Here is a 417,802-nt window from a genome sequence, read left to right as displayed (position 1 = left end):
CTTAAGGAGAAAATGAATTCTGCCCATTGAAAAAGGGCAGACTATAATGAAAAACGGCTTTAAAGATATTTCAGTATATAAAGTCTTTGAGTTACATCACTGAAAATGGTTTACAAGTTTATTTCCCACTTGCGGTTGTGCTGAGCAGACACTTGGGGAAGTGCGGCAGTAATTCAGGCTGCGGGCTGCAGCATCATCTGCTGGGTGTCCCATCTGTACAAGAGCAGGTTGTCATAGACAGTCAGGTGCAGATTTATCCAGACATGTCGTCTGCAAAATGGCCCGCCAGGAGAGATTTCAAAATTCTTTTCCTCCCTCCTTTTGCTAAGTATACAATTCTAAGAAAGCAGATTTCCTAGCAAAGACTTTTCTCCCACCCCCACCCAAAGAAGAAACAAAAAGCTTTGAACAGAGGAAAAACAATACAGGCTTTAAATCCATGTTTCAGTGTCAGTCACTGGCACTTGTTGATTGGCAACCTTGAGCAAACCCTCTGAATTTGATATCCTTATTTATTACCTGGAGAAAAGATTTCATTTGTAAAATGGGCTGTGGGGGCAGTTAAAGGAGATAATAGCCATTATCTTCTTTATGCTACATAAAAACAGATGATTTTTCTTTTTAGTTCTCTGTTCTGAGCAGCACTTAGCAGTGGCACATAATAGATGCTGCATGACTGAGCACGTGACTAACCCTATCCATTGAAAATGACATCTAGGGACACAGAGCTAATTTCTTCTTAATTATTTCTTCCAAAGGAAAAAGCAAAACAAAGGCTCTCCCTTTGAAGCTTTCCTTCTTTCTAAGGTGATTTCTTTCCATGACTATTTTCATGTCCACTTTCCTATTAATAGTTATCTTTTTCAAAGACTTTTTCAGTTTGGGTTTTTTTGTTTCCTACATCCTGTGTCTGCTGTTTCATTGGCTTATACCCTTGTTTTGTAATAAATCATTTTCACTGAGCTTCCTAAAAGGACAAATTGAAGATAAATTTTTTAGTGGGTTCATGTCTGGCACGTCTGCATTCTAGTGTGCTATTGATAATTAATTGGATTGGTATAGAATTCTAGGCTGAAAAAATGTCCCCTTGGAATTTTAAAAATGATTCTCCAGTGTTTCCCATTATTTCTTGTATTACTTATTAAGGAAAATGTGAGTGAGTGTAAGAAAGAAGATTAATAACAACAGTAACTGTACCACCCAGAAACAATCCTGTTAACAGTGTGATGTCTACCTTTTTGAGGACACACACACACATATACACATTCACAAGGTCATACTGTACATTTAATTTCACATCATAATTGTTTAACTTTATGTCATTTTATCCTCATGTCATTATATGTAGTAAATTACTTTTAAGATTCTTTTCAATCCTAAGGATCAAAGATTCTGTGATATGTTAAGAAGCAATTGTGACATATGGGATGGTTCAATAACAGGAGCAGACAGTTGAGTTGATTTCATTGACACAGTCATGAAATAGAATTGTAGCAAAGGAAAGATAAGGTTAACTATTTGCCAAGTGCTTTTCATTTAGGGGTACAGAAGGTTCTCAGCGAGTATATAGAAATCAAAGACAGGTTACAGATGAGGCTCAGTAAATCATCTGAGTATAACCTACAGTCGGGAAAAGCACATTAGGATGGAGAAAAGAGTACAGCAGGACCTCCTGGAAAGAACCATGTGCAGCCTTTAGGATGAAAGGGGGTTACATATAAGCAAAATGCTCAAGGTCCTGAATGGGAGACAGGCAACCAGTGCCAGTTTCAGAGACCTGCAATTCAAGATGACAGGCAATAGATAACAGAACAGAATTGCCACCTACACACAGAAAATCTTTGTTGCTGTGAGGACAGACCCTACGTGGGCTTCAGAAAGAAATGGACAAGGAGTAAAGAAGAGGAAGAAATGGAAATGAAAAAAGTGAAGAAGAGGAAGACAAGAGAAAATAGAGCAAGTAGCTAGGGATGGAAAAGTGGTGTTCAGAGATGACAGCTCCTGCTGAAGATGAGAAGGATGCAAACAAGAAACACTTGTGTAGCAAAAATATCTTCCTGGAGCTGACTTCTGGGTTTTGTGAGTGGTCCCCATTCCCTCTTCTCACTTGCATTGCAAGAACAATGAAAGGTTACAATGAGTTACAAGGTAGCGAGAGCACTGAAGAGCAAGAAAAACTATCAGCATTTTGATAGTCTGAATTTGTCTAGAAACAAAGCCCAGACAAGGTCATGTGGTAAAGTAACAGTGGCCAGTGAAGACTGCACCCTGTGAGTCAGAAGAGCCTGGCCCTGCAGGAGAGAGGAGTGGAGGGGAGGAGGAGGAATAAAAGAGACACCTACCCATGCCCTCTGTCCTACATGGATCCTTACCTCAAAGATATATTAGTAAATGCTAAGACAGAATAGAGCATACACACACAGTGTGCATCCATTTATAGAAACTTCATCACTCCTTTCCTCATGTCCTTAAAGATGCCCTGTTGGGCAATGAGGCAATGGCTGAAAGCAGACAGACAGTCAATGAAATTGTTGTATGTGAAGTAGGCTTCAAGAAGGGATAGAAACAGAAAACTTCAGTAATTAATGCACTCTGGCGACGGTACTTTTCATGCTTCTGCTAAAATTTTGACAAAATTAAAGAGGAAAAAGTGCAAACAACTTCTAATATGAAAGGACAAATTGCTTTGCACTGAATCAGAAGAGCAGGAAGCAATACACAGTCCTTTTTCAGTTCAGGAAAGCTGCAATAGATCATGCTGGTTAGACTCAGACCTGGGTGGTCCTTCTAAGTCAAGATCCACTGGGGAGATGCCTCCACTCTCCACGTGGAAGTTGAGGAATTGATAGTTCTTAACATTTTGTACTAATAGAGCTGTCTTCTCTTCTGTGGAATGTAGAACCCAAGAGACTTCAAAAGATGCCATGAATTTGAGTGAGGTGGGGGAATCTGACATGGAAAACGGGGGGGGAAATTAGAAAGTATTTACTTTGTGTTTTCCTGTGTTTCTATGAACCAAGATGAAAGAGCAAATAAGCTTCAATATAGAATTATTTTAAATGATCAGCCTTAAAAACAAACAAACAAAAAAAGCAAAGCACTCAGGAATGCTGAAAGTACAAGAGTATATTAAAATCTATGTTGAAAGCAGTAAAGAGTAGAGGTGATATTAGCAAAATAGGGATCAATGATTTCAGAGACTAAATGTAATAGAAAAAGATAATGTGATAAAATCTATGGTGAGAAATGCATCATAGGGAGAGGCCAGGTGTTAGAGAAGCAAGATGTGAATGGCATTGCTTCTGGGAACAGCCTCATGGTTTTAAAAATGGAATATAAACAACTCTCCAGTGTAAAATCTCCCTCCCAATGCTGATTCCCACATCTATTGGTTCCAAATTCTACCCACTTAAGGCTACTATTGCTATGGGGCTTCCCAGGTGGCGCTAGTAGTAAAATAATCCACCCGCCAATGCAAGAGATGTGAGAGATACAGATTTGATCCCTGGGTTGGAAAGATCCCCTGGAGAAGGAAATGGCTACCCACTCCAGTATTCTTGCCTGGAAAATTCCATGGACAGAGGAGCCTGGAGTCCGTGGGATTGCAAAGAGTCAGACATGACTGAATGACTCAGCACACACACTATTGCTGTATTCCTATGTGTGTTATACCATTTGTGCACATTCAAGTAATTACAAATACATCTATATTTTGCACCCATTTATTTTTACCTTGAAGTTTTCATACTCTATACTATGATGATTTTCTTGTGGAAAAAACACAACATGACATTTACCATCTTAACCATTCTTTAGTGTACGGTTTAGTAATGTTGCTGCTGTTCAGTCGCTAAGTCGTGTCCACCTCTTTGCGACCCCATAAACTGTGGTGCACCAGGGTCCTCTGTCCTCCACTATCTCCCTGAGCTTGCTCAAACTCATGTCCATTGAGTCGGTGACGCCATCCAGCCATTTCATCCTCTATTGGCCCCTTCTCCTCCTGCCCTCAATCCTTCCCAGCATCAGGGTCTTTTCCAGTGAGTTGGCTCTTCACATCAGGTGGCCAAAGTGTTGGAGTTTCACTATCAGTCTTTCCAATGAATATTTAGGGTTGATTTCTTTTAGGATTGACTGGTTTGATCTTCCTGCTATGCGAGGGGCTCTCAAGAGTCTCTTCAGAACCATAATTCAAAAGCATCAATTCTTTGGCTCTCAGCCTTCTTTATGGTTCAGCTCTCACATCCGTTCATGACTACTGGAAAAACCATAGCTTTGACTATATGGACCTTTGTCAGCAAAGTAATATCTCTGCTTTTTGATAAGGCTGTCTAGTTTTGTCATAGCTTTTCTTCCAAGGAGCAAGCATCTTTTAATTTCATAACTGCAGTCACCATCTGCAGTGACTTTGGAACCCAAGAAATCTATTTGCCATGAGGTGATGGGACCAGATGCCACGATCTTAGTTTTTTGAATGTTGAGTTTTAGGGCTACTTTCTCACTTTCCTCTTTCACCCTCATCAAGAGGTTCTTTAGTTCCTTTTTGCTTTCTGCCATTAGAAATCTGCATACCTGAGATTGTTGATATTTCTCCTGGCAATCTTGACTCTAGTTTGTGAGTCATCCAGCTCAGCATTTCGCATGATGTATGTACTCTGCATGTAAATATAAATAAGCAGGATGACAGTATACAGCCTTGATGTACTCCTTTCCCAATTTTGAACCAGTCTGTTGTTCATGTCTGGTTCTAACTGTTGTTCCTTGACCTACATGCAGGTTTCTTAGGAGACAGGTAAGGTGGTCTGATATTCCCATCTCTTGAAGAATTTTCCATAGTTTGTTGTGACCCACACAGTCAAAGGCTTTAGTGTAGTCAAAGAAGCAGAAGTAAATGTTTTCTTAGAATTCCCTTGTTTTGCCTGTGATCCAATGATTATTGGCAGTTTGATCTCTGGTTCCTCTGCCTTTTCTAAATACCAGCTTGTATATCTGAAAGTTCTCAGTTCACGTACTGTTGAAGCCTAGCTTGAAGGAGTTTGAGCATTACCTTGCTGGCATGTGAAATGAGTGCAATTGTATGGTAGCTTGAACTTTTTTTGGCATTGCCTTTCTTTGAGTTTGGAATGAAAACTGAATTGACATTATTATGGAGCCAATCCCCAGAATTTTTTCATTGCAAAGCTGAACTCTATAGCTATCAAACAGCTCCCTCCTCTCTCCACCCTCAAGCACCAGGCAACTATCATTCAGTCTCTGCTTCCATGAATTTCACTACTTTTGATACATCATATACGTGGAATCATACAGTGTCATTTTGTGACAAGCTTATTTCATTTAGCCTACTATCATCAAGATTCCTCCGTGTTGCTGCATGTATAAGAAGTTCCTTCCATTAAAGGCTGAATACTAGTCTATTACATTTTGTTAATTCATCCATGGATGGATTTTTGGGTTGCTTCCACCTCTTAGCTATTGCAAATTGTGCTGCCATGAACATGAATGTGCAGTGTCCCATAATGTTTTCATTTCATCATTTTTATAAGTTTGAGATCTTTCCATAGTATGTGCAGAGAGCTTTTCTTTCTTTTTCTGAAAAATAGTATCATAGTCATAGTATTTTGTTGTATTGATGGACCTGTGTATAGTTAACTAACTCCACGCTGATAAACATCTGCACTCTTTCCACCTAGCAGAGATTTCCACCTAGCAGAGAATAGGGAAAATCTATTCGTATGCAAGTTTTCTTTCTTAGAAGTTAACAGTAAGAGATTCCCAGGTATTTTGACTAAAGTTCTTTGATAAAATTAAAGATATATTCTAGTTGTTCTAGAGATGAATAAAATACTGAATTCATGATTAAAAAGTCTTGATGGTAAGCACTGGATATGTTTAACAAAGTATTAAATAAAACAATTGTTATAATATGACTACAGGACTAAACACATTTTTCAAAAATAGAAATTAAGACACGTGATACTAAACAGTGATTTGAAAATAATCTGAACTGAAGAGTTCAGATATTATAACAAATACAAGAGTGTATTTTTTTAAAAGATGAGGAGAACTAAGAATTTGCTAAATTACTTAGTCTATGTAGACAAGAGTCAGAAGTCCTTATGTTTTTCTTGTTTTTGACAATTTAAGAAGCATAAATGAAAACATGTCAACATAAAGATTAGTAGTAATATGATTTAAGATTATATGAATGCATTACAAGTTATCAGAGAATAATGATGTATCTCCACTCAAAATTTATGGAGGAGAAAGAAAAGTTAAGAACACTGAGAAAATTGTCAAAGAAAATAGAGCTAATCGGACAGGCTATAATAGAAATTCAAACACAGGAGCAGGAAACAACACAGTACTTTCAGTAAGGCAAAGAGTTACAATTGAAGGAATTAAGAGTGCAGTTAAAGGAAATCTTAACCAAATTTTTAAAAATTACATAAATTGGAAAAATAATACAAACAAGGAAACAAAACTCAAAACTGTCAGTGCCATTAGACCTTGAGAAAAGAAAACGGCAAATATCATATTTGAAAAAAGAGACAAGCTTGCACCTCTTCCAGAACCACAGAAGCTTATTTCTGGGTGAAGTTTTAGATTATCAGTCAGATACAGGAAGATCCATGATATCTGTCTTGGAAAGAGAATGCATGTATATGAATTGGGAAGGACACAAGATCAGACCTGTGAAATGCATGTACTAAGAGAAATGCAAGAAGAAAATTATTTAAGGCCCTGCTGTGTTTTCTTTATACAAGAAAATGGCATAAAGATCTATCACCTCAGAAAAAATCTGAATGGGTATAAAAGTAACCTCTAAAGTTAAATTTTTCTTTTTAAAATCATGTAAGACACACTTTTAGGAGAGGACATATTTTTAGGTATTCACATTAAGAGTCCAGAATAATCACAAAAAAAGAAGTTGACTGGTAGCACCGATACAGTTAATTTGCAAGGTAGAAAGAGAGGTTGTAAAATGTAAAGTGAAAGGCATGTCTTTGTGTGTGTGTGATGATGATGCTGTGAAAGCAACCACAATTAATTTATTGAAAGCTGGGGATTCAATAAAAATTTATGTAGTAGAGGAGCGAATTTATTATATTCCTATTTCAGAACTAAAGATGACCTTAAAAAAATTCCATATGACTGCTATATTAGAAAATAAAGGCATAAGATAATGTATAAGGCACAATGAAAGGACAGAAATAAAATCAGTCTCAAAAAGAGCCAACAGTGTCAAAAGCATTCTGTCTTCTCAAAGAGTAAAAACAAAGGCTTGGAGATCTGAATTAGATATTCTTATTTGCGAATAAAGTTTATATGTATAAATAGAAAAAATAGATGAAGAAATTCAAGAAGAAATATAGAAAAGTATTTTTGAAGTAGAAGGTATTCTTGTTTATAGATTGAGCAAAAAGGGAAAAGGAAAGACAGAAGGCAAAGAAAAAGAGTTTTAGACCTCTGAGAATAAGAAAAAAGAGCTATAAGATTAAAAAAACCTAAGCTTTCAGATGGCACAGAAGGAGAATCTACAAATGACATGGGAGGTCCCCAAGCACAGGTGGGAGGAAGGGGATGAGACTGGATATGTGAGGAGAAACTGTGACATCCGTGGCTTATATGATGAGCCAGGGCAGAGGCTCAGGTGAGCTGAGCCTGAAATTACAATGATCTGATCTTGCAATTTACCTTTTTTCTTTTTTCCTGGAAATTCTCTGAGCTCCAGAAACTGGAGTAGAGAGAAATTGGGATGAGTTACCAACATGCCACTGGGATTTCCAACAGAACAGGAGGATCTCAAAATAATCTGGCCACTGCTCCCTTGTGTAACCCACTTCATTAGGACTGATGGATCAGGTTGCCAGGACTGATGATTCCTTCTCTCCTGGCTCTGTTCCCTGAAATTTTAGAAACGTTCAGTCTCAGAAGTCATCAGAATAGGCACCTGGCTCCTTGGAATGATGATTGGGCAGTATCCCAACCTGAAATATCTCCCATAGCCTCTCAAATCCCCATCAGAGAGTCATCATTTAGATCCAAGAGGCTGTTTTGCCTTCCTTCACAGATGTTCTTCCTGTGATCTAAGAAGGTACCCTCTAACCTGACCAAGCCCTCCTTAAGACTGGTATAAGTTAGCTTAATGTCATTCTTCAAAGAAACCATACTCTTCACAGCACTGTCACAGCTAGAAATATATATATATATATATATATATATATATATATATATAAAATACACACACCCATATATATATGTATACATAATAGAGGGCTTCCCAGGTGGAGGTAGCACTAGTGGTAAAGAGCCCGTCTGCCTGCTGATGCAGGGGATGTACAAGACTTAAGTATGATCCTTGGCTTGAGAATATCTGCTGGAGGCAGGTATGGCAACCCACTCCAGTATTCTTGCCTGGAGAATCCCATGGACAGAGGAGCCTTGTGGGCTACAGCCCATAGGGTTGCAAAGAGTCATACATGACTAAAGTGACTTAGCACACACATATAGATGATGAAGTTTAAAATTTTGCCTGATTATTAAGAATCATATATATTTCATCAGTAATGAATCGAATACAAAGTACTCTGTAATAAATATAGACTCTAAGAATGAATGAATGAGTGAATGAAAATCTAAATATCCCTTAGAAAAATAATACCTTGAAGCAGTGGTTCTCCAAGTGTGATCCCTGGAATAGCACTATCATCCTAGAATTTGTCAGAATGCACATTCTCAGACCTACTAAATGAGCCCAGCCATCAATGCTTTAACAAATCCTTCGGATGATTTTGATATGTGTTAGAGTTTAAGAACCACAACCTTAAAGTTAAGTTTTAATCAGTTTCTACTTTAGGGGAGGGGACACAAACTCAAATGCATACAGGAATAATGAAAAGTTGCCTAAACAGATGACGTAGAGGGAACAGGTATAAAACAGCAAAGAGTGGTGGGGAGTGTACCGACATAGTGAGAACACATGGCCAGCCTAGGAAGTGGTCTGTGAGTGACATCACCAAGATGGCAGAATAGGAGACCCCACTCTGGTCCCCCCACAAAGAACAGAAGTCAGCTATCCATGAATGATGGAGAAGGAAATGGCAACCCACTCCAGTATTCCTGCCTGGAAAATTCCATGGTCAGAGGAACCTGGCGGGTTCCAAAGTCCATGGGGTTGCAAAGAGTCAGCCACGACTGAGCACATGAGCACATCCATGAATGAAGATAGTTCATTCATAAAGAGAGCACAGGGTTCACTTAAGAAGCTTCAACAACACAGTGGGGCAACAACCAGGGAATAATTACACAGAATGGGTAGGAAGAAGAGTTTCATTCTGCCTGTGTCCCCCTGCCCCCCATCAGCCCCAAGAGAGAACTCTCCCTGGAAAAAGAAAAGTGGGGTGAGTGGCCAGCTTCCCCAGACTACTGGGACAGTGCCTCCCAGAGACAAGCATACGGAGACATCTGGAGATAGCTAGGAACAAAAGAGGGCGGGCTGTCAGTATCAGCCGCTTGCTGGGAGTTCTCAGGGGCCTCCTCTGCAGAGGACCCCTTCAGCCTTCATCACTGAGAATCTCAGCAACCTTGGTGGATGCTGTGGACCCCCACAGCTTTCACCGCTGAGGATCTTGACATGGAGCTCAGGAAACTGCTCTGCAGAAGAACACAACAGCTGTGCCGCTGAGGAAGCCGACAGCCCGCACAGCCGATGCAGACGCCCCTGCAGCTTTCACTGCTGAAGGACCCCCAGATTTTAGCATTCACAGACTCCAGCTGCCGGAATTCTTCCCTACCCGCTGTACGAGAGCCGAGGCCTGGGATCCGGCACGACCTCTCCACCTGCAGCCAGCCTCAGCTTCTGCAGCTCTCGGCATGCACAGGGTCAGTCCGGGACCACGCACTTGCTTCAGTGCTCAGAGCCAGACCTGCCGCTGGCCTGGACTACCAGTTCCCCCAGGTGACACCTGAAGCCACCCCACCTGCATGCCACCAGCCCCAGATCCGGTCACTGGCCTCCACTTCTAGGTTTACGTCTGCAGCTGGCCTTTGTAGCCCCACAAGTGTACACCGATAGTCTGGGCCCTTGTTGAGTCTGTAGTTGACCTCAGGCCCTGCCAGGGGTCTGCCCTTGCCACCGTGTGTCTGCTGGCAACCCTGCCAGCAGACAGGCGCCACAGCGCCCCCTGCAGCTGAATGCACGCGCACCACGGGCTCCAGCCACCCCTGGAGTCTGCCCATTCCCACAACACGGGACCTGGAGGCACCATTTAGGATCCCGGCAATCCTTGCAGCCATGGAGGAAGCTGTGCAGCTCTCGCTGACAAGAATCAGGCAGTTATTGCGGTTGGAGACCTCAGCGACTTGAGCAAAGAAGACAGTACACTCCCCTGCACCCTGTGCACCCCTCACTCACCACGTGGCACCCTTCACAACCAGACCCAGGGCGACAACACACTCCAGCATGGTCCCACCGACCAGGGAAGGTTTTTTCTTATCAGAGTCAGCCCATAAAGTCTAAAAGAGGCGGGTGCTTCTTCCATGTGCAAACTACTACACAAGGCTGCAAAGAGTCAGGGGAACATGATACCACCAAATTAAAACGATGCATCTTCAGTAACCGACCACAAAAAATGGATACCCACAAATTTCCCAACAAAGAATTCAAAATAATTGTTCTAAAGAATCTCAGAGAGCTACAAGAGACACAGATAAACAATTTAACAAAATTAGGAACAAAATACAAAAATAAATCAGAAGTTCAACAAAGAGAAAACATGAAAAATCACCAAACAAAAGTTTTAGAACTGAAGAATACAATGATTGAGCTAAAAAATGCCATAGAGAGTTTCAATAGGAGACTCAATCAAGTAGAAGACAGAATCAGTGAGCTTGAAAACAGGTAATTTGAGATTACTCAGTCAGAGGAGTAAAAGACAAAAAGAATGAAGGCCCATAGGACGTGTGGGACAAAATCAAGCAAAACAGTGTTCCCAATATGGAAGTCCCAGGTGGTGCACAGAGAGAAACAGTTAGCGAGCTTATTTAAGGAAATAATGGCTGAAAACTTCGCAAATCTGGGAAATGAAATCGATATCCAGGTGTATGAAGCTCAAAAGTCCCTAATCAAGTTCAACCTGAAGACTTCACTGAGGCACTTTATTATAAAACTGCGAAGAACTGCCATATGACCTAGCAATCCCACTGCTAGGCATACACACTGAGGAAACCAGATCTGAAAGACACACGTGCACCCCAGTGTTCATTGCAGCACTGTTTATAATAGCCAGGACATGGAAGCAACCTAGATGCCCATCAGCAGACGAATGGATAAGGAAGCTGTGGTACATATACACCATGGAATATTACTCAGCCATTAAAAAGAATTCATTTGAATCAGTTCTGATGAGATGGATGAAACTGGAGCCCATTATACAGAGTGAAGTAAGCCAGAAAGATAAAGACCAATACAGTATACTAATGCATATATATGGAATTTTGAAAGATGGTAACGATAACCCTATATGCAAAACAGAAAAAGAGACACAGATGTACAGAACAGACTTTTGGACCCTGTGGGAGAAAGCGAGGGTGGGATGTTTAGAGAGAACAGCATCGAAACATGTATATTATGTAGGGTGAAACAGATCACCAGCCCAGGCTGGATGCATGAGACAAGTGCTCGGGCCTGGTGCACTGAGAAGACCCAGAGGGATCGTGTGGAGAGGGAGGTGGGAGAGGGGATCGGGGTGGGGAACACATGTAAATCCATGGCTGATTCATGTCAATGTATGACAAAACCCACTACAATATTGTAAAGTAATTAGCCTCCAACTAATAAAAATAAATGGAAAAAAAAACCTGCGAAAAATAAAGATGGAATCTGGAAAGCAGAAAGGGAAAAGAAGCTCATCACATACAAGAGAACCCCCCATGAGTCCATCAGCAGGTCTCTCAGCACACACCTTACAGACTGGTAGCAGAATACACTTTCTTCTCAGGTGCACATGAAACATTCTCCAAGGTAAGTAATATGTTAGGGTACAAAACAAGTTAACACATTTTAAAAAATTGATTAAAATTATATTATGTAACTTTTCCCATCACAAGAGTTGCTGTTGTTCAGTTATTGTGTCATGTCCAGTGCTTTGCAACCCCATGGACTACAGCACGCCAGGCTCCTGTGTCCTCCGCTGTCTCCTGGAGTTTGCTCAAATTAACGTACATTGAATCAGTGATGCTATCTAGCCATCTCATCCTCTGCTGCCTGCTTCTCCTTTTGCCTCTAATCTTTCCCAGCATCTGGGTCTGTTCCAGTGAGCTGGCTCTTCACATCAGGTAGCCAAAGTTTTAAAGCTTCAGCTTCAACATTAGTCCTTCCAATGAATATTCAGGGTTGATTTCCTTTAGGATTGACTGGTTTGATATCCTTGCAGTCCAAGGGACTACAATGGCCTGAAACTGGAAATCAGTAACAGGAGAAAACATCGGAAATTCACAAATATGTGTAGGTTGAACAACATGCCTCTGAAGAGTGAATCAAAGATGCCGAAAATGACAAAAAATGTCTCTGGACAAACAACAATGGAAATACAACATACCAAAACTTATGAGATGCAACAAATGCAGTTCCAAGGGGAAAGTTTATAGTGATAGATGTTTATATTAAGAAAAAATAAAATGATCTCAAATGTCCTTACCAGACACACACACACACACACACACACACACACACACACACACACATATATGTAAGAGATGATGGATATGTTAGTTTCGTTACTCTTCGGGAAGGCAGCACCAGCGGTGGAGGCTCTTCCTGTGCTGGCTCCATTATGGTTATCATTTTACAATGTATGCTTCTATGAAAGCATCACACTGTATAGCCTAAATATATAAAACTTTTGTTTGTCCAAATATATAAAAATTTTAAAAATGATAAAGAAGTGAGCTGCTATTCTGCAAGACTCTAGGTTCTGCAGGCCAAATTTTTTAGTTTTCTAAGAGATTCTAATACTTGAATTTTTATATGACATTTTGCAATTGTTAACTCTGTGTAGGCCTCATAAAACATGTATTTGCCAGGCAAATGCAGCCTGTGAGCAGTGTTTTCTTTAAGGGTCATCCATGTCAACACAGACACTTGGAGTTTATTGCTGAGGATCCCTGGTAAGGACCAAAATGAGAAGAGAGACAGTGACATTCTGTGCCTATTTGACATTTTTTCCCAGGATTGACTCTGGTTATAAGATAAAAAGAAGGAAGTCTTTGGTTTTATCAGCTAGGTCAGCTTTATCTCAGTGTAGCAGTAGATTTGATACAAAAACCTAATCAATATAGTACTTGCCTTAAGAACTCACTGAGAAATGGAATATAGAAATTTAACAAGAGAAAGGAGTATAATACACTTACAACAAAATTATAGGTTTTTACTCTGAATATCACCTCAGCCCCAAATTATACTGCGAGAAGTTGAAATTAATGGTTTGAGAGACTGCATTTTGTTTTGCCTAGTTTTGTTTTTAGACTATTCTTCTCCTGCAGTGGTTATGTAATAGCCCAAACCATTGTGGAAATAGCCACATCTTTAAAAAAAGAAAAAGAAGAAGAAGCTAAAATCAAACTAAAACACAAAAACCATACACTGCAAGTGCTTTCATGACACCCCTCCAAAGCTTTAAGAAACTTCATTTCAGCCTCAGAAGCTGACAAATGAAGAATTTAATCATAGAGAAGTTCTGCCTGAGATGTAAAACACAAATCCGGGGAGTTTGTTACGGAGATTGTTTCAGAGAAATGGTTTTAATTTCTTAAGAGGCTTTATAATGACAGCTTGTGTCTCCACATCAACTGGTAAAAGGACAACAAAAACTCAAAAGGATTCTAGTAAAATCCACACTAAAAACACTAATGAGACAGTTAAATTACCTATTGAAGGAGCTGAAAAGCAAAATTGACAGGTTTTCAGTCAAAGGAATGTTCATGTCTCCCAAGTAAACAAAGACTAGGGAGTGAATGAAAGGGAGAAAAAGAACACCCTGTTCCTCTGGGAGCTATTCTGTAAGGAATTCTTAGCAGCTACAGAAATTCGTAGGTAAAAGAAATCTACATGCACTGGGCCTTGAGGCCAGAGGGAACCCTAGGAATAAGCCAGCCCTCCCTGTTCCAGGCAGGCAGAGGGAAGCCTGGAGGGAGAGAGAGACAAAGAGAGAACAGTGATTGAGTTTCCAAAGAGAGAGACAAAGAGAGAACAGTGATTGAGTTTCCAAAGTCTTAAGGACTCTACTAATGGAATACCAAATACTTTCTAGAACTCTACTCAGAATGCTGGGGGTGTAAGACAGGTAATAAGGAGACCTATCATTAACTGTTGCCAGGATTTTAGTGTCAGATTATTAGACAATGGACTTAAAAGTTTTTCATTTTTAGAAAAAGTAATAATAAATTTAGCGATTAAAAATATAATGTAAATAATAAGAAAATATAGAAAAGTACAAAGAGGAAAATTAAACCTATTACTACTACTACCTAGATATAATAACTTAATATTTTATACATATTGTCCAGTCTTCATATAACTATATTGTATAGAAATATAGGAATGATTAAAGATATGGGAATTAATATTTATGTTAAGATCAGACTACACAATCTATTTGGTAATTGGTTTTATCAGAAAATATAAAGCATATAAAGTATATTTTAAACATTTTGTTAAGTCATTTAGTATTTTTATTCAATATGATTTTAATATATAGTTCAGTTGCTCGGTTGTGTCCGATTCTTTGTGACCCCATGGACTGCAGCATGCCAGGCTTCCCTGTCCATCACCAACTCTGAGAGCTTGCTCAAACTCATGTCCATCAACTCATGTCCATCCAACATTGGATGTGATGCCATCCAACCATCTCATCCTCTGTCATCCCCTTCTTCTCCTAATTTCAATCTTTCCCAGTATCAGGGTCTTTTCCAGGAGTCAGTTCTTCACATCAGGTGGCTAAAGTATTTGGAGTTTCAGCTTCAGCATCTGTCCTTCCAGTGAATATTCAGGACTGATTTCCTTTAGGGTGGACTGGTTGGATCTCCTTGCAGTCCAGGGGACTCCCAAGAGTCTTTCTCCAACACCACAGTTCAAAAGCATCAATTCTTCAGTGCTTAGCTTTCTTTATGGTCCAGCTCTCACATCCATACCTGTCTTTCCATTGTTTCCCCATCTATTCATCATGAAGTGATGGGACTGGATGCCATGATCTTAGTTTCTTGAATGTTGAACTTTAGGCAAGCTTTTTCACTCTCCACTTTCACTTTCATAAAGAGGCTCTTCAGTTCCTCTTCACTTTCTGCCATAAGGGTGGTATCATCTGCATATCTGAGATTATTGATATTTCTCCCTGCAATCTTGATTCTAGTTTGTGCTTCATCCAGCCCAGCATTTCACATGATGTATTCTGCATATAAGTTAAATAAGCAGGGTGACAATATACAGCCTTGACATACTCCTTTCCCAATTTGGAACCAGTCCGTTGTTCCATGTCCAGTTCTAACTGTTGCTTCTTGACCTGCATACAGATTTCTCAGGAGACAGGTAAGGTGGTCTGGCATTCCTATCTCTTTAAGAATTTTCCAGTTTGTTGTGATCCACACAGTCAAAGGCTTTGGCGTAGTCAATAAAACAAAAGTAGATGTTTTTCTGGAACTCTCTTGCTTTTTTGATGATCCAAGGGATGTTGACAATTTGATCTCTGGTTCCTCTGCCTTTTCTAAATCCAGCTTGAACATCTGGAAGTTCTCGGTTCACATACTATTGAAGCCTAGCTTGGAGAATTTTGAGCATTACTTTGCTAGCATGTGAGATGAGTGCAATTGTGTTGTAGTTTGAACATTCTTTGGCATTGCCTTTCTTTGGAATTGGAATGAAAACTGACCTTTTCCAGTCCTGTGGCCACTGCCAAGTTTTCCAAATTTGCTGGCATATTGAGTGCAGCACTTTCACAGCATCATCTTTTAGATTTGAAATAGCTCAACTGGAATTCCATCACCTCCATTAGTTTTGTTCATAGTGATGCTTCCTAAGGCCCACTTAACTTCACACTCCAAGATGTCTGGCTCTCGGTGAGTGATCACATCATTGTGGTTATCTAGGTCATTAAGATCTTTTTTGTGTAGTTCTTCTGTGTATTTTTGCCACCTCTTCTTAATATCTTCTGCTTCTGTTAAGTCCATACGATTTCTGTCTTTTATTGTGCCCATCTTTGCATTAAATGTTCCCTTTAGTATCTCTAATTTTCTTGAAGAAATCTCTGGTCTTTCCCATTCTGTTGTTTTCCTCTATTTCTTTGCTTTGATCACTTACAAAGGCTTTCTTATCTCTCCTTGCTATTCTTCGGAACTCTGCTTTCAGATGGATATATTTTTCCTTTTCTCCTTTGCCTTTAGCTTCTCTTCTTTTCTCAGCTATTTGTAAGACCTCCTTAGACAACCATTTTGCCTTTCTGAATTTCTTTTTCTTAGGGATGATCTTGGTCACTGCCTCCTGTACTATGTCAGGAACCTCTGTCCTTAGTTCTTCAGGCACTCAATCTATCAGATGCAATATGTTATTACATATTTTGAGCATGCAATAATTTACTTAATCAACCTCTTCATTTAATGATTATTCTTACACATGAATCTTTGTAAATAACTCAGATTTTTTTTTATTGGATGAATCATTGAATTAGAATTGCTAAACCTATCTCGATGCTGATGATTCAAGAGATACTTCTTTTAAAAAAAAATGCGGACAGATTGAAAATGAAAGAAGACTTTTGAGCACCAGAGGAGAGCAAACAAAAGAAAAGCAGAGTTCACAATCTCAGTATCAGAGAAGGTATCATTCAAACCAAAAGCAATAAACAGGACGCAAACCAGACAGGTATTTATAATATTAAAGGTACATACTAGGATTGTAACATGTATGAATATCTATGAAGCAAGTAACTTCACAGCAATATTCATAAATCATAAACTTCTGGAGTTAAAGAAGATAAAGGCAGAAATATATTAATAAAAGAAAACTTTAATGTATTTCTCTCAGGCAATGACTGAACAAGTGAATAAAGCAGTAAAAATGGATATCAAATGCTGTATTTAGGAAACAGAGCATTTCTACTTTTCAAGAATCTGTATTATGGTCATAAAAATTTATTAAGTCACACACACACAAAAACCCTTTTTATGTTCCAAAGATTTTAGAAATAGTATATTCATGGACTGTAATGTGTTAAAACTTGGAACAAACAGAAAAACCAGAAAACTACATGGAAATTCCAACACTTTCTCTTAACCAACTCTTGGGAAAAGGGAAACTCCAAAATATATTTTATGGTATCTGGGAAAAAAATAATAAAAAGTACTACATGTCAGACTTCATGTGATTGGATAAAGCAGCACTCAGAAGAAAATACAAGGACTTCAGTAGTTATTAATAAAGGTAGAATAAAAACAAATCCACTAAATATCCAACAGAAGAATTTAGAAAAGGAGTAACAAGATAAAATAAATCAAAGGGAAACAGAACAAAACAATAAAGGTAAACATAGAAAGTAGTAAGTTAAACAATAATACAAATACAAAATTCAGTTTTGGGACTATAAAGTAGGTATGCTCATAACAAATGTAATCAAAAATAGAAGGAAGCACAAATACAGACAGAATGGAATAAGTGGGAAGGAGTTACATTTACAGAAATAGGCATCATAAAACACAGCATTAACTTAATTACAGTCAACCAATTAAAAAATCAAAATAAAGAAAATACTTTGCTAAGTAAATATAAGTTTTCTATCAAAACAAATTCAAGTACAGATAAAATATATAAACATATCAATTAAATAGAAGAAATAGAAAAAATTTTCAAAGAGCCGTCCCTACCTTACTCCCAAAAAGACCAAAATCAAATGGTTTTGTGATGGATTTATAATAAATTTTGACAAAACAGTTCTACAGTACAGGAAAAGAAAAGCTTTAGTGGTTTCTTTTAAGATGCAGGAATTAATACCAACATTTAACAAAAGTTTCCAAAGATAAATTTTTATAAGGCAATCTCTCCTATGATTATAAATGCAAAATAGTTTCAAATAAAATAGTAGCAGACCTAATCACTGTATTATAAGAAAATGGCATACTAACCAACTAAGATTTTTCCAGTAATGTAGGAATTTTCAATATTAGGAAAGCTATTTAAGTAATTTGCTATAGTGATAGATCCACGTGTGTGCATGCTAACTCGCTTCAGTTGTGTCCAACTCTTTGCAGCCCTGTGGACTGTAGCCCACCAGGCTCCTCTGTCCATGGGATTCTCCAGGCAAGAACACTGGAATGGGTTGCTGGGGGATCTTCCTGGCCCAGGGATGGAACTGGTGTCTCTTATGTCTCTTGCATTGGAAGGTGGGTTTTTTTAATCACTAGTGCCCCCTGGGAAGCCCCATAGTAATAGATCTAAGAGTGGCTAAATCATATAAACACCTCTAGCCTTTCTGGAAATGCATTTGTTAAGCTTCAAAGTCCATTTGTGATGCTGAAGAATCTTAATCAACTAGATGGCTGTTTCCTTAACTAGTTAACATACACCTATCATTAGGCCAACAGAAATGCTAAGATCATCCCCATTAAATTTAGAGATAAAACAAATGTTTTCATTATCATCACTATAATTTAAAATTTTTTGCATATATTAGAAAGTTAGAGATTTAAAATAAATCATATATATATGTATAAACTAGGCAGTAAGAGATAAAACTAAATATACATGATATAATTTATACCTGACATATATAAGAGAATAAACTGAAAATTGCCTACAAGCAATGAGGATTTCAATAAGATTTCTGATCATATAATTACTATACAGAAATTAACAGTCTTTAGCTTATAAGCAAGAACTAGGTAGAAAATATAATGGAAGTAAAGATCCCATTTATAATTTCAACTGAAAATTGAAAATTAAAATTAAACACAAAAAATGATAGCTCTAAAGTAAATAATTAGAAGTGACATTAACAATATATAAAATCTCTATAAGCAAAACTTAAAAATCCCTTAAGAGGAGCAAGTAAAATTTTTTTAATAGAAAAATATAACTTGTTTTGGGATAGAACATTCAACATCAAAAATAAAGGTATCAATTTTCCATAAATTAATAACTTAATAATGATTTTTTAAATTGTAGCATAGTTAATTTACAATGTTATGTTAGTTTCAGATGTACAGCCAGGTGATTTGGTTATACATATTTATGTATATATCTATTTTCTTCATTTTTAAATTCTATTTTATTTATAGTTTATTACAAAATATTGTACATAATTCCCTACAATGAATTTTTGTTGTTTATTTTGTGTATGGTAGTCATATCTGTTAATTCCCCATTCTTGAGTTATCCTTCTCTTACATTCCACTTTGGTAGCTATTAATTTGTGTACTGTGCCTGTGATCCTGTTTCTCTTTTGTAAATAAGTTCATTTGTACTTTTTTTTTAGATTCCATGTATAAGTGAAACCATATAGTATTTGTCTTTATGTCCTTCACTTAGTATGATAATCTCTAGTTCCATCCATGCTGCTACAAATGGCATTATTTCATTCTTTTTTATGGCTGAGTAGAATTCCGTTATATATATGTACCACATTTTCTTTATCCATTCCTCTGCTGATAGATACTTAGGTTACTTGAATGTCTTGGCTATTGTAAATAACACCCTCATGAATATTGGGGGTGCTTGTATCTTTTCAAATTAGAGCTTTTGTCTTTTCTGTATATATGCCCAGAAGTCAGATTGCTGGGTCATATAGTAATTCCATTTTTAGTTTTTTAAGGAACCTCCATACTGTTTTCCAGAATGTTTGCACCAAAGCGATTGCACCAATTTACATTTCCACCTACAGTGTAGGAGAGCTCCCTTTTCCTTTTCTCCACACCCTCTCCAACATTTATTATTTATAGACATTTTGAGATGACCATTCTGACAGATGTGAGGAGGTATGTGATTATAGCACTGATTTTCATTTCTTTAACAATTATTATGTTGAGCATCTTTTTATGTGCCTATTGGCCATCTATATGTCTTCTTTGGAGAAATGTCTGTTTAGATCTTCTGCACATTTTTTGATTGGGTTATTTTTTTGTTATTTAGTTGTATGAGCTGTTTGTATGTTTTGGAAATTAATCCTGTGTTGGTCACATCATTTGCAAATATTTTCTGCGAGTCCATTGGTGGTCCTTTCATTTTGCTTATGGTTTCCTTTGCTGTACAAAAGCTTGCAAGTTTTTATTAATTCCCATTTGTTTATTTTGCTTTTATTTCTATTGCCTTGGGAGACTGACATAAGAAAACATTGCTACAATTTATATCAGAGAATGTTTAGCCTGTGTTCTCTGCTAGAAGTTTTATGGTATTGTGTCTTATAGTTGAGTCTTTAAGCCATTTTTGGTTTATTTTTATGTATGATGTGAGGGTGTGTTCTAACACATGTGGCTGTCTAGCTTTCCCAATACCACTTGCTCAAGAGATTGTCATTTCCCCATTGTATATTCTTGCCTCCTTTAACTGCAGATGTGTGGGTTTATTTCTGAGCTCTCTATTCTGTTCCATTGGTCTATATGTCTGTTTTTGTGCCAATACCATGCTGTTTTGATTACTGTAGCTTTATAGTATTGTTTGAAGTCTGGAAGGCTGATGCCTCTAGCTTTGTTCTTTTTCCTCAGAATTGCTTTGGCAGCTCTGGGTCGTTTGTGGTTCTATATAAACTTTAGGATTATATATTCTAGTTGTGTGGAAAATGTCATGGTAATCTGATAGGAATCACATTTAATCTGTAGATTGCTTTGGGTAGTATATCAATTTTAACTATATTAAATCTTCTAATCCAAGAGCATGGATATGTTTCCATTTCCTTGAATAACCTTCAGTTTCCTTTATCAGTGTTTTGTAGTTCTCAGCATATAAGTCTTTCACCTCATTGGTTAGATTTATTCCTAGTATTTGATTTTTTTGATGTGATTTTAAAAGGGTTTTTTTAATGTTCTCTTTCTGTATCTCATTGTTAGTATAGAGAAATTCGACAAATTTCTGTATATTAATCTTGTATCTTGATACCATGCTGAATTTACTTATCAGTTCTAATAATTTTCTGTGTGTGGAGTCTTTAGGGTTTTCTACATAGAGTACTGGTCATCTCATATAATGAAAATTTTACCTCTTCCCTCCCAATTTGAACCTTTTTTTTTCTTGTCTGATCACTGTGGCTTGGACTTCTCATGCTTTGTTAAATAGAAGTGGTGAAAATGCCATCCCTGTCTTGTTCTAGATTTTTAGTGGAAAGGCTTTCAGCTTTTCACCATTGAGTATTATGTTGGCTGTGACTTTTATTATGTTGAGATATGTTTCCTCTACTCTCACTTTGGTAAGAGTTTTTATCATGAATGGATGTTGAATTTTATCAGATGCTATTTCTGTTTCTGTTGAAATGATCACCTGGCTTTTGTCTTTTGCTGATCTGGTATATCACATAGATTTACATATGTTAAACCATCCTGTGACCCTGGAGTATATCTAACTTCATCATGGCATATGATCCTTTTTATGTGTTGTTAAATTCAGTTTTACTAAATTTTTTTGAGAATTTTTGCATCTGTATTCATCAGTGATGTTACTGTTCAGTTGCCCAGTCATGTCTGACTCTTTGAGACCCCATGGACTGCAGCATCCTAAGCCTCCCTGTCCCTCACCGTCTCCCAAGTTTTGTCCAAGTTCATGTTTATTGTATCAATGGTTCAGTCCAGCTATCGCATCCCCTGATACCCTCCTCTCCTTCTGCCCTCAGTTTTTCCCAGCATCAGGGACTTTTCCAATGAATTTGCTATTTGCATCAGATCACCAAAATACTGGAGCTTCAGTATCAGTTCTTCTAATGAGTATTCAGGGTTGATTTCCCTTAAGATTTACTGGTTTGATCTTCTTGCTGTCCAAGGGACTTTCAGGAGTCTTCTCCAGCACCACAGTTCAAAGGCATCAATTATTTGACATTCTGCCTTCTTTATGTTCCAACTTTCGCAACCAAACGTGACCACTGGGAAGACCATAGCCTTGACTATATGACCTTTGTTGGCAGAGTAACGTTTCTGCTTTTCAACACACTGTCTAGGTTTGTCATAGCTTTCCTGCCAAGAAGTAATTGTCTTCTGATTTCATGGCTCTAGTCACCATCTGCAGTGATTTTAGAGCCCACAAAGAGGAAATCTGTCACTAGTTCCACATTTTCCCCTTCTATTTGCCATGAAATAATGGGGCTGGATGCTATAATCTTTTTTTTTTTTTTTTTTTAATATTTAGTGATATGGACCTGTAATTTTCTTTTTTGGTAGTATCTTTGTCTGGGTTTGTTATCAGGGTTTTGGTTGCTTCATACAATGACTTTGAGAGTGTTCCTTCCTCTTTAATCTTTTTCGAGAGTTTAAGAGTATGTTTAAGGGTTTTTGTTTTTTTTTTTTTGTATGTTTGGTAGAATTCCCCACTCCTGGATTTTTGTTTGCAAGGAGGTTGTTTTTTTTTTTTTCCTAGATTGAAACAGCAAATATTAATTATTTCATTATTTCTGTGGGTCATGAAGTCGGTAGCAGCTTAGCTGACTTGGTGTCAGCTTCTCTCATGGAGTTCATGGATGCATGCATGCTCATAAAGCCACCAGCATGTAAATCCATGGGAGCTGCATCTCCTGAACCCACAGACTCAGGAACGTGTACACAGTCCTGGTCCCAAAATCTGGCAGAGGGAGAAGAACCCAACAGAGCTGCCTCCCTGGGCCCACAGTGGATTGCTGGTAACTGGCTCAGGTTTTAACCCTACCTCTGTGTGTTCATGCCCACAAAGCTAATAGAACCCACTGTGGCTGCAGCCTTGCCCACTGACAATGAGGCTGCTATGACAGATCCAGGCTCCTTCTTCCCCATGTTGACAGTGGGGCTCCTATGGAGGACCAATGCTTTTTATGTCAGGTAATTTTTATTTTTTGGCAGCACATCTATCAAACAGCAACATTTTCGAGCAGTATATTCAAGACCTTTGCTGAGTACCATGGAATATACAAAAAGATATAAAATTGGGTCATTGCACTCCAGGCAGATGAAAGGACATGGTATGCTGCAACAGAAAGAGAATGGGCTTCAGAGTCCTATTCCCTGGTTAAAATCCCTACTTAGATTCATGTTAGCAACTTCCTTAGCCAATTTACTTAACTTCTCAGAGACTCAATTGTCTTATCTGTAAAGCACAGAGAAAATACCTAATTCTCAATATGTTATTAAAATATGACTTTAAAACACTTATTTTAGTACCTGGATTCTAACACCTGCACAATGTGTTAAAAAAAAAAAAAAAAAAGAAAAGTTGGCAAGGAAATCATATCTCATGAAAATACAGGCAGGAAATGCTTAGTGCTAAATTGATAACATAGATGATCATTACTGTAGAATTCAGAAGGAGATCATTTCTAGGAGGATGTGGTCATAGCATATTGACTGAAGAAACAAGAACCAGAGCTGAATCCTGAAAGATTAGTAGTCTGTGAAGAGCAAGGGCATCACCACAGGAAAGGACAGCCATGATGTGGACACAAGTAAGCTGAAAATGTTTGGATATAGGCAGAGCTGACTTGGAGTAGAGGACAGAAAATGGGAAAGGTCAATTATGGTCAAATTAGAGAGGGCATTGGAGAAGGAAATGGTAACCTACAACAGTATTCTTGCTTGGAGAATCCTGTGGATGGAGGAGCCTGGTGGGCTGCAGTCCATACGGTCGCACAGAGTCGGACACAACTGAAGCGACTTAGCATGCATACATGCATTGGAGAAGGAAATGGCAACCCACTCCAGTATTCTTGCCTGGAGAATCCCAGGGATGGAGGAGCCTGGTGGGCTGCCGTCTGTGGGGTCACACAGAGTCAGACATGACTGAAGCGACTTAGTAGCAGCAGCAGCAGCAGAGAGGCCATTAAATGCCAGGCTAACGAGTTTGGGTTTTTCTCATAGGAAGCCTCTTTAGATTTATGAACAGGGTTATAATGTCATGGAAGTAGTGTTTTGGATTGATGACATTTTGGCAGCCAGCCATATGGATTGGGGTCTGCAAGAGAGGCAAGAAGGTCAGAGACCGTCTTACACTGTAGGATAAACATTAGCTAATAAGGACATATTCTAGGGTGCTGACATTAGAAAGAGAATGGAATAGAAGAGAAAGTTGTGTTAATCATTAAAGAACTGAAAAGACTTAATTTTGAGTAGATGGTGCTAAATGGTGATAAGAAGGGAGTCTTCAGAGATGACATCCACATTTTTAAGCCCAGTGACTAGAGAAGTAATAGCACCGTTTGAACAAAAGCGGAGATGGAGAGCAGAGAACAATGGCTCCAGCAACTTGGAGAGAATGAGATTCATTTATATAAACATACTACATTTAAAATAGAGTTAATACAGTCTAGTGGAAAAGTTTCCCATTCAGTTGGAAATTCAAGCCTGGTGCCAGGAGGGATGATGAGACTGAAGCTATAGAACTAAGATTCATTGGCAGCTGACACAGTTGAAGACTTGGGGTGAGAGACTTTCTATTGATAGTGGCAAAGTCTCAATGACTAAACCTTGGCATGTTCATAATTATTAAGAGCAGAAAATGGAGCTAGTGAAGAGAATAAGGAAAGGTCAGAGAGAATGGATAAGAACTAAACAATATGGTGCTTTGAAAGCTAAATGAGAGGAGTGGGTCAAAAAGAAGATGGGAACAGAAGATGAACCATGTCAGAAAAGTTGATGAGAACGAGAAACTGATAATGTCAGTGGGTTCAGCTCTTATGAGATCAGTGCTCTTCCTGCGTATGGGTTCAGAATGCTGGGAGGGCTGACTGCAGAACAAAAAAGAAGTACAAGATAGTGGTGGAAACTGAGGATCCTGAGAGCAGACCACCTGGATTTCAATTGAGTCTCCAGGCCTGCTGTGTCATCTTGTGCAAGTTGTTTAACTCCTTTATGCCTCCGTGTCTCCATCTTTAGAATGGAGATAATAATGATAAAAATAGCAGCTAAATCTTGAGGTTTCTGTGAGGCTAAAGGACAATGTATATACATTGCCTAAGACAGTACAGGCACAGAGTAGGCACTCAAATGCTATTTATCATTGAAACCGTGAGTAGTCATTCGTCAAATCCATTTCCCCTGCTTTTACTAATCAATGTCATCTACAGTAGACTTGCCTGTCCTCCAAGTGGACGGTAGACTAAACAATAAGATATTGGCCTGAGTTGTTTTCCAGGAACTTGGAGGCGGCTGTGTCTGGTTCCAACTGAACTGGGTAGGACTGGATAAGACCACTGACCCTTCAGCTGGGCATGCGTGAGTGTATGCTCAGTGATCTTTGGATTTTAGAGGGCCAAAAGCTCCACCCTCAGATCATGCTAAATGCTGCCTTTATGTTTTTGTTTTTTTTTCTTTTAAACATGCAGAGACTTGTAGCTTAGTTAAGCCTGTGTGCAACAATGGCTACTGCACATTTTCCTAATCACCTTTTCACACACCCCAGACCACCCTGCTTCTCTATTTTTTATCCCACAAGTGTCCTATGCCGCTTGATTTCTAGGAGACAGAGCTGAGACTATCGCCCATCTCCTTGCTTGGCTTGCCTTGTGAATAAACCCCCTCTGCCACAAAGCTTGGTATCTTAGCATTTGAGCTTGCTGTACATTAGGCAAAATGAACCTGGTTCCATAACATAATTTCTTGTTATTAGCGTTACTGTTACAGGAAGCAGAGAGTGGGTGGCATTCAGTCAAGAGTCTTGGTAGGGAAAAGCAGAGGTATAGCGTGGGAGAGCTTCCCAGGCACAGGTGTGTGCGCGTCTGCAGGCAGTTGGGAAGGGGAGCCAAGGCAGGAGGAGAAACTGAAGGTACCAGGGAGGAGACAATGTGATGGAGCAGAGTCATGGAGGGAAAGAAGAGAGTATGGATTTCAGGATCCAGGTTGACTAATTAACCTGGGAAAGAAGGGCTAGACACCGCCTGAGATCATAAAACGTCTCCTCATATGGAGATGGGATTTTGAAGAGACTAGAGGGAGGACAAGGAAACACACACAACTGCAAGCTTTTTTTCCCACCCAGTACGGGAAGCACTGAGGCATTGGCCAAATGTGAGAAGAATTGAGTGGATGAAGGTCTCTGCAAGCATTTGCAGAGTTTCATAACATTCTGTTTTCAAGTTTAAACTTCTTCAGACTTTTTTTTTTTTAATTCCATAGTGGCTCCAAGTAGAAAGTAAAGAACAAAGGGTTAAAAGCAATTAGAAAATATTGTAGGATTAATCTAGTACCATCCAGCAGCAGTGGAAACCAGCCCTCAGCCTGGTAAGTCAGCGACCCTTCTGTTGGGAGGCAAACCAAGGAGGAGAAGGCTGGCTTCTCAAAGCCTCTTCAAGGTCCTTTTAGATCTGGTTTTAAAGAGCTTTTCTTTTTTACCTCGAGTAACATTTGATATTGAGTAGTCTGACAGGTTTAACTTCTCTTGGGAAGCACAAGTTGTCAAACCACGTTGCTTTCTCAATTAAAAAATAATAATTTTCGCCAAAGTTGTATCTAGGGTAAACAGGGCAACTAAGTCTGATGGTTTGGTCCTTGGTGTCACAAATCATCTTTCTGGGGCAGTTGAAAGAAAGCATACAGTCATTTTTCAGACTGGTGCTGGGAGAGTCAGATTTGTAGCTGTATGTGCCCTCACCTGCTTTCTGCATTCTCTCTTTGCAATTTCTTTTGGTGCAACAGCTTCAAATATTAAACCAGAAATTGTGGAGGAAAGAGTTTGTCCTGCCGGGCTATAAGCCTGTTTGATCCCAAGGGAATGGGCATGTCAGATGCTATAAACAAGCAGAGGGAAATTCTGATGAAGATAAAGTGCTATGTGCCATAGTTCGTTATTCTGAGCAGCTTTGAGGCTGCCAGGACAATAGACCCACTTCTGTTTTTGCCATCAGTATCACTCTGGAGACGGCTCATTTGTAAAACGAGCAGGATCAAGGCTATGCATTCATTTGTAAAAGATGCCACCACACACATTCTGCAGCTAATACCGTGTTCATGAACTTTACCTGTGACTAAATATATTTCATTTCTTACAGCTGAGCTTCAGTAATTGGTTTTTGCAGCCACAAACACATCCAGCAAGGAAGATGTGAGAAGCCCAGGGCTCTCTCACTCTGCTTTTTGAAATGGCTTTTGCTGCAGATGGGAAATGCCATCCCAGCTCCAAGTTGGCAGGTCTTGAGTTCAAACCTTAGAGAGCTGGCACCTAGAAACTCCAAGGCAAGGAGGAGCAGGTGGCTTTGGAAGGGTAAATGACCCTGAAGGTAAGCAACAGGGAGGGGGAGAAGCAAACGACAGTGGGTGGAAAGTGGTGGAGAGGGAGTCTGCAGAAATGAGCCTCCCATCTCCAGCACACAGCAGTTCCATGTTCTGTGTTTTTCCAGGTCCCTGCAGTCATGGAGGTCTCCAAGTGCCCACTAGGCCACAAAGTCATATAGCATCACCAAATCCAGACTAAACTACCATTGGGAACTGAAGAATCATCATGCTGTTTGGGATTTGGCTGTGAAAAGAAAATGTGGGCTCATCCAATGAATTGATTAGTTAATTTATTCAGAAAAAAAGAGCATTTGCTTTGGCCTTGAAAGCGCTGAATTATACACTTCAACAGTTTGGTTCACTGTGTCCCACATTTCCAAGAGAATTAGATTAGTTGGTATAACCTTGATATCGACACATAAAATTGACACTAAAATAAGCACCAGGATTCCAGAAATGCATCAGTGGTGATTTGCAGAATAATCATATTTTTTACTTTCTGGGCTACTAGCTCTAGAGACAATTATGATGTAAGGAAATTTGCCTTAAATTCCCTCATCCCCTTCCCTTACCCCTTTCTCCTCCACCTACTGAGACATTTACCATCTCTGGCTTTTTCCCTTCTGCCTGACACAACCTGTGTGGGCATCATCACAGCCCAATATTTCACAGTCTCTACCCTACAAATCACCTTTTAAAAATATTTCCATCTTATATTAATAGCTATGGGTTGAGGAATTATTTTCCCAGTGCTACTTATGTTTTCAAAGCTCCTTAATTATGATAGAAAGTCACATACAGAAACAGGACCAGGAAGGAAATTTTTGGGGACAGGAGGGTTATTCTTAGGACATTTTGAATCATATAAAGGTCTGAACACCATTATCTGCCTCTCATTCTTCACTTTTCATTCTTTTGTTTTCATTAGCCATGGAACCTACTATGTATAAAGCCACTGTGTTCAGTACAGGGCCTCCAAGATAGATGGAGCATAGTCTTTGTGAAACTGTGGGTGATAATTAGTCAAATCCATTTCACCTGCCTTCACTAATCAAGGTTGTTTTAAGACTTGCCTGTCCTCCCAGCAGCCCATAAACAATAAGATGTTTGCCTGTGTTGTTTTCTAGAAACTTGAAGTCAGCTGTGTACTGATCAAGATGAACTGGTTAAAAGTGTGATTATTCTGCATATCCCATTGATGCTTTTTTGGAATCTTGGTGTTTATTTTAGTATCAATTTTATGTGTAGACGTTAGGGTTATAGTAACACAGACCCTCCAACTGGGCATGCACAAGTGTTTGGACTCGATGACCTTCGATATCAAAGAACCTCAAACTCTGCCCTTAGAACATGCATGGGCCTGTAACCTGGTTACACCTGTATAGAACCCTGAGCCAATTTACCTTGGGGCAGGCTGATTTTGAGATTTGTTCTCCTGTGTTTTTGCTTGGCTGCCTTGTAAATAGACCCTCTCTTCACCTGCAAACCTCAGTATCAGAGTGTTGGCTTGCTGTTTGTCAAGCACAATGCACCTGATTGGGTTACAGTTGCCTTAGGCTCATAATCTGGTAGAAAAACAGCTCTTTAAACAATCAATAATAGTGTGATTTAGTAAGTGCTGAAGTAAAGTATGGTCAGGCTTTCATGAAAACTCCAGGAAGGAGATTCTGCCTCTTGGAGGAGGAAAAGATATCAGTGTTGTTAAGATTTGAGTCAGTATTTTTAAAATGTAGAAAACTGGCTTGGCTGCTAAGGGCATAAACATGGATTCAGCAAGTAACTCAAGATCATTCTGGAAGAAAAACACCCGGTTGGCCTTTGACCCACTGTGCCACATTATTTCATCTACTGATAAAACCCAAGAAAAACACCCAGTTGGCCTTTGACCCACTGTGCCACATTATTTCATCTACTGATAAAACCTAGAGAGTCGAGGACCCTGACTGTCAGGTATCTCTTCAGTGGAGAGAGAGCAGAGGGCTTTGCTGGCCTCCTCAGAGCACACAGGTTGGGCTGTGGGCACGCCGAGGGCTTGGCCCTGGTGAGAGATTCATTTCTGAGTGTGTACTTGTAACTGAAAGTGAATCTGGCTGCTCACCACTCAAAAGTCAATACAGAGGCAAGATTGGTGGAAAGGCAAGTGTGCTTTATTTCAGATGTTAGCAAGTGGGGGTTGGGGGCAGACTCCTGTCCAAAAGCTGACTCCCTTTACACTTTGTCAGTGAGCAAGAGCTTTTATAGATGGAGAGAGGGGGCTACATGCAGAAATAGCACAGTCAGCTCAGACAGTCATCTTGAAATTGGTCATTGGTGGTCTGACCAGCATCACCTTGATTGTTGTAAGTACAGTGAATTTTCTGTTCCAGGGTTGGTTTGTTCCCATTTCTTTGAGGCCAGTTCTCAGAATTGTGTAAAATGAAGTAGTTTATGTATTGGCTTTGATTTGGTCATCATGTACTTAGTTAACTGCTTTCATCTGGTAGGGGTTTCGGTACCCATAAGCCAGCTCACCCCTCATGTGGCTCAGAACATCGTCTATAACCCTTGAGGAGGAACTGAAGGTCCTTAACTGTGCTTAGTGACTGAACTATTATTATTTAGTCTTGTTGGGCTGTTTTCCTTTGTTTCTACATTTTCTCACTTCTCTGATTAGACTTATTCTCTGGCTAAAGTTTTTTTTCACAGACAGAAGGCAGGTGGAAAACATGGTCAGGGAAAGAGCCATAGGGTCCTGCTCTGTTTCATAGTTAGAAGCCCAGTAGCAACCTAGAACCAGGAATACTTCTCCCAGATGTTCAGCAGGCTATAAATGAGAGCTCCTGATGGGATTTAAAACCAGTAGTCCAGCACTCCAGGCTCATCAGTTTAGACTTGTGTTCAATTCCATCCTATCTTTGACACAGGAGATCTGATGAATTTGGGCATGTGCTATAAAGGCACAAAGAGAGAATCAAATTGATTTTTTCTCCACTTCTGTTTGCTTGGGTGTTAGGTGCGGTGAATATAATATCAAATCCTCCCTGCCTTTTCTTTTTCTCACATTCTTGGAAATGACTATCCTCTGGAACCCAGGCTTGATCCCTGGATACCATATTTGAGATGGTCGAATGTCACGGTTAAGACCGCATGCAGGCTTTTGGAGACAGATGACCTGGTTTAAATCCAAGCTCTTTAGTTACTAGATATACGATCTCAGAAAGTTATTCAATATCCTGTGCTTAGGGTCCCTCATCTGTACCATGAGGACAATACTACTGCCTGTCTTAAATGGTGGTTGTGAGGGTTAAACAACTTCACATATATAAGGCACTTAAAGGTGTACCTGGTACATTGTGAACAATCTGTACAGTTGACTTTTATCCTTCCGACTGCTAAGCACACTAATATTTCATTCCAGATTGCAGGAAGGAGGACCTGTGACAGCTTCAAAGAGCCATCAAGGATATCCTGGACACAGGTAAGGGCAGTGACCTCCTTGTTCCCTTCTCAGGACTGGGAGGCAGGAGCTTTTGGTGAGCTTATAATGCAGACAGCCTGCGAGGGGCAGTTCTTTTCACTGCTCCGCCTACTGAGGTAAGATGTGACCAAGTCTGTTTCAGATCCCTTGATGTAGGTAGGTGGAGAGTGCAATGATTCGCTATGGGGAAAGAAACATGGGATCAGCTTTAGGCAGCTTTGGAAAAGACTTAAAGGGATCCTGCATGTTCTGACATGATCCAGACCAGCAGGCAGGGTTCTGAAAATAAGCCATACTAAGGAATATTCTGTGTGCAGGGTTGGCCTCTGCTCTCTGCCATGGTTCTCTGTTGCAGTGTAGGACCTGTGATCCAGGCATGAATACTTTCAATCTGTTCTCCTCCTCCTCTTCTCCACTGACTTAATCCTGACTTCTTATTCCCCTAGAGTCTTAGGGCATCTTATATACCTGGCTGTCCCATTGCTAGCCACTCTGCTTCCAGTCCTCTTGTCCAGGGCTGTGAGATGGATCTTTCTAAGCATTGTTCTAATCACATCAATTTCCTACTAAAAACCTTCCATTTCTTCATGGACTTATTTACCTACTGGGCCAGCAAGTATCCTAAGTGAGCAAAGTGGCCAGACAAGATGAAAGAGGCACACTCAGATCTTAAAGCTTGGAAACATTCCTAACTTCCATAAGGAGAAGCACTTTTCCCGTTTATTTTGATAGTGGAGGCTTTCTAAATCTACAGTTTATATCCCACTTTTGGTTCATACTTTGTATGAGAAATATCACTTCATTCTTAACTGTTTTAAGAAAAACAACCTTGCCAGTCAAATGATTGTTTTAGGATGTTGGTTTGATGGCATAAATGGAGATCATAATACAGTGGCTAACTGAACATAGAAGATTTATTTGTAATTCACATGAAGGTATATGTTGGTAGGTGGTCTGGTTATGGGGATTAGAATGTTCTGTTCCATGCAGTTATATTGGGACCCCAGTCTCTCTTGTTCTCAGCAGTGGTTCTCAATGTCTTAATCAAGGACTTTTGGGGAGTCCCTGAGAGTATCAAGGGTTTATAATATCAAAATTAATTTTTAATGAGGTACAGTTGATATACAGTATTATTTTCAAGCATACAATGTACTAATTAAAATTTTTATATATTATATTTGATTTAAAATAATCATAAAATATTGGCTGTATTTCTTGTGCTGTGCAGTATATGCTTGTAGCTTTTCTGTACTTGGTATCTTGTACCTCTTAATCCTCTACCCCTATCTTGTGCCTTGTCCCTCCCTCTCCCCATTGGTAACCACTAGCTTCTTCCCTATATCTGAGTCTGTTTTCCTATATATGTGTGTTTTTTTTTTTATTCCACATAGAAGTAGTGGCATACAGTATATGTCTTTCTCTGATTTATTTCAATAAGCATAACTTAGTAAGCATGGACTGCCTGGTGCAGGGGTTAATAATTAGCCACCTGTTGCTCTGGCTAAGCCATGAAAAAATCACCATGGGAAAAGAATAAAAGCAAAATATAGCAATACAGCATAATCCAAATAAAAGTACTTCGGGTTGATCAGTTGGGATTGTCATGCCCTGCTAAGCTAAGGCAAAACATAGTGTGGACCTTGGAACGCCAGGTCAGTGCAAGTTCAGAGCACTGCTTGTGCACACGTAAAGGTGTTTTTGGGTCTATAACCTCCAGCTAGGTGATAGCCCTAGTACAAGAAAATAACAAAGATAGTTTAAAGTAATCAATAAAATGGGAGACGTGACCGGGGACACAGGAGGCTGACTTCATTGTAACACAACACATACTCTCTGCTTGCCAAGACACTAAATAAAAGTGATGTGGCTCTGAGCAACAGGGCTCCTGACCCATGAGGTCTTGAGTCCCCCGGTCCCATCTTTAAAACTTTAATTCTGTCTCTAGTTCTTTTTTCCCAAACTGTGCATCGACCACTTTCAATCCCTACCTGCTGTTGTGCTGGCCGCAGCAGCCTAGGTCCATGCACATTGTTGGAAATGGCAGAATTTCATTCATTTTCGTGACTAATAGTCCATTGTGTGTGTATATATACCACATCTTAATCCATTCATCTATCAACAACACTTTGTTTTTTTCTGTATCTTGGCTATTGTAAATACACTCCTTTGAACATTGGCATGCATGTATCTTTTTGAATGGGTGTTTTCAAGGTTTTTTTTTTTTTTAATGCATACCCAGGAGTGTAATTGCTTAAATCAGATGATAGTTCTATTTTTAGCTTTTTGACAGAACTTCTATACTGTTTTCCATAGTGGCTGCACCAATTTATATTCTTACCGACAGTGTAGGAGGATTCCCTTTTCTCTACACCATTTCCAGGATTTGATGATAGCCATTGTAACAGGTGTGAGGCGATTTCTCATTGTAGTTGTGATTTGCATATTCATGATTAGTGATGTTGAGAATCTTTTCATGTCATCCGAATGCCGCCTTTGAGTTTCTCTTATGTTTTAATCAAGTTTTTTTTTTATTAATTGTATGACCTGTTTATATCCTTTGAATATTGACTCCTTATTTGTCATATCATTTGCAAGTACTTTCTCCCATTCAGCAGGTTGTTCATTTTTGTCAAAGATTTCATTTGCTGAATAAAAGCTTTTAAGTTTAATTGGGTTCCATTTGTTCATTTTTGCTCTTGTTTCCTTTGCTTTGCTGCTGCTAAGTCACTTCAGTCATGTCTGACTCTGTGCGACCCTGTAGACGGCAGCCCAACAGGCTTCCCCATCCCTGGGATTCTCCAGGCAAGAACACTGGAGTGGGTTACCATTTCCTTCTCCAGCGCATGAAAGTGAAAAGTTAAAGTGAAGTTGCTCAGTCGTGTCCGTCTCTTAGCGACCCCGTGGACTGCAGCCTACCAGGCTCCTCCGTCCATGGGATTTTCCAGGCAAGAGTACTGGAGTGGGGTGCCATTTCCTTTGCTTTAGGAAACCACAAAAAATATTGCTAAAATTTATGTCTAAGAGTGCTCTGCATATGTTCTAGAAATTTTAGAGCTTCAGGCCTTATATTTAGATCTTTACTCAGTTTTAAGTTTATTTTTGTATTGGTATGAGGAAATGCTCTAAGCTTATTCTTTTACACATAGCTGTTCAGTTTTCTCATCATCACTTATGAAAGTGACTGTCTTTTCTGCATTGTATATTCTTTCCTCCTTTGTTGTAGATTTATTGACTGTGAATATGTGGGTTTATTTCTGGACTCCTATTCTATACCATGGATCTGTATTCTGGGTTTGTGTTGGTACCATACTGTTCTGAATATTGTAACTTTGTAGTATAGTCTGAAGTCAGGGAGCATTGTACCTCCAGTTTTGTTCTTTTTTCTCAAGATTGCTTTGAAATTTGGGTTCTTTTGTTGTTCCATATAAGATTATGTGTTCTAGTTCTATGAAAACTGTCCTCAGTATTTTGATAGGGATTGCATTAAATCTATAGGTTGCTTTGTGTAGTATAGCCATTTTAATAATATTGATTCTTCCAGTCCAAGAGCATGGGATAGCTTTCCCTTTTTACCATCAGTTTCCTTCATCAGTGTTTTATAGTTTTAATTGTATAGATGGCTCACTTCCTTGGTTAAGTTTTTCCTTAGTTTTTTTTTTTTTAATTAAATTTTAAAACTTATTGTTTTGGGGTTTTTCTTTTTTTTTGCTTTCTCTTTCTGATAGTTCATTATTAGTTTATAGAAAAGCAGCAGATTTATGTATATTAACCTAGCATCCAACAACTTTACAGAATTCATTTATTTGTTCTAACAGTTTTTGTTTTGTGAAAGACTTAGTATGTTATTCATAAGTAGTGACAGTTTTGCTTCTTCCTTTCCAATTTGGATGCCTTTTATTTCTTGTCTGATTGCTGTGACTGGTAATATTGTGTTAAATAGAAGTAGCAAGCATGAGGATTTCTATCTTGCTCTTAATTTTAGAGGAAAGACTTTTAGCTTTTCACTGTTGAGTATGATGTTAGCTGTGGATGTATTAGTCCATTTGTCATAAGTGGACTTTATTTTGTTGAGATATGTTCCCTCTACATGATTTTTGAGGGTTTTTTTTTTTATCATGAATGAATATTGAATTTTGTCAAATGCTTTCTCTGCATCTGTTGAGATGATTGTGTGATTCTTATCCTTTTTGTTGGCTTGATGTATAATGTTTTTTTGTGAATCTTGAACCATCCCTGCATCCCTAAAATAAATCCCACTTAATCAAGATGTATAATCATTTTTGTATATTCTGTGTGTATATATCTATATATTTATATATAAAATCAGTTTGCTAATATTTTGAGGATGTTTGCATCTATATTCATCAGAGATATAGGCCTGTAATTTTCTTTCTCTTTTCTCTTTTTTGGTGTTGTCTTTGTTTGGTTTGAGTATTGGGATAATGGTGGACTTACAGAATGAATTTGGGAGTGTCTGTCCTCTTCAATTTTTTTTAGTAGTTTGAGAATTTAGCTCTATTTTGTTACAAGTCTACTGTCAAGCTATAGAATTCTGGCCTTTTTTTTTTTTTGCTGAGAGTTTTTTTAAATTACAAATTCAATTTCACTACTAGTGATCAGTTGGTTCAAATTGTTTTTCTGATTCAGTCTTGGCAGGTTGTATGTTTCTAGAAATTTGTACATTCCTTCTAAGTTGTTTGAATTGTTGGCATATGACTGTGAATGGCATTCTCTTATGATTTTTTTGTATATCTGGTGTTGGTGGTTGTTTTTCCTGTCATTTCTTATTTTGTTTATTTGGGTCCTCTCTCTTTTCTTCTTGATGATCCTAGCTAAAGTTTGTCAATTTTGTTTATCTTTTCCAATGAACAGCTATTAATTTCACTGATCATTTTCTGTTGTTTCTTGAGTTTCCATTTTATTTAGTTCCTCTCTGATCTTATTTCCTTCTGCTGACTTTGGGCTTCATTTGTTCTTTTTCTAATTTCTTTAGAAATTAGATGGTAGAAATTTAGATGGTAGATTTAGATTGTGTATTTGAAGTTTTTCTTTTTTCTTGAGGTAGGCCTGTATTTCTGTAAACTTCCCTCCTAGAAATGCTTTTGCTGTGTCCCACACATTTTGGAAAGTTGTGTTTCCATTTCTGTTTGTCTCAAGATGGTTTGGGATTTCCTGTTTGCTTTCATCATTGACCCATTGGTTTTATAGTATTTATAGAATGTTGTTAGTATCCATGTGTTTGTGCTTGCCCATTTTTCTTTCTGTAATTGACATAGTTTCATACCATTCTGGTTGAAAAAATGCTTGATATAATTTCTGTGCTATCAGATTTGTCAAAAATAGTTTCATGGCCTAGCATATCATCTATCCTTTAAGTGCATTCTCCAGAATGTGTATTCTACTGTGTTTTAGATGGAAGATCCTGTAGATATCTAAGTCTAACTGGTCTATTTTGTCATTTAAGACTTTCTTGACTGATTTTTTCCCCTAGATGGTCTCTCCATTAATGTAAGTAGTATATTATAAGCCCCTTACTATTACTGTATTATCGTGAATTTCTCCCTTTATGTCTGTTAGTGTTTGCTTTATATATTTAGATGCTCCTGTATTGGATGCATATTTGTTGAGTATACCACCCTCTTCTTGTATTGATTCTTGTATTTATCCCTTTGTCATTATATGATGCCCTTCTTTGTCTTTGTTACAAACTTTAAGAGCTATTTTGTCTGATGTGAATGTTACTACTGCTGTTTGTTTTTTTTTTTTAATCTTTTTTGCATCCCCTCACTTTTAGCCAGTGTGTGTCTTTAGCTTTGAAATGAACGTCTTCTATGCAGCATATGGATAGGTTTTTTTTCATCCAATCAGCCACCCCATGTCTTTTGGAGCATTTATTCCATTGACATTTAAAGTAATTATTCACAGGTGTGTACTCATTACTATTTTATTGCTTGTTCTCTGGTTATTTTTAGTTCTTCTCTGTTCATTTATTTTCCTGTAGTTTGATTTTCGTTAGTAATATGCTTATATTTTCTTTCTAGTTTAGTATTGTAGTTTATTGACTTGTAGTTACCACAAGGTTCATAAATGTTAACCTATAAACTATATCTACTCATTTTAAACTGTTACTTTAAGTTCAAACACATTCTAAAAGATCTATGTTTTTGTTCCCCTCCTTCACATTTTGTGATGTCATATTTTATATCTTCATGTTTATCCCTTCACTATATTTTGCAGTTATACTTTTACTTTTTCTTTGTCTTTTAATCTTCATATTAGCTTATTTAAGTGTTTGATCCTCAGCCCTTACTATATATTTGCCTTTCCTAATAGAATTTTTCCTTTCCTTAGATCCTTACTTCTTGTCATAGCCATTTCTTTTCTACTTAGAGAAGACCATTAACATTTCTTTTAGGGTAGGTTTTGTATTGATGAACTGTTAGCTTTGTCTGTCTGAGAAGTTCTTTATCTCTCTCTCAGTTCTGAATGATGGTATTGCTGGGTAGAGTGTTCTAGGTTGCAAATGTTTCCCTTTCAGCACTTTGAATATATCAGCACTCCCTTCTGACCTGCACAGCTTTTGTAAAGATAGCAGTTGATAACTTTAGGGAGCTTCCTTGCACATGACTTTGGTTTTTCTCTTGCTGCTTTTAGAATTCTCTAACTTTTGCCATTTTAGGTGTTATGTTTTGGTGTGGGTCTGTTTGAATTCATTTTGTTCTGAACGCTGTTTGCTTCCTGTACTTAAGTGTATTTTTTCAGGCTTGTGAAGATTTTTAGCCATAAACTCAAAAACTTTGTCTACCCCTCCTCTCTCTCCTTTCCTTCTGGGACCCCTGTAATGGGAATATTGGTATGCTTGACATTATCCCAGAGATATTTTAAACTATCCAATCTTCTTGGTCATTTTTGCATTCTTCTTTATCCCTTGTTCTGCTGTCAGTTCCTTCTAGTATGTTTTTCATTTCAGTTATTGTATTCTTCAATTCTGACTGGTTGTTTTTTAATATTTTCTAATTACTTGTTAAAAGTCTCACTGTGTTCATCTAATTTAGTTAGCATTCTTATTACTAATGCTTTGAACTCTTTATCTGGTGAGTTGTTTCTGTTTCATTATGTTTTCAGGGATTTTTCTGTTCTTTCAGTTGCGACTAGTTTCCTGTTTTCTCATTTTGCTTAACTTTCTCTGTCTCTATGAATTTAGGTGAAACAGTTAACAGTTACAGTCTTGTAGTGGTGTCTTTATGTGGAAGCATCCCTATACAGTCTGCCTGTGCCCAGTGGCTTTGGTAGGAGAGCTGGATTTGACATGAACACAAGTCACATCTTACATCAGGGTGTGCTGGCAGCTATCATATTGGTATGATGTGGGGCTGAAGATGGAGGGGTACTTGAGCCAGATCCAGGGTTGGGGCAAGAATGCCCCTCTGCTCAGGGACCATCACCTATCAGAGGCAGATCCAGGCCCTGGTCCCAAATTGTTGGAGCAGAAGGCCTGAGGGTCAGGTCCAAGCTGGCTCCACTCTCTTTAAATATGACCTCCTCTCCATCCCAGCACCGGCACCCTTGGCCCTGACAGGAGCAGTGCTGAAGCATGAGGACCATGAGGGCTCTCAGCTTGTGACAAGGTATGGGATGTGGTGGTCTAGCCACAGATAATGGTCCAGGCTGCTTTTGATATGCTGCCTGTGCACGCACCAGTAACTCAGACAATGCTTCGGGTCTGAGTCTCTTTTGTCCCTCACATCTGATCTCTCCCTTGGCATCTGCCACCCCCACCCTAGTGTGGAGCTGCACTGTGGGGCAGGCAGGGCTGTGTGAACTTGGCATGTGTTGGTGCATGACCTGTGGTGGTCCAGCTGCCATCAGAGATCCAGAATGTTTCTGAAGTGCTGTCTGAGTGAGCACCAGGAATGGCTGCCATCACCCCGCTTAGATGCTACTTCAGGTCTGAGTTGCCTGTGTGGCCCAGGGCCCAGCCCTCTTCTTTGTCATGATGGCTCTTGCTTCAGTGTGGAGTTACGACTTATTCCACTGGGCTAAAGAGTTCACTGGGCTCAGGCTGGGGTGCACAGGGTTGATCACAGGGAATCAGGCAGCCACCTTGGCAGTCTTTAGTCTGGCTTCTCTGCCCTATCTCAGCAACCAGCAAACATGCGTGTGTTTCTCTTAAGTGGAGTCTGAGCTTCCTACCACCCTCCTGTTAGTTTCACCAGCATTCCAGCCAGTCAAGGGGGCTCATCCTCCCACCTACCAGAAGCTCCAAAACCTCTTACCGTTCCATCTCCTCCAGCCAGCTAGACAGGCTGAGCGTGGGCCTGGGCCATCCAGAGCACCAAAGGGAACCTGAGCTCTTCTGCCTCCAAGCCATGTTTGACCCTACTTACCTGGTTTGACCAGTGCAGCCAGGACACGGAGGATGTCTGCCAGTGGAAGTGGTGGTTGCATAACCTGCGTGGCTGCAGGAATAGTGGGCCCCTAGCCTCACTCCACACAGGCTCCTCCCCAGACCTGCAGCCAGTCTGCCCAGCCACCTTGCCCAGGCCAGTGGAGGCACTGGCCTGGCTACAGGCCCCAGCAGGGCATCCTTGCAGGCCAAGAACAAGATCCACTCTGCAGCATTTAGCCCCAGCGGATCTGGGCTCATGCCTTTCCTAGGGTGGGCCTATGGCTTCACTCTGGTTCCTGGGAGGCAGAGCAGACACCACTCAGTATTAGTATTAATACTGCCATCCAGGTTTTGGGTCAAGCAGAACAGCTTCAGCCCAAAGACTGGGGTGCCCAGTATGTGGCTCAAACTACTCACTCACCATGGTGGATCCCCTCCCGAGTAATCTCACTTTTCCTCTGAGTCCCCTCCCAAGGACACAGGTTCCAACCTGGTCATTTATTGTCCCTTTGTACTTGATTGTGTGGCTCTTTCTTATAGTCTTGGTCTCTTGGCCAGTTTCTAGTTAGTTTTCAGTGAGAACTGTTCCACATGTAGACATATTTTTGATTTGTTTGTGGGAAGGTGATTTCCACATCCTCCTACTTTGCCATCCTGATTGATCTTCCTGACAGTTTCTACTTTCAGCTATTTGAGAAACCTTCACACTGTTTTTCATAGTGGCTGCACGAATTTGCACTCCCACTAACAGTATACTGGGGTTCCTTTTTCTCCACATCCTCACTAACATTTGTTATTTGTGGTCTTCTTGATGATGGCCATTCTGACAGGTGTGAGATGATCTCATGGTTTTGATTGGCTTTTCTCCAATTAGTGATGCTGAATACCTTTTCATGTGCTTATTGGCCATCTGTATGCCTTATTTTAAAAAAATCTCTATTTTACACGTCTCTCTCTCTCTTTTTTTTGATAGGGAGTTGTATGAACTGTTTATATATTTTGGATATAGCTCCCTATTGATCATATCATTTGCAAATATTTTCTCCCATTTAGTAGGTTGTATTTTTGTTGATTTCCTTTGCTGTGCAAAAGCTTTTAAGTTTAATTAGGTTCCATTTGTTCATGTTTGCTTTTATTTCTTTTGCCTTAGGAGACAGAAAAAATAATGCTACAATTTATGTCAGTGTTCTGCCTATGTTCTCCTCTAAGAGTTTTGTGGTTTCTGGTCTTACATATAGGTCTTCAATCTCTTTGAATATATTTTTGTATACGGTATGAGAAAATGTTCTAATTTCTTTCTTTTACATGTAGCTGTCCTGCTTTACTAAGACTACTTATTGAAGAGATGACCTTTCCCCTAATATGTTTTCCTGCTTCCTTCGCCTTAGATCAATTAACCATAGTGTATAGGTTTATTTCTGGACTCTTTTCTGTTCCACTGATCCATGTGGTTTTTTACCAGTAGCATACTGTTTTAATTTCCATAGCTTTGTGTTGACAGTGTGGTCTGAAGTCAAGGAGCATGATTCCGCCCCTCTGTTCCTCTTTCTCAAGATTGCCTTGGCTATTAGGGGCCTTTTTGTTTTTGTACAAATTTTAGAATTACTTGTTCTAGCTCTACGAAAAATACCTTTGGTATTTTGATAGAGATTGCTCTGAATCTGTAGTTTGCCTTGGATAGTCTGATCAATTTAACGATATTCTTCCAGTCTATGAATATATCTTTCCATCTGATTGTATCATCTTCTATATCTTTCATCAGTGATCTTATTTTCATAAGAACTTATTTTTGGAAGACTATTAAGGCATTTTGTCATTTTCATTTTCTCATGTGTATGCACTGAAGTATTCCACAGATTACATGACATGTGATACAACAATAAATTAAACACAGAATATGAGAGTCTAGCTGTCTTCTATTGTCAGACTTAAGAGAGATTTACAAAAATGTCAGTAAAACAATGCCACACGTTTAACAGAATTGTTTCACGTATTATCTTCCACTAAAAATTTTGTTTACATTAACATGTAATGGATTGATTGATACTTCAGAATAAGTAATTAAATGTTTTCACTTCATATTAAACATCACCAATATCAGTAGATAAAACTCTTTGAGGTCCTCAATTTTTAAGAGTTTAAAGGAATCCAGACAGCAAAGTTTGAAAATTATTGCCTGGGTTGTTGCCCTCATCGGTAAGGTTGAAGCTGACTCATACTCTGCTCCCACTCCAGCTGAAGGGAAGGGAGGCAGAGAAAGAGGAGGGAAAGCAGCTTTCAACAGAATATAGCCCAGAACCTGCTCTCAGCACTTCTTCTCACTTCTCATCGGCCAGAACATCATCCCATGGCCATGCCCTGTAAGGAAAAAGATTGGAGTTTTGCAGCAGCAGCAAAGATTGCCAGCAGGCTCTCTGAAGCTAGGGGAGGCATGAACTGGATCCTTTCCTCACCGTCTTCAGAAGGAACCAACTCTCCTGACACCTTGATTTAGGACTTCCAGCTTTCAGAACTGCGAGAAAATGAACTTCTATTATCTAACCACCCAATCTGTGGTATATTATGGAAGCCCAGCATACTGATACAGAACCCATGGCTGAGTCATGTCAATGTATGGCAAAACCACTACAATATTGTAAAGCAAAGTCTCCAATTAAAAAGTAAGCCTCCAATTAAAATAAATAAAATTTTTAAAAAATGTAAAGTAGCTTAAGAAAACTGCCCACTCAGGTGGTGAAACAACCAGACATGGCAGAGGTGCATTGGAGGAAAGAAGCTACCATGCTACAAACAAAAGTCTTTAACATCTGTATGTGTTGAACTGGCTTGTTGATGCCAAAAAGGCATCTGAATATCACCCCACTAGGAGTCAGGCATATTTATACTAATGCACATTGCTTTGTCTCTTCTCTGGCTTCCAGACTAAGCATAAATGCAGGAATTAGAAGTCTCCTTAAGGTCCCATTTATCTGCACTCAATTCCCTGTCAAGAATGTAATGGATACTAATATATTAACTGTACTCTCACTATAAACATGTTACATTAAACAAGCATAACTAAGCTTCCAAAGCAAAAAATAATAGATTCTTACTGTACATGAGAATGTGCCTGGTAAGATGTTCTTCTTCTTCTTTGTGCTGTCATTCTAGCATCAATAATATTTTTTTAACAAAATATTTTCTTTGTGGTTGAACCTTGTGAAATTATTGTTGTTGAACATTTGTTAAGTCGAGTCCAACTCTTTGTGACCCATTGGACTACAGCACACCAGGTTTCCCTGTCCTTCCCTATCTCCTGGAATTTGTTCAAACTCATGTCCATTGAGTCGGTGATGCCATCCAACCATCTATCCTCTGTTGTTCTCCTCCTGCCTGCAATCTTTCCCAGCATCAGGGTCTTTTTCAGTGAGTTTGGCTCTTTGCATCAGGTGGCCAAAGTATTGGAGGTTCAGTATCAGTCCTTCCAATGAATATTCAGGGTTTATTTCTTTTTATGATTGACTGGTTTGATCTCTTCGCTGTCCAGGGGACTCTCAAGAATCTTCTCCAGCACTACAGTTCAAAAGCATCAGTTCTTTGGCACTCAGCCTTCTTTATGCTTCAACTCTCATATCCACACATGACTACTGGAAAAGCCACAGCTTTGACTATATGGACCTTTGTGAGCCAAGTGATATCTCTGCTTTTTAATATACTGTCTGGGTTTTGTCATGGCTTTTCTTCCAAGGAGCAAGCATCTTTTAATTTAATCACCATCCACAGTGATTTTGAAGCCCAAGAAAATAAAACCTATTACTGCTTCCACTTTTTCCCCATCTGTTTGCTTTGAAGTGATAGGACAGGATGATGCAATCTTAGTTTTCTGAATGCTGAGTTTTAAGCCAGCTTTTTCACTCTTCTCTTTCACCCTCATCAAGAGGCTCTTTAGTTCCTCTTTGCTTTCTGCCATTAGAGTGGTATGATCTGCATATCTGAGGTTGTTGATATTTCTCCCAGAAATCTTGATTCCAGCTTGTGATTCATCCAGCCTGGCATTTTGCATGATGTACTCTGTATATAAGTTAAATAAGCATGGTGACAATATATAGCCTTGATGTAATCCTTTCCCAATTTTGAACAAGTCCATTGTTCCACGTCTGGTTCTAACTCTTGCTTCTTAACTTGTATACAGGTTTCTCAGGAGAGAGTTAAGGTGGTCTGGTATTCCCATCTCTTTAAGAATTTTCTATGGTTTGTTGTGATCCATGCAGTCAAAGGCTTTAGCATAGTCAATGAAGTAGAAGTAGATGTTTTTCTGGAATTTCCTTGCTTTTTCTGTGATCCAACAGATGTTGGCAATTTGATCTCTCGTTCCTCTGCCTTTTCTAAATCTAACTTGTACATCTGGATGTTCTTGGCTCACATACTGTTGAAGCCTAGCTTGAAAGATTTTGAGCATTACCTTGCTAGCATGTGAAATGAGCACAACTGTGTGGTAGTTTGAACATTCTTTGGTATTGCCTTTCTTTGGGGTTGGAATGAAAACTGACCTCTAGTCCTGTGGCCACTGCTGAGTTTTCCAAATTTGCTGACATGTTGAGTGCAGCACTTTAACAGCATCATCTTTTAGGATTTTAAATAGCTCAGCTGAAATTCTATCACCTCCACTAGATTTATTCATAGTAATGCTTCCTAAGCATTCTTGATATACATATACCTTGTGAATTGAGCTTCATAGTAAGCATTTTTATGCTGGCTTTACTTATAAGTAAATTATTATGTAAATTATAATTTCACCTAAGCCAGCATAAAAATGCTTACCACATAGCTCACTTCACAAGGTATATGTTATCAAAGAATCAAGTTGCAGACTTAAACACATATAATTTTTGTTAGTTACCCCTCAAAGCTAGAAAAGGAAAGGAAAAATGTTTACCATGTAATTAGCTATAAAAAGCAGGTTAGATGTAAAACCGACCAGCTACCAGTGGCCAACATGGGGGTTCATTCAATGGTCTGTCATTCAGGACTCTGAAAGAATCACAGTCAGCTTGATGCATGATTATACACTGCCTCAGTATAAAATTGAGATATTCCCTTTACTAATTCCTCAGATGAGTTAACATTTATAGAAACCCAGAGAGTCACTGGAATAGTATGGGAGGGATAAATAGTTAAGGCTGCAACACCTGTGGTAGCATGAAACCATGGGAAGATCGTGAGCCTGGAGGTAAAGCTATTTAAGTTCTTGTCTTGGCTCTGCCACTACCAAGCTGTGTGTGGTGCAGGCCAAGAACTTCATCTCTCTGGGCCCTGCTTTCTCCATATGCAAACAGACGTGACTGGAGCATAGAATTTCTCACATTCTTGGCTTCTGTTGAAACATTCTCCTGAATGTAAGCTATCAGATATTATAATGTATCTATTTTTCTCAGAGCCAAAAATTGGGAAGACATTTTTAAAAGAGCTTAGTTTGAGTCTTCACTGTTAGTGAGTAAAAGGAGAAATGGACAAATGTTTGTTGGGTGTCTGCTTGTTTAGTTTAGCCCATAATTGACTTGGAAAAACTCAATTACTATGCAGATAATTTATATCATTTCCAACGTTTGCTTTGGTTCTCTATTGGTAATTGAGATTGTGGAGGAAAAAGTAGATGTCTAGCGTCAATTCCATTTATGCACGTTTCTAGCAAAATACCTTGAACAGAAAAGCAGGTTTATGGTAGAGCATTTCCAGTTTAGAATTTTTTGTTTTCCTACTCTTTTAGTCAGAACTGAAAATCCTAAACATTAATGTTCCTTTTAGTTAAATGGGGAGATTTTCTGGTTGCTGCTGCTGCTGCTAAGTCACTTCAGTCGTGTCTGACTCTGTGCGACCCCATAGACGACAGCCCACCAGGCTCCTCCATCCCTGGGATTCTCCAGGCAAGAGTACTGGAGTGGGTTGCCATTTCCTTCTCCAAGATTTTCTGGCTAGGTATTCTGTATTTCCTAAAGTTCACTATATCTGTTTCTTTTAAAGCATCAACGGTTCTTGGCACTCAGTTTAGGTGCTGTTATAAAAATAATTATTGGCTGTACACATTGTAATAGAAGCAAAAGTATATATCCACCAAGATGTACAAAGACCTAGTTCCAGGCTAGGATAGTAGGAATAAAATAAGTGAACAGTGTTCTCCATTTAGGATTGTCACAGACAAAAGGCTTAATGCTTTCACTTGAGAAAAGTGTTTCACCACCAGCTGGTTAGTTTGCCCATTTGAAGTTGAGAAATATTGTACTTATGTAACTTTTCAGTAAAATTAATATACTTGGAAGTGTATATGCTTCATTTCTGAGTTTTGGGCTTTTGTGGTTTTCATTATGGATTGTTTTCTATATCCGTGTTCAATAGTAAACGAAAGCACTCTGTGGCAACTATACCACATAAAAATTACCAAGAGAAGCATATGGAGTTAAGAAATTGTTTCTTGAAGAATCAAACAGATCCAGGGCATTTTATGGGTACAGAAAAAAATTGAGAACTTTGACTCTATATTTTCATTTGTTCGTGTCTTGTTTTATAACTTTTCTAATTCAACTTGCCTTCTGTGCTACCTAATGGCATGAGTACTTATGAAGTTTACCATTAAAGCTGAACATATACTTAATTTTTAAAGACATGTGTCTTCTCAAGAAGTCCTTCCAAATTATAGCACACTAGGGTAGTTATATCTGCTCTGTGTTCTATCAAAGAGGTGTTTATTTGAGAGATTTCTCGATTTTTACCTAAATTATTTATTTTCACACGCCCAAAGGCATTTGGCAACAGAATTGTAATGTTCATCCACATTAATCTATTTTGAAAATGTTTAAGGAGATGTGAGTCCCCTAATCTCCATATCAGTGCTACCCACTAATGACGGCTGTCCGGGTTCTTGCCTTAGAAAACATTTGGTTCATTTTGTGAAGGAAACAATCTGAGACTTTGCCTCATCTGCCTTAAAGCTTGGAAGGATGAATGGTGAGGTTGCTTTGCTAAATGAGAATAGAAAATTCTGAAAATTATCAAAGGAATACTATGTATTCATGGAAAAGTGAGACAAAAGTTGTGATCAAGAAACTGTAGACCTTAGACTAAGAGTAACATTTTTTATTTCCAAAAAAAGTTTCGTACTCTTCATAAATTAGTAAAATACACGACACAATGAATTCTTTCTCATGTGAACCCTTTTGTCTCCCACCAAACATCCACTACTTTTTTTATTCATTCAACTATTTTTTTCCAGTTTTATTGGGAAATAATTGACATGCACTGCAGTATAACATTTAAAGTGTATAACATGATTTGATTTACATAGATTGTGAAATGATAACAGTAGATTAAGTTAACATTCATCAGTTCACAGATATACCAAAGGGGCTTCCCGGGTGGCGCTAGTGGTAAAGAACCCACCTGCCAATGCAGGAGACATAAGAGACGCAGGTTCAGTCCTTGGGTTGGAAAGATCCCCTGGAGGAGGGCATGGCATCCCATTGCAGTCTTCTTGCCTGGAGAATCCCAGGGGTAGAGAAGTCTGGTGGGCTATAGTCCATGGGATCACCCAGAATTGGACATAACTGAAGTGACTGAACATCCCAAAAGAAAAAAGTCACTGTGTAATGAGAACTCTTGGGATCTGCTCTTTTAATAAATTTCCTATATATCCTACAGTAGTGTTAACTGTATCATGTAGCTTACATTCCTAGTACTTACTTATAACTGAAAGTTTGTACAGTTTAATCAATTTCTTTCCAATTACCCCTCCTCACCCCATCACCACCCCCTCTAATAACCAGTCTGATCTCTGATCTTTTTGTGTGAGTTTGGTATGTTTGTTTTTTAGATTCCATAAGTGAGCTCATATAGTATTTGTCTTTCTGATTTATTTCACTCCCTGGTGGCTCAGATGGTCAGGAATCTGCCTGCAATGCAGGAGACTATGGTTTGATCCCTGGGGCAGGACAATACCCTGGGGAAGGGAGTGGCTACCCGCTCCAGTATAGTTGCCTGGAGAATTCCATGGACAGAGGAGCCTGGCAGGCCACAGTCCATGGGGTCACAAAGCGCAGAACACGACTGAGCAACTAACATACCTTCAAGGCCCATCTGTGTTGTTGCAAATGGTAGAATTTGTTCATTTTTAATGGCTGAATAGTATTCCATTGTATTTCTATAATACTACATCATCTTTATCCAAATCCATTGATGGACATTAGGTTGTTGTCTTGTCTTAGCTATTGTAAATAATGTTATGAACTTACGGGTTACAGCTATCTGATTTAATGTTCTCATTTTCTTTGGATATATTCCCAGAAGTGGAATTGCTGGATCATATAATAGCTCTATTTTTAATTTTTTGAGGAAATTTTGTACTGTTTTCCATAGTGGCTGCTTCAATTTAAAAAAAACCTACCAACATCACTCAGGGTTCCCTTTTCTACACATCCATACCAATATTTGTTATTTGGATAATGACCGTTATAAGAAGTGATATCTTTTTTTCTTTTTTTTTTTAGCAGGGACATTGTCTTAAATACAGTTGGAATTAAAAAGTCACTTAGTAAAATGTTTACGAGTATTGGTCTTTATCACATCAAAAAAGCTGACATGCAGGTCAAAGTTGTTTCCCGTAGGAAGTGAGAAGCCGTGTGTTAAAGCCCATGGCACTGGCCCTCCCGCCAGGTGTGTCTGAAAGGGGCTGCTGCCGAGAACACACTTAAAGCAACTCTTGACGTATCAAAGAGAGGTGTCAAAATAATCATTGTTATTATCATGGGATGATTTGAGAGAACATTGAAACATGTATATTATCGTATATGAAACAGATCGCCAGTCCAGGTTGGATGCATGAGGCAGGGTGCTCGGGGCTGGTGCACTGGGATGACCCAGAGGGATGGGCTGGGGAGGGAGGTGGGAGGGGGTTCAGGATGGGGACACATGTACACCCATGGCTGATTCATGTCAGTGTATGGCAAAACCCACTACAATATTGTAAAGTCATTAGCCTCCAATTAAATAGTTTTTAAAAAGAAGTGATATCTCATTGTGGTTTTAATTTGCAATTCTCTAATGACTAGTTATATTGAGTACCTCTTCATGTACCTGTGGCCATTTGTATATGTTATTTGAAAACATATATATATTTTGAGTTTTTTTTGCCCATTTTAAAAATTGGATTACTCAGTTTTTTGCTGCTAAATTGTATGAATTCTTTTTATATTTTATAAATAACAGGTACATGGTTTGCAAATATTTTGCGATTCCATAGGTTTTCTTTTCACTTTGTTGATAGTTTCTTTTGCTGTGCAGAAGCCTTTTAGTTGATGTGGTCCCACATGTTTATTCTTGCTTTTGTTGCTTGTACTTTGGGTATGATTTCAAAAAAACATTAAGAAGACTCATATCACGAAGCTTTTCTTGCTATGTTTTCTCCTAGAAGTTTCATGGTTTCAGTTCTTACTACTTAGTTCTTAATGGATTTAAGTATTTCACCCATTTTGAGTTAATTTTTGTGAGTGGTATAAGATAGGGGTCAAATCTGATTCCTTTACATGTGAATATCCTCTTTGGGACTTCTCTGGTGGCTCAGACAGTAAAGCATCTGCCTACAATGAGGGAGACCCAGGTTCAATCCCTGGGTCAGGAAGATCCCCGGAGAAGGAAATAGCAACTCACTCCAGTATTCTTGCCTGGAAAATCGCATGGATTTTTCTACGTGGTAGACTACATCCCTGGGGTCACAAAGAGTCGGACATCACTGAGCAACTTCACTTTCACCCTTCAATCCTCTTTGCCCACCAGCATTTATTGAATAGATTGTCTGTTTTCCATTGAGATTCTTGGCTCCATTGTCAAATATTCAGTTCAGTCGCTCAGTCGTGTCTGACTCTTTGCGACCCCATGGACTGCAGCATGCCAGGCCTCCCTGTCCATCACCAACTCCCAGAGTTTACTCAAACTCATGTCCATTGAGTCGGTGATGCCATCCAGTCATTTCATCCTCTGTCATCCCCTTCTCCTCCTGCCTTCAATATTTCCTTAGCATCAGGGTCTTTTCCAGTGAGTCAGTTCTTCTCATCAGGTGGCCAAAGTATTGGAGTTTCAGCTTCAACGTTGTCAAATATTAGTTGACCGTATATGATTTATGATGTTGGCTGGGTGCTTGTCACTTATGGCCTTTATTATGGTGAGATATATTCCTTCTCTGCCTGTTTATTAGGTATATGCTGGATTCTGTTCCACTGGATTCTTTGTCTTTTTTAAATGCCCTTACCACACTCCTTTAATTAAAGCTTTATGTTCTACTATATACTATATACTTTATAAAGCTATAGCTTTATAGTAGAGCTTGAAGTTAGGAAGTGTGATACCTCCTTCTTTGTTCTTTATTATTTTGGCTATTCAGGGTTTTTGGTGATATTTTTAGAATACTTTAAGATACTAATTTTAGAAGTGTTTTTTGTATTCCTGTAAAAAAGTGTCATTAGAATCTTATTTTTTCAATTTTTTTTGAAATATAGTTAATCTACAATGCTGTGTTATGTTTAGATATACAGCAAAGTGATTCAGGTGTGTGTGTATATATGTACACACATATATATATAGAAAATTTTTATTTTTACATAATACATGAATATATTTATTTTCCATTCCAATTTATTACAAGATATTAAGTGTGGTTCCCTGTGCTATACAGTAGGTCCTTTTTGGTTATCTATTTTGTTTGTATATAGTAATGTGTATATTTTAATCCCAAGCTCCAGGGATTGCATTGAATCTATAGATGGATGGCTTTTGGTATTACATTTCAACAATATTAATCTGCCAGTCCATGAACATAAATACCTTTCCATTTATTTGTGTCTCCTATTTCTTTCATCAATAAAAATGTAATTTTCAGAGTAGGAATTTTTAACCTCTTTGGTTAAATTTATTCCTAAGTATTTTATCATTTCTAATGCTATTATGAATGGAATTGACATATTTTTCATAAAATTGTTAGTGTGCAGAAATGCTGCTGATTTTTGCATGTTAATTTTGTACCCTACAACTTTACCAAATTCATTGATTAGTTCTAACAGGTTTTTGGTGAAATTTGTAGGATTTTCTAGGTATAAAATCATGTCATCTGCAAATAGAGACAATATGATTTCATTTCCAATTCTGATACCTTTATTTTTCTCTCCCAATTGCTCTAGCAAAGACTTACAGTACTATAGTGATTAGGTGTGATGAGAGTGGGCACACTTGTCTTGTTCCTGAGTTTAGAAGAAAAGCTTTAAACTTTTCACCACTGAGTATAGTATTGGATATGGGCTTGTCATTTGTGGTTTTTTATTATGTTGAGATATGTTCCTTCTAGACCTAATTTGTTAAGTGTTTTTTATCATGAACAGATGTTAAGTTTTGCCAAATGCTTTTCTGTATCTATTGAGATTATCATATGATTCTTTTCTTCCATTTTATTAATTTAATGTATCACATTGATTTGCATATGTTGAGCAATCCTTTCATCCCAGGATAAATTCCACTTGATCAAGGTGAATGATTCTTTTAATGTACTGCTAAATTTGGTTTTGCTAGTATTTTGTTGAGACTTCTTACAACTGTACTTATTAGGGATATTAGGCATAGTTTTATTGTAGTGTCCTTATTGGCCTTGACATCAATCAGATATCAGGATATCTGATTATCAGGAGAATGCTGGCCTTGTAAAGTGAGTTTGGAAGTCTTCCCTCTTCAATGTTTTGGAAGAGTTTGAGAAGAATTTTATCTGTATTATTCTGTAAATGTTTGGTAAAATTCACCAGTGAAGCAGTCTGGTCCTGGGTTTTTCTTCACTGGGAGGTTTTTGATTACTGATTCAATATCCTTACTAGTAATTGGTCTGTTCAGATTTTCTATTCCCAATTTAGTCATGGTAGGTTGTATGTTTTCTAAGAATTTTTCCATTTCTTCTGGATTATCCAGTTTGTTAGCATGTAGTTGTTTACAGTAGCATCTTATGATTCTTTTTATTTCTGCTTATATCAGTTGTAATGTCTTCTTTTTCATTTATAATTTTGACTTAGGTCTTCCCTCCTTTTTCCTTGGTTAGCCTGCCTTAGAATTTGTCAGTTTATTTGCTTAGTGTTTTCTATTTTTCTGTTATCTATTTCTTTAATTTCTGCTTTAATCTTTATTTCCTTCCTACTGCTAACTTGGGGTTACCTTGTTTTTCTAGTTCCTAAGGAATAGAATTAGGTTGTTGGGGTCATTCCTGCTTTTTAGTATAGGTGTTTATTGCTACAAACTTTGCTCTTAGAACTATTCTTTCTGCATCCCATAAGTTCAGGTATGCTGTGTTTCCATTTTAATTTGTCTCAGAACTTTACTGTCTTTAATTTCCTCTTCAATCTGTTGGTTGTTCAGTGAAGTGTTCAATTTCTATGCATTTATGAACTTTTTCCAGTTTTCCTCTTGTTATGATTTCAGTTTTCTTGAAGAATTGTTTCACGGCCTAACATTTGGTCTATCCTAAAAACGTTCCATTTGCACTTGAGAAGAATATGAATTCTGCTGTTGTTGACTAGAATGTTCTATGTATGTCTGTTATATTTTTTGATCAGTTCAGTTCAGTCACTCAGTCATGTCTGACTTTTTGCGACCCCATGGACTGCAGGATGCCAGGCTTCCCTGTCCATCACCAACTCCCAGAGCCTACTCCTGTCCATTGAGTCTGTGATGCCATCCAACCATCTCACCCTCTGTCGTCCTCTTCTCCTCCCGCCTTCGGTCTTTCCCAGCATCAAGTCTTTTCATATGAGTCAGCTCTTCACATCAGGTGGCCAAAATATTGGAGTTTCAGCTTCAACATCAGTCCTTCCAATGAACACCCAGGTCTGATCTCCTTTAGGATGGACTGGTTGGATCTCCTTGAAGTCCAAGGGACTCTCAAGAGTCTTGTCCAACACCACAGTTCAAAAGCATCAATTCTTCGGCACTCAGCTTTCTTTATAGTCTAACTCTCACATCCATACATGACTACTGGAAAAACCATAGCTTTGAATAGATGGACCTTTGTTGGCAAAGTAATGTCTCTGCTTTTTAATATGCTGTCTAGGTTGGTCTGTAGTGTTTAAATTCAGTTTATTATCTTTCTGAATGATCTATCCATTGTTGACAGTAGAGTATTAAAATCTCCAAGTATTATTGTATTCATGTTTATTTCTCCTTTTAGCTTTGTTAGTTTTATTTTATGCATTTAGGTGCTTTGTTGGGTGCACAAATATTTACAATTGCTATAACATGATGTTGTTATTGACCTTTTTTATTATGTATTATATAATGGCCTTTTTTAAGAGAAACTGTTTTGAAAGTCTGTTTTGTTTGATGTAAGTATAGCTACCCTTGCCTTATTTGTAGACAGTGGGAGATTACCATTTGCGTGAAATGTCTTTCTCCATCCCTTCTTTCTGTTTATGTCTGTATGGTAAAGGGACTCTCTTTAAGGTAGTATATTTTTGGATCTTGTTTTCCTATCCATTTAGCCATTCTGTCTTTTTTTTTTAAGATTTATTTATTTTTTATTTTGGTGGGTCTTTGTTGCTGCAGGGGCTTTCTCTAGTTGCGGTAGGGCAGCCGGGGGTGTGTGTGGAGCAGGGCTACTCTTCGTTGCAGTGTATGGCCTTCTCATTGCCATGGCCTCTCTTGCTGCGGAGCGCCAGCTCTAGGCACGAGGGCCTCAGTCGTGATGCTTGGGCTCAGTCATCGTGATGCTCAGGCTCGGTTGCTTCGTGGCATATGGGATCTTCCTGGGACAGTGATCAAACCCATGTCCCTGCATTGACAGATGGGTTCTTAACCACCTGACCACTGGGGAGATGCCATTCTGTGTCTTATGATTGGAGAATTTAATGTTAGTAACTACTGATAGGCAAGAATTTACTATTGCTGTTTTGTTCATTGTTTTCTGATTGTTTTATAGATCCATTGTTCTTTGTTTTCTTATCCTGCCGTCATTTTGCATGTTTTGATGTCTTTTGGCATCAGTATTCTTTGACTTCTTTTTCTTGTCCTTTTGTATAATTGCTACAGGTCTTTACTTTGTCATTACCATGAAGATTACCTAAAATATCTTAAAATTATAAAGCTTGATTTTAAATTGATAACAACCTCATTTCAGGAGAAGTCCTAAACTTTACACTTTTTCTTCTCCTACCCATCACATTTTAGATTATTGTTGTTAAAATTTGCGTATTTTTACATTACATATTACTAAGAAGCCTTTTTTAGTTTTAGGTGTTTTTCTTTTTTTTTGTCCATTTATTTTTATTAGTTGGAGGCTAATTACTTTACAATATTGTAGTGGTTTTTGCCATACATTGACATGAATCAGCCATGGATTTACATGTGGTCCCCATCCTGAACCCCCCTCCCTCCTCCCTCCCCATCCCATCCCTCTGGGTCATCCCAGTGCACCAGCCCTGAGCACTTGTCTCATGCATCCAACCTGGACTGGCGATCTGTTTCACACTTGATAATATACATGTTTCGATGCTGTTCTCTCAGATCATCCCACCCTCGCCTTCTCCCATAGAGTCCAAAAGTCTGTTCTATACAACTGTGTCTCTTTTTCTGTCTTGAATTTTAGGTATTTTTCTACACTTTTAGTGTTTAATTACATTGTACACTACCATTACTATATTATAGACTCTAACTTTTGCTATTTATTAGTGATTTTTATGCTACATTTTTATGTTTCCAGAAGTGGAATTGTTGGATAATTTAGTACTATTTTTGTTTGCTGAGGAACCCTTATACTGTTTTTGACAAGTGAATAAGTGAAAGTTGCTCAGTTGTGTCCGACTCTTTGCAACTCCATGGGCTATACAGTGCACAGAATTCTCCAGGCCAGAATACTGGAGTGGGTAGCCTTTCCCTTCTCCAGGGGTCTTCCCAACCCAGGGATCGAACCCCAGTCTCCCGCATTGCAGGTGGATTCTCTACCAGCTGAGCCACAAGGGAAGCCCAAGAATACTGGAGTGGGTAGTTTATCCCTTATCCTTTTTGATGATGGATGCACCAATTTCCAGTACACAAGGGTTCTCTTTTCTCCACATCCTCATCAGCATTGGTTTTTTGTGGTCCTTTCTGATGATAGCCATTCAGACATGTGTGAGGTGTTATGAACATTGTGATTCTAATTTGCATTTCTCTGATTAGTGATGTTAAGTATCTTTTTCATGTTCCTATTAGCAATCAGTATGTTTGCAAAAATGTCTGTTTGGGTCTTTTGCCCATTTTTGGTTGAATTGTTTGCTTTTTTGACATTTAGTTGTGTATGAGCTCTTTATATATTTTAGATATTAACCCCTTTATGGTCATCATTTACAAATATTTTCTCTCATTCTATAAGTTGTCTTTTCACTTTGTTAATGGATTCCTTTGCAACTTTAATTAGATCCTATTTGTTTGCTTTTGCTTTTGTTTTCCTTTGTGTTAGGAAGCAAATTAATATTACTATGATTTATATCAAGGAGCATTCTTCTTATATTTTCTTTGAGGAATTTTATGGTTTCTGGTCTTACATTTTGGACTTGAATTCATTTTGAGTTCATTTTTGTATATGATGTGAGGAAACATTCTAATTCCATTCTTTTATCTATTGTTGTTCAGTTTTCTCAGCACTGTTTATTGAAAAGATTGTCGTTTCCCAATTGTAAATTCTTGCCTGCTTGTTATAGATTAGTTAACCGTAAGTGTGTGTTTATTTCTGGATTCTCTCTTTTCCTTTGATCTATTTGTGTGTTTTTGTGCCGGCACTATACTGTATATAGTATATAGTATATAGTAAAGTATAGTACCAGCACTATACTTTGCCGACAAAGGTCCATCTAGTCAAGGCTGTGGTTTTTCCAGTAGTCATGTATGGATATGAGAGTTGGACTATAAAAAAAGCTGAGCACCGAAGAATTGATGCTTTTGAACTATGGTATTGGAGAAGACTCTCAAGAGTCCCTTGGACTGCAAGGAGATCTAACCAGTCCATCCTAAAGGAGATCAGTCCTGGATGTTCATTGGAAGGACTGATACTGAAGCTGAAACTCCAGTACTTTGGCCACCTGATGCGAAGAACTGACTCACTGGAAAAGACCCTGATGCTGGGAAAGATTAAAGGCGGGAGGAGAAGGGGATGACAGAGGGTGAGATGGTTGGATGGCATTACCGACGCAATGGACATGAGTTTGAGCAAGTTGGTGGTGGACAGGGAAGCCTGGCATGTTGCAGTCCATGGGATTGCAGAGTCAGATGCAACTGATGCTCTTTTGATTACTGTATCTTTGTTATAGTCTGAAGCCAGGGAACATGATACCTTCAGCTCTGTTTTTCTTTCTCAAGATTGTTTTGGGTATTCAGGGCCTGTTGTATTTACATTGAAATTTTAGAATTATTTTAATTATGTTAAACATGTTCAGTATTTTGGTAGGAATTTCATTGAATATGTAGATTGCCTTGGGATATAGTCATTTTAACAATATTATTTTTCCCAGTTCATGAACATTATATATCTTTCCATCTGTTTCTGTCATCTTCAGTTTCTTTCACAATGTCTCGTAGTTTTCCAAGTACAAGTATTTTTATCTCCCTAGTTAGACTTATTCCAAGGTATCCTATTCTTTTTGATATGATAAATGAGACTTTAAAAAAAAAAACCTTCTTTCTGACAATTCATTATCAGTATATAGAAATGCAGCAGATTTCTGTATATTAATTTCGTATCATGCAGCCTTGCCAAATTCATTGAATTCTAGTTATTTTTCAGTGGTGTCTTTAGGATTTTCTTTGTGTAGTATCATGTCATCTGAAAACAGTGACAATTTTACTTCTGTCTTTCCTATTTTTCTTATCTGATTGTTGTGGCTGACTTCCAATACTGTGTTGAATAAAAGTGGGGAGAGTGGACGTTCTTGTCTTGTTCCTGATCTTAGAGGAAATGCTTTCAGCTTTTTATCATAGAGTATGATGTTAGCTGTGGGCTTATCACATATGGTTTTTATTGTGTTGAGGTGTGTTACCTATTCACAAAGTTAATATAAAGGGCTAATCATAAGTGAATGTTAAATTTTGTCAAAAGCTTTTTCTGCATCCATTCAGATGATATTTTATTCAATTTTTAACATTCATAATCAGCTTTTATTGATTTTACATAAATAGAATGACTTGCAAACCATATTTTCCTAACATTTGTTACAACACATGACATTTCTTTATGAAGGTATTTTTTTAAATCTTTTTTTACAGAGGAAGTGGAGAAAAATGGAGAAAGAGGAAGGAAAACAAGATTTCAAAATTAATCTTCAGTGATAGACCTAAATATTTGGCAATTATTTCCTTTTATAGGAAATCATATGATTATAACTTTAAAACATATCAAAAGTGCTGTGCATCAATTTAATTAAAATTTTGCTGTTCACATCGCATTCCCTTAACCTATCATTATGATCATTCCTCCGCTGTACCGACAGTACTGAATTTCAAATAATACTGTTCAATTGTTATGCCTCTTGGCTGAACGTATGTAGATTATCTTTATTTATCAAAAATATTTAACAATTGGGCAGTCATCTACTCAGTTTTGATGAACTCTATGTTGAATAACTTTTCATTTTTTCAAGCATTTCCTACATGACTTTTGCTTTCTTCTTGTCATCCTCACATAACTGAGTGGTCCATTGCCTTGAAAGGAGGAGGGATTTTTGAACAAGGCTTCAGTTCTATCCCACAATGTGAAATACTGTCCATAGCTATAGTCAACGAGCATGTGGTAGTCTGTATGATGAGTTGAGCCATTAATAATTAAGGCCTTAAGATTTAGGGAACATGAATATCACCATCATAAATGGAAACTATAAATATTGACCAGGATATATGAACCTAAATAAACTACCATATGTAAAGGAAACATAAAAGGATATCTGTGGTAAGGCAGACTCTGAAGGATGTCATCCAGAAGGTGAAAACATGACTTACAAATGAAGTCAGAACCTTCCAGATATGATGAGGTTTGTGTAAGCACTTATATATACAAGTCTCTGATGAAAGCCTCTGTGAATCCAGTAGATCAGCATGTCAGTGAAAAAGAGAAAAGTAAAGACACCAGCAATGGGTTGAAACCAACCATATGGAAACTCTCCTATGCCATTATACAATTTGCTGTAACCTCTCACCTCTAGCAGGAATGGAGGAAATATGGGGATGCTGATCCATGGCACTGGCTTGACAGAATGCATAATCTATCAATAGACTTGATTCTTTAAAAATTGTCTTTCATTAAGGAAAGATCATAGACAAAATAATAACTCAGTGTTGCAAAGAAGGAATAAAGGTTATACATACTGAGATTTGTTATAATCAGGAGGCTAATAACTTGTCAGAAGATGTCATCTTCTGGCTATGTGGCAGGAGATATGTATAGTGCAAATAGATAATACTCTGTAGCATTGAGTGTAAGATCCATCTTAGCCCCTAGAGTGGATTTGCTGCTGCTGGTACTGTTGCTTCAGTCGTGTCTGACTCTGTGAGACCCCACAGACGGCAGCCCACCAGGCTCCCCCGTCCCTGGGATTCTCCAGGCAAGAACACTGGAGTGGGTTGCCATTGCCTTCTCCAATGCATAAAAGGAAAAGTGAAAGTGAAGTCACTCAGTCGTGTCTGACTCTTCGTTACACCATGGACTGTAGCTTACCAGGCTCCTCTGTCCATAGGATTTTCCAGGCAAGAGTACTGGAGTGGGTTGCCATTTCCTTCTCCGTGGATTTGTTACTAGTTGCCAGTTCAGTTCCTACAGGGCTCTGGATGCTCTGGCTAGTATTTTTTTCAATTTTTTTAATGCAGTATGTATCACATGAGTTGTAGGTATTGAACTGTTCTTGCACCCCTGGGATAAATCCCCCTTGATCATATTTTATGATCACCCTAATGTATTGTTGGATTCAGTTGTTAATTTGTTGAGGATTTTTGCATCTATGTTCATCAGTGATATCAGACACTAATTTTCTTTTTTTGTGATAGCTATGGTTTTGGTGTCAGGGTGATGCAAGCCTCGTGGAATAAGTTTGTAAGTGTTCCTCCTTCCTCTGAAATTTTTGTTGTAATAGTTTGAGAAGGATAGGTGTTAACTTGTCTCTAAATGTTTGTGAACATTTGTGAAGCCATCTAATCCCGGACTTTTGTTGGGAGTTTTTGTTTGCTTTGCTTTTTTTTTTTTTAAATGATTTGGTTTTCTTGCTGATAGTTGATCAATTCATGTTTTTCTATTTCTTTCTGGTTCAGTCCTGGAAGACCGTACATTTCTAGGAATGTTTTTTTCTAGATTGTCCATTTTATTGACATATGTTGCTGTTGTTAGTCACTTAGTGGTGTCCAACTTTTTGCAACCCCATGAACTGCTACACACCAGGCTTCCCTGTCCCTCACTATCTCCCTAAGTTTGCTCAAACTCATGTCCCTTGAGTCAGTGATGCCATCCGACTATCTCATCCTCTATCGTCCCCTTCTCCTCTTGCCCTCAATCTTTCCCATCATCAGGGTCTTTCCCAATGAGCCAGTTCTTTGCATCAGGTGACCAAAGTATTGGCGCTTCAGTATTAGTCCTTCCAATGAATACTCAGGGTTGATTTCCTTTAGCATTGACTGGTTTGATCTCCGTGCAGTCCAAGGGACTCTCAAAGTCTTCTCCTGCACCACAGTTTGAAAGCATCAGTTCTTCAGCACTTAGCTTCCTTTATGGACTAAACTCTCACATCCATACATGACTACTGGAAAAACCATAGCTTTGACTATACAGACCTTTGTTGGCAAAGTGATGTCTCTGCTTTTTAATATACTGTCTAGGTTTGTCATAACTGTTCTTCCAAAGAGCAAGTATCTGTTAATTTCGTAGCTGCAGTCACCATCCACATTGATTTTGGAGCCCAAGGAAATGAGATCTGACAATATTTCCACTTTTCCCCCTCTATTTGCCATGAAGTGATAGGACCAGATGCCATGTTCTTCATTTTTTGAATGTTGAGTTTTAAGTCAGTTTTTTCACTCTCCTTTTTAACCTTCAAGAGGCTCTTTAATTCCTCTTCACTTTCTACCTTTAAAGTGGTATCATCTGCATATCTGAGGTGGTTGATATTTCTCCCAGCAATTTTGATTCCAGCTTGTAATTCATCCAGCCTGGCCTTTTGCATGAAATTGACATGTAGTTGTTCACAATAATCTCTTGTGATCATTTGTATTTCTGTGGTGTTAGTTGTAACTTCTTCTCTTTCATTTCTGATTTTATTGATTTGGGGCCCCTCCCTGTTTTTCTTGATGAGTCTGGTGAAAGGTTTACCAGTTTTGTTTAGTTTTTCAAAGAACCAAATCTTAATTTTTTATTTTATTAATTAAAAAAAATTTACTTTGGAGTATAGATTAACAGTATGTTTCAGGTGTACAGAGAAGTGATTCAGTTATGCACATACATGTTTCTGTTCTTTATCAAATTCTTTTCTCATTTAGGTTGTTAAAAAATATTGCACTGTGAGACTCAAAATATTGAGACTTCCCTGTGCTATGCAGTAAGTCCTTGCTGGTTATCTGTTTTAAATATAGCAGTGTATATATGTCAATCCCAAACTCCCAATCTTCCCTACTCCTCACCCTTCCCCTCTGATAATCATAAGTCTGTTTTTTAAGTCTATGAGTCTGTTTCTGTTCTATAAATAAGTTAATTTGTTTCATTTTTTTAAGGTTCTGCATATAAGTGATATCATATGCTATTTGTCTTTCTCTGTGTAACTTACTCCACCTAGTATGATATTCTCCAGGTCCATCCATGTTGCTGAAGATGGCAATATTTCATTTGTTTTTAATGGCTGAGTAATATCGCATTGTATATATGTACCACATCTTCTTTATCCATTCCTGTGTCAATGGAAATTTAGGCTGCTTCCGTGTTTTGGCTATTGTAAATAGTGCAACAATGAACATTGAAGTGCATGTATCCTTACAAACTATATTTTTCTCCAGATATAACCCCAGAAGTGGAATTGCAGGGTCCTATGGTAGCTCTATTTTTAGTTCTTTAAGGAACCAAAGAACCAACTCTTAGTTTCACTGATCTTTTTAATGTTTTTTTAAGTCTCTATTTCATTTATTTCCACTCTAATCTTTATGATTTTTTTTCCTTTTACTAACTTCGGGGTTTGCTTGTTCTTTTTTAGTTCCTTTAGATGTAAGGTTAGGTTGTTTGAAATTTTTTTTGTTTCCTAAGATAGGCTTGTATCACTATAAACTTGCCTCTTAGAACTACTTTTTGATCTGTGTCCCACAGATTTTGGGTTGTTGTTTTCATTTTCATTTGTCCCCAGCTATTTTTTAATTTTTTTCTTCTTTGATTTCTTCAGTGCTGCATTGGTTGTTTTGTAGCATGTAATTTAGCCTCCACTTGTTTATTTTTTGCAATTTTTTTTCCTGTTCTTAGCATTGTGGTCAGAAAGATGCTTTATGTAATTTCAGTTTTTTAAAATTTGCTAAGTTGTTTTTGAGGCCTAGCTTGTTCTCTATGCTGGAAAATGATCCATGTGCAATTGAAAAACTGTATTCTGCTCCTTTTGGTTGGAATGGTCTATTTAGATATATTAAATCCACTCGCTCAAATGTGTCATTTAAGGCCAGTGTTTCCTTGGTTTTTTTCTACTTTTTGTCTGAATGATCTATGCATTGTAAGTGAGGTGGTAAAGCCCCCTGCAGTTACTGTGTTACTGCCAATTTCCTCCTTTACATCTGTTAATATTGTATGTATTTGTTGTTGTTTAGTCTCTAAATCATGTCCAACTCTTTTGCAACCCCATGGACCATAGCCTGCCAGACTCCTCTGTCTGTGGAAGTTCCAGGCAAGAATACCAAACAGGTTGCCGTTTCCCTCTCCAGGCGATCTTCCACTGCAGGGATCGAACCTGTGTCTTCTGCTTGGCAGGCAGATTCTGTACCACTGAGCCACCCAGGGTATTTAGGTGCTCCTATATTGCCTGCATATATACTTGTTAACTGTTGTATCTTATTGTATTGATCATTTGATTATTATGTAATGTCCTTCTTAGTCCCTATTACAGTCTGTTTTAAAATGTCTTGCCTGATAGTATTGCTATGCCAGCTTTCTTTTGATTTCTATTAGCATGAAATACTTTTTTGCATCCCATTGCTTTCAGTCTGTATGTTTTTAGATCTGATATGAGTCTCTTATAGGTAGCATAAATATAGGTTTTATCTTTGTGTCAATTCAGCCACTCTTTCTTTTGTTTGAAGCATTTAGTCCATTTAGTAATTATTGATATGTATTGATACTTATTGCCATTTTATTAGTCTGGGGGTTGTTCTTTCTTGTTCCTTCTTTTGTTCTCTTCCCTTGTGATTTGATAACTATCTCTATTGCTGTGTTTGGAATCCTTTATCTTTACCGTGTATATTATAGAGTTTTGATTTATGAACGTCATGAGGTTTACATACACATTTAAGTTGCATATCTCTCAATTTCAAAGATCTTTTAACATGCCCACATTTTTACTCCCCACCCTCCATGACTATCTTTGACATCACATTTTACATATTTTTGTCTTTTTTTTGGCCACACTGTGTGTGGCTTGTGGGATATGAGTTTCCTGACCAGGTATTGAACCCAGGTGCCAGCAGTGAATATGCAGAGTTCTAACCAGGGAAATCCGGCATCTTTGTATCTTGTGTATCCCTTAACTACCTATTGCAGATGTATAGATGATTTTACTGCTTTTGTCTCAGCCGTCCTGCTAGCTTTGTAAGTGGTTAATGTATAACCTTTCACTGTATATCTGCCTGTACCAATGGGCTTTTTTCTTTGTTATTTTCATGTTTCTAGTTGTGTCCTTTTCTTTTTTGCTTAGAGATGTCCCTTTAATATTTCTTATAAACCTTATTTGGTGGTGATGAACACTTGTCTGTCAAGCTTTGATTTCTCATCCAACCTAAAAGTGTTACTTGGTAGAGTTTTCTTTGTGGTAGGTTTTCCTTTTCATTACTTTATATCCTGCCACTGCCTTCTGAACTACAGAGCTTCAACTACAGTTGAAAAGTCAACTGATAGCCTTTTCAGAGTTCCCTTGTACATGAACCTGTTACTTTTCCCTTGCTGCTCTTAACATTGTCTTTAAATTCTGACAGTTTTTGACACCATGTCTTTGTATGGTCCTCTTTGGTTTGATTCTGTTTGGGACTGTGCTTTCTAGACCTAGATGCCCCGTTTCCTCTCCCAGGTTAGGGAAGTTTTCAGATATTATGTCTCCAAATATATTTTCTGTCCCTCTCTTTTTTCCTTCCAAGCCCCTACAACGTAGGTGTTGGTATGCCTGATGTTGTCCTTAAGGTCTCTTAAGCTGTCCTCATTTCTTTTTTTTTTTTTTCTCTCTGTTCCGCCTCAGTGATTTCCATTTCTCTTTCTTCCAGCTCACTGATCCATTCCTCTGTATTTTTTAATCTACTGTGGATTCCTTCTAGTGTTTTTCTCATTTCAGTTACTATTCATTTCTGCCTTGCTCTTCTTTATATTTTCTAATTCTTTGTTTAAAAACTTTCTCATCGTGTCCATCCATTCTTCTCCGAAGTTTTTTGATCTTTTACAATCATTACCTTGAACTATTGAGTAGGTTGCCTATATCCACTTCACTTAGTTCTTCTGGGATTTTGTCTTGTTTCTTCATTTGAAACATGTTCCTCTATTATCTCATTTTACCTAACTGGCTGTTTCTATTTCTATGTATATGGTAAGTTTACATTTCCTCACCTTGGAGAAGTGGCCTTTTGTAGGAGACATCCTATTGCTACCAGCAGCACACTCTTCGGGTCAGCAGAGCTATATGCCCTTGGGATATCCCCGTGTGGACCACATGGCTGACTGCTGTGGGCGGTCTGATAGGTGTCACTGATGGCCAGTCCAGTTGTTACTAGGCCCTACCTCATGCGGATGCTTCTAGCTTCTGGCTCTAGGTTTGGGAAGTTTTCAGCTATTATTACTTTATATATACTTTCTGTCCTTTTAGATTTTCTGCTTCTGGAAATCCCATAATATGAATATTTTTTAAAAATTGTGTCCTAGATGTCCTTAAGTTTTTGTCATTCTTTCTTATTTTTCTTTTTGTTCATCTGATAGGATAATTTCAGATACCTTATCCTCCATCTCGCGAATTCTTCTGCCTTTTCAAGTCTGCTTTTGAAATCCTTTATTGAATTCTTCAGTTTATTACTGTATTTTTCAACTCTAGGGTTTCTGGTTTTTTGTGTTTTTTTTTTTTTTTTTTTTTACTGCTTTCTACTTCTTTGTCCAACTTCTTGGGTTTCTTCTTGCCTTTTCTTATTTTGCTAAATTGTCTGAATCTTTCTGTAGTGTGCTAAGCTTAAGGGGATTATTCTGAATTCTTTGAAAGTTCATAAATCTCCACTTCTTTAGCATTAGTTACTGGTGCTTTATTTGTTTCCTTTGGAGTCATGTTTACCTGATTCTTTTGTGACCCTTGAATTCTTAAGTCCGCATCTGCACATTTGAGTAATTAGACACTACAGGTTTGCTTTGGCAGAGACAGATTTTCACTAGTCAGCTCAGTTTGGGTTTGTGGGTGTGTTTGCTGGTAATATTCTTGGGCAGGTGGGGCCTACTATTTTTTTTTTTTTTTAGTTTTTTTTTTTCTTTTTGAGTAAAGCAACTTTTCAAGTTCTTTGGTCAGAGATAGGCACTGTGTTTGACTAAGTACTGGTAGCTTGGTTCTCTGCTATAGGATGGGCTACCTGAAACTTTACCTGAATTCTCTAGTCAGGCTTTCCTGGTGGTTAGGGCTAACTCCTGTATCTATATTCATACTCACTAGTAGATGGGGCTGTACCTTGGCTTTCCTGCCGTGGCAGGGCAGTAAGATGGGCCCCAGGGTCTGTAATATTTATTGTTGGAGATTCTTATTGGGCAGGAGTGTGCACTGAATACCTTGTCACATGTGCCTCTTGATTTACTCTGCAGATAGGGAAAGCCATAAACAGTGCTCTCTGTTCAAGTGTCAGTGTTAGCAGGGCTGTTGGATGGTCTACACTGCTTTCCCACATGTTCTAGTTAGGTCTTGGTCAGGCAGGCTAAAGGCAGTGAGTGGAAACAGCAATAAGCATGGGTGTGAATTTGTTTCCCTGCCCTGTAGCATCAGAAGAGCAGAAGAAACTGGTAAAAGTCTTTGTTTTCTTAAGCCAACCCATGCCCCAAGTTCCATGGCCAAAAAGGGTCACTAGCTTGAGTCTGCACTATCAGCCATGCTGCCAGTTCCTTAACTCAAACACTGCTGAATTATGCAGCTTTCAGGTGTTCTCACCAACCCTTCTTGACAGATGGGACCAGGAAACACCTTCCACAGCAGGTAAGGCTGCTGGGTCTTCATTTCCTAGTCTGGTGGAAGAAAGAGGGGCTATTTCAGGCTTCTCCAATTTTTTTCCAAGTAGGCTTTCTGGTTGGAAGGGGTTGAGTTACCCTCAGCCTTAACTATGAGTGAATCTTCTGCATGGGCATATCAGAGGAGCTTCCAAGACCCCCATGTTGACTTTGCTCTGTGGGCACTCAGCTCCCTCTCACCTCTCAGCTAGAACAGTCCTGGACTACACAGCTTCTAGGTACTGTCACCAGGCCCTCTGGTCAGATGAGGTCAGGCTATGCTCTCCCCACTGCATTGGGCTATGACTCAGCTTTTTTCATGGTTGTAGGCAAACCAGACTAGAAGACTGGCAAACCTTATTTGAGGACCAAAGGCAGGGAGATGTGTACCCCAGTGGGTTCCCTGGTCAGAGTGGACTATCAACTTGGGTCTGCAGGATATCAAAGTTTTTGGGTGGTTATGAGCTCCATCTGGTTTTTGGGAGTCCCTTCCGACTTCTCTGTCATAGTCAGATCCCAGTGATTCTGCATGCAATCCCACAAAGCGCCCCACAGTGCTGGGGTAGCTGTTTGAAACCCGTGGGTTCTCTTTCCCCACTGGAGGAACCAGAGACTCGGGGAGACCTCTCAGCAGGGTGCTGTGCTGACGAGAGGGGGAGGCAGTGCAGTCACTGTGTGACTGTTGTTATCCTTCTAATACGGTCTGTCTTGCTCTTGGTGGCACAGGAAGGTACTTCTGCCTCACCCCCCTGTTCTAGGGCTCCCTTAGTGCTGTCTTGTTCATGAAGAGTTGCTGTTTTTGTGAGGGGAAGCAGGGTCGGGAATGACTTAGGTTGCCATCTTGGTGATTTCACTCTCCAGGTATCACCTGTAGGCCCCTCCGTGTGCTGCTTACAGCACTGAGCGGCAAAAAAGAATGTGTGCTTCCGGTGGGCAGCTGGTTGCCCGGGTGGGAGGAAGAGGTGGAGCCCACAACCACGCTTTTGGTTTCAGATATTGATAAGAAGACAAAGACAGGGGAATTATCAGTCTAAAACCTGACACTGCGGTCTAAGGGGGAAAATTTCTGGTGTAAAACTAATATCTTGATATATTCTCTACAGAGCCAGGAGACCCACATGCCCATCATGCTTCCTCTTTGGGGACAGTATAATAAAGTAAGGAAGCATATGCGTGTTAGCTCAGCCAACTGATTTGGGCTCTGATTCTGCCCCTTTCTTATTTTGGGAGCCTGGGCAGATATCCAGTGAGATATTTGTTTCATCTGTAGAACAAAAGATAACACCCATCCTTCGGGCTAGTATGAGAACTAAATACGATGTTAACGTATACAGTGTTTGACAAGGAGTGCCCATGCAGTAAATGGTAGCTATTATTATTATTTATTGTAGAAGACTTTTAATCCAAAAGAGTCTGTAGAGGAATTTTTAGCTTTTCTGTAGACATACCTCCATTTAGCTCACAGGGGCACAGTGCCCTAAGAGTCAATAGCTTTCTCATCCTATCCTTTGTTTTTTCAAATCTCAAATTGTGCTACAAAGAATCATTTGATATCCCAGAAAGGTGGGAGGAAAATGATTTGATTAAGCTTCTGCAGCCTGAGAATATGAATAACTTTAATGGCCACAAACTTAAGCTTGAGTTCAATGCACCACTGCTCACACCAGCCTCACACAGCCTTCACCATTATTCCAAAGTTAGTTTGGTTCAGGCCTTTGATTGGATCTGAGACCTCTGGACACTAAGGGGTGATGTGTTGACTCTGAAAACAGCTTGACCATCAACAATCTAACAGTCATAAAATAGCCATAAAGTGATGTTTGTGTAGGCTGTAATATTGATGTTATTCATGGCGGCCAAATAAATGATGGAAGTGCCACAATGTTGGGCAGTGAAATCTGGAGAGCTAATCAGCTGGACCAGCCTGCAGAGAGCTGCAAGGGAAACATAGAACCATTCTTTCTAGATGAAGCAAATCTGATAAACATTTTTAGCCTCTTGGCAAGAGACACAGTGAGAGCTCCAGGAAACCGAATGCCCATTCCTGTTCCCATTTACTCGTTTAAACAAGCTCCTGCTGGGTTTATTTTGGGAAGTAGGTTCTACTTGCCCTACAGAATTTATTGATTTAAGGGAGGAGGTCATTGATCTAAACAAACTTTTCTTGGAGGGATTTTGAAAAGATCATCACAGAAACTAAACCTTAATATGTAAATATGGCTGTAACATTCCCATCTCTCCAGGCTGAGCCCTGTTATATTGCCTTAAATCTATACACTCTGGTGCCCACCCAGGATGTCCACACTCAGTAAAGTCATTGTGTTTCCAAATCTCCTAGCTTCCTCTGTCATTCTTATCCTTGTCAGGAAGCTAGTATCCATTAGAAACTGGGAGAGAGACTGAACTCAAACTGATTCACAATAATGTGTTCATAACTGACAATCCTTAGCACCAATACCACAGTATTTGCATTTTAAAAGATAACATCTCTTATGTCAAATAAATTTATAGCTGGTAAAATTTGAGGCTAAGTGAAAAGAGAACATAAAAAACTCCAAAACAGAGCATCCATGGTCAGCTCCTCTGAGCTGTTGCTTTGTTTCACAGCTTTTCCAAAGACTTTTTCTAAAGAATTCATTCATTTATTCATCACCAAGTATTTGAGAACCTATAATATCCCTAGTACTCTTCTGAGAGTTAAAAAAAATCAGTAAACAAAACAAAGATCTTTAACCTTGGAGTACAGAATGAGAGAATATATACTAGACTGAATAAGTACATTTTATAGACTGTTAGAGGGTGATGTGTTCTTGGAGGGAAAAAGCAGAGTAAAGGGGATTAAGAGTGCTGGGTAATTGGGTTGAAGGTTGTAATTTTAAATGTGGAGTTCAGGAAGGCCTCATTGAGAAGGTAATGTTGTATTCAAAGACTTAGAGAAGAAGAGAGAATTAGCCAAGGGGATCTGGGAGAACTTGTTTCTGAAGGAATGGCTAAAGCAGTGCCTGCTCTGTTAAAGGGAGGCCAGTGAGGCTGAAGTCAAGAGAACATAGAGGAGAAGTGATAGAGATGATGGGGAACCATCATCCTTGGACAAGTGAAGGATCTTTAGTTCTCTGCTCCTACTCCTGTAGACTTAAAAAAGATGCATAACATGAAAGTCTCAAGTTAAGTTTTAGCTGGGACAAAATGAGGACTGCAGCCTGGAGACAGAACTTCAGATAGCTCTAACAAACTGCTCCAAAGAGGTAGTGGGGGGAGGTCAATATATATGATTTTGCTGAAGGGCTGTTCACACCATTAAGCACTTATCTTACAAAAGTCTTTCTGCTAGTCACAACAAGCTAATGTCACCATAAAAGTATTTAGTGCTTTTCTAGATGTGAGGAGATGCAAGGATTGGGATCATGTGATCAGTTCCTGAAAATATCTATCTAAAGATTTCCTGATGCTGAGAAAGACTGAAGGCAGGAGGAGAAAGGGATGACAAAGATGGTTGGATGGCATCACCAACTCAATGGACATGCGTTTGAGTAAACTCTGGGAGCTGGTGATGGACAGGGAGGCCTGGCGTGCTGCAGTCCATGGGGTCACAAAGTGCTGGACATGACTGAGTGACTGAACTGAACTGAAAGAGTTCCTGGAGCACAGTGTGCCTCCTTCTCCACCCTGAACTCCCTTCAGGGTGTGTCGAAGGTCAACAGCTGCAGCCTCACAGGATTCAACCCCCGAAGAGGCAGATGGCAAATGCCCTTGGCTAGTGCCAGTTTGTCCTTGACACTCCCAAGACAGCAAGGGGATCTTTGGAAGAAAACAAGAATGGGGAAAGGGAGACAGAGGATTCAACTGGTATGGAAGAATTGTTTTTTGTAGACGAGTGACTGTGTCTTCTCAAGATCAGTGTAAGGTAATAAGAGCTTTATATCTAAGTAAGAAAAGGAAGTTGAAAAAAACTCTGAAATCTACACTCTCATCCTCCTCTGAGCAGGTAGACAAAATGATGCTCTTTGAATAATATGTTTGAGGAAAAATTCATCACAGATGAGCACTTGGCTCTCCTTCCTCATTTTGGATTGACTTTGGTCAAAGGGCTCTTTTGAGGTTGGCATTCCAAATACAACCACCTCATTGACATGTCGATTACAAATTGGCAATTCCAAGAGCATTTGCCTGTGATTGAACAACAACAATGAGGGCATTTGCCATCTGCCTCTGGGGAGATCCAACCTTGCCCTGCTACCGCTACTGACCTTCAGCACCCCCGGAGGGAGTCTGAACTCCAGGGGTATTGGAGAGAAGCACTCTGTGCTCCAGGGAATCTGGTGGAACAGGTTTTTAGATAGTTAAAGATGGGTTCAATAAAGGACAGAAATGGTATGGACCTAACAGAAGCAGAAGATATTAAGAAGAGGTGGCAAGAATACACAGAAGAGCTGTACAAAAAAGATCTTCACCACCCAGATTATCACGATGGTGTGATCACTCACGTAGAGCCAGACATCCTGGAATGTGAAGTCAGGTGGACCTTAGAAAGCATCACTATAAACAAAGCTAGTGGAGGTGATGAAATTCCAGTTGAGCTATTTCACATCCTGAAAGATGGTGCTGTTAAGGTGCTGCACTCAATATGCCAGCAAATTTGGAAAACTCAGCAGTGGCCACAGGAAAAGGTCAGTTTTCATTCCAATCCCAAAGAATGCTCAAACTAACACACAATTGCACTCGTCTCACACGCTAGTAGAGTAAGGCTCAAAATTCTCCAAGCCAGGCTTCAGCAATATGTGAACTGTGAACTTCCAGATGTTCAAGCTGGTTTTAGAAAAGTCCGAGGAACTAGAGATCAAATTGCCAACATCCGCTGGATCATCGAAAAAGCAAGAGAGTTCCAGAAAAACATCTATTTCTGCTTTATTGACTATGCCAAAGCCTTTGACTGTGTGGATCAAAATAAACTATGGAAAATTCTGAAAGAGATGGGAATACCAGAACACCTGACCCACCTCTTGAGAAACCTATATGCAGGTCAGGAAGCAACAGTTAGAACTGGACATGGAACAACAGACTGGTTCCAAATAGGAAAAGGAGTACGTCAAGGCTGTATATTGTCACCCTGCTGATTTAACTTATATGGAGAGTACATCATGAGAAACACTGGGCTGGATGAAGCACAAACTAGAATCAAGATTGCTGGGACAAATAGCAATAAACTCAGATATGCAGATGACACCACCCTTATAGCAGAAAGCAAAGAAGAATTAAAGATCCTCTTGATGAAAGTGAAAGAGAAGAGTGAAAAAGTTGGCTTAAAGCTCAACATTCAGAAAACTAAGATCATGGCATCTGGTCCCATCACTTCATGGGAAATAGATGGGGAAACAGTGGAAACACTGTCAGACTTTATTTCTGGGGGCTCCAAAATCACTGCAGATGGTGATTGCAGCCATGAAATTAAAAGATGCTTACTCCTTGGAAGGAAAGTTATGACCAACCTAGATAGCATATTAAAAAGCAGAGACATTACTTTGCCAACAAAGGTCCGTCTAGTCAAGGCTATGGTTTTTCCAGTGGTCATGTATGGATGTGAGAGTTGGACTGTGAAGAAAGCCAAGCGCCAAAAAATTGATGCTTTTGAACTGTGGTGTTGGAGAAGACTCTTGAGAGTCCCTTGGACTGCAAGGAGATACAACCAGTCCATCCTGAAGGAGATCACTCGTGGGTGTTCATTGGAAGGACTGATGCTAAAGCTGAAACTCCAATACTTTGGCCACCTCATGTGAAGAGTTGACTCATTGGAAAAGACCCTGATGCTGGGAGGGATTGGGGGCAGGAGGAGAAGGGGATTGCAGAGGATGAGATGGCTGGATGGCATCACCGACTCGATGCACATGAGTTTGAGTAAACTCCAGGAGTTAGTGATGGACAGGGAGGCCCGGCGTGCTGCGATTCATGGGGTCGCGAAGAGTTGAACACGACTGAGTGACTAAACTGAACTGAAACATTTTCAGGAACTAATTTCATGCTCCCAACCCTTGCATCTCTTCATATCTAGAAAATCACTAAATCCCTTCATGGTGACATCAGCTCCTTGTGACTAGTAGAAAACCTAGTAAAAGTGGAAAACGGGTGGAAAACTAGTAAAGTAAGTGCTTGATTGCATTGAACTCCCCTTCACCAAAATTATTTATATTGACCTTCCCCCACACCTCTTTGGAGCAGTCTCTCAGAGCTACCTACGGTTCTGTATCCTGGGCTGCAGTCCTCATTTTGCCCCAAATAAGACTTAATTCACAACTCTCAAGTTGTACATCTTTTTTAGTCAACAGGCATCAGCTGCAAACTGAAGGACAAGGAATGAATACCGAGCATTGACAGCCTTCAACATAGAATATAGGTGTAAAGAACTTTCCCTTGTTCAGTCATTGTTAAATTAATCATTTCCCTGCAACTGAAAGCTTCAAGGTGATTTGCTGAAACTTTAAGTTTATATATCAAATTACCTCCCTGTGTACTTATGTATGTATTCCAGACTAGGGATTTCTGGGGATCATATTTTGGGGATCACCTTACATTTAATATATGCTTTCTGTTTAAAACGTTCCAAAATACAAACCCTGGCACACTCAGAAAACTGTCTATTCTCTATTTTCAACATACTCCTTCTTTAAAAGGAAGAGAATTTCTTCTTATGTGGAGTATAAGAAATACAACTCTGGGAGTTAGAAAGCTTGGATTCCAAAGATGATTGCAAGGAGATTAGATCACATGATTCTGAAATCCTGTGATCTTCTAAGAAATATGATCAGTGAGTCCAGATTTGAGAGAATTGGTATGTCAGCCATAACAGTCATTCATTCAACAATAAATACTCTTAAGTTTTGTGTGTAAAGTTGTTTATAAAATAGGCATGAGGCTCTTGTTTTTATGACTTAGCTTACTTCACAAGTGCCTAATTAGCCTAATTAGTTGGGGTTGTCTAGATTGCTGTGTTGAAAAATACTGAAGTTCAGTAGAAGATATTGGTGGTTGATTAGCAATGTCCACTATGAATAAAAGCAAAGTCTTTGTGCATAAATGGAGCCCAGACACAGGTGATTCTCTTTTTCAGAGGCAACCCCAAACTGTTTCCTGAAAGTTACAGAGCTCTACCAAGGGCCCAACATTATATCATTGTTTAAAAACCAGTTTCCTATCTTCCTGATGGAGTGTGTGTGTGTGCATGCGCTTACTTGTGTCTGACTCTTTGAAACCTCATGAACTGTACAGCCCACCAGGTTCCTCTGTCCATAGAATTTTCCATGGCAAAAATACTGGAATGGGTTGCTGTTTCCTTCTCCTGGGGATCTTCCTGACTTGGGGATTGAACCCGCATCTCCTACACTGACAGGCAGATTCTTTACCACTGAGCCACCTGGAAATCCTTCTGATGGAGCAAAAGAGCTATATACAGAATACAGATGTGATTTAACTCAAAGGTGATCTTGTATGGTAGTTAGCTTTGTCCAGGTGATACTTCCAGGAGAAGTTTAATCTTATCTGGTATAGATATCCCTGCTGGTTCTGAGAAGTTTAAGAAAATTGACTGATTCTCCCAAAGTGGCTGTAGCAATGGAGAAGTCAACTCATTCTCTTTTAATCCACACTGAGGTATCATTCTGTGTTTCTCAGTCCTGGGCTGATCTTTTTAGCAATTTGCTACTTCAGGTCTACTTATCTGTCAATCACTGTTAAATTCATTTTGCACAGCTGACTGTGGTGTTATCACAGCCTTCCTTATACTAATGCATTTAAGAGTTGTGTGTCTTTGAAAGGCTGCCAACATAGAGGAATAGCTGAAAATGCAACTTCCCAGTCAGACTGTCCTTTTCATGATCAGCCTGTAACTACCATTTGCACTTTCTATAGCTTGAATTCTTTGCTGGTCTGACTGCAGTCATTGATTTTCAACAATATATTTCTCCTGTTGGACTTTTTTTTTTTTTAATTTACCAACACATGTTGAATGAGGGCCTGTACCAGACGATTTAATATTACAAGCTTCATTTGAAACAGCTCCTACGAGAAACTTATACTCTATTTATTGGGTTGAAAGACAATCAAATAACATTATAAGCAATACAGGGAAAGCAAAGTGATATAATAGGAAGATACAGGCATGTTCAAACTCCAGCACTGCTATTTATTAGCTGTTGACCTTGGGTAAGTTAATACTTTACTTCTCTGGACTTCATTTCCATTATCCATTAAGGTGGACACAGGCAAATCTACTTGGCTTATAAGATGGTATAATATGTATGAAAACCACCTGGAATATAGTTATGCAGGTTACTGTTTTTAGCAATGGTAACTATTTTAAAATAATTTTAATATTAACAAGTCAGAGAACAAACATGCGAGAGATATTAGGAATATGCAATTTCTAGACTTTGGTTTTGACTTAGATCCTAGGATCACTGAGGACACCATGGCCGCTGTTATTCAGGTTTGACAGGGTGCGTGGTTAGGATGTTTGTTAGGTGTCTCCCTCCCTGCCTCTCTCTTTACCACACTTTCTGCCTCTTTCCCTTTAAGGGGAGTTCTATGGAGAAAGAAAGAGCTTGGAGGAATGGCCCTTGAAGAGTGCTGTGTGCTTAGGGTATAATCCCAGAAACCTAGACAGTACTTTAAGACCATGTCCACTTGTTAATATAACATAGAGAAAAAATGCCTATGAAGATAGGTATGGAGCCCAGAACTGTCTGATGGCTTCTTGCAGCCTGAAGACTGTGCTGTCTCCTTCCCACACTGATGCATCAGCTCTCAAGAGGCTCCAGAAAAATAATCAGAAAGCAATAAAGCTGCCTTGTAGAGCTATGACCCTGTACCTCTTTTTTCTCCCCAGCTTTATTGAGCTATAACTGACAAATAAACATTATATATATTTAAGGTGTACAACTTGATGTTTTGATATACACATGCATTGTGAAATAATCACCACAATCAAGTTAATTAACATATTCATCTTTTAAACTTCCAGTAGATGGGCCCTGATTCCCTGTACAACTCTTTGCTGTAACAAAAGATGCTAATTAGCTGACTGGAATTTCAAAAACCCTATTCACCAACAGCTCAACTGTTACAGCTGAATGGATGGCAAGTTCACTCAAGCAGCCAGTGGTTTATTTGTTTCTCTGCTCAATTAGGTCCCTAGAATGTTCATGTTGGAAAGGAAATTAATGATCAACTAATTAATCCCCCCCAGTCTAAAATTGAGTCGACTGAAGCTTAGTGAAATGGAACTTGGGTGAAGTCACGCTGACAGTCAGCAACAAAGCCTGAGCAGAAGCCATTTTGGTTTTGATATTTTATTACCAAAGAATGTAATTTTTTAAAAAAATTTTAGGTTTTTAAAGACATTTAAGATAATCAAACTTGAAACTGTCCCTTCTCAAACAACTGTTTCTGATTCTTTGATCTTGAGAAGATTGTACTTACCTTGCTGAGTTTGGAAGCCACATCCCAGAAGGCTCTAATGAACATAAAAGTTAGTTACAGTACAAATCATGAATGTAAAGCAAGTGCAACATCTATGGCTTAGGGGCAGAATTACCAAGAATAATCATCAGGTGCCTTTGCAAGACTAAGTACCTAATTTTCTATGAATAATTTTGCACAGAAAATTTTTTAGTTTTCTACCCCAACCTGTGTAAACTTCAGGACCCACAAAATCTGATTTGCCCTTAGGTAACTCTCTGAGGGATCATAGTGGGAATGCTTGGAGTCCACTGATTTGGATTCAGTTCTTCTCTGTCACCTGCTACCTGGCTGACCTTGGAGAGGTTACTAAAGATCTTCGTATATCTGTTTCCTCACTTATAAAAGGCAGATAATGAAACTGATCTCATAGAGTTGTTGCATGCCTTAAGCAAGGTAAGGTGGGAAAAGTCTTCAGTTTAATGCCTGGCCCAGAACAAACCTGCAATAAAGGGGCTTTTGTATTATGTAGGGAGGTTGTTGGATATAGCAATTAAGAAAGTGGGCCTTAGAACCAGGTATACCTGTATTCAAATTCCTGTTTTATATTACAATACTTAACTGTATTATCTTGGGCAACTTAGTATTTCTGAGCCCTAGTTTTTCATCTTTAAGACAGGATACTAAAACCTAATCAATACAGTAGTTTGAGATTAAATGAGATGATGTAAAGTGCTCATCAGAGTTGTTTTTGCCTGCAAGTAACATCAAGAACAAACGTTTAAAATAGCTTAAAACAGTGACTTTTCATCTTTTTGACTACAGCCCACAATAAGAAGTAGATCTTACGTTGTTCTTAGGTGTAAAAATATGCATTATCACAGGACTAACGTGAATCAAATTTGATTATGTATATGATCAAACTTCATGTAGTATTCTAGAATGGCAAAATAAGAGCGTGGTTACTGAATTCAGGCATTTCCCCAAATATGCCACAATAGCATTGGTATCCCAACATGTGACATGCTTGTATTTTTCTTCTATCTTCTATATCATTTTAATTTACTTTTAAAATTTAAGTACAGTTGATTTACATTATATGTTTCAGGTGTATAACATAGTGATTCAATATTTTTACAGGCTGCAGTTCATTTAAAGTCATTATAAAATATTGTACTGTATTCCCTGTGCTGTAAAACATACCTGTGGAGCTTATTTATTTTATACATAATATTTGTACCTCTCATCCCCTACCCCTGTTTTGCTCCTCCTGCTTTCTCTCTCCCCATTGGCAACCACTAGTTTGTTCCATATATCTGTGAGTCTATTTCTGTTTTGTTATATTCATTCATTTGTTTTATTCTTTAGATTTCATATACAAGTAATAACATACCGTATTTGTCTTTCTCTGTCTGGTATATCTCACTAAGCATAATACTCTCCAAATCCATCCATGTTATTGCAAATGCCATATGTCACAAATGGCAAATTTTCATTCTTTTCCATGACTTAGTACTATTCCACTTATCCATTCATCTATAGATGGACACTTAGGCTGCTTCCATATCCTAGCTATTATAATAAATAAAGCTGCTCTGAACATGCATCTTTTCAAATTAGTGTTTTGTTTTCTTTGGATATACACTCAGAAATGGAATTGCTGAATCATTTGTTAGTTCTATTTTTAGTTTTCTGAGGAACTTCCATGTTGTTTTCCATAGTGGTTGCACCTATTTATCATCCCACCAATGTTATATTAGGGTTCCCTTTTCTCTACCTCCTCACCAACATTTGTAAGTTGTACACTTTTTGATGGTAGCCATTCTGACAGGTGTGAGGTGATATCTCATTATGGTTTTGATTTGAATTTCTCTGACTAGTAATGTTGAGCATCTTTACATGTACCTGTTGGCCACCCATATATCCTCTTTGGAAAAATGTCTTTTCTAATCTTTTGTCCATTTTTAATTGCTTCTTAGATATTTAATTTTATGAGCTCTACATATATATTTTGGATATTAGCTCCTTGTCAGTCATGTCATTTGGAAATATTTTCTCTCATTCAGTAGATTGACTTTTTATTTTGTTGATGGTTTTCTTTGCTCTGCAAAAGCTCTTAAGTTTAACTAGTTCCCATTTGTTTTTGCTTTTGTTCCCTTCACCTTAAAGACAGATCCAAATATTACTGTTTATGTCAAAGATTGTTCTATGTATTCTTCTCAGAGTTTTATGGTTTCTGGTCTTATATTTTGGTCTTTAATCCATTTTGAGTTTATTTATGTATATGATGTGAGAAAATACTGTAATTTATTCTTTTACATGTAGCTGTCCAGTCTTCCCAGCAGCACTTTCTGAAAAGCCTATCTTTTCCCCATTGTAAATTCTTGCTTCCTTTGTTGTAGATTAATCGATCCAAACTGTGTGGGTTTATTTCTGGGCTCTTTATTCTGTCCCCTTGATCTATACATCTGTTTTTGTGCCAGTACCATACTCTTTCAGTTACTATAGCTTTGAAGTATAGTCTGAAGTCAGGGAGTGTGATCCTCCAGTTTTGTTCTTTTTCTCAACATTTCTTTGGGTATTTGGGGACTTTTGTGGTTCTGTATAAATTTTAGGATGATTTGTTCTAGTTTGTGAAAAATGCCCTGGGCATTTGATAGATATTTCGTTAAATCTCTGGAGTGCTTTGGTTAGTATGAACATTTGACAATATTAATTCTTCCAATCTATGAACATGAAATATCCTTCAATTTTTTTGTATCATCTTCAACTTGTCCCTAATGTTTTATAGTTTTCAGAACATAGGCCTTTCACTTCCTTAGTTAAGTTTATTTCTAGGTATCTTATTATATTTCATGTGATTTTAAACTGGACTATTTTCTTGCTTTCTCTGAAAGTTCATTATTAGTGTATAGAAAAACAACACACTTCTGTATATCAGTCTTGTATACTGCAATTGTACTGAATGCATTTATTAATTCTTATAGTTTTTGTTAGGGTTTCATATATATAGTATCATGTCATCTCCAAAGAGTGACAGTGTTACTTCTTTCTTTCCAATTTGGATGCCTTTTAGTTTTTTCTTGCCTGATTGCTCTTATATTGAATAAAAGTGACAAGAGCAGACATCCTTTCCTTGTTCCTGATCTTAGAAAAAACGTTTTCAGTTTTTCACCATTGAGTATGATGTGGTTTGTCTTTTATGGCCTTTATTATGTTGAGGTACATTCCCACTATACCAACTTTGTTGAGAGTTTTTGTCATTAATAGATGTTGAACTTTGTCAAATACTTTTTCTGCAACAATTGATATGATCATATGATTTTAACTGTTTGTTAATATGGTATATCATATTGACTAACTTGTGGAGCTTGAACCTACCTTGTGTCCTTGGGATAAATCCAACTTAATAATGGTGTATGATCCTTTTAATGTATTGCTGAATTCAGTTTGCTTAATATTTCTTTGAGGACTTTTGCATCTCTCTTCATCAGAAATGTTGAACTGATTTTGGTATGAGGGTCTCATAAAAATGATTTTGAGAAAGATAGGTATTATTTCTTTTATAAATGTTTGGTACAATTCCCCTGTAAAGCTGTCTGATCCTGAACTTGTGTTTGCTGAGAGGTATTTTTAATTACAAATTTAGTGTCACTACTATTGATTGATCTGTTTAGATTGTCTGTTTCTTCCTAATTACAATCATCTTGGGAGATTGTATAGTTCTAGAAATTTACCCATCTTATCTCCATTATATTGACTCGTTTCTTTTTCAGTTTATTTGGATCCTGTGTTTTTATTGATGACTCTTATCAATTTTATCTTTAAAAGAAAACAGCTCTTGGTTTCACTGATCTTTTTTTTTTTTTGGCCTCTATATAGTTTTTTTGTTTCTATGTTATTCATTCTCTCTCTGAAACTTTTTTTTTTCTGGTGACTTTGGGCTTTGTTTATTCTTTTACAGATTACTTTAGAAGTTATATTAGGTTGTTTATTTCTAATTTTTCTTGTTTCTTGAAGTAGGCCTGTATCACTATAAACTTCCCACTTAGAACTGTTTTTGCTGCATCCCATAGATTTTGGAAAGTTGTGTATTTATTTTTGTCTTAAGGTACTTTCTGATTTCCTTTTAAATTTCTTCATGTACTCATTAGTTGATCTGGAGTTTTGTATTCATTTTTTGGAGTGTAGTTTATTTACAATGTTGTGTTAGTTTCAGATGTATAGCAAAGTGAATCAGTTGTACACATACATGTATCCACTCTTTTTTAAAGACTCTTCCCCTATAAGCCATTAGAGAGTATTGAGTAGAGTTCCCTGTGCTATACAGTAGGTCCTTATTACTTATCTAAGTTAGTAGCATGTGGTTTAGTCTTGATGTGTTTGTTTTTCCCATTTTTCTTCCTGTAATTTATTCCTAGTTTCATACCATTGTGGTCAGGAAAAAGATGGTTGATAAAATTTCTATCCTCTTAAATTTATTGAGACTGCTTTGTAGCGTAGCATGTGATATATCCTGGACAACATTCCAAATGCACTTAAAAAGAGTGTGTTTTCTGCTGTTTTTTGATATAATGCCCTATAAACATCTATGGAGTCCAGTTAGTCTAATGTGTCATTTTATTTTATTTATTATTATTTTTTAATGTGTCATTTTAAACTACTGTTTTTGCCTCCTGTCCAGGCAGCCTCATAACATTGAGCAGAGTTCCATGAGCTATACAGTTGGCCCTTTTTGGTGATCCATTTTAAATATAGCAGTGTGTAGAGACAACCATAAATTTGTTCTCTAAGTCTGTGAGGAGTCTGGGGGAGGATGGATACATGCATATGTATGGCTGAGCCCCTTCACAGTTCACCTGAACACAGCATTGTTAGTCAGCTATACCTCAATACAAAATTAAATGTTACAAAAATTTTAAAGAAAAAAAACCTCTTTTTGTATTGGTTTTCTGTTTGGTTGATCTATCCATTGATGTAAGTGGGGTATTAAAATCCTCTCCAATTATTGCATTATTGTCAATTTCTCCCTTCATGTCCGTTAATATTTGCTCTATATCCTTAGGTGCTCCTACAATAGATGTTAACAAATGTTTTCTCCCCTTCTTGTATTGATCTTTTTATTTTATAATGTCCTTCTGTTTTTGTCTTTTGTTGTAGACTGTGTTTTATTTATATTAATTTTAATTGTGCAGACTGTTTTAAAGTCTACTTTATCTGGTATGACTAGTGCTACTCTGGCTTTCTTGTCATTTCAATTTGCATGAAATATGTTTTTCCATCCCCTCATCATTTTTTGTGTGCCTTTAGCTCTGAAGTGAGTCTCTTGTAAGCAGCATATCTTATCTTTTAATCTAATTAGCCATTTTAATTGGAGCAGTTCGTCAATTGACATTTAAAAATGATTATCGATAGATATGTACTTACTGCCATTTTGTTGTTTTCCACTTGTTTTATAGTTCTTCTCTGTTCTGTTTTTCTTTTAGTTTCTTCCCTTGTGGTTTGATGATTTTCTTTAATGGTATGCTTGTGTTCCTTTCATTTTAGGTTGTATCTGCTGTAGGTTTTTGATTTGTGATTATTATAGGGCTCATATATGTTGATCTGTACCTATTATCTACTTGTTTTAAAGTCATTTAACTTCAAACACCTTCTAAAAGATCTATGTTGTTTTACTCCCCTCCCCCATGTTCTCTATTTTGATGCCGTATTTTATATCTTCATGTTTATCTTTTAACTGTTTGTAGTTGATTTTACAGTTGTCTTTCAGTCTTTGTACTAGCTTATTAAAGTGGTTGATCCATAACCTTTACTATTTATTTGTCTTTACTTAGTAGAATTCTTCCTTTCCTATAGATTCTAACTTCTTGTTGTAGCCTTTTCTTTTTTACTTATAGAAGACCCTTTAACATTTCTTTTAGGGTTGGTTTAGTACTGATGAACTCTGTCTCTTCTGAATGATAATCTTGCTGAGATTATCCTTTTCCACTCTAAACATGTCATGCCATTCCCTTCTGGCCTGCAGTGTTTCTGCAGAAAAGTCTCTCATAGCCTTATGAGGGTTGCCTTGTATGTAACTCCTTGCTTTTCTCTTGCTGTCTTTATATTTCTCTCATTAACTTTTGCCATTTTAATTTTGATGCCAAGGTGTGAATCTTTTGCAGTTGTTTGGGACTCTGTTCTTCCTGTACCTGGATGTGTTTCCTTCTTCAGATTCAGGAACTTTTCAACCATAATTTCACTAAATACATTTTCAACCCCTTTTGCTCCCCATTCTCCTTCTGGAATCCTTATAATGCAAATGTTGATACACATGATGTTGTCCCAAATATTTCTTAAACGGTTTTATTTATTTATTTATTTTTTTTATTTATTTTTTTATTATTTTTTTTTTTCCAGTGGGTTTTGTCATACATTGATATGAATCAGCCATGGATTTGTTTTCTTTTTGTTATCCTAATTGAGTGATTTCCATTATTCTCTTTTCCAGATCAGGTGTTCTGTATCAGTAGGTTTGCTGTTAATTCCTTGTAGTGTGTTTTCATTTATCATATTCTTTAGTTCTGATTGGTTCTTTTTTACTTTCTAGTCCCTTGTTAAGAGTTCACACTATGTTCATCTGTTATTTTCCCTAATTCAGTTAACATTATCACTAATTCTCTGAACTGGTAAATTGTGTATCCATTTCATTCGTTTTTTTCAGGGTTTTTTTCCCCTTGTTCTTTTATTTGAAACAAATTTCTCTGTCTTCTCATTTTGCTTATCTTTGTCTCTATGAAATTAGATAAAAGCTACCTATCCTGGTCCTGAATGGGGTGTCCTTGTCTGGGAGCATCCTTGTGCAGTCTGCATGTGCCTGGTGGCTTTGGTGGGTGAGCTGTGTCTGAAGTGAGCTCAAGGCACATTTCTCCTCTGGGTGGGCTGGCAGCTATCACTCTTGCTAGGAGGTGGAGCTGGAGATGGCAGAGATGGGGGAGGGTTAGAGCTAGAGCCAGGTGTGAGGGGGGACTTCTCTGCTCAATAGCCAACAGTATCCTGTCAAGGGTCAAGGGATGGGAGTGCGTCCAAAGTTGCTACAGCAGAAGCCCCGAGGGTCAAGTCAGAGCTGGTTCTGTTCCCTCAGTGTGTGCTCCCGCGCTCCCAGCACTGGCACCTTTGCCCCGTAAGGGAGCACTGCTGCAGCAGGTGCCGGTAATGGCCACGCTCTCCCTGTTCGGGTACAGTGCTGGGTCCAGGCTGGCGCCATCCTCCATGGCAAAGCAGTCTCCAGCAGCAGCAGCCTTTGCTCTCGTGGGAAGCTGTGCTGCGGAGCAAGAGGGGCCACAGCGTGTGCTGGAGTGATCCCGCCTCTGGCCCGAGCACTTGCCAGGTCTGAGCCCACTCTGTTCCTGACAGCTGGGCACTCACCTCGGCTGCCGTGGCCTTTGCCTTAGTATGAAGCTGCTTTGAAGAGCAAGAGCATGGTGGGTGCCCAGCTTGGCCTGGGCCTGCACCGGGCCAGTTACAGAAAACCGGGCAGTCTCGGGTCCTTTCAGTCTGCTTCCGCTGCCTCGTTGAGGGAGTTAAGAGTGTGTGTGCATTTATTAAGAGTGGTCTAGGTTTCCGACAGCCCCACTGTCAGTCTCATCGACTTTCAAACCCGCTAAGAGACTTTTCCTTCCAGTGCTGGGCCCCAGAGATGGGGTGCCTGATCCATGGTTCAGACTCCTCACTCCCCAGGAAGGGTGTAATCCCCCTCCTCTTCTGTGTTCCCCTCCAGGGGCACAGGTCCTGACCTGATTGCTTCTCCTCCCTTCCTGATCCCGACTCTGTATGGATCTTTCTTACGGCCTTTTGGATGTTTAATACTCATTCTGCCAGATTCCAGTTTGTTTCCAGTGAGAATTGCTCCACATTTTTGATGTCTTCATGGGAGGAGGTGAGCTCCATGTCCTCCTCCTCCACCATCTTGATCTCCTCCTCCACTATCTTGATCTCCTCCTCTTATGGATTCATTGGTTTACTGAACAATATGCTGGTTTCTTCTGTGATAAATTACAAATCTTGGTTTCTCAAGCCAGTATTCTACATAAGCGATAAATACACTACAGGAATCGTTATTCTATTACTGACCTTTCTTCATTCTGTAACAAATTCAAATAATAGCATAAGATTGTAATTTTTAATAATATTCCTTGCCCTTTGAGTTATGAGCTAAATTATACAGGTTCAATAAACCCCTTCAGCTAATGATACTCCTTTTGTAGGCTGTAATTCATGTAAGGGAAGTTTTATGTACCTTTCTTCAAGCATCCACTGGCTTGGCATAGATGCACACTACCTGATAAGCTAATTGTGCAAATTTTTCTTCTGTTCTTAGGTGCCCAAACTAGCCATGGTTAGGTTTGTTGAGTAAGGTGTAAGAAGACAGGTAAAGAGGCATCACTGTTATTGGACCATGCTTTTTCTCTGTGTCAAAAAAGCATTAAGCCTTTACAGTCTTCACTCTTTATATGCATTAAACACTTTACTCATTCTTGGTAGTACACATTCTAAATACCTAACTCCAGGAAGTATTTTATCCACTTAAAGGGAATACTCTTATGATCAAACCTCATTAATTAAAATTTTAGTTCATGCCAATATGCAATGGAAATTGTCACTTGAAAACCATTTGTTTATGGCAATTCTGCCTAGTGGTAGACCTCTTTTCTAGGTTGGGACATTCTGGCCCTAAGGGTATGTTTTAGCACCACCCACCTTGGCACACCACTTAACACCCAACCTGCCCTTTAATATACTGGTCAGAGTATGAAATGGGTAGATTAGACAAATGTGTGCAACAGAAAATTGAGGGTATGTTTGAGTTCCTTTAATTGTATCATAATTGGATAAAGCCACTTTTGGATAAGCCAGAAGTATGCTCTCTATACTTCTGCTATAGGTATGGATAAATTTAAGCTGATCATATGATTTTACTCTCACAAATTCAATGGGCCTCACTAAGCAATAGCTTCTCTTATCCAATATACCTCAGTATATTGTGTGTGTGTATATATATATATATATATCTCCAATATACCTTAGTATATCCAATATACTAAGACAAAAAAAGACCTAAGATCATTTACTGTCAAATATGAATCCTAATTTCTGGAAGAAGTCCTCCATCCAGTGTTAGTTTGCTTATATTTACCATCTCTGTAATGTAATTACTTAATTGTAGATTCTGCTTACCAACTTAACTTTGGAAGGTTAACCAGGAAAGTATGTTGCTTAACATGAAACAGATCACAGGTGCATTGTTGAGATGAGTGAGTGAAAATTCTGACTGAAAAAAAAAATTCCTATGCTAGGATTTTATATGGGATTAGACTTGTTTTTTGAGAGAATTCTTGACTCTTTCCCAAAAGACTACTACTTCACCCTACTCCAACATGAAGAGGCATGAAGAGCTACCATATTTACCAGCATATAAGATACGTAACACATAGGGAAATGGGTAACTTTCTAAGAATAATTTTTTGGAAAAAAAATTGTTTTCACACACAGTCTAGAAGTGTCTCTAAAAGTTGTCCTATATACAGAAAACCATGTTATTCATATAAGAACAATATATGGACATTAAAATGAGATGATAATGTCCTTCCATTTTAGATCTTTGCAAGTTGACCACAGTCGGGGCCAGGCAGATTTTGTGTTTGTATGAGATGTGAGTCCCTTGATTTTATGAAGAAGTGTAAACCCTCCTGTTCGCCAGAGCATGTGAGCTGTCCAGATAAATAATGCCAAGTATCTGTGTTGAGCGAAGTTTAGGTTTTTGCCAGTGAGCAGAATCACAATGTGTCATGTTTAATCAAAAGCTTGATTAGGAGAACCAGTCACACAGGACTGCCTAAAGGAAATGTACCCCACTCATCCCACTCAACTTTAACTGCTATATCTTTCTAGACCACACGTGAGAGCAACTGCTTGGATCATGATCTCAACTCCTAGCAGACCAGCACTTCCTATCACATACCCTGCATCTGGGCCCCCAGAGAAAGCACTGGAAAGGGTAAGTGTTCAAAACTTGGAATATATGTGTCAATGCTGTGAGAGTCTTTAAGTTTCTAAATTCATGACTCGAACTTCCTAGAGAAATTTCATTCCAGGCTTTAGTACTAGGAAAAATCAGTGTCCATCCTTACTTGGAGAAATGATGTTACTCTTCACCGTTGGTGGGTTGGGAGAAGCTCTAATCCCAGTCTGTGTGCTGACTGACTAGGACCTCGCCATGAACTTCTGGGTCCTAAGTTTGCACTTGCAATCATTTTAGTAGCTAGTTCTTACTGACCCTTCATCTTAATTTATGTACTTGAAAAAAATATTTATCTTGGTATCTGGTTTATGTAAGCTCCTTCAAATACCATTAGAAAACATATGAGAATATGAGCATAAAAAATATCACATTTATTCATTACTGTATTGCAAAATAGAGTTCTAGAGCTCCTCATGTATGTTTTACTCTGAACAGAATGTGTGGGTTTTTTCTTACACTGTTTCGGCCACGAGTTGTGCAGCAGATGTCAGGAGGCCAAGAAGCTGTGAAAAGGCCCTGGCCAAGTCCTCTAACCATTCTCGCCTTAGTGGTTGGAAGGAATTCTTCCCACTTGTCTGCTGCAGCCCTGTTGTTTTTGACTTAAAGATAGACTATCTACATTGAGAGTGAATGTCTTTCTTTTTGTCAAGCTAATTGTCAAACCTGATTTCTCTGTGACTAGATGGATGCTTTAGTCTTCCTCCAGGACACTTTTCACCAGATAATTCTCACTAGGCATTTTATGAAAGTGCTAAATATCACTGTAGCAGTGCAATACTACCTAGAGGAGGAATGAAACAATGTGACACCATCTCTTTGTGCAATAACACACTTTTATTTTCCTTTTACCTCTGCAGTCATCTTTGAGTAATTATTGTGTAAACAATAGAATGGAATGAAATTACATTAAGTTGTATGCAAATGGCTCTAGAACACCTTAACAATTATGACAAGGCAATTATAAATAACTTTTTTTTCCCTTAGTAATATATATTTGCTTTTTAAAGTACATTAAAGAGCTGCCATATCTAGGGTTAGCTAGGAAAGAGCGAATGGTACCATCTGGGAGCCGCCACCCTGAAAGTTTAGACTCCAGTTTTGAAAATCTGATGGTTCACTATTTCATAATATATAGTCAAGCAGAGGGTGATTTGGGTTGAAAGTATTTCTTCTTGAAACTTAACAGCGTTTTACCTTTTAGTCATTGCACAAAACCCTTTCTATTATTTTTCACTCCATCTGGGTATTCTGCAGAATTTCAAGTAAAACACGGATTCTGGTATTTTCAAGTTTATCACCTTTGGAGCGACAGATCCTATCATTTCAGGAGACATCAAATCAGAGGTGGGTACATAATTAGCAATCTAACAGAATGGCGCCATTTTATAGAGCATCCTAAACGTTCCAGTGAAGCAAAACTTACATATGCCACTTTATGTAGAGGAAATGTTAGATCTGAGACTATTCCAGAGTAAAGCAGCCTCAGGCACATTCTTAATATGAATTTTTTTTTTTTTCCACAAGGCACCTCCCTCTCCCAGGAGACAATCAGATTGTGAACTGGTTTTCAGGCAAACCAAAAGAGTAAGCAACCTAGTTCCTAATTCAGTCATTTCAAAAATCACAAGTTATAAATACTCGAAAGATAGACCTGAAATTTTTTGTTTAAATAACAAGAGTAACTGCAGGAAGCATATATAATCAAAAATGTTTTTTTTTCTTCCTTATAGCTAAGGTGTGTAATGCATAAATATATGAAAAATAAAATTCACAGTCAGTTTTAAAACTAGAATTCAAGTTTGGCTAATAAATCTTAATTTTATAAGTATATTAATTTCTAAGTACAACATAAGAGGCAGTCTTGTCAGATGTACAATTAAAGTGTTATAACAGAAAGGACAACAATGAGAGAAGAAATAGGCTTCTGATAGAAAAGATTCCTTTTGTTGCCAATAAATAGGACCACCTGAGTGTTTCAGATTCTTTTCACTTTAGGGAGATCCAGACTGGTTGCTGAAGATATTAGATAGCTTTTGAAAAACTGAGCAACAGTCGTGCAGCTGTGCCATTTGCTTGTTCTCGTACTGTGGGTTGCTAGAGAATAAAGCAGAACTCAGTGTTGTTAAGTTTAAAAAAATTTCTCTTTTATCCCGATACGTTGAAGCCGGCCTCTTCACAATCCTCTGACTTTGCTAGGGGGTGGGAGGAAGTGGCAGGAAAGGCTGGAGGGAGGGTGTGGCGAGGGGAGGCATGACAGATCAAGGGACAGATATCAGCTGACACTCAACTGAGCAAACCCGATCAGCTTCACTTCGTCGGGAATCTCCGACCCATCACAGCCAGAAGCCTGAAAAAGGTAAAAAGAAAGCCTCAGTGCTTGCTGGTTGTTAGCGGCCTTTTACAGAGTTGTTCATGGGAAGGCGGGTCCGTCTGCAGTCTGTGGGGCCAGGGGTCCCATCTCCGCCAGCAGACATGCTAAGAATCCCTTTCTTCAGTGACTCCTGGGTGTCAACTGCTCTGAGAAATCTGGTCATCAAGCCCATTGAGGACAGAGGCGAAAGGATTTGTGGCCCATGAAATGGAACCGCCAGTGAGCCAGCCACAGGGCTGCTGGGAAGGCACATACACATTCTCAACAACTACCATGTAAAATGTAGTTTTAAATATGCCTTACTTTTAAAAGACTATTGTGAAAATGAGCAGAAGAGATCTAATAGGCCACACTCAAGGGTAAGTTGGTTTTTACCAAAATCATCATCTCTGTCAAACTGGTCAGGACAAGAAAGGTCACCAAGTAGTGGAATGGCTCAGGATAGACAGCTGTTGTTTAAATAGGGGTAATTTTTACAGGGAAAGGTACCGTACGTTTTTTCTATAACAGAATTTGTAAAAATTTAGGACATATTTATTGCCTTAAAATTGGCCCAGACTACAGAATGCAAAGTACATTATCATGTCAAAATCCAAAGAAACTCTAAATAAGCCCTTGCCCATCAAAATTCTCACTGGCCCTAATTCACAACTTATTCTTCTCTTGACCTCCCTTTCCTATACAGTGGCTCAGTAGTAAAGAATCTGCATGCAATGCAGGAGACGCAGGTTCCATCCCTGTTTGGGAAGATCTCCTGGAGAAGGAAATGGCTACCCACTCCCAGTATTCTTGCCTGGAGAATTTAATGAACAGAGGAGCCTGGCGGGCTACAATCCATGGGGTTGCAAAGAGTCGGATGCGACTGAGGAGCTAACCTATAAACACACACAGAGTGCTCAGACCACCATTCTAAATTGCCTCTACAGAACACAAATCAGAACCAGACGTTACGTAAGTACCTCAAAGTGGGGTGAGAAAAGTCTGAATGCCTGGGAATGGGCAATTAATTACCAAAGGGACATATTAACCTTTTCTTGGCCGAATGCCTGCTAAATAATTGTGAAAACAACTAGTTTCCCAGGGTCAAAAGCCCTTTCCAATCCTCAGAGTGACACTGCTTAGCACTGTTCCAAAAAACTATACAGAAACTCAGCCCTTTGCCAACCCCAGCATTTTCCTTTAAAATAGGCAGCTAATTAGAACATATAACTTGAATATTTAAAATAATTATCCTTAACATTCAGTGTGAGCAGTCATGCTTAATAAGAAAATCCATAGCCTAAAGAGTAGGAATATTAGCTAACATTTAAATAATTTACTTTGTGCCTGCCGATGGCTCTAGTTTCAATTGACAGATATTTGGTAAAGTACAATTTTCAGTGTTTGCATTGCCAGGGGCAGAAAGATCAGAAGCTCTCCTTGTCACTGTTAACAAAGCAGCACAGGCAGAAACAACTTTGCAGCTGAGATGTCTGGTGGGTATTTATCACACCAACACGGTGATCTCTACACCGCCCTCCCCCGCCACCTGACCAGTCTTCTCCTACTACCACTGTTTCTTGATGTATCTTCCTAAACCTTCCCTTCTTCTCTCCTTGTAACTATTGCTAACATCACTTCCTCAACTCACTGATGGGGGCCAGAGATGATCTGTGTAGAAAACTGCCAAACATCTGAGGTCAAACTATTGCTTTGATCAAGTGTGAAGCATATCCATGCATTTGAAAGCTGTATCAGAAATCTGGCAGTGTGACTAGCAGGAGCCAAAAACAGCTAGAAATAAAAACTAAGTCCTTGTGGTGAAGAGTAATGAAAGTGAGAATCTGTGTCATCAGAGCAGTGATTATGTGGATATAGGGAGGCCATGGCCCATTCTAGGTTCTGTCTCCTGGCAAAGAGGCACAGGCCAGGACATTGGCTTTGCTTCAGGACACTCAGCCCTCCCTCCTCCATGTTGCTAGCTCTGATTTAAGCCTCTTAAATCAGAGGCCTTAAATCCTCTTAAATCCTTACCTCTTTGTAGCCTGCAAAATGATCATGAGGACAATAAGCAAATGATACTGAAATCTACACAAAAGAGACCAGAAACCCTTAAGGCAGCAGTTCTCAAACTTGATCAAGAACTCCAAATGATTATGTCCACGTGGATTATATTTATTGTACTTAGAAATATTGAATATTTATATAAACAAATGTGACTGAAACTTAGAAGCTTCTGCACAGTAAAGAAAATCATAAACAAAATGAAAACACAACCTACAGAACGGTAAAATATTTGTAAACGATGCTACCGACAAGGGTTTACACTAGAAACAAGGGTTTCTAGTATACAAAGAACTCTTACAACTCAATAACCAAGAAACAAACCACCCAATCCAAAAATGGGCAGAGGACCTAAATAGACATTTCTCCAAAGAAATACAAATGGCCAATAACCCATGAAGAGATAGATGCTCAACATCACTAATTAGTAAAGAAATACAAATCTACAATGCTGTCCCACCTCATACCAGTCAGAACAGCCACAAATGCTACAGTATGGAGAAAAGGGAGAGCTCCTACACTGTTGGTGCAAAAGTAAGTTGTTGTAGCCACTGTGGAAACCAGTATAGAGGTTTCTCAGAAAAGCATAAATAGAATTACCTACCCTACAATCCAGCAATCCCATTCCCACTGCTGTAGATAAGAGTCCCAGTCTGTTACCTACAACACATAAACAGACTCACAGACATAAAGACTTGTGGTTGCCAAGGGGAATGGAGGTGGGGGAGTGATGGATTGGGAGCTTGGGATTAGCAGATGCAAACTATTACATATAGAAAAACAAGAATTTACTTTATAGCAGAGAGAGCTTACAATCAATATTCTATAATAAACCATAATAGGAAAGAATATGTGTGTGTACATATATAACTCAAATCACTTTGCTGGACAGCAGAAATTAACACATTGTAAATCAACTTCAATAAAAATATTTTTAGTAATGTTAAAGTATTGAATCTATTTTAAAACATAAAACATGTTTAGGTTATGTTGTATTTACTGTCTTAAATAAAAGGTGTTCTTAAAGTATTCAGTTACTGATTCATTAAACATTACAGAAATAAGCCCACTGCATGCTAATAGTTTCCCAAAACAAAATTAAGAGTAGCACTGCTGCTTACACTTTCTCAAATCTCAAATGTTTTGCTTAATAAAAATGGCCAGATTCTCACACCTGCATGTGCAGTCACTCAACTGCTGTTTCCCTTAAAGTATACTAAGAAAATACAGTCTCTCACAAATGTCTAGTTGGAAAAGGGGAGAGTATCTTAATAGCCTTTCCAAGTAATTGTGGACATCATTTGTTACTATGCCAAAACCTTCGAAGTGCTATTTTCATAAAGCTTAGTTGCAATGTAAAATGTAAAACCAACATGTTAAACTTTTCATAACTGTTATGGTAAACACTGGCCTATTTTAATGGATCTTTTACCCATGTATAATTTTTTAGCATCACTGAGCTAGCAAATGTTCCAAATGTTGACATATTACACAGTATCAATACATTATTATCTATTACCAATCTCATCGGATAAGGCTTTAAATACTGGGGGTAGGGTTGTGTGTGTGTGGGGGGTGTCCGTTAAACTTACTACGGCATATACAAGTTTTCTAAAATCCTGTTTTTTGCTTGAAATGTGAAATTTCTTATTGACAACAAATATTGTCCATTGTTTTCCTTGAAGTGTCAGGCTTACTGGGTTCATTTTGAAACAAATGTCTGCCAGATCCCTAGTCTGAAGAGCCAATGTTTGTCGGCTGTTTTTCCAAATAAAAGTGATGGTCCATGAAAAAAAAAAAAGGATAGTTTGGCTCACAACTCAATCTCCCCAGTGCTTTCCCTGGAGACAACCATCACACTTAAGTACTGAAGAAATGCTTCCCCTCTCATCACATAGACTATTAAAAAGATGTGTTCTCAAGTGGGGATTTAAGCCAGTTGCAGTTTACTTTTTAAAGTTTTATTTATTTACAGAGTGATAGAATGAATGCTTTAAAGATGACGGCTACTACACTACAGTTTGATATTTCTGCTTTGGTTTCTGCCAACATTACTAGGTTTGACCACAGTGGCTTTTACACCAATGTTAACACTATGGAAAAAGCAAGTAACATCTTCGTATTCTTATGAACATTCAAAATCCCTTAAAAAAAAGTCTCAAGGAACCCCAGAAGTTCAAGACCCACACTTAGAGAACCTCCATTTGAAAGGAAAATGTACACACTTTCAGGAGCTTACCGTGGTAGTGACTGTCACTCAAGTGTCTGACTCCCGAACGTCCCCACCAGACCAGCAGGCATGGCCCTCATCGCGTGGAGGAGCCAAGATGTGGCTGTCCGACGTCAATCGTAAGAATTCCCTCCACTGCTAGCCTGGGTGCGCTCTGGAACCACCAGGAGCGTTTGAAAACATACCCGTGCCCACGTGCACCCCAGAAGTTGTGACTGAACTGGTCTGGGGTGTGGCCTAGGCACTGGGGTGTTCTGAGCTCCCAGGTGAGCCAGTGGAGCCTGAGAACCTCTGTTCTACCCTAGCATCCCCTTTCCTTTAGGGCCATGGTTCCTAAACTTCAGCATCAGAATCACCCCGAGGGTGTGTTAACGCAGGCTCCTGTGCCTGCGGATTCCCTCCAGATTCTGGTTCCTCAGGACTGGGATGGAACCCCAGAATTCACATTTTTATAAAGGTTCCAGGTGAAGCTGACACTGTCCGTCTGAGGACCACACTTGCAGAACCATTGTTTCAGACTGAATAGGAGACAGAGCTGCTAAATGGACCTTCTTGAACTGACAGTTTCTGCAGGAGGAGTAAGTTAATACTCTCAGCTACTTTTTATATCATTTGAGTCCTGGCTTTATGTGTACTTTGGGAAATATCACCTTAATCACTCAGCCTTGATAAATAAGGCTCTTTGGCCATTAATTACCAAAATGCATATAAAACGGCTATCTGTTCAATATCACTCATTATTAGAGAAATGTACCAGCTCACACCAGTCAGAATGTCCATCATTCAAAAGTCTACAAGTAACAAATGCTAGAGAGAGTGTGGAGCAAACAACTCTCCTATGCTGTTGTCATAGCCGCCATGGAAAACAGCATGGAGGTCCTCAGAACACGAAAAATAGAACTACCACACGACCCAGCAATCCCACTTCTGGGTACAAATCCACACAAAACTCTAATCCAAAAAGATATACGCACCCCTATGTTCAGAGCAGCACTATTCACAATTGCCAACACGTGGAAGCAACCTAATGTCCGCTGACAGATGAGTGGGTAAAGCAGATGTGGTGCATATACATGATGGGATACTGAGCCATAAAAGAGTGAACTAATGCCATTTGCAGCAACATGAATGGACCTAGAGATGATCATACTAAGCGAAGTAAGTCAGAAAGACAAATACCATTCCATATCACTTATATGTGAAATCTAAAATATGACACGAACATATCTTCGATACAGAAACAGAATCAGGGATATAGAGAACAGATTGATGCTTGCCAAGGGACAGTGGGTTAGGGGAGGGATGGAGGCTGGGGTGAGCAGATTTAGCAGATGTAAGCTTTTATGTATAGAATGAATAAACAACAAGGTCCTACTGTATAGCACAGAAAACTATATTCAGTATCCTTTGATAAGCCATAATGAAAAAGAACATTTAAAAAGAATATATATGTATAACTTTTCTGTATAGCAGAAATTAACACACTGTAAATCCTCTAGACTTCAATAAAAAATTGCTATCTGCAATGCATATTAGTAAACTGCAGAAACTAAGTTCATCCTGCTCATGTGTGTACCAGTTGGATGTTAATTACACGAATAGTTGACCCTTGAACAATGGAGGGGTTGGAGGTGCCAGCCCTCCAAGCAGTCAGAAATTCACATATAACTTACATTTGGCCTTCCTTAAATATGGTTCCTCTATATCTACAAGTTGAACTAACCACAGATTGTTATTACTATTGTATTTATTGAAAAAAATTCATATCTAATTGGATCAAGCAGTTCAACCCATGTTGTTTAAGGGTCAGCTGTCCTCACAATTTGTGTTCTATCTTCTATCTCTCTTTAGTCATTAAGTCATATCCTACTCTTGCGACCCCATGGACTGTAGCCTGCCAGGCTCCTCTGTCCATGGGATTCTCTGGGCAACAATGGGTTGCTATTTCTTTCTCCAGCTCTATCTTCAAGGGCAAATTAAATATTTTGTATTGTCACTAATGCAGTTTCAAAAATTCCACATTGAAAGCAGCAAGAGTTACCTACTTTACAAAAACTGCAAGGTAGCAAATTAAAAAATGACTTAAAAAACATTTATGAAAACTTGCCTCGAGGCTTACAACAATAAAACCATACTGATAATGTCAAGCCCAAAGCACGTACTACTTGAGCTAAAATGCCCTCTATGCCTGAACTGCTTTGTTGAAAGTGAGAAGGTTTCTGATCTCCCTGTTCCCAGCAGTGCCAACAACGGAAATCATACTTCACTTATCATCTTTCCTGTCAAATGAAGCTAGAGATCTCACTGGGTGGAGGAAAAAAGTAAATGTATTTCTTTAATTAACAGTATCCTTGCCCCTCACGGCCATTAAAAAAAAATTAAAATATATAAGCAGATATACAAGAGACACCTTTCTAAGCTTGAGCCAAGTATTTCTTAATAGTGGTCGGAGCTAAGAGGAAAGAGACTGGAGAATGAGTTGTCCACATGTGACATGCCTCCCAGCCTTGGCTAAACACTGGGACCACCAGAGGGTGCTTTCAAAGTTCCCAAAGCCCAGGCTGCAGGAAGAACAATTAAACTAGGCTATTTGGAATAGGACCCATGCATGAGCAATTTTCTAAAGTGTCCTCACCATCCCTTGAGTGAAACCATTGTGCAGCCAGTTGAAGAACCACAGTATTAATAATTACATAATTTTCAGGCCCCTGACATTCTCCTTTAGAAAGCAAAGAAAGCACTGAGATTAAAATGATAAACAGTTGAGAGGACTATGAGCAGTAGCAGCTTAGGAGGAAAAATGCTTCTAAAACACTTTGATCTAAATAACCAAACTGGATCTCTGTGGTTTTACCGGGATGTCCCACAGACAACTAAGCCAAGCAGCAGTTCAAATGAGCTCTGTCAAGTGGGTCTCAAACTGGCTGGCAACTGACAACCACAAAGAAAACCTCTCAGGCTTTAACTAACTAGAGCTGGATGGAGAGTTAAATGATAGAAATAGAAGGTCATTCCTGAGTTTGGCTTTATTTAACATCTTTATCTTTTGAGGAAAAACCATCACTTTTCATTCAGTGGGAATGCCACACATTACCGCATTCTCAAGCCATAAGGGAAAAGAAAAACTTGCATGATTCTCCTGCAGGTCTCCTGTATCAGACAGGCCAATATTACTCTGCTTAAGGGACAAAGGAGATCTGGTCTCAACCAGACGGTGTCCAATCATCCAAAAGGTGAATCCGCAAAGAAACAGAAAACTATAATACCATAAGGGTGCAAGGTCTTGACTGTAAGACTGAACAGTTGTTGAGCCTGGGGCCATGATGCTAGACCAGAGTTGAATTCTCAGCTTTTGCACCATGTCATCTTGGGCGAGTTAACCTCACAAAGCCTCCCATTCCCCAAACATGGAATGGACCCAACAACATCACCATCTTGGGGGGTCATGAGGACTAAATTAACTGAGATGATGTAAAATACTTCATGCTCTGTTCTGCAAACAGTGGATGCACACGAAACAGTAGTGATTCCTGTCATTTCTACAGGCAAGGCCAAGGGATTCTGACAGAGACTTAAAAAAGAGGGAATGGAGCTGAGGTCACAATCTTAGTTTTCAGGGATCAAAACAAAGGTAAAGAATGATGGCTCAAGTTTTAAAAATGAGGCTTGTGTTATTCTGATGTATTTTAATTATGATCAGTTCAGTTTAGTCACTCAGTCATGTCCGACTCTTTGTGACCCCATGAACTGCAGCACGCCAGGCCTCCCTGTGCATCACCAACTCCCGGAGTTTACCCAAACTCATGTCCACTGAGTCAGTGATGCCATCTAACCATCTCATCCTCTGTCATTCCCTTCTCCTCCTGCCCTCAATCTTTCCCAACATCAGGGTCTTTTCAATTGAGTCAGCTCTTCACATCAGGTGGCCAAAATATTGGAGTTTCAGCTTTAGCATCAGTCCTTCCAATGAAGACCCAGGACTGATCTCCTTTAGGATGGACTGGCTGGATCTCCCTGTGGTCCAAGGGACTCTCAAGAGTCTTCTCCAACACCACAGTTCAAAAGCATCAATTCTTTGGTGCTCAGCTTTCTTCACAGTCCAACTCTCACATCCATACATGACCACTGGAAAAACCATAGCCTTGACTAGACGGAACTTTGTTGACAAAGTAATGTCTCTGCTTTTTAATATGCTGTCTAGGTTGTTTCCTTCCAAGGAGTAAGCGTCTTTTAATTTCATGACTGCAATCACCATCTGCAGTGATTTTGGAGCCCCCAAAGATAAAGTCAGCTACTGTTTCCCCATCTATTTGCTATGAAATGATGGGACTGGATGGCATGATCTTAGTTTTCTGAATGTTGAGCTTTAAGCCAAATTGTTCACTCTCCTCTTTCACTTTCACCAAGAGGCTCTTTAGTTCTTCTTCACTTTCTACCATAAGGGTGGTGTCATTGCATATCTGAGTTTATTGCTATTTGTCCCAGCAATCTTGATTCCAGCTTGTGCTTCATCCAGCCCAGCATTTCTCATGATGTACTCTGCATATAAGTTAAATAAGCAGGGTGACAATATACAGCCTTGACATACTCCTTTTCCTATTTGGAACCAGTCTGTTGTTCCATGTCCAGGAGATCCAAGACAGAAGTCTCTGACTGCTTGGAGCCTCTAGATGTACATTAGAGACACAAATAAGATTCTACACAATTTTGTTAGGTAAGAAGTTAAGGGATGAGGGATGAAGGGTGACCTAGCCAAAAAGGATGCAAGCTGATCTCTAAACCCTACCCCAGAAATGCCAAGGAGAGCTCACAGATATGCTACAAAAAGAACCTCAGAGACTTTCCAACTCCTGCAAGTGCGTCCTAGGCACACAGTGGATACAGACTAACCACAGGGGCTTCTCCAACTCCAGCACATGCACACATGCACAGCTGTGGCCTCGAGTAACCTTAGGGAGCTAGCAGTCTATTAAGGATTCATAAATATTCTATACATACATACATTTGATTATAACAGACTGAATTATGGGAAAGACATAAGTAATAGAGCCTGTTGTGCAACTGTCAATCAAAACTCTCAATCCACACCCATCTAGATGAATACGTAAAATTCCTATTTTGCATGTGCCCAGACATGTCCCATCCCCTGATTGTCCTTGAGTGTACCTATTTGCATTCTGCACAGGGCATGAACCAAGAGGAGGGCAGAGGGAGTATAAAAAGGGAGGTCAAGAGGGATCATTGCTATTCCCTCAGGGCTGGCCATCTTCGGCCTATTTAACAAAACAGCTTGAGCTGTAACCCGTCTGTTGTTTCAAACCCTTGCCACGATGAGACAAGAGCTGAGAAATCCTGCCTGCTTGAGCTGTAACAAGACTAGAACTGAGGGAGAGTAATACACCAACCTAAAAACTTCAATATGATATAACCTTCCAGAGAGAGAATACTGGAGGAGAACCAAGACCAGGATTGGATGTCAGAAACAGCTTGCTGGATAAGTGAAATTAAAGCAGAAAACTGGAACGTGTCTAGGTGCTGGTGAGTCAGAGACCAGGCTGGGTGAAGCTGGGAGACAAGGATATTTTAGTAAGAGGGAAAAGTACATTCAAAGGGTCAGTGGAGGAAAACAGAATAGGACTAGAGAAAAAAATGAATGAATGGGGGGTGGGGTAAAGAAAGGCAGAGCAGGCTCTAAAGGAGGCTTGGTTGGGGGGTACTTCCTCAGCCATGTTGTTTGAGTTTCAGGAGAGGACAGTGGGGAGCCAGTCACGTGTCTGGGGGCATTTTGGAATTAAGGATTCATGGCAAATAGTGGCTGACTTTATTTTTGGGGGCTCCAAAATCACTGCAGATGGTGACTGCAGCCATGAAATTAAAAGACGCTTACTCCTTGGAAGGAAAGTTCTGACCAACTTAGACAGCATATTAAAAAGCAGAGACATTACTTTGTCAACAAAGGTCCATCTAGTCAAGGCTATGGTTTTTCCAGCGGTCATGTATGGATGTGAGAGTTGGACTACAAAGAAAGCTGAGCACAGAAGAATTGATGCTTTTGAACTGTGGTGTTGGAGAAGACTCTTGAGAGTCCCTTGGACTGCAAGGAGATCCAACCAGTCCATCTTAAAGGAGATCAGTCCTGGGTGTTCATTGAAGGACTGATGTTGAAGCTGAAGCTCCAATATTTGGGCCACCTGATATGAAGAGCTGACTCATTTGAAAAGACCCTGATGCTGGGAAAGATTGAGGGCAGGAGAAGAAGAGGACGACAGAGGATAAGATGGTTGGATGGCATCACCAACTCAATGAATATGGGTTTGGGTGGACTCTGGGAGTTGGTGATGCACAGGGAGGCCTGGCGTGCTGCAGTTCAGGGGGTCTCAGAGAGTTGGACATGACTGAGAGACTGAACTAAACTGAACTGGAATTAAGGAAGAATGACTCAGGTTAGAGCCTCAGTGTGGTAAACAGAGCCAGAGGCTGGCAAGTTGTAGGCAGGAAGTGCAGTTCCCAAAGGGGATCCCACTAGGGGGCTGAGAATGGGGATGAGGAGGAACACAGACTCAAGAGAGGGAATCCAGGGAACTAACAAACTGATGAGAGAAGATGAGGGAGAGTTCCACATTATTCTTATGGTTTATCTAGGGACAGTACAGAGGGTGTTTTTACAAAACCTTCAGTACTATGAAAGGGCTGGGGTAGCCACTCCTATTTTATAGGTAAGTGAATTGAGAGACGATGGGAATAAGCCAGCATAAAGGTTTTAATCTCTTGTCCCTAGGTTTACATGTTCAAAGTTTGGAAAATGTCCTGGAGGTATTATATGCTGTAACTTCTTTTTTTGCAGAATTAAGAAATGAATAAAGAAACATCAATTCTGACTTGAAATGCAGACACAGGGTGCCATTTTTCTCGTCCATATATCCTCATATAAATGAAATACGTTTACAAGATGCAGGTGAATTAGAAACATAATGGAAGTGAAAAGAAGAGTCCTAAGCTAGAAGATAAATTTTCCAATTTGTTAATTTCTCACTCTTTGTCTGACTAAAATGTTCTTTTATTATCAAAACAAAATTAATTTCTTCAGCTGAATTCTTTCTGTGAAAATCTTTGTGTTTTTCTTTTATCACCCAGACTGGCCATCTCAAATTAGATGAGGAGCAAGGTCCAGAAAGTTAATTAGCACTAGGCTAACATTTACTGTAACGAATCATTTAGCATTTTTTGGCCATGTACATTTTCCATTAAATTTTCACAAGAAATAAAAAAGACCATTAATATGTTGTGCACAGCAAAGTGTTGGTCATCTAGATCTTAAATTGCTTAAGCACTCTGGCTGGCCCTTGATAAGATTAATTTATAATTTTAAAAATTAGTCATCTACTACACCGTCTGCAGAAACTTTCCAGAAAAGCATCACTTTTGACTAGTTGGACTTCTCTCCATTTCTAGCCAGGATCACAGGCTCTTAGTTTCACAAGGACCCCAGAATGCTCCATATCTGTATCTCTGTGACCACCCTAGTTTATAAACTTAAAATCTACCAGTGCAGAAAAACTGCTGGAATATTTCCTCTCTATGAGAATCTGTTACTGTGATTTGAAATGTGGAGTTAAAATGTCATGCCTTTGTTGACTAGCTTTCAGAGGGCAGTTCTACAATCGCTTCCAATTACTTAAACCATTTCTACAATAATCGCCCTCAATTTTTTTTTTTTTTTTTAAACTTAAGGCAGCAGCCATGGCAGTGCTGGCGGCGTGGGCGGTGAGCAGGCCCCAGCCCTGAGGCGCACAACACGGGGGTCAGATGCTCCTGGCTGCTGATCAGACTGTGGTCATGCTAGGAGCAACCGTGGACCTGCGCCCGCCGCCGCCGCGCGTCCGGCTCCCGCCGCCCCCAGGCTGGCCTCAGGCTGCGCGGTCAATCCCCCTCAATTTTTAAAAGTTAGGACCACTTGGCTTTTGCTCCAGAAAAGGTTTGTTAAGAGTGTTGCTTCGAACTCAGATTAATTTGTCTTTCTGGTCAAGTTGCCGTACAAACTGGAAGCAAAAGGGTACAGACTTCAAGACTTCTCAAATGGCTACTCTTAAAGATGTGATGGTAAAAGACAAACCACACTTATGGAAGAGGAAATTTCCAATCATTATTAGAAAGTATTCCCAAGTTATAAAAAAGAACAGAATAATGCCATTTGCAGCAATGTGGATGGATGTAGAAATTGTCATAATGAGTTACTGTAAGTCAGAGAAAGACAAATATATGATACCACGTATATGTGGAATCTAAAAAAATGGTACAAATGAACTTATTTACAAAACACATAGAGTCATAGACGTAGGAAAAAAGCTTACGGTTATCAGTGGGGAAAGGGAAGGTGAGGGATAAATTGGGAGACTGAAACTGCCATATACACACTACATAAAATACATAACTAGCACAGGGAACTCTACTCAACATTCTGTACAGACATATATGGGAAAAGAATCTGAAAAAAAGAAGTAGATATATGTATAACTGATTCACTTTGCTGTTTCCCAATTCACTCTGCTGTACATCTGAAACTGACACACCCTTCTAAATCAATTATATTCTAATTAAAAAAAAATTCTCATGTTGACCAGCCAAATAACGAATGCAAAAATGATTCCCACTTGCCTACCCCCCCCCAAAACCAACAACAGAATTATGGAACAGGGTATTAAATGATATTACTATTACTTGTTGGCACAGCATGGCGAAATCTTTACCTTCATTCTGTAACTTTCCACTTACCAACTTAAATGTCAATGTTTTTAAAGCTTTGGGATCATCTACAATCTTCTGTAAATTAGCAGCCACTGTAAAATACAAACACAGAGAAAAAGTGTCCAAATCATTTCCAATAACACTGGATTTTCACATCAGTGCTTCAGAAAATTTGACTAATGATGCAATAACCTGCAAAATAATTTCTTGCACAGACATTACAAAGTCCATATATATGACCAAATTACTCTCATAAAGACATTTTCTACCACAACCTACATCTTCGGTGCATCAATTAATCAGTATACACTGGTCCCACATTTTCTACAATAAAAGAGAAATGGCTTACTAGTGGAAAGTAGAAAATGATCGTAGCCCCCAGTGTTTTCACTACCTGGTTCTTCTCAACACTCATTAATAAGAGATGTATTAGCCAGGACAGGGCAGTTCAAAACAAAGAGGAAACTGGTTTCTCTGGAAATAATAGGTCAGCCTTTTGAACTCCTGTCGCCATAAATTCACTCAGTTCTCTGCACCCAGTTTTATCAAAGCAATAAAATACAGTGGATAAGCTCCACAACTCAGGCATGAGTCTTGGTGCTTTCAGAGCATGGTGATCTGTCAAAGCAGTGAATACCACCCTGAGCAACACCTGAGCTGGCTGAACAGGGTCAAGCGCTAGAGGTTGTCCATTTGGAGCTTAGCAGTACAGATACATTTTTAGTAATAGCCAGATTCATCAGAGATCTGTCCTGCTCTCTGTGGTGCCAGGACGCTGTCATAGAGGAGTCAGCCTTCCCTGCATAGGCTCCTGTTTATGAACAGGATTCTCATGAGATGATGCTGATGGAAATTTAACACCTTGCTCCTTCTACCTCCAAACTCAAAGTAGAAACACCGAGTGTCAAGTACGTGATGTTGGTCAAAGAAAGAGAAGTTGGTATTGAAGAAATTAAGAGAGAAAGTCCTGTTCATCATTTTTATTTTCCAAGAGGAAATCCCCTGCTGCTTCAATAATCCGTCATCTAAAAAGTTATCTGAATATTTGAAGAAAAAATTTAAGAGAAAAATAGTCAACATACAAATATTTTGAAAGAAATGTTTCAAGTATAAAGTTTCTAAGTAGAAAATAATCTGTGCAAATTTTATTTTTCTCTAAGGTAGGCCGAAAACAACCTAGATACATGGATTTTTGACAGAATAGTTTCATTTAATCCATCTGCTGCAGAGGAAAAAAAACATGAAAATCAGATATTCACTATGGCCTGTTTCTCTTCATAAACCATAATCACAAATACCGTTTTATCTTCACCTTGACCTCTTAATACTCCCAATCAGAGTAACTGACAAAGTTTCATTTGTGCTAACACTAACACCCCTCGCCCCCATTCATCTTTTTCTCTTCCCTGTTACTGCCCACACAAGCAAATGTACACACACATCACACAGAGATCCTGAGCCACCAACCTCCATCTTCTTTTGGCTTCCTCCACAGGTTCCCAAACCTATCTCAGATAACAAAAATCATCTGCTAATCAACAAGAAATACTGGCTCATGGAGTGTAATGCTCTGCTCTACAATTCTGCCCACTAAGGCCAGGACTGATGGTGTCAGGGCGTTCTGACTATATGCAGATCGCAGCAACCGTGAACAGAGCCACCCTCTTCTTAAAGCATAAAAGTGTTCTAATAGCTCTTTGGATCTGAGCTGATTTCATGAGTGGCCATAAAGTCCTCACATGAATTTCAGTCCTTTCATTAGAGTCTCTCCATTAATGTGGATGATTTACTGCCTTGTTCTGGGTCATCTATTTCCAGTCTGCTCTCTAACGTTCCGCCAAAAGCAGAGCTGCGTCCTACACTAATTCACAACCCGCTCTCTGGTGCACACACATCTGCGCTAGGGCGAGTTTCCAAGGAACGTGGCTAGAAGCAGGCTGGAGCCTGGAGGGCAACAGTGAGCAGCTGGCATCTTAAACAATCATCCCAGAAACCACGTCCCCAGTTGTGAACCCTGCACCACGAAGGACATTAGAAATTCAAATTCTGTCTTCTGCTCAAAGCAAAAATAGCAAAACTGGCCACTTACCTGATTACTTAGCCCAGCTGCTAGGCTTATTTTCAATTTAGTTGATTCTAATTTGTTGTAAAGTGCTACAAAATAACTTCATTTAACTGACATCACATAAAATTCAGGGTGATGCTAATTTCTCTTCTAGTAGCAATGCTCATTAAAAAGATGGGTGTCACTGTTTTCTCCCTTCTCCTGACTGCACCTGGAGTTCTAAAATAAAAAAAAAAAAAAACGCTCCTTACCTGGAACGTGAGCTGAGAGGGAAGGGCTGGTTGTTACTTTAGACTTCCTCAAGTATATGCTGATAACTTCATATTTTAAGATACTTTAGTTTCCAAAAAAAAAAAAAAATATATGGGCCTTCTGAACTCAGTGCCGGCCAACTCATTTCGGATCCCTCTCAGCTTTCCCAAGTAAGACAAACTCACCTAGTTTCTGAGGCACACTGTGTTACGCCTTGAACTTGTCCCTTCCCCCCTCCCCAGCCCACTGTCTTTGGTCTTGGCGCTTTCTCTGTCTCTTGACCACACAAGACACAGGTGATACTCACTGAGGCCCTCTTGCCTACACTGGGGTACACGACACCTTTGTGTGAACAGTCTATTTTTTTTTCTTCTATTCTTGTGTCCCTGCATCACACTTCAGGCTTCAATCTCTATCAGGGCTAGAAGTTTCTGTCTGCTCTCTTGGATAACATCTGGCTTAAGTATTGTCCTTTATAAAGCGGTAATAATAACACCACATGGGAGAAGGATGCTAATATTCAATACTCCCGTGAATCTAAACAGAGAAGGAAATAAGACTGTCCCAGGTGATGATCTGCTAGAGTCCAGGCAGTGGAGTTGATATCTTTCTGGCAAACTAAGTAAGGCATTCCCCAGACACTGGCTTCTCTGTAATTTCCTTGTACTAGTCAAATTCTGCACACTTTGACAGCAAAGTCACAGTTAGATAATGACTATTTATGGTTTGTGTTTGTATTGAGTGATCATTCAAAACATGTACTTTTCTCCCCACATGCTAGTGTGTTTCACCTTAATCTCATATAGTAGTGATGTTCTAATGGAGGTGACTTAATTGGAGCTATTCTCAAACAAAAGCTTTGGGGAAAAAGCACACCAAATGAACCCAAGGCTGATGTACTCCCCTAGCAAGAAATTCTGAGATAAGACAGAAGCACAGACTTCGGTTACCTGACAAGATGATAACATCATAATATGTTTTACTCAAAGACACACCCTGTAGGTTGCATGGGTACAGAAAGGAGGCATGAGATTACAAAGATAGACACATGGGTGCCAAAAGAGAATTCAAGCTCTAAGTGAGGAGAAGAGGAGAGGCTAGGGGGCTGGGTTTCTTAGATACTGCTGTAACAGGAATGCAAAGTTACAGCTAATTAACAACTCAGTTCAGGACAAAAGAAGAGCTCTACCCTATAATTTTCTCTAAATGTCTGGGCTCTGATCTTCAGGAGATGCAGTGTAGCACAGTGTGCAACAGCCTGAATTCTCCAGCCAGGGTGCCTGCGTTCAAAGCCCCCTCCTTAGAGCTGCGTGGCCCCGTGAACTTGGGCAAGTTCCCTTAGCCTCTTTGTGCTAGAAGTTATGCATCTGTAAGAGGCAGATGCTATTGGTGCCTACCTAAGAGGGTTGTTCTTAGGATTAAGTTAATAACAAAGTGCTTAGAATGGTGCATGATGTGTAGCAAGTGCATAATAAACATTAGCTTGTTGCCTCTACCCGGGACACCTGCAAATCTTCACTGGTTTCCTTGCCTTCAGTCTAAACTTCTCAAGAGCCCTGTTTCTCACACCAGAGTTACCTGGAGAATTTAAGTCATAAATCGGAACATGTTGCCTCCTTAGGTAATACTTTTTAACCGTTCCCATCAACTTTGGGATAAAGCTCAAGTTTTTAATGTGGTCCGTCAGACCCTCCATGGTCCAGCCTCACCTACCTCCCTAGTTGTTGTTATTTTTTTTTTTTTTTGTCATTTCCTACCCTGAAACTTTTCTAGGAAAAGCTCTGTAACCCTCACTGTCCTCTACATCTCTACCACTATGTATTGAAATTGTGTTTTTTTAATCTGATTTCCCCACTATATACTGATAACTCAGACAAAATCTTAGCCTTCTCTGCAAAAGGTTTAACTTTGACATACATGCATTCATTCCTGTTGCTCAGTCAGTAAGTCGTGTCCAACTCTTTGCGACCCCATGAACTGCAGCATGCCAGCCTTCCCTGTCCTTCACTATCTCCCAGAGTTTGCTCAAACTCACGTCCATTGAGTCAGCAATGCCATCCAACCATCTCATCCTCTATTGCCCTCTTCTCCTCTTGCCTTCAATCTTTCCCAGAATCAGGGTCTTTTCCAGTGAATCGGCTCTTCACATCACGTGGTCAAAGCACTGGAACTTCAGCTTCAGCATCAGTCCTTCCATTGAATATTCAGGGCTGATCTTTAGGACTGACTGGTTTGATTTCCTTGATGTCCAAGGGACTCAAGAGTCTTCTCCAGCACCATAATTAGAAAGTTTCAATTCTTCAGCGCTCAGCCTTCTTTATGGTCTAACTCTCACATCCATACATGACTACTGGAAAAGCCATGTATGTCATATATATGTGTGTCTCATATGTTTCATATATATACGAGACATATATCCACCTACACAGAAACTGATGATTTCTCACGACCTCAACTGCCACAAGTATAACCTCCACCATCTTCTCTAGATTTGTACAATAACCTGTTGTCTCCCTGCTCCCATCCCACTCGCTCGGGCCTGACCTCCACCCAGCAATCAGATAAGCCTTCTAACATATAATCAGACCATGTGACTTTTCTATTCAAAGTCCCCTGCCAGCTTTGCAGCTCGGAGTAAAAAAGCAGTCTCTACCACGAGCAAGCCTTGCAGTCCACGTCCAACCTCACCCCTCGTCATTCCATTTCCAGCTGCCCCTGCTCCAACCACAGCAGCCTCAGGTCTGCTCTCAGGTGTTCAGAGCCAGCTTCCACTCGAGACCCTCCGTGCACGCCATTCCCTGCTTCTCCATGACTCTCCCTTCCAAGTTGCTGCTCACGTGTCTCTGGCTACCCTATCAATACCCCTACACAGCCTACTCTCTACTTCTTTACCTAGAATTTTTTTCATAGTATTTATCATCACCAGACCTGCTATGTATGTATGAATTTCTGGATACAGCTTTTCATTCACCACCTCACCCCCTCCACAAGGCAGAGAAACTCCAGTGACTGCAGGAACTTTATCTGTTTATTGGTACGTTCCAAGCGCCTGACACGTAGAGTCAATATAGAAGGTTCTAAGATTCTAAAAATCTTGGGTTAATACCCTCTTACAGAAGAATTATTCATATCTTAGGAGTTCTACAAATGTGTCTCCTAAGAAGTAACCTAGTTTATTTTCCCAAAGCAAATCAATTAACTCTTGACTCATCTCAAATGAATACTGAGTATCCTAGGCAACCATGACTTTAAAGGCTGGCCATCAACAGGCACATGGAAAGATGCTCAGCATCGCTAATTATTAAAGAAATACAAATCAAAACTACAATGAAAGACCACTTCACACCAGTCAGAATGGCCATCATTAAAAAGTCTACAAAAGAACAAATCCTGGGGAGGGTATGGAGAAAAGGTAACTCTCCTATACTGTTGGTGGGAATGTAAGTTGATGCAGCCACTACGGAAAACAGTATGGAGGTGCCTCAAAAAAAAAAGTAAAACTGTAATTACTATATGACTCAGCTATCCCAGTCCTGAGCGTATATACACAGAACAAACTATCATTCAAAAAGATACCCACACCCCTGTGTTCATAGCAGCACTATTCACAATAGCCAAGACATGGAAGCAACCTAAATGTCCATCAACAGAAGAATAGATAAAGAAGATGTGGTGCATATACACGATGGAATACTACTCAGCCATAAGGAGAATGAAATAATGCCATTTGCAGCAACATGAATGGACTTAGAGATGATCATACTAAGTGAAGTCAGAGAGAAAGACAAATGCCATATAGTATCACTTTTATGGAAATCCAAAATATGGCACCAACGAACCTATCCACAAAACAGAAACAGACTCACAGACACAGAGAACAGACTTGTGGTCGCCCAGGGGTGAGGGGGGGAGAGTGAGAGAGCGATGGATTGGGAGTTGGGATTAGCAGATGCAAACTATCATACATACAGTGGATAAACCACAAGGCCCTACCGTACGGCACAGGGAACTATATTCACTAGCCTATGAATAAACCATAACAGAAAAGAATGTAAGAATGTATATGTATGTATAACTGAATCACTTTGCTGCACAGCAGAAATTAACAAAACATTGTAAATCAACTATACTTTAGTAAAAAAATAATAAAGACTGGTCATGTTTCTTTTAAAACTGAGATATAATTGACACATAATACCGTATTAGTTTCAGGTGTACGGCATATTTTTTCGGTGTATGTATATGTTATGAAATGAGCCCCACAACAGGTCTAATCAACATCCATCACCACATGCCAGGCCCAGGGTGTAGCCACAGCGAGTCCCCAGAAGCCCATTGACAACAGATTCTCAGTCCACTGTAGCCTTGTGAGTTCTGTGGACATGAGCCCCTTTGGCTTTCAAAGCTAGATGGGTTGGGGGCTCATCTCTCAGGTGCAGGTCTTAAAAGCTGGGGTGCTAGAGGTGGGGTTCAACCCCTCCTCAGGGAGAAGCTTGGAGGTGAGTTCCCTCCCGAGGCGGGACATCATGCCAGGGTGGGGCTTAGGGCACAATTGTGTCTCAGCCCCTTCCACTCGTTTCAATGTGGGCTTTTTCTCATTTGCCTGATATGAAGGAGCTGCTCAGCTAACATGGGGGTTCCTTTCAAAGGAAACTATTCCACACATAGCTACAGATCCAGTGTGTCCATGGCTGAGTTCAGCAGCCTTCTGTGTCAACATCTCAAACTGGAACCCAGGATTTCTCTTGACCTATTTCTCTCATTTGCTACCTCCCATCTGTCTGCAAATCTGTCTGCAATTTCCGGCAGATTTGCAGTGATTTCTCTCTTTTCAACTCTATCTCCTTCTCCCTATTTCATCTACAAGGAACCACCAAGATTGACTACATTCCTTTTTTTCAGAGGAGAGTCTAGCTCACTTTCCAGGTAAACCAGCCAGACTAGCATAGGTGTGTCCCCAGACACAGTGGATAGTAGAGGATTGGACATGGTGAGTATCAGCGTGACCTCAAGGCCAGCTGCCACAGTGGGGACCGAAGGTCACACCACTGACCTTCCCTGACAGCTCTCCCCTGGGAAATGAGAGCGCCCACTCCTGGAGGAACAGTTCCCAGATGGGTCCACGCAGGACCACAGCAGTGAGCACTATATGGTGCTGCCCAGGCCTTCTCTTCAGGAACGAAGCAACTGTCCTGCAATCTGCAGGGGTTTCTCATGGCTAATGAGTCTCAGCTTCATCCCTCTTTGGGAATTCCCTTCACCAAAGTGTGCTGTCTCTCCCCAAAGGCAGCCTGCATCAATGACTGGTCATGAGGGCAGAAAGGCCCCAGTGCCTCAAGACAGGACTGTTCCAAGGGTCAGCTCTGATCCAAAGCTCCCTATGTGATTGGTGAAGGCTTTGGCTATGGTTGAATCCTCGTTTTAATTCTTCCATCTGCAAAATTCTACTTCCTTTAGTCCCTCACAAATGTCAGTCATGAAAGCACTCCTCAAAAAACCACCTGCATGCAAACATATGCCTCTGAGTCTTCTCCCTGGGAAAACTTAAGACTCCATCCATGGATAGACATGGTACAATCATCTCAGAAGGTGTTCTCATAATTAAAATTTTAGGATAGTACAAATGATAAATAAAATGTTCAGGGAAAAGGGGGGAAATCAGTGTATCATATGATATTTTTCTTTGCATTTTGCTCAAAATTGGGATCCTGGACGATGGGAAAAAGCAGTAGTTTAGAAAAGATTTTAGAAATGTTACAGGTACTATAAGCAAGCAACCTTTGACATCCCAATTTTAAACAGAGTTGAGTATTAGTATTATTTACATGTATCAGGAAGGGATTATGGGGAAATAATAGAAATAGAAATTCACCTGCCATTCTCGTTAAGGTTTGGGCATATTCCAGTTAATTACTATTATCCTGGTGTAATAGGAAAGTCTGAAACAGTATGGAATAGCTAAAGTGGCTGGTATTGAATGTGTCCCCTAAAATATAATAATAAAACTGATATTTTTATCCTGAACTTTCTTTACTGTGCTTAAGGTATAGTTTTATGAACTGGACCACAGTGTGGTAATGAAAGTGTCCAATAATCATTGTGTTATTATTGTTCATTTTTTTTTTTTATTGTTCATTTTGAAAGCAATGAAATGGTATAATCAATGAAACTGCAGCCTCATTTAGCTGGTAGAGGTGATGTACCATTCTGTTTATAGTTTACTGTGAAGAATGGCTAAACTTTAAAGTCGTGCTTGCCAAGAATACCCAACATTCATCTGAGATAAAGGTCAGAATTAATTTATTTGTTCTGGAAAAGAAAAGAGGATTACTGCTTAGGAAACACAGTTGTTGAAAGGACGTTAGTTCTTTAAAAACAAAAATAGGAAGAATTCTATTAGCATGGGATTTTTAGTATTGGAACCCTCTAAATTGTAGGCAAAATTTTGTCCTCACATTACTGGGGAAAGGGAGTGTAGCTTTTACCAGATTCTTATGGGGTCATGTCCTTAATAACCTTAATAATCCTTATTCCAAATATTTATTACCATCTTCTCTTACACTAATGCAAGCAACTCAGAGGTGAGCCTTTTGTTTCTTTTTGTAACAGCCTTACTGAAGTATAAGTGACATGCAATAAACTGTACCTTTATAAAGAGTACAATGTGGTGAATTTTTACACATGTATATGCCAGTAAAAGCATCAACACAAGCAGGACAGTCAACATATTCATCACATCCCCAGATTTCCTCAGACCCTTTATAATAAACCCCATTACCCCTTGCTTTTATTCTCTCCAGGAAACCACTATTCCATTTTCTGTCACAGTAAATTAGCTTGCATTTTCTGAAATTTCACTCAAGTGGAGTCATAAAGTATGTACTCATTTTGTCTGGCTTTTCTCACACATCATAATCATTTTGAAATCTATCCATGTTGCAGGTGTATTAAAAATTATATTTTTTTTGCTAAGAAGTGTTCCATTGTATGAGTATATGACAGTTTGTTTTTGTGTTCACCTCTCGATGGACATTAGGACTGTTTCCAGGGTTTGCTGTTAAAAATAAAGCTGTCATCAACATGCATACACAAGTCTTTGTATAGACATATGTCTCCCTTTCACTTGGGTAGATATCTAGTAGAATGGCTAGATCATATGGTGAAAATGAAAGTTAAAGTCACTCAGTCATGGTCCGACTCTTTGCGACTGCATGGACTATACAGTCCATGGAATTCTCCAGGCCAGAATACTGGAGTGGGCAGCCTTTCCCTTCTCCAGGGGATCTTCCCAACCAAGGGATCGAACCCAGGTCTTCCACATTGCAGGCAGATTCTTTATCAGCTGAGCCACAAGGGAAGCCACAGATCAGATAGTAGATATATGTTTAACTTTTAAAGAAACTGCTAAAATGTTTCTGAGGGTGATTGTGCCATTTTTATAAAGCCACCAACAGTGTACGAGAGAGATCCAGTTTCTTACACACTTGTCAGTGCTTAGTATGATCAGTCATTTTAATTTTAGCCATTCTAATTAATGCATAGTGAAGTTTCACCATAGTTTTTAAATTGCATTTCCTTAATAGGACATCCTTCCATGTATGTATTTGGTAGTCTCTTTACAGCCACTTTCTGACAAAGTATTAAGAGGTTCCATAAAAACAAGTGTGGCTTTTCTGGGTTAAGTTGAAGGCTTTTTTCTACAAAGAACCAAAAGTTTTTGTTGAGGAACCCTAGGCATTTCTTCATCTGAGAAGAAAAATATTTCAAGAGTGTGTATCAGATCTTCTAGATCATCTAGCCAATGAATAACACATTTATACAGGTATCAGACCGAGCTCCAGCAGCATCTGCCCACATCCTGGAAACTCTCCCAGAGCTTCCTGTACACTTCAGAAACCTCAGTTCTCTTCCCCTAGGGGTTTGTTAACGTGTAAGTCTCAAGTCTGAGTTGAATTAAAGAAAAGAAGGAAATGATCATATCACAGAAGGGAGAAGAGATAAGACACAGGAAATTCATCCAACTTTGATTTCTGGAGGCACCGAGAAAAGCTTTTCCATATCTACAACAAAAAGGTTTTATTTAATTATGCTAGATATCTAGACTCCTCCAAGAGAAGAGTCTTACACCCAGAGGCACATTCCAGAAATATTAACATGACTATCTGTGTCAGAAGCATGAAGCCAAGAAAAGACTCTGGGAATCTGAGGACAATCTCACAACCACTGTTGAGGAAGACTTACACCTGCATTAACTAAACACAAACCAAGACAACAAGCTGACTGGTCTCCAGTGTACTGTATGTATGAGACTAAACACGATCTGTCTCCCCCTTGGTGCATATAATCCCTTGATTAAAAACAAAAACACTCACACAAATAAGTCTGTACAACCTAAGTCTGTATAAGTCTTTAAGCTGTCTCTACAATCTTGTAAAATCTTATAAATTTTAGGAAAATTCTAATCAGTCAGAGGAAAGATGCCAAAGGGAAATAAAACAATGAACTTCACAGGATGGATTTTTTTTTCTTACTGTCACTCTTGCTTTACCTTAATCTATTTTATAAAGAGGTTCTGCAATAGCCATATATTAATAAAACGCACACAGGCTTGAGGATTAACCCAGTGGCTTCTGGGCTGGGAAAAACTTTGGAAAAGTTAAAATTAATGAGACAGTAAACACCCTGATATGAGGAATTCTACTTAAATTACGGGCCAATGCAGCCAACTGAGGCCAAGTCACCTGGCCTGAGCACAAAGAGAGGAGAAATCTGAAGGACTGAGCCTGGCGTGTGGTGGCAGCCTGGCAGACACAAGCATTCGTCACACTGGGGGCCCACCCATGCCGTGGAGGACACTGGGCTTCTGTTGGCATCTCCTGGCACTGCCCTAGAGAAGGATACTTCTTTTATCTTAACCACTCGAAGTTTCTCTTTCCTTCCTCGTGCTATACTCCAAAGCATGTAAAGTAAGGGTTCAGTAGCCAGTGAATGGTACTGAGCAAGGCTGAATAACTGTCTTCTTTAATAATAAGAAATCAAAACAAGGGTTGCCTGAGTCGTCACTCTAGCTTAGTTCATGGCCTAAAAAACAAAGGACATGGCCACCCAACTTACAAGGGACCAGGCTGAGGCTCCGCGAAAGCAGACGCCGCCAGTCACCTCGAGATCTCCCGTTAAGTACCCAGCACTAGGCCTGGCCCCCAGCAGACACTGGACAAGTTAACAAAGAAAAGATCAGGAAGGATTTGGCTGCCAAGATTAGAAAGCATTTTGTTCAGAAGCTGACATCCCCTCACCTCAAAGGTGAAGAAGATAAGCAGAGCTGATTAGGGAAAAATTACAAAAGCTTGTTGTATGAGAACTCCACCCTCCACTGAACACGACCACCTCACCCTGCAGAAGTCACCCCCCTGACAGCCTTCCCTCTCCCCGAGTGGCAAAGGTCAAGGAGGCGCTCAGACACACAAAGGTGTGTTTAGCTCACTGTTGTACCCAATACCCAGCACAGGGTCTGCCTCAAAGGGGGTGTGTGTAACTCAAGATGGAATGAATGAAAAGAAACTAGTGGTATATTATTTTCAAAGATAACATGTTAACTCTTCTAGGCATCTGCAATTAAATCTGAGCCTTAATCTCTCCTTAGGATAGGATCTGTTTCACAGTAAGGAAAGGCTAGGCAATTAGAAACTAGTGGAGATAGAATTATTCTCCTTTATCGTGGAAGGAAGGGGTGAAGACTCTCTGTCTCTAAAATTTGACTAAACTTATAACGGGTTCAGGCATTCACGTGTATACCTTCTGATTAAAGCACATTTAACTAGAGACATCCTCACTCCCGCCTCCAGTGTTAGGTCTTCCAGAGGCTGGAGGTTGGGTATGAACTCACACTTACCCCATCTTTTAATTATACTAGATGGTCAAATAATGCCCTAGGTCTCCTCTCCCTGAAGTATACCACAGAACTTGGACTATGTTCTCCTACATTCCTGTGCCTGCTCCCACCCCAACTTGAAAACTCAGAGCCTCTGGACTCTAATTCTGCAGTTTCCAGCCCTCCAGAGTCTCAAGGCAGGGAGGGGTGGGCAGAAGTACTAACTCAAAGACCCTTCAGGCACCTATTTCATCATGAGGACATATTAGGAGCTGATGAGATCCCTGAGAGCTCAGCTCCTCTGAGTTATAGGGCAAAGGCTGGGCATAGAAAGCACAGAGTGTTAGAAGCTGGGTTCAAGAGAATTCAAGCTATTGCTTGTTAAAACCCATTACTTCTAAAAAGCAGGTGTGCATTCTCGTATGTATACTATAAGCATCCAGCTATTAAACTAATTATTAAACTAATCTTACAAGAGTGTGTACCCTAAGCTGGTGTTCCTGCTAGATTTAGGGGACATACAAACACAAGTAATGTCAACCTGGCCTTGCTTACTGTGTGGGTGGATTCATAGAGGAATAATTACCTGAGTGCTGCTGGTGAGGTAGGAATATGGAGTGAGGACAGCACAGAGGCAAACTGCCCAGAGACAGAACCGGCCTGCAATGCAGGAAACCTGGGTTCGATCCCAGGGTTGGGAAGATCCCCTGGAGGAGGGCATGGCAACCCACTCCAGTATTCCTGCCTAGAGAATCCCCATGGACAGAGGAGACTGGGGGGCTTACAGCCATGGGGTCGGGTTGCTAACAGTCGGCACGACTAAGTGACTAAGTACAGCAGAGCAGGCTTCAGACAAAGCAGAGTAGGTCTCTGACCTTGCTTCTAACCTGCTTGGACACTGCCCTGACTGTGAGTTTCTGCCTGCTGACTTCCAGCAGGAAGACTTCCAGCACCATAGGTAAGATAGGAGGAATCTTGAGCCCCTGGAGGGGATCTGGCCAACCAAGCTCCATGTTTAACAACATTCCAAGTTTTACATGACAAAACAAACAGCATTAACATGAAACCAGAGCCGCAATTTGCTCACAGATTTATGATGATAACAGTTTTCAACCTGGGATTATAAACCGGAACTGAACTGCAATCTTTGAAGTCTCACCCACGGAGCAGATGCACTGCCTGGGACCTTTTCCCCAGTGGGACTCCAGATGTGCTGTGACACGGGACTTCCCAGCACTGTTTGAATCTGGATGTTGGTCAAAACCTAATTTGGGGATGTATCCTCTGCTGTGTCTAGTTCTTTTTTAATGTTAATGTTAGTATATTAAAAGTAAGCTAGATAATTCTCTCATAAATATTGGTATTATTTATTTATATACAATGAGTGGCTTATTTTATTAACTAATCCTTTGAACCTGAGACAAATGTGAAAATTTTCAGCAAAACAGGGATGAGGGGAGACACAGGTGAGGATCCAGCTGAGGCCAGGCTTCCACCAAGGGAGTGTGGACTTTATGCTGTAGGAATAGGGCTTTAAACATGACACCAGGTAATAATGATGTTAACTATACATATTGAGGAATGTTATTATTTATGAAAGCTTGGAGAAATAAAATTTGGGTTTGGCTTTGTAAAAGTAAAAATATCTTAACAGTCAAGTAACATGCTGACTAAAACTAAAAATACCATTACACATGTCAACTTATTGTGTGCATGTTGTTGCTCCATCGTGTCTGACTCTTTGTGACCCCATGGACTGTAACTCGTCAGGCTCCTCTGTTCATGGGATTTCCCAGGCAAGAATACTGGAGTGGGTTGCCATTTCCTCCTCCAGGGGATCTCTTCCCCACCCAGGGATCAAACCTGCCTCTCCTACATTGGCAGGCGGATTCTTTACAGCTGAGCCACCTGGGAAGCCCTGACAACTTATTAATACATTTTTAAATGAAAAGCTTTGTACGTGTACAGCCAGTATGCATATTTACTGCTCATGTAAAGTGATGTCCTCACATAGACTGTGAAAGAAGTCAATAAATAAAAAATATTGTCTGGGTTAAGATAAATTAAAGTGAGCTTTAAAATACCCGACTTCGGTACTCTCATGCGGGCAGCTCTGCCTCATATATTCTAAGACGCCTGGGTGCATGGGATGTGGGTTTTAATGCAACTAACCTTACATAGAGGAGCTTTTTCCTCCCAATGATTCATTAATTGAGAAATCACTGTATCTCGCTATGTTAATTGCCCTAATTGAACAGATAAGAAACCCCCTAAGATGGACTTCATTTTTCTTTCCTGTTATGGTTTTCTTACCACTAGGGTAATGGAGAAGTAAGAGCTATTATTACAAACAGATATTTTTAAATAAAATAGTGGGGGGAAAAAAACCAGTGGAAGAACTTCGGAATTGATCATTTTTGTCCATTTGTGTATTTTACCAAAACACTGTATGAATAAAGGTATCAGTGGAAAAGCAGCTTACATCGTGTCCTGATGTGAGGAGGGACATCCAGGGGTTATCAACTCCAGCCCTTCTTCTTCAGGTAGGATTGTTGTACATCATTCAAGACCGGGAGGAAGTTGTTTATCCTATATTTGAGATTGTCTACAGAAGGACATTCTGATATTTCTTTATTACCCATTTTCATAGCATACCAGTTATGATATTATTACATGGTAGCTCATCTTAATGAAACCAGTAGCCTTACTGAACTTTTGGTGGATAAAGGACATTAATTCAGAGGGAACTGTGTCTCTGTAAATAGTAAAACATAGCCTCAAGGACTCCAAAGTGTATTACTATTATCAATAATAAGTATTAACTTGCATGCTTTGGGGTATCAAGACATTTGTGCAGTGCCTACTATAAATCATAAGAAGGTACTTTAAAAAAGTAAATAGCATAAAAATTCAACAGCTTCAAAACAACCTTACATTTAAAATTCTTAGCAGCCTAAGAATCATTGTTACAACAGGCCTGAACTTCTAACTTACTCATTAAATAAAATGCAGTATTTGGAGAAAGAAAGAAAATAGAGTATGCCAGACATTTAGATCACAGACTCTGTAGTCACAGCTTTTCTAAGTCTTACAAATATCCCACTAATATCTATCTAGACTGGAATTCACCAGTTATATGTGCATGGCCAGCACTACCTGGTTGAACAGACACCAATATATTAAGACATTCCAACCCTATTTGGGGTGGAGAAAGCAGACATCATCTTAAATGTATGCTTTAGGAACACTGCCTTTAATGCCAGCCTCAGTCAAAATAATTACCAAAAAGATACTTTTTGTTGCTGTTATCAGAAATTACTTGAAAGAATGGCAGGGGAAGTAAGATAGCCTGCAGGACTCCAGGGGTCTCTAAGGTCTCTAAGGATTGAACGGGGATTAAATCACTCATATGCTTAAAAACACCAACCTAAAGCAACCCAAGAAACAACTACTGAAATTTCTGCTTTGGTCCTTGGAATGATAGTGGAACTTCAGAATGAGGAGATTATCAACCTTTCAGAAATGTTATATATTTATAAAGGGGTCAGTTATCAGAAGTTCTTTGCATGTACATGAAACATAACAAAATGAATTGAATTTCAGATTTCCACCCCCATCACTAATAAATATAGATCAACCTGCCTTAGATACCGAAGTGCAACAAAATGGATTTAGACTTTATGGCAGGTAGCAAGTAAAAAATAAGAGGAATAGACATCGTGTTGATTTGGGGAACAAAAATCAGAGGGAGACAAATAAAACACTTCTGGCAAAGGAACAGACAAGAAAGGAACACTGGTGAGGTTATTATAAGGCACAGGTAGCTCACTATCCACATAAACAAACTGCTGATTATCTTCGGAAAGGAACCCTTTTGTTGGAGGACATGGAGGGGCCTCTCGCAGTGTGTGAGGACTAAGAGAAGGCCCAAGTAATCAAAACACAGAAGAGGAGCCAGAAGAGAGATGCTGACTCAGAGATGATCATCAATAATGCACTAATGAATAAAAAAAATCAGAAGAATATTTGGCAGCAGTGAAAAAGACAAACAAGACTGAACTGTGTGTGCAGTATTGGAGAACAAGTCAAGGCCACTTATTCCGAGGCTGTTTAAGGCAGCAAGATCTCCTTAACTCTGAGCAGATCTGGCTTTTCCTACCCACTGGAAGAAATCAAATAAAATGCTGCAACTGAAGTCCATTCCAGGTTGAAAAGATGGGGGTGGGGTGGAGGGTTCAAGGGAAGACAATGTAGTTCCCAGCTCCACAGCAGTTCCACTACAAAACTAAAGCCCTCTTTTCCCCTTCCCGGGCTTATCATAATCCTATACTTTCAGGATATTAAGAAGAGGATTAACAGATTTAGATTAGCCAAATGTGAGAAGAGTGAGGATGTATAGATTCTGCAGCCTTTGTAAACTCTGCGACAACATCACTTCTCTTCATTGACACTTCTATGGCAGCAGAGCAGTTATGAGAAAAATAAGACTTGCTAATCCTGAGGCAAAAGGCAAATAATATTTCTCTTTCTTACTGATGTATTTTGTCCATGGCTATCCAATCATTTAATAAAACCAATCATTAAGGAGATGATCACTCAACTTCTAATCAGATCCTGGGAAGGGCACAGCAGAGGTAATCCCAGCTGGCCAAGAGCCTGATGTTTTCACAATCAGAGAGCATTCTGCAACTAGTCACCCAGGGAATACTGAAGCCTCCAAATAACACCCAATTAATCATCTCTTTCTGTATTCCTTTTAATGAGATTTTAATTTCATTGATGGCAAGTGACCAATGGTTGATCATGTCCCTCAGTTGCCAGTTCGACTTTGAGGAATTTTGCAAACCGCAAAAATGAAGAGGTTCTGTTTGTAAACTCTTATCAATGATCGGTAACACGTTCACTGAAATTTACCATGCTCTATGTGTATCAACTTGTAATCCTTGCAGTTAGCCTGCCTTACGAGGTTAAAACTAGCATCTGCCCCATTTTACAGAGCCAACTGAGAGATGAAGCACTTCGTCCAAGGTTACATGGATAGGGAGGGGTGGGGAGTACCCGAAGGCTGGCAGTCTGGCTCTCCAGAGCGTGTACACACAACCCCAGTGCATGCTGCCGCTCAGACAGCTGCCTCCTGAGAACAAGTCAGTTACTGTCTGAAGACAGTTAAAAGCTGGGATTTAAGAAGCACTGCTGGTGCCCTTCACGTATGGGTACCCCACCCCCACCCCCCCACATCAAAGAACAGGTGCCAGCACATTTAAAAGCCAATTTTGCCACCGCAAAGCAACGACCAGGTTTCTACAAAGATCCCCTTGGGGATCCAAAGAGTGAACCAAGAGAAGCAGCGAAGCGAAACACACATCCCAGAGCCCTTTGTTGTCCATCTTGACTGCTTTAGAAAGAATTGGGGCTAACACTTCCCAGCATAACATAACATCATCACATCATCAGTTAGATCTTCGTGTCCTTCAACCAAATTTTTCCAGATGCCACAACACTGAAAACACTGACAGCTGGTCCCAGTCAAAGCTACAGAAAAGTAAGCTTTGAGGATTATTGTGTTACTGGTGTTTCTATGGATTTTTTCCTGCTTTAAGGAAAAACAAACAAACATTTTCTTAGGTGAAGGCTTCATCTTGTTAATTTAACGGGGAAAAAGTGTTGCTGGAATAGAATATGGTGACAGAGTGGATTTAGTTTACGTTAAATGACAGTTTTAGAAATTCGCAAGTAAAATTCCTGGGTGATGATGAGTGTGTTTAAAACCACCTAAAAACAAACAAACAAAAAAACCCAAAACTGTGGTATCCGGATATATTAGGAAAAACACCTCTAGCAGGCAATATGGGTTAGGAGATGGGCCATTTCATTGCTTGCTAATGGTTTATGCTTTGTGTGTGGGGGCAGCCACGGTGAAAAATAGGGTACAGTGAATAACCCATGGCTTGAACTGAGAGCAGCCCTGAAGACACCACCATCCTCAGACCAGAGACCCAGGGTGAGTGGCCCTCCGAGGTGTTAACTTTTCTTCCTAACACTGACATCGCGTAATTAATACCGTGGGACTAGGCCAGGGCAGGGATGAGGATATGATCAATGTCCTATCACTCAGGGTGAAAACCCACTCGCCATCATCATAAGGAACCACCATATGCATGGATCTATCCTCTAACAAATAAAGCCAGTCATTCTCTACAATGAGGAATGAAAAAAAAAAATAATAATGTGGTCAAGTAGGACCATGCGTGTGGCTTTGAAAGTCCAATGCTTGAAAATAACATCAGGGAACTGGTCCTTACAGCAAAGTGTCAGGTAAACTGTCTTTACTGAATAGCTGTCCTCAGGTAGAACTCCCCTTCTACCCAATACATTCCTATCCACTGTCCCTCAAGAACCAACAGTACCTGGCTCAGGGAATTCATCTGATTTTTATGAAAGAACAAGTGAAACAAAACCAAGATGCTAAATAGTCAACCAATGCTGGAAGGGAGGTGGTAAATTTGATGCCTAAGAGGTCCTTGGTGAGGATGGCCAGGCAGCGGTGAGTGGGTGATGGAGTGAATGGGGCTGAGTTGAAGGTTTGGACTCCAAAGTGCAGAATTATTCAAGAAACTTTACAAGGATATTGTTTGTAAGTTTTCATCCCTATTTCTATATCTAAAAACATATTTTTCTCAAAGAAGAGCAAAAATGAAATAGTCATTTGGTCCAATTAAGTGTTATTTCCATCATACACATTATGGACAGGGAATTTTTTAAATTGGAGGAAATTCTTAACTTTTGGAAAACACACCCATCACCCATCAGAAGCAATAACTAAACAGGGTGTGAGGCAACAGGAACGTCATAATCCAAGTTGCCCACCCAGATACATAAGAGAAATTATTTTTAAAAATAGTGATAGTAGGTTAAAATTTCTAGTGGCTATTAGAATAGAATTGAACATTAGATGTAATAGTGAGGCCAACTGGAAAGAAGAAATAGGTTGAAAACTTAAGAACAAATTATAGAAACATGGTCAAACACACAAACTAAATGGTTAATAGAAACAAAACTAAAAAAAAAAAACAACTCAGATATTTCAATAAGGTGAGAATGACAAAGGATGACAGTTATATCTGTTCACCAATCCACCTTATCCAAGATGCAACTGCCTGGGATTACAAAAGAGAAGCAGGAAAGACTGCAGTGGCCTGGTATTTGATATGCAGGCTCTCTTAGGACAAATGAGGGGCTCTGTTCACAACCAAATGACATTTTGGCAAGGATTAGACAGAGGATTTATTTCTGACTGGCTGAGAGGTCAGTCAAATATATATATTTTCCATCTCCTAAAAGTTAATCTGCAATAGGCCCACCGTATACTGTTCAAATATGCATTCAATTCTTAGTTTAGCAGAATCTGAAATTTGGCAGTGTTCTAGACGAGATATTGGCATTAGGCTTCTAATGAGAAATGGTGAGATAAAAATGATGAATTCATTCTTGCCTGGGTAATGTAGTAAAAAATGACTGCATTCCAGCTTGTGGTTTCCGAGACATAATTCTGCAAGACAGAAAGCTCTGGAATGCCCATCCTGCTTAGTCTATAAATCTAAACAGTACAAATGCAGACCCCAATTTTGGCTGCTAACACATGCCAGCAATTTGACTACATTTTTATAGTATGTACAAGGGTATGTTTTAAGTGAACCCATCATTCATTCATTCATTCAATCAACAGATATTTATTGAGTATCTACTAAGCACTTAGTAGTATTCTTCTAGTGTTCTAGTTTAAGGATAAGATTGAGGGCAGGAAGAGAAAGGGGCAACAGAGGGTGATATGGCTGGATGGCATCACTAACTCAATGGACATGAGTTTGAGCAAGCTCTAGGAAATAGTTTAGGGCAGGGAAGCTTGGCGTGCTGCAGTCCATGGGGTCCAAAAAGTCGGACACGGCTGAGCAACTAAACAACAACATAAGGATACGCCAGTCAACAAAGCAGTGAAAACATCCTGTGTGCGTGAAGCTTCATCAAGTGATTAGTATACTCTCTCAACAGAGCCACTGAATGCCCAGCATTTTCCAGAAACTTCACTTTATCAGGTATTACTAGCTACAGTGCTCAAATAGAGTCCAAAGTGGCAACAACCTAGGAGCCTGGACTAGGAGGGGAGGCCCTGGTAAAACAATGGGGACTAGCTAGCTTCAATTTTAAGGACTATCCAGATTACCCAGTTGGGTCAAGTAACAAACATTTACTGCCTGGGAATCCTTAGTAGATGTTATAAACACTCTTGAACCTTGTTGGTCTACAAAATCCTATTAATCATTAAAGTGTTATAAGTCACTACTGAGAGAATGTAAGAGTTTCTTTTAATTTACACACTTCTCCAGTGATGGAACTTTCCACTATCAACATCTAAACCAGATTAGAAAAACAAAGCCAAGAGCAGAGCATTACTTGAAGATGTGTTTCTGGTCTGAGGCTATCATTAGTGTTGGAATATTCAGCCCTGGGCAGCACTGGTGTAAGGAAGTGGGGAAATGGTGACTTAATCAGTGATAGTCTCCCTAAAGATAATCTAAAGGAATGTGAATTAGAGTTTTAAAATGAGCTTGTCTGATGGGGGTGAAAGAGGTCTTGGAAGTAGGTCAAAATTATAATCCTCAAGAGGAATGCAGGATGTTAGGATGACACTGGAATCACCTTTGAGGAAGAACACCAGGTGTTGATTACTTGGTCATAGGAATAGGGCATGTACATTCACGCTGCAGTTTTACATGTCAGGTGGGGAGCACATATTGACAGAGTTTAGCCCTGATGAGCTCTATCAATAAAGCATTAATAAATGAGGAAGGACTCTGTACAGCAGACAGAATCCCAGCAGGAGTGACCCCACAGTGGGTGTTGTCAAAGCGGATGCTCCTGCAGGCACCGGCTGCAGCTGACCACGGCCTGGCCCCCTGAGAAGTCCACGTCTCCTTAGGTATCCACGGTCAGTCCTCGTGAGCACAGATGGCCCTGCCTCTCCTACAGGAAGTAGTTTTTAGGTCTTTATACTCTACTGGTTTGGTATTAAATCTTTTCCTAAACTGGCCAACTAGGTCTCTCTCTACTGAATTCTTCTGGTCCAAGGTCATATCTAAGTGTGCTGTTGATTTCCAGTGAGATATATGGGAGGTGGGAATCTTTAAAAAGCTGGAGAGCCTTACATCAATAGCCTAATCCAAGAGGAAACAACTGTACTTGTATTCTGCTCAGAAAAAATATTCTTAAGCTAACTTTATCTAGGTCTGTAGAGATGACGTGCTGTGTATGTAGGCAAAAACAGGACAGAACCAGTTAGCACTAATACACTCTACAGGGGTCAGACACTCAAATGTCTTCAGGAGTCAGGCAGATCTTGTAAATCATTCAGAGAGAAGGGAGCAGAACATTTTGCCATTAGGATTTTAAGTCCAGTTGTTTTTAGATTTTCTTCTGGTTTTCTTAAGACAAGCCAGAGATGGATGTTAATGTCCACTCTTTCCTTTTTAAATGTTGGCAACTAATTCCAAAATTTAAAAACATTGTCTAAGTCAGGCAAAATACAGTTGTAGAGAAGATCCAATCCTTGGGGGCCACTAGGTGGTAACCCCTGGAGTAGAGCCAAAAAAAAAAAAAAAAAGGAACTGTCAGGAATCGGAGTCAGGGCAGAAGAAAGGATAGGGGATGGATTATTATAGACTAAAATGTGCTTCTGAGGTGTTGAGGTAAAAACTTGAAGCTCAACAGATTTCAATTTTGGTGTGCCGACAGAGGAAAAAAATTCCACAGGCATAGAAACACTCAATTAAGACTGCCTAGGCTCATTTCCTCAAGAACTGTGATTAAATTAAGACCTGAGATAGAAAATGCAGACTGAAGTGATTTTAAAAATCACTTTTTCACAGTTTGGGACTTATATATTTTTTTACATATTCAAACAAAAGGAGTCACGGTTTAAAGTCAGGGGGAAAGTCTATGATACATAATGAAGGCTGAACTTCTGCATACCAAATGCACTTAAAGAAATGGAACAAAACAACACCATCAGCAATGAAGCACCAAGTGTGCATCAACCTGAAAAGCAGACTTGCCTATTAAAAACAAACTAAACAGCATGCAAAATCCAAGAAAAGGGGTGCATAAACAACCTACATTTTCCTCCTCTGTCAAGTATGAGGTACTTGCCAATGAAATATGAGCACAAAGGGTGGCATATTTTAGGTTTTCCTTCTCTTTACTATTTCTTGCTTTTGAAAATGGGCTGCAAATAGCACACCTCAATAGAACATTTGAAAGATATGTTATGCTGCCATGGCATAACCTAAACACAGCACAATAAATATTTCTGAAGACTGTCTACACGAAGACAGTTTAAAAAGACAACAATTTTAAAAGAAAAAAGATGGGCAAAGAGCCCACGGGGCCAGCAGTGGCTGATCCTCCACAATGGGTTTAGGGGGGTCTCAGCGCCCCACCCCACAGGGCCTGTTCAGGGTTAGGCAGACAGGTGGTAAGCCAATGTGGACAACAGCACAGGGGGAAAGGATTGTGGGGAGGTTCTAAGAGAGAAACTTTCTTGCTCCTTAGTAAAACCACAAAAAGCCAAATATGAAGTAGGAAACATGCAGCGCTTTTTGTGACTGGCAGCCTCTTAGGACAGTGCAGGTAATGAGCCTCGGGATAAAAAGGTCAGAGCTATGGAGAACTGGGCTAAGCAAGACAAGACCTCGGGTCCTGATTGATGCTGGTGAGATGCTGAACAACCGGAAGCCTTCCCTTCTCTGCACTTCCAGTTCTCTAAGCCAGCAGTCCTTCTTGTTAAAACCATTTTAAGAGAGTTTTCTGTTAAATCACTCCAAATGAAAAAGCACTTTCTCCTGCAGAATCATTCAAATTCTTCAAAGTGCTAAGGATCTGTTTTCACCCAGTGTGGTTTCCTGGTAGGCATTGATTGTGTCCCTACAAAAACACAGAACTATAGAGAAAAAGATTCCCTTTGTCTTATCAGTTTCTTAAAACATCATCGTCTGCTAGGAATGATATATTTTATCTGGAAATGAATGTCAACAGGCTAAACACAAATAGAGCAGTTTTTACACTCTGTCTAGGAGAGATTCCTTTGGGGTTTCCCCAAAGGAAAACTGTCTGGGTTTGACCCAACCACTTTCTTTTGCCATTTCTGGAATACAGTCTCACACCAACCAGTGAAGAGCTTAAGTGACTGGCATGAGTGCATACCAGTACCTAAGACATTTCTAAAAACTTATAGAACTTACCATTGCCGTGGGCACATGTATTACACATGTGGGCACAAGTATTACATGAACTTAATTTGTTCTTAAAACACTCTCTATAAGAGCTGCACTGTTGATAACCATCTTCCCACTTACCAAGAAAAAAGCAGCACTTGAACCTAGGTGTGTAATGAACGATACTCATAGTAGTTACTCGTACTGCATTACTGATTTCAATATTTATGTGCAAGGCTCAATGCTGATATTTAAACAACATTTTATGGGCTTTGTTTTTCTATTGTTATGAAATTCACAGAACAAAAAAGTACCTTTTTAAAGTGAATAATCTGGGGACATTCAGTACATTCAAAATGTTGTGCAACTGCCATCTCTATCTAGAACGAGAACATCTCCAAAAGAAACCCTATACCTATCAATCAGCTAGTCACCCCCCACCCTCCTCACCTAGCCCCAGCTCCTGGCAACCACTAATCCGCTTTCTGTCTCTATGGATTTATCTATTCTGGATATTTCATATAAATGGAATCATACAATATGTGACCTTTTGTGTCTAGTTCTTTCACTTAGCATAATGCTTTCAAGGTTCATTTCATAGAATTTTAATAAACTTAAAAAATTATGCCAAAGAGAGTGTTCATTTTAGCACTCCCTGGAGAGAGGTCTTGAGCACAGCTACAAAGACCCCATGTACAGGCCCAAGCAAAGAGAAATAATAACAGACAAAGTTAAAACCTTCGGGTCATAAAAATCAACTATACAAACACAGAGTAAGAGCACACTGGATAAGTAGCATCCAGAGGGGAATGGGGATGAAGGAAGGAACTGATCAGCAGCAAATACGTCAACAATTAAATCTCAGTGATAAGCCTGTGGGTCTATGGTACTTTACAGACTTCCCTGGATATCTGAAATATTAATAATAAAAACATGAAAAAACTTAAAAAGTGTTTTTTTTGGGGGGGGGGGACTGAGAAGTTCAATATAAAAGAATGCCATCTATTTTATTTAAAATTATCATATAGTATTTGATGCCACTAGCTGAAAGGTCATATTCCTCTCACAAATGAGGGGTCCCTAAGCCCTGCAGCCCCCATGTCACATTAGGAATTTGGAGTTTGTATACAAAGTTGACAGGCACAAGCCTTTAGAAGGAGTCAGAAAAATGACAGGACATTGAGAGAGATGAGATAGAGGGAGGTTTTTAAAAGGATATTGCCATGCAAGAAAGTTCATTAAGGAGAGGAGATAAGGAGAGCTTTGGCATTATTTATTCAAATATTTGAAAAGGGGATTAGATGTGTTCTGTAATGCTTCAGGGGCCAAAATTAAAGAGAGTGGATTTGGCTCAGGATAAAAACCTTCCAAATAGTAATTCACAACAACTGGTGCCTCTCACCAGGGGAAGTTCCCCAGCACTAGAGACAGTCAGAGAGCTAGTAACCCTCCACAGGTTCCCAGGCTTAGAAGACTCTGTGCTGGATTTAACACTCTGCAATAACCATCCTGAACTTACTAACTTTAGAACAAGGGACTCTGCATTTTCATCTTGGACTGGGCCAGTCCTGTGTATGGATATAGAAGAAACACTCTTCTCTGATGAAGTCAGCAGCAGTGTTTGGTTGGTTAGTGTAAAAAGGCAGTTCAAGCAGGGAAACATAAAACTGTGATACAAAAACCTTTAAAATTAATGTTTAACTTAAATTTTATGATGTACACTCCTTTAGCAATATTGTGATACAGGATCAAGGCCATTTTAAAAATTACAGATTTTCAACATCTCTTTTGTTTTTACAACGACCTTTTTTCATACCGAACGTAACAATAGTTTGTGTTTAACAATTTGCCTTTATCAACGGACTTCCCGAAGCATGTCACTTGTTTTATGGACAAACAACTCACTTTTTGAACTCATCTTTTATGAGTTATTTAAATGATATGATTTTAATAAGAAGTGGCTCAGTTGGTGAAGAATCTGCCTGCAATGCAGGAGACTGGGGTTCGATCCCCGGGTTGGGAAGATCCTCTGGAGAAAGAAATGGCAAACCACTCCAGTGCCCCTGCCCGGAGAATTCCACGGACAGAGGAGTGGGGTAGGCTGCATCCAAGGGATTGCAGAGTCAGACACGACTGTGCCACTAACTTTCACTTTCAAACCTGCATAAACAAATGTGGAAACAAACTCTTTTTAAACTCTTTGGTGGGAGGAGACATGGGGGAGGTGGCAGGGCAGACTGGAGGGTCATCTCCCAGCGTCCTGAGCTTCACCAATGCATTTTATAGAGGGAATAGAGAGCACCACTGAATGTAGCAGGTGAAGCTCATGGAAGTTGGCTATTGTGTAGAAATATTAGGCTTATTGCGTTGTGTTCTGTCTGAGCTGTCCTTTTGAGGCTGATGAGAATGGCCACACGCCTATGACAAAGAAGTGTGAGCTTCCTTGAGACAGAGGTGTAGACTCCTCCTGAAGCTGGTAGACACTGCTGCTGCTAAGTATCAGAGGAAGAGGCAGGTCTGTGGTGAAGGAACTATAACTCAACAGGTGAGGGGGAAAGCGGTAGCTCATGGCTATGGAAGTAGGGCTCAAAGGCAAGCCTCACGGGGGACAAGGGGATTCACACTTCTCTCCAGACCGCTCTTCTTCAGCCACACAGTACGCACGTGTGAGAGGTCCTCCAGACAGAAGGAAAGAGAAACTTCAGTCACAGGGAAGCAGGCAGAAAACTATAAACAAGGAGGCATCCTGAGAGTCACACCTCCGGTCTGACCACCAGTAATCTGTTGGGTAGGACCAATTATCTAGCTGCCTGCTCCTGAGTGTCCATGTTCATTTCATTGTTGTTTTTTAAATTTATTTATTTATTTTAATTGGAGGCTAATTACTTTAAAATATTGTGGTGGTTTCTGCCATATATTGATGTGAATCAGCCACGGGTGTACATGTGTCCCCCATCCCGAACCTCCCTCTCCATCCCATCCCTCTGGGTTGTCCCAGTGCACTGGCTTTGATGCCCGGCTTCATGCATCAAACTTGGACTGTTCATCTATTTCACATATGGTAATATACATGTTTCAATGCTAGTCTCTCAAATCATTCCACCCGTACCTTCTCCCACAGAGTCCAAAAATCAGTTCTTTACATCTGTGCCTCTTTTGCTGTCTTGCATATAGGATCATTGTTACCATCTTTCTATATTCCTATATGTGCATTAATATACTGTATTGGTGTTTTTCTTTCTGACTTACTTCACTCTGTATAATAGGGTCCAGTTTCATCCACCTCATTAGAACGGACTCAAATGCATTATTTTTTATACATTTAGTTGTTTTCATACCACTCTCCAGCACTGCTTGGACTGGAAGAGTAATGGGAGACAGTAACTCCCACGGCTGGCATGGAGGCGGCAGAGGTGATGCGGTGACTCCCACAAACTCTATGTGGACCACAGTGCGGTGGTCATTCTGTCCCAGTGGGAGTTTCTGCCTCCATTTCCCACCAACGACCTGAGCTTCCCTGTATTCTGGGAAACCACAGCGCTGTTTCACCAAAGAATTATAGTGGCGAGGAGGCCAGATGAACTTGCTCCAAACAGAAAAGGAAAGAACTCACCGAGTGCCTCTGTGGGCCAGCTGTCACATCAACCTCTCCACGCCGTCGAGTAAGACACCACAGCTCTAGGAGTTAAGTGGGTCCCTCCACAGGGAAAGAAGAAACTGCAGACTACAGAGATGAACTAACTTCCCAGTGTCGTATCTAATAACTGACAGAACTGAGATCTGAACTCAAAGCTGTCTGATTTAAAAGTGGGCACTCCTTCCCTACACCACACAGTCTCTACATGCTTCAGATTTGGAGAGTCTGAGAAATAAGACAGAGGCTGTTTTGGGACTTCCCTGGTGATCCAGTGGTTAAGACTGCACTCTCAATGCAGGCGACCTGGGTTTGATCCCTGGACAGGGAACTAGATCCCACATGCCACAACCAAGACTCAGCGCAGTCAAACAAACAAACAAAAACAAACCACTCAGAGGACGCTTCATCAGTTTAATCATAAGAAGCAGTGAACAACGTGGAAAGCAGCCATTTAAGGGATATGTACAATTTGATTTTACCAAAACTTACTACTAACCAATCTGAAATCAGTCACTTAAATAATCACAAGAGATGACAGTTAAAGGAGCCTAGAAATTTCTATGCCATTGTATGCTTTTACTACCTCTACCCCTGAGAAGTTAGAAAAGGATTTTCTCCTAAAAAGAACTGCATAGAGAATAAAGCCAGTAAAGGGGAGGGGGTTAAAAAAAAAAAAAAGCATGACCATCCCTGTCAGACAGCTTTATTATTTACAAACACTCTAGAAATCACCACTGTGAGAAAACATTGTCCCGGATCTACATCCGGTTTACTAGGACAAAGGGTAGCCAAACAAGAACTCCTTTTACTGTGTCTGCGTTCTGAATATGAGGTCACCTGAGCGCCTGCCTCAGGTAATGAGAGCATTCGTCCCTGACTAATTAATGAATGGATTCGAAATGGCAAGTTTGCTTTAACCCAATGAACATGAATATTTTATGTCTTCTGTGCTCTATGATAATGATAATAATCCCGTTGTATGTATAGCAGTACCTTAGCCCACTCCATAAATTGTGTGAGAATTAAGCAATATTTTGAAATGGAAAATATACTTGATCCTCTTTGGGAATACACATGAAGGCCCTCTGGTTGCAATCAATTAAAAAAAAAAAAATGCCTGCCATTAATGTCGAAGTTTTGCCTTTTCTAGGAATCCTAATTTCCCTTTGATAGTGTAATTGGATTCAGAAATACTGGCAGGCATCTCTGAAATTCTCCTGATCCCCAAACAATAAATCACAAGTCACTTTTCAATGCCCTCAGACTTAAATGAACCTAGAATGTTGAGACATCACTTCAGCTTTTATTTCTCAACTCCTCTAGGGCAACTGCCTTTTCCTTCTGTAATTCCTCCTCACCGTGGTCAAACAGACATAAGTCCAGGCAGCAAAGGGATCCAAGCTTGTGTAAACTAAATACTAAAGATTCTCTAGCAGAATGAATGAGGCTAAGGGAAAGCATTTATTTGCCCTGGTAGGAAAAAGGCAAAAAAGGTGCAAGATTTCTACTTTACTTACCTAGAGACTTGAAAGTTGAACAACTAGAACTTATAATAGTATTCACAAGGCATTACGGTAAATCGCTACTTATCAAGTCCTGCATTATTCGGGCCCCACTCCTGTCTGGCCTTATTTCATACCACCTTCTCTTTGCTCCTCTCTCCTGATCACATTGGTCCTCTTTTACAAAGTTCATTATCTTTGCACACTTGTGTGTCTGCCCAGAACAGCCAGGCAAAATCTAAGACTTCACCCTCAGTGAATATTTCTCCCTCGGTGGGGCTCATTCTGATCTTGAGTCTCAATGAGGAGCACCCCCAATTGTTACTGTCTCTATATACACTATTTTTCCTGCATACTCCTCACAATTTGTAAGTTCACTTCTACCAGTGTACTCATTTACGTCTGCCTCTCTTGAAGACCGCAGGCTTCAAGGGGGACAAGAACTCTGTCTCTCTGGTTCACCTGGGGAACTCAGGACAGCATAGACCAAGTGCTTTATTTATGGAGTAAATGAGGGAGAGCAATTTCAGGGACTGGATGACAAGCGTGGTAGAAGGCCAGTATCCTCACTTTTGCATGAAAGCAAGACCACTGTGGCCGAAGAATAGGAAGCCCCCAGGACCTTCCAGCAGCAGCACTCCTGAGCTGGGCGCGCGGGCCCTCATGTTGGCTGGTGACACTGGTGTGGCTCCTTAAGAGTCCCTTGGGCATGAAAAAGTGGGAGCCAGTGAGGGTGCCACACGGTAACCAGCACCAAAGTGATTCAAGGGACCCTGGGAACATTTCTTTAGAGACTCCCAGTAACATCCCAGAGAAGCATATATCATTGTTGGCTAAGCAACAGTTAGAACTGGACATGGAACAACTGACTGGTTCCAAATAGGAAAAGGAGTACGTCAAGGCTATATATTGTCACCCTGCTTATTTAACTTGTATGCAGAGTACATCATGAGAAACGCTGGGCTGGAGGAAGCACAAGCTGGAATCAAGATTGCTGGGAGAAATATCAATAACCTCAGATATGCAGATGACACCACCCTTATGGCAGAAAGTGAAGAGGAACTAAAGAGGCTCTTGATGAAAGTGAAAGAGGAGAGTGAAAAAGTTGGCTTAAAGCTCAACATTCAGAAAACTAAGATCATGGCATCTGGTCCCATCACTTCATGGCAAATAGGTGGCTGACTTTATCTTTGGGGGCTCCAAAATTACTGCAGATGGTGACTGCAGCCATGAAATTAAAAGATGCTTACTCCTTGGAAGGAAAGTTAAGATCAACCTAGATAGCATATTACAAAGCAGAGACATTACTTTGCCAACAAAGGTCCGTCTAGTCAAGGCTATGGTTTTTCCAGTGGTGATGTATGGATGTGAGAGTTGGACTACAAAAGAAAGCTGAGCACTGAAGAATTGATGCTTTTGAACTATGGTGTTGGAGAAGACTCTTGAGAGTCCCTTGGACTGCAAGGAGATCCAACCAGTCCACCCTAAAGGAGATCAGTCCTGGGTATTCATTGGAAGGACTGATTTTGAAACTGAAACTCCAATACTCTGGCCACCTGATGGGAAAAGCTGACTCACTGGAAAAGCGTGATGCTGGGGAGAATGCCTGATTCTGGGAAAGATTGAGGGCAGGAGGAAAAGGCGATGACAGAGGATGAGATGGTTGGATGGCATCACCGACTCAGTGGACATGGGTTTGGGTTGACTCTGGGAGTTGGTGATGGACAGGGAGGCCTGGCGTGCTGCGGTCCATGGGGTCACAAAGAGTCAGACATGACTGAGTGACTGAACTGAACTGAAAACCTATTTAGTCTGTACACATCTGAACTGCATGGGTATTTCATGTTATACCAGCAAGCCTGAGCTGTTACATTTAATTATTGCAAATTAATCATGTAAAGCCACTGCTAAAAGTTCTCTTAAGTGTAGAATTCTGTTTATGACATGAAAAATTTCATCCTGAAAAAAATTAATTTCTCATCCCCACTGCGTAACTAGTAACAATTTTCATGAGCACTATCTAAGAAAGCCAACGTTTCAGTTTTAAAAAACTACTTACAGCTCTAGTCTACTGTGCCAATGGCCAAGAAGCGCATGAGTCAGATAAACTATAGCATTTTTACCCTTCCTAAGAGTTGTGCTGTCCAATCCATATCCTCTCACCTGTATTCTACCTTTCTATGGGCTTCCCTAATAACTCAGTTGGTAAAAAATCCACCTGCAATGCAGGAGACCCAGGTTCGATCTTTGGGTGGGGAAGATCCCCTGCAGAAGGGAATGGCTACCCACTCCAGTATTCTTGACTGGAAAATCCCATGGACATAGGAGCCTGGTGGGCAATGGTCCATGGAGTTGCAAAGAGTTGGACATGACCGAGCAACTAAACCATGTCATGAGATGTTAGATTTGTGAGTATGCCATTTTACCTTATCAATTGATTCCACTGACAACTGCTAGAATTAGAAGCAAAACAGTGAGAAGGCTATGTGAGGAATGAATAGTTGGCTCACAGGGAAGGCTACTCATAAGCCATTTGGAAGCCCTTCCTGTCCTTCTGACCATGCATATCCCAGACACATGAGAAAGCACAGAGAACTGGAAATAGAATTCTGACCCCAGATCTATCTACTCAGTGACATCAAGGATCACAAGCACGCTGAGTTTCTAAAGATCTACCTCACCATTACAAACTGGTTGTTGCTCTTTGGTCGCTCAGCCATCTCCGACTCTTTGTGAACCCATGGACTACAGCACGCCAGGCTTCCCTGTCCTTCACCATCTCCTGGAGCTTGCTCAAACTCATGTCCACTGAGTTGTTGATGTTATCCATCTCATCTTCTATCATCTCCTTCTCCTCTTGCCTTCAATTTTTCCCAGCATCAGGGTCTTTTCTAATGAGTTGGCTCTTCGCATCAGGTGGCCAAAGTACTGGAGTTTCAGCAAGAGTCCTTCCAACGAATATTCAGGATTGACTGGTTGGATCTCCTTGCAGTCCAAGGGACTCTCAAGAGTCTTCTCCAATGCCACAGTCAAAAGCACCAATTCTTCAGTGTTCGGTCTTCTTTATGGTCCAATTCCCACATCCATACATGACTATTGGAAAAACCATAGCTTTGACGAGATGGACCTTTGTCGGCAAAGTAATTTCTGGGCTTTAATATGCTGTCTAGGTTTGTCACAGCTTTTCTTCCAACAAATGAGCGTTTTTCAATTTCATGCCTGCAGTCACCATCTGCAGTGATTTTGGAGCCCAAGAAAATAAAGCCTGTCACTGTTTCCATTGTCTCCCCATCTATTTGCCATGAAGTGATGGGACCAGATGCCATGATATTTGTTTTCTGAATGCTGAGTTTTAAGCCAGCTTTTTCACTCTCCTCTTTCACTTTCAAGAGGCTCTTTAGTTCCTCTTCACTTTCTGCCATAATGGTTGTGTCATCTGCATATTCTGAGGTTATTGATATTTCTCCCGGCAATCTTGATTCCAGCTTGTGCTTCCATCCAGCCCAGCATTTCACATGTTGTTCTTTGCATATAAGTTAAACAAGCAGGGTGACCATATACAGCCTTGATGTATTCCTTTCCTAATTTTGAACCAGTCCGTTGTTTAAGGAATCTCAAAATCTATTACAAATTAGACCACCAGGGGACCTACTACTGAAAAGATGCTTTAAATTTAATGTTCTCATTTCAAGTAACAAACTTCTCATATCGGATCAAGTTCCCTAAGGGTGAAGATTAAGGCATTTTGCTATTAAATATTAAGCAAAATTTTTTTTAAAAAAACACCACCAAAACCTGTCCACCAAATCTAATGGGATAGCCAGCCTTTCTTCACTTTCTACCATAGGGTACTCTGGCCAGAAGGGGCTTTTACACCCATGGCTATTCAAATGCTACCCTGACTACAAATTCCTGTTGGATGGTTCTGTGGTTCATCAGACAAGGGTGTGTTTCACAGTCTATTAGAATGTGACCAATCAAAGTCTCTCCTTGTCTGAGGTCTGAATCTGAGGTGAAACATTCTCATACACTTTTTGAATGCTAAACTTAAATACTGTAGGATTAAATAGTGCAGGATTAAGAAGTAGGTGTTCTTAAGAATCAGCAAGAAGGACTTCTTTGTTCTTAAAAAAAAAAAAAACAAAAACCGGCAACCAAATACAAGATATAGGATCAAGGTTAAAATTAGATACGAAGCCAAAAATAAAATGAAAATATGCCCACACTCTATCAAAACTGTTGGCCTAATTTTCTCTCTTGGCTTTAATATGTTTTTGACTGGATATACAAGGAGTTTCTGTTATACAAGAAAAAAAAAAGCAGCAGAGATTTGGTTTAGGATTAAGAGATCTATTTGTCAATCTACTAACAAGTACAACTAAGCAGCTTCTTTGTTGTTGTTCAGTCATGTCCAACTTTTTGCGACCCCATGAACTGCGGCACGTCAGGGTTCCCTGTCCTTCATCATCTCCTGGAGCTTGCTTAAACTCATGTCCATTGATTCAGTGATGCCATCCAACCATCTCATCCTCTGTTGTCCCTGTCTCCTCCTGTCTTCAATCTTTCCCAACATCAGGATCTTTTCTAATGAGTTGGCTCTTCGCATCAGATCAAAGTATTGTAGCTTCAGCATCAGTCCTTCCAATGAATATTCAGGATTGATTTCCTTTAGGATTGACCGGTTAGATGTCCTTGCAATCCCCCCTCTCAAGAGTCTTCTCCAACACCACAGTTCAAAAGCATCAATTCTTTGGTACTCAGCCTTCTTTGTCTACAGTATTGTACTACTGATGAAATAGTAAAATTCACATGGGCCAGAAATTTCTGAAGTAGGTAAACACATACAGACATAAACTAACAACCCAAAACAGAAATCTAGAAATGAAACAGACTATTCAGCAAAAGAGCCATTTCCTTTAAGTCCTATATACTTAAAAGCATTAGAAAAATATATATCAGAAAAACTAGGTTTCCTGCACCAGAGTAAACCTACTATACTTCCACCAGAAAGACATTCTCATTATAAGCAGGGATTGGTATTGGGGTTTACTGTAATTCTATAGTCAGAAAGTTTGGCTGAATTGAATGTAATCCTCAGTCAGATCTGATTCCAGAGTTATGAGACAGATTAACATGAATTAAAACAGGACAATTGAAAGTAACTGAAAAAACCAAGACTCCACTGACAGTGGATGTCTGAGACTAATCTACTAGCAAGTCTTTGTTTCACATAAGTGAAATTAAGCACAGATTTTAACTGGAGTCTATCTCTATCAGTGGTTTTAAAGAGGATCCACAACTCCTAACTAAATAAAAAGTGACAAAGCTAATTAGAAAACCAGGGCTTTCATAATCATATGACACAGAAACTGAAAACACCTTGGGGGAAATTAGAGATTTTATGCTTTTTAGAACTTTCTGGAAATAATCTTTGTTCACATTTTGAAAGGTAATTTTGAATTTTTCCCTCTCCTCCCAAATCAGATGTCTTCATAAACAATAAGTCTGTGAACTCTTATCTGGATAGTCAATCATTTTGCATTGGAATCTGCAGATCAGTAAGCAGAGAGGGTGGCTGGGGCTGGCAGTGGATTCAATCACAGGAGGAGGCAGCTTCTTTTAGGTTTCTGAAATTTGGTTTTCTAGGAAAACATTTCTTCTGTTGAATTTCCTTGAATTTTGGGGATGGGTGGGAGGAGTATGGTCAAAAGATAATTGAAATGATAGCTTTGTTACAACAAAAATTATATTATATTATATTTCAGTCTATCTTTCTGATGCAATTAGATAAACTTAAAGATACATTAACTTTTAGGTTTGAGACTAAATTAATGCTGAGTGTGTATGTGCGTGCGCATACTGCATGTTCTTTGCATATTTATTCAGGCCTGGCTCCGAACATTCCACAGAGCAGCCAGCTCTTTGTATATTTAAACAGCAAAACTATGGTTCTACCACCCTGCCAAAGCATACAATTGCTGAATATGAGGGTGAGTCATCTAACGTGTGGTACTTTGAAATTATATATTAGGTGATTCAGCCTATCACTTGCAAATATTTTAAAATAACTTTTGTATACTATTTTTCACATTAAAATTAATAAATCTTCCTATTTAGGGAATAAATACCTCAATAAAGACTTTTTAAAGAAAAAATGGTATCTGGAAAACCAGGAGCAATGAGCTACAATCAAATTGGCAGTGGCACGCACGGTTTTTAAAATGGTAATGCTATACCATATCAAACTGACTAACATTTATTTCTGATAAATATAAACAAGGAAAGTAATCAGTATAGTCCTCCCAAGCCACTTATAGTCCCTAATTCCCTAGACTATTAAACTTAACATACAGACAACTTTTAATCAGGAATCACTCAACTGTATTTATTGACATCATTTAACTAACACCAAGCCTGTCTAAACCCAGGAAGGGCTAACAGAATTTTCTGCCTTTTTTTTTTTTTTATTATCAATCATCACTTAAAAATCATAGTATAACTGTTTCATAGAGACACTATTTTTCTTTTAAAGAAAATTTTTCTCCATTGAATTTCAACATCAATAAACATCACAGAATAATCACTGAACTGAATATAAGGGAAAAGATGTTCACTCTTTTCTAAGACTTGCATTGTAAAAGTGCATGGTGGTGCAATAAATCCTGGATTTCTCACAAAAGACTTAAATATCCCTGGCTATAGCTGGGGGAACAACGCACTTCACACATCCAACCATATGCTCACGAATGAGCAAATATTCTGTTGCTTGTATACTCCAGAGCCTAAAGATGCTCTGCCATTGTCGGGAAACATAAAAGCTGAAGGCCACCTGGAGGATCTACTGCACCCTGAGCAGCAATTGTAGTTTTAATAAAAACTGTAATGACTCATTATAGTAAAAATTTATACTGATGAGGCTCCTCCGCACATTTACACCATTTAGACACACAGTTTTTAAAAGTTAATTGGCACAGTTTTAAAAGAGATTCCTGAAGAGAGAAAAGAATTGAGGCCGAAAAGCAAAGGAGATGAGTGAGACTGAAAAGGAGATACAGATGATAACGTGATGGCCACAAAATTTTATTGCATTTAAGAGTCACCTGGGAAGCTTGGTAAAAATACAAGTTTAAACATTCTACACCCAAGACTCCAGATTTTGTTGTTCTAGGCTGGAGTCAAGAAATGTGCATTTTTTAATACACACCTAAGATAAGATGCTGCTGCAGGCAACTCACACTCTGTATTTTGAAACAAATACTGTAACACCAGCAAGCAGTGGAAGATAGAAGGCCTTCTATACCAACCACATTTCCTTACCAAGAGGCAAGACCCAAAAGTCATGTGAAAAGTCAATTCTTAAGAAAGGCAAAAAATAGGGGAAGGTAGGCAAAGAGAGAGAAAAATCAATCATACAAAAATTGAAATATAAATCAGTGGAACAGGACAGAAAACCCAGAATAAGACCATGCACTTATAGTCCATTAATCTATGACAAAGAAGGTAAGACTATACAATGTTGGAAAGACAGTCCCTTCAACAAATTGTGCTGGGAAAACTGGACAGCCACATGAGAAAAAATGAAATTAGATCATTCCCTAACTCCATACACAAAAATAAGCTCAAAATGGGTTGAAGACCTAAATGTTAGACCAGACACTATAAAACTCTTAGAGGAAAACATAGGCAGAACACTCTCTGACATAAATCCAAACATCTTTTTTAATCCACCTCCCAGGATAATGGAAATAAGAGCAAAAACAAGCAAATGGGACCTCCTTAAACTCAAAAGCTTTTGCGCAACAAAGGAGACAATAAGCAAAATGAAAAGACAGCCCACAGATTGGGAGAAAACAACTGCAAATGATGTAACTGTTAAGGGATTTATCTACTCCAAAATTTACAAACAGCTTATGACGCTTAATAGTATCAAAACAAACAACCCACTCAAAAAATAGGCCAAAGACCTGAACAGACATTTGTCTAAAGAGGACATACGGATGGCCAATAGTCACATGAAAAGATGTTCAACATCACTAGTTATTAGATAAATGCAAATCAAACCTACAATGAGATATACCTCATACCGGTCAGAATGGCTAACATCAAAATATCTGCAAACAACAAACGCTGGCAAGGATGTGGAGAGAAGGGAACCCTCCTATACTGTTGGTGAGAATGTAAATTGATGCATCCACTATGGAGAACAGTATAGAGGTTCCTTAAAAAACTAAAAATAGAGCTACCATATGACCCGGCAATCCCACTGCTGGGTTTATATCCAGAAAAAAACAGGGCCCCCAAAGATACATGCAACCCAATGTTCACGGCAGCACTGTTTACAACAGTCAAGACATGCAAACAACCTAAAAGTCCATCAACAGAGGAATGGATAAAGAAGATGTGGTGTACACACACACACACACACACACACAGATACACACACAATGGAATGTTACTCAGCCATTAAAAAGAATGAAATAAGGCCATTTGCAGCAACAGCAACATGGATGGACCTGGAGTGTCACACTAAGTGAAGTAAGTCAGAGGAGAAACATCATATGACGTCCCTTACATGTGGAAAAGGAGAAGTATCATATGACATCCCTTATATGTGGAATCTAAAAAGAAATAATACAAATAAACTTACTTACAAAACAGAAAGAGACTCACAGACTTAGAAAACGAACTCACAGTTGCCAGTGGGAAAGGGACAGTTAAGGACTTTGGGACGGTCATGTACACACTGTGATATTTAACACAATAGATAACCAACAAAAACCTACCGTAGAGCACACGGAATTCTGCTCAGGGGTATGCGCCAGCCTGGATGGGAGCGGGCTTTGGGGGAGAATGGACACATGTACGTGCATGACTGAGTCCCTTCACTGTTCGCCTGAAACCATCACCACGTTGTTAATCGGCTACACCCCAATACAAAATGTTTTTGGTGTTAAAAAACAAAAATTTTTTTAAATTAAATTAAAAAAATCAATCATGGTGAATTATTCTTCAGTTTTGAGAGGGTCCCATAATATCTGTATTGCCCAGGTCATCAGTTATGAACAACTCCAGTGTTAAATTTCCCAAATGGAGTTAAATGTATTCATTTATACAGAAGTATATTTAAATGCCTATGTGTGGCAAGCATAGTAGAGATTTAAAAAAAAAATAAAAGAGCAACCCCACCCCGCACCCCCCCAATCCCCAGAAAAACAGGCATTGCCGTAAAGGTGCACTCAACCTCCACACAGAGAGAAAGCAGGCTCTGGGAGCAGCGTAGGATGAAAGACGTGTGTCGTTAAAGGTAAAAACCAATCTCTGGGGTTCATGGCGAGGAAAAACTCTCTGCCAGATTTCATTAGGGAGGAGGTGAGCATCAGAGAAGGCTTCATGGAGGTGGCATTCACAGTGACTCTTAAAGGGCAGACAGGTTTTGGGGGGAGTCTTTTTTTTAAATTGGAGGATAACTGCTTTACAATGTTGTGTGTGTATGTGTGTGTAGCCCCTCCTTCGTGAGCACCCCCATCTCCCATCCATCCAGGCGGTCACAGAGCTCCATGCGGGGCCCCCGTGTTACACAGCAGCTTCCCACTAGCCATCTATTCTACACATGGTGAGGCAGACAGGTGAACAGGATTCTCCAAGTGCAGGAAAAGAGCACGCCAGGGACATGAACAGAATGTCCCAAAGTCCAGAGAGAACTTATGAGAATGTATATAGCTAATATTAGCTTCCACTGCGGTCCTAACTAGTTAGCGAGGCTCAAAATCTCTCAAAGGAAAATCATATAAATAAATGTGGAAACACATCTCCCTTCTCAGGAAACAGAAATGCCAACATCTGGTTCTCAACCCCACTTAAAGCAGAAAAAAATAAAGTAAAATAGACATATGTTGTTACAAAGCGGGGAAACGGTGGTATTAAAAACCCAGCAAAGAGCTGTCAGTGGGCACTTTCCCAAAAGGCAGCTGCCAAGCGCTTCCTCTCCCACGTTCACTCACTGTCGCACCCTGGATGCCAGATTAGGCCTTGCAGATCGAACGTCAGCAGCAGGAGTGGCTGGGCAGGAAAGGTTAACTGGCCAACTGAACATACGCATCAGTGTTCCTTCTATCGCTGAGGTCCTAACACTTACTCAAGAAAGACTCAAAAACACCATGGATCACACCTGAAGAGAATTCAGAACTTTTGCTGTCTTTGGTACATAGGAGTTTGTTTTTATGTTCTCTCCCCTTTGCTTTTGCTGAACCATTTCTGAGCTAGGAGGCTAAGGAAGCAACTTTCTCAGCTGTTTCACTGGAGGTCCATCTTTGAAACAACTGTGTTGGGTACTCAGATCTGGTTTATTTCCACGTGTCAGCCATGCCAGTCAGGAAAGAGAAGCAAATTCATACATGCATCCTGTCTTGCATCTTGCAAAGTTCACTCCTATTTTTAAACCAACATCCACCCAAGGCCTTGCCAATCTTAGTTCCAATGTACACCAAGTCTAAACGGACTTTGTTTCTTGCCTAAGGCAGTGCTGCACTGAAGCCCAACTGAAGTGCATTTATGACTTCAGACTACAAACACTGCATTTAAGTTTTGCTCTGCTTTTGCATGACAGCAATCACTCTATGTCACTACACTAGTCCCTCAGTCTAAATTCTGCTTTGTGATGGTTTGTGCACTAAAGACAGATTACCCTGAAGCTGGGTACTGAAGATTTTTTTGTAACATTATGTTCACTACATTATAGTAAAGGTCATAACATTCACTGCTCCACAGCATATACTATTGCTTTTATTCAGACTTTTATATTGCCCTAAGCATCTACTCTGATTCAAGAGGAAATTCTGATAGAGAAAAAAAGGATTTTTAAAACTATTTAAATGTTAGCTGTTTTATATTATGGAAACTGAAAAAAATACACATTCAAGAAATCACTCAAACCTCTATATGCCAATGTTCTACAGTGAACTGGACTATATTTTAGTACAACCTTTTTTGTCAAGGGGATATATTTCATATTTGTAAAATGCTACTTGATTTCTATACTCTTGAAAGGAAGATTCTTAAAATAGTAGAATCCAATATAGCCTTCTTTAGAAGTGTTATGAGATGTTTGTATATTTCAAGGTGGTATACGTTTATCTCTAGTGGTTAACTATATGAATGTAGAGTTTGGGGAACTGGAAACATAACATTTAACAAAATAAAAATCCTGGGCTTCAAAAATCTTATGCTCAAGGGAAGATCCCATATAGTTAAAAATAAATAAATAAACGAAATACAGCCTATTAGATGGGGAGAGATTAGGAAAAGTACTTTAAGGATGCGGGTAGAGAATTGGGGACAGGTTGGAATTCTAAATAGACCGGTGAGGGAAGGCCCCTTTGAGAGGCAGCATTTAAGCACTAGGAGATACCCAGGTGAATCTGGGGAATGAGCATCCTGGCCGAGGGCAGGGCAAAAGCCACGTGGCTGGGGTGAAACGGGGAGGAGGGGCAGTCACAGAGAGGGAAGACGTCTGAGAAATGACAGGGGACAGATCATACAGAGGATTGTAAGCTGTTGAGATATGGGATGGAAAGCTATTACAGAGTTTTATGTAAAGCATTAATGTGATATGGCTTACATTTTTTTTATGGAGATGTAATTCACATATCATAAAACTCACCCTTTGAAAGGGCACAATTCAGTGGTTTTTAGTATAGCCACAAGGTTGCGCAACCACTTCTAACTCCAGAACATTTTCATCACCGCAAAAAGAAGCCCTCGACTCCTAAGCAGTCACTCCCCTTTCCCATGCCCCTCTCTGGTTCTGGTAACCACGGTCTACTTTCTCTACGGATTTACTTATGGTAGTCACTTCATATATATGGAATTATAATATGTGTGGCCTTTTGTATCTGACTTACTTTTTACCTGGATCTCTCTGACTGCTGTGATGAGAACACGCTGAAAGGAGGCAAAGTCAGAAGCAGGGAGACCAGTGAAGAGATCAATGCAGTAATTCAACTGAGAGATGAAAAGAGTCTGAAATAGGATGGGAAGTGAGATGGTAAATAACGGCTGGATCTTGAGTCATTTAGACAGGCTGGATATTGAGAATGAGAAAAAGAAAAGGAAAAGACAACTCTTTGGCTTTTGTCTCCATTCTTAAAAAGATGGGGCTGACACCTACTTAGGGTGCAAGGCTACTGGGAGTTGCAGACTGACAGGAAACCACAGGGGCATGTTTTTAGAGATGTTAATTAAATCTGGGATGGTGATGAGCCTTCTATGTCAAGATGCCAAAGAGAGAGATGAATATGAGTCTGGAATTCAAAGGACACATCTGGGCTAGAGACAGAAATGTGGAAGTTTGAGAGTGGGAGACATTAATATCATGAAACTAAATGACATCATCAAGGATGTGAGTGATTAGAGAAAAAAGAAGAAACACAGAGAAAGAGTCTATGGACATGTCAATATTTATGTCAGAGAGATGAAAAGGAATGAACACAAAAGACTAAGAAGAAAACACAAATAAGGTGAGAAGACCAAGAGAGAAAAGAGTCTTAAAAATCAAATGAACACACTTATCATGGCAGAGGGCATTGTCCACTCTGCCCAATACTGCTGACAGATCACTGAAAATTAGCCACTGGATTTAGGAACATGCCAGGTAGTCATTCAGAGTCCATGTATTTTCTCTCCCTCCATCTTGTTCACTCCACTCCAGCCATATCTACCCTTGGATTTGCCATTTCATCTGCTAGGTGTATGCTTTCCCCAGATACGGCTATGAAATAGTCTGAGTGGAGTGAGGAAGTCACAAGTTTGACTGGAGTGGGTTCAAGAGACAGTGGTAGAAAAAGAAGTGAAGTCAGCAGCTATTCTTTTGAGAAGTTTAGTTGTAAGGAGATGAAGAAAAACAGCTGTAAGTAAAAGGGAGTGTAAAAGAGAGAGCTTTAAAATGGGAGACATAAAGACATGTTCGTGTACTGGTGGGACAAATCAGTAGAAAGGGAAGAAAATTATGCCAGAAGGAACTCAGAATGGCTGAGATAGGGGACAGAATTAAACACATATCATCTGCTCATCAGACAGTCAACAATTAAAACATAAGCCATCTACTCATATAGGAAAAACAAATAAGGACAAGTTATTTTTTTCCAGAGACACCGAAACCACTTAAAGTGATCTGGATCCATTCTTCAAGGCTGAAGATATTGGATTAATTGTACACACAGGGTCAGATTCAGGCTTCGGCTCTAGGCTTGGAGTCATAAGATCCAAGTTCAAGGACCATGATAAGTTACAGTGTTCCAGAAACTTCTTTTGACCTCCCTCTTTTGCTCACAGAATACTTATTAAGAGCAGCCTGTCCTCTTTACCTTGTATAATTGATATGATGATCAAATAAAATATGTCCCTGTGAGGTATGTTCAGTGCTACTAGACGAGGAACAACTGCACACCCCCGAGTCTCACTCCAACACTCTACACTCCAGTTCCAAGAAGGGGAAAAGGCAAAATGAAAAACTGGGGGAAGAATAAATAAAGCATCAAGAAGTAGAAGCTTTCTGGTTATATATTTGAAACACATTCAATAAGCTGGATACGCATTATGCCTTAATTTTCACTTTATAAAAAAACTCAACAACCAAAAACCCTCTGGTTTAGATTCAGCTGAGCCTGGGGCAAAAAAAAACCCAAAAGAAGTACACTAAATTTGACTGTAGATGTGAAGCAAGATCATGCTTAAATAAAGATGTGACTTAATACCATCCCAGGAATCTCTTTTATTCTCCACGCTACCTGCCACCTACCAAGTGAAAGGGAACGTGTTAGCTGCTCAGCTGTATCCGACTCTTTGTGACCCCATGGACTGTAGCTCTCCAGGCTCCTCTGTTCATGGAATATTCCAGGCAGGAACACTGGAGTGGGCTGCCATTTCCTTCTCCATGGGATCTTCCTGACTCAAGGATTGAACCCTCATCTCTTGCATTGCAGGCAAATTCTTTACCATCTGAGTCATCCACCTGCCAAGATCATGTTAAATAAAAAAACTATGTGCTCCTTGACTTTTTGTCAAATAGATATTAGCAGGTGTTTTGATTAATTTTTATCTGTTAATTAATTTTTAATTCTTCCTGCTTTGTGTATGGACCACAGCTCTCTTTAAGGAAGATATTCCTTACAGGGTATTTTGATCTAGCCATTAATTTTTCATTAATTTTTGATTTCTTCAAGTAAACTAAAACACAAAGGTGTGTGCTCATTTTTTCAAATGAGAAAATCTACCTTTATCAAAGAACGATTAACATGAAGAATTCTGATACGGAATTTACAATAAATGCCAAAGTTGAACTGACCTTATTACTCAGCGCCCCCTCATATTTAATCAGAAAACTAAAGAACTCAGCTAGCCATGGGACCTCACAAGGCTTTAAAGTGTGAAAGACAGAATATATGAGAAAATACACACACACACACCTGTATGTATGTGTGCATGTATATATGTCTCTCTCCTTTAAAATATGTCTATATAATCATATACACCACTTGGCAGAGGAGTCAGAGTTTCCTTGTGGGGACTTCCCTGGTGGTCCCGTGATTAAGAATCCACCTGGCAATGCAGAGGATGTGGATTTGATCCTGGCCTGGGAATTAAGATCCCATATGCTACGGAGCAACTCAGCCCACGCTGCAACTACAGAGCCTGTGTGTTCCAGGGTCTGTGCGCCCCAACTGGAGAGCCCGGGTACTGCAGCTTCTGAAGCCAGCACGCCAACTAGACAATCTCCGCACCACCAAGAAAGACTCGGCATGCTGCAAGGAAGACACCAAGTGATGCAACTAAGACCCGATGCAGCCAAATAAGTATTTTTTAAAAAGAGCTTCTTTGCAAAATCAGTGGGTACACCTCCTGTATAATTAAGAGGAATAAGAGCTTACTTTTTTCCAATTATAAAGATAACATTGTATCTTTACATTTATGAATACTTGTATACCAGTAACTTAGATACTGATTCTCTAGTCAGAATTTCAACATCTCACTAAAATCCCTATGACTCTTTTTTTACATAAAACAATTCACTTTGTAATGATGTAAATTACAGAGATTCTAGGAATAAATTATTCTGATGGGTAAGTGTATCTACCTCAAGCTCCAACTTAGTGACACACTCCAATTATTGACACACTTCCATTATTGAGGAAGAAATTATTTTAAGTAAGTGATTTTTTGGAATTAGCTTTTATCAAAGTATAGTTGCTTTCCAATGCTGTGTTAGTTTCTAGCTGTACGGCAAAGTGAAGCAAAGTATAAAGCACTTCATACTTAAAAAAAATGATATAAAGTGATTTTTCTTTAAGTTAAAACCTATCACTTAAGGGGCCCAAGTCATTTCAAGAATTGGTTTAGATTTGACTTTAAAGAAAGTTTTATCATAATACTATTATAGTATTATAATTATATAATTAAAAATATAATGAATATGTCATAATTAATACTATTAAAATATTAACTCATCTCAGTTACTTAGGGTCATCATTACAAATATGCAGTAATAAGCTACATTATAAGATCTTCATAAATTCAGAATTTGTTGCAGAATATGGATCCTTGCACCCTCATCCCAGGTAGATGCAGGCTACACTTTTTCTTAGATGACCCTGTCTGCCTCTTATAGCTTTTCTGCCTTCCCTGCCTTGGCAGGAGGCCAGCAGTCATTTCTTGCTCCTGTCAGCATGCCTGTAGCTAGCAGGCTCCCTTATTTTCATGCAGCTTTCTCTTGGTTCTAAAAAGCAGCAGTAGTAGAAAAAGCCACGGTCTCAAAGTATGGTGGTTCTGCCACAGCCCAGTTGCAAGCCCTCGACAAACCACTGAATCACTTTAGGAATCTGTTTCCTTATCTACGCAATGAAAGAACTGGACTGAATGATGGTTAGGTTCCATCCAACCATTAAACTTCATAATGAATGAATTTTTCTAAGAGCTAGAAAGTCCACCACCTAAGTTTATTAGAACTGTGTCCAAACAAAGAATAGAGAAACTCAGACAAAGGACCTCAGAAGTTTCCATACTTCTGTGCATGGATCTTGGGCTTGCTAGGTCATGGACTTTTCAGTCTTCTAGGTTCTTTGTTTTACCTCCAGTAAGTGAGGTTTTGCATTGGATAAATCATGTCTGGACAAATGGGACAGAATTATATTAAGTGCTTCTGGAACAGAAAATTAAATATGACTCTTAAATATACTTCTTTCACATAAAAGATAAGAATTGAGAAATTTTCAGAAATTCACAGAATAAATTATTCCCTTATGAAAACTTTTGTTTCTAAGTGCATTTCCATTTGGTAAATGGAAACACAAATAAACAAAATGCATGATACTACATGCATTAAAAAATGACTCACCTATAACTACATCATGCCCATCAACCAAGCCAGCAGAGAAGAGCTCCTGAGAAACGCCATCTGCAGTATCTGCCCAAATGTGAAATGAAGGTGGATCAGAAACCACACAATAAATATTAACAATCAATAAAATTAACATGTAAAATATATATACTTTTCATTTAGAAAAACCATCCATGTGTATTTCAACAATTCAGATTCTATCAGGAGGAAAAATCAGAAGCAATGTGAAATACATTTGCCACATACAATTTGCATCCTGTTCTTTGTTCAACAGAAGTTCTAGAAAATTACTGTTTCATTTTTGGTGAGCCAAGAAACTTTTGCCTTTTGTCTCTCTATCTGAATTAGTCCTCAAATACACCTCTAGAAGTTAGCTCATAACTGGTCCCTATGACAATGCTTTTCTTTCTTGCCAAGGTTAATTCCAGCCACCATCAATCTTTTCCTATCATTAGTAGCTACTGAGTTAGAATTTATGGCAAAGGTTGAAGAGGTAGCATTTGATACAACCTTATATTTGGTATAAACAGCCTGTGAGCTTGTTGGACTATTAAGATGAGCTATTTAAATGAATGCTATTAAGAAAATCCTTTAACGTGACATTGATCATTGGATAGCAACAGACTCATTCTCTTAGAAAATGTGGTTGAATAAAAGAATGTAGCATCTCAATGATAATTGGCAGGGGTTAGCAATCTCATAAAGATGAGATTGAACAGGCTGCAGCAAGTGAATATAACAGAGATTACTTAATTGAGAGGTAATACATGAGCATGACAATAGTGAGAAGTCTGAAGACTTTGTGAAGGGAAATTGATAAATTGCCACGTGCTCAAAGAACCATTATGAATCTTGATGTTTTCACAAGGGAGACTACATGCTCTCCATGGCAGCCTGATATTATCACAAATATCCAGTATTAGAGTTAGATAAGAAGAAACTGAGAAAGTACAGCTCCTGAATCAAGTAACCACCTAAACTGAGCTACAGTTTGCTACGCCAAAGGCTGCCTTCATCAGAGAATGGGTTTCCCTGCTTAATCTGTGTTTCAAATGTGACGACTATGTAAGTGGGCTTAAGCGTGTGTTGTGTATGTGTGTACTCATGCTCAACGTGAGCAGGTAGCTGAAGGTACAATTATCTTTCATAGTGGGCTTCAATATGCTTAGCCTGGTGTCTAACTCATAGTAATTACTCAACAGATGGTAATTGTGATGATGACGAGGCAACCAGAGACCATCTGAAATGCACCTTCTTTCTCCCTCTCATACATGGCCCAATTTTCCAAATTGCCAACAAGACTGAGAGTTGATATATATGCTTTGTACTTTCAGAGAAACTGTGGTATTCTATCATTTTACTCATCTGATGAAATGGAATCAATGAAGGAAATGGAAAAGAAAAACAAAGGAATCTTACTAAACAATGAAATTCCATAGAAGGTGGGCTTATCTTGAACCTTGTCCTCACTATTAGAAGTATAAGAAACACCATACAAAATTCTCTCAGAGATAAAATAATCGCATAGCATGAACCTTGCTGTTTAGTCGCTAAGTCGTGTCTGACTCTTTGCGACCCCATGGACTGCAGCCTTCCGGGCTCCTCTGTCCATGGGATTTCCAGGCAAGAACACTGGAGTGGGTTGCCATTTCCTTCTCCGGGGATCTTCCTGACCCTGGGATCAAGCCCATGGCTCCTACATTGGCAGGCAGATTCTTTATTGCTGAGTCACCAGGAAGCCCATAGCATGAACCTAGGACGGCACAATACAAGGCTCTAGTCTGAATATGATGTAGCTTTGTAAAGTCGGCTAGAACATTCAGCCTCACAATCTCCATCTTCCTGGATGCCACTAGAAACTTCAGGAAAAGCAGCATATTGAATAAAAGTGCCTGTGCCTCATAGCCACCAGGCATACAGTAGGCAGTGGTTACATGTTACTGACTGACTATCTGTTAAAGCAACTGGATGTGATATCATCATCTCTAAAGTCACCAATAAGATCTTACACTTGAGTAAGGAGCTATAATCAAAGAAGTCAGATGAGTATGGAATAATCAAACAAAGCCACATCGAGGGCTAGCACTAAAGCAGTATTGAAGCAAAGAACATTCCCAAATCATTAAAGTGTGCGGCATCTCTGTTTTCAGGACTGTTGGGTACTGAATGAATCATATCAAAATAGCAAATGGGTGGTGCTTGCTGGTCAAGAATGGAAATGTTCCTGGTTTGTGTGTGTGTGCCTTTCAGCAGTTATTTTTCATGCATGTTAAGTAATATGTCAGTAATAGTTTAGAACAAAAACTTGAGGTAATTGATCATTTATTTTTCATTAAGTTGCCTATCATTCCTGATGCATAAACAGGTTAAACAATCATAAATAATCATGTATATGCTCTGCTTTCTAGACCATTACAGCAACACAGCAAACACAAAGGGTTTGCCCTCAAATGAGGACAGAATATTTGATACGTTCACTTTATACATTTGATGCCAGGTATATTTATGTGTGTATATAGCAGAGACATAGTACCCATGGTATGCACGCACAGATGGAGTGCAAACAACATCTGAAATGCTTGACAGCATCAGTAATCACACAAGTACACTGATTTAACTGTGGTGTTTCTGAAACTATTAATAATGGGCTGTGCTCGCTGCCCAGGGAGGGCCAGCTATCACTGGGAAGTCAGCACTGTGGTCTCTGTCTGGGCAACAAAAGCAGAGACTGAAACTAACCATGGCAAACGAGGCTGCCAAAGCCAGCACAAAGGGCCAGGTAATACAGACAGTGCTGTCTTATCCCCAGCAATCCTCAACTCAGAAATTCATTTCTTTGTTCCCTTTGAAAATAAAATTGATTTTTATTGCCACTGTCAATCTTAAACAATCAGATAAAAAAAAATACTGTTAAAATAAGAATCTGTTCTTTTTATTCACTATACTTGAAACTCTTATTATATAATTGTTAGATTTTTATCACAGAATTGGCTGGTCAACATTTTTATATTATGCCGAAATAGCTTTTAGATAACAGCAACCGGTAACAGTTCAATTTCACAGACTGACTCTAAATTGTCAAAGATTGTCCCCAGAAAGAAAGATCAGTTAGGAAATTCACTAGGTCCTCATTTACATTTCTTTTGTAAAAAGATATGTTGAATTCAAATATACTAGAAATCATGATTATTATTATTATTATTTTCTTGACTACACAGCATGGCACGCGGGGATCTTATTATCCCCCAACCAGGGATTGAACCTGTGCCTCCTGCCCTGGAAGCAGAGAGTCTTAACCACTGGACCACCAGGGAAGTCCTCTGGAAACCATGACATCTTTGTGCTTACAGGAGACTAGAGATCAGGGCCACTGAGTCCATAACCACCTATGGCCCAGGAACGTATTTTATTTGGTGGGCAGAGTTTGTTCAAAACTGAGCTGGAATGTCCTTAGACAGAACTCTCTGGTTCCCACAATTCACTTTGGCTCCTGTAAGCATTTGCATTTGTGTCTTCTTACAGGTGGTAACAGCAAGGAGGTCAAGCCACTGACTGACTGACCAGCTATCAAGTCAGGAAAGTTTCAGGTTTTCAAAATTTTAGCACATGCAATTTCAACTTATTGAATCAAGTCAAATTTGACACGGAGTTCTAATACATAAAATAATTATAGCCTGTTATACGTTCAAATGTATGAGATTAATGAAATATCAAGGCTATTTTCATGTAAAAGCCTGAAACCAGAGGTCAAGGACAGTAACTGTTACAGTCATAGCATTAGCACCTGATTTTCACTCCTTTAGACTGTTCTGGTTATGAACTAAAGAGTGGAAATAGCAATTTTTGTTTAACAACTAGTATTGTGATTTCTAAAGCCTGAATCCATTAATTAACCAAAATGACTTGGGATTCTCCTGCATACCAGGTGTTTGCCAGGTGCTAGAGACACCTAGAAACAGGACGTGGTTCGATGACGTCCATGCATCCCAGCACTAAAAGTGCAACCAGTCTAGCCCTGACACTATTTCAGTAATTACTCAAAATGCTAAAATTACATTCAGCTGCCAGATTGGCATTGTTCCTACCAAGCCTCCTAGTGGTGCCTGTAGCAAGTAGCAGCCCAGACACTGCTCAACACAGGCTTGGTATAATCTGAACGGACAACAGAGAGGCCAAGTATGCTGCCTTTTGGTCTGATGTCATGGTTTGTTGCTCAGCCGTAATTAGGACTGCTATGCTCATCTCCTCACACTCATCACAATGTCCCTTAGGCCCTGCATCACCATGCCAGCACTTCTTTTCACAGTTGAGCTAATAGATTTAATTTATAGGTGTGTGTATTCTGTGTAGCACGTGTCATTAGAATTCATGCAATCAGTAGTAGCTTTGGTTTGGATTCTCTGAAATTACTGCATTATCCTTCCTTCCTTTCTTCTTTCCTTCCTTCCCTCCTTGATTGTTAGAGAACACATTTTTGAATAGCAAATTATAACCACACACTTATGATCAATTTCTGAAATGCTCTTTGTAGCAATAAAATAATAATTTCAATAGAAACTTACCTCTTCCTGGAGTAAATTCAAATCGTATGTCATTAAGTTCCTTCCTGGAGTTTCTGAAATTACATAACATATTAAAATCTAATGAAGCAGAGTTTAACCAAAATAAGTGTATTCCAATTTTTATAAGATGCTACTGACACACAGATAGCATTTAACAGTTTTAGGGTTACCTCTAATACTTCTTTAACTAGAAGAGGCAGTTATGACAATAATAAAGGAAAGTATTTGTTTAATTGATCACATTTACCTTATACAAACATGATTATATCACAAAATTCTAAAAATAAATGGTCCTTTTATAACATCTACACTAAATCATAACTTTAAATTTAATTCTGTAATTAAAATTTTCAGAAGCTTTTAGTCTAGCATAAATAATATTCAATACAGTTTTCATATTTTCCTTGGAAAATAGCATTTTATCAAATTATTTTTAAAAGTGAAACAAAGGGGATAGGCTTAGCAGTAATTTCATGACAGCACTATACATTAAATCATCCAACAAAACAGCCAGAATAAGGTGTGCAGTTTGCTTTTAAAAATTTTATATAAATAGAGGGGACCTGTGAATGTTGTAAAATTGCCCACTGAATATACAAAACTTGAGAACAATTTTAAATGACTACATAAAAATACAAGAGACACATATATATACATGCAACCAGAAAACTAAATGACCCTGGGGAAATATGGAACAAGTATCTAAGATATGAGTTTCCCAGAAACAGATTCATAGACAGAGAACGAACTTATGATAACCATGCAGGAAGGGTAGTTAGGAAGTTTGGGATTGAAATGTACATGACTGCTATATTTTAAAAAAAAATATGAGTTTTTCATTTATACTAATATCAAGACATGCTAAGGGCCAGTGAGTTATAATTAGAATGGTCTTAATTTCTGGTAACACTAAAATATTATGAGTAACTCTCAACAGATGCTAGAATTAAAGTTAATAAAAAAAAAACAAAACTTTAAGAAATCGCAACAGGACATATGAAATAGTAATTTCTGCATGCACTCTGCTCTGCTCTGCTGCCGAGGGTGCCCAAGACTGAGACAGAGACAGTCTGAATACCGAGCCATGAACATTCTCCTTCCCATGCCAGGAGAGTGTGATCAAATCTTGAAACAGTGCAGTTTGCTACTATAAAACTTTGGGTCATTCAGTACAGTGCCTGAATCTTGATGACATCAGTCTCTGAGCCTTCTTTGTTCCCGAAACGGACGGTGGTTTCGTCCTACCACACCCTGTGACACCAAGTGAAAGGAGGCTCGGAAAGACGACAAAGGCAGAGTGCTGACTGAGAGAAGGCTCTTCTCCTGGTGCCCAGGGAAGCTAGCCCGGTTAGCACCTTCCACAAGCAGGGAGGAAAAGGGGCAAGAGCTGCAGAGATACCCAAGCCCATGGTATCGACATGGGAGCCTTGAACCTTGGCATATCCTCTCTGGTGTCTGCACCATGATTTTATCATTACGCCTCTGGGAGACAAAAAATGGGACCACCAGATACTAGCAACTGCTACAACTGTGCTTCATTTAGGACCTTCTGAGGATCTGAAAACTGAAAATTGTGGATGTTCACACTAAAAAAAAGTAGAAACATGACCAACATGTGAAATTGCAGGCAACTATAATATAAATACTTCAGAGATCATTTTGGACCCCAGACTAAATAAACCTGCCCTGAAGATGGAGTGGGCAACAACCAACCAGTGCCTGCAATGGCAGGACTATGTGCATGTTGCCTAAATTTTCTTAATAAATGACAGTGTCATCACATATTACACAGTGCTTTCATATCCATCAGCAGTTCTCAACTGTTTTGGTCTTAGGACCCCTTTACATTCTTAAGAAGTATCAAGGACCCCTAAAGAGCTTTTGTTTGTGCTGATTATGTCCATCAATATTTACTGTATTGGAAATTAAAACTAGTTCATTTAAAAATATTTATTAATTTACATGAAAATGACAATAATTAGCACATCACATGTTAATGTAAAGGAACTTTTATAACAATTATTTTACTTTCTAAAAGAAAAACAAATCAGTGAATGCACTGTTTTCTATTTTTGTAAACCTCTCTATTGTCTGGCTTAAGGTAGCTGGTATATGTTGTCCTTCAGATTCAACCTGCTGCAGTATCACATATCATGGAGCCAGCCACTGGAAATTCCACCATACGTATATGGAAGAATGAGAGTGAAAAAGGCCAACAATTTCTTATTATAAAAATAGTCCACCTCATAAGGTCCTTGAACAGTCTCAAGGACCCCCCAGGGATCACAGGACCACACTTTGAGAAATACTGATATCAGATTTCATTTGATCCCAACAATCAATCTTTGAGACACACAAAGTAGGTATTACTTGGTTCCCACTTCTGATAAGCACATTCAACGGCTTTTCCAAGTTTACAAAGGTAATGAGTGGCAGAGTGAGGATCAACAATTCTATACTGTAAATACCTACTGCAAACAGAAATGTTTGATTCCCTTTACTTTTTGAGAGAAAACAAGTATTCCCCAACATTTTGCACGTTACCATGAGAAGATCAGTAAGCATTCACTTACTTAACAGCCTTGGTCTTGTGTGTTATGTATCAGCAAAGATTGAATGAGGACTAAAACAATTCAATTAAAAAAAAAACACCAGGAAAGCAAGTATTTATGGTGTATAAATAATGAAATGACAGAGGGAGAAAACGAGAATCAATTAGGTTTGATGCTAATGTATCCCACTATTCCTTTCCTCTTTCCTTTGATCAGACTGTCTTAAGTTATTTTGTTCTACTAAGGTCATGGACTTCCCTGTAGCTCAGATGGTAAAGAATCTGCCTGCAATGCAGGAGACATGGGTTTGATCTCTTGGTCAGGAAGATCCCCTGCAGAAGGAAATGGCAACCTACTCCAGTATTCTTGCCTGGAGAATTCCATGGACAGAGGAGCCTGGTGAGGTCCTCTGGGGTCAAGAAGAGTCAGACACAACTGACTGACTAACATTACTACTAAGGTCATGGAAGAGAGGTATAAGAACTGTAACCAAAACGTCATCATGCATATTCTGATTCTTTAAATATTAATCCCACAAAACTAATATTCAACATCCATAATCTCTATGTACATCAACGGTGGCTCAAGTTATGGAGGTTGCCTAGCCAAGTCATTCTCCTTTAACTCTGAACCAAAAATATCCACTTTTGAAAAGATCACAGTGATTGAGTGTGTGTAGAGACTTGTCCCATCAGGGTGAAATATAGTTGGAAAAATGCCTAATTGGATCTGACTACTGAAGGTCATCCTTTTATAAAGAATTAATCTTTTCAGACTCATACTTAACACCTTTAATTGAAAGTACATTTACTTTAATTGATATGGCACAGGATACTCCTAATTTCAGGGAAGCTGAAAATAGGTATGATTTAAGGCCAGAAACTATGCAACTTTCCAGGGCAAACATTAATAACTTGAGAGTTTCAAGACCCAGGTCACCTCTGATAACTTAAAAACTCTTTCAATCCTAAAAACAAAACAAAACAAAGAACAAACTCTTAAATTGGTTAAGGCACAACACCTCTGCATCACAAACGCAATACCTACAGGGCCCAGGCAGGAAATTTCTTTTTTAAAATAGGTGATAGCGTGGTTTAAAAATCAAAAAGTACGGTATAGTATGGGCGTCCCTGGTGGCTCAGATGGTAAAGAATCTGCCTTCAATGAAGGAAACCTGGGTTCAATCCCCAGGTCAGGAAGACTCCTGGAGAAGGGAATGGCTACCACTTCAGGATTCTTGCCTGGAGAACTCCATGGATAGACGAGCCTGGTGGGCTATATAGTCCATGGGGTCGCAAAGAGTCAGCTACAACTGAGTGACTAAGCAACAGGCAGGTTCAGTGGGTATTCTGTGAAATCTAGCCCTCTCAACTCCTTTTGCTCATCTGTCTGGTCCCCCTCACTGAGGCAATCATGCTATAGGCTTTTTGTGTATGCTTCGTGAGATGTTTTACATATGCACTAGCAAATACACAGCGTTCTCACTAGCCTATTTAATACAGTGGGAGATGACAATTGCATTCTATATCCACTGTTCTGCATCTTGCCTTTTATTTAACTTAATAATATACCTTGGAATCTCTTCATATCCGTTCACAGAGAGCTTTCTCATTCTTCTCTGTTTGTTTATAGCTACACAGTATTCAATTGTATGCTCTATCCTTTAACCAGTACCCATTCTATCAGTAGATTGTTTCCAGTCTTTCACTTTACGAACAATGCTTCAATGAATAACCTTGTTCTTAGGTCCCTTGGCAAATATGTGAGTATAAAAATAAATTTTCTGGAAGCAAATTGCTTGGTCAAAGGATATATGCATTCACATTTGATTTGCCCGATACTGTCAAATTCCTCTTCATTTATGTTGCATCAATTTGTACACTCAGAAGCAATTTGAAAGCACCATTGCAGGCACTTTTAAATGAGTATGGCAGGAAGTGTATAAAAAAAAAAAAAAAAAAAAAACAAAACACCCAAAAAACAGGGAGATGCAGGGACTCTACCAGCTGAAAAACATATTCCCCACTGAAAGGGGGCAACCACTCCTCAGCACAAGCTGTCTAGGGTCAAGTAGGATTGGGGCTTAATTTTGTTAAATATTATTTTTCCACGTCCATTCAAAGTGAGGAGTTCTAAGATACAGGTTGGTAAGCATAGGAGTTTTCTTTTTGCTCTTTCAATTCATCTGCAAGGGACATAGTGAACACTTTAACTGAGGCAGCTGGCTAACAGGGCGGTGATGACAGACGGGAGTGAACACGCACCCCTCCTGGTGAGGGAGGTGCAGGAGGCCTGGATAGCTGAAGTATATATTTTACAGGGGGTAGCACTTTTCTGCACCTCTTAATTTACCATGTCAAGACAGCCTGAAAGACTTACTGCTCTTGGAGGACTCCCAAACTAAAAGGCCAGCTCAGGACTATATGCGTCCCTCAGCTGCATGGCAATGTCTCTCAGCCTATGCCAACAACTGTACAGGAAGATTGGAGCCCCAAGAATCAGATCTGAGCAAAAGGCTGAGCAGTCCAAAGACCACTTGTTGTCCAAGGGCATCATAAACTCTGAGCACTGGCATGGCGTGCCCTCCACCACAGGGCACTCTGGAGTGAGGCTGGAGGCCAACCATTTCATCAAGCTCTGAGGGTGAAGGATACAGGTGGGGTGACAGCACTCAGGGCCCCTGTAAGGGCAGGAAGGACAGAGTTTCCCAGGATCCAGAGGTGGCCCCTCTCTCCTAAGCAACAGGGGATTTTCACAACCGACGACAGCCCTCTTCTTCCTTACTTTTCCCCAAGATGCCAGGTCAGGGCAAAGCTGTTGGTGTCCAAGGAGGTCCAGAGAGACAGCCACACACTCTGGGACTCCTGAAGTGTCTCCCCTTATCAGCAGCAGGACGGGGACCTTTCAAACATGTCGGGCCAGGAATCACTGGGGACACATCATTCAGCTTCTTTCCTACTCTTGCCACTGGACTGAAGTCCTCTCTGATGGGTTTAGGAAGAGACACAGACTGTCTCTCCACACCAGGAGGCGACCTGGCATGGATGGACTGTCTCTCCACACCAGGAGGCGACCTGGCATGGATGACAAAATACCATGGATGGTGGAGAGAAGTCCGACTTTAAATCTACCCTCTGCTTGTTTGGCCTCTACTGTTTCCTCAGCTGTGAGATGGGGAAAATAACTAACAGCCTTTCCAATCTGCCAGTACATGCTTGGTACTTCACATCATTACTTCATTCCGTGGCCAAAACAACCCTTGATGTAGGGACGATTATTATCCCCTATTACTTTACAGGCAAGGAGATGGAGGAGGCTTGGAAAGGGTAAAGGATATGCCCAAAACCAGGTGTCTGACAGCAAATCCGGACTAAATCTAGAACTTAATCAACATCACGTATCATCCTCTCCAGCGCACGACCCTTACCTGAGGCTCTACCAGCCCCTTAACTTGCAGGTGCTCCTAACTGGTCTCCATGTTCAAGCTCATGGTCTATAGAGGATCCACTCAGCTTGTTACCTGGAAACCTGATCTTGTCACTCCCTTGTTGAAAGACTCCATTTCCATCCCTTTATTCTTAAAGCAAAATTCCAAAACCTTAGCATGACTCTCCAAGACTTGCTTGTGCCCACTATCATCATCCACCTGCCATGACCTCTGGGCTATGCCCTTTTTAAACTTCCCCAACCATCCATTTCTCTAAAGCTCCATCACTACTGACTGAGGGCAGGTCACCATTATCTGCTACACGCAAGAACAAGTGATTTAATGACCAAAGAAGACACCATGCAGATATAGAGAAACTCCAGTTAAAACTAAAGGTGTAGTAGAAGGGAGAAGGGCCATAAAAGGTAAGGGTGCAACCCTTGGTAGATGAATGTGTAGCCCAGGAAGGAAAATGTACTTCATGAGATGTGAAAAATGCCACAGTAGCGATAAGATGAAGGACACCTACAACGTAAGGCCAGTAACTAAAGAATCAGGGAGAGAGACGTTTACTGCGGCAGTCTCTGGGCTTTCCCAGAGCAGGGTCTGCCGGTGAGCTAGTTAGACCACCTGGACTCACCTGAGCTCGCTGTCTAGTCCAGACCCTCCCCAGGTTCTTCCCCATCTCATGAGCAGTTTCCTCAGCTCCCCTCACTTACCATGTGGCTCCCTCACAACACAAACAGGCGTCATGATGCCCTGAATTCTGAGGTGAGCAGTTGGCCATGCTTCCAGTCCTGAATGAGTTTACAATCTTCCCAGAGAATGAAGAGAATGAGCGCTGACCCATGTAAAATCACCGGGAAGACCACAAGGTAAATGTGAGCTTTAACAACAGTCATAGAGGAGGAAATATTAGACTAATTCAGATAAAGGAGCATTCCCTCTGTCCTGGCTCTCACTCTATCCATCCTTCGTACTCCTGTCAAATTAATCTTCCTCTGAGGTAAAGGTCCAATCATGGAATCATATAATTTTACAACCGAAAGGGGCCCCTGAGGTCGTCTAGTCCATTTCCCTCATTCCTCGGGTGAGGAAACAGAAGCCAAAGAGATTAAGTGGCTTGCTTAAGACTACACAGCTGGTTAATTCACCCAACACGCCTTAAATCCTTATTGATCACCTACTAGGCGTCAGCCCTATTTTAGTAGCCGTTACAAAGGACGCTCAAGCCAGGGGCTGAGGGTCCTAGATGACTGCTCTTTTAATCTCCACTGGTGGTTCTCAAACTGCAGGCAGGAGATGGAGGCATAATCTCTAAAGGAACAGGCTTTTTCACCCCAGTGAAACTCCTGCCCCTAGTTAAGAATGACTGAATGCAATGAGAGGTGTTACCGATGGGTATGGATACATTTCACACATGACTGATATGGTGGCAGAAATAAAGGTGGAGAGCCACCGCTGTGGCCAGCAGCCCCGTGTCCCAAACCCTGCCTGAAATCAAAGTTCTCCTATACGCATGTATCTCCATGTACCACAAGCCACATGTTTCAGGAGTGGGAGAACAGTAACTCAGTTCTACACCTCCCGTTCTCCCAACCCCTTGCCTCAAAAGAGCCTTCTGGATCTATGAGGGTCCTACAAAGTGAAAGTGAAAATTCCTTTCAGCATTATACCTCCAGACACCCAGAAATATGCCAGTGGCCTAGAAAGCATAAGTTGGTAACCGCCAGAATTTTATCTAGTCTATGTGAAGCCATGCAGTATCACACAGCAGTGATCAACGTCAGATAGATCAGGACATCACACTGCTCCTTTAAACAACAACAACAAAAAACAAGAGCAGTGATGTGTATACATACACACACACATGCACACGTGCAAGTGCGCATGCATGCACACACACACACTCACTCACAAGGTTTTCTTTAAGGAAGTTATCTTGACATATCCAAAAATGTGACCTTACATGACGGTTGTCTGGAGGTTTTCCTGCAACCAGAACCACAGGCTGCAGACTCTGAACCACCATCCCCGCCCTCCCCGCCACCCCACACCGGCTATGGAGCGACCTAAAGAACACTTCAGATCTGCAGCCTGCAGGAAGCATACAGTCTGGCCACATATGCTTGCACACAGCGGACACTTAAATCAGAGCTGCATCTGCAGAGTCTTGCATACAGAAATTTCTAATGCTCCATGCCATGCTGATGTCTGTACCATTTTGACACAAATAAATCATGTGCAAAAATGATAAATAACCACCTTTTGCCATTGACAAAAAAATAGTTTTCTCCTGGAAATAATCCAAACTGGGTTAAGGTTTTGTGCTTCTTTCACAGAAACCTCTTGAAAATCTCCGTGCCTGCCAAGAAGAGGATATACGGCTTCCTCTCCTCTACCTGATCCACTCTCCGACCTAAAGAAACATGTTTGATCCTGTTTTCTGCAGTACACACTTTCAAAAATCATGACAGACATACAGGATAATGCAAAGAAGTAATAAACACATACGTACCTACCAAGAAATTTTAAAGTGGTAACGTTCTGTCATATTTTCTTCAGAGCTTAATACATCAAATTTGAAAAATGTTTAACCTACACAATACAAAATCAGTTGTGTTACATCTGAGCTGCGGTAAATCATGAGCAAATAGATTATTGTGTAAGGGTTCTGCTTCCTGTCAAGATTATGGAACTATTTTCTGGGTAGCAGTTCTTTTCAGCATTCACAATACCCAGTGAACATATTTATTGAACCCATTTTCACCTACGGGGCAAAACGGAAACAGTGACCACACAAAAACTAGCTCATGCGCAGGGCTGGTGAGAGCAGTTAACATAGTCAAGTTGGAGTTCACATTTTTTTGTTTGTTTTTTCCAGCTCCAAATTCCCTTTAAACTGCCAGCCACAGTGCTGCTTTTCATGGACTAAAGCAATCTTGGCTACTCAAAATTCACCTCTCTACAAGTCAGTTTTTTTCATCCATTTTATCAAAGGATTGGACTAAACCATTTCTATTTACTTATTTATTTATTTTTGGCCATGCCATGGGCATGCAGGATCTTAGATTCCTGACCAGGGATTGAACCCATAACCCCCACAGAGGGAGTGCAGAGTCTTAACCACTAGACCACGAGGAAAGTCCCCTGGAGCTCACATTTTTTAGTAGCAGGAAAAAATTTAACACGCATTTCTTACTTAAGGGTTTTGCGTATGCCTTATGAATTCCCTGGTGGCTCAGATGGTAAACCATCTGCCTACAATGTGGGAGACCTGAGTTTGATCCCGAGGTAGGGAAGATCCCCTGGAGGAGGAAATGGCAGCCCACTCCAGTACTCCTGCCTGGAAAATCCTATGGACAGAGAAGCCTGGTAGGCTACAGTCCATGGGGTCACAAAGAGTCGGACACGACTGAGCGACTTCTTCTCTTGATGACAAACCACTGATAAAAGAAGCAGATTTCATGAACAATTGTACATGAAAGTTTGAAGTATGCTAGGGTTTACTGCAAAAAACCCAGTTTCTGTGATAGAAACCGCTCTTCAGTGAATCGGGATCCTGCACCCACATGCCAAGTCAATTATACAGTAAAAACATCAAGGTACCTCTAAGACATGGATTCAATGAAAGTCCAATTAGGCTCTAGACATTGTGTCAGGGTAGGTATATTTATGCAGCAGACACAGTATATGGGAAGGTGAACATATTTATGGGATTCTAGGAAGAGTTAATTTGCAAGACAATGGAAGTTTATTTCTTTAAGGCATGAACCACTACAAACTCTATTATGGGCAAGTAGCATCTCCTTTTCTATTTCTTTGGTTCATTTAATTCTTGCAAAAAGGAGGGTAAGTACTTTTAAAATTAAATCAAATACATAACCGAACACCTGATTACTAAGAATAATAGAAACTAGTTAAAATGAACACAGAAAGAGACATTACACACGCTGGAGATGTCAAGGAGTCCAAATGAGCACCGAATTTAGCTCTGTTTGCGTGCAACTAGGACAAAAAAGGAAATACTGCATGATACAGTTCTTAATTTATCAAAAAGGAAACATGCAAAGCACATTTTCCCTGCTTGGCATTAGTATCATGGAGAAATTTTTTATGGAAGCCCCTTTATAAGGGAAAGTGAGTAATGTCTTCAAATCTACGGTATAAAAAGACAAACTTTTTTTCATATAAATGTCTTCAACTATGTGGTGCAAAAGACGTGATTTTTTTTCCCCCATGTGCTGAAGGCACAATATTAAATCTTACCTGAATGATGGCATTTCTGCTGGGAGCTGAAATAATACAGCCAAGGTACATTGTTTCCTGATGATTTACCTCAATAGAGGGAGCTCAGAGAACCCGGAGAAATTAATGGTTTACGCAGACAGCTTCCTGATACCCCCAAAGTGTCTTTGCCAAGTGCTGCTATGGGTAATTTCATGACTGAACTCTGACAAGTATTGGAAGGAGTCTGATGGTCTGTGAGCTGATGAAACATAGATCTTTCACTTTAGCTAAAACATATGTGGGAAGCAGAGGTAACATTCTGCTGTGAACCTGTAGGAGACTGAATTATGTTATGTCCTCTCCTATGGAGCTGGCTAACCAGCTTAAGGGAGGTGAGCTGCAGGGTATTTGAAGGGCAAAAGGAGGCTTCGTGGCTGGCCAAAAACTTGCACACGTTCTCAGCTGAACACCAAACTATGTTGCTTCAGAACAGAGAAAGGATAACTTTTTGCTTAAAAGCTTTATAAAGAATTTGTGCTACTAATCAAGGAATCAGCCATAAAAGAACATTAGAAGAGCTGGAATAATGTAAAGTGAGCAGATGATAACAAAAGTCTTTAAACCTTAGACGGAGGATCACAAAAGTAGCAAGAACTATGCTTTAGCTTTCCTATTCTTGTAATTCCCCCCTGATTTATATGTATAACCCAATCCAGGGAGAGCTATACTAAAAATAAGTGAAACAAAAAACAAAACCAAAAAAAAAAACCCCTCAAGGACACGGATACAGAGAATAGATTGGTGGTCACCAGAGATGGGGGTGGGGAAAATGGGCAAAGAGGGTCAAAAGAGACAACCTTCCAGGTATGAAGTAAATATGCTATGGGGGTATAATGCATAGTAAGGCAACTATAGTTAATAATACTGTATTGTATGGAATATTACTTAGCAATATAAAAGAAGAATAATGACATTTGCAGCTACATGGATGGACCCAGAGATCATCACACAAAGCAAAGTCAGAAAGAGAAAGATAAATACCATATGATATCACTTATATGTAGAATCTAAACTATGATAAAAATGAACTTATCTAAACAGAAACAGGATCAGAGACATACAGGATAGATTTGTGGTTGCCAAGGGGGGAAAAATTGGATTGGGAGTTTGGAACTAACAGATGCAAAGTTTTATCTATGGAATGGATAAACAACAAGATCCTACTGTATACCACAGGAAACTGTATCCAATATTCTATAATAAACCATGATAAAAAATATGAAAAAGAATACATATAGACATATATGTAACTGATATCACCCTGCTATACACAAGAAACAATACATTGGAAATAAAGTATACTTTAATACAAAAATTTTTAATACAAAATTTAAAATAATAATACTCTATTGTATATTTGAAACCTGCTAAGGATAAATCTTAAAAGTTTTCATCACGAAAAAAATTCTTTATGTATGGTGACAGATGTTACTGTGGCGAACATTTCACAAAACATACAACATTGAATCTTTATGTTGCACACCCGAAACTAATATAATGTATGTCAATTATACTTCAATAAAAACAAAATACCCATCCAATAAAGGAGAAAACTATAAAGGCATAATGAATAATAAATGTTAACAGCAGTGTCCTCTAGGGTAGAAACATAAGCACAGTTCTCCTTGGCTTTTCCACAGGTGAGATCTGAAGACAATTAAATTTAATGATAAATGAGGTTGAGCAAGTATTTCCCCTTTTTGATCCATTTCAGAGAAATGGCCTATAATTAAATGTATTTACAAGCTAGTGTGGATGACCCTTTGGCAAAGACAGCATAAATCCTCAAGTTGGACATTTCTGAAATTACTTCAGCAAATGGCTATTTATAAAATACGCAGTTGCACAGAAAATAACCTTGTTACTAAGCATTTGATAGGTTGCTGATGGGCATCTGAAGGAAATAAATGTACATTAGAGCACATCAAGCCATACTTGTCAGGAGGCTGGATTAGGACAGGACTTTTATTCAGAGTAATGTGAAAACAAAAATTAAAAAAATCCAAAACCTCTCTCAAGGCCAAAAAAAACAAAACAAAAAACTTGTTTTTGAGACTTGCATTAAGTGATTTTGCAATTCCTGGCACTAGCAGGACTGAAATGAAGGAGTTCATTATTTGCATGATATGATTTAAAGTGAGGACAAATACCTGGAAATGTTTACAGGTATTTCTACAAAATTGATTTTCTTTTTAAATCTGAAGATCACCATGAGCAGGAGAATGGAAATCTGAAGCTTGGTCTTATCTGCTTTCCCTGGATGCCCTTTTGAAAACCCACCCATTGCTCTAAATGCATGACTATTACTATTAATACAAATTGGCCCTTAAAACACAGCCACCTTGTGATGCCTTCTTCCTTCTCATCGGATCCTGGCAAATCTTTGAAGGTCAACATTTATATTAAACTTTAGCAAACACTAAATTTGTTTTTGGCCTCTGGAGCACTAATGTATGGCACTCACTACAATGTTTCAGAAAGAAACCATCCCTTCAACAATCCCAGATAAAGTAAGTAAAATGGCATTGATGACTTGACCTAGAAATCAAACCATCCATATTGGAAAATTCCAAGTATCCACTCAGTTCACTGAAATTGGAAAGACCCGGGGCTGAATCATGAAGATTATACTCCAATGGTGTATACCACCTCCTCCATGAATGGCATATCTGAGGGCAAGGTTCAAAAGCAGATTGTGTAACATAATCTATTAACCTTATTCAAAATGCTCAAAACATTTGCTGGCCTATGCTCAAACACATGCTGTATAATCATCAAATAATAAAATTGATTTTCATGTGTGAATAGTGGAACCATTTGGAGCCATAAATCAAAATTTCAATGATTTTGAAAAACATGCTGAGAATGTTTAGTAATCAACGCCCATGAGTGTTACTGCACCACAAAGTGAAGGACTTAGTATGACTGCAAGCTTCATGCATTTTTCTTATCTAAAAATCACTAATAGAAAGACATACCCAAGGATTTCCTTTCCTGTGTTTTTTTTTGTTTTTTTTCAGTGACTGGTCTTTAAACCAGGTCAGCTGATCTTTGACAAGTCTTTGGGACTGGCTTAGCTTTCTAGATCTCTTGACTTAGACGCAAATTTAATAAAGGAGGTCAGGCTGGATATATTTCAGAAGTATTTATACAGTACATCCTGCAAATTATTTGCTGTTTACTGCTTTAGTATAAGTTGCTTTTCATAAAGGAAGTAGAAAAGATAGTGCTGCTACACTAGGGAGTGGGGAGGAGTCCAGAAAGAAAAGTCAGGGGCCCTTTCCAAAACGATCAGGAGAGACTCTTTCCGTTGGTTTGAGGCAAAATAAAATGATTATTGATTATTTGTCAAGTGTAATAAAGTTTCAGATAGTTAGTTGATTTAAAAAAAAAAAGCCACTAAAAAAAATTAAGCAAGCCACTAAATATCCATAAGGAAAATAAAGAGCTGGTAAAGGTGAATGGTCATGAGCATTCTAAGTAAAAATACAGAATCCAAAAGATGGGCCCGAGGAGCCATGAGGTGATGTCATGTCTTTCCCAGCATGCCCAGCAGGGCATCTGCCACATAGTAAGTTCTCAATAAATATTCAAGAAATCAAACTGAAGTAAATGGTACACTATTCCTCCTTACCAGCTGCATGAAAGAAAAGTGAAAGTGTTAGTTGCCCAGTCGTGTCTGACTCTTGTGTGACCCCATGGGCTGTAGCCCACCAGGCTCCTCTTCCATGGGATTTCCCAGGCAAGAATACTGGAGTAGGTTGCCATTTCCTCCTCCAGGGGATCTTCTTGACCAAGGAATCAAACCTAGGTCTCCTGCATTGCAGGGAGATTCTTTACCATCTGAGCCACCAGGGGAGACCAGCTGCATGACATTGCATTAAATAAAAGCACACTTATGCAGGTAACCAACCCTACATCAATACCCAAATAAGCTAAAAACTGTGTTTCTGGGCTGTGGGCATTTAAGTTGCTATGTGAGCCGGAGCTATGATCAAACATAGTAGATGTCACCTTACGAATGACTCCTAGAGGGAAGAGGGGTCTGTTACTTAGTTGACAGAAGAGTTCAGGAGAGTTTTTCCAAACCATCTTCCAGAAAAACCCAAATGAACTCTTTGGTCAACCCAATATACTGAAGAGATTTCTGGCCAAGAAGCTGTTTGTCATAAGCAGTGAGCATCCAGGGTGTTTCCAGCAGGATGCATCCAGGGTGGTGGGCTCAATCTAGACAAGACTCAAATATAAGCTATGGGCTGGGCTACTGAGCACCAAGGCTCTGGGTGGCTGAAAAATCCAGGCAGGAGATGCTGCTGCCATGTCACCACTGCACTTGCTTCAGGCTGCTGTAGTGTCTACATGACACTTCTTTGTATTTCAATAAAGAAGGCAAGGGAGCACACCTCCTTACAACCAGCTTCTTCTCTACCTCATGTCCTCTCCTACCTTCTGTTCAAAATCTTTGAGTTGGTTTCATGAGGAGTCAAAGTACACAAAACATACTTGTTTTGCCTGGTCCTGTCGGGTCTATCATAGCTTGAATTCTGAGGATAACATTGTTGAGTGCATATGCCAACTGTAACACTGACTTGCAACATTGACTAGTTATGACATCTTTTGGCAAGTCATCTAATTTTCCAAGTCTTACTATTCCCATCACTGTAAAATACAGTGAAGTGAAGTGGAAGTTGCTCAATTGTGTCCAACTATTTGTGACCCCATGGACTATACAGTCCATGGAATTCTCTAGGCCAGGATACTGGAGTGGGTAGCCTTTCCCTTCTCCAAGGGATCTTCCCAACCCAGGGATTGAACCCAGGTCTCCCGCATTGCAGGCACATTCTTTACCAGCTGAGCCACAAGGGAAGTCCAAGAATATGGGAGAGGGTACTCTATCCCTTCTCCAGCAGATCTTCCTGACCCAGGAATCAACCCGGGGTCTCCTGCATTGCAGGCAGATTCTTTATCAACTGAGCTATCAGGGAAGTCATAAAATACAGTAGAAACTGTAAGTGCTTCATAGGTACTGGTGCAAAAGCTCCACCTGAGCAAAGAGCCAACTTATTAGAAAAGACCCTGATGCTGGGCAAGATGACGGCAGGAGAAGGGGACGACAGAGGATGAGATGGTTGGATGGCATCACCGACTCAATGGACATGAGTTTGAGCAAGCTCCAGGAGATGGTGAAGGACAGGGAAGCCTGGCATGCTGCAGTTCATGGGGTCGCAAAGAGTCAGACATGACTGAGTGACTTAACAACTTCACAGGTAACTAAGAGGATGAGAAAGAAGGCATGGATTGCCTGGTACACAGCAAGCATTCTAGTTGGTATTTGTTAAATATCAACAACGGTAATAACAAATTTATTCTTTAGCCTGTGAGTTCTTCATGTCCGATATTGGCCCCTACCCTGAGATCTGTTCTTTCTTAACCCTTCACCTGAGCAGTGCAGGTATCCAATCCTCCACGGAGGATTCTAACCACAAGACCCAATACATGACAAGATGTCAGGGGGGAAAGATCTCTGCATCTCCTTCAGAACCCCAGTGATGGCTGAATCAATGGAGAGGCGGAGAATGACACTCTCCATCTGAGAGTTTAAAGAGATGGAAACGGGCTGCTCTGGAATCCTGGATGATCTTCAGAAAGTGAAATAAATCCATGAAGAGCTGAGAATTCTCCCAACAATCCATCCTACAACCCTTCCTCTTCTGAATAATTTAAATTCTCCACTTTGTTTGGTCCAATCAAAGACCATGGTCTATGTTAAGGTTGGAGAAGGAAACGGCAACCCACTCCAGTGTTCTTGCCTGGAGAATCCCAGGGACGGGGGAGCCTAGTGGGTTGCCGTCTAAGGGGTTGCACAGAATCAGACACGACTGAAGCGACTTAGCAGCAGAGAGGCTTAGCAGAAGACTGAAACAATGCCTGAGGTACAAAACCCTACCTGCCAGATGAGAAGAATTTCCTGAGCAAAGAGACACAACAAAAGCACTCATTTTGCTGATGGCCTGACTCCACGGACTCATGAAGGCCTGAGCGAACAGTGCTCCAAGCTCAGAGTGCTGTGTAATTGAGACTCTCATCATCACTGTTATTACAGATCTGTCATCAGAAACATTCTCAGCTATTAGAGACAGCATGGTGCATTATGAAGATGGCATTTCCATGTTTTGTGTTCTGAACATTAAAAACCAGTTTGGCTCACCCAGTGAGCAGCGGGTGCCATGCTAATTATATAACTTTTAGAACACTAATAGGATCTCCTACTGGGCCAACTGGGAGGGGAAAAATACAATACTCATTTTTATCTGTGCTCCAGCAAATTGATCTCCTCTCAGCCCGCTGATGTGACCATTAATAAAAACACTTAAAAATGACCCGAAAGGTTTTTCATGAACTAGAGCCTGAAGCTGGCTGCCAAACAGCTGTGTATTTTAGAAAACTTGGAACTGGTACCAAAGGTGGCTGCTGATGATTCAAGCTTGGTCTAGGAACCTCCTGTGTCCAGAATGTTGTTTGTGCTTCTGATTGGTTAAGGATGAAAAAAAGATTCCCACTCTTAAGGATTTTGTAAAGCTGGAAATACGATGCCTGTGATGACAGTCTTGCTTTGCTTGGGAAACATAAAGACTTGATTTAGTTTCACTTCAGTATCTTGAATGTGATCACCAACACACTTTCTTATAAGCTCTTTTCAATGTTAGAATAGTAGTTTCAAGGGAATATTACTACTTTTGCAATTCTAAAATATTCCAATGGGTAGTTCTTGAAAGCAAATCAGAGAGAAGAGTTGGATCCTTTCCTACCTTGCCCTCCCTATTGACAAAAATAACTAAGTAAAAATAGGCATCAAATATAATTATTTAAATTTCAAGCACAATATATACCAGGCCATTTAACTGGGAAGATGAGATCAAATCTATCTGAGTGAGTTTTAAATGAAGCAAACAGAGAAACTCATTCAACTTACATACATGACACATGTAGGCAGCACAAGTCTTGGGAGGAGAGAGCAGACAGAGAGAAAATGATACACAGACTGTGCCCAGTGGGTTTATGACCAGTCACAGAATTCAGAGCTGGAGAGAAATTCTACATGTGAGCAAACTGACGCTCATCAAAGGTGTCTAGTCTGCTGTCCTTAAGAGAATTCCTGTCTCAGATACTGGGACCAGACACAGCTCTTTCTTTACCTTCAAATGTTTATCCCATCCTGTGACTCTCCATCCCCAGCATCCTCTCCCTAAACACGCACACTTAGAGAACAAGGGACCTGCTTATATTATGAAGGAAGCAGTAACAAAACTGAGGTCACTCGCAAACTTCATATTTCCTAAAATAAACTGGCAAGTAAATGCTCAGCGGAGAGAAAATTCAAATCTCTCAAGAAAGGAAAAAATGACTAAGGAATGTCAATGTCCCTTTATGTGCTTCTTACATTAAAATAGACAAGGGCAGATTTACTAAAGATCAATGCATAATTCTGAATATTTTTCTGTGGGATTAGCCCAGATCTGTGTGTCTACCGTGCCAAGACCAAAACCACAGTTCTCTGAAGGCTGGACAGGGAGAGGACTTCCCGTCCTGGTGGGAAGACGGTAAAGCTGGCAAAGGAGGCTCAGAGTGGGCTCCCCATCATTAACTCACCCCAGCGCATCTTAGTCATTCAGACGTTAGACCCCAGGGCCCCATCAGAGGCAGAAACATGTCACTATGTGCCTTCATGGGAAAACAGACGTCACAGTATTGATTTCCCCTTGGTATCAGGCAAGCCTAATGATACTGGCCCTAGACTTGAGAGCTCTGCCAAGCTCTGTCTGAAACTGGGCTTACTATTCTTAAGTGGCACCATATCGTTTACCCACGTCAACAGACAACAGATCCTGGGGTAGAGATGTGAATGGAAGAAGGCGACATATAGTTCCAGGCTTGTCTGGGTATCTCTGTCTGGCTGAGCGCTCAGAAGAGTGGAACCCCCTGGATACTTATAAGTGAAATGTTTCCCGCAGATGCCCTGCGTCTGCTCCCTAAAAGCCAGTAGGGACACCCAGCAACTAGATTCCTATCGCCACTATAGAGGAGGAGTAAGGGCGAGAACATGCACACTGTCTTTTTAGGGAGACCTTAGGAAAGGAGAGGAAACAGACTGCTATGAAGAGGCTGCTCCTCCACATCTCAGTATTACAGGGACAATCTGAGAGCACTCAAAACAGGAAATAATAATCACCGGGCTTCAGCAGGTAATCACTGAGAACACATAAGTTCAGAATAACCTAATTTCTTTTCTCTGCTATTTTAATAAACTTTTCAATTTCAAGGGAAAGCCTTAGGCTTGCTTTGTTAAGACTAACACACATTTTGGGACATAGTGTGAATTCTTTCAGGTAATAATAGAAATTTCAATTTCTTCTTATTAGGGGTAAATTATTTTACTGAGCTTGGACATCCTATAACAATCAAAGGGTTTTTCATGCCCTCTCTGACTTTGTCTATCTGGGGATTATGAGATTCTGCTGAGCAGAAACACAAACTAAAAATCCAATTACTACTCTTTTTTTTTTTCAATTACTACTTTTTTAATCTCCCAAATTAAATTAGCAAAGATTACAAAATGATAATAGGAAACACGAAATGCTCGCAAGGATACAGTGCCTTCAACTTTCTTCCACTGCTATTGGGAACACACTCTCTTTTGACAGGGCTGTTTGGCAATGTTTCCAAAATTTCAAAGTAGTCATACCCCTTGATCTACTAATTGTACATCTATGAACCTGACATATAAAATGAGAAAGGTGACAGTTTTCTGTATAAGACCAGTCTTTACAGCATTTATTCTGTAACAAAAACCTGGAACCAAATTAAATCCCCAATGTTAGGGAGACAGTTAAATAAACTGCAGTGGGATAACCACCAGATGCAATATTATGTAGCTATTAAAATGTCGTTTATAAAGGATTTTTAATGACATGAGAAAATGGCTCTAATGTAATACTAAGTATAAAAAGCAGAAGACTGCATATGTAGTATAATTGGAACAACAAAAAATATATATGCAGAGTAAAAGAAATAGAAGGAAATACATCAAAATGTTGACTATGCTTATCTCGAGTGATGGTCAGATGGGTAATCATTCTCTTCTTTATAATGTTCTGTATTTTTCAAATTTCCTCTAATGAACATGTATTATTTTCATAATGTGGGGGGAAAAAATCCCTTTTAAAAGATCCATTAAGACTTGAAAGGGAATATGTGCTACAATGATTCAACATCATTTGGTAAAAAAGACTTAAAAGAAAAGGCAGAGAATTGAGCTCAAACTTAAAAAAAAAAATAAAAGAAGAAAGCAACTACTAGGTGAGTGCTTTTGGAAAAAAACAGTGAAACAGGGATCCTTGGGTGAGGTTTAGATGATAATCTGAAAATAGACTAATGTTACCTGAAGCTAAACAGAGTAGATTACAAAGTCCTGTCTATGGCAATAATTACAAATACATACATGAGCATAGAGAAAGTGCTTGAAAGAAAGAATCAATAGGTGTATGGTTTCGGTGGGAAATAATTTGAATTCTTTTGAGCCCTTCCCAAAACATTTTTATTATAACAAACTTTTGACAAGTGTTCAGTTCATTGTACAAATAAGGCTGCAACTAGGTATCTGTAAGGACAATAAAAATGAGCACTGACCTTTACCTTATGGTCACACACAAAATTTAGCTTAAAATATCAGCAAATCTAAGTGCAAAAGCCAAAATGGTAAAACTTCTGGGAAAAAAAGAGGAAAACAAAGTAAATATTTGCAGCCTTGAGGTAAGAATTTCTTAAATAGCATATGAAAAGCACAAACCATTAATAAATTAGTAAACTTTTTAAAATCAAAGTTTAAAACTGTTTAAAGGACACTATTGAGAAACCAGAAAAGAAAGCAAAGTATGAGAGAATACATAATCACAATACATACATCTGACAAAGTACACATTCAGGATATAAAAGGGAACCCTACAACTCAGTAATAAAAAGACAGTTCAATAAGATATTGACACAAGATTTTAAAAGATAAACAAATGGCGGTTAGACACATGAAAAGATGCTAAATGTCTCTAATTAGAGAAATGAAAATTAAAACCATAAAGAGATCCTACTACACACCTATTAGAATGGCTAAAATTTAAAAGACTGACCATACCAAGTACTGGCTCAGTACTTGGCACATTCAGAAGTGGTAGCGGAACTAGCACTCACTCAGGCTGCTGAGGAAGGTGGAGAATCCATTTTTGAGAGCTGTTTCGGCAGTGTCTTTAAAAAGTTAAACACAAACCTACCATCTGACCCGGCTATTCTACAACAAAGTATTTTCCCAAGAGAAATCAAAATATAGTCCACAGAAAGACTTGTACATGGATATCCACAGCAGCCTGACTCATAATAGTACAAAACTGGGGAATAAAACAAACATCCATCAGTAGGTGAGTGAACAAACAAAATGAGGTAGATCCATGAAATGAAATACTACCCATGGTTTTTCCAGTGGTCATGTATGGATGTGAGAGCTGGACTATAAAGAAAGCTGAGCGCCGAAGAATTGATGCTTTTGAACTGTGGTGTTGGAGAAGACTCTTGAGAGTCCCCTGGACTGCAAGGAGATCCAACCAGTCCATCCTAAAGGAGATCAGTCCTCGGTGTTCATTGGAAGGACTGATGCTGAAGCTGAAACTCCAATACTTTGGCCACCTGATGTGAAGAGCTGACTCACTGTAAAAGATCCTGATGTTGGGAAAGATTGAGAGCGGGAGGAGAAGGGGATGACAGAGGATGAGATGGCTGGATGGCATCATCGACTCAATGGACATGGGTTTGGGTGGACTCCGGGAGTTGGTGATGGACAGAGAGGCCTGGCGTGCTGCGGTTCATGGAGTCGCAAAGAGTTGAATAAAATGGAGTAAACTGTATATGTGCAACAAAATGGGGAATCTCAAAATAATTAGGTTGAGTTAAGAGAGGTCTCTCTTATAGCACATGACAACTGCCACCTGATAAAGGTGCACAGGTCCCATGCACGCGCCCCCTGCCCCTTAAATTTTACGCATTATCAGAATGGAAGATACAATATACTTCCTAATATATCCTAACATTGAGTCCACTCTCAAAAGGGCTTCTATCCAATTTCTTTCTCATTAGTAAATCTAAATAATGTCTTGGTTTCTAAATTACATAGCATACAGGACGGTAAGAATCTGTTTCATTTAACCTTCTAATAAGTATTTAATAAGCTCTTGTAATGGGAGGGATGTGTGAGACATAGAACATACAGAGATAAACAAAACAGACACACAGTCATAGTGACTAAAGTTGATAATACTGTATTAGATAAGAGCGTAGACCCTGAAAGTTCTCATCACAAGAAAAAAATTTTAACTATGTGTGGTGATGGATGCTAACTAGATTTACTGATTGTCTTATAATACAAACATTGAGTCATTATGTTGTATACCTGTAACTAATATAATGTTATATTGTCGATGATATTGCAATAAGAAAAGGAAGTGAATTTTGATTATATACATGGTTGAATAAAGAAGTGGCTAGGCATTTAATTTAATTAAAAAAGAAAAAACCACAGACCTGGTCCTTGTCTGCCGGGGCCTTACTGCCTAGTAAGAAGTGCCAGGATAGAAATCACTAGGAGTCTCCCAGAGCAAGTGATTCATGCCAAAACCTAACATGAGTGTTTGTGATGAACATTTGCTAACACTAAAATAAAATTTAAAAAAATACGCAATCCTTCCAACTCCAAAGCAAAACTCTTAGAGGTTTATTGAAAAACACAGCATTTAATATAGTCAAAGTTCTAAAGGATGTATTTACCTCAGGCTTACAGAAGAGGAGGCCATTCATCGCATCTAGTCCTAAAGTGATTCTGCTCAAGCTAAAAATACTCCTCATATTGTATGGTTCAGAATCATGGGATGTAAACCAAATGCCTGGGGGAAATACTAGAGGCCTTTTTTGTGTGTGATTATATGATCTATCCGCATAGTTCCTTCTCTGCAGCCGGTGTGCAAAGGAGGGCTCCCCCATCTGAGTGTTGTACAAATCAGCTTCTTGAGTGTGCCTATGAGAATGGAACAGTGCGAGCTGCTCACCTAGCGCCCACACATAAGACTCTGAACAGCCACTGCAAAGGGGCCCTCTGGCGGTCGGACTCTCAACCTGGAGTAATGGCTCTTCTCCTCCTGCCTAGAGCCTCTCCTTAACTTCTCTAAGCTCAGGGCCCTCTCTGAGTTGTTGAAGCAGAAAGAAAAGAGACCTGAACCTAGTTTAGCCCCTGAAGAGATGCCTTTATGCTATAATTCAATGAGGACCAAGCCCTTGACTTCTAAGGAGGGTCAATCTAAGGGAAAAACAATTCAACGGCACTTTTTCTTTTGCACTGTTTGCAAATATACAGGTAGTCAAGCTTTCTGCTATGTTATCCATGGTTCTTTATAGAAAAAAACGAGGTAAATTTCTCTTGAATTTAGTTTCAAGCAAAAGTTTGCCCCTCTTTATAATCTTTTAATGGTACAGGTTTGTTTTATCAGAAAAAGAGAACTACACAGACAACTATAATTTCCTAGTTGCTAAGAAGCTGGGAGCTAAATTTACTTCTCAGTGACTGTAATTGTATCACTTTGGGTTCCTGGTTCAATTCTCTTTCCACTCTCAAAATAGCTTTAATAAAATAGATAGCCAACAGGAATTTGCTGTCTGGCTCAGGAAACTCAAATGGGGGCTCAACCTAGAGGGGTGGGATGGGGAGGGAGACGGGAGGGAGGTTCAGAAGGGAGGGGACATATGTATACCTACGGCTGGTTCATGTTGAGGTTTGACAGAAAACAGCAAAATTCTGTAAAGCAATTATCCTTCAATAAAAAAAATAAAAAGAAAAAAAAATCTCATTTTTTTAGCTTTGTTTTCTCTCTCCTGCTTGATGTTTTCCTATTGGAAATTATCTCAGGTCTTCTCTGGAAAAAGGCAAAGTAGAAATAAGTCATTCATGTACATCATGTGATTAAACAACGCTTACCTGAGTTCTGGTACCTTTAAATATCTCTATGGCATATCACACCAATTCCCCTTTTCCAAGTCATAATCAATACGCTATTTTCCACACACATCACAAAGCTCTTCTAGTTAAGAAATTCTTGCTTGGCTTAAAATGACCCAATTTAAGTTTGTTTTTTTTTTCCTCACAATGTTTACTCCCCATTTCCAACAGGCAGCATACTCTCAAAACATAATATGTGGAACATATGGGACTATTCAGCACTTCACATGAATTACATGTCCAAGTCCACCAGCACCCCTTCCTTAGAGAACCTGGTGACTGGCCCCTCTGAGATGTTTCTGTTCTCTGACAGAGGACAACATGGGCCCAGAGAGGAGAATTAGGCAGGAACCAAAAGCAACAGAGGAAGGAAAGACAAGGGCCCCCCCACCCAAATCAGATCGACCAAAAATAAGCTAAGAAGCCAGAGTGTGAACTAGGGCTCTGGGAATGGTGTCAGGGAAGCAAGCAAAACATGAAAAGCCAACGGGGACGGATCCTAAGCAAAGGCCTACAATGGAGACCACTGACTGAAGCTTACGGGGCTTCAGCGGGTGCCTCGATTCAGTGTTTAAATGCATGGGTTTTAGTGGAGGATTTTAGATCTCTCTTCATGTATCCTGGTTTGAACCAGTGCTTACCACCTTCACGGCTTCATTTCTCACAAATACCTACGTGCTTCAATGAGCAATAAGCAGACGTTAACACTGCAAAGGGGTCAAATGAATAGAAATTATTTTCTGAATATTTGTGGCAGTTTTCATTCATCTGTTTTGCCACTAGATTAACATCAGCTATCTACCTACCTACCTAGCTATGGAAAAGTTCTCCCTCTAGAAATCACCTTTGCTACCTACTTACCTAGCTATGGAAAAGTTCTCCCTCTAAAAATTGCCTTTGAACACAGCCCATACTCCATGGTAAAAGCGAACAATTTTCCTTTTGTACATTCAAAACAGCAGACAAATATGTTATGACATAAATTTATATTTCAAATCACATTAACACTGTTCAAATGAAGGGTTATGATGGAGCCTGGACATTCATGGAAAAACACTAACAGCAGAGACAATGTGTTATAAGGATTCCAATTCTAGCTCCCTGCCTTCTAATCTAGGAGACAGCAAACTCACCTAAACTGCAGGCAAAATGCTGTGTAAATGTTAAATTGTATATAGAGAGGCAGCCCATAGCTTTAGTCTGATTTTTAAAAGAATAACCACCTCCTCAAATGGTTAAAAGCTATTACCCTTTTGACCCACTGGACCCTACTGCCCAACTCCACTTAATCAGTCGTCAGCTACAGAATCTAGACCACAAATGCACAACACAGCTCAAAGAGTACTTTTTACTCATAAACAGAGTATGTTTCCCTTTATTTTTTAGCTTGTTTTATTCATTTCTATACCCTAAGCACAGTGCTTGATATGTGGTGAAAACAACAAAAAAATTGTTGAGCAAATATATTTAATTAATCTGAGAAGTTGTATCTATTAGTCACTGATAGCAAAAAACCACTCACCAATAACTAACAGCAGTAAGTCTAATCTGGAGGCCAATGAATCCTAATTTTTTTAATTGAAAATAAGTATGAACCACAGTAATAGGAGCAATTAAGCGTGTACGTACAGAAAAGAGGCAAACAAACTACCCCCCAGATATAACTAAACAATATTTCTTTCCCTGCTTGATTAAACCGTATTGCAGCTGTTTCTAAACCTTAAAACACATAAGCAATGCAAATGCGGATTTCTTTCTGCAAATTCTCCTTGCAGGAATGAGACAGCAGGAAGAAGTTCATGAGTCACAGCGAAGTCAAAAGCACGAAGCAGGCACAACTTCTTATCACTGCCAAAGATGCGGGCCACTGCTAAGACCACCACAGTCCTTCAGAGAGCCTTTCCCTGGTTTCTCTCTGGACCACTCTTCTCAAAAGTACATGCTACTTACCCTGCGAAGATTTTTAGTTTCTCCCAATTTCTGACCTTGTACTTCTGGCAGCATTATCATGTATACATGAAAACTGCTGCTGCTGCTAAGTCGCTTCAGTCGTGTCCGACTCTGTGCGACCCCATAGACGGCAGCCCACCAGGCTCCCCCATCCCTGGGATTCTCCAGGCAAGAACACTAGAGGGGGTTGCCATTTCCTTCTCCAGTGCATGAAAGTGAAAAGTGAAAGTGAAGTTGCTCAGTCGTGTCAGACTCTTAGTGACCCCACGGACTGAAGCCCACCAGACTCCTCCATCCATGGGATTTTCCAGGCAAGAGTACTACAGTGGGTTGCCATTGCCTTCTCCATTATACATGAAAACTAGAAGGTTCTAATTTCCATTTTTTATGTGAGCTCAGGAGGGTGCAGATTAACCAGTATAAAAATCCCCTAGGATGAGGATCTCACCATTTTTATAAAAATTCTTATTATACCTTTCTCTGGAGAGGTTGTTTTAAAGCCTTTGTTCTTATCTGCAACATGTTATAATGCATTATGTTTATTTTTCTTTGACTCAAGACTTTACTTTTAAAATTTCCATTCAATTTATTTAAACTAATAAAACAAGACACAACCAGAGTCCACCCATTTCCAGCCCCCTCAATCAGGGGCTATAGACTCCCAATCAGTTCTTCATATCTTTGAGCCTGTTTATATTATTCGTTTGTTTGCTTTAGATTCCACGGGTAAGAAAGATCATATAGTCTGTGTCTTTTTCTGACTTTTTCACTTAGCATAAGGCTCTGGAGGTTGCAAATGTTACAAATACCAATATTTTATTCTTTTTAGGGCTAAATAATGTTCCACTGTACATATATTCCACATCTTCTTTATCCATTCATCCGCTAATGGGCAGATTGTTTCCATATCTTCTAATTCAAGAGATCAGGATATCTTTCAATTTATTCGCATCTTCTCTTTCATTGATGTCTTGCAGTTTTCAAAACACAGCTCTTTCACCCCATTTTTGAAGTTCTCTCTGTTTTCATCCATCAATCTCCTCAGTTCAGTAAGCATCTTTATGACCAGTACTTCAAATTCTTTATCAGGTAAATTGATTTATCTCTGTTTTATTAAGGGTTCTTTTGTCCCTTGAGGTTTTGTCTTGTTCTTTCATTAACATATTCCTGTTTCTTTGTTTTGGTTGACTTTATATGCATACAGGAGATGAAACAACTACCTCTTCCCATCTTGAAGGAGTAGGAGATGAACTTTTCTGTCCAGCCATGCCCCAGCTCTTCATTTCTCAAACCTCTGTGCTTGTCGAAACAGCCCATTATATTTGAATAGCTCTCAGTAGTTGAAGATGTGCCAAGACCTGTCAGTGTCTCACCACCACTTTCAGGTTGACTATAACCCAGATCCTCAAGAAGCAGCTTTAAAAAGTATACAAATATACACAATCTTGAGGGGACACAAGTGTAAAGCCCTGCTGGCTACTTGAGCCAGACGATCAGAGGTGTCCCCTGGGAAGCAGTCACAAAAATCAGGGCTCCAGACAATGGGATAAGCTCTTCTGTGGGTGTTGCTGGCAAGCTGGAATAAAGCTATGGGAGAGAGCTAAGACTGTGTCCACAGCCCAGCTCCACAGGCCAGTAGTATCTACAGGCTATTGAAAATGTATCATTTTTATATGGCTCCTTTTTTTCTGAGTTAGCAGGAGCATAAAGAAATAACAGCTGACTTTTGTCTTTGTTGTCTCTTTCTGAAAGATCTGTCAGTTGACGACAACAAAGAACATTGTAAAATATAAAGTCTTAAGAAGACACTAGAATTTATTTTCATCAAAATTATCAACTTGGCACTATTTATAAATATTTCTATGTTTATTATCGACTGAACTCAAGTCCTAAAGAAAATGTCTTTCTTTACACTTACAGGGCACCTACTATGTTCCCTGTCATTGTCTATGCGCATTTTAATATTACAAGTCTCAAAATAACCCACAGACTTATGTATTAGTGTAAGGCAGGAAAGAAATGTAAATTAAACCTTAGATATGGGTCATAACATGTGGATAGAGAAAGTAACGCTAAGGAAAAACTATTGAAAAAAACACAAAAGAAATAGGAAGGCAGGATTTAAGACATTGGCACTGAAACATATGTATTACCATATGTAAAAAATCCAGTGTGATTTTGATATATGAGCGAGTGCTCTGGGACAATCTGGAGGGATACAGTGTCGAGAGAGGTGGGTTCAGGAGGGAAGGGACATATGTATGCTTATTTATGTTGATGTACAGCAAAGACCATCACAATATTGTAAGAAAAGAAAAAACAAAAACAAATTAACTGCTGGTAAGACATGAGAGAAAATATATTACAATTTTTCAACAAGAAGTAAATTGCCTAAATACCGTCAAGTGATCATATAGCAATTTGACATTCCATTGCATTGAAGTATTGGATTAAGTATTACATAAACAAGAATGCATTTCTCTCTTTTTTTTTTTTTAGAAGAATGCATTTCTTATTAAAATTTAATCTTTAAAATTAAAAAAAAAAAAGAAATAACAGCTGACTTTTGAGGGACAGAAGAAAGGTCTCTGCAATACTATTGAGTACATTAAAGAATAGTATTGTCAAATGAATGGTTGAGATAGACTCCCATTATGGTAGTCCTAGACTTAACGAAAGTTCCAGCCACAACAGTAGCAATACAGTAGAGAATAAAATGGGAAAAAATATGTCTTCTCTTTATCACTCAATACACAACTTGAAGTCCAAGGCCACCAAAATAAATTTGGAGTCCTTAAAACATGGTGATTTAGTGAATGCCATAAATTCAGTTCTAGCCTTAGAGAGGTTACCCAACATCAGTGTGATTTGTCGTTAAGGTAATCCGGATAAAATACTGGAACATGAGCCAAAGGCTGTTTATATAAAAGATGACAACAAGGAAGAGAGAAGCCTCTAATAATTCTCTAAGAAACAAAAAGGAAAGGCTAGAACGATCAGGAGTTCACAAAAAGGGAAGAAAGTGGAAGATTAAAATGTATCTGCTACCAAATATATCAACACCTCAAACTCATACACTTTCTCTGTTGCACTGTGGTGGGACAGACTCGGTGAAACAGTGACGGCTTTCTTGGGAAGGAGACTGAAGACTGTCTAGAGTGAAAGGAGAGGTGACAAGCATGTTGGGCACGGATCACGGAAGACAAGACAGAGGGGAGGAGGCTGAGAATGCGGCACGCTGCAAACCAGAGGCAAACCCACCAACCATATCTGAAAATCCAAGCACAGTAACAATTCTAACAGGACCATTACCAAAGAGGATGGGTATTTTTAATTTCTTATCAATTAAACATAATGAAAAATAAACCAGTACACTGAATTGGAATAAAGCTAACAACAGAGACAAGAAGAGCACAGTAAACAGCAAGCTTTTGGCAACTTCTATTTAATCCTTAAAAGTAAAAGCAACTGTCAAAGACCAATTTCTCATTTGCACCTTCGCATCTGTGAAATCAGTCCTGAATATTCATTGGAAGGACTGATGCTGAAGCTGAAGCTCCAATACTTTGGCCACCTGATGCAAAGAACTGACTCACTGGAAAAGACCCTGATGCTAGGAAAGATTGAAGGCAGGAGGAGAAGGGAATGACAGAGGATGAGATGGCTGGATGGCATCACTGACTCGATGGACATGAGTTTGAGCAAGCTCCAGGAGTTGGTGATGGACAGGGTGTGCTGCAGTCCACGGGGTCACAAAGAGTTGGACACGACTGAGCGACTGAACTGAACTAAACAGTTAAACCCTCCCCCCAGAAAGTTATAACCAAAAATATAATGTAATTTCAAAATTCAGCCTTTTTTTTTAAATTAAGTTAGTCTAGAACTGTGTATTAATACCTTTTCACACTTTCTCTTCCATTTCTCCCGTCCCTTGCGATCTGCAGAGCACAGTGAGGAGCCGCACCAGCTGGAAGGCAGTCTACTCAGCTGCCTCCTCACTCCCCCCTCCCACAGTCCCTGCCATGGGTCTGAGATGTGGCCTTGGGGGCTACTCCAGTGGACACTAATATTTGAAAAACTATACCATCTATCCTTTTATTACATTTACTGGAGAAATTCACCATATGCTGCCTGATACAGCTGTTTAATATTCCCTATGTTTATATTTTTATTTCCTTAAACTAAAATGTAGTATGATCCTTAAAGGCCAAGGGTTATGTTTCATGATATTCCCTGGGTAATTTGCCCAGAAGTAGTTCTACATGGAGATGAATGATGGTATCAGCAGATGCTGAGTGCCTTTTTTCCTGTTACCCTAGCATTGGTTCCCAGATGCTAAGGCATCAGGAACCCCATATTCCAAACAGAGTTGCAAATATTAGAGGTCAGCTACTCCAATGCTTATTAATACCTTGCAAAAATTGCTATGCTAGCACCAAATATGACCTCAGACTTCATCAACCCTTATCTATACAAGCAAAATTTGAGGGTCAGGGTGACGAATGACAAAGACCCTCCAGTGGTGAATTACTGCTGGGATGAGATGGGATACTCCAAGCCAAGCCAACTGCAGGAGTCTCCCAGACCATCACTTAACGCATCAGAGGTGTCTGCAAGGAGGGAAGATTGGCATCTCACTCCCCACATATTTGTCTGCTTATGGGGCAAATTTATCATCTGGCCTTACCCCCTAACTACCAGACCAAGGAGAAAAAAACTGGTAAGACACAACAGAGGGGAGAGAAGGAGCAGTTGTAAAGCCTGTGTACACACTCATGCTTCTTGGTATGCCAAAGGAGTCAAGTGGAAGGTGGCCAAAGCCAAGGCATCTTGCTGTGATCCTACTTCTGAAGACCTCTTGTCCACCTGCCCAGAGCCCTGGGCTGGAAGTCTTCAGAGAGTCCCAGCAGGGTCCTCACCAAAGGGTGAAAGTGAAGTGAGATTGTTAGCTACTAAGTTGTATCCGACTGACTCTTTTGTGATCCCTTGGACTGTAGCTCACCAGGCTCCTTTCTCCACGGGATTTTCATGGCAAGAATATTGGAGTGGGTTGCCATTTCTTTCTCTAGGGATCCTCCTGACCCAGGGATCAAACCTGCATCTCCTACACTGCAGGCAGATTTTTTATCATCTGAGCTGCCAGAGTCAGCCTTGCACATTTGGTACAGAGAACACTGGCAGCCAGTCGGTCTTTGAGAAGCACTGACACCCAACAGGAGAAAGCAGCACAGAAAAGGGAGAGTGGAAGAAGGTGAAAGAGTGGAATGTGACCCCTGCTCAGCCAGAGGAGGCTGGTGGGGAGGGGAGGAGACATAAAGGTTAAATTGAATAGAAGACTGAAGTTTAGACTAGACTCGACCGTTTTACATCCTAACTCACCAGAGAATTACGGCCTAATAACCAAGATGCCATTGTAAGATGGGAAAGGAAGACTCAACAATGCTCTTTGAAAATGGTGACTAAAGAAAACTAAAACTTCCATTTTTACCCCAGATAGTATTGATTATTCAACAAACCGAATGAAGGAGTGATTTATTAAATATCTTTTAGCCTCTGCTTCTTTGGGGGGCAGCTGGCTTCCCTAATGGCTCAGAGGGTAAAGAATTCTCCTGGGTTGAGAAGATCCCCTGGAGGAGGGCATGGCAACTCACTCCAGTATTCTTACCTGGAGAATTCCATGGACAGAGGAGCCTGGCAAGCTTCAGTCCATGGGGTTGCAAAGAGTCAGACATGACTCCTTGTTCAGTCGTGTCTGAAGCGACTTAATACATATGCACGCACATAGCGGATTAAAAATGTTGTGATAGTTTCAGATGGGCAGCAAAGAGACTAGGCCATACATACACAAGTATCCACTCTCCCCAAAACCTCCCTCCCATCCAGGCTGCCACATAATACTGAGCGGAGGCCCCTGTGCTGCAGAGTAGGACCTTGTCGGTTACCCATTTGAAATATACAGCCCTGCTCTTTTCAGTTCCTTATTTTCTTTTAGATTTTCTGAGAATGGGGTGGTAAGGGAGACAGAATATTTTGAGAAAGGAAGAAGATTTATCTTAGCTACTTGGATACTGCTCAAAGTATTCTAGGCAAACACTACACTTTCCTGCAACACAGCAGTTAGCCTAATGCAGTCAAAAGGTCAACCTGATGAGGACCCTCGGTGTGATTTACAATGTAAGCATTTAAAATGGTATAGCTCTTGCTGTGGTAATAAACATTCATTTTAAGCCTTTTAAAGGACTAATACTTCATCTGAACATTCTTAAAGAAAGCTCTCTATTTGAGGGAGGGAGCAAAATGGTTCAGTCAAGCCATAAAAAGAGGATGGATCAAAGTACAGAAATTCCAACAGCTTTTTCACTGAGCCAACCCTGAAATCCACTCCACTGCATAAAAATCTAGAACCAACTCCAGACAAATGGGCATAGTTTGATTTGATTGAACTCCCAGAGGTTCTCCATTAAGACAACAAAAGCAATCAGCTGCAAAGTCAGCAAATCTCCATGTAGGGAAATTTCATAAAGTAAGTTCCATGGACAAGTCATCTTCAAGTACCCATTGAAGTACACTCTAACTTACATGACCGGTGCAGACACAGGGCCCCAAACCAATGGGTGTGAGAGGAGCAACCCTTGACCCCATGTCACGGAAAGTGGTTTTCCTTCCTACCCAGGGCAGAAGCCCTCCAGTAATATTTATTCTTTTCAGTTCAGTTCAGTTCAGTCACTCAGTCATGTCTGACTCTTTGTGACCCCATGAACCGCAGCACGCCAGGCCTCCCTGTCAATCACTAACTCCCGGAGTCCACCCAAACCCATGTCCATTGAGTTGGTGATGCCATCTAACCATCTCATCCTCCGTCGTCCCCTTCTCCTCCTGCCCTCAATCTTTCCCAGCATCAGGGTCTTTTCAAATGAGTCAGCTCTTTGCATCAGGTGGCCAAAGTATTGGAGTTTCCGCTTCAACATCAGTCCTTCCAATGAACACCGAGGACTGATCTCCTTTAGGATGGACTGGTTGGATCTCCTTGCAGTCCAAGAGACTCTCAAGAGTGTTCTCCAACACCACAGTTCAAAAGCATCAATTCTTCAGTGATCAGCTTTATTTATTTATTTATTAAAAAATCTGGCCACACTGCACAGCATGTGGGGACTTAGTTCCCCAAATAGGGGTCGAACCTGTGCCTCTTGTTTTGGAAGCAAGGAGTCTTAACCACTAGACTACCAGGGAAGCCCTTCCAGCTCTTCCTTGTCATTTCTGCAAATAAAAATGAGCCAAGGGTTCTAAAGAAGACTTACATAAATATTTTGTGGCCAGGTGTACCTGCCTATAAGCATGCCATAAAATACTATAAGCATCTCCAATGTCCAAATTCATTAAAACTCCACCAAAATTCATACTTTCTTTTGGAGATTAACGTTACTTAACATACCTCACTGGGACAACTCACTGAGATAAGATTGCCAGAGGAAAGGGTAGAGCTCTATTTTCTAAAAAACTTTTAAAAAGAATAGTTTCTGTATTTGTGTAATGGTATGATTTCCATGTGGCCCAGAGGCTGGGAACTCAAAAGATAATCTCATGTTACTCTATGCAGCCAAATTCTGATTAAATTAAGATCCTTATCAAGTGATGGGTTTTCATTTTGCTGTGGTCCCCTAAAATCTAGTGGGCATTTTCTACCTCTTTCTCAAGTCTGTGCTTTCAAGTTCAGGTAAGTCAATGTTTTTCATCTTCTTTTATAAACACTGGGCCAAGTTTAGCCATTTGTGCAAGGCCACCTCCAACCCCCAGGCACACACCTTCCTTTATCCATCTAACACCCTCAACAGCATCTCTCACACTTGGCTGGAGCCCTCATCAGCTCCTGCAACAACTCAATGCATTGTGCTTTTGAGAAGATGATTTTTATCACCACTTGCAAAACGAATGACTAGCGATAGCCCTGATAACCTATGGTGACTGAGTGTCTTATAAACAGTCAGGCACTTGCCCAGAAGCTCTGTGAACTGTCAACTATGCTGAGTCAAGGAGAAACAGTGTTAAACAAGCACTGCAGAGTACTCCAGGTCTGTGAGAGTGAACTGGAGAAGGCAAAGAGTCCCTGAGTTAACCAATTCCCTCCCGGTCACCACTTAATACCTAGGAAACATAGGTAATGTTGGATGATGACATATTGAAGGCAGCATGAAAAACAAACTCCAATTTCTGAGTAAGTGAAAGTCCTGATAGTTTTGTTTACTATTTTCTATTTGTTTACTATTTACTATTCTATTTTGTTTACTAGAGATAACCTAGGGCATAGTGATGTCTATGTAAAGACAATACCAAAGGCATAAACCATGAAAGAAACATGATAATCTGACTCCATTAAATTATAAACCCTCTGCTATGTGAAAAACAATGACAAGAGAATCAGAAAGCCATAGATTGGGAGAAAATACTTGAAAAGATGTATCTGATAAAGGACTGTTGTCCAAAATATACAAAGAACTCTTGAAGCTCAACAATAAGAAAACCAAAAGAAAAAGAAAAATGAGGCAAAGACTTTACCAGACACTTCATCAAAGAATAAGCACAGCCGGCAAATAAGCATATGAAGAGATGTTCCACACTGCATATCATCAGAGAAATGCAAATTAAAATGCAGATACCACCACGCACCATTAGAATTGGTCAGAATCTGGAACATGGACAATGACAGCACCAAACGCTGGCGAGGATGCAGCAGAGCAGGAACTCTCACTTACTGATGGTGGGAACACAAAATGGTACAGCCATTTTGGCAGTCTTTTTCCCAAAGACAGTTTGGCAATTTCTTACAAAACTAAACATACTCTTACCACATAATCCAGCAATCACGCTCCTTGGTATTTACCCAAAGGAATTGAAAGCTTGTCTATACAAAAAGCATGCCCATGGATATTTTACAACACCTTCATTCATAACTGTCAAAACTCGGAAGCAATTAAGATGTCCTTTAGTTGGTGAATGGCTAACCCAACTATAAAACATACAGAAAATGCACAGTACTCATAGCTAAAAAGAAATGAGCTATTAAGTCATGAAAAGACATGGAGAAACCTTAAATGCACATTCCAATGCACATTTTGGGAAAAGCAAAACCATGGTAACAGTAAAGATCCGTGGTTGCCAGGACAGTGGGAGGAGGTTAGCAAGCAGACCACAGAGGATTTTTAGGGAAGTGAAAACACTTGATATGGTATTATAATGGTGATGCATGTCACTATACATTTGTCCAAACTCACAGAATGTGTAACACTAAGAGTGAACTGTAATATAAACTATGGACTTAGAAGAATAAGGATGTGTTAGTGTAGGCTGACGGGCTGTAACAAATGTACCACACTGTTGGGGGTGTACATAGTTAGGGCAGCTATGCATGTGTGGGATCCAGCGATAAATGGGAAATCTTCATACCTTCCTCTTAATTTTTCTCTGAATCTAAAACTGCTCCGAAAAATAAAGTCTTTAAAAAAAAAAAGTCAAGGAAACAGATTCTTCTCTAGAGGCTCCTAGAAGGACACAGTCCTACTGACACCTTGATTTTAGCCCAGTGAGACCATATAGATTTCTGACTTATAGAACTGTAAGATAGTTAATTTGTGCTGTCTTAAGCCACTAGGTTTGCGGCAATTTATTACAGCAGGAATAGAAAACTAATACAAAGACCAACCAATGCAATTCACTGGACAGCAGAGATTTCCCACTATACCACTAGCTAACAACTATATGAATTTTACCAAGGGGAACAAAGAACTCTAGCACTCTGGGAACTGCAAAATAAAGTTGAAAGTATATTCCAGGGAGTCTGGTTTCAATGGGGAAAGAAATGTTAGTGCAAAGAAGGGCCCCAAACTTAAATATGCTTGTTACCTTTCCAAGACTCAACATTTTGAGGAAGAAATGTTGCCATTCATTATCTCCAGGGATATGGTAACTGAGAACCAAAATAATTTTTCCGTTCTCAGAATTATTCAGCTCTGATCAAGAGGACGAGTCCTAAGAGACAACCTTCCCTGAGAAAACTGGAGAGAAGTTTTAGAATGTTAACAGCAGCAGGTTACCTCATCAGCAGCTAGGAAAGGTGGAATATAAAAAAGGATAAGAGAGACGGCCTCTGCCCAGTGACAGAAAGGAGAACTTAAAATACGTAGCTGTTTGCTAAAATTTTGGGCTATTAGCAGCCAAGGTATCAGGTAATTAACACTGACTTAAATGATGACAAAATTTAAGGTACTCACTATTTTTAAGACATTTTCTCTTCATGCCAATCTGTGTGATGACATTAAAAAAAAAAAAAAAAAAAAGCTCAAGAGAAAGAAGCAAGAGGACACAGAAAATGTGCAAGTCCCAGAAAAGTCTAGCAAGTAAGACTGACTGCTGACCTGAGTATGGCAGAACTTACAGTGAGGGAGAGGTACATTAAGGGGGCTAACCCTCCACAGGTTGATTTGGGGGTTCTCTTCCGGGCACTGATAGTGACTGTGATACTGCACAATTCCCTGCCCTTTGGAGGCTGGATGAGAAATGCCCTGAAGACAACTGCAGTCATGGGTAAGTCCCACAGAGGCATGCTGGCTGCCACCTTTAAGCTGCATGCAGGACTGAGGTAGTCTTTGTTTTTTTTTAAACTAGGGAAACTTCTACTAGAGAAGGGTCTGGAGGAAGCAGCATTTCATGCCAACACTTCAAAACTCACACAGTGAGAACTGGTCATGAGACCCAGGGGCAGTACAGCCAAAGGATGCCGGTGACAAACCCTCGGGGAAGTAATCCACGTTGGACACATAGGCAAGGCAGAGGATACTTCTGTGGGGATGTTCATTCAGCATGACTCTGTTTATATCTCTGCCACAAAAACAATCTCACAATTCTTATAGCATGTAGTCTATATGTATTAAAAAAAAAAACCAACTGTAAGGATGTTCATTCAGCATGACTTTGTTCATATCTCTGCCACAAAAACAATCTCACAATTCTTACAGCGTGTAGCCTGTATGTATTTTAAAAAATAAACTAGAGATTATACCTAAAGTATTATTTTACTTGGGAATTTTTACAGGGGAAATATAGCTAAAAAAAAAAAGAAAGTATTTTTGTACACATTTCCACTATAACATCAAAAACTATTGTGCTACTATAACATCTTTAGCTATATACATACATTAAAAAAAATTATGAGGCATCTTGATAGTAAAAGTTCGTGGAAAATGTTAAGAATCATTCAGTTGGCATTTGTGCAATACACATGTACAACATTAAGGGTCTAGCACATGCTAAGCAATGTGTAAGGCTCTAAGACAATAAAGGCAATCTCATCTCCTCCAATGGTTATATGCCCCACATGTCACTTCCTCTAACCCCAGGCTGCTCACAGCAAGCAACCAAGGGAGAATGTCTTAAAGAACATGCACTGGAGGGAAGAATCCAAAAGAATAGCTGCAAAAGAGCCTGGTGTTTATGTTCTACTGTTGTGAGCACATTACACCCAGAAATCACTCATTTCTGTGGCTTCTTGGTGCAATGGCTTAGTTAAAACCCTAAGAACTTAGGTTTAACAGAGTAAGGTAGCTGCTACATGATCAGTGACATCTCCCGATGACCCAAGAGCCAAAACCCGCCCCTGTAAATCCCCATGTGCTTTGATAATGGGCTTGCTCGGCTATGTCTCTCCAGGTTTATCAAAGTCTGAGAGCATCTCAGCAAGGCCTAAATCCCATGCTAGAGGGGATTTTCCTACTGGGCAGTTTTCAACAGTCATTTTTGCACATATAAGCTTTTACATACTGCCATTCTGAAGAACCGAGAACTCCGTATATATCAAATAATACTTTTAAAGTAATATGTTTTGATTCATTCAGTCAAAATATAAGGAAGTTATTTAAAAGGATTGTGTAGATATACACTCATGGATATGACAAGATATCAAAGATATTACAAACAAAGCAGAGTGTGAAACACTATGTGTTATGGGAGAAATAAAATATACTATAACATTAGAAATAATATATACTATATTTTAATAATATATTTATATAATATAAACATATTGTTTATATTATATATATAAACATTATATATATTATATATAGACATATATAAACATATTATATATAAATATAAATAATATAAAAATAATATATATAATATATATAATAAATAAAATATATAATATTAATTATATAATTAATATAATATTCAATATTATATTATAATATAAAATATAGAATGATATAATATATAATGTAATATATTATATAATATATGATTATATATTTATCATATAATTATATAATAAATATAATATAAATATAATATATATTATGTTATAATTATATAATATATATAATGTATAATATATATACAATAAAATAATATATACTATATTTTAGAAATAAAATATACTATAACATTAAACAATTTAAGTATAAATTAACATAAGTGTAGAAAAGAGTAGAAGAATACCTGTCAAGAAGCTAATAATGATGTATCTCTGGGTATCTCTTATAAGATTCCATAATGAGATTATGGAAGATTTTATTTCATGTTCTTTTCTTTTAATTTACTTTAATTTTCTAAATTTCTAAGATGCCCATATATTGCTTGAAAGTAAAGAAGTCTAGAACTTTCCAGGTAGCTCAGTGGGTAAAGAATCCTCTTGCAACGCAGGAGGCCCAGGTTCGAACCCTGAGTCGGGAAGACCCCCTGGAGGAGGGCATGGCAATCCACTCTAGTGTTCTTGCCTGGAGAATCCCATGGGGAAAGGAGCCTGGTGGGCTACAGTCCACAGGACTGCAAAGAGTCAGACACGCCTGAAGGGACTGAGCACAAAGAGCTCTGTACACTCCCTACTGCTGAAAGCATTTGCACTCACAAACATCCTCTTGCTCTGTTGTCAGAAAAAAAGGGTATTATCTCACAGTGGGTCTTCCCAGGCGGCACTCGTGGTAGAGAATCTGTCTGAAAATGTGGGAGATACCAGAGATGACTGGAATAGTCCATGGACAAAGGAGCCTAGTGGGCTTACAGTCCATGGGGTCTCAAAAAGTCAGATGTGACTATGCACACACATCTCACAATGAATGGTTTTTCACTCTTCTATTTTTCTTCCCTTACATGACCAAATTTTCCCGAATACAAATCTTCCTTTAGCATGTTCACCAGCAGAAGGATTTTGTAAATGCAAAAGACCGACAGCCTGCACTGCCCTACATTATCTACACTTACACCATGTCCCTGGACCACACCATCAATAACACTGGATTAACATCGTAACACCCAGTCTCCAGCCTAAGCGTATTGTCTCTGTGACTGCAGGAGAGTTACTTAACATCCCTGATCTTTCTTTGCCACCTGTGAGTAGCCAACACAGGATGAAAGGAAAAATTAAATCAGGCAAGTGATGCGACAGTGCTTTTAAAATTTTAAGACACTAGAAACGCTAACTGCTATTTTCATCATCATCTTTGGTGTCTCCTCCAAAATATTTTCAGGTATTCCTGTCACAATATTTAATGATGAGCCTATCATGAAAAACTGTTAAAAGACTACTTAGGTAAAATGTCAATGAGAAGACAGGTAAATATAACAATCCTGTGAGAACACAAGTTTCTAACAGCACTCAGAACGGAGCTGAATAGAGCATGGCCACGGGATCAAGTGGCGACGATCAAGTGGCTGGTTGATCACCATGTTCAACAGACTCAGATTCAAGACCCGTCTCTGCTTCATCTGGACTGGAAGATACTGGTCAAGTAACCCCCATGATTTTACACCTTAATTTTTCACCAGTGAGATATTAGTAACAAGTTGTATAGGCTCTGTGATGATTAAACACGACAAAGCACATATGTGCTTATCTTGGTGCCGGGTCCATCGTAGGAACCCCATCTTTCTGGAGGACCTCACTCACAATACAGCCGAGAGGTGCAACAGCGATTCCAATCCTCAGAGGAAAGGAAATGATCAGAGGAGAATAGTCCAAAAAATTAAGTAAAATGCTAATTATTTTTCATTTAAAGAACAGAATTTCTAATAACTTGGTGCCTGCATAATAATCCATACCACTCTACTGAAAAATGTAGTCTTGTCAGAAATCATTTAAGTCTGTTAAAGCCCATACCAAAGACCAGAGCCTGACAGAGTCTCTGGATTCAACCCAAGCATTATTCTTCTTAAAACGTGAAAGTTGAAAAAAATAAACACTGGTTACTATGGGAACAAGGAGCCCAAAGATAACATTTAGACAAAAGGGCCCTCACCTTCCTTTAACTACCCAGAGCTCTTCTTTTCATCAGTCTTCTTATGCCATTTATCACTTTCTACCTTGTGTTAGAGTCATTTGTGCAGGGTCTGATCTCTCCGCCTACACAGTAAGCTCTTTGAGTGCAGAAACCCTGTCATATTCTTCTTTGGATTTGCAACACAGCCTTGCAAAAGAAAGCCATAAATAAGTAGTTTGTTGAGGGAGGGGGGAAAGAGCATGTACTGCCACAATTGAACACTATGATTAGACTATTTAACCTTTGGGGGAAAAACTAATCAAGCCTCCCAACCACTTAACTAGTAAGAATTATGCAATTAACCCTATGTTAGACTAGAGAATCATTTAAGAGTTCTAATCCCTGCTGCATGATGATAACATGGAATTAGAATTCAGGCATACTGATACTAAAATGGTGAACAACGTTGTTTATAACAGTGTTAGCTTTCTGTATGAAATTATAACAAGCTAAGTCTATACTTCACCCATATCCATGTTCACCTTTTAATAGAAAAACTAAAATAATATTAGTAAGTCAAATTCAGTAATAATGTCATGCTAAAGGATTTCTGTAAAATAAATATCCAATTCTAGAGCTCATTTTCCCCTACAAACAGGAAATCTATTTTGTTGGTGTAGAGGCTTTAATTGACCCATCAAGGTCGAATGGTATTGCTGATTAATAACCAAGTAAATTCATTATTAGCAAATTAATGGAATAGATCAAAGCATCTATGTATCACAACTGTCACAGTTGCCTTCAGCTAAACTAACTGCAACCCACGGGGCTGAGCTGTCAAACCATGAACAGCATCCAACACAAAGGAATTAACAGTTTGACTAATAAGTTTATCATTTTTCCATATCACTGAGCCTGACTCCAAAAAACATGTTTTATGTCAAATATGACTATTCCACTTTATGAAAAATATACTAATGACAAAATATTTGTGCAATGCCTAACTCGAAACAGAAACTGTAATCACATCTACAGACAGTTATATAAATTATGAGGTAGCTCACTTGGTAATTTTCTCCAGTGATGTGTTTAACAGGATTTCCTTATCTTATACCTAATTTTATGATACTCTATTTTTTGACATAACCATACAAGAAATGGCAACTCAATCCAGTGCTCTTGCCTGGAAAATCCCATGGACGGAGGAGACTGGTGGGCTACAGTCCACGGGGTCACAAAGAGTCAGACATGACTGAGCAACTTCACTTACTTACACACAATGGACAAAGAAGCAGAAAAGTACATACATGGAAAAAGAAAAACCTACATGTTAACTATCTCTAGCACTTAACATGGAGATCTAAGGTCTAATCCTTTCTCTCCAATCTTACATATAACGGCTTAGTTTAAAAAGCAAATTAAAGCAATACTATATTTTTCCAAAGAAGAAATTAACCTTTGTCTTCTCAGTCTTTTGCCTATGTGCCTATGATCACCAGAAATGAGTAAAGGAGAAATAAATGTACTCCTTAGTAGCTAAAATGGATTTGTCTTTAATTTACAGAATGTGATGCTTTGAGAATTATTTCTCAGTAAGGTGAGCCTTATCTGGCATCTTGAAGGAAGGAACCATATTCCCAGCAGGTAGGTCTATAAAACGCTACATAAAAAAGAAAGAGCCACCTTTTTAAGAGGTGAAATAGAACCCATATAGTATTAGTTAATACTTGATGAAATGCTGGCTTGAACCGTTATCTACTCACCAGCCTGTGGAGCACGATACACATACATATCATGCCTAAGTAGTCTCAGGGGATAAGAAAGGCAGGCAAACTGCTTCCTGACACCCAGTAGCCATGTGTTGTCTAATGATCCACAAGGGCAGAGTGAGGGTATATTTGTGTGTGCATATAAATGTTTATTTATATATGAACCATATACATATGTCTGAATCTTAAGGTCTAGATGGAAATGCCTAAAAAGGATACAAAGCAGACCATGGATTTTCTCAAATCTGATCTACACTGGCCAGAACAATCTTTTAGCTTCCTCACACAGGCTGCTTTAAGAGACAGCTTGTCGAGCTCAGAACAAAGGGCCTATTGGCAGGGACCAACACTAGATGGCAGATTTTCTCCTTGTACTTTTGCTGTTGGTTCTTAATTTTTACAATGTGTTGGTTTCTAGATGGCAGATTTTGATACGCGATGCCCATGCAACTTTGAAGGTTCTAAGAGAATTCAGACCTATAAGCGGGTGCTGGTGGTAACAGAAGAGGGCAGGAGACCCACCCTGCACACAAGAGATCACTGACGGCAACTCTATGACCCTATTTGTTCCATGATTTACACTCTAAATCTGAAGCCAAGACTCTAAATCCTGCAAGGGTGTGCTTATAGAATCCTCTAGGAATGTTTTTACATGCTGTTACCATTTCAAGGGTAATTACACTCACATGCACACTCATGTTCTGGGTGTGTGTGTGTGCTCAGTTGTTTCAGCTGTGTCCAACTCTTTGCGACCCTGTAGGCCGTAGAGACTGCCAGGCTCCTCTGTCCATGAGATTCTCCAGACAAGAATACTGAAGTTGGGTGCCATGCCGCGCTCTGACGGATCTTCACAACCCAAGGATTTAACCAGTGTCTCGTGCGTCTCCTGCATTGCTGGCAGATACTTTACCGCTGAGCCACCAGGGAAGTCTTTATGTTCAGACATCAGGATAATGTCTATTTCAGGAGCTAAGCTACTAATTCAGTTGAAATTCACAATCTCTACCCTCAAGTGATCACTTACCTAGAGTCAGACATCCTGGAATGTGAAGTCAAGTGGGCCTTTAGGAAGTATCACTTCATAGCTAGTGAAGGTGGTGGAATTCCAGTTGAGCTATTTCAAATCCTGAAAGATGATGCTGTGAAAGTGCTGCACTCAATGCCAGCAAAATTGGAAAAGTCAGCAGTGGTCACAGGACTGGAAAAGGTCACTTTTCATTCCAATCCCAAAGAAAGGCAATGCCAAAGAATGCTCAAACTACCGCACAATTGCACTCATCTCACACACTAGCAAAGTAATGCTCAAAAGTCTCCAAGCCAGGCTTCAACAGTACATGAACTGTGAACTTCCAGATGTTCAAGCTGGATTTAGAAAAGGCAGAGGAACCAGAGACCAAATTGCCAACATCTGCTGGATCATCAAAAAAGCAGAGAGTTCCAGAAAAACATCTATTTCTGCTTTATTGACTATGCCAAGCCTTTGACTATGTGACTCACAACAAACTGGAGAATTCTGAAAGAGATGGGAATACCAGACCACCTGACTGGCCTCTTGAGATCTGCCTCCTGAGAAATCCGTATGCAGGTCAAGAAGCAACAGTTAGAACTGGACATGGACAACAGACTGGTTCAAAATCAATAAAGGGGTACATCAAGGCTGTATATTGTCACCCTGCTTACTTAACTTACATGCAGTGTACATCATGAGAAATGCTGGACTGGATGAAGCACAAGCTGGAATCAAGACTGCCAGGAGAAATATCAATAACCTCAGATATGCAGATGACACCACCCTTATGGCAGAAAGTGAAGAAGAACTAAAGAGCCTCTTGATGAAAGTGAAAGAAGAGAGTGAAAAAGTTGGCTTAAAGCTCAACATTCAGAAAACTAAGATCATGGCATCTGGTCCCATCACTTCATGGCAAATAGATGGGGAAACAGTGACAGACATTATGTTCGGGGGCTCCAAAGTCACTGCAGATGGTGACTGCAGCCATGAAATTAAAAGATGCTTGCTCCTTGGAAGGAAAGTTATGACCAACCTAGACAGCTTATTAAAAACCAGAGACATTACTTTGCCAACAAAGGTCCATCTAGTCAAAGCTATAGTTTTTGTAGTAGTCATGTATGGATGCAAGAGTTGGACCATAAAGAAAGCTGAGTGCCAAAGAATTGATGCTTTTGAACTGTGGTGCTGGAGAAGACTCTTGAGAGTCCCTTGGACTGCAAGGAGATCCAACCAGTCCATCCCAAAGGAAATTAGTCCTGAATATTTGTTGGAAGGACTGATGCTGAAGCTGAAACTCCAATACTTTGGCTACCTGATGCAAAGAACTGACTCACTGGAAAAGACCCTGATGTTGGGACAGATTGAAGGCAGGAGAAGGGGATGATAGACGATGAGATGGTTGGATGGCATCACCGACTCAATGGACATGAGTTTAAGTAAACTCCAGGAGTTGGTGATGGACAGGGAGGCCTGGCATGCTGCAATGGGGTCACAAAGAGTCAGATACGACAGAGTGACTGAAATGAACTGAACCCTCAAGTGATCACCTATTCATGATCACTTGAATAGCCTATTCATCCCACCACATTTCCCTGGTGAATTTACTCTCCAGGTCTCCTACACGACTATCTCATCTCTCCAACCTCAAACATCTTTTCCTTCCTTCCTCTCAAAGATGACATTCCTTACCTTACTGAAAGAACAGAATCAACAGATAAAGACTTCTACAAGTCTGTACCTAAACCCACCCATCTCCTTGCACTTCTGCCTGCCCTCCCATCCCTGTGGCTGCATGTCAAACAGACATCTCTCCATTCTCCTGTCTAAGTCTGACATCTACTCGGATGCCTGGTTATCATCGCTTCCCATCCATCTGAGGACATTAGGCTTACCAATGTCCCTTTTCTCATTTCATTTTCCTACTCTATTGGATCATTTCCACTTAACAAGCTTTAAAAACAACCAACCTCCCTTCATCCTTTATTTTCATCGAGCTATCATCCCACTTCTCTGCTCCCCTGTATGGAAAATTTCTAGAAGAGTCATCCATACTCATAAGTCATCTATCTTTGTTACATCATGCTTTCTCTCGCCACTCTGTCCTGAACCCAGTATTGTAACACAGCCCGGTAAGCTCAAGCCCTTAGCACAGAAGCCATTGCTGTGCATCATTCCTCCACGGCCTGTTGCCAGGCAATGGGTCCGGCCCAGTCATTGGTCAGTGCCTCAGTGGGCCCCACCCACAAGCAACCAACAGTTAAGAAATGACAGTTAGTGAGGGAATTCAGACAACAGTGGTCATGAGGTGGAGAGTGCAGTCAGAGGCAGATCCCGACTTTCTCCCTGAGGCCCTCCAGCTCACCCAACCTGGGGCCAGTAGGTGAGCTGGGGGGCCCAGAGAACAGGCTTGGAGCTGTGTCTTACAGGGCTTCAGAATCCTCACCAAGGCCACCCACCATCTTTGGCCCAGGCCTTGAGGCAGTGGTGAACCTCTCCACCATCCTGGTTTCTGCGACCTAATAGCAGCGGCAGTGTGCCTGGGCCGCAGTCTGTGGGACCTGGTCTCTCCCTTTTGGGTGGCCTGAGGAGCCTAAGGGTCAGTTGGGTTGGATGTCTGGCTCCTTCAGTGATGAAGGCTGGGCAGGATGTGGGAACCTGGCCCTGAAGGAGCTGCCAACTGGGTTCTGCTGCCTCTTGGACAGGACCTTGGTGGGTGAAAGCTGTACCTTGGGATCTCGCCCTTTCTCGTCAGCACAGAGAATAACATTCATTTGCTAGAGATTTATAGGAACATTGTTACTTGACCATGACCTGACTTCAAAAACAAAGGATCTGACACCAGGAAGTCTGCAACAATTAACCACGCCCCTCCCTCATCTTTTTGCTTTTAAAGGGGCTTTGCTGAAACCTTTCAGTAGCTTTGGGGTTCTTAAGGCTCAGAACCATCTCCTTCCATGGCCCTGTGATAAACCTTTCCCTGTTCCAAACTCCACTGTTTTGATATTGTTTGGCCTTAGTATGCATCAGACACAGATCTGGTGATGTTCCATAACACTATCAGGCTTTTGTCTCCAGCACTCCACTGAAATAACTTGCCAAGGTCAAGAATGTGCTGCCTTTTGCCAAATACAATAATGCATTCTCAGTTCCCATTGTACTTGATCTATGAATAACAAGTGATGCAGCTTTCCACTCCTCCTTTCTTGAGACACTTCCTCTGTTTGGCTTCACAAAGTATAAGGCAAAGTGAAAGTCACTCAGTCGCGTCCGACTCTTTGAGACCTCATGGACCACACAGTCCATGGAATTATCCAGGCCAGAATACTGGAGTGGGTAGCTATTCCGTCCTCCAGGAGAATCTTTCTAACCCAGGGCTCGAACCCAGGTCTCTTGCATTGTAGGTGGATTCTTTACCAGATGAGCCACCATTCTCTCCTTGACCTCACCAGCCTGTCCTCACCCATCTGCTGATTGCTCTTTATCCATGCACCACCTGAGTGTGCAAGACCAATTCTGTCTTCACCACTCCCCTCCTACATAAGCTCACGCAATTTTATCACTTTAAAAACTATACGCACTAAACAGTTCTCATATTTATTTATCTTAGCCCAGAAATATATCTCCTTTGAAATCTCAGCTCATGTACCTAAATGCCTACTTGACATTAAATAGATCTCCACTAGATAACTCAAACTGAACATGCAAAACTGAATTCTTGATTCTGCCCCAGGACTGCAACTCTCTTCCCAATCTCAGGAGACAGCAACTCCACTCATTTGTACTTTCCGGCCCAAACCCTGAGTAATCTGCTTGTACTAGAGCACAGTGAGGCCAGCCCTTAGCATGCAGGTATTGCTGCAGGCCATTCCCCTGTGCCCCTTCCCAGGCAATGGTCCCACTCAGCCACAGGTCAGTGCTGCTATGGGCCCCTCCCACAAGTAACTGTCAGTGAGTGACCACCAGGGGTCCTGCTCAGTCACTGGTCCCTGCTGCAGTGGGCCCTGCCCACAAGCAGCCAACTGTCAAAAAGCCACAGTTAGGGGAGTCAGCCAACAGTGGAGTGGAAGCTGTGAGATGGAAAGTGAGGTAAGAGGCAGATCCCAAGCTTTTCCCTGGGGCCCTCCAGCTCATTCAGCCTTGGACCAGCAGGTGAGCGGGGGAGCCTAGGGAACAGGCAGGGGCTGTGTCCTGCAGAGCTCCAGAGCCCTCGTCAGGGCCACCCACTGCCTGGGTCCAGCCCTTGAGGTGACAGCGAACCTTTCCCCCATCCCTGCCTCTGAGACCTAATGGCAGTGGCCGTCTGCAAAGGATACAGTCTGTGGGACCCTACAGGCGGCCCCGGGAACCTGAGGACGAGCTGGGTCCTGGGCTCCTGGCTTCCTCAGCAATGACAGCTGGGCAGGTCTGGGGACCTGGACCTCAGGGAGCTGCCAACTAAGATCAGCCTGCTCTTAGTCAGGATCTGGACCTTGAAGGGGGAAAGCTGTCCCTTTCTTGTCAGGACGGGGACTAACATTCATTTGTTACCCTACCATGACTTGACCTCAAGTACAGAGAATCTGACACCAAGAAGTTTGCAACAACTAATAACAACCCCCCCCCCCCCTCACCTTTTCTATCCAAGGTCTTGACTGAAAGCTTTCAAGGAGTTTGAGGTTTTTTTAAGACATGAGGCACCCATCTCCTTGCATGGTCCTGCAATAAACCTTACTCCAATGTTTTAGCAGTGTCCGGCCTCAATGGGCACACAGACTTGCATTTTGAATAACACTGCGTTTTAATAATCCTGAGTTCTCTCTCCTCCATCCAGAAATCTCCAGATTATTAATCTGTTTATCAGTCGCCACCTCCAATACTCCCCACCCTGGTCCAAGTCAGGTCATCATTTCTTGCACCACAGCAATAGCCTGACAGCAGGCTCTCTGCTTCCACCCTAAGGTCTCTCTATGGGATCTACTCTCCATAAGGTGATCACGGTGCTTATTTTAAAAATTAACTCAGATCATGCAACTCTTCTGCTCACAAACCTTCAATGGTTTTCCATGCACAAACAATGAAATCCAAAGTCTCCACCGCAGGTTACATGGCCCTACATGATTGAGCCCCTGATAATCCTCTGACCTCACTCCCTACCACTCTGGCCACACTAGTTCCCTGGGCTGTTTCTATAACTGCTTATAAAACACACTTCCTGCTCAGAATCTTTGCAATCAGCTTTGCTCTGCCTAAAACTCTCTTGCTCCAAGCAACCTAGTGGCCGATTCATCACTTCTGTCAGAGGTCTGCTCAAATATCCCTTTACTCAGCACTTTTATGGTACGGAGAATTCTATAATGGCCTCCAAGCTTCCTGTCCCCTGGGGTAAATGCCCTGTGTAGTCCTCTCCTCTGAGTGTGACCAGGAGCTTTAAATACAATGGACTCTCGCTCCTGTAATTATGTTACGTTTTATGGCAAAAGTGAAGGGATTTTGCAGATATAATTCAAATTCCAAATCAGTTGATTTTGACTTAATCAAAAAGAGGGTTAATTCTAGAGACTTCACTGGTTGTCCAGAGGTTATGACTCAGCGCTCCCAATGCAGAGGATCCGGGTCTGACCTCATCAGACAACTAGTTCCTGCATGCCACAACTGAAGTTGCAGCTCACAAGCTGCAACCAAGACCCAGTGCAGCCAAATATTTTTTAAAACAGGAGATTATTCTAGATGAGACTGGCTAAATACAGGAGATTATTCTAGATGAGATTGGCTAAATTAGCTGAAAAACCTTTAACAGAGGGACTGAGCCCTTGGAGGGGAGGGGAGTTGGTCTCTGGCTGCCTCTGAAGAAAGTAGTCACGCTTTGAAATGTCTAGACTGGGGTGGCCTACAAGAGCCAAAAAAGGAACCTGCAAGGAACTGAATTCTGCCCACACCCAGATGACCCTGAAAGAAGCCTGTAAGCTCTGGGTGAGCAGGACTTAACTGCAGTCTGGTGAGACATGGCACTCTTCCACAGTCTCCCAGGTAGACTATGTCTGGATTTCTGACCTACAGAAGCTGTGAGATAATAAGCTGACATTGTTTTAAGCCACAAAGTTTTTGGTAACCTGTTACATGGCAGTAGAAAACTAACATGCATTCCTTAATAGAGAATAGCACCATCAGAGTTTCTGGCCTCCTGATGGCAGCTTTTCCTTCAGAGAAATCAAGATATCGTATCAGTAATGCTCCTATTGGACTTGTTCCCTACCTCTAAAATGTAAGCTCCTGGAGGGCAAGAATTTGTCTTCTGTCTCTTCCCTTGTTGCATCACAAGGCTTAGAACAGTGGCATGCACAGGCAGGTACTTGATAAACATTTATAGGATGAATGAGTGTATCTGCTGTTTATGTTTGCATCAGCACAGAGTGATCTCAAAATCTTAATAGCATTTAACTTTTAAGTTTCAAAGGCTATTTCTCAAATTACAGTTGACCTTTAAACAACAGGGATTTGGACTGTGCTGGTCAACTTATATGTGGATTTTTTTTCCAACATACCACAGGACTACACAGCCTATGGTTGGTTAAGTCTGTGGATGTGGAACTGTATATACAGAGGGCCAGCTATAAAGTTAAAAGTGGGTTTTCTACTTTGTTGGGGGTCAATGCCCCTAATCCCCACACTGTTCATGGCTGTATAAGGAGTGCCCTTGAAGGAAACCAACAATATATTCTGGGAGATTCAGGAGTTCTCAAATCAAAAAACAAACAAAAAAATACTAGTATAAATAAATACCCTGGAAACATTTAACAACAAAAAACGATGCATATGAGCAATTAGACATAAACATATGTTTGCTAAAAATAAGTTATATTAAAATTCACTTCCTTTTTTGGGAAAGTATCATTGATGTATCTCACTTTCAGGACACTATTAATGGTCCTTTTACATTAGCCTTCTCAATTGTTAGTTAAATGTTGACTAAAGGCAGTAGAATCAATGGGATTTGATAAAGCAACTATACCAAAAAATACTAATTAATTGCTGAAAGTCATTCAGAAAGCAAATAGTTTCTAAGAGATGCCAGGAAGTTCTGTCCTACTTGAACTGCTGAACACACTGATCAGTGTTTTGAATAAAGACACAAAAGATAGGGTCATCAAACTGACAAGTGATGTATATACAAACACTGTCTCTAATAAAGACAGACACATTGACAGGAGTGACAGGCAAGCAATGAGTCAAAATCAACAGGTCCATTATTATACTGACAAATGGTAAGACATGCACAGAGTTTCAAAACACAAGTAGCAATTCAGAATCAGATTTGGTAGCACTTCAAACGAATTAAAAAAACAACCAAGATTAGAGATTTTTTTTTTTATTTGACTGATAGGTCAATCTAAATTCATTACCAAATTACACAGCTATTTTAAAAGGCAATGAAAACCCGGGCTGATTTAGGAGAAATAAGAGTGTGAACTGTAAAAATGACATGCTATAACTATTGTTCCAGTCTGCTTAGCGCCCACCTGGAGTCCTGCATTTAAATTTGAGTGCTGCATTTAAAAGGGACATGGTTAAACTGGAAAACAGTACCAGGAAAAGAGTAGAGAAGTCAAAGAGGTCTTTCAGTAAACAAAGTTAAATGAATTCCTATCCTGCAGAACTTCTTAGAACCTTTAATATTAATGTTGATGTTCTTTGCGATTTCAAAAAAAAGGTGCGCGTGTGTGTGTGTGTGTGTATGTATGTGAGTGACAGATGGATACGACACATTGTTTCTTAATTTATCTGAACATGGAACTCTTTCTTCATGGAGAATCTTATAACACCAGTGATCTAAGCTGTAAACTCAGGAAAAGCACCACCTAAGCCCAATGTTCAACATCACTAATTATTAGAGAAACACATCAAAACTACAATAAGGTATCACCTCACAGTAGTGAGAATGGCCATCATCAAAAAATCTACAAACAATAAATGCTGGAGAGGGTGTGGAGAAAAGGGGACTCTTTGCACTGCTGGTGGAAATGTAAATTGATACAGCCACAATGGAGAACAATATGGATATTCCTTAAAAAACTAAAACCAGAACTATTACATGACCCAGCAGTCCCACTACTGGACATATACTTTCAGGAAACCATAATTCAAAAAGACACTCACCCCAATGTTCATTTCAGCACTGTTTACAAGAGCTAGGACACGGAAGCAACCTAAATGTCCATCAACAGATGAATGGATAAAGAAGATGTGGTACATATACACAATGGACTATTACTCAGCCATTAAAAGGAATGAGGTTGGGTCATTTGTAGAGACGTGTGGATAGACCTAGAGACCATCATATAGAGTGAAGTAAGTCAGAAATAGAAAAACAAATTTTGTATATTAACACATATATATGAAATCTAAAAAATAGTATAAATGAACCTACTTGCAAAACAGAAATATAGGCACAGACGTAGAGAACTAACGAATGGACACCAGAAGGAGAAGGGGCAGGGTAAGAGGAACAGAGAGATTGGGACTGACGTGTATACACTACAATGCAGGGAACAGATAACCAGTGAGACCCTGCTGTACAGTGCAGAGAATTCTACTCAATGACCTGTGGTGATCTAGATAGGAGAGAATCCGGAAGGGAGGGGACGTGCATGTACAAACGGCTGACTCATGTTACTGTGCGGCAGAAACTACCGCAATGTTGTGATGCAACGATACTCCAATTAAAAAAAATATATATACTAGATGTAGATGAAATGTCAGTAAGGGTAACAAACAAGGAGGAGTCGGAGGGGGATATAGAACTGTATCATGAGAAGCAAGGCCAAAACTATCTTGCCGAGGAAAGGTGAAGAGTAAGCCTGGCAAACAACAAACACGTCTCAGGAAAATGAGGGGATGCAGTTGTTCTATACTGTCCTGGTACCTAGAGCAATACAGTATTTGCAAGGAAGGCTCAAAATATGCATTTCAACACTCCCTTCAGGAGATTTTTATCCAGAGAGCCTGATAGTTGCTCTAAGGGTCAGAAATAGAGCCCAGAACAGGAAGGTCAGCTAAATCTTCAGGAAGATCACTGCAATTAAAGCTTTTTAGTATCACAGGGATGATGGTAGAAACAAGAGTGAGCTGAAGTATGTACTGGTTATATGCTGGTTAACACCCAGCAGGGACATCAAAGAAAAGACACCTGCATTCGTCAAGCAGGAGGTTGGATGACTTCCAACACTGCACTTGCAACACCACACGCTCACGGGACTAGTGTGTAACCTCCACAGTCTCACTCACCCTTATGTCTCAAAGACAAACACGGAGCCCAGCACAGAATGGGTCTCTCAGAAACACCGGTGGAATGTGTGAATAAATGAAGTGAAAAATAAAGGTATCTGGCTCCAAAGTCAAATGAAAAGAGAATGGCTATTTCATTTTTCGGAGATTGCTAAATATGGCAATTGTGAATCACAATCAAGGTTACTCACAAATATAAGGAAACAGTCTTGTAATAATTTCACATCTTGACTTGGAAATCAACTCTGAATTAAATCACACCAAGGGTCGCTGCGAGGTTCCCACAGTAAATATGTGAAAATGCATTGCAGATTGTAAATGACTATCAGAAGGACGGGGTGATTATGGTAATAATAATCCAGCCCAACAGATTATGATAATTCAAAGGGCTGGAAACTAACCTTGAAAATGAAACCACCTTTTATAGCCACAGGTCTGAAAAAGGTCCATTAGCCATGTGTTCTATTGTCAAAGGAGGGCATATTTTAAAACACCTTCAAAAATGTGATGGTGTTCTAATTGACCTGGTAAGTTAAGCTATTTATAGTTAAGTCTAAGCAAATTTCTTCAGTCATGAGACAGCAAATTCTCAACAAAGAATATACATTAAATCGACCTTATCTTTAGAAATTCTTGAAATAGAAAGCTTTCTCTCACTAGATACAAAGACTAGACTGTCAGATACCATATTTGTATCCATTTCCTAGAAGACTGAGGGTTCTTTCAAAATATATCTATCATTTCTCCACAGTGGCTGATCAAACCTGTCACTGAAGAATTTCTGAACAGGCAACTTGTAGTACAAGCAGGGTTTATTTCTGTCAGAGACTGACTGCTGAAGTGTGAAAGAAACTCATTAAAAATCTCTTACTGTGAACTCACATTGTTTAAAACAAAAAAAAAAAAAAAAGAAAAGAAAAGGGAAAAAGAGAAAGAAAAACCCAAGAAAGAAAAAGGAAAAAAGAAAACGAAGGGTACACTGATCCTGCAGATACACTCATATGGTGCTTTTCTTTTTTATTCTTCTTGAGAAAACAATTAGAAAAGAGCAATTAGTCCTGGGAATACAGCCCACACTGACTATTCCAGGAAACCAAATAAGATCATTTTATTTTATGCTAATATTATGAAAAGCTAAGGAAGTAGATTAGAATATTGTACTATAGGAAAAACGACACAAAATAAACAACATTGTTTACCTCAATCTTAAAACGAGGTTTACAGCACAAGAAGCTTCTCTGTAGTCTTCACTAGCATTAGGTAGGCCCTTTAAAAACAAAACAGCCAACAGTTATAAACTCGGGAAACAAATGCATAAAATCATGATAACTGTTGATTCATAAGAGTCCTTTCTTCCTGGAAATTTCAACACTAGGCCTTTTATTATAGGCCTATTATTTGGGCCCATAACACCTCTGTGTGAAGGCTAGAATGATGCTTCTCTCCCATCACAACTGTGGATCTGAATGTTTCATATAGAAAGCCTCAGTAGGAGGATGGGCCCTGTGAACAATTGGTATACACTCCAGTAAGTCCAAAGAAGAAAGATCAGCCACCTAAAGGGGCACCTTGCAACCTGAGCCATGGACTGCATCTACTGGGCCTTGGAGGTGCACAAAGGCTGGGCACTTTAAACCTCAAAGATGCAGAGGAAGAAGGAGCCTAGCAGATGAGGCCAGGGTTTACCTTTCTCACCTACAGTCTGTTTCCTTGAACACAGATCATCAGTCATGAATGCCTCTATTGAATAGGCCCTTCCTACTTTATGAATCCCTGGACATGAGACCTTCCTGTCAGAGTAGAAAAAATAAGGAATTTTTGGTCATGACTTGGCTTTGCTACTGACCAGCTTTGCAACTATGGGCAAGTCATTCTGTGGACGTATTTTCTCATTTACAAAATGGGGATAATATTTGCCTCCAAAGTTTCCTGGGAGAACAAATACTATATATGAAAAGGAGTCCAACATATCATGTTATACAATACTAGGTATCCTAATTCCTTTTTCTGTTTCCTTTATTCTTTGCCTTCTGATCCTTTATTATTTCTACATCTCCTTTTATCATTCAGCCAATCCCTACAATTTATCTCAAGGTGCTATATTAAGTTGCCTGCTAGGTTGCGTCAGTCGTGTCTGACTCTGTGTGACCCCATGGACTGTAGCCTGCCAGGCTCCGCTGTCCATGGGATTCTCCAGGCAAGAATACTGCCATGCATTGTCATTTCGTTCTCCAGGGGAATCTTCCTGACCCAGGGATCGAATCCATGTCTCTTACATCTCCTCCATTGGCAGGCGAGTTCTTTACTTACCACTAGGCCCACTTGGGAAGCTAAGCTGCTTAGTACAATGTAAAGACATAAACTGAATCCTGGCTTCGCCTCTAAGCTGCTGTGCAACCATGGATGAGCCACTTGGCCTCTGCAAATCTTTGCTTCCTCATCTATAAAACAAGGGTCAAAGCCTAGATGTCTGACCTGCAACCATGAAAGCCCATCACTCTATCTCCTCTGCATATGGTTATTTCATAAAATACAGATTGGGTAGAATAGAAATAAATTTAAATGGAATATGCAGATTCAAGGGGGAAATTTGATCACCGGGCTGGTAATACTTAACAGTATAACCACTTTGGGCTTCCCTGGTAGCTCATCTGGTAAAGAATCCATCTGCGATGTAGGAGACCCCAGTTCCATTCCGGGTTGGGAAGATCCCCTGGAGAAGGGATAGGCTACCCACTCCACTATTCTTGGACTTCCCTGGCAGCTCATACAGTGAAGTATCTGCCTGCACTGCAGGAGGCCTGGGTTTGATCCCTGGTTTGGGAAGATCCCTGGAGGAAAGCATGGCAACCCACTCCAGTATTCTTGCCTGGAAAACCCCATGGACAGAGGAGCCTGGCAGGCTACAGTCCATGGGGTCCCAAAGAGTCAGATAGAACTGAGTGACTAAGCACAGCACATAACCACTTTGAGAACCGAAGGGCTTGCTATCAACTACATGGCAAAACCAAAACGGGGGGCCCTACACTGAGTTTGCATCCATAGTCCCTACCCTGGATAGCTCAGCATCCTTCATCAAGACCCAACACAACTCATGGCACACGCGTTCTGTCACATAACTTTTAATACGAACTCATTTCACAGTCACTGAACTATTATTTTTACAAGGAAAGTTGTAGAGATAAATTGGCTCATAAAATTCAAGGATAAAAGAATTACAAAAAAGTCATAGAAATCCAACCAGGAGCAAAGAAAGAAAAGTATCAATTAACTATAATGTTTTGCGACTGGAACCTAGTAGAATGGTGAGTCCTTTTCTGTCCTTTTCCCATTTCACACAGTACCAGCAATTTTGGAAGCAGTCTGGTAATCTGTTCTTGCTTTTGAACCTATCATTTAAAGGTTGGAGGCCCTGAGAGGCATGGTCAATAGGGACAGTCCTCTTTTTTCCATACCCATTAAAAAAGAGAGTTTACAAGCCCCTGCTCTGGAAGCACTACCCTGATTCCGTCTATCGTTCTAAAATGTCAGGCTTTTGGGGTTTTTTTTAAATCTGTCTTCAAAGCATTTCAAACGTAAAATGATGGGCAGAGAACCGTACCTGAGAGTCCTGCACAGACAGGGACCGCGTCTGCTCGGGGAGGCTGCTGGCGTTCACCGCCGCCTGTTAAGAGAGCCAGCATCACCGCACGTTAGGACACCAAAATGGGACATCAAGGTCAGTGTGGTTACATCAAGTCTCAGTTATCAGAGACAAACATCTTACAAAATTTGAGTAATTTTAAAGCACCATTTCCCGGAGTGTGGTCCTTTGACAACCTGCACTGGGATCACCAAGGACACAGCTTAAAGATTCCTGGGCACCACCTGGCCTATGATGCAGAATTTCACTGAGACAGGAGAGAATCTGTATCTTTAATAAGGTGCCCGGGTGACCCTTACGCATCTAGAGAACCACTGAGCTTAAGCGAAAAGGCAGGGACAATTTGGTATTTTAAACTTGATAACAGAAGGATGCTCACGGACCATTTTTTTTTCTTGTTGCACAACTTCATCTCAAGATGGGAGCCCCTTAATGAAAGGATGTTAGGATTGGCACAACTTGCCCCTTTTAATCATTACTTTGAACAATTTATTTGCAGCACTGGATTTCAAAAAATATCTCCCCCAGAAGAGAATCTCGAGTGAGAGATTATATTTTTCCCGCTAAGCTAGACACCTGACCCCAATGTGATACCCCAAATATTTCTACCTCAAGCCCTACTTTTGTGAACTCTGCCCTGGAACAAAACTTGAAAGACACAGCATCTGTGTGTCTTTCACACACATGCTGAAAGAGACACAGCATCAGCAAAGAATGAAAAATGCATGTTATTCCCTAAACTTACTATCAATTCTAAAGCTATCTGAAGTCATCAGAAATTCTTTGTGCCAAGAGTTTTATAAAGTTTGAGCTTAAAAGTTTTGTATGCTTCTGCAAAGATAACTATCAGTAATGAAGAAATAGGGGGAAGTGCACCTGCATCTGCAATTTACTTTGAATTGCATCCAAAATCAAAGATGGACTAACAGACGAATAGACAACTGTGAGATGAAGCAAGTATAGCAATGGCAGAATCGAGGTAATTGCTGGGTAGATGTTCACTATAAAATGCTTTTAATGCGGTCATATTTTGGAAATTTTTCACAGTAAAATGTTGGGGTGAAATGATTATATTAGAAGAACAAATAACCTGTATTTACTAACCAGCCGGAGGACCTTCGCCCACCCCAAATGATTTCTTGTAAAGAATTTTCCAGATTGATTCCACAATCTTCTTTAAAGTTTTTAAAAAATGTATATTGAAGTATAGTTGATTTACAATGTTGTGTTGCTTTCTGATATACAGCGAAGTGATTCAGTTACACATATATATTCTTTTTCATATTCTTCTCTGTTATGGTTTATTACAGGATATTGAATATAGTTCCCTGTGCTATATGGTAGGATCTTATTTATCTATTTTATATATACTAGTGTGTATCTGCTAATCCCAAATTCCTAATTTAACACCCTCCCTCCCACTTTTGGTAATTATAAATTTGTTTTCTATGTCTGCGAGTCTGTATCTGTTTTGTAAATAAGTTGTTGTTTTTTTTTTTTAATGCTTTGGTTTTTGGTCCTGGGGCATGTGGGATCTTAGCTTCCTGACCAGGGATTGAACCCTCACCCCCCTGCATTGGAAGGCAAAGTCTTAACCACTGGACTCCCAGGGAAGTCCAGTAAAAAAGTTCATTCTTAGTTAAGGTTTGAGATACAACCAAAAGCCACATGAGCACCTACAGAATATTCTACCTTTAGTCAAAGAAGGTTTGTAATCTGGAAAATTCTTAATGGCATTTACCACAGGTGACAACTTCTCTTGCCCCTGGGGAGGCCCATCTCCTGCCCTGACCCTTACTCCTGGACCATCAGGGGCAAAGAGAACTACTTAGCTGGACTGGGGGCTGGAACCCCATGCATACCACATAGCCTCACTGTGTAGGTATAACCCTGCATGTGAGAAAAAAACCAGTCTCCAGCCCCCACTGGTATACGAAGTGTGCAGAGATGTACAGGAGTGGTGGGGAGAGAGTGTCCCTGCACAAAATCTCTTCCTTGACAACCAACTCTAGTCTGCTAGAGCTCACCACCACAGATCCCATTCTATCAGTTTAGGGCATGACTTCTGGGTATACATTTTCAAATGTCAAAACTTACAAAAAAGCTAACACATGAAGCAGTTGTCATTCATTAACAGTAAAATATATATTTGTCTATTGGACTTTTTTTTTGCTTTTAAACAGTTCGCTATTAAGACGGACAGTTGAGAAAATGAGTGTTTTTATAGGAAGAGGGAAGAAAAATAATAGATTAATACTGGACACAGCCCTGGAGCCAGGCCTCTGGGACTGAATGAAAGAGGAAAAGATCGTGGAATGGAGAGAAAAAAGTGACAACATCCAGTTTTCTAATTTTTTGTAGCGCTCTGTCTAATCTTCCCATTTTCTGTTTTTAACAATGCCATAACTAAATGCAATGTGTTATCCTGGATTGGATCCTGAGACAGAAAGGGGATGTCAGTGGATAAACCAGGGAAATTCAAATAACATCTGAGATTTAGCAGACAATAACGGAGCACTGACATGACTCAGCGACTCCACAACGACTAACAAAAGATCACTGATGGTTTTTAGTTGTGACAAACGTACCAAGGCTACAAAAGAAATTAACAGTGAAAGGACACAGAGGAGGAATGGATGAGAACTCCAAACTATCTTTGCAGATTTTCTGTTAACCTAAAATCTCTCCAAAGCAAAGGGCTTCTTTTCAGAAATACAGAAGACTTAATTTTAGCCACAACTAGTTAGAAAGCCAGTCACCTGCAAAAAGAACACCTTTTTAGGAAGTGATATCATAAAAACATCCAGTTAAACCCAGCTGTGATGACTACGGCTCAGTACAATCAATTTGGAGGGAGAAATAAAATCTTGGCCTACAACGACAAATGGGTGTAAGACAAACAACATGAGAGCTAACAGGCTTTTGGAAAACGCAATGTCATCAGAAGTAATTTTAAAAAGCTAAAGGCAGTTTTAACAATCATCCAGCGATGCAATGAATTTAGCTTTTACATGGTGTCTAAGCTGTGGTACAATTCACTTACCCTAAATCCACACCAAATGTATTTTCTCTTCAGAATGAAATATCAGAGTTTGGAAACAATGAACCTAGCCTAGACTCTATGACAAAATTCTTCAATATACCTGCTGCAGGCCCTACAGAGCTTCTGTCATCCAATCTGCCCACTTGGCATCACTGCTTTCAATTATTAAGAAAGAGGACAACTTTCCCAAAGGGATTTCTGAAGTGTCACAGTTGTTTGGGAGGAGGAAGGCTTGTTTGAGACTTCTAATAGGCAGATATTTAAAACAAATCTTCAGAGACGTGGAGCACACAACCCTCCCAGATTCCAGTCTGGACTTCTGAATTCAGAGCAGCTGGTGTGATTTTCCTAGTCAGTGATCCTTGATCCTAGCTAGCCACATGTCAGAATCACGTGAGCAGCGTTTTATAAATCAGAATTGCCCCAGACATGACTCCAAACCACCAAATCGTAATTTGATTTGCTGGGCCTAGGGATTTGCATTTTTAAAGCTCTCGGTTTTTCTGATATGGAGTCAGGATTGCAAATCATGTGTTCATGTCACCTAACACATGAATTATTTACTTACTACAAATTAATAATTAATAGTAGGTGACTAAAACTTTGCAAGGCTATTTCTAAAAAATCAGGTTAGGTACACCCTAGGACCAATTTCTCACTGAATTTGGCTATGAATCTCAATAGATAAGTGGTGTAACTCTGCAACTTGACAGTTTACACCAGAATGTCTCATCTCCAAATACAGCCCAGTACCAGGCACATCTACCCAATGCCCCTCTGGCAAATACCCCACCCTGGCCTTCTCAATTTTCTCCAACGAATGCTATTAATATAATAACTGGACATTCTGTCTTATGCTTCCCAGAAAGCCAAACAGTCCCTCACAAAACCAGCATTTCTAAAATGCCCCTCATCTATTGGAGCATCTCAATCTAAATAGGGAACTACTAAGGTTACTTTTTCTAAACTTCAGCTTGATCATAAAACGTCTTCTGTCTCTTCCCCCCTTTCTCACCTATTCATAAATACGATAGAAGTATCCAGACATTTGTTTAGTGTCTGATTTTCAGTACATGGGTGTCTATGTCACCAGCAAAAATGTACAGCATACCTACTAGATGCTAAGGGAAGACAAATATGAATAAAATACCATCCCAGTCACCCAGTGGCTTACAGTCAAGTAAACAACTCAACTGCAATTTAAATGATAAGTATTACTGAAAAGCTTATTAATATGTAAACACAGTGGCATTTCAATGTACCATTTAGTATAGACTAAGCATTTTCCCTCTAAAAGATGTTTAAAGGTAAATGGTACACAGTCTGAACTGTATATAGCTTTCCCCTCTTCCAGTTTTATTGAGGTATAGATGACAAGATATTTAGCATGACACAGCTTTTGATAATAGCAGCTATAAAAATCCAAAGTCAGCAGATTCTATCACAATTCTGTGTACTTATGCTTTATTTATATGTGCACCCTTCAAAATGCATACACAAAAATGTTAATGGAATATAGTCTGTAATAGCAACCTCAATGCTCTCACCAAGAAAGAAATGGTTAAATAAACCATTATGATATGGAATACCCCTCAGCAGTTAAAAGTAAAGAGGCAATTCTATAGCAAGTACTGTGGAAAGATTTCCAAGATACAAGGCAAGATGCAAAATTTTATAGTTTTTATGATCTTAATGTTTTTAAAATGATATGCTAGATTTCTTTATGTACATATTTGTATGTGAACAAACAAGAAAAGTTCTGGAAGAAAACAGTGCAAACTGATAAACTCTGGGAAGACAGGACAGTCACAGGGGTCTGAGGGGCAGCAAGATAAAGTGGTCCCTTAGAGTTATTTCTCTTTAATTCTCCCATACCTTTTACAAGTCTTTATGTCCCTCTTAATAAGGCCTACCCAGATCAACACATTTAAAATTATCAACTCCTACCATACCATACCTCACCCTCTACCCTATTCGATTTTTTTCCCATTACTCCTATTCCATTGTAACAAACCACATAACTTACTTATGAACACTACTGGATATAATTTATCTATTCCCACTGGAATGGAGGCTTCACAAGGACTCTGTTTTCTTCTGTGGTGTATCCCCCAGTGCCTACTAAAACAGTGCACATCATATGCTCATTACACATATTTATATGTATCATTTATATAATTTACTTATATTTGTGGAATAAATTCAACAATTTTAATTTCCTTTATAATAGATTAAAAAATAGTTTTTGCTTCGCATCCAAAAAGCAATTTGGTGTGACTGGCAAATCAGGGGATTACTTTAATTAAAAGCTGAAAGGACACAGGAACCATCATTGGAGAGAATGAACATAGCCATGATACTGAAATGTTAGCCCTGCCGAAAGCAAATAAACAAACAACAAAAAAAGAAACAAACAAAAATGGTGGAAGTTGTGTAACAGCAGGTGGAGCTGGTGACTTCTAAAGTTTGGTAGGAGTGTTTACATTCAAACTAATGTGTACTTTCACAGAAATAAGCCTATCTGTACACTTCCTTAATTATAAACCAAGTTCCCAGTATGGGCACAGATGCCACTGGGAAATCAAATGAGTCTAGATACAGTGAAGTGTCCAAGACTGCAAATCCCACTCGAGAAGGCTGACAAGGATGTTTAATGATAAATTCATAGCATGCTATACGCCACTCTCTTTCCTGGCTATGAAGACAATGCATTTGCCAAAAAGATACTGCTATTACTCAAATAACAGATCAGTTTTCAGGGCAATTTCGACAAGCACAGAGTAAGATATTCTCAAAGTAAACTTAACAAATCCTCATGAGGAAAGACCCACACCCATCTGTCTGTACTAGTAAGGTAGGACTACAGTGAATACCATTCAAAGAATGTGTCCCACAGTGAACCAATAACGAATGATTTTTGAGTCAAGAATGCTGTCGAATCATGTTACTGGTGTTCTCTTTCGAGGGAGAACTGACACCTTCTTATTTAGAGACACTCTTGGATGAAAAATGATCGGCACATCACTCTAGATAAAACAGAAAAGTGGGCAAGAAGAAGGCAGAGTTCATGACAACAGGTTAAGATCATTCCAAAAACTTGGCAGGATATGTGTGTGGCCAATGTGTCCTTCTGTGGGATTTATCACCATCTGTATAACTTCCTTGATCAAAGCTTATATTTCACTTATAAAATAGATTAATTCATATGATAAATAAAGGGGGAAACAGGATCTGAAGGAGAGTTACCAATAGGAGGCAGGCCCGTCAATGAGACATGAGAATGAAGACAGAATAGAGGGAGGGGAAGATGACAGGGGAAAGAATGGCTTGTGACTCTGATGTTCTCTTCTCAGATGGTCCATCTGATTATTTCCACTTAAAGCACAATGATAAGATTTACTCCTTTTAATTACAAGGAAATGTCTGCTAAATTTAAACAGTTGGAATGGATGTCACGTGTAGCCCAAAGTCTTCTGTTTTCTTACTGAGAATATATTAATTACTAGCTTTGCAAATATGTGGAGCTATTTAAATATGCTCAAACGTCCTCTAGGAGAATTAGCAAGTTCTCTGAACTACAGTCATCATTAGTCATTAGGATAATTAACCAGTGGAGGAAGTAAAGTTAATCAAAAGATAACCAGTTCTCAAAGGGAAAAGGATAAAAGAGTGTGTACTGCCTACTAAGTTGCCCAGAAGATTTAAAAATCAAGACCAACAAATTCAACCTAGAGTTTCTAACCATCTGAATATTTGCTTTATGGTAAACCAAAAATCAAGGAGAAATTTTCCTGTATGCCTACTCTGTTTTCTAAGTGACATAAGAATTTAAGATTAAATGAGCAACTAATTTGTGCTAAGAACCCCACTCAGTGCTTTATTATGTGATTTCATCAGTCCCACAGCAATTCTGTAAGTACTGTGATCCCCGCTATTTGACACAGGAAGAAGCTGAGGTTCAGAGAGTAAAGCAATCTGCCCCAATATACACAGCTCCAAAGTACTGAATTGGCCAAAATATTCTTTTGGATTTTTCCATAAGATGTTATGGAAAAACCTGAATGAAGTTTTTGGCCAACCCAATAAGTCAGAAGGCATCAAGATCTGCCAAGTTTACGTGCCTCTTTTTTCCCTACACCACAAGAACAAAATTCTGAACGTTCTTCCCCAAACATCAGACTCTAACACTGGCAGGCAGAGGTGTAGGGGAGAGAGGAGGCAAAGAACTAAATAAGTAACCACACTCACCTCTGGATTTTCTTCTTTTACTCTTCGTGACTGTAAAACAAATACATATTCATTAATACATACACGCCTCAAAAAAACCACAAAAATAAAGTTGACACAAGTCAGCTAACCATCATCAAGGTGATCTACCTTTTCTTGAGAAAAGGCTGCCTTCCCTTCTTCACTTTTCTCATCCATCTCGTCGTCGCTCCACTCCCAGTCACCGTCTTCGGTTTTATGAAGGTGACCGCTTGACCCTGGAACTCGTCTCACCTGGATCAAAAGAAATCCACTCAAAGCTTCACCGGCTGAAAGTGAACAGTGCTTGCGAGTGTTGCCACTTGGGTCATACATCAGACACCTACCCTGAAAACAACCTGAGCGGTAATGAATTCAGGGGCAACTCGCAAGGATTGCCCCAAAAGACTACACAGCTACCCACATGCATACTCTATCCATAAAGATACGGTTTCTTGAAATGAGTTACTAAACATGTGTAGAATAAAATATTTTGGAAGAGTACCACAGATGTCAGCCATGAAGGATCAAACCCTTTTATCACTCTGACTTCAGTTCGTATTTTATGAATCACTACATAGGAGAGGCCACACAGGAGGTTTCAAAATTGCTTAAGGAAATGCATGGGTGCAAGCAACAGACTGTTGGTTAAGAGAAGGTGAGGGACCTGGGCAGCTGCTAGCCTAAGGCATCTGCCATCTACAACCTACATCACAAAAGCAAGTACCCCTCTATTGCCACCTTGCTCTTTTTCAGAATCTGACATCATGCTTGTTTTCCCTGGATTCTGTTCAACCTCCTTGAGCAAAACAGAACAACATTATTCTCAACACACCATAAAGCCCTTTTGAGACCTGTGAGAGTGCTAGGAACACAGCAAGATAATCAGCAACTGTGTCAGATGATCTTAATAGATAACAATCTATTATAACAACTAGATAGCAATTAGCTCAAAAATATAGAGATGTGGTCCATTCGGGTATGCTTTCCTAGTGTCTCTGTGTTTGAAAAGGCAAACCTTTTCAAAGGAGAGGATGACTGAGAATAATGAGCCTCTGACCAAGTAATTTGCTTTAAAAAAAAAACAGACTCAGACATGCTTAAACTAAGCAATGTAGCAAGTGAACCTAACAGCCTGTGGTCCATCAATTCAGAGAAGCCACAAGTGGGGAAAAAAAAAAACACTTTGGAGACTGTCTAGTCAAACCCCCTCATTTTACAGATGGAAGAAGAAAGGCCCAGAAGTGACCCAAGATCACACAGGTAAAAGGACAAAATGAAAATGCCCATTCAAATACAAGTCTTTCTATGCCGTTGAATAGTAACTGTGAAAAAGCAGCCATCTAAAAATGTCCTTGGAAGACTCTGAAAGAGTATGACATGAGGAAAGACTTTTCCATAATAGAAACTATTCACTTATACTGTCGGAAGTTCATGAGTCCCAAGGCAAATAGCACAGACTTCAGATGTAAAGCAGCATTTACATGCATTGGATCAATATGAAGTCATAAACAACGCAGACTTGGGGTTGGGTTCGATTTGAAGGCATTACCATGTGGATGCTGTCCAAGCAAGCCTGATCACTTTGTCTTGAGCTGCAACATGGAAACTTGAAAAGCTACCAAAAGGTTCTTACTCATAATCGCAATGGTTATGCTCAATTTTTTTAATAAAAACTTTTTTCTCCACTTCAAAAAAATTTTTTTCTAACTAATTCACCTTCAAAACACTTAGCACTTAGTAAAACTCCTTCTGTGCCTGGCATATATATTTTTCCACTTGCGTTCTGAGTCACTGGAAAGACCTATTTAATGATAGTGATCTTAATGATGCTTATAGATGTTGGCAAAGTACTGCAGAAAAGATGCTGAAATGCACTTTAGGATTTTTAGAACAGATTGCTCGTTTTAAAGTTATATCAAAGAAAGGGATAACGAGAAAATTTTCTGTTGACGTATACAGTAAAATTAATTATTTTCTTAGCAACACTAATCATGATGAGAGCAACAGAGGAAAATCTGTTAATGACTACATTAAAAGAAAGCATTTAAAGCCACATCTACTACAAAACATACTATTAACTAAGAAGTGAGAAGACAAGTAAAATTGTGGATCATAAACAGAAAAATACTCTACCTTCACTCAGACTGTAAAATCCAAGCATGGCTGATGATTACTAACATTCACGTGCTCATTTAAAAGAGCATACCATGGAAATCTCTCTGAAAGCAGCCAGATAGTGCAGCTTCCCACCCTAAAATTCAGTTGATGTTCTTTTCCCTCTCATTCTACAGTTAGAAAATCTGTCCGTTTTGTTTCTACAAGAGGCATCCAACTACAGATAATAAAATGGCCAGCTTCTATTTCATTTTAGAACCCTGTCTCCCTCTTCTTGGTTTTATTTGCTGGAAGAGAGAAAGATAAAGCAAAATGTCTAGGATTATAGCCTCGGATATTGAAAGAAATGGTGGAGTTGGCCTTTAAGCAATAAATAGTGGTTAAACAAATGGAGTGTAGAAATTAAGACAGAAGACAATTAAAAAATCTATGTAGCATAAAATGTTCATATCAGTGTAGCAAGAATAAGAACGCAAACATATTCCTTAAGGATGTTATCTCGGTTTACTGGAAAGGAAAAAACTCGCAGCATAATTTGAAACCCAGGTTTCACGGTGTAGTTGGGGCACTGACCTCCAAGGAAGAGACCAGAAAGCAATTTTACAAAGTTACATCCTTGTAAGGAGTTTGTAAGGATGACAGGAAACTTGGAGGTCTTGGAGGTCTTAGAGTTAAGGCAACTAAGTTTCACATAGTTTAAACAAATAGTTTTCTTCTTCTTTTAATTCATTAAGGACCTGAAGAATAATCTACAAAACAGAAGCTTCAAAAAACAAAATGTGTAAAAGCTTCTATCTCGTCCCATTCCTTACAATGATGAGAATGGAGGCTACTCACCCTTAGAACAATGCTTGCATGCCAGTTACATCAGTCTTATTCTATTAAATGGCCCACTCACTTAGTAAAGCCAAAAGGTGACTAAATGAAATTTTTCCTCTGTCAGGGGTTTAAAAAATAACCCAGTGATTCTCAGAGAAATGAACTCAATTTAAGACATAGCTAGAGGTATTCATAAGCTCACAAACTCCTCAGGTCAGAGCTGGCAACAGTGAGGTTAGACAAGACTTTACAAGCAATAACGTTCATTCCCCAAACTGGGAATAAAATACAATCGAGCAGTTCTATTTATACCAAACCCCTGGGAAGGAAAGTGATATTATTTTCTCTTTTTCAAAACAGCATTTTTATGAAAATCCATTAAAGAAATGGAGTTCTAATTCCCACAAAAAAATAAGTCAGGCTCCACCAGAGGGAACAAGAGTGTGGTTCCCAGGCCATTTCTTGTGGCCATGGGGTCGGGTGTCAGAAGCAGAGCCAGGATGGATTGGCTAGGGAGAGGGAATGGCAGCAACAAGGGAAACGGTCCCTGGAGCCGCCCGACTCATCTTCCCAGGGTTGCCGCTCGGAACAGGAGCTTTCTATAAATAACAGGACCCAGGACCTCCATACAGGATCTCAAGTCACCACCTGGCCCCAGACATAAAAACAGGAGGAAGCACGTGTACAGGGGCATACAAGAAAGCCAACGGAAGCACTTTCTGCACAAGGTGTTAAATGTTCGAAATGGAGGTATGTTTCTCTAACAAAACTCCTGAATAAAGGATGAATGTGACCCAAAGAAACAGTTTATTAGAGTTTGTCTTAGTCTTGCACGCGCTTTCTTCCAAGACACTGTCCAGTTGCTGATGGGTACCACGTTAACTCCTCCCAGGAGAGGGATTTGGGGATCTCCTTGGAATGATTTTCCTGTCCCTGGAAACTGTATATTCCACTTCCCCTTCACTGGCTGGACAAACTGCCTGCCCCGCTGCAGCCTGAACCCAAGAACTCATCTCACATCCACACACCAAGAACACTCTGGGCATGGCAGAAAGCAACATTCACTAACTTTTCTCTTAGCAGGCATTCTACTAACCAGACTTGGAAAACATGCTTCTAATCAACTGTTATTTATAATGTCCCCGAGGCAAGGCCAAGCAAACAAAAAAGTCTTCCAAATCATCAAAAATTAAAATTAAACTCACGAAGTTTTCAGTAGTAAATAGTTTACTGTCTCCAGAGCTTATACTCTGACATTGGCCCCTGTGCCCACCAGCTCTCTGGCACCTCCATCCCACGCCGACGGCCTGGCCTCCCTGGGCTCTCAGGCCCTCCGTCCGCTTCCGCCTCTCCCATCAGTCCCTCCTGGCTTCTCCCATATCATAGAAAGCCTGGAGGCCACAGCTGACGCTCTTGAAGCTGCACGTATTAGCCCCCTTGTCCCCGTGCCCGCTCCTGGCCAACCACACCTGGAGGAAAGCTGTGGGCTCAGCCTGAGCCAACGGAGCGGAGGCACGCCGCCTGGAGCCATCACGGGTGACGGCACTCCCAGCCGACACAGCAGTCCGGCTGCAACCTCGCCACTCGTCCCCAGACGAGCAGCAACAGCGGCATCTGGAAAGGCTGAATCGTGGGCCCCACCCCAGCCCCGCTAAATCAGAATCCTCCTTTCTGCAAGCTCTCGGGTGATTCACAGGGTCACTCAGGTTGGAGAAGCACCTTGCCCACTGTTGGTCTAGTCTGTCTCGCCAGGCCTTGATACCAGCTGTTACACATATAACAAAAGTGACTGCGCGCTTCAAACTTATTAACCAACTTAAGTCGACTCCCAGGTGTAAAGAATCTGCCTGCCAATGCAGGGGACTCCGGTTCAATCCCTGTGTCAAGAATATGCCCTGGAGAAGGAAACGGCAACCCATGGCACTATTTTTCCCTGGAGAATCCCATGGAGAGAGGAGCCTGGTGGGCTACAGTCCACAGAGTCGCAAACAGTTGGACACGACTGAAGCGACTTAGCATATCATAGGAGTATTTACACAAAGGAAACTGGAAAACAGTGCAAATTAGGCACTGAACTCCCCATTGAAGGCCCAAATAGGAGTTCTCAAGGTTTACAAGCACACCACTGATCAAAAGACTCAGCTCACGGAAACACTGTAAAATTCGATGACATTTCACATGAATTTAGTAATAATTCCTGAGAATAACTACCTTCATTTACAATGGCAAATATCTCAATTTTATTATATAAGCCTCTCAGATTTCACCTTTAAAAGCAACACACTAATTGATTTCTACGTACCAAACATTAGTAATATACTTTACTGGAAGGAGGGGGATGTAGAAAACTATCTTAATTATTTCTCAAACTGACACCTATGGCATGGGATAACATTTCGCATGAAAGCATCATGAGGAAACACAGGGTGATATATTTTTTTTACAATGCAGACAGAAGTGAAAAGGGTATCCTCTGAAAAACTGTTTTACGTGATGCAAAAAACTGGTTTTTTGAAGGTTATTGCCAACCCTGAAAGTCAAAGCCTAGATAATACTGTTGATACAAAGTAAGAAAAGAAAACTGTGTATTTCTAAATGAAATATTTTATATATAAATTATAAGTAGATATTTTATTTCACCCATTTCCATAAGTGCTCATAAGTTCAAACTGACCAGAAAACTGTTTTTTCCCTAATTTTAGATTCAGAAAATAAAGTATCACAATACTTTCAAGATTCCTTTATATTAAGGAATAAATACACGATAAACTTTACAAACAGGATCATAAATTTTACCTGTGATTGATTTTCCTGCAAAATAGAAATAAAGATCCTTCTAGTTAAAGCATGAAGTGAGGTCCTTGAACTTTCTGTAATTATTAGTATGACAATAGATCAATGTTAAATTTCAATGTCATGGAAAAAATAATATTCATTTTATTTATAACAATTTGGAACCTTGATTACCCAATAGGATGTTTGGGAAAAGTAAAACGTGAAAGATGCAGAACTACTGGCCTAGTGGACATTTCTGCCTGTACCTTCTAATACATACAAGTATTATTTCTACTATGCATGTGTAAGCATCTGTTTGTATGTACATATAAAGTTTCTGCATGGGGCATTCACTGGATAACAAGACAAATTTAAAATAAAATTCCATTTTGACCTAAAACAAAAACAAAAACCTCCCTCCCAAACTTCCCTACCCCTGTCACTTTGACCAAAGGGCACAGTCATTTAAGTCATTTAACATGACGTCTGGCACATAAACACTCAAGACAAGACAGGTGCTATTATCGTGACTACACTTCATCTTTCTCACAACCCAAATCTATCAAACACTATATTCTACAAATTTTACCTCCTCAGCTGCCACTGTGCTAGATCACAGGTCCCCTTCAATGCTGACCTCTTGTCTCTCCTATTAAAACAAACTGCTAATTCATCTTCTAGCCTCTAAACTCTTACTATTTTATCCTTCATATTGCCATGAATCATAGACTAGAACTTGTTTTTTTCTTTTGGAGAAAATAAAGAAAAAAACAAGAGCTCACCATAGCCTACAGGATGAGTTCAGTCTCTCCATAACCTTGCCCCAAATTAGTTTTTCAAGACTTACTTCCCACCATATTCAATGAGACACTCACAACCCAGTTTTTTACAAATTAAATAACTTCACAACTCTACTTTTTATATCATATATATATATCTCAGCCTGATCTGCCCTTTCAAAATTTCTACTTACTTCTCTTCTTCTAATTTAAGATGTGTTGGCCCAATCTCCCAATTGGTATTTTGCCTGCACCTTTATATCATTCTACTCTGTGTTACATATAACAGGTGACATACCGAACTGTATACTCCTGCAGGGCAGAGAACAAGCCTTAGCCTTTTAAAAGAATCACTTATTTTCTCATTCAGTCAACAAAGGTATAAATCCTACCTGGTGACAAGTTCTAGACAAAAGATGAATAAAATCAAAGCCTACACCTTGGAGTAGTCCACACTGCAGAGAGATGGACAGACATTTAAGCTAATAATTTCAATAAAATGTGAATGCTATATAACCAAGATATGAATGCTGTGATATCTCAGGAGAGCGGGTGACTACCTGTCCAGCTCACCAGGCAGAGGAAGTAAAGACCTTACCCCACCCAGTGGGAAGGTAGGGCGTGAAAGGCAGACCCAGTAGGGAGCTGGGTGGTCTGGACAGGACCTGTCCCGCCCCCCAGAGGGAGTGCCCAGCATAAGGAGACTGCTGCCACAGGAAGGGAGCCAGTGTTGCCAGAATTTCCGATTCTTCCAGAGAAGTGGATAGCTTGGGTTTTTATGTGAATGCTCCTGACTTTTTTTTTTTTAATGTTAACACATTTATGTCAAGTGAAAGTAAAATTCTTCTGCACAGCCTAAGATTTGATGCATCTGTGGGACAAATCTAGCCTGTGACAGGCACCCTCTGTGGTCCACCAAGTCAGGGGGCTTGGAATTCAGACAATGGAGAAGCACAGAGGCTTTCCTGTGGCTTTGGGGGTAAGGGGGATGATCGAATCTGGATTCCTGAAAGCAGAGCAGACATACAGGGACTTGAAGGTGACCATGGTCGGAAAGAAAAGCAGCGGTGGTCATGGATCCTGGTGTTACTAGCATATCACTACCCACACCCAAACTAGGCAACTTAAAGTAACAATCCCAGGAGCCCAGGGGCAGTCAGACTGGCTTCCTTGGTGCCTGGGGTACTAGCAAAAGTGCTTCCCCTCTGACCCTAGTCAGAACAAGCCCTTCTGGATTTCCTGACATGCAAGATAATGGAAGATGAAGAAAAGATTGCTGTTTTAAGAAGGTCATCAGTGAGGGCTTCCAGGAAAGTGAGAAGCCCTGGATGCTAGAGGATGAGAGGACCCTGTTGTGCAGCGACAGAGTTTGGTAATGCTTCTATCTATGGTAAAGAGGGAACAGAAATGGATCTAATGATCTAGCGGAAGACATTTCCAGGCAGAGGACTTAAAGGGACACCTGGGTTCTGCTTGCTGCCTGTGATAAATCATGAACTGAGAGATGAGCGAAAGGACACAATGTTAAATACAAACCGGTTCCTTATCCACAGCCTCTCCAGACACCCAGCAAGTCTCAAACCCAGCCCCGGCTTCAGAGCAAAGATCAAATTCAGGCTGTGACCAGTGACACTCTGTTAAGACTTTAGAAAGATCTAAGGTGGTGCTTCCTGGATGCTTTTAAACAGACAGAAGGCTTTCTAAGCTTCCCAGGTGGTGCAGTAGTAAAGAATCCACCTGCCAATGCAGCAGATGCAGGAGACATGGGTTCGATCCCTGGAGAAGGAGAGGGCAACCCATTCCAGTATTCTCGCCTGGAAAATTTCATGGACAGAGAAGCCTGGCAGGCTACAGTCCATGGGGTCACAGGGCTGGACACAACGGAACACACATGCATATACACATACATCAGGCTTTCTAAAGCTCTTCAGAGCAGACCTTAAGGAATCTCTGCGTTAGGCAATAAGACTTCTGAGACTCTTAAGGGTGTGGTCTGTCGGTGTCACGGGGAGTCCAAGGTAGACAAAGCATCTTGAGGTCATGACTTCCAATACGTGAACCTATCAACATTCACAGAAAATCCACAGTTTTACAGATGCTTGCACTGTGAAATTACTCCCAGGTTAGACTATAACAGAGAGGGCAAAATGAAAAGAGCATTCAGATTCCAAAACTTTTAGGGGCCGGAAACAGTCTGAGAAGCCTACTCAGCTGCAAACATTGACTCCTTCTTAAGAAAAAGGAAGGGTCACTTAAAAAGTAGAAGCAAGAGCCCCGAGCATGGAACCAAGAGATGTATAGAACACTGGCAGAGGAACAGGCAACTGGCCAAATTTCCCCTCTGTCATGGGCCTGGGGCCTCTGGCTTTCCCACTTTGGTGCAGGCCTTTAAGAAGCCTGCCCTCCCACTGTGTCTGGCTGTGTGTCAGGAAGATGACTGGGCCAAGGCCCTTGACTTTGGGCCTGAGCCTGAAGCCGTAATGGGACGCGACTCCTGGAGAGTCTTGGAAATTCAAGAGTATGTATATTTTGCATGTGGGAGGTATGTGGATTATTGTGGCCAGAGAGTAGACCAGGGCAGGGCAGGTGTTTGTTTTTTTTTTTCCCCCAAAGATGCCCATAACAACACCTCCTGATCCAAGTGTTCTTCCAGAATCTTTCCAGCCCCACTATCAAGAGATGGAGTCCAGTGCCCTCTGCTTACGCCTGGGTGGGTCTTGGCCTTGCCCATAACCAACAGAATCGAGTGTCAGAGAAGGTGATGTGGTTTCCACCTAGCTCAGTGGAATACAAGCAGAGGACGCTGCAGTCACTGTATAAGCACTGTAGTGCAGGCAGCTCTGAGGCCTCCATGCTGCCAGGCAGGCCAGAAAGAACCCACGAAAGGAGGGCTTGACCACCCGACTGCAGCTGCACGCGACCAGAAATCAGCCTGCTAAGACTTCTCCAAACCCCTGACCCACAGCTTATTAAAATAACTTATTGTCTGAAGATGCTATAGATAACCAGAATAAGGACGTTGATGAGGTCATTTATGGAATTTCATTTCCATTTTTTTAGAGTCAGGAATTCTTTAAAAGTTCATAGGTCTTATTTGATACTGTGTGTGTGCGCACGCATGCACACACACGTACATGTTCAGTCATGTCTGACTCGTTGAGCCCCTATGGACTGCAGCCCACCAGGCTCCTCTGTCCATGGAATTTTCCCAGGAGAATACTGGAGTGGGGTGCCATGTCCTCCTCCAGGGGATCTTCCCAATCCAGGGACTGAACTCGTGTCTCCTGCATTGGCAGGTGGATTCTTTACCACTGGGCCACTGGGGAAGCCATTTGATACCCCTTCCCATGACAAATAACATGCTCTAACATGCTTTGCTTCTGGGTCAGTGTTTTCTGACTGTGGATTTTCTGGGCATCTAAACACTCAGATTTTAATTTATACTTCCACATTTTTTTTTTTTCTGCCTGACCATGTTATTACTTATTAAAATACCAAGAAGAAAAAAGTCCATTTCTATCAATTATAGATAAGTGGCTCCAGCTAAATCTTGGCCCTTTTGCCAGTGATCTGCATTAACTTTTTTTTGACCTCTTGGAATTCAACGTTTACCTAGTTCTGCTAAAATCTGGCATTCCCTTTTTCCAGAATATAAAAGGAAAATAAAGGAATGAGAATATTAAAATGTTCCATAGGCAACTGGAAGAAATTCTAGAGAAACAGAGACTCTTATAATTCAATAATAACAACTCAAAACACTGAGCTAGCTCAGTGAAGGGCACACATATAGCAACCTCCTTATAATGCTTTAACATTTTCTAATGTGAAATAATCAAATCTGATAAATGTTGCTTTTCACAAATGGAGCTTTGTAACTTCAGAAATCCAACTTGAAAGGGCAATGCCATGAAAGAGAATGTTCTGGAAGCAGGAAGGGAGCTATTCTGAAGAAGCAGCACAAAACAAGAAGTAATTAGATTTCTTGTTCTGTTTTAGGCCTATCAAACCTCCTATATGGCATTTCCCCAAGATAGGGTGACAAAGAACAAAGAGAACAGCTAGAAGCCAAGAAAGCAGCATCCAATTTTGCAACTATTGTCTTTGAGAACGAAAGCTCCTGCTGGAGTGGGTGCCAAGCTGATCTGTGATTTTAGCTAATGAAGAAAACAACGGCAACATTCTGTCCTGGTGCAACAAATAACACAGATGAGAAAACAGACATCATATAAAACCAAGGAGAATAAATGTTTGTCAGTGGAACAGAGTCGAAGACGCTCTGGATACAGCAGTGAGTTACCAAGTTAACTTAATTGCAGGGGAAGGAGGCATGGGAATGAGAAAGAAGAGCACACAGCTACCAGCAGACTGATCCAGGCAGGAGGCGGAACGGACCGTGAAAACAAGAGAACTGTAACACGCATCAGAGACACTCTGTGATGGTCGGGCTCAGGAGTCGACTCTAGGCTACCAAGCACAGTTATTCAATCAAACACTAATGTAGGCATTGCTGTGAAGACACAGTAGATATAATGAAAGTCCATGATTGTCTTTAACCGCAGGGAAATTATCCTTGATAATCCGGGTGGGCCTGATTCAATCAGCTGACAGGCCTGAACAGCTGAGCTAGGGCTTCTCTGAAGAAGAAATTGCAAAGCCTGTGGACAACAGCTTTGGCCATGCCCAAGAGCTGCGGCCTGCCCATCCAACCCTTCAACCCTGTAGGCTTCACTCCTTAATTATGTCAGACAATTTCTTGCAATAAATCTCTTTATATACCTTCCTGGTTCTGTTTCTCTGGTTGAAGCCTGACTGATACACTAAATCCAGCAGCCTCACAGTGGTATTAAAAAATAAAAGGCAAACTAGCTAGCAGGAGACCAGTGCCAACAAGAGCATCCACTGGGGTTTGGGAATGGAACGTGTTAATGTCTCCAAATGAAACAGAAAGTGAGCTGAGTAGAAAGGACAAGAAGAAGAAAAATAACTAAGATGGACTGAATGATCATAACTTACTGCAGACTGTGGACTGGATTCCAACCTTGTAAAAACAGCCAACATAAAGATTAGGGGTGAGTTACCCACTAAACATCATTCATGTGAACTCTGAGTGGTACAAGCAATGCGAGCACCTTGAAAAATGTTCTGCCGAGACCTAAATTTGCTTAGGGATTAACAATCCATGAAAGATACTCAAGTGCATTTGAGTCTGGTAGAATGGAAACTCACCCAGACTCAGCAACGGTTATATAGAATGCAATATAGAAAATATTTGTCATATTATAATCTCACCAAAGTACCTGCTTTAAAAATATACACATCCATACAAATATTTCCAAATAACTTTTAGATGTCAGTGCCAAAGAGTTCCTTCACAACAATTATGACTAACTGCCCTAAAGATGCATTCCAGCTAATACTCAGCTTAAAGTTTCTAATTAAATACCAGTAATAGGTTCTCTGAAAAAGTAGATCCCTACCCAGATTTCCAACATGCTCTCCATAACCGAGGATGAAGTCTGATTATGGTGAGATACACGATATGCCTCTTTTGTGTGGGGGAAAAAAAGGAATGGGAAAGAGTTGCTATCACTTGGTCACCAGCAGAACTTTACAGTTTCTCACTGTTTATCAGGGCATGAGGCTCAAATGAAGGCATGTTTATTCTTTCTGGTTATAAACTAAATACGACATCCATATTGTAAAATATATGCAGCCAACAGCAAGTATCAAATAGATCATCAAAACACAAGAAGAAACTAGTAGAGAACACAGCATTCATCACTGCTCAACATGAGGAGGTTCGCATATAAACATTTCTCGAGACATCTGCATCCGCACAGAGCATTTCCTGAAGAACTTATTAGGACTTGGTGATGGCTCTGAATTGAGAGAGGGACTTCTTTTCACTGGGTCATGTACATTAAGGAACCGCAATATATATCACCCATGCCCCTCTCCCCAGTTCTGAACTAATTTAGAATTATGACCAGCAAGTTTGGGCAGGGGGCGGTCAAAACATCACCCTTATGCCTTACAAAGGTGATATTTGAGAATGTGGCTTAAATGTTGAGCCAGCAGCCTTCCCTGATGAATGACGCCTGGATTTAGACAAGACTTACCTATCCTGTCCCCAGCAAGCACGACCAGCACATTGCTCCCTCACACAGGCAAGGCCACGGTGACTGACCAATAGCACCTCTCTCTATGAGCAGTCCAGCTCCCTCAGAAATGGAGGGCAAAGGGCTGGGCCACATGTGCCCACTTCCTCCCTCCAAACTCACCAATCAGATAAACTGCTGGGCAGAGACAGGCCAAGAATGTTTTGCTCACTCCATGAGCAGTAAACAAACATTCCCTCTGCCTCTTCCTCTTTTGGCATCATTTGCATTTTTATCATTACAACACTGTCAGTCAAAATTCAGGTATTTAAAAATTTAATTTAAAAATTAAAGATATACAGACCTCTTGTTAAAAAATTCAAACAGAATTCTTTTATTAAAAAATAATAATAAAACAGAAAGTAAAAGTAACCATCTCCTACTTCAAAACAATATTCAAAGATATGACTTTTCCAGGAGGGGAGGAAGTGATAATAAAACGAGCTACTAAATTTTTAAGAACGAAAATGATGAAACCTTCTAAAATCTTGATGTGACCGACCATGAGGTCAACTTATGGTTCACCTGCATTTGGTACAATATGTGTTAGGATTTCCAACATTTTTAATGTTTGATTTTTATGCAACAAATTCTGGAATGAAGACTCACCATTAAAGTACTGCTCTGGTCAATGAAACAACCATCAAACTTTTGAACACATGGGGCATGTAATGACAGGAGCAGGTGCTTTTTACTACTCTGCCTTTACACTTCTCTCCACCAGATGGATGAGTCTGTGTTCTTTTATTTCACAGAGTAATGGATTCTCTTGTTTTTGTTAACCTGCTTAACCTGGTATCTTTGCTACAAAATCCAAAGACACTAAGAAGATATTCCAGCATGCATGACAATTTGGAGCTCTGAAAGCACATGCCCTGGGGGTAAGACAAAATTCAATATATTCTCAGTCTTTACATTTAGAGTATCTTGTGTTTTGTTGTTATCTAGTTACTAAATTGTGCCTGACTTTTTGGGACCCCGTGGACCATAGCACGCCAGGCTTCCCTGTCCTTCACAATCTCCTGGAGTTTGTTCAAACTCTTATCCATTGAGTTTTGGTAAGGGGTAACTAATATATGTTTGTTAAATGCGTGAATAACATTTTCCTGCTGCCTGAAAAAAATTTGCCAAAGCAAACTTTGTACCAGGAGGAACTTCTCCCCATACTTCTCTCACCATTGCCCCTGGAGAGGGAAGTCAGAGGCTGCAGATACAGAATCACAGGGATCTTGAAGGGATATGAAGGGAGGGGCAAGTTAAGATCCCATTACATCCTGAAATCCTTTTAGCTTCTCACACCCATAATCCTTCGAGTCAGAGCACACTTGAAATCTGCTGCAATGAACACAAAATCCAGCTCTGGGAACCAGCACTCAATACAGGCTACTAACGGGTCAGTTCAGTTCAGTTCAGTCGCTCAGTCGTGTCCGACTCTTTGCGACCCCATGAATCGCAACATGCCAGGCCTCTCTGTCCATCACCAACTCCCGGAATTTACTCAAGCTCATGCCCATTGAGTCGGTGATGCCATCCAGCCATCTCATCCTCTGTCGTCCCCTTCTCCTCCTGCCCCCAATCCCTCCCAGCATCAGGGTCTTTCGAAACAATGAGTCAACTCTGCATGAGGTGGCCAAAGTATTGGAGTTTCAGCTTCAGCATAGAGTAATAGACACTTAAAACTTGTTAGTTGGATGAATGAATGAATAAGTCATCCTTGGCTAAAACACATAGACACAGTAAGGTTCTGGGCCAGACCATCTCAACCTGCAACTCAAAGGCATTTTATCATGTCCTTAGAAAGCTACTACCCTTTGCCATCATGGACCCTGTTATTGTGGAGACATGATTAACAGACAAATCTGAGGAAGCTAGGGCTTCCCTGGTGGCTCAGATGGTAAAGGATCTGCCTTTAATGTTGAAGACGAGAGTTTGATCTCTGGGTTAGGAAGATCCCCTGGAAAGTAAATGGCAACCCACTCCAGTATTCTTGCCTGGAGAATCCCATGGACAGAGGAGCCTGGTGGGCTACAGTCCATAGAGTTGCAAAGAGTCAGACACGACTGAACAACTAACACTTCACTTCACATGAGGAAGCTAAAGGGCTTAATTTATTCCACCAGTTTAAGCAAAGCAGCAGCTGCTGTCAAGAAAACTCTGGGCTTTCCTCTAAGCATCTGAAGATCCTGAGAGGAAAAGCATGGTTATAATCGTCAAATAAGAGCAAAGTGAATGATCAAAATGGATGAGCCCATCTGCCTCAGAGACGACATATTAATGTCTTGGTGTGCTGGGAATAATTCAAAGGAGCAAACAAGTGTGTGGTGGTTCACTGCAATCATGTTCCCTTTGTAATGGACTCTGTTCCCTATCCTGTCTGCAAAGGGCAGAGACTTCAGATGGGAGTTTAGTTATGAAAAAAAAAAAAAATGTACATACACAGCACTGATGTGCACTTTGGGTTGAAAGAGTGAAGAATCTGATTCTAGCTCAAAATTGAACTGATTAGAAAGAAGAGCCAATGATGACATCATAAGGTCTCTATGTGAAAATATGTCTCCTATTGAAATCTCTACCTGCTCCCATTCCAGCTGTCTTTATGACCACTCCACCCAAGTTGTTATCTCAGTCAAAAGTCTCAAAAACGTAACAGGGGACAAGGAATCCCCTGCATGGTCACCTCCACAGGGGGCTGAAGCCTCTGAGGAGGACGAGACAGGAACTGCCCAGACCACCGCCTGAGTACCAGGTGGTCAGTCAGTCAGTCACCATTAGTTGCTCAGGGTGTCTGACTCTGTGCAACCCCACAGACCGTAGCCCACCAGGTTCCTCCATCCCCAGGCAAGAATACTAGAGTAGGTTGCCATTTCCTTCTCCAGGGGATCTTCCCAACCCAGGGATCGAATCCAGGTCTTCTACATTTGCAGGCAGATTCTTTACAGTCTGAACCACCAGAGAAGCCCTCCTGGGTGGTGGGGTGTGTCAACCACAATGGCACAGTCTAACAGTGGGGCCATATTCCTTGATTCGAGGGTCAGAAAGGCAAAAACCTTATCACTCTATGTGTGGAAAGAGTAACAGGTGTCCACAGAAGTGTCAAAACCAAATAAGAAGCAGACCTTCAACTCCCTCCTGTTCCTGGCTTCTACATTTTACTACATTCACTTTTAAGTCTTTTTTTTTTTTAAGCTGGAACTGCCCTGCCATTGAGATTTCATCTTTATACTCTCTAACTCTTTATGCTTTAGTATTCTCAAAGCAAATCTCAGACTTCAGATCATTTTACCTATAAATACTTCAGCACACATCTCTAATAGAGAAGGACATTTTAAAACACAATCATGATGCTTTCACAAACAACAAGATCACCAATGATTTCTCAGGAGAATTAAGTTATCAGTCTATGTTGTATCTTATCCCACTGTCTCAAAAATGTCTTTTCAGCTTATTTATTCAAAACAAGATCTAAACAAGACCCACATGTGATCCATACTCTTAAATCCATAATAGTTCTCATTAGGGTTTGGCTTAAAAGCCAGCCATCATAACCACTTAAGTAGGCTCTGACTTAGATGTTGCTTTTTCAACTAAAAACAGCTGGAAAGAGCCCGTTTTCTTATTGCTAACGAGAAACACCCACCACCTCCAGAGGGAGAATACTCACTTCCTTTATATCACTGGGAAAATTAATTCTCAGTAATAACTGAAAGCTAAGATGAAGGTTCCAGTGTAATAATGCTCCAGACAGGAGTTTCATTTCTGGGGCAAAGTCTCAACTGTGTTTCAATTCATAGTTGAAAAGGGTCATAAATTCTATTTTTGTTAGTTCATTTAGTACTAAGAAGAGATTGCCAGAGCAGTAAAGTAAGTTACATAGATTTCCCTGTAATAGATTTGGAAAAACTATATATTCTAATCCTTGTATTTGCCAAAGACAACACTGTCCAACTACCGAATTTAAAAAGAAACTAAGATATATAATAGTTATATATTCTCATGGGGTTAACTTTATTTTTTTAAAAATTGGAACTTCAGCTTCCTTGGTAAGGGCTAAGACGCGGGCCACGTGGTGAAATATAAATGAGTTTGACAAGTAATCCAAGCCTAACTATGGGATCTGATGTTCTTCTAAGGATCCAAACCTCTCATCACATCTGCTAATTGGTAGTAAAACTAAGTATATGTGGATGCCATCATTGTTTTTCTTTTCCTGCCTAATACCAATAAGAGTCCAGCGGCTAACCTGGAAGATAGCCAAGACTGGAAAGGTGGAAGGCACTCAGAAAATGGATCATTAATTCTTGAGGCAAGAGGCTCTGCATGTGCGTAGGAGGCACGCTCTGGGATTTGTTCTGCACACTGGTCTCAGCTACTGCTCTTGTGCTTAGCATGTCCATGTTTCTCTCTCCAGGCCACACCCTCCCGTGATCTGCAGATACAGACGTTGGTCTACTCTCCTCTCCATTTGAGATGAGACATCCCACAAGGTTTACCACATTCTAAACATTCAGTATCATTCCGGGTAAAGATTTCCTACCTGCCAAACTCAACGTCAGAAAGGAAGTCAATCTTAGCTTTTCCTTAAGTCTCCTCCTCTCCCTTCCCACCCCCTCAACCTCCATCCCCATGGAAACCTTGCAGATCCTCAGTTCCGTCCACTCTGCTTCCTAAGTATCTCCTTACCCTGTTCTACCTTCATTTGCCACTGATTCTCACCTGGACTAAACACCAGCCTTCCAACCTGGCTGCTGCGGCCAGTCTTGCAGTCTGGAGTCCACAATGCAGCCAGAATGGTTTTCCTAAAGGCAAACTAGATCATTGCACATCTCTTCTTAAATTCTTTTTATTTTTTTTTTTTTTTGGCTGCACTGTGGGGGCTTGTGGGATCTTATTATAATAATAGTTCCCCAACTGGGGATTGAACCCAGGCCATGGCAGTAAAAACACCGAGTCCGAAACACTGGGCCACCAGGAATCCCTCTTTGCTTAAATTCTTATCAGAGTTCCCCAGAGGTGGTGGGGGGTGGGGGGAGGCAAAAATTGCAAAACTTCCAAACTCCTCATGAAGACACAAGACATTTTTTGTTCTGGCTCTTATCCACCCCTCCAACTTTCCTCGACTTCAATCACACAAAAAATTTTGCTCTTCCAATACATTTCCAAGCATTTGCCCAGGAAGGCTCCCCACCTGAGATAAGCTACCTTGCTGACTGGAAAAAGAACACATATCCTGCACAAGACAATGAAAGCATTGTGTCCTCGATGAAGTCCTCGGCCACCTCGCCCTCCTCGACACACCCCAGCACCCATGCATCGTTCCATCCCAGTGCTGACTCTGATGCTCCAGATGTGGTTTCCTGTCCAAGGCCTCCCCTTGTCTGTGCGGCCATCACCCGAGTTGCCCAGGCTCAAATCTCACTGTCAACATTTCTAACTTTTTATTTTATATTGGAGTACAGCCGAGTAACAATATTGTGATAGTTTCAGGTGCACAACAGTGTGATCCAGCCACACACACACATGTATCCATTCTCCCCCAAAGTCCCCCCTGTCCAGGCTGCCACATGACATTGAGCAGAGTTCCCTGTGCTAGACAGTAGGTCCTTGTTGATTACCCATTTTAAACATCGCAGGGTGGACCTGTCAATCCCAAACTCCCGAACTATCCCTTCCCCCCTTACTGTCAACTTTCATTCTTCTCTTGGGATACTTACAGATGAAGGCTGTCTTACCTCTGGACCCCAGCACAGTCCTGGAACTTGATACATGAAAAGTTAGTGTCTTTAGAATCACCGCCCCCTAGAGTCCTCTGGGTTGTACACCGTGCCTCCTCTGCATGGAGCCTCTGAATATATACAAGTCTCCACTGACCTCGAAATCTTCTCAACACCCAAGCTATGACAGTCTCCTACTGCCCTTTCCCATCAAGCTTTGAAAAATTACCCACTAGCACTTCCTTACCATCTCTTTACTCATTAAATCTGAATGTCCAGCTTCTCCCCTTACTGCTAAAACTGAGCTAAATCCAATGTCCTTTGAGAAGACCTCATTTTCCTTCCCCTCGCTGCAGGAATCAAAACCGCTAACCACTTCCACCTTCCTGGCTCCTGTGACAGCACTTTCCTTCCCTCTGTCCTCCACCCATCCCATTACTGCTTCCTTCTTCACCACTGTCCCTGTAACACCCTCCTTGGCAACCCCACCTGATCACATGGTTTCCACAACAGCCTCCATGGAGAGAACTGCTAAATACAGCTCTTTCAGTCGCAGTCTCTACTGAGTTCCACATTTCTGTCTCCCTCAAACTGAAGTCCCAATGGAGCTTCACACTCCAGTAGATGGCAACAAGCCTGGCGTCTCTCTCCCCTCCTCAACTGCCACCCTCCCGCCCATATGGCCTCAGTCTCTTTCCATCGTCTCCCTTCTGTGATTTGCTTCTCTCTCCATCATTCGCCAAGATCTTCCAACTCGGATGTGTTAATAGCTCTGACTCGCGTCCTTTCCTCCCTACCTCTGCCTCGGTCCTAGCTGAACCCGCACTGTCTCATGCCTCAATGTCTTTGACAGCTCCTGCTGGCCCCCGGCTGCTCCTTCAGGCTGCCCACAACTCTCCACTTTTCCAATCCGACTTCCACAGCTGCCTCCCTCCTTCCAGGGCGCCTCTCATTGGCCCCTCACACCTTAGAGCACCACCTCCAAAACCCATGGATTAGGACTCAAGACTCTTCATACTCTGGACCTAATCCAACTTTAACATCTCATTTTCTACTGCTCCTCTTCATGCAAGCCTTCTTCTCTCCCAGGGCTTCTCAAATATGCCTGATCATGCAACTTACCTAGATCCTTCGTTAAAAATGCAGATTGTCAGGTCCTACTCAAGACCAAATGAGGCAGAAACTCCAAGGATTCACGGTGACTAGCCAAAAAGGATAGGTGTTTTGGGAGTGGGGAGGCAGGTGCTGTGTGTGTGTGTCTGTGTGCGCACGTGCGCACTTAATTGCTTCAGTGGTGTCTGACGCTTTGCAACCCCATGAACTGTAGCCCATCAGGCTCCTCTGTCCAGTGGTGGTGGAGTGGAAGATTAAATAGCCTAAAATAAGCTGCTTTAATTATCTAAATTAATCTGTCTCCCATAGTACTGATAATTGCTCCTAAGATCAAATTATACTGGTAGTGGTTTAGTTGCTCAGTCGTGTCCGACTCTTTGCAATCCCATGGACTGTAGCCCGCCAGGCTCCTCTGTCCACGGGGTTCTCCAGGCCAGAATACTGGAGTGGGTTGCCATTTCCTTCTCTAGGGAATTATACTGGTAGGGCAAGAGAAAGAAGAGGGGGGAAAAATGCTCAAATCCCTACTATTCTCAGAAACCTTTACTGAGCCCTCTAGCCACTCTCTTCCTTTAATCACAAAACTCCCTTAAAATTACCCATAATCTTTCCATATACATAAATGTCTACTACAAAGAGGAAGGAAATGCTTTTCTTGTCCTTGTCCCAATCATGATGACAATGAAATTAAAAAATCAGTTTAGTATCTGGGGTAAAGTTCTTAAATCAATAACAGCTATTTTCCCAAGAAAAATAACTGAAGCAGAAACCTTAATGTGTATATATCTACTATGTTATATTTTAAACATTAATTGCATTATCTAACTAATTGTTAAATAAAGGGTTATAATGTTAAGTTTCATGTAGTTTTATATTTTTCACATCACAGAGAAAAATGTTTTTTAATCTAATTTCATTACCATACACATTTTAATGATATTGGTTGAGATTATTGGAATATAAAATTGATTCACATTTATTATAGAAAATTTGGGAAATAAAAGAACAAAGATGAAATTAGTATTTTTCCACTTGGTGACAGTACAACATAGCAGTTGCCAACCAAAGGGCTTTTGTATCAGACAGATTCGAGGCTAAGTTCCAACCTAACCACTCACTGGACATCAACACTTACCCTAACGGTCCTCTCTTCACCTGCAAAACTTGAGTCACAATACCTACCTCATTAGGTTATAATGAGGACAAAGGAGACGACATGTATAAAACATTTTTAGTCTACTGCCTCCAAATTTAGCAGGTGTTCAAAAAAGGCTGCCTGGTCATGAATTCTACTCCAGAAAAAAACAAAAACTGGGCATGTCCTCAGCCTCAAGAGCTCCCAGAAAATGAATCACAGTGGACTCTATCCAACACAAGGAGTTTTAAAACCTGCCATAGTCTTACCAATTTTCTTAGAAACATCCAGCCTGATATGACTATTTTTGGATACGTGAGCTCATCATCATGAACACAGTTAATAAATGAGTGGGTGAAGATGGCATCAGGCCAGAACTGTTCTCTAAAGTCTCCATACAGGAAGAAAGATGTGGCACTCAGGTTATAATGTTATAATGAGATTTAAAGTATTAATGATACAGTGTCTGAATTAAAGATAAACTCCCTTATGAGAACTTTTCTATATTTAAATTCTGAATTATACTCTTATAAATATCTTTGTTGAATCAGTGAGCATAGAAAAAATTTTGCAAAGGATATAATTGTGCCCCAAATGACCACAAGAGAGAGAGAACAAGCTATAAGCTTATTATTGTAGGACCATTTCTTAACACATGCCTCTGTGTCCTTGTCCTACTAAGCTTGGTTTCCTAACACCAGCCTGGGTTAAAGTTGACAAGTACCACCAAGTAGGCCATTTCTCCAGCACTCTGAAACTATCCAGGTGATACAATGCAACCAGAGAAAATGTCTTTGAAAATGTTAGCGTTCTACTACATCATTAAAGAAAGAAGGAAAGATAGCGTTAAGTCGTGTCCAACTCTTGTGATCCCATGAACTGTAGCCTGCCAGGCTCCTTTGTTCATGGGATTCTCCAGGCAAGAATACTAGAGTAGGTTGCCATTTCCTTCTCCAGGGGAGCTTCCCGACCCAGGAATTGAACCCAAGTCTCCCACATTGCAGGCAGATGCTTTACCGACTGAGCGATAGGGAAGCCCACTACAACATTGCTGACTGCTTTTTAAACAACCAAAAGTTCTTCCATACCTATCTGAAACAGAAATACTCCTTCCAAAAATAAACACACACATATGTTCTCATGTGTCCACTCCACGTTTTCACTAAGTCACATGCATTTTCAGATCCTGCTCACAGAGTCCTTCTCCTTATGTAGGATCCACAGAACAGACACATTGCCCAGCTTGTTGATCCCTGAATTCCAGCGCCTGGGACCCTAACTGGCACACTTCAGATGTTCAAGGACAGTAGAATGAAACAAGGCATATAGTCAGTAAACGCTTGAATGTATGCCAGAATTTATGTCCAATGATTCTGCTTTGCAATATGCGATAGAATCACAGTCTATAAAGGTGCTGAATTCAGCACTTACTGAGTTCTTCCTGTATGCTTTTCACTTTACAAATCTGTCTCCAACACCTACAAGAGCTGTGCAAATAGGTACAATGGATAAGAGTCTCAAAAATAAGAGTCTCATCAAAGCTGAATTGTAATATTTATTGGAGGTCTCACGGCAAGCTAACACTAACCCTTTCTCAAAATTTATGTAGAGTAATTGAAACAACTGTGTAAAATAACCCAAAGTCCTCAGAAGATTTATTCATCTTTACTCTTCAAGTATCCCAACCAAGAACAGTGGCTAGCATATTGTAAGCATCAACAAATGTTTGATCTTTTTTATCAAGTGCACATATTTTAATAATCAAAATAAATCTTTGTTGCAAAAGAAAGAGGGAATGAGAAAGGACAACTGTTAAGTGTACATTCAAGGTACACTTGAATTTTCTCATTCAAGGTCTGCACAATCATTTTTATCTAGTATCTTTTACTTCCTCTTACAGGAATCTCCATCTATCACAAGGTGATTTTGAAACTACACCTGTTGGACTTTATCACATGCTATCTTGGCTAGTTTATTATGGCAACAAGACAGTGGGCCTGCTGCCTCCCAGATGCTGAACCTGATGGGTTGATATGCCTTGTACTCCTGACTGGGATACCATCGAGGGCACGTTCTCAGTAGACCATTTGCAGCAACATGGATATGACACGAGGTAAAGTAAGTCAGAAGGAGAAAGACAAGTACCGTATGACATCGCATATATGGAATCAAAACTATGACACAAATGAACTTATTTACAAAACAGAAACTGACTCATAGACACAGAGGACAGACTTGTGGTTGCCAAGGTGGATGGAGGTGGGGGGTGATGGATTGGGAGCTTGGAATTAGCAGATGCAAACTATTACCGGGTTGGTCAAAAAGTTCATTCAGATTTTTAGGTAAGATCTTACAGAAAAACCCAAATGAACTTTTTGGCACCCAATATATATAGAATGGATAAATAACAAAACCCTACTATATAGCATGGGGAACAATAGTCAATATCCTATAATAAACCACAATGGAAAAGAATATGAAAAAGAATATATATATACATGTAAATATTCTGAGGAGGAAATTCAGTGACTTCTAAAGGACTTCAGCCCTCTCCATGTCCAGAGAGTCCAGAATGGCTGCAAATGCTTTGCGTTGTAGATCTGGGCTCTGTGCACAAAGTGGCACTTGCGATCCAGGTACCGAATGGGAAGCACTGCCACAAATGGAAACTGTATGTGAATTCCAACAACAGGTCTCCCAAGAGGGCCCCTGATGTGACTGAGCGGCCCCAGGCACTGCCGATTTTGGAGAAGCCCTCTGCTCAAAGATTTGCCAGAACCACTGCTTGTCCACAGCTCACTGCTAAAGCTTCTGGTGAGCCCTGTGAGACAGAGAAACCCAAGACAAGCTTCTTTGCAGTTCCCATGGAAATGAGAGGGTCCTTCTTGGTGCTGCTCCTGAGGGAATGTTTCTGAGACCTGGGCTGGCTGGCCACCATCCCCAGCATCGGCAGGGAGGTGGGGCTACTGGTGACCAGTACTGTCCCTCAGACCCCCTTCTTCTGGGCCATGCACATCAGCTGCACCAGAACATGCGGGCCCTGTTCGGCGCCCTGGCCAAGGCGGAGGAGCAGCAGACGTACCTGCACAACTTGGCCGTGTCGCACAGGACCCACAGTCTGGCCGGGCACCACCTGGGTGATTACGGACCAGCCTAGAACAGGTGCAGGGTGCTGGGCCATGTGGACTCCTGGGCAGTGATCATGTTCGTGGATTTTGGCCAGTCAGCCACCATCCCGCTGCACAGCCCGGACAGCGATGACTTCTGGGAGTCACACATCTTGAGGTCTGAAGGGTTTAAGTGACGTGGCTACAATCAGCACGTTCCCTCTACCATCTAGGTTCTGCCTGCCCTGCCCTTTCACTCTTGAGGTCCTGGGGGTGAAAAAGGCCACAGCGGTGCCTAGAACTGATTGGATTCCCTTTGCCTTCCCCTAGCTCACTTCTCAATATGTCATGTGTCTTCACCGTGAACATCTGAACCAAACAGGGAGGCTTCCATGAGGCTGAAAGTCTGATGTGGCCAGTGTATTCTTTCCTGTCTCTTCTTTGTACCCCCAGAGCATGATCTAAGTTGCCCTGACAGATTCTGCAGAATGGAGAGGCTCATTGCTTAATTTTCCTGGCATTCCCTTGTAGAATCAGGTAGGGAGCATCTAAACATTGATCTGTCAGCTTGGTGAATAAATGTTGGCATGCTTCACCAAAAAAAAAAAAAATTCACTGGATTGAGAATATCAGGTTGATAAAGAGCTTGGTAATTTCTTCATGTCACAATGACTTGGCAACATCCAGATGCAGAGGCCAAAAAAATAAACTTTAAAAAAATGACATAAACATTAAAAAAAAACTGTAATAGGAAACCAAAATTTCATTTTATACCGACTCTACTTGTTACTAAGAAACCTTGAGAGATGTTGGAGAAACCTCCAATGCTTTTGATTGCCCAGCCTATTTTGAGAGAGAAGTTTGGAAAGTGAAATGGCCAAAGACAGCCTGCATGGAGAAAAAGTTAAAAAGCTGAGTGCCTGGGAACTCTGGGGCAGGCTAATCAGTCTCTGAAAAGTCAATAGCAGACAGAGCCATGAATCAATTCAAGCAGTTCATCATGGTTAATTGAAAAATTTGCTGACTTTTTCAAGGCTTAATATTGCATCCACAATCGGGAAACTCAAAAGTCTTTTTACAGTGGAAAGGTTCAAGGCCAAATGAAAGTCATCTGAAGCCAAAATAATCCAAGACCATGTTAGAAGGAGCCACAGGGCCTCCACAGCTGCTCTCCTGTAGAAGGAGAGAACTTTGATTTACTTCTAGGAGAACTGGGCTCTGGGTTAGGCCAGAGGAGCCACCTGATCCAGGATAAGGTGTTTCAAACAGTTTCATCACTTGTTTGAAAAAGAAAAGCCAACCTTTATTGAGTATTTACTTAGTATACGGCTTATTTCACCACACTAAGAACTTCGCTGTGCATTATCCTGTGTGTGTGTATATATATAGCCATATATATAATGTAGCTTTGGTGGTGGTTTAGTCACTAAGTGGTATCCGACTCTTGTGACCCCATGGACTGTAGCCTGCCAGGCTCCTCTGTCCATGGGACTCTCCAGGCAAGAATACTGGAGTGGGCTGCCATTTCCTTCTCTTTATTTAGATATAATTCACCTATGACACAATTCATCTATTTAAAAAGTATATGTCACAGAGTAACCACTACCACAATCAATTTTAGACAAATGTTATCACCCCCAAAAGAACCCACAAATCCATCAGCAGTTATTCCCTATTTCCTGCACAGCCTCCAGTCCTTGACAACCACTCATCTATTTTCTGTCTCTAATCATTTGCCTTTTCTGGGCATTTCACCTAAACAGAAACATGCACTATATTGCCCTTTTTTCCATTCATTAGCTGATGACATTTGGGTTGTTTCCAATTTGGGCACTTAAGAATAATGCTGCCGTGAACATTTGTGTACAAGTTCTGGTGTTTTCTCCTCAGCACATATCTGAATGGCATTTCTGGATTATGTGTTAAGTTCGGAGGAATTCCCAAAGCAGCTGCCCATTTTACATGCCCACCAGTAGCGTATGAGGGTTCCAACTGCTCCACATCCTCACTAAAGCTTGTTGCATCTGTCTTCTTGGTTGCAGTCATTCTCCCGGGCACCAGGTAGGGTCTCATTGTGGTTCTGATTTACACTTCCCTCTCTCGCATCATCTCACTTAATCCTCATGGCGATCCCATGAGGTAAGAACCAGCCCTTACTCCTGTTTGGTACATAAAGAAACTGTGGCTTGGAGAGAAGAAGCACCTGGCTGAAGGTCTGGTCATGTGCAGACTCTGCGCCCCGCAGAGCCCCTTCAAGAGCATAGCACAACTACAAGACCTCACACAATCCTAAGGAGGTAGAACCGGATGACCTCTTAAAGGCCTTTCCAGCTAGGAAATTCTGGCTTCATGAATTCACACTGTGTAAAAACCTCTTCTCTAGGTGCATTTTCACTTGGGCCCCCAAATCAGTAATATCTGAACTTTTTCTGAGTAGGAGCGTTGTGTTCTAATCATAGTAAGATGAGGTTACAACCCAACATGCCAGCTCAAGGCCAAATCTGAGGCCAACTGGAGCGAGTACACAGGACTTAATATTGTGACTGAACCACACCAAATTGCCCACATGCAACTCTTCTAGAACTTCAAAGATGGCAATTTCATCTTATGTGTGTATTTCGTGAACCAGGCTTAATCTTGGCTTTCTATATACTTTCTTACCCTCATTATTTCTTTACCTCCTGTTAGTCACCTACCAAATAAATTTTATCCAGTCAATTGTTTGCATCTTTGTAAACCATCTCAAATCTTTTCTGAAATAGAGTAGAATAGTAAAGAAATAAACATACCAAAGTGTTTTCAAGTAAGCTTCAAAATTGCCCACAGCTGCAGCCTCTTTCATCAGATTGTGTACTTTCCTAAGCAAACTGTTCTCCAAGAAACAGAAAACACTGCTCCTCTCTGTACCTTGACAGGAGAGAAAATGCTTTTATGATATTCTAAATTAGACAAGCTTTCCAAAATAGTTTATGGAAGGAGAAAGACAGGTAGTCACTGCCCAGCAGGAAAAAAGGCAGAAAGCAATGATTCATTTGTACACTCACAAATACATGCAAAGGTTATTTCTCCTAGAGTACCTCTTTGAGATTTTTTCCTTTGATTTATGTCTAATATTTCATGATACTTTTTGATGACTGAATGCTGTACTGAAGGCCACAGCTAACTATTAGAATTTGACAGGTGCCAAGGAAAATATTCAACGCTGCTTTAAATTTTCTTCTCTTTTAAAGGTAATTATTTAGATCCCATAAGCTATATCCATGCTTTAATGCAGTTCTTTCATTTCCAAGACTTTACCTTGCCTCAAGAGGTCATCACACTAGTACTGATAGATGCATCGACTCAGAGAGAAAACTACAAACCACAAGTGTCCATCAGTTCAGTCCTGCTTAAATGAATGAAGGTGTGTGAATGTAGAAGCAACTACAATACAGCCACTAACAATCAGAATGCTACCAGTTGACATGGGAGAAGATATAAATCTTCTATTGAAGAGAAGCAAGGTACTTCATCATTGGAATAGTGTGAGGTCATGTGTAGAACAGTACATCACATCTATCTGTATATTTATCCATAAGGAGGATGGATGTGTAACAACATGTCAAGAGTAGTTATCACTGGACAGTGACGGGTCAAGGAGTTTTTCTACATCTGGCACTTTTCATTTTTTTTCTCATAAAAAGCAGGTGTTATTAGCTTCTAACCAAAACACACTCTCTGTTTTCATCAGAAGCTTAGAAAAAGCAGCCCACAATGGGCAGAGCACTGTCCTAGGCAGTAAGAAGTACACAAAAATGTGAAAATGAAAGCTAAGAATCCTCAACCTGCTGATAATCTGGCTGGAAAGGTCAGGCATTGCAAAAGAAGCAATTCAGTTGCAAGTAGTGTAAGATGGAGCTTCAAAATGGAGTCAAGTGTGCACACACCATAAACACTCAGAAAAGAAAAGCAACAGTAAGCCATGCAACTTATCTCCCATAAGAGAGAAGGGTTTCCTGGGTGTTTGGGAAGGATTTGTGAAGGTGTGGAGTGGAAGGAGAAGAGGGCAACAGAGGATGAGATGGTTGGATGGCATCACCAACTCAATGGACACGAGTTTGAGCAAGCTCCAGGAGATAGTAAAGGACAGGGAAGCCTGGCGTGCTGCAGTCTACCGGGTCACAAAGAGTCAGACATGATTGAGAGACTGAACTCAGTCCTCAGAGTGGAAGGAACAGAAGGAAAGGATGTCTTGAGGAAGTTAGGAAACAGGTGAAAATCTTTATCCTATTTTCCAGGACCACTAATTAGCTTAGCTGAAGCCTAGCATCCTGACTGCAGAGTAATGAGAGAAAAGAGTTTTAAAAACCATGATGATTTAGAAGACAACTGGGTGATATCTACCCACGATACATACACATACACCCTTTGACCCTGTATTTCTGAGTATTTAGCCTACAGAAAAACTTAAAATACATGCAAACATGACATGTATACACGAATAATTAATGAACCAATGTTTATATGGCAAAAGTTTGCAAACATCCAGATTTCCAATAATCGGGAACTAGATAAATAAATCATATGTCTTGTAAAAGAATATTAGGTAGCAATACAAAAGGATGGGGAAGTTATATACACACATGGAAATAAATTCAATGAAAAAACCCAAGATAAAGAACTGTATCACATGTTGCCTTTCTGCGTTAAAATGAGTGAAAACTAAGACTGTGTGTTCACACTGGGCAGATAGACAACTTATGAAAATCAATTTTAAAAAGGTGACTCTGACAGAGGTTAGGTAGGTTGGATGTTCAAAGTGCTTCTTCATTATGACTTCCAGTTACTGCCAGAAAACTCATTACTATGAGAATGAAAGGGAACTCAGTCCACCCTAGTCATTCCGAAGAACTTCAGACAGCTTCCCATGCTCTCCTGCAACCTGATGTTCAGTAGGAACAACATGCGGCCTAGGCCCCACTAAGGACAACATAATTCAATGATTCAGCAATCTGCACGCAGCTCCAGACCATGTCGGCACCCTGAAGTCATGTTACGAAACAATGAAAGCCAGCAGATTAGAACTCAGAAGGGCAGATGGCTGCCTTGTTTCAGTGGGCATACTTCAGAAAATCCCCACAGTACGATGTTACCTAATTGGCATAGAAGTAAGAGGTCTTGGAAAAGGGAATGTGGGCTTTTAAAGTCAATTTCAAATGCAAGCTTAGGCTGACAGAGTGCAGCTGTAAAACCTGGAAAATGAAAGGGAAAATTTTAAATAAGCAAACACCATTTCTTTGAGGAGCTTACATCTACAAGAAATACCAGTCATGTCTGAGAGGGATTGTGTGGAGATGATCACATTTGAGATTTTTAAAGCCAGGGTTTGCAGGCTTCATAACCAAAAGGGCAAAACTTTGTGTGAGTAATGACTCCAATTCTGGGAGAAATGCAATTGGCCGGGCCCTACTGAAAGGCTGTGTTGATTCCAGAACCTCATGCTAACACTGAAATTCAAGATAAGAATTGCATCTTCCTTTAAAGAACAATGATGGCTTCGTGGAAGGCAGTGTTGCCATGCAGTCTTAGGGTACAGACCTTGAAAACAGTAATAGATCAAGACTCCAATATATTTGTAAAGTAACAACATTTAGTGTGGAGGCAGGAATGAACACTATTTTTAACCACCAGCTTCAGAGTCAGATGGCCTCTGTACACATCCCTGCACTCACACTTTTAACAGCTGTCAGACTCCCCATAAATTACTTACATCCTATGCACCTCAGTCTCTCATCTGCAATATGGAGACAGAATAGTACCGGCCTTGTAAGGATTTTGTAATGATCCAATGAGGAGATATCAGTCAGGCACTTAGCACAGTATTTGCCTAATTTAAGCTCAACAGAGATTAGCTATCATGGTTATTATTGCTGCTACTATTGTTGTTACCAATACTTCCTATCCAAGGGCTATACATATGTTAGAACTAACACTTAGAAGAACTAACTATATCCAGATTAAGTTACATCTAGGTTGAAGCTTAAACTATAATCCAGAATTACATGGAATAAATACATAATACAAAACTCACTCAAGAAAACTAAAGGAATTGTTTTTTGATAATCTACTGTTTTTACAACAGATGAATCACCTGGAGAGGGGCAGTTGCTTTACAATAACACAGCCTTAAACATAAAAAATTATCTCAGTGGATTATTTTACCATATACATCTTCTCAGCATTAATGGTACAGCTGACCAAATATCTTAAAAATAACCATTAGTTAACTTCAGGGCAATTAAACAGAACATCAGAAGTGACTATGATTTTAACCTCAGCTCTTACGGTCAAATATTCTACACTTTGCTTTTTTCTCATTCTAATTCCCAGATGAATCACTTCACAACATGATGAATCAATCGGTCTTTTAAGAGCCCATGGGTCTTGGACTGAACTTGCTATAGGAAAACCTTCTGAAAGGTTTTAGGAATCTGGAGCTTTCCAGAATGATGACTCACCTCACACACCATGTGCCTACTTGAAAGAAGAAAGCATCTGTCCTAAAAGTCACTGCGGATAACTATACTTTGTGTGTGGCATGCACCATCTCTGTTTGTTGGCCTCTGTAAAGCACTTAAATGCAGAATTAGTTCAGTCATTCCTCATCAGGGAATTACCAAAATATAAAGGAAATCTGGACTGACTTGCTACTTCACATTAAAAAAAAAAAAAAAATCACTTTATATCTGTGTACCTATTTATCTTTGTAACATACAGACTGCTCCATGAAATATCTGGCCTTTTCATTACCTCACAGTTACACTGAAGAGTAAAAAGAAAATACATGTAAATATAACTCAAACTCTGGGATGTTTTGGGGAATTTTATCCATTTTCGCATTTATTTTTAATCTACCAGGTAGCAATAGCTTCACATCAGGTGGCCAGAGGACTCCAATACTTTGGCCACCTGATGAGAAGAGCTGACTCACTGGAAAAGACCCTGATGCTGGGAAAGATGGAAGGGAGGAGGAGAAGGGGACGACAGAGGACAAGATGGTTGGATGGCATCACTGACTCAAAGGACATGAGTTTGAGCAAATTCTGAGAGTTGGTGAAGGACAGGGAGGCCTGGCGTGCTGCAGTCCATGGGGTTACAAAGAGTTGGACACAACTGAGCAACTGAACAACAACAAAGCAAGAGCTTACTGTAACACTAGGAACCATCACTATGAACAAAGCTAGTGGAGGTGATGGAATACCAGCTGAGCTATTTCAAATCCTGAAAGATGATGCTGTGAAAGTGCTGCACTCAATATGCCAGCAAATCTGGAAAACTCAGCAGTGGCCACAGGACTGGAAAAGGTCACTTTTCATTCCAATCCCAAAGAAAGGCAATGCCAAAGTATGTTCAAACTACCACACAACTGCACTCATCTCACATGCTAGGAAAGTAATGCTCAAAATTCTCCAAGCCAGGCTTCAACAATACGTGAACCATGAACTTTCATATGTTCAAGCTGGATTTAGAAAAGGCAGAGGAACCAGAGATCAAATTGCCAACATCCACTGGATCACTGAAAAAGCAAGAGAGTTCCAGAAAAATATCTATTTCTGCTTTATTGACTATGCCAAAGCCTTTGACTGTGTGGATCACAATAAACTGTAGAAAATTCTGAAAGAGATGGGAACACCAGACCACCTGACCTGCCTCTTGAGAAACCTGTATGCAGGTCAGGAAGCAACAGTTAGAACTGGACATGGAACAACAGACTAGTTCCAAATAGGAAAAGGAGTACGTCAAAGCTGTATATTATCTCCCTGCTTATTTAACTTATATGCAGAATACATCATGAGAAACACTGGGCTGGAAGAAGCACAAGCTATAATCAAGATTGCCAGGAGAAATATCAATAACCTCAGATATGCAGATGACACCACCCTTATGGCAGAAAGCAAAGAACTAAAGAGCCTCTTGATGAAAGTGAAAGAGGAGAGTGAAAAAGTTGGCTTAAAGCTCAACATTCAGAAAACTAAGATCATGGCATCTGGTCCCATCACTTCATGGGAAATAGATGGGGAGACAGTGGAAACAGTGTCAGACTTTATTTTTCTGGGCTCCAAAATCACTGCAGATGGTGACTGCAGCCATGAAATTAAAAGACGCTTACTCTTTGGAAGGAAAGTTATGACCAACCTAGACATCATATTAAAAAGCACAAATATTACTTTGCCAACAACATAGTCAAGGCTATGGTTTTTCCAGTGGTCATATATGGATGTAAGAGTTGGACAATAAAGAAAGCTGAGCACCAAAGGATTGATGCTTTTGAACTGTGGTGTTGGAGAAGACTCTTGAGAGTCCCTTGGACTGCAAGGAGATCCAACCAGTCCATCTTAAAAGAGATCAGTCCTGGGTGTTCATTGGAAGGACTGATGCTGAAGCTGAAACTCCAATACTTTGGCCACCTGATGTGAAGAACTGACTCATTTCAAAAGACCCTGGTGCTCGGAAAGATTGAAGACAGGAGCACAAGGGGATGACAGGGGATGAGATGGTTGGATGGCATCACTGACTCAATGGATATGAGTTTGGGAAACTCTGGGAGTTGGTGATGGACAGGGAGGCCTGGCGTGCTGTAGTCCATGGGGTCACAAAGAGTCAGACACGACTGAATGACTAAACTGAACTGAACTGTAACACTCTTAATACCGATAGACCCAGTGACCACAGATAATAAAAAAGTTTATACTTTCCTAAGTGTTGGGTAACAGGCCCAAGAATCACTCACTTTATAGCGATTCCTGCTCTTGCAACAATAATGCCGTTCTTAATAAAACCAGTGCTCCCAGTAAAAATATTTTCAAGGCAACACATTTTAAATTCTTAACACAACTGTTTCAATGGCCTTGGCAAATTCCTACTTACCACAGAATATACATGCCACTTTTTTTTTTCCATTTATTTTTATTAGTTGGAGACTAATTACTTTACAATATTGTAGTGGTTTTTGCCATACATTGACATGAATCAGCCGTGGATTTACATGTATTCCCCATCCCAATCCCCCCCCCCCCCCCCCCCACCTCTCTCCCCACCCGATCCCTCTGGGTCTTCCCAGTGCACCAGCCCCGAGCACTTGTATCATGCATCCAACCTGGTCTGGTGATCTGTTTCACCCTTGATAATATACATGTTTCAATGCTGTTCTCTCTGAACATCCCACCCTCGCCTTCTCCCACAGAGTCCAAAAGTCTGTTCTGTACATCTGTGTCTCTTTGTCTGTTTTGCATATAGGGTTATCGTTACCATCTTTCTAAATTCCATATATATGCGTTAGTATACTGTATTGGTGTTTATCTTTCTGGCTTACTTAACTCTGTATAATGGACTCCAGTTTCATCCATCTCATTAGAACTGATTCAAATGAATTCTTTTTAATGGCTGAGTAATATTCCATGGTGTATATGTACCACAGCTTTCTTATCCATTCGTCTGCTGATGGACATCTAGGTTGCTTCCATGTCCTGGCTATTATAAACAGTGCTGTGATGAACATTGGGGTGCACGTGTCTCTTTCAGATCTGGTTTCCTCGGTGTGTATGCCCAGAAGTGGGATTGCTGGGTCATATGACAGTTCTATTTCCACACGCCACTTTAAATTACCCATTGGAAAGGCACACTTTTTAAAATGCCTCGTGGAGTTACTAAGCTCCATTCATAACCGATGAAGATAAGATGATTACTTCTTAGTTAGGAGCACAATGGGATGTCTCTTTGGGGGTGTCTTGACCCCATGGTGCAGCAACCTGTGACCCAATTTTATTTGAATAAAATTTTATTCAAAATTATCAAATTATCATTGTTCATGTTTGATGCTTAGCTTGTTCTGACTTTTCTTCTTCCTGAATGTTCCTTTAACGTAGGTTCATTAAGCATACATTTTCTCAGTTTTTGCTAATTTTCAAATGGCTTTCTTTCACCTCTAGTCTCAAAAATTTTAATTTTCTCTAAAAACTTTGAAGATACTAACTGATACTTTTGTCTTCAGGCTTTGATTGTTGCTACCGAGGTGTCTGCTGTGGGTCTGGTTATTATTCCCTTGTAGGAGATCTGTTCTGCTTCCTCAGCTCATTTTAAGATCTTCCTTTAACTCTGGGTTCTACAATTTTAGTTCAAAACACCAAAGTGCAGATATCTTTTTATTTATCGTGATGGTTCACAATACTTCTCCTTTTTCTGTGCACTGCTATCTGTCACAGCATCTGAAAAATTATTAAACTATTACCTCTGTTGTATTTCTCTACTGTGTTCCTCTCAGGCTATGATTGGATTTATATCACAATTTCTTATTGTATTCTGTATGTTATTAAGCTCTCTGATTATTTTCATCTTTCTATCTGTCCATGTTGCATTCTTCGTAATTTCTTCAGTTTATGAATTCTCTTTTCATCTGTGTCTAATTACCAAAAATTTTTTCATCTGAGACCTTCCACTGATGGTTTTTGTTTATTTGTCCTACTTCAACAGTTATAAAATTCATATCTAAAATATGTTTATTTTTCAGATCTGCTGATCATTTTTGATATTGTGTTTGTTTCTTTTCATGATTCTATTTTCTATTTCTTTAAACATTTCATATATGGTCTTTTTTAATAGAAAGCATAATACAAGATAATTCCCATACCTGAATTTCTTTGGGGTGGCACCTAAATTAGTTATTTTTAATGTTTTATTTTTATTTCGAGGAAAGTGTTCCTTCAAAGAATATTTGTGTTTGCTTCTACCAGAAATCAAGAGGCCCATCTACATTCTATCCATCTTCCAAGTCAGGAGTTTATCAGCTAAATTCAGGAGTCCTGGGCTCAACTTTTAGTTGTCAAACTTCAAAATAAATTAAAATCAGTGCATGGGCTAAACAAACATGGGTTAGCTCTCTTCCCTTGTTGCTGCAGAGTTAATACAGGCATTCACCCTCACAGGTAACACCCACCTACATTTCAACCTCCAGCTGTTTCTTTTTTCCTGCTTTGGGATCCTTACATAATTGTCTTCACTTTCTTTGAACCCAGAAATGCAGTATAATCTATGGTTAAGGTAGGATCCCATTATTGGGATACTGAACTTATTTCTCAGATGGACACAGTAAGGGGAAAATATACTCTAAAATAAGAAAAATGCACTCCAAAAATTAGTGATTTTCCCTTTATAAATTCAAAGGGAAGTTTTCAGTATTTATTTGAATTCCCCTTTAAAATTATTCTGTATTTTCTAAGGTTCTTGTAAGTTTAAATGTAACATATAATGTCAGACCTTGCACCATGCTCAATTCCAACAGAAACAAACAAACCTGCCCTGTTCCCTCCAAACACTGGTAAGAAATAAGAAATAAATAGTCATTGCAGGAGAGTTGAAAGACATCTGGCCCAACTTCCCAGTAGAGTCAAAAATAAATCTCATCACATTCATTCATTTGGACAGCATCTAAGAAGCAGGGAGTTTATCACAGAACATGGTAAGCAGTGAAGATGGCCAAGTTAAGATGGTCCCTGCTCTTCAATGAAGCTCTAACCTACTAATTCGTCTTATTTTCGTCAGCTGGCTTCAGTGTATCCAATATAAAAAGAAACAGCATTAAACCAGGAGCCAACAGCAGTGATCCAGATCTTGGCCACTGATTGAAAAATCCATTAAATCTCCAGAGAACTCAATATCTGGTCTCTACACCAGGAGGATAGGTTCAGACCAGCAGTTTTGAAACTGAGTTCTTTGAACTCCAAAGCTTTTTCAAAATCTCCTATATTCAAAAATTTAAACTTCTAGATGAAGTTTTTTTTTCCTTTGATGGTTCACAGAATTTTAATATTCAGTGGTTTGGAAGATTATGTCAAAAACTAGTCACCTTATGGCACATATAGAAAATAACATTTATACAGTGCATGGGATGACATGCTAGATTGATTTACAGCAACTGGCCCCAGAACACCAGCCATCCCAAGCCCTGTTCAACTTCCCTGAGCAACGGGGTGATCAGGAGCATGGCTCATTGGTCACCCACTCACCGTCCACTGCTGTGCTCTGGCCACTGGTCAGGAAGCGCTGGTGGAGATGACAGCTAGGGTCTCTTCCAGTGCTGTGGGTTCTTCATGACTTTAATTCCAGTCTATTTACTCTCTGGACAGTTTCCACTATTAGAAACTCTCCTATAGTGTGAGCCCATGGCTATTTCCTGACCTTCTCTTCACTGCCCAGATATGAACTCCCCAGCAACTCTGCACGGGGGTATGCCAAAGGCTCATCCATCCATCCTGCCACCTCAACATGTGAGACTGCCCCACACCTTCATATACTATGCGCTGAAGAAACCAGCATTAGGAGGAAGGCAGAAACTGGTGCCTGTATTAATAACGCCAGTAAAATGAGAGCACTCTCAAGGCAGACAGCCCCACTTGAATGGGGAATACAAGATCTGTTAAGCAACACCACAAGAAGCCAGTTTAAGAAGACATCAAAGCCCTACTTCACATGGATAGCCCAGTGAGCAAGTGATGGAACGCTGATAAGGTAGGTCTCACAGGCAACGACTATAAGGGGCTGCTCCAGCAGAGTTCAGAGTATAAATGACACAGAGGGAGGGACCACACACCCCAAAGGTGATTAAGAAAAAGGAAAAAAGGAGAAGACGAAATATAGGCATTTTAGTTACAGCTTAGGGGGTGGGGGGAAGGACTATTAGTTTTTTGTGAAGTGAGCTTAGCAATATAATTTCCTTCCAAACCTGAGACAGACCAGAAGACTTGTCTCAATCCCCAGTGTAACCATCCACTGACTTGCTTATGAAAATTGCAGAGTCCTGGGTCAGGGCCCCAGGCCCAGTGAATGCTGATTTCTGGTTAAGGAGCCTGGGGATCTGGGTATCAGAACAACTAGGTAGTAAGCTTCTGTAAGGAAAGACAGACAGCATGGCTCAAGGTGGTGAATAAGAGAAAAGCAAGAGGCTCCCAGGAAGCACCATCCTATCACAGAAAACTTCCATGGGGGAGGGGCTGGCTTAGAAGTCATTTAGTTCACAAAACTTTTCCTTTATTCTAACAGATAAACTCATTATAGTTGTTAAAAATACTTTAAATAGGGAAGCTTTCCAATTGTAACTTAAATTTTCTTAAGTAAACAAATGAACTAGAAATTGTAATATTAAAACAGGAATAAATAATAGCGTTCCAGTGAAACTGCAGTAATCTGAAGTCCTCAAGGAAACTAGGAAGATTGCATGTGTTGTCAGAAGGAGAACAGTTTTATTTGAAGAACAAGGGTTAGCAGCTGAGGTTCTACAGAGACAGGAAGAGGGAAGGAAATAGAGGGATGCAATTCACTAACCTTAGACTTTAATTTCCTTGAGAAAATAAAAGACAATCCTCACATGACATTTAAATACTTCCTCCTGCTCACTCGTGGAATACACCCTCCTTCCTTACAAAACGTCCCCCGATGCACAGTGAGGGAAGGAGACGAAGGCATAGGCAGTAATGAATCCATGCTATGTCACAGATGCTGTAAAAGCATCTGATATAAACTGTCACATTAAAATGTCACAAAACCCTTGGAGTTTGGGAAGGTGAGAAAAGCAAGGCTCCGAGAACCTGAGTGACTCCCCCAAAGTTTAAAGTCAGCCAGGGGGCAGCCAGGGGGCAGCCAGGGGGAAGTATAATCTCAAGCCTACACTTTTTAAAAAACACGCTATGAGCCTGGTGGCTCAGTGGTAAAAAGTCCATCTGCCAACGTAGGAGACGTGGGTTTGATCCCGGATCCAGGGAGATCCCACATGCTGCCGAGCAGCTAAACCCGTGCACCACAACTCTACAGGCTGTGCCCTAGAGCCTACGTGTCGCAACTACCGAAGCCCCAGTGCCCTAGAGCCCGTGCTCCACATCAAGAGATGCCACCGCAATGAGAAGCCCACGCTCCACAAATACAGAATAGCCCCTCTGGGCCCACACAGCAGCAAAGACTCAGCAGAGCCATAAATAAATAAAATTATTAAAAATAGTGATAATACTATGTAATGATTCAGAAAAAAAATGGGGGTTACAATTTTAAAAGCTATAATTTGGTTAAGATAGTAGGGGATCTGAACCAGGACACGGGTATATAACAAAAGCAGAAAAAAAAGAGGCAAAGCTCAGTATCCAAACTGTGTGGTATCACCCTTCGAGCGTAGAAGCTGGGCATGGCCAACACTGGGTGCAGCGCAAATGGCTGATCAGACCTCATGATGAGAATTCCAAACCATAAACCCAGGGATGATGGAAATGGTTTGATCGTTACTCACAGGCTGGCAACTGGTTAATCACTGGTTTGTTCTGGACAGAAGAGATCGAAGTGACAGAATAATGGGCAGAAACACCTTGTAACACGGGACGCTCAGCCTCGTCCCCACACTGAAAATAATTCCTTACCCAAGAGCAGGCTGAAGAAGAATAGGGCTTGTCATACTTCTCACCACCAACAGCTCTCTCTGAACTACCTTGAATGGCTCTAAGGCTTTAGGATCCCAAGCTGGGCCCTCCATAATAGGCTCTCTATCGATCATGGCGAATTCTAATCTCTCCTAAAGTTACTGAAAGTACCAAGGTTGCAAAACTGCTAGAAGTTCTCCCATGCTCTCTACACAATAGCTGACTGCAGATCTAAGAAAGACTGAAAATACATGTACAGGGAAAACATTTCAATACCAAAAGTAAATAAGTAATAATACTGAATATAAAATGCTAGGTACTGGACTAACTGTAGTGTAAGTAATATATTACTCTGCAGATGAGAGACCTGAAACTCAGTGTAAGATTTGAACTACAAAGACTCCCACTTTAGACATCAATAAGCCAGCAGACATCGATAGGCATATACTTTTTGACCAAGCTGGACCAAGCAATTCTACCCCTAGGAATATATCTTAACAAAACAGGTAACATCATATGCAGTAACACATGTACAATGATGTTCATTCCAGTATGTCAAGTGAGTGAAAATTGCTCAGTTATGTCCAACTCCTTGTGACCCTATAGACTGTAGCCCACCAGGCTCCTCTGTCCATGGAATTCTCCAGGCAAGGATAGTGGAGTGGGTTGCCATTTCCTTCTCCATCATTCCAGTATGGTTCACAATAAAAAAAAAAAGAAAAAAAAGGAAACGATGTAATTGTCCCTCAAGAAATAACTCATTATTAATCACAGTCATTCTTGTAGCAGAGTATTATACTGTCATTTAAAATGATTGTATAAATCTATATTGACACCAAAAAATGCCCACAGGTTATCTTAAACGAAAATGCAGGTAGATAATAGAGCAATAAATACAGCATAATTCCAACTTTGTTTTCTGGATAAATTATGGAGCTGAGACTGAGGTCAGCTAAGGATGGAAGGGCTAACACCTCCAAACACAGGGGCAAGCAGCTCCTCTGAGAGTCTCAGGCCAGCAGATACATGGAGAACCAGGAGAGAATGCAAGAGAAGTGCTAACGGTGAGAAAGGGACTAGACCATTCCAAACCCCAGAGGCCTGATGAAGGACTCCGGTTTTCACCCTGCACCACCAATGGGCAGCCCCTGAACAGTCTGCATTTCACAGATGCAGCACAGGGCATTCAGCGGATGCTCAGGGCTACCCTGGAGTGAGTGCCAGGGTCAGGCTGGGGCCTGTCTGCACAGCCTACGCTTGGTCGTGAACTTTTAATCACAGACTTCTGTGGATCCCAGCTTCCTGACCAAGTGCTTTCCCCTCTCTCTGGGCCTTTTCTGCCTCTTTCCAAGCTTGGTTTCTCATCTTCCTCTTTCCTTCTCTCCTTCATCTACCTCCTTCTGCTTTCCATAAAGTCACAGAGAAAGCCAACCACTCAGTACCTTGTCCTTATTCCGTAAGGGGTCCTTCTGGTCTGGACAAAGCAGGACCTTCCCAGTTCCTCTCCAACTGATGTAATCAGCCAACAAGCTGGCTACACAACAATCAAAACAATTTCAAATGGTATTTTAGATTTGGGTTAAATTAAAGGCTGTTGTTTGAATCTCTTAGCTTTGTTATTGCTTTGTAAGTTTTACAAACGCTCCTTGCCTTTCTGTATGTGTGTATGTGAGGAAAAACAATTTTTTAAGTTATTATATACTCTTTTAAATCAGTATTTGAATCTGTGGGACTAATTTTAACGGGAAGCTTAGAAAATCCTATATCAAAGCACAACCGCAACTGGGCCTCTTGAATTTTAATTCCTTTTAAAATTAATGAATTTCAAAGTAAGAAATTTAAAAAAATACTACTCGATTAAAAAAGAAAAACAGCAGCAACAGAGCCATCCATCTCTATTATGCCAATCGAATTTGATTAACATAAAATAAGCAGAGCCCTACACCCGAGGCTCCATGATTTTTTAAGCATGTATACCATGCCCTCTGCTGGCCTCTCATTTCATTACCCAACTTGGTAAGGGGCTAGAGAGCAAAGTGCCTGCAATGTGGGGAGACCTGGGTTCGATCCCTGGGCTGGGAAGATCCCCTGGAGGAGTGCAAGGTAACCCACTCCAGTATTCTTGCCTGGAGAATCCCATGGACAGAGGAGCCTGGTGGGCTACAGTCCATGGGGTCGCAAAGAGTCAGACACGGCTCAGCGACTAAGCACAGCTCAGCACAGGGAGGAAAGAGGACAAAACACGTGCATTCCTTCCGCTGAAACAGAGTTCTCCTGTGCTGAGTTAGGTGCAAAAGTTCTGTCATTTTCTCTCTTCCACCTTCCTGTCTCCAAAATGTCGGCCTTGTTTTAAAGATTTACAGAATCATGACATAAGGGTGCAATCTAATCATTTCCCCGAAAATGAGGAAATAAGTAACCGGTAGTCCAAAATGAAAGAGTACTAAAAACCAATTTAAATGTAGTTTTAAAATATATTCCTAATTAGATGTGGCTTCAGGTAACAGGAAAACTTATATGCATACTGACTGGGTGAGGAAAATGACAATATGGAAATATGCTGAGTGCCAGGGACTACATTTTCACTGTCAAATAGTCCAAAGCGGATAATACACAACTGTTAGACAAAAAAAATCTAACCATTCCATTTTATGACAAGGTAGCAAAGGTAAATAGAATTAATTGCCTCACCCAAGACTCTTAGCAAATTGGAGATAACAAAGGATTTTAAACCTAAGATCAGATAAATTCTGAGTCATAGACTTGAAATACAAGGAGAGAGCACCAACTGAAAAACACCTTAACAATTCTCCTTCAAAACTAAAAGCAGATTTGCTTTGTCCCCACTCATGCTCTCACGTCAACTCCCACAAAGTCTGTCATCGTAACTTCACAAACTTGCTTGCTGAACTTTAATTCCAAAGATACTTATTGATTGACCAAGATAGTATGCTGGGTACTAGGGGATAATATGACACCATGCCTGCACCCAAAGAGCTCACAGTCTAGAAGGCAAAAATGTGAGGAAATAAACTCCCAATGATGCCAAATGCAACAAGGTTCAGAAGCAGCAGGAATGAAGGAAGGAGGAACTGTCTGGAGTGCAGGGCTGAGCGGGGGAGGCGTTGCTATGAGAAAGCTCCACTAAAGAGGTGACAGTGCTGGGAAGATACAAGGTCAGGGGAAGCACCAGTACATGTGTCTTCATGGAAAACACGCACGGGATTTCAGAGGTGTATTGATTGGAAAGTAGAAGAATCGGTAATTCTGTAAGAGCGTGTCGAGGGGGGCATGGCAAGTGGCTCATGAGAAGCTGCAGAGGCGGCCAAACACAGGTCACAGGAGCCCTGTGTGGCCCTTACCCCGCAAGCGTTGTTCTCAATGCTTGGTCGGTCAGTCATGTTTGTGTGACCCCCATGGACTGTAGCCCACCAGACTCTTCTGTCCATGGGATTTCCTAGGCAAGAATACTAGAATGGGTTGCCATTTCTTTCTCCAGGGGATCTTCCTGACCCAGGGATTGAATCCACGTCTCCTGCATTACAGGCAGATTCTTTACTACTGAGCCACCAGGGAAGCCCAACCCTACAAATAACATGGACCTGAATGACCAGTGGCAGGAACTTGAAACTTACCCTGTAACTGACAAAGAGGCCATTGACTGGTTTTAAACCAGGGAGAAGGAACAATATTAAGATTCTCACAAGTTCAAAAAGGCATCTGCTAAGTTTTTATACTAGCTTTTCTGCAACCATAGCCAAATTCCTTTCTGTTCCTCACGGTTCATCTACTTTTAAAAGAAATGATATGCTTTACAAGAAATGGTATTAGTGTGAGTTGTAACAGTGAATAAAGACAAACTTTCTTAATGGTAGTCAGCTTATTATCAGTAACACTCAGCCAACACTAGACAGGCAGGCAGTCAGGGCTCTTCTCCTGGCACACGCATGCCAATTAAGTTTCAAAAAGTGAGCAGATGCACACTGGCTTTGGAAAAAGTTATCAAATTTCCCAAAGGCAAAAATGAAGCACATAATGCATTTGAACACACAGATCTCAGAAATCCAACTGGATGTGAAATAAGGCCATTGATTCTGCTGATTCATTTCTGGTAACAGAAAACAAGCAGTTCTCTACAAGTTCATCTGTATGAACAGTATCTCTGATAATATTTTCAGAATGTCATTATGTTTAAATTTCTAAAAGTGGATCTCCAAGATTAGTAAAAGTTTATAAAATGCTCTCTTAAACCATTGGTATTTTTAAAAGATACCTCAATCTGAAGATACAAACATTTGTCCTAAATGAGGCCGGTGGGATTAGCAAATCACAACTTCCAGAGTGGATCCTCTCTGCTCTAAATCAAATGTCACCAGAAAGAGGCCACTTATCCAGAATGGATGAATATTTAAATTCAATTCACCAACTGAACTGAAAGTGATGCATGATGCTTGTTCCTCTTTGTTTTTCCTCTATCCTCCGCTCTTCCTAATTCACCCACAGCCTAAACACTAGTCAAGCTCCCTGTATCAGGCACAGAGCAACAGGAAAACATCTACAAGGGTTTTTGCACACTTGGCAAAAGGCAGCAATTCCTGTCCAGAGATTCTGAGGAAATTAACTATTCTGATAGCACCCCCTAGTGGCCTAAAGCACTTTTCTGACCAAAGAAACTGCATTCTAACCTGACTAAAGGCAATGCATTTAAAATTTTTTAAATAATGAAAATATGAGCTTACACTCTGGGAACATCTGTCCAGTTAAACCAATAACTTTAACCTTTGGCCAACTGTTCTTTCAGCTCTGAAATAGGAAAAGTAACACCCCCAATCACCAACGTCCTCCCTGTGAGCACGAGTTCCTCAATACAATAAATTCCCAGTTGCTGCTGTTGTTTGGTTGCTAAGTTGTGTCTGACTCTTTTAGACACCATGGACTGTAGCCTGCCAGGTTCCTCTATCCATGAGATTTCCCAGGCAAGAATACTTCCTTCTCCAAGGGATCTTCCTAACCCAGGGATCAAATCCAGGTCTCCTGTTTGGCAGGTGGATTCTTTCCCACTGAGCCTCCTGGGAAGCCCATATTCACATAATGCCTGTTTTTAAACAAGAGGAAGGCAGAAAGAAACACAGAGCAGTAATTGAACGTGCATCCTCAAACCTACTTAGATCATCAGGAGTATTTACGTTAAATCCACAATGTATGTGGTGACACATGGAGTTCTGCTCACTTCTTCCCAGTTATGCACCTTGACTCCCTCCTCCTCTACTGAACTGGCTCTGAGGAGAACTGCAGGGACCAGTGAACTTCTGTCATCGCCCAGAACTGTATGAATTTGACCACAAAATACAATTATTGTCAAAACTGAGATTTTTCTTTTGGACATGAATTATATAAAATGCATGTCAGATTACTGTGATTTGTTAATAGGAAATATAATTTAAAGTGAGAAGTGGTCATAACAAGAAATACCTACACCATCACCCTTCAACCTCCTGCCCAATTAAAAAAAAAAAAAAAAAATCATCTGACAGAGGTGCCTAGTACTCAGTACTAGTATCTAGTAGCTCAGAAGAGACCTAACATACTTTAGATCCTTCTACTCTGACCAAACCTGTGACTTTGAACCAAGCTGGATCAGCCTGCAGTTCATAACCACACAGAATTAAAACCCACTGCCGCCCTCTACTGGGCAGACCTGGAACAAAACTAAAATCCACCCATTAAGCATTTGAAATCACCTAATTTCTACTAGTCTGGTTTCTTGATAATGTATAAATTTCAACATCTTATAAATTAATGATAAGCTTCCAAGAAGGGGGGAAAGAGCAATTTTACAAAAAGTAAGACCAATTTCCCCTCTTTATCAACTAAAAGAAGCGACAAAATGGTAGCAAACTGGTAGTTTGGCTTCAGACTTGGCTATGATATAACAGCGTGAATTTGGTCAGGGCCCAACCAACCTAGGTCTCAATTTTCAGGTCTGCAAATGGAAGAATCACAAACCGGGAGATATTTATGGTCCCAGCTGCTCTTTTTCACTCATTTTTCAAAATGTATAGCTTTTTCTTAACATAGTGTAATAATCTAACATATTATACCGCTATCCTGTTACTCAGGACTTCATTGATTATTACCAGGACTCAATGGACATGAGTCTGAGTAAACTCTGGGAGTTGGTGATGGACGGGGAGGCCTGGCGTGCTGCAGTCCATGGGGTCGCAAAGAGTCGGACACGACTGAGCGACTGACTGAACTTAGTAATGAGACAGATGTAAACCAAGTGTTTTGCATGAAGACCCACAGTAAGTATGAGCTCGCCTTTCTCCCTTTCCCACGCTCCCCCACGGACCAGCTCCAAGACCTGTTCTATTCTCGTGGGACATTCTACACCCATATCCTACAGTATTTATTCTCTGCTGCTCTCTGAGTTTCCCAGGCCTTGTGATGCAGGCACTATACTCCCCACTGAAAGGCAAGCCGCAGCGGCTGCACTGTACCCTTTATCTGTCTGCACACCCCGAGTCCATTATGGCAGCAGCGGTTGTAATGGCAGCAGCCCTTACTGCAGCAGAAACAGGAATAGAAGCAGTGGTACCCCCAGCGCAGGAGTGAAAAAGGTTACAAAAAAGCAACAGTGATATTATAATAACAAAACTGTAACAGTAAAGCTCTGTGTGTGTGCGTCTGTGTGTTAGTCGCTCAGTCGTGTCCGACTCTTTCCCACCCCATGGATTACAGCCTGCCAGGCTCCTCTGTCCATGGAATTCTCCAGGAAAGGATACTGGAGTGGGTTGCCGTTTCCTTCTCCAGGGGATCTTCCCGACCCAGGGATCGAAACCCGGTCCCCTGCATTGCAGGCAGATTTTTTACCATCTGAGCCACCAGGGAAGCCAAGTAAAGCCATATATGTGATTATAAAAATAATAAAATTTACCATGACTATGATAATAACTAGGGTGATAGAGTCATTTACTATTTTGTGCCAACTATTGTGCTAGACACTTCCTATGCTTACCTTATTTAGTCCTCAAAAGCATGAGGTGGGTTGTTATTACCTCCCCCATCTTGTGAATGAGACACTGAGCCTCCGGCAGGTGTTAACAACTGCTAATGCTACCAAACCCCTGCTAGCCATTTCTCTTCCCTTTAGAATCCCCAAAGCCCTTTTTATCACATTATTGTCTCCACATCAGCAAGAACCCTGGCAAACTCACCACGTTCCTACAGTGAAGTTATAGGGTTCTCCTCGTGCCCACGAATGGCATGGACTCCCCCTCCACCACCATGATGTGTATTAAATAGCAGACTGTGGGCTCTGAGAATGACAACTGTGCCTCCCCTGACAGCCTGCTTTTCCTGAAAGCAGAGTGAAAGTGCTGGTCACTCAGTTATGTCTGACTCTTTGCGACCCCATGCACTGTAGCCCACCAGGTTCCTCTGTCCATGGAATTCTCCGGGCAAGAAAACTGGAGTGGGTGGGCATTCCCTTCTCCAGGGGATCTTTCCGACCCAGTGGTCAAACCCAGGTCTCTTGCACTGCAGACAAGTTCTTTACCATCTGAGGCACCAGGGAAGCCCCGGCTTTTCCTATCTGTGCTGTTTAATTCTGCCCACCCCCTCCATCTATATCTCCTTCCTCTCCTCTCCCTTTTCTTCTTTATTCTGAGGTACAATTAAGTGGAAAGAGCACCGAAGCAGAAATAAGAATTGCCTCTTTAAGCAATGTGACTTTAAGCAAATCATTGCAGCTCTCATGCACTCCTCTGCAGTACATAATAATACCTGCCCTGCCTACCTGTCTTGGAGCACCATTGTTTCAAATAAATAAGGAAGCATATCTGAAAGCAATCTAACAGGTGGGAAAGGATAGCAGCTCTGTGTGTATTTAATTCCTAGTGTTCTTAGGCTCTTCACAAACACACGGCCCCAACTTCACACAGCGGAGGAGATTGCTGCGGAGAGGGATGCCCTGGCCTGTGCCCATTGCCAGCGCCTTGATGAGGCAGAGAACATTTGGACAATGGTGATGAAATAACGATGGTCATTCTTTCCTTCTTTGGGCAGGCCGCCACGGGCTTTTACTCCATTCCACCCAGAGCAGCAGCAACAGCCACCCACATCAGCCCTCCTCCCCCGCCTGCCTTAAGGCCTCTTTCCTTGCTTCCTATTTCACTTAAATTGCCTGTTTGCCGTATCCACAATAATTATTCTCCTTATTTATCAATACATGATGTCCATAGCAGCCACTGTTGAATGGAGCGCCCAGTGTGAGTCAAACGCAGCACCAGACTCCCTGGGCGGATCCTCTCACCCCCAGGGGAGCACCATGTCAGTGTCCTTGGCTCCATCTGAGAGATCAGGCACCACAGCCAACCAAGGACACCGATTCAAATGTTTCTGCTTCCAGACCTGGTGCAGAGGCTGGAGCAGCACCACTGCCACCTCTCACCTCAACCTGAACATCACAAGCTAGCAAAATGTGCACTGTCTGCAGGACTGCTGGGAAATTACAGAGAAATCCTACCATTTACATCCTACGAATGCACAACCATAATGACACAAAGCAGAAATGTTTCCTCGAAAAAAGACTAATGGCCCAGTACAGCAAATACATTCACTTTACCTTTTAATGTTTAATATAAAGAAGGAATATAATATTAATGAGTCCTTCCTATTAAGAGCTAATTGTGTTTACAGTGAAGAAGCTGACAGATACTTCTTAAGCATGTGATAACGTCACCAGTAAAGGATTAAATCAACATCATGTGCCTTGTAATATGATATGCCAAGAAGAACATGGCATCACTTACAAGATAGTCCCATCAAAAATGCATACACTGCATCTAATCATGAAGAATTATCAGACAAACCCAAACTACAAAAGAGCTGTCCTGTACTCTTTAAAAGTGTCACAGTTGTCAAAGAAAAAGAAAGACTATTCCAGATTAAAGAAGACCAAAGGAGAGATAAAACTAAATGATCCTGGATTGGGTCCTACACCAGGTAAATTATCATTGGCAGAATTCACATGAGATCTGAAAATTAAGTAACAGTTTTGCATCACTGTTGTCTCTTGATGTTGACAATCATACTGTGATGTAAGAGAATGTCCTTGTTTTTAGAAAATACACACTGAAGTATATTTAAAGATAAAGGCATCATGTCTACAGCTTTGAAATGTTCCAAAAGAAAGCGTGAGAGAAAAGATAGAGAAATGTTTATACTATTTTGTTAACATTTTTGTAAGTCTGAAATTATTTCAAAATAAAAAGTAAAAACAGTACCAGTTATCAATACATGTCAAGTTTCAAATGTGAACTGTAATATTCCTACCTACTGATTCCTAACCACACAGAAGGACCACATGAAGCCAACAGCCTTGGGTCATTAATATAAAACCAATCTCGGAGCCTGATATAACAAATTCTGGCACCCACAAATGCCATCGGAGTTTTTTCAACTCACAATGGCTTCCCCCAAATGCAGCAGTGATAAAACACCCCTTTCCTCCTGATAATCACTAACCATTTCTAACTTCTCAATTTCATAATTAAGAAAATTCAAACAATAAACCCTCCAGTGAGTCTACTTCCCATGAAAACACAGACAACCATATTAAAAAGATATACTGTGTATTGTCTCCCCACTTCATCCCTTCTCTGGCCAACATACTTTTCGGCTAAGCAGCTGGCATTTAGACAGGCTGCCCCTGTCCTGCCATCAGAGAGCTTTAGCCACAGCAAGTGTATGAATATGAGTGTGAGTGTGTGGGGACTCAAGGTTTATTTCACAAACATAGAGCAAAGATGTCAGCCAACTCTGATGCTCCTGCAGGAAGTGCAGAGAGTCCTAAGCATCTGCATCTGATTCTAACAGAATGATTTACACCTCTTCCACCCAGCGATTCCAGGAATGTTAATGATGGAACAAAACTCAGTCAAGCTTTCAAACACCAAAGGACAGCTGGAGACAGGCCCTAAAAAAGCCACATGAGAAGAAAATAAAGCCTTTTCATCTCATGCACAAGGATAAGGAATAAGTTGAAAAGTTATACAGTGGCACTTACTCTGTTCTCCTGGGTCATTATTACCATGTTCTCACTTAGAATTTACAGTGTCCTATGGTCCAGAAACACCAAATGTCTCATTACCCTTCACCACATTCCTGAGGTCAGAAAGAATTTCCATTTCACAGACAGAAAAATCAAGGTGAGAGAAAATTAAGCACTTTCTTGGTGGTCCAGGGGTTAAGAATCTGCCTGCCAATGCAGGGGACACAGGTTGGATCCCCGGTCGGGGAAGATTCCACAACTGAGCCCATGCAACACAGCTACTGAGCCCGCGCACCTAGAGCCTAGGGTCTGCAACCAGAGGCCCTGCAACTAGATAAAGCACACATGCAGCAAAAGACCCAACATAGCCATAAGTGAATAAAACTGATCCCCGAACAATACTATCTCTCAGCAAAAGAAACTCGAATGGACCAAATACTCTGCCTCCAGAGAAAAAAAAAAACAAAAACAAATATCCTTAATTTCTGAAGTTACTTCTACATCCAAAAAATCAAAATCATTTTATGTCACTAAATTACTAGAGAAGACACACTGGTGTGTCTCTATTTTTTAATGTGCTTTTCCTGATTTAGTGGAGTCATTCTGGGTACAGACAAGATCACCTACCCATGTGGAATTATGTGGCTTTCAACTAATGCTTCACATTTGGGGCAATCATGAATATGAGAAGCCTCTTTCTCTCTCACGCCAAAAGACCGTATTGATAGGCTCCATAGGCCGTCCTAAGGGCAGCTGCAACACCAGTCCCTCTCTCTCTTAAATATGAGGGTTGTTCACGTTACAGAAAAACACGTGTTGAAAAACAGCTCTTAACTTGGATTACCAAAGGGAGGAACAGCAGAGATTATGGTTTATGACAACAAATTTCAAACAGCTTGGTTCCCGAAATGTCCAAGGCTTGGTCCACACATCCGGTTGTCATGTAAACACTGGTATATCAATGAAATATTTCTGTTTTAAAAACAACAAACTGAGGAGACAAAAATCAAGGGACTGACAAGGAGTAGCCGCTGAGGAACATATCCCCACCAAGAAACTAGAGAACAGTTACTAGGGGCACCACAGTGAACAGGAAGGGAGACAGCTGAGAAGATGCCAATAAAGACAAGTCCAAGAAAGGGTAACATAAATTACATTTACTTAAACACTTTAAGAACCTACATGTAAAGAGTCAACTATCCACAAAGGTTTTCAATTCACACGGTGATCAAAATAGTATTTACTTCCCAGTGGCCAAGCCCACATGTTTCAAATAAGGAACAGCATGGATGCTTATGAACATCACAAGCCCACGAGAAGGAGGGTGGTTTATTATTAACAGGAAGCCCAGGAACAAGTATGCACCAAGCATTTGAGAGGTTCAAGAGAGTGACAGAGTTTCAAATGGCTTTTCCTTGGCCCACTGAAGCATGCGTTCATTGAGTCAACAAACATTTGTGGGCACTTACTATGAACAAGACACGCATTTTGATGGATGGTGTCCTGGCTGGCATACCTGCCATGGAACCAAGGCAAGGAACGGTGTGTAGTTGAGAACCAGCTCACACTTTAAAATGAGAATTATGACAGGAAAACAGCCAACTTAATGAAGCTGGAGAGCCAGAATAACATTATTATGGGGCCCTTCTCTTTTCTATTATGATGTTTAAAGACCTAATTCACATTCTTCTCTGTGTGACTTTGAAATGTGTGGCCATTTTCCTTTTGAAGGAAAGAATGACAAGCCCTGAGGTTTAGGTCTCATATCAAGGAGCAAACAAACTTTGGAAAATCATCTCCCCAAAGGAGCTCTTTGTTATTTAAGATACACTCGAAATGAAATTTGGAATGCACAACACAATAATATGTAATCTAAACATTAAAACAAAGAAAAGTGACAGTCTGAACAGATTCTTTGCTGATAGAGTATCAAAGGAAAGTACGGGTTATGTAGTAAGAACTAGAGGTGCTTTAAGTTTGGCTGGAGTATACAATAGAGTTGACCTTTGAACAACACAAGTTTGATGTGCAAGTCCATTTACATATGGATTTTTTTCAGTAGTAAATACTACAGTACAACGCAATCCACAATTCAGTGAATCTGCAGTTACAGAGGAACCATATACACTGAGGGCAAACTATAAATTACACTCCGATTTTTGATTGCACAGAGGGTTGGCGTGCTGTTCAAGGGTCAATGGTATAAGGTGGGAAGTTGAAATGGTGCCATGAATTTAAGGCTAAGGAGCTTGCACTTTATTTGACAGGAAACTCCCCCCCCCACCCCCACCCCCACCATTTATTTGCTTTTGTTTAATTTTGGAAACCACTTTTGAGCAATTAAGTGACATGATTAGACAGTTAATCTTGCATTAGTGCCCAAGGAGGAATAGGGGTAGGAGAGTAGTTATTAACAGAAATCTACTGCAAATGTTCCATTAAAAACAGGAGGAAACATTCCAAGAAACAGTGCAGAAGGACACGTGGAGAGGACTTAGAAGACAAAGAAGGGGGCCTCTGATATAAGAATCACCCCAGGGTCCGGAGGACAGGTGACTCAGAGAGCAGCGCTAAACACAGCCAGGTGAGGTTTAGGAGGGAGAACAGCTTGGAAACACCGCACAAGGGGCCCAAGCTGGAGGTGCGAGGCTGGAGACCTGGGAAGGATGAGATCAGAGGGAAACCAAAACAAAGGCTTTTGGGGGCACAAGCTGTACAAGTTAGTGGCTTTCTAACAGCTCTCTTCACCTGTGGCTGACGGCTTAGTTATCTGATCAAAGGACCCCAGGCTAGACTCTGACACCCCAGGCAAACACTCTAGGCACCTCCTTAAGCCTTCTGGATGGAGTCCCCGCACTCTGGTGGGTACTCTGACTTTCTGTTGCCTCACACGGAAGCTCTGGCTTCTCTATGCTGCCCCTTGGGAGGTGTCACTCTGATGCTGCTGCTGCTAAGTCACTTCAGTCGTGTCCGACTCTGTGCGACCCCATAGATGGCAGCCCACCAGGCTCCCCGTCCCTGGGATTCTCCAGGCAAGAACACTGGAGTGGGTTGCCATTTCCTTCTCCAATGCATGAAAGTGAAAAGTGAAAGTGCAGTCACTCAGTCGAGTCCAACTGTTCGCAACCCCATGGACTATATAGCCTACCAGGCTCCTCCAGCCATGGGATTTCCCAAGCAAGAGTACTGGAGTGGGTTGCCATTGCCTTCTCCGTTCACTCTGATGGAATATTGCTGAATTTTCACTTTTCCTTCAGAGCCATCCCAGAGACCAGCCCTGCTCACGTCTCCACAATCAGGCCAGTGATCCCCCATCACCTGCCCAGACTCACAGCCTGAGAACCAGTCCATTCCAAAGAATTCTGCAGGTCTAGGAGACAGGCTCAGATACCCACACAAGATGGGTCATTTCTTGAAGTCTATTTTAAAATCTAATATTTAAAGCAATTTGAAAGCATCGGCTAAATGTATTTCATACCCAGTGATTTAAAAAAGCAGTGTCTAGACATTAACAGTCCAAGTTACTAACACCTAGGTATCCTGAGATGCAACCTCTCATGCATATATTTCTTGGCCAATTTTATTTACAGAGCAGATAACTTAAATTCACATCAACTTCCCCTGTAAGTATTAATTGTAAAAAGGAAATAAAAAGAAACTTCCCCTTTCTAAATCTGTGCCTACATCAATATTTTAAATTTAAACATCTAATACAATTTTAAAATCAAACTAAACCAAACCAAATCTGAGGTTAAATTTTGTTAAGTTTCATACCATAATAAAATCTGTCATTATAAATTATAAAAACTCTGGGTCAACACATAAACACACTCACACATACATACCATTTTTAAAAAATCTAAAACCCAGGTTTTTTTGGTAATTATTAACATAATTTAGTTAACATAGCATAGACTACAGAAAAAATCAAGGTCTTTTATGAGAAAAGAAACTATGTCACTCAGATATTCAAAATAACCATTAAAAATGAAAGTTTTGTTTTTCGTTTTGTCATTTCAAGCTGATTAAAAATGACTGTTCATCTTCGGTAAAATCCACCCCCCAAAAAAGATATTCAAAGATATTTTGCCTCTCCAGTGTTTTAGTCTCAACACAAGCCCCTCCCCTCCGAACTTTAAGCAAAGCCAATAAATGGAAAAATGAAATCATTTTTGAGTTTCACATTGTTTCTACACCCAAACACATAGCTGCAGCCTGAGGTAACCAAAAGGCAAAATGCAGTTATCTGAGTAATCACTAACCCAGTAATCTCTAAATACACACCCTGATTATGTGGAAATCTTTTTCTTATTCTTCTACAGGCTCCACTTCCCTGGGTGGGGGAGAGGCTCCCACCGGGGCAAGAATGCTTCTGGCGCTTACCTTTTTGGCTCTTTGGGCTATGTCTGGTGTTCTTGTAAGCAGCTTTTCAATCAGGTACTCTCTGTTCTGCAAAACAAATATTCCCAAGGTTTGACATCAAATATGATACACTGAAATTTGTAGAGATTTTAAAAATAGCAGATTGACTTGGGTTTTTAAGCATGTTACCTTGGCTTTCTGGAAGAATTTGCATTTTAAAAGTTCTGCTGCTGTAGGCCTGAAAGATCAATAATAAATTAGAGTTGAAACAATGACCAGTCAATAAAGACACTGCCTTGATGAAACACCTTAATTCTAGAGTCTTTCTGGAAAACCAGTTTCAGGAATAGCAAACCACAGACTAAATTCACCGTAAGCTGGCACCAAATAGACTGGCGCCGATTTTCCAGTTCTTTTCAAACACCTCTACTGCAAAACACATAAACTCCAGTAAGTTAAATATTTGGGGCATGATCAACTTTCCATCCTCCATCCTTACACTTCACTAAGTGAATGCAGGGTTTCTAAAAGGTGGCAGGCTGACACGTCTGTGAGCTAAATCCCTGTATTTATTCAGAAGCAGTACAAGCGGTGGTATGACCCTATCAAGGAAACTATGTCCACAGTGTTCTACGATTCTCCACGAGCGGCGGTCACGAGCGGCGGTGTCTGCGAGGGCGACCACGTGTGTGTAACAAGCTCTATCCGCTCACCAAGTCACCCTGTCTAAAGTGGACTTGGACTACTGTTTTTCAAGGGAACATAAATGTGACAGTGATTAAAGAATGCAAATTCATTTAAAAGCATTAAACAATCAGACTAGTCTGATTGTTTCCTCATGTGTCACTTAACTTGTTTCTCTGTCCTGTATTTCCGATAAACTGACAGTTGGGTCTGAAGGCCCGGCTAGGTTGACACAAGTATTTGGGGGAAGAAGACTTCATAGATGATGCAAACTGTAATTCCTGCAGCACGTGGGAGCCACACGATGACAGGTTATTTCACCGGGACAGATGTTACGTTGAACCATGTGGTCCCCAGGCCCGAGGTCTCTCCAACGTAAATTTGCCCCACTGCAACTGGCAAGTATTGTTAGACAATACTTTGCCATGATATGCATATCCTGTCCTGGAGAATCTTTCACCTGCTGGTTTTAGCATCTTTGCCTTAAATAGTTATTTCATTGGAGGTGGCAGAACATTGATTTTTCTACTTCTATCATTCCTTCTATATTTAGCAACTGGCACTCTTCCACAAAGAACCACTTTCTTTATCAATAGGTCCTGCAGGCATGCAGGAAGAATCACATAAACCTAGAGGACAGACAGTCAACAAGATAACTGGGCTGCTCTCTTAAAAAAGTTGGTGTCATAGAAGAAAAGGGGAGACGTGAGGGGACAGTTTTAGATGAAAACGTACTTAAACATAAAACTAAAAGCAATGTGTGACCCCTCCTGAGTTTTGAATTTTAAGAGCAGAAGAAGCTACAGGAGACATTTAGAAATAGAGATGGGTGAATGTGCTAGGCAGCGGACAATTTTAGGAAATTTCTGTTCATTTCCTTAGGTGTGGAAAAGTATTTTGGCGATGGAGGAATGTGTCTTTATTTGGAGGGAATGCAAGCTGATGTCGTAAGTTTGTTCCTTATTTTCTGTTCAGCCAATAAAATGTAGATAAATAGGGACAGCAGATATCAGAAATGTGAATAACTGTTGAATCTAGGTGTTTACGTAGACATAAACACTGTATTGTTTTCTCATCTTTTCTGTATGTTTTAAATTTTTCATAATTAAAAAAACTGGGAGGAGGGAGGGAAGCCTAACTGAGTATCATTAGGTCTCTTTTCAGGCAGTGATTGTCGAAGGGCCTAAGACCACTGTGCTACGGAATCCAAGTTCACAGGGAGTCCTCACACTTGAAGAGACTGGAAACCAGTGCTCTGAACCAGGAAGCCCCACTAAAATGTTTGCAGGGACCCAGCATATAAAAGAACTAGGGAACGTCATCTGGCTCAATGGTGAACAAACTGTGAGTCTGCAGGGGCCATAAACTGCATTTCTGTGCAAAGAAATTTTCTCTTTAAATTGTTATTGTGCTTTTCCTCATATTTCAAGTGGAACACTGGTTACAAGTACCTAACAAAGAACCCCAAATGGCCACAGCCAATGCAACCAGCAGCCTCTAATTGCTCATTTCTTTGAGTAAATAAAGGTCTATATGACAGGTGGGCCACGCTCGCTTTACATTCTGTGTTCCACATTCCTTGGTAAGTTGATTCAAATTCAGGAATTTTTACCTTGGACCTTGTTTCTGTACTTTGCTTACCAGGCACTAAAACTAAAAAGGATAACTGAAGTGATTTAACTTTGGTTGCTTTTTTTTTTTTAACGTAGACTACTCTTAAGAGATCACTGATAGTTTTTGCTTCCAGAAACTGCAAATTCATCCTTTCATACTCTCAGTAAGTATGCAATGAGCACCTGCTATTTGTCAGGTATCATGCTAGATACCAGGCACACTCTGATGATGATGACAGACATAAACACCACCCTCGTCAGCTTACAATCTGGCAGATAAGAGACTGTGCTGTCAGGCAGTGAGAGGATGGTCAGAACATTCAAACACATGTATTGCATTTGTGGGAAGGAAACGGCTACTGAGAGAACATACAGAACCATTACACAAGGGACTGAGTATGTTTGGCAACTTACGCTGTGAAACCAAATTTCAAAAACCAAGACACGCACAAAATAACCTAGATTTAATTTTTTTCAGTGAAAAGAAAGGAAACCTAAGAAAATTAAGATGATGAAGGAACTCAAGGCCACTCTTTTGGTTGAAATCCTCCACTCCTCTGGTCAAAGGGCCTCCCTGGTGGCTCGGACGGTAAAGAATCCGCCTGCCATGTGGGAGACCTGGGTTCAGTCCCTGGGTTGGGAAAATTCCCTGGAGAAGAGAACGGCTACCCACTCCAGTGTTCTTGCCTGGAGAACTCCATGGACAGAGGCGCCTGGTGGGCTCCAGTCCATAGGGTTGCAGAGAGTCAAACATGACTGAGCCACTTAGACTTTCACTTTTTTTCTGGTCAATACTGTTTTGACACAGTCTCCTGGCTAGGCTGTCTGCCACTTCTCTCTTCCTCATTCCAACCCACCATCCACACTGCTCCCTAGCTGGCTTCTAAACAAAAATATTTTCTTATCCCTCCTAAAGGATTTTAGTGGCCTGAGATCCCAACTCCTCTAGCCTCACTTCCCATCGTGCCCCACGTCAACTTATCCTCCAAACACAGGGACAGTCTCACCCACACCTTGCTCTTTCATGACAAAGCACACAGCTCTGCTTCAGAATTTTTCATAACCAACTGGCACACCCTTGCTTATCCATCAAGAACCCATTTAAATGGCATCCATCTTCCAAGATACTTCTCCCAGCTCCTACAAATAGAATTCATCACTCACATACCAATCCACCCACACTCATTTTGCAATGATCTGTTTCTGTATCTTCCTGCCTCCACCTCACTAGGTTATAAGCCCTTCCAAGGAAGGGACCACACAGTGTTCATTTTTTTGTATCCCCAAAGCTTAACACAGACCACAAAACTGCTATAGCTCAATTTCATGCCAGAATCAAATACGGGGTAAAAGTGATGCTACTAGACATCTGAGCACCAAACTCCACGCAGTGGAGGCACTGAGGAGGAAAGTCACAAATGCCTTCCTTTCTCCTCTAAACCCCCACCCTCCTCACTTCTGCTTACCAAGGTCAAGTGTAGGACCTATGTAAAGAGAAGGCTGGGAAATGCCAGATATACCTGGAGATGAAGGAAGGCAAAAGCAGAAGGGGGAGGCAGAGGATGAGACGGTCAGATGGCATCACCAACTCAAAGGACAGGAATTTGAGCAAACTCCAAGAGATAGTGGAGGACAGAGGAGCCTGCAACATGGGCCTGCAAAGCATTGGACATGACTGAGTGACTGAACACAACAACAACCTGCAGATACAGGACTGGAACTACGCTTCCTTCCCCAGCAAGGTCATTTCTGTGGTAATCAAGACTGTAAAGGGGAAGAGCATGCTGAAGAGAAGACTCTGTTCTCTGAACTCTACTCTTAACTCCATCAACAGATACAGAAACACAGTGACATGAGAAATGAGAAGTCATTTAAAAAGCCACATTCCTTTTTTAACAGGATTAATATTTAAATAATAGGTGACCTCGACTCTATAAAGAGAAGAGCTAAATAGCAGATCCCTTTGTAGTTGAATTCTACATATGCTAAACTACCTCCATAAAAAGTTTGGAAAAGTAGAAGTAGGAGGAATGATGAAAATGAGGAAGGGAAGAAAGTGAGAGAAGGTATGAGAAAAACCAGGATGCATGCTGTCCATTTGATTTTAGGGTTTTTATATGTTTTGCATGTTTTAGTCTTATGTTATAGAGATTACTATGTGTGTATGTGCTCAGTAGGGTCCAACTCTTTGCGACCCCATGGACTGCAGCCTGCCTGGCTCCTCTGTCCATGGGATTTCCCAGGCAAGAATACTGGAGTGGGTTGCCATTTCGTTCTCCAGGGGATCTTCCCGACCTAGGGATCAAACCCACATCTCCTATATTGGCAGGTGGATTCTTGACCACTGAGCCACCTGGGAAGCCCATGGAGATTACTAGTGAAGGGTTAAGGCAGGAACCAACAATGCTGCCTGCCTTTTAGCCAAGTAGAAAGAATTCTGCAAGCATTGTTATGTCTTACAAGGCCACTAACAATTATCAAGCAATACAATATTACAAGCAAACACCATATTATGAGAAATGCTAAAATTCCATACCAGCAACTGTAATGATGGCCTAGGCTTTGAATAATGATTCAATTTTAAATCCTTAAAAACAATGCAGAAGGAGACTGCAAGCACCAACATTCTCAGAAGAAAATCCCTTAAAGGCTTCAAATACATATGGATAAGCCAAAGTCCACCAAGACTTAAAATAATGTTCAAAGGATTCAGGATGAATATGATACAGTTTAAATAGTTCTGAAAATTTGTATTTTAACTTCTAACAATACATTGACCTCCAGCAGAGTTGTATTTCTCACCCTGCGCCCGCCAAAGAAATATTTAAGTTTTATTTGTTTCCAATGGATTCATCTATGCAACATCCACTCCTTTGCGGATGGAAAAATGTGCCCAAAAAACACTAGTTATTTTTATAGTTGCCATCCATATGAAACATGTAGCCTCTAAGAGAAAGGATTTTTTTTTTTTTTTTTTTTAAGAATAGCAAAATGTTCTGCTATGCAAATATAAGCAGATCTTTGTCTATGCAAATGCAGGGCACAGACTTGGATGAGGCAAAGAACTCTGACACCCGGCTCTCAGGCAATGGGACATTCCAAGAGTTCCTGAGGTTGACAGAAAGCACAGCTCCTTCTCAGCTAGCCTGAGGGCCCTCACACTGCAATGATTCCGTCCTGGTCACTGTTACCCAGTGATATGTTTTCACTCATTGCTAAAAAAGGCACTCAGTAACGCCAAGATGTTGGTACCAGTTAACTGCTTTTAGACTGCAAGTAGAAGATCTATATGCTGGCAACAGAAATAAATATAATGATCAAAACTCCTGCCTTCACTCCTCTCAACCCACTACAATCTGGTTTGGCTCTGAAATTCTTTTCAAGGAGTCTAAATCATCCCCAAATTGCAAGTTCCCCATTGCTTGCAGGTGTTCAAGAAATACCACTGAGTATGTAATGCAGACCAGTCACTGTTGACAGAAAGACAGAAAGATGAGAGGCACAGACTCTCCTTCTAAAAACCTAAGGAAATTGGACATGTAAGTCAATTAATCTACATCACACAGTAAGTGCTACAAGAGACACATTTACCTTCAAATACTGTAGAAACTAGAAGCTGCAATGACTCCACTGGTCAGGAAAAAAAAACAGGTAAATAATGAAGAAAGAAAGAAAATGGCAATCCCAATTTCATGAATACTTAGAAATACTCAGGCACTGTGTTCTCTGCTTTAAATGCACTATCTTGTTCCATCCCCATAGCAACCCTATGACCTGATGTTATTAGGCCCATTTTACAGACAAGGAAACTAAGGCACACAGATGATGAGGAAGTAGGGCTAGGACTCTCACCCAAATGTATCTAACTTTGAGAATATGGGGCCTTTGAACTAAGTGGTGAAAGACAGGTGGAGAGGAGAGAAGAGAAGAGGAAAAACATTTGGACAATATAAGCAAAGGCAGAGAAGACAGGAAATATTCACTCTTTCAGACATTCACAACAATTAAATGTTTACTTATTAATTCAGTCACAAATACATATTTTAACAGTATCCTGTATAATAAATAATTCAACAATTATAATACTGTTTTCTTCCACCCTCACATCTCCCGAATCATTTTTACCCAAACTTCCTACACTGTTTTTTCATTACAAGAATGAAACACCTGGGAAGTTGATGCACCACTAATAATCTCTGTTATAGAGGACAATCGTACAACAGTGAGAAGATTATGTCATAGAGAAAACACCTTTTAAAAAGTCCTTAAACTACTCATACTTTGTAAATCAATATCATTACTAAGAGAGTACTCTGAGGGAAAGACGTAAGAATTTGAATATCTGCTGAACAGGTCTTTTCTAAAAGTTTTGTCGTCATTATTTAGTGGGGCGACGGGAACCTGACATTTGAGCTCATGTAACAAATTAAACCTGGAAACACTTTCAAGATTATTGAGAAAAACAGATGGAATATCAAATATAAAGTATGATGGTCTATTTTGACAAAATTATGAGTCTCCTAAAGGGTTATATTTTCATATCAGTAAGTACACTAACAATTCTGTGTATGTTCAGTCGCTCAGTTGTGTCTGACTTTCTGTGACCCCATGGACTGTAGCCTGCCAGGCTCCTCTACCCATGGGACTATCGAGGCAACAATACTGGAGTAGATTGCCAAATTTCTTCCTCCAGAGGACCTTCCTGACCCAGAGATCAAACACGTGTGTTCTGCGTTGGAAGGAGGATTCTTTACCACTGAGCGACCTGGGAAACCCAACAATTCCACCCTCCAGAATCTTTTACCAAAATAGCTGGAATTGTGATTACCCATCACTACCACCAGATGGGATCTCAACTAGGAATCACAAAGACCATCAGTTACAATCTAGTGCTAAAGGGGAGGACAAGTTTTTCTCTCACTGGGGTTTGGAGGGGCAAGTTCTGTTTTCCTTGCCAAAAGCTTACGTTTGGAGATGACACCAAATACAAGAGGAACGTAAGCAAGTCTTGCATCCCTGTTACAACAAATGATTTCAGGACGCTTAACAGCAAAGAGTCCTTGAACCTGGCTTCATGAGAAAGGTGACTGACATAGAGAAGCTTCAAGGCAAGTTCAAGGGCTTCCCTGATAGCTCAGTTGGTAAAGAAGCCACCTGCAATGCAGGAGACCCTGGTTCGACTCCTGGGTTGGGAAAATCTGCTGGAGAAAGGATAGGGATCCACTCCAGTACTCTTGGGCTTCCTTTGTGGCTCAGCTGGTAAAAACTTTGCCTGCAACGCAGGAGATGTGGGTTCGATTCCAGGGTTGGAAAGATCCCCTGGAGAAGGGAAAGGCTACCCTCTCCATTAGTCTTGTCTGGAGAATTCCATGGACCAAACAGTCCATGGGGTCACAAAGAGTCGGATACGACTGAGCAACTTTTGCTTCTTCTTCTTCAAGGCAAATTCAGTGAACATAAAAGAAGTCACTACAAAGAACAGGTAACAAATGGAAAGTGTGTTTATTCTAGAGAAGGGCAGCCAACTCAAACAGTAGCTCACTGTGTAAAAGCAAAAGGCTCAAGTTTCCTCAGGAACTGAAAAACAAAGGAATCCTTCGAAAAGCAGGTCCTCCCCTGAACAAGAAAGTTCCAGAAGAGAAGCCAGTTTTGACATTCTGGGATATGAGCATCAAATCAGAGGGCTGGATGGCTGAGGGTAGCCAGAAACTTCTCAGCAGCCTCTCCAGGTGTGTGATCCATGTAGCGGTGTGTGAGGACACAGCCGCACACAGCCCAGCACCACAAAGGGAGGCTGTTCTGTGACGGGGCGTGCTCCCTTCCTGTCACGAATCTTCCTAAGTGACAAAGGACACTGGGCTCCACTCTTCACTACCCAGGATACTTCAAAATCCCAGAGAGGGAGAAGGAAGAGACAAATTCAGAAAACAGACATGCCACAGTGCAGGGCAATAACCCAAGACTAAAGAGGAAATACTAAAGTTAATTTAAAACCATTTGCTTCTGTTTATATGATTAATCTTTTGAATGTAAAAATGTTAATCTTCTTTACTGATAATCTTTTAAAACAGCACAAACAACTTGTTCCGCAACTCAAAGGAAGCTCATGCAAAATTCAATAGCTCTGCCTGGTTTAGACTGGAGCTGGCAGGATATTCAAATCCTGAGAGGTCAGCTCAACCTACACAGTGCAGAATATTAGCTCAGCTCCTGAATGCGCTGCTGCCAACTGCTTCTGATTTCTGTTTTACTTCATTTCCTTTGCTGACAGAGCCCACACCTAACAAGCACAGCCAATCTTATTAACACTGAAAATTTCCCTCTGTCTCTCCCTGGTCCTCGCTCACTCCTGTCCCTCCCAGATTCAAGCTTCTACTAACAGGCTGGAAATCTGGGGACCAGAGCTGGATCTCCTTGAACTAGAAGTCCCGTCTGGGCACAGCCTTTCCCCATCCACAAACCACACTTCGTCAGGACTCCACCCAGCCATGGCCACTCACTCGTCACTCCATCTGACGTACCTTTTGGAGGGGTCCTTCTGAAGACACAGTGAAAGTAACTTTCTAAAAGACTTGCCATACTTTTTCATCATCTCCTTATCCTCTACTCCCGTTTCCAAAGTGGGTGGATCATTTTGCAAAGTCAGCATCAACACCTGCAGCAGAGACAAATGGGAAGACATGATCTCAGGACAGGCATTGCTTGCTACAAAAGAGGTTTTTTTTCATCAGTCTCAAAGACCCTCCTCCAGTAGGTACAAATTAAGTGCTTCGCCGTGATTTTCATTTTCTAGAAAACGTATATTCAAAGTATTCAGTTCCCTTTGCAAATCTCTTCACGGGCCCTTTAACCTTTTTTGTTATTCCATTGACAGAACTTATAAAATCTGCTCCATGTGTTAACATGACCTCCCAAAGGGGCCAGGACAGAGCTTCCTGGGAACTGGTTCTCACACAGCCTCAGGAGCACGTAGCCTCACAGCTCCAGCACCAGCTTAGTGCAGACAGGGGCTCTGTCTGAGAAACGGGGCGGGGGGGTGAAGAGAGAGGCCCAGGGCAGCAGGGAATGTTCATGTTTACAGGTCATTCCTAAGTAAGGAACTGCCCGTGCTCAAGGCTTCTGTAACACATTACTGGCCTTAAAAATAAATCCACAACATCCCAGGAGGTAACACATGATTTCCTTCTTTTTCTTAATGAGAAAACATACAGAAATACTTAACGGCTTGGCAAAACTGAGACACTGAAAGATAGCCAGGATACAACTAAGTTGCTAAAACCCATAACCAGGACAAAAGGCCATGCTGCTTCTGGAAAAGGACAAAACCAAATCAAAATACAGTTTTCACATCGGAAAGGTAAAAAAAAATTCCACTCTTTCACACTAATGTCAAAATTATTTGCTTTAAAAAAAAAAAAAAAGAGTAGACTTTGTAGCAAACTATTGACCTATAAAATGAAAAACTCATTAATGCATAAATCAGGCTTAATTTATGCAAATACTATAAAGCCAAGACTCTTTTCAAGTGCTTTCAGATGTGGGAAAAGATGAAGGATTAAAGTGACAGTTGATTGTTTGTAGAGGATAACAGCAATCCAAAGAAAAATGGGAAATCTGTCAGATCTGAAGAAGTCCTACAGGCCTTTAGGCCGGGATTAGCAATGTGATGGATTCAAGTGAAAAACACTAAAAAGTAGGGGGGAGAAAAAAGACCTAAGAAAAAATAATAGAGAAAAATCAGATAGAAGAAAAGTCTTCAGGGTTATTTCAGTGCTTTTTCCCTGAAAGGTCACTTCCATTGTTTACACCTCAATTTTAAATTTTCAGCTAATAAAATCAGGTGTGTACATGCAATCCCTGAATCTTATCTACATTAAAAATATGTATATTAAATATAGAGAAAGCAATGTAATAAACTATGCTACAATTTTAATAGGGGTTATCTGTGGTTAATGAGATTATGGATGATTATTTTATTTGTACTTCAACATTATCTACAACAAGAATGTTATTAACTTTTTAATCAGTAAGATTATTTAACTTTTTTAATCTTCAGTTTTGTTTTTATAAATCCTCCTAAGCTTTTCCAATAAAATTCTAGAAAAAAGTTGAAACAAACATACACCATATTCTCTGTAAAATACCTCCATAATTTCCACTCAAGCTATTTCAGCCTCAAAACAAAATCCAGCTGGATAAAACAGTCCTGACACCATCGCGTCAAAACTAACAGAAATGAAGATGTGGGCCAGTTAAAAGAATAACAAAAAAAAAATCTAAAAATAGTATCCAAATGTACATTAGTTCCTAAAAACACTGGGCTCCCTTACTTCAGATGAATTACCAACAGGACATCATGAGAACAAGAGTGAAACGTTATATATCATGGAAAAGAAAAAAAAAAAAAAAAGGCCTGAAAATCTGGAAATCCATCTGCAAAGATGATATCACTATAACCTATTTTTAGATTTTTCTTGGGGAGTCAGGGGTATTCTACCACAAAGATAGTAATGGCCAGCATTTGTCACAGCTATCAACCTCCATCGGCCAATCTGACCACATTCCTCTGCGCTATGAATGCAAAGCAGGCTTCAGGGCTGGGGACCAGGCTGCTTTTGTTCCATTCTGTCCACTGAGAACATCAGACAACATTTAACTCAGCTGCATCCCTCCACTAATTCTCCTTGGGTCTCAGAAAAAATGACTATGTTAAAGAGAATTAGCGAATGGATTCTGTTAAATCATCCTTCAAACCCGACATATTATTTCCGAGAGTAATTACTTTCATAGGAGGATACTTGTGATAAGGCGCTGCTCCTGTGGCTAGTTCGATGGCGGTTATTCCAAAACTCCACATGTCAGCCTTGAAGTCATAGCCTCTCACCTAAGAACAGAAGCAGGGAAAAAACACAATTATATGGCATAAATGCATGTTACACATGATGGGGGCGGGGGGGCTCCATATTATGTCAGAAGTCCACAGCTCTGTGTGCTCAACTTTGATATTACTTTGCAGCAATTGGGAATTAAACCTTACATGATGCATTCTAGTAAAACGTTTGATTTGAATGAAATGTTAGTGTATTAATGATATGTGCAACTATACTGTGTCAATCAAAACATTATTATTATTATTTTTTTACCTGTTCCATGACTTCAGGAGCCATCCAACACGGGGTGCCAACGAATGTTTTTCTTACTTTATTCCGGGTAACATCACCCCCCGTTGCTAGGAAAGCACTTACCCCAAAATCTGAAAGGGAAAAAAATATCACCCTCATTTTATATAACACATTATGGCTTACAAATTTTGACTTTATGAACATCTCTATTCCTGGAAGGCCTCATAATGGTGATGGAGTTGTCTCAGCCATATGCCTGGGCACTCCTGCCTTGCCACCCCCTACACTTCAGAGTATGCCCTCATCACAGGTCAGCAAGCCCAGTCCAAAAGCTCAGCATATCAAGTTATATTTTCTACCAAAAAGGCATCACAAGTCTTAACCAAACATAGAAGTTTGCGATAAAAATATAAACACTTTCCCAAAGCCCTAAACTAACTATAAAGGATCTTAGCTTTTAGAAAAAGGATCTTAGCTTTTAGCTATGATTCATTTTAGAAAATCATTTACAACACTGAAGACAGTAAAACTAGCATGTGTTTCTTTTTATGTTTTTCTTTTATCATGGTTATTTTCTAGCCTCTTTAATTATACATCATCAATGTTCAGGGAATGGATTTATTTTTTGAAATAAAGGATGAATAATATCCAACTTCCACATTCCCATGCACTTGCTCGAACAGTGCTCTGTAACATTCTAGCCAAAAACATAATGGCAACTCCACAAACCCAGATACATAAAGCCAACATGCCCAGGTTTGTCTACATGTAGCAATTAACACAAACGAAAAGCCCAGTCAGCGAAGATTGGTCTTTTTCCAATGTGTGCTTTCTGGATAGTTTTCATAGGTATAGATAGAAAGGTCTGTAGAATGAAATAATACTCTTCTTGATATCCATCATATTCTAGAAGTTCTTCTCGTGAGGCGATAAATTAATTAAGCATATTGTATATGTGTCTGCATTTATCCAAAAATGGCTTTATATGCAAAAGTAGAGAGGGAATGTTGCATTGCTGTGCTTAGTCGCTCAGCTGTGTCCAACTCTTTGTAGCCTGCCTGGCTCCTCTGTCCATGGGATTTCCCAAGCAAGAATACTGGAGTGAGTTGCCATTTCCTTCTCCAGGGGATCTTCCTGATCCAGGGGTCAAACCTGGGTCTCCCACATTGCAGGCAGATTCTTTACCATCTGAGCCGCCAGGGAAGCCCATATTATTTCTACACATACTGTATTTTCAAAGTGGAGAGAACTTAAGTGATTTGCTGCTAGTAAGCTTTTTCTAGGACATGATGCTAACATGGACTTAATCTTAAAATCAGCAGTACCCACGTCTCTTGCCTTTCCTGAATTGGCAGGTGGATTCTTTACCACTGCAGCATCTGAGAAGCTCATAGAGACAGAACATCCAATGATTATTAATTCATGAATTTGTGCTTAGATTTTTACTAATGGTTAAAATTAGTTAATAAGTTAAAAGATCAACTATCTAGAGCTAGTACAGACCTATCAGTAAGAGCCAATTCAAGGTCAGGTAAATAGTAATAAGGGTACCCACTCAATGGACACAAATTTGAGCAAACTCCAGGAAAAAGTGAAGGACAGGGAAGCCCGGCATGCTGCAGTTCAGGGGGGTCACAAAGAGTCGGACAAGACTTAGTGACTGAACAACAACAAATGGTAATAAAAACGGGGGGTCAGTACCTCAAAACACTGTAGCAGATTACACAGTGTGAGCCCCTTCAAACTGCTCTCACATAACTCTCCATAGCTGGGCCCTCTAGTGACTGCCAGGATGACGGCAATTACCAAAGAACATCAAGAGCAAACCAAGGTCAAACACTGGCATTTGTGTGAGATCTACATTATTGAGTTATGCAATAACACTGGAACCAGTTCTCTGAGTTGAAATCTGTTGACTGTTTCATTTTATTTACCTTTAAATGTACTCCACTCCCAACAGGATTACAACTTCAAGTAAAAGGACAAAAATTGACAAAGGGAGTCTTTATTTCAACTGCTGCTTTCATGTTAATAGTGAGCAAAAGTATATTCTAAAAATGTCATATACTTTAATTTGTACACATGTGCCAAACTCTATTTTAACTCTTACATTACAGTCAGAAAAAATAAAACTTTGTGAAAAGAAACCTCTAAAACCCATTGAACCAATCTTTTGCAAGTAGCAGGAGCTAACATTCATTCTCTTACAGAAGAGCTAGACGGAGTTATTCATTAGTAAGCATCTACCATATTGGCTAGAGGAAGAGACAATATGAGATAAAGCTTTTGAAAATATAAATTTCAACTTCACCTGTATTTCTGAAAAGAAGTTTAAAGTGAATCCAACATTCCATTTTTATTAAACTAACTTTGAAATATGATAATATTAAATAAATACATACCATCTGTAAATAATTAAGAATATGGGTAGAAATTGCTTTAAGGAAAAATAAATTCTTTTCCATGGAGCTGAAGCAACTCTATACCCAAATAAACATATATCTTCCTAAAAGATATAATCTAGATAAAAATCCATTACTAACATTGATTTTTAATTGCTTAAAAATAGCATCTGATTAGATCTTTTTAAAGCTCCAAAAATAGCTGAGAGAGATGTATAGTTGTAATTCATTACTGACAATACCTCTTCAATGTATTTTTCTGATCCACATATGTACTCACAGCCTCCACTTAGAACACTCACTTTTAAGTTATAAACAGATGATTAAATGTCTTAAAAGCTCAGAAGAAGAATTCCACAAGCAGAAAACACCAATCCTAACATCTGCTTGCCCTATGACTACAGAATAAAGGCACAGTTTGCTCCTAAGTATGGCCAGTGTATATAGAAAAAGATGTATATGTGCTGAGAAAGAGAACTTTTGGACTGAAGTATACAGCATGCTTGTGTAAACAGGAAGACAGGTACACTCTGTGTGGACAGCTCACATGAGACAAGTGGAAGAAGGTGATAGAGCACTAACGTTAAAGAGCGCCCTTGATTGCTGAGAGAGACCGCTAGACAGCTCAAGGGAGTGGAGCCAGATACACGTGGGTCAGAAACCACGAACATTTCTCTGGCAACATGGAATCAAAGGCTACACATAAAGTTCACCAGCCTCCAGGAATAACTGCATCTCACACCAGAAAGAATTCTGTCATCCTGTTAACAAAAGGTTCTCACGTCTTTTGAATCCATCCATTTCTCTCCTTCCCCACTGCTCTTGCTTTGGTTTAAGCCAAGATTCCTGTGGCTACCTTCTAACTCACCAGTGGCCTGGCTTTCCCCAGATCTAGCCTCAACCAGGCCCTTCTATGTCACAGACCCGAAGGCGCCTTAAAAGTCTTAAAGGCTCCCTGCTCTCCCAGGATCAAGTTAGAATCCCTCAGCACAACGTATTAACTCTGACTGTTCTTTCCTCTCCCACCTCATCTATCACTACTCCCAAATTATAACCTTGAGCCTGTGCGTGCTTGCTAAGTCACTTCAGTTATGTCCCACTCTGTGCGACCCTATGGACCATAGCCCACCAGGCTCCCCTGTCCATGGGATTCTCCAGGCAAGAATACTGGAGTGGGTTGCTGTACCCTCCTCCATAGGGTCTTCTCGAGCCAGAGATCAAACCCAAGTCTCTTAAGTCTACCCGCATTGGCAGGCGGGTTCTTTACCACTGGCGCCACCTGGGAAGTCCAGCCTTGAGCCCAGCCCTCCTAAACTACCTACTTTTAATTGCCTGAACCCACCACCATCCTTACCCTCAGCAGTGCAGCCTTTGTATTTGGATGATGCCTTTGCCTCTGAATCATCATCTCAACACAATGTTCCCTCCACTAAGGGCAGGACCATCAGCAGAGGACACTCTGCTGGGCCTCATTAATGACAGAACCATCTTCAGCATCCTAGCTTTTGGTGCCACAGGGCTTTTCCACAGCTGCTCTCTTTACTAGGAGTGGCTAGTTTAATATGCATTCATCACCTTTGCCTAATTTGTGACGTACAACTTCAGTGACTTTGGAATTGGCGTGTTTTGATATGTGAACGCTGCTGAGCCATAGGGAGGATCTGCAGGGTTTTGGGGTGTCACTACCTGATCTATAAAGTAGCAGAGCTGTCAGGGAACAGCACAGCTCTAAGGGACCAGGTACAGGATAGATAAGTGGTTAGACCAAACACTAAGCTATTCCCCAACTGTGTGACTCCAGCAAGGCACTTTACCTTTCTGGATCTCTGTTTTCAGGCTTCTTGGTAATGCTTGTTTTTACATTATTTTCACGTTTATAACACTCCCCTATTCCTTTTTACCATAGATAAAAATACTGTAAAATAATTGTTAGGTAGATCAATAAGCTACTGTTCTCTGCCTTTTAACTGAGCCGAGGGGAAGGCATTAATGATTTTACAGTGGTAAGTATAAAATATAAGAAGGTGATGCTGCAACTTCTCTGGCTGTCCAGCGGTCAAGTCCCCACACTTCCACTGCAGGGTGCACGCAGGTTCGACCCCTGGACCCCGTTTGGGGAACTAGGATCCCACACGCCACTCAGGCAAAGGGGGAAAAAAAAGGAAGGCTAAGCTTCCTGACCTTAAGAGAATTACCGTCAAGGAGGGAGAAGACATGAAACAGAGTAACGTGTAGAATCAAATGCTATGCTCTGCTGTCAGTGAAAAAGCAGAGGAGCGAGGATCCTAACAGTCAAGCAAGTCTCCATCTTAAAGCGAGCCTTGGACCTGGCCTTGGAGATGAGATTGAGATCTGGACAGATGAGCCCAAAAGGAAATGACATTCCAGACAAAGCAGCAATGAGCAAAGAGCAAGTGTTGAGCCAAGAAGAAAAGCTGTCCGACAGCTGCAAGGCTCAAAAATCCGAACACCCACAGGAGCCCAGGCAGGAATAGAAGGAGGGGAGAGGGTCCTGAAAACCAACAGCATGATCTCAATGATGAAAGGCACTTGATACCTCCCGGTGGAGGAGGACATTATGAAGTCCAGGGCCCTTCCCAGGAGCCCATTCTCAGTGTCTTCTAAATCAAGTCTCGACTATCCAGCTGTAGAAGAAAGTTGTCACAGAGGAAAAGGACCTCCGTTCTCCCAGAAAAAGCAAAACATCACAATCTCGATATATTAATAAAATCTCTTGTTTTTGCTGTTACTGACCACAAATTCAGTATATTAAAAAAAAAAAAAAAGATGGGAAAGTAAAATACAGCAATTCTGTCTGCCTGATTTAGCCTGCAAGACTTATCTGCCAGGGACTTCCCTGGTGGCTCAGTGGTAAAGAATCCACCTGCCAATGCAGGAGACATGGGTTCGATCCCTGATTCAGGAAGATCCCAGATGACCAAGGGCAACTGACCCCGTGACCCACGATTTCTGAGCCTGCGCTCGACAGCCTAAGAGCCGCAACTACTGAAGCAAGCGTGCCCTAGAGCGCGTGCTCCACAACACAAAGCCACACAGCCAGAAGCCTGAGCACGCAACAACAGAGTAGCCCTTGCTCTCCACAACTACAGAAAAGCCCATGCAGCAAAAAAGATCCAGTGCAGCCATAAATAAATAAAATTAAAAAAAAAAAAAAAAACTAATCTGCTGATTGTGTTATGTTTAAAATTTACCCAAAATACTTCAGTATACACCATGCAATGCTATATTTGTGGTACTGCAACCCAGGTGGTCGACTGGCATTCTGAGTCCAGGGTCTGGCAGCACTTGACTCAGGATGCCAGAGGCAGCTGTTAGAATTATTTTTGTTATCCATATCTAAGTATAGATGAGTAGGGGCCAGGTGAATGCCCAAAAGGGGCTATCGTTGGGGAAAACAGTCACCTGTTGACAGGCATGATGCATGTTAGAAACAGGTTTTCACTGGTGAAAGTCAAAATAGTGAGCACAGGGAGAGTGTGTAAAATATTTTAGATATACTCTCCATCTCACATGAACAGAAAGCAAGCATCCAGCCTGGCGTGTCTGCTTCAGGTAAATTTTCCATTCACGCAGGAAGCCAGAGAACAGGAATCTCCTTGATCTTACGGAACAAACTGTGAGAACCCTTTAGGGTTCTTGCTTGCTAACGAGTGGCAAAATTTGGTCTGAAACTTCATTTCCTTAAAACCTGGGAGTGACATTACGGGTGAGAAGCCCACCAGAACCTACCCCTAACATTTATAATACCTGCTAACATCTGCAAAAGGGAACCTGAGCTGGGCATTAAAAAAAAAAAAAAAAAAAGGCTAATTCCATTCCACACTTGGCTAGAGAGTAATGGAATCAACATTTGATAGCTCAGAGCTTCCTAAAATGTATTCAAAATGGGTTGCAACAGATACTAACCCCTGCAGATCTCCCAGTGGCTGGCTGGGGGTTTGAGGCAGTGGGAGTCACAGTAGCTAGCAGGGCCCTGGAACCTCGCTTTCCTCGGGGTTTGGAAAAGCCCAGAGGCACTGAGCTGATCAAAGAGCTCAACCACACAGTCGGAGTTCTCGGTATGGGAAACTGTGCTTGATCCGGTTACCACCCTAGACTACTGTTGCTTTCTCTCCAGTCAAGAGAACTGGGGAAAAGTAATCCCGCAGGGCTGTTCAGGAGAGGAGAAAGACTGGACACAGGGAAGACCGCAAGCACTGCCCAAGAATAAAGTCAACAGGGTCTATATCTGAACAGAGACACTGTCACAGGAAAGGATGAGACAAATTCTTAAGAAAATGTGATAATTTAATGAGTATTGGAACTAGAAAAAAGGAAAAAGTAAAAAACATGAAATGACTTGCCAATGACCACGCAGCAAGTTACTGAAGGTCTGAACAAAATGCACAGTCCTTCACAGAGGAGATTTGGCCACACAGCCCCAGGCTCCTTTGTGGGAAAATTCAGTATATTCTTCAGTACCAAAAAGAAAATATAAAAAAGGAATAATGGGGTTAATACTGAACAACGTCTGAGCTCACCCCTAAGTAAAAATCTAGTTGTGATTACCCAACATAGAAAAACTAGTTTGAGGCTTTCTGGTTAATCCTGAATGTCATATTTAGATCATCAAAAACAATCGCATCATAATTTGGTTTGATTCCCAGTTTTGTTTTTATTTTTCTCACGACAGACTCAAAACTTTACTCCTGAAACTGAAATGTACTTCTAAACACCCAGGACCATTTTCAGGGCTGCCATCATCCAGTCCTCATGAGTCCCACAGGTTTCCTTAAAATGAAATACCGCCAACATTGGTGAATAAAGAACATACAAAGAAGCACATTATGATTTAAATTATGCAAAATATAGTAATGGGTATAATATAGAATTAAGAAATATTTTCCTAATTGTTAGGAATTGCGTGGACAGTTGTTTTGTTTTAAACAACGTATTTAGTTTTGTATATTGTTTTTTTATTGGGTTGGCCAAAAGTTTCTTTGGTTTTAAAGTAAAAATAAGACATTTTTCAGTGTCACTAAAAACTTTTATTGAACAATGAACTCATTGTTTTGTTACACTATCTTCTGCCATTTTCCAGGCAACTTCATAATTTCATCTTCCCACAACTTTTTATTATTTTGAGCAAAGAACTGTTCCAGATATCTTTTACAGTCTTCCAGGGGATTGAATTTTTTCTCCATTAAGAGAATTTTGTAAAGACCAAAATAAGTGGAAATCTGAAGGTGCAATGTCTGGTAAATACGGTGGATGAATCAGAACTTCCCAGCCAAGCTATAACAGTTTTTGCCTAGTCATCAAAGAAACATGCAGTCTTACATTATCCTGATGGAAGATTATGTATTATCTGTTGACTAATGCTGAATGTTTTTCATCGAGTGTCGCTTTCAGTTGACCTAATTGGGAGCAGCACTTGCTGGAATTAATCTTGTTTGATTTTCCAGAAGGAGTTCACAATAGAGGACTCTTTCAATCCCACCATATACGCAACATCACATTCTTTGGATGAAGACTGGCCTTTGGTGTGGTTGTTGGTGGTTCATTTCACTTACCCCATCATCTTCTGCTCCTCATTACTGTACAGTATCCACTTCTCATTGCTGTCACAATTTGTTTTAAAAATGGAACATTTTCTTCATAGTTAAGTAGAGAATCACATGCGGAAATATGGTCAAGAAGGTTTTTTTCACTTAGCTTATGTGGAACCCAAACAAAAGGATGAACATAGCCAAGCTGGTACAAATGATTTTCAACACTTCATTTGGATATTTTGAGTATGTTGGCTATCTTCCATATGATATAATGTCGATTTTTTTTTTTTTTTTCAGAAAATTAACATCTTGACTTGATCACTATCAGCTTCAACTGGCCTACCCAACAGTGAAGCATCATCTAGCAAGAAATATCCAACATAAAACTTTTGCAAACCACTTTTGACATATTTGATCAGTCACAGTACCTTAGCCATCACTGCACAAATCTTTCTTGTTTTCATTTCAGCTGCATTTTTACCTCCCTTGAAATAATAAAGCATAATATGCTGAAAATGTTGCTATTTTTATTTCACCTTCAATGTTAAAATGGCTACACAAAAGTTCAATTTTGGTAAGTTTTTTTTTTTTTAATACACACTGATATAACAGCAGTCAAAATACAAGCTAACAAAATTATTTCAAATGAAGTTAAAGACAAAGCAGTACTAGAGCCATCTTATGGAAAAGAACGAATGCTTTGGCCAACCCAATAGTAAAATGTGTGTCAATGGTGCAGTGCCCCATCTATGTTCAGGAAGCGTTGGGTAAACACAATAATGTCCAACTGGAGTGGTTGTAGCTTTAATTTTACAGAACCTTGATTTAAACACAATACCAGTCTTCTAGTGAGAGCTAACATGGGGCAATATGACATTAAATAGAGTGACTACTACATGATCTAAACAACATGAATAGAAAAATTATGTTAAAGGCATCATCCTCTCTTTGCCAGTAACTCCAAGGTGCCCTTTCCACCCTCTGATTTTCTTGGTGAGCGAGTAAAAACACAGATCAGGGTAAATGAAGGCTTTAGTAATTACAGAATCAGAGGCATGCCTCCTCCAACTGCAAATCCAATTGTCTTTCTGAAGCACCGCTCTGATCACAGCCCTCTTCTGACTAAACTCTCTCCCTACAAGGCATCCGAAGTAAAACACGGCAAAATCCTGCGACATAATTCGTCCTGCATGTGGAAGCCAACAGTTTTCCAGCATTGTTCCCTTCTGACTGCAACACTTACCCCATTATCACACCCTTAAGCACGGTGCTTTTCACATTTTTAACTGCCCAAATTACTGTTTCTCAATTTTATTTTTTTTTTAATGTATAATTAAACCCAGCCTTTTCTACCAGTTTTTCTGCTTGCTTTATTTCTGTTTGTAAATTCAATAGGAACAACTTTTCACTCTCCTGGAGGTTTGCCATCTTCAGAGCGTCATCAGACCTCCAGGCACTAAAAGCCAAGTCGGTGTGGAAACAGAGGGGGAAGCGGGGGGTGCCAAGGGAAGCATCGCCTCATGCCTGCTGGGAATCCCTGAAACCAGGCAAGAGAAAGTGCAGGTCAGCATGGACGCAGATGGGCAGAGAGGATGCCTCAAATCCTCCAGGGGATGCAGCACCTCCGGGTGTAGCACTTGGCAAATCCAGGGCAAGAAGCAGAGCCCAGAGCCCAGGGGGCCAAGGCAGGATGTGGCAAGACCTACATTCACAGTGGCCGCCAACATTCCCTGGGCTGGTTTCCTTCTTGAAATAATGCCACTCTGCTCAAAGGCAAAGTTTTCCAACAGTGGTGTTTCATTGGACCTTGAGTATAAGCATAACTAAGTTAGAGGCCAAAGAGTGACATGCTTGGTGAGGAATACATGGCCCCTGTTCAGAGGCACACCATGGGGTCCCAATGATTCCCAGTGAGTCCCCATCAAGGACCCCGAAACCACAGGGAAGAGGAGAGGCACCAAGGGGGGGCACCGTGAGTAGGGAGGAGCCACATTTCTACCCTGAAAAGGTACTTTGGAATCAAACAGGCCTGCGTGTGATGCCATTTACACTCCCTGCTCATCCATTTAACTTCTCTGAGCAACAGTTGCACAAGTTGTACAATGAGGAGCACAGAACACATGTAGTAGTTTCTTCAGACTATGAGTCCTTGGCAGCATCCACTGCTGGCTGCCTACCCAACATCCACACCCTGCTCTCTACCAGCATCCTGACCAATCGTACAAGAGCTAAGTTCATCATGGCGTCTGGTCTGAGGGTCTGCCCTGGTCCTGGCCCATGGGATCCAAGGGGAATATGGCACAGACCTTGTGGGAAAATTTTCTGGCTGAACACAGAACCACCCTACAAAGGCTCCTTTCCCTGTCACATGAGGATGTGCAGAACAAAAAGTAGGAAAGAGCCCATGACCTCTGTGCTACCCATGGGCTTCTGCACCAACCCTGAAACTGACTAATGTCACATAGATCGTTAAATGTCCGTATTGCTCCATCCCCTGACAGTCAAGCACTCTGGTATTTGTATCCAAAGGCTACTTGATTCTTACAATCCCCTGTCTTTCTCCAGCCCAGCCATGTTTATTCAAACTTCCTGGCTGCTGTGGGTTAACCATTGCATCAGAGGCCAAAATCAATGCAATCCCCAAATGGACTTGGTAAAAATCAGCAAGAAAACAATTTAGCACACAGTGCAATTTTAGAGTTTTAAACAGTTCCAGCATTAAGCATGGCTTTTAATGCCAGAGGCACAAATCAAAACAAATAAATGCACAGGCGTCTCAAGGGGGGAAAAACATACTGCAAGAAGTGCCTAATTCACTTTTTGCCAATAGTTTCTGTTTGGGGCTATGCTTACATAAATGTTCCAGAAATGGAACAATACACTTCTAGGAAAATAGAAGTGAGACAAATCTTCAACACTCTTGCCTAGATTGTTACTATTCAAAATGGGGTCCAAACACAGCAGTGGAAGGAGAGGGTAGGATGAATTGAGAGAGTAGCATTGAAACACATACATCACCACATGTAAAACAGATAGCTAGTGGGAAGTAGGTGTATCACACAGGGAGCTCAAGCAGGTGCTCTGTGAAGACCTAGAGGGGTGGGATGGGGAAGCGGGTGAGAGGGAGGTTGAAGAGCGAAGGAACATACGTTCGTATACTTATGGCTGATTCACATTGTTGTGGAATACAACATTATAAAGTAACTATCTTCCAATTAAAAAAAAATTTTCAAGCCAGCTAATAAACAGACACTATTTAAAATTAAAAAAAAAAAAAAAAAAAAGGTGGCATCCACAGACCAGAAACATCACCACCTGGAAGCCACCGGAAGATGCAGAATCTTGGGTCCCACCCCCGACCTAGTGGATCAGAATCTGCACCGTAGTAGGAGCCCCAGCTGATTGGATGCAGCAAGATTCAGTCTGACCAGAAGCCCCCCAAGTACAGCCAGCTCCAGGGCTTCCCTCCCTCATCTCTGAGGTGAAGACAACCACAGCGGTAGAAAAAGAGCGGCAGGGAAAAAAGCTGAGCACACAATCATGTATTTTATGACAGGCAAGTTCAAGGCCAACACTAAAAACGACAATCATGTCCTACACAGAACTGTCTGACCCACTGATTCCAATGTGCCATGCAAGACAAATTCACACGCGTGGCACAGCTTTGTGGGAATACTCAGGTTTGTACAAAATCTCTTTAAAATACATTTACATAACTTAGCATCACAATGCTTCTTAGCAGTATGTCTGTAACAGCTGCTCACTGGAGGTGCCAAGGCCCAGAGGAGAAGGGCTGTGGGTAAGCATCAGCATCAGCACAGACTTCTGTAACACTATTCCTCCCTCTACCACTCATGAAACCTCTGATATGCAATTGTGTGAGGGTAACAGCCTTTATATCATCGAGAGGATAACACTGGATCTGCTCATCTTTCAGGCAAGGCAATAATAAATATGTCAGCACCTTACCTACTACTAGTAATCAATTATTCACACACCACCTGTCCTGCTCAGGAGGGACAGACCCCAAGAGAAACCTGATAGAACCAAAGAGTTTTCTGAAAAACTTGCTTTCCACCCAAACTCCTTTTCCAGAATCAGACTCCTGGTTTTCAATTCTATCTATTCCTTCTTATAAGCAAATGGTACTCAGTGGCCTAGGCCAGTTCTATAGCATGCAGCCCCCGCCCACACATGGCATGGTGTCCCAGGCATTCGTGATCAGAAGATAGGCCCTGCCACATTTCTGGAGCCTGGGCCCTAGACAGCCACTTGCAGCTGCTCTGGGCAAGTCCATGTCTCCCACTAACGGGGAGAGGCAGTCCTGACTGTCTTTGAAACATCAGAGAGTGACAATTTCACAGACTTTTCTGGCAGCAAAATGAGAAATCAGAAGATATCATTTTACTCCCTAAAGCTAGAGTTTCACCTTTCAAAATACAAAAAAATAAATAAATAAATAAACCCACAAAGAAGCAAACCTTCCCATGATAGGTGTTTCATGTAGGCAGACTCTCAAAACTGCCATCAACAAGTTTCCCTCAAATGTGTTGTACTTCTACTTATAAAGGAAAAGTTCTCAGCACTTGTTTGTGCTTTGTAGATGGAATCAAAATGAATCCACAATGACACAAATGATTTTAAAAATTCAACAGAGGATTCAGAGGCTACACAAGCTCCAACCCTCCCCAGATCCTCAACCACTCTCACAATCAAGACAACACACACTTAGAAGAGACAAAACCACAGAAGATTAAGTGGTGGCTAATATCAATTCCCATTTGGCTCACAGCGAGGCTGACCCATACAGCCAATCAGCCCCAGCATGAAGGAGAATGCTAGTTTAAGATGATGGCAAACCACTGGCAATCTGCCAGTCTGTGTCAGAGCCACCGTACCTTCCCCAAAGCAGGTGAACTTCTGCGGAGAAGTGGAGCCAGAGGCCACACTGGTGAGGCAACAGCAGAAGGAAGCAGCGGTAATCCCAGACCAGCTGTGCTGCAGGAGGCACAAGCCAGCTCTCTCCAGTCTAAAACAGCTATGACCAAGAGCCCACTAGTGATCAGCTTTCTATCAACTAGGCTAATTACAGTGAGCAAAGGAAAACCACCAATAACCCCCAAGTCACAAAAACCATTCTTCCCTGGCTCCCCAATCGGGGAGGGAAGGATATTGTTGAAAGATGCTCTGCTGAAAGAAGTCACAGGACACATGCTTGGCTTTCTCTCTGCTCCATGCCCAAGACCACCCTCTGATTTGAATGCTTTCAAACAGGACTGAGGGTGCCTTTAGTGAGTGAGGTTAATGAAGGGACACTCAAACACTCTGATGCAGACAGGTCCTCAGAGAACATCTTGTCAACTCTACTTATTTTACAGCTGAAAAAATTGGCCCCAGGACAGCTGAACTGTCAAAAAGCATAGAGTTAAGAGGCAAACAGGGGAGGGGGTGGGAAGCCTAATGGCGAGGATAGTGACCCAAGGATAAAAAGTGAAGTCTGGGGGGTCTGAGAGTGATGAGCTTTTACAACCTTCAGAATGACCTCAAAAGAGGCCCCATCACTCAGTAGTCCTCAGTCCCCTCATCTGTAAGACCAACTCAGCTGAGCTGACAGCACAGCAGAGGAACACACTAGGCAAGCGTATTATACAGGAATCATCATTCCTCAAGTCAAAGGCAAACGCTGAAGTCACTGGGGGCTCCTGGCTGGACATACCTGTAAAGACAGGCACAAGCAACTTAGATCAAATATTAATGAGTCTAAATTTCCAATGCAATATTCATATACCTCCAGGCAGCCTTTTTCGTACAAATCTCCACTCAACTAGCTCTACCATCAGAAGCTTCTAATAAACTAGAAAGACCCATCTGTACACTCTTAAAGAGATGGTCCCTAAGGGAGATGATTAAAATAGTACAATTCCATTTGCCTGAAGTATTTAAAGCAACAATTCATATCATTTTCACAAAGTTTCAAGACAGATTAGTGGAGGATAATGCAATCTTCAAAGAATCTGCAGATTTTTAAAACTGTGATAAAGAAAATGTCACATTTAAAACTCTCAACACTGAGGAGTGACTAAAATATAAGGAACATAACAATAAACTCTATTGTTCAGTATTCTTTAAATTTAAATTTACTACATAGTCACACTTGTGCTTAGTCCCTCAGCTGTGTCCAATTCTTTGTTACTCTTTGTTCCTTTGTCCATGGGATTTTTTTCAGACAAGAATCCTACAGTGTGTTGCCATTTCTTCCTCCAGGGGATTTTCCTGACTCAGATCGAAGCCTGTCTCCTGTAAGATTCTTTACCTGTTGGGCCATCTAGAAAGCCCGTTCATTAACTGATTCAGCCACCATCTGCTGCACTTACTAAGTACCATTTCCATTCTCAACTCCAGGACTGTGAAACAAAACCCCTGCCTTCACAGAGCCAACCCTTAAGTTGGGGCAGGTGTGGGAGGAAAGAGTAGAAACAGATAATACAATTATGAAGCGCAACAGACAGCAGTGGTTCTCACTTTAGTGTGTAGTAAAATCATCAGAGAGATTCTCAAAATATGGACTGCTGGGTCCCACCCACAGAGTTTTTGATTCGGCAGAAACTGGAGATGAAAGAGCACAACAATCTGCATTTTTATCAAGCTCCTAAGGTGATGCTGCTGCTGCTGATTTAGAAGCACACATTGAAAACCACAGTGATGTGTACAATAAAGAAAAAAATAAGATCACGGGATGGGGAGTATTGAGAAGAAGCATTGCAATTCACCACAGGATGCCACCCATCACTGATGGGACATGTGAGGTCCTGACCCACTCCAGTACTCTTGCCTGGAAAATCCCATGGACGGAGGAGCCTGGTAGGCTGCAGTCCATAGGGTCGCTAAGAGTCGGACACAACTGAAGTGACTTAGCAGCAGCAGCAGCAGCAGTGAGGTCCTGAGAAGAGCATCCCAGGAAGAGGAACAGCCCACGCAAAGGCCCTGAGGCAGGAGCACAATGCAAGAAGGCCCGTGTGACTGCAGGAGAGTGAGGGAGACAGAGAAGTAGGAGATGAGGTCAACAAGGTAATGAGGAGCTAGCTCTTGTAAGGGCCACCATCAGGATTTCGACTGAGAAGAAAAGGCCTTGCCAAAAGTTTACAGTAAAGCCATGATACAAGCTTGCTCACTCCAAGAGCATCACTCTGGATGCCATGCAGAGAAACGAGCACACAGGGGAACGGGCAGAAGAGAAGGATCTCTTAGGAGGCTACGGTAATAATCCGGGCAAGAGCTGAGGGACGGTGGCTTGGACCAGGATGATTGCAGGGCAGGTGGCGAGTCAAGGTTCACAACACCATGTGCTGACAAGCTGAACAGGTCATGGGGTATAAGAGAAGAAGGATCAGGAATTCTAGACTTCTAACCTACTACGTAGGAGGATGGGACTGCCATTTAAAGGAGCAGGGAAGCCCACGAGAAGGGCAGTTTGTTGGGGGTCATAGAGGTCTTCTGTACCGCACTTATACAAGGTTTAGAACTGAAAGGAAACCTGAGAGCCTCATTTTACAAGTGATACATGGCAAGCAAGGAGGGCACAGGGTAAGTCAGTGACCTGTGGGCCAGATAATCCTTGGCTACTGTGTTCTCAAGCGTACTCTGGGAAACCAAGTGTTAAACTGTACTCTATATAGGCTTCCCTGGTGACTCAGTGGTAAAGAATCCATCTACCAAAGCAGGAGACCCAGGTTCAATCCCCTATCCGGGAAGATCCCACATACCTGAGAGCAACCAAGCCCATGCACCACAACTATTGAGCCTGTGCTCCAGAGCCTTGGAGCTGCAACTACTGAAGCCCACGTGCACTAGAGTCCACGCTCCACAAGAGAAGCCACCACAACGAGAAGCCTACACACCACAACTAGAGAGTAGCCCCACTTGCTGCAACTAAAGAAAAGCCGGTGTAGCAATGAAGATCTATCACAGCCAAAAATACATAATAAAATATATTCCATAGAGTATAAATACATGTTAAATCTATTTAAATTTCCTAAAAATCTCTAATCTACATATGATACATGTTATTGATCAAAAATACCACATCCCAAATCATATGTATTTACAATACTACATATTTAAGATTGGTCCCCAGGACAACCCATTAAACTAGACCTAGTGTGTAGCTAACTTAGATCCCGTGGATATGTGCATTTCTTCCCACTTACAAATTTTTTAAATTAAATTGCACAGCAAACAGTTAATAGCTGTCTATTTCACCTGAAATGTAAACTCCAAGAGTAGACACGATGTCTCCATTCCTGACCACAAACCAGCTCAGACTGTGCCTGGAACACAGTAAATGTTCAATAAACATCTGTCAACTCAGACAAGAATATACAATGGGGCAAAGACAGCCTCTTCAATAAATGGTGCTGGGAAAACTGCACAGCTACATGTAAAAGAATTGAAATTAGAACACTTCCTAACACCATACACAAAGATGTATTAAAATGGATTAAAAACGGATTAAAGACCTAAATGTAAGACCAGAAACTATAAAACTCTTAGAAGAAAGCATAGGCAGAACACTCGATGACATAAACCAAAGCAAGATCCTCTGTGACCCACCTCCTAGAGTAATGAAAATAAAAACAAAAGTAAACAAGTGGAACCTGATTAAACTTAAAAGCTTTTGCACAGCAAAGGAAACTATAACCAAAGTGAAAAGATAGCCCTCAAAATAGGAGAAAATAATAGCAAATGAAACTACTGACAAAGGATTAATTTCCAAAATATACAAGCAGCTCATATAACTCCATACCAGAAAAACAAACAACCTAATCAAAAAGTGGGGAAAAGACCTAAACAGACATTTCTCCAAAGAAGACATACAGAAGGCTAGCAAACACATGAAAAGATGCTCAACATTGCTCGTTATTAGAGAAATGAAAATCAAAACTACAATGAGGTGTCACCTCACACCGGTCAGAATGGCCCTCATCAAAAAGTCTACAAACAATAAATGCTGGAGAGGATGTGGAGAAAAGGGAATGCTCTTGCACTGTTCGTGGGAATGTAAATTGATACAGCAACTATGGAAGACAATATGGAGATTTCTTAAAAAACTAAGAATAAAACCACCATACGACCCAGCAATCCCACTCCTAGGCCTTTACTCTGAGGAAACCAAAACTGAAAGAGACACGTGCATCCCACTGTTCACTGCAGCACTATTTACAATAGCTAGAACATGGAAGCAACCTAGATGTCCATCGACAGATGAATGGGTAAAGTGTGGTAAATATACACAATGGAATATTACTCAGCCATAAAAAGGAACGCATTTGAGTCAGTTCTAATGAGGTGGATGAACCTAGAACCTATTAAACAGAGTGAAGTGAGTCAGAAAGAGAAAGATAAATACCATATTCTAACGCATATGTACAGAATTAAGAAAAATGGCACTGAAGAATTTATTTACAGGGCAGCAATGGAGAAACAGACACAGAGAATAGACTTACGGACATGGGGAGAGGGGAGGAGAGGATGAGATGTATGGAGAGAGTAACATGGAAAGTTATTATCACCATATGTAAAATAGAGAGCCAACGGGAATTTGCTGTCCAGCTCAGGAAACTCAAACAGGGACTCTGTATCAACCTAGAGGGGTGGGGTGGGGAGGGAGATGGGAGGGAGTTTCAAAAGGGAGAGGACATATGTATACCTATGGCTGATTCATGTTGAGGTTTGACAGAAAACAGCAAAATTCTGTAAAGCAATTATCCTTCAATAAAAAATTAATTAATTAAAAAAAAAAAAGCTGTCAACTAACCACGTCAGAGGCACTGAGCCCAAACACCTAATGTTCACCTTTTTACCAGGAAAGGACCTTTATTTTTAGAAGAACTGGAGGCCCTGGAAAACAAAAAAATCAATAAAAAAAAAAAATGGTCCAGCAAAAAACTGAGTTGAACTGCTCTGCTCTCAGTCTAAAAACTCTGAAGAGGGTGTGCAGCAAAAGGAACCCACCTCACACTGCTGGAATAGCCACTAGGGAGAACAGGACGGGGATCCCTTCAAATACAGAGCTATTATATGATCCTGCAATCTCCCTCCTGGGCATATATCCAGAGAAAACCATAATTTAAAAAAGTACATGTGGGCTTCCCTCGTGGCCTAGTGGGAATCCACTTGCTGATGCAGGAGACACAGGTTCAATCCCTGATCCAGGAAAATCCCGAATGCTACAGAGCACCTAAGCCTGTGCACCACAACTATGGAGCCCGTGTTCTAGAGCCCACGAGCCACAACTACTGAGTCCCACACACCCAGAGCCCGTGCTTGGAAACAAGCGAAGCCACCACGATGAGAAGTTCATGCAGCTCAACGAGAGAGTAGCCCCTACTCTCCGAGACCAGAGAAAAGCCCACGCGGCAAAGAAGACCCAGTGCAGCCAAAAATAAAAATAAATAAATTATTTAAAAAGATACTTGCACCCCAATGTTCACTGTAGCACTGTTTACAACAGCCAGGACGTGGAAGCACCCTAAATGTTCATCAGCAGATAGACAAAGCAGATGTGGTACATACATACAATGAAATATTACTCAGTCACAAAAAAAGAATGAAATAAAGCCATCTGCAGCAACATGGAATGACCTGGAGATTATTACATTAAGTGAAATAAGTCAGACAGAGAAAGACAAATATGATATGTGGAATCTAAAAAAAAAAAAAAATGTTACAAATGAAATGAAACAGACAGAAAAGAAACTTATGGTTACCAAAGGGGAAAGGGAGATGGAAATAAAGTAGGAGTTTGGAATTAACATACATATATTACTATATATAAAACAGATAACCGACAAGGACCTACTGTATAACACAGGGAACTATACTCAATACCATGTAATAACCTAAGGGAAAAGAATCTGAAATATATATATATAAAATATATATAACTGAGTCACTCTGCAGTATATCTGAAACTAACATAGCAATGTAAATCAACGATACTTCAATTTAAAAGTTTACAACTTTTTAAAAACTATTTTTTTCTAGACCTCAGTAAGACTGCGGTAATACATAAAAATTTAATAAGGACAGTGCAGGCCTTTAGCAGGAAGAAAGGAAGGGATGGAGATAGAGGGAGGGAGCGAGAAGGGTCCTCCTACACGCTTTCCTGAAGTTCAACCCCAGCTCGGTCCTCCTGCAGCTGAACGTGCACAGCTGAGGAAAAATTCCGTAGGAGCTCAGAGCAAAGTGGTTCTCCCCCACTGTGTTCACCCAGTAAAATTTCCTTAGACTGTTGCTCAAACAACTGCTAGCAGCTGTTAAAGGATGAGAAGCTGCTGAAAGGCTCCCCAAGTACTTCTCCCGGATGGTATACAGATGGAAAGGAAAACTAAGTTCCCAGAACGGATTGCATACATGGTTCACACTAGAGAGTTCACCAAATGGTACCATTTGTCAAGATCATGAAATTCAGCAAGTCACACTAATTTGTCACCTTTATTTACTTAACCCCCCTAAAAATGAATAAATGAGAGTTTTGGCATAATTCGTTAAACCACAATTCACATAATTATCAACTTCCTGAAACTCAAAACATATTTTGGTTCACTATAAGACAATTTATACCCCCTGAAAGATTTTCATCTGCCCTGTACTCTGTTTTCTTAATGTGCCCTGTGTCTCTTAATTCATGCTATAGCTCTATTCTTTCTTGATTTAACTACTCATTTCATTGCTGGCTGGCTAAGGCAGAGCTCGCCTAAAATCAGAGCTGAAAAATGCTTGTTAGCAAACTATCTCAGCCTTAAAAATAGGCATTATATACAGTATACATGCCTAAATATTTTAAATATCTTCACCTTTCTCTGTCAAGCTAATATATTCTTGCTTGCCAGAACGTTCAGCTGTGACTCACACGTGCAACCCATCACTGACCGTACTTATGTGTGCAAAGACAGCCAAGACAGCACAGATCACATTGGCCAAAAGTTCATCAACACCTGCCACGTGCCAGGCACTACTGAGTGTTATTGAGATGAGCACCATGGTGTTTCTACCGCTGAAAAGTATATCGTCTGTAGGGAAAAGGGGGACGTAGAAACTCGACTTCACTATCCCATCACAGGAAACCTAGCCAGAGTATATTAAGAACACATTCAAACTGCGAAGGTAAGGTGCTTAATGCAGCGAGGATGCGTGTGATAGAGGAAAGGATGGGAAGGGCTCTCCCAAGAAAAGAATGCCTCAGACTGAGTCGGGAAGGAGAAGTGAGCCAGGTAAAGAAGGCGGATCGCAAAGAAGAGAAAGCACCGGCAGACAAGCGGGCAGGGCCTTCATATGCCACATTAGGGAGCTGGGGTTTTATTCCCTCAGCAACAGTTTTAGACTTAATGCCAGGAAATCAAGTGGTCATATCCGCACTGATTCTTCTCTCTGGTGACACTGAGGAAGTTGATGGAAAGAAGAAAAAAAGAGGGAGAGCAAAATGTTAAGGCAGGAGGTCACAGGCTGCCTTAAGCCTTGGCTTCCCAGCCGCCTCCCTGTGATCTTCAGTTCAGTTCAGTTCAGTAGCTCAGTCGTGTCCGACTCTTTGCGACCTCATGAATCGCAGCACGCCAGGCCTCCCTGTCCATCACCAGCTCCCGGAGTTTACTCAAACTCATGTCCATCGAGTCGGTGATACCATCCAGCCATCTCATCCTCTGTCATTCCCTTCTCATCCTGCCCCCAATCCCTCCCAGCATCAGGGTCTTTTCAAATGAGTCAGCTCTTCCCATCAGGTGACCAAAGTACTGGAGTTTCAGCTTCAGCATCAGTCCTTCCAATGAACACCCAGGACTGATCTCTGTTAGGATGGACTGATTGGATCTCCTCGCAGTCCAAGGGACTCTTAAGAGTCTTCTCCAACACAACAGTTCAAAAGCATCAATTCTTCAGTGCTCAGCTTTCTTCACAGTCCAACTCTCACATCCATACATGACCACTGGAAAAACCACAGCCTTGACCAGACGAACCTTTGTTGGCAAAGTTATGTCTCTGCTTTTTAATATGCTATCTAGGTTGGTCATATCATAACTTTCCTTCCAAGGAGTAAGTGTCTTTTAGTTTCATGGCTGCAATCACCATCTGCAGTGATTTTGGAGCCCAAAAAAATAAAGTCTGACACTGCTTCCACTGTTTCCCCATCTATTTCCCATGAAGTGATGGGACCAGATGCCATGATCTTAGTTTTCTGAATGTTGAGCTTTCAGCCAACTTTTTCACTCTCCTCTTTCACTTTCATCAAGAGGCTCTTTAGTTCCTCTTCACTTTCTGCCATAAGGGTAGTGTCATCTGCATATCTGAGATTATTGATATTTCTCCCGGCAATCTTGATTCCAGCTTGTGCTTCTTCCAGCCCAGCGTTTCTCATGATGGTGTGATCACTCACCTAGAGCCAGACATCCTGGAATGTGAAGTCAGGTGGGCCTTAGAAAGCATCACTACAAACAAAGCTAGTGGAGGTGATGGAATTCCAGTTGAGCTATTTCAAATCCTGAAAGATGAGGCTGTGAAAGTGCTGCACTCAATATGCCAGAAAATTTGGAAAACTCAGCAGTGGCTACAGGACTGGAAAAGGTCAGCTTTCATTCCAATCCCAAAGAAAGGCAATGCCAAAGAATGCTCAAACTACTGCACAATTGCACTCATCTCACACTCTGGTAAAGTAATGCTCAAAATTCTCCAAGCCAGGTATCAGCAATATGTGAACCGTGAACTTCCAGATGTTCAAGCTGGTTTTAGAAAAGGCCAAGGAACCAGATATCAAATTGCCAACATCTGCTGGATCATTGAAAAAGCAAGAGAGTTCCGGAAAAACATCTACTTCTGCTTTATTGACTATGCCAAAGCCTTTGACTGTGTGGATCACAATGAACTGTGGAAAATTCTGAAAGAGATGGGAATACCAGACCACCTGACCTGTCTCTTGAGAAACCTATATGCAGGTCAGGAAGCAACAGTTAGAAGTGGAAATGGAACAACAGACTGGTTCCAAATAGGAAAAAGGAGTACATCAAGGCTGTATATTGTCACCCTGTGATCTTAGGATGCCTTAAATAATTAAAGTCATCCCCTATTTCAATAGGACAGCAATATGAGCTAACTAATTCTAACATGAATGTGTGCTAACTCCTTTAGCCCTCTGGTATTTTCCCAATACACAGAGGTGGAAACTGAGATGCAGGGAGGTTAAATGGCTACAGGGTCAGAACTGAGCCCACAGCAGTCAAATGCCAGAGCCCACCCTCTAAACCAAAGCACCGTGAACATGGTAAAATCATTATTTCCTCATCCAGATGCCTTGTGGACTTCAGAACTCTCTCATATGAATCAGGGCTACATCCGGTGCACAGAGGGAGCCCAAACCACCTTGCTTGAAGCACCAGCTTCTCTTCCCTATAATATGAGAAACACTCCTCTCCCACACCCAAGTACACCTTATCAGCGCCAAAGAACACAGAGAGAACACAAAGGAACCCAGCAGCTATGGGTATAAAAACTCCACCACCTTGCACACCTTTTTCTGGCTCCCTGAGAATAATACCTGAATACTGGGAACAAGTTAAGTCTAGTTGCAAGTTGTCCTGGAAGAAGTTTTCAGTCATAGGGTTTTCAGTGTTCACGGAGCTGACTAAAGCTGAAAATGTATTTCCATGGTTGACTAAGGAAAAAAAATCTCCCTCCCAGAAAACAGAGATGCTACCCAAAGTTTCACCATTGTGCCTCAGACAGTGAAACACCCAAGGCATAAGCTTGATTTGTACAGGCTAAGATACACTGAGAGAGGTGGGATGATAACTTTCTAAAGTTCTAGGCTGCCTTAGTTAACTAGGTTCCAGGTTCAATTTCTGACATGAAAAACTAGGGACGGAAAATTCACACTCACTCATGCACACTTAAAAGGCACGAACCTGAGATCTCCCGAGATCTCCCTTACACGTGCAGTCCTATGTTTCTGGAAAGCCCTTCAGAAATGAACCAATTTTAAATCAACATTCTTAGGGTATAAGAGCAGTCGATATTTTTTTAAAATCCTAAGATAAATATACTTGTAGTGACCACCCCAAAGGGACCTGGTTTTATATGAATTTCAGTTTTAGAATAGCATCTCATTAATTCCAGATGAACAGGCTCAGTCACTTTCCAGACAAGGCACTAAGCCCTTACTGACATTACATGACAGAGAATCAAATTGGAAAATAAAATGCTAGGCCGTGGGAAGAACATGACATTCAAATAACCACTCCTTCTATCATATTGTAGCAAAGACTATTACACTCACCAAGGCATCCGCTCCAAGTTTATTACCAGGAAGACACACACACACAGACACACGTTTTCTGAGTACAGAAAAGACACTAAGAAGTAAAGCATTTTCTATTAAACCCAGAGTAGGCCATCCTCATGTTTTAATTCACTACATCAAACCTGAAGTTTTCTAGTCGGAAAAGAGTGTGGCATCACTACCACGCTTAATTCTGCACCAAATGACACTTAAGGTGATGGCTTCTCCCATCCCTTAAAACCTCACCAGCGATGCTGTGAGCAAGGAGGGAAAAGGTGCTGAATATGTTTCCCAGCCCCAAACAGAATCAATTTACGCTGAGATGGAGAAGCACTAGCTATGGCTGTTGGTCTTCCACCCAGCACAGAGATCATTCAAATCCAGGATTAGGGTTCTCTTCCCGGAAATCCCACAGACAGGGGGTCACAGGCTCTGGAGCCAGACTGCCCAAATCTGAAGCCTGACTCGACCACTTAGTCCACACGCAATCTGGGCCACTCACTCCCCCTCTCTGTATCTTAGCAGCTGGCAGGCAAAGTGAGCATAATGAGCGCGTCGCCCCATGGGGCTCCACGATAGTCTTACCCACTTGGCGAGGCTGAGTCACAGTGCACTCAGTACAAGGAACCGGGCCTGCACAGATCAGGTGCTGACTTTACAGCCACACTCACTGCAAACACATGGAATGCCCATGGAATTGGTACTGCTGGAAATGGAGCCAAGCATCCCAGCCTTACTCACCACACTTGGTGGCTGCATCTTAGGCAAGAGTTTCTAGTGATCTGAACCTGGCCCCTTAATTTTCCCTTTTCTAATAAAAAAAGGTTTTGAGAAAAGTAATACATATATATATTATTGCATATAGAATGTGTGAGTGACTTTTTAAAATAAAAATGTTATGTTTTCTATCAAAAAGCAGAAAAAACTCTTAAAAAATACTCATGATACTCTCAAGGTAAACAAACACTGCATTCAAAGAAGTATACGCAAACCTCTCCCAGTTTAACCTGTATTGCAGAAATCCTAGCCTAGGGAGCTTAAAGACATGAAGGGAAGAGAGTACAGTCTTAAGTAAAAGACGTAGATTATTTGTCCAAATGTAACAGCAACAAAGAGACAGTCTAGCTCTGCTGTTGCTGAGTCTTCAGCTCTCCCACACTCTTCCCCTACCTCGCCCACACAAGATGCCAGCAAAAGACCTGAGGACCCCCGGTCCAAGTTTGCTCAGACAGCAAGCCATTGCCTGACCGAGAGTGACAAAGTCCTCTACCCCACGAAAGCAGCAGCAGCCTGTTTTTCCAAGGAATCACTGCGCATGTTTTTCTCTTTAAGGCAATAATCTTATTTGAGAGCTAAAACAAAAAATTTCATTTGAAATACTGTATAAACTCAATGCTATGCTCAACTCAGAGGATATGAAGAACATTAAATGTGAATTCTAGAAAGCTATAGCTGAGCTGCAGAGATGGAGAGAGTGCACACTCACGCGCCTGATAACCCACCACCGCTCATGAAGATTCATACTTCATCACCACACGAGCCACAAGGACACATATACAACAGCGACACCCGGGAAAGCTGGGGGAAAGCCCAGACTGACTGTCCACAGATTCCTCACCACAGGCTGGGCACTGTCCTAAGCACTATAGACATGGACTCATTTAATCCTCATGATAGCCTAACTGGGGGTTTCCTGCAAGTGCCCTTCCAAATGCAGCACACTCACCGGCTGGGTTACACTCAACACCACCACCCGCAGTGAGGGGGAAAAAACCCAGTCCTGAGAGGGAGAGGAAAAGTCGGGAAATCTTACCTCAGGGGATGGCAACTGAGAAAAAAGAAAAAGGGCAATGTGCTCCCTGGGGCCCAGAGAAGGAGCTGGGGTCATTAATCTGACAGCAATACTGGGACAGAATGACTGGCAGAGTACCAGGTGGCAGAATAAGCCAGGGGCTGACTTCCCTCAGCATTTCAAAAGCAGTTCGCTGCCATCTTGACTCTCTTAGTGAGAAAAGACTGTTTCATCACAAAACAGAAAAAATGTGTTGTACTTTTTAAATTAGCTTACAGCAAAAGTAATAACACGTTAGCTTCCAAGTGCCATAATTAGTAAGCACTTCCTTTTGATAACCCATAAAGCACCTCAGAGCTGAACCTCCTGCACGACAAATTTGAGGTCCACATGATCTCCAGGCGGTGGAAGGGCTGGGAGGTGCAAGTCCGCCAGTAGGAGTTACAGCAGTGACAGTGATGAGATGAGCAATGGCAGCTGCTGACATCTCCTGTGTGCCAGTCACGTGCGAGCAGCTGTTGGAAGATCACTGGATACAAAGAGTCTCATCCGATTTCACGAAAAAAAGATGAAGAGGGCTTCCCTGGTGGCTCAGTGATAAAGAATCCATTTGCCAATGCAGGAGACACAGGTTTGATCCCTGATCCAGGAAGATTCTGCACTCCTCAGAGCAACTAAGCCCATGCACCACAACTCCTGAGCCTGCGCTCCAGAGCCCAGGAAACGGCAACTACCGAAGCCCAAGTGCCTAGAGTCTGTGCTCCACAACGAGAGAAGCCTGCACATTTAACTACAGAGTGGCCTCTGCTCTCCGCAACTAGAGAAAAGTCCTTGCAGCAATGAAGACCCACCAAGGCCAATAAATAAATACATATATATAATTTTAAAAGTCTAGAAAATGAACTTGTTAAAAAAAAAAAAAAAGATGAAGTGGGTTATACCTGTATCTCTCTTTTAAAAAAATGAATCTTTAAGATGTTGAGCAACCTGACCAAGGTCCCAGAGCTTGAGAATTGACCTGGGAATTTCAACCAAGTGAAAAGTTCCTTAGTCGTGTCCGACTCTGTGTGACCCCATGGACTGTAGCCCGCCAGGCTCCTCTGTCCATGGAATTCTCCAGGCAAGAATACTGGAGTGGGTAGCCATTCCCTTCTCAAGAGGATCTTCCCAACCCAGGGATTAAACCCAGGTCTCCCACATTGCAGGCAGATTCTTTACTGTCTGAGCGACCAGGGAAGCCCAAGAATACTGGAGTGGGTAGCCGAGTCCTTCCCCAGGGGCTCTTCCCAACCCAGGAATTAAACCCAGGTTTCCTGCATTGCAGGCAGATTCTTTACCAGCTGAGCTACTAGGGAAGCTCTCAACCAAGCCAGCTGATCTTAGAGATCCTCTTCTTAACAACTAGACTATTTGATGCTGGAAGGTTCGAAGCTGTTGTTCACACATTTTTTTCAGTTGTTTAGTTGAAAGTCTTTTCTTTATAATGCCCCTAGCCTGTGGGATAAAGGCCACTCTCTAAAGGAAGGACAAGATGTGCATACGGAAAGTACTAACTTCACTCAAGAACAAAAGTCAGCATCAATAACAATAAGAGTCTCCAAAGCAGGGAGGGGAATGAGAGATGAGTTGAGAATTGGCCAAAGACTGCTGAGTACTGAGGCCAGGTGTTGGATACCAGAGGATTCTTCCTACTCTTCTCAACTTTGAGCTACGTTTGATAACTTTCATCAGTTCAGTTCAGTTGCTCAGTTGAGTCCGACTCTTTGCGACCCCATGAATCATAGCACGCCAGGCCTCCCTGACCATCACCAACTCCCAGAGTCCACCCAAACCCATGTCCATTGAGTCAGTGATGCCATCCAACCATCTCATCCTCTGTCGTCCCCTTCTCCTCCTGCCCTCAATCGTTCCCAGCATCAGGGTCTTTTCAAATGAATCAGCTCTTTGCATCAGGTGGCCAAAGTATTGGAGTTTCAGCTTCAACACCAGTCCTTCCAATGAACACCCAGGACTGATTTCCTTTAGGATGGACTGGTTGGATCGGCTTGCAGTCCAAGGGACTCTCAAGAGTCTTCTCCGACACCACAGTTCAAAAGCATCAATTCTTCGGTGCTCAGCTTTCTTTATAGTTCAACATTCACATCCATACATAACCACTGGAAAAACCATAGCCTTGACTAGATGGACCTTTGTTGGCAAAGTAATGTCTCTGCTTTTTAATATGCTGTCTAGGTTGGTCAGAACTTTCCTTCCAAGGAGTAAGCGTCTTTTAATTTCATGGCTGCAATCACCATCTGCAGTGATTTTGGAGCCCAGAAAAATAAAATGGCTTTGATTTATTGACAGTTGATTAAGTTTGTTGAGTCATTTCTTTTGTTTACTAGGTCATATTTTGACATGGTTCAAAATTCAATATGTTTTAAAAAGTATATACTCTACCAGCCCCACTGCCACTATACTTCTAATATTTCTTTGCACAAATATACAGAGATATTCTCATTTATCTCCATTTCTTTCGCAAAAGGTGGCATGTTATATACATAGCATTTCACCTTGTGTTCACTTAACCACGTAACCTGGTGATTTCTTTTCCCCCTATTGGTGTACAGAGTACTTTTCATTCTCTATTGGTGGGTCTTCCATAGTATAGATATACCATAAACCTACTTAACCAGGACACCTCAGCTGTTCCTAATCTTTTGCTACCACAATAAATAAGCTTATACTGTCTTTTTTCTATCTACTGCCCATTTTGAGGGTCACACTAACCATTTCTCACATTTATTTACTTGCTGCCAAAACAGTAAGCAGGGGTGGATCCAGGTTTCACGGGACATAAAGTTTAGACAATTTGAAAGATCCTCTTTAAAATAGAGAATACAAAATCATGAGTACAAAATGATGTATAAATGTGTGTATTTCTTTTTAATTAAAAATTCTTATCCATTCACTGGAGTCTTAAAGATTAAGGTCCTTTCTTCCAGATCTTTTTAGACAACTTAACAAAAAATATTTATACAGAAAGACCTCCGCATTGCAAACTGACATCTCCTCTCCACCTAGAATACTCTTGTAACTTTCCAAAACCTACTGTATTGCACTTACAGGGGCTTGAATCCTACCATTTAGAAGCTACACAGGAAGTCCCTGTCTTTGAGAATGACAGGCAATATTATCACAATCTCACAGATGTGGAAACTGAGGCTTAGAGATGCAGTGATTTGCCCCAGGTTGGACAGTGGGTATTAAATCAGGCCTGTTTGATTCCAAAGCCTTTGTGCTTAACTGACATAATGAGTGCCTCCCCAGTGGTCTTAAACTCCACTAAATTAATCTTTTCAAAAGAGAGGACTAATAAAAGATAACATTGCCATTATTAGTTCCCTAGGGAAGAAACATTTGCTCTCAAACAAATTCTCAGTTTCCCTTTTATATTTTCACAAAACATCTTCTCTTTAAAAAAAAAAAACAAAAAAAAAAAACAAACTCAGTAATGGTCTCTGTAAGTGTACCTAATTAAATGCAGAGCCTAAGGTCAGCATCATGCTCACTATACAGGCTGGGACATCACCTGCCTGGTCCTCTGGTACCCAGAGAAGGGGCACAATGAATCAAAGAGATGACTCAGTGCTCATCCTTTGTGTTGGGGGCATGTTTGTTTTCTGCTGACCTCTCACATTTCGAATAATATCCCCAGATCCTCAGATCTGTCTAGAAACAAGGGTGGGACCAAGGACTGCCATCAATTTCATTCTAGTAACTTTCTAGTAACTTTACATTCTAGAATGCAAAGACCTTAAACCTATCCTAGAAGGTAAGACTCTTCCAGTCCAACTCAAATAGAAGCAGATCAGACTGACTAAATGTTTTTAACATTTCTTCAATAACACAAGCCAGATCGGTGATTGACTGTCACCATGGATACTGCTAGGATGTGCTGCTCGTGATATTTCATGCCTGGAAGCCAGAAGGCTGAACATCCTATAATGACGGGGACTGTCTAGTACCGAGAGGGGACTGTGGAGCCAAAAATGCCCAAAGCGCTGCCGGCTGAGAGGACTGCTGAGACAGCGCTTCACAGAAGGGGGATAAAACAAGGGTGGATGTGGACATGGCTACATTTTATCCCAGTCCTTTCAGGTTATTCTAGGAGCATTAACAAAATGAGAGGTTCTGCATGGAGAAGGCTCCTGTCAATGCTCTCATTTGATCCTTACTGCACTGTCAGGCCCATCAACTCTCAAGAATTGCCATGAAGGATCAAATTTGAGAGTAAAATAAGCCCTAGATTTCAAGAGTTCACAAATCTTTCAGCCGTCGCTTGAGAAATAAAGGGCTTAAAATTAATGCGTACAATGTTTTAAACTTTCAAACTCATTCAAAAAACTCTCAAAAGTGCTTCTCGCATTTCTATAAATATCACCATTATTCAATCTGTAAGGTAGAAAATAAAATTAAAATTGTCCCTTATTAAAAGGCCATGTTCTAAAACAGCAATTTATAGCAAGATCTAACAAAGATCTATCAAAACAATAGGAAAACATGTTATACCTCAGATCCAAACATTCAATAATTAGGCAGCCCAAATACTGGGGTACCTACAATGGAATTCTACTCAGCCATTCAAAAGAATGAAAGAATGTTGCCATTTGTAACAACATGGATGGACTTGGAGGGTATTATGCTAAAAGTGAAATGAGTCCAACAGAGAAAGACAAAATCTGTAGGGTATCACTTGTATGCAGAATCTAAAAAATAAAACAAACTAGTGAATATAACTAAAAAGCAGCAGACTTAGAACAAACTAGTGGTTACCAATGAGAGGGAAGTGGGGAGGGGCAGTACAAGAGGTACAAACCATTATGCATAAAACAAGCCACAAGGATATACTACACAACACGGGGAACATAGCCAGTATTTTATAATAACTACAAATGGAATATTAACTTCAAAAATTGTGGATCACTACATTGTATGTCTGCAACTTAAATAATATTGTACATCAACTATACATCAAGTGAAAAAAAAAAAAACAGACTACATGCATTTATTAATTTCTTAGGAAGGACTCTACATTCTTTGAAGCTGTAACACTTCCATAAATAAGCAGAGAATGCTTTATCTTTGTCAGCTTTACCTGCTATTTGTACTGAACCATCTTCACCCAGAAGAATATTACCAGCTTTCAAATCCCTATTTGGAAAAAGACAGAGAATTTAATGCTAGAGTACAGACAATATATTGCATTAATTCACTCAGGGAGATTTTAAAACATATCATATAATTTAGCTGTTTGACATAATTATTATTTTACAAATATAATATTTGTAAAAACAAATTTAAAAGTTACAAGGGTACACAGTGATTTTATAGTTTGCTCCTGGAGGATGATTAGGGTTTTATATTAGTAACACTTAGTTTTTATGATATTATTATCCAGATTTAATTAAAACAATAGTGAGTAGATACTTTATGTTACAGAATTAGAGATTGTCCACATACTTACAATACTATCATTTTATCAAGAATTAAAGCCCAGTCTATGTAAAACTGCTTTACTTCAACTTAAATTTGTCTGTGATACAATTTCAAATCAAACCCATCAGACTCTTAGACAATGGATTTGATCAGCCTCTTTTCTGGGAAGAAACTGATTACAAATATTAATTATAATAGTCTGTATTTCTTCACTATATAAAAGTTGTGCTCAGTAGCCTTAACACTTAAGAAAAATGACAATTTACAAGTTTGATTTCTAAAGTAATATTTTTCTAATCATTAAAAGACACAGTAAATATCATAAACTGTACAGTTCAAAGCTCAGGGCAGGGGAATTACAAATATTAGTATTATAGTTAATGGTTGTTTACTTGCAACTATTCCTAAGAGCCCAAGTAACACTAACCCATTTGAAACATCAAGTGTTCACATTCTATATGCTATTTCGCTATTTAAAGAATTAGCATTGTATGTTGCAGAAGAGATGAAATTAGTGCCTCTCTTCCTCTTCCACCACCACGTCAAAAATAATTAACATATTACATGTTTGGAACACTCTTGCCTGGTTATAAAACTAGAGATGCCAACCTAAGTTCGAAATGGGGCTTCCTGGGTGGCTCAGTGGTAAAGAATCCGTCCACCTGCCAATGCAGGAGACTCAGGAAGCATGGGTTCAATCCCTGGGTTAGGAAGATCCCCAGGAGAAGGAAATGGCAACTCACTCCACTACTCTTGCCTTGAAAATCATATGGATAGGGGAAGCCTGTGGGCTTCAGTCCATGGGGTTGCAAAGAGCTAGACACAACTTAACGACTGAGCACACACATGCAAGTTAGAAAAATGTCAATACTTAACTGTGAGGTGTGTTTCCTTAACATTCTCTACTAACTAGGACTGAAGATGCGAACAGCTGAATTGAAACACCTCTGCAGAAGCCATACCTGTGAATCTGACCATTTCTGTGTAGATAGTCTAAGCCTTCCAAAACTTCTTTAAGAATTGTTGCTATTATTGCCTCTTCCAGAACTCCATTCTTGTGTTCGCCTCGATTGACGATGTATTTTATGATATCCAACATTGAACCTAAATGGACAGACAGAATTAAACAACTGTATAAGCAAGCACCTTCAAGATCTTTCCAGAACAGGGCTCCCTACTTAAAAAACTAAATGAGAACATAAATTTTTTGTTTGTTTATTTTAGCACAAATATTTCCAAGGCATACGAACAACTGCATGGCAGCCCATGGCCAGAAAAACATTAAATCCAAGCCGGCAAGCACACATCCTGCTGAACTTAATGAGGGGGTTCTGGGTCAAGAAGCAGAAGCCTGTGCGTGGCCACTGCAGAGGCAGTCCCTTTCCCCAAGACATGCAATTGGTTACAGATTAAAAGGAGGTTCAGGATGTCTAAGCAGATAAAGAAAAGAACAGGAGCAGGGGCAAAGACAGCAGGGAACTGCTGAGAGAAAGAAGCACAGTTCTTCTGTAAACCCTACGACACAGGTGTCAGAAGCGAGAAGAAAGTACATTGCTTCTAGACCCCCCTGCTTATAACTAGAAGACTTCTTTCTGTGACTCTAGGCAATCTTTATTCCATTTACTTGACTCTGATGCACTGAGTTTAATAATAAAGAAGTAAATGCATACTACTTTGTTACTATAAACAGATTAGTATCCTTGGCACTCTGAATTCATGTTTCAACACATGTGAATTAATATTCTAAACCTCCTGGGCATTTTAAGAGCCATAATCACCTGGGGGTTCAACATTTCTGAAGAGTTACCAAATAGCTCACCTCACGACCTGAGTTTGGCTCCAGGCACTCTCTGATTAACTGGGAGGATTGAGTTTCCCCATCAGGTATTTCTGCAGCGGACTAGCCACCTGCCCCTCATTAAGAGATCTGATGTGATAAAGCAGTATAGAAGAAAACAAATGCATAGTTTCCCCACTCTGAGAGAAACAAAACATCTCTTTATTGGCTGACTCTTGGATTTTTGGATTATTGAGAAATAACACTTCCAAAAACATTTTACTTTTTAATCTTATAAGGATATACCATACCAGGCATGGACACATTTCTGGGGCTTCCCAGGTGGCACTATTGATAAAGAACACACCTGCCAATGCAGGAGACATGAGACTCTGGTTCAGTCCCTGGGTGGGGAAGACCTCCCGGAGGAGGGCACAGCAACCCACTCCAGTATTCTTGCCTGGAGAATCCCTTGGACAGAGAAGCCTGGCAGGCTACAGTTCACGGGGTCGCAAAGAGGCAGACGTGACTGAAGGGCCTCAGCACACACACACCCATGCATTTCTGGACTGCTGAAAGAAAAGTGGGCCATGTCTGCCCACGTTCCCCTTACCTGTGGAAACCTGTTTACAACTTGTTCCTCTTACCTAAAGCCTGGGAAGGCTAAATTTAATTCCTTTAAAAAGACAATGAAATTTTCTATCCAGTCCACAAGGACGGGCACAGGGGATACTTTCAAGCTTATAAAAAGTAATTGGGATTAAAAATAAAGAGAGGAAGTAAAACCTGCAAGGTCCCAGGTTACCAGAATTACTTGTTTCCTTAGTTAGCGGACTCCACAGGAAGAGACCTGGTTAAGATCATCACTGATAAAGCACCACCCTCAGCAGAACCAAGACGCAGTCCTGAGGCTCAACACTGCAGTCAGCTCCAAGGGCTTCCTTTTTCTCCTTTCCTTTTTAATTAAAAACCAGAGTTGGCACTCAAGGAAACAATAACTAATAGGATTGACGAGACTGGGAACAGAACTGAACTAAGTTCTCCCAGGCTCCCTACCGAGACTTACACAAGCAAACCCAAGGCAATTACAATGCCTTCATCATCTCATGGCAGGGCCTTGCTGGATCCAAGACAGTTTCTTCTTTAAAAAAAAAAAAAAAAAAATTGAGATGTTTCCCTGATTCACCTTAGCTGAACTGGGCTTGCAAATAAAAGTGGGCTCCACAGTAACAACCCCACTCTGTCCATTCTGACTGCATCCAGGCACTACCCTAATGTTCTCCCCTGCTCCTAATATACTTCATATCTCAGAAAGACAGATATACAGGGAGGAAGGGATGCTGGGTGTTGGGTATGCTTGCACTTTCTCAGCTCCAGTTTTCAGGTCTGCACAATGAAAACAATGAAACTTTCAGGGCAGTGTGGCTTGTAGGTACACAGCTCCCAGCATTAACAGTTATGACGTGTGTGACCTTGGGCAAGCTGCCTAATTCTCTTGGGCTCTTGTGTACTTTCTGAAAAAACGTGGATGATGACACCTGCCATTCAAGGGTGTTGCCCAGATTACATGAAATAAGGCAATATATCACTTTGCAAGGGATCTAACCATGGAGAAAGCATTCAAGGAAACTAACCATGATGATGATCCTTCCCTATCAAAGAGTGAGGTTAGAAGATGAAAAGAAAAAAAAAAATACAGGAATGGGAAGGTGTCTTACAAATTACATTCAGTTCAGTTCAGTTGCTCAGTCATGTCTGACTCTTGCCTGTGGCTTTTTTAACTTCCATGATCTGAGGCTGGAGAGATAAAAGTTCCTTCCCCTTCCCAAGTGTTCCTTCATGAAACCCACAGTCTGAAAATACCCTGTCCAATACCGTAGCCACTGGCCACCTGAGGTTATTTAAATAAAGTTGATTAAAATTGAATAGAAATTCAGTCCCTCAGTAACACTAGCCACATGTCAAATACTTGAGCCACCAGAAGAAACTTGATAGCACAGCACAGAACATTTCCACCAGCACAGACCTTTCAACAAACGGCAGTGAAATAATTTGTTATATTACACGGTGTGAAAGACTTGAATAATGTTAAGAATGAATGCTTTAACTTTTCTGAAGAGACAAAGGGTGGCTGCAGAGATGATGAGATCTTTCAGGACATGAGCACATGGAGAAGGACAGACTGACACCCAGGGCTAAGGAGCAGCACAGAGGCCTCAGAGAGCAAAAGACTTTTGGGAAGTCTCACCCACACCAAGAAGGCTGGGGTAGACGAGGAAACAGATACTCCAGGAGTTACGCTGAATTATGAAAGGCTTTGAATATGAACATGAAGAAATCCAGACTTTACTCTCTAGGCAAATAATGAACCAAGAAAACTTCTAAATACAGGAGGAAGGGGATCATATCTGAAATCTTAGTCAATATGCTGACTCACACAAAAGGAAAAGAAAAAAGAAAAAAAACAAGCAAATAATGAAAAAACCCACTTACCTCCACTTAGTAATTTCATGACCAGCCAAAGTTCGTCTTTTACCACAAAAGAGGTGTAATAGGTCACTACGTTGGGATGGCTGCACTGACTCATGGCTTGAATTTCTTTCTATAAAAAGAGCAAAACATGACATAGTACCATCGGGTGAAAACCGGGAAGTAAAATCAAGCGAACCCGGTTGAGTATTTGGGTAACGTTCCTACTTATAGCACACCTGGGCGAGTGTGAGGGGGTGGGGCTGCCTAGATCATTACTTTATATACAACATATGAGAATTAACTCCCTCAATCGCCATCATCCACTTGCTAGAATTAGGGAGGCCTCCCTAGAATTATTAGGGAGGTCTCTAGAATTAGGAGACCACAGAGCCCTGGGGACCAGCCGAGGGACAGAGAAACTTCAGCTCAGCACGCAGCCCACATAACCCTCCTCCCCTGCCCGCCACATGTGATAAGTGTCTCTGACGTGAACTGAAAGCATTAAGAGAGATGAAAGATGGGTGAGCTACTAGGAGACCTAAGTCTAGGCACCAACATGAACTCCAGTGGTTCTTAGAGCCTCCCTCATCCAAAAAGGGACAACAGAGTTTTTTCCTGTTTCTCAGGTCTGCTAAGACAGTAAATGAAAAACTACATGTAAAAATGCTAGAGTATCATTTTCCAAATTATCTTCCCTGGGAGATATTCCATCAAGAAAAAAAAGTAGTGGTGGGAGGCGCAGCTGGTAAAATGAAATAAGCTTGGGCAACATCAGATACTATATCTCACTTTAAAAGCGTCACAGGCTATATTACTGTCAAAGGCTCTGAGAAGTCCTGCAGTAGATAAGCTGTCATAGTTGAATCCATATTAACAATGCAGGAAAATAATGCTTTGTGGGTCATGGCTTAGAAAACACTGCTGCAGAGGAAAAAGTTTTATCAAGAGACGAAACCACGAAGCTCTGAATTCAAACAAATGAGCAACTTCCATAAGACACATTTTTCTGCAATACTCAAGTTCATGTTGGTTTTGGTTTGCTGTTTCGTTATGGCCAGGTCAGGTGACTCCTATGAAAACCAGTCGAATGCTGACCCTCAGTCAAAGGTACCAAACCAGCATAACTCAATTTCAAGGTGCCGACCAAAAGCCACCAGAATAACCTAAGTCATCACAGAAAGCTCACTTATATGATTATGTATTTATGATGAAATAAAAGTATATTTGTGCATCTATACACTACCTTTATATATCCAGCATTAGTTTAATCTTCAAATTACTAAGACGACCCTACATGTCAATTAACTTGGCCTAAATATCATGACATGTAGCATATACACACATCTCAATACGCACGCTTATTTAAGTGCTTTTTATCATGGATAGACTCGTAAGAAAAAAAAAATCACCTATTCGTCTATTTTCCTTTCATTACACAATAACACTTTCCCATTATCACTTTCCTAATCCATTTAACTGATCACAGGTTTTCTAAATCTAACACTTTACGATTCTGCACCTTTTGTCCTTTGAAGAAGATCTAAAACCTGAGCTCTAGTTTCCATCTGTTTCGAGTGTTAGGTTTCGATACCATTAGACTTCTGAAGGAGAACTGGAACGTCGCCCAGCACCTCTATTTCAGGTGGCCAACATCTGCTCCTTGTGGGCATGGCCCACTTTGAAGGCCTGCAGCTCTAGGTAGGGTCCAGTTGAAACAGATGCCCCTGCTGTTCACAGAAATGAGAACAATGTTTCTTCAAAGTATGGGTGTTCTACATTCTCAGCTTTATAGCCAATGTAAATGAATGTCTTTCTAGTTTTCTAACACCAAACTTTTAAATCATTAAAGCATATAGTCAACAACTGGTGCTCTTATGAAAGGAAATTCTTTGCATGGAAGCAAAGTGGGTCAGAGCCTGGAAAAACACATTTTTTTAAAGACCTTTGTATTTAGATGGCCAGTATCACTTCCTACCTGGGGATCAAGTTCTCTGACACAGCAGCGAACAACTGTGTGGGTGTGTGTGTGAGAGAGGGAGAGACCCGGGGGTATAAGGGGACTCTTTTAATTAACCTATGGAGAAACTCTTTTAGGTAGCATATGGATATAATCTACCAAATTCTATTCCCTCAAAATTCAGGGCCTTAAACTTAACAGCCAGATAGTTTAAAATCCTGAGGATTTTTAAAGAAAAGAAAGAAAGAAGAGACATGGATACTGCTGCTACTAACAGACCTGCGGGAGCTGAGTAAGGGCAGATCAAAGAGGAGGTAGGTTCTGAGAAGAGACGCAGGACTTGCATCAGTCTGACCACTCATCATCTCGCTGCCCTCTTCGTCACTTGGCTAGGGGTCCGTATCCCCCACTCCTACACCATCCATTTTACTGCACAGCCTTTCCATGCAGTGGAGCGGCTAATGTGTAAAGACATGATGAAACCTGCCTTAAGGAAAAACACTGGTCACTCTCCCTCGGGAAATGACCTGTCCTTTCACTGAACCCCATATTAAGTAATATTTCCACCATGGGGTAGAAATGCACTTTTAAAAAGTTAAAAATAGGTGTTATGTGGCCTATCCAATCCTTAATTTAGTTTATACATAAACTTTTTGTTTAGCTGCCTTTTAGAGAGATACAAAATTTTTACATAATCGCCCCTTGAACAACACGGGGATTAGAAGCACCAAGCCTCCATACAGTTGAAAATCCTCCCTAGGGATCCAAGGTTTGTTTCCTCAGTGTCCTTGGATTCAACAAACCATAATCCTGTAGGGCTACAGTATTTAAACAGAAAAAAAAATGAGTATAAAGGGACCTCCACATTTAAAATCTGCGTTGTTCAGGGGTCAACTGTATTTATAATTTTGCTATGGTCTGAATGCTTGCATCCCTGAAACATTCATAAGTGGATGGTACTAGGAAGTGAGGCAGCTGGGAGGTGATTAAGTCATGAGGGTGGAGCCTTCATGAATGAGATTAGTGCCCTTATCAAAGAGACCCCAGAGAACCAGCTCACTGCCTCCTCAACATGAAGAAGCAGAGAAATCTGTGGCCTGGAAGAGGGCACCCACCCAGTCATGGTGGCATCCCAACCTCAGACTCCCAGGCTCCAGAACGGTGAGAAACAAGTTTGTTTATAAGCCACCTGGTCTATGGCATCTTTGTTCTAGAGGCCCAGACAGACCAAAACAATTGTATATACTATTTTTTTACAATTTGAAACATAACTTATTTCTTGATTCAAATATTCTTTCCACAGAACTTTCAACACAGTGATGATGGTTGTTATTTGAATCCTTCCTTGTTGGAACAGTCTATCAACTAATTATCCAAGCTTTTCCCAATGCCTTAACTTGACCCATATGGGTAGGTAAAGCCATTTATCCCCAAACATACGCATTTCTTCCTATCCCTAGAAGTGATCAAGGTATTGTCCAGAGGTGAACAAATGAACGGAAAAAAACAAAAAACAAGAACACCTTTTTATCCAATTCTTCCCACAGAATGACTGGGCTCATTTCTATTCCCTTATCTAGGACACAATCCATGGAAGACGTGTGACCGAGAGCAGCGCTTCTCAAATCTGTGCACAGAGATCACCTGTGAACCCTGTGAAAATGCAGATTCGGATCCAGTAGGTCTGGGGCGGGGCCTGAGGCTTCTAACTGCGGCTGATGCTGCAGGTCCAGAAACCAGACTTTGAATGACAAAGCGGTGGAAGGCAGGCAGACAGGCCCTTGGGTGGAGAGGATGTGAAAGTAAAGAGCACAGACAAACTGGTTGGAACCAAGGCCCAGGGGCTGGAAGCGGAGAAGAGCGGGCCGGTGGTGCTGCCAGGGTGACTGAGACCTTGTGGAAGGGGCAGGAGGCAAAGGTGGAAATCAGAGACTGTGGGATTAAAGTGGTTTGAATTTCACAGACACAGGAAAGGGTAAAAGCTTCAAAGGGAGAAAAAAGCATGAGGTCAAACTGGAAGAATTCACAGGCCTCTGAAACCCAGGTAACACATTAGCTAAAACTATAGCCATTAGCTCAGCTGGGAAAGAATCCACCTGCAATGTAGGAGACCCCAGGTCGATTCCTGGGATGGGAAGATCCCCTGGAGAAGGGACAGGCTACCCACTCCAGTATTCATGGGCTGCCCTGGTGGCTCAGATGGTAAAGAATCCACCTGCAACGCGGGAGGATCTGGGTTCAATCCCTGGGTTGGGAAGATCGACATGGGCATGGCAACACACTCCAGTGTTCTTGCCTGGAGAATCCCATGGACAGAAGAGCCTGGCAGGCTACAGTCCATGGGGTCGCAAAGTGTCGGACACAGCTGAGTGACTGAGCACACACAGTTCAGTGGCTCCCTTGACAGAACCATGAAATCAGACTCAGACACATCAAGTGCCAAACCAAGCTACGGCACAGTATTTAAGCTTCCTTGTGGCTTGAAGAGTTGGATCTCCTCTCGCAGCACAAGTGATATCTCACAAGAGTGGGAAAGCCACCCTAAAATGGGTTATTGAGTAAAAGGTCTTTCCATCTGCTAACACCAAAGTGGCAGTCACAGCAGCATCTCTGCTGGGAGCAATGTGGGAGGCAGGTAGATCAAAGAGGGACACCCACATACTGCGGCTGGGCCAACCTGGAAGAATTTGCCAAAACAGGGCAGGACACACGCCTGTTACATGAAACAGAGGAGGAGAAGAGGGCAACAGAGGATGAGAAGGCTGAATGGCATCACCAACTCAATGGACATGAGTGTGAGCAAGCTCTGGGAGATGGTGAAGGACAGGGAAACCTGGTGTGCTGCAGTCCATGGGGTCGCAAAGAGTTGGACACGACTAAGCAACTGAACAACAACAAATTTGAATATTTATGAGCAATTTTCAAATATTGCTATATGGACTTTGTCCTACCTCCCCCCAAATTTTTGTCTATTACTGTTACTGAGAATAAGCAGGAAGCATGATTAACAGGGATGTGAGCCAGCAGGAGCCACTGAAGAAGGGCCACATGCTAAGTCACGGCTGGCTTGGAAGCTTGGCTTTGCCATGGACCACAGACTGGCTACCTGGGCAGGTCACCCAGTCTCTTTGAGACTCAGTATCCTTTTCTGTAAAATGAGCCTAATGATGCCATTGGAAACCCGCTATAAGGCATAGGAAGCTCAGCTCAATGCTCTGTGATGACTTAGAGGGGTGGGACTGGTTGGGGGGAAGGGAGGCCCAAGAGGGAGGGGATATATGTATACATGTAGCTGATTCACTCCATTGTGGAGCAGAAACTAAAGCGACATTGTAAAGCAATTATACTCCATGTTTTTTAAATGCTTAAAAAAAAATAATCCCATCTACATAGGACTATTGTGAAATAAGCAAAATGAGATCTACACAACTCCTTGCAGAAGGTCTAGCACCTAACGTGAATGTTGCAAGTCACCCTCTCGATGTCTCCGTGCTTCCCGAGTGAGCATCCCCACACTGATCACTAATCTCAAATGTCCCAAGTTCCCTACTAAGTCTCAGAGGCACAGAGACAGCCCTTAGCAGCAGCACACACCTTTCCCTAAGAAAGATCTCCTAACAAATGTGCTCTGTGCCCTGCTGGCTCAAGAAGTGTCCTGTGACACGTGGTCAGGTAACTGGGCCATGAATTCTTCGCTTCATTTCTAACTCTACATCATCCTCACCTGTGTTTTCCCTTATTATTTCACCCTGTGTTTAATTTATATTAATACCACCTTATCATGTTTCATGTATCTTGGAATACTGCCTCAAAAGTTTTTGGAATAAGACGTCTAAACATACACTTATGCAAAGCTTTCAGAAAAAAGAGAAACAAAAAAAGAGTTTGAAGGACTAAGAATTAGGGAAAACTTAAAGCCTCGTTTCTTTCATCCTGAAGACAAAATGATTTATAAAGCACTGAAAGGAAAGAAATTTCTTTTATGAAAGGGAATGCTTTAAATGGATCCTGCATTCAAAATATTAAACCATACTTAACTAAATTAGCATATTTTCACACCTTAGCTAAATCTTAAATAAATTCTTCTGTATCTTCTGTATCTGATGTTGGTAGCAAAATATTCTATACAGCCTTAGCTGAGAAATCAAACCCACCCAAGTTCCAACATCACGTGCAGTTAAATCTGAGGAGGTGCTGTTTCTAACTTTATTCTAAAGTAGTTGTTCTCAACCTTGGCTGCACAATGGAATCGCCTCGGGACCTTTAAAAAATACCAATGCCTGGTTCTCAGCCCCAGAGACACTGAAATAAATTGGTTTAGGACCCAGCCTGGGAATGAAAATTTTCAAAAGCTCCCAGGTGATTCTAATGTGCAGCCAAGTCTGCGAAGCACTGCTTTCCAGTTGAGCACTGAGATGCATCAATTCTTCGAACAGAATGCTGAGAGAACATCGACCTCCCACATTTTCCATCTGTGGAAAAGCACATTTCCACACTGGAATTTCATCTTAAAAATAAATATATGACCCACGTGCTGAGTCACTTCAGTAGTGTCCAACTCTTTGCAACCCCATGGAATGCAGCCCACCAGGTTCCTCTGTCCATGGGATTCTCTAGGCAAGAATACTGGAGTGGGTTTGCCATTTCCTCCTCCAGGGATGTGACCCATGAATACTATCAAATAAAACGTATATTTCCAAATGTGAGAGATAGCCAAATATATCTTTAAAATATAAACAATTCCCCCTAAGCATTTAAATAATTCTTTATCAGGGGTCCCCTACCTCTGTGTCCTAATGCCTGATATCTAAGGTGGAGCCAATGTAATAATAACAGAAATAAAGTGCATAATAAATGTAATGAGCTTGAATCATCCTGAAACCATCTTCCCCCCACCTCCTCAGTCCATGGAAAAATTGTCTTCCACAAAACAGGTCCCTAGTGCCAAAAAAAGGTTGGACCACCGCCTTAAATGATATGAGGGTAACCAGGTTAATTGAAAACACTCTTCAAAAAGTCATCGTTCAGCTTGCACTGCCATAACATCACCATCATTATGAAGGGTAATCTCATCCATATTCACAAATAACCCAATACTGTAAGTAGCTGAATGTTTTTTTTTAAGCAGGAAAAAACCCATAAACTTCAATGATTTCAAATGTCAGCCAAGAAATGGAAGGAAAAGATTGACAAAGTTCTAAAAGCAATATATTTTTTTGGACTATCATTTTCAATCATAAAAAATGTTATTTTTAATTATAAAAAATCAAATGGCACATATACAGCAAACTCCTTCCTCTTTTAGAACAAGAGTACCAATAGGAAGAAAAACCTACTCAAGGAAAAGTCAAATATTCTGACCTGTACTATTTATGAATGTATCAACTTGTGTGCCTCACCAGTTAGTTTTATAATTATTTTTATATGATTTAGTACCTATTTATCCAAGTACAGTCAAACTGAAGACAAGATTAGAAATGGGGAAGGTCTGGGTATTTTGAAGTCAGGGAAAAACACATGTAAGAATTAGGAAAAGGAATCGAATTTTGTGACAGCCTTAATCATGTCTGTGGAGAGGTATTCAAAACTAAAAAAAGCAGTTGTAAAAGGTCAAATGTCAGAGGAGGTGGAGGTCTGGAAAACCCAGTCCGGGAAGTCAGCAGAGAAATCACAATGGGTAAATAGCTCCTTCCCACAGAACACAACTTCCATCTCTGGGCCTATCTGCTTGGTTATGACATCATGACGATGAGCCTTCTGCAAAAACTGGTCTTAAAAAAAAAAAAAAAACTACATAATTTTGCTTGAAAATGAATAAGTTGCTGAAATAGTTAACAAGGAAAGAAAGCAAAGAATAAAGGCGTGATATTGAAATCACATAGGCAAACTCAATGGGGAAGAGCTGTTTTCTTGCAGAGTTGGCTGAAAAAGTTCTTCGGCAAACAGTAACAAGGACGCCTCATGGGTTCTGAAAGCTATAAAGTTGGCCATCAGGAATCTGAACCAGGCTCAGCTATCATCAACCACTGTTTGAGTCTTTAATGGTCCATGACTGGGAGTACTGGGAAAAGTAAAGTCGAAGACTTCATTAAAAACAGAAACACAGAGACTCTTTCCTTTTGGCCAATTTATGCTGCTGGAAACCTCCAGGCCAGCTTTCAACACCACGGCTACATTTGGCTTCATCACCAAATGAGATGAGAATGGGAGGTGAAACATATCTTTTGGTTTTGTGTGGCCTGCCCTGCCCCACGCCTGGGTACAACTGCAGTCTGGGGTTCTGCCAGGGAATAGTAGCAGAAACCCCACCAATCTCTCTCCAGCCTTCTCCTCAGTGTTTCCAAGTCCTTCTCTTTCAGAGGCAGCTTAATTAATTGTGGAAATAACCAAAATAAGAAAGATGATAACATAGGAAAGAATAAAACCGTCTGTCTCAACTCAAGCAATAACATTTTCCAGAAGTCTATGGGGATGGCAAAAGTGAAGTATAAAAAAAGAGAGACACAGCTGAAGTTGTATTCAAATTGGGAATATTTTCACCATTTTCTCCTACTCTGAAAATGCATATGTTCTGGGTCTCTTTGTTACCAAACACACAAAAGTCCAAAAATCTGAGTGGCCTTGTAATGTTAATTTCTCCTTATTTTTCTTTAAAAAAAAAAAAAAAAAGGATGTTCGAACATTTTAGCAAGCCATTTCTAACAAGTGCATAAGGATACTTAAGTGTAAATTCAATTAGGATATTTAATTATCTGAATCAGCTACGATAAAACTTTTAAATTGTTTCCAAAATGAAAACTGTTTTCTCTAGCCAAATCATACATATTCCTAAGCAAATGTAACTTTAGAGCTGAAAATTAATTACTTTTGCATATATTATATTCTCTAATTCCTTAAAAATGGTATGTCTTCAATTTATCCAAAAATTTCCCATTTCTAATCCTGCCCTCAGTTGGACTATACTTGAGTAAAGCACAAACACCAAATCATATGAAAATAATTACAAAGTCAAGGTGCAAGGGACATGTGACAGTATAAAATTTGATATTTGAGACTGAAATGCTCAGAACAGTACTATATTCAGCAAAGCAGGCTTGTATTTTAATGCTATTCCCTTGATATAAAAGATTTTACAAGAAACAAATGCAATTTGTTACCACATATATCAAGGGATGTGCTGGGATATGAATCATTAATTTACTAATTAGAAAGTTCTTCAGTTCAAAAAGAATGAAAAATACTTTCACTGATACAATAGACAAAACACACACACACATTGTAGCTTCCAGTTTTTTAAGCTGATGTCCTCAAATGTCCAGTTATACAATGTATAATTTCTGTCTATAATAAAAAGACTTGCAAAAATATTTTGTAATTGTGTTAACAATTACAGAGATTAAATTAAAATGCACCAGAAGAAATTTTTTCTTAATTTTTAAAAATCTCAATTTACAAAAACAAAACTCTTCTGACAAGAGAAACTGCTTAGAGGTCCCCAAACACTATAATTAAACGTTAAAAGAATGAGAGAAACCTATGTCAAGTAATAGGAGGTAACTATTCTACTAAATGAACATCAGGCAAAATAAATATCTACTTTATTCTCCAAAATAAGCTACAAATCATAGCTAATTCATTCCTCTAGAGAGGAAGGGAAGTGTGGAAGGAAGGAGGGAGCCTGTGGAGGGCAGGGTAGGGAGCGGGGTGGGAGTATGGAAGGAAATGCAGATCAAGAGAAGCGAAATAATCAACAAAATCACACCACAGCAGAAAGCAAAATTAGAGCAGGGCTACATTCTGAGGAAAGTTGAGCCCACGTTACTTAAAGATACTGTCAGTGAGAGCAAAATACCTTTATAAAGATGATACGGGGAGAGAAGGGCAAATGCCAGAATTTTTCTAGTTCAAGACTGAGAAATTTTTTCATTATGTACACAGGAGAAACAGATGGCACTCTGTGTACCCAAACCTACGAATTTACAGTGAATTTTTATTGTTACACCACAATACTGGAGTGATTTGACACTACCCCAAATTCTAAAGCACAATTTGCTAGTAATTAGTGTTTCTATTTAAATGATCTTAAAAGGGGATTTCATTTTAAAAGTTAATTTTAAAATTCATAGAATCATAGAACTTTTGGTGGTGGAAACACATTTTTGCCTTCGAGTATACTTTCTTACTGAACAAATGAGGAGGCCGAGGACCAGAAGTGAAAGTGATTTATCCCAAGTCCAGTTCCCAGGTGGAGAACGCAGGCCATTTGACCCAGGAAGCAACCTGCCCTCTGTCACAAGTTTCAGCATTCCTCACTGGGGCAGTTGTTTTTTGAAATGATTCTGCTCACATCTGTCACCCATCACCAACTATAATATTTTAATAACCATGACATTATTGTCATGGTGGGAGTTGGTGATGGACAGGGAGGCCTGGCGTGCTGCAGTTCATGGGGTCACAAAGAGTCAGACACGACTGAGCAACCGAACTGAATCATGACATATTATTTTTGTATAATATAATCACTGCAGTTCAGTTCAGTCGCTCAGTCGTGTCCGACTCTTTGCGAGCCCATGGACTGCAGCACGCCAGGCCTCCCTGTCCATCACCAACTCCCAGAGTCCACCCAAACCCATGTCCATCGAGTTGGTAATGCCATCCAACCATCTTATCCTCTGTCGCCCCCTTCTCCTCCTGCCCTCAATCTTTCCCGGCATCAGGGTCTTTTCAAATGAGTCAGCTATTCACATCAGGTGACCAAAGTATTGGAGTTTCAGCTTCAGCATCAGTCCTTCCAATGAACACCTAGGCCTGATTTCCTTTAGGATGGACTGACTGGATCTCCCTGCAGTCCAAGGGACTCTCAAGAGTCTTCTCCAACACCACAGTTCAAAAGCATCAATTCTTCGGCGCTCAGCTTTCTTTATAGTCCAACTCTCATATCCATACATGACCACTGGACAAACCATAGCCTTGACTAGACAGACCTTGTGGACAAAGTAATATCTCTGCTTTTTAATATGCTGTCTAGGTTGGTCATAACTTTCCTTCCAAGGAGTAAGCGCCTTTTAATTTCATGGCTACAATCACCATCTGCAGTGATTTTGGAGCCCAGAAAAATAAAGTCAGCCACTGTTTCCACTGTTTCCGCATGTATTTGCCACACTTAACTAGACATTTTTTCCTTTTTTATATTTAAGAGATAAGAACTTTGGGGGCTTCCATAGTTGTCCAACGACTAAGATTCTTCACTTCCAATGCAGGGGGCCTGGGTTTGATTCCTCGGCAGGTAACTAGATCCCACACGCTGCAACTAAAAGTTCATCATGCCACAACTAAGACCTGGAACAGCCAAATAACTAAAATAAAACATAATTAAAAAAAAAAAAAAGAGGAAATAAGCATTTTGCCCAATTCCAGGGCCATGATTTTTCCTACACCTAAGGCACTCCTGCCCCTAGGAACTAAACTATAAGATTTGATGTATATGAAAGAATGAGAAAATGGTACTGACTTTTCTGTGACTCAGTACCAAGGACAGACTAAAAATACGAGAATTCTAATCTAGAGGAAAAAAGTTGAGAAAGATACGATTGATTAAAGTCTAAGGATCAAAATGTCAAATAAGGCGATGAATCAAAACATTCATCAATCCTTGGGTAAAACTAAAGAAGAGTGTCCCACAGGCTAAAAAATGTGGGATTTAGGATAAATAAAAGAAAGGGCCATGTCACATCTATGGAACTGTCATCTGGAGACAGAGACTGAAAAAGACTCAAGCAAATTAATTCTTCACTTCTGTAATGAATTTTAAGGGAAGCCAAGTGTGCCCTGGAGTAGCATCCCTGACCTCTGAGGTTGACCACAAATCGGGGAACCAAGCTTCTTCAAGAAAACCTCAAGGCCATCCTTAACCAGAAGATACTAGTCTGCATGACTGTGGGTCAGACCCACTTAGGGAACTTTAAATTCCTACTGGAAAGCGAAAACTTTCTCAGTGGGGTACACACTAGAGAATCTGCCTATCAATCTGATAAACTGTTTCCAGACAAGCAGAGGGAGGAGTGCAGAAAGACATTCCTAGCTCAAACATCTCACCAACCCAATGCAAATATGAAGAGACTCACTGGCCAGTCCCAGTCTCCATGAAAAAGAAGACTCTCTTTTGTTTTCCCACCACCTAGTCCAGGGCCCAGTACCTACTAAGGTTTTCCTAACTATGGAGTTAAAAAAGTTCTGCTCTAAAACTGTAACTATCTCCCAGAGGGTGTTAAACTAATTATAATTAGTCATTTATACTGGAGTGGGATTAACAAACATGGAGTTAACAACAAATGTGGGATAACAAATCTCAGACATTATCAACATATCCAGGTTGGGATGGTTAAGAATATAGAACAGACCAGTAACACTCCTAAGCTCCTGGAAAATTAACCAAGATCATCACACCCAGAGAGATTAGGACATAGTTAAAAACCAAAATCAAAAACACAAGTGAAAATTCACAAGAATGCATAGAAAATTAGTTTAGATTGAGTAGGTTAAATGCTATTCATGTGATGCCAAGGAAAACATTTAAGGGCGCTGTAATCTAATTTTTGTTAAAATGAATTTTTAGTGAGCACATGCCTTTGTCCTCCCATGTATACACCAAAATCTCATCCTTTTTGTGGCCTGAGCACAACGTAGAAACTCATGTGTGTGTGTGTGCTAAGTTGCTCCAGTTGTGTCCAACTGTGCAACCCTATGGACTGTAGCCTGCCAGGCTCCTCTGTCCATGGTATTCTCCAGGCAGGAATATTGGAATGGGTTGCCATGCCCTTCTCCAGAGGATCTTCCCAAATCAGGGATCAAACCAGAGTCTCTTCTGCATTGACAGACAAGTTCTCTACCACTAATGCAAACGGGGAAGCTCGTAGAAACTCAGGTATTTACCAAATAATTGGTATCTCTGAGGATATCACAGTACTCATTTGAACAGCATAAATTTTACTTAAATTACCAAGTATTTGGCACCAGTGATCTCACTAAACATTTCTTTTCCACCCTTCACTCTCAGAGGTGATACTAAAAATCACTTTGCTTTAGAAATCATAATAAAAAATGAAAGTTGCTCAGTCCTGTCCAACTCTTGGTGACCCCATGGACTGTACATTCCATGGACTTCTCCAGGTCAGAATACTGGAGTGGGTAGCCATTCCCTTCTACAGGGGATCTTCCCAAGCAAGGGATCAAACCCAGGTCTCCCACATTGCAGGTGGATTCTTTACCAGCTGAGCCACCAGGGAAGCCCAGAATTCATAATACTTCAATAAAAATAAATTAAAAAAAAAAAAAAGAAATCATGACCACTTAAATCTTCTTCAGTCAAACCGTGAATAAACTCCACAACCAAGGGAAAATCTACTGAGCGCCTCCATCACATAAAGAAGCAAAGCCCAGGGCCAGTTGTCCAAACTGTTCTCTGCCATCACATTGTCACAACCTGTGAGGATAAATCCCGCCTTACTATGGGCTGGCGGGTAGGGGCAGGGCAGACAGCAGGGGTGGGAGGTTGACAGAGCTTCAGCAGAGGAGGCAGCTGTTCCAGTAGCCAGCAAATAGCTGGTAACTGTGACTTCTATGACATAACACTCCCACAAGATAAGGATGCCAGTGGCCGTTGTTTCTTGAAAGAACAATGGTTTCCAGTTAACACATGACACAGTTTGTGAAATGACGCCGAGCACTGACCTGTATATAATACACACACACTCACGGAATTAAAGGATTATTAGGATAGCGGATGTCCAGACACTGCCAAAATGTGAACCCACAGAGATAATAAAAGCACAAGCAGCAGCAAGATTAGACATTGAAAGGATTACAGCAACTTTACTCCGCACAAGTCATGTGCCGAGAGTTCGACCACCACAAAAGCCTGACAACAGCAGGAGCCTATACTGTCAGTTCTATTTCTTTTTGCTTGCAGAGAACCTGGGAGTCGTGTGTCCTAACGAACCATAGCCATTCCCTCCATCCCTAGAAATATCAAGACATCAAAAGGTCAAAGACTCAAAATTAAGGAAAGATTAGAGCAACAAATCAAACATCCTTTACAATGAAAAATAGATAATTATACTATATTCCATTAACACAACATGGGCATGGGAGCAGGGAGAAAATGAAAGAAAGAAATTAACTGCTAACAAGCAAACTTGTATATCTTAAAACTTCAGGTTAATGGAGCCAAACACTAAGCTAGAAAAGCACTAGGCCTTACACCGACAGCTCTGGCTAAATTATGAATCACTCCAAATGACACTGATGTGGTTCTTGGTCCCAGGTAATAGAAAAAAGGGCATGGAACGACAATAGTCCTGGTGCCTCCAGTAGAACCTTTACATAGGTGTCATCACTGGCAGCCGACTGCTGATAAAAAGTCAGCAGGGGGGAAACATGGAGACTTTGGGCAACTTTGAGGGCTTGTCAGAAACCAGAGACCACAGCATCAGCCCTGAAGGCTGGTTCCAGAACTATCAGATACAAGTATGTACAAGCCTTGTAAATATTCTGTCTAAATATTCTGCTGGTGGCAAAAAGATGACTGTGAGACCTCCAACAGAACACCATAGTCCAATACAACTGCCACAGGCAAATTCAAGAGTAATATTTCCAAACAGAACATAAGGATAAATGTATACTTCAAGATCTTTAAAAAATTATTATGTACTTAGTATAGCCACAGAATTTGAGAGTCCTTATGGGATCCTGGAAAAGACCCTGATGCTGGGAAAGGTTGAGGGGAGGAGAAGGGAATAACAGAGGATAAGATGGTTGGATGGCATCACCGACTCAGTGGGCACGAGCTTGAACAAACTCTGGGAGATGGTGAAGGACAGGGAAGCCTGGTGTGCTGCAGTTCATGGGGTCGCAAAGAGTCAGACTCAACTTAGTAGTTGAACAACAACAACAACAATGGTATCTTAGAGATCTTGTGATTCAATTCTCTTTAAATCATGCAGAGCTGTTAGGTAACTTGACATTAAAAACAAAAAAAAAAGTGGCAAAGGCAGGACACAGCTCTCTCCAGTTTGTTTAAAGCTTTTTCCATGCCAGAAAGTGACCTTGAAAACTGGTCAGATGACAAAGACACAGTTTTATTGGTCACCGTGATAGCAAGCAACAGAAGTATGCAGTAATAATTTCAGTAAGAGCAGAGCAGAGCTGAAATTCTGAGGAGGGTGAAAGTGCTAAATGTATGCCAAAAAAAAAAAAATTTTTTTTTTTTAATTAAATTGTGGAAGCCCTTCCTTTAATTGAACTTTTAGCCAGCAATCTGTTGTTTCAATCCCAGCGAAAACTATGCTTTATGGAGCCTGATTGAAAATGTAAGGCCAAACAGATCTGGAAAAGTACAGCTTTATCCTTGTACTTAATTTATACTATAGTGTACTGTAATTATGCCTGAAATAAAAGCTATATTCTGAGTAAAGACAAAAGGCTCTTGTTAATAACATTCCATTCCCAATGTAGACTATGACAAAAGGCCTCTTCATTTGGAGCCAACTGTCATTATACTTTGTAGCTCGTATGGAGCTATTGGACTAATATTTGTCCTGGGATTAGTGGTGGGATAACCAATCAGTTAACTCCTCCACTGCAGTTTTCCATTATCCTCAAACAAATGACCAAAAGGAAAAAAAAGAAAATTGGCAGGCGGAATGACAACTATATTTATGAGATTAAACTCTCAAGCCCTTCACAGTTTGCCGGGCAACTAATAACCATTTGCCAAGCTGTTCATTTAATAATGAGTCAGCTAAACCAAAAGCAAATGATCCTTCAACCAACCAATGCTACTATAGTCAAAGCCACACTGACAAGCTCCAATTATTTATGTAACATACTTTACTTAGAAGAAGTACAAGTTGCCCTGTACCAAAAAAACCCCACAAAAACAAACTCTTCTCATTCGCCAATAGGAATGCGAGCGACCCTGCAGTATTTTTTAATAATTGAAATTTATGGGAGATTTTGTGATTTATGAAAGCCAGAAGGGCCACCAATTGTTGAGGGAGTAATTCCTGTTTGTGTCACGATACAAGACAGAGGGCCAGAAGCCCGTCATCCAATTCAGTATCACATGACCTTAGGCCATCTGAGTCTATTCCCTTGTTTCATAAAGCAGTGTCAACACCAAGACCATCCTCACCTGGGGATTATGAGGCCTGAGTAAAATTCTATTTGTCAAAGCAAAGTAAGCTGTATATTACACAACTCAGTCATAAGGAGGAAAAAGCCAGGTGGGCTGCTTTCCAAAAAACACACGTGTCCGAATGGGAGAAAACATCAAGTGGCCTCTGCTCTCTCCTCTGCTGCTTCTCCGGCTCATCTCTACATAAGATAAGAAAAGCAACCAGCGGTATCCCGTTCACTGTGACTTACTAATAGTTCATCCATGCTGGTCTGGCATTTTTCCAAGTTGATCCGCTTTATTGCTACACGTTCTTGCCTGGGTTTGCACAGAGCAGCCTGAACCACGGCTGTAGCGCCACTGCCTGAAAGGAAATAAAAACAGCGTCAGCTGTCACACAGCACACTGTCAGGTTACCCACATAAATCAATACTCTTTTTTTTTTAAGGTTCTATAACTTGGGTATTCAACACATTTCTGACATTCACACATGTGACATTCTTTTAAAGAGTTTCTTAAGTTTGAAAATAATTATCTTGATGAGATCAAGGAAAATCTGGATTTTTCTAGAGGATACAAAGACAGTATCTACACTCCAGAGGCTTCAACAATCCAGGAAGGTGACCCACATCAAAACAGCCCACTGCAATACAGCGTGTTCACGGCCGCCTAGAATAAAGGCTGAGAAAATAATATATCTGATGTCACAAGAATAAAGGACATGAGCATTTCACTACAACCCTGTGTGGAAGCCACTACCATCCTTGGGCACTGGTATTTTCTCATTGTGGTGACTTTACAATATCTCAAGCTCTTCTCCCACTTCAGCACAAACCAAGCCACTCCAGCCTAAGCTACTTGAGGGCTTTCATGAGATGCTATGACTTCTCTGCTCTGAACACTCTCTGAGTTTATTGCTTCCAAGCTTGCTCTACAATTAGAAGAACAGGAATCAACCCGAGTATTCTCATGTTGAAAGCAGGCCTCTTCAAGGATGCCAAGCAAAATGATGCAAACCTATAATTACAAAAGCTCTCAGCATTCATATGCATTTCCCATTTCTAAGGTTTCATGATCATTAGCTAATGCACTCAAACTCCTAGGAGACAGAGTCATGTCATTATCCATATTTTATAAGAACAAAATGTAGACGTGTAATGACTTGTGGCAGAGCACAAAGAGCTTCTAATCGGATTTATATTCCGAAGGGGCAAAAAGACTTCCAGGTTAAGGCATCTCGATTCTGCAAAGAATATCAAAAATCTCATTCTCATCACATAAATCCTCTCCCACTGCAAGACTGCCAAGGAGAGAAACAGCCTGTGCAAAAGGGGGTGGATGTGACCATCTTCTCCTTCAAATTTTCCTTTGGGTACTTTTTCCCAAATGAGTTGCTAAATATCACCCAAGTGGGGGAGGGGAGATTATTTTTGTCAAAAAAGAAGAGAGACCAGTATCAGCTATCCTGATACATGTGACACAGACATGTGATATTTCCTGTGCAAATTAAGGCTTCCCCACTCTGACAGAAGTGCCCAAATGAGTGTCTTTGGTGCAAAGGTTCCTCCCTGTGGTCTCACCATCAGCTCCGGCCCCCTGACCTGGTGACCCAGCAGGTCACTCAAATGCTCCAAAGACAGGTCTCCAACTTCAAGGATTCCATGGCAGGAAGCCCCACCTGTGTTCACCAGGGGAGTAAATCCACATATACTGACCACCCACTATACAGTAGGCATTTTCCTTGTATAATTGTTGTTACAAGCCTGTGCGTTGTTTTGTTGTTGCCATTAGCCTTGTTTTACATGTGAGAACACTGGGACCCTCACAGCTAACAAGTACTGAGCCAGGGTCGGAGTCAGGTCTGCCACACTCCCAGGTCCATGCTTTTTTTCTTCTACCCACAAGCCAGAAGCACACTCTTCCCTTGCAGCCCTGTTTGGCCATTGCTAAGAAAATATCTTCTACATCGTCCTATACTGTTGGAGAAAAGAGAAACACCCTAGCGGGAAGGTCCAAGTGAGCCACACTCTCTCTAGAGCTCAGTTCTCAGGTCTCAGAACGATCAATCCGTCAGTTGGTGGTTCAGTGGTAAGGAATCTGCCTGCAATGCAGGAGACTCTGGTTTGATCCCTGGGTTGGGAAGATCCCCTGGAGGAGGGCATGACAAACCCACTCCAGTATTCTTGCCTGGAGAATCCCATGGACAGAGGGGCCTGAGGGGCTACAGTCCATGGGGTCACAAAGAGTCAGACACGACTTAGCAAGTAAACCACCACTACCACCCTCTCCCTTACCTCAGTCCTCCATCAAGTGTTATTCCAAGTCCCACTGGATCAACCTCACCAGTGTGCAGATCACAGCATGTTGGGCTCCATCCAGAATGCTCCAGATACCAGAGCCAAACACTACAAAGAGCCCTGCTGATAGCAGAGTGCATTTTCCAATCAAGGTCTCCAGAACAAGAGATCATGGCTGAAGGGAGGAGAGATAAGTAGCTAGCTAGCACTGGGCCAGCAGAGAAATCAACAAACACCTTTAATGAGCTGCTGATGGGAAGCTCAACCCTATCTATTGTAAACCACCCCCCCCCCCCCGCAGTCTCACCGCTCCATTCTCCATCCACATCTCAGACCGTTTTCAAACTGGGAAAACTGGAAAGAAGACAACAAATTCCCAGAAAGGATAAAATAAGTGTATGTGATATGGGGCTACCACTCAGAGTCAGTTAAGCCCTTGACTATAAAAGTCTTCTGGCTTCCACAGACAAATGCAAGAACATGGACACAAAGAAGAATTCTAAAAAGGGGGAGGGATGTTGAGTTGGCTTTTGCACAGCAAAGGATACCACTGACAAAATGAAAAGACAAACTGCTGAATAGGAGAAAATATTTACAAATGATATGACTGAAAAGGAATTAATATTCAAAATATATAAACAGCTCCTACAACTCAACATCAAAAAACAAACTAATAAAGGGGCAGGAAAAAATAAATTTTAAAATAAATAAATAAAAATTTTAAATGGGCAGAACTGAATAGACGTTTTTCCAAAGAGGACATGCAGATGGCCTATGGGCACATGAAAAGATTCTCAACATGGCTAATAATCAGGGAAATGCAAATCAAAACCAAAATGAGATAACACCTCATAGCCATCAGAATGGCTATCATCAAAAAGAGCACAAAATGTTGTCAAGCATGTGAAGAAGAGGGAAGCCTTGTACACTGTTGATAGGAATGTAAATTGGTGCAGCTACTGTGAAAAACTGTATAGAGGTGTCTCAAAAAGCTCAAAATAGAAATACCACATGACCTAGTAATTCCACTCCTGGTTATGTATCTGAAAAAAACAAATGCACTAATTCTAAAAGATATATGCACTCCAATGTTCATAGTAACATTATTTGCAATTGCCAAGATATGGAAGAAACCTAAGTGTCCATCAACAGACATATGGAGACAGAAGATCTCTCTCTCTCCACACACACACACACACACACACACACACACACAATAGATATATTACTCAGCCATTAAAAATAAATTTGCCGTTTGCAGCAAGCAACATGAATGGCCTTGGCAGGACTTTATGGTAAGTGAAATAAATCCGAGAAAGACGAATAGTGTATGATACCACTTACATGTGGGATCTAAAAAATACAACAAACTACTAAACATAACAAAAAAGATACACTCACAGATATAGAGGTTACTCTATATAACCAGTGGTTACCGGTGGGGAGGGGAGGAGGGGCAACATAGGGGTGCAGAAGTGGGAGATACAAACTACTGGGTGTAAGATAGTCTCAAGGATGTACTATACAACATGGGGCATATAGTCAACATTTTGTAACAGGTGTAGGTGGAAAGTCACCCTTAAAAATTGTATGAAAAATATTTTTAAGAGATAATAAATAATAAAAACTTTTTTTTTAAAGGGGAGGGAGTGGTGGGGAAAGTCTTTTATTAGAGCCATACAACTAGAGGACCGTTATTGCTTTATACATACAGCTGACCAAAGAACAACTGGCAGCTTCTCATCTCGATAAGGAACAAATGTGAAGCTTTAGAACCTGAGGTGACTGTCACTTCACGTAAGGATTTAACCACTCACTGGACAATCTGGAACAGTCCACTTTGAATCCAAAGATTTCCTTCAACTGTAAGAGAGATCAGGAACAACATTAGGGGTGCAGGGAGCCTCAAAGATCACCACCGAGTCCAACCCCTCACTTTACGGGTAAGGACAAGAAGGGAAGAGAAGAGAAGAGAGCTCGCGTGGGAAACCAGATCAGCCAGCACCTTGAACTGGACTGCCCAGCCTCCAACACAGTGAGAAATAAATTTCTGTTGTTGAAGGCATCCATTCTTAAGGTATTTCGTTAGGGCAGCCCCAGCCGGTTCATACAAAAGACTTTCCTTTCTGTTCTAAAGTTAGAATCACCTATGCTAATTATGCTATACAACTCAGAAGTTCTCAAAAACTTCCTGAAGTAACTGAAAGTCACTCAGTCGTGTCCGACTCTTTGAGACCCAATGGACCACAAAGTCTAGGGAATTCTCCAGACCAAAATACTGAACTGGGTAGCTATTCCCTTCTCCAGAGGATCTTCCCAACCCAGAAATCACATCAGGGTCTCCTGCATTGCAGGCAGATTCTTTAGCAGCTGAGCTACCAGGGGATCCCCCGCCCTCAAACTTCCTAATTAATTCAAATAGCAATAAGAGAAAAGATTCAACTGAAGGACCTCTGGTAGGCCTCTGTAATCCTCAAGACCCTTGAAAGGATGGTCAGACAGAGATTCTATCCAATCCTGGTTCTGATTCCCAGGGTTCAGTGATACTGGGCCTATTTCTACCTATACCTCTGTTTCCTTCAGTTCAGTTCAGTTGCTCAGTTATGTCCGACTCCTTGCGACCCCATGAACTGCAGCACACCAGGCCTTCCTGTCCATCACCAACTCCCAGAGTCCACCCAAACCCATGTCCATCAAGTCGGTGATGCCATCCAACCATCTCATCATCTGTCGTCCCCTTCTCCTCCTGCCCTCAATCTTTCCCAGCATCAGGGTCTTTTCAAATGAGTCAGCTCTTCGCATCAGGTGGCCAAAGTATTGGAGTTTCCGCTTCAACATCAGTCCTTCCAATGAACACCCAGGACTGATCTCCTTTAGGATGAACTGGTTGGATCTCCTTGCAGTCCAAGGGACTCTCAAGAGTCTTCTCCAACACCACAGTTCAAAAGCATCAATTCTTCGGCGCTCAGCTTTCTTTATGGTCCAAATCTCACATCCATACATGACCACTGGAAAAACCATAGCCTTCATTATCCTTAACGGGCATAATAAAATGACCTGCAACACCTAATAACACAATTGTTTCACACCCCTGGAAAACATCGACTCAATAAACATTAGGCTATCTCTCTAGGACTCATTTCTCCATCCGTAATGTGAAGGAGGCAGAACACATCCGTAGTTTATATTGGGGAAGGCAGCTAGAGGTCAGGACTCAGTTTCATTTTGCTTACCAGGAATATTCAGCTGGTTTAAAAGGAGGAAGAGGTGGGCTAAACTGGGAAACCAGAAGACTAAATGATTTCTAAGATCTGATACAGCGTGGTGAGCTTAAATGAGTATAAAATAAAGAGAATAACCCAGAGAATTCAGGAAGAGCCATGAATTAATATTCTATAGCTAGATTTCTCACTGAAAATGTACTTTTGATATCTAACCTAACAAAATGATTTTTAAAAGTCTATTTATCCAGGTTGCATGAGTTCATATCCTAACCCTGCTACATACTAATTGCTTATCCCTAAACAGCTTTCTTATCTTCTCAATGCCTCAGTTTCTTCCCTTGTAAGATATCAATAATAGTACCAAGTTTTAGGGCAACTGTGAGGATCAAATGAGTTAATACATGGAAAGCCCTTGGAACTGTGCCTACCACATAGGAAGTACTAATTAAATCTCAGCTAGTACTTCTCCTCAGGGAAAACCCTCAAGGTCAACTGGTATCCTGTCAATTTGTTCTGTTAATGCCACACAGTATTTCACAATGTCTATGTACCGCAATTCATTCAGCCCTTCTTTAATTGATGAATATTCTCTTTTGTGTTCAGTTCCCCCACCATTACATACAATGTAGCATAAACATCTAGTACTTTTAAAATATATATTAGCTGACAAAAACTTTCATGTTTAAGTTAGGACATGGTCAACTGTTCAGTAGTCACTTCCCAAAAAAGTCAGGATTTAAAAAGCAAAAGGATAAACAAAACAAGGCATAACATTAGCCTGTGACATGAATGGTTGGTGGGGAAGCAATCTATCATCACATCCTACTCAAATGAAGAGCATCAAGCCAAAGCTTTAACCAGCATTTGCCCATCTCTTTGCACATGAATGAGTGAGCTCCTTAAGTATGCTTGCTTAGCTGTCCTTTCTTGGCAAATATCAGGCATTCTTTTTAGAGGCTGGCTGCTGGTGTGTAGTAAACAAAACAAATGACTTTGGTCCAGCTGATAATTTCTTCCAAATCTCTTTATCCATCTTACTCAAGGTGCTCTATTTATATCACATGAGCAACCTCATAGTCCCAGAGGTCAATCAGGTCGGATCACATGAGGGTCAGAAGCTGGCCAGGGTATGAATGGACACACACACGAGCCCCATGGGGACACGGCTGCCACTCTGCCTTGGCCCACTGCCACCAGGTGACGTCACCGACCAGGCGGGGTGAGACTGTGACTGTGACTCTTGCAGAAAAGCTGCAAATTCAAAATTCTGTGTGAGCGCTCCTGAATTAAGGTTAGCAATTAATGTGTAAAAATATAAAAATATTGTGAGAGATATAAAAGCTCACCACAAGCTGTATGTGCCTCCCTGGGTTACTGCTAGTTGGCTTCAAAAATGTATCCTTTCTTACCTAAGGGTACAACTTTCAAATTATTCAGTTACCCATATGACATTGTCATTCTTCTAGTTCAAAGTGGTCACGTTTCCTGTGTTTCAACATAACATGTGAATGTACTTGGGACACGGGACCAAGCAGATTTACCACAGGTCACCACGTTGCCGTCCACTTCATCCTGCTAGCTCACACAAAGAAAAAACTACCAGAACTATTTGGTGGTTCGAGGCATTCTGTGTGAAAGGAACCCAGGCTCAGTAAACACACAGTGAACACAAACTCCTCAAACACAAAGAACAGAAACTGCGAGACAAGAGTTAGGTGCCATGTGGTGGACAGATTCTTTTGCAAAACAGACGTTACTGCGGGCCCATCAGGTACAGCAGCCAGACAGCAAGGCCACACTTCTCACAGCAGCTACAAACAGGTCACCCTCCTAAGTGACCTGGTTTGTGTAACAGCCAAGCTGGTTGAGTTACGCCCTTCTGCCTCTGTCCAAAGAACCCGGGAGTCCAGTCTCCTTCTGGGACTGTGGGAGGAGATTTAGAGCTTACTATAAAAAAAATCATCAAGCTCAGGGTGAGGGGTTTCCTAGTGGCTCAGTGGTTAAAAAAAAAAAAAAAAAAAAAAAAATCTGCCTGCCAATGCAAGAAATAGGAGTTCAAACCCTGGTCCGGGAAGATTCCACAAACGGAGGAGCAACTAAACCCAACTAAGCCACAACTATTGAGTCTGTGTTCTAGAGCCCAGAAGCCACAATTACCAAGACCATGCACTCCAACTACTGAAGCCCATACACCCTAGAGCCCTGGCTCCGCAACAAGAGAAGGTACTACAATGAGCAGCCCGCGCTAGCCAAAACTAGAGCAAGGCCTGTGCAGCCACGAAGACCCAGCACAGGCAAAACATAAAATAAATAAATAAACAGAATTATTTTAAAAACAAAACAGGGTGAGGTGAAGAAATGGCTACTCAGTGAATGGACTTGCGTTTCACCACTGACCCGGATAAACTACCTTCACTGGGAAAGCCTAGCTTGTTAAAACCTTTACAGGTCACAGATCTCACCAAAGAAAAGCAAGGCTTACTTGCAGCTCAGCAAGAACCATCTGATAATACCACAGAAAAACAAAAAGGCACCCCAGGCTCTGATTGCAGGGGAGATAGAGGGAAACTGGTGTGTGGAATCAAACTGGAATTAATGTCATATGTTCACCTTGGACCTCAAGCTTACACCTAAAGCAACAATTAATCTTTTTTAAAAATTTTACACAATTCTCTACATTTACTAAACTCAGAAGGCAGACTGGGATCATCTAACATAAAGAAAATTATGATTAAGGGATCAGGTAGTCTAGGCACCTAAATAAAGAGGAGTGGTATGTATAGGATAAGAAGTTGTTAAGTATCAGACTCTAATGTGCATCTCATTCAGTGTGATCGATACTGCGATTCACTCCTAGACATTTTTGGTTTTCTCAAAGATACACAGTAGATAAAAGAGTCACTGTAAATATGACTACTTGCCACTTAAAAAAAATCACAGTTACAGTCATCCCCCCCTCCCCTTTTTGTGGTTTCCCTCTCTGTGATGGTATTTGCCCAAGGTCAATCACTGTCAGAAAATATTAAATGGAAAATTCCAGAAAGAAACAATTTGGGAGTTTTTAAATTCTGCACCATTCTGGTCAGTGTGATGAAATCCAACTCCATCCCACCCTCAACTTGAATCATCCCTTTGCCCAGCATATCCCACCTGTAAATCACCTAGCTGTCTCGGTTATCAGATCGACTGTCAAGGTTTCACACTGTTGTGTTCAGGTAAAGCCTTAATTTTACTTACTAATGTCCCCAAGCAAGAGTAGTGATGCTGCCGTCTGGGTCTGCCAAAGACAAGCTGTCACGTGCTTTCTTTAAGTGAAAAGGCGAAAGTTCTCAACTTCATAAGGAAAGAAAAAATCATACTGCAGAGATTGCTAAGATATATGGGAAGAAGTAATCTATCCGCGAAATCGTGAAGGAAAAAAGAAATGTGTGCTAATTTCGCTGTCTCAGCTCAAACTGCCAGCACAGTGCATAAGTGTTTACTTAAGGTGGTAAACACTTAAGTTTACTTAAGTGTTTCCACTTACTTAAGGTGGAAAAGGCATTACATCTTTAAGACACTGTGAGAGGGAGAGAGATTACACTCACCTAACTTTTATTACGGTATATTGCTGTAATTGTTCTATTTTGTTACTGCTAATTTCTTACAGTACCTAATTCATAATTTAAGCTTTATCATCGGTATGTACGTAAAGAAAAATCAGCGAGTATATATATATATAGTTCGGTACTATCTGCTGTTTCGGGCATCCACTGAAGGTCTTGGAAATGAATATCCTCTGTGGATAAGGGGGAACAGCTGTAGTCTAAACAGCACTCGAGTCAAGGTTCTAACATAGGCTCTCTCTGTCCGTGAATGTGTATTCATTGTTTAAGAAAAAGATCATCCTATTTTGATGGGGTGAGGGGGGATGGGGAGGGTTGACAACCCAACCCCAGGGGTTAGCTATGAATCATTTCTTCAGACGCTGCCTTCTCTAACAACTCCAGGCAGAGTTAGTCATTTCCTCTCTGCTCGCAAGGACTCAGTACAGCCTCATCTCAGCACTTAACATGACAGCCTTAGGACTCTAGAACCAACCTTTCCACTGAGGCCCCTGCCTGGAACTCAAGAGATCCTCAATAATTGCTTGCTAAGTGGATGAAACGCACATCAACCTCTCCCTGGGTTGACAAGATAAATAAGGGAGGTGTTCTGTTCTGCTCAGTCACTAAATCGTGTCTGACTCTGCAACCCCAGGGACTGTAGCACACCAGGCTTCCCTGTCCTTCACTATCTCCCAGAGTTTACTCAAACTCATGTCCATTGAGTCAGTGACGCTATCTAACCATCTCATCCTCTGCCACCCCTTCTCCTCCTGCCCTCAATTCTTCCCAGCATCAGGGTCTTTTCCAATGAGTCGGCTCTTTGCATCAGGTGGCCAAAGTATTGCAGGTTCAGCATCAGTCCTTCCAATGAATATTCAGGACTGATTTTCTTTAGAATCGACAGGTTGGATCTCCATGCAGTCCAAGGGATTCTCAAGAGTCTTCTCCAGCACCACAGTTCAGAAACATCGATTCTTCGGTGCTCAGGCTTCTTTATGGTCCAACTCTTACATCCGTACATGACTCCTATGTATCTGTGCTCAAAGCTGGGTGGATACAAAGGAGTCTAGGCCCAGACAGGCTGTATAACCTGGAGGCAAGGAAGCAGAGCACTTTTACTCAATCTGCTCACTGTGTGTGTTTGTAAGTAGGTAGCAGTTGGAGGACCAGGCAGCTAATGTCAAGGAACAAGCCTAGCACGGCCATCTGCCTGAAGGCATTTCTGATTTGCAGAACATCCCTTTTCATTCTGGCATCGAGTGTCACAGGAAAGCTCAGACCGAAGAGCAATGTTCCATCAGAATAGGCTGGGACCCTCAATTTTTAAAAACTGGATCCCCTGGTCCCTGCTCAGCATACAGATATCATGCAAAATGAGGCAGGCTAAAATAGAATAGGGCCTTCAGCGATTCCACTTGATGAAAAAGAGGTGATACAAAACACCTCGTACCGCAGAGAGGTGACAGACGGGGCTGATGACAACCCTCCAAATACATCTTAGGAAACATGGCATCAGGCTCCGGACTCCGGGAGAGTCCTGGACTCCACATTCCTACAGAGCAAGCTGGATTTTTACACTCAGTAAAAGGTCACTTTGAAGTCCTTGCCCCCTGCAAACTCAAAGCCCCATGATCCAGCAAGACTGAAAAACTTCCTGTTCTTCTCTGAGGGGGTAGCAACTCCTCCCAGCAAAACCCACTCATTTCACTGATTAAATCAACCAAATAGAAGCCAACATTCCATAAAAGAATGTCCAGTGCTATTCACACAGATAAACAGATACACCCACCGGTAAAGGCCAAAAGACATGAGTGCCCTGGTTCTCAAACAGTATTTCAACATGGTATGGGGGTGGTCTCCTGGCATCCAGCTCCTTATTGCTCCAACCTTAAGGCCCCAAGAAGTGGGAACAGCTCGAAGTGCAAAAAGAAGAGCCAGTGTCTATTCCAAAGTCAGTACCATTTAACCATCTCAGCCACAGACACATTGCCTTTGTATAAATAACAAAAAGGCATGCCCCTCACTGGGTGCCGACCTGGAGCCCAAGGCCTGGCCAAGTGGATAACAACGAGGGGGGAAGCTCCTCTCTCCAGCTGACTGAATCAGAGCTTGCGGGGCTGAACAAGGGTTTGGTGTTCAGCCTCCAGGGGTCAGGGTACAACCTGGGGGCAGCCCCTTGGTTTAAACTTAGCACATCCATAGCCCCCAGCCTATTGTTAAAATATAAGTAAAGTCTGTTTCTAAGTCTCACTTCATATCCATGAAAGAGGCTCCATGAGAAGTCCTGAGTTTCAGCCGATTTCTCTCAAAGCCTGTGAGACACAATAATTAATACCTGAACTCATCTCAGAAATATCAGAGATGTTTAAAACGCAGATTCTTTTTTCATGATGAACTGCTTTTATTTATTTACTACAAGTATAATTGATTTACAGTGTTTCACATGTACAGCAAAGTGTACAGTTATATAGATGTATTCTTTTTCAGATTTTTTTCCATCTGTGTGTGTGTGTGTGTGTGCACACGCTCAGTCATGTCCGACTCTTTGCGACCTCATTATAGATTATTAAAAGATATTGAATATAGTTCCCTGTGCAATACAGTTGCTTATCTATCTTCTATATAGTAGTGTGTATCTGTTAAAAAAGCAGATTTTTAAGCCTATATCCAATCTATTGAATCAGAATTATTGCAAATGGAAGGCTAGAATCTGCATTTTTAATAAGCTTCTCTAGCAATTTCTCTATATCCTTAAATTTGGGTGTAGGCTGGGTGTAGGCTTCTCTGCCCCCTCCACAACCAGGACTCCAGGTCTTGGGAAAATTTATCAGCAAGCAGTCAGTTGGGAAAATCAGGTACACTAAATCTTGTAACAGATATTATCTAGTATAAAGAACTGGTTCCACAGGCATCAGGGACACAGTAACTGCAGGGAGCAGCTTCGTCCACAAGAGCCAGGAACATCAAAGAGGAGGGATGGGGTTATCAGAATCTGACAGTTCAGAGGAGGAGACCCACAGAGCTGGGACCCAGATGCTGAGGGACAGGGGCTGACACCTCAGGGGCTCCAAGGAGGGCCTCTCAGTGAGGGTCCACGGCAGGCTAGGAGGTCAACATCTGAGGACTGGCTGATGTGGGCATCTCTGAGGGATGCCAGGAGGCTGGTTCCAGGATGTAGAAAGAAGCTGGAGGACGGAACCAGCTGCTGCTAGAGCAAGAAAGACCCTTTCTGGAAGGAAGCTGAAAAGAACCAGAAGCAAGCAGGATGAAGCACATCCTTTCTCCCTCCTCCAGCCTTCCAGAGTCCCCCAGCATCCCCAATTAGCAAAGCTTAACAGGGAACAGCAGGCAAAGGAGAAACATGGTTTGCTGGGTACCAGACAAGGTCTAGAAAGGTATGTCTAGCGCTTAGAGACCGCCACTTAATAAGGAGCCAAGGGAGTATGATATGCATCAGCTCCAACAGAAGATGGGGTCTACTCCAAGCTCCCCCTAACAAAAGCTTTGTCTTAATTCTCATTTCACTCTGTTCACAAACACAGCTACTATCATGGCCCTTCACATCTAACACTCCTCAAAGGTTCACGCTGTACTTCCACGCCCAACACGGTCCCACTCGGTGTCTTCCTGGTCATGTGGACATTGGGAGGAGACACAATTAGCCACACAGCCCAACCAGCCATGAAACCTCGGGCAAGTTGCTTCGGCACGTATGCCTCATTTTTCTCAATTCCAGAAAGGGAACGGCAGCAGTTATTCTGTATGTACCTCACGGGATGGCTGTAAATATTAAATGAGACAATACACACAAATGTAATAATACAAAGAAACATGCCTGGCACTAAAGTCTTATGTTTTGACGGTGAATATTTTCGACAGTATGATTACCCCAGATACCTGGATGGAAACTAAAAACAAGACCGACTACAAGCTGCTGCAAAATCCCCTTCCCTGAGGTCACCTCTGTTCGCTTGGAGCCCCAGCTCCTGCCTGCTTCTTCTCAACCCCACCTCACCGAACCTGACTCCTGGTAGTCTTGATACCAGTGACTGGGTATACAGAAAATTATGTGGAGGGAAATGATTCATTGTTCCAGCTCCACTCCTCTGGTAATTAAATATCCTTGGCTACCACACCCATGAAGCAGCAAGGAACTAAAAAAAAATTTCTCCTAGCTCAAGGACAGAAGGAAAAAAGTCCATTTCACTAAGGCCACCATCTCTCTGTCTGATTTGACTTCACTTATAATCATTCAATTATCTGGTCTCCTCAGTCACCTGAGGTTCTCCTCAAGCTACGCCACCCAAGGGGAAGTACAGGCACCCCTATAGGGAGAGGACGTCCCCTGCTTCTCTCCTGCCGCAGTCTCACCGGCAGCAGGAAGATGATGCTGTGGGCAGTCTGACTGACGGCAGAAGAGGCACGGGGACAGCAGTGTGCTGGGAACCCCATCAGGGCCTGAGAGCATAGCCACATGCGCAGGAGGCTGAAGAAGAGCCCCATGAAGGGCTCCATGGAAGCAGTAGCATGCCGTCCGCCCCTGCCTCTACCAGCCCTACCACTCAGGTCTTCCTGTAGGATCCCTCTCTCACCGGTCGGGCCAGGCAGGACTTCAGGACAACTTGCCCTCTCATTCTTGGAGTCAAAGATTAGGACTATATAGGAATTAAAAAGATGTGCAGGTCACCTGGATACCCTGTGAAAATGTAGATGCTGATACAGATCTGGGGTGGGGTTTAAGATTCTGTGTTCCCAATGATACATATGATGCACGTGGTCCACAGACCCCTCTTTGAATTGCTAAAGCATGGGGGATGCAGCCTTTTCATACTGTTCACGGGGTTCTCAAGGTAAGATTACTGAAGTGGTTTGCATTCCCTTCTCCAAACAATGGAAAGGGAAAGACTAGAGATTTCTTCAAGAAAATTAGAGATACCAAGGGAATATTTCTAGTAAAGATGTGCACAATAAAGGACGAAATGGTAGGGACCTAACAGAAGAAGATACTAAGAAGTGGTGGCAAGAATACACAGAATACAAAAATTCTGTGGGGAAAAAAAGAATACAATAAAGATCTTCATGACCCAGATAACCACGATGGTGTGATCATTCACCTAGAGCCAGACATCCTGGAATGTGAAGTCAAGTGGGCCTTAGCATCACTACAAACAAAGCTAGTGGAGGTGATGGAATTCCAGTTGAGCTATTTCAAATCCTAAGAGATGATGCTGTGAAAGTGCTGCACTCGATATGCCAGCAAATTTGGAAAACTCAACAGCAGCCACAGGACTAGAAAAGGTCAGCTTTCATTCCAATCCCAAAGAAAGGCAATGCCAAACAATGTTCAAACTACAGTACAATTGCTCACAGGCTAGCAAAGTAATGCTCAAAATTCTCCAAGCCAGGCTTCAACAGGATGTAAAAGAAGAACTTCCAGATGTTCAAGCTGGATTTAGAAAAAGGCAGAGGAACCAGAGACCACTGGATCATAGAAAAAGCAAGACAGTTCCAGAAAAATATCTACTTCTGCTCCATTGATTACACTAAAGCCTTTGACTATGTGGATCACAGCAAACTGTGGAAAATTCTTAAAGAGATGGGAATACCAGACCACCTTACCTCTCTCCTGAGAAACCTGTATGCAGGTCAAGGAGCAACAGTTAGAACCATACATGGAACAACAGACTGGTTTGGATTGGGAAATGAGTATGTCAAGGCTGTATATTATTACTCTGCTTATTTAACTTATATGCAGAGTACATCATCCAAAATGCCTGGCTGAATGAAGCACAAGCTGGAATCAAGATTGCCAGGAGAAATATCAATAACCTCAGATATGCAGATGACCACCCTTATGGCAGAAAATGAAGCAGAACTAAAGAGTCTCTTGATTAAAGTGAAAGAGAGTGAAAAAGCTGGCTTAAAACCCAACATTCAAAAAACGAAGATCATGGCATCTGCTCCCATCACTTCATGATGGGGAAACAATGGAAACAGTGACAGACTTTATTTTCTTGGGCTACAAAATCATTGCAGATGGTGGTTGCAGTCATGAAATTAAAAAACGCTTGCTCCTTGGAAGAAAAGCTATGACCAACCTAGACAGCATATTAAAAAGCAGAGACATTACTTTACTGACAAAGGTCCATATAGTCAAAGAAATGGTTTTTCCAGTAGTCATGTATGGATGTGTGAGAGTTGGACCATAAAGAAAGTTGAGTGACAAGGAATTGATGCTTTTGAACTGTGGTGTTGTAGAAGATTCTTTGGAGTTCCTTAGACTTCAAGGAGATCAAACCAGTCAATTCTAAAGGAAATTAACCCTGAATGTTCACTGGAAGGACTGATGTTGAAGCTGAAACTCCAATACTTTGGCCACCTGATGCGAAGAACTGACTCATTTGAAAAGACCCTGATGCTGGGAAGGATTGAGGGCAGGAGGAGAAGGGGATGACAGAAGATGAGATAGTTGGTGTCATCACTGACTTTATGAATATGAGTTTGAGCAAGCTCCAGGAGTTGGTGATGGACAAGACTGGCATGCTGCAGTCCATGGTGCTGCAAAGAGCTGGACACGACTGAGTGACTGTACTGAACTGAGGGGACACAGCTTCCCCAAACTGACCCCAAAGGTTCTAAGTACTCACCTCCTAATAAGGGGGTAGAAAGTTTAGAATCTGCCTGACCCACTTCCTAGTCCCCTGTGGCTGGCTGGGGAGGGAAGCATGAGCCATGGGAAAGCAGATGCCTGGGAAGTCACGGATAAGAGGGACCAGCTTGATATAGCTAGAAAAACAATTAACTGGAAAAGAAACATGCATCCTAAAGTTCACTGCAGCACTATTTGCAATACCCAAGACAAGGAAGCAACCTAAAAGTCCATCAACAGATGAATGGATAAAGAAGATATGGTGTATTTATCACCATGGAATATTACTCAGCCATTAAAAAGAATTCATTTGAATCAGTTCTAATGAGATGGATGAAACTGGAGCCCATTATACAGAGTGAAGTAAGCCAGAAAGATAAAGACCATTACAGCATACTAACACATATATATGGAATTTAGAAAGATGGTAACGATAACCCTATACGCAAAACAGAAAAAGAGACACAAATGTACAGAACAGACTTTGGGACTCTGTGGGAGAAGGCGAGGGTGGGATGTTTCAAGAGAACAGCATCAAAACATGTATATTATCTAGGGTGAAACAGATCACCAGCCCAGGTTGGATGCATGAGACAAGTGCTCAGGCCTGGTGCACTGGGAAGACCCAGAGGGAGCAGGTAAAGAGGGAGGTGGGAGGGGGGATCAGGATGGGGAATACATGTAAATCCATGGCTAACTCAAGTCAATGTATGACAAAACCCACTACAATACTGTAAAGTAATTAGCCTCCAACTAATAAAAATAAATGAAAAAAAATAAAAAATAAAAAGAAGATATGGTGTATTTATATACATACACATACACACACACACAACATACTATTACTCAGCCATGAAAAAAATGAAATAAGGCCATCTGCAGCCACATGGATGGACCTAGATGTTGTCACATTAAGTGAAATCAGAGAAAGACAAATATCATATGTTATCACTCATATGTGGAATCTTAAAAAAAAGATATAATGAACTTATTTATGAAACAGAAATAGACCCACAGATATAGAAAAGAAACATATGGTTACCAAAGGGAAAGTAGGGGGCAGGGATAAATTAGGAGGGATAAATTAGGAGTTCTTCTACTGGTGAAGAACCTGCCTGACAATGCAAGAGTTGGACATGACTGAAGTGACTTTGTATGCTTGCATATATAAAATAGATAACCAACAAGGACCTACTCTATAGTACAGGGAACTATACTCAATATGTATATAGAAAAGAATATAGATAGATAGATATAGGTATACTTATATACACACATCTACATATATGTGTATATAACTGAATCACTGTGTTGTATACCTGAAATCATTAATAACATAATGTTATAAATCAACTACACTTCAATTAAAAAAAAAAAAGAAGGACCAGTGTAGGGAAGGGGCTCCCAGGCTACAAGAGACCAGAAGGAGCAAATCCCTTTCCAAGGAACCACATTAAGGAACGTTATGCATATTTAGCTCTTCAAAAATGAAGATTCAACACTCCTCCCCTTAACACGTAAGTGTATCATTTTTTTAGGTATATTTTCAGAAATTCACCACAAAAGATGAGGACAATTCTGCTTCCTTGCCTCAGTAAACAAAGTGTAATTAAACTTAGAATTATTTCCAGCAACTCTGGCTGAAAGTAAGTTGGACTTCAGTTGTCTGGAAATTTATTAATCCAGAAAACATAATTTCTCAAATATTATAATTAACTAAGTATACACAGTAAACAAAGGTAAACAGCCAGATGGCCATAAATGCTTTTATTCACCCCTATTCACACTCACATTAAATGATTAGTCTTTACAGTAACAATACAATGTTGACATTCAACAGATTACTTTGATGACAGTTCAAGTAAAAGAATCACTACAAATATTAACTGTTTAACTGAAACTTTCTTACAGCCGGATGCACCGATCCTCATATCCACACAGTATCTGTAACTGAAAGCAGACGTGTATTCCATGGAGATCTGCTTAGGATGGCATGAGTTTTAATATGTGTTGTAGTCACTCTATTACCTTTCTTAAGAGCTGGGCTGAACTGGATTAATAAGTGCTTTTTAAATTGATCTTTTAATAGATAAACCTCTTTATTTCCTTTCTGTTTCGTTTACTTGATAAACGATAGGAAGTATTTAGTGTTATGTATTTGCTGTCAAGCTTTTGGTTAACCAGTGTTTCTACCTTAAACTCTAAGCTCTCAGAGGCAGTTACCTACCCCCTTGATTAGCCTTGTTCACCACCAAGATAGCCCCTCCTGTGCCTAATTTAATAAAAACCTGTTGGTGATAATGGCCAGGCCTTCAGGCCCACAGTATGTGGACCAAAATCCCCAAAAGGCCCAAGTTTCAGATTCAATCTCCTCACGTGTCAGTTAGCTTCACTTTGTTGTTTTACTCCATCCAGTCCCAGGAAGAATAAAACAGACAGACACGTATAACAACTCCACCACCAATGGGGGTTGGGGAGAGGAGAAGCAACCAAAAGCCTGATCTACTAGCATTTAATGATACTTATAATAATGCCTTCAGCACATGAAGAATAACAGCATCTTGGAGCTGGAAAGAACTTCTATTTATAGGTCACACAATCATATAAGGACAGAGAATATGTACATGTTTATTCATTCAACAGATTCTGTTAGAGCTTCCTGTATGTGCCAGGCACTTGCTGAGGAACTGGAGGCAGACAGCAAAAAGTGCCTCCTTCCTAGAGTTTACATTTTAATGGGGGTGGGGGCTAGATTTTTTAAAATCTATGAACAACATAATTTTATTCTGTGGTAAGTGCTATGAAAGGCATGTGTAATATCGATTGGTGGGTAGAGTCCTGGAGCTGTGACAGTCAAGGAAGCCTCTGTAAGGTGCTGGAATCTGGGGGGACAAGAAGGAATCACCACACTACGATCTGTGGGCAGAGGTGCCAAGAAGAGGGGCAGCACCTGCAAAGGGCTTGGGGCTGGGATGAGTTTGGAGAGCTTTGCTTGACTATACAAAGGCAGTACAGTCAAAGCTTGTGGACTACGAAGGCAGATGGGAAAAGGGATGCTTAGATGGTAGGCAGGGACCACAAGCAGAGATATGTGAACCAAAATAAGTGCTCTCGAGGATTCTGACAAGAAGAATTGATGATCTGGCTCACATTTTATAAAGTTCACTCTGGCTCCTCTGTGGAGATACGGCTACAGGTGAAGAAAGAGTAGATGTGGAAAGACTGGCTAGGGAGTTGCCATAAATGCTCAGGGACCAAATAAGGATAAGCTAGGGTGAGAGCTGATGGATTAGAAGTTATCTGGGGAGGGGAAACGTTGAAGTACTAAAACTAAGTATGTATCACCTCTACTCTGGTCATCGCTGAATTTTATAATGAATAACCCTGATTCTCTCTTCACCCTTTCAAAACTTGTACACCAGGACTGGTCAATCCACCAGAATAAATTCTACTCACTCCAGATGACAATTTGAAAGCCCTGAGCTACCATGCATTGCTCAATCAACCTCTAACAGGAAGAACAAAGAAGGCTGAGGATGCAGGGGAAAGAGACATAAAACCAAGGTGCCATCATTCTCCATCTACTAACTGGGAAGAGGCCAGCAAGGGTGGGGGGTGTGCTTCTACATATTCGAGAGATGGTTCTGGGGAAAAACAATTTTTCAGTCATCTCCTACAACCGGATATTTGTGGGTGCTGCCTCCTATGAAGAAGCATTTTATAAAACCAAAAGAAAAAACAAAAACATTTGGTATTTGAAGGTATTTTTCCCATCCCACTTTTCTACTTTTGGAGGCTTACAAGAAATAATTAACCAGTCAAATGAAAGCTCTTTCTCACCATTCCTTAAAATTAAACCATACTAAACAACAGTGACTAAGAGTGTTTAATATAATTTTTTTATAATTCCACTATCCAGACACAGCTATTTTCATAGTCACATATTACAATCTAATCCTTATTCATACACACACATTTATATGCATTCACATGCATAGTCACAATAATTATAGCTCTGTATTCTGCTATTTGCATTGTGAATTAGATCATTAGCATTTTTCATGTTTCTAAAATGTTTATAATTATATTAGTTGCAACACAACATCCCAACATATTACTGAACCATAAACTATTGCCTTTAACCCTAAAATTGGGCACATGAATTCTCTTTTCTCTTGGTTTTAGCTAACAATTTCAAAGAGATAACCCACCTTTTGTGCAAATAAAAGCTAAAACAAAGCCAAATGCATAAACTTCAAGGCTCTTATAAAATTGCTGCATTCAGTAACTCATTGCTTATAAAATCATTCATCTGTCAATGATTTGCCAAATCAAGTGAGTAAAAAGAAATGCATCAATTTCATTTAGGGATTATTTACCTAGGATACAGGAATAATACACAAACCCAACAGGAAATTAGCTGAACCTGCACCATAGAGGGTGTGCTTTTTTCTTTAATAAGTGAATGGAATATGGACTTGGAGAAGACATCACATCCTCTGCGCTGTAATTTCGCCAAAGTCTTAGCTTTCACTAGGTGCCTGAGTACTTATAGGTAAGAGTCCACAGATGAAATGCTACAGGAGGCAACTCTCTGAATGTTTTAAGAAATGGACCACATTGGGCTTCCCTGGTAGCTCAGCGGTAAAGAATCCGAGTGCCAACGCAGAAGATGCGGGTTTGATCCCTCATCCAGGAGGATCCCACATGCTGCAGAGCAACCAAGCCTCTGGGCCACGACTATTGAGCCTGTGCTGTAGGACTGGGAAGCCACAACTACTGAGCTGCAACTACCGAGGCCCGAGCACCCTAGAGCCCGTGCTCCGCAACAAGTGAAGCCACCGCAATGAGAAGCCCACGCACCGCAACTAAAGAGCAGACCCTGCTCCCTACAGCTAGAGAAAGCCCACACAGCAATGAAGACCCAGCACAGCCAAAAATAAGTAAATAAAAAATAATGTTTTTAAGAACAGTGCGTTAAAATAGTTCACATTTAAACATGTAAGAGTAATTTAGAACTATACACATAGAGATAAGTGTTGTATATAGCGAGAACACTGCTGTTGTTTGGTTACTCCGTCGTGTCCGACTCTTTGTGACCCCTTGGACTGTAGCCCATCAGGCTTCTCTGTCCGTGGGATTTCCCAGGCAAGAACACTGGTGCGGGTCGCCATTTCCTTCTCCAGGGGATCGCCCTTCTCCAGGGATCGAACCCGCGTTTCCTGCGTTGGCAGCTGTGCCACCTGGGAATGGTAAAGGGGGCTCACCTTTACCAATGAGGCACCAGGGAAGCCCAGAAAATACAGTACGGTGTTCTAAAGGTCTCTTTCCTTTAAGGATTCCTAGCTCCCTGAGGCATTCCTAAAAAGGTAGAACAAGCTCACACAACTGACCGCTTCCCAGCCGTCCTCCAGATTCTCCACCGAGCCACTGTATTTTAGCAGTGCTAAAAGCAGCAGAGGGGCAGGGGCTTCAGGGGCGTCAGCGACCTTCAGGGGCTTCAGCTTCAGGAAATGCTTAAAAGAAAGATCCCATATCCTTGGATACCCTGATCCTTGATGGGGTTATACCCTTCAGCAGACAAGAGGCTAACACCACTAAAGTTTGTTCTCAGCTTTAAAAGGAGGCCAGCAGCAGCCTCTCAATGAAGACTCTCTCCAGACGTGGAGACCACAAGGGTCACCTCCTCCACAGTTTCATTCCCTGTCCTTAACTCACGAGGCCAATCATTTCAGGAGAATGTCGGAAGGAGAAAAAAAGAGATGGCCATCTACAGATCAGATCCCAACCCGGGAGAACCTGAACTCCATCCTAGAAAACTGAGGAAGTTGTTCAGTTTTGCAAACTGTATCACATTTCAAAGCCACTGGTGGAGAAGCACCACTTTAAGCTATTCCCTTTGTAAAGGGAAATGGGAAATGTGAACCCTTGCATCTCAACATTCTCTCCATGCAGACTTTCACATCTTCTGCCAGGGTTCACCCTGGACAAAGACTCCAAAAGGATGTCCAAATTCCCTGGACAATTGGTATTCAGCCATATCAAATACTGCTTGAAATAATTAAGCTGTCAGCAGGGCCTTGGAAATGCTGGGGCTTTAAGAGTATCTAGATGTCTTATTATGTTTCATGATGGTATCTGATCAGCATTACAATTCCTCACAGTCGCTAGACAGGACCAAAATGACCAAATACGGCTGGCAAAACGGTGTTTCTTTTCCATTCATCTTAGTTTCTCTCTTGAACTTTAAATTAACATTTCCATGCTTTTATTCATCTATGTATCAAAAGCCATATCAAAATATTTAGGAAGTGGGAAAAGACAATGACTGATGAGACCTCCTCCAACCCAAATCCACGGAAATCCTAAATGCCACACCATTCGTCTTAGAGATCAGCACACTTTAAATCAACAAGAAGCACACACACCCAACTACTATCTAACCTCACTCCCAACTCAAAATCAAATGGACTTAAAGGATATCACTAGTTAAAATTAGAATGGGGAAAAAGAAAAAACTATTCAGTGAAGCAAACCCTTCTTTCTCATTTTTTATTACATTTTGCCATTAAACATTCAACTTTTATTTTTGTACCAGTTCATAAATAATTGCTTTATTATGATAAAATACACAGAAATGTCTTCCTGCCATGGGCTCAGACACCCAACATTATCAAACAAAACACTTTTCTGCTAATTCAGGGAAACTAGGACTTATTCAACAAATATTTTATTCAGGATTGAAAAATATCAAGGCAGAGCAACCTGACTCTTTGGTTTATATACTTTCCATGTAAGATTCATATTCACAGCTTCAAACTCATTAAATTCAACAGACAGGACTTTAAAGGGAGTGCTGGCGGGGGAGGGAAGAGGGGATTCCAACAAGGATGTTAAACTTTAAAGGCACATCTCACATGGTTTACATTTCTAACTACACTCCCCAGTTGACTTTTGATTTCTACCTCACACTTTCATTTATTAAATAAATGATGAAAATTCCTTCCAAGGTTTTCTTTATAAATGTTTTGGATTCGCAGCCCACACCGCAGAGGCCAAACCTCAGCTGGCAGCCAGAAGTTGTGCCTGACTGAAAGTGCGGCTAAAACATACCCCGCAGAAAGAGATCTGAGCACACACAGAGACCCAAAGTTGTGGCACAAGGGAAGCACTAAAATATATTCCTGGGCAAGCCTTGGATGTTGATTTTGTCCTCATGTCAGGAAATTTCAAACATTCATTTCAGGACTTAGCAATCCTGGTCATTAGGGGTCCTTTCAATGAGTCAGCCTCCCACCCTCGAAACACAGCTGCAAAAAGAAACTCTTTAAAATACTAATGCGGTCAATATTCTAGATCACCAGGCATAACGCAATGAAAGAAGAGATACACTAGACACAAACAGTTTGCAAGCAGATGGAACACGGTCATTTTCATCCCATTCCTTAAGGAATGCAGTTTGGAGCTGGGAGGAATCTAGTCCATGTCTCACTTCTCTTTCCCCCAATGCCTTCCAAAACCCCTGTAGAGAATAAACACCACCTCCCTCCAAACTGCTCCTTCCCCACACCAAAGCACAATCCCTTCAGCCAATGGTCAAGGTGATTTCCCCCGCCTGGGTTTCTGAGCTGGTTCCCAGGAGACTTAGGACTCTGAGTCAAACCAGTGTTCGAGATGACCACCCAACACAAAGACACCTTTAGTTATCATTAAAAGGAAGAACAAAGAACAGGTTTGTCCTGCTTGAAACAGCTCGGAAAGATTATTCTCTGTCTAATGGCCCCAGAGAAACAGAAAACATCTAGTTGGAGCCAGGCTTCTTGAGAAGGTGGGGGCTCCTCCTTTAGGCTCACCTGGTAGCCATAAGCCAGGATTTCGACAAGTGTTACCTGTGCACCACCTACTTGAGAAGCACCTGGGTTACTGTGACAAACGCCCAAAGTGAATCTCTGGGGCTGTAACCTGAGGACCTACATTCTTGAACAATCACTCTGGAAATTCCCCTGCATGACAAAGTTTGAAAACAACCATCTAATTCAAACTATGTCTGTAGACGTCCCAAAGTTTTGAGTATCTTCTCCAAGGTAAACCGTAGATGCAGTTAACTACAACAAGTCCCTACTTACCCCAAAGTGCTCATGATTACTCAAACATAGTCTCAGTCGCTTTACTCTCGCAACAACCCTATGAAGTATTCATCCTCATATTATGGCTCCGAAAACTGAGGCCTGTGGCCCACTTTTTGCATGTGACCCTCGAAAGATTTTTACCCTGTTGTCCATTACATGGAAAAGGACTCCCTAGAAATAACTTTTTTTTTTTTTAACTCTCCTAGAGGTTATTTACAAGGTTGGTCATGACTTTTCCTCCTACCCCGACCAGTTCCACCTCAAAGATAACCACTTTTGTCACATATGGCATTCGCCAAACTGCTAGAATGTGGCCTCTGGATTGAGTTGCCACAACGTAAGAGACATAATACATGAAAGTTTTGGAAAACATCTTGAGAGATTAAAATGAGATAAAACAGGCTATAAGAGAATAAACTTTAAAAGTTAACTGAGATCAGTTTGGGAGAGTGTGATCATACTCAGAAGACGGTGAGCACACATTTTCATCTCCACTTCAGAGCAACTAACTGAAGCACGAGAGATTTAGGTTGGATGTACAGATGAACTTTGTGATAAGGGACGACACGATACTGGCATCACGCTCATGCTTAGTCTCTCAGTCATGTCCAACTCTTGGCAATCCCACAGACTGTAGCCCACCAGGCTCCTCTGTCCATGGGATTCTCCAGGCAAGAATACTGGAGTGGGTTGCTGTGCCCTCCTCCAGGGAGGGGATCTTCCCGACCCAGGGATCGAACCTGCGTTTCCTAGGTCTCCTGCACTACAGGTGGGTTCTTTACCGTCTGAGCCACGGAGGTCATATAACGCCATTGATGAGAAAAATTTCCCCAAAGCACCTTTATATCTAGGACAGGGTTTCTCAGCCTCATCACTACTGGCATTGTAGACCAGATAATTCTTTGTTTTCGGGGCCTATCCTGTATGTTGTAGGATGTTTAGCAGCATCCCTGGCCTCTACCCTTGAGAGGTGAGTAGCATTTCCTCAGCCCTCCACAGCTGGGACAACCCAAGATCTCTGAAGACACTGAGGATGGCGGGAGAAGAGGGCCAAACCTCCCTGAATCAGAGGGGAGAGAGAGCAGATGGGGTGCAAGAGAAACCAGCTGTTCTTTCCAAGAATGAAGGTCCCAGCCAACCCAGGCACTGCGAACTGAAATGGCCTGCAGGGAAAAAATTCGAGGAAACTGGATAATTCAGAAACCAGATGGTGTGCCTGAGACAAGTGCTAAGAATCAACTGCCCTAAGGAAAAGAAAAAGAAGGAAGAGATGAAGACCAAAAAAAAGGGAAGGGGAATGGCCTTGTGGGGCCCAGTTACATAAAGTCAGGACTCCACAGCCGCCGGCTCCCAGGAAGGCAGTTTCGCTACGGGTGAGTTTATGAGAAAGAACAGGTGAGAGCTGTCGCCAGTGTCAAGACCGAGGCTTCTTATCGTTTTCAGCGGTGCTGACGTGACACGGAGACTGAACACTCTGGAATGTGACACGGGAGAGAAGGCGGCGGAGGAAGAGGCACAGAGCCCGCTCTCCCAGGGCCCACAGCCACTTGCAAACACAAGAAAAGGTGACAAGGTCTGCAGAACCAATGCGTGTTCTTAAAATGCCTGTGAAAGGTGGCGCCTACAGAATAGAGCAACCAACTACAGGGCTTCTGGAGGGTTCCACAGAACAGGCTACTTGGCGATCAGTGTCTACCAAGGCCTTAACACACAGGTGTTCTATGCTGGGGCGGCCCACGGCAAGGTCGCCACTCCTGGCCTTGCCCCTTGGGTTGTACGGCTTTAAAAGCAGGCATCGGAGAGACACAGGCCAGAAGTGTTTCGTGCCCACCTCAACATTCCACCACCACCACCTGCACAAGAGAAAGAACATGTCATTCACATCAATGTATGGCAAAAACCACTATGATACTGTAAAGTGATCAGCCTCCAACTAATATAAATAAATGAAAAAAAATAAAAGATTTGATGAATCTGAATACAAATTTTCAAAAGCTACATTCTAAATGTAAATCCATGGCTGATTCATATCAATGTATGACAAAACCCACTGGAAAAAAAAAATATTAATAATAAAAAAAAAAAAAGAAAAAGAAAAAAAAATTAACTTAATTAAATCTAATCAAAAATAAATAAATAAAATAAAATAAAATGTTCTTTTATCAATAATATAACTTTCATTTTCAATATAGGTTCTAAAGAAAACTTATGTGCAAATGTAATGTTTTAATAAATTTCCATTAAAATCTCAAAAACAAATAAATAAAAAACCAAAATGTTCTCCTTATAAAAAAAAAAGAACATGTTACTCAAACAGGAAGGCCATGGAAACTCTGCCCTCAGAGTCGGAAGCAAAGGCAAACAGCGAAGAGCGTGCGGGGGCCACAGGGCAGCTGGGAGTCAGCTGCCCCAGCAGGAGCCAAAGCGCTTTTCCTCCTAACACGTCCATCCATGATCACCATTCACCCAGCCGTGGGCCCTCCAACAGCCTAGAGAACCACAAGGGGAGGAAGCACGGGCCTTGTCCCCACGCTGAAGTCTGCTTGAGGCATACAAGCAGGTGAGTGAGGTGGATGGAGAGCCTTTTTCCTGGTTCTTCATCTGCCACCTCAGATGCTAATGATGCACACTCTGTTATAAGGCAAAGTTTAAATCTCTGGATGTCCTTTCTCAGCACCCTCAACAAAATTCTCCCGGCAGGATGTCTGGGCTTTCCTTCGTGTGTGCTCAGAGAATACAAATCCCTTTGAATATTGGTATAAACCAAAAACAATTATGAAGGTTAAAAGCAATACACTGCACTGAAATTTACTCTGAAATGCAGGGGGAAAGTAGTAATATGGATTGATGAAATGGACAAAAGGTAGAGAGATGGACAAGTGATGGAATAAGTATGGGAAAGTATTAACAGTAAAATATAGGTGAGGAACATGTGGGTGTTCACTGTAAATTTCTTCCAACTTTGCTACATGCTTGAAATTTTTTCATAAGGAATTGCTGAAAGAAATTTTCAAATAACCCTGCATTTACCCTAGAATAATAGGTAAGGACAAGGGCAAATTAATACCATATTTTTTAATAAAAAGTAACAGGTTATAAAATACCATGTACAATGTAGTCCCAATTTTGTGAATATACAGTAAATACCAAAATATTGCTTTCTCTTTTGGAAACAGAATTTTGGGTGACTTATACTTTCTTCTTTGTGTGTTCTACATTTTCCAATTTTTCTTCAATGAGCATGTATTGTTTTGCAATCAAAAATTTACTTTATAATATTAAAGTTTAAACAAAATCTCTAAAGCCAAATCTCAATTACTTACTATTAAGAATTATATGGACTGAAATAAGTTTTATTTTTGTGGGTTTTTTAATATAGACATGCAGCTCCCTAAGTCCCAGATCTCTGAACAAACAACTCAGCAAAGGACAATCCCATAGCCCTACTTTTGACAAGAAAGGAGGCAGTGTGTTTTAGCGGTCAGTGCTTCCTTTGTGACTCAGCTGGTAAAGAATCCACCTGCAATGCAGGAGACCTGGGTTTTATCCCTGGGTTGGAAAGATCCCCTAGAGAAGGGAAAGGCTACCCACTCCAGTATTTTGGCCTGGAGAATTCCATGGACTGTATAGCCCATGGGGTTGCAAAGAGTTGGACACAACTGAGTGACTTTCACTTCACTTCCTTTTAAGCAGATTTGCAATTTTATATCCTACCACTAGTCCCATCACATCCATCTGGTTTGCCATCAACGTATAGCACATCCCAATCGCAACACAGGACATCAATGTCCTCACAGGGGCCTTCACTGGGCTCCAGAAAGTCCCACAGTGGGTATGTTTACATGTGTTCCTCTGCCCCATGCATACAGCATGATACCTACACTTACTGGCACAAACAAAAGAGACACCTGATGAGCCAAATGCTGGAGCAAAAAGAAGGAGATCAAGACCATTAATTCCCTGGGGGACATCGAGCAAAGCTTAGGACCCCTAACTGTGAAATAAGAGTACTTGCCTCACCACACCAAGGTCTCTGTACATTCTTAACACTTTATAGTGCTACAGACCACAAGGCAGACCCCCAACAGTTCACTCACTTCCAAAGAGAATAAAGGAACAAAAAACAAGAATTTTCGTAAGGCTCTTTCAGGATCCAGTGTTCAAAGATGGTGACCAATCTGAGATACATAAGAAGGGGAGGGGGGAACTCACACACTAATCCTGAAGTGAAGAAGTGAAGTGAAGTGAAAGTCACATCCAACTCTTTGTGACCCCATGGACTATACAGTCCATGGAATTCTCCAGACCAGAGTACTGGAGTGGTACCACTGGAGTGGTAAAGCCTTTCCCTTCTCCAAGGGATCTTCCCAACCCAGGAATCAAACTGGGTCTCCTGCATTGCATGCAGATTCTTTACCAACTGAGCCATCAGGGAAGCCCATGCTCTGGAGGTAGAGGCGGACAAGCAAGGAGGTCCTTCTAAAAGGAAAGGAAACCAATTCCACTGACAGTAGTTAGGTATACAATACAAGCATAACTCCAGGTAAATCCACTCACTTAATGTGTCTATGCTCCTTGGAAGAAAAGCTATGACAAACCTAGATAGCATATTAAAAAGAAGAGACATCACTTTGCCAACAAAGGTCCATATAGTCAAAGCTATGGTTTTTCCAGTAGTCATGCACAGATGTGAGAGTTGGATCATAAAGAAGGCCGAGCACTGAAGAACTGATGCTTTTGAAATGTGGTGTTGGAGAAGACTCTTGAGAGTCCCTTGGACTGCAAGGAGATCAAACCAGTCGATTCTAAAGGAAATCAATCCTGAATATTCAATGGAGGGACTGATAAGTTCCACCTGATGTGAAGAGCCAACTCATTGGAAAAGACCCTGATGCTCAGAAAGATTGAAGGCAGGAAGAGAAGGGGATGACAAAGGATGAGATGGTTGGATGGCATCGCTGACTCAATGCACACAAGCTTGAGCAAACTCCAGAAGATAGTGAAGGACAGGGAAGCCTGGCATGCTGCAGTCCATGGGGTCACAGAATTGGACATGACATAGCGACTGAACAACAATGAGTGTGCAGCTTCAGGAGATTCATTTGACACCTTTTTCCTTACCAGGTACACCTTCCCGTAGGCACAACCAGTCAGAATGCTATAAGCCTCGTAAGCAGCTGAGCACAGAGAAATGAAAGCCACCTTCTCAGCGATATAAATGACCAAGGTCATATTAAGTTCTCCTCTGAGTACTCGTGAATTGCTACTTTATGGCAGTGATTATCTTTTATGCTATTTGCATTTTCATTATTTCTTTTATTTTCCCTTTTTTGTTACAGTTTCAATTACATTAACAGTTACAATCACATATATTTTTATGCATGTATGTGTGTATGCATACATATACACACACGTACACACACATAAATGCTAACTAGAGAAGTAACTCTCCCCTTCTATCTCATTTGGGCCAGTTTAAACTTCAGTTGAACACCAGTTACTTGCACCACACAATGATAGTGACGCAGCAGATTCAGCAATGAGTGAAAGGTAAGTCCCAGTACACAAGTACACATAAACAAAAACGTATTGTCAGCAGATCTCAAGTGCTTTGGCAACTCAATGGAGTATATCATATCCACTGCCTAGTGAAATAAAGAAGTAAGCTTTCATTCTGCTATCAAGGGCAAGTGATGAACACTCTTGGGGAAAAAAGACAATAGAAAACCAGTGTCCTTATAATGTTTATTATGAGTAAGAGTATACACAAATTCTCTAATTCCACTGAGATAATAATAGCAGTAATAAGCATTTTTACCAGCTCACTACCTAAACTCTGGCCAAGATAAACTGTCATCAAAATTTAAGGACCTGCTAACCTACCAGACTGCACCACCCCAAATGATCAATCCATCAGGTGCAAGTACACTTCAGAAGGCAGACAATGTCAATAAAGCACAGAAACCCAAAGGGACCAACAGAAACTTTCTAACTTTCTTGACAGTGGCAACAGCTACCTTTACACGGTTTTAGGACAGCATAACACAGCCTAGGTTGTAAAGAAAGATACGTGCAAAGGAACCATCATGGAAACTGCCTCTTCTTTGCACATGTTCCCTTATGAACTCATTCCACCTTTTTCTTTGCTGTCAACTGCTTCTGTCAAATCCTCACGTCTCATTCCAATCTCTCCTCTGAGACCCATGTGACAGACGTTACAAGGGCTCACCAATATCTCGTTTCTAAGCACAACAGCACTGCGTTACCTTGCGATTGACAAGACCACGTGAACGGTGGGGCCAGTGAAATGTGGGCGGTGTTGAGTCACTCGTCATGGCTGAGGCAGAGCAAAGTTCCCGCAGCCCCTCCCTGTCCCGCAGCAATCCGGTGACAGAGCCACCAGACCGAAGCAGCCTGGATCCCTGGGTTGCTGCAGGAAGGACAGCTGACCTGGAGCATCTCCCAGACTCAGAAGACGCTGAGAACAAGAAGTACACTTCTGCTGGGTTAAGCTCCTGTGAGTTCAGGATTGTTTGTGACCAACCCCAATGCCCAGCTTACCTGAGAGAACAAGCTTAGTGGACGTATCAAGGGCACCAAAAATTCATCTAAAATCAAATTACCACCATCTTCCACCTGACTCTGGAGAAGACTGTCTGCTCTGTTTTGGTTAATCCTCCCAAAATTCAGGGTCTGCCCCTTTCCTCTACATTCCCCAGGCCTGGATGAAGAAATTGCACTAAAGCAGTTTGACAAATTATTATTGTTGGTGATCAAAATCTTGAGCAAAAATCAAATGAGTTTTAATAAGTTAGCCTTTAAAAAGAATGATGGAAATGATCAAGAAACCACCAGAAAAATATTTAATTGGGGGAAAAAATAAGGCTCAACCATGAAAACTGAATGTCTACTTAGATATACACTTCTCTCCTACCATGAGTAACTAATGTAACTGAAAAAAAAAAAAAAAAATCCCAATTCCCCACCCTCATCACCCTTACTGCAACAGCATGCCAAGTTTGAACTCATCCAAACAGATAAAATAGGCAGATAAATGTGCTTTACATTTTTTAAGGGTCAGAACGCCACTACTCAGAACATACTGGAAACTCTTCACAAATATCGCCCACAATTGTAAAAATTAAAAGCTTAAACCCACAGAATTGTAATGCAAATATCAAAAGTTCACTTCAAAGGTCATTTATCACCATTTTCCCTCCCCTTCTTGAAAGGGGCCCACACATGCTGGCTCAGAATAGAGCTATGAAAGAAAATATGCATCGCGGTTTCATAAAATTTTTCTAGCTTATAGGTGTTGCAAATTTCATTACCGGTTCCCAGATCATATAAGCTGCACAAAAACATCAAGACATGCAGTCCCATTTGTTTATCTACCAGTTAAGCAACTGTCACACTTTGAATAATGGATCTAAAATCTACACTCGGAAAAAAAAAAGACTTTAATCTCCTTGTTTTCTGTGGGAACACCAGGGAAGGTTTTCTTTGCATCTGAAAGGCAATCTACATAGTATGATATACAATATAATTATTATTCTACTGGTCTTTCAGAAATGAAGCAAAAATGTTCTCATCGAAATTTCAAGCGTGAGGAGGTATTATACAATTTAACAGGAAGGGTAATTAATCAGCCATTCTCTCTATGGTCATCTAATCCCACTGAACAAACTGTTCAGTTCCTCTCAAGCCAACTTAAAAATCTTGCACCTTCAATATTCTAGGCAAAAGATTACTAAGTAGCTATAAATCTAGTTAATAGAAAAGTTTTAACTTAGATTTACCCAGAAGGCAAAGCGCAACTGTTCTCTCTCCCAATGCCCCTATTCTGTCTCAAGACTGTTACTTAACATGGCAGGATTGCTCAACACAAAGTCTATGTTGCAGTCAGAAGGAGCAGCCTTCATTCCAGCTACATGAGTCAAGAGAAAGTAGTATTATCTATTGGTCAGCACACACCCCTCAGGTACTTACCACACATGCACACCTGTTCACAAGGGTCATTTCTGTTCTAGAGTTTACACAGAGTTCACCAACCCTGGGAAGAAGAGAGAAGCCAGCAGTCCTGCCTTCTCAACCATGCTCTGTTCCTTTAACTTCCATACCAATGAGTTCTGGGTACTATGTAGTAAGTAATATTCCTGTTAAAATTGTGACTTTGTATCTGCACCTCCCTTTCAATATATTCTTTTTTTTTTAATTTTACTAAGTTGTAAGTAGTAAACATGTGTCTGCTTCATAAAGCACCATCCAAAACATGCTGTCTTCTATCTCCAGGTAGATCATCAGAGGAAACTGGTTATTATCGGTGGGCAATAGTTAAAAAAAAAAAAAAGAACCTATCGTTGTGGATGTGTGCAAACACCTCCTCTTTCTGGACAGTGCATTCATGTAAATATTCCTATTCTGGGTTCTGAAAGTAAAATTCAGACACAAACATTCACTGGTTCTGCACCTGTGAATAAACTTGGTATAAACAAAGTTGTGCACCATGATTAGGATGTGGGTGAAAGTGATGACACAAAACCGGAAGAGGTCCTTAAAGATAACCACCTGGTTTGACCACACCTTATGCAAAAGGTGACCAATTGCTCGCTGTGCATTTGGACTCCTTAGAAAGAACGAGGCATCTCAAGTGGAAAATACCACCCCAGCGGAACCACAATGGCCCCTTTAAAAAGTACTCTTCAGTCACCCAGATCTCTTCTTTCCCCGACTTCAGAAGAGGTGAAAGAAGGAAGCTTGAGTCCAACATGAAGATCACACACCCTCACTCTACAGAGAAGGACTAATACCCTGTGCTTAGCAAACAGACCAAGCTAATACCTTCATTCAGTTAAGTGTTTATACAAGGAAGTTACTGAAACTCACTGTTTGTGAGAATGTTCCCTCCCCACCTCACCTGCAGGAAGGTAGTATTGACTTCCTCCCCAACCTTGATTTCTAAAAAATCAGCCCCCCAGAAAGAAGTCATCTGCAGTAGCCCAGCTCCCCAACTCCACAGCAAACCTGGCCAAGGCTACTGACCCTGTGCCCTTCGGAAAATCACTTCTCTCTAAGCTACCTGCCCGGGGCGGGGGGGGCAGCGTGGGGGTGAGGATGGCCTGGATTACATGTCTATAGAGGGCTTACAGGTCTGAAGTGTAGTCACTCAGTCATGTCGAACTCTTTGCAACCCCACAGGCTGGAGCCTGCCAGGCTCCTCTATCCATGGAATTCTCCAGGCAAGAATACTGGAGTGGGTTGCCATTTCCTTCTCAAGGGGATCTTCCCGGTCCAGGGATTGAACCTGGGTCTCCTGTATTGCAGGCGGATTCTTTACCATCTGAGCCACCAGGGAAGCCGGGGCTTACAGATTGTACTAGGATAACTGTTCGAAGCAGGTCTCAAAAAGCACTGAGCCACTGAAGATCTCATCCATGTGTCACAACTAATCTTCATGCACGCAATCACAGCACAAAATGTCTTCACAGAATAAAGCAGTACACTTCAGGGAAAGGTCAGGTTTCCGGACCACAGGAGACATAGAGCATGGAAGTGCAGACTGCAGCACAGGTATTCTGGAGAAGAATCCACCTCGGTCTATCTAGAGTCTAAGTTCATACATCCTCCCATGATCCATGTATCCCGTTCCTAGACATATGTCCCCATGACTCCTCCACAGGTCTGAGAGGGCACTGTGAGGGTGTGCCCTACAGACCTGCGCGTGCAGCTGGAGGAAGAGATAAGACGGGAACGATGTCTAGGTAAACATAGCAAAATTCATCATAAGATCATAGTGCTGAGTTCAAAAACAGCAAAAGACAGTAAAAGCTAGCACACAATATGAATTTAAGACATGAACAAATGTCCTCATGTGCTATAATAACCATATACTTTATGTGTGATTCCTGTGAAATGGTATAGAACACTTAAAACAGTCTGTCACCTAATATCAACTATTATTAGACAAAAAGATGGTCACAATATATTGTAAACCTTCTATTACAAACTTCATTTATGTATCATCCTTTCTCCTAAAAGGTTTTCTTTTCCTCTATTAAAAAATGCATAAAAGAATAATAGCCAGGACATGGAAGCAACCTAGATGCCCATCAGCAGATGAATGGATAAGGAAGCTGTGGTACATATACACCATGGAATATTACTCAGCCATTAAAAAGAATTCATTTGAATCAGTTCTAATGAGATGGATGAAACTGGAGCCCCTTATACAGAGTGAAGTAAGCCAGAAAGATAAAGAACATTACAGCATACTGACACATATATATGGAATTTAGAAAGGTGATAACGATAACCCTATATGCAAAACAGAAAAAGAGACACAGAAATACAGAACAGACTTTTGAACTTTGTGGGAGAATGTGAGGGTGGGATATTTCAAAAGAACAGCATGTATACTATCTATGGTGAAACAGATCACCAGCCCAGGTGGGATGCACGAGACAAGTGCTCCGGCCTGGTGCACTGGGAAGACCCAGAGGAATCGGGTGGAGAGGGAGGTGGGAGGGGGGATCGGGATTGGGAATACATGTAAATCCATTCCATGGCTGATTCATATCAATGTATGACAAAACCCACTGGAAAAAAAATAATAATAATAAAAAAAAAAACTAGAAAAAAAAATAAAATATACACTTCAAAAAAAATGCATAAAAGAGATTAGAAAGTTAAGTTTAAAAATGTTTACAGTGGTTACCTCTGAAGAGACTCATATGTGTGTTTTAGCTTGTTCTCCTTGTTTGGCTCTATTTCTACAATGAATAAACATATATAACTTCAGAATTGTCTTTAGTCCTTAATGTCCCTTTCAGCATGATTCATGACACACACAAAAATAGAAATATCTCAAAAATGTACCCCATCAATGGGGAAATAGTTCTACCATGGTACAAGCAGATAGCAGAATATTTTATAGCCACTTTTTGTCAATGTGGGAAGACAGCAAAGTGTTGTGTGGAAGAAAGCAGGCACTGGAACTGCACATGTAAGAGATCTGAAAGGACACAGACAATAGTGGTCAGCAGAATGGGCTCTGGAGCTGGCCCACTCCCTGGTCACATCCTGCCTGCAGGATAATACAATTGCCTCCCTGAGCCTCAGTCCACATCTGCAAGATGGAGATGACAGTGCCTCTCATGAGGTTGCTGTAAATAAATGCAAAATGTGCAAAATATGCAAGAAAAAAATACATATAAGGTCCACTAGGAAATGTCTGCCTTTTATTTATGGAGATTAAACCTCAATAAAGTTGATTCAAAAATACATGCACACACACAAAAAGTCACAATATTGTGCAATTTCATTTATAAGAACTATCCAAAATAGGTGAACTCTTAGAAATGGGAAGCAGGGCTCTTCCCTGGTGGCCCAGTGGCCAGGACTCCAAGCTCCCACCACCAGTGCCTGGGTTCAAACCCTCGTCGGGGAACTAAGATCCCACAAGCCAGGCAGCATGGCTTAAGAAACAGAAACAGAAAAGAGAAAAGGACACTGGTGGTTGCCAGGGGCTGAGATAAGGGAGAAGGGAGAGTAACTGCTGACTGGGCTGGGGCTTTATTGCGGTTGATGGGAGTTTGGGAACCAGGCAGAGGTTGTGGTTACATGATGTGAATGTACTAAACGCAACCAGACTGATCATGTCTAAAGGGTTAATTTTATGTTTATATAATTCTACTTACGTGAATGTCACCTCAGTGGGGAAAAACATGAATGCAAAACAACATTTGTCAAGAATATACATAAATTAATAAAAGATGAAAATACATAAGTCATAAAGGTTCAAAGGGGGAAAAGAATGATTACGGGGATTAAGCATAAACGAAAGCCAAAACATAATGTGACGCAGCACAACTCAAAAATGAGCCCTGCTGACAGCGTGTTCCCTGAACAGACTCTGGCGTGGTTTAACCTTCATCACCTGGGGCCAAAACACTGTCTTGGTCTGCCGCCACTTCCTTTTTAAAAAAGAAATGGTATTCACCTCTCTTCTTTATTTTGCCATTTGCTGTTTTTACCAACTGGTGTGTATCTTGGAGCTCTCCTCATGTTAGTACATATCATCTTTTGTCACTGCTTCAAAGTTCTACAGATGTATTAATATCAAGATCCAAACACTTTTAACTTGCTTTATTTGATCATACATGGTATTTTGCCCTTGAGCATACATAACATGCCAGTTAATGACAGTTTCATAAAGAAAGGTTAAACATGGTATGCAACTGCCTATACCAAACAAAACCCTGACATAAGGTTAGCCTTTAGAGCTAGCTTATATGCATCTTTCAGAGACAAATGCCTCCCACAAATCACTAATGCTACAACCAAACAGCCAAGGGTGCAATGATTTTCCCCCCACCTCCACTTCCACACCCTCCAAACTGAGGTTAATTTCGCCTGATTTCACAGGGGGAGGGGAAAAAAAAAATCTTAGCTGGATAGGAGCTCATTGTATGATTCTTTGACCCAAGATGGCCCTTCCCTAAGCCCAGGGACTGGCCCGGCCTGGTTGCTTGGTATTAAGTTTAAAGGCTTGGAATTTGTTCAGAGGATACACTCAGTGTCAGCAACAAATCCATGAAGTTCACCTTGGAGCTTCTGGCTCCTCTGACGACCATGCCAAAAACTCTACCTTTTTTTCTGGATCTGTTTTCCAAATCCCAAACACCAACATGTTCACCTGCTCATGTGTATCGAACAGAGCTCTCTGGGGTTTGTTTTTCATCAAAATAAACTGTTATAAAAGGCTGCCCTTTTTAATAATTAGTCACAAATGTCAGTTGCCCCAAGGTGACACAGAACGGACAAACTTGAGATTTGTGAGGAAACAGCAGCTGGAAACAATCACACAGGAAAACGCACATACACTCAGGGAAACAGCCCCTTCTGGGCTTAAGGAAAGACAGGCATTTTAGAAACCTAAAATAAGCCATTTATCAGAGGCGGGGGGTAAAGGTCATCCCCGAGGTACCAGGGTGGAGGACAGAACCACCTCTCACAGGCGCTGCCTCCTGCTCTCATAGGACCTGCCAGCAAGCAGGGTTTGTTCTGGGGCCAAGGGCTATCTGGCGTCTCTAAGGTTTGGGCAGTTATACAATACAATTATTTTTTTTTGCATAGCATCCCTCCCACGGGGCATTCCAATAAACTTGACAAAGGGAGTCATTCATAGACTTGATAAAAGCAAAGCAAGGAAAACTTTGTAACCCGGAGAAAAGATGGGAAATAAACAGTTGAGAGGAGGAAAGGGCCGCCAGGCTTCCCTCGGAGGCTTTCATCTCCCCACCCAACATGTGGGCTGAGGCAATAAGTGAGAGGGATGCAAGGGAGGGTGAACAAAATCAGAGGGTGACAGAGGAACAGCTTCCCACCTTCCAGAGAAGGTACATTCTCTGTTGACAAACAGTAAAACAGTCCCCTGCCAACTGACCTGAGATTGGTTTGGATTTTTGTTTTTGTTTGGGGTTTTCTGAGGCCAGCTATTTACTCTACTTGTTAAATAATAAACACAAGTTACAAAATGTTTCCCTAATTTATGACTTACCAGCCTGGTTTACTCTGACAGAAACAGAAGTGTGCCTACACACCAAGGCAAAAAGTTGTGCTTGGCTGTTAAAAGATCTCTTTGGAATTCCAGCAAAAAATTCCTGGGTCTGGACGCTCTGCTGCTACTGCTGCTAAGTCGCTTCAGTCGTGTCCGACTCTGTGCGACCCCATAGACGGCAGCCCACCAGGCTCCCCCGTCCCTGGGATTCTCCAGGCAAGAACACTGGAGTGGGTTGCCATTTCCTTCTCCAATGCATGAAAGTGAAAAGTGAAAGTGAAGTCGCTCAGTTGTGCTCTTAGCAACCCCATGGACTGCAGCCCACCAGGCTCCTCCGTCCATGAGATTTTCCAGGCGAGAGTACTGGAGTGGGGTGCCATCGCCTTCTCCTTAGGGTCTGGGTGCTCTAGAAGGGGCTAAATGTCTTTTTTTCAGGGAGGTGAGCTATCCAGTGAAGAGGCGAATCACCATTCTTAACTGGAGCAAGGTGAAAGTCTCTCAGTCATGTCCCACTCTTTGCGACCCCATGGACTATACAGTCCATGGGATTCTCCAGGTCAGAATACTGGAGTGGGGATCCTATCCCTTCTCCAGCAGATCTTCCTGACCCAGGAATCGAACCAGGTTTCCTGCATTGCAGGTGGATTCTTTACCAACTGAGCTATCAGGGAAGCCCTTACAGATATGCGTGTCTTTAGGCTGAGAACATTACAGGTTGCCTTCAAAAGAAGACATGATCCAGGTGCTTTCAACCTTCTAAAAGCAAAGCCCATTTCACCACAGCACCTCTTATCCACAGATGAGCTTGTGAACTAGAAAAAACCCTGCTCTCCCAAGCAGGTCTCAGCCAGGTCTCCCTAGCTGGGTGGCTACCTACACAGCCCACCCCTTCTAGGTCTGAAGTCTGAAGTGCAGTCACTCAGTCGTGTCCAACTCTTTCAACCCCAAAGACTGTAGCCCACTAGGCTCCTCTGTCCATGGAATTCTCCAGGCAAGAACACTAGAGTGGGTTGGTATTTCCCTCTCCAGGGGATCTTCCCGACCCAGGGGTTGAACCTGGGTCTCCTGCACTGCAGGCAGATTCTTTACCATCTGAACCACCAGGGAAACACAACCCCTTCAGGGTGCTGGGACGTATTCCCCAGTCCAGGTGCTGCAGGAGAGTGGGAGGGGACAGCTGACTGGGAGGAGGGATGGAGTCAGTGCCAGCCCTGGGTTCTCAGCAATAGCAGATGCACTGGGGCAGGTAAAGGAGACTTCTCCTGGGCCTGCCAGGGCTGTCCTGCCAAAAGGCATTTCCTATCAATCTGAACCAACTGCCAAAACCCAACTTGGTGATGTGTTTCACAACTTAACCAATATTTTCAAAAGCATCCCATTCTTCCAGCTTATCTAAGAAGAACATTCCACAAAGGAAGCCTGGAAAGTAATATACTGGAATTTCTTAAGTCACATGGCAATGTGTTCCATTACAGATCTACCTTGTTCAATTTCCTACTGGGCTTCATATATAGAATGAATGAATATATATATATATATATATATATATATATTTTCATGACTATAGTTAATGAATAATATAGACATATGGATATAGATAGATATCAAAGCCAGCACAGGAAACAAATGTGCTCTATAAAAGAAAAAATATCAATTACTAATTTTAATATCAAATCCATGTTAGCATCACAACTTAGAAAAAGCTTACTAGAAACAAATCACTTAAATTCTCTCCACTTTGAAAATACAGTATGTAGCGGGACAATACAAGCTTCTCTGGTGGTTCAGACAGTAAAAAAAAATCTGCCTGTAATGTGGGAGCCTGGGGTTCGATCCCTAGCTCAGGAAGATCCCCTAGAGAAGGAAATGGCAACCTACACCAGTATTCTTGCCTGGGAAATTCCAGGGACAGAGAAGTGTGGCAGGCTACAGTCCATGGGGTCCCAAAGAGTCGGACACGACTAAGTGACATACGTTTTCACTTTCACTTTTTCATAGGGATAATAAAAACATAATACTGTGTCATCATTAAGGAGGAAATAAACGGAAGTTACTCTCTCGCTGATGGGCATCCCGGCAAAGAAGGGATTGAAAGAGCAGCAGCCCACACAGGGGAAGAGGGTGCCATAGACGAGTCCCGTCCTCTGCCCCAGAAAGCCCTTCTCTGGAATCGGCGGCACTGCTGCTGTTGCTGACAGAAGTCCCACAGGACAGCAGAGGACTGTGTCCATCTGTACAGAGGGTCCTGCAGCCTGGCCCGAATGTCCAAAGTAGGCAAGGGACTTGTACAGAACCACCAAAGCGGAGAAAATTCCCAAAAGGATGTCTTGGGAAAGTTCACTTTCACACCATCAACATGTATCATCTTTCCTGGGAAGCTGACCAGTCAGGTCAAAGTCCTACCATCAAAAATGATGACCGTGGGATACACAGGCGCCACATGTACCAAGGTGAAGGCAGGGGAGCCCTCGTCCTCTGCCCCCCGGTCCTCCCCGACGCTCCCAAAAGAGGGTGAGCAAAAACAAGGGCCAACTCAACTTATGAGACATGACCATACTGACAGAAACTTCTCATCGTGAGCCTGGAAAGCCTGAGACAAAATCAAGAAGTGTCATGTCCCACAAGGTAATTCCACACACAGAGAGCAGGCAAGAGCAGAGGACAGACTTCTCCTCCCCCGTCTGCTGCTGCCAAGTCGCTTCAGTCGTGTCCGACTCTGTGTGACCCCGTAGACGGCAGCCTACGCGGCTCCCCCGTCCCTGGGATTCTCCAGGCAAGAACACTGGAGTGGGTTGCCATTTCCTTCTCCAATGCATGAAAGTGAAAAGTGAAAGTGAAGACGCTCAGTTGTGTCCAACTCTTAGCGACCCCGTGGACTGCAGCCCACCAGGCTCCTCCGTCCATGAGAGTTTCCAGGCAAGAGTACTGGAGTGGGTTGCCATTGCCTATCCCCCCAAAAAGTAAAATAAGTAAAAATAGATTCCAGAAGATCTAAAAGGGAGGTGGGAAAGCCTGAACTGGACACTCGCAGAACAGTCAAAAGACTGATGCCCATTCAGCCTCAGCAAATAACCAGTGGCTCCTGCCAAATGGCAAGGACCCTGTTGAATGTTACTCAGGAAATAAAAAATGGGACAAGCATGTTTCCTCTTCCAAAGGATTTTAAAGTTACCAGAGCAAATAAACTTTATGCCCACACAGCTGCCTTACCCAGTAGTAGGTGATGTTTCCTAAGAACTGAACAAATCAAGAGTTTGGGATAGGCATTTGGATTGAAACCTGAATGACACATGTAACTTATATAGCAGGAAAAAAAAGAGAGAGAGAGAAAGAGACTTTAGCACTCTAGAAAGTAGCCAAAGGAGCAATGAAGGCAAAAAGGTGGGATGAACCATTTTCTTTCAGGAAGCAGAAAATACAACAGGTGAAAAGTAATGAAAGGAAAAAAACAAGGATGAAATACTGAAACAGGTCACTAGCAGGGCTGGAAGTAAGAGGAGCAGAGATATATCAGGGCAACTGACATCACCTACTATGATCAATGACTGCCCTACCTTCAAAGTAAAATCAAACAGAGCGGCATAAAATGTGGGATGATGATAGCTTTTGTCTGTCCCTTTTCCATCAAGTACTATTTGTTTAGGAGAGAAGAGGCATCCAATGAGTCTAACAGATGAGCAATGATTCCAGGTACCCAAGAAGGTAACACCAGTCTTCGGCAGTGAGAGGAGAGAGGGCACTATTGCCTTAGCCAGGCAAAATCCCAATTCTCTCATGACTTACGTGGTACTTAAAGCACCTTAGAGCTTCCCTGGTGGCTCAGGCAGTAAAGAATCTGCCTGCAAAGGGGGAGACCTGGGTTGGGAAGATCCCCTGGAGAAGGAAATGCTACCCACCTCCAGTATTCTTGCCTGGAGAATCCCATAGACAGAGGAGCCTGGCAGGTTACAGTCCGTGGGGTTGCAAAGTTGGACACAACCAAGCGACTAGCACTAACTATAGCACCTTGGTAGACCAAACATGTCTCCTTATGTCCAGTAAGTGAAAAAAAAGTCTTTTCGATATTTTAAATGTGTTCAGATCTTTTCATGTACACTTAACTCTCAATTTGTTGCTTCCCTGGTGGCTCAGAGAGCAAAGCGTCTGCCTGCAGTGTGGGAGACCCGGGTTCGATCCCTCGACCAGGAAGATCCCCTGGAGAAGGAAATGGCAACCCACTCCAGCATTCTTGGCTGGAAAATCCCATGGATGGAGGAGCCTGGCAGGCTACAGTCCCTGGGGTCGCAAAGAGTCAGACACGACTTCACTTTCTCAATTTGTTGGTCAGCTGCCTTGCAAAGTACCGTAAGTCCCCTACATACAAATGAGATCAGTTCTGAGAGCATGTTCGGAAGTCCACCAGAGTTAGCTAGGTACCCAACTAACACAATCGGCTGTATAGTACTGGAATAGGTTTATAATACTTTTCACCCAAATGACACATAAAAACAAACACAAAAAATAAATGTTCTTCATCTTACAGTACAGTACCTCAAAAAGGACAATAATATAAAAGCTGGCACACTGGGCTGACACTGAGTGAACAGGAGAGAAAAATCAGTTGACTGGAGGAGGGAGCGGAGATGGGAGGTGGTGCAGCTGAAGGGTGGTCAGCAGTAGGAGACGGAGGGCAGGCAGCAGTTACACTCAGCCTGATGTCGATGGAACGTATATCCGCATCTTTCAAAGTCCTCAACTTGACGGTTCATACCTAGGGGACTTACTGTATAGCTCAGTCACGACTCGGAGGCCTTCCACCGCACACTGAGATGGCCCGTGGCCCTGTCCCTTCCTTCCTCGGGAGGGGAGGGCTTTTCCTACGGCTCCTTTTACTTCCCTCCCTCTCACATCACACAGAGTTGTGCGTAGGTCTCTGTCCTTCCACGGTCCAAACCCAATGTCTGTCAGAAAGATGCCCTCAGCTACAGAAGAGAACTTATCCAGACCATCCCTCATCTTTTCTCTGAGTGGTCTGTAGCCAGCTAGCACTCCCCTCTCAATGCAAAATCTCTGGTCTCTCAATTGCTTTCCTAGCAATCTTGGCACTACCTAAAGATGCAGCCTTAGGAACATGAGTAGCCATTTCCTAGAGTCAACCTTTAAACTGATGAGACTTCATAGGGAGCCCTCCAGACTCTCACTTACTTTGATGTCATGATGGAGGACAAGTCAAGTTTCCTTAACCTGCTTTCCTTGCTTTCATCTAGTATTTTACACACCTGTTGCTAATTCTGATTGACTTATTTTCTTTAAACTTTATCATGTAAGCAAGATGTGCTTATCTTATTGTGCAATGCAACTCAGAACATGCTGGCATGCTATGGAGTGCTCACTAAAGAAATGAAGTCTTCGTTTCCTTGCATACTTGAACAGTCGTGACAATCAATGTTTCTCTTTGTTAACAGGTTTCACTGTGAGAAAAAGTAATGGGATGAAACTAAACAGCTCAATTAGCAACGGCAAACAGATGCCAAAGAAAGCGTCTCTGAAGAGTGCTGACAGCAGGGCAGCTGGCTTACCAGGTGAGAACTCTGGGACGAAGAGAAAGCCATTCCAAGCTGTACAACAACGATGGTTAAGAGTATGGACTCTGAAGGAAGAGAAACTAACTCTGTCCTTGGCAAATTTGTGTAATCTTAAGCTTCGGTTTCCTCATTGGCTTGATATGTGTACTAAATAAAATATGCATGTAAAGTCCTGGGCAGAGTGGCTACTAATACAGCACTGATGAGAGCTGATGACCAACAATATGGATTCAGAGCTTTTTCCCTCAGAGATGACATGTATGGGCAATGCCAAGGGGGACATCGAAATCAAAGGCAAGGCATTTCTACTGGATCCAGCAAAACAGTCCATCAAATGAAAGACAGTATTTCTAGGGAAAGTGCTGGTTCTAAACTCATCTCCACTAAATGCTTTAGTTTCTTCTGGATTAAAAAAAAAAAAAAAACTTTTTATTTAAATTGTCAAAGATAACATAATTGTAGTTATGGGCAACAGAGGGAATTTAGACAATACACGCTGCCTCACTCATCAAATAGCGCCTCCAATTAAATCTAGGCTACAGAGAAGAGGTTGTATTTTTAAGTGAAGGACCACCTTACATACAAAAATATTTTTCCAGTAGAAAGTTAAAATCTTTGACTTCAAATGCTGATCTAGGAGATGGAGTCAAAAATAATGGTTCCTTCTGCTTCCCAAATCCATTTCTTTTGTACTGAAATAATTTGTTGAGTTGCTTAAATCATAATGAACTGTGGTTGATTTCGGAGGAAAGGGAACATGTGAGCAGGATGACGAGAAGTAAAAAAATTCCACTACAACCAGGATATCTTTGTTTAAAGACACAAGTTGATTAAATTCACATCCTGTGGTCGTCTGTTGAGTTTTCAGAACAATGGTAAATGTAGTTACTGGGAAAACAGAAAAACCATTGTTCCTTTTCATTAGGTCTCTTCCTTGTCAAAAGTTTAAACACTGATTTGTCTAAAAATCTACAGCTTATAGTCAAGATAAAAGCATGATGTTAATACATGCACATCAAAAAGCTAAACATAGATTCCTACATACATACACTTACATATACAAATATTCAACTAGTGTTAGCATTTAAACCATGTTTGTACAGACAGTACTAAACTTCAGAAGTTGTCTTTATGGAGATAATTACCAAGTTTCATCAAAACATCAGCTCTGTCTCTCACCAGTTCTGCCTTGGAACAAACTTCACAACACACAGTGCATGGCGGGGATGTCACAAGTTGGAGTTGCAACCCCTTCCTTTACAATTCTAACAATAACGATATGATATGCTGGCGCAGAGACAGGACTTTGGAGAATCTTAAGCACTGAATCTTAGTTACACAGCTCCGCTAGAGAATGACCTCAGTGGGATGTAATGTTTTCTCCTGGAGACTTTCTAAGTTCCTTCAAGGTCAACCCTCAAAGGGAGCTCCTCTTTATATCACCAAGATGTAGCAATGCCTGGCACACACCTGAGCTGAGCAAACACCAAATAAATAGACTGAGGATAATCAACCCACCCTCTGATCAGGTAAAAGCAGGGAGGTGTATAAATGCTGACCTTTGGCCAGCTCATGTTGGCTCCGGTCTTTCTAAAGAACAGACTCATTCCCACCCTCTTCTCTGGGTCCTGAGAACCATCATCCCACTTTCTACAACACGTGAGGAACAATCTTTTTAACCCATAAGGCCTCTGACCACCAGGCAAGAGATTCCAGGATATTACAGGCGTGTTTAAAAAGCAGGATATCTGCACAGGTTAGTTTTCTTTTAAATGTTTAACAGTCTGCTGTTTTGGCTGAATTTTTTAGTCTGGTTTCAATGTTGGGAAGTACATGAGCAAAGCTCTATAATTTTCTCTCTTCTATAATGAAAGGTCTTTGAGTCCACTGACAGAATTCTGTGTTCTCTACGGCTGTCAACACTTCAGCATTAATGTTAGTAACTTTCTTAAACCTCCCAAACCCCCATCATTGATTTAGGTAGATGACAGGCCACGAGAATTGCTGTTTTATGCAAATAGTCATTGACTGAATTTTGGGGTACTTCGTATGATTAAAAAAAAGAAATCTATTAAAACATTAGTTATTTATGAAACAGCTACTACTAAAATAAAAGGCTTGGAGATAAAATCACTTGATCTATTTTAATGATTATTTTGAAAGTGAAAAGAAAGTCAAAGTGAAGTCGCTCAGTCACGTCCGACTCTTTGTGACCCCATGGAGTGTAGCTTACCAGGCTCCTCGGTCCATGGGATTTTCCAGGCAATAGTACTGGAGTGGGTTGCCGTTTAACGAGTATTAAAGTTTATGGAATGGCAGTGGCTTCTCTAAGTCATTGGATACTCAATTATCCACACCAATGGAAGGGTAACTGGTATGGAAATACAAATAATATTGCTGTACATCTGAAACACAATATTGTAAAGCAAGCATATGTCAATAAAAAGTTTTTCTAAAAAAAGAAAATATAAATAATAGAAAGCCTTCACACACTGACAACTTTCTATGTCAAACAGGGGTAACTGAAGCTGCCTCACTGGGCAGTGAAGATTACAAAGACTAACTGTGAAAAGCATTTAACTCAGGGGTTGACATGACAGCTCCCCAGTGCTGACTGTTACTATTATAACCACCTTTATTATTATATTAATTATGCATTCTTATTGTTGTTGTGGTTTAGTTGCTAACTAGTATCTGACTCTTTTCACGACCCCACAGACTGTAGCCCACCAGGCTTCTCTGTCCGTGGGATTTCCCAGGCAAGAATACGGGAATGGGCTGCCATTTCCTTCTTCAGGGGATCTTCCCAACCCAGGGACTGAACCAGCGTGTCTGGCATTGCAAGCAGATTCTTTACCACTGAACCACCTGGGAAGCCTTATTATGCATTATATTATCCTGCAAAGTCAATATGATGGTCCTGATTTGGATGATGAAACATTGTGAAGCTCAATAAGGCCCAGGTACTGGCTTGCAGTCTCAAACTTGGTAAATGATGCCAATGAGATCCACGCCAAGTTGGCGTAATGTGCAAGTTCTAGCTCTAATGTCATGTGATTCTGCTTCTAAAATAGGGACCTTTCTTCTGGAAATTAACTCCTTGTCCTGATAGCTTGAGCATCCTAAAGGCAGAGAATACAACAAAAGCTGAGGAGGCAAAGGGAACCCTGGAAAGGGCAGGGACTCTGCAACCAGATGTCACTGGGTTCAGATCCAGTGGTGTGATCTTCAAAAGGTGATGCGATCACCCAAGTCTCTGCTTCCTAATTTGTAAAATTGGGATAATCATACCAATCCTGGCAGGAATAAACTAAAGATAACGACATAAAGTACGTAAAGTACTCGGTCCGGTCCTCAGCACACAAGGGGTGCTTCACAGATTTGTATCAAAATCATACCATTGACTTGAATCACTCTTACAAGTACTTAAGTCTTCATGGTATAGAGAAAATTTTAAAATCTCCCAGAATTTTTATTTTCAACACTTTTTTCCAAAGATAACTGTATTCTCATGGAGTATAAAATAAAACTCTCCCTCAAGGCTCAAGTGACTTTTATTACCTTAATTTTTCTTTGGTCATATGTAATTTTTGTTATTTTTACACACATATAAAGAAAGAGATACAGTCACCTATTCTATACATAATGTATTTATGCCAAGCTTTGGTGCTTCCAAAGGAGAATGAAAAGAATGTAATAAAAAATTAAACCATAATAGAAAAGAATGGGAAATTCTTAAAACACACCAAAAAAAATCCATTTTCCTAGAGCACTATCTTGCTGCAAAGTAACTGATGAAAGGGCCTCTACACGTACACTACATACACGAGCATCAAAAAAAAAAGTAAACAATGGGACATGTCGCCAAAAGGAAAGATGGCTAAACTTTTTTTTTTAATCCAGTAATCAGATGAACAAATATAATAAAACATGTAGGAAAATCCACTTTATTGTTTCACAAAATGAAAACCCAAAGAAAGCACATTTATAAATGTACTCTAAGCCAGGTACTCAGTGATTTCCAGCTCCCCACCAAAGCAATCAAATACAGATTAGCATGCCTATCAGCTAAGATCAGGCTGTCAAAATGCAAGCTTTAAATTACACATGGCCTTACCAGAAAGTATTTAAAAGATTTTTCTCCTAAATAATAAAGAGTATTGCCCAGACTGTAATAAAATAATGTTTAATCTTGCTTATGTGCTAAAAGGCATTTTTAAAAGCAGATTAAAACACAGAATTGAAGACCACTAGAAGAAACATCCCCAAATGAAAGAAAAACACTTGGTTGTCTTTTCCAAAGGCAAATATGTTGTTCATCTTTTTCTGATCCAACAAAAATTCCTACAAAATGATAATCAAACAGGAGCTTAAGTGCTGCCTTGCAAATCAGATTACATTTCAAGTGCTCTGAGGGCAAACTAAGATAGCATTTTATGAGCATGGTTCTGATTTTTAAAAGTAACAGGGAAACTGCTCTTTGAGGACTGGGAGACACAGGGACCAAGTTAAGGACTCGGGGATTCAGCAGTTACTGAAATGTTCAGCCTGCCAGCCTCTACTTGAAAGAGAAGGATATGGGGGTCGGGAAGGAAGAAAACAAGGAAAAGAGGGTGTGGGTAGATACTTAACAGTGACTCTTAGGAAGGAGACAGAGCAGCTTAGAGAAACCTTCCAGAACTATTAACATCTGGTCACCTCAGATGTGATGGCCAGGTGTTTGGTGGAGCACGAAACACCTAACAAAATTAAGAAGGACCAGACACTCTTCCCGATGTGTACAGAAAAGATACAGTTAAGATGAAACTATTCACATAGGAAAATGAGCTATTCCAGGAGTTTCAGGTTCCAGGTATATTTCTCATAACGTCACCACCATTACATAAACAGGATGAACTATTTCACAGCACTTTCGAGTTGGCAGAAAAGGCAAGACCGTATCTCATGATCCAGGCATCAATATTTTAGAACTGAAGACAATTTACAACTGAGATAGGGCACAAATTTTCCCAACTTACATTTCATATGGAAAAAGGAAGGCTGCATCCCAGGGAAGTATTTACTGACTTAAATGAATAAACTGCTTTTAAAGCACACCGTAAAGTATATATTATTTAACAACAGCAAAGAAGTGCATTACTCCGGATTACATTCTAGACTGGTTACTTACCTAGGAGTAATGTTACATTGGTTCCAGCCACATCCAAGTTTTCTTCCCAGGAGGGAGCTTGGGATGCTACACCCCTATCTAAGGAGGGTGCCTAAGTTTAAGGCATCGGTTTATAGGCTGGGAGATATCCTATGCAGCCACTAGGTAAAAGTTGGATTCTCAACCTTTGGGATTAAAATTTGAGAAGCAAAGAATCCAGCAGTTAGTAGTCAAAGCTATGGCTAAAGAGGAAAAGAGAAGCTGAAAGGGCCATAAGAGTTATGAATGAGCCAAAATCCTGACTCAGCAGAAGAGAGGAACAGGTTGTTGTTTTAGTTGGTAAGTCGCGTCTCACTCTTTGTGACCCTGGGGACTGTAGCCCACCTTGGCTTCTGTCCATGGAATTCTTGTGCAGGCAAGAATACTGTAGTGGGTTGCATTTCCTTCCCCAGGGGATCTTCCCAATCAAGGGATTAAACCCACATCTCTAGCATTGGCAGGCATATTCCCAGAGGAGCAGGTAAACACAAGTGAAAGCAGACGCTTATTGGCAGGCCACGTCACACCGAGGTTAGAGGATCTGGAAGTGGGGACCCCAAAACTCCTGCTGCTAAGGTCCTGTCCACTTCCAGGGTTCATGAGAACACGCTTGACTGCAATCCCCAAAGACCTACAGGCTCAGTTTTTCCTGGGCAAAACCTGGGATGATGGATGAAACTCCTATCTCCCCAGTCCCAGACCTACTTTTATAAAGAATGCCCTGTAATGTTGGGGGTAATTTTAGTGAGTCCCCAAAAAGGTATATTAGTCAATTTAGTTACACTGTATAGCCCAGACTTTTTACCAATTCTGAAATTCTTTCCATAAATTTGTCAATAGTAATGCACTTCACAACATCTCATTTTTTTAGTTCATAAAGTGATGCAACTTTGATTTCTTAAACTTGGGAGATAATTTTCCTCTTTTCAACCCATCACACCCCACCCCTCCATCCACCATTTTCTCCTCCAGGTCTTAGATACTGTAGGTCTCAGTCAAGTAGGAAATAAGGCAAGATGCTATCAGGGTCTAACATTCTTCTATCTTGAAGACCAGAAATGGAAGCAACTAAGAGGGCAATTAATTAACATAACAAGTGGAGAACATTTTCATGGTATCTATCAGAAGTACAAATACAATGCCACAAGTCCCTGCAGTCCCACTTCTGGATCTCCAGCTACAGAAATACGGACCCCTAGAGACAACCAATGGGTTAATTGCTAAAGGACTGGTTAAGTAAAGTACATCCACATAATAGAAATGGACCCCAAACAGAAATAAATTGGCATGTTTTAAAGTGAAGTGGATCTGTAAGAACTGACCTAGAATGAAAGCTGTGAATATTTATAATATTTTACTATAAATACATATGAAAATATATGGAAATAAAATATACATGTAATATATATTATTTGTAGAAGTAAAGTCTGTAAGTTGTAGAATATGATGCACAGTTACCACATTTCATGTATAATATTTACATTTGAGAAAAATTATACACATGAAAACAATGTAGAAGGATACACATCTCACTGACCACACAGGCTATGGCTAGGAAATGAAAATTTGAGGGCTGTTATTTTTCACCAGCTTGACACCTAAGTATTTATTTTATTTTGTAATTTTAAAACTTTTTAAACAAACACTAGTCATGCCAATGGGGATTTCATCCTTTTGATCAAAATGCTATGAAATCCAAACTTAAAAGACCAAAACACTCAACATTCAGATCATTAAATTAAATTCCTAGAGATTCATTTCTCCCATATATCCCTGAAATCAAAAAGCTAGTTCTACAAAGAGATATTTAACCAATCTAGAAAATTCTCGCTGCCAGTTCAAGGTTTGATATGAAAGGTCAATGTGAAATCTCAAAATCATTACTGTGCTCAAACACACCCACAAACAACAGGAAAGTTACTTACTCTTAACTTCCCTCTGTACCAGAACTTTCTGTAAAATGTTTTCACTTTCCATCAGACAAGTACCAGATACCAGAATAAGGTGATCCATAACACCCAGAGGACAAAAGACAAAGCAGAACAGATACTTCTAAGAAATAAACTGTAACACAGACGTTAAGATTAGACTGTAAATGCATTCCAAGAATACATAAGTGAAAAAATGCACATGTTTTCTGTCCAATCATAAAGTATGTTTGACTCTCCTGTGTTCGTGTGTGCTCTGTCATGTCCAACTCATTGTGACCGCATGCACTTCTGCCCACCAGGCTCCTCTGTCCATAGAATTTCCCAGGCAAGAATACCGGAGCGGGCTGCCATTTCCTTCTCCAGGGATCAAACCCACATCTCCTGCATTGGCAGTCTGATTCTTTACCACCTTTGAGCCACCCAAAGTCTCATGTTTGACCCTCAGTATGTACCAAATTCTCAAGAAACAAATCACTTTTGCCAAGCAGGTATTAATCTAAGACTAGTTTATTTTTCTTTCTCCAAACAAACTAAATGTGAAAGTACTGGGAATACGAAAATGTATCAATTTCCAAAAACATCAATTTATGCTTTTCATCTACAGTCCTGTTCCATTTAAACTTACACTCCTATGGCAAAATTCAAACAGCATCTACTCCTGGGCCATCATGTAATTGGTGATTTTTTTCCCCCTTTTCACCCACTTGTATTATCCAAACTTTCTATAATGACCATCTATTAGTACTTACATGATATTTGGGAACTTTAAATAAGATTGGAGGTTTGTTGTTGTTGTTTTGTAACTCAGAGGGCTAGGTAACATCCTTTTCTAATGAGAGATGGGTGTTAGCCAACCACAGTTCCACATATCTTATCCATGTACAGATCTGTCTCCCCTTTGGAATGAACAGCAAGCCACTTAACATTTAAATACTTAAAAAGATAACACCCAGCCCTCTTTCCACATCTAAAAGCATATAATATCTTATGACAAGGGATTTTACCAGAAAGACTTTTAAATTTAATAAATGGTATACATGCATACCTCCCATCCTTCTATGATTTCTGCTATTAGTATATGATAAACTAAAGAAAGTGGGCAAATTCTGTTGATAACTATTAATAGGTTTCCAATATTTTTATCCTAATAAGCTGGCAATTCTTTTTTGAAAACTGATTTATAAAACAGGGAGTACAATATCACTGGATCGACTTCAAAGTAAAGAAACTTTCATGATTGTCTAGGCAACAATCTACCTTTAAACTGAGTGATACAGAGAAAACGTTATTTTTAGAGCTGTGACAGACCTACCTCACTGACTTCAACGTGGCAGGAGAAATAATTACACTTGCACACAAACAATCTATATTTTTAATGTGGTGCTGTTGAATTGTAAGGTCAGTCTGGAATAAAACACCTGAAGGCTAAAAAAGGATCAGCATTGCACGCACACGTGCGCACGCACACACACACATACACGGACTTAACCCTCTGCCCTTCAAATGTTACATTAGAATAGATATGTTTAGATTTCTTACCAAGTTATACATTCTAAAGCCACTCTTCCTGCCAAAATGACTTTGATGGATAGTTCACATCACACATTCGCTTATGAAACCTGTAGTCAACCACACTATAACCACCAGGGGGAAGGTAGTCAGGTAATAGCTCCCCAATCACAAGTAAAAAACAAATGTTCAATGATTGACAAACACTGCATTCATCACCCTCAACCTGAATAAAGCTGTTGCGGTAGAGAATTTACAAAGATGGCAATAAGAATTCCTCCCATCTCCGTACACATGTTCCTCTTGCCATGTGATTTAACCATCCTTCCCAGTAAGCGGGAAAAGCAACCTCCCTCTGGCCTGAGTCTGAGCTAGCCCTGTGACGTGCTCTGACCACCTGAAAGAGGCCCCGTCACGCTTCGTGACCACTAAGCCGAGGCCTCCAGAGCCCCTGCAGCTCCACTCCAGGTGGACTTCCTTGAGAAGGACTCAACAGAAAGAGAGGGCCAGCCACCCACTGGCACCAACCACAACACACACAGTGACAGCATCTTAAAATAGGGAGCCCCAGACCAGCTGGCCACAGACCATATCCCTAGGTGAGACCAGCGGAACTGCCCAGTGGAGCCCCAGTGGCCAATCCATGGAATTGTAAGCAAATAAAAAGGTCATTATTTTAAGCCATTAAGTTTTGGGATGGTTTGTTACACAGTGATACACAGCTGGTGCAGAGACCTCGAGAATCCACACCTGGAGAACTGAGCCTTTCTGATGGTCAGACACCCCCTTGAAGGCAGAGCTTCAAATGGGGTGCCCGGCCCAGCAAGATACACCCACTGAAACTTTCTGGGAAAAGTTACATTGTCCCCACTTGCCTTGGCCCCTTGCTGAACCCCTGTGAACTTGAATAGTCCCCTGAGTTCTTATTCTCCATTTCATCCACTCCTGCCTGGGTCTGAGGACTTTTGCTGCCTTGTGCTAGCCTTTGCCTTCCAATGATGCCATCTTGCCTCTGGCTTTACAGATCCTGTTTTGGAACCTCACAACCCACCCTCCTCCCCACTCTATGACGCATCCTCTCGGGCCCTCAGCTTTTGCTATTGCTACTCCTGCCTCTAGACAAACAGCTCATTGTAATGGCAAACCACAGTCCTGGATAATCTCATTATTTCTATGAAGTAGTGGTGCAGAATCTATTAAAAAATAATAGTAAACAAAACTGCCTTTAAACAACTAAAAGCACTGTGAAGGCTAGGGTCATTTTGTGAGGTTAGATAACGACTCTGATCAAGCTGCAACTGCTAAAAAACAGCCTGGGAAAGACCTTAAGAGCAAATTAATGTCACATCAGAAAATCAGTCTTCTTTCTTCACATGAGGCCTGATGGAAATGGGTAATTTTTGAATTTAAAATAAAAGATGGCTATAAAGAAAAAGTGGACCCCATCCCACTATGTCCCCTTGAAGGAAACAATACTTTTTGTGTATATCAGTTCTGATACAATTAATTTTCAAGTTGGTCAGATCTCATAAATATCACCTTTTCACATTTTTGTCACTCCTTTTCTTTCAAGTATAATAGCTCCAAGAGAATATTTCATTTTTAAACAGCTACATACAGCTGAAAACAATGTCAACTTTTTTTTTTTTTTTTTTTTTTTGCCAAGCCACACATTGTACAGGATCTTCCCAATCAGGGGTTGAACCTGGGCCATAGCAGTGAAAACACAGAGTCTCAACCACTAGGCTACCAGAGAACTCCCAACAATGTCACTCTTAATACAACAGCCTAAATGGACCGTCACCTGTAAGTGAAGCCAAACAAGCGCCTGACTGCAACTTCTCCCTATCCCAGTGACTGCATGGCAGTTACCCTCTTTGCCTTTAAAGACTACTTAAGCAAATATATAAGCTACAAAGCTGCCTATTTGTCTATTTCTAGAGGGCTCTAAAGTGTAGGATGTAAAATTATAGCCTTTAAAAAGTCTTGCTGCTTCTATGGAAACAATCGGGAAGATGGCTACAGAGGAACTAAGAGGTTCGTTATCTCTCCGCCCTAGAGACTGTCACTTTTTAAACAACCGAAGAGCATTTATTTTAGTAAAGATAAACAACTTAGTCCTGATCTTGACTTAAAAAAAAAAAATCTGTGCCAAAAATATCACTATTCTTAAATTTGCCCGAATGATCAAAATTTGAAAATACACAGAGACACTTCCCTCCTTCTATTTCAGCCACCCAAATGCCCAGGAAAGGTGCCACATTAAAAATGTTTCCACAACAACCCTTGTTGAAGGTCAGGCACTGGATTTAGGACTCCAGAAACTGGAAAGGGCATCTACAAGGAAAGAAAAAAGGATTACATAGTAAAACATTCTCTGTGATTGTCCCGGTCACCCTAGGGACACTAAACGTGATAAAGTACAAACCGTTCCTGAACTGCCCCAAATTAAACCCAGTTAATCTCCCTCCACAGATACCTTTTTCACCCTTCAATCATTAATTCCCTCTCCTAATAAAGCAGGTGTCCTACCCAAACAGTGGTGATTGATTGAGTTTGAATTTCTATTAAGGTTCTGACTTCAATATTGGATGTTTTATTTGCTTTGTGGTATAAAACTTAGACTAAACCATTAAATCCTTTAATTACTCAACTACCAAAATGTTTTAAAGTCAAGGGGAAAAAAAGGACTATGATTCAGACTCACCATTTAAGTGACTAAAATTGATACAGCTATCATTTTTTATAAGTGGAGTTAACTTCACGTCTTTGCTATTTCACCAAAAAAAAACTATTTACTCAGTTCTTTCTTACTTCATTACCTAAAAGAAGATAAACTGAAGTGACTCTGTTTACCGCATTCAACCCCAAGGCTCTGAAGAGATTTCTTGAGGAAATGTAATATTTTGATTCTTCTAAAAATACTGGATTTCATTTGGGAGGATTCTGTGTTTACAGTAATCACAAGAACATCCTAAAAGAGTTAAGTGGGTAAGATAAAACTCAAAACTTCAAAACTATCTTCCTACATCAATGGGGGTATCTACTCCACCACATACAAAAAAGAATAACTTGTTCTGAAATAAGAATCAATTAGCTTTCTAATAGAGCATATAGTCAAAAAAAATTATTTTAAATGAGGTTAGCAATGTCTGTCTCTTTTCGTACTTCTAAGTCAATGGCAATGCTTTGTGTGCTAGCAGGAGGTGGCCACAGAATATTTACAGCCAACATAATAATATTTAGTCAGTTTTTGAACATATTACCATCCAGCACCATCCAATAAAACTTTTTGTGGTCATGGAAATAGTCTGTATCTGCATGATCCAAAAGGTACTTTACTGGATGTGTTTAGTGGCTAAGTCGTGTCTGGCGCTCTGAGAGCCCGTGGACTGTAGCCCGCCAGGCTCCTCTGTCCATGGATTTTCCAGGCAAGAATACTGGAGTGGGTTGCCATTTCCTTCTCCAGGGGACCTTCCCGACTCAAGAATCAAACCTGCGTCTCCTGCATTGGCAGGCGGGTTCTTTACCACTGAGCCACCTAGGAAGCCCACTTTACTGTGCAAGTTTTATCGACCTGAAAGGAAATAAATAAAATACAGTTCCTCAGCTGCACTAGTCACAGTTGGCTATTGAGTATAATGTGGCGAGTGTCACTGAGGAACTGTATTTTACTTAATTTTTAAAGATTTTATTTTTAAAGCAGTTTTAGGGTCACAGCAAAATTGAGAGGAAAGCAGAATTTTCCCCGTATACCCCCATCCCTTCCTTCACATGCACAGCTTCCCCCATTATCAACATCCCCCGACAGAGTGGTACATTTGCTACAACTGATGAACTGACATTAATACATCTTTATCATTCAAAGTCCACAGTTTACATTAGGGCTCACTCTCTTTGCTATACATTCTTTAGGTCTGGACAAATGTACAATGACACGTATCCATCATTATGGTATCACACGGAGCAGTTTCACTGTCCTAAACATCCTCTGTGCTCCGCCTCTTCATCCCTTGCCACTCAGAAAATTTAATTTTAATTATTCAAATTGAAATAGCCACCATGTGGCTAGCGATTACCACAGTGGACAGCTCCAAACTAGACACTGCTGGGAATGCTGTTGCTGCTCGGATCGTGATAAAGTTATCAGCCTGGCAGCAGGGACCTGGCTTTAGTGCAGAAGCTCTGCTCCAGCGAATGATCAGCCCTGAAGGATCAATACATCTACTCGCTGCTCCTCAACCTTTTTGCCAACACACACACACACACACACACACACACACACACACACACTCTCTCTCTCTCTCTCTCTCTCACACACACACACACCTTTCCACGTCACTAACAGGTTCTAACCAAGCATTAAAAATATAATCTATTCCAACAACCCAGACAAAAGATGATGATTGAAATGAAACTATTTTATGTTTATATATCACCTTTATTTACATGTTAAATAAATATGCCCTGGTGAAGAAAGAAATACATACAGAGATCATTTGATCCCCTCTAATGCAATACATAAGATTTTTACTATAATATCTATATGGTAAATATGTTTCCAGATAAATCATATATTTACTTTATTAAAACAGTAGGTGTAAAATTCACTGAGTCAATAATCTAACTTCCTCCTTCCCACCAATGAGGAATCAACATGATGTAAGTGGAAGAAAACACTGAACTGAATAGGAAGAAATGGTCTGAGAGTCTAAGGACATCTGGACCACAGGCAAGTTACTTTCAGGCAGGCTGCGAGAATCTTCACTTGTAGAAACAAAGGAACAGGAATGAACTTTCTCTTCAGTTTCCTCCAAAATTAAATTTCATTATCCCCCAGTATTCTTACGTGGTATTCTTAGGAACTGACCTTAAAAAACCAGCACTGACCTAGCAGAGGAGGAGATGGTTGGATGGCATCATCAACTCAACGGACAGGAGTCTAAGCAAACTCCGGGAGACAGTGAAGGACAGGGAAGCCTGGCATGCGGCAGTCCACGGGGTCACAAAGCATCGGACACGGCCGAGCGACTGAACAACAATCAACCTATCGTTTCTTCCCTGGAGCACTCTCTTCCTCTGCTTTTTTGAGTCAGCCCACAACTGAGAAAGGTGATGGCGACACCGACAGTTTCAAAGGAAGGAAGAAAGGAAAGGAGAGGAAGGGAGGGAGGAAGTGAGGGAGGGAAGATGGAAGGACAGGCCAAATAATTCAAAGTAAAATAACAACACAGACAGACCAAAGGCACCAATCCCCAAGTTTAATCCTTTTCAACCCCCCAAAAAAACAGAGCAGAAAAGAACATAACTGGAATGCCCCTTATCACGAACCCTGCTACAAACTAATGCTACCTGTTCAAAAGAGATCATGAATCTTCCAGGATCTCAACCATCAATAGAGCCACTGTGAGAAGTCTCAGAATCATCACAGGTCACTGGCTTCTCATACACTCCCCCAGTGAAGATCTATCATTCACATGAAAGAAAGTCATCAATTTCTACTTACCATACTCGTTCCTCTGGTAATTTAGTGACTTAACGTTGGAAACCTGAACTCCATAAATGTCACCAGAATACACATTTTCACCTAAGGGAAGAACTGAATGAACACCCCCAGGACTAGGCCTCTGACTTACACTAAATGCCACTTCCTTGGAAAAAGTTTGAAAACAAAATATCTTAAAATGATGTTTTAAGTTCTATCTTAAAAAGATGTTTTCCCATGTATCAAAATAAGCAATTAGTTTAAAAGATCAATTCATCTACTCCCTCAGTGTCCAACAGTTTATTCCCAAATAACTGTTCAGCAAGTGAGAAGAAATGTGAAATACATCAGCAAATACATCAGATTCCCAAGGTGTTTCTGTAAATCAATTCTGAACTACAGGCTTGCCAATCCATTCTCTAAAGGACTGCTACTTCTCCTCTGTTTCCCAGTTAACCCAAATCTAAAATGCCTTTTTAATTACTATACTGAATTCTTCCTTAGTAGCCTAAACTACAATGAATAGCACATTTGGAAAAAGAAACACCTGAAGCACTTGAATCACTTCAGCCATCTTGGAGCTGTTTGGGGATAATTTAAACAAAACTGTCCTGGAGGAAAATGTAAAACTTCACTTGATTACGTGGAGACTTTCATTTAATGGGGAAAAAACAACTTTTCCAAGAATACACCACAGAGGAATTATAACACACATTAGATTGCTTTTGGTTTACAAGACCTACTTCTATAGTCTCACCACGTACCACACCAATCCTATCATCCCCCAGTCCCTTGTCTAAACAATATAATTCCTGACTTCGTGACAACCTCTGAAAACCACCTGTCCTGGCAGTCTGCTGCCGTGTTTCACCTGTATCCCTCATCTTCAACAGTCCTGATTTCTACACAGCAAGAAGCCCCACAGAGCTTCAAGGCTGGGTTATATATAACTACACAAACAGCCAGAGGTCACGGGTACACTCAGGAAAGTTTGAGAGGAGAGATGTGCCAGGACTTCCCAACCCTGCTCTGCAATGCCCGAGTTTAAAAAAAAAAAAAAAGGCGGGGGGCACCGTTACTGCTCTCTGGATCCTTTAATCCGGACAGGCCACCTCGCAGAACGATGACCTCAGGAAAGCCAGGCCTCTGCCTGCCTACCTGCCCAGCACAGGCAGGTGCAAGTATTCAAAGTGCTTACTCTTGATCTGGGAGGATTAACGAGCTAATTTCTCCAGAGCCCTTTAAGCTGACTGGCCCAAACACAACGAAATGAGCATCATCATTAACCACAGGCAAGATTAAATCTTCAGGATCCAAGGAGGCAAATATTCAGAAGTGAGGCGGTGTTCCTCTTCCAACGTAGGGGCGCAGGGAGTGTTTATCCCTAAAATTCAGACTTTCACCCAGAAAATATTTACCAAATCTTTAGTGGGAGGTATGGGGAATGGAGGCCAACGACCTGTCCTCAAGGAAGAGTGACATCTAGTGCCAGGATGAGCAAGGAGGCAATAAGCCGCAAGGGTATAAGGATCGCCAGGGATGAAAGCGCCAAGAGAGGAGGCAGAGAGGAAGGAGATTTGGGGGCAGAGGACTGTTTCTGTGAAGAGAAACCATTTATTCCAGGTTTTAAAGGGGAGCCTGCATCCAGGTGGGTTCTGTTTATGAACATCCATCAGGCTATACATTTACGACATGTATTCTTCCGTGTGCCTTTTATACTTCAATAAAGGTAATGCTTTAAGGAGAGACAGAGCTCTCTGTTAAATATATGACAATGGAAGAGAGGTGGAATGGTGTTGCAGGCAGAGAAAACTTGCCTAGAAGGGACTGGGAAAGCAGGAAGCATTTCAGCAGCTGCAAAACATTCCCCCTGGCTGGGAGTCTGTCCTGAGAACTGCAATGACAAGGGTGGGGGGGCACTGAATGGAAGGCAAAAGACAATTCCAGAAGGCCTTAAACACCTGCTCAGAGTTCATCCTGAGCATCATGGAAGAGCCACTTTGAAAAAGGTCTAAGTCTGGTGGTAACTGATAAAAATTTGGGTATCACTTTGGTAGCAACGCTTACTAGAGCTGGAAGCAAGGCTGCAGACGAGAAACCGGGTTATGAAGAGATTACAGTCACTCAAGTAAGAACTGAGAGAGGCCTGAAGTGAACCAACGATGACCAAGAGGAAGAATGAGAGAAGCCTCAAAGGTGGGATCCAAAATGCTGAATACCAATCAGATGCCGGAGATGGAGGAAGCCAGGAAAAGGTGGGATGAGCAGCACGTTTCTGCTTCATCCTCAAGGGTCTTCAGCAAGATGGAGAATGTAGAAGGAGCACTGATGCAAAGGTGGAGGGACAGTGAGTTTCACTATATGAAGTTCTGTGAAGTATCTACAAAAAGACATTTGAAAGGGAGCTCTCACACCAGTCCAAAGACTGGGCAGGCCCTGGGCATTTTAGGCTGTGGCTGAAGCCTCAGAGCCATGGAGAAGTGGATCCTGGAGCAAGGACAGTCAGAAAAGTAGTAGGAGAAAAGGTAGGTGGCGTCAACTCCTGCAGAGAGAGGAAGAGAGGGAAGCCCTGCGGAGTCACTGGCTGCAGTCACAGAAGGCCACGGTGATCATGGAGATTCCAACTTTGGCTTCTTAGCAAAGGGGTAGAGGCCAGATATAAGTAAGCAGTGGAAGGGAGGTTCTCCACTGGGAAGGGAAGGAAAGAGATAAGGCAGGAGCTAGAGGAGGGAGTAGTAAGAGTGTCCTGTTTTGTTCTCCTTTGCTGTGAAACTGTTAAGAGGGAGACTCGAGAGTATTTATAAGTGGCGGGAAGGGCAGCGAGGCAAGGAAGGAGACAGGGGAGCCACAGGGATGACCTGATCTGCAGACAAATGCCCTCTGCCTTGCTGGGGCACACAGGGACGATTTCTCTGAGTCAGCAGCATTTCCTGCCAGCGCGGCAGCCTCCAGAGGTGGGGGAAAAGTGCAGTCAGAGCAGGTTGCTCATGAAGCCCTTCACGCCGGGCCTTTCCTCCACCCATCTTCCTGCAGGATGCCCTTGTCAAAGAGCCATCTGGCACCCGAAGCCCTGAGCTGTCCGATTCCACAGGTCTCTGCAGCTTCCTCCCCGCAGGGCCCTCGGGCTCCCCAGCCAGCCGCCCACCGGAAGGCGGGGACTCAAGAGCCAACTCTCCTGGGCAAAGAAACTCCAAGATGCTCCCAAGTCTGGCCAGAGTCTGGGCAGGGTTCTCTCCCAGTAACGTGGATCTGATCAGCTGGCACAGCCTACAACAGTTGCGGGCTCAGGCTCCCGGAAAGCTCACCCTGAGCCAGGCACTGTTCTAAGAGCTCCACAGTCTCCCTTTCCCCGCAAACCCTGCTGTTACCATTTCCAGGTCCTGAATGAGGATGCCAAGTGCAGACACCTCTAAGCAACTTGGCTTAAGATCACACAGCCAGCAACTGCCAGTGCCCGTCCATGAAACAGACCAGGCCGCCCGACTCGACACTTCAAATTACTCTCCAACACCATCAAAAATGTGGGACACAATAGACTACAATAGATGGAAGGAAATTCACATTACTGGTCATAAATCAAATGCATAAATAAAGCAAATACTATGGAAATTCTACCACAAGTTTCTCTTAACCTAGAGATTTTTCATACATGCTAGTTTGAACAGCACGTTTAAAAGCATTTCTGCTGTCAATGTAATTAGCATTGCTGAATTGTACACTTAGAAAATGGTAAATCTCATGTTACATATATTTTATCACAATAATGAAAAAAAGCACTAGAGTTCTATATACATTTTTCTCCTTACCAAGAAGAAAAAAAGTGAAATGATATGAAAATCAAAACACCTGCATGAAGCTAAGCATCTCAAGACTCTTTTAGTTAAAAAAAAAAAAAAAATTAACCCACTGACAGCAGTGGCAAAGCAGCCCGGCTTATAGGTCTGGGAGATCAGAATGCAGACATTCAATGCTCCATGCCTCTGAGGTCTCGGGCAAACAAGCATGACCCAGTGTAGCTCCACTGTCCTCATGACGCTTCGAACACCTATAAAACCAGTTCTAAACCCTAAACCGTAGAGCTCCACAGAACTTCCGAGAGCACAGAGCAGGCGTGCTCTCGGCTGCTGCTGCTTAAAGACCTGGCCAGTTGCCTGTTACCTGCACCTGGGGGAAATGCACTGGAATAGTTAAACAAAGCCCCCGGGAGAGAAATAAACCAGAGTACTGGAGAAGCCCTCTGTCAAACTACAGTTAGGAGACCAGGAACCAAATTCTTTTTGTTGACAAGGACGAGAAATGAAGTAGGTGGTCCTTTTGGATGATTCCAAGTGACTGTCTAGGATGAAAGTGAAGCAATGCTTAGAAATAAGGTGCAAAACTACAGAAAGTCTCATACTGCAAAAAAAAAACTATGAGAAATCAAACATGTTCTGAGGCCTAAGTCTATTTAGGGTTTTTCACAGGAAAACCAACAGATACCAGCCTCTGCTGAAATTATCTGAGTCAAATACAGAAACTTATATTGCACTGACTACAACTTTTTGACAGGAAAGTTCCTTGAGGTTGTTCAATAGATTAAGGATACCCAAGTCAACATTTTCATGATTCATCTTTTGTTCTTTGTTTAGCAAACTGAAGTGATAATATTAATACCACCAACAAATAAACTAATTTTTCAATTGGCATATCTTTGGGTGCCCCATATACTTCTATAGAAAGGATTTGAGAGTGAGATGGGGGTAGTTGGGGGTGGTGAAGAACAAAGACTAATGAGACTGAAGGGTGTTAAACAGGCTAGAACACCTTCCAAGAGCAGTTACTTCTGTATAGGAGACAGAAATATTTGAAATTTACTAATACTGATGGCTAAAACAAGAAATTTAATCAGTTCACAACATGGTTAACCTCTTTCTATAAAGCTCTCTCCAACAGATTTTGCATCATTTCCAGGCTGCCCATAACCTTTTGAACCAGATTACTATTAGAAATTCTCCACTGATCTTTTACCACGCGAGAACGAAATAACAAAGAGAAAAGTTTATTTTTAGACTTGCAAAATCCTGTGTTTATTCTTCTAAAACAGAAATCAAACAACTGAACCTGCTTTGTTTGGACTTCAGTAAACCTCTTCTCTCCTAATCTTGAGGCCCCAACCTATGCCAGAAGGAAAAGAAGAAAAAGTGCTCCATGCCACGCTGGAAAGTTAAAACACCTGGCCTCCCCTGGCCTTCTGCTCAGGCACATCTGAGCCTCCTGCTGGTCACGGTTCACACTGCCGGAGTCCCATCATATGACACCTGCCTTGTGGCCCCCAAGAGGCCAAGGCTGTCCACCCGCGTCCACACTGAAGCTGGCTCCATGTTTGAACTACAAACTTCTGCGTGTAATGTTTAAGCAGAAGTGCTTAACCGCAAGTTCACTCATTACTTAACTAGCATTAAAATGCTAAATGAAAATGGTGTGTAATTCCCTACAACATTAAGCCTTTGGAAAACACTACTCCAGCAATTTGACTTTTCAACCACACGGCCACCACACAGACCGTCTCTTTCAACTGGAAAAATATGAGATAATTTTAAATGTAGGAAAACCCTTCCTTCAGTGCGAATGTACAAAAATCAGCATAGAAGTAACAAGCAGGTATTTCTGCTGGCAAATTCCTCAGGTAAAATTTTTTTAAATGAAATTGACCAACCATAATTAACAATGCTGCTACTGCAAGCAGAAAGAAGCCCTGCAATCAATCCCATCACTTTAATTAAACTAAGATTTTATTCATTTCAGTTCATAAAACTGGTCAACTCAAAACACTGCTTTCAAAAGACAAGCATATTGTCTTGCATACTGCAAACTTGCATGTTGACCCTGATAATTAACAAAATAAGCATAGAAATTGATTATAAGTAAATACTGGTCCTAGACCCTATGGAAACATGTGGCAATTTAACATCAATTAACTTTTATGGACCATCTCCATGTACTGGAGTCAGAGGGATAAGTAAGACCCTAAAGGAATTCACAGCTGACAAGGAAAAGCAGCAATGGAAATAATCAAGCAACTTACAGACTTATTCAGACTTCAAAATTCAGCTCAGATGTCTTCTGCGGAATATCCTGCTTCCTTACTTCTCCGAGCAAGCAGTCAGTCCCTCCTTTATGCTCTACCAGTACTCACTCATCACATCCTATAGAATCAGTTACTTAAACGTGGGAAGCCCTTGAGGGCAAGGACCATTTTATTCATTTCTAAACGCAAAAACCTCGCACAATGCTTGGGAAAGAGTAGGCCCTTAGATTTTGTTGCGCAAATAAAAACTATGGAATTACATGCTGTAAGCCATGTAAAAAAAAAGTAGAAGAAGCCACCATACTTTGCCTTGGAAGAAGCAGAAGGCATTTCAAGAACATTCGTGGCAAGCTGAGTGAGATTAACTACAAAGATGGGCACTTAAGAGAAGAGGCTGTGAAAGACAGCAAGGAATGGAAGGCCAGGTGTATCCCAGGACAGCTGACTACTCAGTGTGAGATCAGCGCAATCAGAATATGGGTGGGGGCAAGTAGGTTGGAAGCAGACAGTAAGACTGGGAAGATGAAGGGGCTTAGCTAACAGGTGAAAGGAGTTTTCACTGAACAGGCTTTAAAAACCCCTTGAAGAGACATAATTCATGCAGTGACAGGAAGACATACCCCGTGAGTCTGGCAAAAAGTTATAAAAGGCCTGGGTTTTCGAAGAATTTTATGTTGAGATGCCTATTTAAGGTTATTTGGCGCTTTCACATCCTAGGTTACTGTTCTGCCCATCGTTTGTCTATTTCAGTCTATGCTATGCTCCATTCCTGCAGTAGCAGGTGATAAAGGGTAAACACCTAATGAAATTCTTATTACCGGTTTTAATTTTATAAAGGAAGGCAGGGAGGGCCACATTCTTTTTCACGAAAAGAAGGGGGGTTTAAAATAAATATCCTGAATTCCTTTTTCATCATGTACTTAAACATCAAGATATGAGAAGGCAGCATCCCATCCCACCGCCAATAATGAGGGCCCACTTTATGTGGAGGGTGCCCTAACTGGGTTTAACAAGCCTCTCAGACGAGATGATCCAACAAGGGTCAACACAAATCTGGTCCTTCACGTGCTTGGCCCAGGGAAAAGTAACGGCGGCTTCCTGCCATTCGACTTTGCCAGGTTTTTTAAAATGTAAGATAAGGGGATATTTGTGAGCCAACTAGAAGGCACCGAAAGGCAAGGAGCAGGTCACCGAGAGCCTCGGCTTTAACTCATGCAGTTCGGCCCTGGACCAGAGGGGAAGCATCGGCCCAGGACACGGCAGGAGGCAAGAGCGCCTTCTTTCTCCGGGCGACCGGGCTGGGCAGCAGGCGCCGCGCCCGGGCACCGAGAGGCGGGTACCCGGGCGCGCCGGGCGGCGCGGAAAGCCAGGCTGCAAGGCGGGCGTGGAGCTGGGGCTGTCAGGGAGCGAGGCCAGCATCCTCCCTGGCCTCAGGAAAGAACCTGGGCCCCCGGAACTCCTACGTAGGCCGGTTACCCATGGCGAGAGGTTGCTGATGGGAGGCAGGGGTGTGGAGCTAGAGAGCAGAGGCGCGGCTGCGCCGGTAGAGTCCCCCAGGACGCGGCCCCCCGGCGCGGCGCGGGGGCGCTGGAAGACCAGGGCGGCGCCCCCGCAACCCCACCCCGACCGCGGCTGCCTGCTCGCGCGGCCACCGACCACAGGCTGCGGGCCCGGCACGCGGGAGGAGGGAGATGCGGCGGCGTTGCCGGGTCCCCAGTTCCGCCGCCCCAGCGATCGGGGAGATAAAAGTTTGCAGCATGCGGCTCGTCTGCAGTGCGAGTCACATCCGCCGCGACACCTCCTGCAGCACCCGCGCTCACCGAACGAATGAAAAAAAAAAAAAAAAAAAAAAAAACTGTTGAAGCCGGTAGGCCCAGAAGCCGACCGCTCTGCCTCCAGGGCGTGCATGCAGACAAGCCCAGCATCCCGCGTCCCCTGCCGCGCCTCCCGCCCGGCCTGGACCGGCCCCACCGCGTCCTCCGCACTGACCGATAACCTCCTGCAGCTCGTACGCGTCCCTGCAGATGGGCCAGCCGACCGCCTGCGCGGCCGGGGCCGTGGCCACGGGAGCCGCCGGGGCCGGCGCTGCTGTCGCTGCTGCCGGGGCCGCCGCTGTCACCGGGGCCGCCTGCTGGGGCTGCTGGACGTGCACGGGCGAGCCGCTCGGCTCCGCCATGATGCTGCCGGAGGAGAGCCGGAGGACGCGCCGGCCGGGGGACGACCTTCCACTTGAAACTTCCCTTCCCTCGCCGCCGACACCTCTCGGCCGGCGCACGCCCTCCCCGCCGCCGCCGCCGGAGCCAGCCACGAGGGGAGGGAGCGAGGGAGGCCGCGCCGGGCGGAGGGCGGAGGCGGCGCCGGCGGAGGCGGGGAGGGGAGGAGGCGGCCCGCTCGCCGCGCGCCCCGAGCCTCGCGCGCGCAGCCCTCTGCCTCCGCGAGGGGAACCGCCGCCCCGCCGCCCCCATCCTGCCTGACTCGCTGCCGGGAAGTTTCCACCCGAGGGGAGCGAGGCCGGGTTGGGCTGGCTTTCGGGACCCGCGTCCCTCGCCCCCTCACTCCCCGCTTTCCCTGCGCCTTCGCCCCAGACAGTCGGGCTCTCCGGAAGATGTCCCCTGGGGACCCCGAGGGCGGGGTCGTTGAACCGCCGCCAGGTTCTCAGATTCAGAAAGTCTCCCCAAGTAAAGAGAACCTGAACTTCATTTACAAGTTAGCGAGTGAGCCACCTACACGCCGGCCGTTTGTAGGGCGCCGGTTAAAGAATAACCCGAGTTGTAACTTTCCGGCGCCCTACCTGCCAATAACCCTTTCCCCCACCTTGCCTAATCTAATCGCAGACCTTCTGGGTTTTTTCTTAGTGAAACGTGATGCCTCAGGTCTCTGGCTGTTCACAGACTTCATTAGTTCCAAGCCGCTTGGATCCCAGGGAGGTGATGTAAGGGCCTAAGAAGTTAGAATAAAGCCGAAGAGATTTGAACTCTAAATCTCAAATTTTAGACCCTTAATAACAAAGCCACGCTAACCCGATAGGTCAACAGAGAGCAGGCATTTCTTTTTCAGAGCATAACTGGGTGTCAAAGAATGTACCGCAGCACAAGCTGCGTTGAAAACTTAATTAATTACTGCTTTTTCAACGCTCCTAAAATTACCTCATCCTTAAAACTGCTGTGGTATAACCATAGGTCTCCCTAATTATAGGTGTCATATTTAACACTGAGTGTTCTCTGTGTTCCCCTGGTAGAGATGACCGCGATTGCACCATCCTTTTCTTAAGCTGAAACGGTGCAGTGACCTAATGGTCATAATGCTCATTGGGCCAAAATTATCGCGTGTAGTTGTCATGATGAGGACTATTGGATAAGAAGAATGAGCTTTTTTTTTTTTTTTTTTAAGAAAACTCAGAAAGATCGTGATACTTTGTCTCCTCTGTTTACATATAAAAATCTTAAAACTTTTTAAAAGATAATTCAGATGAAACCCAGAAATTCATTAGGAGAAATGTTACAAGTTCTAATCAAAATATTGATGGAAACTGAACATGAGTGTGCTTAGCCTCTCACAGCATGATGCCACAGTTGGGGTAAAGCGGCTTCCGTGCTTTGGTCTACACACAGAACTCCATGCTGAACAAAAAAGCTGTACATTGTTTTATGCAGGGATGTTCCAAAACGGTGTGTTGATTTTAATGTCTGTCGGGAAACAGACAACTTCATGAACACTTAAATTCTAGCCTTTGATGTTTTAAGCAGGGGAATAAGAGGGAACAGGAATGCTCTAACTGTTCACCTCCTCAAATGCTGTTCCCTACCTGAAGAACTTTTAAGGACTGTTTTTAAGGGGAAAGAAAAATGCTTAAATGAGTATGAATTCCATTTTATCATATGCATTTTTATTTTGACTTTCAAACCATGAAGGCCGGGAAACTCTGAAGGCCAGGAAAGTTCTTGGAACTTAACAAGAAAATGTAATGCTGTCAAGACTAATGGCACAGATTTGAATCAAACGCATATCGCTTAGTTTCTCACAAAGAACAAGGTTCTGTAGTCACATACCAGATATCTGTACCGAGCTGACTACTTTCCAAATGGCTCCCAGGAAGATGACTTGAAAGATCTGATGACTCAATGCAGACCCATCACTATTACCAGTAAATCTGTTTGAAGAAGAATGTTTACTATCAGTGGCCTTTGGCATCATTTTTATATAGGAAGAACAGAGTATGATTTATATTTTTAACTTACAGAGAAGCACTGGATTAGGATTTTAAGTTAATGTTTCCATAAACAACTGAGTAAAGTGGCACTTAAAACTTAGATATGTGTATTTAAGAAGTATTCAACTGATATGCAATTTTCCCTCAAATCCCATTTCTAAATTTAAACTGAAAGATGACAGGGGAGGAAGCCTTTAAAATATAAACAAGGTTCATTTCATACATAAAGAATACATTCAGTCAGAGACTGTAAAACATTAGAAAAAAATAAAGAGCTAAACTTTGTTAAGTGTTTACATTTACCTCAGTATATGTCAGGGTATCTTAACTTCAGCACTTTAAATATTTTGTGCCAGATATTCTCTATGTTGTGGAGGTCTGTTCTGGCCTCAACTCACTAGATGCAGTAGCACCCTCACTCTCAAGTCATGACTATCAGAAAGGTTTTCTCTCAGTTGTGCCCAACTCTTTTGCAACCCCATGGACTGTAGCCCGTCAGGCTTCTCTGTCCATAGGATTTCCCAGGCAAAAATACTGGTCTAGGTTGCCATTTCCTTCTCCAGGGGATCTTCCTGTCCCGACCCAGGGATCAAACCTACAGTTGCAGGCGAATGCTTTTATCTCTGAGCCCTCAGTTCAGTTCAGTTTAGTTCAGTCGCTCAGTCGTGTCCATCTCTTTGCAACCCCATGAATCGCAGCACACCAGGCCTCCCTGTCCATCACCAGCTCCTGGAGTTTACTCAAACTCATGCCCATCAAGTTGCTGATGCCATCCAGCCATCTCACCCTCTGTCATCCCCTTCTCCTCCTGCCCCCAATCCATCCCAGCATCAGGGTCTTTTCCAATAAGTCAACTCTTTGCAAGAGGTGGCCAAAGAACTGGAGTTTCAGCTTCAGCATCAGTCCTTCCAATGAACACCCAAGACTGATATCCTTTAGGATGGACTGGTTGGATCTCCCTGCAGTCCAAGGGATTCTCAAGAGTCTTCTCCAACACCACAGTTCAAAAGCATCAATTTTTCGGTGCTCAGCTTTCTTCACAGTCCAACTCTCACATCCATACATGACCACTGGAAAAACCATAGCCTTGACCAGACGAACCTTTGTTGGCAAAGTAATGTCTTTGCCTTTTAATAGGTTGGTCATAACTTTCCTTCCAAGGAGTAAGCGTCTTTTAATTTCATGGCTGCAGTTACCATCTGCACTGATTTTGGAGCCCAAAAAATAAAGTCTGACACTGTTTCCACTGTCTCCCCATCTATTTCCCATGAGGTGATGGGACCAGATGCCATGATCTTAGTTTTCTGAATGTTGAGTTTTAAGCCAACTTTTTCACTCTCCTCTTTCACTTTCATCAAGAAGCTCTTTGGTTCCTCTTCACTCTCTGCCATAAGGGTGGTGTCATCTGCATATCTGAGGTTATTGATATTTCTCCCAGCAATCTTGATTCCAGCTTGTGCTTCCTCCAGCCCAGCATTTTTCATGATGTACTCTGCATATAAGTTAAATAAGCAGGGTGACAATATACAGCCTTGACGTACTCCTTTTCCTATTTGGAACCAGTCTGTTGTTCCATGTCCAGTTGTAACTGTTGGTTCCTGACCTGCATACAGGTTTCTCAAGAGGTTTCTCTGAGCCCTCTGAGCCCTCAGTGAAGCCCAAGAGGTCTCCAGACATAGCCAAATGTCTTCTTAAGAGCAAATCACTGCTTTAGGGAAACTGAATATATAAAATTATCCTTTTATAAACATAATTGCAGTAGTTATTTGCTTTACAAAGAACTTAAATAAGATTTAGTTATTCATAAAACCTGAAGAAGATCAGAATATGCTACCCCAACACATGCCATTTTGGCATAAGAATTATTTTGAGCTGAAAGCAATTAAGAAACAATAGACACAGGAAGAGATCTCTTTTCTCCCCCAATCTGCCTAAGGGCAGACATAAATTTCCCTTTTGTAAATGAAATTTCCATTTATAAAGGAAATTTCCATTTGCAAAGGTGCCCCCTCTGCCATACCAGGAAGAGAAGAACAACTGTTATCATCGAGATGGTGTTGAGATGAGTCTGCACAAACAGTTTCTTGTCTACCATTTGTTTCTCCCATACATTTCCTAGTTACCTTCCTACAACTTGCCTCCAACGCCAGAAGCCCAAACTCCCTTTTCCTTGTCTAGTCACTTCTCCATAATTTATCACCCTTTGTTAAAATGGTATACAAGTTCCCAATTCTAACCACTTCCTTTCACTCAATAACCACTGAGTATTCCTGCACAACTGTGCATTTTACATGCAAATAAACTTTGTTTTTTCCCTCTTGCTAATCTGTCTTTTGTCAGTTTAATTCACAGGCCTCCAGTTATTAAACTTGAGAAGTTACAGGAAAGTTTTTCTTCCTGTACAACCTTTAGAATACCTAAAAGATTTGTAGTGTAATGGCCAAGACTTTGAAGAAAGAATGTGCCAGATTCAAATCTTACCATTACCATCCTTTTTGTATAATGTCCAATTTTGGACTGACTTTAACTCTCTGAGTCTCTGTGTCCTCATTCACAAAAGTAACATCGTAACTTTGACATGGGTTGTTAAAACATGATTTATATGTAAATAATTTAGCGTAATGGCTGACACATAGTAAATATTCAATAAGATGAAAACCCTCAATATCATCATCATCATTTTTTTTTTTTTTTGGCCTCACAGCATAGCATGCAGGATCTTAGTTCCCTGACCGGGGATAGAACCCTTGCCCCCTGCAGTGGAAGTACAGAGTCTTAACCACTGGACTGCCAGGGGAGTTCCATCATCATCATTATTCTTACCTGCCAAGATTTGTAATAAAACATAGAAGAGAAAGATTTACAATAATGACAACCATGAACTATACAGAGTTCTCCCTGTGTGTGTTAGTTGCTCAGTCATGTTCTACTTTTTGCGACTCCATGGACTGTAGCCCATCAGGCTCTTCTATCCATGGGATTCTGTAAGCAAGAATACTGGAATGGGTTGCCATTTTCTTCTCCAGAGGATCTTCCCGACCCAGGGATTGAACCTGTGTCTCCTGCATTATGGGCAGATTCTTTGCCATTTGAGCCACCAGGGAAGACCAAAAACATTCCGAGGGCAGACATTTTTGTTCCTTTGGTTCACTGCTGTATCCCAGTGCCTGGAATAACATCTGGTACAGAACATACTCAGTAAATATTTGCTGAATGCGTATAATACTATCAAAATGGATAAAAACATGCTTTTAAGCATCAGAATGAGTCAGCCATGTCAAGGGTGGATTGGATGGGAGGAAACTGGAGGCGGAGAGACCTATTTGGAAGCCACTGAAATAGTCAAGTCAGAGAAATGTGTATGTGAATAAAGTCATGATATTGAGGATAATGATGAGGGGGTAGATCTAAGAATTATTTAAGGAACAGAAAAATGGAACTTGGTGACAGATGAGATTCCTTTAAAAGTAAAATTTCCCAAATGCATTGAAAAAGTATACGTACACAAGTACAATATCTAAAGTGTTTTAGAAATACTTCTTTTGAAGGAATGAAAGGCTCTCTTGATTGACAGATGGTCTTTCTCCCATGGCTAACATATCTTTTATTGCAAAGTCACTTTTATTGCATGGTGGGGAAAAGCCAGATATTCTTGGGTATGGAGAATATCTATCACCATATTTCCCATCTCCAACTCTTTAATAATTCCTGTTTTAGTAACTATGAGGGGAAAGTTGTAAAATAGTTGAATTTTTATTTCATCAATTGCTTCCAAAGACAGGAATCCAATGTTTTTTGAGTTAGGGTGATGGCAGGGCATAGTAGCAAAGTTCAAGTCTATAACAGCTGGATTTACATACTTTCGATCTGTACTTACCAGCTGGTGGCTTAGACCCTCTGAGCTTCTGTTTTCTTCAAAGGGATAATTCTCCCAGAATGACTGGGTTGCAGTAAAGATGAAATGATTTGGTATGTGTAATACGCCTTACCCACAGGATACTCTTTAGTAATATAGTAGTGGCTCCAGAATTTCCTCTTAGGAGGGACTCAAGGGTGATGGTCTCAGGGGGATGTGGGTCTTATTGATGGAAATACATCACCCCAAAAGATGTGTCAAAGGCCCAAACCCCAATATTTGCAGACCCTTATCTGCAAATAGGGTCTTGACAAGTTAAGATTAGGTCAAGATAGAGCAGTTGAGCCTATTGCAATGACTGGCATCCCTACAAGAAGAGGAAATTTGGACCCAGGGACACAGACACACACAGGAAGAATGCCATGTGAGGAGGGAGGCAGAAATTGGAGTGACATGTCAAGGAATGCCAAAGATTGCCAACAGCAACCAGAAGCTAGCAGAGAGGCCTGGAGCAGGTTCTCCCTCAGAGCCTGTAGTAGGAACCAACCCTGCTAACACCTTGATTTTGGACTTCTAGCCTACAGGCGGTGAATCAATTTCTGTTGTTTTACTCCACTCAGTTTGTGGTGCTTTGTTACAGCAGCCCTAGGGAACTAATACAGTGGGATTATGGAATTCATTCTTTAGTCAATTGTGTTTCATCTGGACCAACTTTAGCAGTGAGCACCAACAGAAACAGTCACTGCTTTGGAGCCGTCACTCTACCAAAGCCCTGGACTTTACACTACAACTTGGGGGAGGGGGTGGTTTTGGGTTTTGTTGTTGTTTGGGGGGGGGGTGTTTGTTTTTTGATTGGTTGGTTGTGTGGGTTTTTTGGTGGTTTTTTGTTTTGGTTTTTTGGTTGTTGTTACATTTTGATTGTTTTGTTTGTTTGTTTGTTTGTTTTCACCACACTGGGAGGCATGTGGGATCTTAGTTCGCCGAACAGGGGTAGAACCCATGCCCCTGGTATTGGAAGCATGGAGTCTTAACCACTGAACTACCAGGGAAGTCCCTATAATTTGTTTTTAATATAATTTTAAGTAAAAAAAAAAAAATAGAGTAAATATCTAAATGAGTTTTCAGCAGAGATGTCAAATAGCCATTTTAAAAAATGCATTTGAGAACATATGAACCTTTTCAACATTGAAGACCAAGGCATCCTATACTTAGCATACCCAGAGAGATGTCATGTGCTTGCCACTGACACAGCTGATGATCTCAAAGTCCAGAGCCAGTGTGATCCAATTTTATTAGATTAACATAATTTAGTGTTAAGGTGTCATTGGTTCCTATTTCCCAACTATAAATGGAAAGAAAAGCTTAAATCTATATTAGCTGAATTATTGCAGACAATGCTTTCAAAATTCATGTGATTTAAGGTGTTCAACTTACATGAATTATAATGTCCAGACGTGTGTTTTCATTTATTTCCCAACCCACTGTTGAAACTGACTTTCTATTGCATTTTATGTTACAGACAAAATTGCAACGGTGACAGTTAATGCCTCCTTACTTATCTTGGAGGTTTCTGACCATGATTTGGGCCCTGAAAGAGGGAAGCCCGACTCTCTCTACCCACTGGGGAAGACCTCCCTCCATATTTAGCAAAAGGCTTGCCCTTTGCTAAAACATCTAAAGGCATTATAATAAATCTATGTGGCATACATATATATATGTTTTTTATGATGTAATCTGTCTAAAAGCTGATAGTCTTGTCCCAGGCAGGCTGACATAAAATGAAATTAAAAGCAATTTGATTCTTTATTGCTCTCTCCAATGAATCCCGTTCATTACACAAAACAGCATTTTCCGAAAAAATTCGCTCAACCCTTCTCAGCTTTAAATTTTTCCAAACACCAAGGCTCTCTTCCTCTCTATTAAAAAATCTTCCCACCAGAACTATCCACAAACCCTGAATGCTCTTTCATCTCTGTCTCTCTTGCCTTGTGCTAGACTCAGATCTTTATCAGAAGAGGCACCATGAGCTACCTGTATTCTGAAAAACAAAGGAAAGTCAGGGGCTGCCCTGGCTTATAAGGGGTTTGAAGTAAAGCACTTAATAATTAACTTATTAATTTTCTTTCATTCAGTAAATACATTTTAGGGACTATAATTTTCATGACACTTTGCCAAATGCTTTAGAAAAATAAAAGACAAAACTTTCTCAGCCCTTAAGAATCATATAACCCATACAATCCCATTTTATCCAGTGTCCAATCTTCTGGCATCCCAGCTGCCCATAAGTTACTGAAACATGTAAACAACACTTAATATAAGGAGAATAGCCCAAACCACAGGTCACAGAGATGTAATATGACGGGTTGATTTGTTGATCAAAATAAATCACTTCTATTACCGTTGACTGGAAAAGTCTAAAAGACAAAAACAAAGAACCCATGCCCTACTGGCACTGAAGTCAAGAATTCTAAGAGAAATGGCAGGAAATAGCAAGAAAATAAAAATGAAAACTAAGGACTTCCCTGGTGGTCCAGGCTAAGACTGTGCTCCCAATGCAGGGTGCCTGGGTTCGATCCCTGGTCAAATAAATAAATACAATAAACTGAAAATCAGACAAAAGAGGGAAATTCCCTGGTGGTCAAGCACTTAGGCTCAGCACTTTCACTGCCATGACCTGGGTTCAATCCTTGGTCGGGGAGCTAAGATCCCACAAGCCATGCGTGATTGAAAAAAAAAAAAAACAAGTAGCAAGCAGAAGAGATGGATATTAGAGGCAGCTAGAGAGGTAGAGGCTTTGCTATTAGGCAGTTAGGTGAGGATGCAGAAATAGCCTTGAAGAAAGCAAAGAATCATAAGGAAAGGAAGTTCAGTGTCAGGGGCCAGACCTGAATCCAAGGAGACACAGCCCAGGTGCAAGCACATATGTCTACACAGTGTGAGCAGCGGGACGGTGTCACACCGACCCGTGCCAGCGTGCCAGAAAGCTCTCCCAGGGTTGCCAGATCTTCCGGCTGCTTTAGGAAAAGCCAACAGATCTCATGCAATGATTTCATGCAAAATTTTTCCATTTTTAAATATTGGCCTGACTTGATAAAATACTGCACAGAATCTGATACCATATACATAATGTTTTAAAACAAGAAAATGCTAAACACACTCTTTAGTGTGTTTAGTAAAAAACATGGGTCTGAATGATAAACAAGGATAGTGGTTATCCCTGGAGAGGACAGGGAGAGGAAAGTCACACAAAGGGGTTCTACAGCATCTGCAATGTTTTATTGCTTTAATAAAAATCTGTAATAAGTATAGCAACAGGAAAAGATTTGTTAGACTAGATGGTATGTCCATGAGTTTCTATTATATTAGTGACCCTACTGTTCCATACGTTTGAAATATTTCACCATTATAAAACAATAATACTGCATAGGCCAAAAATTTTTAGTCCATGCCGGACCAGTGGAGTAGAGTTTTGCAGCATCTGCATAGGACGATTGAAAACGCATACAGCCCACATTCAGGTTAGAGCAGGGTGAATAGCACTTCGGCCACCCCTCCCACCGAGAGTAAAATACAGGCGGTCCAGGTAGGTTTTAACCTGGATGGACATCAGAGTCACCTGCTCAGCTTTTTAAAACTTCCCATGCCTGGGTGTCACCTAGGTTCTACTAAATCATAACCTGAATCTAGAAACTGGGCAGTGAGGAGATTCCGATGTGTAGGCAGAGTTGAAAATAACCTGAGAACATGACTGTGACACAGGAAAGCCACAACGACAAGAAAAGCAACCAAGTCAAGGGCTCCCAGTGAGGTGACAACTCTAACGGCTCAGTGGTCACTGATGGCTTTCCTAAATTAGACACAACAAATGACAATGAAAGCAAAGTACTCATGTAAGAGGACTAAGTCTTTTTGTAACAAGAAAATTGAAATAAGAACTGTTGAAAAAGTATTTTTCAAATATTTTCATAGAAATGGTTAGAAAAAGTTTAACTCAGTATATTATTTTAAAGACACAAACTGTATACCTGTGCAAACTTGGGACTGTGGAATGATGGAAAGATGGATGAGCATCATCCCTTAACTCTCAATGAAACTTAACATCTAATGGGACAGACAGACATATCAAAAAATAATTTGTCCCTTGGGGAGATGGAAACTGGTATTATATGATTCTAGTTTGGCCTCAACGATTCCAAAACTAGAGCATTCAAGTTATTGGGCCACAGTGTCTTATTTTAACCATTCTCTGATGACCTGGGTTTGGTACAGAGACCCTAGAAGCTGGGAAAGAAGAGCAGAATGGAAAGGAATCATCTTAAAATGATTTCATTTCATATGGCATTACATATATAAAGCATTCAAAAATGATGTGTTGACATGGAAACAATATAAATGTCCATTGATAGAAGAATGAATAAAGAAAATATGGAACATAGAAAATGGAATACTACTCAGCCATATAAAGGAATGCAATAATGATATTTGCAACAACATGGGTGGACCTAGAGATTATCATACTAATGAAGTCAGAAAAAGACAAATACTATATGATATCACTTATTTGGGGAATCTAAAATATGACACAAATGAACTTATCTACAAATCAGAAACAGACTCACAGACATAGAGAAGAGACTTGGGGTTGCTAACGGAGGGGCTGGAGGAGGGATGGATTGGAAGTTTGGGATTAGCAGATGTAAACTATTATATAAAGGATGTATAGCACAGAGAACTATATTCAGTATCTTGTAATAAACCACAATGGAAAAGAATATGAAAATATATATATATATGTATGACTGAATCATAACACTGTAAATCAACTACACTTCAATATACATCTTTTAAATGATGTCCTGAAAAACTGTTCTTACTATAAATTAATCAGGTTTATCCACAAAAGCCTTTTTCCTGATATAAAGAGATTTTTGTCCTTTGCAATAAAGAAGACATCAGTGTGACTCTCTCTTTCAGAACCGCACATGTGAACGAATCACTGAGTAGATGAATAGAATTTCAATCCTCATAACCAAGATAGCATTGGATCATAATATACTTCTTTAGGATAAATTTCAGAAATGTCTATAATTCAAAGCATTTCCTTTTACAGCAGTAGCTACAGATTATGGGTACATTATATTAAGCATTTTCAGTGCATTATCTTGATTCATCTTCACCTACAATCTGCTGAGGTAGGTCACATTATGTGCATTTTTACAGATGGAGAAACTGAAGGTCACAATGGTTAAATAACAAACTGAACCACATCTCAGTTTACCTCTAGCAGAAACAAGGATTCAAACATGCTCTAACTCAGCATTATATTCCTCCATCACTTGACAAGGAATATTTGCTATTATTACATTAAAACTTTTAAACAAAATTTTATTAAGTTAAATTTCAATTTAATTTTAATTAAAAACTCCAGCTGATGTACTATGTGGTTTAAGTCCATTTAAAGCCAGAAGGTCAGGCTGTCGATAGCCAGGAGATAATCACTAAGAGTGGTGTGTTCCTTCTTCAGGCATCAGTTTTTGGTAATTTTGAGTTTGGAGACAAATATTCTGTATGTGCCTCTATTCCTCCACCCAAATATTATAAATATTAGCTCCAAAACTACCTTTATGCACTCTCAACAATACCCTGTAAACAATAGCCATTGTTAATCTGCATTTTAAAAATGCTAAAGTAACAGTTAGTTTGAATAATCAATATAAATAATTTATTAGTTTGGTCTCTAAATCAAGTAAAAGCTACATGACAGTATTTCATGGTTCAATGAAGCAGTTAGTTTAGTCAAGTAGTGAATAATCTTCAAATCAATTGTTCCTCAAATACAAAAAAAAAAAAGAGTGATGTATAGCTAAGTAATTCAAGAGACTAGAAAAGTCTATTTGACACACATTTCAATAGATAATCCAATAATTTTGTCATTCTCATGAGTTTAATTCTTTAAAAACATAAAATAAATTTTTGAAAAAAGAAAGGAATCACTGTGTCTTAGTGTTATTTTCAAGTCAATTAATGCACAATGAATATTGAAAATTAGAGTGGGCTTACCACTTTGTGTTGCTGTGATTGGGCTGTCAAAGCAGGCCTGTCATTGCCTTAACCATCTGAGTGCATAAAGAAAGGCCCTTACATTTGCCTCTCTCATGAAAATGCATGGCCCATTTTCTATTTTCCATGGATATGGCATGGATTTAATTCAGCAAGTGAGGTACTCGCTACACTAAAAGAAAGGGCTCATGGGGGTAATATGATGTCAGGAAAATACTATTTTATTGGCACAAACATTTTGTTCAGAGATGGCAAGAATGTTTATTGTGCGGTGGGAAGCAGTAGCACAGTAGAAACCCAAAGAGTTCATATATCTGTTGACAGAGTTTTGCTCTTTCAAACAAGCAGTTGATCATGGGAATAGTGGCTGATGACAAATTTAGATGATGAAAGAGCTTCATTATTTTTTTTATTTTGAATACATAAGTATTTGTACAAGTTCTAAAATTTGAAGTAGGAAGGGTATAAAGTGAAAATTGCATCTCTCTCCTGTCTTTATCTTTCACCCATGTGTTTCTCTTTCCTACAAGCAACTATTATTACTTTATTCTTGCATCCTATACATATACAACCATATTTATATGTTGTTTTTTATACTAATCATAATATACATACTGATCCATAGTCCCATTTCTTTAACAAATGTCTTGGAAAAGGTGTCAGGGAGTTCTAATTGTTGCTGTTGTTTTTTTAACCTAGATCTAAAGTTATGACCAACATAGACAGCATATTAAAATACAGAGACATTACTTTGCCAACAAAGGTCCGTCTAGTCAAGGCTATGGTTTTTCCAGTGGTCATGTATGGATGTGACAGTTGGACTGTGAAGAAAGCTGAGCGCCAAAGAATTGATGTTTTTGAGCTGTGGTGCTGGAGAAGACTCTTGAGAGTCCCTTGGACAGCAAGGAGATCCAACCAGTCCCTCCTAGAAGAGATCACTCCTGGATGTTCATTGGAAGGACTGATGCTGAAGCTGAAACTCCAATACTTGGGCCACGTAATGCGAAGAGCTGACTCATTTGAAAAGACCCTGATGCTGGGAGGGATTGGGGGCAGGAGCAGAAGGGGATGACAGAGGATGAGATGGTTGGATGGCACCACCGACTCAATGGACATGGATTTGACTAAACTCTGGGAGTTGGTGATGGACAGGGAGGCCTGGCGTGCTGCGATTCATGGGGTCGCAAAGAGTTGGACACGACTGAGCGACTGAACTGAACTGAACGGATGCTGTCCATGTTCCCTTTTTCACTGAGGTATAATTTTCATTTAGTAAGATATAGAGATACAATCTGATGCATTTTGAGAATTGAATACTAGGGTGTAACCATCTCTCAAAGCAAGATGTAGGACATTTCATAATTCTTTTTTGCATGGACGTGCCATGACTGATTTAACTAGATCTGTTTTTGCATTCTTTTGTTGCTATAAATAAGCTTGCACTGAATAGTATGTACATGTATGATATTGTATGTGTCTAGGTGCACCTATGAGAAACTTCCCAGAATTAGGATTGCTAGATCAAAGGGTATGTGCATTTTTAATTTGGAAGGATATTGACAAATTACATGATATAGGGGTTGTATAATTTACGTTCTGACTTACAATTTATGAAAGTTCTTTTTGCAGTATACTGTGGTTAGTAAACTTCTTAATCTTTGTCCACTGGTAGGTGAAAAAGTATGATTGTAGCTTTAATTTTGTTTCTCTCATTAGGAAGATGCTGAGCATCTTTCCCTGTGTTTAAAAATCATGAAACAGCTTCATTCCAAAAGAAAATCTGAGCCAAAGCAAAGGTGCTATGAAGACTGTGCCATGCGTATGGAGTGGTGAACAGAGACACAGAAGACTTAACATTTATTCTGACCTTTCAAGAGAAGCTGGACAAAGTAATGTGTTTCTGACGACAGTAGAAACTTGAGGAAACTTGATATTTCCAGTATGACCTGAAAAGGAGATGCCAAAATCTTGAATTGAAAAGTTCAAGAAACCAAAGTTCTAAGAAAGTATGCCTGCCAGAATCACAAATGAGGACAATGTTAATTTGTTTCCTCAACATAAATGTTATTGTCCATGCTGAATTAATCGACAAAGTCAAACAGTCAACAGGCTTCTCATGCAGAAATTCTAAAATATCTGTGGGATTGTGTACTATACAAATCACTGCTTGATCATCCATTTTATTTACTACACTTTGCTTTGGACAACCTTTGGCTAGTCTTTAAAATCAGAGCCATTCTGAAAGGAAAAAAGCAACCCAAACAAGAAAGAAAACTCACCACTAAGGATATTAAAAAGACAGTGACTTCAGTTCTAATGACAATTCCAACAGAAAAGATTCAAAATACTTGGGACAATACTGGAATCACTACATAGCTCCCAATGTGACTTGTTTGAAGGAAACAATATTCTTTTAGATTTAGAAATTCTCATTTTAAGTTGGTTCCTTTGCTGGATAATTATTTATGCCATGTTAATCTATCAATCAGAGATACTTAAAATCCTTCAGCTACCCTTCCTCTCTCCCATAAAGTATTTCATGGAACAACAGAGCAACAGAAAAAATTATTCTTTAATTTATTAGACTCCCACTCATTAGCTGCAGAGTATTGTTAAATTTATTTCTCTTTCTCGGACATCAGTTTTATGTTGAATTCCTATAACAAATTGTGGTGCCTAATTAACTAACAAAGTCTCTGGCATATAGCAGTCTCTCAAAAAAAATGTGTGTTCACGTCCACACGTCGGTATTTGATTAGGATTTGTTGCTAGACCCAGAAGTAACAATTAAAAATGAAACTCTTGAGATTTCAAAGGACTGAGTATGAAAGATTTAGGTTTCAAATTAGGAAGAATTTTCTTTTACCAACACCAACCTTAATAGGAACATTTAAGGGAAAGAATATACAAAGACATATTGTCAGAATTTATTTGCAAAGAATAGAATTCAGTTTAGCTAGTTTACAAGACATTAAAAGACTTTCAGATTTGGGGAAAGGGATAACGGGACTTAGTCTGGGTTGAAGTTTCAGGAAAGCTTCTCACAGCCATATTTCACTGTTAGGGCATTAACCTGGGTTGAATAGTATCCCCTCAAATTCACGTTTACCTGAATCCTATAAATGTGACCTTTTTTGGAAACAGGATCTTGCAAATATTATCAAGATGAGGTTGTACTGGATTAGGGCAAGCCCTAATCTAAGTGAATGTCTAGCATCCTTAAAAGGAGGCAAAACAGAAGAGACAGTGACCCATGAGAAAAGGACATTTGAAGCTGAAGACAGGGATTGGAGTGATGCATCTACAAGCCAAGGAATGCCAAGAATTGTCAGCAACCCCCAGAATCTAGAGGAGTCAGGGAAGGATTGCCCTTCAGAGCCTTCAGAGAGAAAACAGAGCTCTACCAATAACTTGATTTTGGACTTGTAGCCTGCAGAATTGTGAAAGAATACATTCATGTTGTCTTATTTTTTAAAACTATCATTATTTTTTAATTTATTTATTTTAATTGGAGGCTAATTGTACAATATTGTGGTGGTTTTTGCCATGCATTGACAAGAATCAGCCATTGGTGTACATGTGGTCCCCATCCTGAACCCCCTCCCCCTCCCTCCCCATCCCATCCCTCACGGTCATCCCAGTGCACCATCATGTTGTCTTAAACTGCCCCATTTTGTGGGGCTTTGTTAGGGCAGCCCTGGGAAACTAACATAAGTGCCAAGGGAGCTGCTGAATCTTCCATAATTAGGGATGCTCCAGTTCTAGAACCACCCTTCTGCCTCAATAGTTAATAAAATTTCAAGATCAGGAAACTACTACAGTCAGGAGACCAGGCAACCTGAGGTGGTCAGAAAATATCACTCTTGCTGGTTCCATAACTGTGGCACATCTGGTACTAGCAGTCTACACTTTGTCATATAGCATGATGTGGGGTTCCATGAACAATAGGACTTTAGCTAATACTCCCACAGAAAAAGCAAACACTTCATCATCATTTTATCCAGCAGTGGAGGAAGAAAATGCAGCAGAAGCCCAGCCTCAGAGTGGCAGGATCATCTGACAGGTCAGTCCTACATCACATCCAGAATTCCAGCTGCAAGGGAGTCTGTGTGTATGTGTGCTCAGCCAGACACTCATACTAGACTCCTTGCAAACCCATGGATGGTAGCCTGCCAGGTTCTTCTGCCCATGGGTTTTTCCAGGCAAGAATACTGGAGTGAGTTGCCACTCCTTTCTCCAGGGGATCTTCCTGACACAGGGATTGAACCTGTGTCTCTTGAATCTCCTTCATTGGCAGGTAGATTCTTTATCACTAGCACCATCTGGGAAGCCCTGCAAGGGAGTCTTGGAAGTATAGTTATTAGTTTTCCAGACCCCCACAGTACAGGAAGATGAAACAGACCTTAAGTACCAATCCACCATGTTTACTACAGAAAGTTCATGCAATTCTTCCTTATTCTTTTTTCATGAGAACAAATGCTTTCATTTCTCTTCAGTTCAGTTCAGTTGCTCAGTCATGTCTGACTCTTTGCGACCCCATGAATCGCAGCACGCCAGGCCTCCCTGTCCATCACCAGCTCCCGGAGTTTACCCAAACTCATGTCCATTGAGTTGGTGATACCATCCAGCCATCTCATCCTCTGTCATCTGCTTCTCTTCCTGCCCCCAATCCCTCCCAGCATCAGGGTCTTTTCAAATGATTCGACTCTTCGCATGAAGTGGCCAAAGTATTGGAGTTTCAGCTTTAACATCAGTTCTTCCAATGAACACCCAGGACTGATCTCCTTTAGGATGGACTGGTTGGATCTCCTTGCAGTCCAAGGGATTCTCAAGAGTCTTCTCCAACACCACAGTTCAAAAGCATCAATTCTTTGGCGCCCAGCTTTCTTCACAGTCCAACTCTCACATCCATACATGACCACTGGAAAAACCATAGCCTTGACTAGATGAACCTTTGTTGGCAAAGTCATGTCTCTGCATTTTAATATACTGTCTAGGTTGGTCATAACTTTCCTTCCAAGGAGAAAGCGTCTTTTACTTTCATGGCTGCAATCTCCATCTGCAGTGATTTTGGAGCCCAAAAAATAAAGTCTGTCACAGTTTCCACTGTTTCCCCATCTATTTCCCATGAAGTGATGGGACCAGATGCCATGATCTTAGTTTTCTGAATGTTGAGTTTTAAGCCAACTTTTTCACTCTCCTCTTTCACTTTCATCAAGAGGCTCTTTAGTTCCTCTTCACTTTCTGCCATAGGGTGGTGTCATCTGCATATCTGAGGTTATTGATATTTCTCCCAGCAATCTTGATTCCAGCTTGTGCTTCTTCCAGCCCAGTGTTTCTCATGATGTACTCTGTATGTAAGTTAAATAAGCAGGGTGACAATATACAGCCTTGACATACTCCTTTTCCTATTTGGAACCAGTCTGTTGTTCCATGTCCAGTTCTAAGTGTTACTCCCTGACCTGCATATAGGTTTCTCAAGAGGCAGGTCAGGTGGTCTGGTATTTCCATCTCTTTCAGAATTTTCCACAGTTTGTTGTGATCCTTACAGTCAAAGGCTTTGGCATAGTCAATAAAGCAGAAATAGATGTTTTTCTAGAACTCTCTTGCTTTTTCAATGATCCAGTGGATGTTGGCAGTTTGATCTCTGGTTCCTCTGCCTTTTCTAAAACCAGCTTGAACATCTGGAAGTTCACGGTTCACGTATTGCTGAAGCCTAACTTGGAGAATTTTGAGCATTACTTTACTAGCGTGTGAGATGAGTGCAATTGTGTGGTAGTTTGAGCATTCTTTGGCATTGCCTTTCTTTGGGATTGGAATGAAAACTGACCTTTTCCAGTCCTGTGGCCACTGCTGAGTTTTCCAAATTTGCTGGCATTTCTCTTAGGTAAACTCAATTTGAAATTTAAAATGAAATTATTAGATGATTGGGTAGACATAAGTTTTGTTTTATAAGAAACTGCCATAACTTTTTCCAAAGTGGTTCATCATTTTACAGTATGTGAGCACTATCGCTAGTTCATATCCTCTCCAGCATTTGGGGCTGTCAGTCTTTTTAATGTTAACCATTCTGGGGATGTATAACCAGCTTACTTTTTAACTCTTTGATTGGAGGAATATTACCATAGTCATCTAATTCAAAATTCACAAGGTGCAAAATACTATACTAGAAGGGAAGTCTCTGTCCTAGCCATTATCATGCAGTTTCTTGTATATTCTTCCAGAGATGGTCTGTGTATTTTACAGTGCATGAGTATAAATACTTTTCAAAGACATTTTTGTACAAAATGGTATCCTGTTGACAATATTTCAGATATTTCTTTGTAGTATATATAATACTTAACCAGTCCTCTGTTTCTGTGCATTAAACTGTTCCTACACGGTCTGTTTCTTCTCTCCCCATAAAAGTTGTCTTCCTCTACCCCTCTCTTCTTCCCCTATTCAATATTAGCCTACCACAAAACTAATAACAATAGTTTATATATTTATAAATATATCTTTACATATTTTTAAATTCACTCTTACTAGGTTACCTCTAAATGTTTTCACCATTTTTGATTGTTAAATTGCATACGAGTCAACAATTAATATTCAGGGAAATATATACTCAGTAGGGTATAAATCTTTATGTGTGATGTGAATGTATAAATTAAAAATGAAAGATTTTAGGCTACAATCTTATCTGACAATAAGCTTTCAAAAGAGAATAATCTGTAAGTATATGTGTCCAAATGGTAGGTTGAAATTATTCTTTTTACTATATTCTGGTGGCCATGAAGATATTAATATATTAACAGTAAACAGTAAATAAGAAGCACCATTAGAGATGAAACAGGGGGAGCCATATATTTATATCTATATATACTCTGTTTCTTGTTAGCATTATTATCAGTTCCTGTTTTTACGTTTGATGACAGTGACGAGCATGTGGATTTTTGTGGTACTTAACTGTTTTCCTCCCAAGTTGTAGTTATGTCTCCTAAGAATGCACTGTTTATCCGTGAAACTTGATGATCACAAAGCTTGTTAAACTTGTTCATTAAAAAGGAATCTGTGCTTTTTTAAATAACTCATTAAATGCATCAGTCATAGGCTGGAGCCAGCACATATGGTTTGTGAGAGTCAATTGGGTGTATGTCTCTCCAGTTTGACCTTCAGTGACTTTACATTTTTATCTTGAAATCAGCCATGGTGGGAGTATTTACACCACAGAAATGCACAAATAGTACAAATCAAAGTCCTATTTTTCTCTGGACCGCTGGTTGTAAAACATTTACCAGCACATTACTGAAGGTATTTGTTGCAGTAAATTGAATTTGCTCACTTAAACTGTATATGAACTCATCAGATTTGTGTTAATTAATCCACCTTCTAGCTGCTGTTTTCTTACTAGACATGAGCATTTTGAGTCAGTCTCTCTTGTACATGTAGAAAGATTAAGTGACTTCTGGCAGAGGTGATTTTAAAGTATTTTCTCTGCATCTCTATAATTATACTGGTTTTTTCAGTTTCTCCATTTCCTTGATTGATTTTTGTCTAATTCATCGTTAAACACAGAGGGGGGTATATTCTCACTAGTGGTTTTGTTTTGTAACTGACAATTGTTTATATATTTTAAATATATGTCATTTGGCATATAGATGTTATTATATGCATTTTTGTTGTGGATTTTACTTTTAATCAATATAAAACAATTCTTCACTCCATTTAATGATTTTTGTCCTGAGTTCTACTTTGATAAAAGTAATGTCACATTTTCTTTATCTTTTGCCCATAACCTTCACTTTTAATTTTTCATTAGTTTATTTGAATTGGACCTTTCATTAAGTAGCTTATACTTGGAGGTGTACTTATTTATTTATTATTTTTGGCCACTTCGTACAGCTTGTGTGATGTTAATTCCCCCACCAGGAATTGAACCCAGGTCCCAGCAAAGAAAGTATCAAGTCCTAAGCACTAGATTGCCAGGGAGTTCCCTCTGAGGTGATCTTCTTAATCCATTCTGAGAATCTTTTTCATTATATAGTAAAATTCAAGCAGTTTGCATTTATTGTAAAAATGAATGTATTTGGCTTCCTTAACTTTTTATCTATTTTATGCTTTCTATTGCTTCTTGTGTGTGTTGAGTTGCTTTACTTGTCTGACTCTTTGTGACCCTATGGACTGTAGCCTGCAAGGATCCTTGGTCCATGGGATACTCCAGGCAAAAATGCTGACGTGGGTGGCCATGCCCTCCTCCAGGGGATACTCCCAACCCAAGGATTGAACCCACATCTCTTAGGTCTCCTGCATTGGCAGGCAGGTTCTTTACCACTAGCACCAGCTGGGAAGCCTATTGCTTCTTACTTTTTATAATTCAACAGTTGTGATTTGCATTTCTAAGAGCACTTTCCTATTCTCTATTTTCCTTTTCATCATTACCTGTTACAGTTTCATCTTTATGAATTTTGTAAGCATACATTTAATTTTCCAAATCTTCTTCTTTCTTCAGAATAACTTAATATGATAATTCAGATTGGCTCCAGCTTTTTAAATTGTATGTAGTTTTCAGTAGTTGACGTTCTCTGTTGAATCATACTAACAGGATTCAGCCATGCTGTGTCCTATGCTTAGTCGCTCAGTGGTGTCCAACTCTTTGTGACCCCATGGATTGTAGCCCACCAGGCTCCTCTGTCCATGGAATTCTCCAGGCAAAAGTATGGAGTGACTAGCCATTCCCTTCTCCAGGGGATCTTCCCGACCCAGGGATTGAACCTGGGTCTCCTGCATTGCAGGCTTTACCTTCTGAGCCACCAGGGAAGCCCAACAATGTTTATTGTGCACTTGTTATGAAGCAGGATTTGTGCTAAATGATTTACCCATACCATTTTATTTAATCTTCACGACTAGGAACTACATAAGATCATCCTCATTATCCATGGCCACTGCAAGTTCTCTATCCCTCTTCAAGAATAAGGCTGCTTCACACAGAATTCTGCTCACATCCCAATCTACCCACCTACAAGGAACAATCACTTAAGCAGAAGGAGATGATCCCCCCACACACCCCTGACCACTGTATGAATCTTAGTTTCTCATCTGCTCCCTCTGAGCCAGAAGTTTTCTGTCCCTCACAGCTGTATTCTAGCTTGCTTTCGCTCTTTTGAGGATTAGCTTGGCAGTTATGCTTTGATTTTCTGGCCAATCCTAGCCACAGGATGTAACCTTCCTTACATGTCTTTTAGAGACTTATGTAAGAAGGCAATATTATATGTTTATCAAACCTACAAAATTTCTATGAACAATTTATATCACTGAGGCACTGGCGCCTGGATTTCCCAGATTGTGCTAGTGGTAAAGAACCTGCCTGCCAATGCAGGAGATGTAAGCAACATGGTTTTGATCCTTGGGTCAGGAAGATCCCCTGGAGGAGGAAATGGCAACCCACTCCAGTATTCTTGCCTAGAGAATCCCATGGACAGGGGAACCTAGCGGGCTACAGGCCACTGGGTCACAAAAGAGTCGGACATAACTGAAGAGATTAGCATGCATGCACGAAGCATTGGAACCAATTCTGGCTCATCTCTCTGTGCAGGTTCCTACTGCAGAGTCTCAGACCTGGAACAAGTAATATTATGGTACTTTTGTTTCCCAGTCATCTTAGGATGGCCAGCATTCTTTGGGAGTGTAGAGCGATAACAGGGAAGCTACTGCAGGATGCCTGCATTCCACATCACCTGTAGCAGCATGAACACCTCTGGGGGACTTTGTCCCATTTTGTTGCCTCCCATAGTTGCCCTCATTATCAGTAAGCCATGGTTGGGTCCTTCTCTTCTCCTGACTCTGCCATCCTTATCATTTGAAGTCCAAATTCAAACCAGATTAATGGGTAATCTAACTGGGCAGTTGTTTGAGCTGCCAACATACAGGGCGATATAAGTCAGCTTTCACTGTATAACAAACCACCACAAAATTCAGTGGCTAAAAATGACAACTACTTACTATCACTTATGTGTCTGTAGGTTGGTGGGGATTTTCTTATCTATGCTGGGTTAGTTTAATAACTCCATTACTCTTGGCTGGGTTTATTCTTAAATCTGTTGATCAGCGGATAGGAGAGATTGTTCTATTTGTTTCTTTTTCTCTTGGGTCAGTGGGCTAGTAGCCTGAAGGAAGAGATGCAAGAGGAAATGCATAAAGATTCAGTTTCCTGTGGCTCAAGCTTAAAACAAGCACACTGTCAGTTCTGCCCATAATGAGTCATATGATGAGCTCAAAGACAAGGGCATGCAAGACATTTGAGGCTAGGGCAAAGGTGTAGTTGCAGAAAAGGGTAAAGAATCGGTACCTAGCTCAGGGGCCAAATCATCACTGCAAATACAATGATATGGAGGAGATGGATTTATCAAGATTCCCTTTTAAACAGAGTACTTTATATGTTTGGAAACTAAACTTTGTAAGAAACTGTAGGGGAGGAAAAGAATATTTTTCCCCTGTCCATCTTGGGTTCTCTGGCTGGAGTCCTATAAATTAGACTTACAAAAGCCAGATTAACAAGAGAAAATACAGACAGGAGTTTATTAATAGGTACAATGTGTATACACATGAGAATACTTAATGATGAGTGACTCAAAGGGATGGTTAGAGTTTGGGCTTCATAGCATCCTAACAAAAGAACAATCAACTTTCAGAAAAGTGACAGAACAAAAGCAAAGGACTGAGTATCTAAATTGTGGGGAAAAATACATGGGAGAACTATACTTGTTTGTTACACAGTGAAATGGAAAATAAGGTTTGGTTATTAAAGTTTGGTACATTGATTCCTCTGGTGCCACCATCTCTAGGCTGATAAGAATCTATAATTAATTCTAGTGATTACTTCTGTCCTTCCTGGTAGGGAGGGAGGAGGACATAACTTTATACATATATGTCCTGATTTTAGGACATAGAGGACAGAGAGTTTTCCTTATATCTGCTTCCTCTTAGTTGACTTCAGCTCAAAATAATCCTTATGTCAAAGTGGCATATTTTGGAGTAACATATTGTTATCCTTCAGAACTTCAGGTTTGAGGTGCAGTTCCCAAAGGTCTTGTATGCTTAAAACTAGCTAATTACTAAACTATAAAGAGGGATGTCAAGTAAACCAAAGATGTTTTGTTTTACAAAGTGGGATATGAGAGTCTGGACCAGAAACAAATACTTGAGGGGAGAGAGAAGAGACTTAGTATGGTTACCATTCTGTCTTTTGTTCATTGAATATTCAACCCCACCTGAAAGTAGGTGTCAATCAATAGAAATTCATTTCAATGGGCAAACTATTTCAGAACAGCCACAGGCCCCCTAATATTGTGTTCCAGCCCTACTTATATGAAGTCTCCCTGTAGAATCATCACCCCCGGTTACCCACTGTATTTCTCAGAGGAGCTGCTGGGCTCAGCTGTGCCTCCCCTGAGTCTGCAGCACCTGCAGTCCATTATGGTGAAACTCTCAAAGTCTAAAGCAGATGGCAGTTTTTGTTTTGGTATGTAATCCACATGGTAACTGGTGTTTCAGCCAAGGTCTAACCAGGAGACAGAAACCACCTGGATATTTAGAAGAGTGTCCAATGCAGAGAATCGGTTATCCACAGGGGAGAAAACAAGCTGAGAAGCCAAAACGGGGACATCAAAGCAACCTAGAGATGAACAACAGCAGGAAACCTCTGCCTCTGCCATGTCTAGAAGGACAGAGGGAAGATGTGGAGTCACGAGGGTGCAAGGTAATCTAAGGAAAGTGGAATCACTCTGGTCTGACAGTGTGAGTCCCAAAGCAGAGTGAAGGGGAGAAAGAGCCTGGTCTCGCCTTCCTTCAGTCTCTAAGTTCCTCCAGCTTTTCCTATCAGTGACCCCATCTATCAATAGCCATCACAAGCAGCCTGGGAAATGGGAGTTTACAGCCAGCCTCTCTCTGCATGGAGCAGGGAAGATAAAGGAAGGGCTGTGGCTACAGCCCAGGCTGGCAGGCTCCCTCTCCCCACCCTCGCTGTGCTCAGAGGCTCAGTCGTGTCCAACTCTTTGGCACCCCATGGATTGCAACCCACCAGGCTCCTCTGTCCATGGAATTCTCCTGGCAAGAATACTGGAGGGGGTTAGCATTTCCTCCTCCAGGGGAGCTTCGTGACCCAGGGATTGAACCTGCGCCTCCTGCATCTCGGACAGGGCAGGTGGATTCTTTACCCCCTGAGCCACCTGGGAAGCCCCTCCCCATCCTCACACTTAAAATCCCAGAGCCCTCCTCCTGCAGGCTCTCTGTGGATTCCCAGGAGAACTTTTTGGCTCTGAACGCTCCTCCCACTGACTTTGTTAGGTTTAGAAATCATCTCAGCATCCTAGATGTGCCATTCCTATTGACCCAGATGCAAACTTTTCTTACTTTTCATGAAACAAAACAAAATGAAAAAGAAAACTTACAGCTAAGGCATTTGGTGAATGTATCTGTTTCTATAAAGATTGACAGGAACAGAGATTTACTGAAGAGTAATAAATTTTTTAAGTGGCTATTAGAAAATCTTGTCTTTTAAAGAAGTCTGACTGTCATTTCTACCGACAGAAATGGGCTCCTGTCTCCTTCCATATCATTCAACCTTCATCTCTCTGGTTTCTCTGGTTCATCTTCACTTTGCCTTATTCCTCACAGGGTCAAGAAAAATAAAATCCACCACTCGGCCACCCCCAGCTCTTATCTGTGTCTGGCTTCAGTTCTCTTCGATCTCTCCTCCCAACTGAGCCCTAGGCCAGCCTTTACACATCCCAGACCCAGGACTGAACTTTTGAAAATGACATTGGAATGCTATCATAAAGTCAGAGTAGAAGGGAGATCCTCTGTCTCCTTTTGCTCTGGAGAACCACATCCTGACCAGTTTCACATTTATCTCTGATTTTTCATTTTCGATGAAGTATTCTTATTAAAGTTGCATGACAATAAGCCAGGACATGTTCAGTAGACCCCCGCCAGGCACATCTGGCTTCTACATGAGAGATACATGTACAGAAAGCTGAGTTCTCCTTTCACCATGTGGTTAAGTCTGAAAGATGACCAGTGATCATCTTCTAGACCCTCCCTTGAGGCAAGGGAAAAATAATCACCTTTCAACAACAGGTGGGCATTCACTGATACAGTGAGGTTTAGCCCGACATGGGTGGCTAGAACAAGCCAACTGCTTATCCTCTGCTAGAAAAGGGAGGACTATCCCCAACTGCGCCATTCCTGTCAATCAGTTACCTGGTGTTCTAGTTGGTCGGGTTGTGTCTGTAGCTCTATCAATCGTTGATGCTTAAGGCCTCCAGGAGACAGATGGCAGGAAGAGGAGGATGAGTGGGAAATTATAGTTCAGGAGTACAAGAAATATACGTGGTAAGTTGAAATGGGCACTCATTTTACTACTGAACATAGCAGGTAATCTAACAATCTTTCTTAGTATAAATCTATGATTAACTTCACTTTATTGTTTCACAATCCTTTTTATTTTGCAACAAAAATTTCCACAAAATGATATTTTTAAAAAGAATATGCATGTTTGGAGTACTTCTCCAGTGGCTCTGTTGAAGGAAATGGCAACCCGCTCCAGTATTCTGGAGAATACTGTGGATGAATCCCATGGACGCAGGAGCCTGGTAGGCTACAGTCCATGGGGTCACAAAAGAGTCGGACACAACTGAGCGACTTCACTTTCACTTTTCACTTTCATGCATCGGAGAAGGAAATGGCGACCCCCTCCAGTATTCTTGCCTGGAGAATCCCAGGGACAGAGGAGCCTGGTGGGCTACTGTCTATGGGGTCGCACAGAGTCGGACACAAATAAAGCGACTAAGCAGGCCCAGTGGCTCAGCGGTAAAGACTCTACCAGCAATGCAGGAGATGCTGGTGTGATCCCTGGGTCAGGAAGATCCCCTGGA

General features: G+C 40.8%; 1 protein-coding gene and 2 pseudogenes across 3 annotated transcripts; 1 reads left to right on the top strand and 2 right to left on the bottom strand.

Moving 5' to 3' along the window:
- Positions 1-56,861: 56,861 nt before the first annotated feature.
- Positions 56,862-58,002, bottom strand: LOC133051141 (lathosterol oxidase-like; annotated as a pseudogene).
- A 27,019-nt stretch (positions 58,003-85,021) lies between these two features.
- STK39 (serine/threonine kinase 39) lies at positions 85,022-392,068 on the bottom strand. Of its 3 annotated transcripts, none has more exons than XM_061135653.1 (19): positions 391,753-392,068; positions 326,827-326,939; positions 310,467-310,575; positions 307,159-307,300; positions 305,856-305,911; positions 275,672-275,781; positions 275,311-275,412; positions 273,050-273,183; positions 264,421-264,469; positions 264,253-264,318; positions 211,798-211,920; positions 211,669-211,698; positions 204,336-204,398; positions 201,934-202,001; positions 149,144-149,196; positions 144,579-144,647; positions 99,625-99,689; positions 86,497-86,555; positions 85,022-86,302 (listed from the first exon to the last, which is right to left on the bottom strand). In XM_061135653.1, the coding sequence occupies exons 1-19, from the start codon at positions 391,937-391,939 to the stop codon at positions 86,200-86,202; spliced, it is 1,701 nt and encodes a 566-aa protein (XP_060991636.1). In that variant the 5' UTR covers positions 391,940-392,068; the 3' UTR covers positions 85,022-86,199. The 3 variants fall into 3 exon arrangements, with proteins under 3 accessions (XP_060991636.1, XP_060991638.1, XP_060991637.1); XM_061135655.1 differs by lacking the exon at positions 391,753-392,068 and adding an exon at positions 358,451-358,617; XM_061135654.1 differs by having other exon boundaries at positions 85,022-86,555.
- On the top strand, positions 219,145-235,577 carry LOC133051279 (tudor domain-containing protein 10-like; annotated as a pseudogene).
- Positions 392,069-417,802: the final 25,734 nt, after the last annotated feature.

The sequence above is a fragment of the Dama dama genome, chromosome 33, assembly GCF_033118175.1.
Source record: "Dama dama isolate Ldn47 chromosome 33, ASM3311817v1, whole genome shotgun sequence".
NCBI classification, from domain to species: domain Eukaryota; kingdom Metazoa; phylum Chordata; class Mammalia; order Artiodactyla; family Cervidae; genus Dama; species Dama dama.
Note: the sequence above shows the minus strand (reverse complement) of the source record. Positions and strands in the feature narration are given on the sequence as shown.

Excerpts from the sequence above, each read along its gene's own strand:
- STK39 (XM_061135653.1), bottom strand. The coding sequence starts at position 391,939 with ATGGCGGAGCCGAGCGGCTCGCCCGTGCACGTCCAGCAGCCCCAGCAG. Across the intron at positions 307,301-310,466 it reads CATGAAATTACTAAGTGGAG|GTTCAATGTTGGATATCATA; the intron begins GTAAGTGGGTTT and ends CTGTCCATTTAG. Across the intron at positions 149,197-201,933 it reads AACCTCGTTTTAAGATTGAG|AAACTCCAGGAAGGAACTTA; the intron begins GTAAACAATGTT and ends ATGTAATTTCAG.